Source organism: Hoplias malabaricus, chromosome 3, assembly GCF_029633855.1.
Source record: "Hoplias malabaricus isolate fHopMal1 chromosome 3, fHopMal1.hap1, whole genome shotgun sequence".
Taxonomy (NCBI): domain Eukaryota; kingdom Metazoa; phylum Chordata; class Actinopteri; order Characiformes; family Erythrinidae; genus Hoplias; species Hoplias malabaricus.
Genome location: NC_089802.1, coordinates 60,340,562 through 60,917,277, shown reverse-complemented (window position 1 = coordinate 60,917,277; position 576,716 = coordinate 60,340,562). Strand labels below are relative to the sequence as shown.

General features: G+C 38.6%; 15 protein-coding genes and 2 non-coding genes across 37 annotated transcripts in view; 11 read left to right on the top strand and 6 right to left on the bottom strand.

Annotated features, from left to right (window-relative positions):
* Nucleotides 1-3,361, top strand: part of atg4b (autophagy related 4B, cysteine peptidase) — a 7,184-nt gene extending 3,823 nt beyond the window's left edge. Inside the window, exons 8-13 of one of the 3 annotated variants that reach the window (XR_010801925.1) lie at nucleotides 932-1,125; nucleotides 1,329-1,407; nucleotides 1,799-1,944; nucleotides 2,802-2,839; nucleotides 2,924-3,017; nucleotides 3,225-3,361. Coding sequence is in view for 1 of the 3 variants with exons in the window: in XM_066665377.1 (XP_066521474.1) it covers nucleotides 932-1,125; nucleotides 1,329-1,407; nucleotides 1,799-1,944; nucleotides 2,783-2,839; nucleotides 2,924-3,017; nucleotides 3,225-3,298 (644 nt within the window). In the remaining 2 variants the exon portion in view is untranslated. Of the gene's footprint in view, nucleotides 1-931; nucleotides 1,126-1,328; nucleotides 1,408-1,798; nucleotides 1,945-2,673; nucleotides 2,840-2,923; nucleotides 3,018-3,224 lie in introns of those variants that run through there. The other 2 variants (XM_066665377.1, XR_010801926.1) reach the window with 2 other exon arrangements.
* Nucleotides 3,362-3,856: 495 nt separating this feature from the next.
* On the bottom strand, nucleotides 3,857-6,879 carry dtymk (deoxythymidylate kinase (thymidylate kinase)). The gene is made up of 5 exons (XM_066665378.1): nucleotides 6,580-6,879; nucleotides 6,274-6,382; nucleotides 4,662-4,752; nucleotides 4,376-4,573; nucleotides 3,857-4,258 (listed from the first exon to the last, which is right to left on the bottom strand). The coding sequence occupies exons 1-5, from the start codon at nucleotides 6,707-6,709 to the stop codon at nucleotides 4,148-4,150; spliced, it is 639 nt and encodes a 212-aa protein (XP_066521475.1). The 5' UTR covers nucleotides 6,710-6,879; the 3' UTR covers nucleotides 3,857-4,147.
* A 19,294-nt stretch (nucleotides 6,880-26,173) lies between these two features.
* Nucleotides 26,174-40,874, bottom strand: agxta (alanine--glyoxylate and serine--pyruvate aminotransferase a). 2 transcript variants are annotated; one of them, XM_066663874.1, is made up of 11 exons: nucleotides 40,477-40,874; nucleotides 38,689-38,881; nucleotides 38,526-38,590; nucleotides 37,877-37,977; nucleotides 36,602-36,672; nucleotides 36,155-36,239; nucleotides 35,962-36,060; nucleotides 27,992-28,061; nucleotides 26,939-27,034; nucleotides 26,683-26,811; nucleotides 26,174-26,551 (listed from the first exon to the last, which is right to left on the bottom strand). In XM_066663874.1, the coding sequence occupies exons 1-11, from the start codon at nucleotides 40,633-40,635 to the stop codon at nucleotides 26,444-26,446; spliced, it is 1,176 nt and encodes a 391-aa protein (XP_066519971.1). In that variant the 5' UTR covers nucleotides 40,636-40,874; the 3' UTR covers nucleotides 26,174-26,443. The 2 variants fall into 2 exon arrangements, with proteins under 2 accessions (XP_066519971.1, XP_066519972.1); XM_066663875.1 differs by having other exon boundaries at nucleotides 40,455-40,594.
* A 1,061-nt stretch (nucleotides 40,875-41,935) lies between these two features.
* Nucleotides 41,936-49,565, bottom strand: zgc:103559 (Allantoinase, mitochondrial). The gene is made up of 11 exons (XM_066663873.1): nucleotides 49,419-49,565; nucleotides 48,725-48,876; nucleotides 48,091-48,205; nucleotides 47,217-47,363; nucleotides 46,417-46,462; nucleotides 45,815-45,908; nucleotides 45,425-45,611; nucleotides 43,750-43,888; nucleotides 42,346-42,518; nucleotides 42,170-42,202; nucleotides 41,936-42,085 (listed from the first exon to the last, which is right to left on the bottom strand). The coding sequence occupies exons 1-11, from the start codon at nucleotides 49,563-49,565 to the stop codon at nucleotides 41,936-41,938; spliced, it is 1,383 nt and encodes a 460-aa protein (XP_066519970.1).
* A 6,552-nt stretch (nucleotides 49,566-56,117) lies between these two features.
* kif1aa (kinesin family member 1Aa) lies at nucleotides 56,118-126,635 on the top strand. Of its 11 annotated transcripts, none has more exons than XM_066664477.1 (51): nucleotides 56,118-56,418; nucleotides 57,539-57,644; nucleotides 59,859-60,014; nucleotides 73,769-73,842; nucleotides 74,367-74,546; nucleotides 75,071-75,139; nucleotides 75,491-75,669; nucleotides 80,047-80,158; nucleotides 80,839-80,916; nucleotides 81,791-81,856; nucleotides 81,940-81,957; nucleotides 82,049-82,127; nucleotides 82,510-82,588; nucleotides 83,428-83,570; nucleotides 85,704-85,742; nucleotides 89,317-89,519; nucleotides 90,515-90,594; nucleotides 90,953-91,028; nucleotides 92,013-92,092; nucleotides 92,195-92,301; nucleotides 92,938-93,018; nucleotides 93,455-93,635; nucleotides 93,740-93,812; nucleotides 94,394-94,484; nucleotides 94,611-94,759; nucleotides 94,888-95,066; nucleotides 95,327-95,464; nucleotides 96,247-96,555; nucleotides 99,123-99,241; nucleotides 99,773-99,858; nucleotides 101,360-101,495; nucleotides 101,707-101,869; nucleotides 102,150-102,240; nucleotides 102,335-102,453; nucleotides 102,597-102,652; nucleotides 104,752-104,860; nucleotides 106,431-106,497; nucleotides 106,582-106,666; nucleotides 107,018-107,123; nucleotides 109,125-109,151; nucleotides 113,317-113,431; nucleotides 114,992-115,125; nucleotides 116,815-116,876; nucleotides 117,823-117,968; nucleotides 118,134-118,337; nucleotides 118,586-118,657; nucleotides 119,416-119,540; nucleotides 120,177-120,320; nucleotides 120,599-120,791; nucleotides 122,821-122,939; nucleotides 123,043-126,635. In XM_066664477.1, exons 3-51 carry the CDS (start codon nucleotides 59,909-59,911, stop codon nucleotides 123,083-123,085), a joined length of 5,490 nt encoding a protein of 1,829 aa, XP_066520574.1. In that variant the 5' UTR covers nucleotides 56,118-56,418; nucleotides 57,539-57,644; nucleotides 59,859-59,908; the 3' UTR covers nucleotides 123,086-126,635. The 11 variants fall into 11 exon arrangements, with proteins under 11 accessions (XP_066520574.1, XP_066520573.1, XP_066520577.1 ...); XM_066664476.1 differs by having other exon boundaries at nucleotides 57,539-57,665; XM_066664480.1 differs by lacking the exon at nucleotides 57,539-57,644 and having other exon boundaries at nucleotides 89,386-89,519.
* A 1,470-nt stretch (nucleotides 126,636-128,105) lies between these two features.
* scly (selenocysteine lyase) lies at nucleotides 128,106-141,352 on the top strand. The gene is made up of 13 exons (XM_066665938.1): nucleotides 128,106-128,247; nucleotides 128,831-128,946; nucleotides 131,207-131,316; nucleotides 131,403-131,503; nucleotides 131,632-131,818; nucleotides 134,482-134,609; nucleotides 138,042-138,191; nucleotides 138,294-138,400; nucleotides 139,015-139,051; nucleotides 139,618-139,701; nucleotides 139,840-139,942; nucleotides 140,345-140,420; nucleotides 140,948-141,352. Exons 2-13 carry the CDS (start codon nucleotides 128,831-128,833, stop codon nucleotides 141,099-141,101), a joined length of 1,353 nt encoding a protein of 450 aa, XP_066522035.1. The 5' UTR covers nucleotides 128,106-128,247; the 3' UTR covers nucleotides 141,102-141,352.
* Nucleotides 141,353-142,489: 1,137 nt separating this feature from the next.
* LOC136692768 (espin-like protein) lies at nucleotides 142,490-181,547 on the top strand. Its single transcript, XM_066666439.1, has 10 exons — nucleotides 142,490-142,783; nucleotides 150,974-151,164; nucleotides 155,196-155,382; nucleotides 156,116-156,298; nucleotides 156,899-157,030; nucleotides 175,499-175,642; nucleotides 177,422-177,575; nucleotides 177,803-177,948; nucleotides 179,249-179,413; nucleotides 179,537-181,547. The coding sequence occupies exons 1-10, from the start codon at nucleotides 142,490-142,492 to the stop codon at nucleotides 181,013-181,015; spliced, it is 3,075 nt and encodes a 1,024-aa protein (XP_066522536.1). The 3' UTR covers nucleotides 181,016-181,547.
* A 2,579-nt stretch (nucleotides 181,548-184,126) lies between these two features.
* Nucleotides 184,127-190,793, top strand: klhl30 (kelch-like family member 30). Of its 2 annotated transcripts, none has more exons than XM_066666465.1 (7): nucleotides 184,127-184,888; nucleotides 185,367-185,568; nucleotides 185,660-185,746; nucleotides 187,467-187,622; nucleotides 188,757-188,945; nucleotides 189,938-190,083; nucleotides 190,538-190,793. In XM_066666465.1, exons 1-7 carry the CDS (start codon nucleotides 184,127-184,129, stop codon nucleotides 190,781-190,783), a joined length of 1,788 nt encoding a protein of 595 aa, XP_066522562.1. In that variant the 3' UTR covers nucleotides 190,784-190,793. The 2 variants fall into 2 exon arrangements, with proteins under 2 accessions (XP_066522562.1, XP_066522561.1); XM_066666464.1 differs by having other exon boundaries at nucleotides 184,127-184,900.
* A 1,192-nt stretch (nucleotides 190,794-191,985) lies between these two features.
* On the top strand, nucleotides 191,986-266,101 carry crocc2 (ciliary rootlet coiled-coil, rootletin family member 2). Its single transcript, XM_066666518.1, has 37 exons — nucleotides 191,986-192,042; nucleotides 193,904-194,051; nucleotides 194,144-194,277; nucleotides 221,769-221,942; nucleotides 222,081-222,164; nucleotides 222,379-222,485; nucleotides 224,105-224,249; nucleotides 224,979-225,085; nucleotides 226,443-226,649; nucleotides 228,741-228,837; nucleotides 229,632-229,721; nucleotides 229,932-230,093; nucleotides 230,673-230,872; nucleotides 231,629-231,811; nucleotides 232,475-232,619; nucleotides 235,167-235,313; nucleotides 236,655-236,885; nucleotides 238,340-238,533; nucleotides 241,898-242,025; nucleotides 242,406-242,575; nucleotides 243,219-243,398; nucleotides 243,723-243,857; nucleotides 244,025-244,168; nucleotides 247,776-248,014; nucleotides 249,795-249,954; nucleotides 250,463-250,630; nucleotides 251,522-251,906; nucleotides 252,379-252,524; nucleotides 252,834-252,954; nucleotides 253,942-254,105; nucleotides 255,284-255,535; nucleotides 255,993-256,181; nucleotides 259,355-259,504; nucleotides 260,092-260,292; nucleotides 263,390-263,521; nucleotides 264,437-264,616; nucleotides 265,851-266,101. The coding sequence occupies exons 1-37, from the start codon at nucleotides 191,986-191,988 to the stop codon at nucleotides 265,932-265,934; spliced, it is 5,940 nt and encodes a 1,979-aa protein (XP_066522615.1). The 3' UTR covers nucleotides 265,935-266,101.
* Nucleotides 266,102-270,681: 4,580 nt separating this feature from the next.
* sned1 (sushi, nidogen and EGF-like domains 1) lies at nucleotides 270,682-321,380 on the top strand. The gene is made up of 32 exons (XM_066665429.1): nucleotides 270,682-270,891; nucleotides 286,935-287,222; nucleotides 287,730-287,870; nucleotides 290,076-290,238; nucleotides 290,619-290,744; nucleotides 291,225-291,338; nucleotides 293,597-293,710; nucleotides 295,184-295,297; nucleotides 296,024-296,074; nucleotides 297,218-297,325; nucleotides 299,259-299,351; nucleotides 301,154-301,285; nucleotides 301,600-301,719; nucleotides 301,860-301,976; nucleotides 304,268-304,405; nucleotides 305,617-305,790; nucleotides 307,390-307,503; nucleotides 308,489-308,602; nucleotides 309,002-309,115; nucleotides 309,630-309,746; nucleotides 310,228-310,515; nucleotides 310,703-310,886; nucleotides 311,982-312,094; nucleotides 313,031-313,309; nucleotides 313,791-313,923; nucleotides 314,028-314,110; nucleotides 314,781-314,879; nucleotides 316,315-316,431; nucleotides 318,380-318,467; nucleotides 320,455-320,534; nucleotides 320,761-320,788; nucleotides 320,903-321,380. The coding sequence occupies exons 1-31, from the start codon at nucleotides 270,682-270,684 to the stop codon at nucleotides 320,784-320,786; spliced, it is 4,152 nt and encodes a 1,383-aa protein (XP_066521526.1). The 3' UTR covers nucleotides 320,787-320,788; nucleotides 320,903-321,380.
* Nucleotides 321,381-325,519: 4,139 nt separating this feature from the next.
* On the top strand, nucleotides 325,520-391,934 carry ryk (receptor like tyrosine kinase). 4 transcript variants are annotated; one of them, XM_066665542.1, is made up of 16 exons: nucleotides 325,520-325,793; nucleotides 357,445-357,566; nucleotides 359,764-359,863; nucleotides 361,178-361,309; nucleotides 361,963-362,022; nucleotides 362,736-362,877; nucleotides 364,289-364,389; nucleotides 366,858-366,941; nucleotides 370,086-370,211; nucleotides 372,130-372,216; nucleotides 375,373-375,442; nucleotides 382,008-382,140; nucleotides 384,927-385,036; nucleotides 385,250-385,409; nucleotides 388,588-388,724; nucleotides 389,410-391,934. In XM_066665542.1, the coding sequence occupies exons 3-16, from the start codon at nucleotides 359,806-359,808 to the stop codon at nucleotides 389,519-389,521; spliced, it is 1,512 nt and encodes a 503-aa protein (XP_066521639.1). In that variant the 5' UTR covers nucleotides 325,520-325,793; nucleotides 357,445-357,566; nucleotides 359,764-359,805; the 3' UTR covers nucleotides 389,522-391,934. The 4 variants fall into 4 exon arrangements, with proteins under 4 accessions (XP_066521639.1, XP_066521638.1, XP_066521637.1 ...); XM_066665540.1 differs by lacking the exon at nucleotides 325,520-325,793 and adding an exon at nucleotides 331,768-332,375 and having other exon boundaries at nucleotides 362,739-362,877; XM_066665539.1 differs by lacking the exon at nucleotides 325,520-325,793 and adding an exon at nucleotides 331,768-332,375.
* A 4,836-nt stretch (nucleotides 391,935-396,770) lies between these two features.
* On the top strand, nucleotides 396,771-428,652 carry slco2a1 (solute carrier organic anion transporter family, member 2A1). Its single transcript, XM_066664384.1, has 14 exons — nucleotides 396,771-396,875; nucleotides 408,278-408,415; nucleotides 409,607-409,772; nucleotides 415,046-415,270; nucleotides 415,404-415,502; nucleotides 416,707-416,837; nucleotides 417,260-417,335; nucleotides 418,374-418,538; nucleotides 419,521-419,722; nucleotides 423,024-423,171; nucleotides 424,823-424,977; nucleotides 425,208-425,272; nucleotides 426,670-426,790; nucleotides 427,393-428,652. Exons 1-14 carry the CDS (start codon nucleotides 396,816-396,818, stop codon nucleotides 427,511-427,513), a joined length of 1,872 nt encoding a protein of 623 aa, XP_066520481.1. The 5' UTR covers nucleotides 396,771-396,815; the 3' UTR covers nucleotides 427,514-428,652.
* Nucleotides 428,653-430,018: 1,366 nt separating this feature from the next.
* On the top strand, nucleotides 430,019-544,484 carry rab6ba (RAB6B, member RAS oncogene family a). The gene is made up of 8 exons (XM_066666197.1): nucleotides 430,019-430,257; nucleotides 489,593-489,651; nucleotides 507,428-507,481; nucleotides 508,065-508,170; nucleotides 509,887-509,998; nucleotides 524,609-524,702; nucleotides 531,142-531,208; nucleotides 541,835-544,484. The coding sequence occupies exons 1-8, from the start codon at nucleotides 430,188-430,190 to the stop codon at nucleotides 541,897-541,899; spliced, it is 627 nt and encodes a 208-aa protein (XP_066522294.1). The 5' UTR covers nucleotides 430,019-430,187; the 3' UTR covers nucleotides 541,900-544,484.
* Nucleotides 544,485-553,334: 8,850 nt separating this feature from the next.
* On the bottom strand, nucleotides 553,335-558,126 carry im:7152348 (uncharacterized protein LOC559250 homolog). Its single transcript, XM_066666705.1, has 4 exons — nucleotides 557,992-558,126; nucleotides 555,910-556,388; nucleotides 555,020-555,133; nucleotides 553,335-553,880 (listed from the first exon to the last, which is right to left on the bottom strand). Exons 2-4 carry the CDS (start codon nucleotides 556,245-556,247, stop codon nucleotides 553,835-553,837), a joined length of 498 nt encoding a protein of 165 aa, XP_066522802.1. The 5' UTR covers nucleotides 556,248-556,388; nucleotides 557,992-558,126; the 3' UTR covers nucleotides 553,335-553,834.
* Nucleotides 558,127-561,701: 3,575 nt separating this feature from the next.
* On the bottom strand, nucleotides 561,702-561,773 carry trnap-ugg (transfer RNA proline (anticodon UGG)). The gene has a single exon. It is a non-coding gene; the product is annotated as a tRNA-Pro (tRNA).
* A 316-nt stretch (nucleotides 561,774-562,089) lies between these two features.
* On the bottom strand, nucleotides 562,090-562,161 carry trnap-cgg (transfer RNA proline (anticodon CGG)). The gene has a single exon. It is a non-coding gene; the product is annotated as a tRNA-Pro (tRNA).
* A 180-nt stretch (nucleotides 562,162-562,341) lies between these two features.
* cep63 (centrosomal protein 63) lies at nucleotides 562,342-575,950 on the top strand. 4 transcript variants are annotated; one of them, XM_066664611.1, is made up of 15 exons: nucleotides 562,342-562,558; nucleotides 563,978-564,081; nucleotides 564,196-564,373; nucleotides 566,784-566,879; nucleotides 567,005-567,127; nucleotides 567,805-567,918; nucleotides 568,895-569,092; nucleotides 569,441-569,586; nucleotides 571,328-571,474; nucleotides 571,590-571,692; nucleotides 571,785-571,982; nucleotides 572,435-572,521; nucleotides 572,728-572,924; nucleotides 573,930-574,182; nucleotides 574,495-575,948. In XM_066664611.1, the coding sequence occupies exons 2-15, from the start codon at nucleotides 564,041-564,043 to the stop codon at nucleotides 574,672-574,674; spliced, it is 2,061 nt and encodes a 686-aa protein (XP_066520708.1). In that variant the 5' UTR covers nucleotides 562,342-562,558; nucleotides 563,978-564,040; the 3' UTR covers nucleotides 574,675-575,948. The 4 variants fall into 4 exon arrangements, with proteins under 4 accessions (XP_066520708.1, XP_066520710.1, XP_066520709.1 ...); XM_066664613.1 differs by lacking the exon at nucleotides 562,342-562,558 and adding an exon at nucleotides 563,236-563,375 and having other exon boundaries at nucleotides 568,895-569,056; nucleotides 574,495-575,950; XM_066664612.1 differs by lacking the exon at nucleotides 562,342-562,558 and adding an exon at nucleotides 563,236-563,375 and having other exon boundaries at nucleotides 568,901-569,092.
* Nucleotides 575,951-576,716: the final 766 nt, after the last annotated feature.

Genomic DNA, 576,716 nt, shown 5'->3' with positions numbered 1-576,716 from the left:
AACTTTCTTAACATTTAATGGAAATCAGTTTAAAAAGATGTTATTCCAAGGAATGTTTGAGCATTTCTATTGGTCCATTCATCATTAAATATTCATATGATATGAAGAACAGCTTCTGTGTTCAAAAGGTGTAAACTAAAAATCCACAAAAACAGAGATGCATGTTTTTCATTGGAGTGTCAAAACAAAATCCTTTTGACTCAAGTTAACTGATGAATGTAAGATTGTAGGAACCGTTACGGTTGCTCCTATCTTCTTTCCAAAATACTACTGAGTTTTGACTCTCTAAGATAATTATACTAACGTAAGTACCATTCAAAGACAATATTAGCTGTATTAGTGAAGTTCTTTATTTGAACCATTAAAAGGCTGCTGGGAAAAATAAACATAATTTTCAACTTCAGTGGCAGAACTTGCACAAATTGCCACCTGATACATTTTTCTTTCCAAACTCCAAAATAAGCCAATATTGACCTAATCCATAGTGTTAAATAATATTAAAAACTATAATATTGAATTTACTATATATACAAATGGGTTTTGTGCACTGTTAAAAGAACTTCATTCTGAACTCCACTCTGGTTGCTTGCTGGATAGTCAGCTTTAATGTAAATAACAATACACCAGTTTTATGCAAATTGTTTTAAAGGCAGACAATGTAGTTGTTCACACTTTTTATGCATTTAGCAGTGCAAAATTTGCCTGGCTAACTGATAACAAACTGATGCTAACATAGCTGTACTCATAGGTACAGACTGAATAATCCCCTTCTTAATGTCTTAATCACTAAGTCCCCTTCCTCCTTTTTTTTTTTATTGATTTTTTGCTTTGTGTGGCCACTTGGGCCATTTTGGTTTTAAAATAGGGTATGATAAGCCGTACACGTGGCAGAATGATCAAGTCTTATAGCTTTGTGTTTTGGCTTCCTCAGAGAGGTTATGTATGCCATGGTTGGACTTTGAGAGAGGTGCCTGTGCCGAGCCAGAGGGACCCCAGGAGATGAATGGTTATCTGGAAGGGGCCTGTGCACTGGCTGAGGAGGCTCTATGGAAACCACTCGTTCTGCTAATCCCCCTACGACTAGGCCTCAGCGACATCAATGAGGCCTACATTGAAACTCTAAAGGTAACTAAATAAAAGAATATATGGTAAAGAGTATGTTTTTTTTTTTTTGCTTATATTTTATAAATAAATGTACTGAGACAAATGTCAGTATTTTCTTAATGTATTACATTTCTATTGTTTGCTGTGTGACTATATTTGATGTGACTTAGTATATTTACTTGCAACAATCTTTTTAGATTAATGACTTCATGTCTTGTTCACAGCAATGCTTCATGATGCCTCAGTCTTTAGGAGTAATTGGTGGGAAGCCAAACAGCGCACACTACTTCATTGGCTTTGTTGGTAAGCACTGAGTATCAGCTTCAAACATCCAGGGCCTAGTTTCTTTGAAGTTTGTAGAATTAAGATAATTACTTAAAAAGAGTATGTTTAATGTAATTTTTAATTTATCAATAATTTGAATAGACTCTTTAGAAAAACACCAACCCCCAAAATGTGAAACGATAATCCAGTGAGTTGCCTGAGGGGAGAAAAAAAAAAGGTGGCAAGACCAATTAAAACCCCAGATAACTTAACTTGTAGAAAATGGGCATATGTCCCATTTCATACTATTGAGGCTTTTGGAAAAACAAGCCCAGATCAACAAGGTATTGAGCAAGTAAAGTTGTAGAGATTCAGTCCTCAGAATTTGAAGTGCTTTATACCAATACCTACTTCATGCTGCCCTCTACAGGCGAGGAGCTAATTTACTTGGATCCCCACACTACTCAGCCAGCAGTAGAACCATGTGAAGGTGTTCAGATTCAGGATGATTCCTATCACTGCCAACACCCACCCTGCCGCATGCACATCTGTGAGCTTGACCCCTCCATAGCTGCTGTAAGTAGTATTCAACATCAGTAGTTTAATCTTCCAATATAGGCCATAGTGCATGTGTGCATTTTTGAATAAAGCATAAGCAGAGGATCTGTAACACTAAAACTGCCTTCTGGGACCTCTGTTGAATACATTTGGGATGCAGATATAGGGGTGGTTTCGAAGAGAGATGTTAAACCTACACCTGGACTATATACTCCTTTCAATTGAAGATCACAATTCAAAATGCTGTGTAGTCCAGGACTAGGCTTAATACCTCTCTGAGAAACAATAAGCAAGTATGTGAGGTAACAGTTCAGCAGCTTGAAATATGTGATCAATTCAGACACGTAGCTTGCATGTCATCATTGTCCAAATAAAAATGTGTATCTCCAAATAGTAACTTAACAGAAGGAAATAATCTTACCCCTTAATGGATGTCGGTGTAAAAAGATTTAATTCCAAGTAATTTTGGGGCATTTGTGTCCATTCATCATGAAATTTTCACACAATTCAAATGATGTAGTGAACGAAAAATCTACAAAAATAAAGATACATGTTTTTCTTTGGTTAGCTGTTAGTGTGTAAGGTATAAGTTACATTAGCTACATAGCTTTAGAGCAAAATAAATGTTGCAAATTTCTGACCTGAAATTAATTAATATTGTCAGATTAATTATGTTGGTGGTAAAGAGAAATGAGATTAATTTGTGAGACTTTGATAATTAACTGATGTTATCTATACCAATTATAGAGAGGAAAAACGAACCCCTGCAACTTCTTCCCTGGATTAGAAAAGACAGGCTAAATAACCATTAATCAGATATGTTAAAGCCACATAATCAAATGTTGACCTCCTTCAGGGCTTTTTCTGTCAAACAGAGGATGACTTTGACGACTGGTGTGCGCATATTCGTAAAGTAAGTTGTATTCTATTGGCATAATTTTAAGGGTTTGTGAAAATTATTTCTAACAACCTCTATTATCCACATTATTTTTTCCAGCTGTCAAGTTGTAGAGGAGGTCTTCCCATGTTTGAACTGGTAGACAGTCAGCCATCACATCTAATCAACACTGAAGTCCTTAATCTCACTCCAGGTAATCTCAGATTCACATGATCTGATGCATTTTATTTATTTTCATATTATATATATAAAAATCACTGTCAGTGATATTTGCCTAGAAATTGGCCTACGTTTAGACCTCGTCTGGGACCGGAAAACCAAGCAAAAACATTTTAAACTTTTAATAATGTGAAGATTTTAGGTATGAAATTTTGTCTAACAACCCTTTATCATTCCACAGATTTCTCAGATTCGGACAGACTTGAGCGTTTTTTTGACTCTGAAGATGAAGAATTTGAGATCCTCTCTTTGTGAAGAAAGGGGAAGAGAGTGTTCAACTGACAGTTCAGTGTTAGCCTCCTCACAGCAGGTAGAGTCAGAGAGGAGTGGTAGCACTGACATGTGGCCTGCCGGGCATTTGGTGGCACAGTCACCTGCGTCAAACACAGCTTTCCGCTCTTCAGTTATACTGACTGCTCTGTATCATTCTGAGTAAACCCTGAGGTCCGAAGATATTGTCACAGACTCTCAGGATTACCTCAGTATGTGAGTACTCACGTTGCGTATCCATTTTAAGTCTTAACACTTTTGTTATTTTGAAGTGATATGGTGCCTTTTACCCTCCAACCCTAATGCAGAATTGCCATAACTCACTTTTGGTGGTCGTCAGGAGCATGGCTGGTCAATTTTGATTTAAAGCGCTCTCGACCAATAATGCTAATATTTGATGTCTGTAGCAGCTTATGAACAAAAGCCAAGATGGATGGTTACAGACCAAGTAGGTTAGCTTGTGTAACACAGTATGTTTATTCTTCTTGTTAAAAAGATCTGTATACAAGTTTATTTTAAGATTATTTATTTACTCAACTGTCCATTTTAAGATAAAAATGTAATTAAAAAACAAAAAAATCCCGAGCAAGGATTTTGTTTTTTGGATCCAAGGCTGTACAATGCAATGTATATTAATTGTGTGTGACTCCACCGTTGCAATACTGAAGTCAGACAACACTATATGTAAAGGTTTTGTATATAAAGCTTCATTCCAAACAGCCATTTCAGCAAGCAATCCTTAAGATCAACTTCAAAGTATGCCCCAGGGCACAGAATCTCATGTATGGGTGCACGTCACAGATGTACTGTGAAATAAATGTTGTTCATGCCTTTTCATTTCCAAAGTTCTCCAATAGGGAGATTTTCAACCATGCTGATGGCATTCTCAGTTAGATTTTTAATCTGTGTGTGCACGTCCTCAATGCATCCTGATGCATCAATCACCTACACAAAAAAAAAAAAAAAAAAAAAAAAAAAAAAAGGTAACCTGAATCAATAAATACATTCATCTATTTGTGGATACATGATTTAAATTCAATGGACAAAATGAAACTGATTTACCTTCCAGTTGACTGTCTGATCTTTCATTAGCTGTTTAAAATTCTGTTGTACTATCTTCTGAAAAGCACTGGTCTCATATCGCTCAACTCCAAACTCTCCTCGTTCAGATGCCACAGTGGGGCACACTTGCAAGTATAAAACCAGGTCCGGTTTTGGCAGGCCTACATCAGGTTGCTTGCACCAATCCAAAGAGAAGCCCTGAACAATACACAAACACACCTCTTTATCTGCTCCCTAAGTACAAGAGTAAATAGACCCAAACACATTGTGGTTGTGGGGCACTCACAGGTTTGGCACTTGTAAAAGCCACACCAGAGAAAGCATAACGATCCACCACCAGGTTGACTCCCTGCTCCAACTTCTGCTTCATTAAAGGCCTGAAGGAAGTAGAAGTTAAAAAACAAAACAAAACAGGATTTAAAGTACTAATCATTTAACTTATTTACAACCCCATTTTCAAAATTTAAATGTGGAATGATTTTAGAATGCATTGCTGGCTTCAAATTGAAAAGGGGCAAATATGTTTTTTAATTAATTAATTAAAATTCCCAGTTTCAACATTTAAATTATTAACTTTGTTCTACTTTCAATTAAATATATGTTTTAAATTTGCACATCACTGAATTCTGTTTTAGGACGGCACAGTGGTGCAGCAGGTAGTGTTGCAGTCACACAGCTCCAGGGACCTGGAGGTTTTGGGTTTGAGTCCTTTTTCAGGTGACTGTCTGTGAGGAGTTGGTGTGTTCCCCCTGTGTCCATGTAGGTTTCCTCTGGGTGCTCCGGTTTCCTCCAATAGTCCAAACACACACGTTGGTAAGTGTGAGTTTGTGTCATACTGTAAACATTGGGCACAAGGTGGAAACATACAGGGAGTGTTTCCACCTTGCGCCCAATGATTGTGGGTAGGCTCCGGACCTCCCATGACCCTGAACTGGATAAGTGGTAAAGATAATGAATGAATAAATGAATTGATTGTTTTTAATTTACATTTTGTTCAGTATCCCCACTTTTTCTGTAAATTAGGTTTTATAAATAAAATCCATACTATATTTATACATAAAAAAACAGATCTTAAAGCAGCAAGAGTGGTAAAATAGTATAAACAACAGACCAAAAAGAGAGACCATCTGCCATAAGGGAGTGCCATTCCACATGTCACACACTCAGATGTAGAAGGCACACTTAATCAAGGAAGAACTGATTTGAGACAGCTGTCAATATCCATAGCAAAACAAGTTGGAAAGGCAGACATAAAAGTATAGGATGTTTGACTAAAGGTGCTGTACATTTTCAATCCAGTACACTTATTGTACATTTAGAGAAGGGTTTCTCACAGTTCCCTACCTCTCCAGCGTTTTTGTACACTGGAACAAAGTCTGGTGTTTGCTCTGAAGTGTTTCCACTGTCACGGAGAGAGGGAGGCGAGACTGGTTGAGGGTTGCCCTATTCCTGCTCCATAAGTGGGTAAGATTGACTTATTTTTGATGTTTCACAGATGCAGCTACATTAAGCTACAATACTTGAGCAGGACAGACTCAATTCAAGTGACCATAGCTAACTTTGCATAAAAAGTACACAAAGTGTGTCATCAGATTTAACAGCTTGAGTTACAAATGAGCTTGTGGTAAGCCAAACAATGAAAAGCTCACAGGAATGGTTAACCACCTACAGTCAACTTATTCAAAACTATTGTTTCTTCTTCTCTAGCTATTAGGTAGAGCCATGGCCTTAGGACTGGAATGTCACTCGTTCTGTTCCCATGACTGGCAGGAAATTGGGGGCGGTTGGATCAAAGGAACAGTGTTGTCCTCGTAAATAAAATACACATTCTTCTGTCCCTGAAATGTAATTGTGACTTTGTTTTGTCAGGCAGAGTTAAACAGAGCAGAAGGACTTACACCAGCTCCCATCGGTTTGCAGAGAAGAGTAGATGAACAGTGTGGTCCTCCAAATTGTTCTTTTTCTCCAGGTACGAACTGATGAGCTGCCCGATCATTGTTGTTCTGTCTGGAAACAGCAGAGAAGACCAAACTCAGAATCTCCACACAAAGCGACAATGGTTAGACCTGAGTTCCTGCACCGTTTGGGGTTTTTCTTGATGTGACAATCTCAGTAAAAACTGTGCAAGTATTCAGGCTCTTCTAGTGTGAGTAAACCTGGACTCTGTGCAAACGTCAGTGCTGTTATTTTTGATGTGTTGGTACCTGGGAAGCGGATCATCTCGGCCTGGTGTCCGCTGAGCTGCAGCGCCTGAACAAGTCTCTTACATTGGGTGGTCTTCCCAGCTCTGTCCACCCCCTCCAGGACTATTAGTGCTCCTCTTCTGCAGCTCATAACTCCCTCTCCTGAGAAATTAAAAATGTTTACAGCTGCTATCACTTCCTCCGACTAACCCTCGCAACCCGCCTTTTCAAACTGATCACGTGACTTCGCAAGCGCGCTGCAGCAGGGCCCTGGCCACGCCACTAAACCATTATCTCCTCGAGACCTGAGGAGCTGCGTCCACTTTAGTGTCCGCGACTACAATACCTCCGATAAAACAAAATAGCTCTAAAGATTTGTGCAGATTTGTCTGAGACGTGATGTTAAATCACAGACTGTACAGGCAATATGCTAGGACAACCATCCCAAGAAAGCCAATCAGAGCTCCTCTGTGAAGACGTCATGTGAAACGGCGAGCGGGACCAAACTACACTGTAAACCAGAGCAACTGTGCTGTAAACACTCCAACACGTGGAGCGCTGAGTACCGTTCTCTGACTGCAAGACTGATTTCTCTCTCTGATCGTATTGGGAGGTGTATTTGGTGCAAAACCTCGGAGCACATGTGACAGTGAAATTTGTAGTTGTAGGACATTGTCACACGTGTGTATGGATTTGAAGTCACAGAGAAAATGTCTTCAGGAGTTGCAAACCTATACATTTTTTTTACACCACTCCTGTTTTATAGCACTATGTATTTCACTAAAATGCCAAGACACTTAAGATTTAAGAAATTAATACTGTGATAAAAGAAAGTAGACTTTCATAAAAATGACTCAATGTAAAGTATCAAACAAATGAAAACAAAAAGCACAGATAGAAATAATTGCTCTAGCTTTATATATTTATAGAATTGAATGCATTTCACTTTTGTGCTGATAATTATATAAACTTTGATCTAATGCAGTTATGTTACATATTTATTTATGGTAAAATTATTTCTATTTCAAACACTTTATTTGCATCCAACATCTTTGCCTTACTCCACTCACACCATCCTTTATTTTGGTGCTTCCTACTCTTTTTATTACTCTGCTCACATATACTCCTCTCTCTGTCATTGTTTGTTTAATCCAACAGATCTTTCCTGTAACAAAAAGAAACATTTAAATACACCCACTGTTCATCCCCCTATACTCATTGTTCTCTCATCAGCAAGGCAGGTAAAAATATCCTAAACTAACGCTAACTGACAAATTATTCAGTTCTCAGTTATTTGCACTTATATTTCCCACTACAAGGTCACTATCCTAATCTTAAAAAAGCTGGAGGGGTTCCACCAATATCAGGCAGAAGTGACCTTGCTCGTGATTGGGGCCTCTCCGAGGACTTGGATGAATAAACTGAAAGCAATAAGGTAAGGAAAGGACGCCTGTGATTTTTTTTTGTTGTTTGTAACAAATTAGGTATACAGTGCCATCATGCTGTACTCTCAGCCCTCTTTTTGTTCCTCCCCACCAATCTGTTACTATGTAAAATAAGGCTCATTATTGTGAACTGGAAAATATTAGCTTCTTTATGTTTGAATTAATCACATTGTACACACTATATAGACAAATGTATTGGGATGCCTGCTCAGTCATTGTTTCTTCTTAAATGGCAAATTAAAAAGGCATTAAAAGAGTTTATCCTGCATTTTTCTATAATGTCCAGGGAAGATTGGAGCATTGCTGTGAGGATTTCATTGCATTCATCCTGAAGAACATTAGTGAGGTCAGGATATTGGATGATGACTACCCCACCTTATCGGCAACTCCCCAATTCATCACAAAAGTATTGACAGGGAGCACTGTCATTACAGAGAACACAGTGCCACTGCTCCACAAACATGGACAGAATCTTTTTGCATTGATGGCTCTTGAGCTTATAATATGAGAATTGCAAGGCACATTTTACATTATACCTGTTGATAAAAGAGTAATGTAAATATTTAAATTTGCTAAAAAGTATGTTTGATTACTACTCTTATTGTCCAATCCTTGGCTATTCAAATAAAGTCCTTTAGTTAACATTTCTGTATTGAAGAATATTTATCCTTTTTTTTTTGTAATTGATTTGAAAACTGTGACTCTTATTGCTGCTGTATCTCCATTTTCAATATTTGTAAAAATATTGATGAATGACTGATGAATAGAAAACCACACGTGGAGTCAGCAGTTTTTAGAAATTTTGTGTCTTCCAGGTATGAACGTAAACAGTATACACAGGACTAATTCACATTCATATTCTCAATACATAAAAAGGTGCCCAAACTTTGTTATTGTAATTTTTTTGTCAATCTAGTTTAATATATATATATACTTTTTACATAATTTGAATCACATTAACATTATGATGTTTTGTTTAAATTGTGGTAAGATAATTTGATAGGATATTGATTGTAGTGGAGAAGAAGAAGAAGATAGAGTAGATAAATAGATGATAGATCAATAGATTCATTGTATTTTATTCTTCCATGGTAGTGAAAACAAATAATTATTAACACACATTGGGACAGTAAACACAACTGGAGCAGTGGGCTGACAACCACTTTATCAAGTTATTAGCCATTTACAGTTACACCACAACTGAATGGATTATAAAATGTATTGAAAACTACTGGTGAGAAGAATGCATTTGACAGGCAGCTCCCAGTGTCTGAACAGTGGCTACCCTCGTTGAGTGGCAGCAGACACATACCGACTTGCGGCTGCCTATGGCCGACTAGTGGCTGCCACTGATCGACTGGCAGCTGCCATTGACAGGTACTTTCTGCTGTCAGCTGCCAGTAAGAGATTAAACCTCTCCAAGATGGGTTTACCTTACCCTCAAGTGACCTATATAGATTTTTTTTTTTTTCAAATTAGACATTACATCACAAACAATTTGATGAAATTGAGATATTTTTATTTAAAGAAAACCAACCAATATAGAAACCCATTTCACACATATGTCTGAGCATTCTGCATCAACAAAAAAGCAAATATCCCATATTTATAACAAGCAGATGCCGACAACACCTTATACATTAAAGGTCAATGGGAATTAGAGTTGAATACAATCGTGGACAAAGAAGTTTGGGAAAATGTATGTCTGAAACGTCATAGGTGGGGTGGGAGCCAGTTATGGAAAGAATTTGATTTGGAAGGTTAAAATGAGGTTTTTTGGAACCCCGCTGACAACTTGTGTTTTTAAAACAATTCTGCCAATAAATGTTGGAGAAACTGTGGTATGGTTGGAGATCACACTCACATATTTTGTGACTGTCCAAAAATACAGATGATTTGGAAAAATATTAAAGAGGAAGTGGAGAAAATCCTGGAAATTGACATGCCACTGAATCCATTTTTGTTCATATTGGAAATACTGCCTGAACACATGGTCACCATAGACCAAAGCTATATAATGCATATTCTGTTGATGGTTGCAAGAAAAATGATCACTATCAACTGGATGAAGTCTAATCCTCCTTCAGTTGTTCAGTGGGTACAAAAAAATAAAAAGTGTATATGGTGGAATATATGGCTGTTCAATTACAACTAAAATTACCTGCCTTTACAAGAAGATGGTCATCAGTTATTAATTTTCTTGGTTAGGAAATATGTTTATTTATTTATTTATTTAAAGTAAGTATAAGCAGAGGTAGACAAGGGTAGAATCCTTTCCTTATATGATGTTATTCTTTGTACAAGTATAGGTGTCAACTGAAGCTCAACTTTCAAGGTGAATATGTTATGTAAGATTGATTGCCTGTTAATATGTGCTAATGGCAATAAAGTTAAAAAAGTTCTCAGGTCACAGAAACTGGGACTGATCTCAGGTCAGTATATAATGCAATTTGGGTCTAATCTTAGGTCAGAATACAATTAAAACTGAGCCTAATCTGTGGTCAGTACCTAATACAACCTGTCTATGATCTGAGAGCAATACAAAATAGGTCTGATCTCAGGTCAGTACATAATACAAACTGGGCCTGATCTCAGGTCAGTACAAAATAAAAATAGCATCTGATCTAAGGTCAGTACAGAATAAATACAGGGTGTGATCTCAGGCCAGTGCAGAATAAAACATGTGTTTGATCTCAGGTCAGAAAAGGATAAAAATAGGCTCTGATCTTAGGTCTGTACCTAATACAAATTGGGTCTGATCTTAGGGCAGAACACAATTTAAACTGGGCCTGATCTCAGGTCAATACAGAATACAAACTGGGCCTGATCTCAGGTCAATACAGAATACAAACGGTCTATTATCTGATGTCAGTACAAAATACAAAACAGGCCTGATCTCAGGTCAGCACCGAATACAAACAGTCTATTGTCTGAAGTCAGTACAAAATACAAACCAGGCCTGATCTCAGGTCAGTACATAATACAAATTGGGTATGAACTAAGGTCAGAACACAATTAAAACTGGGCCTAATCTCAGGTCAGTGCAGAACACATGTGTTTGATGTCAGGTCAGTACAGAATAGAAATGTTGTATAATCTGAGGTCAGTACAGAATAAAACCAGGGTGTGATCTCTGGCCAGTGCAGAATAAAACGTGTTTGATCTCAGGTCAGTACAAATAACAAACTAAGCCTGATCTCAAGTCAGTATAAAATACAAATTGGGTATGATCTGAGGTCAGTACAAAATACAAAATGGGCCTGGTCTCAGGTCAGTACAGAATAAAAACTGGGTCTCATCTCAGGTCAGTAAATAATACATATCGGGTCTGATCTTAGGTCAGAATACAATTAAAACCGGGCCTGATCTCAGGTCAGTACAGAATACAAACTGTCTATGATCTAAGGTCAGTACAAAATAAAAAAATGGGCCTGATCTCAGGTCAGTGCAGAGCACAACATGCGTTTGATCTTAGGTCAGTACAGAATATAAACTGGGTCTGATCTCAGGCCAGTACCTAATACAAATTGTGTCTGATCTTAGGGCAGAACACTTTTATGGCAAATTTAACATTAATCTACGTAAAACCAGGAAGGAAGATCGAAAAATCAAAGAATTCTTTGGGGAGAAGAGAGGAATAAGACACGCAGTCAAAGTTTCTCTCTTATCTCTCGAGTTTATTGAACAAAATCAAGTCATATATATAGGACCCCAGTCACGTACACCATCATCATGTCTCATTCCATCAGCCCAAACATACCCTTATTGGTGCCTCATTATCTCCAACTTTATAGTTGCCAGGGAGAAATGGTGAGAATGTCCTTCAGTTGTTGACTGCCTTCCTTCTAATCTGCTCAGTGCCTTCAGGTCACCGTAACCACACAATGCAATAAGTCCCTTCAAGCACTAAGGCCTGCTTAATTTAGTAAGAATTAACCAAGATTAATCAAACCCAATATATTATGTCATTAGTTATTGTTATCATTACTCATTAGTGTTAATCTGCATTTTTCCATCACATTCCTCCCGTTTTATGATTTAAAAACTTTAATCATAATATTGCTAAAAGAAAATGCAAAAGATAAAATCAACCAAAGACGAGCTAAGCTTTCAGCCTAGGCATCATAACTCATGCACTTAAAAAACATATTGAATGATTACATGTCAAATGATTAAATCAAATGATTATTTAAACTTATAAAATCATAAAATCAACTTGAAATCAGCATTAAAAAATGAAAAGTGAATAAATGAAAAAGATTTACTCCTCATCAAATGAGGCATGGAGTGGCTGGGTCATTTCAAGAGGCATCTCATCCAGCGGATTTTTCTCGGCTGCAGGGTCAAGCTCCATGTACTCATCTGCACTCACCATACTGAATTGCATACCAACAGCACGTTCAATAATTTTGATGATCAGGCTTCTGATACAGGGAATAATACAACATCCGATTAGTGCTATTACTAATAGAGAAATGATTACCGCGACAGCCAGTTTCAGCCCCAGTGCTCCCCATTTGCCAAAATAGGAATCAAACCATGCCATCCAGTCATTATTTATACAACTCCTCAGTAAAAGTTGTTAACTCCTTCATTGCCTCAGTGAATGACCCATTTGCTGCTGTGTGATTAGGAATGAAAGTGCAGCAGTGATCACCAAACGTGACATTCACGATGTATAACTGAATGTTTTTGAGCCAGCTGCTAGAGCACAATCTCTAGGACACATATAGCCACCCTTTATTGACTGATCTCTACATCCTTACACATTTTACTTTAATACCCCTGCAGTGAGCATTCTATCTTTAATTGATCTGGATGCATTTCTCTCTTGTATTTGGCACAAGTGGAAGCATTGTAAGGAAACGGCATGATAATGGGAACGCCCCGAGCACCCATATTACACATAACATGATGAATTTGTGGCTGTAGTAACAGTATATTTAGCTTTTCGATGCCAAAGATTTGTACCTGACAGTATGGTGTCGCTGGGATAGCCTGAATCTTGAAATGACCTAGTCAATGCTGGTGCCAACAACATCAACCAAAAGATAAAGATTAACAGTTCAGCAGGACTTGGAAGGGCCCCGACCACCGCTGTTCACCACCCAGTCTCATGCTTCAAGGAGTGTAACTTCCCTTCCAATGGTTTAGGCAAGGCCTGTGAGTGAACAGAACGCATGATTGTTAGTAATTTCTTACAATAGGACAACATGTGGTCTTCCAAGAGTCCCACGTCATCCACGTGGCCCGGTGGATCCAAACAAAATTTCAAAAAGGTGTTAAACCAGTTTTGGTTCTGGCTTGCATAAAAATATACATCAAAACCAGTGGTAACGCTTGCACCCAATTGAGCCCTGTTTCTATACAACATTTCTGAAGCTTGCTTTTGATTGTTGCATTCTATCTCTCGACTAGTTCTGTGTGTGAGAGTGTGAGAGGGTGGGGCTCCGGAACACAGGATTCCTGAAAAAGAGAAAACATTGGATCATTTCTTTTTTTTTTTTGCTGCTTCATCTGTAAAATGTGTGATGTGCAATGTGTTTCCCTGTGGATGTCAGGAAAATTCCTGTGGGACCATATCATTCAAAATCAAACACACAGGAACATGCATATTTGGAGTCAGTCCAAATATTCAGTCTTACCCTCAGCCAGTTTGCATGCTTCTGTGAGAGCCACAGATTCAGCTGCTTGAGCTGAGAATGACCCTGACAACCTGCCAGAACACAAACACTCATGCAGAGACACAACAGCCAACTTGGTTCTTCCCACAAGTGTCATGGGACGCTAACCCATCAACAAACAAATTAAAATCAGTGTTAGGAATTGGAATATCCTTTAAAACAGGTCTCCAGGAGCAGACCTGAGAGATGGCTGTCAGAAATCATGAGGCTCTCCATCATCCTGTGTAAGGAGCAGGCTTTAGAATTTTGTAACACTGAATAGTAACATTTAGCAGTTAAAGCAACAAGGCAACAAGTAACCAGCGTGCAGCTGACAAATGACATGTTTCCTGTTCTGACAAAAATCAACACCTCATGTTGAACCACTAACATCAAAAAAAATTTTAGCACCATGATATCTCTAGAAGCTAGGATCGCCAGTTTTGCTGGAGAAATATGCACCTGTGCATATTAATATTAATTATAAATAACCCCATGAGAACACAACAATGCAACATTATCTTCATGACATGCTTCAGAATCAGACAAACACACCAATAATCTATGTACTGAAGACGCGCACTGCCTCCTCGAAAAATAAATCCTTAAATCAGGCTTAAGGGCTGCATTAAAAATGATCAGTGATTCTGCATAACCCTGAGGCAATTGGGTCCATGTCCAACAAAAAACCCTAACCCTAACCCACCCTTAAATAAAAATGCCAACCAGTACTGGATTTCTGGGTGCACCGGAATGCTGAAGAATGCATTCACTAAATTAATCACAAAAAAAGAGTGCTGTTAACAGTTTTAACAGGTACCTGGGGTAAGACTATGTGCTGATTTGGAACTTCTGGAGAAGGTGGATGAATCTCAGAATTTACTGCCTGCAGGTCTTACACAAATCTCCACTCTCCAGTTTCCCCTAAAATTTATTATTCTTCACCAAATAAATTAGGGTATGAACCGCTGAATTAGGGCAGAGAACAATCACAGCAGCAGCGACGAGCAAATTGAACACTGATGTGATGCCCTCAATAGTGACGTGCTTGAGTGGCTTTTTCGGTTGATACCCATACACAGCTCTGGTTTGTGTGTGTGTTCATGTCAATTGAGAAAAAAGAAACCACAGCTGTGTATTAGACTCGGAAAACTTCTGAATTTTTTCACCTTTTTTTGTTTTTTCTCCACACCTCCTCCATGATCCCACCAATCATTCAAGGAGGTGCACTTGCACTGCTATGGACCCAGGTCTCTCCACCCATCTTCAAGAAGTTTAGACAGTGATATATGAGGCTCAGAATGCAAAAATATACTTCTCTTTTGAACAAACAGTTTAAACAATTGCTTTTATGAGGGTGAGAGGATGATCTGAGCCACGGAGTGACAATTTTCCCCAATAGAGATACACAAGCTTTAGCTTTTCACTTAAAACCCATCAAATTCCTTTATCAAAAAATCTTCATCCGGCCCTTCCTGCATGTGCACAGTGCGATGAAGGTCCTCTACTGACATGACATCGACCAAGTCTGTAAGGAGGTCAGTGGATTGCAGAAATTTAGAATTAACAGTGGACAGTAAATCTGCTGATAAAGCCAAGCTTTCCCAGCTTCCACTCTTATTTATAACAGCAAGCCACGTGCCTGCTTCACCATGACATACACCACTGTATCCTCCACACAGACCTCGATGCCCACATAGACTCAGTATATATTAAATACTCAATTTACAGATTAAATCCCTAAATTCCTGAATCCCTGCTCAGAGATGAATTGGGCGAAACTTAGAAAACAAAAATGCATTTTTTTCTGTCTGCACGGAGCATCCAAAAGACTCTGTTACTACATCTGTAACTTTGGCCAGACACCCTTGCTGAGGTCTAATTGAAAAACTGAAGCTCAAAAGTCGTTGCTCATGAATCTACTAAAAGCTCAATTCTATCCTTGCTACTGTCATCTTTATTCTAAACATGACAACATAAGAATCAGTTTGTGTTAATAACAAAAATTGTTCACTTATCGATTCTGGTGTTCGTCCTGGCACTCCATCCCCGTCCAGCTCCTCCACCCCCAAGGCCTCCTCTCAGTCGGAAGGCTCCATTGCTTGCGGGGCTTGTCTCTGGTCTCCGTGTCTGTTGGGACAGTCTCTTATGAAGTGATCAGGGCTTCCACAGACGAAACACCCTGCGCTTCGGCCAGCGCTGCCATGGCCTCTTCTGCATCCTCGACCTCTGCGCCGTCCCTCACCTCTTTGATCGTGGTCCATTGCCTGCTTCCAGAATGCCAGCTGTGCATCAACCAGTTTGCGCTTCTCCTTTTCTCGTCGTTTTTCTCTCTTGGCGTTCAGGAGTTTTTCTGCATGCGCTGCATACTTTTCCACCTCTTTCAGTCGGCCCACGTCCACATCTAAACAGTTGGTTTCAACACAGGCGCGTAGATCTGAGCGTAACCCGCACACAAAGTGGTATTTCAGCTGGCTTTCCCAGGCTGTTATGTCCGCAGTCTCCCAGTCCTCCATTGGTGGTCCGCCACCTCCATGTTTCCTTGTCACCTCCAGAAGGCGGGAAAGGAAGGACCGTGCTGATTCGTCTGGCTGTTGTTTGCACTCTGCAATTCTTCGTGGGTCATGTTGGATTGGATACCTCCCTTTGATGCGTCCACACAATGCATCAAATTTGGTGAGATACGCCTGACCCAACTCTGTCCTTTTGGGTTGAATGTCTACTCCAGTCATGAGATCCCCTTGCACTCTCATCCAGTCAACTCCCATCCGGACAGCCAGCACTCTTCCCAGCTCGTGCAGGCTGGGACGGAAAGTCTCACAGAACTGTTTTAAGCATTTGCAGAATTCTTCTCCTCCATCAGTGACATCGGGGAGAGAAGCGGCCACCTCTTTGATCTCAGCAAAAGTCCATGGTCTGAACACCTGTCTGATGGTTTCACCCATCGGAACTTCAGGTATCTGCATGCTAAACTGGTTCATGGCCTCGACTAGGCCGGGAATCTCGTCTCCTTCGTCGTTGTCCCTGAAGCAGAGTTTCATGCTTAGTGGCGCAATCTCCTTTTTTCTGGCTTTGGGCTTTACGCTCGGCTTTGTGATTCTCTCAAGGGTGTCTGGAGAGGGAGGGCCTGGGAACAGTGGCTCTGCTTCCTCATCAGTCTCGTCCTCCTTCGCCCTTATCTCTAGTGCTGCCTGGATGGGAGGGTCCCTTGGCGGAATCTGCAGCTGTTGTTGAGCGGTTGGTTGTGTCTCGGTGGTTGGAGGGAGTGCAGGTGAATGCGGAGGAGGAGAAGGTGCTGAGGCGTGCGCTGGGCGATGTGGATTCACGTCCAGGTCCCAGTTGATCATCGGATATAGGCCGTACTCAGGAGGGGGTGGAGGGGCCAGAACAGGCACAGGAGTACATGGAAGAACAGCACTAACATTTGCACAATCGTTAGATATTAGTGAATCAGCACAAACATTTTGTTTAACATCCTCATCAACTTCTCTCTTCCTTGCATTTCTGTTCTTTTTCTGAATTCTTTTATCTGCTTCTCCCCTCCACATTTGTAGCGCCTGCTGGTCCTCTACAAACGGGTCTGGAAGTTTTTTACAACACCCAGACCCACTAAGCTGAATATTCTGTCTGAGTGTTTCAGTCTCCCGTTCTTTATGTGTTAATTCATCTGTCAACCGTTCCAACTGATTTGGACTGAAACTTCCTCCATCAGGAAACCCCAGTTTAACCCATTCTCCCATCTGCCTCACACTGCTTGGGCCATACTCCTTCAGCATGTATCTGTATTGTGATGCAGCCTTATTAATTGTATCTTTTTCCTCAGCCTGGTTCTGTGCTGTTTTGCTGTAAAAACATCCCATAATTGTATTTTAAAATAAATCCCAATTTAATTGAATTAATTAATCAAAATTGAAAGAAAAAACCCTTATATGTATATATTATTTTTTTTATTATACCAACCCCAGGTTTATAATACTCTTTTTTTCTGTTTCACTCATAGAAACTGCTCTTGTTTCTCCCATAGAAACAAACCTGACATCATCTGTATGTTCCTCTCTAGCGGACACTTTATAAAGGCAACTTATTAAATAGAATGTCCTGCCCTAGGAGCTCATCAGCTCTGGAAACATAAAATCATCAACACCTTACCGCGGTTCAATCGGTGTTCCCTCCTGGTGTCTCGTGCCAAGTTCAATATCAGCGGTGCCGGTGGACCCAGAACGGAGCCACCTCCTCACTCTGGAGGCTTCTGGTGGATGGCTGGATTTGCTCTTTCAATCCGCCTTTTTTTCCCCGCTCGGAAGACACCAGACACACGAGATATCTGGACAACAAGCCCCCAAATTGTTATGGCAAATTTAACATTAATCTATGTAAAACCAGGAAGGAAGATCGAAAGATCAAAGAATTCTTTGGGGAGAAGAGAGAAATAAGACACGCAGTAAAAGTTTCTCTCTTATCTCTCAAGTTTATTGAACAAAATCAAGTCATATATATAGGACCCCAGTCACGTACACCACCATCATGTCTCATTCCATCAACCCAAACATTCCCTTATTTGTGCCTCATTATCTCCAACTTTATAGTTGCCAGGGAGAAATGGTGAGAATGTCCTTCAGTTGTTGACTGCCTTCCTTCTAATCTGCTCAGTGCCTTCAGGTCACCGTAACCACACAATGCAATAAGTCCCTTCAAGCACTAAGGCCTGCTTAATTTAGTAAGAATCAACCAAGATTAATCAAACTCAATATATTATGTCATTAGTTAATATTAATCATTACTCATTAGTGTTAATCTGCATTTTTCCATCACAAACACAAGTAAAACTGGGCCTGATATCAGGTCAGTACAGAATATAAACTGGAACTGATCTCAGGTCAGTACAGAGTAAAAACAGGGTGTGATTTCAGGCCTGTACATAATAGAAATTGGGACTGATATCTGGTCAGAGCATAATACAAACCTATTCTTAAATCAGGTCATTGTAGAAAACAAATTGTGTATGATCGGAGAACAGTTCAAAATAAATTTAGGGTCTGATTTTAGGTCAGTGCAAAATGCAAACTGGGCCTGATCTCAGGTCAGTGCAGAATAAAAATAGGCTCAGATCTCAGGCCAGTACAAAATACAAACTGGGCCTGATCTCAGGCCAGTACATAATACAAACTGGGCCTGATCTCAGGTCAGTGCATTTGATCTCAGGTCATGCATTTGATCTCAGGTCAGTACAAAATAAAAATAGCGTCTCATTTCATGTCAGAACAGAATAAAAACAGGGTGTGATCTCAGGCCAGTGCAGAATAAAACATGCGTTTGATCTCAGGTCAGTAAAGAATTAAAAAAAAGTCCCTTCAAGCACTACGGCCAGCTAAATTTAGTAAGAATCAACCAAGATTAATCAAACCCAATATATTATGTCGGGCGGCACGGTGGCGCAGCAGGTAGTGTCGCAGTCACACAGCTCCAGGGGCCTGGAGGTTGTGGGTTCGATTCCAGCTCCGGGTGACTGTCTGTGAGCAGTTGGTGTGTTCTCCCCGTGTCCGCGTGGGTTTCCTCTGGGTGCTCCGGTTTCCACAGTCCAAAAACACACGTTGCAGGTGGATTGGCGACTCCAAAGTGTCTGTAGGTGTGAGTGAATGTGTGTGTGTGTGTGTGTCTGTGTTGCCCTGTGAAGGACTGCCGTCCCCTCCAGGGTATCCAGTGTATTCCCGCCTTGCGCCCGATGATTCCAGGTAGGCTCTGGACCCCCTGCGACCCTAAATTGGATAAGCGGTTACAGATAATGGATGGAATATATTATGTCATTAGTTATTATTAATCATTACTCATTAGTGTTAATCTGCATTTTTCCATCACAAACACAAGTAAAACTGGGCCTGATCTCAGGTCAGTACAGAATATAAACTGGAACTGATCTCAGGTCAGTACAGAATAAAAACAAGGTGTGATCTCAGGCCTGTACATAATAGAAATTGGGACTGATCTCAGGTCAGAACATAATACATACCTGGTCTGATATCACATCAGTGCAGAATAAAAACAGAAATTAAATTAAATTAAATTGTAACCCCATTTCATGTGAGATACAGATAACTCACAGTTTACAGCTCCTCGGCGGTTTAGGGGTTAAGTTGAATGAGCTGAGTCAGATGTGCTAAGAAGCAGCCAATCATATTGGATAATTTAGTTTGTCCCGCCTCAGCTCCTGCTTATTAGTAATACAACAAATAGGGTTTTTTTTATTTCCTCTCTTCATGCCCTGGAGGAAGGAGCTGTAGCTCCCAGTTAGCCTAAAAAAAAAAGTTTAAATAGGGACATAATATAGTAAAACTGTTGGTTTTAACCCAGTTTAGAGCAAAATGCAATTAATAAATGTCAAGTAAATCAATGTTTTTTTTTACTCATAGCTGTTGCTGGTTCTAGATCTATTGAAGAAAAGTGACTAACAGCTGTACATTCATCCCGGAGGTATATTCCATTTAGTTCTTAAAATGGATTTGTGTATAATTAAAGAGAAATGACTGTATTGGTTGGATTTTGAAAGTGTTATTGAATGTAATATACATTGAATGAAGTAGCTTTTTGGTTATATATCTGCAAAGAAAAGAGAAAATAGGTTAACTTTGTTATATGAGAAAAGTACATGCAAAATGTGAAATACTTACCTTGTATGTTATGGTTCTGAAGACCTGTAAATGAAAAGTTGTTTTAGTTAGTAAGAAACTTTGTGTATTGTAATGTTATTATTAGTGTTTGACCGATATATCGGCCGGCCGATTTTTGGCATTTTTTTATATATAATCGGCATCGGCCTATATGAGTGCAAGAGGCCGATATTTACACAGTGCACACGGTGAAGCTGTGGGAAGTTCCGTCATTCTGACTGTTAGAGCGCCCCTTTCGTCCATTTTGTCATCTTACAGGCAGACATCACTGAGCACAAGTACAGGAGTACAAGCCTCCAACCTGTAGCTGCATGCCGTCTCATGAGAGAAAACGCTATGAATTATCTTCTCTTCTTCAACTCTCACTACTTGTTACTGGCTGCTCTTTGTAACATACACTCAGTAATCTGCATCATAAACGACTGAGTTGATAGTTGTAACCTAGAAACCCAGCGTTGTTAAACCTCTTAAGTCGCTCATTGGTTGGCAGCACCTAAAAAAATCACTCGTTGTTATCTTCGTCAGTGTATCTCAAGTACTACAGGTCCAAAGTCGACAGTTAATGTATCAAATTAAAGCTTAAAGTCACTGCTTTTCATTGATTTAATCATTTTATAAATATATCCCCACTCGATAAATAAGTATTTTGGTCGAAATATACCTTGCCAGGAAATTATAAAAAATATTAGTGACAGTACAGATTTTGTAGATTTTTCACGGCGCCATGTTTGAGTCAATGTGTACATATCATACACCAATCAAACGGGCAGACTCTCGGGATCACGAGGATATACACTAAAATGTAGGACCAAGGAATTAAAGCTGAAAGAATAAGATATTCCGCACTTTAGGTTTCTTCCTCACCAATGACAAAACCGCTGCTTCTCGAAACCTGAGGAGCCCACAAGCGGCTCACACACGAAGTTAGCATCGCTTACCTTAGATAGTCCCCTTCAAAACGAGACTAAATTTGAGTCTCTCCGTCTAACCGTTTGTGAGTAATCCTCATGTTAGTGTCAAGAGTACTGGCCGAAAAAAAAATCCAGAAAAAAAATACACACTCCCCGAGAAGCTACGCCATGTCACACCTACTCAGGCCCCCAGCTTTCCAACAACATGTCAGTCAAGACTGTAGACCAATCAGGGGCAGAGTTATAGCGATGTGCACCCAAGGAGGAGTGATAAAGCAGAGCGCATACGTTTTCAGCGCTTAACAGACCCAGACACCGCAAGAGAATCAAACGGTTCTATTTGGCAGCCACAAGCTCCACAAACAATACTCAAGTCATTAAACATGTTTTGAAAGCTTAAAGTACTTTTACTAGTTACATTCCCCCCACTGAGGGCATTTAAATGCAGCAGGGGTGTGGTGGTGGTGGGGGGGAGGTTGCCTTGGTCTACAGCCAATCAGAGTGCAGCTCTCGCCTTTTAACACGTCAGACATTTAAAGGAACACTGTACTCAGTGAAAAACAAGTGTAAACATCAGAAATAAACTCAGTAAATCAGAATAAAACACACCATGCCTAAGGCTTTTTACTGTTAGGTGAGGGGTAAATGGCCACTTGGTGAGGGACAGGAGACGAGTTTCTCATAGATGGCAAAGAAAAACTCTAAGATGGTGATATTAGGTCTAGACAAGATATATACACTGCATCTTTGGAGCAAAAGTAATCATTTTCCTTATGGAGAGCTCGTGGTTTAAAGAGACACTTGGAGAAGCCATCTGTCCACTGTCTGCTCCAGCTTGAATAACTTCAAATGAGTATGAGGTATCAACTCCAAATTGTACCTGATGAAAGTAGATCCCTGGAGACACACGTTTAAAAAGGAAAAACTAATGGGACTCATGAACTCTTCAGTTTATAGTCACTAACATTTTTTCCCTAAAAAATAAGACAAGCGCAATAAGCTTTTGACCACTTCATATATATTTCAGGACCTCTAAATGGTTTCTTTTACAAATTTGAAGGGTTTTCTGTAAAAATAAATCATAATGTCTCTAGTTTATTCATTGCCTGAGGTAATATCGGCTTTACATATGAAATGTTAGAACTAGTGATTGACCGATATGAGTTTTTTGATGGCCGATATGTAAAGCAGATATTACCATTCCTGTGCTTTTCCCATTTAAACTTATACGCAAAAATTATTCTTTATGAAACCCAAATGGTTCTTCTATGGCATTGCTGAAAGGAACTTTTTTTAGCACCTTTTTTTTTTTTTTTTAAATCCAGGGAGTTTGGCACCCATCTGTTCACTGTGGTGTCTTTTCTTTGGACCACTTGTGTAAGTACTAACTACTACACACCTAGAACACCCCAAAGATCTGTTGTTTTTAGATGTTCTGTACCTGCGGCCTGACACAACACACCCCACTGTCTGGAGATAATCAGTGCTGATCACACGTCGGTAGTATTTAAGTAAGATTAAACAGTAATGATGCCATACTCAAGATTTTCCCCTGTCCCATTTTGGCAAGAAAAATAGGACACAGCTAACAGAGATACGTGGATTAGTGAAATGGGGGTAAGGGCTGATTCCCAAAACCAAGTTTAAAGGTGACATTCGCTGTTTGAATTTAAATAAATGCTGTTTATAAAATTCTGAAGATGTTTCCATTATTCTCTCCAGTCGGTTTGCGCTGGAAACCGGTTTAATATATTTACGAAGCTCCAGTATCTAAAAAGGGATAAAAACAAACTGGACTGGTCGGTCAGTCTGACTGCTTTTTATATATATATATATAGACATTGTAGAGAATGCTGCTCTAGAATTCCTGCTCCATAGGTGGGTAATATTGACTTATTTTGCTGCTTCAGATCACTTAAGGTGGAAATGTCTCCAAACTCTGGAGACAGCTAACTTCATTAGCGACAGCGCTACAAAACTAAACAACTCCAGTTATACATGAGTTTCTGTGGGAATTCAAATAGTGAATAAAAACTTACAGATGAGTTTGTCCACATACAAACAACAGTCTTTTTATTTCCTCAAACACACCGTTACATCTTAAAAGACGCTGAGCTTCCGAAAGTAAACAACCAGAGAGGTTTGTGTTCCCCACAGTCCTTTAAGTTGCTTTAAGAGGTATTTCTATCCTGTTATTTTTGTACAACTCAAATGGTATGCTCATCTTCACTTATACTTTAAAATGAATTTATTGTGACAGACTATTCCATTCCATTCACGAACATCATGATTACCCCACAGCGAAAAAATCCAAATATACAAACTTAACGTGTAAATATCTAAGTGTGTTAACACGAAATTTTACGCGATAACTTGGAGAATCAAACACTTTAGAGACCAACGGCGTTCCATACAATTGACGTTCTTTTTTTTGTTTAAATTTATTAGAACATTTAGACAATTTTGTCACTTTATCTGTTCATGTTAATAATAATTATTACTGATTGTTAATAATGATTTATTTTTATTAATCATTCACATTTCCTCACAAAGTGCAAAAATGACAAGAATAATACAACTTTTTAAATTTGTATTTATTAAAGGAACAGAAACATCTCTCACACTCATCTGTCATGTTTCTCTTTTCCTCATGTAACACAAAATGCACATATGAAGTTTGTTAAAAACAGAGTAACTCTGATCATCAAAATAACATTTGAGCATTTAACTTAGTACTTAGTACACTTAGTACACGGGTTTCCGTGCAGGAGCTCAAGCACTCATATAAAAATATTTTACAAATAAACAGAAATAAATGTTAATTTATTGTTTCATCCTGAGTAAACAGACATCGCTGTGCATTTACCTCAGATCAGTATCTACGAGAGACAAACAGTTTTATTTTAGACGGAACAACCTCAATATCTAAATATTTATCGTTGGACTTTGCAGGTATTTTAGCGTTTTAGAACAGTAAAGTACAGAGAGCATTCGTGTTTATTTGAAATATCTCCTGTGTCTCTCCACTGATGAACTGCAACGTGGAGTACGCATGCGCAGTCCAAAATGCCTTGGGTACTGAGTAGTCACTCAAACTCATTAGCCAATGAAAAAAAAAACCCTGAGAAAACCCGGCCACATTTGTGGATCAGGCTGCATTTGTATTTGGACCCGGTGAAATGCGAAAGGAAAGTCTCAAAATCCAAAAACCCGCGAGAGGAAATTAACAAATGCACCTCTCGTAAAATACGTGAGTGACTTGATCCACAAACGCAGATTCAACAATTTACAAATAAATTTTAGATTCGAGGCTTCGACTTTACAATTATATGCAATATAAATTTAAACAAATGTATTTATTTTCGCATAAAAGTCTGATATATCTGTGAAAACCAAAAACATGTATTTATGAGAGTAACTTTATTTGTACAAATTACAGTCTGTGACAGATTGGGATGTATTTATTTGTGAACAGTGCAACATATTTTTTACTTGTGTTTAACTTGTGGATTAACATTTACGCATTTGTAAAATATTTTGAGATTAATCTCTCTCCATATTATGCTAACCTAGGATCCTGAGAGCAATTTTAAACAAAGCAGACTAGTGTGTGAATGCTGTGAAAGAGAAGAATAGATCTGATCCCATATTATTGCGTTATTTATGTCATATTGGCCTTTTGAACTTATGCTGTACTAATGCATGTAAATATTGTAAGTGAAATTAAAAATTGTTTTGGTGGTTATATTGATTTATGGGCTAAATTACATCAATAACCCAGTCTCATTATAACTTATTATAAAATATATTATGCCTGTAGGGTTTACTTGAGGATTCATATTAGCTGATCATTGTTGTGGCATACACTGGGATTTATTTTTTTCACTGAACAACCTATATAAAGAGATTTCGAATTTGATGCCTTTGGATTCTAATCATGTTTGCACTGGCAGAAATTAATTATCTGAAAAGGTAACAAAGCAATTTTGTACACCACTCTAGATATGAGTATTTCCTAACTGCTGTAAATGTAAAAGGTAAATGTTGCACCACACTTCCCCTATGATTTACAGTGGTATCACTATGAAAATATTAATAATTTAGCATCAGTAGCAGAGCAATACTGCTACTGAGAGCCTCTGTAAAACAACCTTGATGCTAGCCTAGGTTTGGATTCCACTGCAATGGGCAAGAGCTGAGAGATGGCTGGAGACAAAACTATACACTGATATGTAGAAAACACACACTGACCTTTTATTCAGCACCTGTGTTCTGCACTGTCACAGTGCTCTACACACTGTGGCCAAAAGAAATCTGTCAGCAGCAGGCAGTGGTAGAGCCTGCTTGCTGTTTAGAGGCCCCAGAAATGAATTTAACTTCTATTTGTTTGAATGCAGTCTGGATATCATTCAAATTGTTCGTTTACCCCGTGTGGGTGAATAATGACATAATCAATTTATTTCCTTGTTGAACGGCTGGACTTTATAATATTCTCACACAATGATCACAGTGATATTTCTTTTCAGGAAAGAAAGAGTGAGGTTCTGAAGAAAATGGTTGAACTGGTAATGGCTAAGAGTACCAGGTCTTCTATGGACATTCTTTTTTGGGAGAAGGCAAATAAATCCTGGGTAAGTATTGTACTGAATTTTAAGGATGGGTTCACTGTTTTATGTCAAGCCCTCTGTTCTCACTAACGTCATGTCACATGACTTAAACCTATGTCTGTTTTGATCTTTTTTTCTGTGACAATGTATTGTGTGTGTACATATGTGTTTATTTTGTGTATTGTATACGCTAGTATGCAGACATATTTCTCATGCACTATGGGAAGAACACACAACCAGTTACCTGTGTTTTTGCTACAATTCTCAGTATTTTTCACTGGTGTTGCTCTTTAAAGAAGAGATACAGAGACATAGCTATTCTGTTCAATAGATCTCTTTATTATGTTCTGCCACACCATGGCAGGGATTGACACTTGTGTGCAGCAAGGTCGTGGTAAGTACATTCTCACACACACATACACACACACACACACATCATGAAGAGTTTGAATATCACACACACCTCTTGACATGCACCAACCACTTAGTCTCTCTCTCTGTCTCACACACACACACACACACACACACACACAATATTTGCATAATACACACTTTTTTCCTGTCTAATTCTGGACTAACACAATTGCTGTGCTGTCATACTCTACTCTTGTGACAGTGTTTCAGAGCATCAGCGAGAGCCTGTAGAATCATGTCCACATGGTCCTTGGTGCTGTTACAGCCCATTAGCCCCACACGCAGGACCTGACAAAGAGAGCTTGGGTTGGTCACACAAACACACATAACACATGAATAAATACGCAAAATGTCAAGTTACACAGGTGAAATCCCTTAGTTCACTTCCAGTGGTAAACTGCAGACAAATAAATCCCTACCATGCCCACAGAGGGCCCAAGTCCCCCAGAGATTTCTATGTTATGATTCTTCATGATGTAGCCTGTGATCTCTCTCCACTCATAACCAGGTGGAGCTACAATAGTAGTAACCGTTGGCAGTCTTGCTTTCTATCAGACAAAAGAACAAGGCTTCAAAATACACCATACTGTAGTTTTACAAGTGGATATTTCAGGGTTTAGTAAGTATAATGTACACAATTTTCAGTCTCTCATTTAATACTCTGAAGTATACTACCTTGTCATCCACAAAGAGCTTCAGACCCATCTTCTCTAAGCCCGTATGGAAGTATTCCGCCACATCTTTGTGTCTTTTCCAAGAGTTTTCAAGGCCCTAAAAAAGCATGCATAAAAATTTGTCAAATTATATTTTCATTCCGATTTTCCAAAAATATGATTTTAACCCTTTAGCAAATGTACAAAATTCAAACTATTGATACAAACTAAATCGCAAGCAGAATCTTTTATTTGCCAAGTACAAGATGCGGGATTTTTCTTAGTGCATAATATAAGTTCCATAAATTTGACAAATATATATTAAACACAAAAACAATTCATTATCTGTAACCCTTATCCAGTTCAGGGTCGCGGTGGGTCCAGAGCCTACCTGGAATCATTGGGCGCAAGGCGGGAATACACCCTGGAGGGGGCGCTAGTCCTTCACAGGGCAACACACACATTCACTCACACCTATGGACACTTTTTGAATTGCCAATCCACCTACCAATGTGTGTTTTTGGATAGTGGGAAGAAACCAGTGCACCCAGAGGAAACTTTACCTTAGCATGCCTTTAAAAGTCATTTAACACACCACGAGCAACAGAGAATTTACTGTTGCAAACCGTGCAGTGAGCAACACTGTCATTATATCCTGCCCCCACCCCACCCCATTAACCAGGGATACACTTTAATGTCTTCTGAGGTGAAATATACATTTCATACATTATATACATTTTAACTCATTTCTATAGCCCTGCACATCTTTAAACTGATTGCCAGTGAAAATGACAATTAGATGGTAAAGACCTGCCCACATCGACAGGCCAAGAGACCTGAGAACTAGACACATAACACAAGTTTAGGGAATGTTAAGAGATCTCATGAGGGCACATACATAGGCATGCACAAAAAAAAAAAAAAACACATACACGCACAGACAAAGCATGTGGCAGGAAAAAGACCAAGACATGTAAAAAACTGTATAAAAGTGTATAAATATGTGAGCACTGTATCTGAGTATACAATTGTTGTATAATGTTTATATATTATAATGTGTGATTATATATCTCACTGTCTCTGCAAGGATGGCAAGACCTTCTCTCAGGCTGTATAATCCAGTGATAGGTCCAGTGTGGTGATAACTACAAAGAGAAGATAATTATAACACCACAGAACTTTACATACATACATACATACATACATCATCTTTTAAGCTTATCCATTTCAGGGTCTCTCTGGTTGGAAAAGAGCCTGAGCTGGTGCGCGAGGTTGAGAGGTACCAGCTAGATACAGTTGGGCTCACCTCGACAGACAGTATGGGCTCTGGAACTAATCTCTTTGAGAAGGGCTGGATGCTCTTTCACTCTGGAGTTGCCCAGGGTGAAAGGCGCAAGGCAGGAGTGGGCTTACTCATAGACCCCCTGCTTAGCACCTGTATGTTGGGGTTTACCGCAGTGGACGAGAGGGTAATTTCCTTGTGCCCTCAGGTTGGGGAAAAGGCTCTGATGGTTGTTTTTGCTTATGCACCGAACAGCAGTTCAGAGTACCTGGCCTTCTTGGAGACGCTAGAGGGGGTGCTGGAGGGTACTCATTCTGGGAACTCCATTATTTTGCTGAGGGACTTCAGCGCTCACGTGGGCAATGACAGGGGCACCTGGAGGGGCGTGATTCAGAGGAACGGCCCTGCTGATCTGAACCAGAGTGGTGTTCAGTTATTGGATTTCTGTGCCCATCACAGTTCATCCATTGCAAACACCATTTTCGAGCATAAGCGTGTCCACAAGTACACCTGGCATCAGGATACCCTAGGCCGCATTTCGATGGTCGACTTTATAGTCATATTACCAGACCTGCGGCCATATGTTTTGGACACACAAGTGAAGAGAGGTGCTGAGCTGTCAACTGATCACCACCTAGTGGTGAGTTGGATCAGATGGCGGAGGAGGTCCCTCGCATCATCCACCAATTCCTTCTGGGGGTCCCCCAGGCATTCCCAGGCCAGCTGGGAGATATAATCCCTCTAGCGCGTCATGCGTCTACCCTAGTGATCGACTGATATGTCAGCCAGCCGATTAATCGATTAATTATATCGGCTGATATATTAGCGCAAGAGGCCGATATTTACACAATGCACACAGGCAATGCTGTGGGCAGCTCCGTCATTCTGGCTGTTAGAGCGCCCCTTGCATCCATTTTGTCATCTTACAGGCAGACATCACTGAGCACAAGTACAGGAGTACAAGCCTCCAACCTGTAGCTGCATGCCGTCTCATCAGAGAAAACAGTATTAATTTTTTTCTTTTCTTCAGCTCAAACTATTTGTTACTGGCTGCTCCTTGTAACATACACTCAATAATCTGCATCATAAACGACTGAGTTGATAGTTGTAACCTAGTAACCCAGCGTTATTTAGCCTCTTATTTAAATAAGTATTTTTCCTATGTTATTGGAAATTGTTATGAAAAAATAGTGACAGTACAGATTTTCTGATTTTTCAGGGCGCCATATTTGAGTCAGTGTGTACATATCATACACCAATCGAACGGGCAGACTCTCAGGATCATAAGGATATACATTAAACTGTAAGACTAAGGAATTAATGCCAAAAAAATAAGACATTCCTAACTTCAGGTATCTTCCTCATCAATGACAAAACCGCTGCTTCTCGAAGCCTGAAGAGCCCACAAGTGGCTCACACACAAAGTTAGCAAAGCAGCGCTTACCTTAGATAGTCCCTTTCAAAACGAGACCAAATCTCTCCGTCAAATCGTTCGTGAGTAATCCTCATGTTTGTGTCGGCCACTACTGCTGTCTAAAAATCGGCATCGGCTATCAAAAAAGCCTTGGACATGCCTGGTATACCTCCAGTGGCAAGGCAAGGCAAGGCAAGGCAAGTTTATTTATAGAGCACCTTTCATACAGAAGCAATTCAAAGTGCTTTACAGAAAAAGAAATTACATTAAAAGCCAGAGTAAAATCATAAATTCCAATAAGACAATTACATAAAAAGAGTAAAATGATTAAAATGATTAAAACAATTTAAAATGACAATAAATGAAAAGAAATAAAAGAAATAAAATGCCGTTACAGAAAAGTGCAGAATATTTTAAACTGAGCTGTAAGCCTGCTCAAACAAGAGAGTTTTAAGTCTTGATTTAAATGTGTCTAACGTTGGGGCACTTCTAATATTCTCAGACAGCTGGTTCCATTTAAAAGTGGCATAGTAGCTAAATGCTGCCTCTCCATGTTTAGTTTTGACCCGAGGCAGGACTAACTGACTAGTTCCTAAAGATCTGAGATCTCTGCTCGGCTCATATCTCTGTAGCAGATCTGATAAATACGCTGGTCCTACCCCATTGAGACATTTATAAACCAGTAATAACACCTTAAAGTCTATTCTATAACAGACTGGTATCCAGTGTAAGGATTTGAGGATGGGGGTGATATGATCTCTTCTTTTGCTCCGAGTGAGAACTCTGGCAGCTGCATTTTGAATCAGCTGAAGCTGTTTAATGGTCTTTTTTGGAAGTCCAGCTAAGAGACCATTACAGTAATCAATCCTGCTAGAAATAAAAGCATGGATAAGTTTCTCTAGGTCTGGTTTAGTCAGAAAATCTCTAATCTTACTGATGTTCTTAAGATGGTAAAATGCTGATCTAGTAACCGCTTTAATATGACTACTAAAACTGAGATCTGAGTCCATTGATACACCAAGGTTGCGAGCCAGTTCTTTAGATTTGAGGGCTCTCGAGTCCAGATACGTAGCCAATCTTTGTCTCTCAGTGCTATTCCCAAATAGTATAATCTCAGTTTTATCTTTATTCAGCTGCAGAAAATTGTGTCCCATCCAGTTTGTGATGTGTTCAAGGCACTTGCTTAATAAGTCAACTGGGCCAGAGTCGTTTGGGGACAGGGCCATGTAAATCTGAGTATCATCTGCATAGCTGTGATAGGACAGCCCATAGTTCTGTAGAATCTGGCCAAGAGGAAGCATATATAAATTAAATAAAAGTGGACCAAGAATAGAGCCCTGGGGGACACCACAGGTTACTGGCATGTTCTCTGAAATATTATTTTCTATTTCTACAAAGTAGTTCCTGCCTTCCAGGTAAGAAATGAACCACTTCAGGACTGTTCCTGAGAGTCCAACCCAGTTTGCGAGTCTATCTATAAGAATCTTATGGTCAATGGTATCAAAGGCAGCACTAAGGTCAAGAAGTAATAGAAGAGATACCTTTCCAGCCTCTGTATTTAAGCGGATGTCATTAATTACCTTGATTAGAGCAGTCTCAGTGCTGTGATTAGACCGGAACCCGGACTGGAATTTGTCTAGGCTACTGTTTATGGACAAGAAACCAGTGATTTGCCTGAAAACTATTTTCTCAATGATTTTGCCCATGAACGGTAGATTAGAAATTGGCCTGTAGTTACTTATCAGAGAAGATTCTAAATTTTTCTTTTTTAGAAGAGGCTTTACAACTGCAGTTTTTAGTGAGCTCGGAAAAACCCCCGACATGAGTGAGGTGTTTACAATGTGGAGTATGTCTGGTGCTATAGTGTGAAACACACTCTTTAAAAAATTGGTTGGTAGTGTGTCAAGACTGCAAGTGGATGATTTGAGATGATTAACTGTGTCAGTTAAAATATTACTATCAACAGTACTGAACTCTGACATTTTAACTAAGGAGTTTTTATGAGGTGATGGAGAGGGTACAGACTCATTGTTGGATATAGATGTACTAATCGCTTGTCTGATATTCTGGATTTTAGTGTTAAAAAAGAATGCAAACTCATTACATCTCTCAGTTGATACTAATTCAGGGGCCATTGGTGTGGGTGAGTTAGTAAGTCTGTCGACCACGGTGAAGAGGATTTTGCTGTTGTTAGTGTTATTGTTGATGATACTAGAGAAATAGGATTGTCGTGTTTTGCATATTGTCGCGTTGTATTGACGTAGCCTATCTTTGTAGATTTCTTTGTGAATATGAAGACTTGTTTTACGCCATCTGCGTTCTGCCTTGCGACACTCCCTCTTTTGGATTTGAACAACAGAAGCATTTCTCCATGGTGCTTTCTGTTTGCAAGACAAGGCCTTCATTTTAACTGGCGCAATCTCATCCATTACACTGACAATTTTTGTATTAAAACTATTCAGCAAATCATCAACAGAGTTGGATCGTTCACATGGTGTAGTGCACAATTTACTCATGAAAAGTGTAGCTGTGCAGTCCTTTATAATCCTTTTCTTGACACAAACTCTTCTATCTCTGATGACTGGTGAGGCCCACATATCAAAGAACACACAGTAGTGATCTGACAGTGCGACGTCCTTCACAGTCACTGATATGTTGAGACTCTTTGAGATAACAATATCCAGCGTGTGACCATGACAATGAGTACTCCCTGTAACATGCTGTGAAAGACCAAAAGAGTCCAATATGGCAAGTAGTTCCTTGGCAAAACAGTCCTTGGGATTGTCGATATGTATGTTAAAGTCACCAGCAATAACAAAATGGTCAAAGTCTGTAGAAATAAAGGACAGCATCTCTGTAAATTCATCAATAAAATTAGCGCTGTACTTCGGAGGCCTGTAGACAGTTACTAGTAATATCTGTGGTGTCCCTTTCAAAACTACACAGAGATTCTCAAATGTTGTGAAGTCTCCAAATGATAACTGCTTGCACTGAAAAGAACCATGGAACAAAGCAGCTAGACCTCCACCTTTTCTGCTGGCACGAGATGCATTTAAAAAATGAAAATCTGGAGGAGCCGACTCCAATAAAACAGTTGCAGCACTACATTCATTTAGCCAAGTCTCAGTTAAAAGTATAAAATCAAGCCCATGTGCTGTAATAAAATCATTAATTAAGTGTGATTTGTTTGTGAGAGATCTGATATTTAGAAGAGCTAACTTAGTAACTTGTGCACTTTGCCACAGAATCTCTGTTTCACATTTTATTTGCTGTAGATTGGCTACATTCACAGAATCTGACCTGAACTCTCTGTTCTTTCTCTCTCTGATAAGTACTGGAATGGGAGAGATTACAGGCATCAAAGGTCCAAGCTTGTTTTGAAAACATGTACTGCTGACATCATCACTGCAGCAGCCAGGACCCGAAAAACATCACTTTTCTTTGCCCTTATCAGCTGACGAAGCTGTGTGAAGCTCCTGCTGGCGATGGGGCCGTGAGCGAAGCTGCCTTTCCGGGGGTTGAGGAGCTTGTCTTTTCCGTTGAGGTGCTCTAGGTGGTGATGGAGTGTGATTATTCTTAGGGGACAGTCTGGGGGACTGCAGTGGAGAAGTGGCAGTAGATGATGGTGGAGTAGAAGCTGGGGTGGTTCTTCTTTGCACCTGAGGGCTGGCTGACAGGGAAAGTGACAGCCTTGTCCCAGCCGAAACCAGCTTCTCCATGGCTGCTGGGAGGTTCAGGTGGGGTGATGTGGGGGGGGAGATAGAGGACAAGGAGGATTCCTCTTGGGGTTTTGGTGTCTCTGGCAGCTGATAGAGTTGGTCATTGCCACTCATGTCCAGTGTCTGCTGCTCCCTCAGGTCGTCCTCAGTGGAGAGAGGATGTTCCGGCTCTGACATGGTGTCATCAGCTTGTACAGGAGAGTTCCTGGATGTTGATGCTGATGCGCCACCCCCAAGAGAAGTAGATAGATTGCACACTGAGAAAATGAGATTGTCTGTCAGAAGTTTAACACCCCTCTTGTTTGTGTGCAGTCCGTCTCTCCTAAAAAGTTCTCTCTTCCCAAAAAACAAGTTAAAATTGTCAATGAAGTTCAGTCCATTTGACCTGCAGCTGTTATGTAGCCATGTGTTTAATCCCAGTAACCTTGAGAACATATTGGTGCCTCCTGCAGGTAGAGGTCCACTGATGAAAAATTGTATGTTGAACCTACTGAGTGTGTTAATGAGGTCATTAAAGTCTCTTTTTAAAACTTCAGACTCCTGCTTGATAGTGTCATTCTTTCCAACGTGTACAATAATCCTCTTCACATTGGTGTACTCAGCCAGTACAGCTGGAAACTTTGCAGTAAGTTCAGGCACGGTGATGTTTGGCTCGCATCTCACTATGAGTTTTGGGTTTGTTACCCCATTAACAGTGTCATCTCCAAAGATCAGGGTGTCTGCAGTAGGTTTGTTAGAGTTTTGAGACTGACTGACACTTCTGGCACTTTCTGTGCTGTGTTCACTGCGTTTGTGATTCTCACGAAGGGCATGCAGTGGTTCAAACCTGTTTTTCAGCTGCAGTGAATAAGACCGGTTTTCTGGTTTGGGTCTGTGCTGTGCTCTCTCAGCAGCAGTGTTAGGTTTAGCAGCTGAAATCCCTGGACCAGCTGTAGTACCAGGAGTAGAGGACGAGACTACAGAGCTATACAAAGCACGGCGCTTGGGTCTAGCTTCAATCTGCACCCATTGCCCGTCTCTAGTTGTACTCACAGCAGTGTTGCCATTTACTCGATCCTCTGGTCTAGATCTGTGTCCCTCCACTGTCCGCTGCTCCGTTAGGTCCTCAGCCCACTGTCTGCTGCCCGTACTCCCACTCACTGTTACTCCTCGCGCAGGTCCGACATGCCAGTCCTTAAACTCTGATAACAGGTTCCGAAAATCCCTTTCCAAAGCTGACATTCTCTGTAGAAGTCCGTAGCAATTCTGACAGCACATGTGTTGAACAAAATGAAGAGGCATTTCACAAGTTTCTTCTACTGTAGCCTGATGAAATATCCTGGTTGTTGGAACAGTCCTGGTTCCTAGAGCAATCACACTACTTTAAAAAGTATCAAAAGCAGAAAATATCCAGTTTTGGCTTCGTAGTGCTGCTGATTTGTGTATATTTAAAAGCTCAGATACTCTATCACAGGAAAAACAAGTCGGTTTTGAAAAAATAAAAGGAAAGAAATAGAAGATAGCAGAGCTAAGCAGCAAAGCGTCTGAACGGCAAGGAAGCAGGAAGCAAGAAAGCATTGACATGAGCATTGAAGTCCCCCAGCAAAACAGTAGAGTCAGTGCATGGAATCCTCTCTAGCACTCCACTCACTACCTCCAAGAAAGCTGAATACTCTGAGCTGCTGTTTGGCTCACATGCACACACAACAGTCAACATTTTCCTCTCTGCAAGCCGGAGCCCCATTAGGCAAACCTCTCGTTTACTGGGACAAACTCCAGCTGTACAGTCGCCAGCCGGGGACTTGTGAGTATCCCCACACCTGCCTGGCGCCTCTCACCCTGTGCAAATCCTGAGTAGGAGAGAGACCAACCTCTATCGAGGAGTTTGGTTCTGGAGCCCACACTGTGTGTAGAGGTGAGTCCAACGATATCTAGCTGGTATCTCTCAACCTCACGTACCAGCTCTGGCTCTTTCCCCCCCTGTGAAATTACGTTCCACGTACCAAGAACCAGTTTCTGCTGATAAGTTCCAAGATGTCAGAGGCCCCTTCGCCCCTGCATTGTGCCCAATGGGCATTGCACTGCACCCCTACTCTGGATTTTGAAGGTGGTGAGCCCACATGGTCCTCCCACACTGCCATTTCAGGCTGAGCCCGGCTGGGTTTCATGGGCCACCCGGTTACCAGGCACTCGCCATCGGACACTACCCCCAGGCCTGGCTCCAGGGATAGGTCCCGGTAACCCTCTCCCAGGCAGGGTACACTGAGTTCTAATGGTTGTACTCATAGGGATGCTTTTTGGATCATGTTTGTCTGGATCTTCACTCCAGACCTATTCGCCACGGGAGGCCCTGATCCAGGAAGGGCAGAACTTTACATTTATAATTAATTTTGTATTACTTTACATGAATTGTTTGCTAATAAAACATGAATCAATCCACACAGACATGGGAAGAACACATCAAACTTAGAGTCAGTGACCTGAGGCAGGGTTTGAACACACAGCCCCAGGGTCCTGTGTTGTGCCACTGTACCGTCCATGAATAATATAATGATATAATAAATACTATTATTATAGCTAGTATTATAATAGATTAAAATATATTTTAATCAATATATGACACCCAGGTTAAGCTCTTCATGGTAACTTACGAGCGAACAGGCTTTCCATCGCAGCCCCAGTAATTGGCCAACCAGCTCAGGTCCAGAAAATAAGAGACAGGCTTGGTCTTCCTGTTAAAGATTTTGTAGCTGTTTTGTTAAAGGGAGATACAGGGAGATATTAGAGAAGTTATTTTCAGCCGAGTTTCATGTGAACATCTCTCGCTCTTTCTCATATCCTTACCATGCTCTCTCACTGAAGGAGATGGGGGCAGTTCCTGGTGGAGCATTCAGGACCTTCTGAGAGCCAGTGTACATGATGTCAATACCTAAAATTCAAAGTGAGTATTTAATTTCTGGTTTAATTTGTTATAATGTGGGTATAGGCTGGTGAAATTTAACATGTTGCTTTCCCATATGGTCACTATCATGGTAAAACATTATAACTCCATTTTCAACCATATGGAAACACAGTTTTGGGCTAGATTGTTTGAATGTTGTTATGTGTAAAGTAGAAAAATGATAAAACATGGCACTTTAATATTCATAAGTACTTAAGGATGATATTCCTCCTCACTTATGTTTTAATTTCTGAGATTTGACATTTGGTAGCAATATAGAAGCACTTGCAAAATCAAAATTAGTGTTTCTAAAAGGTAAATTAGTGTCGTTATATATAGTATAGTAGTACCTTGCTTGTCCATGTAGATGGGAGCACCTCCCAATGCTGCGACTGAGTCAACCAGAAACAAACAGTTGTACCTGACAGCCAAAAGCAAATCAATCAAAATGATTACTTACACAAGACACTGCATGGATTTGTACTGAAGACCTTAGAGGCACACACATATCAGACAAAACATTACAAACCACTTGTTTACTGTGTAAACTGCCTTTGAGGCATGGACTTCATAAGACTTCTGAAGGTGTCCTGTGCTATCTGACACCAAGATGCTTGCAGCAGATACTGAGGTGGGGACTTTATGTATCTGACTTGTTTTACAAGCATATCCCACAGATACTTGAACAAAACTGAGATTGGTTTATTTTGCACATCAATTTCATCATCTTCCTCAAATAATTTCTGATGTGGTAGAGTGTATAAAATTTTTGAAAGAGACCACTGCGATTAGGAAATATCATTGCCATGAAGGGGTGTGCTTAGTCTGCAACCATATTAAGGTAGGTCAAAGATCCACATGAAAGCCCAGGATCAAAGGTTTCAGACCAGAAAATTGCCCAGGACACACAGAATCTTGCACATATCCTTCTTTCTGTTGTGTACCTAGTGCCAACTCTCTCTGGTAAATGATGCGCACACACCCAGCTGTCCATATTGTCCAAAAAAAAATGTAATTCATCATACTTGGCCACCTTCTTTCATTGCTCAAAGGTCCAGTCTAATGCTCAGTGTAGGTGCTTTCAGCAGGGACAGCATGAGTGCAGCTATGCAGACCCATAATCAGCCAGCTGCGATGAACTATCTGTTCTGACACGCTTCTGTCAATGCCAGCATTAAGCTTTTCAGCTGTTTGTGATTTATTAACTCTTCTATGGGATTGGACTACACTTTCTAATTTTTGCACCCCACATAAGCCACATTGGTGCTCAACGCACTGTCACCGGTTCACCAGTTTTCCTTCATTGGGCCTCTTTAGGTAGATACTACCACAGCATGTGTTGTCTACCCATCAAAATTTGGTCAGTTGCCCATTTTTCCTGCTTACAACATCTACTTCAAGAACTGACACTTCATTGACAGCTTTATATTTTCCACTCCTTCACAGTTACCAATGTAACAAGGTAATCAATATTATTCACTTAACCTGTCATTTGTATTACCTTTGTGCCTTACAGTGTGAAAAAATATAAGCTCTGTAGAGATTTTTTTTAAATTTCAGAAACAGGCCTTTAAGAAAAGAATTAATGAAGAACATGCATGGAAAAAATGGGGCCTGGTTCTCACTTGTGACAAATATCCCCAATGCCATCTATAGGGTGCACCACTCCTGTAGAAGATTCGCCATGTGCAAGGAAGAAAAGAACTGGCTTATGTTTGGCTAATGCCTGTCAACATAACAATGTCACCAGGGTTATTATAGAAACAATTATTTAAAAATGTAATAATAATAAATCAAAAAAACATTAAATAAAAACCATACAGTTAATAAGAACTAAAATTAATGTATATCAAATAAAAACTACATATTTACAGCCAACAATAAAATGAAGATATATTTTCCATGTATAAACATTAGCCTATGTGTTGCAGTGCATGCAGTATAAATATGAACCACTTAATTTGGAGAATATATATATATATATATATATATATATATATATATATATATATAAAACAATTTGAGAAAACTCCTTTCAGAAACTAATTTAGAATTCTGTATCACTTAATAATAAGTGGTAACTGGTCAATAATAAGTGTGTGATAATATGATAGCACAATGAAAGTAGTTGCATTTACTTATTTATACAATTTATGTAGTAAAATTGATTACGAATTGGTATAAAAGGTTACAAAAGTGTTTTTGAAATAATTGCATTTTACAGGGAAACAAATGTTTTGAATAAAAGGTCAGTTTAAATCTGTACTGTTTTACCTGCTCAATTTCATCATTTGTGAAATATCTGCCTGCTGTTGTCACAATGGTGTTCACGTTGGCACCTGTTACATATCGGGAATGAATAAACTTGGTATGAGAAGTTAGAAGTCAATTGATATTGTGGTATTCAAAAACACTGAACTGTTTCACCGGTCAGTACCAATTCTCTCTGCCATTTCAGCAGCTCTCTCGCCCCAGATGCCATTGACAGCAATCAGCACGCTCTCCTCAGCCTCCACTGAGTTAAAAATGGCACATTCCATAGCAGCATGCCCTGGTCCACTCACAGCCAGAGTCATTCGATTCTGTGTCTGAAATGCATACTGGATCCCACTTTTCACATGATCCATAATCTAAATATAAAAAAGTTGTATACAAAACACCTCTTCAAATTTCTATGTCAAAGTTATTTCTATTATGTCTATTTACAACGTTTAGTTTAGAATTATTTATGGCTTAGTGTGATTATCATGGAAATAATAAAACATAAAAAAGTGCTATTAGTTTTATATATACACTATATACACCCCCCATTATGGATATCCAAATTTGTGCATGAGGACATTGAAATTAAATTCAAGGGGTAACCGGTAAGTGTAATGGTTATCAGTTCAATTTCCTGATCATTTGAGGAAACTGGGTTTAAAACGTTATCTTTTTCATTTTTTCATTTGGTATATTAAGAAAATAACGGGTTTTCCTTCGTTATTACAATTTTAATTTTTTAAATTTCTGTAGCTCAAAATCTGAATTTCAGAAATATGACGCGTTATTCCATTTCCCCTTTACCGTGTGTTGTAGGACTGTACCATTAGAGCGCGGGAGACCAACCTGCTGTACCTCCCTGCACGTTAACCACAGAGCAGCAGTGTCAGCGTTTAGACAGTACACATGAATAGGGTGCACACATGGTGACAATTGGATGTTTTAATTGCTGGAACACTAATTTTCATTCAGGTTATGAGGTTTTCTCTCATTCCAGGGTTATACCAGTGTGTTTTGATTTTGTAACTAAAACTCAGTAAATAGTGTGTAATTAAACTTTAGAGTGCAGTTTTCTGTGCTTTTCCCCAAGAAACACCGCTATAGAGGCGCAGAGAGAAGTAAAAGCCGAGTAAATGCTGACACGGCTGCTCCGTGCGTCGCTGTATAAAATCGGCCCTTAACAAGCGTGAAGACGTTATCTGATTTTTAGTAAAAAGCCAGTGGAGTGGTTTACGCTCAGAGAGTATGTCTCCCCCCGCTGTAATGGTACAGTCCTATCACTTTCATTTAAAGACGCAGTAAATGGGGAAATGATCAAATGGAATAAAGAGTCCTTTTTATCTTTTTCTGAAATTCTGATTTTGAGGAGCAGAAATGACAAATTGGAAAAACGAAGAAAACCACATTCTTTTCTTAATGTACCAAATGAAAAAAATGGATAGTGTTTTTAAAATCATTTTCCTATATTTTTATTTAGTCTCGAACGATCAGGAAACTGAACTGATAAACTGATAAACGTTACACTTTTAGGTTCTTTTTAAGGGTATGTTAGGTAGGATTTCTAAAACTAAATGTGTTATTATAGGACATGCTCTGCATATCATCATAGCCCACCCTGGTTATAGTTTGAGGTCATGAATGCCCAAGAAATGTGTTTAAACCCTTTTGCAGTTACATGCAAAGAAATTGGATACACCTAATCAAAAAATGTATTTGATAGATTTTTATTACTGATTATATGCAGAATTTATAATATTGAAAAAAAACTCTAAAATGTCATGTTTTATTTGTGCTGTCATATTAAATAAAAATGAATATACTGTAATATAACTGCTAATATTTACTAGTTAAAATAATGTATTACAATTTATTTAAAATACCATAATTTACTCTGTGCCTTGTAGCCGTAGTAGTCTGTGCATACAACTGTTTATGACTCACTAGTTTTGTTGCCGTAGTTTACCTCAATGGTCTCTGCGTGCAGGTGCCCTAGCATCGGTTGTGCCCCAGCTGTGGAGATTCGTTGAGGCACGTTGGAGGGTCCAGGTCCAAACAGATAGCGATGTGGGACTGTAAAATGCTGTAAAAGACATTGTGGTGGTGGAATGGAGAGAGAAGACATGCCAGTGCTAAACGTCTGTCCCTGTTAGTGAAAAAGAGCAAACTGTTGCCTGAGAAAGACTGATTGAGTCTTTCTCAATCAGGTCAGTCCTTATGCCCCTGTGACCTCTTCTTCTGTCAAACAGACAGAATAAGCGCTACCTGCCAGAAAAATCCCCTTCACATTCTGAAAAGAATGGCAAAGATGAGAAATGCAAAAGCACTTCAATATTTAAACATAGAATGTTTTGAAAAGAAAAGCAAAAGGCGAGTTACATTTGACCTGAAAGTTCACTTGTTCCTGCTACACTTGTTTTGCAGGTTTTTGAGGGTTAATCATTGACCTATTCTTTCGAAAACACAAACAAGACTTCAGCACACTGTTAAAGTGACGAACACATAAGAATGAAACTAAAATGGCTTTGTGAGAAAGATAAATGCTACTGCAATATATGAAATCTGTTTTATAATGTCTGCCATACCTTTGTGAGCTGAAGGCATCCAGTCTGTAGGATGGCATGACCTTTGTTATTTATTTCAACTAATGCAGTTGCTCCCAAAATTGGGGTTTTGGGGTGGGCAGAAAGGTAATGAATAAGATGAATGAATGAGTGGGAAATATTCTACAAAAATCATATTTGATTTTTGTTTTGTTTTGTTTTGGAGACCAAAAATCACATACATTATCACAAATATGTCCTGGTTTTTATTGACAGTTTTTATTGTTTTAGATACATGCATTAATGTACTGCAAATTTCTGTGCCTTGAACACTCGCTAGTTACACATTTTTACCACAACTTCAAAGTACACTCATTATGCATACTAAATTTAGCATAAAAATTCACTTTGTAGTGCTACAATTCTAAGTCCAGCTGCTTAATCATAATAATTTGCTTTACCAAAATCAGTGGTCAGGACCTTCACTTGAACAGGTATTATGTAGGCTTGTTCATGGCACTGTTAGTGGCATGTTTGTGTGTGTGTGTGTGTGTGTGTGTGTGTGTGTGTGTGTGTGTGTGTGTGTGTTTTGATCACAGGCAACAGTGTTCTCTGCTGGACTGAGGGTATTTTAACAGCCAAAACACCTGGCCCAAATCGTCCAGTGAGGAGACGCTGGCCACAAATGAAGAAGAAACTGTGCAAATGCAGATGAGCTGTAACAAGGTAAACCAAGTGTATATAGGTGTGTGTTTTAATAAAGTGGATAGTAAGTGGACAAAGTGTTTAAAACAGGAGCACTGCTGTATCTGACATATATGTACTTCAAAAAGGTCCACCCGTCACACTGTTCAAAAAGACCCATAAGGGTGGTTTGTGTATTCACAAAGCTGCCTGAGCCAGGATGTTATTTAAGAGTAAGCATTGCCCTAAAGGCTGAGAACTAAAGGAGCCATTAAAGTACACAAGCTTTCCGCGAACTATGGATCCTCTGACCTCTCCAAGCAGTGTAAAACCAAGATAGGGTGTCAACTGGAAAACAAGCATGAGAAGTTATGAGAGTTAATAAGTCTCTGATCCTTGTGCTGTAAAAGGAAGTAAATAACTCTCACTCACTTTATTCTTGTGATGTATGTTTTCCTCTTTCACCTGTAAAACAACAGAGCAAAATACCTTTCAGGGCTAAAGCTAAGAGAATGTTATGAGATATAAGGCCTAAAGAGATCTTTGATATGGTGCTAATCTCATAAACAAATCATCCTAGCTGTGTGAAATATTAAATCTGTTCTCACTGTAAATTCTTTCTCTGGATCCCAGATGACCAAGTCTGCATCATGACCTGGCGTTAGACTGCCTTTTTTGTTGTCAAGGCGACAGAGTTGAGCAGGTTTTTTACACAGGAGTCTTACTACTTCAGGAATGGAGAAACCTCTTTTACATGCTGAGCTCCAGAACAGAGGGAGGCCTATGTCCAGAAATGACAGAATGTTGAAGTGCAAAGAAAGAAACAACAGGTGAAAATACAACCTCATATTGCACAGTTGATCACCAAAGAACGTCTTTTTAAAAATTGTTTTTTCACTTTGCATATTAAGAAGTTTATTTTAGATACGAAATCGTAGTGCACGTTTCAGTCTCTCACGTATACAACAAAATTGTACTGTACTAACAAATGTATTTTTGAAAATGTATTTTGGCCACAATAGTTATGTAATATTGAGTCCAATTTTAAGTGAATATTAAGTAAAATTTAATTAATGTCATTATTTTAGAATCATCATCTCTGTTCATTCCGCACAACCTGTTAATCTCTAAATCTATGCACTTTTTATTTCATTTGTTTATTAAGTTTTTTATATGAGTTTTTTATAAACATAATTATTTGTATCTATATAAACTACCACAGGAGATTAATCAGCATAATTTATGCATCTGTCATAATTTTAGTTTCATTTAGTTTTAGAAGTTTTAATTTATTCATAGAAACACATTTGACCAGTTATTCCATGTGTAAATGCAAAGGATGCTGAACGCTGAGATGTATGGAAGCAAACTTCTAAAGGCATTGTCCTAACTATATCCATCTATTCAATATTCATTAATTTATTCATTCATTCATTCATTCATTCATTGTCTGTAACTGCTTATCCAGTTAAGGGTCACGGTCGGTCCGGAGACTACCCAGAGGGTGCCCCAGTCCTTCACAGGGGCGCACACACACTCACACACTCAAACCTACGGACACTTTTTGAGTCGCCAATCCACCTACCAACATGTGTTTTTGGATTGTGGTAGGTCTATTCAACATATGAATTCAATAATTAAACAAAATAATTAATAATCAAATCTTCTGTGAGTTTAACTCTATTTAGTGCTGAATGTATTTGTTTGCTGATGGAGATTTTGCAGTGTATTCTTTAACAACCTAAAGCAGTTTACAGGTTTTGTTTGTTTGTTTGTTTGTTTTTGTTTTTATTCCCCTGCAACACAACCACATTCTCTTGGATCTGCGCTTAACTTGATTTTAGAGAAGGACATGGCAAGGACTTTGATCTGATCTTCACACACAAGTGTGTGTGGTGTAAATGATTAATTGGAATGGTACACAGGTCCTGAACTGGAGCAGAACTTTAGTCTATGCTTGACATCATATTCAAGGAGTTATATGTAACCCCCAGGGATATGGCACAACATACCAAACTGCAGAGAGGAGATGCCACCCCAGGCCTGAGTGAAATCCCCTCTATCCAGGTGCTTCAGGTTGGGTGTACAGGGAGAGTGGTCAGACACAACCATATCAATGTCTCCAGCCCTTAGTGCTGACCACAGCTGCTCCTGAGAGCAATGCAGAAAACAAGTGCATTTTTAATTGATGTATTAATTGTTTACATTAGACTCTCTGTACAAAAGCACGGAACCACTGTAGCATTTCACTTAACTGATCAATTTTAAACATTTGAAGAACTTAATCATGCAATTGTGTGCAATGTCAGTTCTGAAATGTGTTTGCAGAGACCATATGAAAGAGACACACAAAGATGATTGTTTTTCTATATACTTTTAAAGCCCATGTGTGTCGTTTTTGAATGTGTTAACATGCCAAATTGTAATGTACCAGTTGTCTCATTTGCTTCACAAGCACCTGTATTGTTTTATTTGCTCTGTTTCAAATGTGTATTTTTTCTGTATATTATAACAAAAAAGGACATACAATACTCCATTAAAAATGGCATTTAAATAAATATTTTAACTATAAATGTGTCTCAGCCAACTCCACTGACTACACAGGAGCACTTTGCTCTGCTTTACACTTTGCCCCTTTTTTCACTGGTCAGGACCCCAGGACCTCTCTGGTGGTCCTGTGGGATCCTGACTGTTGAAGAAGATGGTGAAAGGGGCTAATAAAGTATGCAAGGCAACAGGTGCACTACATCATGCAAGTTTGTGCTGGTTGTCCTCTAGTCCTCCTTCATTAAACACAGGACACTATTGGCTGGATATTTCTGTTTGGTGGACTATTCTCAGTGTTACTTTAGCACTGAGATTGGTAAACCAGCCAAATAATACCTGCTCTGTGGTAGGTTGTGGGGGTCCTGACCATTGAATAACAGGGTGAAAGGGGGCAAACAAAGTGTGCAGAGCAACAAATGTTCTGAAGTTTGTAATTTTGGAACTACAAAGTATAGTCAGTGGAGGTGAGAAAATGAATGGACTTTTAATTTGAAATGTGAAATATTTGCATGTTGCATGTTGCAGTGGGGCACACAGCTCCAGGGACCTGGAGGTTGTAGGTTCAAGTCCCACGCCAGGTGACTGTGAGGAGTTTGGTGTGTTCTCCTTGTGTCTGCATGGGTTTCCTCTGGGTGCTCTGGTTTCCTCCCACAGTCCAAAAACACATGTAGGTAGTTGGATTGGCGACTCAAAAAGTGTCCATATGTGTGAGTGTGTGTCGCCCTGTGAAGGACTGGCACCCCCTCCAGGGTGTGTTCCTGCCTTGCGCTCAATGATTCCTGGTAGACTCTGGACCCACTGCTACCATGAACTGGATAAGCGGTTACAAACAATGAATGAATGAATGAAATCTTGCAGTTGATAAACTATTTATCTGTAAGGATATAAATGGTATTGTAGTTAGCTATACTGCTCATTTTGTTATTTCCTTAGCTATCCTTTGCTTAGATTTACCTAGCTATCCTATATATTAATTGTCATTCATCATTTTGTCTTTTTCTCATGTCTCCCATCAAGCATTATCAAAAGCCATCAATGTGTTGCATTCTGGTGATAAAAGCTGTGAAGAACATAAGCTGACACAGTAATATCTGATTAAGACAGTTGGTCATAGCTCAGAGGTAACATTAAGGGCCTCACCTGGTTGGCTTTGCCTCGTATTGGTGGGCAGCATTTAAACTGAGTGGCTCCAGATGGGACGTCTTCTGCAGACAGAGTGAGGTAGTGGTGGGTGGTCTCCACAGTCAGTGGAGCTCCAGCCTGTCTGGCTGTCTGGATTAATTCCAGAGACTGGGCTGAAGACAAGTGCACAATGTGGCAGCGAACTCTGCAGTAAATTGGGGAACAAATGACTGATTTACTATTGATAAATTTGACACCTTTGGCAGCGGAAGACCTGTGGATGAGTAGGTGTCTACAAACATTTGAAAATGTAGCATGCTATTATTAATGTAATTTTACATTAAGATAAACATATACTATATAAACATGATGTAAATATACAATAAGTTAAGAGTAAGTTGAACTGACTGATACTGCAGGCAGAGCTCAGTGACCATATGAATGGCCTCAATCTCCATGACATCAGGTCTGGACCTTAAAAATGTGGAGTACTCGCATGGATCTGAGGGAAGTGCAAAGTGATAAATGTGAAGCAAAGCTGTACATCATAGATTATATGTCTTAATTACTCCGGCACTTTTATGTGCACCCATTGTTGACAAATGTGTTCACTTTTGCACCCATAATTTGCATAATGTCCATAGGAATGCATTCACAAATAAGGTCATTTCAACCAAAACATTATTTAGAGGGCTATAAAGCATTGGGCTTGTGGAGCAGTGGAACTGTGTTCTATAGAATAATAGAGCACCATCCAGTACTTCTGGGATGAGTGAAGCTGTGCCTCCCTAATACTTTAATGGCTGAACGCAGTAACACCTTTACAGTAATGTTCAACATCTGGTGCAATTTTCCTAAAACAATAGAAGCTGTTTCTGCAGCAAAGAGGAACAAACTACCCGTTAACGCGTTTAATTTCAGAAGATATTTTGGGTAAACTTTTGTCTACAGACTTTTGGACATATTTTAAATTAATAATGCTTTAGGCAATGACATTAATTTTTGCTCACCGTCATTATCTGCCTGTGGCTGTAGGACCTCCTTCTCTGCATGAAACTACATAACATAATACAGTTACAACTCAAATGAAGGTGTGTTTTGTTAATGTTTGATTGTGCTTTAAACAGTGATTAGTAAAACAGTACTATATTTCCTTCATATAAATATTACTGTATATAGATTTATATAGACCTAGATTATGTATATAATAGTGTAGAACAGAACATCCTTGGGACTCATTTGCCTACATTGGTAATAGGATGAAAATTGAAAGTTGCTCTGGATAAGAGTACAAGGGGTGTTGAATAAGTTCTGGAATACACATTAAATGTAATATAATTTTTATTTTATTATTTTTATATATATCCAACCTTTTATATATGTGTAAGGTCTATCAATTCCGTTCTTACTCTGATTACTCAGGGCTAATTCTGGGCTGTAGGGTGGATGACTAATGTCTTGGAACCCAGTCTTCCACAGTGCAATGCTCAATATACTCATTAGTATATTTGTGTTACTCAGCATGTTTTACTTTTTGTAGCAATTGCAACAATACTAATGATTGAAGAGAGCTAATGTTTTCTTTATATCCCCTCAGAAAGTGTCAATTCCTAGAGCCATTAAAATTACCAGCAGTATTAGTTGACTATATCAATATCAAGAACTTATTGAAAAGCCTTGTATGTGCAAAATAGCATAAACGTGTTAAATGCAGGATTGCATATTGCTGTCCAGAACTGTGTTGCTCATTACATCTGCAGTCATTATAATGTCAGAATGACTGGACAAGCATGTGCATGTGGCTGCTCACCAGCAGAACACTTTCTGTGCCCTGGAGCTGCCTCATCACACTGTGCAGGTCAGTGTCTCTCACATGAGGAAACTCGTCCACTCCACTGTGTATCAGGAAGCATTTAAACCCAGCCACTCCAGCCTGCACCATGGGCCTCAGCTCCAGCTAGGAATGTAAAAGATTTTAACTGATAGAATGTATGATAAATGATTTGAATTAATGAGTTTTCTTTCTTTTTTTTTTCAATTAATATATATATGTGCTTCAATTTTACCAAGTGACTTGTCTGAGGAGGGTCTAGACTGGCATGGAATTCCCTACATTTAAAGGGAACATATTCAACAGGTTCCCCACGAGTTATTACAGTTCTCTGGGGTCTTAATGAAATATCTGTGACCTGCTTTGGTCAAAATAAGGATAAAACAACATGGCACCATTCTCCTCCTGTCTAAATAGCCCTATTCAGAACGACCAGTTTCAAGACCTGTTCTTTTAAATGAGAATCAGTCACAGCTCAGTTCAGTGTGAGAACCCAGGAATGAGGTGTGAGGAACAGAAGCTCTGGTCTTTAGCCGTTTTCACTTGGTTCTCTTTCTTCTCTGTTCCTTGTTTTGCCATATTTAATCAGTATAGTTATTTCTTTGCAATTTGTTTAACCTTTTGTTTGAGCTCTCATATAAACATGGGTCCAGTGCTATGATTGGAGAGACACAGATGAAGAGGTTTGGACAAACTTATAATTTTATTATAATTCTGCAATTTATATATTAAAAGTAGTAATGGCATTTAGACTCACATAAATTGATTTAGACAGACATATTATATATAAATAACAAAAAATGCAACACATATCCAATATATGTAAAGCAACAGACAGGGATTATGTCAGTACCTGGTTACCAGGAATGACCCCTCCCCAGAATGATGTATCCACATAGCACTGGCCAGTAGCAGCTTGCAGCTTTTCATGGAAATTCACCAGAGTAGTGGTTGGTGGAATGCTATTGCTGCAAATGAGGAAATAAGGACATCATGTCATTCATTGAGACACTTATATTTATATGCTTCAGACACTATATGGCCAGACATCTGCTTATACATAATTTCTTCTGAAATCAACAGTATCAGGATGTAGTAACAGCTTCTACTTCTTTCAAAAGAAATTACACAAGATGTCTGAGTATCTTTGAGAGGATTTGATTGCATTTAACAGAAAGGGTACTAGTGTGGAGAGGAGTGTGTTAGAGAACATCTTACTCTAGGTAACCTCTAGCTGATATTGAGCCTTGGGCATGGAAATATCAGGTTAATATCTCAGAGCCTTCGATTCTATTGGCAACTCTGTGCATTACAACATAGCTGAATTAACTAACTGTAAAAAAGCATTTATACATTTTGAACAATAAAAGTTAATGTTCACCCTTTCCATTGTTTTTGATGTGTAATAAATGAATATGAGCTGAAAGGAGTCCATTTATGAATGTGTGTTTATATATTTGTGTGTGTATGCATTCACAGGTACTCACAGGGGCATATCCACAATGGTGGTCACTCCTCCAGCTGCTGCAGCTCGTGTTGCGGTCCGGTACCCTTCCCAGGCTGTGCGGCCCGGCTCATTAACATGAACGTGGCAGTCCACTATACCTGGCATCACTACACAGTTCCCCACGTCCAGCACCTACAAACATATACAGAAGATTGGACTTCAGATCATATTCCATGTTTTATTGATTTTCAGTGGGAAAATAAGGAAAAAAAATAACCTAAAGAACACACTAGAGCACGTTTTATTTCACAAATACCCTACATTTAAAAAACCTGAGGCCTACTAAGCTATTGTAGGTTAAATTATATATCTGTAATAAATTGTTAGTTGTTATACGTTATTCATAAGATATCAACAGATGAACATCATATCAGAAAGCACATTGACACTTTATTTGAAAATATTCATCAACTTGACAAGATTTGAGACAAATATGTATGGCCTTTGTGATGTTTTTGTGGTAACCTGTTAGCTTGTTATCATTTTCATAGCCGCAGTTCAAAACTAAAGAAGCAAATTTTGTGCCAAATAATGTTCACAGATTGACTACAAAGGGTGAACTGTGTAAATTTCTTTCTTTTTTTTTTTTAGGTCAAACAATCTCGTATCAGAAACGTGCAATACACCCTGTGTCCAGTAGAGGGGGGATCTGTCACACTTCGACTCCAGCTCACCTCTCCTGCTGTGTGTAGAGTGGCTCCTGGATCAGGTAGAATCTTCTGGATCTTTCCATCTCTAATGGTTATGAGCGCAGGCCTAATCTCATCCTCAACGACAACCCTCTGACTCCTCACAGCACTCACTGTGGATCCTGCCTCCATGTTGAATATTATGAAAACTGTTATACAGTACTGAAATATGTGTCCTGTCTGGAAAAGGGAATGCTTCTGAGCTCTAATGTCACTGAACCTGCCCTAGCATTCCCTTTGCAATGAGTCCACTGTTAGTGATAAGGGTTTGTTGACCTCTGGTACAGTAGTGTAATGAATTGCTGGTTAAATGTGGATAATTCAGACTTTGACAGAGCAAATGGTAACCAATCAGAACCTCGCATTACATGACAGCAGTGCTCAAAGTGGGCCAGTACTCACCCATTCACAGAACACAGGTCCTAATACATTTTTATGGAGCTAATTTACTGCAAAATTGCACAAATAAGCAGAATGTATTCTGTAAATATAATACAAATACAGAAGACAACTATCTACCACACACTGTGCTTTAAAGCATGGTTTTCACATGCACTGATGTGCAATTTTGTGAATCCTTTTGTGAATTTTGCAACATTACCAGACACAAACTTGTGTGGAGGTTCACAACCAAATGCAAACTGTACACTTGTATAAATACATAACCTCACAAAGTAGGTGGCCCTGTGGTTTCAATATACAAGATATGACTGGTGGTGTGCCAAATTCTGACTCCTGACTGTGTAGCATGAACACAACAGTTTACGCTTACAATTCCTGCATCTGTTTATAAACTAGTGTTAAATTTGAAGCTTTAAGCAATAGCTGTATTGTATTTAATAAACTGAAGACTTAACTAACTCCGTATGGCCTTTTTAAAACAGGATAATTCTGGCACAACAACTAAGGGCATCTCTCATCATGGTTAGGATTAGGGTTAGATTCTTAGATTTTCACATCTTTTAAAACGAGCTGGGTTATAAACAAAGCAAGTGTGCTTACAGAGCTGAGGTATAAACATATTTCAAATTGAGAGGCTGGCTAAACAGCTTTTCGTTAGTTGATGTGTGACATATTTGAGAGTGCGTATGCTTTTGCCTTTGAGACATGAATTAAGTTTGAGGCCAGTAGGGTGCAGCAGAGCACCCTCAATTACAGTGGATTTCGGTAACAATTCCTACAGTGGGTTGCTGAATTTGGAATAGGGAAAACAAAACCATATCTTTCATTTTCAGTGAAGCATTTGTGGTGTAAATACACTTAAACCCTGTAAAAGGTTGAATGAGAGCTAGTTTGTCTTCATATTAGAAAATCATGGCCTCAATGAACCCTGTCATATCCTGCCATAAAGCAGGTAAGCAACATTTTATTTGAGATGTACGTTGCGCGTCGCTAAAATTAGCTTTTACTGTTTTGTCATTTGGTTAAAGATTACTCTTTTTGTGATAAGCCCTGATCAAATTTAAAAAGGTTATTTAGACATAATGCCATAGTAAAGTATTGTCGCAAGCGTCCAGTAAGAGTCCGGAAAGGCAGTCATTATTGCTCGAGGGTTCTCATTATTATGCCCTAACAAGGACATAGGGGAAAAGGGCATACAACAGTTTGGACTTGGTGAATGGCGATGGCTGGCAGAGCCTTATCCACATTCACACAAGCTTTGCTGACTCTGGATGCTACCTTGCCCTACTTCCCACAGTATATCAAATTCAAATAGATCAAATCAAATTTATTTGTATAGCGCTTTTTACAACTGATATACAAAAATGTAAAAATCCCCCACGTGAGCAAGCCAGGAAGACAGTGGCAAGGAAAAACTCACACAGAGCTGAGGAAGAAACCTTGGGAAGAACCAAGGCTCACAGGGGGTGGGACCTATTCCCCCCCCGTTCAGTCTACCTTTAAATTATTGACAAAATTAAAAGGACCCTATACATTACATAGGTCTGCTGTTATGCTCATGTGTACTGATATGATTATAGTATTATAATGTAAGCATTTATGATGATGCTATTATTATTGTTAACACACACACACACACATACACAAGGTCACAGCACTACATATACATAAGGCACAGTTATGCATAAGCATGCATTTAGGTACACAAATAACCTTAAAACTGTCTGAACACTATAAGGGTGAGGCTATTAAACTAGAGCTGCTTTCTCATGTCCCAATTTGCCCAGTCCCCCAACAATCCATGGCTGATGCCAGAGTATATTTTCAAACTAGTCACATCACTATGTCATACAGAATACAGCAGTCGCCTTAAATGTTTCTTACTAATAAATGAGTGAGATTTGCAGTTTTTGTATTGCTGGGTTTTTTTTAAGGAAGACTTGTCAGCATTCTTATGTATGTTCTTCTTTAAAAGACCATTTCAAGTGGCAGGTTCACAACAGCAATTCTTTAGCTGTATAAATTATGCAGGACTGATGCTCCACTGAGCAGAGAGGGAGAGAGAGAGAGAGAGAGAAAGAGAGAGCAAATATAGTCCTGAGGGGCTGGTCAAGCCAGACTTAATGTCATTAAATCTAGTCACTCTAACTAGGCTTTAGTCAAATATGGAAGCTTCATCTAAAGTTCTACCTTTAAAACCTTGTTCTATTGATCACCATGTGACACCAGCTGTTTACAAGGTTATTAACATTTTAATGACCTTAACTCTACAATGCACATGTCTGAATCATAGACCAGTGACATCTTTCTGACATCTCATAAATATGTCATGACTTTGTTGATTACTTAGGCTCTACCTAAATACCTTACTAAATATACTGTATTAATATGAGATGTCCAATATTTTTTATATTTAATTTCGTTAGCACTCCCATACAGTGTAGATATGTAATACATGAACAATACATCACATCCCCTGCACACAATAATGGAAAAAACAGAAAAGCATGTTCAGTGGAAGGCTGACACTGCTGCATTGTGTTAAAATATGCCGTCTGAGAGTGCAATTAGACTCTTATATGAGTCTTTACTGCAGGGACACTACTGGTTTAATGCTGAACTGTGCTGAGTTACACTATACAGCTCCCTGTTTACAGTATATTAAAACACACTAATATGCAATGTGTTGCTGTTAATGAACCTGGTACTCTTATTACATACAATTTCTGCACCCTAAATGAACACTACAATTAGTGCAGGTCTTAATAACACAAGCCCATTTGCAGAAAAGTTGTAACATTTCCTGAAATGCAGTAAAAACAGGAAACAGGAACCCGTATATAATAATTCTATTGAATATATTTTAAAAAAGTACAAACTAAAGATATCCAATTATTTGCATTTGGTGAATAAAAGCAAATTTAAATTAGTTGTCTCCTACTCAAAAAATGTTGGGACAGTGGAGAAAATGAGTGAACTTTTTTTTATTATTATTATTATTATTGGGCATTACATATTTTGACTTGAAACATTCAAATATAAGCAGGTAAAAATAAATGAGGGATTGTGGCTCACTACTTTGTGCCAAATGAGAGACCTGTCAAACAGGTTAAAAATAAAATATTTTCAGTGCAAGGCTGGAAAGGAATGGAAGTCTTTCAACATCTAACATGCATAATATTGTGGGAAAGATTCAGAATATTATAATATTTCAGCAAAAGCAAGTTCAGAAAAGTCTGAATGTATGTGACATTTTAACCCTCACAGCCACAAAGGCTTGGCCGTATGTGTCAAAACTGTTGTCACTTAACACTGTCGGCTGTTTCATGAAGAAATGTAAGATGAAACCAATCATGTAAATAAAGCTGTAAATAAAATTCTATACAGAAAATCTGCCCCATGTTTTAATATCTTCAGTTCTCAAATGATTAAAAGTTATAGTTAAAAGGAAAGATGATTTAACACAGTGGTAATCATTGGTCACAACTTTTTAAATGTGTTGCAACAAATTCAAAATGTGTTTTAACTACAACCACAAACTACAAGTTGTTCAGTGAAAATATTGGAAATCCTTTCTCTTTACTTTCTCTTTTGCTCAGTGAACTGAAGTTTGAAGGACATGAACAAATCTTACACACGTTACCTACATGTTACAAGAGCAGCGATACATATATACTGTATCTCTGCTCTTGTACAATGTGTATGCTACAGTGATGTTTCAGGATAAATAAAGTGTTACCTGTTATTTACTTTGTTACTATGCATAGTTTCAGAAATTTGATATTGTATTTTTAAATAGAAGTAAAGAAATTTTCACATTTTCACATTTTTTTCACATTTCACATTTTCTTTGTTATTTTTTTAGATGGTAAAACTTGTTGTCACAGCTGTAGTAATTTACCATTTGCTAGGAAAAATGAGTAAAAAAAAGTAACATTTTTGTTTGTTAAAATGTTTCAATTTTACCAACATATAAGCTTGAAAAAACATTAAATAATTCATTTTGACCTCCACACAGCATTTTTTTAAATTCCTGACACCGTTTGCCATTGCTTGGAGTGTTACTTAGTGATTGGTAGTTTTAGTGAAGAGCACTCTGAGCTGTAATGGACTCACTTTGAATGGCCAATGGTGACATTATCACAGTGTAATTACAGAGCGATATTATCTCAGCTCATGGAAAAGAGGAAGTGGCATTGTAGACATAATGAAAGAAGATAAAGATGGAACGAACTGTACTTGTGGAGCTGAGAAGGCATATGCTCAGAATAAATGCACTAAAACAATCCCCGGAATGATGTCCAATAAGGTGACTCCTTCAGTACCTTTAATTGTGGCACGTTATTGTACTGTATTGTACTGATTATGTTTTTGCAGGGCAGCATGGTGATACTACAGATTCTGTTGCTGCCACACAGGTCCAGCGTCTTGGTGTCCTGGGTTCATTCCTTTCTTTAGGTCACTGTAAGATGTTTGATATGGGTTTTGCCTTTTCCTACATTTAAGGTTTTGGGACCATTGCTGTGTATTTGAAAAGAAATTCTGAATAGGATACAATATGAAAATATTAATACTGATATAACTTAATTTACTGAATAATTTGCTGAAACTGAATTTATAAAACTAAAGATAATGTTGAAAATATTTGGACTGGGTGTTTAAAGGCAACAGTGTTTTGTAGAGGACAGTGGCACTGTGTTTCTGTCTGAGTGAAACATGAGTGGCATCTGCCCATCCGGCTATGGTAGATTCGGGATACAGTGCTTAGTCACTCTGTGTCCACCCTCTTCTATTGTACAGGAAAGAGATCACACAATAACACATCTCGACCTGAACAGAAAAAGAAGCATCATGAATCGACTCACTTGGCTTCTTGTACAGGTTTTACAGCTCTACATAAAATATAACATGATTTTGTGTGGCATGCTTTTCCATTTTCTGATTTTAAGAAGACTGTTTATATTTTTTCCCTGACTAATCGATGCTGCATGCGATCTTGATGACAAATCTGTTTTCTGTTTATAATCTTTATCATACCTCTGTATACCTTCTGCAGTACAATTCTTCCTTATAGCTCCATCCTTCAGTAAACATTGTCCTTGCTTACAGTGGGTTATATTCAAAGGCCTTCTGCCATGTAATATGACCAAACCAACAGCTCATTGTTAATCTCATTAGGATTTAATTCTGCTAAATATATATTTAAAAATCCTTGTTTAAAGTCTAGTTGAAAGTCTGTGGAGAGAGTCTAACGGCTCAATCACAAGCATTTCTTCAGAGGTTTTACATTCGTTTAGGCCTTAATTCACATTCTTTTGAAATTTAAAGCCTGAACTGAGACGCATCAAGAGTAGGAATTAGTGTCAGATGGGACTGCCTTTATTGTGAATGCATTTCATGGGCCGACTTTCCTCAGGATTTGTGAAGGGGGGGGGTAGAGAGGCCGAAAGACTCTAAGAGTTTGTGAATTGAGAGTAATCCTACCCCAAAGCCAATTCTCTTTGACAGATAGCACAGAGCAAAGGGAGAAAATAGGCCAAATTGGATTTACAATGTCACATTTACCATGTTATGAAACAGAAATTGTGATATTCATCCATGTTTATTTCTTCTTCACTAATTAACAAGACATGTAGGCCTGTAACACAGAATTATTTGAAAATTTGATGATGGATATTTTGCATTATATTTCCATAAGGCAACAGCATGCAGCAGTAAAATTGTAAACTGATATGTGTACAATGGGAATAAATCAATGAGCTGCCATAGGAGCCAAACTCATAAGACTTCACAGAGCATATAACAGACTTAAGATTATAGTAAATAAAAAAGGAAAAGTCATTGTTTTAATAGAGATAATGTTTAATCAATATTTGATATAACAAAGCAAACAAATAATTAAAAATTATATGTTTTCACTATAAACAAAATTAGTAATATTTTATTTATACTATACTATATTTACTGTAATAAATATTATATGTTCAGACTTGAATTTCACATTTTAGATAAATGTGTTATAGTCCACATTTTTAAGTGTGTTTTACCAAAGTATAAATGTATTAATATCCTGTGTATGTTAAAGGGCCAACCAGAGCTGTGTTATTGTGTGTGCTGTTTACTCTAGGGATTTTAATCGCTCTCTCTTTCCCAGCTCTTCTTCCCTCCCTCCCCGTTCATTCCCCTCCTCCACAACCTCTCTCTCTCTCTCTCTCTCTCTCTCTCTCTCTCTCTCTCTCTGCTGCATTGATGCTGCTGCCTCCCTCGGCGGTGACGTCACTGGTTCACTCAGGCTCAGCATCACTGCTCTGAGCGGGCGGCAGAGCCATTTTGGCTTCTGTGATATAGGCAGAGTACACACAGTACTCTACACTTCTCTGAGCCCCTCCCGGAAAAAGGAGGCCTCACCGGGACCCCGCAAAACTCCTAAACCCCAATGGACAGTCATCTTTAACGGGGAATTCAGGAGACAGAGGGGGCTTTCTCTGGCTGTCTAAGGCAGGCCTTTTATAGACACAAAAGGCCCGGGGGTTTTGGGTTTCTTTACCAGCTTTGGGAAGTAGGAGCAGCAGCACTGTAAAAGGTAAGAGCTTCCTTCGCTCCCGTTCTTTCTGTTTGACGTGGTGCTCCAGAGGTCAATGCAGTTTTAACGAGGACTGGCTTATTGCATGCTGGTTACTGAGGTAGAATTGCTGTGGGGTGCGGCTTGTAGTCTATTGAAAAGCTGTAAACAAACCAGAACCTGAGACGAGAAATAGCGAAAACTGGACAGTGACACAAACTGACCGTGTTAATTTAAACCCCGTGAGGGATAGGCCTCGCTATTAGTAGTGTATGATAAATGCACAGTCATTCGTGGTGTGTGTGGGCTCTTCAGGACACTACAATAAAACCTGACACTAATTGACGTCACAGGCCTTACGCCTAATGTGAGAGAGGAGGCTGTGTGTCTGTTAAGACATTTACTTCTTTATTCATCTCGGGAGAAACACGCGTAATGGAGGCTGAAATCACGTAATTCTCTCATTTTAAGGCAAGTTCCTTTAAGGCCAATGAAATGTTGTTTGGCGGAAAGCCGAGAGTCGTGAGGTCTGAATACATTAGTCTGCAGAGTCATTTTCGCGTGACACGTGATGAAGGCGATGAACAGTCTGGACGCCCAGGAAATTCACCTGTTCCCTGCTCTACACATATATTTATGAAACATGTTCCTGTTACAGATATTTCCTCACGTTTTCGTAGTTACTGTTTTCATATGTTTTAAGTAGTTTTTTTTTGGAAAAAAAGGAAGTTGTAATATCTTACCTTTACTCGTTGTGGTTAAACAGCGACATTCCTTCACCAAATATTTGATTTATATACAAACACGTATGGAAATAGGGCTTAATGAAATCAAACACATAGAAGTTAAATATTTCTATTTCTGGTCATAGGCAATGATAGACTGGCTGTAATGGTTTAGAGGAGCTTGGTGGTCCTGGAATTGTACATTAAGACATATTAAACTCTTTTCTCGTAATGGAAAGTTAGAGGAAATACCTGAAGATTACAGGTTTTTACGTTATTATTTTTTATTTTTTTGGAAATAGAAAGTGCTGCTGTCCCTTTTAGAATATTCCCTATGGATGTGAACAGTTTGTGACAATATTTAAAGTTGTTTTCCTTGTATTTCTATCTTGAGATTTACATTTTATTTTGTATAGTTGGGATAGAGCGGCACGGTGGCGCAGCAGGCAGTGTCGCAGTCACACAGCTCCTGGGACCTGGAGATTGTGGGTTCAGTTTCCACTCCGGGTGACTGTCTGTGAGGTGTGTTCTCCCAGTTTCCGCGTGAGTTTCCTCCGGGTGCTCCGGTTTCCTCCGGGTGCTCCGGTTTCCTCCCACGGTCGCAAAACACACGTTGCAGGTGGATTGGCGACTCAGAAATTAGTATGAGTGAATGTGTGAGTACATGTTGACTTGTGAAGGACTGGCGCCTCCTTCAGGGTGTGTTCCTGCCTTGTGCCCAGTGATTCTGGGTAGACTCCGGACCCATCGCAATCCTGAACTGAATAAGTGCTTACAGACAATGAATGAATGAATGACTGACTGAATGAATGAATAGTTTAGTTAAATAACATTTAACTAAATATCTATTAAATTCAACTTAATTATCCTGAAGCCTAGCTCAAACCTTCAGCTCATCTTAGTCTACACCAAATATTTTGCCTAGAATTTGAACACCTGTAAAATATATATTTTGTGAGTATCCAAAATAAGTAACCCAGATTGCACATTGCAGCAGTATAAGAATGAAAATATTCAAATATGTTTTAAACATGTTTAAGGAGGACATCAGGGCGGCATGGTGGAGCAGCAGGTAGTGTCGCAGTCACACAGCTCCAGAGACCTGGAGGTTGTGGGTTTGTTTCCCACTTCAGGTGACTGTCTGTGAGGAGTTGGTGTGTTCTCCCTGTGTCCGCGTGGGTTTCCTCCAGGTGCTCCAGTTTCCTCCCACAGTCCAAAAACACACGTTGGTAGGTGGATTGGCGACTCAAAAGTGTTCGTAGGTGTGAGTGTGTGAGTGAATGTGTGAGTGTGTGTGTTGCCCTGTGAAGGACTGGCGCCCCCTCCAGGGTGTATTCCTGCCTTGCGCCCAATGATTCCAGGTAGGCTCTGGACCCACCGTGACCCTGAACTGGATCAGCGGTTACAGATAATGAATGAATGAATGAATGAAGGAGAACATCAAGAATCAGTTCTATATCTAATTTCATGAGCATATAATTGAGTGTCCTTTCAACATGTTAGATTTGAATCCTGTAAAGGAACCATAAAAATCTTCACCTCTAGGTTTATGGTTAATATGTTAAATTTGTAGCCTATAATGTACTGTCAAGTGGGTACAAGCTATGATGTGGTGTTCAGTCTAGATGCCGGTTTTAAAGTTTATTCTAGCATCTTTGCAATAGACAAGTTGGTTTAAGATACATACAATTAATTCAATATTAACTCTTTACAAGGATTTAGTATAAAATATAGTATCTCTAACATTTGATTTGATGTGGTACAGCTAAGAATATAACAAAACACAAATACACGTAGTAATGTATTAATTAGACATTAAATAATGAGTGTCTGTCTTTCCAATCAGCAGAATGTGACACAGCATGATATTGCTTTACAGAGAACATAGCAATCTGCCCTGCAGCCGGCACACACAAGATGGCACGCTGTCTTATTCAAATAAACCCTGTGGGACATAACAAGAATGGCAGTGAACAACTGCATGCTGTTTACCATCCACTGAGCTTGTTCTAATAGAAATCAGTGTCTCTCCAGTTGTACTGTAACAGTGCCTCCATTTTGGTCATCCACCATGGCTGTACTGAAGCCAGGGTGTGTGTTATTAGGCCATTGTAATCCTAGAAAGCGAGCTGACATTTAGCCAGGCTAGCAGTTCTTTTGTTGCTCTCAGACCCAATATCTGCCTGTTGCTATCTGTAGCTGACTCTGCTTGATCTTTTCATTCTCAAATCATGCTAGCTCTGGTTCTCTGCATTCTATAAGCAATGCAAAATTATATGATTGTGTATAATAATTATTATCTCACAAAAATATTTTATTGATGGAAAAAAAAATCCTTCATTGGTGTCAGCTAAAATTCATGTTTATTAATTATATTTTATTCAAATGTACTGCTGATGTAATGCTGTAGTATTGAGGCTGAGAATTATTGCCTCCTGACCTCAGAACAGTATGTAATTGAAATTGCAGTGGTGTAGAAAGGTCATTGCCATTATTCTTTGCCATTCTTTTATATTTTGATTGCAAAATGATTTTTTTGGTATATATTATTTCAATATATAGACATTGTCAGTATTGACCTGAAACAATGTATTTTATGTCTTGATATTGGAAATGATAATTTCAGATATCTTAAATGAAAGGCACATTGGCTTTCTCCATGGGCTTAATGGTAATTATAATAATATATTGCAGTCTAAAATGTCAAATAACTGATGTTTTTTATTTCTCTGGCAGGTGCTAGAGTTGGTCTGGACATTTGGCAGTGGGCTCCATAAAGAGGCACCATGGCAGGGGCCTCAGTGAAGGTGGCGGTACGAGTCCGCCCCTTCAACTCACGGGAGATGAGCAAAGAGAGCAAGTGCATTATCCAGATGTCAGGAAACACAACCAGTGAGTATCCATGTGCAGCTGAGCTTCAGTATGCTCTCAGCAATCATCAGTTGCTGGACACACTTAATATCTAAAAACTTTTAAGTAAATCACTTCATTTACCGTATTGTCACAGTATTTACTTGGTTGCCAGTAGCAGCTCTAGTATCACAATGCTTGATACTAAACAATTCAGATTGTTACAAATTATTTAACATTACTAATTCAATCTCTGGTTCATAAATACCAAATTCCACAATTAAACAAACTTAAAAAACCTAGCTGGAAGAATGCAGCTTCATTTAGCATGTTTTGAAGGGAAGATAAATATTGATTTATTTTACTGTATCCTCACCTGAAAGTTTTATATAGAACTGACAGTATCAAAGTTTGAAATTTTTTGGGAGGGATATTATAAGAAGGTTTGATACGGAATGCCAATACCAAAACCTTCATTGTGATACTGATTTCCAAATAATATATATATATTTTAAACATTCTTTTTATTTCAAACCAAATTGAGTGTAGCTTAAATCTGAAATTACTGTATGATGCTGGAAGTTCAGGTTAGATTTACAAAATAATGGGTTGAAGACCAAGAAGTGCTGAACTTAAAATTATAGATGAAATATAGAAAGCCGGTAAGCAATCTACATTTTGGAATCTGTATGCCTATTATAAGCTTAAAACTGAGCATTTATTTCAATATATTTGAATATATATATTCGTATATATATATATATATATATATATATATATATATATATATATATATATATATGAATTTAGTACTGAATGGCTTGAGTGAAGCTTGATGACTGTTTGTTCTGTGTCAAACAGCAGTAAGTTTTGTTTGCGTTTTCACGTTCACCACAAGTGGGTCTGGTTGTTTTTGATTGGTCTAATTTTTATACACTATCAGAAAAAAAGGTATGACAGAGGCGCAATATTAGTCACTGACAGTGTAAATGTACCATTAAAGGTACATCAATGATTTTAAAGTCCATTTGTGTTCTCTAAAGGTACATTGTATTCTCTTCTCCAGAAGGAGAGGTGAATATTTGTACGTGTTCATTACCATCACCACAGGGGCAATTTTTCTGAAAGTGTACAGGCCATTCACCATCTCCGTGTTGTTAGATTAAATGTCCCTATATAAAACTTATGACAAATAAATAAGAATATGGGATATGAATTAAAGCTCTTAATTAAAACAGTTCGTCTTTCATCCCTGTGTTTAAAAAGCATTAAACTTTCGTATGTTGTGCAGCACTAATGGAAACACAGAGAACGTTTTCAACATTTCAGACGAAAGTGTAGCTGACTTCATCCTGGGATGAATTAATATGTTCAGCCATTTTGAGATTCTCTTATGACAAAGTCATTCACTTATCACTGAAGTAGCAATCTACAGATCAGCTGATCTAAAGTGAAATTTGTCTAATATATCTGCAAAAAATGGGACAGAAAAACATTATGTGAAATGTATTCTATACAGAGGCAGCTATGAAGATGGGGTAAATAAAACATTTAAAGGAACTGGCTCTGAAGCTGCAGGCTTAACATGAGGATGTTCTGTTTCATATCTTAGTCACTATACATCCCTGGAGTTCAAGAGATGTAATCTTAGCATCTCAAAAACTAATGTAATTTGTTGTGCAGTTTGAGTCTGGCATTAAACTGTTTTGGGAATAAACAGAATTCATGTACACAAGTGTTTTTTGAAAATGCGTTATTTATGCTTTTGCTTAATTACTGGGATATTGATGTTCAGTTTTGTTGCTGTAGAAATATCTTGGAATGTGTGTGTGTGTGTGTGTGTGTGTGTGTGTGTGTTAGGGATGCTTCGGAAGGCGAAGAGAACTCAGCTGATAGGAGACTGAGGGAGATTTGATTTCTAGTCAGCAAAGCCATTGGTCAATAATGAATGAGATCTTTTAAAATATTTACGGTTTGGCCTAATTTAAGTTCCTTTCATCATGGGTGGCTCGAGACAAACAGCATGGCCACCATGAGATGTTCAGACTTCTGTTGCAAGTGTTTTGTAGTTTTCATGACTGCAGCATGTCATAACTAATGGGAGGTCAACAAATATATTACTTGGAGTAAACTAGACCTGTGAGGGTTTGCTTCTGTGTTTTCAGTGTGTGGATGTTCTTAAAAAAACAAACAGATGAAAAAACAGATGGAGTGTTAATTATAGTGGATGCAATTCTACACCCCACTGGTGTTACTGAGCTCAGGATAAGGTTGGTGTGAGAGGAGTATAGTGTAGCAGAGCAGGAATCTGCAGGAAAATTGTGTAGTGGGATTATATTCCTTTGTCACTATAATTGCTGATATAACTGATACTGAATGTTTAACCACATTTTACACTTTTTCAGGCCCTCAAACATTTGTGCTCAAATTTTCTATGCTTCTTCTGTCAGAAATCACTTTGATTGTACATGCAATCCAAAAGATCAGATTCAAGAATAACAAAATTTTTGGTAAAATTGGCATAATCATAAAATGGCAACATTTTATGATTTTGCAGTGTTCATGAATGATTATAATATTTAAACTTGCAGTACCTTGATCAATAATGGCAAATATTTACAATGTCATTTTAATTGTTTGCAGAAATGACCAGTATATTTATACACATAAGTAAAGTTTTACATATAACGTTAAAATAGTGAAATCCATCCATCCATCCATCCATCCATTATCTGTAACCGCTTATCACATTTAGGGTCGCAGGGGGTCCAGAGCCTACCTGGAATCATTGGGCGCAAGGCGGGAAAATAGTGAAATAAAAAATAATAATACATTTTCTTTTGGGACTAATTTACCTTAAAATGTTCTGCATTTTAAAATATGTATTAGCTCAAGCCATAGTTTTTCATAAACTATTAAAAAAACAATAAAAATAAATACTTGCCCTGCGATGGACTAGCGCCCCCTCCAGGGTGTGTTCCCACCTTGTGATAGGCTCTGGAGCCTCCACGGCACAGACTGTGCATCCTTGTGACGGTGAGGTGACTGGTATCATGAGGTTTTATGGACATTATGAATTCTTTGTGAGTGAATCAGTGTGAATCAGCCTCTCAGCTACGACAAGTTAAGATGGGAGGTGGGGTTGACATCTGAAAGAGGGAGAGGCTGAAGGGAAGGGCATTGCTGAATTACTTTTAATATTTGGCTCTAAGACTCTATTGCAACATCTGCTAGAAAACTCTTGGAGAATGCACCATTAATACATTGGTTTTATATAATTAAAAACTATGATTTCCAAATTTTGAATGGTAGAGCATCAGTTCAGATCATGTAAAATGTCGCACAGGATATCATTTAAATGATAGTGATGTTCTTTACTTTTAGTCATCATGCATTTCTCAGTATATTCTGCTGTATATTCAAACTGGAATTCCACTCAGAGGTAGTTTGCCAGGTGACCTCTGAGAATTGACAACATACACTGAAAAGGAATTATTAAATATCTTAAAGTATTCTTTTAGAAATTACATAATCTGTTTGAATTTTGAATAATCTGCACTATTATTTTGTTTTTTTAACTCATAGTTCATTGATAAGACTTGTAATGTAATTATGCTTTATAAGCTTTGAGCCATTCACTATTCATTTTTGTTGATGAGATGGTGTTTCAAGTGTTGAAACAGACTGGTGATATTAACTTTGGTTGCTGAAACTGTATTTTGTCAGGGCCTGCATTTGACTTCTATAAGTTCAGTGTCAAAGTCAGAACATGTCCAAACAACAGACTCAGCATTTTTCTTTGGTACAAACTGCTCAAGTTGCTCTCTGTGTCGGCCTCTGTGTTTAGGTTCTCCTACATGTTGCTTTGATGTGGTAGAATGCACGTGACTACATGTGCAGTAGTATGGCTTAAGGGGATGGTACGAGAACACACCTGGGGTCATTAACAGATTTATTTAAGCAAGATTACATTGATTAAAAGTTCTGAATGTGGATTATTAATCATTTCCAATAAATTTCTCAGCCCTACATAGTACAAAGCTAGCCTCTGGATCACAAAAGCATGTAAACCACACACACTTGGTGAAGATGTTTTTTTTTTACTGATTGTGAAAAAGATGACAAGACAAAAACAGGTTTTGTAACATAATGGATGCTGAGCAAGATCTGCGTTTAAAGCTCAATGACATTGTTTGACTCACCTTTTTAACTAAATGGTATTTTATATATGGTGCATGCTTATTTCTGTGATATGTCTTATAGGTGGTACTTATTAGGAGGTTTTAGTTTAATAAAGAGTGGTATTAAAACTTCAAGATATCAATGCTGTAGTGTAGTCAGTTAGCTAAGACAAGTCTTTTGAAGGAGCTAATACTGCGGTGGACATGTCTAAACTGAGCTTTAAAATGTAGTGGAACATTGTCATTTCTCACTGTACCTGTAGTCATGCCATGCTTATCCCTGAAACACTGTTTGAATCCTTCTTTCGAAATCTCATGAGTATTCAGTGTTATTTTCAGCCTTCCAGTAATTACACTAACATTACTGATGCTGTTTTTTTTTCGCTCTTTGTGCAGTCCAGCATTGTGGATGAATTTTCTACAGTGCACAATAGATGAGGACAACAAAATGTAGAGTATTATGAAGATAAGAACTAATGCTTGATAATAACCCTTGGCAACTACATGTTTTCAGAAAAACTCAACAGATGACCTGGTCATGGCCATTAGTTCATGGCCTTTTCCCTGTGCTCTACTTTTAATTCAGTGGAGTGCACAAGGCCAAAGAACTGTACCAGAGTTTGAATAACAAGATTGTCTGCATGGATGACCAGCCTGGTTTGCCAGTGGCAATTTAGAGACCACTCAATATGTTTTCTAATGTCTAATGACTAGGGGGAATAATATAAAAGGAGGAAATCATGCTCTTGTGGAAAAATATCTCTCCTTAAAGCAACACTATGTAAGATTTAGTATTTTTGCTCATGGACTTCCCCTATAGTTGCAGAGTGCAGTTCATTTTTACAGCACTGGTATGAGGGAAGGAGGGGGTGATGATTGTCTACACACCTCCAAAATTTACATAGTGCAGTTTCTGCAGTACTGAGCCCAGAGTAGCCATGACAGAGGCTTTATTCTCCCTATTTCAGTTCAGTGAAGCATCACGATTTTGCTTTTGTATTTTTCAGACTAAAATACTAACAAATGTTGCTTCAAAAGGGTAGACCATGTTGGACATTTCCTTTGGGCATTAGACTGTCCTTTCTCAAGTCTCTTTCAAGCATTTCTTGTGACATACACACTTAAACAGAATGTTTCTCTTGTGGCATTAAGATGCTGGCTCTGTAACCTGGCAGGAGGATGTGTGATGATGTCATCAATGAATTCCAAGCCCACTGTGCTGTTATTTGGGGCAAAGCCAGTCCCAGCATCAGGGTGTAAATAACTGGTTGTTAGCAGGAACCTGGGCCCAAAGAAGCCCTTTTATGACCTGTGCAGGCTGCTTTGTCCTGGCTGTCGACTGGAAATGGGTCAATAGCTGATTTCCCACAATGCTTGAGAATGGCACACTGCTAAGTGATTGACAGTTCTGGCCGCTGTGAGCCTCCCTGCTGTCGTGGCAGGCCTGATTAGGCAGCTCGCACAACCCTTTAAGCTGTTTGAAAGGAGGTTAGCCTTTGGGAAAGACTCTTCCTGCTCTGTTTGAAGAGTTCAGCTCCTCTCCAAGCAAGTCAGAGAGAATACTAATGTAAAATGTATAATGGCTGCTTGATCCACAAGCAGTTCACTTAGGCTTTACAGGACATGCACAAAGTTCTATTGCATGTCATTAAATTTGTTTTAATACATTTTACAATATAATTTCATAAGTGTTTATATGTGTTGTATCTGACATTTCTGTATTATTTTATTTATTTGTTTATTTATTTATTTTAATGGCTTGGATGCTTGTGTCTGGAGCCTTGGGTTTAAGTGGTCGAAGAGAAGGGAGGGGATGGGGTGGTGGTGGGTGCAGTGTTCTTTGATGGAGACAATGGTTCCTAGAGACTAAGTCATGTTGTGTGTGAGGTGGGGAATTAGGCGGGGGCTGTTCTCAAGGGGGCTGTACATGGAATCAACAACAACAACAGGACAGCAGAGGAAGGTTATGCCCAAGATCCATTTTGTTACAGTTGTAGCAAAGCCTTATTCCTTCAAAATGCTAACTGCACCGGAGAAGGGAAAACATTCTATTATTAAGTAATTTTAGATTTTATATATATATATATATATATATATATATTTGTCTTGTCATTATGAAATATACTGTAAATATTTCATGAAAAAAATATTGTCAAAATATATATCAAATAGAAGTGTTTTAAAATGTAAAGGTTTTGATATAACAGTTACAAGATTGTTCAGCATTAAGCCCTTTAGACAATGTCAGGCACTGGCAAAATGGATACAAATTTGCATTACATAGATTTCATTTATTTATTGTTACTGAAATTAAAAAATAGCCGGTGGGTCATGCAAACAGGAAAAGATTACCCATTGTCTGATGAATTTTTACTTGACTGGACAGACCTCTCTGATTTAATTGTGTGCACGCTCTGCAGACTCATCCTTGATTATCACTGTCAGCTCTAAGCTATTATGAGAATTTTCACTTACTGAATACTGGGCTTACTGAGGATTGCAGACACAGTGACCTTTTGCTTTTTACCAGATTGCTGTGGGAAATTGAAAGTGTGTGTGAGTAGAGAATATGGTGACTGTAACCTCCTTTTACTGAACACACACTAATCTAGAGTCAGTACTCCAGCCTGTAGGCATTGGTAGTAATTAAAAAGACTGGTTGTGTAGAAGGTACAGCAAATAATATTGAGAAATGGACATCAGTGAACCAGAAAGAATGAGAACACGAAGTGGGCAGAGTAGAAGAGAAAAACGCAGAGTAGAAAAGAATTTCTTAAATATATCCAGCCGGTCCTTTCTGAGAGAACCTATTCTGTGTGAGAGAAACTGTTGGTTGTTTCAATTGAGAGATGTAAAGTGTCTCTTGTGACTTAACAGCTCTGCTTACACTGCAATAAAAACAAATCAGAGTCAGAGGAGTCCAAGCTGATCCGGAAAGCAAACACCCTCCTGGCTATGAAAAATTTAAGTATCGTCACTCTGCATCATTAGCATGGAGTCTGTGGAAGCCCAACCCATCACAATTTCCATTTCCAGAAGGAAAACTTAGCTCCCTGTGCTTTACAGAAGGATGTGAGTGTAGCTGCACAATAAAATGAGCAACAATCAATTGTTCTTCACACATTTCACAGGCTTTCTTTTATTTACACTCTAAAAGGATTAGTACAAACTAGGAAAGAAATTTACAAAAGAACATGAAGACATATTATGAAAACAGTATGAATAATAGTAGCATAAGTAACAAAGGAACTACATTTATAACCCGTTATAATTGAAGGTTTATATTGCAAAACAAAATGGGAGGATATTTTGCCCATAAAATATATCAGTGCTATATTTAATGCCACAAAGAGGAATAAAATCTGTTTGGCTTTGTACAAAATTTTCCCAAAAGAATTTCAGGACTTTGGAATTGCACTGTGTTTTAAAACCTGAATAAGTGTTAGGGTTGCTGATACTTAATTACATTTGACCTCATTTCTTGTATAGATTGCCACCTGGCAAGTCATGTGGTTCACTCTGCTCACTCTTACCCACTCTAATCTTTATGTTCTTGTCAGGAGTTTTGAGGCATGGCTGAGCTTGCAGAACACTGGTGAAATCTTTGCTCCCCTGGGTTCTTCTCTGTTCTGTTATGACAAATATGCTTATCTGTACAGTCTTAAATAAGAGACTGAATTATTGGATTTCATTAACTTCAATATAGAGACAGGATTCAATTTCCTTGATCCTTTAAGGAAGGATTCATTGCTCAAGTACGGCTGAAAGTTTTAGATTATGATATCTATGTAAAATGTAATGTGGACTTCTCGGTGTCTCACGTGTGTGGCATTCAGATGAATGCTGCATTTTTGCCCCAAGTTCAATTTAGGTCAGTCTTTATTACTAATGATGTATAAAGAAATCTGAAATTTTCAGGGCTTTTTTTTGTCAGGAAATGTTTAGAAATGATTGACCATTACTTCATATTCAAAATTTATATGGAATAAAATGGTTTTATATCTGTGAAGGTTTTTATTTTATAGATGTTCATGTAATGGTCATTTAATAATAATTGTTATTCTATGTCACTGGGTATAAGGTATAATCACAGATATAATGTTGATTATATTTGTTGCGCAAGGTTTTCATCAGCTGAACTAAGCTGATGAGAAGGGTGATGTTTTTCAGTGTCTATATGAACAATGCTATATATTTACAAGGGCTATTTCAATGGTCATAATTCAACTTCAGAAACATGTACAGCTTGTATGGCTATATATATGTTGCATATTTGTTATCAGCTTTCCATGTGAAACACAGAATTAAAACATTCTAACACAGGTTTTGAGCAGCAGTACTTTTGTTAATAAGTGACATAATGGAATATGATAAAAGACAGTGTAGGTAATTGCATGTATATTCACTAACATTGAATATCTTATTGCCTAACACCAACAACAATTATTGCAATTATTATTTAAATATTTATATAGATCATTTTTATTTCATTTTGTATCTGTCATATGTGCAATTATGTACAAAAGGTTCTTTTAGAAATCCCCTTGTGACAGATTTTGAATAATATGCCTTCTGAAGGACTACTGTGGCCACATCTGTGCAGCTGCATTCATTTCTGGCTATAAAAATAGCATCTGGCTTAGAGTATACACTACATGGACAAATGTATTGGTACACATACACGTTACATCTACCGGGACGTAGGATTTACAATGATAGCCCATTCTAAATCCATATGCATGAAGTTTTAACAGCTTCCACTGTTTTGGAAGCTTTGTTGACCATTTTTCCAGAAGAGCATTTGTGAAGCATTTGTATTGGACAAGTAGGCCTGGTTAGCAATCTCCATAGTTTATCTAAAAGTGTTTGATGGTGTTGAGGTTAGGGTCCTCTTTGCGCTACTCAAGTTTATCCACACCAAACTCACCCAAGTAGCCTTCATGGACCTTGCTTTGTGCACTGGGGCACAACCATGCTTTAACAGAAATGTGCCTTCTCTAAGCATTTCCCAAAATGCTGGAAGCATACAATTGTCCAAAATGTCTTTAGACCATTCCATCTGACAATTGGTACTGTGCTTGGTAATGTAAGGCTTTTATGCAGGTGCTTGGCCATGGAAACTAATGCCATGAAGCTCCCTGTACACAGTTTTTGTGCTGATGTTTAAGTCGGAGGAGGTTTGGAACTCTTGGTTTTGTAACTTTAAATGGTCTGCCAGTTTGTGTCTGAGTTGTTGTTATTGTGTTGGATAATTTCACACTAATCGCTTGGTGTGGTGGAGGTGTGGTTATGGTTAGTGTGATGAACTCAAAGTGAGAGGGCAGTAGGTTTGCTCCAGTAGAGCTAGTAATTGGGACATTGTCAAATCTCCATAGGGCAGAGTACACACAATAGGACAGATTGCATGTTGACATAGTTTCTCTTATCTGTAAATTTGTGCCTGTCATTGAAAGAACAGTTATGAGCTTTACCTGCATTCTGTAGACAACTGTTTGTATCAGAACAAATATAATAATGGAATTAATATACAGTAATAATAATCTATTTTAGCATGCGAGATTAAAATTGTAATGCTACGAGTATGTCATTGTATTTAATTGTCCTATCTGTTTGTGTTTTTTCAACCCTTTCCCATTATGTCTAGACTTCTGGGTTTTCACATTTATGAATGAATATATGGGTAATGTTGAGTTATTTTTGCAGTTTCAGATCACTTAAGGTGCAAATATCTCCAAACTCAGGATACAGCTAACTGCATTACTGAAAATGCTACAGAACTAAACAACTCAAATTACAAATGAGTTTCTCTGGTTATTCAAATTGTGAGTAAACACTTGCAGACAAGTTAAACTTCGGTCACGTACAAACTACCATCGTTTTTTTCCCCACATTATAAGACATGGCGCTTAGAACTGCATTCTGACCCCACAATCGTAGACATTCCCTTTAGGTAAAAGGGGGAACAAGCAGTAAGAAAACTCACATTTAAGACAACACATGGTCCAATTAGAATGACGGTGATGGTTTTGTTTTTTATTGACTTTGAAATGTATGAGATTCTCTCTCTCTCTCTCTCTCTCTCTCTCTCTCTCTCTTCTCTCTCTCTCTCTCTCTTTCGCTCTCTCTCTTCTCTCGCTCTCTGTGTGTCTATAACAAACATTTCCACTTCACTGGCTATAATAACAGACCTATAAGTGCTGGCTGTCTGAGATTAATGCCCCCCCATATGGAGGGAGAGCAGTTTTATACTCAAAACAAAACACACACACACACACACACACACACACACACACACACACTGCCCCATCTCCATCAGGAAGAATAAAGACAAATCCTACACTCAGTCATAGCTGTTCAGCCCCAAGCTGAGTTCAGTTCATTTTATCTTTAAGAGAGCTAGAATGTGAAAAATATTGATTTCTAATTTGCTAGATGGTAGTGATAAATCCGTATAGAAATCTGAATGATTTAGCATGTTTTACTATAATTATTTAGCCTGCATCGACTATCTCCTCTGAGAATGATTCTACACTGGAAACAACAATAAATGTATGTGAAAGGTTTCAGTTAATAAATTGTCTAGTAGTAACTATTCAAGGTTACTAGACTCCTATATTCTTGAAAATGTTACATCGCTCCTCAAAGAGGGTTCATCTGTCAAAGGAACTGGAATCAGGATGAATATGGTTGAAAATATCTTGAATATGTTTTGCCACTCATTTTATTCCATCTTTCAAGATAAGGAACACAGGTGATTTCCCATTTACTGATATAATACAGGGCGCTTTAGTGACACAACATGAATTGTTGATGTCATACATGGAGGAGGGACCTGGGGTTGTGGGTTTGAACCCTACTGTGTTTGTGTGTTCTCCACATGTCCACGTGAATTTCCTCCAGTGCAAACCTAAAAAAAGCAAATTTCATAAACCAAATGTATTTGAGATATCTAGCTATGTTTGTTTTGATAAATCTGATTACTGTTTTAACTCAGACTCTTGCAGGTTCTACCTGGAGAGGATTAATGTAGAGTGTATGTAATGATCAATTTTGATGGTGCTGCTCACTTATCTCTGTGATGAAGTTATTGTGTGGCAGTGCCATGTAGGTGGGCTGAGAAATTCATACAGTGACATCATGGCCAGCTAATGATGACTGAGGCAAGGGGGAGAGGTATGAGCAGGTGCTTATGGAACTGATCTTAATGCTATTTGTAGAACTGGTTTCAGTGTAAGTCAGAGTGCAGAGATTGGAATAGACAGTTATTGGCTTAAGGCCTTCCACAACTGAGAAGAATGAGGAAAATCCATTAGTGCCAATTGAAAAATCTGTGATTGGCACTTCCTCAAGGAGAAGATGATGAGTCATGCCACGAGTAAGAGTTCTGGCAGTGCAGAATGTAATTGTGTGATCCCCCCCACCTTCTCTCTCACTCTCACACTGATTCCTGTCTCTGTCTCTCTCACTCTCTCTCCTACTTCACAGACACACACACACACAAAATATACATACAAGTTCTCTGTCCTTTTCCAGTCTATGTTGGTGTCTTTGTTTCTTTTATTCTCGCGCACTCAAACTCTCTCTCTGTCTTTCTGTTGAACAGTACAACGATGACCCATATCCTCTCTTTATGCCAGAATGTTAGTCTACTGACATTGATAAATGTGCTTGGCTGTGCACTTCTTTCAGGGATAACGATCCACTGTCCTTGAATTGTTCTAAACACACACACTCACATACACACACACACAGATAGAAAAACAGTGAAAGAGAGCCAGTCTAAATGAGAAGTTAAAGTAACACTAGATAGTATTTTTACCTTAAAATTACAGCTTCAAAATCATTGTGATGCTTCGCTGACCTGCAATATGGAGAATAGTGCCTCTGTTGTTGCTACTTCAGGCCCAGCACTGTAGAAACTGCACTATGTAATGTTTCTTTAAATTAGGATAGGAATGAAAAGGATGAAGGACAAACCAAGACTACAAACACAGGGTTTAAGTCATAGGAGACAATATGAAGCACTTGCTAGCTTTGTCACATGACCAACAACTCAAAGGCACAGGGGATAATTAGTTTTATTTGAATCTATAACAAAATACATATACAAAATATAATTATTGCATATTCAAAACATAATGCAGTTTTGAATTAGTAGATACTCAAATATCTTATATTTACCAGTATTTGAAAAATTATGAAGGTAGAACTGCACTATAGCAAGGGTCTGTGGTTTCTTTGGTGGCACAGATGAACATGCCGACCCTTTAAACCTACATTCACACAGCTAAAGCTGGGGGTTAACGTTAAAGGGACAGATAAATAAATAATATATGTAAATAAACTACACTTTAAAATACTGTGGTATAATCACATTCAATTTGCATATATATAACACAGAGAGGAGCAAAGATGTTAACACAGATCCTGCTTCTTTATCCAGCATGTGTCACTGATTTGCACATAAAGTTGTGTAAATATAAATGATTTGCCCCGTGAAGGATTGGCGCCCCCTCCAGGGTGTATTCCTGCCTTGCGCCCAATGATTCCAGGTAGGCTCTGGACCCACCACGAACCTGAACTGGATAAGCGGTTACAGATAATGAATGAATGAATGAAAAAATATATAAATGATGATTTGAGAAATGCTCCAAAGCGAATGAGAAAAACTGTAATGAGGCCATGTTACATATTCAAATGCACACGAGTGTGTGGAAAATCCTTTTTTTTCCCTCATTTTAGTGAGGTGTAGTTCTCATTGTCCCAGCATTTACAATACTACATGTACATGTACGACCAAAGTCTTCTACCAGTGGAATTTGGACAGGGACAACATGAGTGAGACTAATTGGGAGTCAGGAAGTTGAATTTTGAAGGCCAGTGTCTGCAGGTGACCAAAGTTTCCTAAATGATGCAGTGTGTTTTTAGAGATTTGTAAACCTGTGATTCAGTGATATTTCAGTGAAAACTAATTGAATTGTGCTTGGTGCTTAGCGGTTTAGAGCCATGTCGTTGATACATGAACTTCAAGTTTTCAGAATTGTGTGCATAGTTCCATTTTTTTGTGTATACAATGGAGAAAAACTGTAATACAGAATAAACAATAGACCAATTAATCGATAATGAAATTCATTGCTAACTACTTATATAATAAATTTGTATAGATTTTGTGGATTAGATGTGGCAGTCTTTTTTATGAATACTAAATAGTGATATCAGTCTAATGTAATGCCTTCCCCTTAACCACAACTGGGTTCAATCATTTCCTTTACTTTATCATGCATTCCATTCACCATATAAGTAAACACTTTAAGGAGACCTTTACCAGGCTTGATGCTAATTCTCTTTTGGACAGAGATCTGTCACTTAGAGCTTACTGCAGAGGCAGTTTATACATCCAACTAGAGAGGTATTATGTGTACAGTGTTGCTCTTTTGAAACAAGCTCAGTATACAGAAGTGGTGGGAAGTAAAATAAAACATACAAAATAAAACATAAAAAATTCCAGCCTGACTGAGGTTGAATCTGTGTAGCAGTAGTGCTGCAAGTAAAAATCAGTACTGTTTTCCAAACAATTACTCAGCATTGTTTCTCACTCTGCCCTGTCTTTTTCAGCTATCCTCAACCCAAAAGTACCAAAAGAGACCAAAAGCTTCAACTTTGATTACTCCTATTGGTCACATACTTCGGTAAGTACCGTGGGAGAAATTAATTGGAAAATGTGTTGATAACAGGACAATCAATATGAACCCATTCTTTATTCTTGAGTATATATATATATATATATATATATATAATTGTGAAGATTAGCCAATACTGTAGACCTATCAGACCTACAATTAAATTAATTTATTTGTATATCTCTGACAGTTAATGGAAGTTTATTTATAATTAATTTAATTTTGTCCATATTTAAAATTAATCTTTGAGGCAGCTCCCTTTAACAATTTTAAGAGCAAATTAAATAGCAGCATGGTTTAAACTAGATAAAAAATGAAAGTCAAATATGTGTCTAAGAGTCAAATGTCTGAGTCAAATATATGTTCTTCAGTCCAGTTGAGTTGTTCACCTTGTCTCAATTTTAAATCGTATGTCTTATGGGGCCATTTTGTGCCACAAAGATTTATCGGTTATTTGGTGATATATTCACTTGTCAGCCATTTTTTACTCAGTGGATGTCCGTGACTGAACTGTCCCATTCATGCCCTTGCAGCCAGAGGACATCAACTATGCCTCTCAGCAGCAGGTTTACAAAGATATCGGAGAGGAAATGTTACTCCATGCATTTGAGGGCTACAATGTCTGCATCTTTGCCTATGGCCAGACCGGTGCAGGCAAATCATATACGATGATGGGCAAACAAGAAAAAGACCAGGAAGGAATCATTCCACTAGTAAGTATAAATAAATTTATTTTTAATATGGTGCTTTTTCAGTGGTGCGTTACAGAGGAATTTTAATGTAAACTAGTGTTTACATGCTTATTTACATTGTGTGTTGAAGAGTGCACTCCTGAATAATATAGTCCTGCCTGTTTACTATGCCATATGAATGGTCTCTGATAAAGCAGTTTCTGAGGCTATACTGACACCTCTGTGTAAATAGCAAATCAGTAAGCCCTGCACGCAGAGATAGCGAGAACAATGTCAGATCAAACAGTGTTAAGGGAAAAGCCAAACAGCAAACTGAAGCAGGTACACAAACATCTATTCAGCTGATGAGGGGGTAGAATAAAGGGGTTTAAAGCTTCTGTCATTAACTATCTCTTCTCTTTCCAATCTGTTTTTTCCCTATCTCTCTCTCTCTCTCTCTCTCTCTCCTCTCTCTCTCCCTCTCCCCCTCTCTCTCTCTCTCTCTTTCTCTGTCTGTCTGTCTGTTTCTCTCTCTCTTTTTGTCTTTATTACATCTCTATCAACAGCTCTGTGAAGACCTTTTCACCAAGATTAATGACAGCAATAATGACAACAGCAAGTCTTATTCTGTAGAGGTAAACATGAACACACTACTCCTCTGTGCTATAAAAATTATTCACTATGTGAAATTAACTTCATTATGATATATTTCTGTTTAAGAAAACAGATTGCAGTCTGCATTTATGTAGTAAATCATCTTAACCTACAATGCAAGGCTGTTAATGTACTTTTAATTTTATAAGTTAAGCCTCATTCATGGCTCTCTATGTTGGTTGGACTCCAAACACCACCAAGGAAGTTAAGGATAATTTTATGGTTTATCACAGTGATATATAAACATTAACAATAGCTGTCAGTTGCTTTGCAATTGCTTTCTATTGATGTAAGTTTGTGTAAGCTCATTGTTGACATTTTTGGTGTTTCAGGTCAGTTATATGGAGATTTACTGTGAGCGTGTGAGGGACCTCTTGAACCCCAAAAACAAAGGCAATCTGCGAGTGAGAGAGCACCCACTGTTGGGGCCATATGTGGAAGATCTGTCCAAACTCGCTGTCACATCTTACAATGACATTCAGGACCTGATGGACTCTGGAAACAAGGCCAGGTATTCTGTTCTGTTCTGTTCTATTTTATTCTATTCTGATCTGCTCTGTTTTCTTCTGTTCTGTTCTATTCTATTCTGCTCTTCTCTGCTCTGTTTTGTTTGGTTCTGTCCTAGTCTATTCTGTTCTGTTCAATAATTTTCTATATTCTTTGTGAGAGCCTACAAAGAGTTTAAGATGCGTAATAAGATGCTTATCAGGATGAGTGGTGTGTCTTAATAGCGCTAACCTTGAAATTTTAGAAACAGATGCACTAAACCTCCCTCCCTACTACACAGTTCCCATGTTGTATAACAAGTCAATGAGAGAGCACACTAAATAGTGGCTAATCAAGCACAATCGGTAATTAGGCTGTCTCTACTTCATGATGCGCTTGGTAAAACATTTGTTAAAAATGAGCTTGAATTTATTTGGATTTTCCTTTCCTACTGCTTTGAATTCTGTCTGACCAAATTACTGTGCAGCCTGGAGTGGTTTGGAATAATGTTTGAGCTATTAGCACTGGGTGAAATATGTGAGAATAGATTAATGAATATAGGATTCAATGTGGTAGAGTCACAGTCTCAATTTTCTGGATCATTAAGTTTTTTTCTGTGTCTGAAAGAGTAGGCATCTAGATGTGTCATTAAAATGAATGGATTATGCTCACTTTTATTTTATGTGATTAAGAAAAACTAACCTGAAGTCACTAACATGGCACTAAATTAATACTTGAATTATTTAAAAAAATAATAATAATTTGTGTTTATTTTAAAGCTGTAGCAGGCTCCAGGACCCCATGGATGCTCAGCTTCTGTTTTGCTAACATGTGGCAAATTAGTTATATTTATGCACATTTTAATAGTACCATTGTTTCTTAAACTTAGACTTTTACCTGGAGCGAGAAACCTATGTAAAATTGATATACGTCCCTTTAATTCAATCTGAACTTTTTAACATAATTAAGTTGTGTTGAATTAAACACAGATCCAATAGATTTCCAAATTCAAAATTATATGAAATTTTAAGCAACGACTGTTCTTGTAACATTTTGTAGCTAACAAAATGATTAGACACACTACTAAATACAATGTGCTAAAAGTCAGTGGTTCCTTAGCCAGTATACTCTTTAATCCTAATGTTCTTCACCAAGAGTGTACACTGTAAAAAAAATGTGACCCATTATTTACTTAAAACAATTATGTCAACAAAGTGACACGTAATATTAATGAGCAGATTCTAATTTTCAAAATTTTAATTAACATTCATTGAATAAATTAACTAAATTTAAGCAAGAAAATTAGTTAAAATGTGTTGGATTTAGTAATAACATGTCTAAATATGAATGAATATAGCTCAAAAATATTTAGTAAATGCAAGTATTTATTTACATTTACTAAATATCTTGATTTGATAAAAAAATGATTAGCATGTACTAAGTATCTGGAGAAAACTTGTTTCTATTTACTAATTATAGTATAGTACTAATTATCTATTCAATAATATCACGTGTCACTTTGTTGCCATAATATATTTATTTTAAATCTACCAAATATCTCCTTTTTGAGTCAACAGATCAATATGCATAAAAATGATACCAGGTAAACATTTATTCAACTCTTGCAACATTTATTCATACAAAAATTGAAGTATACGACTACAACAAGGATCACAGGCAGAATATTTTTGGGGATGTGATGCAAGGTCGCAAGGTTGGTGCACTTAAATCACAACAATGTTTTGAGACTGCATTCATTTTATACCAGATCAATTTAATTAGGATTCAGCATGCACCTGCAAATAGATGAATATTAGTTTTAACTTCATAAGCAAGTGTAATGTTTTAGTGTTGGTTTTAGTTCATTCAGAAATGTTCATTTTGGTTTGGTAATATATGAAGTTAAAACTAATAGCTATTAATCTATTTGCAGGTGCATCCTGAGTCCTAATTAGACTGATTGGGTATAATTGTAAACAAAATATGATATCTTGTATTTCAAATACATTATGTACATAAAATATAAACAAACATAACCTTGCTGTACAGTCAACAGGACTGTATACAGTGAGCAAACACAGGTAATAAAATTTAATAGAAATGATTGGAATTGGATTTTTTCTTGGTTTTAAAAAGTACTAATTATATTGTTTATACTAGTGCCTCAAGTCACGCTCAAATTTGGTTTTACGATTCAGATTCACAGCAAAAACGTAAACTGGGAGCTATATCGGCTACAGTCTGTTTTTGAACACTACTACAAACTGGCCGAAACACAAATAAGTGCAATTAAACAATGAATATAACACCATTTCTGACACAGAAATAAAATCATCAGTAAAAATTAAGAGTGATCTGAATGGTCTACTTCAACAGAAACTATCAGTTATAAGGCGCGAAAAGAGAAAATGCTATTCGGAAATATATATATTTTTTAAACTTAGCAGGAAACCAAAAAGATTAAAAATAAAAACAAATTTAGCTAGGTGTTCCTACTCAATATTATGAAAAAATGCATTCGGATATATTGAGTATGGAATGTTAACATAATTCGTAAAAGGTTAAATATTTAGTAAACAGACGAATCTTTGCCTCTGATTTCGTGGTGTGCACTGTCCTCTAATTTGCTGAACTCTGCATTCAAACGCAAAAGTGAGAGTGAACTAGTGCTGCAATGACAGTTTGAAAGTACTCTGACAGAGACTGAGCGTCCTGTCATGGCTTCATTATACCGTGAACAGACATGAAACGACATGCAAACTGCAGAAAGCACAACATTAGCTTCTTAAAACCTTAATTCAAGATTGTAATCACAAAAACACTTTGTTTTTTAATCAAACGTTGTTCCTCACCATCTGCTTGCTCTTCAGTCTGTGTGCTCGAAACCGGTCTTGTCTTTACAATGTGTGTTTACCAGTGTTTGTAAATAAACCGTCTCAGTCCCTTACCTAGGTCTCTCTTTCCCTGGTCATAGCAGAGGCATCTGGTGTTTTTTAGACAACGAAAAACTCCAAACATTGAAAACCACGAACAGAAATGAGGATTACTCTTATCCTGCCCCATGGTTTTGCTGTTTCAGATCACTTAGGGTGGAAATGCCTCCAAACTCCGGAGATGGCTAACTGCGTTACTGAAAGTGCCAGCAAACTAAACATCTGGAGTTACAAATGAGTTTCTCTAGCAATTCAAACAGCGAATTAAAAACTTACAGACAAGTTAAACTTCATCCACATACACCTGTCGTTTTTCCCCCCTCAAACATACTGATCCACCTTAAAAAATGCGGAGCTTAGAACTGCGTGTCCCCACATTTAAGAGTGCCTCAAACAAAATACACAATTTTAGATAAAAATTGTTCTTTCCCTATTAATAATTTAAAAGTCAGAGGACGTTCAGAGCCCAATAATGCTGGTGTCCATGAGTTTCAAAATGCGTTGGGCAGAAGAGTATGATGATTAAAATTAAAGACCTCCCAATGAGTAAAATCTATTACATTTTCTGGCTTTTTGGTGTTACTGAAAAAATATGAATATTTTTTTCAACGTATCCCAGCAAATTTTATTCAGCCAAAATTGTGTAAATTGCAATTAATACTTTGTTTAAATTTGTTGAATATAGATCAACTTGATTTCAAACTACATAAAGTGATTTTTATTAATTGTAAGTTGCTATTAGTTTTTAACTAAATATTAATTGTCCCCAGTCCGACTCTACAGTGTAGATTTACTCTTGACATTGGTGGGGACCTATGAATTTATGCCCACCACCCACAATTGCCTATTTTTTTATTTTTTTTCCTTTGGTCCATGATACAATGACACTGTAAGACAACTGAGAGGACTGAGACTGCTGTTATTGTGATGGTCTCATTTCATTAGCCAACTTGACTTTAAGTGACTTACACATTTCTTTAAAAAATAGCTCCTTATGTCCACCTCCTTCTTTTTTGCTGCCATCCTCACTCGCTTTAGATACCCATGTATCACTCATATTGCACCTGAGTCTTGCACAGTAAGCCTCGTTTATGACTGGAAAATTTTCCTTCCTGTTTCGGCGCTGCTAACAACGAAATATCACTGGTTATTTGTATTATGGGGAGGTAGGACTTGAGCAGAGAACATGATATAACCCTTTCTGCAGCTTTTGGTTAGTAAGACATTGACAGATCTATTTTTTTTTTTTTTTTTTTGGAGGGGATCAAATTATTGGAGGGGACAATTCAATAATCGCTGGATATTGGTGGGGACATGTCGCAACTCTTTCCATGCTTATTCTAATTAGCTTGCTAATTCTTCACAATGACCTATGACATATTTGACACTCTAACTTAGACTACTGTGAAGCTTTTAAAAGTAATGATTTCTTAAAAATATTTGTTTCATCATCTTCGTATCTCTTTCAGAACGGTGGCTGCCACAAACATGAATGAAACTAGCAGTCGCTCCCACGCAGTCTTCAACATCATCTTCACCCAGAAGCGCCATGATGCAGAGACAGACAACACCTCTGAGAAGGTACACTGCAGTGGTTTGTTTCATGAGCCTGTCGGCCACCAGTGACTACTCAGTGAAAGATAAGCTGTAACAATCAGTAAACTGCCACGTGGACTCTCCAGCTGTATTGAATGATGTTTGACATTGTATCTATGTTTTTGGGTCCAGCTGATTATGTGTGAGAGTGACACGAGAATGCTTCTGTTCAGTGCTCATTGTTGACTTTTTTGTCACTTTTTATATTAATCTATATATTGTCATTCTCCAATGTAAAACATACTACATTTTTTGAAAACAGAAGTGGTTCTTCACACTGTATGAAAATTTCATGATACATGGACCAATCAAAATACTCCAAAATTACTTGGAGGACAGTTTTTTACATTGACTTCCTTTGAGGTTTCCTTCTTCTGTAAAATTGCTATTTTAGAGATACAGGTTTTTCATTGGACAGAGATTATATAATTTTTAAACAGCTTTAACAATCTGTTAAAAAGCCATATAATTTTTTATTATTATTTTGGACCTTTGAGCCTATATTTGACACCTGGTCATAATTCATTTGTAATGCCTTCTTTTTAATCTCTGTTGTTACACTTGAGTTAGCAAATATATGTGAACGTCTTGGATTTTTGACATCACAAACACGATGTATTCAACACATGATGTGATATTTGCATCACTCTGTATCTCTTTGACAGGTGAGCAAAATCAGTCTAGTGGATTTAGCTGGGAGTGAAAGAGCTGATTCCACAGGAGCCAAAGGCACTCGGCTCAAGGTGACAATCATCAAACTTTTCTCTGCCTCGTTATACTCTATTTCTTCTAACCCTTGGTTCTGAGGACATGTTCTTTGCTTTTCTTATCTCTGCTTACTTACCTTTTGGCTCTTAATGTTCTACCTCTGAGCTTCCCAGTTCAGTATTTGGAGAGCCTCCAGAAGTTTTCTTCTGTTCATTTTCTTACACAGGTGTTTGGAGTTATAAGAGAATAAAAATGTTTTTTTTGTGATTGGTAGCTGCAATCCAAGGACAGGTCATACTAAGGCATTTCTGTTGTGTTTTCATATAGCCTGTCTTTTGGTCTCTTCTTGCATTTCTTCTATTTGTTCATCTTCATTAGCTTTGTGCTGTAAGGTCTGAGAGATTCTAGGTCAGGATAGAACAGGGAATGGCTGTATGCTGGGGATGGCAGTGGGGGATTTGTACTACTCTGAAGGACTGAGCTCCGTCGGAGCTCATTTAACTTCTTACCTATTACTTGCCCCTGCTATTGTTTCATCCAGAAATTTCTATAACCTTTTACTGATGGGCAAAAAGTGGGTAATTATATGATAATATGTTATTAAGTGACATTCACAAATAAATTAAATGTCATCTTCGTAGTTGTAACTCAGTAATTATTCATAAATTGTACCTGTAGCAATTTAACATTTAAATATTTTTACATTTAATTAAACATTTACATGATTGTTACACAACTTATTACTGTATTATTTTGTAACCAACATACAAGTGATATGTAAATTGCAACCAGAATTACTTTGTGAGTAGAAATGCACAGTACATTATTCATATATCCTATGCGTGGATTTATTTTGGCCATGTGAGCCTATTTTTGCTTTCTTATGAATCAGCCCTGTATCTGTTGTAGGAAGGAGCAAACATCAACAAATCCCTCACCACACTAGGAAAAGTCATTTCAGCTCTGGCTGAGGTGGTATGTATAGCTTCTGGTGTATTTCTTCCATTTCGTTTGAATGTAATAAGTATACTAACCTTATCCAATTTCTTGTTTCTTAGGATTCTGGATCAAACAAGGTAAGATTTATTTTCTTTTAAACACAAGCAAGGCTTTTACTCCTATGAAATTAAATGATGATTAACAAGTTTACCTTTCTGAAATCCACAGAACAAGAAGAAAAAGAAAGTGGAAAGTTTCATCCCTTACAGAGATTCTGTGCTAACCTGGTTGCTGAGAGAAAATCTGGGTAAGAATCATTCTTGCAACTCTAGAATCATTGACAGTGAAAAGTTTGACACAACAGAAAACATCTGGCTTTGCAAAATAATTTAAATAAATGAATACAATTTATTTAAAGAAAATGGTTTCATGTGCTAAATTGTTTGATATATTATTATTATTAATAGAGCTAATTTGAGAATAAATCCGTTTGTTGAGATGTCATCTTTCACCAGCACTCACTAAACCACTCATTCACTCACTCAGTCCTGTTTAATGAAGGTAAAGATTCTCGAAATATGGTGCTTCTCCTTGCTTATCTTTTTGTCCTATTTATATTATATTTGTCTGTGTTTCAAACCACATTTTAGCTTCCTGCTTCACTTATCTTAATCTTTCTCTTGTTCCAGGTGGAAATTCCCGCACTGCGATGGTGGCTGCCCTCAGTCCTGCAGACATCAACTATGATGAGACTCTGAGTACCCTCAGGTTTCACACTTAAGTCTTTCTGTTTACTCTAGGTCTGCACAGTAAATCAGTTGTTATCGCAACATAATACCTTTGTAATACGGATATCACAGAAAGGTACAATATGCAATAAGCCTACTAGCAAATCACAGAATCATTTAGTCCAGTCAGTTTTCATCATCTTGTTGAAATAGTGTTTTGACATTCACATATTCCATCAAGTATCTGTAAAACTTGGCCAAAATAATTCAGGCTTTAAACATGAAACATATTTTGAAAAAACACTTTTGTGTTTCTTTTTCCTACACACACATAGTCTCATTCTCTCTGTCTCTAACTCTTTCACTCTCTGTTTCAATATGTGCTGTTCCCCCTTCGCTCTCTCCCCCATGCTCTGTCTCTGAGCTTGTTAATGTGGTGGAGGTGTTGAAGGCTAATGGCACCATGAGCAGAATATTATGTAATGACAGATTAGGATCCTACTGCTGTCTGCGGTGGCTTCATTCTTCAAACACCCTTCAAAAGTTGCTGCTGTGCAGCATACTGCAGAATTGAGTAACTGGGTACCGACAAAGTGCAGGTGTTTTTTAAGGGCTGTATGTAAATACTTGTAAAGCAATGAAGTATTCATTTCCCCACAGTGGGCTGCTTATTTAATACACAGTAAGACATCATTATTTATTTATTATTTACTTATTTTTTCATTGCAGAAAATTACTAGCATCTGCTGTTTATATTAAGTATATGAGTATATCAGGCATTATTGTGACAGGCCATTAACTGGAGCTCTTTCAGGCATTGCAATATTTTCTGTGACATTCACCACTGTCTTGCTTCATATGGTTTTGTCTCTGAAACAGGTACGCAGACAGAGCCAAGCAGATCCGCTGCAATGCCGTCATTAATGAGGACCCCAACAACCGATTGGTGAGGGAGCTGAAGGATGAGGTGTCCCGTCTGAAAGAGCTCTTGTATGCCCAGGGCTTGGGTGACATTATTGAGAGTAAGACCTATTGCTGTCCCTGCTGGACGTGGCTTGTCTTTTTCATTATGTAAAAGAGATTGCATTTTTATATTTATAAACACTAGGGGTGGGTGATATGGTGATTTGATTTTATCACTATGAATTACATAATTGTAAAGGTTTTAACCTTTCTGTGGGTGTAGTGTGAGCCTGAATACAGTGTTTCCTGAGTACATCCACAATGCAGACCAGCTGTCTGCTGTTTAGAAAAGGCCACCATGTTGTGTGGTTGTCAAGAGGTTTTTTTTTGATTTATGATGAAGACATTAGTTAAAGAATAATAATGATCCCAGTGACACAGGAAAATTGGGCATGCTGGTTTAAGCAGCATATATGACATAAACACTGTGTCTACACAGTGCTATTCTGTATGCATTGTTTGGATAATTTATATCAAGCTGAACAAGTCATTGCAACCTATAATGAGGGTGAGACATGACAGATTTAAACACACAACCATTACAGCAGATGCTGTTGCTCATCCTTCTCCCTCTGCTCTCTTTCACTGTATGCAAATGAGCTGACCTACGAGAGGGAGTTAATTATAAAGTAATGTAATGTATTCAGGTAGCTGATTTTATTTGTTGTTTTTTATTTTTTTTAAATTTGAAAAAAAAAACAGCACAGAACTACTCTAGCAACTGTGTATTTTTTGACTCAAAACGGCAATTAGTTGGTGAGGAAAACAATGCATTTGGTTAAAAAATAAATAACACAATAATTACTCAGTGCTTTGAACATACATAAGCCAAACAGTAAAATATGAAATTTCTACAAAAGCATGTACATTTTATGGTTCATTCAGATTTTATTCTTTTTAATTACTATATTTGACAAGAACATTTTAAATATAAGAAGCAGCTAAAGATACACAGTTTTGATATGACAAGAATAATACGTATTATTTAATAAAGTAATTTTAATGTATTGGTTAATGTTTTAAGCAGGTTCAATCTGGCCCAAATTCCCATGTTTCTGGTAGGACCTCTTTAGTAAGATGTGTTGCTCATGAATTAACTATAGAGATTAAATTATGTGGAATGTTCAATGAAACATAATTGTACTGTTAGTACTTAATTGTACTAACCTTTTACTAGCCTTTTTATTGATACTATAATGTGCCAGCTCCAACTTGCCAAATTACAGAAAAATTAAGCATTGTGACATTTATTCACATCTCATATTTTTACCATTTTGCCCACTCCTACTATAAACCATTGTTTCCTAACTTCAATACTGGAGGCTCATCTGCTTTGCACAGTTTTGTGGTTTCTTTAACTAACATGACTTATTCAGCTCAGGAGTGAATTGATAATTAGCTAATGATACATGTCAGGCAAAATACAGAACTGTGCAGTGCTGGTGAACTTACTGTTGCAATATAGATATTAATGTTTTATATTACTCTAATGACAGTATATGTAATATGCCTTAGACTGTAATCATCTGTGTTCTTTGTTTGTGTTCACTTACACACACACACACACACACACACACACATGCACATGCACATATAATGAAAAAAGTATTGTATTGAATTTGTCTGATTCAAATGTGAACATTTCCACAAAAATAATGTATGCATATTACATACAGTAAAACCACAATATTGTTAAGAAAGTAAACTGAAACACAAAATTGTTATAAAGGATGTAATACATTATTAATATGGAAATGATGTAGTCATTGGAATCAAGTAAATCGACTTTATACTTTTTTCATTATTGATAAACAGTACTCTACCTGTTTTTCTGTATTTCATTCATCTTCCCTTTCCTCTACACTCATTGCACTCAATCTTTCTCTATACTCCAACTTCAGTCTTTTCTTCCGATCCTTTTCTTCTTTATGGCCTTATGGTTTATTGGACATATGTCTTTAGACAAGAGTGTTCTTAATTCAGCCTTTAGGGTTCAGCTCACAACAGTGTGTAGTAACCTTCAGAAGCTGTCTAAACTTGAAGTTGCCTGACGTTCTGTGTCTTTCAGTACATTTTCTTTCTCTCTTTCTCTCTCTCTCTCTCTCTCTCTCTCTCTCTCATTGTTTTATTGACTTTTCTCTCCTTACTTATTCACCTCACTCTGCTGTCTTTTGTGATTCTTTCTCTCTTAGCATATCGAGGCCCAATTGATGACAACGCTGGTTTGAAATGTGTGTTTCCTTGGCACTCTCTCTTTTTCTCTGTTTCTCTTTCCTATGCTTTTGCAGCTTTCCTGGATGTGGCAGATCCCTGCAGCACCAGCTGCCTTTTGGGGGTTTTAAATGACAAAAAGAACCAGTCACATATTCACATTCATGACACATCAACTGAATGTTGGCTTGGTTAGGTTCAGTTAGCTTCTAGAGGTGCATGTATAAACTGGCAACCAGGCTATAATCTCCATTCTTTCTTTACACTGTTAATTGGACATGCCATATGATGCTGGCAATCTGATTTCTTTTTTATGTCATTATAATAAAAACAAACAAACAAAAGAAATGGATATTTTGTTAAAATACTGATTATTATTATTATTATTACTGATAATTTATATCAATATAACATTATAAAACAAAACAAAGATCTAATGTCTAAATTATAAATATAACTTAAAAAATTTTGCATCATGCAACTACAGCACAACCTCTTTAAAATCATAAAAAATAGTTATTTGCAGAAATATGAGACATTTTTTACATCTTACAACATGAGATACTTCTTACATCTTATATTATTGGTTTGAAATGTACACCCCTAGTAATAATCAAATCACCGTCAGGTCTAGATGTACTCCATTTTGTTGTGGAGGGATTCTGTTTTTAAGATATCAGGTGCTATTTCACTAAAGCCTGTTTGCTGGTTTGGAGTTTCAGCTTAAAGCTCAATTTGTGTTTACTGGTGCTGCAGGGCTGTGGTCTCTCTTATTCTGTCTCTCTCTCTCTGTTTTTCTGTTGCTGGCTTTTTTGGCTTGCCGTGCTGAGTAGGAGGAATGTAGCAGTGCATACTTAAACCGATATCACTCATCCGTACATCTCTCATTTGATTAACATTTATATCCTGCTTTAAGCAGTGCAAAGTAAACAAATGTTGAGTTTTTAGCTTCATTTGTAAATTAAATGGCATGAGCTGTTGGTAGAGCTTATCAGATTTGACATAAGTGTGAGTCTTTAAAGGTTTTTCTGACACACTGATGTGTGTTTGAGTGACAGCATATATTTAGAAAGGATTTTTGTTTCAGTTGGCTGCCTGATGCAAGCTGCAGCTTTATTTATGGCTGTATTACAACGTGTCCATAAGCCATATTAGACCTACTAACGTGCAATAAAAAAATGAAATACGAAAGATAGAAAATAAGCATACAGCTTCTTTCTTTCCTTCTTTCTATCTGTTCAGGCTTGCTGAGTCATGCTTAGAAATGAGTAACCTGTTGTCACCAGTAATTTAGAGCAGAGATTATTGTTACTCTTGGGCAGAGGGGTGCCACCTGCTTGTCTGATTGAAGCATGGCCTTTAAAGGGCCAATATTATTGACTGCCTCCTACTCGGCTTAAGGTTGTAGCATGTACTACTTTTTGGATGAGGTACAATAATTAAATTTTAAAGGCACAGTAACAAATATTTTTTAAAGGACATATAAAGTTTGGAAACAGACATAATTTTTGATAGTACATAAAAAAAAAAAAAAAAAAAACATTCTGAGGGTGAAAAATACAATGTAAAAATAAAGGAAGGATGTGGCCCTGTGGCCGTTTAGTTATAGTTATATAGTTATAAATATTTATATATATTTTACCAGTACTTCCTCTTTTGTTATTCTTTGTTTATGTTTTTCTTTTTTGTTATTATTATATTCTAAGTAATAATCAGGGGTGGTAAAATAGTAATGTAAATATTTATTATTTATTTTTTAGTAACTCAACATAAATATAAGTAGAGCCCAGGGAAGCGCAATTTAAAAATGAAGGCAATGGGCCTTTAATGTAGTAAAAAAAATTCCGTATTTTGTATTATTGGGAAATTAGCAACCATTAGTTTAAGCTGATTTCCAGTCACTGGTTTGTGAATCATAACATCTTGAGGTGTGCACATTAGTGGTCACATGCAATGGCCATTCCTGTAGTTACATTAGACTAGAGAGAGAGGGAGAGAGAAAGAGAGAGTTTTTTAAATGGAATTTCATGGAGACAGATATGTTGGCTCACATCAGAAAATAAATGTGCCTTTTCTTCAGTATAACATTTTCCAAACTGCTACACTAATATACAGATAGAGAAAATTCACAGCCTTTCACTGTAAAAGATTGCAGAAGCTTGGTCATTTTTCTTTTAGTAAGAATATCTTTAGGCTCTGCTATGTGCCTGCTTTCTTTGATTAGTGACAGAACGGAAGCTCTCTGTTTCCATAGCAGCGCTGCTGGTGCCAGGGGACATTATTCTACTGAAGATCACTGATACACCATTCTCTGTTTATTAGTCATTTATGTAGCCTATCATATTTGCCATTATACAGATGGCGACGTTAGACAGCAAGCTGTAATTATTCAATATGCTAATGCAGGCTCACTGGTGATGAAATAACCCTTGATAACACATTGGGGCTGATCAGGTGAGGCTAAGAGGATGCTTCCGGAGGGGAGCTCATGTGAGCTGCATGAAAGCTCAATAGCAGCTCTAATGCAAACACTTTCCCTTATGTGCTAGATATGGCTTTTGTTCAGACCTTAATGGAGCTGGTAATGGAGGTTTTATTGTGGTCTGTGGAGTACTTAATAAGACTCACTAGCTCTTACCCGCAATATGAGCTCTATAGCAGAGTATAGTGCAGGCAATGGGTCTCCTTTATGTATAACAATTATAGGGATAAGGAGCAGTTTTGAAGAATTTCACCCTAACACTACATTACTGCAAGGTACCAGGAAGTACTGGTCTGGCTGCATGAGGGGAACTAACATTAGCATTACTATGCTGGATGAACACTAACAGAAGGAGAAGATTTGCATGTATGCTATAACATAAGATACAGGGCTGTCAACTATATAATCACTTATGTTTGTAGCTGAGTAATTTTAAGAATTAGCTTAAATATCCGTCAAACCTAACAGCAAAAAACCTTTACAAAGATATAAAAGATGATTCTTTTAAATGACTTTTTTGCCTAACTATTTTTGCATTGTGTCAAAAATGCAAGTTCAGTTTCTTACATTAAGAAAAACTAATAGGAACATTTAAAATATTCATTATTATCATAAAGATTATACATTTTATGTATTGATATTGATATTGATATTATGACATTGATATTTAAAATGGAGTACTTAAGTTTTAGCAATTGTGACAGTCCTTGCACAAACCTGAGGGAGTATGGATTGGTGTCTTACCTGCAGTGCTTTGGCTGAAGCTTAATAGTCACACCACACTTAGCAGTGCTAGTGGACCTGCGCTGCTTTGCGCTTGTGCTACCTCTGGCTTTTACTTTTATCCCTGTTTGTGGACTACAGAACAATGTTTTTCCTTATCTTTCAGTGTCTCTCTTGTGTCTCGACACATATGTACTGGCCTTCTCAAATCTGGTCACATTCTTTTTAAGCTACATATCTTTCTCTCTGTCTTCTTTTTCTACTTTCCTTCTCTCTGCTCTCCCTTTTCTGTCTGCTTCTCTCTCCGAATCTCTCGGACTCCCCCATCCCTTGCTCCCACCTTCCCTCCTTCCTCCCTCCACACCCCGCCCGGCACCCCTCCCCAACAGACTTATCCGATTACAAGAACAATAACAATACTGGCCAAGCAGTCAATCAAAGGGGTGATCTCTCCACAGTGACCAATGCCATGACGGGGATGAGTCCCTCCCCATCCCTCTCTGCTCTGTCCAGCCGGGCTGGATCCATCAGCAGTCTACATGACCGTATCATGTTCAGTCCTGGAAGTGAGGAGGCCATTGAGCGGCTCAAGGTGACTCAGTTAATGTATAAAATACATGAATCACCTAGAATTATAATTACATTCAGCCATGACTTAATTGCAATTCCAGGCAGTGTATTAAAGCAATGTTTTAGCCACATTTTTCCTCTTACTTTTTAGTTTTATACTGGAGCTTCAATGTATCTCAAAAGAAACAGAAGCTAATAGATGCACATCTGAAAATCTAGCTCTTAGCCCACATCTTATGTACCAAAGATGACTTAATTTCTCTTTCCTCAGGCAATGCATTGTTTACCACAAGTAACATATATGGCATATGATCTTTCACCCATATTTGCAAAAATGTTACATTGCTTACATAAACCTGGATCTCTGAAACTTGTGCAAGGTATTATACAATGGGAATCTCTCTCTGCATGACCGACCAAGGAAACCCCTTTGTCGACATATTTGGCAGGTGACAGACAGACTAATCAGAGCAGCGATGTGAGGGTGTCTGTGCCCTTCATAACACTGGCTCAGCACCAGAATGCTCATGAATGTTTTTTCTCCATGAAATTCAAAAAGTTATGAGATGATTCAGATAACTAACGTTACAGTAATCTGAAATCCACTATATAGCTAAAAACTGTAGTCACCTGAAGTCTTAGTTTAGTTTGTACTGCTAAATACAGCTGTATGAGAAAAATCCACATAAGGGAGTAAATATAAATTGTGATTATACTTAAGAACTTGACATAAGGCAAGTGTGTGATAATTCATGCAGACAGCACATTTCTAATTGGTGGCCTAAACTATGTGTTTGTTACATTTGCCTCATGTCTCTAGTGTGGAATGAAATAACTAAAGGAGCAAACAGATATAAAACAGGTCTTTACTGATGGGCTACATCTATAGATTTGATGTACAACTCCTGTACAATTAACTGCTTAGCTCTAATGTGTTAATTGCCATATTTTTGCTTATGAAGATCCAGCCTTCCTGAACATGTTTTGACTTTTGAATTTTTCATTGCCAATAACTAGGAGACAGAGAAAATTATTGCAGAGCTCAATGAAACTTGGGAGGAGAAGCTTCGTCGTACAGAGGCCATCAGAATGGAAAGGTCAGTCCAACAGTATTATCCATTATTGAATATTGATTATCTACACAAATTATTTAATTAGGTAGTTACCAAACCTACCCTGCGAAGGACTGGCGCCCCCTCCAGGGTGTGTTCCCACCTTGCGCTCAGTGATTCCGGGTAGGCTCCAGACCCACTGTGACCCTGAACGGGATAAGCGGTTTCAGACAATTAATGAATGAATGAATGAATTAATTAATGAGTTACCAAACTTTTGATCATTTGAAGTGTGAAGTGTATGTGAACACTAAATAGGAATCTTGCTATAACACAGGGCTCCTGAAGTTTTTAGAAGGGTTTTCATGTTTGTGAGAAATAGCGTCATGTATTGTTTTTACAGAGAAGCTCTGCTTGCTGAGATGGGCGTGGCCATGAGGGAAGATGGAGGCACTCTTGGTGTCTTTTCACCCAAGAAGGTAGAAGAACTCACGAGGACAAACATATAAAAATATATATTAAAAAACTGAATAATGCATACATAAAAATATCATTCTATAAAAGCAGCAAGAGCAAAGCCATTCATTTTGACAGCAGAATCATCTGTGAATGCATTTTTATTCTTGCTTTTTGAAGCCGGCACAAAGAAAACCACAGCCCATCTTTATAGACACTGTCGGGTTATTCTCTCCAAATGAGGTTGGTTTCCTTGGAGAGTGTGATTTATTTTTGGGATTTCTTCACTGAAACTCTCCTAATGTGAACTATCGGTACTGCTGCATCTCATCCAGAGATGTTCACAAGATTTTATTGTTTATTTAACGAGTTCCTCTGTATTTCATATTTAATGCTGATAATGGCATTAGAATAATTCTTGGATATTAATTTATTGTGGTTGTGTGGCTGTCACAGTTTACATTCTTCTGCCACTGTATTTTAAATCTATTTTTAAAATCTTTGATCTGTCTCTATCCTGCATGCACTTTGAGTGTTTGAGTGGTGAACTGGTAGCTTAGTGACTTAATGTTTCCACTTTGCCAGTCTGCATGCAGTTTTTAATGCGATAAGTTGAACATGTAGATAAGATTTATTTTGAAGAATGGCATAGTCAAGTTTGAGACTAGCAAGAAAACCTCCATAAACTTATAGGTGTACAGGTGTGTTGATAGCATATAATGTGCCATCACAATTTATGTTAATAATGTAACAATGAATTTGATGGTTGATTAATCTGAATTTAAAAGTAAAACAATATTAATAGACATACTCTAAACATATTGGGCCCTGTTTCCAGTCATAAAAGGGACTACAAAAAGAATTCAAAATGTACATAATCACTGACTGTCCATGTTTGCCGATTAATTCAAAAGGGATTTTTTTTAGTAGACAACCCTAATAGGATTCAGACTTGATGAGTGCTATCACATCTTTGCTTGTGTAAACATAACCTTTCTGTTTTTTAGACTCCGCATCTGGTGAATTTGAATGAAGATCCTTTAATGTCTGAGTGCCTCCTCTACTATATCAAAGATGGAATCACCAGGTTAGTGCAGTTATCCTAGTGACTATTTTGCCTATTTTGTAGATATCACTCATTTGTGCAATTCAAGCTATCTGGTTCTTGTCTGTCCTCCCTGTTTTTCAGAGTTGGAAGAGAAGATGCAATGATAAGGCAAGACATTGTCCTCAGTGGCCACTTCATAAAAGAAGAACATTGTATTTTCACAAGCACAACTGAACCTATGGAAGAAGGTAAACACTACCTATGAAGAGCAACACATTTTGTATAAATTCATGCGAATATAAAATTGTTAAAAGTGATTCCAAACTTTTGAATGCTAGTGTTTAATTTCAGGCAAAAATACTCTGCTTAACGATTACCAAGATTAGTGTTTATGTTTTGTCCTCGTAACTTTCAAACCTTTCTGCTGTAAAATTCACTGCAGGGTTGCTGTGAAATTAAAGGCACCAGAATAATGTTATTATTGAGATTAAAGCTGTGGTTTGGACATGCTTTCACAGAACTGGTTTGGATCTATTTTTGTTTCCTATAACATCATCCTAATTTTTATGCAGAAATGTTATGGTTATACAATTTTCTAGAGTGATCTAATTGTTTTTATATTCACCAGTGCTTTAAGAACACGTACTGGTATAAAGTGTAGATAAATTACATTAAAGAGTAATGTAACAAAACTTTATTCCTCTAAAACAACAAGAAAATACGGAAATTTTAAGTATCTTATTCAGCAGGATACATACAATTCTTTTTCATTTAAGGACCAGTAAACTGTTCTCCTATCACAGTGAGTACACTCTGAATGCAAAATACACATAAACTCATAATAGATTCATTTTAATGTTACTCCTTTGCATTTTATTTTATAGCAGTGATTCTAGAGCCATGTGAAGGAGCTGAGACCTATGTCAATGGGAAGAAAGTGACAGAACCTATTGTCCTGAGATCAGGTCAGTCTCATTACCCTCAATCAGTTTCCCAGCTTACTTAGCAGTTTCTAAAATGACAACGCACAAGTAAGCAGCCCCAGTGTGATTTTTATTTGTTCTCTAATGGTTTGTGTAAACAGCTGCATTAAGTTGTTTGAATAGCTTCAGCAATGACATATGCCTATGCATCTCACACTAATTAGCACACGATGAAAGTTCAGTAAACTGCCTGAAGTTATAAAGCTAATGTAGCTCACAAGTAACAGACAGGACAAGACAATTTTATTTATATAACACTTTTAGAAGACAGCAAGTGTCTGCCAAGTCTTAAGTTTTGTCTGTGGAATTTCTGACAGTACTGTTGAACTGTGATCTTAATATAATTTTTTCTTCTTGAATAAAGTTTACAGCTGTTTTGTGTTTTGTCATATCTTATGGTTTGGCCTGGTTCTTTTAGGGAACCGCATCATTATGGGCAAGAGTCATGTGTTCCGCTTTAACCACCCGGAACAGGCGAGGCAGGAGCGGGAGCGGACGCCTTGCGCAGAGACACCTATTGAGCCTGTGGACTGGGCTTTCGCCCAGAGAGAGCTGCTAGAGAAACAGGGAATTGATATGAAACAAGAGATGGACCAGAGGTGGGATAATGAGAAGTGGGGGTGGAGGGGTGAAGACTGAAGCTGTGGGTGAGATTGTTAATTTTTAATTTTGCATCTGTGCCTTTCATTCTGTGTGTGGTTAGGCTTCAAGAGCTGGAAGATCAGTACCGCAAAGAAAGAGAGGAGGCCAATAATCTTCTGGAGCAACAGAGACTGGTAAGTAATTATTATATGTACTTCACTTATGTACAGGCAAATCAAAGTCAGACCCAACTCAGACTGTCTTTAATAAGAATATTAGCACAGTTAAATTATTAATCACTAGTAAGATACAGAATAATGTAAAAAAAAAACATAGATGTGGCTAAATTAATGTTTAAATTAATTTTGGATTATTAAACACACCACAGTTTTTACAGCACAGAAGACATAAAATTATGTGGGGCTTATGTGGGGGCAGCACAGTGCACAACTGGTAGTGTCACACAGCACCAGAGTTGTGGGTTCAATTCCCACCTCTGGTGACTGTCTGTGAAGCTACTTTCTTCAACAGTCTGCATGGGTTTAATCCCGTTGCTTTGGTTTCCTCCCGCAATGCAAAAACACATGTTCGGTTAGGTGTGAATGAGTGTGTGATGAATGCTGGTAAACCCATTACAGAAAATGAATGAATGATGTACATGTTTTTAACAAGATTCTAGTACCCCAAAGTCAGTGCAGTTCAAATGCCATCTTTCCACACTTACTACTGTCAGACAGTCACACAGGGACACACACAGTAATATGACCTTTTCTAGGATTATGAGAGTCGGTTGGAGGCATTACAGAAGCAGGTTGATCGCTATTATCCTGAAGCAGCTGAGGAAGAGGAAGAGCCTGAGGAGGAAGGTGAGCGAAATTAAATATCAGTCTAGTGTCACATATACGTACTGTATATACAATAGTTGTTTTTTGCTGAGTGAAAAGGACAGGCATCACTAAATTTTAAATATTTTTGAACTTCAATTGCCACAGTGCAATGGACTGAGAGGGAGACAGAGCTGGCTCTGTGGGCATTCAGGAAATGGAGGTGTTACCAGTTCACATCCCTCAGAGACCTCCTTTGGGGCAATGCTATCTTCCTCAAAGAGGCCAATGCCATTAGTGTGGAGCTCAAAAAGAAGGTTAGAGCCTTTGTCTTGGTGACTTAAGATTTAGCTGCAACGGAGATTCATTTTCAAACACTTCTTTAAATGATACATATAAGACGGTGTATCATAATGGATTATTTTAATGTGATTTGGATTCCCAGGTACAGTTCCAGTTTGTGTTGCTAACAGACACTCTATACTCTCCACTACCCACTGACCTGCTGCCAGCTGAGGTAGCTAAAGATCGTGAGAAAAGCCCTTTCCCTCGCACCATTGTGGCTGTGGAGGTACAGGACCAGAAGAATGGAGCCACACATTACTGGACTCTGGAAAAACTCCGGTAGAGATCCACATATTTATGTTATATTCTTTGAAGTTCAAAATGTCTGCCACTTTGAATTCATACTTACACAAGTTGTATAGATAGGCAATGTAGGATACTACAAAAAATAAATAAAATGAGGAAGACATTTGTGTATATTATATGACAAAAAACATCAAATATTAACATTGGACATTGGTCATGCTGCAGGATAATCCTACAATGTGGAAGTATTACCTGTGATGCAAATATAAAGCAACAAATGTTGCCCCCTGCAGGCAGCGCTTGGACCTGATGAGAGAGATGTATGACCGTGCTGCAGAAGTACCTAGCACTGCAATAGAAGACTGTGACAGTGTGCTGACAGGAGGTGACCCCTTCTATGACCGCTTCCCCTGGTTTCGCCTAGTTGGAAGGTGCGTGACACTGCACTTGTTCTGTCCTAGCAGTGATTTAATAAAAGATTAAATATTTTAGCTCTTTTAAATAGATTTTGGACCACTAACTTCTGTTGGTTGTTCTTATGACAGTCTTAATATGCAAAGCGTATCTCAGTCCCAGTCCTTTTTTTTCTCATTATGTATTTCTAAGGAATGTATCATCAAGGCCAGTGTAGGCAACTTGCAATTCTGTGAATGCTGAGTACTGCAGGATGTAATTCACTAACAAAGCATATTCTACCGAAGAGCCTCTTCAGGCACATTTTGTTCTTGTATAAATGCCTTAGTCATTCTATTTACTGCATATTTAGTAACTTAGAAAATGAACTGGAATTTTACCACATACATTTTAATATATTTTGGATATGAGGAAATATATGTACATATCTTCTCTGTCTGAACATAAACAAAATAATAAGTGGGGAAAAATGAAAAAGGATTTTTAGCTTGTAATGAACATTAATGTAACAGCATTTAAATAAATCATTTTTAGTTGTGAACAAACATTAAACATTAGTGTAAGCAAATTTAATAAAAGACTGAATTGGAGATTCTTCATGGCAATACATCCAGATGTATGGCACATACATAAACTTGAATATTAGCAAATATATTTTACTCCCATATGGGTTGCCGGTTAGAAACATTTGGATTCTCAGAAAACTGAGCAACTCAGTGAGGTGACCCAGCCCTTACGTAAAACAGCAACTAACTGGGTTACCATACTAACTGGGTTCCCATGTCTTTGGCTACACCAGCAACCCCCTATTCACCTCATGCCTTAGTGAGCAAGCGAGTGACCGCATGGCTTCCCCTGACCTCTCCGAGCCCACCACTACCTCCGAAGTCACCGAGCTTGTCCAGTCACGGCTGCGCGGAGGGGTGGGGGCAGAGTTAGAGGACTGCAGTGATGAGCTCTTGTCCGATGACCTGTGCTCCGAGCTCGAGAACGAAGATGATGAGGATGAGGAAGATTATGAGGATGATGAGAGGGGTCTTTGCCGAAGCTCTGGCGAGGCGGAGGACCCCTTTTACGAGCGCTCTCCTTTATTCAGTGTAGTGGGAAGGTTGGTGAGGTTTCAGGAGCATGCTGGGAAAGGAAACTAGCTCTTTCACACTGAGAACCAGGACACCTGTATTTTGTCACATACATTCATATTTAGCTAAAAATACTACATATTAATTTGTAGGTTTATTACAATCACCTACTTCCTAGCTACACTCATTAGCTATATTCTGCATAGCAGATTTTCATGCATGTATCAGGTGCGACATTGTTGTCTGAGGTGTTTTTAAAAGCTTTGAACAGTTACTGGCAAGATCTATCTTTTTTTATAGCTCTTTTTTCCATGCACATTGTGTGTCATTGTTTTGAGCAGTGAAGCTGTGTCACCCTGCTGGTGACACTGAAGTGTTTTAATGTCTCAAGAAAGCTACCCTTCCTGATACACTGATAACATGCCTGACTTCAGAGAGTTAACGCTGTGCCAGGATTAAAATTCTTCATTATTTTAAGTACTTATTAGTATTTAGTAAAAATGTACTTTATTTTGTAAGATTAAGGTAAATTAAACAGGTGTATCCTATGGGGCAATGCTAAAAATGTGAGGTTTTCTTTGAAAAATTAGGTGTTTTGGCTAAATTAATTTGAGGGAAAAAAGGAAAAAAACTTTACAAATGTACAAATTCAAGCACATATACAACCACACATCAATATGATGAACACATACAATGGAAATGACACATTCATATACAGTAAGTGCAGAATAAGATTATTATAGGTAAATCTTTTCTGATATGTACACACATTTCTTCATAATCAAAGCAGGTCTACTCTGCCTGTGCTGTTGTCTTATTTACAGTGAAATGTTGTGGATGGCCAATGCTTTTGCTTCTGTATATGCATAGGCTTGGAGGAGGATTGGTATGCTCTACCTGATTATGGCAAGGATGACCTTACTGTTTTGTAGACCATGAATTTGGTAGACATTTTTGGGCTTTAAACCTGTCTTCTCTCATTTCCACACATTTGACCTTCATCTGAACTATATGAACACACACCTTGGAAATCTAGCATGTTCCAATTTAAAATAAATGACTTCTTCAGGATTATTATTAATTAAGCATGTTTTGTTTTGAAAGCATTAACACAGTTATAAATGACCAACATGAAACTGCTTAGTCTGACCTTAAGCCTGTCTTAAAGTGCTTCATGCCAAGGTGTGTGTCACAGCTTTACCTGCGCTGCATTACTTAGCGCTTCTTCAAAGGACGCTAAAAAGCTTTGAAGTCTTACGTAGTCTCACACATAGCAGATGTTTGTTTTGTCCAACACAGAAACAAACAAGCTTAGATTTTTCTTTACATGGCATGGATTTCCGATGAATAAGATCCAATGATTCATCTGGTGACTCAATAATTGGTTCCTGTAATATGGCAAAGCAGCAATTCAGGATGTCTCCCATATCTCAAGATGAAAGAGCTGGTTTCTAATACAGATGTCTCTACTGGGCATGCCACATTGTTTGTATACGTTCACATTTTTTGTGTAAGGTTTGACGCAGAGACCTTTGGATTGGCTCACGCTCACTTTTGTTTTTGCCGATTGTAAAGCATTTGTCACAAGATGGCTTCTTATTTCTCATTTTTGGGTGTCGTATGGCTTTCAAGGCTGACATTGTTTGTTCAAGCTTATATAGTGGTGCCTGATATATTTAATTTGCATTTTATAATCTCTTGAGTAAGTAAAAATATTTTAGTTCTTTTTTTATTTATTTATTTTTGTCCTGAGCATGCCTTTGCCCTTGCACCTCACCAATCTTATATTTAGCTGTTTCTTTTGCTGACCACCCCTTTTCCCTTAAATGTCTACCCTCCATGGGATCATGGGAAATGTAGTTTTGACTATGTATATGTTACAATACTAGATTTGTGGAAGAAACAGGATTTGTAGAAAATAATTGCTTTATGTATGATAAAGCTCATGTTTCTGCAAGGTTCATGTTCACTTTCTTGTAATACAGTGTAACATTACCATATATATTAGCTTTATATGCTGAGTTTATAACCTGTCTTTGATTCTGGATTTTATTTCATAATTCATCTTTTTAAGGGGGGGGGGGGGGATGGGCTGCTCAAAGATGTTTTTTGTGATCAGAGTTGTCAACAATTGTAGAATCTGTATTTCTAGTCTGAAATGCTTTGTGATATGAGCTCTTGGAAAATATATCACACATACATACACCACATATTTATATACTGATGCATATTTATTTATATATTCTCTGTCTTCTTGCAAACACACTGTGCATCTCAAGTAGATTTTGTACATATTTATATTTTATAAGAGTTTAGTTTTACTCCTAGCATATGCTCCTTAAACCCACTAAAGTCTAACAAAATAAAATATTAATATGTTCCTTGTAGGCGAGTTAATGAGATCTAACTTAGCTGTTGATTTATCATTTTCAGTGAGGCAGGGTTAGGGTAAGTCATCTCGAGGGCCACTACAGTCCTGCTTGTTTGGTTGCTTTGCAGCTGTGTGTTGTGTTTGTCCTTTGTAACTGAGACATCAGATCCTTAGCTCTAAATATCATTTCTATTATATTGACTCTTTACAACATTTCTCCCACAGGGCCTTTGTGTATCTCAGTAATCTGCTGTATCCTGTGCCGCTGGTACATCGCGTAGCCATCGTCAGTGAGAAGGGAGAGGTGAAAGGTTTTCTGCGCGTGGCTGTGCAAGCAATCTCAGGTAAGATTGGGACCTTAAACTCCCCCCAAGATATGAAAAAAATGCTTGTAACACCCAGTGAGAAAGGTAATATCAACACTTCTCATTAGTTACAAATAGGCTGTTTCACTTCAGTTTAATGAAATATTGCCTCGATTGTTGTGGATTGTTAATATTTTAAACCATTTAGTTAAAGCATTTTTTGGCTTTATAATATTTCAAACTTTGCAAGGCATGTTTTCGTTTTAGCATCTAATGTCTGTTAGCAAGTGCATAGATTTGGATACAATGGTACATGTACATGTTGGGTTGAGAGGTATTTCATAAAGTAATATTTTTCAATTAGGTATATAAGTTAAGTCAAAACTCAACCCTCCTTGTAGGTGAAAAACTAGACATTCTTTGCTTTTGGCTTAAATAATCCAGCTTCAAGTCTCTTATAGACCTCAATAATGTTGCTATATTACATAAATCTCATGAGCGTATCTGAAGGACACAGTGCGTGTGACTTCGTGAGGGAGTGAAGTGAAGGCTCTCTGGTTTTTCCTCCAGCTGATGAGGAGGCACCTGATTATGGTTCTGGTGTGCGTCAGTCAGGAACCGCCAAGATATCCTTCGAAGACCAGCAGTTTGAGAAGGTAAAGAACACTCGATGCATAAAAAGAAAAAACATCTCAGGGAAGTTCATGAGTTAGCCTACATTCCTTGTAGGAATTTAATTCTTAGAAGTAAAAATATTACTTTTTTTCTTGCTTTTTTTACTTTTACCTACTTTTATTTTCTACAGTTTCTACTGGTCTAGGCGTGGCCTTAATATACTAATTAACATGTTTGGTACTCACAGCCTTGAGACAGAAGCTGTTTTTTTTTTTTTTTTCACTTTGAATTATGGTTGTGATCGAGCGCTGGGTTTACTCAGTGTGAGGCTTGGTATGACTGGGCTCAACTGCTGGATTATTTAGACTTGAAGAGAGGGTGGAGCCATGTTAGTCTTGTGATTGGTCATTTTTGGAAACTGCAATACTGGTGAAATTCAGTAGATATTTATTAGAAATTAGCAAGATATTCCAAAGTCATAATTTATACATTTACATAGGGGACCATGAGGACCCAGATTAAACTCAATTAAAATAAGACTTAAATTTCTTAGAGGCTTTAAATGTAAAGAAAAAAACACACTAGCAACTTGGCAGTATTTTCTGTTAGCTAAAGTTGCCAAACAATTTAAGTTGCTTCTTAAATTGCCATTTTATTTATGAATCAAATGAAGTGGTCATGGGCGGCACGGTGGCGCAGCAGGTAGTGTCGCAGTCACACAGCTCCAGGGGCCTGGAGGTTGTGGGTTCAATTCCCACTCCAGGTGACTGTCTGTGAGGAGTTGGTGTGTTCTCCTTGTGTCCGCGTGGGTTTCCTCCGGGTGCTCTGGTTTCCTCCCACAGTCCAAAAACACACTTTGGTAGGTGGATTGGTGACTCAAGTGTCTGTAGGTGTGAGTGAATGTCTGTGTTGCCCTGTGAAGGACTGGTGCCCCCTCCAGGGTGTATTCCCAATTGTGCCCAATGATTCCAGGTAGGCTCTCAACCCACTGCGACCGTGAACTGGATAAGCGGTTACAGATAATGAATGAATTGAAAACAAGAAGCTGGCTATTTAACACAAGAACCATTTAAATTCGATACATAAGCAGTTACTGAAGTCAAAATTTTGTGATTTGCTAAAAAAAATGTTAAATGTTCCAATTGTCAGTCATTTATTTGGAGCTATAAATTCTATTTTGTAGAAGTAGTTACAGTTTCTGCAATTTAGTGCCGATGTTATGCAAAGGCAAAAACATGAATGATGATGTTTCTTTCCTCAATTCAAGATTCATTGCAGCTTTTTACAATGAGTTGTGCATTACAAATTTAACATTGAATTACACAATACCTTTAATGTAACCAGCAATAACTGCACTCTTTAAGCATTAAACTAGATATTCCAAGTTCAGTTTTGAAACCCCAAATGTTGTCCAAACTGCTCTAAGCAATGCTTATGATGCTGATTACCTGACTCAAACGTGTTATCGCAGCCGCCAGAAAGATTAAGAGACTTTGGACTTAAAACTATACTTTTATACTATACTTATATACTTTCTCTCAGTTCCAGGCAGAGTCCTGCCCAGCCAGTCTTTCCCGCTCTGGACTTTCTCAGGAGGAGCTAAGAATCGTGGAGGGTGAGGGACAGACTGCAGAGATGGTGCCATCTGCAGATGAAGTCAACAACAACACCTGTGCAGGTAACAAATGAGTTCACCAGCTTCTACAGCTATTGGATGCAATTAAAAAGTATTCTTTGACGGGACTGAGAAAAGATAGAAGGAGGAGAAAAAGAAAGATGGTGGATTATTAGAAAGGGAAGAATAAGGAAAAGAAAAGAAATTACAAACTTCAGTAAAGGCTCAAATATGAGGACTTAAGGGGTTTTAGCGTATTTTGATATTTCTGCAGCCAACCCAGAAGATCTGGACAGTCCAGTCAAGTCAGGCTTGGATGGAGTTCTGGAGGGAGCTTTGGAACATCTGAGGATTGGAGATGTTTTCACATTCAGGGTCACTGTGCTCCAAGCATCCAGCATTTCTGCCGAGTATGCAGATATTTTCTGCCAATTCAAGTAAGTGCAGTCCTTATATTTAGCTCCTATTTGTTCATAGATATAATAGAACATGCTACAGAAAAAGCAGTGTCCAACATAAAAAGGTGAACCTGATGAAATTATTCTTATCATGGTTCACTATTTAATTACAAATAATATCTACAGGCTGACTTTATTTTGTTAAGTATTCCAAAAGTATCACAGTGAGCCAGAAGATATTATTCTTCTTATAGATCTCTAAGGTTTCATTAAACACCAATGGAGATGATAAATTTTTATTTCATCTTTTATTTTTCAGTTTTATTCACCGGCATGACGAGGCGTTTTCCACAGAGCCACTGAAGAACACAGGACGAGGTCCACCTCTGGGCTTCTATCATGTGCAGAATGTAAGAATCCTTAACCCAAGGGCCAATAATAATGTACCATTCTAGTTTTTGATTGGATTAAATTATATGACTTTTTTTTTCTGTGGTTGCTCAGATTGCTGTGGAGGTTACCAAGTCATTTGTGGAGTACATAAAGACCCAACCAATTGTGTTTGAAGTGTTCGGCCACTATCAGAAGCAGCCTTTCCCTGCTCTGTGCAAGGACCTTATCAGGTTGTTGCCTCAAATTTGTTATTATGCCCTCTTGTGTAATTTATGTTCATTTCTCTCATAATCTCTTTGCATTTTAGTTCTAATTAAATAATACACTCTCTCTCTCTCTCTCTCTCTCTCTCTCTCTCTCTCTCTCATATTAGCCCACTGCGCCCATGCAGGAGACCGTTCCCAAGGGTCATGCCTTTGTCCAAGCCAGGTAAATACAACTGTTAGTTCATAGCTTATGAATCAAGTTTTAAGAATAATCTCTACTCTCTGTAGATTGTTGTACATGGTTCAGCCATGACATTAAAACCTCCAAACCATCGTTGATCTTTCTCAGCACTCCAGTTACACTAGTCTGCCATTTGCTTCTTCGCTTAAAACTCACTGTCCACTTTATAATCTGCCTTGTTGGTCCACCCTGTTGATGTAAAGTCAGAGACACTAGCTTATCTTTTGTTGCAGTTTGTACTAGTCAATATCCAGTCCATTGGTTCAAAATTTGGGCTCCGCAGAAATATTTTGGTATCAACTGCTTTAGTCCTTCATTATAAGTCAAGGAAAATGCCCACAAGGTGCTGTTGGCTGAATGTTGGTGGGCTGTTCTCAGTCTGGCAGTGATGCTGATGTGTTTAAAATTTCCAGCAGCAATTCTGTGTCTGATCCACCCCTACCAACACAACACACAGTAACACACCACCAATACGTCAGTCTCACTGCAATGATCCCCCATTCAAATCATACCAACTCTCTGGTGGTCCTGTGTAATCCTTACTGTTGAAGAAGATGATGAAAGGGGGCTAACAAAGTATACAAGGCAACTACAGCATGTAAGTGTAACTAAAGCTGAAAAATGGACAATGAGTACAGAAATAAGGAGGTGGTTTTAATGTTATGGCTGATCAAAGCAGGTTTTACTTTCCCATAAATTGGAAATCTGGGGTGGGGGGGTGTAAAATATATTTAGAAATTTAAAATATGTATTTCTGACATACAAAAGATACATGCCAATAAACTGAAAAGGATATTTTACTGTGTTTTTCATGGTCAAGGTTAATCATTTTACAGCCCTAGTAAACACCGAAACCTTATTGCTCTGCCTTGGCTTTGCCAGTATACTGCTTTGTGTGTCATTTGTTGGGGTCCATGTCACTTCAGTTTTGTGTTGTTGGGGTTGGGAATATAGCTGCAGATAACGACACCCCACCTGATCGGGAGAAGTCACTGGAACTGATTCGCTACCTGGTACCAGAGGTCTTCAACGGGGCGTTGGTGGACTCTCTGTCGGGACACGCACTTAATGCGGCGGGTGTGGCTGTTTCCTTCCTCCTTGAGAGGGAGGAGCAAGCCAAACTGACAGCCCCTCCCCTCTCTATCTGTTCAGTAATTAAAGCACAGAAACCGGGTCTGTAATGATCATGTTTGTACAATGCTTAGGAAAGCCCCTGAAACAAAGGGTCACATCTATTATTATAAAATTCACTAATTATTGCTAAGGTCCATGGTTGTCATGATAGTTTAGTTCAAAATGACATAAAAAGTAATACATTTTCATCATTTGTCACTGTATTACCCAAATAATGCGGATAGTAATGTAACTGCATTTACTGAAGGATATTTTGTTCCAGGGGTTCTTCTTAGGCTTGTTGGTTATGTGTGCAATTTTCCAGTTCTTTCTCTCTCCCTGAGTTCCTTCTCATTAACAGGATATATCTATCTACACTGTTTATTTGTGGTTTATAATTGTGTTAATCATTGATAGGGATGCATTCTCTACTGATTTTGTGCTATGTGCATTTATCTTGTATTTCATTTGGACTATACTTTATTTTCTTGATTACAGTAGTCCCTTAACATTTGCAGGCTGTCCTCGGACCTAGTTATTGTATATTTTTTTAATAGGCTAACCATATTTACTGTAAGTATAATACAGTTAGGGCAAAATAACTATGTCCATCCACTGATTCAAAGGTTCAGATGTTTGACTGAAAATGCATTTTCAAAAACTGCAGATACAGAGGGATCACTGTTATTCAGATAACTCTTCATTCATTCAAAAACAGAATTTGCCTTCCCTCTGTGCCTCTGGATCCCTGGCTTTCCTCTGTTCCCCTTTTCTAACTGTATTTTTCCTCTTTACCTCTTTTCAACAACTTACTTTGATGCATTTCTCTTTTTTTCCTTCTTATTTTAAACTCAAATTCCTGTCTTCCAGCTTGTGGTGAGTGAATAGACTCACTTACAGCCCCTGGTCAACTCCTGATATCGCTCTCTCTCTCTCTCTCTTTCTCTTTCTCTTTCTCTCTCAATCAGTGCCTGCAACAAAGCTAACGACCCTCACACGACCCACTGCAGGACCCTGCCACTGTAAATATGATCTGATGGTGTTCTTTGAGATCTGTGAGCTGGAGGCCAATGGAGAGTAAGTTTACAGACTGTTTCACTTTACTTTTTTTTATCTTTCATGCAAAAATTTCATAATATGCAGATTCAGTGAAACCAATGAGACATTTTGGTGATCCATCCAAATATTCAGTACACTTAGCACATCAGTACATTAGTGATGAATTTGTGCACAATAACCTTCGCTAAAGTAAACTTTGGCATTGCAGTGCTATACAAGTTACTACAGAATAGCACAGCCCCAGGGACCTGGAGGTTGTGGGTTCAAGTCCCTCTCCGGGTGACTGTCTGTGAGGAGTGTGGTGTGTTCTCCCTGTGTCTGTGTGGGTTTCATCCAGGTGCTCCGGATTCCTCCTACAGTCCAAAAACACACATTGGTAGGTGAATTGGTGACTCAAAATTATCAATAGGTGTGTGTGTGTGTGTGTGTGTGTGTGTGTGTGTGTGTGTGTGTGTGTGTGTGTGTGTGTGTGTGTGTGTGTGTGTGTGTGTGTGTGTGTGTGTGTGGCACGGTGGCGCAGCAGGTAGTGTTGCAGTCACACAGCCCCAGGGACCTGGAGGTTGTGGGTTCGATTCCCGCTCCGGGTGACTGTTTGTGAGGAGTTGGTGTGTTCTCCCTGTGTCCGCGTGGGTTTCCTCCGGGTGCTCCGGTTTCATCCCACAGTCCAAAAACACACTTTGGTAGGTGGATTGGCGAGTGAATGTGTGTATGTCTGTGTTGCCCTGTGAAGGACTGGCGCCCCCTCCAGGGTGTATTCCCGCCTTGCGCCCAATGATTCCAGGTAGGCTCTGGACCCACCGTGACCCTGAATTGGATAAGCGGTTACAGATAATGAATGAATGAACATGTGTGAGTGTGGGTGTCCCTGTAAAGGACTGGCGCCCACTCCTGGGTGTATTCCTGCCTTGTGCCCAATGATTGTGGGTAGGCTCCGCACCCACCTCGACTCTGAACTGGATATGCGATTACAGACAATGAATGAATGAATCTCTCTCTCTCTCTCTCTCTCTCTCTCTCTCTCTCTATATATATATATATATATATATATATATATATATATATATATATATATATATATATATATATATATGTGTGTGTGTGTGTGTGTGTGTGTACCGTGTGTGTACCGTGACCCCTGAAATAGAAAAGCGGAAAAGAAGATGAGATGAGATGTGTGTGTGTGTGTGTGTAAGACAATATGATGACTTAAAATGAGATGTACAAACTCCATTTCCTGAAAAGTTGGGGCACACTTAAAATGCAATACAGGCTGAAATATGTAATTTGTTACAAAGTTGTAATTTGAAACTAATTTGAAACCAACAAAACAATTCTGTTTGTAAAATAAGGACAAATTTAGGAATTGATGTTTGCAACACAGACAGTGCCATGTTTTTCATTGTGTCACATAAACCTATTCTGTTTTTCCCAAAACAAGCTGAAGCATGGACTCCTCTGACCACAGAACACTGATTTACAATCCTCTCACAAATTTTCAAAGGAAGTGAGGAACAGAGACCTATTTTTTGCTTGCAAAGAGCTATGCCTTCAGTGATTTTTTTTTTTTTTTTGTATTTCTATCTCACAGTTATGTCCCTGCAGCAGTTGATCACAGAGGTGGAATGCCCTGTCATGGCACTTTCCTATTACACCAGGTCAGCCCTTCTATTCTACACAGCCCAACAGAAGGCAGTAGATAGTTGATTTCTCAACATAGCTTGACATTATCTTTCTCACAGGGAATTCAAAGGAGAGTGACAGTGACTATTGTACATGAGACAGGAAGTGACATTGAGTGGAATGAGGTTCGTGAGCTGGTTGTCGGTGAGTGCTGTTCCTGTGATCTGTGGTCTTAAAGCAAAGTGGCAGTTTGCACTATTGAGATAATGAAATTTTCATGAGAATAAAAAGTCTGTATTAGGAGTTAAGTTACTGTGAGAACACTTTTTAATTATGTATCATAATTATTTTGTTTGTTTTTCTTTTTATCTATATGTCATGTGATTTCTTTCAATGTGAACAGCAGCTGTAGTTTTCATGTAAGAAAATACAATAAAAAGGGAAAAAACTGAGTTATGATGTTTTGGTCTAACAGAAACCATATGTTTTCTTTTATATACCAAAATATAATTAAAACATTTGCATGGAGCATCAAAGCTTCTTTTTGTAATTCAGGTCGCATCCGGAATACGCCTGAAGCAGATGAGACTATCATCGACCCCAACATCCTCTCTCTCAACATCTTATCTGCTGGATACATTCGGCCCTCCCCAGATGACAGGCATGTTTTTGAATTCTCACAAGCTCTGAGAAATAAATTAAGATAAGCAATGACCTTAACATTTAGGTAAATGGCTTAATAATTCAAGTTTGAAAGTTATTTTCCAGTTATTTCAGTGTTTTTAGGCAGAGAACAAGATCTTCATGTACTTTGGGGAAAATACTCCCATTGCTTTATTGTTGAAGTCTTCAGGAATATACCACACAGTAGTCTTCTTCGCTTTGTCTCTTTTTTTAACACCCGCCCCCCTGTATAAAATGCTAGGGCTCTGTTTCACATAGAAATCTGCATTACACAGCTCTGCCTACGTCTTCCTTGAAATCAGATCTCAAAGCAAGATCTAAAGCCCTGACAAATAGTGCACTACAACAACTTAAATGGGAAGATATTAAAACAGTTGGGATTTTTTTTGCCAGTGCAAGGTAGTGTTCTAAGGATTCGTAATGTCCTGACTCGGTGGGGTGCTTCAAAATCACACAGCACACAGAGTGTCCGTGTTTGATGGAGATTACATTTATATAGACTATACTGTGCTCTCCTGCAAAAACCTTTCCACAGTCCACTGCAGAGTAGTGGTGTTAGGCATAGGACCTGCTACATTATTCAAGATGTAATGCTTCATCAACATCCTAAAGCTGTAAACATTTCCAGATAGATGCTCATCCTGTGTTACACACTTCTCTCTCAAAGTGCTCATAATGCCAGATTATGCCAGAGTTGCAGAAATGCTGCTGCTGCTGTTGCACTGGAACCTTTTTAGAGCCTGGTGCATGACGGGACCCATAATCAGGAAGCTATGGGTCAGGGCGCTTTGGATGTTTTGCTTTCTTTCCACTGACACACTGACTTCCCATTGTTTTTTTTCCATAAAATATTAACAATTAGAGCTTCATTTGCAATATACAATGTGGTTCAATCAGTCCAGATGAAGGAGGTCACCTTTATTGGAAAAAGAAAAGCAAGCAAAAAAAGAAAAGCAAAAAAAAGACCACATCTCCCTCCACAGCGGATTGTAAAGAAGATAATTTAGTGAATGTTCTCTAGTTCACCTCCTTGCTGGCTGTGTGACTTTGTGTTCATTCTTCATCTGTTCATCAATCATTAATTCTATCCATCCTACTCCATAAACCCTCCATTGCTCAGACTACTAACTGCTTGTTGAGAACTCAGGGGATAGAGTGCAAGGCACCTCTACTAATAATAATTGCATGGTTGTGATCTGCATGCAATATTTTAAACATTTTTGAAGACAAATGTTTGCATCTCATGCAGTGTTAACATTACAATATAGCTAACCAACTTCAGTTCTTACACCTTGAAACCACTAATCCATAAATCTTTACAATACATCACAGAGCACCTCACAGCATGACAAAAAAATCCAGCTTTTGTTTTCACTATTCATGTGAGAGTGCAATGCACATTACTTCATTGACCTTCACTGTACCATCAGAGTAACATCATCTTAGCTTTTTACATTGACATTGCATAGCATCACAAGCCTAGATTTAAATGCCTTGGCCTTTGCGTTTTTGACTTTTCTTCAAAGTTATTCATGCTTCTTTGCATTTAATCTTTTTCAAGTAAGCCAAAACCACAAATGCAATCACTCTCTTCTCTTTTTTGACAATCAATGATAATTACTTTTGAGTCTCTAGTACATTTTACCATGACCTCCTCTCTTATGGTGTAACCACAGTGCTTTAGCGGTCCCTTACATCAAACATAATCTCATAACTCACATTCAGATTCATTAAATAGAACAAAAAAGGTGATTATTCGTTTATGCAGAGGGACAGCCATTTGGGCACGCTGTGTTGTTTTTGTTCTGGAAAAACAAAATGGCTGCCCTACTTTGAATCAAGATGGCTGCTGTAACAGCACCCTCAGAGCTGGCTAAGCCTCTGCTATGAGTCCATGTCAATAACATCAAGGAGAGCAAATGCTCTGACACATCTGCCCTCAAGCCCACTAACTGAATGTTGTTTTGTGTCTTTGCAGACAGTTTCTTGATTCGGACATGCCTAGGTATATTGTTTTTCGACTCCCTATCCTTTCATTTTCTCAGACACATAAAATATATTTATCCTGCATATTTTCTTTAAACTCTCTGTTCATTCATCCAGTCAATTCCCATTGTATTGTTTTCTGTATGTTCTGGATTCCTAATCCTGCTGCTGGCTCTCCCTCATTTTTATATGTTTGTCTCTCCTCCCTCCTTCTTTTCCCATACTGTTCCTAAACTATAAAGGAGCTTGGCTTTGACTCCTATGGAAATGTTACTCATGAGTGTGGCCTCTATACGTTTGTGTGTGAGATGTTTTGCAGGCATTTCATGTGGCTGTGGAATGCATGGCTTGGCTTCTATATGGGCTGCATTTTGGGCAAATTCATTGCAGGAGGTGTGGTAGAGATCACAATGATCGTTATACAAACTAATCTTCACTCAGAACAGGAAGTGTTGTCCACGCTGAGAAGAAAAATTAAATAGAGGTCTCTTCCATTAAATTTTACCTTAGAACACTCCTCTGCCCACAATGACTTTGAAAAAGCAGTTTTAAAGGCTTTTTAGCTTTCTGAGTCATTTAGTGAGTCACCGCTTCTTCACACACCCACATATACTCACTCCCTCTGTGAAAAATTTACTGTTCTGGCTCATAGCACATTTAGATCACATCTCTAGAACAGGAATTTATGATTTAATTAAAACTGTCTTACAGCAAGATGAATTTTCACCACAAATGTCAAAGCAGTGCTGTAAAACACACTCGCTGCTGTGTGGGGCAGTGGTTGAGAATCTGGCCCCACACATTGCAAGCCTTGTCATAAATCACAGATTTATGAATGGAAGAGCTCCATCTCTCTCTCTCTCTCTCTCTCTCTCTCTCTCTCTCTCTCTCTCTTTCTCTGTCTTTTAACCACACAGGTTGTAATCCTCAACTTGCATTCACCATGATTTGAGTTATTATGCTGTTTAAGATTTAAGATTGCTTCATGACCAAGGTCAACACTCTTGTTGGTACAGTACATCCTAGTTGACAGTTTTATCATCCGTGCTGAAATAGTTGTTTCACCATTAGTGGGCAGTGCTGCTCAATTTTCTTTTAAAGAGCTATAGGACCCAGTCTCTTTTTATTTCTAATTCAGTGTTGGAAAACATATGAAACATATTTATGTATAAGAGTATTCCACTATATGTAACAATATGCTAATATGTTGCAATCTGTTGCAAACAATTGGTTATAATAATGTCCATATTCTTGAGAAAAACCCAGGGATTTAAATGCATCTGTTCTTTGGTTTTGGTTTAAATGTGTTTCTGATCAACAGGTTTTGTTTTCTAAGAACACAGAAAAAGAAAGAAGGAATGTAAATAGTAATTACAATACCCTTACTATAAAAGAGTAGGGCACCAGATGTTCATAAGTATTAATCACATTTTTAAAATGTAATCTTATTTTCTAAAGATGTTTGATATTAAATGTGCCATTTCAGAGAAACTTACAAGGTAAGAATATTTCAAAGTGACTGTGGGCACTAAAACCTTCAAGCCATTTAGAGTGCCAAAAAAAAACAGACATGAAGGAAAGCATCATGTGTAATTTCCTTCCAGTTTAAGGCCAATAGAGTGTGAATGAGTGCGCTGGGCTTGGGTGGAGTATACTGCAAAATGCTCCTACTGGGCCTATATGAAGTACCATTGCGTACTGATCACACATGTGTAACTCTCTGGCAACAGCTTAGAAGGCACTGTGCGCACCCTAACACCAAGACACACCCGGTAACACACATTCCCCACCGGCACAACCGCTGTGAGGGTCACTCATATCCCTGCTTCCTCAAGAACACTTAATTTACAGCAGCATTGCCTGGCAAAGGCTTCAGATCTAAACACTAAAAGCTAATCCACAGAACTATTACCTCAGCGTTAGACTTCTCTTACTAACTCACTCCTGTGTGCTCTACAATTCTCAAATCTCATTTAGGCCTATGATGGAATCAAATCCAATGTGTGTAAAATATATTTTTCTTGAATGTGCTGCCAGGAGCATGACTTAGAGGCTGAATATTCTGATAGGAGAAGATATAGCAAGAAGAACGAAACAAATTATCTACTTTTTTTTGTGAATAATCAGAAGTTATTCTCTCATTCCCGTAGACTCAGAGTCAGTGATAGTGTATGAGGATGAATGTTCATATGTGTGAAATTGGTGTGTGTGTGTATGATGGTTTATGCTTGTGTATGTGTGTGTATGTGATATCCCAGAAATTTGAACAACTATAAAAACAAACGTTAAATATAATAAAAGACCTAGGTGGGTTTTTTTCCCAGACGATTTTCTCTTAATTGTATAAAAGTGTTTGACTAAATGTGTTTGGAAATTTTGTATTTTTTTTAAATCCGGTGATTCACCTACAGTGTTGCTGCTCTCATCTTAACCCCCTGATTCCCCCTTTCAGATGGTTCTGAAGGGTTGATGAACTCTGCCATGTGTGTTACATTAGTAAAACTGAGCAAAACCTCTGTTAGCAGCAAAATGTGTGAAAACAGTTTCAACAGCAAATCGATGCAATTTTTGGTCTCAAACAGATCCTCAGGAATCCCTGTACAATCCAGACATTTGCACCAAAGTAACTTCCAACACGTAGAGGACTAATGTGAACTATCTTAGGCTCACCTGGTTTGATTACCATTGCTCAGGTTCACAGAAATTCCTGGTGGTATTTTTTCTGCAGGAACAATATATATATATATACACAATATTTTTAATGATGATAATCAAATACTATATTTTCCCCTGTATCTTTGTTATGAGATTTAGAAATGTTGAGAATCTTGCTTTGAGCTAGAGGGAAATTATATCGTCAATTATTCCGCACATTTACACAAAATTTTATTATTCACCGGACAGAAATGTAAAACAGACAGAAATGGTATTTTATGACTACCACAAAGTTATATATCATTACGTTGCTTCAATATATTTACATTTAAAACTTTATTTATATAAATATGACTATTATATTTACATGTTTTATGACCCCTTGAAGAGAACTTTCCTGGTGAATGTTCCATTATGTTCCTGTGTTTTGTTATGCATAATTATATTATTTTTTTTAATTCTGAAGAAACAAAAATGTCTATAAACATTTTTTGCTCTCTCTAAAGCAGAGAGAGCCATCAGATCATGCTTTATTACTGGTCACAGAGCTGCTCATCTTGGATCAGATTGCTAACAGAGACATGAGCAGATTTAGGCACACTTGGCATCTGACCAGAAGTAGAAGTGAACTCAACACATGATTATCTGAGTGAGTTGTAGAAAAAGTACAGATAAGGGTGGAGGAGTAGAAAAGAAGAAAACAGCTTTGTTTAAGCAGCAGCCAATACAGTGAACATGTAGAACTTTCACATGAAAAGTGGTTAACTCAGGACAGATCTAATACTCAGGAAACAGTACATTTTTTGTATACTGTATGGTTGAAATGTGATTTTGTTTTATGGCCTGTTTTTTGGTAATTATGGAATTTAACAGTAACTGGGAAGAGCTATGAGCCAGTTTATAGTGATTTATTGTGGTGACTTGTGTAAGAAAGAGAGTAGGAAATGTTAATTTCCATGATTTGTCAGTATGGTATAATCATAAAAACGTCAGCTGGAAGGCTTTTCTTTCTCCTCTCTTACCTATGATCATATCGTTGATTCTCTCCCTGCCACACAAAGCATTTCCTTGGGAATTGATTCTAGGTACAATTTCCCACCTGTTGACCCACCCCTCTTCTATCTGTCAAATCTTTCTTCATTCCTTTCCTTCTTGATTTTGTCATTCCCATTGCTAAAAGTGGTGGTGGTGTTCAAAAAAGCCTTATATGCTTAGCATTTTCTTTATTAATTTATTTTAGCATGCTTTTGTTGTGTCATTAACTCCCTGTGTTAGTGGCTTTTTGAAAAAATAAATAACAAGCTTTTAAAATGCCATTATGTTTTAAGATCATATGCAGTATTATTATTTTTTTAATAAACCTAAATGTTCTAAATGTAATGTTACAAGAGCCGTGTTAAAATTTTACCTAATTTAATTTAAGTAATTAAAATGTAACATAGTGATTAATGTAACTTAATGTGATGTGTTTTACATAAAATGGAAATGTGTATTATAGCACCACTGACTTCTCTTTATGCCATGTTTAGGACGTTCTACCGTTTTGATGCTGCCTGGGATTCATCCATGCACAATTCTATCCTGTTGAATCGAGTGACTCCATATGGAGAGAAAATCTACATGACTCTCTCTGCTTACCTGGAGGTAATGCAATTTACAGTTCACATAAATCAGAAGGTAAATACAGTTGTTAACTTGTAGAGACACATGGTTGTCTCTAAACTGTAAAAATGTGTTAATCCCCTGATAGTATGTTCTAATATCATAGTATTTTGCCCAGTTCTGACTTTCTTCACTGTGATATATTTTTCTGTGTTTAAAACTAGTTACTTAATATAGAATAAGATATTGTTACATATACAGTTATCTTTGGTTCACTTCACCTTGTGGGTTACACAGAAGGAAGGCTATTCATCAATTTAAGGATGCTTGTCCTTCTAGTGAGTGTGTATTGTCTTGTTTCTCACGAGGCCTTTCCTGTTTTATTTGTGTAATGCTTATTATCTATGACAAAATTCCACATAAATAAAATAAAAGTGAAAACCACAGCAGAATTATTGATTTTAAGCTGCCACATAATTATGACCAGATTGTACATATTTCAGCTTATATCACTATAAACGACCTAAAACTATGGAGATATATTTGATTTAATAGATGCAAATTCTATTGTTTGATATTTATGGGTGCTGGTAAATATCAGAGCAAATGTGATTTACAAATATAAAATGCTTTGTCAGATAGATAAAATAAAACTAAATATCTAAAAACAGTAGCATTAGATATGTAAAAGAATACTTGTCCACTTTTAAAGATATTTTCAAAATGTATATATGAATATAAACATATAAGGGAATATATGTCAAAATTTTAAAAATAGCCAAGGCAAGTGTAATTGAAATAAACAACCTGACAGTGTTTGAGATGAGCCTATTATGAATTAGGTATGTTATTTGCATATCATTAACATTAATTATTGGATTAATTACTGCATTAGCCTAATATCAAGTGCAGAAATAAGAATTCATTTTAGACAAACTTCAATTACAATGACTTCAGCCCAGTGGTGCAAGAAGTAGTGTCGCTCTCACACAGCTCCAGGGTCCTGGGGTGGGGGATCGAGTCCCGGTCCGGGTGACTGTCTGTGAGGAGTTTGGTATGTTCTTAGTGTATCCGCCTGGGTTTTCTTCAGGTGCTCTGGTTTCCTCCCACAGTCCAAAAACACATCAGAAGTGTCCATAGTTGTGAATGTGTGAGTGTGTGCCGCACTGACTTTTATGTTTGCACTAGCTTTGCACTAGTTGCACTTTAATGTTGTGTATTGTCTTATGTAGCACCTTGGTCCTGGAGGAAAGCTATTTCGTTTCACTGTGTACTGTAAACACTGTATACTGCTGAAATGACAATAAACTTCTTGAACTTGAACTTGAACACTGCGAAGGACTGGTGCCCCCTCCAGGATGTGTTCCCGCCTTGCACTCAGTAATTCCTGGTAGGCTCTGGACCCACCGCGACCCTGAACTACATAAGCGGTGACAGACAATGAATGAATGAACTTAAATTATTCCTTTTGAAAAGGAGTCTGGAATCTTATATGAAGTGCTTAATAACAGAAAACAGGTAGCATACTACATGAGGTTGCACTTATTTTCAAGCTGTTCAGAGCTGTTCATGAGCCTAAACGTAATTTTTACACCTCATCAGATGGAGAACTGTACACAACCTGCCGTTATAACCAAAGACTTCTGCATGGTGTTCTACACACGGGACGCCAAGCTCTCAGCATCACGCTCCATTAGAAACCTCTTCAGTAGTGGAAGCCTGAGGCCGTCTGAAGGGTAGGCACATCAAGTTATGTTTTAATGTTCCTCAAAACAACAAATTTCAACCCCCATAACGTGTGCATAAATAATACTGCATTTTGCGTACAAACCGGATTCCAAAAAAGTTGGGACACTAAACAAATTGTGAATAAAAACTGAATGCAATGATGTGGAGATGGCAAATATCAATATTTTATTCGTAATAGAACATAGATGACAGATCAAAAGTTTAATCTGAGTAAATGTAACATTTTAAAGGAAAATTATGTTGATTCAAAATCTCACAGTGTCAACAAATCCCAAAAAAGTTGGGACAAGTAGCAATAAGTGTCTGGAAAAAGGAAATTAAGCATATAACGAACAGCTGGAAGACCAATTAACACTAATTAGGTCAATTGACAACATGATTGGGTATAAAAAGAGCTTCTCAGAGTGTCAGTGTCTCTCTGAAGCCAAGATGTAAGAGGATCACCAATTCCACCATTGTCGCGCAGAAAGATAGTGCAGCAATACCAGAATGGTGTTACCCATCGTAAATTGGAAAAGACTTTTAAGTTATCATCATCAACCGTGCATGACATCATTAAAAGATTCAGAGAATCTGGAACAATTGCTGTGTGTAAGGGTCAAAGCCGTAAAACTCTACTGGATGCTTGTGATCTCTGGGCTCTTAAACGTCACTGCACCTCAAACAGGAATGCCACTTTCAAGGAAATAACAGTATGGGCTCAGGAATACTTCCAGAAAACATTCAGTGAACACAATCCACCGTGCCATCCGCCATTGCCAGCTGAAACTCTACAGTGCAAGGAGGAAGCCGTTTCTAAGCAAGCTCCACAAGCTCAGACGTTTGCACTGGGCCAGAGGTCTTTTAAAATGGAGTGTGGCAAAATGGAAGACTGTTCTGTGGTCAGATGAGTCATGATTTGAAGTTCTTTATGGAACACTGGGATGCCATATCATCCGGACCAGAGAGGACAAAGATAACCCAAGTTGTTATCAATGCTCTGTTCAGAAGCCTGCATCACTGATGGTATGGGGTTGCATCAGTGCACCATTAATTCAGAGAACTATGTTCAGGTTCTAGAACAACATATGCTCCTATCTAGACGTCATCTCTTTCAGGGAAGACCCTGCATTTTTCAACAAGATAATGCCAGACCACATTCTGCAGCGATCACAACATCATGGCTACGTAGGAGAAGGATCCGGGTACTGAAATGGCCAGCCTGCAGTCCAGATCTTTCACCTATAGAGAACATTTGGCGCATCATAAAGAGGAAGGTGCGACAAAGAAGGCCCAAGACGATTGAACAGTTAGAGGCCTGTATTAGACATGAATGGGAGAGCATTCCTATTTCTAAACTTGAGAAACTGATCTCCTCTGTGCCCAGACGTCTGTTGAGTGTTGTAAGAAGGGGGGATGCCACACACTGGTAAAAAATGGCCTTGTCCCAACTTTTTGGGATTTGTTGACGCCACGAAATTTTGAAACAACCTATTTTTCCCTTAAAATTATACATTCTCTCAGTTTAAACTTTTGATCTGTGATTTGTTCTATTTTGAATAAAATATTAGATGTTGGTACCTCCACATCATTGCATTCAGTTTGTATTCACAATTTGTTTAGTGTTCCAACTATTTTGGAATCCGGTTTGTAAAAAGAATAATTTCTATCACTTTTTGTGCCATTTTCTTTTGTAGAAACCGAGTTACTGGAGTGTATGAGCTCAGTATGTGCCACCTGGCAGATGCAGGAAGCCCAGGTGAACCTTTTATCTCTCAACAATAAGTGCAGAAATAGGTGCAAAATGTGCCTCATTTACATATACTTCAGTTTATTAAGAAAATCGGTTTTGAAGTTCTATTCCACCAAAATATTGTAAAAGCATTCTGCTTGTTAAGCCATGACGTATCAACCTTGTCAAACGTCTTGTCTGAGCAGTCTACTGCTACTCAGTATTGCCCATTTATTGATTTTGCTGCTAGATTAAGTCATTTTTTAGACACTTCTAGTCAGTTATTCAAAAATAAACATCAGCTCCTAATCTAGTGGGTTTCTGTACAACTCTTAGCTACTTCTCATAGAGAAAAGTAACACAGCTCATCAAAACACTGGAACAGTCTGTGAGTGGGAGGCACAGCTCTCTCCACAGCTCCTCTACTCCTACAGACGGAGCGTCAAAGTCTGTCTGCAAGACAGATCACACAGATCATGATGAAATGCGTATGAGCAAGCAGTGCTGCCAAAGACACACAATTGCTTATTGTTATGTTTAATGTAGTCCGTTTTTGTATTATTTTTGTCTTATGGATGTATGACATGGGACTGAAGACGGTGGAAATGGTCAAAAATCACATGTGGCGTCAAACTTAACAAATGGATAGAGTTTGTGGAATTTGTGACATACACTGTCTAGTTTGAAATAATATTTTTCTTTTGGGATATATAATCATTTGTTTAAGGCTCATGTCTCAATTTCATTGCTGTCAGTTCTATTGTAGAATGTCTCTCTCAGCATATGCCTTTGAGACAAGGTTACATTTATATCTGGTTATGAAAGAAAAGAAATTTAAAATGCAACCAGAATGCATTTGATTTGTACTTGAAATTGGCATGAAAACTATGTACATCAGGCCCTCTGTTCTTATTATTTATTATAAACGTGTGCTTTAAAAGCCCCAGATAGATAGTTATTGTGTGATTTGTAGGGATGCAGAGGAGGCGCAGGCGGGTGCTGGATACATCAGTGGCATATGTGCGAGGGGAGGAGAACCTGGCAGGCTGGCGGCCTCGCAGTGACAGCCTCATCCTGGACCACCAGTGGGAGCTGGAGAAGCTCAGCCTCCTGCAGGAGGTATGAGAAAACCCATATAATCTCCTAAACAGATGAATCTGTTCCTGCTATTTCTTAGTAATCTGTCTGGAAGTGAACCACTTATTTGTGTCTTTGGAGTATTTTGTGTGGTTAATTTGTACAAATGTTGGCCAAAGCTCAAAGTTGACTTTCACACGGCTGCAGGTGGAGAAAACCAGGCATTACCTCCTCCTGAGGGAGAAACTGGAGTCCACCCTGCTATTGGGCCAGGAGCCGCTGCTGTCCTGCGGGAGTGAAGATCCTGCCGAGTCCTCTTCCCCCTTGACCCAACCGGGCTTTAGCCACAACCCTGAGACCACACCCAGGCCAGAAACCCCCAATGAGAGGCAGCGGGAACTCGCAGCCAAAGTGAGTCATTGTCCTTACCAGAAACACACTCAAGAAGAAGCATTCCACACAGACAATGGACACTTCTTGTAAACTGTTAAAGAGAAATTGCTGGGCCTCTTGTGTTTTTTATTAATAATTGTTTTATTGCTTTGACTCAGCCTTTTAGCCAAATGCACTTTGATTCAGTTAGCAAGCTATAATTTTGACTGTGAAATGTGTTTTTCACATGCACTGTTAACTCATTTCACATCTTATTATTATTTCAGTGTTTGCGTCTGCTTACCCACACCTTTAACAGAGACTACAGCCATGTGTGTGTGAGTGCAAGTGAGAGCAAGGTGAGACACTAATGGTATTGCACAGTGTGCAAACACAAAAGAAGACCTGTTTAAAGATATTGATTGCACTGTCCTGTTTCCTGATACATCATTATATTTTATATTTAATTTAATATACTCACCGATATACACCAGCATTTTAAAAGTGATTGAAAGAATTGTAGCAAAAAAAATCTAAAGTAAATTTGCTATTTACTGTGCTTTGGATATACTCCTACTTCATGTGAAATATAAACTATGTTCCATAATTTTGAGCACATAAATATATTTATGTACATGTCAAAACAGATTCAGAAAGTCTTTTGCCGGTTTTCAGTAAAGAAACAACGATTCATTTTGTGTTTGGTCTGTTTAGATGTCTTTAGTATGTATTGCATTCATGCTTCAAACTAATTGTGCCAGAAATCTGGTTTGGACCAGACAAGATGCTGGTGAGCTCTTGAGGAGATCAGTCTCAATACACTCATTTGGTTTGAATGACGTATCCTTTATGATCCAATAAATGGCACTAACAGAGAAATCACAGAAGGGTTTGTTTGGCTTAAACAAAAGGTGCTAAGTGTGAACATGCTTTTAAAACAATAAGGAATCTTTCAGTGGTTTTTGCATATGTCATGTGAAGGATCATTTAAAACCATGCACTCAAGCCAAGAATTATTTAGCAGCTTTACTTGTTTTAGAGAGGCAAATTGACACCTGGATGTTTTTTAATCAGTGAGTGTTCATGTGCTGCTCTCTCTGTGCTCGCTGTGTTTCAGCTGAGTGAAATGTCTGTTACTTTGATGAGAGACTCTACCTCAGTCACTGCTCTCAATACCATCACACCCTCCTCCACCTGTCCATCATTGGTGGAAAGTCGCTATGGGAACAACACTGAACTCAGGTCAGTTTAATTACACTGAGGGTAAATATGGGAATATAATAAGAAATTTTACTGACTCAGGTCTCACTGAATTGGTGCTTTTTGACTTTAGGTTAAAGAGCATTGTGATTTTGAAGAGTAACTAACCTGAAAAGTTTTAACTGTGCAATGAATTTCTGTAGTCCATTGTAATTTACAGGAATGATCTCAGTTTTTGTCATTTGAAAATGCCTGTTGCCATTAATGTCAGCAGAATATGCTAGAAAGCTTAAAAATAACTTGGAATTATTTTTTCATGCAATTATAGAAAATGAAGCTTTTATTTGTCATATTTGCTTGTCCTGTAGTTTGGAGATGCAAAGCTTTGTTTTAAAACTATAAACATTATAAAGCAGTAGTTCTAAGGACTCCACTCAGTCCTCATTATTGCACCCTACACACCTGATCTAAGTGTGAGGAATGCTGAATATAGGAATGCTGGGACTGGAGGTAGAATAAAAACATGCCATTTTGGGACGTGAGGACTGATATGATGATTATTAGGTAAAAATATTTAGGAGCTAACTTACTTTGTATAAAGTCATTAAACACTGAACACTGTGATAAGATGTGAACAATTTCTCTTTTCCAAAGTCTAATAAAAACTCTTGTGTACAGACCCCCAACACCTCGCTCACGTGCTATTAGCCCCAGTCCAGATTCTGCATCTGAGGGAGAAGGCAAAAAATCGCAGAGTGGAGCCCCGGAGTCCAAACCAAGGGTCCACACATTTGTCCCTGACATTCAGGAGATCCGTGTCAGGTGAAAATCTACATCTCTGCTCTACAGCTGTGGATTCCTCAATAGATTTATTGTGACAAACATGCAGATATAAAGAAAATAAATTTAGATTATAGATACACAATGTAGGATATTAAGTCACATTCTTACAGAAGGCTATTCATTAGAATTTTACAGGACTCTCCTTAAAACTGTAAATAAGTCAACAAAATTATCAGCCTGTTTAGGCTTGACTGGTATAATTCATGAGTCAAGGAGGCAGTTGGCTCTAACTGGAAATTTGTTTTTTGTTCTCATAGCCCCATTGTTTCGAAGAAGGGCTTTCTACACTTCCTAGAACCCCACACTAATGGGTGGGTGAAGCGTTATGTGGTGGTGCGCAGGCCATATGTCTACATCTACAATTCAGAGAAAGACACAGTGGAGAGAGCCATCCTCAACTTGTCCTCTGCACAAGTGGAATACAGCGAGGATCAGCAGGCAATGCTGAAGGTGACTTAAATCTGACCTTAAATCAAATCATATGAACGTTAAAGAGCAATATTTTTCACACATGTTCTCTGGGCTTACCAGTCAGCTTGAATTTTGGCTCAGCTCAATGCCAAGCATTAAGAACCTAGAACTCATATGTTGACACCTGGGCTACAGTGAAAATGTGGACCATTTGGGGACCTTTAAGAAACCTAGCCTCTCACCAAAACATTTTAATTTTAACCAGTTTAATTTAATTTTCAAATAATTTGTTAATCAAAAGTAAATTATATAAACACATGGACGACAGTCTGTAATTGTTCAACCACAAAGTGCTGCTATATGGTCAGTGGAGCTTATAAAAGGACAGTGAGTGTCGATACAAGTATTTTTTTTCCAGTGATCGTTCAGTGTATACAAAATTCAGAAATCAGAAGCTCAGTATTAAATATTGTTTCAAATATTCATTACTGTGTCCACTTTTAATTTATTTCAGCATCTTTTTGTTTTCTGTGTGTGTTTCAAAGACATCTGCAATGTTTTAGACTTATACTTAGGCTACGATCACGCAGCAGGTAAAAGTGGCCCAAATCTGATTTCTTTTGTTCTGCTGTTCACACTGTCTATATAATGTCACCTATATCTGGCATCAGTCTGAAGAGATCACGCTCCTAAACTGACCCGCATGCGCAAAGGATGATGCTTCAGGCACTGACCAGAAGGAAATAGCCATCAGTTTCATACAAAGCACTTTTGTTTTTGAAATGAAGGAATGGGACCGGACTGTGCAGCACTGTATCACAAGACCTCCCTTTTCTTTATTCCACAAGAGCTTTAGAGTATTAAACAAAAACTGTGGGGAATTTTAAAATGTGAACAGTTTCTTTCACTCCAAGCACAGATTTCCCAGGTCTCTCACAAACATGAGGTCTCCAAAGAGAAGCAGATGAGTGCTGACATAATGAGTTTAATATCTCCATGATCCACATTTATACACAAAATAATATAAAAATTATATAGAACTAACAAAAAAAATTAAGCTCTTATCCTGTATGTTATTTTCTCATAAATGAGAGACAGGAACTTGGATTAAGGAGTTTGTCAGGATCGGGAGGACTGACAAAGGCGGATGCACACACTATAACACAATAACTTTATAACAAAAGATAAAACAGACTTATATAATTAGACAGGATACTTAGACAAAGAAAGAAATAGACAGAGAGACTTGGACAGATGGAGAGGGAACTGGACAGACAGAGCTAAAGAGACTAACCTGGACAAAGAGAGCTAAACAGAGACCTAGACATGGAGAGACAGATATAGAGAAACCTAAACTGAGTAAGACTTAAAACTCACAGACTTAAGAGAGAGACAAAGACTGACTTGAAAGGCATGAGGAACAGACAAGAGGAACAAATGAGACAAACAGACCAGAAACAGATGCGCGAATGAGAAATGTCCAACCAAGGAAGTCTGAGACAAAGGAACTTAAATACACACAAGGACACCAGAGACAGATAATGAGAGTGCAGGATTACAAATGAGACACAGATGAGGAGGTGGAACTAAGGCGGGACTAGGGCGGAGACAGGAACCAAAATAAACAGAACCATGTACTAAGTAAGCACATGGTGGGAACAACAGACACATGACAGGACCAAGGCGTGAGTTTCACAAGTTTTAATTTCCCAGTATTTTTTATAAAACAAAATTTGTTTACTTGGCCATTTCCACGTCCTAAACACCTCAAATTAAAATGAAAAATGATTCGGGCCATTGTCCGGACATCGTTCTCAGTGGCCGGAGTGATGTAAAATTCACATGAATTCCGATCTCCGTTCAGACAGAGTCATGTTGCCACAGATCGAACATGAATTGGATCTCAGTACCACATATGAAAGAGGGAAGGTTGGGCCACTTTTACCTGTTGTGTAAACGCAGCCTTACACAGATGTGTATTGTATAATAAACTTGAAGTGTACATCTGTTCTTTTCAGAAAAGTCTTTTCCTCAGCAATATACATTACACTGCCTGTGTTGTTTGCAGACTCCCTACACATTTGCAGTGTGCACAGAGCATCGTGGGATACTTCTCCAAGCCAGTAATGACAAAGAAATGCATGACTGGCTGTATGCTTTTAACCCACTTCTTGCTGGATCTATCAGGTACACTGGGATATATAAACAGAATGAAAAATGATCTGTTTTTTACATGTTAGCGTGCTGGCAAATGCAACATCATGGTTGATTTTTTTTTTTCTCTGCACAGGTCTAAACTTTCCAGAAGAAGAGCGGGTCAGATGAGGCTTTGAGAGGAACACACACACATACCTGTGATACTGCAGGCTATGAAGATGACAAAACCCTCAAAAGCAAAAGACTATCCTTGTAAATAGAGCTCCTGAATCTCCAGGTCCTGTGCTCAGTCCAGTCTCTGACCCTCAACACCCTCTGACCTGTCTGTGTGTACCTGCACTTGCCCTGTCTAGCACTAAGCACCTGTGTAGTAAAGGCTCCAACTGTGTGTCTGCAGTGGCCTATAAACTCAATTCATAACCCTCCTAAAAAGCTAAGACCATTTACCTTTTCTGGTATTCAACTTATCAATGGAGAATAGAAGCATTTGCTTAGCCTCATCATAAATGCATATATAGTCTAAGCAGCTGCTCCAGAGTGAAAGAAACAGGAGAGATGTTGGGTAACACTTCCAAAGCTGTCTGTTCACGAGTAACAAATTTTGACTGTATATCTTGCAGTGGGAAAAGTAATACACATACCCAGCAGGCTGTGCCTCATCTGGAATTTGGAGAAAAAATTGCTTCAGATATTGCTGTCACATTGCCTTATTGTGTTGATCTTTACTTGTCAGAGTCTACAGGATTAAAATGTTCAAACTGGTCAGTATTTAAGTCCATAAACCATGTGTTTTGCTATTTAACTGGTAGAAATGCTGAAAAAACAGCGACTATTGTCAAAGAACAGACTCATCCAAGCTAAGGCAGTAAAGAGTTTGGTCAGCAAAGAAGAAACATATATATATATTCACACATGATATTTCCCCATAAAGAAAAGGCTTTCAGAATATGAAAATGTGATTTCCTCATGGTCACGTAAACAAAACGTTAGCAGTTGTTTGAACAGAGCTGGGCATTTGTTTGAATCATGCTGGTGTCTTATTTGAAATGTAACATAATCCATTCTAATATTTTCTAGAAGGAACAACATATCCCTTAACGATCTTTATCTATGGTTGAATTAATTTATATTAAAATCGTATCGAGTTAGGTATTTATTTAACATGCATTTATTTATTTCATTGTGTATTTATTGACAACACATTTTAAGTATAGTGCAATCTCTGCATATGGCACTTTTTATCATGAGTTTTGCTAACTTCTTACTTATGTATCATGCTACTCTCCTCGCTCAAGCCGCAGAAAGATGTTTGAAAAAACAGGACAGGAGTTGATGCTGTGACAGCTGCTATTAGATGTTATTAAATTACTTGAATTTTTCATTTATTTCAAAATGGTTGGAATCAAGGAACAGACCTTTTGTGAGATCAGTTTTCTAAAAGGGAGAGAATCATTACCCAGAACACTTAAACAAAAAGTCTGTATGATCCCCAATGTTGTCAGGAATTTGAAAGCAGGTTTTATGGTATAAAGTTGTGGTATTTTGTACAAGTTCCCCAGGTTTAGAAATGGGATATGATTTAGTGCCTCTTCTTTAAGCATCTTCTTTAATCTACTGTACACCTGTTGTTTTTGATATTACTCAACTCCATTCTCATTTACTGCTTTTACAGTGTGCTTCTCCCTATTTCAGGCAGATCATATCAATCCATGTTCTCCTCTTCACACTCACAGGCATATCCACAAAGTTCTTGATTTGTAAATTACATTTACATGTTACACACTTAGTGCTACTAAGTCACATTAGCATTTTCTAAGCATATGTAGTCGTATTTCTACTCCTTGTCCACACAAATTTACTGATTTACAATGCATTGTAGCTCCCACTTGGAGATGGACCTAATGTACAATGTGTTTTGTGATGCACCGTGTACTCCTGAGAAAAATCTCAGGATCTTGACACACTAAGGAAAGGTGTTCATTCCTAAATTCCCTGTTTAAGACATCAGATTACCTCATTATTCCCTCGGATTAAATACTCTTGTGGTGGCACTTACAGACTGTGAGTTTAGAGGCTGCACTAAGCATTTTAATGGCACACATAGGTTTAATAATTAAGGTCTCATTTTTGGTATGTGTATGATGTAACCGTTGGCTTAATGTTTTACAAGGTGTGCAAACTCAACGGCTTTGTGTCTGTGTTGTTACTGAAATGCCACTGTTTGTGTAAGAGTACAATTTTTTGTCCACATGGCCTCACTGCAGGTTTTGGTTAACAGTAGCTTTGTTGTGGCAAAGTTCAATTTCCAGGAATGTTTTGCACCATGCGTTTGCTCTGTTGTGGCTGGATATACTCGCATTTTCATACAGTGAAGCTTTTTAGCTATTAGTTGATTTGATACAGGGTGATTGGCCTGACTTATGGGCAGTCACTGGAGCAAACGGCTACCTATGCCTGTTTGTCATAGCCAAGCCTGATAGACTGTGATGTGGTGTGAGATGATTGGAGGAATTCCTGGGACATGTGCCTGACTGAGGCCAGCCAACCTCCAGATCATGCTCATTAAGACCCAGGAATTTAGAGACAGTGAATGGTAGTAGGATTCATGTAATGAAGTAAAAATACATTAATTTGTGTTCTTACATAGATTCATGTCTAGTAGGGTTGCATGATATAGACAAAAACATATTGAGATATTATTTAGTATGTGTTGTGACTATGGTCTGAGGAACTCACAGTGTGAAATTATTAAAGATTGGCTTCGATGGCCAAACTGTCTGCAGTACACAATGTAAAATTTGGATTGGTTAGAGGGGTCATTTGAATATGGCAGGCTTCTTTGAGGCTGATATACTGCGAAAATTAGGAAGCAATTTATCGTGCAGCCCTACTTTCTTGTAGTCTCATTATCTAAATACCTTTGCTTATGTATTGCCTGACCAATCATTTGAGCCACTTGAAAAGAGTGGACATATTAGGGCTATCTATGACATGCTATTGATATCAACAGAATTCACTAAGGAAATACACTTTTGCAGTGAACATTATATAATTATGTGCAGTCCTCTTTAACAGTTTCAAATGGAAAGACTTTCAAGCTATCTACATATTGTTCTATATCTGAGCATGAAATTGATTGCCAAGTTTGCTGATCCATTCACTTATATCTAAAAACAAAACAATAGAGCCTTGTTGCAACATGAAGGCATCAACGAATTTCTTTCCATTTTCCAGCGTGTATGTGTATGCAAGAGTTGTCTTTGGTCCGTTCGCCTCTTTGAGAATGTTGGTTGAGTGTGTGTTGGATGTGATTTTTGCATATTCTAGCCCATGTGGTCTTAACAAGGACCAGATATTAATTCCATCATCATCATTCTCGGCCTAGGAATAAAACCGTTGATCATCTCACCGCTTACATATGCAGGAGCCTCCACAAGAAAAAAAGAGCAAGAAATCAGTTCTCTTTATCATATATCGCCTTCCTGTGCTTACATTTTCATCATATGCACAAACTCCGTTCAATGGCATTTTTCTATCTTATGTTCTCGGTTTACTTTGCATTGTATATAAACAAGGTTGCTGTGAATGGTGTAATATGCAGCTGTTACCATCTTAAATGGGCAGTAGTTCAATGTCTCTTTTGAGTGTTGGAGTTATGAGTCAAAAATATTTGTGTAGCCTACACCTTAACACAATGTCTGATATAAAATAAATGTGGAATTTATGCAACACTATTAAAGGCCTCAGTTTGCTTTGTTGCTGTCATTTTTATCAGAGATCAAATATGGTCAAATGTAGTTATGAAAAAAGAGGATGTCTGTGATGTGTGTATTATTATTTTTATTATTATTATTATTATTATTATTATTATTATTCATTCATTAATTGTCTGTGACTGCTGATGCAATATATATCAGGTTCATGGGGGAGGTCAGGAGCCTTCCCAGAATCACTGTGCACACCTGTGGACACTTTTGAACAGCCAAACCACATTTCACAGACACATGAGGGACCATTCTGCTGTGTGAGAGCAACACTTCCTGTTGTGCCACCATGCTGCACATTATCATCATTTTCATTGTTTGTTTTTTTACAACATATTACAACTGTAGTACCGGGTCATGGACACGTATTTTATTGTGTTGAATTTGATGAAATTAACAGAAAGTTAGTTAAGAAATGAACAGGGTAGAAGCTACCCTGTTCTCTTGGATTTAACTGACAGATTGGTCATTTAAAAATCAATTCCAGTGTTCATACACACTGTGGTGACACAACCCTGTGTTTATCTTTCTGAGGAAAAGGTAAGGCAAAAGTGAAAACTCTGATTATGAAAGCAGATACTTTCCATGACCTCAGAGGAACACCCATGTGGTGAGCAGAGCCATAAGGTGGAAGTGGATGTCTTATTAGGTTTATTTGTGTTTACATTGAATGTTCAGACATTATGCAGGTCCAGAGAGGCCATGACTTAATTATGTAATGATATGTTTATGGAATAGTATACTGAGATCATAACCTTTTCTTGCGATATCAGAATAATATGTATCTAAAAAAACATTTTTATTCTTTAAATCTCAAGAAAATACTTTGAGAAAACTAATTTTAATTTCTTATGTTTATTTGATATTTCAAGAGAAATATTAATTAATTTTACATAGCATATCCATAGACCTAAAGGACAGAATTCAATGTTGGCCTCTTTTAAAGGTGAACATACAAATTATTGCACATTTCAAGAGTGCTCCACCAGGGGCGCTGTTCAGTATCAGTTATTATCAGTAGTTTAATGTTTAGATGTGGGTCTATATTTTTCTAAATTCACTAACCATTTTTGATAGTTTACATTTTTTTCTGAATATTTCCTAGAGCGTAGCCCTCAACGCGTAGTGACTCACAGAGATGACAGCAGAAGTGGTCGTGCTGTAACCAGTAGTGCTCTGACCAGCTGCTGAGTGTTGGTTAAATGGGATTCGCTGCTGGACACTCAGCCTGGTCATGAGTGGGTGAACAGGGGGTGTATATTTGTGAATTAGACCATGGTTCAGTTTTGCGTGAGTGTGGAGTGTATGTTATTGGTGTATTGGGACACTCCCCTGTTGGGTGGGGGTGGGGGGGGTGGGGGAGGTGGAGTTGAACTTGCTGCTCGAGGCTGCTCAGCCCGGTGTAGTCCTCACGCTCTCCGCTGGGCGGCGCTGTGTGAGCTTTGTGGACGGTCTAGCAGTTAGATGAGCCTGAGTGTGTGTGTGAATGTGTTCTAACGCTTCCTGCATGTCGAGGCTTTGTGTGAGAGCTGAAGTGGAGAAGTGAATGATTGACCAGAGACAGTGCTGTAAATGTGAGTGACCCCAGGAGCTCTCCCCGTCTCTATATCTGTGTTTTAATCGAACTGAAATATTGTGTTTTCAATGTGATGCTCTCTGTTTTTATTATGGCGCCCGCCACGAGGGAGGATCAGAAACTAAATCCGGCAAAGCTGCCCACTCATGGGATTCCCGGTCCAGGTTTAGACAAGATAAAACATAAAAAGAAGGATCTTTTACCATTACGGTGGCAATAAGAGGCACGAGAATCAATAAATGATAGTTTAGTTCGTGTAGGTGCAGGGAAATAAGGAAACGTGGTTAAAAGAAGTGCTTGTAGTGATATATACCCCGTTGCGATGCTCGACCAACATGCTAGTGAATCAAAACTGAACATCAAATGGCTCAAGACATGCTCCTATGTTTGTTATGAAATTATTACTTCTATTCAAAGGGTACATACTCTTGCACACGTGGACAAATCCAAACTAGCTCCATTGGGTGGAGTCATTATTTTGAGATGTAGAGTATTGTACTACTATAAGTAGAAAGTAGGGAGCCATGTCAGATACAGCCCATGACTGGGTGAAAATGTGTTTATGTGTTGTCTAACTTTAGATGTCAGAGAAGGCTGCTTCTTCAGTAGGTCTGGATCAAACTTCATGGGACAATGTCTCACAGCCTGTGGGAGACTTGGAGAATGTGGCTGGGCCTGCTGTAGATGCTGTAGAGAGGTGAGTGTCTAATTCCTCAATATTTTTTCATACATTTACTAGATCAGGAACCTGCCTTCTTACTTCCTGTTTTAAAGCTTGAAACATCTACTGTCTGTTGTCATGCCGTGCTGAATAAAGAGCACAATAGCTACAGTGTGTTACTATATACAGTGATCCAGGAACCTTGCTTTTAACTCTTCTTATGTTTGTTGGAGCAGAATATTTTTAAGACGTGGGGAAATTCCCTTATATACAGACAGGCCATTTAGGAACACACTTCTTTTTGTTTCAACACAAATTGCCACTTTTAATGACTACTGCATTCTCAGAATTATTCATCCCCTTCATGACATGCATCTTTAGCACTTAGTCGAGACCCCTTTCCCTATGTCCATCTGCAAACGTGATGCAGAGCAGGACATCAGCTTCTGGCACCTTTGCTGAGGAATCTTAGCTCTTTCCTCATGGGCAGTGACCGCCAGTTTAAAATTTGAGTATCGTGCTGAGGCCACATTCTTCATTCATTCATTCATTCATTATCTGTAACCGCTTATCCAGTTCAGGGTCACGGTGGGTCCAGAGCCTACCTGGAATCATTGGGCACAAGGTGGGAATACACCCTGGAGGGTGCACCAGTCCTTCACAGGGCACCACACACACCTTCACTCACACCTATGGACACTTTTGAGTCTCCAATCCACCTACTGATGTGTGTTTTTGGACTGTGGGAGGAAATCGGAGCACCCAGAGGAAACCCACACGGACACGGGGAGAACACACCAAACTCCTCACAGACAGTCACCCGGAGCGGGAATCGAACCCACAACCTCCAGGTCTCTGGAGCTATGTGACTGCGACACTACCTGCTGCACCACCGTGCCGCCCACCGCCATCTTCAAATCAAATTAAAGACGGTCTTTCTTTCAGGACCAATTCTGAATCCAAACCTTGGTGGACTTTGAGGTATGCTTGGGATCATTGACCTGTTGCAAGCTCTAATGGTGCTAAACCTTAAGCGTCCTCATAAAAACCATGATGTTTTCTTTTGGGATATCCTGATATTTGATTGAATACATCTTGCCTTCCACAAACTGCTGGTCTCCAGTGCCAGAGGAAGCAAAGCAGCACCAGAATATCACAAAGCCACCGCCATACTTCAGTGTAGGCAGGATGTTCATTTCAGCGTATGCTGAAAATGTAGATGTATTCAGCATATGGATGATCATGCACACATGCACGCACTCTTCACTTCATACCAAGGCATACAGGCTGTGCAAATTCTTCAGTGTTTACTGTTGTCTTGCAGTATTGTTCCTTGTCTTACGTTGTTGCACATGTCTTTTGTTATTACTTGCCTTGTGTTGTTGCACATGTTTGCTGTTGTGCACTTAAGTCTTGTGTGAGATGTTCTGTGTCACACCTTGGTCCTGGAGAAATATTGTTTCGTTTCACTGTGTACATTGTATGTAGTGGAACTACAGTTAAATCGCTGATCCATAGGCCTGAAAATTCCACTTATGTTTCATCACTCCACAGAACAGAATCCGATAACCGAGACATAAGAAGTTCTGATATGGTTTTAATATTATTGGAGCCTAATATTCTTGTGCTCCGTGTCCTGTGTCCCGTGTCCAGACATGGAGACCTTTAACCTTTAGTATACGCCTTATTATGCAAACTGAAACCTCAGTACCTGCTCCCACCAAATCTTGCTGCACGTCTTTTGCAGCCACTTGAAGGTTTTTGACCACCCGTGTCCTCAAGAATCTGGTGGCAGCTGGTGATAGCTTCCACTTTCTGCTACGTCCAGGTAGTGTACCCAGTGTTCCTTCATCTCAGAACTTGATGAATTGTGCTTCAAAATGTATTTTTAGGATCATTCGGTGCCTTTATTTTATTATGAGGTAATTTGTTTGGGGTGTGGAATAATTCTGAGACTGCTGTAGCCATTAAAAGTGGCATTTTGTGTTGGATTTTGAAGAAACCATATTAGCTTTGTTAGGCTTCACTTAGACTAATGCTAGTTAGTTAATGCTAGCCATTCTTTCAGAAATGCATTGATAGTTGTTTATAGGCAGCTGTTTTATAGCTTGTTGATCTATATGTTTAACTCTATTATTATTAACTTGTGTTTTAGTGTCTTAAAAGCTAGACTGTTTCAGGATGAATAATGATAGGATGTTTATACTGGCAAGATGGACTTGCAAATTAGAAGCTTCTAATAAAGTGGTAGATGTGTCAGATGTATCTGAACATTACCGTTTTGGTTTTCAACCAGAATCTACATGGACTACAATGCCACCACACCAATGGAACCTGAGGTGATCAGAGCGATTACAGATGCTTTAAGTGATGCTTGGGGTAATCCTAGCAGCACGTATCTGCCAGGTATTTCAGACTGATTTCCTGGATACACTGGACTTATTGTTCCCCTTGAAGAACAGATTCACCTATATACTACAGTCTTTCTCCAGGTCTGAAAGCCAAAGACATCATTAACCAGGCCAGAGATAGCATAGCGAAAATGGTTGGTGGAAGGGCAACAGATATCATATTTACCTCTGGTGGCACTGAGGTAAGACCTGCTGCAGTATTTATTTAAGCTTCAGTTAGGTTCTTTTATTTATTTTATTTTTTATTCATTAAAGATGAGTTAAAGTCATTTCACTCTCTAACACCTGTTGTCCTCACAATGTTCTTCAGGCTAATAATATGGTGTTCCATTCAGCGCTGGAACATTTTTGGAAGAGCAGAGTTGTAGCTGAGGGAGGCAGGGAGGAGAACCGCCAACTGAACGGCAACAAAGTCCTCCCTCACATCATCACCTCCAATGTAGAGCATGACTCCATCAAACTCACAGCTGAACACCTGTCAAAAACCGGCAGAGCAGGTATTGAATTATTTTGGATTCAAATGATCACTCCCATTAGATCTGAAATTCTTAAGCAAATGCATTTTAGTTCTCCTAATTATAGTAGAGTATTTTTAGAACTCTCACTGGGGTATATGTACCCTGTTGTGGAAAATGTATTTGCCCCATTTTATGTTTTCTTTTTTTTTTATTTTGCATGTTTGTCATGCTTTATTGGATCAGATAGTAACATAATAAGTAGAGAAATGAACACAAAATCCTGAATTTAACTGATCAGTCTTTTATTGAGTGTGGCACTGTGGTGAATCAGGTAGTGTCGCAGTCACATAGATCCGGGGACCTGGAGGTTCTGGGTTCAAGTCCCACTCCGGGTGACCAAGGCAAAGTGTAATTGAAATTAAGAACCTGACAATGTTTGAGATGAGCGTATTATGAATTATATATGTTATTTGCATATCATTACCTTAATTATTGGATTTTAACATTCCTTTGAATGTTCCTTTGAATGAAACTTCAATTACAATAACTTCAGCCTGGTGGTGCAGCAGGTAGTGTCGCAGTCACACAGCTCCAGGGTCCTGGGTTTGTGGGTTCGAGTCCCGCTCCAGGTGACTGTCTGTGAGGAGTTTGGTTTGTTCTCCTTGTCTGCATGTGTTTCCTCCGTGTGCTCCGGTTTCCACCCACAGTCCAAAAACACACGTTGGTAGGTGGATTGGCAACTCAAAATTGTTCATAGGTGTGAGCATGTGATTGAATGTGTGTGTGTCACACTGTGAAAGACTGGCGCCCACTTTAGGGTGTATTTCCGACTTGCGCCCAATGATTCCAGGTAGGCTCCGGACCCACCGCGACCCTGAACTGGAAAAGCGGTTACAGACAATGAATGAATTAAGTTTTTTATTAAATGTAAAGATTTAGGTAACAATTTACAGTAAGGGTACATTTAATTTAAGTAATAAAACAGTAATAAGCACTGCTAATCAGTTAAGTAAATCACAAAACATTAAGAGACAGAAAGGTACAAACATTATTTTAGGATTTTATAAAATCCCAAAAGAACGCTAGTTAATACTAGCTCTTTATTATAATTACTTAATGGTTGTGACATTACCTAACCATTTAGTAAGGCTTATTACTGTCATGATTTATTAAGATGTTAAGTTTTTTTCAAAACATTTCACCCATGTGAAAAAAGTATTACCCCTCTAAACCTAATAAATGGTTGTACTCCCCTAGGCAGTAACAACTGAAATGATGCAGTGTTGAAAACTTTACATCACTGTAGAGGAAGTTTTTCTCACTCATATTTGCAGAATTATTTTAATTCGGCAACATCAGAGGGTCTTCAAACATGAACTGCTCATTCATTGTTTTGCTAAAGCATCCAGTCAGGACTTTTGACTTTCTAGTGTGCTTCAGATATTTATCCTGCGTTGTCCTGGTTATGTTGGTCTAATATTACAATTGATTTGATAATCCGAAATATTCGAGTGTGATATATACACACACACACACACATATACTTGAATATCCCCCCCCACCCCCCGCCCTATATACTATATATATATAGTGTATAGTATACGCATACACTTCTTTACAACACAGAATATGCTGCATGTTTGTGTATGCATGTAAATGTAATTTAGTATTTCTACCTTAAAATTACAGCTTCTAAATGATTGTTTTGTTCCACTGAGCTGTAATAGAGAGTATAGAGCCTCTGTGGCTACTACGCTGGGTTCATTGCTGGTTTACTGCACTAAGCAACTTCTGAAAGAGACTGTACAAGAGTTAACACCGCACTGAATTTACACAGTACAGTGAGCTGAAACAGATATGAGTAGTACGTTACTTGCATTAGAACTTACTTCATGTGTTGTTGTGTTAGTTAGTGATAAGATTTGTTGACGAAAATGTTATAATCAAGCTTTTGAAGGTTACTGTGCAGTGAGTTTGTCGGATTAGCTCACTTTTTCACATTAGACATTGATTTTGGTAATAAGTGCTTTTCTCTGGTTGCTGTGCGGATGAAATGGCTAGTTATACTTTGTGTCGATGGAACCCAAGCTTTGTTGAGGACTGTGTTATAATAAGGATTTTGAGAGTTACTGACTAGGGCGAATGCTTGCGCCTGCAACTTTTTAACTGGATTAGCTCACTTTTAGCGTTGGATATTGATTCTGGTTAGAAGAGCTTTTCTGTCGGTTGATGTGGTTATAACAGCTAGAGCACCACCAAAGTTACACTTTATGGATGTAACAACACAATCCAGTGAATATTTTGAACGATATATGGGGTTAATCATGTTTTATCATAATTTTTTTTGATAATGCATTTCCCCGACTCAACATCAGCTGAGGCCCAGAGAGCCGTTAGCTATCAATGTAAATATCAGTCGTTGTGAGGGAGAGAAAAGGAGAGAGGTGTGTGTGTCAGAGAAAAAGACTGTGTGTTAGTGGAAGCCCTGAGAGCCGGTCGTGTTTGTGAGTGAGAAATTGTTTGTATTGGTTTAATTCCACACTATGCTTATGATGTAGTTGTTCATACCTCTAATGCGACTATGAATTATTCAGTAATTACAATGAAACTAATAAGTATATTTTTGGCTGTGATACAGAATTTAACTGATTAAGGAATTTCACAATTGCTCTGATTCTGCTTTAATGGGTTTTTTGTTGTAGATGTCACTTTTTTGCCCGTTTCCAAGCTGACAGGCCGGGTGGAAGTGGAGGATGTGATGGCAGCAATGCGTCCCAACACCTGCCTGGTATCAGTCATGCTGGCAAACAATGAGACAGGTGTCATTATGGTAAGAAAACTACGATAGCAATCTTTAATGCTGACTATTTCTAATGTGTAATAAGTCCTTTCATATTTTGGTTTTAGTGTTTTAGTACTATATGACAGTTCCAACAAGTGATTTGATTGGAAAACAGGTATTGTGAGTGCTGACATAGACTGTAAAAGCACTGGGATGTCTAACTCTACATAAATTACAAATTGACATTGGTATTCTGCAGTGAATATCAGTACACTTGAGTCAAAATCTCTAGTTATATCATGAGTGGATTATTGCGATTATACCACAGTTTGTTATTGCCATTTATTATTATGACTAAAAATAGTTTATCAACCTTCCACATGGTAAAATTGTTCCATTCCATCTCACATTCCTTTTTACACTTCTCAACAAACTCTAGATCTTGAATTGGTTCCTTTCAGGATTTTTTAATCCAGTGGGCCGGTTTGTGTTTACAACAGTTTTAATGGAACCAAGGTCAACTTATTCCAAGTTGCTCTCTGTCTAAATAAGTACAGCACCAGAGCCAGAGTTATACATATAGAGTCAATAAAAACGTCATGGTTTAACCATTGTTTACAGCCAGGTTCAGTTCATAGTGATAATTTATACACTAAATGATACCTAGTGTTCTCTGTTTAAGTTAAAACTGAGCATTTTGGAGTATGGCTCCAGAGCCGTTCTGCTGAGCTGGTGAATGAGGGCAGTGGAGAAAATAAATGTGTCTCGACTCGAGTTGAACACAGAAACCAAACTGATGTGACTTACTTGGATTTACAAAACAGAAAGAGGATAACGTGTCCACTGCACCATAACTCTTTACACTGTTCAAAACAAGGTGCGTGGACTCAAACTTAACCGGTTCTCTGTTTGTTAAAAAGGTCAGCGCACCCCACCACAAGGAACTCTTGGAAGTGCTGGCGTCATTGCTAGTTTACATGTATTTTGTGGAGTAATATCTGAGGAGCTTCGATCAGAGTGGCATTATCTGCTTGTTAAATGTGACGCCACTCAGGGTCCGGTCGCGCTTTGGTCCCTTGTCAAACATTCATAAGATGTGTTTATTGTTTGAATAAAGCTGAATGTCTCAGTCAATTATGTGATCTCGGTTCAGGAGTCCAGAAAAAGGAACTTAAACGTAAAAAGAAGCAAACGTGTCTTTGGCAGCACAATATGTACATATGCAGCTCATTCTGATGTGTGTCAGCTGCCGTGCGGACTGACTGTGCTGCTCCATTTCTGGGGGCAGAGAGAACTGTTTCCTGCAATTCTGCCTCTGGGAGCTGAGAAGCCACGCAAGGAGAGCTGTCTCCCACTACTCCATCTCTGGGAACTGAGGGGCTGCAGAGGGAGTCGTGTCTTACGCTAACAGTCAGTCCCATTGTTTTAAAGAGTTGTGCTACTGGCGATAATCTACCATAAGAAGTAGCTAAGATTTGTACAGAAAATAGCTAAATATGGAGCTAGTCATCATAAAATTTTCCGCTTAATCATTTTCAGGGTCGCAGTGGCAACAGGGTGAGCAAAGAATCCCAGACATCACTGACCCCTGCAACTTCCACCAGCTCCTCCTGGGGGATCCTCAGGCGTTCCCAGGCCAGCCAGGAGATATAATCCCTCCAGCATGTCCTAGGTCTACCCCGGGGGCCTCCTTCTAGTATGTCGTGCCTGGTATACCTCCAGTGGGAGGCGTTCAGGAGGCACCCATGTCAGATGCTCAGCCAACCAAGCTCGAAAAGCCAACTTCCGCTTGACAGCTTCCTTCAACCCTGGTGTCCACCAACGTGTTCTTGGGTTGTCACCATAACAGGCACTGACAAGCTTTTGAACTTGCCCCAGCAAGACAATAGAGTCAGTGCATGGAATCCTCTCTAGCACTCCACTCGCTACCTCCAAGAAGGTGAGCTGCTGTTCGATGTATATGCACACACAATAGTCAAAGTTTTCCTCTCTGCAACCCGAAGCTGCATTGAGGCGACCCTCTTGTTTACCGGGACAAACTCCAACAGCACAGCCGCCAGGTGGGGACTTGTGAGCATCCCTGCACCCTCTCTGCGCCTCTCACCCACTACTACTCCTGAGTAGGAGATAGACCAACCCCTATCAAGGAGTTTGGTTCCGGAGCCCACACTGTGTGTAGAGGTGAGCCCAACTATATCTAGCTGGTATCTCCCAACCTCACACACCAGCTCTGGCTCCTTCCCCGAATGAGGTTACGTTCCATGTGCCAAGAACCAGTTCCTGATGCCAGGCTCCATGGCACCAGGGGCTCCTTCGCCCCTGCTCTGTGCCCAAAGCACCCCTATTCTGGATCTTGCAGGTTGTGGGCCCACATGATCTTCCCATGTTGTCTTTTTAGGCTGAGCCCAGCCGAGTCACGTGGGCTGCCCGGCCACCAGGCGTTCACCATCAGACACTACCCCCAGGCCTGGCTCCAGGGGTAGGTCCCGGTAAACTTCTCCCAGCCAAGGCACACTTTGTTCTAATTGTTGTGTTCATAGGGTTACTTCTTGGATTGTGTTTGCCTGGATCTTCACTCCAGACCTGTTCGCCATGGGAGACCCTACTGGGAGCTAACAGCTCCGACGACATAGCCCTGGAAGTCATTAGACCACAAAAGCCCTTCTGCCATGACAAGGCCTCAATCCAGGAAGGGTGGTGCTAGTCTTTATTTTTTTATTAAGTCACCGGAAGGTCTGAAAAGTCACATAATGTATCAACAAAATCACTAAGCTGACCATACTGAGTAACGATTTAGACTCAGTCATGGCTTTTCACAAGGTCAATGCGTAACGACTTAACAAGCGGATTGTGGCTCTTCTGCAATGTAACGTCTCTCAGCCAATCATACTGCAGTATCAGAACTGCAAGTGAGCTTCAGCCATATTGATATTCAGTATAACAGCACTCTGAAGTGGGTAATATTGCTTAATTAGGAAGCTTCATTTTAATGCTAGAGGGAAGACTTGTCTGCAGTTTTGACTGTTTAATGAGCATATTGTCACTGTCTAAGAATACTTATCTCTTTTTTGTTGAGTTTTAGTTCACTACATCATTTGAACAAAGCTCTCCTTCACTGTGTGACAATTTAATGATGAATGGACTAATAGAAATGCTTCAAAATTTCTTCCATTGAAAGTTAAAAAAAATGTATTCCTTCTCCTGTAAAGTTACTATTTTAGGAGTTGCCTGCTTTTAATTAGACAGTAATGATATATTCTCCCATGTGTTGGGTGTTTGTGTGTGTGTAAAGTATGAAACTGAAGAATGAATGAACTAAGAAAAGTTAATTAAAATGTTAAATATTTTTATTTTTTTTAGAATGGAGTAGCAGTTTATAGGCTATGAATATTTGTTAGTGTTTTTGAACAGTTATTTGAAGCTTGTAAAATGCTATTCAGGCCAGACGTTAACATGCCTGTGTTTTCTCTTTGTATTCAGCCCATCAGGGAAATTTGTCAGAAGGTGAGGGCAGCAAACCGGTCATCATCCAGAATTCTGCTGCACACTGATGCAGCTCAGGCCATTGGGAAGATCAAGGTTGATGCACAAGACCTGGGAGTGGATTACCTTACAATAGTTGGGCACAAGGTAAACAGTGGGAGGTGGAAAGACCTCACTGCCCCATACTGACTTATTAATGTCTTCTTTTTATTCACATGGATAATTTTACCTGTTTTTTGTGCATTCCAGTTTTATGCTCCTCGAATTGGTGCCTTGTACGCAAATGGTCCTGAAACAACAACTCCTGTTTACCCTATGCTATTTGGTGGAGGACAAGAGCGTAACTTCAGACCAGGGTATTACATGGCTATATTACCTGGCACTGTTGTGTATGGTACTAAAACTGACCGTGGCAAATAAACAAATTTCAAATATGAAACACAAATATTATAATAGCTGAACATCTAGGCTTCATGGAACACATTTCAAACTAATTCTCTGAATTAATAGCAGTTATGTAAGTATGGAATCTGGAATAATTCAGTGTTGAGGAAGAAATTATGGAGTTATATGGCTGCTTCCCTTTAACCCACTGTAAATTTGTTACAACGCACGCCTCACTTTTGGAACCTCTGTGTTGTACAAATGGAAATTACGATGTTACCTCTACTTTATATGGAGAAAAATATGCCATTAATACAGAGCATTTAGTTCACTTTATTTGATGTATGTTTTAATAAGCCAGGATGTTCAGGCTTTGACCAAAAAGTGTGTTCTGTCATATTTCTTATTTATTTATTTGCCACAAGGTAAAAAAAATTCTAGGTGAACTAGTAAGTGCAGTTTTATTTGTAATGTCTGCCAGGGTTGGTATGTATATTTATAATAAATTACTGAACAAAACAAAAAATGCATTTGAGCACTGATGATAAAACTGTAATTGTTTTCACCTTTTTTTTTTCTTCCTTAGGACAGAAAACACGGCAATGATTGCTGGTCTGGGGAAGGTAAGCAATGCATTTAACATTTACCTGTTTTGATGCCAACTGATTTTAATAAATACTGTGAGTGGCAGAGTAAGGGTTAGTGAACAGTGCTTCTGATAAAATTGAGATGATGGCTAAGTTCACACAGAAGGTAAAAATAAAAATAGGATCTGTTTTTCATATGTGACACCTATGAAACCTGGATTAAGAAGTTTCACAATATATTTTACAAAACGAAAATGCTTTGACCAGGAAATTTCCCTGTCCTACACACACCAAATTAAAACAAAAGTGCTTTGGACCATAGTATGGAGCTCTCTCTCCGCTGTGTGAGTGACGTTAAAGTCACGTAAATTCCAATCTGGCCGTTCAGACAAAGTCCCATTGCCACAGATCAGATATTGATCTGATCTCAATACCATATATGAAAGTGACCCAAATCTGATTTTTAAAAGTCAGATTCTATGTGGCTTTTGCTGTTCGTACAGCCATGCAAACGACACATCTATGTCATGAAGAAATGGATTGAATTTGGGCCACTTTTATCTGCTTACATCTGTGTTTTATATCTCTTTTCTTTGGCAAAGGCTGCAGAGTTGGTGACTGCAAACCTGGCAGAGTATGAAGCTTGTCTCCTGAAAATCAAACTCTATCTGGAGCAAAAGCTACTTGTTAGTCCTAAGTATAAATTGTCATTTGAAACTGTATACCCCCCAACCTTCTATGTTGTATTCATTTCCAGTAAAATTGGGATTTATGTGGTTTATTATTATTATTATTTATTTTTTCAATATCTGTTCTGTTGCTAGGCTGTGTTTGGAAAAGACAAAATTCGTTTTAACAGTCACTTCCCTGGCACAGACACACTTCCCAACACATGTAATGTCTCTATTGTGGGTCAAGGACTAAAAGGTGAGTATATTCAGCCTTCATCATAATAATAATTCATTTAGAAAAAAATATATATTTATATTTTTATAAATATATTTTATATATACATATATATACCTTGTGTATGTACATATACCTTGACCCTTGACTTACGACTTTTTTTTTTTTAATTGTTGTGACCAAGCCCGTAACTCAATTTGATCGTATATCAAATTTAATTTCCTATTAATCCGGTTTTTATATATATATATATATATATATATATATATATATATATATATATATATATATAAACAAACAAATATATTTAGTAAATGAGATTTTTCTCATGTGCTGAAAAAAGTGGGGCAGTTTTTTGAACTCTACCATTTGTTAAACACAATAGCTGCATTGAATAATTGATCTGACCTCCCTTTGCCATAGGTCATAGAGTGCTGTCCACCTGCAAGAGGTTACTTGCCAGTGTGGGTGCTGCCTGCCACTCAGATCGAGGAGATCAGTAAGTTGTCAGGAATTGCATTCAAACGTTTCGTGAAATTGTGACTTAGCCTTTTGGGTTGTGGTATTTATTTCTTTTTTAATGCAATCTGGTACCAAGCTAGCTAAACAGAAACTTGGGGGCTTGTTTTCCTAACTGAATATTTGACAAGATCAAGATAAGATTTTACAGTTACAGAAGCACTCCTATATTCATTTACCAACAGTATTGTCTTAAAATTACTTTTCTAAAGTTAGAAAATCCTACTTAATCGAGGTTGACAATCTACCCAAACAACTGATCTTGTACACCCAGGTGAAACATAAAATATTTCATACAAATTTCATACCTGTGTAGCAAAGCACAATAGCTGCCACGCCCCACACACAAAATTCCAAAATGTTAAATAATCACTGTGATTTTCATGTTAACATATGATTTGTTCGTCTACAATGTAATAAGCTGGACTTAAGAAGTAAGTTTATGTAATGTTTTGAGTGTTGTTTATGTCACGTCTGTATGTGCCTTTTGATGTGTCCTTCATGTAGGCCTTCACCTATACTTCTGAACTGTGGGATCCCTTACCATGTGGCAGTGAACGCTCTGCGAATTAGTGTGGGCAGAACTACAACTCAGCAAGATGTGGACATTGTAGTGGAGGACCTGAGAGACACCATGGAGGAACTGGAGCAGATGAACTAGTGCCACTTCTGTAGCACACCTTTGTGGTTTGGATGCTTTTGCACGACTAAGTGTAGTCTTTTTGCATTTACTCTTGTTGCTTTCAGCTATGTTTTGAAGGACAGTAAATATATACAAGGTGAAGCAATATAACTTTGTACTGTAAGTACGGTATAAGTACCGTAGTCAAATGTTACTCTGTGGCCAAATGTCAAGTAGATTATTTTAAATGGGTTAGTTATTTAAAATTTTAAAACTGTTTTTTTTTTTTTTTGGGGGGGGGGGGGGGGGGGGGGGGGCTTTTGTTGTATTTAATTCATGGGCTGCAATTATTTTACCTAATGCACTATTTAATTTTTTTATTTTATTATTTAGGGTGCTGTTACATTACAGAGGTGTATGGTTTGAAATTTGTTGAATTATTTATGTTTATTAAGTAATATATATTCTTAATGTGTACATAATAGGCTTTAAAGTCTTATGGGAGCTAAGATGGGAAGGTATTGTATCAAAACCATAATAGCTGTTGTGAATTGCGCTGAAGTATGCATTAACAATGCTGTAAACCAAAAGTGTGGTGTTGCCAAGGGATTTGAGAAGTTTTAATATCACTATGTTGAGCTGTTCACTCATCATTAAATACCACAAGCTTCAACTGAGCTGCATGTCTAATCTCTTGTTCTCTTTGTAGATGACACAACTTTGGCTATTCTGAGGAGCATGAATATTTAAAATGAGTTGTAAATCGCAGAGTTAAGCTTCTCTGTTCCTTCATATGCCAGTCCTCACGCGTCTTCTGACTCGGGCTATACTGTTACTCAAGTTTCCGCCAGGTGTGTTGCTCAGTTCAGCCGTGTATGGTGGCATGTGCCTGTCTGAGGACAAAGGCTGTGTCGGGCCGTGAGCGTCTGTGCTATTGTGCCCTTGTTGGGCTTCTTTCATTACCTTTACAGCTCACTGAGCCTGACCTGCTCCTGTCCACACTCTCAGATTAATGTGGAAAAATGTGGTCATCTTGGACAAATTAGGTGATTTGTTGATTATATGGCCTTTGCAAATGTTTTAGCATGAGTTTCTTTCATATTTTTAGCCTATTAATTGACTTTGCGCACAGTGTGTGAAATAAGGTGTCCACTATAGATGATGTTTTTAACATAAATTTTTAACATAAATTTCCAAATTCCAAACAAATAATGATATTGGTTTTCAAAACCTGCAAATGATTGATCAAAAACCAACACACACACACACACGCACACACAAACACACAGCTTCGGCTGTCTGCCAGATGGCAGCGTCTATGGTGTCAGATTTCACTGGTCATGCTAGTGTGTGTGTGTGTGGTAAAGGTAGCTCCTCTTTAGACAGGACACAGCCAGCCAGTGTTGGTGAAGACAGGCAGGAGCAGGATGGTACTCCATAAGGCCATAGCTGCTGCCAGTGTAGGGGACATTGCCAGTCTGAAGGAATTGGCCACAGCTGGGCATCTAACAGAGGCCATTACGGATGCTCAAGGGGCGGGGCCTGTCCACCATGCGGCTCGCTGTGGTCAGCTGGACTGTCTTTGTTTCCTGGTGACAGAGGCTGGGTTGGCAGCTAATAGCAAGGCCCAGAATGGAGCCACACCTATCCATGATGCAGCTGCTACTGGACACATGCTGGAATTGCAGTGGCTGGTGCAGAATGCAGGATGCAGTGTACAGGTGAGAGATGTTCAGAGGCTCCCTGGGGTCTGTAGGTGAATGAACTGATATTAAAGTTGAACCACCATTAAGTTTAGTTATTTGGAAATGACACTTCACCCGATTTTTTCCCCTAATTTTTAAAATGGACAGATACTTTTTTTTAATGCTTGCTTGATTGAATTGTTTCCAAAACATTCTCTCCCCTTTGAGTACATAACTGCATTTTATCACTATACCAGAAATACTTCATATGGTAATGGGTGTTAGAACTGTAACTGTCTCTTCCAATTGCTGAATTCAGCTACATTAATATGTGGCAATTGTGAACATGCATACTTTATACCATATATAATCTTCATATCCAAGCATAAAATGCACAAGGATGTGCTGGAGCAGTTGTGCATGAGCCTAAGGATGGTTAGAGCGGTATAAAGCCTCTGAGCAACTGTTCTCTGGAATGCTGAAGCTCCATCCTTTTAGATAAGTTGGAATGGCTTTTGTGATCCAGAACTAATCATCTAACATCTTTGCTTCAATGTTCTTGGCTGAATGCCATCAAATCACAGATTCTCAAGAGTATATGAAAAAAAACATAGTTTTAATAATGAATTATTATTTAATATATATTAATAATTGGTAGCAATTGCAGTAGTAGTACACTGTCAAAAGAAATGGTACTTTAAATGTACAACAGTGGTTTAAATCCAGTTGTGTTCCCTGAAGGTAATTTGGTTAATATTTGTAAGCTTTAATTATAGAACTATAAAATGAAAGTCTTTGAGATGAAATTAAACAATACGTTATAAAGTGAACTTAAAAATCTATATTTAGAGTCATGTTCCCGGTCAAAACATTTATCCAAGACAGATTCAACTTTTTTGTTGCTCGGTACAAGTGAGGCAACAAAATGCTGTTAACTGTGGGAGAAATTTTCCATGTAGTGCATATTGCCACAAGCCCCCTATGGCTGTTAAAGATTAAAGATCTTTAGGGAGTTCCTGCGCCGCAAAAATGGCATTGTCATCTTTAACTGGTTCAGTTACAAAAGTCGAGTAAAAGTGCTTAATTATTTAAATGGCTACACAATGTTCTTGTACTAAATGTTTTACAAGAATAACTGAAAATACTGACCTAAGTTAAAAGGAAAATTACTAAAGCCAAATACAGCTCACTACCGAATATGTTCCAACAACTGAGTCTATGTGCCTCACGCTCCCCTCGTGCTCCAGCTCCGTGTCCACAGGTGTGAACTCTCACATGCAGATTTAGCTATGGCTGACTGTGTTCTGTGTATGCTATCCTTGGTGAACCCCCTAGTGCCCAATGCAGTCCTACAGGTGGGCGGTCGTTCCTGGTTGAGTGTACTCTGTTCGTGTTTGGCTGCCACTCATTGCCAGTGTGTGTGTTGAGTGTTTAATGGAACTGTGTTCTTTGCAGTGTTGATTGTAAACCAACCTCTAGGTTCTAAAAAGGCGCTATATAAATGTAACTATAAAAAATGTGCGTATATACACATAAAATGGGTCTTTCTTCTTTTTAAAATTAGGCAAGTTTTAAATAATTGGAGTGTGTGCCCCCAAGCAGGATGATACTTGATGCAAATGAGCAAAGCAGCAATGTGTGCCCAGCATGAACATTTTGCTTTTAGGAACTTTCTGGAACAAAAATTACACAATCCGTCTGGCTCTCAAGGGTCAGGATGTTAAACAGGTGTCATCTTTGACAACAAACTGGACTGGAAGGCCAGCACATAGGCTGTGTACAGGAAGTGGGTTTGCAGACTTAAAGGAAGCGTGGATCCTTTAATGTGTGCAGCAAAATGCTGATGATGTCCAGTTTGTTGTTGCAAGCGCTGTCTTCTTTGCAGCTGTTTGTTGCGAAGGAATCATCAGAGGTGGAGACACAATCAGTTTGTTGGTCTTGTTTAGGAAGGCTGGCTCAGTCCTGGGGTGCTCTCTGAACAGTTCTGGGGTGATGGTGGAAAGAAGAACAATTAACACACTTATGGTTATCCTTCACACCCACTGCATAATCTACTAGTCAGACAGCAGAGCACGTTTAGCAAGAGACTCGTTCAGATCTGCTGTAGTAAGTAACAGTACAGGAGATCGTTTGTACCAACTGCAATCACACTGTACAACTCTTCTTCTCTGTGTCTGGACATTATTGGGTGGTATTGAGTACTAGATAATTGTACATTGTCCATTAATATCCTCTCTACTATCATTGTCAACTGCACTCACCATTTGTACATATAAAGCATGTATACATATTTCTCACTGAATGTTTACATTGCACTGACACTACCTGTTTATGCTGTATACTGTGAACAAACACTACCATTCTTGCACTTTGTACAAGAGATTCAAATTATATTTTTCTGTAGTTCTGGCAGTTTTTTTTAACATTTATATATATATTGTGAGTTTTTATCTGCTGTGTTGCAACTACTGCAATATGTCAAGTTCCCACAGGGATTAATAAAGTGATCTATCTGTCTATAACAGAATTCAAACATAAATCTTGCTGATGTTCTTTCAGTGTGAATGTAGGTTTACCTTGAACTTGTGTAACTTGAGCATGCAATATTTGCACATATGAAAAACAATATTAAATTATAAAATGGTGATGTAATATGTTTCTAATTAAAATGCAGGGCATTATTAGTGAGCTCATGATAAAGAAAAATTTAAAGGTCTTTTCCACCTGTTTTTAGTGTATGTCTCTACATAAGCTGAGGGGTGGTTAAGGGCAGCTGAGAAAGACAGTATAAAAGGTGTGGTTACATGACTTTCTCCCTCTCTTTCCATGCTCTTTGTCCAGTAGTGTTGCATGACCACTCTAATCAGGAGCAGATGGGTGGAGGGTTCTCACTCTACCCTCTAACTCTAGAGCTGTTTACTGGAGCAGCCCCCTGGGACCCCACCACAGCCCTCTCTCACACTAATGCAAACCAGCCCTCTTAACCTCAGCAACCCCTTGATCAAATTTATGGCCAGCTGGGTTGCATTAAAGCACATGTTTAACTGCCTTGTTATCATTCACTAAAGTGATAACATTATTCTAAGTTGGTGGTCTTGCTGGCATTTATCACAGGGATGAGGGTGAGGTTTTACTCCCCCCCCCCTTTCCTCCCTATCGTGCATGCCAACTTGAGGTCAAAATTGCATGTGGCTTGAATAATTGATGACCATATGAACATTTCCTCTACATGATCAAATAAATAAGGTTGCCCTAATTTGATTACATTGGTGGAGTAGTGCAGAGATGGCCAGTTTAGTGATTTGGTTTGCAGAAATGTGTCAGTGAATGCACACTACAAGCAGTTGCTATGGTGGTGATGGTGTTTTGTGGTGACCTCAGCAAATGATCTCTTTGTATCTGAATGTATTTTCAAGTTTGTCTTTTTCTCGCGGATCACATGAAAGCATAAATATTGGAATACAAAACAGAATGACCGCCCCCTCACTCATCTTCTGTAACTGTTTCATCCTGGTCAGGGTCATGGTGGGGCAGAAACCAACATGGATTCATTGGGCACAAGGTAGAAATAGGACAGTCACAGTGCATCCCAAACTCACCCCAATCACTCATGCACTCACACCTCTAGGCAAGTTAATACAGCCATTTCATGTACCAACATGTGATTTTGGACTGTGGGAAAAAGCTGGAGCATCAAGAGGTGACCCACACAGACACTGGGAGAGCACACCAAACACCTCACAGAGGTGTGGAATGAACCCAGGATCTCAAGACATTGGATAAAACGAAAGGGAAAATCACATGAAACTCCCAAAAAGACCACCAATTTCACACAGCATTTTTGCATCCCTCATAGCCAAATTCCGTGAAACCGGGACTGTTGATGACAAGCCGTGTAGTGGTCATTCGAAGACCACTACAGACGACGAAACCTCAACAAAGGTTTTGGCAGCCTTTGCGAGAAGTCCATGACGCAACATGTGATGCAGAATGTGGTGTCAGCCAGTCATCCCTTGTACAGATTCTTCATTCCTATAAGTGGCACCATTTCAAGAGTGTCGAATTCTGCACCTGGGCGTTAGACCAACAACATCAGGATCCCTCTTTTGCACTGGGCGTTCTGTGATGAGGTCCACCGCCAAAACGTGAGGTACTTGAGGGAAGAAAAACCCTCACTGGATGGCAGACACCAAAGGCATATGTGATGTGAAGAATATGATGTGGTGTGGAATATTGGGCACTCATGTAATTGGGCCCATTTTCATGGACCAGACCCTAAATTCTCAGCTCTGACAATGCTCAAACAGTGTTCCCATCCATTGAGACTGAAGATGGCATTTCTCCCTGTTGCCTATTTCCAACAGGATGGGGATCCACCACACTATGGAGTAGGTGTTCATTAGCAGCTGAATATTCAATTCCTTGGCCATTGGATTGGCTGTTGTGGTCCTGTGGAATGGATGCCCAGATCACCTGACCTCTCACCACTCGACTTTTATCTCTGGGTTCATCTAAAACAAATAGGGTATGCTGAGAATATCTGCAACAAACAGCACCTTCAGCACCGCATTGTTGAGGCTTTTGACAACATCTCTTCAGAGATACTCATGCAAGTTCATAATGATTGGATCCAGTGCTTACAGCTCTGTGTTCAGCACCAGGAACAACACATTTAACATGTCAAATAACTGTACATCACTGAGAATGTTCCTGGTTTGTGTTGCAAATTTCTGTGTTAATAACTTTTGAACCAAAATAGATACTGTAATTCTGATTGCTGCAATCGAATTCTGAGACAAATCTTTTTTGGATATACTACATGGCCACATTCCCATTGGAAAAACTTACCCTTGATCCAATAAGGCAGCTTTCAAGATGGCGGCCATGTTCCGGACTTAGCCTAAAAGATAGGCCCCCTCCCCCATTGCTTGCTGGGGTATTCAGATATGTCATTTTCCCTTTTGCATCTGAAACAAAAGATGCCCTGAGCAGTGGCGGTTCTAGACCATTTCAACTGGGGAGGCAGTCTAGGGCCAGTGGTTATGTTAGAGGGGCAGATTGCTTATGGTCCTTTGCAAGCCTTAAGAAGCAAAATATGCAATCAGTGTTATTCAACATTTTATTTATACAGTTTTCAGTTACAATTTCACAATTTACAGTTTTGCATAATCTGAATTCTATATTTCTCATGTTTCATAGAAATACGAACAAATTATCAGCTTTAAATGTCTTTGTGGTGGTTTAAAATGTAAACGCCTAACACCATATATAAAATATTTAATATGCTCAAAATTAATTATCCTAATTATAACTACCAAAGCACAATTATATAAACAGTTTCAACAAAACATTTTACTTTACAAAACATTTATTTTACTATGTTTAATTCTTCTTTGTTTCTCTTTTTAAATACATTTAGCTGGTGAAATTAAATAAATCCATTGAAAAAGATTTGGGCTGCTGCCCAATTTGGACTTTAAATGCGCAGAACATCATGCTTGTGTACACTCTGATGATAGCTCTGATATTTTTTATTAATTTCTTCTTTGAGGACAATTGTAAATAGTCACAGCCATTTTTGCTTTCACGGCATGTGTGTCCCACATCATTATTTATCTTTTTTTTTTAAACAGAACACTACCTTAAAAAATCTACACTGATATATTCAGCTGTAAATAAACACACTTTTGCCGGTGTTGTTTAAAACTGTAAAGGACTGTGAGGAATGACTAACTTATATTTATGTGTGTTTAAAGTTACCCCACTCTTCAAGAAAAAGCTCCCTCTGCTTTGGAAAATGGTCTCTGCTGCTATAAGCTATATAGGTCTACACATGCGCAGTCCAAATCAGGCAGATCAGTCTCTGCTAGGGTTGCCAACTTGCTGAAATCAAAATAAGTAATGCAAGGGCCGGGGGACCAGTATGAACTTGTAAATCCTATTCGACTGTAGTAAATCAGATTATAGCATTTTTGTTGTCAAACATTTATTAAGCCAACTGTCACCAACACTCTCAGTGCCTGTCTGTAGCCGTTTTGAACAATGGCAATGCAGAACCTGTCCATGTATTTTGCAAATACTGTATTATTTTAATTTGTTCATTACAATTAGATTTGAAGTGAAAGAATCTTATTGGTCTAAGGGTCTAAAAGGGGTCTCGTCCTCATTACATTGTCATATGTCTAGTCAAAATGTCATTGAATTCATTGCTTACTGAGGACTCATTTGTCTTACACTGTAATAATAGTTTGTTAATGTTATTGTTAATCTGTATGAAATTATCTAATGTGACTTTTATGTATAAAGAATTACTTTGACTCAAAAATTAATCTGTGACATGTGAAATGTAGGGGATTGAAATGTAGTTCCTCTAGGACACGGTGCTAATATAAATTCAATCTAACAGCAGAGCTGAAGTTCCTAGTTTTTTCAGCTCTGACCTGCTGCTCTCAGCGCCGCCGCAAAACAACCCCCTGAAGGAGGGACTGTGACTCCATTGGCTGCAGCACTAAATGATGGACAGATAACTCCGGCTGCTGATTGGCTAAACACAGTGATGACCAATGAAAAGTGCGTTCTCTGTTTAGGAGCCGTGGAAAATCTGCCCCTCTCTGGCTGAGAGAGAGCTGTGTATTTCTGCCGTAAACCATCGCCACAAAGGCCTCTGCATACTTCTTGCGGAGACGACGTTCATCTGGCTTCAGCGAAAAATATAATGTAATTTAGTAGAAAATGACCAATCACATACGTCGTGCCGAGGCTTCGCTCACCATGCTGTGCACACTGAAGCTGCACAAACTCATGGCATAAACGCCACAAGACAAAGCTTTTCATTGGTCAGTACAAAAGAGGTGTGTCATAACACAAACATGGACGAATCTGGGGAGCAATTCTCAGAGCATCTGCAGTAGAGGAGGGTGCGCGACAGGCAAAATGAAACCGCAGAAAGTATGCGACCTTGCAAAGATTGCGAAGGTGCTCTCTGTTCGCCCAGCCCTCACGAGTTTCGTTTCGAATGAGGCCTGAATAGTGTGACCACTGTATCGGTTCAAATTGAAAAGCATCTTTTAGTGTCCAAATACGGGACGGATAGTAACGCTACACTCTGCGGCTTTAAGTCACACATGTTAAGGTCTGCACATGCGTAGTCCGAATCGTGCCGCACCAGAGAAACTTTTTCCTCAAAGCGTCTGACTATAAAATTAGTGTTTACATTACGTGCCGATTTGTCGTCATGTGTGAGGAGATTCTCGCCCAATTTAGGGGGGCCATAAAGGCCCTATAATCGCCAGTGGTCCTGACACTTTTCACTCACCCTGTATTTAATTTCTAGTCAGAATGGGAGTTGGTCTGAGTGTGTGTTCTAGAACACCCGTAGCTTCTTTGTTTGTGTTTTGGGAAATTCTGTCTTTTTAATTTTTAAACTTTTCACAGTTCTCATTAATGTCTTTAGGGCATGACACCTGCTGCTACACAATTTTCTTCTGACTTTTTTCTGAGGATTTTCCCCCCAGATAACCTGTTTCATATATGTGAACTTTAACAGTGTTAAGCTGTAAGATATTTATTTGACAGATTTGGTGCTCCTAGGTCATGAATGTTAAAAATCCTCATTCATTCATTAACTGTAACTGCTTATCCAGTTCAGGGTCACGGTGGGTCCAGAGCCTACCTGGAATCATTGGGTGCAAGGCAGGAATACACCCTGGAGGGGGCGCCAGTCCTTCACAGGGCAACACACACACATTCACTCACACACTCACACCTACGGACACTTTTGAGTCAAACATCCACCAACCAACGTGTGTTTTTGGACTGTGGGAGTAAACCCATGCGGACACAGGGAGAACACATCAAACTCCTCACAGACAGACACCTGGAGCAGGAATCAAACCCACAACCTCCAGGACCCGTGGGACTGCGACACTACCTGCTGTACCACCGTGCCACCCGTTAAAAATCCCGCTCAATCATTATCCTTTGATATGTAACTTCTTTCAGGTGATTCTTTTCTCAGAAATATCTACTGAATATGAATAGATATTACTGCAGGTTTGCTTTGACTGGAAATTAATGCTGGGTATATTCTCTGACTCATGCACCTTATTAGGCTATATGTTTCTAATAAATGTTGGATTTACAATACAATAATGTCATAAGGCACAGTGACATCAAACTTTTATCTGTATCTAAATGTAAACAAATTTCTTTATGTATTATTTTCAGGAGCAAGATTTGGCAGGGACCACTGCACTCCATCTTGCTGCCCGTTTCGGAAGAGAGGAAGTGGTAAGGTGGCTGCTGGCCTTTGAGGCCAGTGCTGAGCAGGAGACTGACTGTGGGGCTCTTCCTGCCCACTATGCTGCTGCCAGGGGTGACCTTACCTGCCTGAAAGTTCTGATTGACCATGCCCCAGGGTAGGAGACTACACACACAAGACCCCAGCACACACTTATCTAAGACAAAGACACTTTGCAGGCATTCAGTCCACCTACCAATATGTGTTTTTGGATTGTGGGAAGAAACCGGAACAAACCCAGGCGGACATGGGGAGAACACACCAAACACCTCACAGACGTTCAGGAGCAGGACTCGAACCCACAAACTCAGATCCCTGTAGCTGTGCGACAGCGACACTACCTGCTGGGCGCAAAGCGGGAACACACACTGGAGGGGGCGCCAGTCCTTCACAGGGCAACACACACACTCACACATTCACTCACACACTCACACCTACGGACACTTTGAGTTGCCAATCCACCTACCAACGTGTGTTTTTGGAGCATGGGAGGAAACCGGAGCACCCGCAGGAAACCCACGCAAACACAGGGAGAACACACCAACAAATATATATCTGTAACAAAAACTGGCTTATAATTATGCTTTACACTATATGTCCAAAATTTTGTGGACACCTCTTGTAGTTAGTGAATTATTTTTCAATTGTGCATACACAGTTTGTGTATTTTCACAGGTGCATGTGAACTTAGTCATCAAGCCCAGTTAGAGGGCTATAAATCCCTCCCATTACTGGGCTGTAGAGCAGTGTAACTGCATTCTCTTGAGCGATATAACACCTTCAAGATGATTTGGTGTGCATTTTGTGCCCCAGTTGAAATTATCCAACAACTTTTAGCTTTATAATGTTTATCTACTGTGAAAGCAAAATCCTCACAGAAACCTTATGCTTTATTGCACATGCTCAGCAGTGTAGGCTTGTCATGATCCACCTAATTGCTACTATCGTACATGTATAGCTTAGTGATCTTTTTAATATGAAGAGATTTCAATTAAACAAGACTAATACCTTAATCAAACAGCAGTGTTTATCATGCTGTTATAATTTATCTTGGTGTTCTGGGCCTCTGTAACATTTAATGAAACCTCAGGGCCATTTAGAAAAGAGAGGTAGGTCATTTAACCTCTGTTTCTTGTGGCCATCATGATCTCATTACTCATAGGGGAACTCAGGTGTCCAGCAGAAAGTGTGATCCCCAAGTGTTGTAACAGGAAATAAGGCGTTGGCACAGTGTGTCATGCCCTGATCTGCAAATCTAGAAGAAGGGAACACATTGTGCATTCTCTGCTTCATGATTAAACGTGTGCAGCTCTGTTTACCTCTGCATATTAAATTGGCTGTTCTGTATTTTGTTTCTTGGGAGAAAAGGATAATAAATATAACGTAATATAATACCATGAAAAGACTGGTGCCACCTCCAGGGTGTTCCTGCCTTTTAGGTATTTTAGGTAACAGATTAGTGACTTGTTAAAACAATGACTTCAGAGCTCCAAAAACTACCAAAAAATGGAATAGTTCAGACATCAAGTATACCTTTGCTGCTAATTACCTTGATTAACATTTATTCCATTCACAAAAATGACAACTCTGTTTAAAGAAAGGTTGTGACATCTTGTAAAATGCAATAAAAACAAGAAGTTTTTTTCTTAACCCTTTATATAACAGAGAGTAGTGCCAAAAAATTATGTCAATATGCAGACGAGCTCTCAGGGTCCAAGCCCATTTCAGATGCTCTAGTCGAAACAATAGAAATGTTTGCTGTGGTCAGATGAGTCCACATTTCAGCAATATTTTAGGGAAAAAATGACATTGGTTTCTCCTTGCCAAAGATGAAAAAAGTATTGAATATTATCGGTGAAAGGTGCAAAAACCAACATTTCTAATGTTTTGGGGTGCATCATTGCCCATGGCATGGGTAATTTGCAAATTTGTAAAGATGCCACTGATGTGGAGGAATATATAAGATTTTTATAGGAAGACACGCTGTCACCAAGGCACCAGCTTTGCCAAGAAGTCCATGGTTATTTCAGGAAGACAAGGCCTTATTCTGTGTGTGATACAATAGTGTGGCCGCTGAAGTCTTGTATCCAGTAAAAATGTGTAAAAACTCCTCTTGCAGATCTGCAACAATTAATATCATCAGGTCCCAAACTATAGTTAAAAGGAAATGTGGTGTGTGACAGTGGTAAACTTGCCTCTGTGTCCACTTTTCTGGGGTGTGTTGCAAGCAAAATTTGTTTCGATTTACAAAATACAATTAAAGTGGTCAGTGAAAACAATGGATTCTTTTTCTTTGTGCTTTAATCAGGAAAATATAGGTTCAAAAGTATAAACAAATCACAGATATTTCAAAATATACCAACATATCTGAATTTCATTATGTTCTGAGCTTCACAAAGTGCTCAAAGGATAGACCCAGACTAATGGTTTGGTGAGCTAGTAAAATGGTGTAGGTCAGATATTTAAAGTCATCTTAACAAGGCATCATCACATTCTTGTGAGTGTAAACTTATCAACATTTTAACTCGTCAGTTCCTGCTACAGTGGATGTACAGATTATTTATGCTTAAGTGGCATAACCATATCAGCTGAGATGGTAATGAATGAATGTGCATCTTTACTTTTGTCAACAAAGTTTTAAATGTGGCACTCTTTGTGTGAGTAAAAATAATTACTCTGTGTATAATAAATGAAGGCTGCAGCCAGTCACACGGGATTGCTCACACAAACACACACACATGGAGCAGTCTAACTGCTTGCTACCGATACTTTACCTCAAGATCCAAACTTGAGGTACAGCATATACAAAGACCTGCAGTATGATCCATTTTCTGTATTATGCCTTTGAACATGGTGATGACTGTTGAGTGAGATCCACTGAGAAATAAACCACAGACTTCTAATGTCTTTGAACAGTTGTGTTTCTAATTAGTATATTGTTAACACTAATTATGTGATTCTCTGTAGGCAGTATAATAACCAGAAGATAAGTAGTAATAGAGATTTGCTTGTGAGTGGTGTGTTAAAACTTGCAGGCCTCAGGTTGTGGCTAAATATGACAAGGCCTCCAAACAACCAGGAGATCCCTTGAACTTTAAATAAACCCAAGATGATTAATAAAGAAGACACTGATTAGTTTAGCAGAGTTTAATTCTCAGTGCTTAGCTATAGTCCCATTGAAGCAGCTGCGATACTCTTGGAAAAGCACTTTCTGGGGGCTGTATTTAAGCCTCAGTAAGAATCATGATCTCATGTTTAGGTTCACAAAGTATGTGTATCATGATTGTTTGTGTATCATAATCTGATGATTTCTTTCACATATGGCAGAATTATGATTGGATCAAAAGTTGTTCTCATATTGCTAGCCACATGGTTTGCCTGGTTAAACACACGTGTGATGTGGCAGTGCAGAGAAAGGAAAAAAGTTAGAGCAGTTGGGTGAAGGGGCCAAGTGAAGGGTGAATGAAGTGAGCACATTTAAAAGAATGAGCAAATAATAATAATGGCCTGGGAGTAGAGGAATTTATTTTGGATTTCTGCAAGTGGTGCTGGCCAAAATAATCACATACTACTGTGGACGTATTTGTTATTTTCGTATTACAATAATATATATAATGTATGTCATATTATCATTATTATTTTTAATTTTATGCATTAATGTATTACTAATGCACACACACACACAGGACAAATGGTGCTTGAACAATATATTCACATACCACTGTGGATGTATTTGTTATTTTCATATTACAATTATGCATGGCGGCACGGTGTTGTAGCAGGTAGTGTCGCAGTCACAGCTCCAGGGACCTGAGGTTGTGGGTTCACGTCCTGCTCAGGGTGACTGTGAGGAGTTTGGTGGGTTCTCCCCGTGTCTGTGTGCGTACCTTCAACTCAAAAATGTGTGTGTGTTGCCCTGTGAAGGACTGGCACCTCCTCCAGGGTGTGTTCCTGCCTTGCGCCCAATGATTCTGGGTAGGCTCTGGACCCACTGCTACCCTGAACTGGATAAGCGCTTACAGACAATGAATGAATTTAACATTTTGCATTAATGTATTACTAATGCACACACACACATAGGACTTTGTGCCTTAAAGACATCGTTCAGAACCTTGTGTTTGTGTTGACAAATCCGATTTATTTTTGCAGATGTGTGAACCAGCAGACTCTCATTGGGGCTACTCCACTGTATCTTGCCTGTCAAGAGAATCACCTGCATGTGGTAGAGTACTTGGTGACGGATTGTGGAGCTGATGTTCATCTTGCAGCTCAGGATGGCATGACACCTCTTCATGCAGCTGCTCATATGGGTCATCAGTCTCTAGTCATCTGGCTGGTGAGACAGCATGCAAAGTATTTCCAATAAGCTGAACTCGAATGAATCGTTCTCATGTACAATAAAGAAGAAAAAATGGTCACAATTTTTTATTGATAAAAGTGACGGCATGTTTAAAGCTGGACAAAAGGCCATATGATGGTATTCATTTTAGATATAATTGGTGGCAAAGCATATGGATGTTCTGGACTGTTTAAGCAACAGAAAATAACAATGACCCTAACATCACACAAGCATTATATTTTGCATTATTTATTATTCAGATAATAAAGTGATTCCAGGTAGGCTCCAGACCAACCGTGACCCTGAATTGAATTCACCCTGGATTCATGAATAAATGAATTAATATATTATTACAATAATGAATTAATATATATATATATATATTGTTAGAAAAGCATATCATAAACTGTGTATATATATATATATATATGCACACACACACCGCTTATCCAGTTCAGGGTTGAGGTGGGTCCAGAGACTGCCCGGAATCAATGGGTGCAAGGCAGGAACACACCCTGGAGTTGGCGCCAGTCCTTCACAGGGCGACACACACTCATATTCACTCACATACTCATACCTATGGACACTTTTGAGTTACCAATCCACCTACCAACGTGTGTTTTTGGAGCGTGGGAAGATATATATATATACACACACACACACTGATACATGCAAATTATTTTTGTTTTTTAAATGAAATTTTCTGAATTGTTGTGCTTTTCTTTCCAAGGTCTCCTTCACAGACATCAGCTTGTCCAGTCAGGATAAGGAGGGGGCCACTGCGTTGCACTTTGCTGCCAGCGGGGGGCATCATCGCATACTGGACATTCTGCTTCAAATGGGGTCAAAGGTTATTAAAGACTACTGGGGTGGCACTCCTTTACATGATGCAGCTGAGAATGGAGAGATTGAAGTAAGGACACTCAAGCTGCATGGTTAGAAATCTGACAGCCTTTGAAATTTTAAAACAGAAATCTGCTTATTTAAGCACCCTGTACTGAAAAAGAGTCTAAATGCTACAATGTAGCATTTGAGGCTAACAATGTATCTATCAGTCTCAAATACATATGGCCTATACATGGAAATATATCACTTATCATTTCATTTTCAAAATAGTTCAATAAATGTGTTGCCCTGCGATGGACTGGAGCCCTGTCCACAGTGTTTTCCTGCCTTGTACTCAAAGGTTCCTGGTAGACTGTGGATGCACTCTGACCCAGATTAAGCATTTATAGAATTTGAATGAACTGATGTGTTGTCACAAGTATGAATATATCTTCCTAATGTTTGACCATATGTTCCACATTTTACACCACAATAGCTTTTTTTAAACAATGCATTGTGTGTGTTGTACAAGCAGTTAGAGAAAGAGAATTGGAAAATGGTTATGTTACAAAAATAAATAAATAAATAAGTCATTGCAGTTGTTGTAACTACAATTAAGGGAAAACAATTGATCTGCATCATTATTTTAACTGAAATTTCACATGTTAAAATAAATAATTTTTCTCAGTGTTGCAGGGTCCTACTCAGTCATGATATCAGCCCCTCAGAGAGGGATGTGGATGGCTTCACTGCGGCTGACCTAGCAGAGTATAATGGTCACTATGAATGTGCCACATATCTGCACATGGTGGAAAAAGAGGTAAGGTCTGTTTGTTATTCTTCTGGTAGTTCAGAGCAGCTTTTATGAATTTACCTTGGTTTGCTTGTTTGGTGTTGTCAGGTTCCTAGTGCAAAAAAATGAGGGGAAACTTCACTTGAGTACCATTATTTGTGCAGCCAGAAAACTAGGTTTATTACCATTCTTGCCAGTGAGTAATGCTCTGGCCCATTCTGTGGCACTGGCCCATTCTGAAGTCACGCTGAGTATTTAAATCTCTTCTTTGTAAACCCTGTTACTCAGTTAGGTGACAAAAGTTTGCTTTGATTGGTCAAATTCCATTCATCAGTGTTTTTTGTCAAGAATATTCTTCTCTCTTTTTGCTGTGCTGCTTTAAATCATGGCTTTTTTTTCTGTTCTATTATGCATCCAGTTCTTACAGTCTCTGCGATACCTGTTACAGCCACAGGAAACCAGGATTTGTGTTTTATTTTTGAGAAGGTTAATCTTGTAAACACATGTGTGTACAGTAAAATTATATCCTGTGAATTTTCCAGTGCTTGGAGAAGAGACCATGTATGTTGCCAAATTGTGATGTTCTTCAAACTGGCCGTCTAAACTTAACAGCACCCTCACCAAACAATAGATGATATGGATTGTCCCACCCACATAATCTTAACAAAGCTGTGTTTGTTCTGTCTGTCAACGCTTATATGAATCTTTAAAACATTTAAATGAATGCCGTTTTTTTTACCTAAAACAAATATTGCACCAGTCAAATATAAATTAATCTGTAGTGCTTACAGTCCTGATGAATTATGTTAATTGAAAGAAAACATGGCCCTAACATCAGTTTGTCAATTGAAACAATTCTAAAACCCTGTAGGCTGTGTCAAAACATTTATTACAAGCATAAACAAAATAGGAATGTTATTAAAGGATATACAGGTAGAATAAGTAAGGTGTCAAACCATCAGATTAAAGTGGCTAAGGAGATGCAGTCATGGAGTCCGGATGACTGGATGTAATATTTAGTGATGATTCACAGATCTGCAAGAAACATATAAAGATTTCTGCCTGAAGAAAATTATCAAATTTCCCCAATTATTTACATCACACATTCACATGTCAGGTCAAGTTCCAGAGGAGATGGCAGCCATCACCTCAACAGTCAGTACACAGGTGTGCACTAAAATTTTGGTTTTCAGATTTGGTCCGTGGCAAGAAACAAAGTAGTCATTGTGATATATTTTTGCTGTTGACCATGCCATAATTTTTCCACAATAGAGACTGATTCCATAAAATATTTACTCTACTTGATCTGATTAAAAAATTGTTAATAAGTTAAATTATTTATTTACATTTTCACAAAACAAGAGTATTTAACGAAAAAGTGCCATATCTGTGATTTATTTATTCATTTAATACAAAGTAAAAAATCTCTGTTAACATCATTAAAAGTACGGCGATTCCATAGTTTATACCAGGGTATGCACTCATTATCTGAATCAATTATGAGATATTATATTACTTGTTTGCATTTGTTGTGGCATGTCTTTAGTGCACATTTGTAAGTTATTATAGGCTCATAGATATGATATGATATTCTTAACTAGCTTTAAATTTGATGGCAGCTTTACTTTGCAGAGGAATTACCAGTTAATTTAATCAGCCCTTAGCTGTATATTAGTACATAATCAGATCACAACAAGTGTTCTTTGCTTAAAACAGCACTCTGACTGTACAGGTCATGATCTCACACATTTCAACAAAAAGTCAAACAGCATTTAATGGCAGCAGAAAGAGGCAGTGCTCACCCCAGGTTATATTCCTCCCATGTGGATCGGGTTCTCTTCACATACAGCCTGCACGGAAATCATAAGCTGAATATCCAGTTACTCTGACATTGCGACCCAAGGCTGCCCACTCACTCACTCTGCCTGTTTTGACTGACACCTCGGCTCCCGCAGAGAGCTTGTCTGAAAGTGGAGGCAGATTGCAGGATGTGCGCATGCTGTCCGGTGCCTCTTTTCTAATGCAGATCCAAATGATCTCAGTGGCCTCAAAGCCTCTGAGGGTACTTCAGAAGAAGGCCTTTTGTTTTCTGTGGTAAGCAAGATGTTCCTCAATTTGAGTCATGAATTTTTAAGATGTGATTGGGGTAATGGAGTTGGGCACGGCACACCCACTGAACCAAGTAGGAATAAGACATGGAGGCCACATATGGAGTAGTGAGCTGAAGGATAAGTCCACAGGGTATTCTGCAGGTGTAGACTCATATGCTTTCATTTATTGTATCTAAATCTGCACTTTCCATTTTTTTTAGCTGCCCTTTCTGTGTGTCAAAATAAGTCCATATGCAGCACATTTAGAAGAATTATCTCAGGACAGAGAGTATTCCTAATTGTTTCTACTGTCCAATATTATAAAACTTTGAAGTATTTTTTTAATTAGATAATAGATTAGATGTGCCCCAGCGAAACCTTAAGGTGCCGAAGGAACTCATTACTATGTAATTCAGAATTAGTGTTTTATACAAATTTTATGGCCACTGAATATTATACACTGTCAACAAGACATAAATTGATTTTATGATATAAAACGGTGTATTCATGTCAGGTCCGGGTTGACTGAGGGAGGCAGACGCAAATGCTATAACACAGCAGTTTTATTCAGAATACAGACAAAGAACAGAGACAACAGATTCTTTAACAGAGATTCTACAATAAAGACCTAGACATGGATATTTACATGGAGAGATCTAGACTGAGAGACAGGTACAGAGAGTTCTTATACTAGAGAGACAGATACAAAGAAACCTGGACTAGAGAGACAAATGCAAAGAAAATGCAAAGGGATAGGGAAACTTAAATACAGATAGATACTTATGCAGGGTAGCTGAGACAGAGATACTTATATTGAAGAGAGAGGGAATTACTAACTGATTAAGAAGATAGGGAAATACTAACCTTAGAGAAAGAAAGAGGGAAGTAATAACAGACTAGGAAGAGAAGCAAATTAAGGAACAGAGGAGACAGACAGAGAGCATGAAACGAATGTCCAACAAACAGGCACAGAGACAAGGGAACTTAAATGCACACCAAAGACAAGGAACATCTGGGACAGATAACGAAAGGTAGGATTACAAAGGAGGCACAACGAGAGGTTGGAGCTTAGGCGGGATAAGGGCGGAGAGAGGAACAATAACAAACAGAGCCATGTGCTAGAGCACATGGTTGGGAAAACAGACATGACAGGACCAGGGTGTGACAGATGACAAGGGGGCAGGGCTACAAAGGAGGCACCATGAGGATGGAGCTAAAGCAGAGACGAGGGAGACAGGAACAAAAACAAAACAAAGAGCCATGTGCTTCTATGCACATGACAAGCAAAGGAAACATTGACAGCAATTAATGACAATTCGTTTATCAACTGTAAAACTATGAGTATTTATTTACACATCTTAACATGTATGTTGAATGCAAGCCATTTCCAAATAATGGAGTGTGGAGTTGGAAGGTGGAAAAGCCAGTCAAAATCAGTTAGAGTACGATCAGTCTAGAGTACGATCAGCTGTAATGTTGTTATTGCAAGCCCTGGCTTTGATTTTTACAGAAGTGAAACAGAATTAAAAATAAACTTTATTCCTTTATTATTATGCTTTTGTTGTAAACCCACTGTGGCTCCATGCATATTCATCATTGTATTTAATCTGTGTAATATGAAATCAATTTATACATTTTGACCACACTCATTTCTTACTTTATAGATTGACAACACAGATATCTAATTGTGTATATATACACACAATAATCCTGGAATTATTGGCCAGTTTCTGACCACAGAATCTGTTTTGATATTATTTGGATGGTACATTATTGTCAAAGCAGTGAAAATGATATGGTAGTGGGATGGTACTGTTTGTTTGCAGACTATTAATGAAGCACTAGAGCATGACATACACTAATTGTAAATTACCAGATTGACTACTGCACTAGAGCTAAGCAATATTTGAAAAGCGTTAAACACATTTTTTTATTAAAACATTGTGATCATCGTTAATATTGACCCCACTGCAGTTTTTGTTTCCCACGTCTGTTCATATTCACATTTTTCCCAACTGAATATATACATCTTACAGCTCCCATTCAGTGGTCTCACTGAAGAATTCATGGTGGCACGCACAAGAGAGGTCCTTCAGTACAGGGACTCTTGGACCAGAACGTGTGAGAACAGGGAGGAAGTTGAGAGTGGAGAGAGCAGTGGGGGTGGCAGAGTTGGTGGGGGCGTTTGCCACAGGAAGAGCTGCCCTGGGCTTTAACCCAAAGACCTAAGTGGGCAAGGCCCAAGGGGAAAAAGAGACACCAGCTAATCCAGGAAGATGTCCGAGCAGGCGTGGAGGAAAAGTGAGTGAACAGAACAATGGGGCTCAGGGAGCAGAGGGCATGGTCAAATTGGGAGAGGATCCTATAGTGCAAAGTCACCTGGACAAACATCATGCAGGCAGACTTCCATCGTGTCCGTATCCTCGTCCAGGCTGTATATGATGCCTTACCAAGCCCAGCCAGACCTCCATGTATAGGACTAGAGGGAGACACCAGCATGCCAGCTATGCTCTGGAAGGGGATACCTACAATACCTGCTGAGTAGCTGTTCAAAGGCCCGTGCAGACGGTCACTACCAATGGCGCCATGACCAGGTGCTGAAGGCAGTGGCTGAAAACATGCAATGCCATCAACCCTGGCAAACACCATCTTGCCCCAAAGACAAGAATCGCCTTTGCCAAAGCTGGAGAGGAATGCTGTCGACAGCTAAGATTAAGGTCAGATCTCCTCCACACTGCCTCTGACTTGCAGTTGCCAGCTGACTTGGGGAAGCAGCTGAAGTTTCCCCAGCATATTGCTATAATATCACTCCAGCCAGACATAATCATCATCTCTGAGGTAACAAAACAGATGATTTTGCTCAAACTCACAGTGCACTGAGAAAAGAGAATGGAAGAGGCAAATGAAAGAAAACGCGCAAAGTAGCAGGAGCTGTCAGAGAAGTGCCAGGAAGGGGGCTGGAAGACTCACTATGAGCCAATAGAGGTGGGATGTAGAGGTTTTGTAGGCCAATCACTTTGCAAAGTCCTCAACCAACTGGGCCTAACAGGAGAGGCTAAGAAGAGGGCCATTCAATCTGGGAAACAAGCTGGGGTCTGATGCATTCAGAAGATGCATCTTGCACACATTTGCATTTGTTTTATCACCAAAATCTGGATTTATTTTCCGACATGCTAGGTCTTCTTGGACAGGGAAAAAATGTGTAAGAATAATTTTCACTCTTCACAAATCATGTCTTATGAATAAACAATCAATCAAAAGAGGCAAAATAAATCAGTCAAAATAAATCCAATTTCTATTTATTCTTTCATTCATTCATTGTCTGTAACCCCTTATTCAGTTCAGGGTCTTGGAGGGTCCAGAGGTTACCTTGAATCACTGGACACAAGGCAGGAACACACACTGGATATGGCACCAGTCCATCACAGGGCACCACACTGGTGGTCAAAAGTTTTGAGATACCACCATATACATTTGTTGGTGACTTTACGCACTATGCACTTCGACACTTGTGGTGCTTTTCCAACTCATGGGTCTGGCTCTACACGACTCGACACGGCTCGGCTTGCTTAAAGCTTGTCGCTTTTCCACTGGCAGGGCTCCCCTCGCGATACAGAGCCGGTGACGTCGCAACACCCCATCTCTAACAGGAATCGCTGGCTTTGAAAACTGCAACAATAGTGACGGTACAGTTAGGCACTGTTTACTCATCGTGTATTTGCGTGTTGTTTTAGTTTTTTGGACTGAACACGGCTCCACTCCCCAGTTCTCATAGATCAGTGGGATGGGGTGGGGTGGATAATTTGTGCTGGATTTGAATGAGCTCTGTATTTCGTGGTGATTGACATGTCTCTCTGGCTAATCAGCACTTTGCAGGGTTTACACGTCATACCTACTTGGCACGGTTGGAACCTGGAGTGATCTGGGACTGAAAACTTATCTAGTTCCAGGGGCCAGGCACCATATATGGCCAGTGGAAAAGCAAAAGAGTCGAGTAAAGTCATGTAGGTTCTATGCAGTGGAAAAGCACCATAGGTGACCCCTCTCAGTAACTTTACGTGGTCTACCACCTTGTAGCTGAGTTGCTGTAGTTCCTAAATGCTTTCGTCTTTCTATAATACCACTCAGTTGATCGAGGAATATTTAGGAATGAAGATGATTCATTAAATGACTTGTGGTGGTGGCTCTTTTAGAGTAACCAGTTCTTTCCTAAATGTAAAGGCAGCCTGCATTGGCAGGAACTTCAATTTATTGACATGTGGAAATGGGACTCAATAAAATACAGAATTAAATGATTAAAGGCCTTGTCGTGATACTTTTGTTGGGGGCATAGGACATGATAAAAAATGTCCTTTGCATACCCACAACCCCACACAGTCCTTTATAGACCAAGGAGATGATTACAGTACTGTGTCGAGTTGCTAAAGTTGCGTAACGTCCAGTTGCAACTTCTGCTTGCTGCATATTATTTGTTTCAGTGGAGAGCTTCACGGGATTATGTACTGCTTGACTGCAGTGAAATCTCGCTGTACATGTGGCAAAAATATTTCAAATAAATTCTGTGTGAATGGGCATGACTAATTCAATGCATGCTGGATAGACAGATATATACACTGATTAGCAAAAACATTAAAACTCCAGTTTCTACACTCATTTTCCATTTTATCTTTACTTGCTATGGAAGAGCATTTGTAGATGAACATTTACAATATGAAATTTAAATTATTGGGAGCGGCACGGTGGTGCAGCAGGTACGCAGCTCCAGGTACTTGGAGGTTGTGGGTTCTAACGGCGTGTCAGGAGTTTGGTGTGTTCTATTTCATGCCTCCTGTCCAAAAACACTCGTTGGTAGGTGGACTGGCGACTCAAAAGTGTCTTTCTAAGTAAGTATCGGTGTCAGCAAGTACAAATATATACATACTTGTACTCGTACTCAGTTGGAAAACATGGTATTTATGCATCCCTACTATCCACTCATTGTCCAGTCTATTAGGACACACCTGCCTCACTGATCCACCTTGTACAAAGTCAACTTTGTACACAACTGTGTTGCTGCACAGTTTGTGTTATGGCGCTTTTTCACTGCATGGAACATACACAACTCTGCTTGACTCGGCTCGGCTCTTGCTTTTCCACTGGCCAAATCTGATACCTGGGGTCTTATTTGTAAAGGGTGCATACGCACAAAAATGGGTCTGAAACATGCGTACGTAATATCTCATGCAGAAACTGTGATTTATAAAGAAATACTTTTCGTACTAATGAATGTATATTTAAGCAAGATTTGACCCATGTGTAGCAATAAGACTTTGTGCACAGGGGAGATGTTCTAGTGGAAAAGTCACTAAAAGTGGATCTAAAAGCGATTTGAGCCAAGCCTAGCCAATTGCATGCAGTAGAAAAACACAATTAGTTATCCTCTAGTGCATATGGGACTATTCTCAAGTGCTTTAAAAACACAGAGAGCATGGCTTACTGCAGCACTGAGAATGATCCACCACCCAAATCATATCTGGTCTCTGGGGGTCCTTTAGGGACCATTAATTAATAAGAAACACTGGGGCTGAAAAAAGGTGTATTGAGCAACACATTGCCTGCTGTCTGTAGAAAACGTCCACACACACACACATATACATATATATATATATATATATATATATATATATATATATATATATAGTCAGTGGACTTGATAAAATGGCTGATTGGTTTATGCTAACGTTATTGTTTGCCATTAATGTATAGTTTCCATTCAGAAACTTTTACAGTTTCATGTTAAAATTTAGTGTGTTTATTATGGTTTTCCAATGCTATTATTTTTAGTTTTTTGCTTATTATCTAATAAGCAACATATCTTTCAAATATTCATTCATCATTTGTATGACCACACCATATTTATTGCTCATTATGTAAAGCCTTGATCCTCCATAATAACTAGTGCACTCTGTTCATTAGAATGACAACTGAATAAGTGAAGAGTCTGGCACACAACCTGATGATGTGAGGGGCTGAGGTGCCAGAAATAAACTGACCTGTCTTAACAATAGGGAACTAATTAATGTTGCTAGAATTGAGAGGCATCTGATGCTGCTGTTTGCACTCTTTACACTCTGAGGGTGTTTGGTTACCTTCTCTCTGCTGGCCTGGTTCAGGTAGAGCTGGTTATGGGATCCACAGGGCTCGGTTTCAGGGTTTTCACCGTTCTAATGCTTGGAAGTGGAAATGTGATCCATCCAGGAGAAGGGTTAGAGAGAAGGATGTTTGTTGACCTCAAACGTGCATCTGATTTTTCTCGTGAGGATTTTTGGTCCCACTTTCTTTGTCTTTTCTTGACACTGTACTCAATGATTATTGTAATTATAATATGTGTATTATGTAATTTAATCATTTTCTCTTGAGATCGTTTATCTGTTCATTATTTATTTTCTCTCAGAGTGAAAGTGCTTCAAGCTGTTCTTGGGCTTTTTTTTTTACTTTCCCTGCACATTCTTTTACTTTCCACTGTTGTAGCAGGTTAGATTTTTTCTATACTGTGCAAAAACAATAAATATAACTCATCTTTCTGGCAGTATAGGGTAGGGATGGGTGGTATCCACATTTTTCATACCATCACACTATCTCTAAATTTTAGCACAGTATAGAGTATTACTAGGGGGAGGGTCTTACTTTTACACCAATTCTTCAACGAATGTTAAACTCTCTAACAACCCTGTGCAGCTGCTATTGGTCATTACTTTTGCTAATTTACTTTTACCAGTAAAAAAAAAATCATATTGTGTGAAATATTTTAAATCCTTTGTTATTATCTTCTTCATCCTTATGCTTGTAAAGCGCTAATATATAAAATAATACCATACAAATTACTTTAGTACTTTTCCAAACTTTGAGTTATTTCATTAAGATGGCATGATATTGTTTTTTTTTTTAAATATATATTTAGGTTGAATGGTGGCTCTGGTCGTATACACTATAACATAAGTTCATTGTCATCACCTCAGCATTAATTTGTATTCCAAAGTTTTTGCTTTAATGCAGATGGCCAATGAAAATGCAGATTTTCACTCCAAATAAGGAGACCACACCTGATTCCACTCATTTGATTAGTCAGTCTCCAACTTTAAACAACAGATCTCTTGCTGAAACGAAAACCTGCAGCCACACCAGCAAAGTTTGGACACCCCTACTTTAACGAGAGGAATCTTTAACGAAAGAATGACTCTTGATTACAGCCAGCTTACCTTGTCTGTCACAGTCCTTCAGGTGAAATGTAAACAAATCCTGCATCCAGCCACAGAATTCAGGGGATTTATATATTCGAGAGTAAACACACTTAACCCTTACACAAAATGGGTGGTAATATCCAAGTACGAGGTTGGAGGCAGCAATGCGGTTTCAGGACTCCAAATTTATGGTCTGGTTATACGGAGCAATATTATTATAAAAATAAATAAAGTCAGAAATGTATCCAAGTAGCAGTCCCCGGTATCCTTGCTGGGTTTATCTTTGTGTGGAGTCCTCTCACTTTGCTCATACTTCTCCAGTTTTAGTGCTCTTACTGCTGCCTTAGTATAAATATAATGTATGTTCTTCACTGTTTTCATTGTGACTATACTGCCATAATGGTGTGCTGGTGACATCACGGGCAAAAGTGATGTTACTGACAAAGACCAATTCTGACTGAAAGTTGAGCTGACACATACTGATGATAAAAACTTGTCCTGGACTAACAGAAAGTAATAAATGACAGGCTCCGCCATGTTTGGAAGCATAGGTGGCCTAACTAGGCTTAGATATGTGAGCTGACATTCTAAACATCACAGCACAGGGCGTGTTCCATCTAACAGAAGCTGAAATGATAAAGCTTCTTATATGTGAACACAAAGTAATGTGAAAGGGCTTCTGTTTGTTTTGTCTGTTTTCAGGCTTGTTTCGTCTTCCTTTTACCTTTAACTCAGAGCTAAATTCGCAACTATGATGGGCTGCTGTGCTTGTGTTTTTTTTTTTCTTTACCTGTTTTCAGAGCACAACAACACAAGCAGGTGAGCTCCCACAGCTCCCACTCCCTCAGGCTCTCTTAAATGAACATGAATGACCTAATTTGGCATGGGGCGGTTCATTAAGGACATTTTATTTTAATCTCTGTAGAGCCTGGACAAGGGTGGAGTGGATCATTGTGTTTATCCATAGCCACGTTTATCCAAAAAAGAATCTGAATATCAAAAAAACGTATATCTATTCAACAAACAAATATCTGACTAGCCAAATAGTCGGGGCCAGCCCTCATATAAACTGTATATATGTATATAACTTATTTTTATACAGTGTTGTTACTGTATATATTGGTTTGAGCCGTAGACCAGGATTAAGCACCATTAAAGACCTGAGTACTGGATGATTTTTTTGTTTCAAGGCAAAGCTCAACTAGGACTAGTTTTAATCCTTGTCCTGGAAGCAGACCTATGGGCAGTTGTTTTTGTATGTGGTTTAAGCCTGGTTTTGAACACATTTGCAGTGCCAGAGGTATAATACTAGCCAAAACCTAATCAGCCACACATTGCACAAAACTGTTATTGGTTTACCTACTTTTTGCTTGTCTGAAAAAAAAGAAAAACGAGATTTAATTATGTACATCCCTCTCGTGTCACAGATTTGTAAGTTGCCATGCAGCTCCTAGGGCTTTTGTTCCACCTTAATGTGGTTGGGTCAGGCCTTCTCATTTCCTCATGGTGCCTGTAATGGATTGTTTGGGCCGTTGGCCAGAGAGTTGCGTGCTAGGCATTTCCTCATGTTTTGGTTTCATCCCAAAGAGGTCACCCTCCCTCAGTGCAGTTCGCTGCTCCAAGCGCAAGAGCCTTTTTCCCTGAGACAGCTGCAATCAAACAAGCAGAGCATAGGTTTATTTTACAGTATGAATCTGTGCCTCCCCCCTAGTCCCACTCAGGGGCTGAAGAGGACAGCTGCCTTAAATGTGTCTTTTGGGTACCCATATTAAATCTTTATATTATCCAAAGGTCCTGTGGCAGCACCTATCATTGTCATGAAAGCTGAATTATGCTGGGAAATGGAACTGATGTTTTCGTATTGTGCTTCTGTTATAGTCCATTGTGAGAACTCAACCACTAGAGGGCAATAAGGACACTTTTATGAGTTTAAACATACTCCTAATTATTGAAGAAGAGTCTTCAAGCATGTTTCTCATCAGGCCTGCAGTCATATTACAAGAATGTTCAGATTGTTTCAACCTTAGTGCTGTGAACTTGGCACTAAATGGTGTTTACCACACAGTTAAGTGTGTCAAAAATTCTTCCAGGAACATGCGTGTTCTAGTGCAAGGCCCATGAATTTCAGGAAATGTGACTTGAAAAGCACTCTTGGGATTAAGTGCTGCACTAGAGAATGTGTCACAGCAGATCCTGTGACTGGTTCTGTAGTTTATTTGGAATAGTGAGGTGGGCTACAAGAGATAAACAGAAGCATGTTTTAATTTCTCAAATATACCAGATGCAACAGCTCAATTAAGTGAATATGTGAGAGAAAAACTTAGAATTCCTTAGAATTCCAGTGTCCACAACATCAGTGAGTGATGGCCTGTGATGGACTGATGCTTGGTCCAGACTTTATTCCTGCCCTGAGGCCAATGACTCCAAGTAGGCTCCTGATGCAGTGTGCCCCTGATTAGAATGAAGCAGTTATAATGCACACTTCAGACACTAAACCTGTCTTGACTCATTGGGTCAAGTGGAAAGTGAAGTAAATCTGATATTTGCCAAGACCAAGTTGATCCGTAGCCTGTACTAGATTCAGAATGCAGTTCTAAAATATATAAAATAAATATATTTACACATTTTTCAATGATATATTGAGAGAGATTCTCTTATTTGTTCGAACAGGAGAAAAATCACCGTTTATCACAGTTTTGAATTTCCTTAACCCAGCGGAATTACTTTTATTACTTTGACACAGTTGACTTTAGGGAAATGCTTGTTTTCCATGTATTGCCCTTTGGCATCTGGCATCTGTGTCTGATCCTAAATTGTCAAGTCATACACAGAGTAAGTTCAGTGTTGAGTTTGGATGCAACACCATATAAAATTGGCAGCGTTGGATGAGTTGATTGGCCCAAGAATTTTGTCATCTGTTTTTTCAGGCAGTAATGGCTAATAGTGAGGTTGTCTCAAAAATTCGAACATACTGAGTCCTTCCAGCCTAAACTCTCAGGATCCTTGCACCATTGATTACTGATTATTTCCATTAATAAAGATTTGCAGAAGCCCCTGACACGTTAGCTGTGTGGTTGGAATTGTGCCAAGGAGTGGAGAAAAGCAGCTGAGAGAGGAGATACAGTGTCGCTTCTCTTCAGCTGATTTTTTTTCCCCCTTCCGCTGCTACCTTTCCATAGTGCTACCGTTTGTTTGCATGTGACTATTGGCTTAATCCTCCATTAGTGTCATGGCTGGCCATCCAATCCATGTGTAAATTATTGAGGGCATTGCCCAATCAGAGTTTATTGTTTATTGGTTGCGCTGCCAGCACACCAGTGGTTGTGATGCTGCTGAGAGTGTCAAACGCTCGCTGGGCTTGTTCTGCAGATTGTGTGTCGGTGAGTCGTCAGCCATACACTGTGTGGATAACCCTCAAGTGGACAAGTGAACAAGTTTTGTAAGTAGCAGAGTTTCCTATCACATAATGCTTTAATTCAACTAATCAAATATTTGTTTGTACACATCCATACAGACCCAGCATGGTTTAAATGTTGGAAACATTTGTTTTATTAGTGACAGCTGCACAGTGTTGATTGAAATATTATGAACTGCATGTTATTAATTAATAAATATATAATAATAATAATGTACTGAACTATTTCTATCCATAATTTGCTATGAATTGTCATAGGATTTATAAGGATTGAATATAACTTGACAATTATGGATGGTAGTTTCTAAGTTAGCTTTCACAACTTCATCAGGAAGAGATTTCATAGCTTCACAAGAACCTAGGAATATTAGCATCATACTGATTTTTTTTAGGAAGATAGATAGATAGACAGATACCATTTTATTTTCCATGACATTTACATAAAATGGAAGTTTGTCTTTGGAAGTGTGGCACTCAAACACATACAGCTGCAAAAATATACAACAAGTACATAAAAACACTTAGATCAGTAGTGAATATAGACTATGTAGAGGAATTATTTATTATGGTCACAGCAGAGGGTACTAATGGTTTTTTATACACATTTTTACTGTCTAGTGGAACCTTAAGTCTCCTGCCTGATGGCAGAAAATGGAATAATAAAGCAAGTGGGTGGGACTGATCATTGTAGACCTAACCTGCCTTTTTAGTTGTGGATTGGGTGCACTCCTAAAAAATAAAGGGGCTACAAAAAGTTCTCTGAGCAATGCCGTAGAAGAACCACTTTTGGTCCCATAAAGAACGTTTAAATGACTAAAGAACCTTTGGCTTGAGTGATGATTTTTTAAAAAACCTTTAAAAGTTTCATCACACACACACACATCTATTAAACAAACAAGCTTGTTTATGGAGCCCATTCTAGAAGTTATTTTTAAGGGTGTATATACATTTTGTAATGATAATTGTCTGTCTCCAGTAATCTTACTGGCCTGATTAACCACCAGGGCCAACTGAGACGCTCCTATACCAAGACACCATGTTGAAGCTGAGAACACTCTAAATAAATGTAACCCATGATTTTTATTTATATTTAATATTAATATTTGTTTGCAGTTTCTAATTTATAATATTTTATTGTAATTCTCATTTTACTTCACATTTATAATATTGTTAAGACAAACCAGCTAAAATATAAAATAAAATTCTTCTTAAATTCTAGGTTCTTCTTTTTTTAGCTTGTGAAATAGTGGTAGGTTCTAGAAGTTAAATAAACAGAAAGCATGTTAGTCATAGCTGTGATTAAAGAGCGTACTAGTGTTACTGTAACTGAAGCTCATGTCAATGCAACCTTCTGGCTTTTCTTATTCGGAAACTCTGCATATGAACATTTTGATTGTGTGTGTGTGTGTGTGTCTGTGTGTCTTTTAAAGAGAAAAAAGCCAGAAAGAATAAAGATACATGCCAGTCCACAAACTGTTATAATACAGACTGTGTAAAAGAAATGCAGGAATGTTTTAAGTGATGATATGGAAAGAATGTGTATATGCTGTCTACACACCTCATCGAGTAGGTCTGTTTTTAGCATGGGTTTTATGAGATCAGTGTGGAGCATGTGTTTATAGAATGAGGATTTAGATTAGCCACTCCACAGCATTTCCACTCATCCCTCTTAAATTTAAACACTTTGAGATGCACCAGTTCCTTGTGACCTGAGGTGGAAAGGAAATTTAAGCTGCTATATATTGGTTAAATGTTAACAAAAGTGGGTGGTCTTAAGACTTTTTTTTTTTTATGTTGGTTTTATATACATTATGTGTGAAGACAGGCAAACAATTCATAGATATAGTTTGGATTATAAGCTTCATGATTATGTACTTATTTATATATAATTAAATAGCAAGATTTACATTTTACATTTATACTGTGTATGGCGCAAAAAAAAATTCTAACGCAATCTTTCTATATAAACAAGGTTAAACACAAGAATAAACTATCAGATTAAAATCTCAATGACATACGTCCCTTGTACTTCCAAAAACATGTGGCATCCAATGAAATCCTTCTCCACTTTTGATGCTGATGGGCTATGAGTAAACACCTGCAGACATTTCTGAAATTCATTTTGTACAATAAAAATAAGTTATAACACTGAGTTAAGTGACCTGATTTGGGTTGGTTTCTGTGGAGGTTCTGACCTCTCCAATGTAACAGAATGCTGTCTTTAATGATCCCACTGTAAGCATCTATCCATTGAGGCCACATGTGGAATACATGGTGGTTTTACTCAAGGGTTTCACTGCATCCTTTAGTTTAATCTCCTCTTATCAAGGCCTGTGTGGCCTGCGAGGTGCAGAGAGAATGGGACGGCTGTAGGGTTCTAGCATCCACTGCTCTAACTGCAGAGAAGCGAGGTTTGCCTAATAAGAACCAAATGCTCTGCGCTGTCCACTGGCTTTGATTAAAGCCTCTCACAGGAGCAGATGATGGTGAGCGGGGAGGTTGAACTGTTGTGAAAAGGTTACGGAAGGAAGGGATGAGATTCTTATTTCTGTTTCTCTAAAACCTGCCGTACCCATGTTTCCCTCCTCCCGTTTATCTATTTATGAATTGCACAACTTCTGGGAAGTTTCTCCTTGGCTGTGTCAGAGTGTATTTCGTGCTGTTTGGACATCAAAGTGCTGTGTGAGAGGAAACGAGAGGGACCACCACGCCGAGATGAGGAACAACAGCATACTACTGCGTATCAGCAGTGCCTTTGATGTTGCAAGTGTGTGTATGTGTGTTGTTGCGTTGTGTAGCGAGTGCTTGGAGAAGCACATTTGATATGCATTCTGCATGGACTCCATTAGGATATTGCGGGTTCATTAAGGCTGATTTAAGTGGTTCCATGCTGTGCACTCTGCCATTTGCCTTCAGTGCAGTGATTTTAACCCCTCAACTCAGGTCCTTTGTACTGTAATCATCAGCTTGTCTCATACTGTTTACATAATGTGCAAAGGACAGTGTGTTGACCACTATTACTCAAGCCCTTGATCTCAAAACGGGTATATCACAGTACTCATTAGTGCACAATATGGGCAGAAATACAATGTTTGATTAAGTTGCTGGATATATGAGATGCAACTAAATCTCCCTTCACAAGTTCTGGCTTTGATTTTTTTGCTTAGTAGTTCAATAGAAAACCAACTCCCATTCTTCCATTTCCAGCACTTTGCTAATTTGCTAATGGAATAACAATGGTTCACTGTTAGTTCAAATTTATATATATTATTTACTTTAACTTACATTAAAAATTAAGCTTTTAATTTTTTCTTCATATTCAGATTATATTACAACACTTGGTTTTCTTAAGGTAATGTAACATACTTAGTATATAACATGCAATGTGGTGATGTGCTTGAGAAGCACATGGCTGTTTTGTTTTGACCTGGTCTCTCCCTTAGTTCCGCCCTAGCCCCACTTTGTATCAGTGTCTCCACCTGTGTCTCCTTTGTTGCCCTGCTTTCTCTTTTTCCTTCCCAGGTGTTTCTTTTATGTGCTCTTGTATTTAAGCCCCCTTGTTTCAGTGTTTCTTCGGTGGACAATACCTCGCTGTGCTGGTCTGGTCTCCACGTACCTCTCTGGTCTGCTTGTACCTCTTTTTATCTCTGGTCTGCTTGCACCTCTCTGGTCTGTTTGTGCCTCTTTGTACCTCTCTGGTCTGCTTGCACCTCTCTGGTCTGCTTGCACCTCTCTGGTCTGCTTGTAGCTCTCTGTTCTTGGGTATGTCTGTTCATGTCTGTGGTCTTGTTCTTCTGTTTAGTCCGTGTTTCCTAGTTCTTAGTAGTCTCAGTGTATTCTGCTCTAATTGTTTCTGTCCCAGTCCCAAGGTATTTGTATATATTCTGATTGTTTAGCCCTTGTGACCTGGTTCAGTGTTTAGCTCCCTTGGTCTGTGTTTAGTTTCTTAGTCCTGTGTTTATCCCCATTCTCTGTATTACCTCTAGTTTTGTTTGTCTTAGTATTAATCTAGTCTTGACTGTTGATTTTTGTCATGCGTTTCAGTTAGTCTTCCTTGGTTCTTTGGTTTTCTTTTGTTTCAGTAAACTCTGTTATTGCATTTGCGTCTGCCTCCGTCAGTCCACCCACCGTTACAAATGTATCATTTAAGTTAATATACACAACTACAGGTTTATTCAATTATGAACCTTTTGATGGGGAAAGATTGTGAGGGCTTTATATGTGGGATGCATATTTGTCTCATAGGATTTAGGAAGTTAAATGCTACTTTATTTATCTATTTTTTTTTACTATTATTGTTTCCATATAAGCAAAAGAAAAGAAAAAAAAGCATTAAGGCTTACTTCAGTCAAAGTATTTATATTTCCAGTCATTACAGCGCTATGGTTCTCATCCAGAGACTGCTACATATGAAAAGTTTTGTTTGTTGGCGGACATGTATGTATTTGTAAGTGTTTGAGATACAGGAATATAAAAACAATATAGTCTTTCATTTCTCTATATTGCGTATATAGTGCACTCATGATAGCAGAGAGTATGTAGGAAGGTCTGTGGAGTGATTTGTTTTTGATTCTGAAAATGTGAAAATATTTTTAAGTCTATAGTACTAGTGGTGTAGATAACTAATCAACCTGAATTTGTATTGTATGTTACATTGTTAATAAATGTGCTGCAAATTCCTTGTCCCCCATCCCAAACTTTGTCCCTTGCTATGACTGAGTGAAAATGATCAGATATGCATAATGGCATGAAAGGAAAATACTTTCCATTAAGCATTGTGTTTAAGGCAGGTTAAACCGCTATTCGGACGGGATTACATCGGGAGTAATGTGATTTTCCCACAAGACGTTTATGGTGGATTTGCATAAGAAATCGCGGTGAAAATAACAGATGGGAGGGGCTACTCGATCCACACACTGCTGCCACACAATGTGGATCATACACAGCAGAGCAACTGGAGTTTTTACTGTCAGAACTGTTCTAAGATCAGCCCCCCACCAAAAGAATGAGGCCTTAATGACTAACGGGCGAGAAGGTGGCAAACAACTTTACTAATCCCTCACACAGTTATTATAACCAATATTATAGACCGTTTAATGGTAAAGACACACGTTCATAACACGTATGGAGGCTACTAGTGTGGACAAAACATACCCGAATATTGTTTTGTGGATTTGAGCGAGGTGCGTCGTTCAGTCGCTGATGTATATTTCATCACTAAACGCCTTCAGCTCCTCCGCTCTCGAGGAAACCCGCGATAACTTATTTTCTCCGGGATATGACGCGGTAATACCCCACATTTAAATTCGGACGAGATTAATGTAATCTGGGGTCATTATTCACTGCTCGTTTATCTCCACAGTAGATAAAAGGTTCAGGAATCTTTCCTGAAACGGGAGAGCACACTCCGGAAAAATGACTGAAATGGTCTATTCGGACATGATTACTACTGAGATACTCAGGTAATTATTAATTTACCCCCACGTCCACAGGTCAAACTAATCCCGTTCGAATAGGATTTAAGGTGATAAACCTGCTTTAACCCTGGCTGTGTCTTTGGGGTTGTCATGCAGTTTAGATGGTCATTTTCTCAAAATCGTTCCGGTGGTTACATAAACTGCACATTTACAGAAATTATACTAAAATATACACAAACGAATTAAGTACACAAAAGAATATTTTTTCCCTGTGTTTGTAATTATATTAGTTGTTTATGTCACTTTGGATTTTGTTAAAAATGTTATTAAAAGATGTATTGTCTTATCTGTAGCCACATATTGCTGGTCAGCGTCTGAAGGAAAGCTGCCCTTTAGAAGAGGAGCTAAGAGAGAGGCCAGTGCTGTCGTGGCAGCCCAGCCCAGGGGATTACTACAGACACATCAGTGAAACACATCGAGACATGGACAGCCTTAAGGTTAACCCCATTAACACTTCATAACTCTGTCATTAGGACAAGTACACGTGGCAGTATGGGTCTTGGAGCTTTGAGTGGGAAGAATACACTAATGCGCAGAAGCAGTGACTAGAGTGTACATAGTCAGAAGTTGTGTTACTGTTCACAGATACTTCATATCCAGTTCAAACTATGGCATACAAACCTGCATTCTATGAAACAGTAATAGTGAAGGACAAATTTAATCCTTGTATTCCCAGAACCAGCACTGGCCAATGAATCATTAAATTGAAGAAGTATAATCACTATGATTATGATTCTGGGAAAGGGGGCAAATTGGCCACCCACCAGTTAGAGAATAAGTCAAACCTGACTGTCATTAAAATGTAGTGGTACCACTTATAAATTTGGAAAGCCAGTAAAATCTCAGTCTCAAATGATTTCAATTCTTCCTCTTTTATAAAAAGCTTCTCTTATGCTGGTCCAATAATAATTATGCTTTTGAGACATGTATATTATTTCTAATTAGTTTTTTTTTAACATGCAGCCTCCTCACAAATTCTGAACAATCCAAAAATAAATTTCAGGCTGTGTGTGTGTGTTGTAACTTCACTAGTCCAAAGAGGTTGGCACATTTTGCAAAAGACCAATGAATAGAGAATGTAATAACGTGCAAGCCCTATATTTAATTTAAAAGTGTACAAATACAATATTTCTAATGTTAAAACAGATACATTTTATTGATTTATTTATCTATCTTTAAAAAAAAATATTCATATATGACTCTTTTAAATTAACACCAGCAGCATATTCTGAAAAAATGGGACGTGGGGCATGTTTACCACTACTCTGTAAGCATCTGGTTAGGAGAATGATTGCTGTAGTTTTGAAAATGAAATTCAATATTGCTTGATGTCAGATTTTTGCTGCTCAGTATTTTGGGGTCTCCTTTGGACTCTTTTTCATCACAGGTCTGCACCTTCAGACAGAAATCTCTTACAGAGCCGTTGTGTTATAATTTGGGTAAAAGATAATCTGGCATATGGCCTGACCTGAAAAATCTGGATGAGATAATGTGTTGCTCTGTAACTTCTATATATCTTTTAGCATTAATGGTGCCTTTTAAGATGAGCACAGCAAATATGTAATGTGAAACATTGCATCCCCTTACCATCACAAATGAGGGCTTTCAAACTGTGCACTGATAACAAGCCTGATAGTCCTCCTTATACATGGGAACATAGTGTCACTAATGGAATCGTCAAAAAATCTGCACCATTTTTCTCTCATTTTATTGCTCTTTATATAGCACCAGATCTATGAAGCAAATATCATGCTAATAAACACTAGGCATTGATACAACAAAATCTTTATTGTGGTCTTGTAGAATTAGCAGCCTGTTTTAGATCACATGAACTGAGGTAGAATATAAGCAAATATGAGCAAAATTCCAATGCTACAGGCACACATTTTTCCAATTCCCCTATAACACACATACACATGGATGCCGTAGTTTACGTTTCAGATTTCTGTTTCTTCTGTTATTTATGCTTGTCAATCTTAAACTTTTCAAACTAAAGATAGGTTTATAAGTAGAAACAGTATATGAGCATAGTCTAGCATCACAATGCCTACATCATGAGTGTGAAGGGAAGATTGAGTTTACAGAGATAATTGAATAAAATACACTACTTGTCCATTTTTTTTTAAATTTAGTTTGTCATTATTGCTAATTTTCTATTTGTTTTATACCAACCTAATGTTGTTTTTGCATTACTTCTCTTTTTTGTTTCTATCTAGCACCCAGAGACTGAAGATACACCCCAAGCTCATTACCCCACTCCACCCCCTGCTCCCCCACTTCCCTCTTCATTTACCTCACCTTCTTCATCTTCTGTTTCTCATGAGAAAACTATGGCCAGCAGTGTCCAGCATGTCCACATGGCCACCACGGGTGAGAGAGACTCAGGTGGGCTGTTTTTGCCCCATGCACTGTACAGCAGACTCTTTGTTTCTGACGGTCTCTTATGGGAACTGACGTCATTACTGACTCATCTTCCCTTAATTTCACTTAATGACTTAATTCCACCGTAGTGAGTAATGCTAATCAGCCTGTGTAAATATGATCAGAACATGAATGGAAACATATGAGGGGAATAAATAATGTTCATGTCATTGCAGTGGTGAAGAGCCTGAGCTCCAGCAATCCTGTGAGCAAACCTGTGCCAGAGAAAGGAAAAAAGCTGCTGGGAGAAATGAAACTGGGAGACATGAAATCAATAACTTCTCTCAAGAACTCTAAATTGACAGAAAACTTTGCTCCCTCTGTACGTAAATTCAAGTTTTATGCATACATATCTGTGTTTATACATTCACTGTCCATTCTCTAAGCCCCACTGACCATATAGAAGCACTTTGTAGTTCTGCAATTACAGACTGTAGGCACAGCTGTGTTGTGATTGATCTACTCATACAAAGGCAACATACACTAAAACACCACCAACATGTCAGTTTCACTGCAGTGCTTTGAATGATCTACAACTCAAATCCAACCTGCTCTGTTGTTGTCCTGTGGGGATCCTAAACATTGAAAAACAAGGGTGAAAATGGGCAATATATGCAGAGCAACAGATGGACAGCAGTCTGTATTTGTAGAACTATAAAGTGCTCCTGTAAGGTCAGTGGAGTTGAGTGAATGGGCAGTGATTGTAGAAACAAGGATGTGGTCATAAATTATGACCAGGATGTGGTTGATCAGTGTATACACACACACACACAGAAATTTGTTTGGTACCCTTCTATGAAAAAAAGTTATCCCAGAAATAACTTGAAACTGAAAGTCATCAATGATCAATTACTAAAATAAATGGCATTTGTCATTGTTTATTACATAGTTATAAAACCACTGAAAACAGCATGGACAAAAATTATGGGACTTTTCACCCTATTTTTTTGCAAAACCTGAAGCTCAGAATTAGACTTCTGCACCTGTCGTAAAGTAATTTATTCCACACTTCCTCAGCAAACAGTTGTAGTTGTCTCAGGTTTGAGGGGTGTCTTCTCCAGACGCATATTTCAGTTTACTACAAATATGCTTACTATAGCTGTTTGATAAGGGCCATTTTTGAAAAGTGTATTGTTTTGTTCTTAGCTATTCTTGAGTGCTTTTAGCTATGTGTTTTGGTCATTATCTAGTTGGAGGATCAATAACCTGTGACTGAGACAGGGATTTGTGAAACTTGGCAATATGTTTTGGTCCAGAATGCCTTGATAGTCATGAGATTACAATGTGCCCTGCACAGATTAAAGGCACCCTATGCCAGACATAGCAAAAACCAAACATAACCAAGCCTTCTCCAAGTTTTCTTTCCTTTGAAAGCTTAATTTTTCCATATGGAACATAATGTTCATGTGACTTGCTAAAAAGCCCTAGTTTTGTCTCATCTGTCCAAAGAACATACCCCCTGAAGCATCGTGGCTTGTCAGTATACACTTTAGCATATTCCTGTGTAATTTCTTTTTTGTTTTTCCTTCCTATAACATTTCCATTTCTTGGTTATTTAGTTTCTGTTTATTTACATTATTAAAATTTCTATATACTGTATTTATTTTAGAATCTCTTTGTAGAATAAGATGGTGGTGTTGCCCACAGAGGAGGCAAACCTCTCTGATATTGACTACCTGGTGCCTACTCATGACGAGAAGGGCAGGCCTATTGCTGAATGGAAAAGACAAGTGATGGTGCGGCAGCTGCAGACTAGGCTGCTGGATGAGGAGGCTCAGAGAAGGAAGGTAAACATGTTTATGAGTTTGTGTGTGTCTGTCAACTGTAAACATTGTCCATATCCTAAATGTTTGATAACAGACATCTTGTATCATTGAGATTTGCTATTGCATTTGATTTGGTTCCATTAGGCGAATGGGAATAGATATGCAAAGATGGACAGCTGGAGGTACTCCCAAGCCCACAATGCCATTCTGGGTCCATTTGGAGAACTACTGACTGAAGACGACCTCATCTACCTAGAGAAGCAGATCAAAAGTGTCTCCATGCAGAAAAACTGTGAGGGCTATGAGATGGAGCTGGCTCGTCTGGCTGAGGAACTCCGGAATATACTTCCCGCTCCAATAGTCAACATCACGGTCAATACTCAGTACAGGAACCCTGAAACTCAAATTCCCTTACCTGTGTGGTGTAATCGAATATCAGGGATTGTGAAGAGTATGTCGCTACTTATGAGTAACCTGACAGACCACCCCTACAGCAAAATGCCCAACACTGAGCTTGTGAGTGTTTTCTCTCAAAGCTTTGAGAGGCAGAACTCCAGTGGCCGGAGAGAGAAAATCGAAAGTGAGATACATGAGTTTGGCGTATCCGTGCGCAATCTGAAGTCCAACTTTGAGAATCAAGATGTTCCTGCCACTGAGGATTCAGAGAGTACAGAGCTGTCGGTGCAAGAGGAACAGCCAGCTGAGAAAGACACAAGAGAAACCCCAGAGATTCATGATCCAGTAATAGATGTGCTTAAGGAAGATTATGTTGTTGGCTATGATGAAGCCAATGATGTTATAGAGACCACAAGCCTGCGCAAGGAACGTATTGTGGTCCTGTTTCTTGGTCACTGGAAAAAGTCTGCATATGCGGTTACTGTCAAAAATGCCCAGCGAAAGCACAGCATGGATAGCAATGAGATGGTTGAGAGAAGCAAGTTTCAGCGCAAAGCCAGCTTGGATATCTCTCCGAAAAAGATGATGGAGAATGGTTCCTTGGGACAATTCTTCAAGCAGAGGAGCACCATCAACAAGATGATTGGCAACTGGAGGAGCATGATATCCATTGTTCCGTCACGGCAGATTCGGCGACTCAATCGGCAGCAGGCCCTCTACTCTCCGGAGCAGTTCTTGCCCCGCGTGGATGGGGCACCTGTTGACTATGATACCCTGACCTTGGACCTTTTCATGCTGGGTTACTTTCACATCCTTGAGCTGGACCTTTCGGCAGATGAAAGGAAGATGAGGCACCTGCTTTGCTTTGAGGTGTTTGACCATGTGGGTCGTTTTAGCTGGGAGACGGTGCGGGATTTTCACAAGGCTGTCATACAAGACATCGAGGCTGGGAACAGGGAATGGAAGGATGGCTTTGAGGATATCAAGATTAAGTTCTTTGGTGAGGCATCCAGCCAGCCAGAGGTGGGAGATCTGGAAAGAAGCCCACCAGTAGAAATGAGGCCAGTGCCCAAAGTCATTATTCAGACTCCAACTCCAGATGAGGGTGATATCCTCACAAGAAGTCCAGACATTACCAGTCTGAGCAATGATGAGATCTGCAAATACATTGACAGGAGTTTTGCCTTCTGGAAAGAAAAAGAGGCAGAGATTTTTGACTTTGAGTGATGCGGGCAGCTAGGCTTATAAACTTATTTTTGATATATTTGTGTACAATATTTAATGAACGAAATTTGTTTGTCTGAAGACTAATGTACATGTATGCCTTGTATACCATATGTCAGATTCTTTGTTTGATTAGGTTTAGAGTCCTTTTTTAGCAACAATATGGAATTACATTAACTTTATTTATGGTGTTTTCTCGCTGGGAAGTATGGTAAAGCACACTATGGATACACATACTTTTCCCATTACACAACAACGCTGTGAAGGTACGGAGAGAGTTTGCTTTAGCTGTGATCATATGATTTCTCACAAATATTCTTGCAAAGTTTTTATAGTAAAGACAGCCATGACAAATGGAGGTGCTTTAAGATCTGATTTACCTTTTATTTTCAATGCCCCTTGTAAGCAATACTGCTGTATTGCATTCAGTGATCTGCTTAACAAGCCTTTTTAATCAGTTCTCCATAGGGTTTATCTAAGTATCAGTGTCCACATCATTACAGGAAACTGAAGCGCTGTAACTGTTCCAATGAGCTCTTGAGTTGGCAGTGGCTCCTGATTCTAATGATTAAATTAATTAATCATCTGTTTTGTGTGTGTGTGAATGAATGAGTGTGTGTGTGTGTGTGTGTGTATGTGTGTGTGTGTGTGTGTGTGTGTGTCTGAGAGAGAGAGAGAGAGAGAGAGAGAGCAAGAGAATGTATGTGTGTGTGTATGAGAGAGAGAGAGAGCAAGAGAATGTGTGTGAGAGATAGAGAGAGAGAGAGAATGTGTGTGAGAGAGAGAGAATGTGTGTTTCTTTAAGAGCAGGTGGGAGCTGAGCCACTGAGACTGTAGTGTTTGCAGCCTGAATATAGGCCCTCACTGCTGAGTGAGCTAAAAATAGTAATGTGAAAGACAAGCTTGCTGTCCCTATGACTTGGCAAAAGCATTTTGTGTCCCGGTTTCAACAAGCAACAACAAGAGTCTTGAGTTTTAAGTTATACTGAATGATGCCTGATTTCAACTTTTATTTGTACAACAGGTAAGGTACCATTTTATTTAAATAAGAGACTATACAATATAAAATTTGGTCAAAATGTGAATGTATATTAAAATGTGTGCTTTGTATCTCTTTGTTGTAGTCACTAGCTGCTATCGAGTAAACAAAAATACTGCTATAAACAACCATATGTTGATGTAACTGTCACATAATAACTGATATTGTTACGTTTTATACATTTCATATATACATTATATTTATACATTACATACATATATATAAGGAAACTGGTTGGCTTGTCTAAATCTAAATAACCCCCATCAACTCATTGTGTTTTGTACGAATCAGTGATAAAATTCAAAACGTCAAAAAATAAGATTCACTTTATCAGTCAGGAAATGTTTGAATTTTAATTTATTTATATACAGTACTGTGCAGAGATCGTAGGCACCTAAGATAATTATATATATTTAAACTAATGCCCTCTCAGTAAGCGTGGTGACTGTATAAATTTATATATAATCACAGTGAATACAAAAAAATTAATAATTTAAAACAATTTGAAATAAAAGATCATTTTCTTTTCTATAAAGTAGTAGGTGTGAGTGAGTTTGAAGAACAATGTTTTGTTCATATTCTCCTTGATTGCATGAATTATTTAAAATAATTATTTATTAACCGCTAAAACTAGGTGATGGATCTCAATATGGACTGCCACGAGGAGAGATTTGGAAAAAGTTAAAGCAACACATTCACACAGAATATCACACTCACTGGAATAATGTTATTTGGGTTTATTCTAATGCTGGGTGTTATTTGTTGTTTGTTCATTTGTTTTTAGCAAATAAACACTGCTCAGATAAATAGCTTTTTAAATCTCATAACCTTTGGTGCCTAAAACTTTTGCACAGTACTGTATTTTCATTGTAAATAGTCTTGAATTAGTTTTAAACTTCCTGTACAATGCTCAAACAAATGGTCAAACAAATGCTTCTGCATTGATCTTTGTTCTTTGTACTTCTCTTCTTAGTAATATTTTCTTAAAATACGTCTAACAGATAAACTACCATTGGCAAGCGCACATATATGTCCTAATGTTTGACTGCTATCTGCTGTCATGACCTCATTCCTCCATCTGGTCTACTTCAAAATAGATTAGTCATTATATCGCATTGGGATAACATTACATTTTGAGTTACAAAAGGTGATTTTGAAGTAAAGGCATAGAAATCTAGGCTATTAATATATGTCTTTGAGTCATATGTCCAAAACTGTGTACTTTGTGCTGACTACAGCTTGTGTAATCTTCAAGATCACTGCCAGTAGGAATGAGAAGCTCTTCAACAATTATCTAAGGTTACCTTTCTCATGCCAAGCATCAGCTAGAGGTGTATGAATTCCCCTCATCATTGTGGAGCAGTAGAACTGCGTTCTCTGGAGTGATGGAGCAACAACCCAATACATTTTTGAGATGAATTGGAGTGGTGTCTGGGATCCAGAACCAATTATCAGACATCAGTACCTGACAGCAGTTCTAATGTAAAGCAGTCCCAGAATAATAGGCTCTGTTGTAGCCTGGGCATGGTACAGAGGGTTGCAGTGCTGTTGTCTACATTAAAGGGGCACAGTATCTGTGTCTGAAACTGTGCCCTATTAACTGTATGGTGCTCTGTTTTGGGGTTATGCCAATTTATAGTAGTCTCCAAAAATATAGTGGATGAGTTTCACTGCACTCAAACAATCCCACAATACACCAGATAAAGTAGTGTAAAACCCATAAGCCACTGTGTTGTTTGGTAAAATCCCACATGAAGTAGTGTCCAAAATACCCTCCTGAATTTAGTTCCCTATAACAGTACACTGTGCAGTGAGTAATATGGGGAATAGTGAATACACAGGGTATATTTCCCTGTGAATGCTGTTTATTATTCTGTATTCTAATATGAAGTTTCTGTAGTTACGGACATGAGGAGTTAAGATGTTGACATACATACAGGCCCTTGAATTGTGTTCTAATTTCAAATCACACTGTCACTGTTTTCATCTCTATGTGCAGATAAATATCTGACATAAGCATTTGTAATCTCGAAGCCCACCAAGATTTCTGCGCATCAATCTTAAAGAGCATCACCATGGTACGTAACGTGGACGACCTGGACTTCTGCCTGTCCTCTCACTCTCAGAGCATCCTTGAGGGCCTGCGGTCTCTCTGCTCCCACCCCAAACTGGTGGACATCACCTTGAGCGCTGGTGGACGAGACTTCCCTTGTCACCGTGGAATCCTAGCTCTCTGCAGCCTTTACTTCCGCTCCATGTTCTCAGGGGACTTTGTGGAAAGCATAGCTGCCCGTGTAGAGCTTCAGAATGTGGATCCTGATGTGCTGGCCACTCTTCTGGACTTTGCTTACACTGGAAAGCTCACAATTAACCAGGGGAATGTGGAAGGGCTCATATGCACTTCCAGCCAGCTTCAGTTCCAAACAGTCCGTGCTGTCTGCAGTCGATACCTCCAGCACCAGATAGATGCCACTAATTGCCTTGGCATCCAGGACTTTGGAGAGATACATGGCTGCCCTGAGGTGGTGGCCAAAGCCAAGGCCTTTCTGCTGGAGAACTTTGAGGCTGTGCAGCAGCATGAGGAGTTTCTGCTGCTTGAGAAAGACAAACTAGTGGCCTGCCTGAAAGACGAAGGTCTGCAGATGCGAGATGACAGTTCTCGGGCTAAGGCTGCTCTTGCGTGGGTCAGGCATTGCAGGGACAGCCGAATCTGTCACCTGCCAGAATTACTGAGGCTGGCGAGACTTCCTCTTCTATCTGATTCCTACCTAAAGGATAATCTGCTGAAAGATCCTTTGGTCCAAGACACAATAGAGTGCAGAGAATTGCTGGAGGGTGTTTGCAGAGAGGTTAGTTGTTTTCTCTTTCTTCTATAACAGCATGCACAACTTACTTGGCCCTATTGCGTTGGCCGTATCCTCCAGAGAGCATAATGGGCCTCGCTTCTTCTTGGTGGGTAGGATAGCCCTCTCTCTTCCTCTTCACTCAGAGCAGTGCTAGCCAACACAAACATCTGTTAGCAGTTAGGGTTCTCCTCTAAGCTGTTAGTGTTGGCATATAGAATTTTCTTTCAAACTTGTTGAGCTGTCTGTTGCATCAGTGGCATTTCAAAAACATACAGTGCCCTCATGTGTCTCTTTACTTGGTAGCACTGTATGATAGGGTGAGACTTAGCTAGTGAGTGAAACTGAGACTGACTAAAAAAATGAGTGATTGCAAGTATTTGTAGAGAAATATTTATTTTATGCTTGAACTGGTGCATTTTTAACTTGACTAGACGTGAAATTATTAACTGTTTCATATTTTTTGGGTTAGAAAATTAATATGCACATGGGCGAGTCAGAGCAGAGTCTTTTCCAGAACACCCCACATAACTTGCAGGAAGTGCTGTTTGTGATGGGAGGACGTTCACTGGATGACTCTGATGATGATGACGATGACGATAATGAAGAGGAAGATGGTGAAAGGCATAGCAGGATTCACCCCAGGAACTGTGCCTTCTACAATCCAAAGCTTCGTAAGCTCAATGTCCCAGCATTAGACATAATTACACAAACATTCCACAAAAATATACTTATTAATAAGCATTTCAACATGTCTGTTGACAGAGCAGTGGCATCAACTTCCTGATTTTCCCAACTACAATAAGTGGGGCTATTCTGTTGTCTCTTTAAACAATGATGTGTATGTCACAGGTAAGCAGCAGTTTAATCCGTTTAACTTTTTAAATGAGTTCAAATGATCTTGTGACATTCAATATAGTTCCCAAATAAAGATTGATACTGTAATTATATTCTTGTTGTTTGAGGACTTAGCACCAAGGAACAAATGTTTATTATAATTTCATCTTAGTTGCTGAAGAACTGGATGTAAGAATCATGTTTTCACGTCTATAATCTATTATATCTCTGGGCATGGACAGCAGTCCATGCAGCCTTATTCTGAGACATTTGTCGAGAGTCATCAGAGTAGAGAGCCACAGTTTTACACCAGCATTTTCAGGCTAGTGGTGTGAACATATGCAAAATAGGTTAACGCATTGTGCCATGTGAACAGCAAATGTTTGTGCAGGATTTTTTCGTTGTCATTTATACCATGTTAAAATGCACATTTTGTCCAATATTTACCCTGGGAATGTCTTTATAATTTTAAAAGCAAAGGTTTGTTTTAGCCTTAAGCTTTAGAGGAAAACTACGTAATATTTTTACTTTAAAATTACAGCTTCAATCATTGTGATGCTCCACTAACCTCTAGTAGGGAGAATAAAGACTACGTCGTTCATATTCTGTGCTCGGCACTTTAGAAGCTGTACTATGTAAATTTTGGAGGAGGGTAAAAATGATCAGCAGAGGTTAAAATCAGTGATAATTAAGTGATATTTTGTGTCCCTGATCATTTTAGCTTATTAAGGTATTAGGTTCCTCGGCTTAATCACCTGTATTTTTTTTTGTTTGTTTGTTTGTTTTTTGTTTTTTACATAAATCATCATTATTTATCATCTTATCTCAGGGATTCTGCTGGTCATGGGGCTTGTACCAGTGACCTTTCAATCCCAAGGCCACATCTCTAGACCCAGGCTGCCCCCTCCTTCCTCTTGCAGTTAGAGAGCTTTTTCTTTCAATGTCTGCTTCAACAATGCTTATTATGAGGCTGCACCTGTATTTCTGGAAGCTGCTTTTGGGACAATGTTTGTTGTAAAATGTGTTCTCATTTAAATTATTGCAATTCTATTGTATAATATTAATTTTCTAAATAGCAAGTCTTAAGCTTAATCACTAATTAATTATACACATTGAAAGTAAAGCTTTAAGTGAAGTACCATGTGTTTTCATAAAAAAGAGAAAAGAAGACTAGAAAGAGAAGAGCATAGATTCTATTTTTACCATGAAAACAAATGAACCCAGCAACGAGACAGGGTTTTTCAGGGTATTTATGGTAACTGGGGCTTTTGGAGAGAGGATCAGGCAGATTTATGGTTTCGCTGCTCATATTTGAAAGTTATATTACATGAATGGAACATCATCTCCACAAGGATTTGGAGAGGATGAAGAAGAAAACCCTGCTGCCACACTGAAAATCTCCCTGAGATTCCTATAAGAGCTGGAACCACTTTAAGAAGAGTGAGCGCTACTACACACACTTGCTAATGGAACACTAGCTTTTCAAAGACTTGGTGAGAAGTGCTGAATTCTCTTCCAACTGCACAAAGGCCTGTCCCAATCTTATGTTTCCCTGTTTTCATGGTAGACCCTGTGTTGCTGCTCTTTTGGGGTTTTATTAAAGAGCCATTCTTAGCCATTAATATTTGTCTAATACTTAGCCAGCATGACTTTCTAAGAGATATCCAGTGCACATGGAAAATAATCATAATCTTTTCAAGGCCTGAATAGTTTTTTTTTCTTTGTTTTTTTTCAGGAGGTTCGCGAGGTTCCCAGTCCAACACCTGGTCAACCACAGAAACCTGGAAGTATATCACTCGTGAAGGGAGATGGGTTACGGTAGCTCCGATGCTGCGGCCCAGGACTAACCACTCCTCAGCTGCTTTAAATGGAGAGATTTACGTCATCGGAGGTAAGAAAATAAACAAAAGCAATGGGCAAATGTGGCCACAGAATATAAAGGGAGATTGGCTGATTTTCTTGGAGTAGGGGCACAAAATTAACCCCTTAATTATAACCGAATGTTCCTCAAAATGATAAAAGTGGCCCGTCTGCAAAATTATTAATCAAAAGAGTTCTAGGGGCAGTATGAATTGGTTATGAGCCAACAGGTGGGGTTGAATGTGATTGGTTAGCACACACTGGGTGGAATTTTTCAAATACCATGTAAAACTTTTCCTAGTCCGATGTGTTTGCCTGCTCTAACTGACTGAATTGTCTTTGGAAGAAATGCGTGCAATTTATTTTTCAACATTTTGTTTTAGTTGAATAGAGCATGACTTGTACTGAACATAAATGAGTAGTGATTTTGCACACGAGCATAAAAGTGATGCACTGACATACCAAATTCATCATTATACATAATCTCCACATAAATTGTTAACATCAAAAATAGTTACTTTTGTTAGCGCAGTTTTATAACTATATACGTTTTTTTATCAAATGAAATCTGATGCAGTATACAATGAACGATCACTGGATTAGGAACATCAACCTTGTTTCTGCATTCACTGTGCATTTTATTAGCTCCACTGACCATACAGGAACACTTTGTAGTTCTAAAGTTACAGGCTGTAGTCCACCTGTTTCTTTGCATACCTTCTTATCCCTATTTCACCCTGCTCCTCAATGGTCAGGACCCCCACAGGAACATCAGGAACCATCACAGAACAGGTATAATTTTGATGGTGAATCATTCTCAGGGCTGCAGTGACACAAGTGACATTGTTTTGGTGTGTTAGTGTGTGTTGTGTTGTTCTGAGTGGATCAGACACAGCTGGACTGCTAGAGTTCTTAAAGGCAATAGATGTTTTTACAGATTGCACTGTAACGTGTAAAGTGTTTTGAGGTTTTAGACAAACAAAAAAGTACATTTGGTGTATTATTATTATTACTAGTAGACTATTACCAGCCTAGACTATTACTAAAAATTAGACGTAGAATTTAGGCTTCTTAATGTTAACATTTTTCAAGATAGGGTATAGAATGTACTTGCCATGATCTTGCATGATCTTCTGCTTGATCTTCTGGTTCTTTTTTCTTGCAGGCACTACAATGGACGTTGTGGAAGTAGAGCATTATGACCCATACAGCGATAGCTGGGCTCTTATGGCTCCTGCTCTGAAATATGTGACCAACTTCACGGCCACTGCATGCCTGGGGAAGCTATATGTCATTGGCTCCTGCGCTGTCAAATATAATGCCCTGACCCTGCAGTGCTACAACCCTGTCATAGGTGGGAGTCACTAAGGATCATGAACTGTCTGTTTTATTCCTATACTTATTACAACCAGATGCCCAACAGCACAAGGATCAGCAACAGCACCTGTCAGATTAGATGCACTTATCACACAAGGAACATCTGTAACACTGCTTAAAAAAGTAATGAATGAGGCATAGAACCACATACAGCTTGTGGCAACTGGTGTAAGTTATGGTTATGCATTCAGCACACTCATATCCCCTGAGCCTCATAAGACAAAACCTCCAAGCAGAGAGTGGGGGGGGGGGATGCATTGAATATTCTGAACAATTCTGCACACATAAAATACATACCTTCAGCACTATCAAGTCTTTTAATTTATTTACTTTTGCAAATAAATGTCTTCTAGTAATATTTATTTTATTCGTATTAAATTTATTAACACATTTGAATGAAAATCACATTATTAAGTGGGTTCCAAGACATGGAATATGTCTTAGACTAATTAGCAGGTGTGTAAATTCAATCCTTATTTTGATTACACTCAATACACAATACTTATTCAGTCCAAATCTCCACATAGGGCACAGGCTTTTACAGCGGAAGACTAAATACTGCATGCTGCACATTTTGGGAAATTTCAGTTTTCTTGTCAAATACGTTAAAGCTTTCCATAATAATCTGTAATTTACAAAGCATATAGGGAAAGTATTTATTTGTACACTCTGGGGAAGGATGTCTCAGAAAATTTTTAACACAGTGTGGGGGTAATTCCCAGCATTCCTTGTTGTTATGAATAATCTCCGTTAATTACCTAATTACCTGTTAATTAAACTACAGTAGGCAAGTATTTACATATTATGTAAATATGTAAAAATGAATTACAGTAGTGTTCCTGTTTAAATATATATATATATATATATATATATATATATATATATATAAATTGTAATATGTATGTGTATGACTCCCAGTTTATGTTGGCAGTTTTAATTTATTTTTTAAAATGTATTTTTGTGTTACAGATGGCTGGAGTATCATTTGTTCCCCATTCATCCCAAAGTACCTGTCCTCTCCTCGATCTGTGTCCATGGATGGAGTTATTTATCTGATAGCAGACAACACCAAGAAAGTCTACCTGTATGACCCTGATGCTAATATATGGCAAAAAGTGAGTTTTTAAATATGTTACAACATTGAACACCAGAATATTACATGTCAAAAATTATTATTGACATTTTTAGAATTCTGTCTATAAGAAACTTGTGATGTGGTAATATTTTCAGATAAATTCAGTGGTATTACTTTTCCTAGGAGACCCAGATGGTTCATTTGTATTTCTGAGATTGTAATTTGAGAATTTGAAAATATGAAAATATATATATATTTTTTAATCTGAATGTTTCACCACAAGTCAAACAGAAAATAGCATTGTTAAAATTAATATTAAAGTATACAAAATTCAGATAAATGTCATTCAAATATACAAAATTCATATTTAGACACTTGTAGCAGCTTTTAAGCTCCACAAACGACTAGCTGTGAATACTGACATTTTTTCTAGTTCTGAATGGTTCATCAGAATGGTTAATGATGTCCATGTCCAATGTCTTGTTGTTGGTCAGATCCAGTTCCTGCATAAGCTCCATGAGAACGGAGGGTTAATAGTCCTCGGGGAGCAGCTATATGTGACTGGAGGGCACTGGAAAGGAATGGAGGGTGACTACAGTGTAGAGGTGGAGGTGTATAATCGAGCAGCTAATTTGTGGAAGGTAGAGTGCTTCCTCCCGAGACTGTGGTACTACAGTGGCTCCTGCTCCATCTTCCTTGACATGGCTGATTGGCCTGAACTATTCCCTGAGGAGACATGATGGAATCCAGCGAGAAGAGACACTTTCTTAGAAATCATACGAAAGTATGATAAAAAAATATAAAAATATATTAGAAATATATTGTTTGAAAGCTACAGGTAAAAACTAACTTTAATATGTAAAAATAAATAATACGCAAATATTTTATATTTATAGGTTTCTCTGTGAATATCCAAGAATCCGAGTGCACCACCATGACATTTTTCACAATTTATTTTAACCCCTGCACTGTATGCATTAATATACAAGTTGTGTTTCTTCATATAATCAATATTTTTTTTCCAAATAACAAGTCTGTAACATTTATTTAGATATATTTACTGAAACAAAATATAGTTATATGACTAGTTCTATTTGCCTCCTTAATTTTACATGAATATCACATCCTAAAAAACTGAACTGTGTAAGGACATGGAAGACATTTCAATATTGTATTAATTTTTAATCAGTTATAAGAACGTATTATTCTATGTTATAAAAGCCTGGAGGATTAGAGTTCCTGGCATTTAAAGGGGTAAAGTTTGGCCAAATGTGTTAGGCTTTCACTTTTGGGTTTTTGCATTACATTTTATACCAGAAGCAGTAGACCAGATAATCTTAAGTTCATTCTGGGATACTGGATGTAACAGTAAGAAGATACAGTTTGTTTGTTTGTTTTATTAAATAAATTATTAAATATTTTTTTGTTTGTTTCCACTGTGGTTGTTCCGCGTGCCTTCTGACGCCTCTTCTGGAGTCCTCCAGTCCTCATTTATGTGTATTAACAACGCTTTTGTATGCGTTTCGGTTCATGTACACATCTGATCATTAACTTGGCTCCAAACCTTGAACTTTCGCGTCCTTGTATCCAGGGCAGCGGGAAAGCTAGCGTTCTATTCCCTTGGCAACCGCCCGGGTAGCGTTCCGTTTCCATAAGAACCCGCGCGCCCCGCCTCGCCCTGCGCTCTGTTGTAGTTGCGGTGTGTCCTGAAGTTTTGCTCAGGCACCAGGCCGATGCAGCCCTGCTCAGTTTAACTAGAAAAACATTAACATTCCGCAGCAGAGGGCTTCCATTTGTAGCTTGGCTGCACTGCTGCAGTAGTATTACCAACAACACTCAATATACCGAGTAAAGACAGATTTTTATTGCATTTCGTTGGCTAGAATAGCGCAGAACTAGTCCGGTGTCCCGGCTGCTGTTTTGTTCGAACTCAATATTCCCAATGAATTCTCGAGGGGATGAAGGTGAGCACGCGCCCGGACTGGAGGCTGTGATTCAGGTGAGTGCCTTCAGGTGATCCAACCACTATCCAGTGTGACGGATTACACAGGTTATTCCTCCATTGTCTGCTCAAAAGAGCATGCTATATTTATTTTATTTTGGCATCTGTGATTTAACCATTTAAAGTTCTCTTGGGTTACAAATGCAGTGCAATAATGGGTCCTGAAAATAATATTCTGAAAGCAGCAACCACATGTCCAAGTTCCTTTATGTATAAAATAGCCCATAACTTTCACAATTTAATAATCTCATTCTCAAATCATTCTAAAATGTGACCACACCTTATCAAGCCATTGGCCTTGCTAAATTTTGGCCAGAACATCATAGTTTCCTTCCCATGCTTTACTTAGTCGTGGCCATGATTTACCTATTTAATTCCAACACTTTGCTAAGTCAAGGCCACATGATCACATCATGTTAACACACCTGGTCATACATTGCCTTCATTAAGATGGAATTTCACCAGCTGGGCTCTATAATGAACTACACAGTAAAATACACTGACAAGAAAGTGGACATGTGCTTATGTATATAATATACACATACTGTGACTAGTAAAACAAAAACAGAATGAAACTGATACTGACGAAAAAAGTAGCAGAAATAAGTTCCTTGTTCAAGTCAAAATAGGACCTACTTCTTAAACAATATCCTGATTTAATCTGTTTTTCGTTGATATTCCAAATTAAAAACAAGACATTTAAATTCCTGTTATCTAATTATATAGCAGGATATAAAGCAAGATGTATGTGTGACTGAAAGAGGAGAAAGCTTGATTTAAAATTAACAAGCCTTGGAATGTTTCTACAAATTAAGGTCGATTAGAAGGTCAGTTTCAATTTCATCCGGAAACCTGAAGACCAGTGATGTGCTCTGCTTTTGAGGACTAGTCGAATTTCAGTGAACTCAGTTTTAGACAGTGTGTAACAAAGGGTGGGCCTCAATAACTAGTTAACCAGTCTTGCTCTATACTGTCTGCCCAGACAATGGTGTAGTTTTGCAGTATTACGGATCATATAAAACTGGCAGACAGGGTTTAAATCTGCAATCATTTCCACCTCCAGCTAACATTGCACAAGCAATAACCATCAAGCTTAGCACAAGTAAAATGTTAGCTAGTTAGCTAATTAGTTTAAACTATAGCATAGCATGCTAAGCTACACATCGCTAACATTCCTAAAATGATACTTTGGCCAAACAAAACTGATTAAATATAATACTATTCAAGATTGCCACATGGTGTGTATGTGGTCAATACACTACATAATGAGCGCTTATAGTCACATGCAGAGCTAATCTCAGCCCATTGGCTTTTAAATACACCATGTATCTGGATGTTTTCTGTATGCTTTATACATTTAAAAAAGATGTTTAACCATGTTTGAGATTTTTTGGGATCTCCCGCCTGATCCCGAGGTATTTGAGCACACATGGTGATCGGGTCTTGGTGTGTCAAAAAAAACTGTGGTCAGATTTGTGTGTGTGTGCGCGTATAAACACAATACAGCCTGCCACATTCTCAATCTGACATCATGTAGCTTCCATGCACATCTTCCAGGTGTTCCCACTCTCTCATTGTTACTGAGAAATGGAGGTTTATTGGTTGTGGAACACAAATATTAATTTGAATATTTGGGAAAATGATCATTATCAGAATCTACATCTGATGAGATATTAATGTTAAGTGTAAACAGGGCCTGAACAGCAACAGCACTGACACTCAGTTACATTTATATATTAGGTGTCATCAAAACAAAAAAGCTGAAGGAAACCAACAACAGAGAAATTTAGTTTTTCAGTGTGGTTGATATGGTCACACAATTGTGGTTATTTCTGTTTGTACCTTAATGTTGTTACAGAAGCTGGAGGAATCTCTGCTGAACCCAGACAGCAGCACTGAAGAGAAGACCCTCACAGTTAGAGGGGAAGATGTGGATTCTGCTGCCACGCCAGTTCCTGTTCGTATTCGTCAGATCATTACCAGGAACCTGGCCCAGGGTCCTGCAGGTACATGCATTCTCCTTTTATATGTCATGAAGCAGCAAGTAGTTACTAGTAAATTTGTGTAAATCCTGACCTTTCCTCAAATCCTCTCCCAGTGTCCAGTACGGCTGTAGCCACTGGAGATGAACAGAGCATCCAGGAAGAGAATCTGCACCTCAAGGATCTGCTTTCACAGACTCGTCTGGACAGAGACCAACTGCTCAGCAAACAGGCCGCACTGACCAGTAGAGTAAGAACACACACACGCATGCACATACATCACACATACAGCTTCCATCTGTGTTTTCACAAGAGCAAGTCAAATTGATAGTCCTACATAAAACACTGAAATTCCTTTCTACATTTTATAAAATGCTGCTATATAAAAGTGGACAAATGAATAGAGGATATTGGGTAAAAAAACTTAAGTGACTAGAAATCAAATGGCACTTTTTGGACATGTTGGTCTTTGTTCCTAGCCATATAATTTAGACACGACACATTTCTTATCTTTGAGCAATGTGTAAGGATTTTTAGTATGCTCCAAAACAACCTCTTTTTACTGAGTGAGACTTTGTAACAGAAACTCAAGAAGTTTCTCTCTATATCTATTGCCATCAAGGGGCTCCAACTTCTTGCTACAATTTTGTACATTTTACAGATAACACTGCAATATTACTTTACCATTTGCTACTGCTATTTACTTGAAGCTTCCACAGTTTATTAGATAAATTAAGCTCATAGTAAAATGTAAGAATCTTACTTCAAACTTAATAGCAACGTAGACTGTTCTCACAGCAAAACAAACTCCCCCCTCCTGTTTATGTTCATTCATTATTAAGGTGAAAAGGTATGTTTGTGTAAGAAGTTGACTATAGCTTAATTGTGGTTGAAGGTTAACATGCCTATAAGTTTTGATTCACTGTCTGAATTGCCACAAAGTCTCGTGTTAACCCAAGTCTTTAGTTTTGTAGCAGTTTTGGCTAACCCTGGGGTTTTAGAGTTGAATGGTATGTTTGAGGGGGGAAAAGACTGTTGTTTGTACGTGGCTGAAGCTTAACTTGTCTGTAAGTTTGTATTCACTGCTTGAATTACCAAAGAAACTTGAGTTGTTTAGTTTTGTAGTACTTTAGGTCCATGATTACTTTCATGCAGTTTGCGCTCTCCTAAATTTAGAGTCAGTTCTATCTACAACAAAAATAAATCAATATTATCCACCTATGGAGCAGGAATATAGAAATATCCTCATCTCAGTTCATAATTTTCAATGTTTGGCGCTCTCTTCATTGTCTAAAATTCTCCAAAATGCTGCTTTTCTGCCGTGAGCCAAGAGAGAAAGCCTAGCTCATAGGACCGAGACACTTTATTTATTTTTTTTTTTACCTATTTACAGACACTGGGGCTTCTTAAACACATCAGTTTCAAGCATAAACAGATGGGAGAGCTAGCAAATGGTGAGGAAACATCCTCAGAATGTTATTTATTTATTTATTTATTTATTTATTTATTTATTTATTTTAATATAAAATCATAAATGTCACCTTTTAAGTAATGCATCTGAAACAGCAAAAATAAGTCATTACCCATCTCTGTGTATTAATATGAAGATTTACATCAAAGTCAAACATTCTGACTGTGAGATTTTACTCGTGCTAATTCAGGGACTTGACAGAGCTAATATTGGAAACAGAACGGTGGGAAGTCATGGTGTGCATGCAAAAGTTTGTGAATGGCTTAAAAATTCTTTATTATAGGATGACGACATTTTTATGGTTGCGCCTTGCAAATTATTAATATAAATAAGACTGAAGGGTCTTATTGCAGCCTGTCACCAATAAACGTCTTGCAATTAAGGCACTATCGGGTGTAGACAAGTTTTGGGACTCCGGCCTGTTCCTGGGGATGCTCTGCTTGTGTGTGGGATTATTTTTTCGGTTCTGATTTAATTTAAGAAAATTTACTTTTGGAATAGCTCATGCATTAAAAACAGATTCAGAGTTGACAGAAAATGATTTCCCATTTTCGATCTAGACATGTGTTTCCAGTATTCAAATGCATGAATTCCGTGCATAAAAGCCAAGTTGTGCAGGAGATATTTCAGTTTATTATTAAACACGTATTAGAAGAAATGTTTCTTGGGTCATGTTCTCCGGGGCAGTAACTCTGGCACCATTTGAAATAAACAAACTTGAACATGGCATCAGTACATCTCCATCTGGTGTGAATATGGGATTGCTGCAATGCTTTAGAGAGCTGCGTTCTTAAAAACTGGGCTGGCAGTACTGGCATTACATCACATATGCACTTTGTGTGATACAATACAAGTTGTGTTTTGGTAAATCAGTGCTGGATTACACAGTGGCAGACATACTGCTGACATCATGCCCTTATTGCCCTGTGGTTTGGATGAAAAGGTTGGCTTTTTTCATCTTTTAAAAATCTTTTTATTTTACGGTTGCCTGCTGCCTCTTCTCTATGTTACCAGCATAAAGCATTAAATTCTGCATTTTATTTGGTGCACTCTTGGTAACATTCTCTGGGATAGGAATTTGAACTGCTCATCCATTTCCAAGTTGGAGGGCCACACAACTTCTGTACTGGCTCTCTGAACCACCAATTAACCATGTGCCAACAGTATGCAAAAATCATCAATCGACCTCTAACGAACTTGTTGTGGTGTCTTCATTTCTGTCATTTTTTGACATTCAACAATATTTCAATCAAAGTTCAAAATTCAGTACTTAAGCATGCCATTTGCACCGTGCTAATGGATAATCATAACTTACCATTTCTTTGCCTTGTAGCTAATGTGTGAAGAACAGAAATCAACAGATATCTTGACTAACTAAATTAGGGTCAAGGGTAACATTGCATACATCACAAGGACACTCTAGACAAACTTTGCTACACTAAACTAATTTACAAACATCCATTAAAAAAAAAAGTATAGGGAGAAGAGGGAGTGAAAAAAGAGGGGATGAGAGGGGGGTCCTCAGTCCTCAGTGTTGATGAAGAGTCAATGTGATGCTCTATGCCAATGTTCTGTCCTAAACCAGGGGATCGTGTAGAAATCTGAAAAACACACTCCCACAGACACATGCAAAACGTTAACATAGTACAGTTCCTAAAAATCACTACAATTTTGAAATAAATAAATAAATAAAATAAAGTGTCCTGTAGATGATTGAAAGCCTTGGGGTGGTCCTCTTGGTTTGGAAGTAAACACAGATGCAGGTGTCTGGGAGTCACTGGCCTCAAATCAATGGGCACACCCCTGAATGACATGGACACTCAGTTTGCTGCAAAATACACACAGCCAAATGATGAAATTGTTTGAACTTCCCGTAAACAAACATTTATAAAAAGATTACTAGTCACTGGTTTGCATCAGGCACTAGCACTAAGAAACACAAACCAATAAAAGATCCTGCACATTTCAGTGTGCAAGGAAATTTGGCCTCACTGTGTGATGTTCCAGATAGCTCAGTGAAGAGAGGATATGGTGAGTAAAAAAATGAACGTAGGCCATAGCTCTGACTCTTCTTCCAGAATACTGGGAAGAGATCTGTTAATGCAGTGAACATCAAAAGTTATTATGTAGGACATCTGCTCACACTGAATTGCAGATCTGCTCCAATGATTTATTCTTACCACTAGAGAAAACATATTATAAAAGTCATTGTTGAGCACAAACCAACTGCCCAAATCTCCAGTCCTTTGTAAGCATCACCTCAACCATCTGATGTTGGGTGCAGCAGGTAGTGTCGCTGTCACACAGCTCCAGGGTCCTGGGGTTGTGGGTTTGAGCTCCACTCCGTGTGACTGTCTGAGAGGAGATTGCTGTGTTCTCCCCGCGTCTACTCCGGTTTCCTTCCCCAGTCCAAAAACACACATTGGTAGGTGGATTGTCTACTCAAAAGTGTGTTCCTGCATTGTGCCCAGTGATTCCAATGCGACCCTGAACTCTGTAAGCAGTTACTGACAGTGAATGAATGAGTAATGAAGTTTGTTTATGATGAAAAGTATGTTATTCTAAATTAGATTCTAACCTAAGAGGAACGTACATCACTTCTCAGTATGACTCACGCTTTGCCACTTTTCTTGTGAAAAAAAAACATTTCTCAAGACATGATCGCAAAGAATTTAGGTCTTTCACCAGGTGCCATAAATGATATTGTAAAAAGATTAGCAGAAAAAAATGTAACAGAAAATACTGTTAAATATGACTTTTAAGCCCTCATACATCATGTCAAGAGGAACTGTCATGCCACTTTGGTAAATATAAATGTGCTCAGGAGTATTTTTGTAGAACCATAGTCACTTAAAAACGCTGCACCAGGAAATGTAACCTAAAACATTATTACACAAAACAATTGTGTGCTCTGGTCAGATGAGGCTATGGTTCTGCTAGTTTTCAGTTCAAACAAATATCAAGTTCAAAAGGGACCATCAAATTGTTGTCAACAATAGGTGAAAAAGCCAAGATCTATTATAGTTTTGGGTGCTTCAGTATGTGTGAAGGTATGTGATGTGGATGTGTAGAGTGGGATTTTAAAGAGACATGTTGCTATCAAGGCAACAAAGTCTGCCTTGTAGTCCATATTTACATTTGCAAGAACATTTCAGGCCTTGTTGTGCGCATGCTACAACAGTGTGGCTTTGTTGACACAGAATGTGTTCAGTAGAATCATCTCCTGATGCAAGTTTTGTCTCAAGCAAAATGCAGCAATTAGTATCCTCAGTTCTCAAATGATTAAGAATTTATATAAATTGAAAGCTGATGTAGCACAGTCGTAAAAAAACCTATGTCCCAACATTTTTTGTAGCTGGTGTTGCAGGCTTCAAATTCCATATTTGTTTATTGTCACAAAATACAATTAAAGTGGTCAGTGAACATGTAAAGATCCATGTACCTTTCGTTAATTGGTTTTCCATTTGTAATCCTGCAATAGAAAAACAGAGAACGACCCATTTCTCTATTTTGAACGATATAAATATCATTGATTTAAGGAAAACAAACCGTGTTCTACAGCATGATGAAACTAAATACAACAAAATATGAACAAATATAAATTAAAATAACAAGTTTTTTTTTTCATTCCTGCTTGTGGCTGTTTATGGATTGGGCTGCAGATTTTAGCCAGAACTGGAAGTTTTTGATGCTATAGCGCCATATATTTTGAAATGGAGGAACTTATATTTCTGGTAGATTAAAGATGAACATACTTGACACATTTCACGATTTAATTAGAAATATGGTCAAGGACGGGGCAAAATATGCTAAGATTTCTACGCACATTGGGGACATGGGTGTCCAGAGCGGGTGCTCTAAGTCTAATATAAGTTTATAGTGAACTAAAATCAAAATATATCAGATTCCCTGTATTTCTAAAATTCCCTGTATTTGTGTTTTGATGCAGTGGGAGAAAAGAAAAACTAATAAAATCTACATTCTCTGGTACTATTGATTACATACAAAATAAGCAAATGGGTCATTCTCAGTTTTGCAGGATTAGAAACAGAAAACTTATTAACAAAAGGTACATGGACTTGTAAACTTGTGTGTCAGTTGAATTAAGATTCCATTAATCTAGATTGTTGTTGTTTTTTTATTTGGCAAAGAATATAAAATTGTTTTTACATATCTCTAAAATACATTGGCTGATTGGCTGTGCAGAGTTCAAAATAAACATCTTTGATGGCCTCACAAAAATGTTAAATGTTTCTATGTCAAAGGGTCCATGTCCTTATGACATTTGTGTTTTTTTTATTCACTACATTCAGTCTCTTATATTTAAACATATTCTTTATTAGCTGTCTTCATTCATTTCTTCAATACTGATTATATATAAATTGGCACTATTTTAATTGGCTGCCTTTTCTTGTGCCTTATTTAAAAAGCTGAGATACATTATGTCACATATAAATGGAGCTAAGCTGCTGTAGGCTGAATGAAAATATATGTAAACATGTTTTCTGTGACATTTGGAGCTTAGCCGCTGTTTAAGCATTTTATTCACATTAATTGAGTATTTTGAAATTTTAACAGATATAACATACTATAGCAAAAGCCTTCTTTTATAAAATGATGAGAAATATTCAGTTTTTCATGATATGAGACCTTTAATGCACTAGGTCAATGAAATGCATTGTGCTGTGAATGGGCTGTAATTGTGAGGACTTTACAGTGTCTGGACTTCGGTAGTGGGAAACTATGATGGTTCTAAAATCCTGCTTTCAAGTTGTTTGAGCGTACATGAAAATGTCATCTTTACTAGTAGAGATTTTTCCTATAAGCCCCAGCTTCCAGAGCTGGATATGTGTCATAAAAAAGCAATGGTAGCCACAGATAGTTCTATTGTAAACTACTGTGTTTTACTACCAACACACATGTTTAAAGTATTTTGCAGTATATATACAAGTATTCACTCACCCATCCAACTCATTGAATTCAGGTGTTCCAATGGCCACAGGTGTTGAAACCCTGCACCTAGGTATGCAGACTGCTTCTAGAAACATTTGTGAAAAAATGGGCCACTCTCAGGAGCTCAGTCAATTCCAGCATGATACCATGATAGGATGCCACCTGTGAAACAAGTCTAGTCGGGAAATTTCCTTGCTATTAAACATTCAACCATCAGCTATCAGTGGAAGTATAACAAAGTGTAAGTGATTGGGAAATACAACAACTCAGCCACAAAGTGGTAGGCCAAATCAAATGACAGAGCGGGGTCAGTGGATGCTGAGGCACATAGAGGTCACCAACTTTCTGTAGTGTCAGTCACTACAGACCTGCAAGTAGAGTAAACTTTGTGGAATGGGTTTCCATGTCTGAGCAGCTGCATCCAAGACTTACATCACCAAGTGCAATGCAAAGTGTCGTATGCAGTGGTGTAAAGCATACCAGACCAGAGGAGACGTGTTCTCTGGAGTGACGAATCTGATGGATGAGTCTGAATTTGGCAGTTACCAGGAGAACAGTATTTATCTGACCGCATTTTGCCAGGTGTAAAATTTGGTGGAGGTGAGGTTGTTATTCAAGTGTTAGGCTTGGCCCCTTAGTTCCAGTGCAAGGAACTCTTAGTGCTTCAGAATACCAAGAGATTTGGGGGAATTTCATGCACCCAACTTTGTGGGAACAATTTGGGGATGGCCCCTTCCTGTTCCAACATGACTTTGCACCAGTGCAAAAAGCAAGGTCCATAAAAACATGGATGAGTGAGTTTGGTGTGGAGGAACATAACTGGCCTGCACAGAGTCCTGACCTTAACCCGACAGAAAACCTTTGGGGTGAATTAGAATGGAGACTGTGAGTCAGACCTACTCGTCCAACATGTTTGACCTCACTAATGTGTTTCTGGAAAATGGTCAAACATTCCCATAAACACGCTCCTAAACCTTGTGAAAAGCCTTAACAGAACAGTTAAAGCTGTTATAGCTGCAAAGGGTGGGCCAACATCATATTAAATCCTATGGATTAAAAATGAGGTGTCACTCAAGTTCATATGGGTGTGAAAGCCGAAGAGCAAATACTTTAAGCAATATAGTGTCTGCATTAGTACCTGAAATTTAAAAGTAACTTAAAAATAAATAAATACATTTTCAGTGCAATTGCACATTACTGTGTATACCTGGAGTGCATAACAACTGAAATAAAATAACACAGTCTTTTAGAGAAGTGATTTATGTGTCCCTACCAGTGTTGAGATCAAATCTATGCTTTTGCTGCTAATTATGGAACCATCCAGAACAGTGTTACTTGTATGAAATTATTCTGGCTCTATAACAACTTGATTTCAGTGTGTTGCAGGCATCATGCAATATTATTGTTTTTTAAAATATTTTTAGAATACATAGGTTTGTCAGTGAAGACACTGAAAATGATTTCTTTCTAACATAAAATAAAAATTCAAGCAATTTAACACTACAATTTTAGTTTTTATTGTATTTTAAAAAGTTTTCCAAACATTACTTTTCATGGAATTTGTAGTTTCTAACATACTGTTGGGATCTAATCAACTCACATTTTGCTTTTTAGCTTCCTACTCCTAATCAATCGACTATTTGCCTCCCAGGTAGACTGTATGCTTCAGGCTAACTCTGTTATGTGAAAAGTGGGTGAAAACCCCTCATTACTAAAATGAAGAAACTTTTGAAGAAAGAAAAGAAGAAATGAAATGACGAAATAAAACTCTGTTTATTGTCTTTTCTTATTTTCTGTGTGAGATGGTACGTAGTCCAATGTGTGTAGAAGAGAGATCAAGGGGGTCAGTCACAGAGGTTCTTTGACTAAGAGAGAAAAAGAGGGAGTGCAAGGGAGTCACACTGCTTTGAAATGGAATATATGCACAGTAAACATCAGTGGCACACTGCTCTTTCCAAGGGGGGAAGCCCATTTGGAGTTTTCAATAAACAAACTCAGTGGTAAAAGACCATGTGTCACATGGAACGAAACATATTTATTTCTGTTTGAACCAACTTTGGCTTCAGAAAGCCCTCTGGTTTTAACCACGGGTGAAGGTAAACTCACCAGGAGCCATAATATGTTGGATAGAAGTCACTACTTCTTAATGTTCATGTTGAGGACTTAGATTTGTGGCAGCTCATCATAGATACCCAGTGCTTTTTATTTTTTTGTTCTGTTTGTGTATTTGCAGTGGTTGTAATATGAAGACTCTCTGTAATACCCTGTACCTCCATCCCTATTTTTTGCTTCAACCCGCTCTGAAGGGTCTTGCCTCACCCTATCCAATTCTGTCCTCCCCCCACGATTGGGATGCAGTTTTTTGGAGAGGGAAAGAGGGAAGGTCACTGACCCCCCTCCTCCTTTGGGGCTTTGGAAGAAACAGCTCATTTTTCACTGGCCACAAAGCTGCCGTTTGTGATAACAGTGGCTGCATTTTGCTGCCTAAGCTTAATGAACGCCAACTGTGCACGTTGCCACTGGAGCTTATTTTAGGATTTGTGCTATAAATAAAAGTGAGTTAGTCTGGCTGGTATAAATAGACTGTTTATTTGTTGATTTATTTATTTATTTATATGTTGGAACCTTGAAACAAAAGTCAGACTGTGTCATTGAATTAGAGCATGAAGACTTTTTTTTTATCTTTTCCTGAACTTTATGGGGACCAAATTTTGTCGTCTTTCCTTATGCTGGAAAATTTAGCTTTATGGCTTGTGTATGCTGTAGCTTTACGCATAGTTAAAGACAAAGACATCTTTATGAATCAGTTGCTTGAAAGTAAGGCTTCTGTCCTGACCTGAAGCTACTTTGTGCCTCACCTGCTCTTTTCCTCTCTTCTACCTTGTCGAAGAACATTTAGTATGATAACCTGACAGATGTTAACACACCTCAGTAAGTAATGCCCTGAGAAAGTGGGCTGTTGTGAATATCTCTCATGGCAGCTAATGCTAAATTATATCTCTATTACATGTTTACCTCAATCAAGACTGGGCGTTCATTACTATGGGGGACATTCTGTCTAAGTAGAAGCTAATTAATTTGTTATAAAATGTTATTAAGCCTCCTAATCGCTATATTCTCAATCTAATCTCCCTTATATATTACTCTCTTTTAGGATCAGCCATTCTAATGTTGTCCTGGAACAAAATTAAATTTTTTAAAGCTATATACTTTATCCATTATATATATATATATATATATATATATATATATATATATATATATATATATATATATATATATATATATATATATATATACAGGCTTTTAAATATTTTGACAAGTCATTGTCAGTAAACACTTTTGACTCCTCTACATCCACAAATCTATTATGAATAGTGGAAAATATGTCAACATATTGCCAGAAATGCCACGTAACTCTATGATTCTATGCACTTGAGCTCATTTTAAGTGAACCAATGCACAGTGGAAACTTTGAATACACTGTGGTTGGAGTAGTCCACCTTTCCTTTTGTTTATGGAAATAATTAATTCTGTCTTCACATTAGGATAAATTTTAAGGTGTCTGTTATGGTAAATAATTAAATGTGAAAAGGCGACATTAGCCCAAGTCAACATCAACTATATATATACAGATGCCCCCCATAATTATTGGCACCCCTGGTGTTAGTACTATGTACAACCTCTTTTTGCCAACAAGACAGCACTTAATCTTCTCCTATAACTCTTCCGAGATGGGATCTTCGATCATTCCTCTTTGCACAGCGTCTCTAAATCGTCCAGAGTCCTCGGTCTTCTTCTATGCACTCTCCTAGTAGATTTGGCCACAGGTTTAGGGTCATTATCTTGCTTAAAGACCCAGTGACGACCTATCTTCAGCTTTCGGGCAGAGGCCACCAGATTCTGATTTAAAATGTCCTGATATTTCAAAGAGTTCATGATCCCATGTATCCTTACAAGTTTCCCAGGTCCTTTGGAGGAGAAACAGGCCCACAGCATCAATGATCCTCCCTCATACTTAACAGTGGGCATGAGGTGTTTTTCTATGTACTCATCCTTGGTGTTATGCCAGACCCACTTAGAGTGTTTGTTGCCAAAAAGCTCTATCTTGGTCTCATCTGACCAAAGCACACGGTCCCTGTTAAAATCCCAGTACAGCTTGGCAGACTCCACCCGTTTGCACTTATGAGTATAACTCAGAAAAGGGTTTCTCTGTGCATGCCTCCCAAATAAATTGTTGGCCTTGTAACCCCAAGATGCTACCATTTGATTCAATTCTCTTACAGTGAGCTTTGGAGAACTTCTTACTTTTCTTACCATCCTTCTCACTGTGCGTGGTGACAAGATACACTTGCATCCTCTTCCAGGCTTGTTTGTCACAGTTGCAGATGTTTTGAACTTTTTAATGATTGCACTGACTGTAGATAAGGGCATCTGCAGGTGACTGACTATTTTCTTGTAGCCATTGCCTGATTTATGAAGGTTGACACACATCTGCCTTACTTGAATAGTGTGTTCTCTTGTCTTTCCCATGTTTATGGTCAGTAAGCAAAATAGGCCTCTGTGTAACGCCATATTTATATCCCAGGGAAACAGGAAGTGATGAATTACTAATTAAATGTTCCTAGATACTTTGATCCAGTTTATACACTACAGTAGAAATGACATAAATGGTTCAAATACATTTATTCCCAAGAAATTGTTAAGGGTGCCAATAATTATGGAACAGGTAATTTTATGGGAAATAATTATTTCTTAGTTAGGATTTTTTCTTTATTTTTTATTTTTTTCACTTGAGTTGAAGGTTGCTAAAAATGTTCAAATTTGTTTCAGAGTGAGATTATGCTTCTGCAAAATTAATTTAGTTTATTTTTATTTTACACTTTTTAATTAGGGGTGCCAATAATTATGGAGGGCTGCACCCATCTCCCATTGAAAAGTGGAAAAGTGGTGTATTATTATTCAGAGCATACACCCATACCACAGTGCATTTGACAGCTTATTTAATAGGAGAATGTGATGAGATGAATAGGCATTTTCACCACAAATGTAGCTGTCGCGTAGGGGGATGTAAAACTGCAGTAAACATTAATCTGGCCTGTTTTCTGTGTCATTTCCTGGATCAGGGCCTTGTCGTGGCAGAAGGGCTTGTGTGGTCTCATGACCTCCAGGGCTATGATCCAGAGTAGGGGTGCGGTTCAGTGCCCATCGTGCACAGAGTGGGGGCGAAGGGGCCCCTGGCATTGATACTGTGGGTTTGTCTTGGATGACACGCCTATACAATATTGCATGGACCTCGGGAACGGTGCCTTTGGATTGGCAAACAGGGGTGGTGGTTCCTATTTTTAAAAAAGGGAACCGAAGAAAGTGCAAAATTATCTTTTCAACACACTTCTCAGCCTCCCTTGGACAGTCTATGCCAAGGTGCTAGAGAATCTGTCCGATAGTTGAATCTAGGATTTTGGAGGAACAATGCAGATTTCGTTCTGGCCATGGAACTATGGATCAACTCTTAACTTTTTCACAGATGATTGAGGGGGTGTGGGAATTTGCTACTCCACTCTACACATGCTTTATGGATTTGGAGAAGGCATATGACTGTGTTCCCTGAGAGATTCTGTGGGAGGTGCTCTGGGAGTATGGGGTGCCAGGGTTGCTCCGGCGAGCCGTGCGGTCCTTGTACACTCAGAGTTTGAGTTGTGTTCGCATCCTTGGCAGTAAGTCAAGCTTGTTCATTGGACTCCATCAGGGCTGTGCCTTATCTCCACTCCTGTTCCTGATATTCATGGACAAGGTGGCGAGACGTAGCCTGGGACAGGACGGCTTTCGTTGAGGGGCTTGGGAGGTGGCATCTCTGCTTTTTGCAGATGATGTTGTTCTTCTGGCTTCTTTGCATGGAGGCCTCCAGCATTCACTTGAGCAGTTTGTAGCCAAGTGTGAAGTGGTCAGTATGTGGGTCAGCACCTCCAAGTCTGAGACCATGGTTATCTCCCGGAAACAGATGGCCTGCGCCCTTTAGGTAGGGGGTGAAAACCTACCCCAAGTAAATGAGTTCAAGTATCTCAGGTTCTTGTTCACGAGTGATGGGAAGAGGGCTAGTGAGATTGACCGTAGGTTAGGTGCAGTGTCTGCAGTAATGCGGTCACTGTACTGGACCGTTGTGGTAAAGAGTGAGCTGAGCCATAAAGCAAAGCTCTCAATTTACTGGTTAGTCTACATCCCCACTCTCACCTATGGTCATGAGGGCTGGGTAATGACCGAAAGAACGAGATTGCGGATACAAGCAGCTGAAATGAGCTTTCTCCAACGGGTTGCTGGGCGTACTCTCCGTGATTGTGGTTCGGGCATCTGATAAGGATGCCTCTTGGACGCCTCCCACTGGAGGTATACCAGGCATGCTGGAGGGATTATATCTCCCGGCCTGGGAACACCTGGGGATCCCTCTGAAGGTGCTGGTGGAAGTTGCAGGGGACAGAGACATCTAGGCTTCTTTTCTTGCCCTGTTGCCACTGCAACCCTGAAATGGACAAACGGAAAAGATGATGGTAATGATGATGATGGTAAGAAATGTATATTATATAATATATGGAATAAGAATGTGTGTTTTGCCTCATTAAAGTGACTTGAAAAGAAAAATAATCATAATGGTTTAATTATAGTCAATTTTAGTATCACGTGCATTTAGTGATATAATAATAGAGACATCTGTGCTCAAACGTGGGTTTCTGGTTCTCTATCTGTTCTGACGAGGATGTTTTCCGTAATAAAAATTGGAACGTCATGCCTGCATTCAAATTTAAAGCGCGAATGGCTTGACTGTCAATTTCTAGGACACAGATTGCTTGACCAGAGTGATGCACCTTGGGGGAAATTTCTGTAGGAGATAGTCCCCTTCTTGCGATGTAATTGTAGTTCTAAAGCCTTCCTGCTAAATAACAGCTCTGAAAATAATAAACTTTCAAGAGCAAAAATATCGCATATGTCTGGGCTTCTTTGCTCGCCTTGTTGCCATCGCGACACTGAAATGGACAACCGGAAAAGATGAAGATGTTTTATATATATATATATATATATATATATATATATATATATATATATATATAATGCAATGCAACAATTTCTTAAGGGGAACATCAAATATTGTGTTTTTGTATTTATTAAAAAATTATTTACAACTCCCTGCTTTCTAATTTTGTAGTATTAGAATATTTTAGAGCTGAGGTTTATTGTAGTTCATGGAGAAAATCATTTGAGAATACCATTCTTCATTCTGGTGGGTGGCTTATCTTATTTTTCTAAAGTCCATGAATTTCATACTGCTTGTGGGAATTAACTTCAGGGATCTTCCCTCATAGACCTCTGCAGTCTGTCATTAAGCATTCTTAGTATCTGTGGCTGATAAGTTTTCACATGAAAGATAAAAACACAGGGCATGGAAAACTGCTACCTGCTAATCTGCTGTTTCATTTATTTTGAGAGGAATGAGTTTAGGACATTCTTAGAATCAAACATGGAAAGTTCTTAATCAGCTAACTGGAAATAGTTAACCATTTCATCTAAAAGAGCATGAAAAATGGGCCACACCTTAATTCCACATACCCATAGCTATGTTCCTGATGAAGGTTGCAGCTGAAACTGATCAATAAAATAAAAATTCTAAAAACCAAATCTGATTACATAGTAAACCTGTAGTTCCTGAAACCTCTGTTTGTGGTTTTCTGTTAAAAAAGACTTGCAATGATCTTTCTGTCTTTAAACTGTTAAACTGTTTAAACTGTCACAATCTAAATAAAATCATTTATAATAGTTGGATGTGAAATATATTTTCCTAGAGAAAGGCAAGTTCATATAGGTGGTCAAAGGGATTAGAGTTTTAAGGTGTTTAATGCCTCTTAAAGCGGCCTTAGAATGTGTTTTTATTAGAAAGGAAACACCTCATGGAACTGGCTTGTAACTCACTTACACTTTCATATACATTCTCAAATTTAAGAACTGCCAGTGTGCACTATTTGGTGTGGTGAATCCAAGACATTGTTTGTCCTTGTTATAAATATGTTTTCTTGATAATTATTATGAGATAAAATTTGTTTTAAACACATTCATGTATAAGAAATATACCCAGAGCTTTGCAAGACAAATAGTATGGTAAAAAAAATATGCATTTACCATTGTTTTACCAATAGCAACATTAGTCCAACATCTAATAAAAATAAAATACCTATATTGGTGTTGTAGACCCTGTTGTAGACCTATTGCTGTAAATAAGTTTGAGCTGGTAGATTTTTCTACAGTGTACCATTTTACATCAAAGCACTTTGAATTACTTAATTAGTGAAATTCCTCTTTAATACTTACAGACAGTGGCACTTTACTGGAACACAGATTAGGGTCTTATTAAGGTCTTGATCAATAATACACAACTTAGACATTTATAAATTATTTATTAAATATGCATTACGCGTTATTGGGGTGGCACGGTGGCACAGCAGGTAGTGTCGCAGTCAAGCAGCTCCAGGTACTTGGATGTTGTGGGTTTGATTCCCACTCCGGGTGACTGACTGTGAGGAGTTTGGTGTGTTCTCCCTGTGTCCGTGTGGGTTTCCTCCGGGTGCTCTAGTTTCCTCCTACGGTCCGAAAACACACGTTGGTAGGTGGATTGGCGACTCAAAAGTGTCCATAGGTGTGAGTGTGTGAGTGAGTGAGTGAGTGTGTTGCCCTGGGAAGGACTGTCGCCCCCTCCAGGGTGTGTTCCTGCCTTGCGCCCAATGATTCCAGGTAGGCTCTGGACTCACCGCGACCCTGAACTGGATAAGGGTTACAGATAACGAATGAATGAATGAATAAGCTATATTGACAGTGACTTTTATTATTACTTAACTATGGGTCTGTTATGGGGAAATCACTAATAATTGCACAATTAGCTGCAATGATGTACAATAAGCGCTTTGTTAAGACCATGTTATGCTCATTATTAAGCATGAATTATTATCTTAAAGTTTAATAATTCACTAATAAACCAAGATAAGTTCTATATTCTAAAATGAGGTTCTACTCATCACTAATTAGAGACTAAAAAACACTGAATAAGTATTTAGTGGGTCAATCGGCTTCACTAATTCAGTATCTCTTCATTATATTTGGTTGAATAAAAGTTGCTATGACGTATGCTATGCTACGTCACTGTGTTTTCCATAAACTTCCAGGATTTTAACAACTTATCATCATATAACATATAGCTGCATGTTGTAAGAATTCCAGCTGTTATAACGTAGAACCAATAATATAAAAGGATAAAATATGCTAAAATGGATATTATTTTACTGAAGTAGTAATTAATGATAAACATGGTACTGTTTAGAATCCACATGAAACAAAGTCCTGTTAAATACACACTAATAACATTCAGGTAATAATTCATGCTGAGTAATTTTTATATCAGGCTCTTAACAAAGTGCTAATGTTTCATTATTACAAGTAAAGAATGCAGTTATTAGTGATTTCCACATAAAATATACTCAATTAAATATTAATAAACGTTACAGTGAATAAAGCGTAAACAATGGTGAATAAATAATTGTCATTATTAAGCAATGAACAAGACCTTAATAAGCTGCTTCCTTAAATTAAAGTGTTACTCCTGATCTTTATGAGACTATAGTGTTGTACTTGGTAGAGTTTTTTTATTTTTTTTTTTTGCCTCCATTGTTGTCTCTCTTGGGTGGAGCTTTAGCTCTGTAAAGATGAATCAGACCCTCTGTGGCACATGGTAAAACATTTCACTAATTGAAAAACAGACATGATCCACTCCACATGGCTTTTGGGAAATTTTAGAATACCCCCCAACCCCCATCTTCTATAAACAAAGGGGGAAGAGAAGCATTTAAGCATGAGGTTATGCTCTTGAAAGTCAATCTTTGTCTTCTGGAATAGCCACAGTGATTTCTTGCGACTCCTAGAAATTGCCCTTGAACCAGGATAAACTCTGACCCAGTTTGAACTAGGATGAAGCATGACCCAATTTGAAAAGCTGCATCATCTCCCAAAACTGGAGAACAAGTTAAGGTGACCTTTGACCCTCCTGTGTTGATACTGGAGTGTTGCCAGATTGCAGTTTCTCAGGCACCCAGGCCCTATGTGTGTGTGTGCAAGCTTGTGTGTGCTTTTGTGGGAGTTTGTCAGTTTGTGCATATGGGTGTGTGTCAGGGGATTACATGGGTATATTTTAGAGCTCTGAGGCAGCTTTTGGACTGAGCTTGTGTGTAACAGCCTTTTTTTTTTAAAAATTGGGGAGTGACCTCAACGCAAAGTCAGATATATGATAAAGTAGAAATGCTAACCAAATGGAGCACTGTACAAAAACAACAATCACAAAACAGAATCACACTTTTAAATGTAAACATGAATCATTAAGCAGAAGTTTGATAAATGACTCTTTTTTGTTTTGTTTTAGCAAACTGTGTTGAGGCTTTTTCACTCTTTAATGCAGAAGCTAAAAAGTATGTCCTTTTTAAATCTACTTTTGTTAAGTTGATTTATTCAAGTGATTTAACATCGCAATCTAAATGAAGACAAAAGAATCCCAGAGCAACCTCAAGGAAAATGTTCTTGAGCAAGCAAACAGGAATATGCTTCAGAATTCTGTCAACTTTTGCTTTAACCTGATGATTTTATCTCAGTTAAAAGCCCTTAACAATGTACATTCCATTGTGAATGTGTTTCTGTGATTGTCATAAAAAAATACAGTAATATAAACATTCAGTACTCCTGGAAATCTGGTGATGAATTAAAGAGGAGAAAAAAAAGATTCTGAATGTATTTTCTCAGAGATGGGGGTAAGAAAGTATTATTTTCTCTTGAGTTCCAGACCTGCTGAAGACCTTTGATGAAGAACATCTCAGGGCAGATTTTGATCCCCTCTGCTTTACTCTAGTGCTCCCTTGTGAAACTCTGCTAACACTGATAAGGCCTGTTTTGTTAGAACGAGTGTGGGAGGGAATGTTGCAGTCTCTCCTGCCCTCTTTGGTTTGTTTTTCTTGCCTGTGTAAATCTGCTGATCTGTGGGCTGCTGCATACAGCTCTGGGCCAGTCAAGCTGCTCTGTGCACTGGTCCTGAGTTATAAAAATGATGGGCACTCTCCAGAAACAGACTGAACTGGGTACATCCCAGAACAGTCACTGTCTAATGAAATTTCCCCTTCATCTCTAGGTTTCTCTCTCTCTCCTCTCTGTGTTATTTTCTTCTCTCTCTCTGTTATATTCTTTATTACTATAAATTTGAGGAATATATTTACAAGTCCATAGACATATTCTACATGTAACATTAATATATGGCTTGGGCATAGCTCCTAGCATCTTCTTATGCTTTTTTTTAAATGGTCTAACAAAATTCTTGCTTTGTGCTTTTGATTTTAGTAAGAAAAAAACAGCAATGGATTTATCACATTTAGATTTTAATATATTTAGCTTCACTGTCCTGTTTAAAAGAGTATGTTTTGCCTTTTTCCCCATTCTATTATTAAAAGCATTTTCTAAAACTTTTCTGAGGGCGTCACAGTGGTGCAGCAGGTAGTGTCGCAGTCACACAGCTCCAGGGACTTGGAGGTTGTGGTCTCAAGTCACACTCCTGGTGACTGTCTGTGAGGAGTTTGGTGTGTTCTCCCTGTGTCTCTGTGGGTTTCATCCGGGTGCCCCTGATTCCTCCCACAGTCCCAAAACACATATTGGTAGGTGAATTGGCAACTCAAAAGTGTCCATAGGTGTGAGTGTGTGAGTTTCTGTCACCCTGTGAAGGACTCCAGGGTGTGTTCCTGCCTTGCGCCCAATGATTCTGGGTAAGCTCCGGACCCACTGCGACCCTGAACTAGATAAGTGGTTTCTGACAATGAGTGAATGAATAGAAGAATGATGAACAGTTAATGGGTGAATGTGATTCGTGAGACAGGCCCTTACTGGTTTAAAATATTCAAACCGGATTCCAAAAAAGTTGGGACACTAAACAAATTGTGAATACAAACTGAATGCAATGATGTGGAGGTGCCAACATCTAATATTTTATTCAGAACAGAACACAAATCACAGATCAGAAGTTTAAACTGAGAGAATGTATCATTTTAAGGGGAAAATACGTTGTTTCAAAATTTTATGGCGTCAACAAATCCCAAAAAAGTTGGGACAAGGCCATTTTTTACCACTGTGTGGCATCCCCCCTTCGTCTTACAACACTCAACAGACGTCTGGGGACAGAGGAGACCAGTTTCTCAAGTTTAGAAATAGGAATGCTCTCCCATTCATGTCTAATACAGGCCTCTAACTGTTCAAACGTCTTGGGCCTTCTTTGTCACACCTTCCTCTTTATGATGCGCCAAATGTTCTCTATAGGTGAAAGATCTGGACTGCAGGCTGGCCATTTCAGTACCCAGATCCTTCTCCTACGTAGCCATGATGTTGTGATTGCTGCAGAATGTGGTCTGGCATTATCTTGTTGAAAAATACAGGGTCTTCCCTGAAAGAGATGACGTCTAGATGGGAGCATATGTTGTTCTAGAACCTGAACATAGTTCTCTGCATTAATGGTGCCTTTCCAGATACGCAAGCTGCCCATGCCAGAAGCACTCATGCAACCCCATACCATTAGTGATGCAGGCTTCTGAACAGAGTGTTGATAACAACTTGGGTTATCCTTGTCCTCTCTGGTCCGGATGACATGGCATCCCAGTGTTCCATAAAGAACTTCAAATCGTGACTCATCTGACCACAGAACAGTCTTCCATTTTGCCACACTCCATTTTAAAAGACCCCTGGCCCAGTGCAAATGTCTGAGCTTGTGGAGCTTGCTTAGAAACGGCTTCCTCCTTGCACTGTAGAGTTTCAGCTGGCAACGGCGGATGGCACGGTGGATTGTGTTCACTGACAATGCTTTCTGGAAGTATTCCTGAGCCCATTCTGTTATTTCCTTGACAGTGGCATTCCTGTTTGAGGTGCAGTGACGTTTAAGGGCCCGGAGATCACGAGCATCCAGTAGAGTTTTACGGCCTTGACCCTTACGCACAGCAATTGTTCCAGATTCTCTGAATCTTTTGATGATGTCATGCACGGTTGATGATGATAACTTAAAAGTCTTTGCTATTTTACGCTGGGTAACACCATTCTGGTATTGCTGCACTATCTTTCTGCGCAACAATGGTGGAATTGGTGATCCTCTTACCATCTTGGCTTCAGAGAGACACTGACACTCTGAGCAGCTCTTTTTATACCCAATCATGTTGTCAATTGACCTAATTAGTGTTAATTGGTCTTCCAGCTGTTCGTTATATGCTCAATTTCCTTTTTCCAGCCACTTTTTGCTACTTGTCCCAACGTTTTGGGATTTGTTGACACTGTCAAATTTTGAATCAACATAATTTTCCTTTAAAATGTTACATTTACTCAGATTAAACTTTTGATCTGTCATCTATGTTCTATTACGAATAAAATATTGACATTTGCCATCTCCACATCATTGCATTCAGTTTTTATTCACAATTTGTTTAGTGTCCCAACTTTTTTGGAATCCGGTTTGTATTAAATTATTGCAAACCAACAGCAAAAACATTTTAAGTGAAATTTAAGTGACTCACTATTTCTGACCATTAAGTTATATATGTTTTATATGGGGCAGCACGGTGGAGCAGCAGGTAGTGTCGCAGTCACACAGCTCCAGGGGTTGTGGGTTCGATTCCCGCTCCAGGTGACTGTCTGTGAGGAGTTGGTGTGTTCTCCCCGTGTCCGCGTGGGTTTCCTCCGGGTGCTCCGGTTTCCTCCCACAGTCCAAAAACACACGTTGGTAGGTGGATTGGCGACTCAAAAGTGTCCGTAGGTGTGAATGTGTGTGTGTGTGTCTGTGTTGCCTTGTGAAGGACTGGCGCCCCCTCCAGGGTGTATTCCTGCCTTGTGCCCAATGATTCCAGGTAGGCTCTGGACCCACCGCGACCCTGAATGGATAAGCAGTTACAGATAATGAATGAATGAATGAATGTTTTTTATGTGCAAATGTGCTGTTGTCATATGGTTAATTACTCCAAATAACTCACAGCCCACTTATGCACACATCTGTATGTGTGTCTGTGTGCATGTGTGAGTGTGTTGCAGTGATACATGAGTGATCCTGCAGCTTATTCCTCCTTCACATCCTCTTTTTCACATCCTCCTGTTATTTTTATCTATTGTGTGTGTGTAAATATATGTGGACCACAAGACTCTGGGACATCACGATAAAAAAAAAAAAGATCTGACATGTATGCCCTTTATTGTTTGCTGTGTCCTAGGGTCAGCTAGGAATGTCTTTGACTATGTGCTGATAATGTTTGACTTGTACCCATGTGAGGGCCCTAAGTAAGGGCCTCTGCCAGCTGTCTGTTTGTTGGCCTGCTTTGTGTAATAACTCTCAGAGATTCTGCAAAAACAGTTTTCAATATGACACCAAGCTCTCTCACTGGAGCGCCACCCACAGCAGGACTCTGAAAGGAGCATGCTGTTAACAAGACGGCATGGCACAAGAAAAGTGAGTGGTGTGTGTGTGTGTGTGTGTGTGTGTGTGTGTGTGTGTGTGATGGCATGTCAAAGAGCTAAAGTTTGTGTGTGTGTGTGTGTGTGTGTGTGTGTGTGTATCTGTGTGTGGATTGTATGTCTGCTCCAGCTGTGTTTGGGAATCTGACAGATAGTTCACTACATTAATTTCCTTTATTAAGCCTCTGGGCCCAGGCCAATGCACTGAGAAACACTCGCAGCTGTAACCCTTCCGATACCGAACTTCAAATACTGCAGATACTGCAGAAAGAGAAGAGTTTCATTATACTACTCCAGATTTTATTAATCCTTCAGAGTGTCAGAAAGTGTGTGGACACTTGTTGATCGAAATCAAAGTTACTCAATGGCATGTTTTGCTTCTCTTCTTTCTTAGCAATATCTACTCTTCTGGGAAAACGTTTCACTTGGTGTTAGAACTATACCGTGGAGATGGGGTTACATTCAGTTATAAGAGCATTAGTGATGTCTGGGACTTGCATTGGATGAATAGTTCAGAGCGGTGCTCTATCAGTTCGCTATAAGATGGTACCTGATGCTTGGCATTGAGTATGTTGACTCTGTTGTGACTACCCCAGATTGTAGTGGGTATTTATTTCGAAATACCTGATTGTGTTTTGGGGCAACACAGCACAATATGCAACTGGGGTTGTGAGGTCAAGCCCCATTCTGGGTGACTGTCTGTGAGGAGTGTGGTGTGTTCTCCCTGTGTCTGTGTGGGTTTCCTCTGGATGCTCCGGTTTCCTCCCACAGTCCAAAAACACACATTGGTAGATGGATTGTCTACTCAAAAGTGTCCATAGGTGTGAATATATGAGTGTGTCACCCTGAAAGGACTGGTGCACCCTCCAGGGTGTGTTCCGGCCTTGCGTCCAGTGATTTTGGGTAGGCTCCGGACACACCTCGATCATGAACTGGTTAAGCGCTCACAGACAATGAATGAATAATGTTTTGGAGCCACTTGGAGACAATTCAGAGTCACAGCAGAGGTAATCATCAAATGTGGACTGCATCAGTGTTATAGTCTATTTATTTTCTAAAAAGAATTATGACAGACTGCCAAAACAACTAGCAAAACAACAACCAAGCCCACCTTATAACAACCTGACCAGATCCCTTGTCCCTTCTTGTCCTGTTTTCTGCTCACTGTGCACCTGGTCAATCCTTGTCCACAGATTATGGTCAGTAGTTATTCAGTGCAGCTGAAGTTTTTCTAGTAGTAAAGAGGGGCCTCATACAGGCCAATCACACCCTTGCAGATGGAGCGCAACGCTGGAACTGAAGTAGATATCCAATTAGACATGGAAAATGGACATGATGCTAAACATATTTGCTCTCATGTTAGTAGGTCATTCCAGAGCACTGCTCCTACAAAACTCTTCTGAACACATGGAGAATGAAACAGAATCTTGTGGCAGTGAGTTTTGGCCCTCTTGCTGAGAGCTTTCAGTGGCCTTGAGAACTGTTCTCTTGTTGGTTATTGGCAGCTGGATCAAAGCCCTGTTGCCCCTTGATGTATTTTGAAATATTTATCAAATGAGACAATACAAGGAGTGGCACAAATCATAAATATTAAGTAATATAAAAAACACTAACGCGAAACACATTTGAGAGTACAGCGCAGGGCTTCTCCCTTCTTGAAAGAGAGGCAAGATCCAAGGAATAGATATGAGGGGGGGGGGGGGGGGGAAGGCTGTTAAAACCATATGGCAATATAAAACACACGCCCAGGAAGTCTTTTGCAATATGAATTGCATGTTGACCCTTATTGTAAAACTAGCAGTGGATGACCTCAAATGACAGGCCCTCATTTGGATTGGGTTCTACAACCCCAGCATTTTCATTAAAAGGATTTTTTTCCCCAGAGGGTGTGCATTTATGTCCTGTCACGGTGTGTTCTTGTTTTCTGCCGGAATATGTATATCGTCATTGTTGGATCAAAACCTTGTATCTCCAAAGTGGTAACTTTGATGGTTTTTTCCTGTTTGTCAGTTCATCATGAAATTTTTATACAATGTGAAAGGCAACTAATATATTAGCGCTGTCCCATGAAAATGTATCTCTAAACATGTCTCTAAAGATAGTAACTTTACAGGAGAAGGAAAAAACCTTAACCCTCCATGGAATTCAGTGTAAAAACATTTTATTCTAAGATATTTTGGAACATTTATTTTGATCCATTCATCATGAATTTTTCACACAATGTCAAGGTCAACTGCTGCGTTTAAATGATGTAGTAAACTGAAAATACACATAATAGACAAAATGTAGATATGTGTTTTTCAATGATATTCAAATTATTCCAAGAAACAATATATATTTTTATATAAGGTACTTCTGTGGTAAATGAATTGCTTAAATGCAGGTAAGAACAAAAAATATAATTGGTAAGCAATAGTTTGAGCAGTAGATGGCAGTGAATTGTCCCTTTGCCTCTAGATCTACAGTGAGGGATATTAAATTGATGGTTTAAACTATGTTGGTATATCACCTTGACAGTTGACCTGATAACAGGAGATTTAAGGTAGCTTTGTGTTTGCCATCATCTTTAGAACAAAGAGAGATGTCCTGACTGGTAACCGCTGTTGTTGTATCATATGCCATGGATGTAATTCAGCAGTATATTTTCTTCAGTGTTCAAAAGCCAGATAGTGGTCTGTCAATGTAGATAAAATCTGAAGAATTTAGTGCTTTTAATCTTGACCAAAAAAATAAAAAACAAAAAAATCTAGTGTTGTTGATGATGAACTTGACCCTAAGACGTGATGGTGAAACTGGGTTGTGAAATGCTCTGTGGACAGATGCCAAATTTGGGAAGGACACAAAGCATATTGGCCAGAACACAAAAGGGTTGGTTTGCCAACCTAGCAGCAGCAATTAATCATGACATGAATCATAATCTAGTTGATGCAGAGGCTAGATCTTGTATATAATTGATAATCTAAAGATGAATCTGCATTCTTGTTTGAGGGTTCAGGTGTTTCAGTGTCAGAATTTGAATTACTTTATTTCTCCTGAAGTTTATGCAAACACTTCCTAATGCTCAAATGTAGCTAGATGTTCACGCTTGTGCATGCACAGCTTGTATAATCTCCATTGCATAAGGTCACAATTTCCAATAAAAAATGCTGGCTAGAGGAGTATAATGCCCCCCAACATTGGGCTTTGGAGCAGTTGAACTGCATTCTGTGAAAGATAGAGTTCATGCAATATTGTTTTGTATAAGCTTAAGAAACATTTGTAATCGAAAACTAATCATCCAACATCAGTACCTCACCTGAGCCAATTCTTTTGTGGCTGAATACAGTCAAATATTCAAAGCAGTGTTCCAACTATGTAAAGGCTTTCCAGAACATCATGTTTCCTAGAAGCCTCTGAAATAAAACAAGCAACATGTTTGCAGCTCTTTTAGTTGCCTGCTCACTTGAGGTCACAGCCAGGAGAGAAATGCGTTCATCATCTTTGAAATTCAAACAGTATGTCACTTTTAAGCAAGAAAAGGGAGAGAGTAACATTGTACAATGGTAGCAGTTTTCCAACTACTAACTAAGTTCTAGCATCCAAAGACTCCTCTTCCAAAGAAGCATCATAAAGTAAGTTTTATTCTTTGGCTAAAGTCATATGAAGGTTATGTTTCACTGACTGCAGCTTTAAGTGTTTCAGCTCTTTTGGGAAGGCTTTTCACAAGGTTTAGGAGCGTGTTTATGGGAAATTTTGACCATTCTTCCAGAAGCACATTTTTGAGGTCAGACACTGATGTTGGATGAGAAGGTCTGGCTCACAATCTCCATTCTAATTCACCTCAAAGGTTTGCGGTCAGGACTCTGTGCAGGACAGTCAAGTTCAACACCAAACTCACTTATTCATGTCCTTATGGACTTTGCTATGTGCACTGGTGCACAGTCTTGTTGGAAAAATTGTTCCCACAAAGTTGTGAGCATGAAATTGGCCAAAATCTCTTGGTATTCTGAAACATTAAGAGTTCCTTTCACTGGACCTAAGTGGCCGAGCCTAACTCTTGAGGTAATCTGAAGGCCACATGAAGTTTGGAGATCTGTAGCGACTGACTCTGCAGAAAGTTGGCAACCTCTGTGCACTATGCGCCTCAGCATTTGCTGACCCCCTCTCAGTCATGTTATGTGGTGTACCATTTTGTTGCTGTTGGCTAAATACTTTTTTATCTGGTGGACTATTCTAAGTACAATAGGGCCACATAGGTGTTAAATAACTAGCAGCATTGCTGTGTCTGATACACTCATAGCAGTGCAACACACATGCTGACCACCATCTTAATAATACCTGCCTTGTGGTGGTCCTCTGGGTGTACTAACTTTTGAACAACATGGTGAAGAGGGGCAAAAAAAGTTGGCAGAAAAAATGGACACAATTTTGCAACTGTAGAAATCCAAAGTGCATACATCAGGGGGCCGAGAAAATTGATAATGAGTGTAGAAACAAAGTGGTCTTTTCAGTTTACAACTGTTGGTTGGAACATGCAGCTACTATACTGTATTCACTATACTCACCAGTGTAAACTGCATTTACACCATTTCTGTTAACCCCACCTTTACATTCACAAATCTTGATACGCAGGGGTTGAGTAGGTTGACTATGCTCTACTCAAGTAAATAGCTTACATGTTGAGCTGTTTAGAGGCAGATAGAGGCTTCGTATGCATCTTTAAAGTAGCTCCATGATTCTACTTTTCCAGAAAGATTCCAGATACACACAGCCAATCAAAAGGTACACTTTAGTTGAATAGTACTTTTACAATTACCCAGAGAATGGCTGCAGTCCCAGTGCTGAGCTCCAAAGTTTGACTGTATTACATTAATGGTTTTGCATGCCCCTAAAAACGTGCTAATACAAGCCCATTTTATGCTTTGCTGATGCTTAAAGCCAGGCTTGGATCAGTGTGTGCAGCAGCAGTGACCCCATGCAGCTTTAAAATGCTGTAATAAAAGCTCTGAGCGCCTGTGTGTGATAGTGCCATTAATTTTATGTTTTTGAATCAAACAAACCCAGTTGCCTTTCTGTGTGCTGCAGAAACAAATTGCCAATAATTGCGCCAAAATAGTTGAAAAGACACATAATCGATAGGGTTGCACACAGCTGTTTTCAGAGGAGCTTTTAAACACAGCTGTTCCCTCCCCCCCCCCCCTCCCTCTCTCTCTCCCTCTGTTGCTCTCCGCCCATGTTTTTTGCTCCCTGCTTGCTCCCAAAAAACTGTCACCTTAACAACGGACTGTAAAACAGGCCTCTGTTCCCTTGTGAGCCCTGAACCCCAAAACCGCCCAAAGCCGGGTGCAAGTTCACCCCTCTTTGTAGTATATGGAATAAAAGCCCTCAGAACGCCTGTTTAAAAAAATGTTTTATTAAGGTTCGGGAAGCCCTTGGCTCCAAGCACGAACAGGGGGACTATTGTCCCAGCCCCTTATTGAGACTTCAGCACAGTTTAACAGCACAAGATGAGGCTCTGTAAGAGAGTGTGTTTGTTTGTGTGTGTGTGTGTGTGTGTGTGGTGATGTTGCTATCAGTGATGGTAGATTTTGGGTGATGTTAGATTTGCATATATAATCACTATCCTATGAAAAACATCTCCATCTTTGTCATTTTTAGTTTACTACATCATTTTAACACAGCAGCTGACCTTCACACTGTGTGAAAATGTCATGATGAATTAATCAATAGAAATGCTCCAAAATTACTTGGAATAAAAACTTGTTTAAACTGAAATCCATTGAAAGTTAAGAAGTTTTTTTCCTTTTCCTGTAAAATTGCTATTTTTGAGAGCAACCATATATTTAATGTAAACATAGCAAGGTAACTAATCTCTCTCTCTCTCTCTCTCACACACACACACACTTTGTTTTAGCCAGCTGGGCCAGCTTGTTGATGTGTTTGGTGAAACATGTGGCTTGTGTTAGTGGGGACTGGGTGTCTGGCACCAGGCTGGGGATTGGGATGAAAAAGTGGGGAGGGTGAAGAGTGTAGGGGCTGTGGGGTTAAAGGACTTTGAGATTGAAGACCCAATGCACTCAGCAGTGGGCCAGCTTTGATTTCTTCTCTCCACACTCTTTACTCCAGTCAAATTCTGCAATTAAAAATACAACAGAATTGTTTATTATTTCGTTGTAGGGCTTTTTTGTTTGGTTTGTTTTATTATTGTAAAAGAGTGCTTTTAATCCCCACTACAAAGCTCTGCACCTAGTCTACACTTAATCTGACCACTGTGAAGTTTTAAGTTATTAAGAGGCATACGTTCATGCTGTGTTAACATAATTGACACTGCATACCTTGTTGACATTTGGTGCTCCATGATGCTGCCTAAGAATAATTTCTGCATCATTTGTGGTGTTTACTATGTGTATGTATGTACAGCTTGTTTTTCCTGTGCTGTTAATTATACTACATTCTTGTGGAAATTGGGGGTGGGGGCGAGGGGGGTTTTAGAGAAGGTGTGCTCTTGTTAATACCAAAAAAATTGTGGTTGTCCACAGTTTATATATAGCTAGCCATCCTGCTGACTCAATCAAGCAAATCAAACTCACAATCTTCACATAAAAGGCCATGCTTAGACAGTTACCTGGTTTGGGAGCCCTCCTGCAGTGTATTCATGTTACAAAATTTTGCCTCACCAGGTTATCCACACCCTTGCACAAACGTATCTATGCTTACCCATAGAAGTATGAGAGTTCATAATGCACCTGTGTGCAAACATTTATGTATATTATTGTGTGTGTATGTCCTTGCAGCTGGAACAGATGCTGGCTGTACAGTCTGGAGACTCTGATCTGGATCAGGAGAGTGTGTATGGCTGTGAGAAGCAGAGGCTGAAGGATGAGAGCCTGGCGTACAGGCTTAAGCTACAGGTTTACCAGGAGAGTCAGCACAGACAGGCCCAGCTGGTCCAGAAACTACAGGCCAAGGTCCAGCAGCCCGTCAGTTGTGCTGCTCTATGGCTGCCTACACTTTCCAGAAGTGAAGGGAAAGCAGAGTAAAAGAAACAAAGTTATTTTTTTTTCCATTATCAGTGATTCTTTTCTGATGTGGTTCTTATGTGGCAGGTTCTTCAATATAAGAAGAGATGTGGAGAGTTGGAGCAGCATGTGCTGGAGAAAACCTCAGAGTTGGAGAAACTACGTCTTTCAGTATGTTCACCAGAAGAATGTCCCAGTTTCCTAAGCAAAGAAAGAACACTTGCAAGTCTTACAAACAGAGCTACTTATATATTAATTCTGTTTTCACAGAATCTCCACCTGAATAACCCACCACTAACCTTTGTATTACACTATTGCATTGTTGCTTTCCTGTTATTTGGGCAGCTACTAAAAAATCATGTGTATGTATGCATATGTGGTGTAGCTGCAGTCACACTTGGACTCCTCAGCACAACAACTCCAGCTTTCAGAGCAGGAGCACAACCTTGACGCCCAGAGCAAACTTGCCCTTCTGGAAGAGGAGAGGAAGAGGTGAGCATATTTCATACTGATTGACTGTGTTATACATAGATAAAGAACAAGTTTCTGATAGAAAAAGGAGGAAGAAGCAGTTAGAGAGATGTTCAGAATGAAATAGACAGAGGTGAAGCCAGGGAAAAAGTTACAAGAAAGAGAGAGCAACTATCTCACTGAAATGTTTAAAACAACTGTCCAGAAAGTGAGTGGGGAGCAGCCGCATGGTCATAAATTCAAGAAAATGAGAAGGAGAAACCTTGCCGAGAAAGTGCCCTGTTTTTCATCCTTGTTACCTGTCATTGAAAGACAAAGCATGAGCACAGGATTGGAGTGACGTTAGGAGAACCAGCACAGTTGTTTATTCCTCTCTGAACCATGCAAAAAAACTTAACGGGACAGAAATCATTGGGCATTCAATATGTCAGGCTCAGCTCGTGGGACCTGGTCCTCCCCCTATGTCATTGCACGGAAAAGCCAGGATGAGCTCCCTATGCCAACCTTTTAAAGAGAAAAGTGATTTACTGAGCTGCTTGCCTTTAATTGAAACAATTACAGAAAATATTGGCCAGTTTGCCTGCCAGCCTCTAGCTCCTTTTACTGCCCAGCTCACAGGACCATTGTCAGTACGTGCTGCAAAGACCCAGGCTTAGCAAAGACAACCTTAATCCTAATGCAATGTGCCAAACCTTAGCAAAGCTACATAGCGCAGAGTCTCTAAGATGTGCTGTATATCCAGTACTTATGCTCAGCATCAATTCTTAACAAAGCCAATGCTACTGAATGCCTCTTGCACAGTAACAGAGATGGTTAGGTTTACGGTCACAGCAGAGCTTGTCTTATAGCACAGCTCTGAGGCTTGGCAAAATCAGGCTTACTACACAGCTCTATGGCTTTGAAAAGCCTGCCCTAGTCTACAGCACAACCTTGGGACTTTGCAGCAGAGCTTAGCAAAGCTAGTTTTGTAGCACAGCTCCTATGCTTCATTAGCAAAGTCAGACCTATTTTACAGCACTAAGGCATGGTAAAATCCATTCCTTACTGCTCCAAGCTGTATGCCAAGCCAGCATTTCTGCCCACACAAACAACATAATACCGCATCAGTTCATTTTTATTTTTCTGAAAGTACACCATAATGTTATCCTGGCAGTAATTTTTTTAGATGTGCAAGAGGGTTATTTATTTTCTGTAAAAGGATTAGTAATTAAAGTTAGTGAGAGCTCTATTGCTGCATTTTGATGCCACCCTGCACCCCCCCCCCCAAATTCTCGTCTTTTCTTACATGCTACTTCACTGGCGCCGACCTCTGTTCGGAACTGGGCGTTGACTGCCACAGATGATGTAAACATTGCTGTAAATGACTTGACGAGCAAATCTGCTGGCAATTATGCCAGAGTTGACATGGACTTTGTAAAACTGTCACGCTCGTTCCCCTCCATAAGCTTGGCTGGCAACACAAGATGTGAGGCAGGCCTTTACAAGCTTATAAATGTGGGAATGATATAAAGGGGTGGGGGTGAGCAAGAGGGGGCTCTCTGAAACACTCCCACAGAAATGTTTGGGTACGGCTCTAGCAGGTGAACGTGCCAGCCTGCCTTAAGTTCCCTCATTCTGAAATGACTCCATGTGTTCCACAGGTGCTCCAGCTTGAGTAAGGTCAATGCTCTTCTCCGAGAACAACTGGAGCAGGCCAACGAAGCCAACCAGGCCCTTACAGAGAGCCTCCACCATGCCCGGGAGGAAGCAGAGCAGAGAGACACGCGACTGCGGAGGGAACAGGAGGTGAGAGAGACAGGAAGGAGAGATCTGCTCTGTATGTTTTTATCCACATCCACAGTTCAAGGAAAATCTCTCCTCAATCCAACCCAATGAAACTCAACTCTGGAACTTGTGGAATTTTACCCTGGTCCCTGTTTTGTCAGTCTGGACACTGTCTTTGTTTTAAATCATTGTTGTGATTTTCTCAGCTGTTGTTTCCTGTGAAAACATTCCAGTCCTTTGGAAAAAAAAGAGGGAGAGAGCGAGAATTCATTGCAGTGAGCAAACATCTGGCGGGATTAAGTAGTCCATGTTGCATTCAGCCACGTACAGTCAGGAAAAGTGTATTTTACTGTACACGTGTGTGTGCTTTTGAGTGAATGAGTGTGTGTGTGTGTATATATATGTGTGTGTGTGTGTGTGTGTGTGTGTGTGAATGTGCATATGTGCGAGGGTCTCAGAGAGTATGAAGGAGGAAGAGAGAGAGTGTATGCATGTCTCAGCACTAACATGGGAGCATATGTTAGTGTATGCAAGCATGTGCTTTCGCATTAATTAATTTATATGGGTCCACATGTATGACACTTTGCAGAATATTAGTGTGGGGGATGGTGCAGCCCAACCTATTACTGGCCCCCTCATGACTTCCAATCCTAAATCTGCTGGCCATATGATGATCTCCCAACAAACCCATCCACCTTTTCATTCCAGCAAGCCTCATCCCCCCATGATTCCCTTTTTTGTAATTCCCAGATGAGTGCCTCCAGGCTGGGACGAGAACAGGTCCGTATCAGAGCCCTGTGGCGCCAGGCTGCTTCCCTGCGCAGCACCTTTACACAGCTCAGGGCCTTTGCTGACCGGTGAGTGTATCAGTGTGCCAGTACTGGCCTGTCACTATGGTTCAGACCCCATCCCTTCTTCCTAAATTCCCCCCACCCCCAACCCAGTCTGTGATCAAAGCTGTGCAGGTCGTCGGGGTCCATTCGCTCGGCCCTCTTGGGAGCAGTGATGGTTTGTGTACCCCTCGGGCCAGTGCTCGGCCATCCATCAGAGCAGAGCTGGATGAGGACTTGGCCTGCGTTGTGTGTAATCGCTGTGATCATTTTTGAGTAATTTGCCATAATGCGGATTACTCAACACATGGCCGAAAATGTTCAAGGCATTTATTCAGACACGACAATGTTCAAAGGGTTTGGTCCCTGGTCATGATATGGAGTTTAATAGCTTCAACCATCTGGCTCCCCTCAGTGAAAAACACGATTTCCTGAGAATGCACGGAACCAATGGGCTGCTTTAGTTACTTAAAGGCAAATGGGCAGGTCAACCATCGAAATACATTGTCTGAAATACCTTAACATTAGCTAGGCTACTATAAATGTAGATCTCCAATCAAGAATACATGTCTGGGGACTTGTTAAACTTTTGGTTTCTGATTTTTTCCTTTGATAATATATATTTTTACTTCTCATGATCTGTTCTTTACACAAGGCAGGATAATGGAGTTTGGAGTTTTCTGGGAGGATTTCTACTGTATTTATTAATTTATACTGTATATTTTAGTAGAATTATGAAAAGCTAGTTTACTGCACAAGGTTTGCAAGCATATTATATACCACTATTTTGGACTGTCTTTACAAATCTTTGGATTGGTTTAAATATTCCTTCCACTCAAATAAAGCTTTGTTCTCACTCACAGAACCAAATAAAATGTCAAGGTTGTCCCCCGACATTCCAAATTTAGAACTGTAGCAAATTTGCTTTCAAAGAAACTCTGCTTTTGTGCTGGACTCATGTCACATTAGTATTAATGAGGGCAAAGTAAAAAATTAAGTAGATTTGGTTATGTACCCGTTTTGTTCTCCTAGCTAGATATTGTAGCTAGCAATTCTAGCAACCCCTATCAGCTTATAATTTCCTTTTTCATATTATTGCTAATGTATCAGCTAGATGAACATAACTGGCACATAACCAAGACTACTTGATGCTTGTAAATTTAAACTTTGCCCCTGGTTCATGCTGATGCTATGTGGCTTGTGACGTGAATTCAACACAAAACATGTGTTACTTTTGGAAGTAAATCAGTTCAAAGTCTACATCTATATTTGAACAAAAGAAGATGAGAGACAGTTCCAGATTATGATTTGTCTTACCTTCTTTAATTTCACTAACAGCTCTGTCAGATGCTTCTCATGTAACTGTGTATAATTATGGCTGCAGGAGTCTGTCAGACATGCGTGGGGAATGTGCGGCTGCTAGCCAGAGACTGCATGTGGCCTGCATGACTCTGGAGGCTAACAGGAGTGAGCGAAGTGTCCCCACTGGTCTGGAGGTCTCAGCGCTGGAGCAACAGTTGAGAGATAAGCTAAAAGAAGCCATGCAGCTCCAGGGCCGCTTTGATGCAGAAAAAGTGGAACTCAACTCTAGGTCACTTTTATTTATTTTATTCCAAATTTTTACCCATGTTTCTCCTCAATTTCTGTCATTGCCAGTTCTACCAACTAGCTCTCCATCAATCACACAGTGATACCAAACCAGGAGGGTGAATGCCACACGTATTAAGCCAGTCATCACATCTTTTCAGACTGCCACTAACACTAAGATGGCTCAGCATACTTGGAGGAGAACATTAAGTGCCCAGTCCTGTCACCTAACATGTCTGCAGCTGCTAGCATTGCACTGATTGATGGAAAAGAGAGTAAATAAAGCTAACTGTGCTTTCTTTCACTATGATTAACGATTAACTGAGGTAAAAGCAGGGACTGAAGTCTCCCAGTGATAGGGTCAACAGTCCCCCCAACCCAGTCTTGGGACTGTCTAAGTGTAACACTTAGTCACTTGGGAGCCCATCTATTTATTAAACACTGCAGTCATCCATTTTCTTTAAGATGATATATGCTTAATGACATAGTGATACAGTAGATACATAATGCGGTTTAAGCATGAATTATTGTGTTTGAGTTGTCACAAGCATGTCCCAAAGTTACCCAGACTCCCTGAATTATTATTATGTTTTGAATTATTATTATTCACTAATATATCCTAGATGACTCGTTAAGCATTGTTCTGAGTGCTCACGCACGAAGACTGCCGCAGGTGCTCTCCAGTGCTGTGACAAGCCAGAGAGAGAGAGAGAGAGAGAGAGAGAGAGAGAGAGAGTGTTTGTGTGTGTGTGTGTGTGTGTGTGTGAGTATTAGCAAATCTGTATTCATTTTCATGAGCAGTGGAGCAGGATCCAGTTCATCCTGAAATTATTCTGTCATGTTATGTGTCAGTGACATTGTTTGATGTTTTCTGTTAGGATCAGTTCCACAGACTTGACTGAGCAGGGTTTGGATCCTTTGATGAATTTAATCATTGCACCTCAACTCTCTTAGATCTTTCCCTCAGTGACAGTTCTACAATGAGCAGAGAGCAGAGATCACACTCCACCATGACATATGACCCCAGCACTGATTGTAATTGCAGAGGGGGAAAAGGCTGAAGATGAATAGGGATCAGATGAGAGCTCTATGGGGAGACATAAATGCTCTGTACTTTCACCTCCACTTAATACGCTCCGACAGAGAAACCATCTGCGTGGCTTTGAATTATACGACTGCATGAATTGTCATGGCACGGACATCTTGCCAGTAAAACGTCACATTGTCATTATGAGGGATTAAGCTTACTTTATGTGTCTAAATGTCAGATATCAGAATACCTACTGGTATTAGTTCACAACTTCAAAGTCTATGTAATCAGTAGCTACTTTGCTTTGTTATCGCTGTCTTTTATTGAAACTCTGAGCAACACGTGGTGTTCTACACTGAGTAAAATAGGATGTGTCAGGAATACTGTTATTTTTCAGGGTACAAAATGTTGTCTACTTCTTTGCACTAAGCAAATGCACATATTGTCATCCATGACCATGAAAAGATGGAAAATACTTTTACTTTTCACCATTTACTGTGTCCAAGTATTACATTTTTTACAGTTTCCACTCTTTTTGAGAAACTTGCTTTAAGATTGCCAATGAAATCTGCAGGAATATTTTTCCACTCTTGATGTTGCTTACTTCTTAAGTTATTCCAAACTGATTTACACTCTGTGTGGCCAGTCCATTGTGTGATTTACAGAAATTCTTCTTTTCTGAATTTTCTTTTCTAAGTAAGGGCCTCTTTGACAGCTACTCATCTTGTCTGACACATAGAATTGAAATGTCCTGTTATAGTATATATAAGGTGGAAAGGTGAAAAGTGAGAATGGGGCTTGCTTTTCTCTAGTCTCTTAAAGATGAAAATGTACATGCTATTTATGTGATGGAGAGTTTTTTTTTTTTTTTTTTTTTTGCTTTTTTTATATTTATGCAATAGTTTCTTTCTTATGTGCATGGATTATCCCATATCAAATGTCTTTACAAATATCTCCTAAAAATTAACTTGCACTTAATGGCCATTTTTATTACAAAATAAATAATTACACGTTTACTTTTCAATTGAGTAACATTTTTGACACATTACCCATTTCACTTTCTAGGATCCTGGAGCTGGCCGACATGGTGAAACATCTAAGAGCTCAGAATAGTGAGAAAGAGAGCGATCTGGCAGCCTTGCAGAGCAGTTTGGACAAAATGGTGAGTGGGACTTTGAGGCAGGTGTTTGGGTCTAATTCCCAAGACAGGAATTATAGTCTGAAATACAGGCTGTTGAAAAAATCTGTTTGTTCTGTTCAGTTGCATATCTGGGATGCTTTAAAAATGCTGCCATTTGACCTAAATGCTCCCTTTTTGTAATTAATTTTTCATTTTCGGTTACAAATACTTTTTAATTTATTGTGTAGCTTTATGAAATACACTATACAGCCAAGGCTTGTGGACATCTGCTTATTCACTATTTCAAAAATCAAGTATTTAACAAAATCTACTCATTTGGGAAGTCTTTACGCATTACTTTGAGAAGTTGATTTCATTTAGTCACAAGAGAATCAGTGAGGTCAGATACAGATGTTGGATAATTAGTTTTGAAACATATTTGCAACTCTAATAAATCTAAAAAATATTAGATGGAACTCCATCACACCAGATTATACAGTTCCACTGATTCATAGACAAATGCCTGGGAACACTTTAGCTTGGCATTCGACATGGTAGACTTAGGCTCATATGCAGCATCCCATTTAATTTTATGCTCTCCTCTAGCGACCGCTGCCCTGCTGCTGCACAGCCCACAGGTTCAAGCCCCTCCAGTTTGCACTTGGCATTTGACATGTTGCATTTGGGTTCATGTGCAGATCGTCTAGAGTGCCCCATTAAATTTGTTAATATTATTTAATGTATAGTGTATGCTATGACTTCTGTATGAATAATATTTTGTTTTCTTTTATTTGTTCTATCCATTTTCATTCTTTTTTATTTACTGTTCTGTGTAGGAAGTGAGCCGAGCTGAAGACAGAGCTGAGAAGGATACCTTACGCAGTGAGATTAGAAGTCTACAGCAGATTCTTTACAGCATCCGCCAGGTTATTAATCACATTGTTGAGCAATGGTGTTGAACTGTGCTGTTGAACCGTCCCTCCAGATTAAGACATACTTTACCTGCATTAGCAGGTTGGGTGGACAGACTGTTCATTTGAATGTTCCTCTTTGATGATAATTATCTCTGAAAATGATCATAACTCTATATATGAATCTCTCTCTCTCTCTTTCTCTCAATTTGATATACTCCACAGGCTGCTGGTGAGAACGGGTGCAGTAACAGCTTAGAGAGTCCACGGAAAGGACTGACCTCTCCGGCTCACTCTGAATCCACTTTTAATCTGTCCCCTCCCCAGTGTGATAGCACTCTGATAACTGTACGGAGAGCTCTATCCCAGCGACAGACACAAACTGAGGTCAGCAAGATCTGTCACATCTTCAGTTTCAGAACTTCCTTTGGCTATCAGTGATTGCTTTCAAATATATTTGGAAAAATGGCGTTCATATATGAGGGGCATGGGCATGTTTATTTTTTATTTTTTATTTTAGTTTTTTCCTCTTTATGTTGTACATTAAGTTGTACATCTCAATTAATATCAAGGACTTCCATTAAGAAAGATTCATTTTGGACTCACATGAAAATTGATATCATAACACTGAAATTTCTGTAATACATAACAAATGCTTTGCAGCTGATGGTGGTCTTCCAAAGCTTGGTTTGTCTGGTCTTGTTTTTGGCAGTCTTTAAGAGCAGGCATTTTAAGAATTTATTTCCAACTTTTTAAAACATCTACATAATTTATATTCACACTTTAATTGGGTCCTGCACATTGTGGGATAAAATAACTAACTGATATAGAGAATAATGAGTGTTTAAACCTAGAACAACTACCATTTTTTTTTTTAAAAGTATAGCAACAACATCCATTTCCAATTATGCACAACAGATTATGGCTTAAAGTTTGCATGTATTGATTGCAGTTTCTCCCTTCCAGGGTTTAAAGGCTCAACTTGAGGCCACTCTGGAACAAGCTAACACCCTGCGGTGTCAGCTGCTGGATGCAGAAAACAAACACAAACTGCTGGAACAGAGGATACTGCAACTAGAGCAGAAGATCCATTCTGCTAAGAGAGCTGGAGAAGAGAACAGCAGAGATGTTCAGAGATACCACACCTCGCTGGGTCTCATCACCAGGTAGACTCTCATAAGTACATTGACATGTCTATACATCTGCTGACTTCCTTCAATAACATTACAAATGGTCACAGTAATGAATGAGAGGGAAAAAGGAAAGCCTTTTATGAATCAGTTGTAACAACTGATTTGACGTGTTATAAACCATACAGTGGATTTACTTGCTTTAGAAGGTTTTCTGCAGGGGAGCAGAAAACACTCTGTACCTCTCCTGAGAGCATTTGACGATAGGCTCAACTCTACTGGTCATGTATCCACAAAAGCCTTCCACATAGCAACTCACTCAGTCATCCACTCCAGGGTGTAATCTTTGTGGAGGAGGGGTTGAGGAAAGTCTGCGTCCTCCCATTCCCTTCACAGAGTAAAAGGCTTGAATATAAAACAGTCAAAGTTCAAAAACTTAAAATCAGGGTCATGTACACTTTTCCTCAAAATTATTCATCTTTGACCCCATTTAATAGTACTATGTGACTGACAGACAATGCCTAGTAATATGCAATCGTATATGTATTACAAATAAAAGGTAATGAATCTGCTCTAAGAGCATTTATTCTGTGAAAATGACTGACATGGTGCATTCAGACAGGACTAAAATCACTGAACAAACACATTCATAATTAAAGTGCTCTTTAAACTGATACTATCTGCCATGTGCAACTTCCTCAAGACAGACATGGAAATGTTTGTGAATGGGCAATGGTTGCCAATTATCCATTCATGTTTTTGCAACACCTTTGGTCTCTTTTTTTTGTCTAGTGAGAAAAGTGAGTTGGAAAATCAGCTCTCTGCCCTAAAACAGCAGCTGGAGCAGGAACATACTGAGCTGGAGTGTATGCGGAGATCCTCTCTGGATGTCCAAAGGGAGAGGGACCTCCTCCGGCAGCAAAGGGGGGACTTGGAGAGGCAGCTGGCTCGGGAACGCTCCGAGGCTGAGAGGGGGTGAGTTGTTGTGCAACCCACACTAACCCCAACCTCAACCTCCCCTCTGGCCCCTGTTTGTTTTTCCATCTTTTTTTTGTTTTTGTTTTATTTACAGTCAGTATCACTAACACATGTTGTCCTCAAAGAAGCCTCACGCTGAGCCAAGATAACACTGTTTACAGAAGCCACTGAACATGAAGATAACTTTATTTTACTTGTCCTGGGGCAATGACCTTAACGTGATATTTTGTGACTTTTTTGAGATTTCCTGTGTCTGTGACACAGTTCAGCTGGATCTTTGGGGTAAATGTTCTGCAGAAAGCTGTCAAAATGTTTATGAAGGAGATATGAACTTTAACCTCGGCAATGCTCCCTTTCTGCCTAAAAGAAGCAATAGACACTCATGCTGTGTTTACAGGAACCCTTTTCTCTTGTGTACCTCTTGGTGAGGAAATGAATGTGAGTGTGTGTTTGTGTGTGTTTTTGTCAATGCTTGTGTTTGATTGCCTACATTTACATGTGGGTTGGCTCTGGTTCTCTTCCACATCTTTGGCTGTATTGTATTACAGAGTATGCAGTCATGTGCTGATGGATGTGTGTGTGTGTGTGTGTGTGTGTGTGTGTGTGTGTGTGTGTGTGTGTGTGTGTGTGTGTGTGTGTGCGTGTGTGTGCTCTCTGTAGACGAAGGTCTATTGAACAGCTGGAGGCCAAACACTCAGATGTGCGTAAAGAGCTGGTTACAGTAAAGGAGGGCCTGAGTCAGCTCACACTACAGAAAGAGGTTTTGGAAGATGAAAAAAGCTGCCTTGAACTGGCTCTTTCTAAGGTACTGCACATCTACATATATTCACCGCATGTTTTTAGACACTTGATATAATTAGTGAATTTAGCTACACTAACATGAAATGGTTTTGGACGCAGACATTCAGCTGTAAATACACAGCTCATAATCTTCATAGGAAAGCATAAAATAAAATGGGACACTTCACTACACACTTCAAATTTAGATAGCCCAAATCCAAGCATGGCTAGAGGCAAGAGTATTAAAAACACAGATATTTGGCTGTTAATAAGCTGTTTGTTCCTGTTTGTTCAGAAACATTATTCTCTGGCATGATGAAGATCAGTTCCAATATCTTTGAAATGAGCTTGAGTAGCTTTTTAGATGCAGATCTAATGATCTTCAAACTGTGCCTGACCTCAACAAGGCCCCTGTGACTTAATACAATTAATTTCTCATAGCAACATTCCTGTATCTAGTGTAAGGTCTTCCCAGAATAATAGCAGCTGTTACATCAGCAAAGGGGAATAAATCTAATGTCAGAAGAAGTAGAAAGTGTTTTCAAATTTTTAGTCATGAAGTGTATACACTGAACGATCACTGGATTAGGAACACCTACCTTGTATCTACACTCACTGTCCATTTTATCAGCTCCACTGACCATACAGGAGCACTTTGTAGTTCTACAATTACAGACTGTAGTCCACCTGTTTCTCTACATACTTTCTTATCCCCATCTCCCCCCATGATTTGGGTGGTGGATCTTTCTCAGCGCTGCAGTGACACTAAAATTGTGGTGGTGTGTTAGTGTGTGTTGAACTGGTATGAATGGATCAAACACAGCAGTGCTGCTGGAGTTTTAAAACACTGTGTCCACTTACTGTCCATGCTAGTAGACACACCTACCTTGTTGGTCCACATTGTAGATCTGTTGCTGCACAGTGTATGTTGTCATTTTCCATCAGTGGAGACAGGATGATGTTGGCTGGATATTTTTTGTTAGAGGACTATTCTCAGTCCAGTAGTGACACTGAGGGCTTTAAAAACTCCATCAGCACTGCTGTGTCTGATCCACACGTACCAGCACAACACACACTAACACTCCACTACCACATAAGGGTCACTGCAGCTCAGAGAATTATCCACCACCCAAATAATACCTGCTCTGTGGTGGTCCTCTGGGGTCCTGAACAATGAAGTCAAGATTATTTAAAGATTCTGACAAGCTGGAGAAATCTCTGTAATAAATGGACAGGTCCAAAATCTGCAATGGCTGATGGTGATCTTTCCAGCCCTCAAGAGGCACTGCATTAAAAACAGACATGATTCCTGAGAGGAAGTCACTGCATGGACTCAGAAACACTTCAGAAAACCACTGTATATGAACACAGATTGTTGCTGCACCCACAAATTCAAGTCAACTCACAAATGCAATGAGGAAACAATATATATACAAGAGGCAGAAATGCTGTCACCTTCTCTGGACCCAAGGTCATTTAAGATAGACAGAAGCAAAGAGGAAAAGAGTCCAGTAATCTAACAAATCAAAATTTGAAAATTGTTGCATCCTCTGGACTAAATAGCAAAGGGACAATCAGACTTATTATAAGCGCACAAGTTAAAAGCCAACATTTGTGCTGGTATAGGGTACATGAGTGCAAATGGCATGGATGACTTGCACATCTGTGAAGGCACTGTTAATGCTGAGCGATATAGATAGGTTTGAAGTAGGATGTTTCCAGTGAGTCAATGTGTTTCATTTAGGTAAATCCATACTTATTTTAACAAGAAAATGCAAATCTACATTCTGCATACGGTAACAACAGCAGTGTCCCATAGTCCCATAGAAAATTTCTCTGTTTCAAACTGAATAGTGGTGACTGTACTATATTCAAATAAATATAGAGTTTAAATGATTTGTACATAATTGCATTCTGTTTTTATTTTAATTTTGTAGTGTCCAAATGTTGCCAAAAGATGCATCTCTAACATTCTCATTGCCAGGGATTTCCCATGGTAGCCCATATTATTCAGCCTCAGGGCCACATGGGTTTAAAAGCTTTGTGAAATGTTATCATAAAATTCTGTCAGCTTTGAAAATCCTGAACAGTAAGAGTCATTTTATGGTGATTCAAATACAGTACAGCCAAGAGAGTAGGGCAATTAAAATGTTTGGCTGGCAGTGTATTAGTGGTATTGGATTCTTTCATAAATAAATTGACAGCCGTCCAAAGCAGCTTAAAGCAATATAGAGATAAATGCACAACAAAACCTTCCCAAAACTCACACACTTACATCTACGGACACTTTTGAGTCACAAATCCACATACCAACGTGTGTTTTTGGACCGTGGGAGGAAACGGGAGAACCCGGAGGAAACCCACGCGGACACAGGGAGAACACACCAAACTCCTCACAGAAGCCACAACCTCCAGGTCCCTGGAGCTGTGTGACTGCGACACTACCTGCTGCATCACTGTGCCGCACATGTCTAATTTATGCAGGACCTAAAGCAAATTAAATAAAAAATGTGATAGATATGATATCAAACATTGTATCAACACTATATTAACACTCTTGCTTCCCCTGTAGGCAGAGGCCCAGAATGCAGAGCAGGAGTTGGCTCTCACTAAACTGCAAAATGAGGAGGCTGCACTCAGAGACTCATTTGCCAAAATGGCTGCCCTAAGTGAAGGACTGGCTAAAGATAAAGTGGAGTTGAATCGTGTTCTGCTACAGGTCTAAAACACTTTTTATTCATAATGTTAAAATTTACTCACAGATACAGGAGATACAGTGGACTTGCATTGCTTAGCACTCTAAATTGATTTCTCACTTACACCAACTACCTTGAATCTTTGTTATTTAGGGTGACCCAATATTGGTTTTCAAAAAAGAGGACACAAGGGTTAGGTTGGCAGCATGTGGGTGGAGTGTAAAACGTTGACAAACGCATCCATTATCATGTAACTATGTTGCAAACCTTTAATATAGAAACAGATCGTTTTTAATGTGAGTTAATGCAAGCACCAAAATTTATCAATGAGAAGTTGATAAATGGTCAGAGCATCGCTGGTACCCATACATATTTTGAGAAATACATAGATTCCATATATAGGTCTGGCTGATAAAGACTTGCTGTAAGTAATGCAATTCACAGCTTTGTCCCTGTTTTGGCTTTAATAATCCATAGATTTTGCCTGTTTTCATATAAAGTTAAACAAATAGCTGTGCAGATGTAATTTACTCATCAGAAAGTCAGATGTGTCAGTGTATTCATGTCATTATGGGGACATATAAGATGACTTTCAGTTTTGTAAAATCAGAAAGTTAATGGCTCTTGGGTCCAAACATGAAGAAGAGACTATGATTAATTATGTAATTTCTGTTCAAGGCTCCAGTAAAACACTGTTATATTGAGCTGAAACCACAAGGACTCTAGAACACTTTTGTGGAAAACAGCAATTATTCAATAAAGCCCATGACAATAAAGGAACTCTGGGTAGTATTTTTACATTAAAAATACTGCTCCAAAATCACTGTGATGCTTCACAGAAATGAAAATGGGAGAATAGAGTTTCTGTTATTGCTTCTTTGGGCTCAGCACTGCATAAACTGCACTATGTAACTTTTGGAGGAGGGTAGGACCCACTACCCTCCTAAGCCCAATATCCTCTCATCCCCTTTGATTTCAGGACAGTGATGTAAAATTACATGCTGCAACTGTAGGGGGAGCCCAGGAGCAAAAATGCCAAGTCTAATCTAATGTTCCTTTCAGCGGAAACAGTAACAATGCTCTACCTATGTAATGTTAGCTAAAAGCTAAACACGGCCTCCTGAGATTCTTCAGACCTCTGCTCTTTGAAAGATAGAATTAAGGTCATTTTATTTAACTGAAATTATATTGAAGATATTTGATAATTCATTCTGAAACACCAACAAAAAGTTGGGAGTCAGTTTTGGAGCCATTCTTACTGCAAACCTTTCCATTAAATGTGTGATTTAGTCTGATCAGCATCAAACTCAGCAGATTAACCTCTACAGCCACAACAATACCTGACCTCTGACATTTGCTTTAAGGTGGACACAGAGAAGGCAGAGCTTAGCGAGAGGAAGAGGCAAGCAGAGCTTGAGCGGGCAGTTACCAAGGAGGAGCTTGGGTGCATGCAACAGGAGCTGATAGACATCAGCGCTGAAAAGCGGGCTCTGGAGGCCTCACACGTGCTGCTCCAGGAGGCCCGCGCGAGCCTGGACACAGAGCTGACCACACTGCAGAGGGACAAGAGCTCAGCCTTGGAGCAGCTGGCTCAGGTCAGCCCCTATCTACTTCCCCCAGCACCTGGGTGATTCACAGCTCTCAGCTGCAATACGCTGCAGTCTCAGTCACATTAAAAAGCAGAGGGAAGATATTGGATGCATCTGCCACGCTACTCAACACCTTGCTCTGAGGGCTATGAGTATGAGTTTTGGCCCAAGTGTGTGTTTTATTAGCCTTTCAGGAATTAGAAAGGAGGGGGAGTGGAGGGGCTCTTAAGTGTGAAAGAAGATGAGGAAGACAGCACAGATAGATATTACAGACGGGTAATAATGCAGTGAGAAGAGACAAGTGAGGAGAGCCATAAATTAGCAGCTTGATCTTTCGTATATAGGACAGACACTAAGTCGTGTGGGTGAGACAGGAAGGGATAATGAATGTTCTTCACTCTTGTTTACAGACAGATTTAACTGAACTACAGTTTTGACATTTAAACTAGATTAGGTAAAATCTTTCATCTTCATCGTCTGTAACCGTTTATCCAGTTCAGGGTCTCTGTGGGTCTGGAGCCAACTCGGAATCACTGGGCGCAAGGCAGAGACACAGCCTCTAGTCCTTTGCAGGGCGACACACACTCACACTTTCACTCACACCTAGGGACACTTTTGAGTAGCCAATCCACCTACCAATGTGTGTTTTTGCTCAAACCCACAACCACCAGGTCCCTGGAGCTGTGTGACAGCGACACTATCTGCTGCACCACCCTGTCACCCATTATGTAAAGTCTTTCTAAAAAATGTGTTTTTTGTTGTATATGGAAATACAGTATATGAGTTGTAAGAAATTTAACAATATCTTTTGCTTTAATTTTTTCTAAATACTGTAAATGTCAAGTGGATAGCTCAGCAGTTCATTTACACTTTCCTCCAGCATTACAGCAAATGGTTCACAACGTACTCAGTAGGGAAATATCTCATGTTTCAGGAAAATATTTGGACAACCTGCTGTTTGGCTGCATGCTGTAAACAGTTTGGTCAGGCTCCTATGCGGTCATTCAGAACTGATGTCAGGTGACTGACACTGATTGGCACATGAACAAATTCCAAGGTTTCAAGTGGTGATTTGACTGATGATAACATCTCAGTGCATATTTTGTTTTCTTGTGAAACAAGTCTGACTTAATGTAATATGATTGGAAATGAATCATAACCAAATTTATGTTTTTATATCAGAATTGCAAATATCATCATTCCCCCCCCAACCCCTCAAAAAATCTCCAAATAGATATAATTTCAAGAGATGTGAGCCAAAAATCATACATTTATATTGAACGTTGATGTAAAACGGTTTATTCCACGTAATTCTAGACTATTTCTTTTGCTCTATTCATCATGAAACAAAATGTATAAAGAACAGCTGGAGTTTTCAGATTATGTCAAAAAATGTAAACTGGAGGTACAAGGTTTTGTTTCTGACAGTGGCAATATATAAATTGTGTGTATATGTGTAGGTGAGTAAGCAGAAGCAGGCCATGCAGGAGCAGTTGAGTATTTGTCAGAGAGAAGCCGAGCTCCACACTGCCTCGCTGCAACGGGCAGACAGAGAGAGAGGAGAGCTGGCCAAGGACAAGGCCAGTCTCACTGTCCAGCTCACTACTGAACAGAGAAAAACCAAGGCGCTGGCCCAGGAGCTGGCCACTCTTCGGTGAGTGAGTGTGATTGTGTATTAGTCTATGAGGGTTTTAGTAAGTGAAAGTGGATTAACTGTTTGTATTTATTTTGGATTCTGCGGCTGGCAGGCAATGTGAAGCACCTATGTTCTTGAGCAGGGCTTTTTCACTCTAATCAATAGATCCTTTTCAATCATTAAACTCTTCTTAATGATCATAAACCTCATCAGTCAAACACTGAGGTCAGGTCAGAAATGCTTTCTGCTGTTGGATTACCACCACTATATACCTCATGTCTTTGAGTGATACCTGTCCCACAAACTACCAGGCAGTGACAGATTTCAGTTGTTCACCAAAAATAGTTTTCATAAAAAAGGTTTTTATTCCAACTTATTTCTCTCATTCTCATCTGTGAACAAAAGTGTTTTTAACCAAGGATTCTGCCAAAAATGTAATTTGCTAAATATTTTCTTTATCCCAAATGTAATCGATCAGCCAGCACTTTTAAAGTTTGAAGTCTGCTTATTCTGAAGCTGTCAAACTAGATGCTGTGCAAAACTCTTAGTGGGTCCTTAATTAATTAAAAAAATTACAGTCAAAATGGCCATTTAATACAAGTGAAAAACCCAGAAAATAAAGAAACGTAATATAATTATTTCAGCGTTTACTATATCCATGCATACATTCATTCATTCATTCATTGTCTGTAACCACTTAACCAGTTCAAGGTCACGGTGGGTTGGGAGCCGGCCCGGAATTGCTGGGCGCAAGGCGAGAACACACCCTGGAGAGGGCGCCAGTCCTTCACAGGCTGAAACACACTCACATTCACTCACATCTATGGAGACTTTTGAGTCACCAATCCACCTACCAGTGTGAGTATATGGACCTTGGGAGGAAACTGGAGCATCCGGAGGAAACCTACAGGGACACGGGGAGAACACACCAAACTCCTCACAGACCCAGAGCGGGACTTGAATCCCTGGAGGTCCCTGGAGCTGTGTGACTGCGACACTACCTGCTGTGCCACCGTGCCGCCCCTTATGATATCCAGAAAATGCTCTTGTTACAGTTTCCCTTTTTTTCAGGAAACTAAGCTTACATTCACATTACCAAGCTGAATTGACTCTAATCTGATTTTTTGCCTTAATGTGACACAGATATGAATTTTTAGGGTTGTGTGGACATATCAAATTCAGTGTTTTTAATATGATTTGACTCACTTCTATGTGTGATCCTAGATCAAATATGTATTAGAAAATGAGCCATGTAGCTAATACCTTAATATAAATGGATTTGTGTAAAAGCTGTTAGTTAAGGACCTACATCATCTTTTATACAGGGATCCATTTGGGACAGAGCTGTGTAAATGTAGCAATGAGCACATTCTTGCTGTTTCAGGCACAGATTTGTTCACATTACAGACAGATTAATGAGGCTTGTAATGTACATGCACCTTTACATTTGGTTTCTCAACAAACATTCAGGGTATTTTTCAAACTTTAGGTGTTGATTGTATTTGGTCTTTGTCATGACAAAAGTACTCACAAGCACCTTTTGTAGATTTTGTAGTCTGCGCTCTGGGATGGCCATTCCATTGTTTTCAGTTCAATAACAGTGTCTATGATTGCCAAAATTCTTCATTGTGGAAGGTTAGACAGAAACACCAGTTGTGAGTTTCCAGAAACACTCTATGGAAAAAAAAAATTGAGATAGCTACTTATTACAAGGGCTTTTATGATACCCCATTCTAAATCTATAGACAGTAACATGGAGTTGGTTGCCCCTTTGTAACTGTAACAGCTTCCACACTTCTGGGAAGGCTTTCTACAGAAAAAGATTTTGTTGTGTGGCTGCATAAAGTTTTTCCCTTTCATCCAAAAGAACATTTGTAAGGTCAGACAATTTGGACAAGAGGCCCTGGCTCAAATTCTTCCATGCTTTTATGGACCTTGCTTTGTGCACTTGGGCACAGTTGTGCTGGAACAGAAAAGAGCCTTCCTCAAACAGTTCCCACACATTTGGAAGAATACAATTTTTCAAAATGTCTTGGTATGCTGAAGCGTTAAAATTTAATTTAACTGGAACTAAGAGGCCTGAGAAATAACCCCACAGCATTATACCTCATCCACCAAAATTTAAATTTGGCACATTGCAGTCAGGCAAATAACATTCTCCTGGCATTTGCCAAACCCAGATTTGTCCATCAGACTGCCAGATAGAGAAATGTGATCCGTCACTGCACAAAACATGATTCCTCTGTTTCAGAGTCCAGTGAATTGGGCTTTAGACCACTCCATCTTTCACTTGGCATTGTGCTTGGTGATGTAAAGCTTGCATGCTGCTGCTTGGCCATGGAAATCCTTGCCATGAAGCTCCTGGCACACAGTTTTTGTGTTGTTGTTTAAGCCAGAGGAAGTTTGGAACTCCTTATTGAATCAGCAGTGTGTTGGTGAATTTTACGATCTGTGTGCCTCATCACTCTGCGATTCCACTTGGTAACTTCACAAAGTCTGCCACTTTGTGACTGAGTTGCTGTGGTTCCTAAATGTTTTCTTTCAACTCACAGTTGATTATGGAATATCTCGGTGGGAAGAAATTTCACATTGGACCTGTTGCAACAATGGCATGATATTACACTACCATGCTTGAATTTATTTTTATTTGACTTTCCCATTTATTATGCAGGCGAATGGCAATGCAGACTTACATCTAATCTCTTCAGAAATATATCTGGGTTGCTTTCACTGTATTTCTGTAGCTGTAACAACTAATCATACCAATATACATTGAAGTGTGAAGTACATGCTTAAATATCACACTTGCTTTAGGGTAGACCTGGTAGTGAACAAGTTTTGGCAAATTGACTACTTCTGAGGTGAGAGGGCTAAAGCTATGTATATCTAAATACTGACTAAAACATCACTTTGAGTTGGATTTTGAATGTAAAATCCTAGTAATAAAGAGTTCTTGAAGCACACTGCTTCAGTCTCAAACAGTTCCCTAATTCCTCTCTCTCTCTCTCTCTCTTTCTCTCTAACCCTCTCTCGCTCTCTCTCTCTTTCTCTCTAACCCCCTCTCTCTCTCTCTCTCTCTCTCTCTCTCTCTAACCCGCTCTCTCTAACCCCCCGCTCTCTCTCTCTCTCTCTAACCCTCTCTCTCTCTAACTCTCTCTCTCTAACCCTCTCTCTCTCTAACTCTCTCTCTCTAACCCTCTCTCTCTCTAACTCTCTCTCTCTCTTTCTCTCTCTCTCTAACCCTCTCTCCCTCTAACTCTCTCTCTCTCTTTCTCTCTCTCTCTCTCTCTAACCTTCTCTCTCTCTCTAACCCCTCTCTCTCTCTCTCTCTCTCTCTCTCTCTCTCTCTCTCTCTGCACCCCCTCCTCTCTCCCTCTGTCAGTGTGGAGTGGGAGTCTCTGGAGTCTGCAGTGTTTGATGGTCAGGAGAATATTTCTTCGCTGGAGGCCGATCGTGCTCGGTTGGAAGGAGAGAGAGACAGCCTTCTGCAAGCTAATGAGGCTCTGACACGTGAGTGTGTCCCAGGGGGGCCTCCTCCCCTCTAGCTGAGGTTGGACTGGTCTGTCCAACCCTGGCCGCTCCAACAGCCCACACGGGGCCCATATTTCAGCACATAGCATGGGAACAGCTGGCCTGAGGGGTCAGCTGCTCTCTCCTCTGGAGCTCAGACCAGAGAGCATCCACATTATATAGTATTTATGTGTCAGTTCTGTCACTATGTATTGTGTAATGATAATTCAAGTGAGCATTATGATTTCATGTGTTCCCAGCATTTGGAACTGAGAACCATGTGATTCAGTGCATTTTTTGTCATGTAACTTCCCAATATGTGTTGTGTGTGTGTGTGGGTGTGTGTGTGTTTGTGTGTATATATATATACATGTGTTCAGGTGAGTTGTCTCGTGTCCAGAGTGAACTGGAACAGCAGGTGTCCCAGGCTCTTCAGGAGAGACAGGCTCTGGAGCTGAAGCTTGTCCAGGCTGAAAAAAATGCCCAGCGATCACTTGCTGCTGCTCAGCAGAACTATCAAGAACAAATGGAGGCTGAGCGCAAGGATAAGGTACCTCTGTGAGCCTCAGATATGTATGAAACTTCAAGACACATAATAGGTTAGATTATAGAACAGATTCTAACACCTACTTTGACAGCCATAAGCTACCATATATCATTAAATATATTACTGCTGTAACTAAACTAGCCTACAATTTACAAAGCCAGAAATAGGCTGTAAAGTCTGTAAGCCATAATATAAAGACACAATTCAGTACAAACCACATCTTCTTTCAATATCAAATATTTTAGAATTAGAATTAGAATTAGAATTAGAATCACTTTATTGGCCACTCTGCTTGCACACAGAGGAATTTGTTCTGCGCATTTAACCCAATCCGTTAAGTGAAACACACATTCACACACACACTAATGAACACTAGTGGGGAGTATAACTAATATATAACTGCGTATGAAACTGGCTCGGGTCTAATACTAAAAAATCAGACTTAATCTCTTAGGTTTGTTTTCTGTCAAACAAAGAAAATCCTGTTTGTAACTGTTAAACTTTGTAATGTGGATGTAGCGTAAACACACTCTCTCCAGCAACTTCAACATTGTATTACTGTAATCCTGCGCTAACTATAAGGAAATGCCTGTAGTAACAAATGGAGGGTATATAGTTTAAGGTGTGTGCACCTGCTCTGCTTCAGGAGTGTATGCGGCTGATGTTGACTGCACAGCGAGAGCAGACTGAGGAGCAGCTGCGTGCAGAGCTTGAGGAGTTGCGTCTGCGCAACCGCACTGAGCTTCAGCAGCTGCAGGACGAGCTGGGCAAAGTGCAGCAGCAATGCTCAGAAAGCCTGCTGCAGGCCGAGGGCCACAAACAGCAGGTGTGTCCATGGGTCAGAGTCTGTATGTATATACATCTGTGTGTGTATTTACCAGAGTATCAGTGAACTTTTGACTGTTTTGTTCTATTGTATCTCTGTGAATGAATGCACTTGAAGAAATAAAAGCCAATTCAGTCATTTACTTTTACCCATGTAGTCTTTTAGGTCAGTTCCTAACTCTAGTCCTGGATGCCCAATGAACTGGACGATTTTGTTTTCCTTGCTCAATACTAGGAACTGTGCTCAAAGGCAAAAGACATTCATTTTTATGGAGCCTATCATTTATTTAATCATGCTGCTGTTTTTTTTTTTTTACTTGGCCAGGCACTTTTAGAAAAGGAGGCTGAAAAGACGCCTCTGAATGAGCGCATTCTCACTCTGCAGAGGGAGACGGATATGAAGGGCATGGAGATAGAGCGCATGCGCAGAGATTTCCTAACGAAACAGGAACAGGACAAGGTACATCACTCCAAATACTTGGAGTTATAATTTGTTATAGTTTATGTTTAAGGACGTTTCTAGTCCTAATAGCTGAAGGAATGTTATCCAATATTTCATTAGTATGGCTTTATAATACAATCCATGTTTTTGAAATCATCTTTACGTATCTTTACCTTTTTTTGCAGGATACAGTGGCTGGTTTACAAACTGAGCTGCAGCAGCTTCGCTTGCACTTTGAGGAGTCTCTGAGCTCTCGGGAGATTCAGGAGAAGAGACTAAATGAGCAGATCAGAGAGCTGTTACTGCAGAGGCACGAAACTCAACAGGAGGTGAGATCACCTGGAGCTTCTAAGTCACAAATCAATCAGCCAATGACCACATTAATTCAATTGTATTGTACTTAGCATGGAAAAAGAACTCCCTTGTTGGCCAGGGCCGCAAATATTTTGCATCTTGTGAGGCGGGTCTATTTGCATTGGCAGAGGGACTGGGCCCAGAAGGCAGCATGAGGCCTGTGGGAGCCCAGTTTTGACCAATTAGAAGCAGCGCTGGGGAGAAGCATTTACCACCGCTCTCTGTTGATGTTGGCATTGCGCAGCTGCTATTAAATATGCCCAGAATGCCACCGGTTGGAGTGGTCAACACCAAGCGTGTTTGTGTGTCTGTGAGTCAGCCCAGTGATACGTCTTATTAGTCTAAACTTTCCCCCTTTCTGACCACAGAATAAGAGGAGGCTCATCTCAGTGGCTGCGGTCAGCTCTGCACACTGTCCATGCTGTCTGCTCACAGCCAGAGACCAGAGTGGCTTCTTTTCTCTCCATGCTCTAATCCTTCATTTAATGTGGGTGCTTTTTTGTGTGTGTGTATTTGTGTTGCCTCGTGCCTCCCACTCTTTGCATTAGGTTACATTTTTTGTTTGACCTCTGCTCTGCTTTTGATTGACCTCTGTTTTTTGAAAGTGAAGGGAAGGTGTGAAGAGGGATAAGTAAATATAAGAGAGGGAAATGAAAAAGAAAATAGGGACCAAATAGAGATCAGGGGATTAATATAAGAAGAGAGGGTGTGAAAGAGCAAAGTAAATCGACGGAAAGAAAAGGGGGTACTGTTTCACCTTAAAATTACAGCTTAAAAATCACTCTGATGCTTGGTTGACTTGTGATAGAGGAAAAACAGTGCCTCTGGTGTTGTTAATTTGAGCACAGCACTGCAGAAACTGCACTATGTAATTTTTGGTGGAGGAGGATGGGAAACCACCCTCACACTTACTACCCCAGCGATTTATTTCAGGACAGCATTGTATAATTAATTACACACATACTCTCTTAAAGCAGCAAAAATAGTGTTCTTTTACTTTATCTTCGAATGCCAAAGGTGTTTTTTCTCTCTCTCCTTTTTAAAATCATGTTTATAAATATTCCCCTCTCTCTCCTTCCATAGTAATGCAAAATTACAGCAGTTCTCAAAATACATCGTGATTCTTGGCGCTATCATCCAGAGATTGTGGACTTAATCCCTGGTGATCCTTGCCTTAGCCGTCAATAGCCAGGAGTCCAAGAGAGCACAATGCGAATGTCAACACTTGAAAGTGTAAATTTAATGTGAGGTTTCTGACAGCATCTTCTGTTTTCATTACACCAGCCAAAGTCCTTTTTGTTGCCATGGAGAAAGCCAAATGCTTTTAAGATAACCATTCAGTCCTCCTCCTTTCACTTCCCCTATCAATGAACTAAACTCCAGCAGACTGGGCCAGCATGGTACAGCATTATTTGGATTTCTCCAAAGAAAACTACTTGTGTGGCCCTGTTAACGAAAACTCCTCAAAAAAAAAACTCTCCCTCACTCACCCCCCACACACACCCACACCCACACTAACCCACACAAACACACACACACACACACATAGGGCTGATGTTTCCCATCATGCTGGTGTATTTGGCAATGGCGGGAGCCTGTTTTCTTTGATTATTCATCTCCCTTCTCATCTCTCTTTCTCACTCTTTCTCTCTCTCTATCATTTCTTTCTTTGCTGGCTGCACTTTGGCTCCTGCAGCACAAAAATCTGCCCAGTAAAGTGACCATTACCAGAATGTAGGTCATTCTCCCGTGTATTCTCGTGGACGAGAGGCCGCAAGCGAAGCAGATCTAATGACAGTGTGACAGAGCCCACCCAAACGTTCTATACATTAAACATGCATTTGAAAACATCATTTTCAAAGGTATATTGCACCTCGCTCCTTCTGAAAGCACTGATGAAAGGTAGACAGAGAGAAAATCTGCCTGGAGGTGCGTAAAGCTCACTCGCTCTGAGCACTGAATGGAACGGAGCAATGGAATTTTACTAATAGGCTGTGTTTCCATTTCATTCAAACCCATGGAAAGTGGAACAGAACTGTCCTCAGCAAACCCGTGCCACGTATGGAATACAGCTGTTAGAAATCTTCACATCTACTACCAGCACTAATACAGTCTGACTTAAATACCCCTCATTTGACTACAATATAAATGGTTATGAGAACATAGTGGTTAACCAATTGAAATGATTTTCAGAGTAAAGTTAGCAGCTGTACAATACTCACAAGGCTGTGCAGAAGAATTTAAGCACATGAGAATTAGATTTAAAGTTATTTTTCTGGGCAGTAATTTTTTTTTTAAATAACATTACTGTTATGATAAATACAAATAGATATTACAGTATATTAGGAGTTATGTGTAATGAATCAATAACATTATTTGCACTCTTTATTTGAAAGTTTTGATAGTAGCTTTATGTGTAATGCTTCATTCTAGAGAAACTTTTGTACACTCAGGAGAAAAAAGTGTCCAGGTATATTTGTAACCGCAAACATCGCAAATATTGAAATGTCCCCTTAAAGTTATTGTCTACTTGTGTTTACATAAAATTTTTACATTGCTATTTGCTGCCTGCTTTAAAACGTGATGCAGGTTAAATCATAGAATTATTGACAGTGATATTGCCATAACAATGTAAACAACACTGTTTTTACTGCGGAGCAGTAGTCCTAGAGTGCTCCTTAGTGGAAAAAACCCTTAGGTTACCCTGAGTTTGGACGCCCCTGCAGCTGACAAGAACTAAGATGCAGCTGGTGACAAAACTGTAGTCTATTACATGGACAGTACATACAGGCACACACACGTTGTATGGTCTAGAGTTTTAAACCTTTAGAGACTGAATGCACTGGAAGGTGGTGTCTTTATTGAGGTGAGTGAAGTAAACATATTGCTAACTCTGATTGGTTTTGTGGCACACATGACATCATATACGCCAAATTTAGTCCCACTCTAATCCAACAGAAATACATTATTTGAAAAATCTCTCTTAAGACGAGTGTTCATTATTCAGTGTGCCACATCAGAGCCCAGTTGTTAAAAAATCAAATAAAAAAAAATTTCAAAATGACTGGACAGTGGCTTTACAGGTTCAACATAGTGCTTAAAATACAAATCAGTTAAATCAGTCGTTCTCTGTGAAATGGCACATTTAATGCACTTTCTAAGTAAGTTGTATTTACTGTTGCCTTTAAGATTATATTACTATTAAAATAGAATAAAACATTTTTGAGTACGGTGTCAAAATGTAATAAATATTTGCAAAGTCACTTCTTTGACTCTGAAATCGGGAAACACAGTGACACACTGTCATCAAACAAAACTGGGAACAGTGTGGAATCTTCCCAAATATGACTGGCCTACAAAAGTTCTTCTAGGAAGTCATGGTTCCTATTACATCTGGTGTAAAGCTAACAGGATATTGCACAATAAGAATATCACATCATCCATGAAATACTGTGGTGTAGTGTAATGATGTTAGGATACGTTCTTGCCATAACTGGCAGATTTTTCTCTCTACCAAATAAACCTGCAGGAGATAATATAAAGCACATGGGCAAGTTTACCTCTAATTTTTTCTCTTCTCAGGTGGAGCGTTTGCAGAGAGCTATAGTGGAGTTAGAGGAGAATAGGGATGCTGCGAGGAGGGAAGTGATTGAGGCTCATCGTGACATGAGAGAGTGTGTTCAGGAGAAGGAGGCTCAGCGGAGAGAGACTCTGGAGCTGAAAAGAGCTCTGGGGGATGAGAGCAGAGAGAGAGAGGCCATCCACACCTCTAACCAGGAGCTCAGAGCTGCTGTGAAAAGAGCTGAGAGTGACAATAACAGGTTCAAAAACACACACACACACACACTGTCATAACTGTCATAATAATCAGAATTCTTCTCGAACAATGTGGGTAATTCAGCTTGTCATTTAATTTTCTACCAAGCCTTTGAGGCTGAATATCAATTTCTTTATTAGTTTTGTTTTTAGCTATGCAACATACATTTATATATCATTCAGTGTCAGACACTACATGTCAGGTCTATAGTATAGGGTTTCATTTCTTATTAATTATTAATTACACATTCTTGTACCTCCAGTAAAAAACAAATAATCTAAATATGTTCTGGGCTTTTAAAGTTTCACAATAAGAGGAAAAACTGATTCATAACTATTCCAGAGCGGTAGTAAAATGTAATGTTATTGAGGCTGTGGTGTGAACAATGTTCACGTCTGCTTTTGGAAGCATCCCCGTTCTTTGCTTACACAGTCCCAAGCATTTCAAAATTATCCACACGTTCCTAAGGTCGGTGGTCTCTCAGACCATTAAGAAGATAATAACTGTCAAACATCACCATTATTCCAGAGCACCCACTAATAACATGGTTTTTGCATGGACTCCCAACTGAACCAGATCCTGACCCAAATGTGGTCTGTGACTCATAGGAACTTGATCGGTGCGGTTGTTCCTGGTAGACATTAATGGAGAGGTCAGCTGATATCACTGCTGATGACATTATTACTGCTACTTCCCTATTTTTCTAGTAAATGCTTCTTAAAAAACAACCAAAAGAGCTCAAGAGTTCAAAACATCAAAGTGAGGTACAAATTCTCGAGCTAATTTTTAAAATATTTTGAATGATTATTTTGGATTAATTTGGGCCAACAGTACTTCTGGATGTTGGTGCGATAGATTCTTATGTGTGTGTATATTTTGTGTTTAACCCTTTAATGCTGGTGTGTAGAGCAGAGTCGAGTAGAATAGGTAACATGCAGTGGAAAAACACCAACAGAGGTGTGGTCATAGCAATGAAGTCAGAGCACCCATGCCTGGATTGGACTGAAAAACTGCACTTACTCCTGTGCTTTGCAAATAAAACTGAGCACCCCACAGTTAGGTTACAGGACATGAGTAAGTCTCACTTCTTTCAGAGCAGCCTTCATTCATTCATTGTCTGTAAGCGCTTATTCAGTTCAGTGCCACGGTGGGTCCAGAGCCTGCCTGGAATCTCTGGGCACAAGGCAGGAACACACCTTGGAGTGGGTGCCAGTCCTTCACAGGGTGACACACACATTCACTCACAGCTACAGAAACTTTTGAGTCGCCAATCCACCTACCAACGTGTGTTTTTGGACTGTTCGAGGAAACCCACACGGATATTGAGAGAACACACCAAACTCCTCAAAGACGGTCACCCGGAGTGGGACTTGAACCCACAACCTCCAGGTCCCTGCGACACTACATGCTGCCCCAGAAAACACATGACTAGGAAAAATTGTCAGAAAATGTCCATGTTTCATATTTGCTCTGATATATATCAGAGAGCAGTTCTCTGACTGAGCTCACACACTCAATCCAAAATAAAGACACTGCAGCACACAGAAATCATTGATTTACATTGAGTATTATGATACTCTGATTACAAGAGGTGCAAAAGTAGTTCATAAAGTCCTAACAGTTTTTTTTTTGTGAGCTTGAAATAAAAAATTAATACACTTCTACAATATCTTTTATATATATTTTTTTATTTTCAGTTTTATATTACAGCAGGAATATGCTTATTTATTTTTTAATTCATTTATTTTTAATCTAAGATCTGTGGGTATCTCTCTCTCTCTCAGTCTGAAGCGTTCTCTGGAGGAAAGGGAGCAGAGGATTCAGGTTTTAGAGGATTGTAAATCCTCCCTCCAGCAGGAGGCACTGAAACTGAGAAACAGCATGCGGGAGCTTGAGAAAACACACCTACAGGCACGCAGGGAACTGCAGGAACTGCGAAGAAAGGTCGGTACAACCAATACACTATGCCCAAATTTGGTTGACAGCTGTTTTAATTAATGAATACAGCTAGTTTAATGTACACCCATTATTGACACAGTTTGTGCAGTTAGAAAAACATTGACCAATAATATGCGGGCTCCCTGAAGCAGCTGTACATGAGCCTAAGGCAGTTGATCTGCATTCATCTGATTGATGGAGCATCATCCAATATCTTTGGGATGAACTATAGGGGGAATTCGTGATCCAGAACTAATCATCAAACATGAGTACTGTTTATGAGACTGTTACTGCATCAATGGAGAAACAAACCTCAAATGAATAGCCTTTATTTCTGAAGAACCATTGGACGATGCAGTATGTCTAACCTGAGATGAGAGCCAAATGTGAATAAAGGACATCAGCTTTTGAGATCCTCAGCTCTGCAAATATAATTCAAACTTATATAACACCCCCGATTCACCTACTAATCTAAAGTAATAGCAATGTTGGAATTGTGTGTGTGTGTGTGTAGCTGAAGACACTGGAAGGTCAGTGTGTCCAGCATCAGCAGGAGTTGAGTGAGCTTCAGACTCATCTGGCTCAGGAAGAGCAGAGAGTGGAGGAGGGGAGGAAAGAAACCTTTACTCTCAAACAGAGAGTACTGGAGAGTGACGCTGGCAGAGAGGCTGCTCTGAAAGAGGTGAGACATACTCATGTCCTGTAACCTAACTGTGGGGTGCTCAGTTTTATTTGCAAAGCACAGGAGTAACTGCAGTTTTTCAATCCAATCCAGGCATCTGTGCTCTGACTTCATCGCTATGACCACACCTCTGTTGGTGCTTTTCCTTCATGTTACCTACTCTACTCGACTTGGCTCTACACAGCTTTTCTGGCCAGAGAGACCTGCCAGAGAAATGCAGATATCAAAGTGCTAAAGAGGAGATTAAATTTGTTTTTATCCGACTTACAATAGCAGCTTGTAAAATTACACCTTGGTCTTTTGAAGAGGTTCAAATGTTCCTTGTATTGGTGGCCGACAACTGGAAGACGACAGCAAGAGCTGGACAGTAGTACAAGGAATAAATGATCTATACTGACATATCTAAACTGGTGTCCAGCTAAGCTGAGTTCAGTCCTGAAAAACATAAACAAAATCCAAATTAACAGTGAGTAAACAACACTTAACTTTACCATCGACGTTGTGGTTTCCAAAACCTGCGTCACGGCTACATTTCAGGGGAGAGCCTTTGGAGTGGAAAACCTGCCAGGCACCAAAAAGCACGCAGATGCGAGTACATTCAAGTAGTGTAGGTATCATGCAGTGGAAAAGCATCACTTATGAATAAGATTATGCTCCCCTGGTTTAACCCCTAAATTTCTGTTTACAATTACTAATCTTAAAGCTTATTTCAAGCTATGTGTAACTTCAGAATACATTTGCTGAATGAAACATACCTTGTCTGCACCAGCAAAATGGCTTTGAGGATTTTTAATTTTCCAGCGTCCTAAATCTGAATGACTAAGTGAGTAAGTGAGGATGTTGCCATTTCCATGAAGCATATTTCTTCCAAAAAGTATATGTGTATATCAGATGGCAGGTCTGCAGAGGCGTGTGGCAGATCTAGAGGAAGCCCAGCTTTTAGTGAAAGAGTCCCAGAGGCAGCGGCAGGCCAGTTTGCAGGAGAATCAAAGACAGCAGCGTGAGGAGACATCCCGACTCGAGGCCGCTTTGCAGGAGGTACAGGCGGAACTGAGGGAGCAGAGTGTGGCACTGAATCTGGCTGAGGGCAGGGGGAGGAGCCTGGAGGAGCAACTGACCCAGGCTGATACCTCTCGCACGGACCTGGAACATAAACTGACTGCCCTGACCTCTGCCCTCAGACGAACACTTGGGATTGGGTGTAGAACAAGGTCACCCACACCCAGAGCCAGAGCAAGAAGACCGTCGCCATGGAGACATCGCTCTCCTGAGAAAGGTGACCTGAGTATTTATTGGTATAGAGAGTTATAGATAGTGAATGTTTCTGCTGTACTGTTTAGTTTGTTTAGTATTAATATTTTGGCGTGTTATTGCCATTGTGCATTAATCTGAAGATATATATCTCACAAAAGTGGGTTTTATAGAATCTTTTTATTATTTGAATTCCACTGTTATCTGTATGTGTCATATCCATACTGGATTATGGTTATATAGTCAAATAATTTTTTTTAATAATATTCCCCTCTGAGATGGAAAACATGTGAAAGGAAATTTAGCTGCTCCCTGTGAGAAAAAGAAAAGCTTTTTCTCCCAAATCTGCATCTTTCAGCATGTGCTTAATAATTGTTTGGATTGAGTTGTTTAGCACAGCATCATTTATATACAAACATACAGAAAAACATGGAAGCGCCCAACTAGAACAAAGAGAAAACTGTAACCTCATGTTTGCATATGTTTATGTGTTGGAGGTGAGGGAATTTCTGAGGAATCGATTGGAGGGGTCCAGACCTGCTCTCTGAACCCGATTCATGGAGAAGGACAGCTAGATGTGGACGCGGTGCAGACAGCACTTCGCAGCTTCCAGCAGGAGCTCAAAGATGCACAGAGAGATCGAGTATGGCATTTATACCCCTCATATCTCTTTAACAGATGTTAACTTGGATACATAATGTCATTAATACAAAGCCTGGAATTGCATTACTTGTGTAATTTGACCTATTTCTTGAAAATTAGCAAAACATCAATATAAAACCACTCAGGATACACTTCAAGAAATCACATAAGCAAATATTTACTTTGAGAAAATGACAAAAATTTAATGTAACATCCAAAAAATGGCCTACACACTTCATACCGACATTTTCATCACTGTACTTTTCCCACACTGTGTGCTGAAAATATGAACCGCCTCTGTGTCCTGCAGGATGAGGCTCAAGCTCTGGTATTGAGTCTGAAAAGGCAGCTCACAGAGGTACAGGCTGGTCAGGAAAAGAGCAATGCAAGGACACAGCAACTGAAACACACCCTCAGAGAGCTGGAGCAGGGTAAGACTTGTGGGTGTGTGAAATTGAGTTTGTGTATGAGATTTCCTTGGGTCCTTAAATGGCAGGCCTATTATTTATTCATTAATATTAAGGCTTAGTACTCTGTTACTTCGGTTCATTAATAGGTTATTAAATCTCCTTCTTCCCTGGTTCGTAATCTGTGTGTCATCCTTGACTCGACTCTTTCAATTAGCACTAACTATATAAAGTTCTATAATCCAAATGTCATATTTTCATTCTCTGTCCACAGATTTCAGATGATTCAAAACTCTGCTGCCCACTTTTCACTTGCACTTGCTCTCACCAACACATCACACCTGTTCTCAAACATCTTCACTGGCTTCCCAAAGAGTACTGGATTCAATTCAAAAACATCTTCTCACTTATAGAGCTCCAAATAACCTTGCTCCTTTATATCTGTCTGCTCTTCTCCAACTTACCAAACCCACTCACACTCTCAGGTCTTCCTCAGCCAGGCTGCTTACTGTCCTTCCTTCCAGCCTCCACAGTTAACTTTTTCTAGGTCTGCTTCGAGACTCTGGAACTGTCTTCCCCTTCTGGTCCAACATCTATATTCAAATCAAATCTCAAAATATATCTTTTCTCCCTTGCTTATAATATTGCATAAACTTAATGTATTCATGCTCGTTCTGTTCTGTTTGTTAATGTTTTGTATACGGTATCTGTATGTAAATGTCTAAATTTGTCTTTTTAAATTTTTATATGTAACGACTGTTGTAAATTCATATTTCATATATGTTGTAAATTCAAATTCAATTCAACTTTCTTTCAGTTCTTGAAAAGGGCTATATAAATATAATGTATTATTTTTATTATTATTAAATTATTATGGAAATAATATGTCATGAGTGTGAGAAATTGAAGTGTAATAGTAATACTTATACAAAGCATGGTTCTGTAGGCAGTCCTCATAAAGACTATAGTAAAGAGTAATAAGTGTGTGTGTGTATGTGTATTTATGTGTAGGAAAGCATGAATTGGCAGAGCGATTAGAGGGTGCTCAGTCATCCCTCTCTCAGCAGGAGGAAACTGTACGACGAGGAGACAGAGAGAGGAGGATGATGGAAGAGGAACTGTCCAGACTGAAAAACAGCATTCAGGCCACTGAGGCTAATGCCAGAACACTACAGGTTGCACAACCATTAATACAGCCACTGTCTTCTCTCATGAACCTTTAAATATTGGGTGCATTTGATATACTTTTTCTATAGATCCCAAAAGTGTCTAGCATTTCACTGATTAGTGGGATAATGGGGGAGAGTTAGGGTTTGTGGGGGCTATGAGTCAATTATTACTATGAATTCATTATTAATCATAATAGAAATTCTAAGTAACAGGATATTAGTCCAACAGGACAACATGAGACATACTTGAATGTTAATGACAAAATTATATAAGTTAAACACAGAAATAATAAGAAGATTAATACAACGTCTGTGAAAAGAGAGACACTTTGGTAAAACTTTAACAAATATTCATTTTAAGAAAAGCTAGTAAAATAAAAGCCATGTGAAGTTAATATGGAGTAATAATCATGAAGAGATTACTTGAGAAGAAATAGTCAGTCTTTAGTCCATGTTTTAGCATGTTTAGTCCATTTTATAGCATTTCAGTTTAGTGTTTAGCCTCTTGCTCAGTGTTTAGCCCCGTGTCAGTGTTTAGCCCCATGCTCAGTGCTTAGCCCTGTGCTTAGTTACTTATGTTAGTATTTAGCCTTTGTGTTTAGTGTTTAGCCACCTAGTCCTCTGTGTAGCCATCTTGTCCTTTTTGTATAGCTCTGTTATGGTTCCCATGATTATCTCTGTTCGTTTCCTTATTTCACTTTGTCAATAAGTCTACAGCACTTACCTCCTTCCCTGCTACTCGTTCTTCATCCCATGACCCAACCCCTGGCCTCTAGCCACTTTCACCATACTATGTCTCCAACTGATGTACAAATATACATTGAAGCCCATTTGTTATGCAGTTTATGAGCAACTCTCTAATAACTGTGCAGACCACTCTTGACTATATGTTGAGTGGTGGACCAATCTAAGCACATGGTGTTGTGTACAGTGCTGGTATAGTAGTGTTGCTGAGCCATTTCTAGTTTGTGAGTGGTTAACCATGCAAAAATATCCAGCCTAACAGGCCTGTTTGCCAAAAAACTAACCATGAAGATCATGATCAACTGATTATAGTACATCATCAAGGAAGTGACAAAAGTGATAGTTATACTAAAGAGGCTAATGAGTACATACAGATTTCTTCTAAGTACCCATTGTATCATTAGATGTGTATGTGCATGTGTGTGCGTGCATGAGTGCAGGAGAAGCTGGAGCGTGTGGAGGAGTCGGAGGCTGGTCTGAGTGTGGAGTGCAAGAGGCTGAAGGAGTGCTGGGAATCAGCGGAAGCTCGTGTATCCAGGCTGGAGCAGAGTAAGTGCACTTTGGAGGGGGAGCTGCAGCGCTCCCAAATCCGAACAGCTGAGCTGGAAGGGGAGCTGACCTCCTGGCAGGAGAGAGTGACCATTCTGCGGAGGGAGCTGGGAGAGAGTGAGGAGCGCACTGCACTTCTGAAGGTATTTGTATTGTATGATGATCATCAGAAATTTTAGCACTTGATATGCATGCATGTATGTGTTTGTGTTAACCCCTTAATGTCCTTCTGGTTTTTTTCCTGTGTAGTCTCTGTTTTTATTGACTTTGTTTTGGAATGCAAAAAAAATGTGAACTAAGATGTTCAGGCCTGCTGTGCATGGCTTAAACTAAACAATTGCTTTTTTGGCACATATGACCTGTACTCTGAATTACCTCATTTACTTGGGTTGGGAAAAATATTTGTGCATCCAACAAGGCTGAATGTCTTGTCTATCTTAGAGCTAGTTCATTTTATCAGAAGCAAATAGTGTACAGGTATAAACATAACAAAAAGCACGTTACCTTGGGGATTAGAAAGGCGCTATATAAATCTAACCTATTAGAATTGCAGATTCACCACTGGTCAGAAAGTCTTAAACTCTCCTGACTGTGTTACAGGTTGAGAGTGAGCGATCAGCCACAGCTCTGGCCCGTGTAAAGCTGCAAGAGTCTCAGCAACGAGAGAAACTGCAGAACATGACTCTAGTGCTGAGGGAGAGCAGCAGCAGTGCAGAAGGAGCACAGGAACAGGCAGCCCATCTTCAGAGGACTCTTGCAGCAAAGGAGCAAGAGTGCAGGACACTGCAGGTGTGGGAAGTTATGGGGGAGAAGTGGGGTTGTGAGTGATTTGGACACAACATTCCAGCAATCTTAGAAAAGCTTATAAAATGCAGTATATTGGGGGGGGGGGGGACTTAAGGCCCACTGTATATTTCCTCTTGATTGCTGAAGTTTAATTTTGTGTAAAGTTTGAGTATAAATCTATTTAAAACTCCCATGAGGGTGATAGTATTGTGTGTCTTTAAAACAAAATGTTTCAACTAGTTTTAGCATTTTTTATGCTCTTAATTGCACATAGGTGCTCCAAAATATCCAAAATAAAGAAGACACAGAGAGCCCACCCAGTGAGTGGATAAACGTAGTTTTCTTGCTTAGTAATTTGAGTGTGGGTCTTTGTCTACTCTTTGTTTTTTTTATATACATCATGGATCACCTACACAACATCACACACATAAAAACTAGAATGTAAATGTAAAAGTTTGTTTTTCTCCAAAAGTGTTGCTTACATTTAATAAAAAGATTTGAATACTGAGGTTTAGAGCAAGGCTTAGGTGTAGGCATTTTAGTATTGAATAAATTGATCAATTAAAGACTCAAATTATGGTGGTTATACATATATGGAGTGTGGGTGTTTACTGAGTACAGGAATTTACAGGTAAATGTGCTGACAGTGCCTATCTTAAAGCCACTTAGCCTTAAGAGTAATCTAGGTATAAGAGTACCATAGCAAAGTTGACGTGATAATTCATGATTACAGAACACAGCCTTGGGCTATTTAAACCTGACGAGAACACTTTTTGTCTCATTCGTAAGCCAAAGCACTCAAAAGAATTCATAAACAACTCTGAGCTTCTAATATTATCTTATCCTTAACTAACAAACAACCCAATTAAACGCTATTGTGCCTCAACCACACAAACAATCATAAAGCCTCTGATTATGGTCTCATTTTACCTCTTGGCCACAAAATCTTTAATTGAAACCCTCAGTTTAAATCAGGCCTTTGACTGTCTTTGCTCCAGGTGATGTATGCTGTGGGAGCTATGGCTTTATTTTTTTTGGCTTTTTGTTGTGCATCTTTGGTGTGGTAGCATTGCTATAAACTGCCAGAGCAAAATAGTTAGCTCTCTCAGCCCCTCCATAGGACTTTTAAGCCTTTGTTCGAGGCAGAGTTTTTTTTAACATCCTGAGCAAACTAATTCATGGTGTACTTGGAATAAAAGTCCTTTTATTTACCAGAGGTTTGCTCTGGGCTTGTCACATCATGCCAATGAAAAGAAGAAAAAGCTGCCATGGTTCTTAATATACTGTACCAAGAGAGAAGAAAGGACCTTGGTTTTGGAAATCAGTAAAAGAAAAAGAGTCATAGAGTGCTTTACAAAAGAAAGAAGGAAAAATAAGGCACTATATAACAATAAAACATGTGAAGGAAAAAGGAATTGCTTATACATTAACGCTACATAAACATTGCAAACTAAGGCTGTGATGGAATCTAAGCCCCATTCACAATGTGGTACATTAGTTTGGCAGTTGATGAATTTTTTTTATTTTTCTCCCTAAATTAGCTGTTACCAGTTTTACCCATTAGCTTACATTCTTCCAATCACACAGCGCTGCCAAGCTGGGAGGCTGAAGACTAGTACAAGCCTCTTTCAAGCCATGTGATATCAGCCATTGCTTTTTCACAAACTGCAGCTAACACAAGGCATTTGACAGCTTAGCACGCTTGGAGGAGAGTGCTACTGCCCAACTCTGTTATATAAGCTAAAAGACCTTTGTCTTTGATAGCATTGTGTTGTTTGATGGAGGGCTGTCTTGGGAGAATCCCATTTCTTAATTTTACTCCTACTGTTTGTTTTCCACATCTTGCCCTGTAGAACTGAATTCCAAGTTGTAGTGTGTAATTTGAAGATGTTTTGTGAAAACTAAAGCTGCAGGTGCTAAAATCAAGTTGCATCACCTGGAAATTCTGAGAAATTGTCATACTTCTATTATTAATACAGTGGTTATCATGGTTTTAAATATTGAGGTTTGTGGCTTTCCTTGCTTGCTTGTGCATCATCTTGCCAGAGATCAGCCTGTCGTTTGAAGTGTGCCCCTGAAAAATAGGTTTCACCCTAATACTCCTGGTCTCAGAAGGTTATGGTATCACTGGCAATTTAAATTGTAATTGATTGATGATTAGGCCAATGCTTAGTCTGAGTAATTTTTTTTTTGTGTGTGTGTGTGTGTGTGTGTGTGTGTGTGTGTCTGAAACCATACAGGATAATATCCAGTTCCTTAATGCTCCACAATATGTAATGTGTAATATGTAGCTGAAACCTCTACAAAAAATATAATGTATATAATATGTATATATTTATATGACCAAACCTAGAATTTTGGTAAATTCAGGCATATACAAAGATGCCCTACTGAAAATTCTCAATATGTCCACATCTTTTATTTCCTCACATTGCTATGTGTCACACTTTGACTTTAATGGACATTGAAGGAAACAGCTGTCCTTCTCATTGCTATCTGATAATTTCATTGTGGCTGCAAACATGTTCTTAGTAGATATCGACCAACTGCCAGCTTCACAGGTCGGCTTGAAAAATAATTATGCATAGTCAGCTTAAAATTGGTATGCATTGGAAACTAAGTAAAATTAAAGGAAATCTATGTAATAATTTTATAATTACAGCTTCAAAATCATTGTCAGGTCTCACTGTGCGGGAGAACAGTGCCTCTGTCATTGTTACTCCGAGCTCAGCACTGCAGAAACAGAACAATATAACATTTGGAGGAGGGTAGGACCCCACTCCCCTCCCTATTGATTTCCATACAGTGTTAAACATGAACTACACTAGGAGGAGCACCAGGAGCAAAAAAAAGAAAAAGATTACATTAAATAGATCAAAATTAGAATAACTATATAGATATAAACATCTATAAAATTTATTCCAACAAACATTTGTGATAGTGGATGTAGGTCTTATATATGTAAGGATTAGATTTAAGGCTAACGTTAATGTCATTTAAACTTTAGACTATGAACTACAATGCAGAGTTACTATATACTGCAATAGATAGTTCAGTTTAAGCATTTATTTGTTGATTCATCAATTACATCCTTATTGTAATGAATCAATGGAAGGCAAAATTTCATTTTCAGAAGAAGAAAACCAATATTTACCAGTTTTTCTCTTTCTGTACAGGAGCATCTAGACAAGGTGAAGGAGGCTCTCTCTGAGAGTAAGAAGCAGAACCACACTCTGACAAACAGGCTGCAGAACCTGCAAAGGACTCAGGAAGAGTTAGAGCTTAGAGTGTCTGAACTGGACAAACACACTCACAGCCTGCAGGAGGTGAAACAAGAACACACACACACAGAGTATATTTTAAAACAAATATTCAGCAAATCATTAATCATGAGTTACTGTAGCTAACAAGAAATGAGTGCTTATGCCTACTTATTTCTTCCCATACATTTTACATCTGGAATTTTGATCCCTGGTGATGCCTCTGGTTTTTATCGCCATGACTCAAAGTGATCACATTTAACCTCACTCTGTCTTGATTACTCTTCCCTGTTACTCTAGGCTAAATTACAGTTGATGAGAACATTGCTATTATTAATGTTTTAAGTACATTTATTCAATGACATTCCAGTGGTAGGCGCTTGTATCATTATAATTCTTACACAATAACTCTTAGTGTGGTGTTGTCTTGTTCTTGCTGGGGTCAATAACTGAACCCCAGTCTACTTCATGGCGAGCAGTGTTGTTACCCACTATAATTTACCAACATACTGAGTATGTTCTGGATTACATAACTGTTATGTAATATAAAAGGTCCTAAATAAGCAGTACCTCCCTTAAAAGCATTACATATGTCCTGTAGAAGATGGAGGCTGTAAGCAGCAGTGCCCACTTCGATTCCTTCTGATTCACAGCTTCTGAGGCAGAGTGAACAGACTGCTGAGGAAGCTCAGGAAAGCTGCACGCTCGTGGAGAAAGACAGAGTGGAACTTCAGGAGCGTGTGACTGTCCTGCAGAACTCACTAACCAGCCTGCAGGATGACAGGACACAGTTGGAGAAGATCCTGTCTCGACTTGGAAAAGACAAGGCTGCACTCAAGCGCACACTGCAGAAGGTACAGATGAGGATTTGGAAGTGTGTGAGCATAATACAAATATGAAACAGAAAATTCAGATATGTATCAGACATGGTATGTTCAGTCAAAGCCAAAAGTTTACACACGTATCATAACACCACACGTTTTGTGTGTTTCTTAAATTAGTGTATGAAGTTAGTTAAATTAAGGATGGCTATGGTATATCAACAAGATGACATTTCAGAATATTAATCCTCCTGATTTATGAGATCATTTTCTTTCATGAGCCCTTGTCATCAAAATATCCCCACAAAATAGATGGTGCAACCCCCATGCTTCATAGCTGGGATTGTGTGCTTTGGATTAAAGCCTCACTCATTTCCCTCCATACAAAAAGCTGTTTAATAATAAAAGCCTCAGCTATATAACATATATGTGCATTTTGTACATTATATGTTTTTGTGGACGTAAAAAAACAAAATAGATACCAATTCACAATAAGGATACACTAACAGTGCTTAAGGGAATATTAAGTAATAATACAGTAGTAAGCATTACTACACAATTAGTAAAGTAAAAATCAATCATCAAGTAATGATAGAAACAAGAACTAACTTTATTTTAGGATTTTATAATAAAAAGTATGCTAGTTAATGCTAGTTCTTGTTTCCAAAAACCATATGTAACAATCCAGCAGAACATAAAATGTAACCTATATAATATAATGTAAAGTTATTTTCTATCCCTGTAGTGATAAATAAAATATGATTACTTCTGTAACATTATGTAATAAATATAGTCATCTGTGCCCCGGTCAAATGACATATTTTGTTTAAAACACATCCACTATATCCTCTTTATATTTTATATTTACAATTACCATAAGCTTTTGAAATTTAAAATGCAGTTCATAAAAATATGATACGTTTTGTGGTAAACATACGGCCCATTTACTGCTCAGGCACAAGCTACGTGATGTTGTGAAGTTCAGACAGTGTGATGTGTTGAATTTGCTCATAAGACCCTCTGCTTAATGTATTGATTTTTTTATTCACAGCAGATGGGACTGATCAGCGTTTCTCCAGGTGCTCAGCTACTGTTTTCGTGCTGTATCTGTATCTGGTTGGTGTGTATTGTGGAGTGTTGGCTGAAACATTTACATGTCTGGTGATACTGATTCTGTTGCAAGCGTTAAGAGTTTAGCATATGACTGGCCTGCTTTGCTCAAAGCATGAGAGTGTGGTACTTGTATTTCTGTTTGTGTATGTGTCTATTTTCTATTTAAATGACAATTTCTTTTCTGTTTTCATCCAGAATTCTTTTTTTTATTATTATTGAGTGTTTTATTCAATCATCTGTGGGCGCAGTAATCTTCAAAGTTTATGGCTTTTGTTTCTATTTCATTAACAGCCAAACTGACTGATTCATTTATTAATTTTGCTTTTGCATTATACAAACCTTATATAGCTAATAAAATGTATCAATGTAAAATATTAGATGTCAGTCAGTTCTGATAAACTGTAATCACATTTTCAGGACAAAATGCTGAATTTAAACACTTTATTCTAAATTTAACCACTTTATTTTGAATTTAAGCACCATATGTATCAAGACAAATGGGAAATAACTTCAAAACAACAATGAAAAATCTACATAAATAGTTAGTAGTTATTAATTACAAATACAATAAAGGTAAAAAATGATCTCACTTTGATATATATTAAATAAATAAAGCTAGTAAAACCAGCTAGTGGTAAGAGAAATTAAATAAAACAACATTAAAGAAAGTGATTTGGACTTAAAATGTAAATAACTGCGTACAGTGTAAGTGTCAAACTATCCTTTGAGGCAGATCTAGGTATCATTTGTTAGATGCAACAAACATGTTGCATCTAACATCTAAATGTATACTTTAATGTGAACTTTGAGGAAGAGTGACCTAAAATCAAGATATAATAACTATATTCAAATACAATACTTTCTTCTTTACTCTACAAGGTGGAAACAACAAAGTTTCTGAATGTTTGTTGTATTCCTGCTCTTGGTCAGGATGGTTATCCTGCTCAGTTTATACACAACAGTGTTCTGGTCTGATATTTTAAAATATATCTACCATATTAGCAAACTTACCTGCCTTTTTTATTCACAATTTGCTCAGCGTCTGCCCTCATCATCTCACTCACACCATTTCTGTTGCCAGTCCCAAGAGTGATAAATCCGGTATATGATTGGCTGTTGGTGTATCATAGCACATTACCCCATTATTAAGGTTTAAAATTGGTTATTTAAGAGAGCCTGTGTTTGGGGTTTGTTCATAAAACGTTGCTTGTTTGTTATGTGATTTCGTATTTTGCACAATTAAGTAAAAATATCAAATGTTCATGTCAAACATTTTCTTAGCACTGCTGATGACATAAATATTGTGATAATATTGCTATTCTTTTATCATCAAAGACCTATGTAATGCTCACTATATGTGGGTTGAAAGAACATATTAAATACACAGCACATTTCTAGCGCTTTTTGCCTACCAAACATGCTATACAGAGCACATTATTTTGCTATTTACCACACACAAGCATTCAAAGCCAATGGGAATGCATTTGCCTGGTTCACATTATTGACATTTTACAATTCTTACACAGAACAACTAAAATAGCAAAAATAAAACCAGCTGGTTCCCAATAAAATTATATTATAATGTATTTGGGTGGGATTTATCACATTAAAACCTTAACTCTAATTTCAATGCTTGGGGAAAGAACCCATTGTGCTTATAAAGTTTCTACAGTCAGCATGTGGAGATTTAATAACTGTGTGTGCGCCTGTGTGTGTGTGTATGTGTGTGCGCATGAGTGTGTTTGAATTTTGAGGCTATGTTTTATTAAATAATGCAGTAGTTGATGTAAAAGATGGCATTATTGTTAATATTTACATTTTTATACAATTTATTTATGCTTTTTCCATCCCACAGAAGCAAATTTCGGACATGTCATGTCTGGATAGACTGACTATTTTTATGATTAATTAAATGAAATTAGACTCTTAGCATAACCATACCTTTAAATCTAGGTTTCTCTTTTATCTTAGGCTTAGAGAATTCTCATTCAATTTAGATAGTTACATGTATGTGCAGGTGGAGCAGGAGCGTCGGAGGCAGGATGAAGAGGTTGTGTGTGTTGGTCGTCAAAAGGAGCAGCTGGAGCAGAGAGTGTGCTGTCTGGAGCAGGAACTGAGCGAGACACACACAGAAACACAGACTCTAAAGGTTAGGCTGGTTTTTTATGGTGAAACTCTCACACAAAATTCTTGAAACTTACATTGAAGCTTGAGATGCATAATATGAATCATGCTACAATTAATTTGAAACTTGGCAACAGACATAAGCATCTCAAATTTGGGAACCAAACCAATAGCTACACTGAGGCATCTACATATCAAACAAAATCATTTCAAATTGATTTTGCCACATTGGTGGAGAGGAATATAAAACAGCAGATGGTTTTTGTGACGAAGAAAATATCCTGAACAACTTAATGCAAGTGAGGTACTGTTTTTTTTTTAGTTACCTGAGCCATGACAACAAACAAGTTTTTCATATCTTTCATTTCTGTAATGCTGACTGAATTAGACAGCGATTCATTCCATACTATATTTCTATTCATACATATATATATATATATATATATGTATGAATACATATATATATATATACATATATACATATATATATATATATATATATATATATATATATATATATATATATATATATATATATATTGTTTTATGCAACTTTCATTGTTTTTATCTTTTTTTAATCTTATTTTTTGAATAACTGATATTTGAATAACTGTCATTTAACTCAAAACATGCCAAAAGTAACATGAGACCTTCACCATGCAAATCCAGCCTTTGAGGGACAGTGTTAGAAGCATACAGAGCATTCAAGGGAGACAGAGTGACTTAGGGAGAGAGACAGAGTTTAATTCAAATACTTTAAGCCCATACATCAGTATCCAGTCACCTGAAGCTCCTTTCCAGTGAAATCTGAGATGTGAGGAATATACTTCATTAAAATTCCATTTCCCCTCTTAGCTTCCTTTACATATTGGATGTGAATTGGCTACTAAACTGCAGCTCTTTAGAGAAGTGACAGTGTGATATGTATTTTTGTGTGCAGGCCCAACTCTCCCACCTGGAGCAGGCTCATTCGCAGCGCCTTCTGGAGGTGAGTGCCCGCCACAGGCAGGAGCTGGAGCTGGAGACAGAACGGCTGCGGGGGTCCCAGCAGCAGGCCGAGAGAGCTCTGGAAGCTCGGGAGAAAGCCCACCGCCAAAGGGTTCGTTGTTTGGAGGAACAGGTTAGATTGAGACAGCATGGTTCTTCAGCTTGTTTTAATTTTTTTTGTTGTGTGTCGCAGTCACACAGCTCCAGGAACCTGGAGGTTGTGGGCTTAAGTCCCGCTCTGGGTGACTGTGAGGAGTTTGCTGTGTTCCCCTCGTGTCCGCGTGGGTTTCCTCCGGGTTATCTGGTTTCCACCTACGGTCCAAAAACGAATCAGCTGTTTTAAAGTTGGAGACCTTACCTAGGTCTCTGCCCAAAGAAAAATATGTATCTCCATTTCTGTCAATATTTAGTTTACTACATCATTTGAACACAGCAGCTGTCCTTTGAATTGTGTGAATTTGAATTTCATGATGAATGGACTGATGGAATAGAAAAAAAATCTTTTACATTGACTTCCATGCAAACTTAAGAAGATTTTTTTTCCTTTTCCTATGAAGTTACTATTTTGGAAATAAATGTTTTTCTTTGGACACTGACAATATATTAACTGTTAATGAGCTTTCCTTTTCATTTTAAGCCAATGTCTTCCCCTCCGTTAGGATATCTTTGGTTTGGTAAATGAAAAAGACTCTCCGAATGAGACAGGGGTGAGGATATGACATAAGGGCAGGGCCAGGGAGGAACAGGTAAATCAAAACAAGAGCACAGTCAAAGACTGGGGGTAGAACAGGTCAGGACATTACAAAGACTTCAGTGTCGAACACACTTAAACTACCTTTGTGTTCTCAATCTGTGGTCAGTTTCTGACAATAGACCTCCCCTTGGCTAGATATATTTTGGTGGAAGACCACATATGACTTACTGTATCTATAATTCTATACCTATACACTATCTGTAATGTAGTGGTACTCAAAGATAGTGTTGCTAATACAGTAGATGGTAAATCTAGGAAATTATATACAGTACTATAGGTAAGTTTATATTAAGATAGTATACGGCATGTCAAACTCAGGCCCATAGAACCATGAAGGTTTTTGTTTGTCCAGCACTTGTGCTTACACACATATCAACTCACAACATGGTTCATAATTAGCTGATGAGTTAATCCCTTAAACCATAGGCTTATTTCTTAATAGTTAATCTAATAGCTGATTATCCAGGAACTACTATGGAACTACTTAATGTACGCAGTTAGGAAAGTAGATGATGAAAGCCTTTTACCTTTCTGGAGGGGGTTAAAACTGGGAGAAAATAAATCCTGCTGTGGTACTCAAAGAACTGTGTTGGGGTGTGTTTGTTTGTTTCAGGTATGTACACTGAAGGAACAGCTGGAGCAGGAGATGCGACGAAGGCACACATACATGAGCCAGATGTTGAAACCTGGACCCTGAATTTTCCCTTGGCCTAAAATCTGGCCTGCTGTGACAGACCCCCAAACCATGGGTCAGAGGGAACAAGGCAAAGCCCCTCTGTGTCAGCACACACTCCCACTATTGTCCTTCATTCTGTTGACTCCTGGAGCCATGCCAACACAACTCAATGACTGCTCACATGAACTTCCACACAATAAGCAGTGTTGAAGCACACATGCATATACAGTTTTGTATTTATACCTCATCAGGACATGATATCCGGGGTACCAACACTTTCGGCCATGACTGTATATATAGTCATGGCTAAAAGTGTTGGTACCCTGGATATTTTTCCAGAAAATGAAGTATTTCTCCCAGAAAAGTATTATAATTTGGGCTGGAAAAAAATTATTGGCACCTTTTCAAAATCGTGGGTAAATAACTTTATTTCAAGCATGTGATGGTCGTTTAAACTCACTTGTGGCACATAACAGGTGTGGAAAATATAAAAATCACACCTGAAACCAGATAAAAAGGAGAGAAGTTGACTCAATCTTTGCATTGTGTGTTTGTGTGTGCCACAATAAGCATGAAGAACAGAAAGAGGAGAACCGTCTGAGGACTTGAGAACCAAAATTGTGGAAAAATATAAACAAACTCAAGGTTACTCAATTCCCTCTCCAAGGATCTTGATATTCCTTTGTTCACGGTGCGCAACATAATCAATAAGTTTACAACCCATGGCACTGTATTTAATCTCCCTGGACGTGAACGGAAGAGACACATTGATGAAAGGTTGCATTACAGGATAGTCTGTATGGGGGATAAGCAGCCCCAATCAAGTTCCAAAGAAATTAAGCTGCCCTGCAAGCTCAGGGTGCATCAGTGTCAGCACGTACTATCTGGTGACATTTGAATGAAATGAAACACTATGGCAGGAGTCCTAGTTCATGGGTCTTCCAGCAGCATACTTCAAAAAGAAATGAATGGAAACAAAGTGCTGGACAGTTCTGAAGTGGCCTGCAATGAATCGGGATCTAAATCCCATTGAACACCTGTGGAGAGATCTTAAAATTACTGTTGGGAGAAGGCACCCTTAAAGTATGAGAGACCTGGATCAGTTTTCAAAAGAAGAGTGGTCCAAATTCCAGTTGAGAAGTGTAAGAAGCTTGTTAATGGTTATAGGAAGTGATTGATTTCAGTTATTTTTTCCAAAGAGTGTGCAACCAAATATTAAGTTGAGGGTGCCAATAATCTTGTCTGGCCCATTTTTGGAGTTTTGCGTGAAATTGTATCAATTTTGACTTTTTTCCCCTCTGTTTTTTTTTTCCAAGGACACAAAGGAAAGTAAACGTGTGTATAACAAAAAATGTGTAATAATATTTTGGGAGAAATACTTAATTTTCTGGAGAAATCTCAGGAGTGCCAACACTTTCCATGATTGTATGAGTGTGTGTACATATATATTTATATCAATAAGAAAAAAGGTTAGAATAAGAAGAATATGCAGGTATATATATATATATATATATATATATATATATATATATATATAAAACCCTAAATCTACAAAACAAAAAGAAATGATTTTGAGCTCTCAGTTGATAAAATGAACAGTTCTGCGCAAAAGTCAGAGGCCACCCTTCATCTGTTCAAATTCTGGTAAAACAAACAGCCATTAAGTGCTAGATTTTTAAGAAAACATTTCTGGTGAGATTAGGCTTGAGATAATTCACATTCTTAGAGGAAGGATTGGGAAATCACAGGAAAGAAATCAAGTACAAGTAAAATTGAAGCATATAGAGAAAATGAAGCCCCTACCTACTGTGCAAAACCTCAAACCACAAACATTTGACAAAAACTTACAATATTTAAAGAATATACTAAACTGTGAGTGGACATGTTAAATACTAGATAAATACAATTTTATAATTGTTGAGGTTTCTGTGTTTTTCTGTTGTGTTTAGTTTTACTTTCTACTTGCTTGATTATAACATATTCCTAAAGAGGGACTGTGCAATTTTATTTCATTTTCAAACTAGAACAAATTAACAGTAAACTTTGAAGAACATGATTAAACAATATTTAATTCATCAATGGCATTAGGACAAGCGCACTCTGTAACTGACAAAACCTGTTTAGGACTGTTCCAGGACAGAAGGTCTTTGTTATTGTGATTCATCTGTTTGGCCACTATAGGTCATCTTGATTAATGCACTGGTACATTGGTCAGGATTTGAGATGTGAGACATCTAGCGTCCAGGCAGATGAACGTCTGTAACACAGACAGGTGCACGTATTCAGCTATTTTCTCTAACGATGATTCTTAACATTATGAACCTAATTGCAGCTAGGTCAGAATGTGTTAGAGATACCGTACTAAAATTGTTTTAAACATATCTGCCCCAATGCTCTGTAGTGCATTAAGAAACTACAAAACCAATTGATTATTCATCTCAGTTCCACTTTATATAATAATAGTTGCACATTAAAGAGCAAAACAAACACAAAAAAAAACCGCATTCTCTCTGACTTTTGTGCAGCACTCTAGGTTTTATAAAAAGCATTTTAAAAGCACAGTTTGTTGTTCCTGAAATAGGTTATTCATGTGTTTTCCTTGCAGGACAGTTTTGTCCTGAAAATGAAAGAAAAAACAAACACATCACATACCTTGACTCAAAGAAAATCACTTGCAGAACAGTTGGGCTACATGAGCACAAATCCCTTCAGTAATCCTGATCCACTTTTTATATAAAAAAACCCAGCAACAACAAACAAAGAGATCACTGTTTTCCCAAAATGCTCAGTGAGCAACAAATTGTTTTAAGGATTTGCTCAGCAAGCAGCTGAAGCGTGTGAATTCTGTCTGTCCCTGTTGGCCTAACGATAATCAGCACAATGTGAGGATGGTAGCCCCCAGCTTACCTCTCCCACACACTCGCTCATATATATTTAAACACACACATACCCATGTTCCACAGCTTTATACATTGTGTTTTTTTTTAAATCACTTTACTGCATGTAACTACATCAAGCCTAATGATAATGAGAGTCAGTTGTTTTCATGTGTAAAAAGTTGCCATCATTTCTGGAGTCCAAATGGAAGACCCACAATCACAAGGAGCCTCCACAGCATGTTTACTGTATAAAGCATACTGTGATTTTGATTATCAGTTTAATTATTAATAACCATAATGCCATTGCTACGTTATTGCTAAATCCGCAAACATGCATCCTAATCTTTTATGAACGATTAAGAAAACTTGTTTTTCTTTTTTTGTTCTCAGTTCCACTCTGCGAAATGATTTTTTTTATGAGCCAATAAAACCACAATAAGCGATGAAACAACAAGCAGATTGATGTTTGGATTTTGAGGAGTCGCTCTGTTTGTGTTGGCCTTGCCTGGAGGATAATTACTCTAACTTGTTTTGATGTGTGCAAACAACTTAAAAACTTCTTCAAAAGTTCCCTTGTGACAGTTTGGCTCCAGTCTTTGATTCGTGTTACTAATAACCCTCTTTGTCAAGGCTTTCTTTCTTTTTTTTTTTTTTATTCTTTTTTGCCTGTGCAAGGAACTATGATTCTTCTGAGTCTGTTGCCAGAAGAGTCTTTAGTATAAGAGGCTTCATATAGGGATTATTGCCTGATACTGTCTGTGGTCCCTGCAGCCAAATCTCATTTTGCTTTTTGTTTAAAGAGGGCTATTTCATCCTCCTTTGAAATCAGACATCTCATGCACAGTATGATGAATTCACTTGGGAAATTGAAAACCGAAAAAAAAAGAAAAGCTTACAGTAATCTAAACCAGAGGGACTTTGTATATGTTGCTCTCTTTGAACTGGTGTCTTGTGCAAGTTCCACGCAGGAGGCAGTGGGTTCACGTCACATGCTTGACGTTGCTCTTGTGCTTTGCGCGTGTGCCTATATATCATTCTGAGTGTGTGTGTGTGTGTGTGTGTGTGTGTGTAAAAGCAGTGGAGCTGGGACGCCTTGCTCCAGCACAAGCAAGAGAGACTGTCTCCTCATAGTCTCTTTAATGCAGCCCTTTGATTACCATAGCCCCTCCCCCTGCTTATCCAGTTACCGGCCCCCTCACCACAATTGGCTGCAAGCATCTAATTATGCAAGTAGTGAATCCCTGGAGGTGTGTGTGTGGAGGAAGGTGGGAGGAAGGAGGGGAGTAGCATGGGGGCCGGTCCTGAAAGAACTCCTTTGGCAGGCAGAATAGAGGTTTTATTGAGGATATTTCTAAGCTAACCATCAGGGACCAAATTGCTGGATTGTAAAAAAAAAAAAAAAAAAAAAAAAAAAAACTTGAATCACTTCACTGCTGCTGCTGCTGCTTCTCTCTCACTCGCTCTCGCTCTCTCTCTTTCTCCACCTTCTCTCTCTCTCTCTCTCTCTCTCTCTCTCTCTTTCTCCACCTTCTCTCTCTCCCTCTCTCCTCTCTTTTCACTCCTTCACTCACTCGCTTCATTTCAGTGAGCAGAGCGACTGCTCTCCTGCACCCAGTGGAGCGCAGAATGCAAGGAATCTACCTCTCAGTCCCAGAGTAACAGCTCAGGGAAAGGCAGAGTGGGCAGAAAGGGAAAGGGACAGCAGTGGACAGAAAGGGACAAGAGTGCACAGTCAGTGTCATTTCACCAGTTGAGAGGAAAAACAAGGCAGAATTTGACTGGTGAACTAGACAGTTTTGGTTGGAGTTTTGGTCCTGTCTTACTGCCATCTGTAGACTGTCCATCCATTGCCCGGTACTTTTGCCCACCATCCCGGTGCAGAGGAGGTCATGGGGAGGCTGCTGCTGTCCTGCTTTTCCACCCTGTTGTGCCTGAGGCTGCCAGACAGCGTGGACCTGGCTGTTCCATTGCATGACTTCTATCCCTTCGGTCAGGAGCAGGGAGACACTCTGACCGTCCGGCAGGACGATGGAGGCTCAGGATTGGTTGACATCTCCGTGGCTTTCCCTTTCTTCGGAGACCGGCACACAGGGCTCTATGTGAGTTCTGGAATGTGAGAGTGAGTGTGTGCACTGGAGAAAGGAATGAATTGGATTTGCTTGGTTCAGATATGTACATCACCACCACAGAAATAATAAGCAACATTCTGCTGCTGTTTGAACAAAACTTTCAATATTGTGAAAAAACATACTTAACTTTCAATGTAAGTTAATATACAATGATTTTATATTAAGCAGTTTAAGACCATTTCTATTGATCACTTTAGAACAATATTTGGGTTTCATGTAAAAGAAGGTTTTTGCAAATTCAGTTTCATTCATTTCAGTTCGTATTGCACTTTTTTACAACTGTTTTCAAAATATGTAAGAGTCAGGTTTTGTTCCGACATGTGGCAATGACATGTGGCTACTTTTAGGAAAATTCTGTTCATGTTTTTCAGTGTGTGTGGCAGGCTGTCATGCTACAGAATCGTATTAGTTCAGTGCAGTACTTTTTCCAGTGTGTGACAGAGTTGTCCTGGAGAATCATCTCTTTTATTCAGCATTATTGGCATGAGTTATTGTGGGTTTTTTCTTTTTTTACTGAGCTTGTGGCTGCAAAATTGGAGCAAGTGCATTAGGTTTACATGTGACAAGAGTACACAGTAGCTGCTACTGTAGAGAGTTTTAGTGCATAGATGACTGTGTGCTCCTGCTGCTGCGGTGCAGTGGCATGAACTGTTGTGTGTGTGTGTGTGTGTGTGAGCAAAAAGAGAAAAGAGAAAGATGAGAGAGAAAGAAAGATGAGAGAAGGAGAATGAGAACATATGTGAAGAAGGAGAGTGCTATGACAGCTCTCAGTTCTTTGATCAGACTCCCTCATGCGCTGCTATCAGTCGGGGTGCTTTTGATCAGACTCACACACTTATAAACAGGGTTTTACAATGTCAGGACATTCACATCATGTGTTACACTATATATATGTATGGACCTTTATGTAACTGTGTGTGCTATATGCATTATGTACAGTAATGTGAAAAAGTCAGACCACCCGTGATTTATTTACATCCAGTCAAAATGAGCAAATGTGTTCATTAGATGACAAAGATGCACAGGTATTTCAGTTATTGCAGTGGGTCTGAAAGAATGCGTAGCTATAAAGAAGTCATTATCTAGAAAAGGAAATAGAACAAAAAGAAGAACATGAGTAAATTAAAGCCAAGCAGCAGTTGATGTTTTCAGAACAGTGGAAAGACCACTTAGATGTTAACTTTCCAGAATTCTAAGACTGAACTTTGGGACATGGAGAAGTTCTTTGAAAAATTGAAATCGAAACTGTAAATATTTTGTGAATATCATTTTGTTATCCTAACCCTAAACCTAACATGAACTTCAGGAAATCATAAACCTTTCATTGGTATAAAAACAGCCAGGACATTGATGCTCTGAAAATACCCCCCCCTCCCCCAGCCCGCCCAAACACACACACACACACGCACTCATAACTACACACAAATTGTTTGGAACTCACGCGCTCTGGGTGCCTGAACCCCACCTGTTGCAGTTCAGCATCCCCAAAATTCTGCCTCCCAAAAATACCTCCCTCCACCCAGCTTCCACTCTCTGCCTCGGTCTCTCAGTGCCCTGCCCAGGTGCCACGGCAACAATGGGCAGGAGTAAAAGTCCCGTTTCCACAGCAGATCATGTAAAAGCAGAGAGGTGAGGTCACTGTTCCAAAGCAGCGCTGCTGGGTCACAGCAGACATGCCACTGCACTGCCCACCACCCAGCGACATGCCTTTCAAACAACTGACCTCTTACAGCCTCCACAGCATATATAGTGTTTCTCTTCTGATCTATCTTCACACAATGAAGTCAGGCTGATCTGTGTCTTGGCAGAAATGCAGCTGTATGGTGTTTCTTGTGTGTGTGTGTGTGTGTGTGTGTGTGTGCGTGTGTGTGTAAAAGAGTGTGGGGGTGGCAAGACACAGAGCCAGAGGCATGCCAGCTTTTGGGTGTGTTTGTGTGTTGGAGTCTGTCACCCTAAGTGGCATCTCATATATCAGAGAGTGATGTAAATATTCATGTGAGCCGAAGACAGGATAAGACAAGCAGCGGATAGAGACACAGATGTAAGATAAGATTAGCTGTGGGCGATGGAGCATATTCTATTAAGCAGAATGCCTCTGTTAACCTAATAACTTAAGCCAGTGTGAGCAGAGGTAAAGAATATTTCTACTGAACAGTCCTCACTTTGGCTTAACTCTGCTGAACTAAGGAACGCTGCTTTGAGAAACAGGCCACAGGGGGTCTCTGTTCTATTACACATTTTCATTTTCAGCATTCAGGAGACACTTTATACAGATGGGTTCACAGAAGTGCTTTTTTTGTACATGAAAGAATTCATTAGACATAATATTTAATATTTGTCTTTAGCGCATAGTTAATTAGCATGGACATTGACATTTTTGTTGGTGGTTCCATCTGTAAACAAGGCTTCTCCAGTCACACACAATGTCACAGTGCATGCTTCCTCTGCGACATATGAATTTGAATTGGTAGTTGTTGGTAGTTGACTAATCGGTTTATTGTGCTTTTTTTTTATATAAATTAGTCAATGATTTAAGATTAAAAATATTTATGGTGAAACAGAGAGGTGACCTACTGCTACTTTTAAGTTGGAATGTGGTAGCGAGTTGGTATTTTGCCATTCTAACCATAGTGACAGACTATTTTACCAATTGTAGGGCACTTTGTTTATAAGTTGTTTAATTCTGTTTATTATTATTTTGTTTCATTTTTACTGACAAACAAAACAAATTAATTATTTTGTTTATTTAAACGAAACAGACTTTTGCCATTTGATCCCAAAATGCCCCAAATGTTAAAATAATGTCACAAACATAAAACTTTTAACCCTAATCTGCCACCAAATAGCTGATCCCACCTTGCCCTGCCTAAATTTGCTTCATGTTAGGGGTAATTTGATCCAAGTCATTGGGTAAGTTGTGGGTAAAAAGACCATATAATGGAAAACAAACCCATGTGAGTTTTTAAAGATATGACTATTTGTTTAAGAGAAATGATTAAATGAATAAAATAGTTTATAAGCTCCCCAGACAAAAAAAAACATTTAGTGTTTAAAGTGCATGAGGATGATCTGGTACTAAAGGGTGGTGCGAACGGATTCACAGATTTAGAAGAGGTGGTACAGTGCAGTGAATGTCTTGTTTGGTGTGTTGAAAATGGTTCACAATGCAAATGTTAATAATTGGTAAAAAGTATTGATTGAATTTGTGCATGCCAGATGTCACAGTGTGGGGTACCGGAGATTGTTGTCCGCTGCTCTGGGTGTGTGTTCACAGCCCCTATTGCCTTAGTGTGTGTGTGTGTTCACTGCTGAAGATGGGTTAAATGTGGAAGACACATTTCATTGTATGTTGTACAATTTTGTTCATTTTTGATTTATAGTTACAATTACATAGCGCTTTTCTAGATACCCAAGGGTGCTTTTACAATCAACACTGCTCAGAACACCATTCCATTCAACATTCAGTCCGCACACACACAATGATGAATATAAGCACATTATCATTATCATTATTATCTCCTTCATAACCAATTTCTGAAAGAACACTCTGCAGGGAACTGCACACCACGAATATATGGAGCAGAGTGGCACACAAGGGCAACAAGAAACAAAAATAGGGCTATTCATAACTAGAAACTGGTTATCTGGTCAGATGAATATGTTTTTGCCTGTATGTGAATGATGATAGACATCGGGTTCATCACAGACTTCAGGAAGCCTTCAGTAAGCATTGCATGCAAGGTGTGGTTCAAGTTAAAGGAGGCTCTGTGATATTCTCCGGGTCCTTTGGTTGAGGTGACAGTAAACCTGAGCCACAATGCCCACATTGAGCTGCTGGAAAACCAGGTACTGCCTTTTCCTCATCATATCACATAGGAACATAACATTCCTATCCCTGTATTCCAAGTTGACAATTCTCGCATTCACAGAGCTGCAAATTAGTATGGTTAACATTCAGGAGCATTCACACATCTGAAGTGGCCTATAGAATCTCCAAATTTGAATCCTCTATAAAATCTGTGGGGCTACCTGCAACAACGAATAATTGATTTAATTTATGTGGCCTACATATAGAAACTTGTCCAGTCCATGCCAAATCAAATTGCACATGTTATTAATGCTCATGGATTATTAGTAACTATTAACTATTATAACTACTATTATTTAGCTTGTGTATGATGTTTCAGTCAAAGCTGACTAAAGGCGTTTTCACACCTGCACATTTTAGTTGGTTAAATTGCACTCTGTTTCATTTTCAGCCTTGGTGTGGTTTATTTGGGCAGGTGTGAAAACAGTAATCATACAACCGTACTGAGACCACCTCCCCTTGAGGGTCCCAAACAAAATCTGGAGCAGTCTGTTTCTGACAAGTGTGATCCAACCTTGATCTGACCCATCTATCTGGTATATGCAGTAGGTCATAGCCAGGAGTGGTTTAGGTAATGGACGCAGCAGAGCAGGTAAATGGAGAAGTGTTTTGTTGAATATTTAAAATAAAAAAACGAAGCAAGCAAACATTTTGTCAAAAGACAAAAGTCAAAAAACATATCAAATGTTGCTGCCCAAATTAACATGGGCATTGCTTATGTCAAATGCAAAACCACTCTTTGTTCACTTCTGGGAACTTGCGAACAAACCAACAGCTGGAAGAAATGTGCAAATGACAGTTCAACATTCAGTTCATCCAAGTTGCAGTAAGAAACGAATTGTTGATTACTTACAGTTCCTCCAACCTTTTGATGTTAAGGTAGTTTCTTCAGCACATCACTCTTCTGGCTTACTTTCCTCAAAGCATTTGGCTCACTTTGCCCCATAACCACCATTTTAGGGGGGAAAAAACTTGCTAACTTTCAGGCTGAAATTTAGCTAAATGATTTGCATGGTTTTATATGGTAAACATCAATCATATATATATTTTTAGAGCTGGATATATTTTCTTTGATGTAGCAGCCATTATATCTGATGGGCTAAAAATGTACTTTTACAAGCCAAAATTTTTTTTTTTTAATAAATTGGTTCTTTCCTACTTTGCCATGTGCTTCTACTTTTCACCATGTGGGTGGTTTCAAAATGTACGTTCAAATGACAGTAATAGTGCATGAAGATTAACTTACTCACAGAATCCCAATATCTAATATCCCCTACCCCGTGCTAACTGCTTGCTCAGTTGTTAGTTACATTAAAATAGCCATGTTCAAAATGAGCTATAATGCCTTTCAAAATATTCATAATATAATAAGAAACGACATATCCTTGTGATATGCCTTGTCTTAATATATAATTTAGCAACAAAAAATGTAGGTTAAACAAGAGAACTCTGTAAATGACCAAAACAGTAGTTAAATAAAGGAGGGCAGAAGAGGCTGTTGTTATACTTGAGCAGCTTTACTTTGTCTGGAGGTCAGATGCTAGTTGACTTATTAATGGTGTGTTTGGCTATAAACCAAAACACAACTTTCTCTCTTCAGCAGAAGAGAACACCTTTAAAGAAACAGTGCAACTTTTGTCACCTTTTTATACCATTTTTCAACATTTATCATTAGAGCAATATTTGATACATTACTAAGTAATATAGTTCATCGTTCACATACCACATGCCACCAGACAACTCTGCACTGTTTTCCTGTATCAGAGATGTAGACTTGAGTTAACAACTCAAGAAATAAGGGCAGTTTGGTTTTGTGGACAGATCGAAGCACTGTAAATTCAGTAAATGACACATTACTGTACATTAAATCTTTGTAAAACATTTTGCTATTAGGTTAGTATAGATGCTATATAACCATTCTTTCAACCCTTCATTTACTTTAGTGGTTTGGTTTTGCCTTTCATTAGGCTTTTCTATAATGAAGGCTTGTTATTTAAAACAGTTTGTGGTAACCCATTCAATGATATAGATGCAATATATATGTATTGTTACTGTTTTTCTTAGCTTACACAGAAAACTGCAGAATCAAAAGTTATGCTTAAACTAAAGCCTGAAGCAGGAGTCCTCTGATACATACATGCAGAGTTTCACAACACACAGATTACATGAGGGTTTTTTTCTATTTTTTTTCCACAGTGCGCTGAGTGCAAACACAGGGGGTAACTGCAGGTCAATGGCAATCAGCCTTTAGAAGTCTCCAGTGCACTGATGTGTGTGACAGGCACTTAAAATTGCACTCCCAACACTCTTTAACGTGCCAAACTGAGTCAATTATGCCTCGGCTGCGCTGCACTTCAGCCAGCCACATGTTCATCTCTCCTGTGAGAAAAATCCCTTAGAGCAGGTGAGATTTCAGGGGGCCCACAGGGGCAAATACTCATGGGTAATTTCTTCCAGGATGTCTTTCCAAACTTATAGGGCATGACAACGGAAAAGCTTGAAGCTGTCTTATGGTATTACTGTAAGAGCTACCATAAAGCAATCCCAAAAATCTAGAATTGCCTATTTTGACAAAGCAACTAACATTTTTTCATCCTCTCTCTCTCTCTCTCTCTCTCTCTCTCTCTCTCTCTCTCATGAAGCAGAGGTCTCTAAGCATTGGCCCTTTTATCATTCCTGGTGATGCCTCAGACATCTGAGTCTGGGAGGTGAAGTAAACAATTGACATTGCTCTTTGGGTTCTTTTCCTAACACAATGTGCACCAGCTGATGTGGCAGATCTGGCCAGTCGGCCTTCTCCTACACCCTTTTGAGCTGTCCAGTGGTGTTACATTGGTTTGAAAAGATGCAGGGATTAGAAGAAACCCCACCCCCAAACCCAGGTTGACCTTCCCAGGTTAGTGGCTTTGTGTGTGATTAGGGGAATCTTAGATAACAGTGATTAGAGATTAAAGGTCTCCGTCGCTAAAGTCGATTTCCTTTGCAGTCAGCCGTTACCCAGTCAGGTGTCTCATGCTGTTGATGGCTGATGAGGTGCTGTTCGGTTTTTGTGTGTTTAATATTTTAATCGCATGTCTGAATAAAAGAGGATTAGACTGAGTAACATTTGGGACACCTGCTGGCAGAAAAGGCAATCATAGTTTTGAAATGCAGGACAAGTTCCTAACCTTCACATGAATGATTTCAAGAGTTTAAGGATCCAAAGCTATATAAAAAAGGACAATTCTAGGAAAAGTCATGAAAGGATGATAATCTGTGAAGATAGTTTATGTTGCTGCAGTCAAAGGACCAGCGCACTGTGCTTTTAGTTAGACTTCATAGCTCCTTGTTCCATTGCTCTAGCCTCTTCCTTCTCATCCTCCATTTCTGGAGTCATGGCCACTACACCTGTAAAAGCAACGCTGAAATGGGTATGAGGTGTAGCAAAGCTTCAGACTCATGGTTTTACTGCCAAAAGCAAAAAGTGAATAAAACTTTTGAACTTATAGCAAGAATAAAATGAAGATATTATTTAATGGTGCTGTTAGCAGTGTTTTGAGGCATTGTTACTTGTCTTATTTTATAATTAAGTGAAATAAAAACAAAGTCACTGATAATGTATGTACACAGTTGATTTTAAGTCAAGCCACTTTTATTTTACAGATTAAAACAGCATGAAAAAATAATATATAGGCAAACTATAGAAAAGCTTTTAAAACACATGTATCTCCCAAAATAGTAAAAACCATTTTATGCAACTAATGGAGCATTTTTATTGGTTCATTTATCATGAAATCTTCATACAGTGCTGTGTTTAAATGAAGTAGTAAACTATAAATCTACAAACATGGAGATACATGTATTTAATTGGACAGCAATGACATTCATTCATTCATTCATTCAATCATTCAATATCTGTAACAGCTTTTCCAGTTCAGGGTCGCGGTGGGTCCAGAGCCTACCCGGAATCACTGGGCGCAAGGCAGGAACACACCCTGGAGGGGGCACCATTCCTTCACAGCAATGATATACTTCCCTTAAAACACTATTCTTGAGTATTTTCATAAAGTGTAGATTAAAGCTTTTTACAGTTTGATGGCTTATTTGGAGAACTCATGTCACTTGTTTGACAGGCTTTGGGGGCTCTTTTTTTTGCATTAATATATGTCATGAAACATATATCATATAGAAAGCACCTTATGTTGCTCTACAGTTTGAATATATATTTACCTTTGCCTTCAAAGACGTACAGGTTACCTATGCCGTGAGCACTAACACATCCTAACATGATGATGTTGAAGCGTTGGCTTTTGAATTTTATGCAGTACCAATTTAGATATTCATACAGCAGCTTTTATTTCTGTATTCAATCTGAAAAGTTGATTAGTTTTTCTACAGTGCAAGTTTCAACGGTCCTATTTCAGATTAACTTATGCTCAGGGAGGTTTCTTTGGGTGTTGTTTTTTAGCTCCTGTTTTATAGCACAGTCTTAACTTGTATTTGTGGATGGAACTGTCAAAACGGGTTTACTAAAAAAAATTTTACAGTATTTTAGTTGCCTGGTTTTATTCATCACAAATATGTAATACACCACATGATCCCAAAACTCCAGCCCCCGAAATGACCCCTTTAACCTCCATCTCATCCACACTGCCGCTCTTTTGTTTTGCTTTGGTTTGGGCCTGGGAGTTTTCACATGTTGCTGAGACCTTTGCTCACTCCCCCAAACCTTCTCCCCTCCTTTTCCTCCTCCTCCTCCTTTTCGGCTTCAGATAACGAGTGCAGGGGTCTTCCCTCTGGACTCATCCAGCAGCTGGCTTGCACGGAGCTGAGATCCCTTTAACAGAACACAGATGCATCTGTGAAGTGTCTTGGAGATGCCAAGCAATGCAATCCCTTGAATAACTGCTCTTACAAATGGTCAGAGAAGCACAGAGAATGGGTTCCAATGGCAATGCAGAGCTTCAAAGCACTTGTGTTAGATATGAGAGTTACCAATTTAAAAAATGTAGAACACTAGGTGGATAAGGTCTGATTCATTGCATCAGTGAATTTGAGCAGTATGTGTGACCTTTGTTCTGGAGTACACCTGCTCTAGTGTATATAAAGGTTCTACGCTAATCTGATTAAAGATTTTCCCTAAACCCATAAGTCTAATCCAGGAATCATCTAGGAACCTTTATTTCTTAAGAATGTAGAGTTGGGAACCAGTGCGTAGGAAGACTATAGGATGCTCACGTGTTAAGATCCAAACAGAAACGACAAAAAGAATTAAGTCATAACAGTCACTGACATTGTTCTCATATTGAACTGTGAGGTGTATATACAGTTTAAGTGCAGATATCCTTTATTTCACAGTTGAGTCAAATCAGAGGAGGGGAATCTGACAGCTAGAAAAACTGAGACTGCACTACACACAACACACACATCTGCTAAAGCTCATCCTTACCACTTCAACACATTGTGCTTGCGCAACTTTAGAGAGGGAATCTTCAACCTTGGGGGATATTTTTCTCTTGATATGCTTATTTTATTTAGGTTTATTTTTTGGCTTGAGTGGCTCAAATATTACTGTAAGAGCATGAAGATATGTGCTCTATGGCTGAATGATTTGCACTGAATTGCCTTGCAATACATAAATGAACCCACAGTGTGGTTAATATCAGCCTGAGATCAGAATTGACCTTTTTCACATTGTTAGGTTATGACCCTGTCCATATTACAGGGGAATTCCAGCAGTTTTTAAAACGATAGGCACCAGTGATTGGCGTTTGAGAGTTTAATATCTCTAAAGGCAGATTTATGCTTCTGCATTGACTCTCAACTCTCAGGACTCTACACCGTAACCTGCCCAAGTGCCCTACGCCATTGCAAGCATTTATACTTGTGCGTTGATGCCTGTGTCGCTCTTCAATTACACCACCAAACTCCTAGGTCCGAATCCCAAATATCTTCCTCAAGCCTATGTATACGTAGGACCGTGGACCATCAACGACAGATAAACATGTACATTGAACCAAGGAAGTAAAAATAATTAGCTTCATGCTATAGTGAATGCGACAGCAGCAAATTCATCAGACATTGGTTTGAACATCACAGAAAAAACAGGTGACACAAGGGTAAAATACAGGCACTCTGGGGTGTGGTGCGGCGCTTGCTACAAGGAGCAGGAAAATATGGGAATAGGTGCCAGCTTTGAATTTGTTGCTTTCCTGACACCGAATGTAAACTATGGTGCTTATGGTGTGTGTTCAAAGCAGAAGCATGAATTTAAACATCTTTCAGTCTTAAAATAATTTTTTTGTTGATTTTCAAAGTTGTTTATAATAAAGCTGTTCATAACTACAAGTTGTTGTAATGTAAATCATAACCCAAAGCAAAAGTATGATAATTGCAAATAAAAAAAGACATGTAGGCTCTGGGGTTGTTATAATATGGATAACTGTTTATCACAGTATTAAGAAAAAAAAGTGTAATTCATCGATAGGCATTTCACTAACACCCTGTAATAAAAAAAATCATGAGAAGGAAGGAGAATGCCTTAAATGATTTCTGAATCTCATTGACTTTAAAAAAAGTAGTATTCTGCAATGTTAGTATTGCAATATCTATAACAATAATGGTGTATAAATGATATATTGTGCAGCTATAATGTGCGCAGTACTGTTTACGAGGCTAGGGATATCATGTTGCTGTGCTATATATCCATAAAGTGTTATGTTATGCCAGACTCTTTGACTCTGTGCTGTTTTGGAGGGACAAGCTCCAAAATTAATTTCCCTCCACCGAGCACCAGGTTATTTATCTAAGATTTGTGCACCTCTCTGTATATTATTGAGAGATGTGACAGATATGAAGAGGTGTGGAGGGTCATGCACTGGTGTGGTGGGACAAGCTGGTGATGGTTAAGCTCATTACTTGTGGAGGGAATCACACATACACACATAAACACATTCAAAGATTTTCTCACATCATAAGGAAGTATTAAGAGAAAATAAAAAAAAACACGTGAAAACTCCCCTCTGACATTGAACCTCCAATGTTTTCCTGAGCTGATCTTCAGGCACCTTTTTTATTTGGAGGGAGGATTTGTTTTGGCATGCCTTTTCCCCAGATGAAAGTTTATTTTAGTCTATAAATTACTCTCTTCCAAAAAAAACTAGCTGAGGAGAACCCAGGATATTTTCGGCAAAAGAATTCCCTAAAAACAGCACTGGCGTAGATGAGTGGGGTGGCACTATGTAAGACCATGTGCTTGAGAGAGGGGGAGATGGAGGGAGAATGCATGGGAGAGAAAGAGAGGAAAAGTGCCAAAAAGAAGGGGAAATACATATGATGGTGTGAGATAAATAGAGAGATGGAGAGTGGGAGATGAATGGATTAGCTCTGGAGGATAAAGTGAAGGGAAAAGAAAAGAGAACAAAGCTATCGAGAAGGTAAGAACTGAGAAGGGCAGAGAGAGAGAGAGAAAATCTGTCAGAATAATATGTATAATTTCCACAAAAAATAAAAAATAAAAATAAAAAAATAAATAATTTTTTTTTATAGCTGTACAGTATAAATACTCAGTGGGGCTGCTAAATCAATGACATCCCATTTCTACATCACTATGTTTTGTGTTTTGCAACAGGCTTTTTTTTGTACTAGTCCTTCTGAGCCAAGCCGTGTTTGCTTTCATTCACTCTCGGCCTGTGGTTATGTCCAATTACTCCATCCTATATTTAATAAGAGACTTTGACACAGAGGAAAAAGTCTCATTCAACCTTTTCCAGATGCTGCGAGAGATCCGACTGAACGCCAGTGTGCATTACAGCACGCCTCAATAATCTCCAATTTAGAGCTCAGTGAGATTTGCTGTGCTAATTTAACCGTGCTGTAGGCCTGTTCATTATTGCCCCCCAGAACTGCAACCACTATCAGCTACTTGATGTGCAGCGCCTGTTTCCATGGACAGTATATCAGACAAGCTTATCGGGTTTAACTTCATTATCATGCAGAACAGTTTCCACACTGCTTCTTTAAAATGTTCTTATCTATCATGAGCAAGCTTCAGTTGCTCTCTCTCTCTCTCTCTCTCTCTCTCTCTCTCTCTCTCTCTCTCTCTCTCTCTCTCTCTCTCTCTCTGGTTGACCCTGTGACACTGCAGGATTCTCAGGATTTCTCTGAGTCTCAGGCTCATGCTTCAGTGCAGTGATGCAGAAAGGGGAAGACTGCGGTCGGCCAATTAACCAGCACCAAGTCGCGCCAAACAAAACTTCCTTTGCTGTTTTTACAGCTAAAGCCTCCAAATTATGGTTTCCATACGAGCGGGACGGGAGAGGAAGAACTAAGTTTTGGCCGTCGCTTTTGTCACTATTTCAAGTTGCTGCCAACAGCAGCCAGAGGAACAACAAAGTTCAGAGGGTCAACGAGAGGGCAGGTCAGTTAGCAAGAATGGGAGAGGGGAGTGGAACTGTGTTTTCATTAGGCCTCTGTCCACTAGAATCTCCTTCTAAATGTGATCCTTTGGTTTTGCATAGTTGCTGTGCGGCTAACAGTTTACTTCAAAAATTAACATTATGCAAACTGAATGACTACATTTTTTTTTCAGGATGCACTACATACTTCACCATGTTGTCGTCAGAGTTTCCTCAGTGTACTTCTCTCCTTAATCGCAATAGAGATTAAGATGTTGTTCTGTCGTTTTGTAGTCATACAACATCATATAAGCTCAATATAAATGTGAATTACGCTCGTAACCAAAATACCCTACACATCTCAGTGGGTTTTGTCAAGTGTGGTCCTCAGCAACAGTTAAAATTAAGTAGTGTGTCATCATTTTAACAATTTGACTACTAAAAATACATTTGACTACTTACAATTCAAAGGATTCCATGAGAGTCTGTGGAAAAATGAGTGAAACATATATCAGCATGTTTTTGAAAATTCCTAGGAGGTCTAATGATCCTGCCCTTTTGCTGCCTTTTGCTTATGACCTGCATAGTAACTGAGTTTTATATGGGCTTCCCTATATGTCTGGCTCTGTTTTAGTTAGGTTCAACTCAGTTTTGTTTCCACAAGCTTTATTCCACATGTTCTTCCCTTTTTGCAGCTATAACTGACCACCTGGGGTTTCACTTTGGTCAGCTGCAACCTGCCACAGATGGACACATCATGGCAGCACTGGAAATCCAGCCAATAAAGCACTAATAAGGAGCTGATAATAAAGCACTGATACGCACTCTGTAAGAATGCATCATGTTGATATGTGATGAGTTGATGCATGTTGATAAGTGCACTGAATAACAACTAAATAGAGTGAGTTCCCACAGAGCTAGAGTGATGATTGGCATTAGATCAATTTAGTCTCTTCCATTATGACAGGGCTGAATTATTATTATTTTTATTTTTATTTTTTGGAAGGTCTTCATCCCAAACACAAACTCAATGGTCAGTTTAAGCAGGGTAACCATCTCACCTCAACTCTGGCCCTGAGGACCAGAATTGAACATCCATTAAGGAGAATATGGTCCTTAGCTATGGTATCACATTAAACAGAGACAGTGTAATCACTTCAGACATTTGACAGTATGACTCTTGTCAATGAGTGCCCAGTCCAGTTTCCTCTGACCTCTATATGTCTTGATCCTGTGGCATTCTGCAGGTGTGAGTGCTTCCTTTCCCCTCGGCCAAGAACGGCTATTGCTGTGGACGTTTGGTCAACAGAGCCATGGGTCAGTGAGGGCCAAAGAACGGTGAGCTGTAGAACTGTATAGACCCTTAAAAGGGCCTCGTCTCAGCCCTTAAAACCACTTCCTGCTCTGGCTGTGGACAGCAGCCAGGCCAGGTGTCAGGGTGTGTTTGTGTATGTGTGTGTATGAGAGAGAGAGAGAGAGAGAGAGAGAGAGAGAGAGAGAGAGATAGGAGTGCTCTAGTTTTTTCAGCTGTACACATGGACGTCTGGTGGAACAAGGGAACTGTCTGTTCCCTGGTGGGAAGCGGATACTTCGGCCACAAGAGACACCACCTGGCTTTGATCCTGCAACACTGTCACTGGCTGCAGTGTGTCAACACACTGCTGGACACCTCACCCTACATCCCCTTAGTCAGCATGTTCCATACGTCTGGCCCTTAGAGACTCACAGCAATCAAAGCCTTCAGAAATGTTTGTGTCAAACTGTACCCACAGGTAATGACTAAGTATGCCTTTGAAGCCCTAGTGCGGTGATTATTCAAATTGATGCAATTTTTCCACTTATCCCACACACTGTCAGAAAAAAAGGTACTGTACAGGTACATTATTGTTTACTAAGGTTACAGACAGTGTTAATGTACTGCCAAAAGGTACACCAGTGTGTATTGAGTCTAGTTTCCTAAAGGTACATTACATTCTGTTCTCCAGAAGCAAAGGTGAGTATATGTAATATTTATAAAATTCTTTCAACAGAAATACAAAATTAAATGATCCTGGAACTGAGAGGTATGAAGTTAATGGAACTTAAAAATCTACAATTAATATAGAATATAGTATATTTATATTTCCTAAGTAAAAGTACTGTACCACCTCATAGTGCATTTCCACATTCCTGATTCTTGGAAACTCTGTGCCCTCCAATGAACTGGCCGCATTTCCATTAGTTTATATGTGAACCAAAGATACGTCATCAGTGGGGGGCATTATGGAGTTCTGTTCCAGTGTCGCTGTGAATGAATTCAACTCCAGCACCAGATTCATAGATATAGTTCTGAACCGTCCTGCTGAGACTGTGAACAGTAAAGAAAAGTAGCCAACACACCTCATGTCGCACTAAACACAGCCCAGGAAACACACAAAAAAAGAGCACTTCCATGTTTTATTTCCTATTAATGATATATTTAACACTGTGTAAACGAGCGATAACACTTTGAGGCTCTGAGCTCTTTCTGGAGGTTCTTCAACTTGACATGTCCATGGACATCTTTATGGTTCATGATGAACCCTTTCTCCCTTGGTTCCAGCTAAGTAGAACCAATTTATTTGAGTGGAAACATGCCGAATGGTTCCAAAATAGGTTTGCAACTGTTCTGGGTTCTCATTGCTGAAAAAGTGCTAGCAGTGACAGTAAAAGCTACTACAATAGTGACAGTTATTCTGAGACTGTGTTTAGCCTGTATGCAGAGCTCCAGCACAAATTCGTCGCTTGTAAAATCTCACTGAAGGTATGGCAGCTTTTAATTTATTTTTATCCAACTCACAATGGCAGCTCAAAACATTATCTCAAGGTGTTTTGAAGAGGTTTAAATGCTCCCTGGGCTGTTGGCTGACAAAAATCTCCAGGAAAGCCAAACATGCAACAAGGAAAACTGATCTGTGAGAACTGGGGCACGGAGCCATGTTCAGTCCAAAAAACAAAAACAAGTAAATACACAAGGAGTAAATGGTGCCTAACTTTGTTGAGGATTTCAAAGCCTGTGGTTACAATTAGAGATGGGGTTTTGTGACATCACCAGCTCCATTTCGCAGGGGGAGCTGCGTTAGTGGAAAAGCAACAAGCTAAAAGCAAACCGAGCAGAGTCGAGTTAATCCCACGCAGTGGAAAAACACCAATAGGTAACTCCCCATCTTGAACAACCATTACATTTAGCAAAGAGAAGATGTTTTGAATCATGCACCCTGCATAAAATACATGTATAAAACCAGACGGGAGTTTAAATGCCATGCCAGCAAAACACACCACAACTATACCAGTTACAGATGATGTATACTCTGAATATGTTTATTTCAAATACAGTAAATGTAAATGCCTAAATCATCACACTTATTTCAGACTACATTGTTCTTGCTAACAGACTTGGTAATGTGGTTTCAAACCCTACCACACACACAGACACAGAGAGAACACACCAAACTCCTCACAGACAGTCACCCAGAGCAGGACTTGAACCCACACCCTCCGGGTCCCAGGAGCTGTGACTGCGACACTACCTGCTGCGCCACCATGCCACCCCCAACTCATTCAAATATATCAAATTCTGTATTTCTGCAACCTCAGAAATATGTGTCCGAACATGTCAAAGCATAAAAATTGCACTTGGTGTTGGAGTTGGTGAAGAGATGGAAACCCATAACCAGAACAAAAAGCTGTTTAAAGCTGTGTGTACAGACTTTCCTGACCATGTTATTCTTTTTTGTACTTGGTTTATTCAGGTCAACAACAATGGCCTTGTGTCCTTTCTGAGGGAAGTGTCTCAGTTCACCCCAGTGGCCTTCCCCATCGCTGGTGACCGAAGGGTGGTTGCTCCCTTCTGGGCTGATGTAGACAACCGACAGGCGGGAAAGGTGTTTTACAGAGAGAGCAAAGACCCCGCCATGCTGAAGAGAGCTACAGAAGACATCAATCACTATTTTCCAGAATTCCCAACTTTCCTGGCCACGTGGGTCCTCATTGCCACTTGGGATTGTGTCACATTTTTTGGTGGCAGCTCAATCACTCCAGTAAGTAACTACAATATAGTAAAGTGCTCCAAATGTTGGAAAAGTACCATGTTATAAGACCTTGGTCTGGAATAATCCTGCACTCAGCATTTTTTTTTTGCCCAGCCTCTTTAAAACCTCTTCAAAGGCATGGTAATGAGCTGATGAGTTGACTCAGGTGTGTTGGAAATAAAAAACACTAAATATTGCATGGATTTTACAGGGCTAACACCAGAAAATCATCTGTAGCTAGGAATAACATGGTTCGGAAGTTAACTACCCAACAAACTGCCAATTTCTTTGTCAGTCATTAGTTTAACATTAATTTAACATTATATAAATATGGAATTAAATTGTAACATTTTACTTTGAATCATTTAAAAGCACATGGAATAGCATATGGAGTAAAAAAAGAAAAAAAAGAAAAAGAAAATGGCAATTGTGGAGGGGGGAGATTCATAGGTCCCCATCAATGTCAAGAGCAAATCTACGCCTTTGCTCTAATATGTTGCATTTCTTCCTTTTAAGGTGAACACATTCCAAGTAGTCCTGATCACCAACAGTGAGCTTTCTTTCACCATCTTCCAATACCACAATATCACCTGGACCACAGGAATGCACGCCAGCAGTGGAGGAGATATTGCTGGCCTGGGGGGAATAGCTGCACAGGTAGTGTCCCAATTCAACCCACACACCATTACTGACAACTTCTTTATTCTATCTTTATTTATTTGGGTAGTTTTTCATTAAATTCATGACTGCTTTGGCAAATGATTGAATATTTAATGTATTTAATCTAAATAATAACTTGAGGGTATCCAAGATCCAAAGTTCCAAATCCTTAACTTCATTTGTCCATAGTTTGTGATCCTGAAGTTCATTATTCCATAATTCCAAATTCATAAGTAAATTGGTCCATAATTCACTGTTTTTAGTTCCCATAGTTTCCAAGTATTATCTCTTCCATTGATATTCCAAAGATATTGCAGCATTTTGCAGCTTCGAAATGACATTCACATGTGCATATACATCCAGCTGACATTGACATCAAACATAATGCTCCACAATAGTCTGTAATTCATGGAGTTATATGTAATTAAGAGCTCCGTTGTGCCTGATGACTAACTACAACAACATTTTAAACAAATCCCTTCCAGGAAGCGGATGCCCTCTTAGGATTAACATTTCATAAGGAATTACATTTCTCAGACAAACAGCCATTAAGAGCTTATTCCAGATTCCCAACATTTTCGTAAGCCACTTGATGCAAGAAATGAAAACTTTATTAGTGATCTTATGCCTGGCACACACTGCAGGATTTATTAAATCCTATCTGATGTTCAAAACATGGGAGACCACACACACAAGCATAAAAATCGCCTCATTTATATTGTCCTTAATCAGCTTTCAGTCATCCCAGCTACAAGATCCACTAAAAATACATCACCACACACTTTCAGATTATGTTGATTTACCCCACAGTACAGGATGTTGAATATATAAAATTGAACTTCTTTAAAATGTATGACTGGAAATCAAAGAAACCATTGCTGAACTGTGAGTTAATTTTCAGGAAATATAAAGTAACCCAGATACATTGCATTACAGGTAACAAAATCAGCAGAAATTATAGTCTGGCTTTAGTATATGGTCAAAAAAATAAAATACTTTACCTGTTCAGCAAGAAAAAAGTCAACTCAGCCACACATTTGAATCCTTTCTGCTCTCGCCAACTTTCAAAGCCAAGTCAAAGTTAATCTTGTTTTTAGCAATTAATCACACATTTTATTTCTATAGCACTTCTTAAAAAATGGTCAGAAAGCAGCTTTACACAAATCCATGTCCAAGCATCCTTTGAGCAAGCCAAGTGCGACAGTAGCAAGGAAAAGCTCCCTCAGTGCATGGGGAAGAAACATGGAGAGGAACCAAGACTCATAAAGGGGAACCCATCCTTCTCTGGTCGACACAAGAGAGCACATCAGTCTTTTGGCTTGAAAACCTTTCTTCAGTCCTCATTCTGTGTTTGTTTGGTTTGACAATGGGAAAATGAGCAGATGGAAACTGAGTTTGCCATTCTGAAATCTCCGTTCACACTAACGTTTGTAATCATGTTAGTAATGACTCGCTTGCTCTCATAACAGCAAAAAGATGTTGGACCTTTTTTGGCTGTACATATGACGTAGATAAGTAAAGGGTGGCCAGAAAAACTCCAGCAAAAACCTATATGATCCTCACATTTCCGAATTAATATAGTGTATCAGATTTGCAGGGTTGGTCGCACCAGCATCTTTTATTATTATATTTAATCCGCTCATCACTCAGGAATACGACTGATATGAAAAATATGAAAAAATGAAAACCCAACTCTTACGGACTGCATCTTTAAATAAAAGTTCAAATTAATTAATAGTGTAAACATTTTAGGTTTTATTGCATATTGTTTCCCATACTTTTCCTTTACTGGAAATGGTGTTTATACATGAGATGGTGAAAATTATACACCCCTCATGCTGTGACAGAATAATCTGGGAAGATAAGGAGCCTTAAAATTTAACCCACTATTTTATAGATAGACATTAGTGGATAGTAAACAGTAAAATGTATTTGGAAGTTTAAGATGGAATAACAATAACAAAACAAACAAAATATTCATTCATTCATTCATTCATTCATTCATTCATTCATTATCTGTAACCGCTTATCCAGTTCAGGGTCGCGGTGGGTCCAGAGCCTACCAGGAATAATTGGGCGCAAGGCGGGAACACACCCTGGAGGGGGTGCCAGTCCTTCACAGGGCCAAAATAAAACAAACAAACACAATTTATAAGGTCTCAATTCTAAGAGAACTGTCCCACCTCTACCCTCTCTTCCTAGGCAGGTTTTAATGCTGGAGACGGGAGGCGCTATTTCAACATCCCAGGGTCTCGCACTGATGATATAGTGGAGGTGGAGGCTACAACAAATGTAGGCTTTCCAGGCCGCTGGGTCTTCCGCATTGATGATGCTCAGGTTCAGGTGGGCAGCTGCAATGATACAGGTAAGTAAGAATTTGGGGTGGGGTTAATTATAGTTTATTTTATCGTTTAGAAACAGAAGGTGTCAATAAGTTGGTAGAATACACTGAATGTACAGTGTAGCTTTGAATGCTTTAAAGTGGGAGTGTTTGCTGCATGTCTTGGAATTTAACACAATTATGTCCCCTAACTAAAGACACAGATTATCTCCGTGACAGTTTAATACCTTAATTAAGGGTGTGTACTGAATGTAAAATTGTGATATCTGAAACGTTAAGCTAGTGAACCACCAAAGAAAATGTGTTTCTTAGATTTATAGGATTAGCTAGGAGTCCCCAAATATTTGACAGGCAGAGCAAGAAATAATCCTCTACAAAACTCCTCATTCTGCTTTTCCTCTCAGCCTCCGTCTGCCCAAACCTGAGGCCCTGTCTGAATGGTGGACGCTGCATTGATGACTGCATCACTGGAAACCCTTCCTTCACTTGCTCTTGCTTGGCTGGCTTCACTGGCCGCAGGTGCCAGATAGGTATGAGAGTGAGGACACCCCTCACACAGTCTCTCTCTCTCTCTCTCTCACACACACACACACACACACACACACACACACACACTAATAGAGTTTGAATTCATCCTCCATTGTCCACGCCAGGAAAGAGGAAGTCAGCTTGTAAAAGCAAGATTCCACCCGACCAGCCAGGGGGACAGCCAGAGAGAGAGGAAAAGAGAGAGGAAAAGAGAGAGAGAGAGAGAGAGAGAGAGAGAGAGAGAGAACGGACATCTCTCTGGTCACATCTGCTTGTAATACACATACCAAAGGACCCATCCAACATTTTGCTGCGGTCAAATCATTACCTTTCCGCCGTCCCCTCCACTTGAGGATTCCCTTATGTTTTCATTCCTGTGTGCACGTATAATAGGAGTCACATGTCACACGTGAAGGCCTGATCTCTCTCTCTCTCTCTCTCTCTCTCTCTCTCTCTCTCTCTCTCTCTCTCTCTTTCTGTAGATGTTGATGAATGCTCCTCATATCCCTGTCAGAACAGAGGTACATGTGTGGACAAGATCAACAGCTTCATCTGCCTGTGTCCACTGGGCTTTACTGGAGCCCTCTGTGAAACAGGTAAGGTGTCCTATCCCTGCTCCGCACACAATCTGTTATTTGTAACAACAATTGCCAGGTTGGACAAGCTTCATAGGACACCTGTTAAAAAAAAAAGACAGTATTTTATATATTTTGAGTTTGCAAAGTAGCATTTTATACGTAGCCCCTTTAGTGGTCATTCCACTGATAGATAGGCTGTCAATGCAATATATAAATACTTAAAGTAATATTTTTTGCTGTATTATCAGATGTACTGTTATTACTGATACACTGCTGGCTCTCTGTGTGTGAAATCTGTTATTGAGCAATGAGGGATGATAAGGGAGGGATAAGAGCTTCCTGGTATGACAACAATTAAAACAGAGGAATTCAGTTTAGATTCAGTGAAGTCTAGTTGCTGAAATTTTCTCCCAGCAAAGGTCCAAACCTCAAGATTTTGCTTTGTATCATAGTTGTGCCTCACATTGCTGTTTTGATTAATCCCACATTTTTTGAACATGCAACACAAACTGCTTTAAGCCTGGCTGGAGGAAGAATGGACATTAACTGCTCTGTCAATTTATCAATAAGAGTTTCCATTTTCTGTATCAGCTTTCCTTATTTTGGAGCAGGCCACACGGTCCTCACTTGGTCGCTTGGTCCAAATCATAATGAAGGTCTTTCATTTGATGATACTTAGCATAGAGGGACCTCCAAAACAGTCAACATGAATTTGAGTTTGAATCACAGATCAGTGTTTCTATGTACATTGTTTCATTTTGTATAATCAACCAGCTGGTATTGGAAGTGGTGCAGCAGGTAGCGCCAGGGACCTGGAGGGTGTGGGTTCAAGTCTCGCTCTGGGTGACTGTCTGTGAGGAGTTGCATGGGCATGGGTTTCCTCTGGGTGCTCCGGTTTCCTCCCACGGTCCAAAAACACAGGTGGATTGGCGATGCAAAAGTGTCCATTGGTGAGAGTGTGTGCCGCCCTGTGAAGGACCGGTGCCCCCTCCAGGGTGTGTTCCTGCCTTGCACCCAGTGATTCTGGGTAGGCTTCAGATCAACCGCGACAGACAATCAATGAATGAATGAATGGGTTGGATTGGACTTTAAGATCCAGATCTAATCATCCATCAATCATCAAACCTGACCTCATTAATGCACTCCTGGCTGAATGCAATCAAACATTAGGCCTTTCCAAAAGAGTAGATGCTGTTGCTACCGCAAAGGTTGAACAACCTCCCCATTAATATCCTTCATTTCAGAGAAGAAAATAGGGTTTTTTGTGGTAAGCTAATCTAGTCCTCCTTTCCAACTCAACCCAGGACACTATGAGTACTCCTGATGATTTTTTTCTTTCATTCAGCTCTTTTGAACAAAAATTCTGAACTTTTAAGGTTTTTGAATTTTAGTTATTCAAGTTTTTCTCTTTAAAATCTTGTAAAGTTAAGATGTGGTTTGAAGTTGCATGCTCATGTGCCAACAGTAGACAAAGTGACAAAAGAGAAGGCAGCAAATGTATAACCAAATATTTTTAGGGAAATGTTTCAGTGAACAACCTCTTCTGCCACTGCTACACTCTTTAAAACATGCCCTTTAACTCACTCGTTTACTAACATACTCATTTACTTGTTCATGATTTTAGGCCAAACATTCTCCCCAAAAAATAGCTTTTGAGTGACACTGTCTTTGTTTAACTGAAACCACTAGCATTCCGTATGTTTTTAGCAACATGCACCACATTCCCCTTTCACATTTATAACTATGTTACTTGAATAAATGTGTTTTAATATGTTCTTTTGTAACTAGTGATAACTAATTTCTACAGTGTAACTTGTACTTTAGTAATTAAATGATCATTCTAAATATTAATAAAATATATAAATACTTTATTAAGTATTATATAAAGTAATAAAAAAAATGAAAGGCTATAATGATATCAGATGCTATAATGAGATCAGATAAATTGGATTCTTTTTTCAGCCCATCAAATAAATACAGAGATGTTCAGAAGTGAAAGGAGGTTGTGAGGTTTCAGCTTCATAAGCTATTTACCATGCTGTGACCTGCACAGTTCACAAGACTCTCTCTCTCTCTGTCCCCCTCCCCTGGCGCTGTGCTGGCTGCACTCTCTCTCTTGTTCCCACAGTCCAGCCTGCAGAGATGTATCAAACCTCTAATACCTTTCACAGCCAGAAGCACATACTTTCAGAGTGAGGGGAACGGCGTGGCGGATATATTAATCAGCTGAGTAAATATCCCGTGTGTGTGTATGTGTGTGCATGTGTTGCCTGCAGACATTGACGAGTGCCAAGAGAATCCATGCCTCAACGGAGCACGGTGCATTGAAGGAGTTGGCAGCTTCACCTGTGAATGCCAAACAGGATACACTGGGCCTGTGTGTGAGACAGGTGAGTGTGTGAGAGACAGGAGACAGCGTGTAGGAGAAAGGTGAGTGTGGGCGAGACAGGTCGGCATGTGTGAGTGACGCAAATATGTGTGAGACTGGTGACAGCATATGAGAGACAAGTGACAGCATGAGAGAGATGAGTGCTCCTGAGATGGCTGACAGTCCAGTTATATGCATGTGATGTGGGCATTTTGGTCAAGCTCACAAAATGATGGCCTTCATGAGGAGATCACCGGTTAGATTCAGGTATTTGCAGCCTGGAGCACAAAAGAGCACAACTGGCCTTGCTCGCTAGGTTTGTAGAGTGGTCCTCCTCCTTCCTGTCGGTCAACACGATGCAAGTCAGTGCACGCATCAGATAGTTGATAAGGGTCCATATCACAAAATGTAGATCTTTGCAGAAAAAAAAAGTTGATATTCATTCATTATCTATTATAACCCATTATCCAGTTCAGGGTCCAGAGCCTATCTGGAATCACTGGGCGCAAGGTAGGAACACACCCTAGAGGGGGTGCCAGTCCTTCACAGGGTGACACACAGACACTCACACCTATGCTTTTGAGTCACCAATCCACCTACCAACGTGTGTTTTTGAACTGTGGGAGGAAACCCACACAGACACAGGGAGAACATCTCACAGTCACCTGGAGCAGGACTTGAACCCACAACCTCCAGGTGCCTGGAGCTGTGTGACTGCGACACTACCTGCTGCGCCACCGTGCCTGTGCCTCATATACTGTATTCAGCTTGTAGTAAAGTGTTGGTAAATGACAAAGAAATGAAAATAAATGCAGCACCTGTTCCATGTGATTTTGTGCACTTTTACTCACGTGGAAGCCTGATATATTTTCTTTTAAATCACATTTCAATTATAATATCTCTGTTATTACTTTGTCTGTCCTCATAAAATAAAAAACCCCTGAAGATTAAGCACTGGAATTGGCGGCAGTACTCAGCACGACTTCTTTTTGGCGCTTCTCACCTTGAACCACTCACAAGGTTTGATCAAGGCAACATGATCAACAAGGGTTAAAGGTGCCAGTAGAGGCTGTTTATTCAATTCCATGGTCAAACCTCGCAAACTATAACTCCACATAATGCAAAAGCTGCTGGAACTTCCTCTAAGTTGCTATAGATCCTTTATTTGATGTGAAGTCTGTAAATATATCATTTTTCTCATGATGTGAACATGACGGCCCTGCTGAACAAATTGGACCAGTGGGGCCAGTGGGGAAATATTTTGGGAACTAAATGATTGGCCCTGCACATATCATGAACCCTTGTTTTTACATGAGACTGGATTACGCTTAATACTAAACACCTGGTGGATGTAACTGAACACCTGCTTGAACTCTAATACATCCTCCAGTCTTAAGACATCAGTGTAGTCACTACAGAGCTGTTCCAATGATAAACTCCCTGAAAGTCCCTGGGTTTATGAATGATCCTTGTGTTTCTGTGTTTGTGGATGTAGACATTAATGAGTGTGAGTCCATGCCGTGTCTGAATGGAGGAGTGTGTGAGGATCGGGTGAATAACTACACCTGCACCTGCACTGCTAACTTCACTGGAAACCACTGCGAGACAGGTGAGCTTCCTTTAAAACATCCTGTCAGGAGCTCACTTCTAAGATTGCTCTTTTCCTGCTTTCGGAACGTCAGTCACTAAGCATTATCCACCCACTCTTTTTTATTTCCCTTTGCAGTAGGAAAAATCTTTCATGATGAAAGGTGTTTATACAGTCAACCAAGCTACTTTCTTAGATTTTTTTTTAAGCAGACGTCCTGTATTATAACATTTTCCAAGTAGGACAGACACACACACAGACACACACACACACACACACACACACACACACACACACACAATGAAATTCGGAATAAGGAATAAAAGCAAAAATGGGATGACTGTGGCTTCAGGTTGCATGTCTGACTGACTGACCTCTGGATTTTCTAAAAAGCTACTGGAGTAGCTTCTGGTTCTCAGGCGTTTGGTTTTTGGTGCGGTCAGCCTTTCGGTTTGACTGAGGTCAAAGTGGCCTAACCAGCCTTTTCAGGAGGAGTTTCCAAAAGCAAGGGAGACAGTTCCCCAAGTGAAACTGAGAGCTGCGGTTAAAGCTTCATAAATTTACCCTGCGCCTTCTTTGATTGTGTTATTACTAAGAAGCATTTTAGGTTTGAAGCAGATTTATGGCTGCATTAGCTCATGGTGCCGTAGAATGAGGAAAAATTTACATCACATGATATTTGTGGAAAAAAATGAAAAACGTGCAAATTTGGGTTACAGTCAGAACTCTCTTCTTCTTTTCAAACAGAGTTTGTGATTGTGAACAATGCTTCTACTACTGATGGAGCAAATGGAACAGGTAAATCTTGCACTTTCATAAAACCTGTTTAAGATTCACAGAGTATTTTCTAAGAACTAATAAACTCACTGTGTGATTCTCATCATTAGGTCTCTATCACAGTTTAATTTAATTTATTTATTGTCTATAACCGCGTATCCGGTTCAGGGTCGAGGTGGGTCCGGAGCCTACTAGGAATCATTGGGCGTAGGGGGCACCCTGGAGGGGGCGCCAGTCCTTCACAGGGCAACACACACTCTCTCATTCACTCACATGGACACTTTTGAGTCACCAATCCACCTACCGAAATGGGAAGAAACCAGAGGGAACACACCAAACTCCTCACAGACAGTCACCCAGAGTGTGACTTGAACCCACAACCTCCTGGTCCTTGGAGCTGTGTGACTGTGACATGCCTTGCTGTGCCACTGTGCCAGCCACTATTAATCATGATATTGGAATTGGCTTTCCATTGATTTTGGTAGCATCATGCCATGGTGGAAGTCTTGCAGGTGGAAAAGAATATTACTAATATTACGTAGTTAAAAGGGCTAACAATAAATGAAAGCAAATAACAACCATAAAGCACTGTGGAAATGATATTATGTTAACTGGTGTCTGGGGTTTCTAACTTAACCCTTGAAAATTCTTAAACACTCAACAAGGCATGATTTTTTGCTAAATGTATTGGCTAGATAGCTACACTCATTCATTATGCCGTCTGTATTAGATAGATGTCAGTTTCAGGCTGTACACTTTATCTAATCTTGTCAGCTTCAGTTGCTGCCTAGTGTCTAAATATGTCTCCAATTATATATCTTTCTGAAACACTTGACGGTAAGCAGAACTAAGCACACCTATTCTCCCATTCTGTGTATAAAAAAATATTTCAAGAAAGCTATTAACTATCTTAAGAGATACAAACATAAGAAATGCTTCAATTCTCTGACAATTTGTATCAATTGTAGTCTTGTGAAATTATATTTCCTGAACTGGCTACAAAATCCTTGAATCATTATGGAAATTGTCATGTATGGATGACATAGAAGAGAAATAAATATGAAACTGTTAGAAATGGAATTGTGATTCTGTGATTAACTGTTCTATCAGGACAGCTTTACTCCTTATAATTGATTCTTAGCTTTGTCTTCTCAACCTGTCCAGTGTCCTGTGAGGGAGAAGGCTGTGAGAGCCGGCAGAACTGCAGGAACATTGGCCCTGGAAGCTATGAGTGCACCTGTGACCCGGGCTATTACGGCGAGAAATGTGAAGGTACAGCTGGCAGTAAGAGCTTCTTCCACACTGTGTTCTCCTCAGGCGGCAGGTATGCAATGGAGAGAAGGAGAGTGTGGCAGACGGTGATATGCCACAGGAATTTGGAGCCCTGCCTGGGAAGACCATGCAGCCATGATAGATGAGCGTAATTATCCAAACCGACATGGCCTCGCCCAGTTTACTACACATCCCTCGCAGCCATGGACGCTTGATGTTGCAAAATAATTGCTTTATGGCACCTTTTACTAGTTTACCAACAAGAGGTAGGGCTTCTGTCTAGACTTGAAAGGGCCTGTCTTTTTTACGAGATGGCACCAATGTTGGGAATTCACTTCCCAGAGACTAAGCTGTGAAGACACAGGCACAGATGCTGGGAGATTGGACACTTTAGTGGTATTTAGGCGTATTCAAGTAGTTTGTGTTTAAAATTATTTTCTCATTGAAGGGGAGCATAAGGTCAGTCTTTGACATGGGTAGGTTTTAGAGTTAATGGGGCAGTGGAGTACCCAAAAGTTAAATGGTAAGTGGGTAAATTAATATTTTAAAGTATTTGTGGTGTTGGAAGCATTTCTGTACATTTAAATATAAAGCACAGTGTAAAAATCAGTCAGGACCCTTTATGTTGCTATTGATTTCTAGTTTTTGTTGAAAGTGTTAGCTTCATAACTCCTGTGCTAAACCCACCCCGAAGCATTACATAGTGCAGTTTCAGCAGTGCAAAGCCCAGAGTAGCAATGACAGAGGGCTCTCTTCTCCCTGTTAGAGAACAGCGAAGCATCAAAATGATTCTGAAGCTGTAAATTAGTGTTCCTTTAACTGACTCACACACTTATTCATGTTTAGCAGGTTGGCAGAACTGCATAAGGAGGTGCCATTAGCAGATCATTAGCCTTGATTCTTTAGTGGAACTGTGTCTTGAGAAGAGATTAGCAATCCATCAGGAAAGACAGCAGAGCGCCATATGATACAGACAGTATGCTTTTACATTTTTTTGGAATCATTTTGATAAACACAGTCTTTGCTGCACTTTGGATTTCTGTTGTTTTGTATTATGCATGCTTTTAGTCAATACTACCTCTGTCTATCTAAGAGCACTTTAATAGTATGTGAGCCATTGCAAATTCACGCTACTCCTCACCCTTGAGCTGAAATAACTATCAGCATTTATATAGAGTCTCTTAAATCTCCCAAATACCTTCCTGCCCGGCAAACTTGGAAGGCACAGTGGAAAAAGGCGCGCAGTCCTGCGAGGGAGAGGAGGTAGCGAGTGGCCTGCAGGCAGAACACAGGAGTCTAATCGTCCACCAAGATCAAAGCCAAAGGCCTCACGAAGGCCCATGAAAACGGCTTCACTGAATTAAAAATCTATTAATTGCCTCCAGGGCCATACATTCTGATCAAAAAACATGGTCCATATTATCAGAAAAATAATACCCTCACGCAAGCCTCCCGGACTCCAAAAGGAAGCAATTTAGCAGTGATACAGCCACTTCTTTGATCCAGTTCTGCAATTACCAAGAGGGAGAGGAAAAATAAAAACAGAACCCTGCACAGTTTTGTACGGAAGAGACATGAAGAAAACTGCCTTACAATCATCCAGCAATGCATGAACTGTGTGGGAAAAGACCTGGAAAAGAGTGACCCAGGAGAGACGTTTGGAATGTAAAAAAAAAAATCCTCCCCACTGCATTTAGCTACAATACACACACACAGAGAGACAAACTTTCATTCCCACACATGTGCTTCCTCTGTATTTACACTTGGTGCCACTTTGACTAATGCGGAAAGAGCACAACATGTTTTAGGATAGTTAGAATGTTTACTTCTCCTGCACCGTAAAAACTGCGCTGACCTCCTTCAGGCCAGCTACAAGAGCCTACACAGCTCACAAGTCTCTCTCTCTCTCTCTCTCTCTCAATCTCACACACAGAGGAGTGTCCGTGCCAGAATGGAGGTGCTTGCGTTGATGTGAATGGCACCTGTGAGTGTCCAACAGGCTTCACTGGACTCTACTGTCAGTTTGGTATGCTTTCACTGTAACCAAAAGCAAATTCCTGTTTTTCAGTGCAGCTTGACCAATTGTTTTTAAGTCAGGAATCTTATTTTCTGAATTTAGATTGATAGACTATGAGATTTTTTTTTAGGCGGACAGTCAATACAAATCCTATCTTCAGTCAGCAAATTTGGGCAAGACAACTTAGGTACCACATGGTTTTGCAGTGTTAAAAATTTTAGGAAAAACAAATGGCTTTGAGTTTGAGTTCAGTCTGGTAATAACATCTCATACTTTTCTATGAAAATTTTACAAGCTGTACTTGCACAATTGAACACTCTGATGGAGATTTAAGTTACCATTCTCAAAGCCAAGTGTCAGATAGAAGTGTATAAAACATTGGGCTGTGGGGCAGTTGAGCTCTATTCTTTGGTGTGAAGACAGACCATTAAAAATACTATATGGACAAAAGTATTGGGACAAATAATCATCACACAGGAGCTTTTATGGCACATATTCTAAATCCATATGCATTATTATGGAGTTGGTCCCCCCTTTTCAGTTTTAACAGCTTCCAATGTTCTGGGAAGACTTTTATACAAGATTTTGGAGTTTGTCCGTGGGAATATTCACCCATTCACATAGAAGAGTATTTATGACTTTGGAAAGTGCCTGGCTCACAATCTCCCTTCAAGTTAATCCCTAAGGAGTTTGGTGGGGTAAAGGTAGGGGTCCTGTGTGAGCCCATCCACACACAACTCACCCAGCCGTGCCTATATGGACCTTACTTTGTGCACTGGGGTACAGCCATGTTGGAACTGAAAAGGGCCCTCCGTAAAATGTTCCCATAAAGATGGAAGCATACAATTGTCTGAGGCAACAAGATGGCAGGTAATATTCTTTGCCAAACCCAGCCTTGTCCATCTTGTTGTTTAGTAAGCTACACAGTGTTTAGTAGTGTTCTTCCTGTGTAGCGTGACTGCCAAATAAATCTTCCAATTTCCATTCCTTTACGTAATGACAAATTATTGTCATGTATGACTCTTGTTGAGTCTGTGAAGGCATTTAAGTTTCAATTTTGTGGTATTAACTCTCTTTTTATAGTCTTTCTACAGTCTTTGTGATGATCTTTAATGCTCTGGCTCAACATCATTCAGCAGTTCCTTATAGAAACCTCTATAAAATTGAGGTGTATCATATACTATATTGACAAAAGTATTAGAAATAAAAAAGTATTAATTTTTTTACCATTTTTCCAGAAGCGCATGTGTGAGGTCAGAAACAGCAAAAGGTATTACCCTAGATTTTTTTTTTGTTGTTGTTGCAATGGTGACATTTATTACAGTATGTCACTCCAATTAAGTAAGCTCTTTAGAACAACCTATTCTCACAAATGTTTGTAAAGTCAGACTGCAAGGCTAGGAGCTTGATTTTATACACCTGCAGTAATGGGACAGAATTAAACACTTGAATTCAAAGATTTGGATGTGTACTTTTGTCGATAGAGTGTATATTTGGAATTGGCTGAAGTGAAATATGTGATGTAAAATGCATAATCCACCACCAATATGTAACATTACTAATGCTCTTGTAGTTAAATTCCACTAAAACTTGACTGCAAATACTGCAGCAGAAGGTTTGGAGAAGTATCTATTAGTATTTTTGATTTCATGAGAAAAGTTGAATCAGCAGGTGCCCACAAGCTTGTGTAGAAGGGTAGCTCCACCACTACTTCACAATTCAAATTCATCCAGTATTTATGCTTTAACTTACATTTGTGCTTCTTACATACCATTGCTATTTTTAACCCTCTCTCCGCCCTATTTTTCTAGAAGTAACCCAGACGCCATGCAGTAACAGCAGGCCGTGTCCAGACGGGGGGCCTTGCCTAGAATATGGGGGCACATACCTTTGCACATGCCAAACAGGTGTTGACTTCGACCACAAGGACGCGTACCCTTATGGTAAGAGCTTCACTGAGAGGCCTGCATACATGGCACATATCGAACACCATTTCAACAACAAAAATACACGTCACACAGCAGTCTATCAAGGTGACAGAGAACACTCCAGACCATTGCTCCAGGTAGTGAAATTTAAACTATGATTTTTTTTGTCTAGGGAATTGACACGCAGGTCGTGCTTCAGACTTACAATTGGGGGTCAAATGGTCTATGTTCTCATGCCCATTCAAATGATTGAATCACAAATGCAGATAAAAGTTCCCAGCATCATTGGAGTGATTGAACGTGGTCAAGTTGGTGCATGTGTTTTCCAGTACAGCCCCGATCAGCCTGCGATTCCTCACCCTGTCAGAATGGAGGCTATTGCTATGAATGGGATGGAGCCTACACCTGCGAGTGCAAACATGGCTACACAGGGACGCACTGTGAAATAGGTAATAGCAGCCAGGAGTGTGTGTGTATTTGCCTCCTTGTTGTTTCTTTTACTTATGCAAGGCACTGGCATTTGGCCCCTTTTGACATGCTTACTGATACATGCAGCCTTGATTTTGTCTCTCCATTTTTTTGTCCCCAGTCAGATTAAGTATATGTGCCTCTAGCCCCTGCCGAAATGGTGGCTCCTGCAAAGAAGAAGCTGGCAGTTACCGCTGTGTGTGTCCTTACAGGTTTACAGGGAAACATTGTGAAGTTGGTAAGTGTTGAGGGGTGACTGACCCATATAACTATTTTTATGAAAAATTAAAGGAGTACATCACAGAGGATCCTGCAGTGTCAACCAGTCATCACACACTTGCCTCCAACTGCTGTGAGATTTTATGACTTATCTCAAGTGTAATTATTACAATATGTCATATGGTGTCACTAAGTCACATATAAGCTTCCATTACATATCCGGTACAGTAGCACTGTAGCTCCTAAATGACTTCATATGGGGTAGTGGCAAATTGTGCAAATTATCCTTTTACTGGACTACTGCTTTTGACACTCAGTATTATAGAAATTTGAGTTTAAAATATTGCGATTAAAGGCTCACACACAAAAGGCTGTGTGTTTGCGGCACTTTTTTCAAATGTTCATACACTCCCATACCCAGTCCTCTCAGCAGAGCAGCTCTAGACGTACAGTGGTCAACTGGAAGAAGTGTGTAATCTGCTTTTGTTCGTGTTTGGAGAACTGCACTTCCACACTCACAATGTGATAAATCTTCAGAGAAAAGCAGCTTCTGAAAGCCAAGCGTCTTTTCTTTTCTGGAATCTCATTATCGCAACATTGTCCTATATTAGAGTTGTGCAACTGCTTGGCGTCGTGGTCCAGTGTGCTGGTGATTGTTCAAAGCTTGGATTCTTCTCATATAAAATAAATGAATAAGCCTGGCACATAAGCCTGTAAAAAGGGGTGTGTGCTTCTTTCTTCGAGCTACTGTAATGATTAATGGCTTCTCACACATGTTCAACTCCAGATTCACACAAAGTACACACACACACACACACACACACACACACACACACACACACACACGCACACACAAGCACAAATAATTACTGAGAGCACTCACACAAACCCATAAACATACACAAATAATAATGCACTCTGTTCCCCACATCTCCAGTGGCCCATAACTCTTCAGAAGAATAGAACTGTAACAGTATAAAAACCTGGAGTATATTGTAACCTGCAGCAACACTTGTCTCAGCCTTTCAATCAAATGGTTTTGAAAGATTTTGCAATACAAAGGTAACACTTCCAAACATGAACTTCAGTTTCCTATAGATGAGAGGGATATTTAAGCATTTTTCAAACAAATTTTTATTTGACCCATGGCAATATATGATAAAAATATTTTGAGCTCCTTCTCTTTTGGCATTCCATCTGAATATTAAGTAGGTTTCTTTGTCCATCTTTGCTGCAGTAACAACCTCCAAATATCTGGGAAGGCTTTAGACCCCTATAATTAGTAACTGTATGTTTTTGTATATATTTGTATATTATGTAATCTCTTTAACTAGCAGTAACTGATATGGGATGCTCTGGAGGGGTTCATGGTCACCATGCTAAGATCCAGTAATACACTAGAGTGTAGACCTGCAACACTGGACAATAACACAGTGGAATCTGGAGTGGAGGATCTACATTCAGTATCCTTCACAATGAGCTGTCAGTGGTGTTTGTGATCCAGAACTAATAATTCAGCATCATTTCCTGATCACATAATCACGGTGTTATTGGGAATTATAAAAATGTGCCTAAAAACCTCAATGGAAATGTCCAAAAAATATAGCAAAAAGTGTTTTACGAATAAACAATGACAATAGCTGGATTCTACCTACTGCACATGCGGCAGGTTGCTCTCCGGACCCCCAGACTGTGCAACCGCAGGCTTTTAATAGATTCCCCCCCAACTCTCCTTGCATAACCTGCAAGGGAAAAAAAAATCTCTTTCTCAATGCCAACCATGATCATGAGAGCCTATGACATTCACAAGTGCAGTGAGTGGAAATGACTCATTTCACATTTATTTCTGACAATATTTCTTTATTGCATAACATTTGCAAACATTTTGGATTTAAACCTATCTACAGAATGGTTCTAAGATTCATTCTAAAAGCTTTACTGGAGAGCAGAGGTTGTTGCAGCAAAGTGAAAACAAAATTCCTCAATAATTCCTTTCATCTTTGAAGAAACATTGTCCTTGTACTTTTGGCCATGTAGTGTATAGACTCCTTTATTTATTCATGTAATTAACCAACTACCCAATGACTTTTATTATAAATGAGTTTTGAGTAAGAGGGTTGTCTTAATATTTCTAATTGTCCTAATATTTGTCTGTAGTACAATACAGATGCTGCAGTTAGTTATGCTGGGAAATGCTAGGGGTGTTATGCTAATTAAAAAATAAATGTTTGCTGAGTAACCTATTTATTTACATGTGTCAACATGTTCTCATTGATTTGAATTTGTGTGTGTGTGTGTGTGTGTGTGTAGGGAAGCCAGACCCCTGTGCCTCAAGCCCATGCATTAATGGAGGAACGTGCTTTCACTACCTTGGCAAATACAAGTGTGAGTGCTCTGCATCCTTCACGGGAAGACATTGTGAGATGAACAGAGGAGACAACCCAGATGGTAAACTAATCTCTCGCCTTATGTTAGAAACAGCCTAAAAAGTGAATAATAATCAGTGTAATGTAATCAGTATAATATGTCCCATTTCACATCCAACAGTTGTAAACAATTGCTGTAACTTTACAGCAATTTAAAATGTTTAATATCATCTACTCTTTCCATATTTTAAAGAGTTATATGATTGAGCAAACATTTATTCTTGACCTTTTACCATATCATTTATGCTCCTGTAAAAATGAACAGCCCCATAATGCACTGGAAGATGTACAGACGTAATGCAGGAAGAAGTAGGATCATTTTTTAAAATCCCACAAAACCTGCAACAACTGAATTTAAGTAGAAAATGACAGAAACAAAATAAAACAATATGGTTAGTACAGTATTAGTATGTGTCTGATTGTGTTTATGTAAGTGATGGAGTCTGTTTCAGGAGGTTATTGTGGGTGGAGTTATATCTAAAGTATCTTTAGAGAGAAGCTTAAGTTGAGTCAGTGTTTCTGAGTTGAACTGGGATTTTTTTTCATACAGTGCAGCTAAAGTCCTTCCATTAGAGCGCAGTCAATAGGGATGTTAAGCAAGAGAATGTGAAACATTCCTCTTCATTCAGGTGATGCCAGGAAGAAGTAATGAATGCCAGTTCCTCTTCGAGAGCTTGGCTGTGGCTCTCCTCCCCAGAGAGAGAGTCAGATGAAGTGTTCTGTGAATCTGATACTTGTTCTGAATGATGGTTGTATGTCTTGACACTGTGAGGGTTCCACACTGTTGCTGGTTCTCTAGCTTTTTACTAGATGAGGTTGAATTGCTGCTGGTTCCTATCCTGCTGAATGAAATGTCAGCACTATTTCACCTGAATATAAAGCATTTCACGATGTGGATGCTTTTACAGCTTTTTTCTATTTATGGACTTGAGCAGACCCGTGAACACTCACTGGCTGTGTGGACGGTGTAAGATGAGATCTGCTGATTCTTTACATTTCAGAGAAAAGCCATAACTTTCAGGTCATGTTCTGCTGCTGATAAATATATAAAAACACAAAATAGCTGCTCAGTTTTTTGGAATTAGTTGGTGTATATTTGTAGTACATATCTGTAGTATGAATTTTGGTCATGATTTCCAGTGGTCATGCACTCGGTTAGAAGCTAGGCTTAATTTCTATCCAAGAAACTGACCCTGAATATGTCTTTATGGCTGTAATGGCTCTTTTCTATAGGAAAAGACTGTGGTCCTCCAGCTAAGGTGAAACATGCAGAGGTGCAGTTCTCCTCAAGTGGCCCAGGCTCCATAGCTTTGTATGCATGTCACCCAGGATACAGCCCTCTTCCCCGGGCAACCCAGAGCATCTGCAGCAGCCAGGGCTCCTGGAGTCAGCCCCCTGTCTGTGAAGGTGTGTGGAACCTTATTTTCAATCTTGGAGTTTGTAGGGTTTGCCCTACCAAAGCAAGCCTTTCCAAATGACTCTTGAATTGAGAATTTGGCCACTGGCGGTGGGATACTGTGAAGAACAATTTAAGAAACAAGGCTAATGAATGCAGGAAATAGATAAAACATTATTTTTTGATGTTATTTGAACATATGAGATATTTTTGTACTGTATGAGACCAAAAAGAGACCAATAGGAATGCTCCAGCATTACTTGAAATAAAGTTTCTTTATATTAAACTACATCAGAAGCAACAAAAAAAGCCTTCTCCTTTAAGGGCTGTCAAATTTTAAAATAAGTGTTTTGTTTTATTCAGTGGTGATTTGAAATCAAATTCCAAAACAAAATGTAAACACCAGATTCTTAGCTGTGATGCTATATTGCTGCTCAAACATGAAGTCCATATTGGGGCCTTGGGGGGCATGATGTACAGTTTAGTGCTCCCAAACACACACCACCAGTCTGCGGTTTCTCCACAGGTCATAAACCATGGAGCCGCTCTGGCAACATCACCTCAGGAACGAATGTGGATAGTACATCATCCCCACCACAGCAAAAATAAAAAGCATTGTATTTTATGCTACATGCTGGGAGCCAGTGTGAGGACGCTGCAGCCAAATGGACACTTTGATTTGCTGAGATACAGTTTTCTTGTTGCCACGAGAATAGGTCAGAACTTGTCACCTAATGCCTGATTTACTGTAATCTGTGTTTTCATGAAAAATTCCTTCAGTATCAATTTTCTGTTCGCCTTGAGATGTGTGTTTATAATGGACCTGGTTTTCCTGGAATGGGTTTCTTAAAAAAGACACCTACGAACATTATCAGCATCAGCCAAGCAGACCTCTGTTGTACCTATTGACTCATGTTCACACTTTCCTGGATCATTTTCTCATTGTGGTGGTAAACTGGGTACTGATGTTTATATTTAAGGTGTAAAACCTCTAACAACACTAGTGAAGCTGTAATACACTATAAAAAGTCTTAGACCGCTGATTAAATGTCTAAAACGTAGAAATCTGAAAAAAAATTAACTCATTCATAATCTGTAACCGCTTATCCAGTTCAGGTGGGTCCAGAGCCTACCTGGAATCATTGGGCGCAGGGCAGGAATACACCCTAGAGGGGGCCGCCAGTCCTTCACAGGGCAGCACAGACACCTACAGACACTTTTGAGTTGCCAATCCCCCTACCAACATGTATTTTTGGACCGTGGGAGGAAACCCACGCAGACACAGGGAGAACACACCAACTCCTCACAGACAGTCACCCAGCGCGGGACTCGAACCCACAAAATCCAGGTCCCTGAAGCTGTGTGACTGTGACACTCCCTGCTGCGCCACCATGCCGCCTGAAAAAAATTGCTATTTGTGAACACTGCTATAAATCACTAAAAATATGTCTGTGTGTGATCACACAGACATATTATTTCTTGGAAGTTTAAGTTATTTTGGGCCCAGTTTCAGATCTGTAAAATGTTATCGTCCCATTGTGAAGACCCTCCTGCTGAGACCTAGATCATTGACATGTTTTAAACACTTTTTAATATTTCTCCCTTCACAGAAATAAACGAATGCTTGTCTCATCCGTGTATGAATGGAGGCACGTGTCGAGACAGAGTGGCATCCTTTCTGTGTGAGTGTGCCTCTGGATTTACTGGCCAGCACTGCCAGACAGGTAACTACATTCAGTCAGTTTTTGCCATCTGTCACAAACTGTTCCATTATCATTCATATGCTCATTTATCCATGTAATTAGAACACCTCACCTTGTACTTTAGCTGTCTGATTACTTTGTCAGGTTCATCCACAGGTCCTTTATGCATATGTATAATTACAGAACAGTTGTCATTGACAATTTAGAAATTTCATTACAATTTTCATTAAAAATTGTCATTATAAACATATATCGGACTGTAATGGAATTGATTTTCTGATTACTTTCTGGAAAAAAAATAATCATAATTTATTACTATACTCCTGCACTGCTCTCCTAAATCCCACACCAATCAGCACCAAATAAAATGGACTATACAAGACAAAATACAGCTGTCATTTTAAGAACTTTATTTTGAATGAAATAGCCAATTACACTTAATATTAAAAGGTATGTCACGGTTTTGATGTTACTCTGAACAAAACACAAGTTAATTCAGTTAGCTAATTTTTGAAAACTGCATCATGAAAAGTTATTTACTTTTGTGAATAGTACCTATAATGTATTACACTTCATTTTATAGAAAAAGCTACCCCATGCCAAAACATGTTACCACAACACCAGGTATGATGACTATGAGAGCCAGAAGTTTTGAGGGGACAGTTTTACAACTAGGCTGAGGGTGGTCCACCACTGATAAATATTCAGCCAAGATTATCTCTTTGTTCAAAAACCGACCACTGAAAAAGGCCTGGGAGCGTGGCTAATATGGGCTAAACTCACTAACTGTACACAAGTAAGGCAAAAAGAAGGATTTGTAATATAGTGGCCAGTAAGTGTGTAATCATAGTTTTCCCTAATTTGGGTGAGCAGAGTGGACACTCAGCAGTGCTGCGACCTTCCGCTTGGTTTGGACATCCGTGTTTTACAGTCCCATCCTGGATTTGTGAAGATACCTGAGTTGTGTGTACTAAACACATGCTTTCCCACTTGTGTGTTTTGTCAGATCTTGATGAATGTCTCTCTGAACCATGTAAACACGGAGGCACGTGTGAAGACCAGCCAGGCTCTTACTTCTGCCACTGTCAGCAAGGCTACACTGGACAGGACTGTGAAATAGGTAACACACTTTTGTTAGGTCAGAAATAAGTCTTACAAACATAATAAAATCTGCAAAACACAAGCAAGGGCCACATGGGGATTTTAAATGATAACAGTGCCCTTTATACAATGTATGACCCTCGGTTTGTAGATCTCACTTCTCTTATGAAAGCTATTAATAGGTAACATATGCTCTTCTGTACATGAGAACCTTTCAGCCACTAGTGCAGTTAAGGTACAAAAGTGGGATATATATATATATATATATATATATATATATATATATATATAAACTCTGAGCCAGTTTTCAGTGCTTAAATGCTTTAAAGATATTTGAATGTATGAACGTAAATAGTAAAAAGTCTCAAATGCAATGTACTGCTGTTAACCTGCTGACATCACTGTACTGTGTCTGCAGAACAGGATGGATGTGAGTCAAACCCCTGTCTGAATGGAGGTGTCTGTCGTGGATACAGATTGGGCCATCTGTGTGTGTGTAAAGAGGGATACACTGGGGACCGCTGCCAGACCTGTAGGTTGATCTACACTTTCAAATACTAGTATATATATGTCCATAAAATGTTCAATGCCCTGCGAAGGACTGGCGCAACCTCCAGGGTGTGTTCCCGCCTTGCGCCCTGTGATTCCGGGTGGACTCCGGACCCAATGCGACCCTGAACGTGTCCTCTTTTTCACCATCTCAGATCTGGTCACCCTAATTTTACATAAGGAATTATTTATTAAAATCTGTAACTAGGCTTTGGAAGATAATCTCAGATAATAATGAAACAGAATATCACTACTAAATATAATAGTAATTGCTTTTATTCTAATATTAGCATGTAGCATATCAAAGAAATAAAAGGTTGTCCTGCAACTCGACTCATCCTGTGTGTGTGTGTATAGCAGGAAATTGCAGGGTGGATTTAATGTTTTCACCTGATAAGTGTGAAATTATGGATAAGACATATGTCTGGTAGATTTGCAGAATGAGGCAGACTGAGAGAAACATTGTAAGACTTGTAAAACGTTTTCTCGCCCTCTAGTGGAGAACCCATGTGTGTTACAGCCGTGTGGGACCAGGGGCTTCTGTCGCAGTGACCGGAGAGGAAATTACAGCTGTGCCTGTAGAGTGGGACACACAGGCCGAGACTGTGAGAGAGGTACAACTTCATAATAAATTTACACTCCTCTGGGTGCAGGGCCATTTCATTAAATCTGAAAGGATTTCCTGCACTTAACGGGCTGTGCAACAGATCTAGTGCTAAATACACAGCACTGTTCACACTGTTCACAGCCTTATATATATATATATATATATATATATATATATATATATATATATATATATATATATATACTACTGGGCTGCGATGGCGTGGAGTGACACCTTTGCAATGAGTTGGTGTTGTGATCCACTCAACTAATTAATCAGAGCTTCATTCTGTATATCACTAATGTTCTTGAGGATGAATGCAATCAAATCCGCACAGAAATGATCCAACATCTACTGTAACATCTACTTAATAAAGTGTGTTGTCAGTAAAATTGTGTGATGAACAGATGCCTTTTGGCTGTGTAATGTTGTTCTGATGCTCAGAGTTTTGAAGTCAGGGTGCGTAATAATATCCTCCATTTCTCCAGACCTGCTGCCTCCATCCGGTCTACATGTGTTGCGGGTGGAGGAGAGTGAGGTGGAGCTGCGCTGGGATCAGTCAGATATGACTCAGAACCTGATCAGTGGATTTGCAGTGGCTTACGCTCCCATCGGACGAGGCCCACGGAAAACAGATTTTCTGGAGAGACAGCATTCCACTTATGTGCTGCAGGGTCTCAGTCCGGGACAGCTGTACAACATCTCCACCTTCTCTGTCAAACGCAACACCAACAGCAATGACATCAGTCAACCAGCTTTCGCCCTCATCCGCACCAGTGAGAGCCCCCACCTTCACCTTCACACCTGCAGCTTCTGTACGAAAGTACTAAAATCATGTCAAAGGACAACCAATGAACCACTGATTGTGCCCAAGTTCTAGAGTAAACTAGGGGACTCGTGTTTACTTATATTTTTAAAAAGGCTACTCTTCCTACACTATTAAACGTGTGTGTTGTGTTTCAGGGCCGAGAAAAGTGGAGCAGCTGCAAGTGCTGAATGTGTCCTCTTCACAAGTGTGGTTGCGCTGGCTGCTGCAGGCTGGACGACGAGCTGCGGTCAGTTTGCTGCGACTGTCCCTTGTTCCTTCGGATGGGAGCAGCCCACGTACAGCCGTCCTCAACAGCAGCGTTTCAGAATACAGCTTCAGGTCAGGAATCTGCAACAGATCCAACACTTTAACACATGATACACTGACAAGTGAAATCAGCTTAATGCACTGGAGAATAAAATATACAGTGGAGTAAAATAATTGTCCTTGATGAATAAAAATGATTAGAAATAGGTTGATTTACATTCTTAAAATTCAAAATTAGAACATTTTAAATGTTACCTACATTTAAGATACGTTTAAGATGATTTTCTGGGGTGCAGCCTGTGAGCTAAATTCAGAGGAACAGCTTTACCCACTAAAAAGTAGGGTGCTATAAATTAATTTAAATTTAAATATATAAAATATACTTGGGGTGGCACGGTGGCGCAGCAGGTAGTGTCGCAGTCACACAGCTCCAGGGACCTGGAGATTGTGGGTTCGATTCCCGCTCCGGGTGACTGTCTGTGAGGAGTTGGTGTGTTCTCCCCGTGTCCGCGTGGGTTTCCTCTGGGTAGTCCGGTTTCCTCCCACCGTCCAAAAACACACGTTGCAGGTGGATTGGTGACTCAAAAGTGTGTGTGTGTGTTGCCCTGTGAAGGACTGGCGCCCCCTCCAGGGTGTATTCCCGCCTTGCGCCCAATGATCCCAGGTAGGCTCTGGACCCACCGCGACCCTGAATTGGATAAGCGGTTACAGATAATGAATGAATGAAAATATACTTGGAATTCATAATATATTTTATGACTTGGATGGGTTTTCAGTATTTGAATACATATAATAAGTAAAGACTAATAGTTGTAGCACCGTGCATCTACTTTAGATTTAGATTAGATAGGGTTTTTTAAATATTGTTTCAGTACATGCATCATGTGAAAATAAATGGCCTGAGCTTGGTTCTGTGGGATTTTATCTGAAATGTCAGTGCGAAGTTGAGGTGCCTGCAACTCTAGTAATGTCCACTAGATGTCTCTCTAGACACGTTCACACTCTGAAGTGTATTCCTGTGTTCATAACAGTGACAGACTCGGAGTGAATATATAAATACGCTTTTGTGTCAGATTTTCGCTTGTAAAGGCCTGAAATACTGAAATATTAATAAATAATTAATATTGAAAGCACGTTTTGCTGACCTTTACTGTATGTGTGCCCCAGTTCTTTGCTCCCGGGTCAGATGTACACTGTTGATGTGCTGACACAGAGTGGAATTCGCCCAGAGGAGCTGCCCTCCACCAGCCACTCCGCCGGGCCCCTGCAGTTCTGGACTAGTAAGATTCTCTCTACCTTTCTCTCTCTCTCTCTCTCTCTCTCTCTCTCTCTCTCTCTCTCTCTCTCTGTGTTTACTTGGTCAGTGCCCCAAACAGTTGGTGTGTTTATGTTCACTGCCATGAACTGGTTAAATGTGGAGACCTAATTTTCTTGAATACTGTGCAATGACAGTTTCCCTTTTTTCAAAATAAAAAAAATGCCCTCTGCAGAAAACACCCTTCTACTCATTTTATTTAATGTTTTAATAATGTGCAATTATTTGACATTGTACAACAAAATGTGTCTTCCACATTTAACACATTTGTGACAGTGAACAAAAACCCAGAGCAGCGGGCAGCCATTCCCGGCGCCCAGGGGGCAGTTGTACCTCAACTGTGGATTGAGGGAGGAGAACAGTGCTGTTCCTTCACTCAACCTTCACTCACCCAATCTTCCTGCCAGTTGTGGGAATCAAGCCAATGACCTTTCAGTCCTAAGCACTATTCTCTAGCCCCCTTTTTCTTTTATTTGACAAGATAATAATATATGCCACTGTGCACCACATTCTACTACAACTACCATGTCAGTGACAGTAAAGATCTGAACATAATCAGTACCATTGGACTTAATTTATTGCAACCAAATTCTGATCTGAAGGTGGTGTGTGTAAAATGTCCCTTTGGATTTCTAAAAACAACACAAAAAGCAAGTCTTCAAAAAAGAAGAAACGCTTTATAAAGGAAAAATTTTGAAACAATATTTACTGGAAAATGTGATATTATGTTCATGTAGTTGATGAAGGTTTTTTTTAAATACATTTCTCCATATTTAAAAATTGCAGTTGTGTAAAATCTAAAAGATGTTTCTTCCAAATTGTTTAGGCTTAGTGCATAGTGAAAAGATCATAGTTTGAGTTACAGTAACAGCGTCTGTATCATAACTGCATTATGTGTCAGGACCCCTGCCACCACAGAACCTGACTCTGGCCTATGTGAGTTCCACCTCAGCTCGGGTTTCTTGGGATCGTCCTCCTCGGAGCGTACCTGATGGCTTTGTTGTGAATGTCACACGGGGTCTGAGCACACGGAGTCGCTATCTGCCAGATGGAACCCTAGGTACCTACACAATACGAGACCTGAGCCCTGGACAACATTACCGTCTTGCCCTGACCGCTGTCCGAAACACTGGACAACAGCAGATCCACAGCGTGCCCCAGCACTTAGCCTTCACCACACGTGAGCATTACTTAAAGGCATTACTTCGTTTTTAAAACGTGTCCACTCACTGTCTGCTCTATTATACACACTTATCTTGTTGGTGCACTTTGTAGATGTAAAGTCAGAGTTTGTGTTAGTCACTCTCTAGTCCTTCATCAATGGACACAGGACACTGTTGGCTGGATGTTTTTTAGATGGTGGACTGTTCTCAATCCTGCAGTGACAATGAGGGGTTTAAAACTCCAGCAGCACTGAGAATGAACCACCACCTAAATCATACCTGCTCTGGGGTGGTCCTGTAAGGGTCCTGACCATTGAAGTACAGACGGGGGCAAACAATGAATGCAGAGACACGAATGGCCTAGATATATAGTCTTATGAACAGTAACGTGATATGCCAAGGAGAGGAAATGATAATGCGGCCATTTTAATCACAAATTATACATAGTCCATTAATTATCATACATGTTTAATTTACTGTGTACTGTGTTTTGTTCAGTAGCTTTGGATGACGGGAAAGTACAGAGAAGTCAGGGAGCTCGGGAAACAGCCAGTGGACGTGCCATGCTTCGGCCCAAACTCCAGGATCTGAGTCCTGATACAGACCGAGAGCTCTCAGAGGAACTGCCTAGGTGAATATATGCTGCGAAGATTAGATAAATATTATCTAATTTCTTTTGTTTTTCATTTAATTAGAACAATTTTATTTTTTTGTTTTTGTTGTGGTGTCTTACAGATACACAGAGCTGATTGATGGCAGGGGGAGGATAACAGCCAAATTCAGCAACTTACCTCGCAAAACCATTCGCCACCGCACAAGTCAGTGCTGATTTTGTGTAAAACGCCAGATTACTGTTTACATTTTGCTTCACTTCGTTTTTTGAAAACTCAAATCAATTCCGATTTTTTCAATGTTTCAAATCACTTTGTACAAATTAAACCAGTCTGCACAAGCTCATATTAGATACTCCTTATAATTAGTAAATTCCAGTACTTTAATTTGCACTCATTGTCGACAAATGTGTTCTGCACACAGCTTGTATAATTTTCATATAAAACATGAAATGAAAAGGGGTGCTCTGCCAAAGCTGCTAAAGGGATATAAAGCCCCATGCACTAATCATCCATCATCACGACTTGGCCACACTAATGTTTGTGTGGCTGAATTCCATCATACACTCACAGAAATGTGGATATCCAGTATGAAGTCTTCTCAGAAGAGTAGAAATGAATTACTACAGCAAAGGCAAAATAACTCTTTACTACCCTTTATTTTACTAGAAATGTTGGATGAGCAGTGGGCCATGAATTTTGACCATAGTGTAAATTATTTCTCTGTTGGAATATTTCAGTAGTGACTTTGCTGTTAGATTCTAATACGATTTAAGGAGCTGAGCACATGTTTTTTATAATGATCTGCTATTCTGTTGGTACAGTAAGTTAATAAAATCCACAAGGCATCTGATTCCTGCTCTGCTCTCTCCTACAGAACCTGAAGCTCCAGTCAAATTAGAGAGAATGGAGGAAACGACCAATAAAATCAGCTTGGCTCTGGAGAGTCCTGAAGAAGTGACAAGGAGGAAAAGTGGTAGGTATTTTTTTCAGTGTCATGAACCCTAAATATTATCATAAGAAACTGCAGGGCTCTCTCCAGTGAAGAGTGAGGCCAGAGCACATTCAGCTCTGACACTGTAGGTGGTATTTTCTCTCTAATTGCTCCCAGCTGAGAGGCAAGCTCATGCTTTTCCCTCATAGTGTCAAGAGTACAGCTGCAGGACAGTCGCCATAGCAGTACTGGGACATATTATGTGACTTTTGTTTTAGAGAATTTAAAACACTGTTTCTCAGTATGTGTTCTTATGTGTGCTTTAAACCTCCTGTGCTTGTTTGATGTTATCTTACAAGTTAAACTCTAAAACAAAAACGTTGTGACTTGCCAATGAGAGCAACCTTAAAATCCAGTTGTTAATTCTAGCATCATAGTTTGCTTTTGCAAAGTTTATTTCTCCAGGACATTCTTCCATAGAATACAAGTCCATTTTTCTATATTATTATTTTTTTTTAATAAATGTTTTTCAAAATTCTGCAAAGACATGTTTAGTGCAAGGTTGCTTCTTTGGAACTAAAGGAATAATAACATAGCATCAAACAAACTGCCTTACAATTTCTCAGGAAATTAATGGTCTGATGATGTGTTGTTTTTCATTGTTAGAGACATTAAAGGAAAAATACAATAATATTTAAAAAGTGCCTTTATAATACAGAATACATTTTTAAGATGTAAAAATGCCAAAATATAGCAAATATACATCTGTTCAGAATGTTTTGATATGAAATGCTCAGACTAAAGTGAGAGTGATAATGTCTAAAAAAAGTTAATCCCTGTAAAATGTAGCTTAAAGAATGTGACATAAAGGGTTACAAAGACATTTTCTGATACAATGTTTCTTGATAAATTTTCCAATTAGATTTTCCTCCTGAAATTTTAGTATACCAACCATAAAATTGACTAGAGAGAGATTTGCTAATGTTAAACATACTGTAATGCAGTGTTTCCCAAAGTGGAGGGTATGGAGCTATTGCAGTGGGAGGCAAAGGAATTTGTCACATAACTTGTCAAATATAATAATTGCACTGTTAAGATGTTTTGTCACTTTTTGTTTTGTTCAGTCAGAAGTTACAGTTTTGTATGAATTGCAGTGTTTAAAATAAACAAAACCTTTCCTGTATGCATATTTTGGATTGGGGTGGCTAGAAAATATAGGCACCTTCAAAGGGGGTGGAAAAGCAGAATCCATATGTGAACACCTACTGTAATGATTTTGTAAGAGAAAAAACATTTCCGTGTTCGATTTTTCAACTAATTTAGAACAGTTATTTATACATAGCATGTTTAATTTGTCTACATTTCAGCATAAACTGTATTATTTTTCTGTTATGGATGTTTTAAAAAGGTGTTGAAAGTCTGCTTATCAGGGCTAGTGTACTGTATTAGCAGTGTGTTCGTGTCAACTGTGTTGCAGACACCCCACGTGACTGCAGAACTCAGTCGTGTCAGAATGGAGGAACCTGTGTCCAGAGCAGTGACTCCTACAGTTGTGACTGTCCAGCAAACTTCAAGGGCAGACACTGTGAGCTACGTGAGTACAGTAATCCATGATGTACACGAGTGTCTTCTCAGGCACTTGTGGGAATTCCATGTTTTCAGTGTTTAGAACACAATTTGTCATTGATGCAAAGCAAAATGGCAATTCCTAAACCTGAGTACATATAGCTGTGTTACTCGGCTGCTGCGTCACAGAAGGCTGTTCCAATGTGAAGGATCCTGTGTATACAGCTGAGGAATGCAGCCTGCATTCAAAGCAATTTGAAGGAAGCAACAGGCTTATCCTTCATTCCAATTCTCTGTGCACATACCGTGCATTAGAGAAAATAAACAAGACACAGAGAAAGATGGACCTTCAGATTTAATTTACCTTGTAAAATGTAAAATAATGAATTAAGTAAATTATTGGTTTCTATATCGTATTTAATCCAAAAGCTTATCGGCATATTACAGACAGCATATATTTATTTTAAGTTCTAATAAGTCCTATATAAAAGTTTAAAGTTTCCGTGTTCAAGGTTAAAGTACACATGTTAATAAATTACTATTTTAAAAAATATTGCCTTGCAGGATAATATTAATAAGCAAATACAATTTATTTTAACTTACAGTCATGTTAGTGCTTCAAGGCAGATAAGACCTTTCCGTTGACGTCACGACGCAGCCTCCTTAGGCTCTTCCATTTATGTGATTGTGTTACTAAGAAGGAGTTTTCATAGGACAGTCTTAACGAGGACATGTCCTACCTCGGCTGTAGCCTAGGCTTTGGAATGCAGCTTATGTATATAAAGTAGAGTGAATGAGTAAATGAGTTACAAGCCGGTACCATGAGGTACTTCTCATCTATGAAAATATTATATTTCCAATTTTTTCTCCACTTCATTTGAACACAGCAGTATATCAATTGTTTGAGAATTTAATTTAATTAAAATGTAACCAAAAGAAATGTGCCAAAAATTATAGTAACATCACAGTAACACTTTATTAGAGGGTAGTCTCTTATATGAGCCCTTTCAGACAACAGTCATAGAACTTCATAAATATTTATAAAGGCTTATTGCAATAACAGTACTGTATACTTATCATGACATCAGTGACGTCAGTTTCATTTCTAAAATTGTTTTGTGTCATCAAGCTGTTGGTAAATTAAAAAGGCATGTTATAAATAATGAATTTGATATAATAGTGGCTTAATTCTGATGAAGGGTGGCATGGTGTTACTACACTTAATTTTGTTGCCACACAACTCCACGGACTGGGTTTGTGTGTTCAATCCCCAACTTGGGTCACCCCTGTAGTCAGGGACACGTGCTTTTAAGTGTCCAAATGTGTGAAGGTGTGAAGTATGCAATGCCCTGCATTGCCAAACAGATCCAGGGTCCTGAGGTTGTGGGTTCATGCCCCGCTCTGGGTGATTGTCTGCGAGGAGTTTGGTGCTTCGGTTTCTTATCACGGTTCAAAAAACACATCTTGGTTGGTGAATTGGCTACTCAAAAGTGTCCATAGGTGTGAATTTGTGAGTGTGTGTCACACTGTGAAGGACTGACACCCCTTTCACAGTGTATTACCACCTTTAGCCCAGTGATTCCGGGTTGGCCCTGGATCCACCTCAACCCTGGACTGGTTAAGCGCTCACAGACAATGAATGAATAAGTCACATAACCTTGATGTCTCTCTATTTTGATGTGTCATGAATGAAGCTTCTAAAGGCTCTTGAATGGTGTGAGGATACGTTAACCAAAACCTTGCTACTATCTATAAATCTGAATTGCAAAATATTTATGGACACTTGCTTATTTATCATTTCTTCTAAAGCTAAGGGTATAAATAGGTGGCTTTGCTGCTGGCCACTGTATATTTACCTTAATGTAGTCGACTGCACTAATGATGAAGGGAGCATAAAAGTTGTTTCACATGCTGCTTGATTTATCTGTTTTCTGTTCCTATTTCACAAACAAATGCTTGTTGTATGTTGTGTATAGATTGTCAACGAATACCACACCCATGCACCCGGCTCTATTCTGAAACCAAGAGTGTACCTGTCTGGGAAGACGGAGTCTGCCATTATCTGTAAGTATTTTGTTATTGCAAATCTGGTTATCTGGTTTCTCATGTGCTCTGCATTTCTGGTAAAATAAACTAATGCGCACCCAGAGACATTTTCTGTGTATCAATGTGTAGGCTGGAGTCGAGGTAAGAATTTAATTTCTTGGCTGTATACAAAAGAAACGGCATGCAATAACGACTGGCTTTGTGGGCCAGCTAAAGTCAAGTGTAAAGATTTTTCAGCAGGGGGAGCTGTTATCATGCCTGACCTATTGCCATCTGTAGATACACCGATTAGCCATATTACTACATCCTCTTTGTTTCTATGTCCACTTTACATAGTTGTACTGACCATACAGGAGCACTTTTTAGTTCTACAATGAGACTGTAGTCCAACTGTTGCTCTGTGTACATTTTAACCCCATTTCATCCCCCTTTTAAATGCTCAAGACCCCCACAAGAAAACCACAGTGTAGGAATGACTGGGTAGTTGATCACCCTCAGTGTTGAGGTGACAATGGCGTGGTGGTGTGCTAGTGTGTGTTGTGCTAGTACTGGTGGATCAGACACATTTTTAAAAACCCTCAGGGACACTACTGGACAAAGAATACTCAAAAATATGCACAACTCAAACAAGTCATGCTCCTGGGGGGGGCTGATAATTGAAAAAGAGGGAAGCAATACAACAGATAAAGAATATCAAATCAAATCTAATTTATTGTATAGCCCTTTTTTACAACTGGTGTTGTCACAAAGCAGGTTCACAGTATTCCAGTAAGACAAAGTTTTGACATGAAATGTAAAAATGTAAAGAATGTAAAAAACCCCAGGTGAGCAAGCCAGGGACGACAGTGGCAAGGAAAAATACCCTCAGCTGAGGAAGTAACCTTGGGAGGAACCAAGGCTCACAAGGGGGGGACCTATCCTCCTCTGGTCAGTCTACTGGTAATAATCGTTAGGTGTCCATGAAAACTTAATTGTGGGGGCATCTCCAAGGTAATTGCTAGTGGCTGGAGCGTGGGCAGCTGGTCTGAAGTGTAGAGCAGGAGCTTGACAGTCATCCATCAGTGTTCAACCAGACAGGTGGGCAGTCGTTTACTCTGAAAAAGGCAAAGGGCTGGAATTAGTTTTTATGTAAAGCACAAAATGTGAACATTTCCAGAGTGGGGCTAATGACTCCAGCAGATCTGACTATGGCAGCTTTAACTAAAAGGAGAGAAACTGAAGGACATACATATGCGGGAGCATCCTGAAACACAGGCATCCCTCTGCTCCAATTGTCTGTAATTGTAGAACTACAAAGTGCATGTATACAGTGAGTAAACAGTGAGTGTAGAAATACAGAGGTGGTGGTAATATTGTTGGTGTATCTATGATTTAATGAAGATATGTTACATAAACATAAAAGTTTTGAACCAATAGTAAATGAAGTTATGTAATAAAATAATTTTGGGAGTAGGACTACGCCCGAACTCCTCCTCTCAGCCTTATATATACCCCGCAAATTCACATCATTTCCGCGTCAGACAAACTCGCTTCATTTAGTTCAGGAGACAGATCTCGATTCGACTGCTTCACTACGTCAGCTCGCTCCTCCGCACTGGGTCATTCCTGCTGATCCCCGTATTCAGAGCCGTGTTCGGCAATTATCAAACCCACCGAGCCTCCTTTTTTAAAACTTGCACTCACCTCCACCCCGTCTCCACCATTGTCTTATATTCATTTATCCAACGGGGGTCTGGCTTCATACGCATTCATAAGTCACCCTGAACTCCTCCCCAAAGACTTCTGAGTTCACCTCCCCGTTTCAGCCTCTACGTGCGTGGTCCATACTAGCAAAATTGTGTTAAGTTGCTCAGTACTTTGTGATTGGATTGTAAATGTATGCCATATAAATAAAAAAATGGAGATTTCAGAACTGATTTATTATCATATGCCAGGACCCAGAACAGTGTCCAGAAATGATTAATTATTTTCTTTATTTTAAGCTTTCTTTGTTTTTGATTCACAGGTATAAGAGAACATATAAAGTACAGCAAGATGTTTGTTTTAGAGAGATCTGTGAGCCTCTGCTCCCAAAGAAACCTCCCAGTAAGTCAAGTCTTTACAAAACACCTTACACTCTTAAAAATATGTAATGTAAAAACAGGAAGAAAAGTATTTAGACACCACAAATTATAGTTTTTGTCTCATTCCTCTTAGTAAACTATGCCAAAAGTCTTCTGATCGAGATTTTATAACTGATGTAACTATAATTTAAGAGTAAAAATGACTGAGTCTCTTTAAAGCATTAATATATTATTTCTTTTTTTATCAGGCCGAAGAACTGAAAGACAACAATAAAGGTGAGCTATTTTGTTTGATTTTATTTGATCAGTTTCTAATCTTATTTATATATATTATATCATTGATAATTATCTTATTGGTTCTGTCATTTATTCATTCCATTCTTCTTTCAGGAGCCTAGATGCACAGTATCTCCCTGGAACACAGGCCTCTAACTTGCACAGAAAGATAAACATGGAATCATTACACAATCTGACTCGTTTCCAGACTAGCTCACTGACCAGGCAGTTTTAGGAACAGTTTCTGACATCTCCCACTCTGTAGATCATTCTGTACCCACATTCTTGCAGTTACCCTGCACCAAATCGCATACCTCAAGTGGAAATGTTTTATAATATTGACTATATGTGGCTGTGTAATCCCTCAGGGAATTTTTTTGAATGGTCGCCCATTGCATCTCCTTTCAACATCTCCATCTCAATGACTTTCTCATTCAGCTTTAGAATTGATAGAGCTGAGTATAAACCAATCTCTCTTTCTCATGCACTCAACAAGAGCACAAACAAATACTGGAAGACACATACATATTGGAGTTGTATAAAACAGACATCTCTGCTAGCTGTCCTGTAAATAGTGTTTATAGGTTGTTTTTGTAGGTGACTATTTTAATAATAAAAAAATTAAAATGGCCTATTTTGTGTACTTACATTTCAACTGTTCTCTCATTTTAAAACAGGGGAATTTAAAAAGTTTATCAGCAGATGTTTCACAGTAATGAATAAAAACCTGTGAGATATAATGGGAGCATACTATTAATGCACTGTAGAAGTTACTGCAGAAAGAATCCTGCAAACCACATAAAGATATTACATATATAAAACAAAATTGAACAATATTAACTACTTTATCATTGTTTCACTCTAATTGTATCCTATTTTTAATTTGCTGTACATTTTGTTGACTTTTTATAAAAATTAAAAACAGGCACATGATATCTGCAGGGAATATAGCTGCACATTTTAATGTATAACTACTGTTTATTTGCTGAATCTAACAAGTGGTCCACCAACAAATATATACAGCCAACAGCATCCAGTGGTCTGTATCCTATGTCGACTGAAAAATGACTAGAGGATGGCCAATACAAACTGTGCACAACGTGGACCAACAAGGTAGGTGGTTCTAACAGAGTGGAGAGTGAGTGGACATCTTGAGAAGCACTGCTGTGTCTGTTCCACTCATACCAGTACAACACACAAATCATGCCTCTGTGGGGGTCCTGACCAATAAACGCCTAGGTGAAATGGAGATAAATATGCAGAGACAAATGGACTACAGTCTGTATTTATAGAACTACAAAGTGCTCCTCTATGGTCAGTAGAGCTAATAAAATGGACAACGAGTGTAGATACAAGATAGGTGTTCTTAATCTAGTAAGGTCATGAAGAATATGTATGTCAGGAAGAAGAGTTTAAAGGGCAATTCCAATTTATGTTTCTGATGAAACTTTCTGATGTGTTTATGTTACAAGGTACTCAGCATGACACAACAAGAGCTCATTTCAAGTGATCTCACGGTTAAAGACAGATTTACACAGTTTCACACTGACTTTGCATTTTGTTAGAACCCAGAAGTCTGTTTTGCCTTTTGGCCCATATCTCTTTAATGATGGTACCTAGGCTTTAAATTCTAGCTGCATTTTGACCAGTCAAGTTTTGTGCATTCTTGGCTCATTCTCTGCTTTATTTGGCAAAACCACAAAAACATAATTTTTCTACTAGTCCTAGATTTTTTTTCAACAATATAGGTATCAAAATGTTCAGGGGACTCTCCTGATTAATAATCTTCAAAATAAATTAGAAATTTGTCAACAATATGGCAGCCACATGCTAATTAGTCCCCCCTGTAGAGCTTGTTTCATATAAATTGCTGTAGATCAGGATTGCTGGCACATATGCTAACGAAATTTAGCATTCTTTTTAGGCACATGATTCTGTGGAACCAATCCAAATGCTATGTCAATTAACCCATAGGGGGTGCTGTAAAATCCAAAAAGCTGTTTCTCAGCCCCTGATAGTCCTATTGAAATGAAATCTTGCATGGTGCATCCATGAATTACTTGTAGACCTGTCCTTTAAGGGCAACACCTTCAACTGAAAAAATATGGATGCCATTACATTAGCCAATTAGCTCATTACAGCCATTTGGGAGACTTAACGTAGCCCATTTGTCATGGAATTTGATAGGTATATATATATATATATATATATGTAATGTACTCATGTTTTAATAGCCTATAAAATGTTCATATATATATATATATATATATATATATATATATATATATATATATATATATATATATATATATATATACCTATAAATATGTCCTCATGTTTTAATAGCCTATAAAATGTCTATCAACCTCAACGTGTACTATGCAGAAAAACCAAGAATAACAACTTCTGTCTTTACCTTGTGCACAAATGTTTTTTATCTTTTTATACAGTGCACCAAGCCTGACAATTTTGTATATACATATCCATTATAAAAGTGGACAGTTTTTGTTCAGTTCATGAAAGTTTGAAAAATGCCCATTTTGAACTAGTCACAGGGATTTCACCACAAAGTTTCACCACAAAGTCTCAAAGTAAATAATTACCAAACAAATGGTAAGGTTTTTGCATCTTTTGGCTGGAGTACAACAATAAATCTGTGTGGTGCTGTGTGTGTTTTTAACTGCTTCTAAAACTTTATTTTGGATGTTCAAATTGTGAAGAAATTTAAAACCCATTTCCCCAATGTCAACCTGAAACAGAATGTTAAATATATTTTCATAAGCATTTTGTTATAATGATAATAATTCAAAGTATTTGAAATGCTTGCAAAAATGGTGCTTGATTCCATATTACTCCAACATTTAAAGAGGCTCAAGATGTGGTGGGTGTTCACAGGTCCTTGGTGGCGTAACATCCAAGCAAATGTTTCCTTGACCCATAGGTTTGGGGTTTGAATCCCAAGCTGGATTGCTGGGACAGGAAAAATGCTTTTATGAATGCTGTGAGAACTATCTATGCTACGCTATGCTTCTGATAGGGTGTTTTATTCTTGCCAATAACACCACAAAACTGAAATGCTGAATAAATTCCTATTTTCTCCCCCTGCATAAAAAACTTTGCCCAGACCAAACAATAAAATTGAGCTTGTTTCAATATTACTCCACCCTTTCAAGAGGCTCAAAATGGGGCTCTGCAGAAGTCACTTGTGGCATGAGAACAACTGCCTCCTGACCCATAGGTTCAGGGTTCGCATCCTGAGCTGGGCTGCAGTGATTGAAAAATGGGGTTACAATTGCTGTGTTATGTGTAGAGAATGTTACAGGAAGGTGTTAGAATGAAAAGACATCTAACGTTCATAGGACTTGCAAAATCTTAAACAATGACTCAATTTGTGATTGATTCCTTACTGATATTCAGTTTCAGACAGTGTAATGAATGATTGAGGCAGGCTGTGGTGAAGCTTTTAGTGCTTTACTTTGAATGCAGATAGTCAGGGGTTTGAATCCTGTGGCTATTTAGTTTGGTGTGTTTCATGCTGCTCCTTATTCATCCCAACATTAAAAGAGTGCGATGAAAAAGTGTTTAAGTGGAGCAACCTGTTAGTGATTGACTTTGGAACTATACCGCATAGGTTGGAATCCCACAGACGCTTAAGTGGCTAAACTGGAATGTCAAAAATGTTCTAATTTAAGGTTATTTTACAAATTGAACATAGGATGTTCAATGTCAAAGTATATTTTGACTGACTTACTATAAAAATTGCTACTCTGAAATGATGAATATATTCATGCATGACTATATATTGACCCAAATTTTGAATAGTTTAATGAATGCAATGAAACGCCAAAATTGAGAATAGAGCTCCGTGAGAAGGGAAAAAAACCTCATATTTAAGAACATTCTACCATGACAAAGAAAATTAGTCCCAATGACTAGTCCCACAACAGAGAACACAGACACCACTTTTCAACCATTTCCCAAAAGGTGAGCTCATCTGTCTGACTCTAATCTTCCTCCAGAGTACTGCTGTGGTGTTTCATATTTGTAAGAAAGCTTAATTTTCCTTCTAGTCTTTCTCCTAGGGAACAGTACACTGGCCCTGACACCATACAGAACCAGTGATGCACTCTGGCCCAGAGTGGGCAGAAAACAAGGCAAGGAAGTTGGCTGACATGCAAATTTAATAAGATACAATTTCCTATCGAATGACGGTTCTCAATCATGGTGAAGAAAAAAAATCTACCATGATAAAGAAAACTAGTTCTACTGGCTAAATATCATCAAAGAACCCAGACTCATCTTTTCAGTGATTTTCCAAAGGATGAGCTTATCAATTTTCTTCCAGAAGGCTGGAGTAGTATTTTCCCTTTTGGTCTCTGAAGTGGATGGTAGATATTTGGGTGTGTCTGAGTGGGTCATGTTATACTGCTGAGATTTTTTTAAAATTATTATTTACTTACCATGAATGAGGAGACTAGAGCTCTGAGCTTCTGTATAAGAAATTGAATCTGGACATTTTGTTTGTTCCAAATGTTTTCACTAATAACAATTTATTTCCACCAGGTCGGGGAACTTCCAGAGTGCGTTCTCCAGCCTGGAGTGGATGGTAGATTTTGGGTGTGTCTGAATGAGTCATGTGATACTACTGAGTTGTTTAAATTTTTTTACTCACCATGAATGAGGAGACTAGAGCTCTGAGCTGCTATATAAGGAATCGAATCAGCACATTGTGCTTGTTCCAAATTCTTCACAAATAGCAAATTATTTCCACCAGGTCAGGGGACCCTCATTGGCCACCAGAGGACGACCTGTGGCCTAAAGCGGATGGTAGATTTGAAAGGGCTTTTAGGTGTTAACCCAGGTCCATTCAGTAAGAGGTAATAACTGAAACCTTCTGAAGTTAAAAAAGAGACGTTCCGCTCAATACACTTACATTTGAAAGGGCTTGGTTCCAGTCTGTAGGGCCAGTGTGTCCCTCTTCAAGTGTTTGAACCAGGTCTATGAGGTAAGTCAGAATCTTTTTTTGCTCTTTTGTGTTTGTCACCTCTCATTTGTAGAGCCATGGTCCTGGTCTATGGAGGCCACCTGTTTGTTTGTGGAAGGTTTAGGAGCTGGAAGGTGGCTTTTAAAATCTTGGTTCAGGTCTGTGGAGCTAATGGGATCTTCCTAAATGGTTGGATTCCATTCCATGAGACCCTGTTCCTCTGGTATAAAAAAAAAGGCTCTGTCCCCCTCCCCTGCCCTCCCCCTGAAGGGCTATATTCTGGTCTATGGCAACACTGGGATCTTTCTCAAAGATTGATTCCAACCTGTAGAACCAGCTGGACCCATCTTTGGAGTCTAAACGCCCTCTAGAGCCTCTTAGAGGCAGTTTATCTGCAGCAGGTTCACAGAGGCTCCAAAGTGCACTTTCCCTGATTTTACTTTATGCTTGATGGAGAAACCTGGACAAACGTGTGATGATTTATATCTGCACCAGCCATAACATTATAAAATCCTTGTTTAAAAAACTGTGTCTATTTTATCAGCGCCACGGACCACACAGGAACACTTAGTAGTTGAAAAATCACAGGATGCATTAGATCTATAGCTCTGAATACTATGTTACGTTATCTTATTCTCCAATGGTCAGGCCCACCACAGAGCAGGTATGATTTGGGTGGCGGTAGAAACAAATGAGGTCTTGGAGTAGTAGGTGTACTTCTACAGTAGGTGTATTTCAGTTAAATACAGATTAGACATTATTAGATGTTTTAAAGTGTTTTCTTTGTGTGTGTAGCATATAATCGTAATTCAAACATTCTCCTGATCCTTTGTCATTTTTTTTCAACAAAAATTGAGTAGTTTGAAAATAGCAAGCAAGGAAAATGTATCACTGAATTCAGGAGTGTTTTATTTTTGAATTAGAAAGATGCACAACAAAGATGTACAAATTTTACAAAATGTTAAACAAAGATGTACAAATAAGTTTGAAAGAATTCGATACTTTCCTTAGCTCTTAAAAATGCTTGTATGTCTTGTTTTCCAAAGAAAAACTATAAAACTTTATTAAAATTTAAAAAAATTGAGTGAGAGCTATTTCCTGTTTCACTCAGATGTTCACAACTAAACCATATTCTGTTCTTTGTCTTATAACCAAATGGTAAAGAATGATCCTGGTTGTCTGTGTGCTCAGTCCGGAGAGTTTGGCTGTTGTGATTTCAGCAAACCACCAGATGTCACTGTTTTAAGCCTTTAAATCTTCTGCCCAATCCGGATGAAGCTTCAAAACATCATCCACCTGTCTGAGACTTGAATGATTACTAATTGGAGTCAGCAGTGTTGTCTTGGTTCAGTTCAGCAGCTTTGCCAGCAGTCTTGTTGCTTTCTGAAAATAGGACCTTATTTTGTTGTTGTTTTGGCTGTTGTCTTTAGATAAGGCTGAATTTGAGTTCTCTTGGGTAAATGCATTTTAGAGATTTCTGTTTTATCCGTTGTTTATTTGATTTACCAGCTTGACACAATGAATATTGTAAACAAGGGTTGTCTGTATAGGGTGACCAGACGTCCTCTTATTTTAGACTTAAAAAAAATGCGGTTACAGATAATGGATGGATGGATGGAAAAATGTCCGGCCAGAATTTCACAAACGTCCGGGATTTTGTTTTTCTAGAGATTACATAGAACTTCGAGAAGCGTTTCGTTCACAAACTAGTCCCGCCCTCCCCACTCCGATTGGTTCCCTTGAGTGAGAAGGGGGCGTGGTGAAGTAGCCTAGAATCTTCTGATTGGACGATCTGACTGTAGAGCAACTGTTATTGGTCGATAACCTTCTCTGTAAACATTTAATTGGTCAGTCTGCACGTCAGTATTCCTTGTTTACGTCAGGCAAAGCTCATGTACCTACCCTCATCTCGAGCAGCTATGCTGAAACGTAAATGTAAGTTCTCGGATGAATTAAAAAAAGAAATTCCCATGTTTTCAGAACGGCAGCGAGGGGCGAGAGCTCATCACCCAACAAACCCCCCCCCCCCCCCCCTCCCGAGACGTGTCCTCTTTTTCACCATCTCAGCATTTTTTTTTTTTTTGCTTCATTGGATATATGTGGTTTTCTGTTATGACGAAATGTGTTGTTTTTGTTTGGTTTTATTCTGTGAAATATATTCTGGGTTATGTTTGGAGACGTCCAGGTCTTTGTTGTTTGAAAGGGCTTTTAGGTGTTAGTCCATGGCCATTCAGTAAGGGGTAATAACTGAAACCTTCTGAAGTGAGAGACTTTCCATTCAATCCACTAACATTTGAAAGGGCTTGGTTCCAGTCTGTAGGGCCAGTGTGATCCTCTTCAAGTGTTTGAGCCAGGTCTATGAGGTAAGTCAGAATCTTTTTTTGCTCTTTTGTGTTTGTCACCTCTCATTTGTAGAGCCATGGTCCTGGTCTATGGAGGCCACCTGTTTGTTTGTGGAAGGTTTCGGAGCTGGAATGTGGTGCTTAAGCCTATTTTGTTTCAGGTCTGTGGAGCTAATGGAATCTTCCTAAACAGTTGGATTCCATTCCATGAGACCCTGTTCCTCTGGTGTGTGTGTGTTTTTTTTTTTTTAATAAATAAAGGGTCCATCCCCCTCCCCTCCCTCCCCCTGAAGGGCTATATTCTGGTCTATGGCAACACTGGGATCTTTCTCAAAGATTGTTTCTAACCTGTGAAACCAGCTGGACCCATCTTTGGAGTCCAGATGCCCTCTGGTGTAAAATAAGGGCCACTTCTCTCCCTATCCCTGTCCCGATTCCCACACGCGCGCACACACAAATCCAATGTTACTGAATTCTGAAGGGCTATGTACTGGTCTATAGCAACACTTGGAATAAAAATGGCTCCGTTCGTTATTGCTTGGCTTGTGCTGCAAAAATTATCGTTTGTGATGGTTCTGTTTTTGAAAAATTAGACATCTTATTACCTGTTGCGTAATGCAAGCCCCTCATTAGTTGCCAAATCAGGCCAAACTCACTAAAGTGGTCTCATTTGTTAAAGTTGTTGAGTTATATGCTAAGCAAAATTAATTGAGCCAGAAACCACACAGCACTTCTAGATCACACCGAGTGGCCTCATAGCTCCGTTTGTGCTGATAAAAATAATTTTTGTGTTATTTTCATAAGTGATTAAGCAATTCTCATGATCAAGCTAAGGCTAAGAAATATTTTTTTGAGCCAGTGACATCAAGCAGCCTTTCATTAATGTCCAAATTTCACCAGACTGGTCTCATTTGTAAGTGCTGCATTTGTGCAGAATAACAGGAAGCATCTACAATTTTTGGGATTCAGCCAGTGGCGATTGTCCTAAGACTGCAAGGGAAGCTCAGCTTCCCCTAAAATGTCAAAAAATAAGTGATCAAATATATACTGTTGTGTGTACATGTCATTGAATAAATGTGCACTACAACGCGCTCAACTTTTGTTCAGAATCAGCTTCTCATCACTGATAAAGACGCGGCTTTCCTCTCAATCCGCAGCCTCAGTGATTTAAACAGTGAGGACACTGAGCGTCCACAGAGTTCAATGGAGAAGCAGCGAAGTGCAGCGAAACGAGACGAGTGATTGGATAAATGCTGGGCTTTGTCCCACCCATCGGACGCTCAGCGTCTCTGGGGGTCTATGGAGCAGTGGGCTGGCCTCGGCTGGCCCGGACGCTCAGCTTCTGCATGATGATTGGATGATCTGTCTGAGGCTGAATCCCTTTTTGATTGACAGCGAAATGAGCGAATCAGCGATCCTTTGGTGTAAAGATCCGTGGGAGCATTACATTTTCATTCTGTTCTGAGTTGAACCGGAGATTTTCTTAAACCTCTTAGCGGCATTTTGTTTGTTAAAAACGACTAGTGACAAATCGAGCTTCTATTTCTGGTGGGGTTTTTGTAGCTGCTTGTGTCTGGAGACTGACTTCTATCACTCTTTCTGACTTCTATCGCAGTTTCTAGCGGGTGCTGCTGAGCTCCTCCACCGTCCCTAGGCCGTTGAAGCAGCCTAGCTCTGCTGGCCATTGAGAGGACACTAGTCAAGTCCCTGGAAAAGACGCCTTGTTGGTACGACAGGGTCACAGATCATTTTCTTAAAAAGGAACGGAGGGTAGAAATTACGTATAAATAAACCGACACATTTTATGACGTAGGCCGAAATTGAGCTTCCCCTCCTTGAAAGACCAGCATCCGCCACTGTAACGAAACACTCAAAAAACACATTCTAATGTTAAAAGTTGTTTTACAAAAAACTAAATTCTTTGTTTATTCCATACAGTTAAAATATCATCAAGCTGTAATCAGGTGATTGCATAATCACTTTATAACTCAAGAATTAAAAGATTACATTTCTTTTGACCAGCACAAATGCAACACTAATGAATAAGACCTATTTGGTGCGATTTGGCCACTAATGAAGGGCTGATGTCACATTTCAATAATAATCGCTTAATACCTGAATGATTAAAATAACACAAGTGATGTCACAGGCTCATATAAATGTTTTAGCAAATATTTTTTTTACCAGCACAAACACAGCACTAACAAATGAGACAATACCTCATTCTCGCTCAGTCTGTGGACACCTTCTGGTCCATACAGGAGTAGTGATGCACTCTGGCCCAGAGTGGGCAAAGAACAAGGCAAGGAAGAGACAGGTTGGCTGACATGCATATTTACCAAGATACAGTTACCTATCAAATGATGATGGTTCTCAGTCATGGTGAAGAAAATAAAAAAATCTACCATGATCTAGAAAAATAGTTCCACTGACTGTCAGCAGAGAACCCAGACTCACCTTTTCAATGATTTTCCTAAAGATGAGCTTAACAAATTTCTTCCAGAAGGCTGGAGTAGTGGTGCCCTTTTTGCCATGGAGTGGATGGTAGAGTTTTGGGTGTGTCTGAAGGGTTTTTTTAAAAAAATAAAGATTAGAGTTATGTGCAAAGTTACCATTTAAGAAACAGAACCTCGATTTTCTTTTTTTTTTTTTTTTTCTCCCCCATTCCAAATTAAAAAAAAATGTATTTCCACCAGGTCGCTTCAGCTCCACCCCGAGAGTTATTGCATTACAAACAAGTTAACCAGTGAAACATCACAAGAGTCACAAACAGATTACTGTTAGAAGACTAAAACATTCATTGAGTTGTTAGGTCAGAGTTTTTTTTAATAATCATGTCAGATTTTATTGTATAACACCGGCTCAAAAAAAGAGCTGCCCTCACAGCTCACATGCTGACTAGTATATCACTGAAGATTAGTGACTGGAAGGAGAGCGATACCAATGACTATGGAGCAAAATTAAGTGAACAAGGCATGTGGAGCATGTGAGGGACAGATTGAGGAAAAAGGAGGCTTGTCTGGAAAGTGTCCCAAAACTACTTTGTGAAATTTAACCTAATCTGCTTTAGACAAATGAAAACAATACAAAATTAACTAAATAAATTATAGAGGCATTATCTTCCCCATGAATAATCTGATAAGGTGATTGGAAATGGTTGTAATATTAACTACTGATCAATCACAGAAAGGAAAGTGAGCCTCCCATCAATCATAGCTCAGAGCAGGATTATAAATGTCAGGAAGAACAGTTTAAAGGGCAATTCCAATTAGGTTTCTGGTGAAAACTTCTAATGTATTCATGCTATGAGATGGTTCTAACTTAATTAATAATTAAACTACTCTGCACCACACAACAAAAGACTTTTCACAGACAAATTAACAATATCAGACAAAAAATCATGAGTTGAAACCCAGGTCTTTTTCTCTTCACAATAAATTGATAAAATTTGTGTTCTGCAAATAGCGACCCTAGAAAACCCCCAATCTTTGCAAAGTCGGAGTCTGTGACTAAAAACCCATTGTCTTTGTGTGAGAGCGTGTTAGATTTTAGAAGTCTTTTCAGAGCCTCTTAAGACGGTCTGTGGTCTGAAAGCCTCCGGACCAGCGACAGTTACTGTGTGCGCCTGCGCAGTGCAGCGCTGTGACCCCGCCCCCTTCTTGGTGAAAACCGAGATTGTGGTGTGGAGCGGAGTGGAGGGGGAGGAAACACCATGAAAGGAAAGTCTGGAAACGGACTCCTCTCGGGCAGCTTTTCTCTGTAGAACTTAACTTTCATTTCGTTTGTTTTGTGTTTACTTTGAGATTGGAGGATGGAAGAATTAAGTTCGCTAATTACTAAGTGAGCTTGACGGTAAAGTTTCCTCTCGCCGCGCGGTTTGAACAGTTGTCGTTACTGTGTGCGGAGTTTGAGTTGTGGGCTGTGGAGTGTTAGCCTTGGTGTTAGCTCGGTGAAAAGGAGCCGGGGCTGTTTAGTCTCCGTGCAGCGGTGTTTTTAGCATGTTGCCCTCGGGAGGCAGCTGGAGCTGCGGATGAGCTGGTGCTGGAGCTGCGCGGCTGAAGCGGAGATCGAGCGCGGGGCGAGTGAAGCGCAATGCCACGGAGACCGAGGAGCGGAGCGGGCTGCTCTCTCCTCCTCCTCCCGCTGCTCCTGCTTCAGCAGGCCCTGAGCCTCAAACTCGCCACAGACACCCTCCAAAACAACTACCACCGGCCCAGCGTCAACGTCTACATGAGCGAGGAGGAGGTGAAGAAACTGCTTGGTACGTGTCTCACACATCCTTCTCTCTCGTTTTATTGTGTTTAAACCATGGTCTATGGTTTTAAATGCTGTTTTCAGCTGGAGCGTGAGCAAAAACCAACCAAACTTTCAGCTTCTCAGAGACACAGATTTATTTTCAGCCAAAGCAGTAACAGGACGGAGATGAGATTAAATCTTAAATGACTCCCTGCTCATGGAGTTTCTTTCCTGTCCGAAACAGTCTGTTGAGAATGAGATTTTATAAAACGTGGATCCATTGCAGGTTAACTGCTCAGATTTGTAAATCTTAGTGTAACCTGATATTAAGTGTTCACTGTATCGCCACAGGTCTTACATTACACCTTTACAGTGCCAAGTCGAATTCACGAATCAAGCAGCTGTTTGATCTGAACAAAGTAAAAGCAGGTTGCGTTTTGTTAAGTGTAGCTTTTGTTTAAGGATTGCTGCTGCACCCATGGTGTACTCTAAATATTAGGCATATTAAAATATTAATATTGGTTTCTATTAGATTTATAATGTCCTTTTTGTGTACAAGCTACTCAATGACCTACACGAGGTATGGGGGGGGGGGCATCAGTAACGTTAAATCACTGAACTTAACTCTGCTCCAGACTTTAGCAGCTGTTGGCTAACTGTGTGTTACAGCCCCATACACTCCAAAGCTGAAGGCCCACACATTTTTTATCAGCCCAGCTCCTGGAGTCCCTTCCAAACATAGCAAAGAGCATAAAATATATTCAAGTAATACATTAGCAGTGTAATAACAAAATGGTAAGCAAGAGTAGATTGTACTCTCCATTCATATATTTAAATAGTTTCCGTGGAAATTCTACATAGGTTTTTTTTCCTCATTTTTAAACTAACAATACATCCAGAATTTAAGTTTGTTTGAAGCTGTTCTCTTTGGTTTTATTGTTTTGTGGTAAAACAGAAGTTTAAAAGTGTGATGTGTGAGCAGCAGCCAAGCATTCCTGGTTGCATCACATAGAGAGCACAATTGGTCTAGTGAATTTGCATTGAGTGCAGTGCATTATGTGAAATAAGTGTAGTATTTGTAGTTTTCAGTTAGTCTATTCTTAAACAGGACACTACTGGCACTTCATCTGTTTCAACTTTTCAAACCTTGAGAAAATTACACATCATTATGCATATTATGGATTGTTTAAAGATCTTTGCAACTATTGCAGTGCGTATATTGTTGCTATATAGTCCACCCTGTCATGAACAGTGAAAATGTTTGGTTTCGGAACGCCAATTGCTGTTGTTTTAACTTGTTTCAAAAGTGGGCATGGATTTTGCTTTCATGAATGTTGTTGTTAAAACTCATGTAAAAACTAGATTGCATTCTATATAACTTGAAAATCCCTTGTAGGTTAGCCTATTGTCTAAGGCTTAACAATTCATAATTTTGTTTGGCATATGCAATTTGAAAGTTTGCTGTTCTTATTATAGAGTTAATTGCAACAAATTTGTTTTAGTTTAACTAGTAGTTACAAATTTGATTAGAAAAATTACATTTTTTTTTCTCCAAATATCTGAACCTTTTGCGGAATGTATGAAGAAACACTTTGATGGATCATTCTAAAGACATGTATCCTGATTTACTCACTTCCTCATTGGGGGGGGAAACTTGCAGGAGAAGTGAAGTCATGGAAACCTAACACAGGTTGTCAGTTTCCCAGCTCAAAAAAAGGTTTTTTGTTATTGGATTGCACTTTATAGTTGGATGTCATGCAATTTGTAGAAATTTGTAACAGCCTTATAAGGCTGATTAGTGTGACTTAGGCAATTTAGCTTTTTTTTATCTTTGGCAGCTTTGTATTAAATATTCAGTAGATATTCAAGAGGATGTTTTACATTATTTCTAAGAAGTCTCACATGCACTAACATGTCTAAAAATGTGTGTGTATCTTCAATAAAGGAAAGGATTTACTCCTTTTAATTAACTTTGGCCAAGTGATGCAATAATCTGAAAACCTAGGCTGCTTTTAACCATGGCTGGGTAATATTTATTGAGCCTGGTGCTTTGAAAATCACAGTCAAATATTTTGAATTTGGGCGTTGAACCAGGAGAGACCTGGGTAAAAGAAATGGCAGATGGGCAAATTATGCTGAGCCCGAAAATTGACTTTTTTTTTTGTGTCTTTTACAATTTTTTGGGCAAAGCCTTGTAAATGATAATGTTATGCTAATTTGACTGGCAGCGCAAATTGTTTTAATGTTCTGTATCATATGATGTAGGGTGTGGTCTTTTTTATTGCTTAATGAGTAGCATATGAAAGAGGGACACGAATTGTATTGTGCTGGCATGGGGTGAGGCTTGTTCTGATTCATGGCTTTTTACATCCTGCATGTTAATTACACCGTAACCTGGTGAGTCAATCTAAAATGTAATTGTTAAATATTGTTTTAGACATTAGCAGTGATTAAAATAATATTTTACAATTACATTTTTCTTGTCTCCCCAGTCTTGTGTATTCAATAGACAGTCATTTATTTCCATAGCTTGTCACAAGTCCTGTTGTAGAGTTTAGCCTTTGGAAAAACACATGCTCTATTCATCTAATGTGAATTGTTTAATGATTGTTTGTTGCTGCATTGTGGTGGTTTTGAAACCAGACATTATCACACGTGTCACTATGTGTGGCTAAATGAAAGGCTTGGAGCCCAGCAGTGACAACTTCCTCTAAGAAAAAGGAAACCGTACGTAACAGCAGCAATTTAGTTTGAAATTGTTCCAGAGATTCTGTGGGCCTGTGTATACAGCAAGTCCCTGAAGTGTACTGTGTCCAAACTTGTTTATATTCAATATAAATATTAGATTAATTCTGATGGTGTAACTGTGTAGTTCCCACACAACATTCTCATGCAAAATTAAATTGAATATGTTTAACACCAAATTTCTAATTCATGAAGAATGGAACTAATGCTGCCTTCAAAGTCTGGAAAAGGTTTGGCCATTATTTTATTTATTCATTGCACGTCTTTGTCACCATTATAAATGTGCTAATGATATCACAGTGGCCACAGTGCTCCCCCCCATTGTGGAAATGGTGATTTAGCATAAGTGGTGCGATAAATGCTCAGTCCAATCCCAAACACAATTTTTACTGTGTACATGTAAAGAAGAATGTATAAGAAATTATATAGATTATATAGACAATAGATTGAACTCTGTTGTAATTTTAGCCTTTGCACTGTACATAAGTATAATCTTCAATGAACATGTGATATGTAACTTTTTTTTTTTAAAACATACAAATCTTAACTAGCTGAGAACTTCAGCTCATTTAGCTACTGCACGTAGTGCTTATTTGAAGCCACACTGAAGATAAGATGCAAAAAGAGCATTTCAACAATGCCACTAGATAACTAGCAGAAAAATCTGTGAAGTCAGAAAAAAATGTTTCATTTGTTTAATGCTGTGAGGTTGACAGCCTTAATTTTTTTTTTTAGCTGGAATTTTATTAAGTCAACTTTAAGTTTTGTCTGTCATTTGTATTCATGTTTGAGTAATTTACTGATTATTTTGGTGATGAATCATCTGAGTTCATGAAAGTGCCACAGTGGAGAGTAAGACAACTGTTTAAAAAAAAAAAAAAAAAAAAAACAGCTTAGTTTTTCAAAGTTTCCTAGATTTAAGAAAAGATAATGTTGAAATATATAAACAGTATGTGGCTTACTCACTTTTATACTTGAAGAGACCTGTAAGAGAAATGAAAACACACCTGTTCAAATTGTCAGCTAAATAAATTTAAGACAGTCTGTTTTCGCCAGTGTGCTTGACCCTTGTCTTATCATTGAAGACTGGTGAAGTCTGTAGTGGAGTTTTTACAGTCTCTGTTGCTCACACTCAGATCATGATTTTTTTGTTTGAATGCACTGAAACATATATTGAAAATGAACTTATCAGAATGCTGGGATGTTATTTATCAGAATAACAAATTGGAGCAGTTAGTCCCAAAGCACTTCATTAGTCTGTGGAAACATCATCTCTGCCTCCGATTCTGGTCTCCTTACAATTTCTTCTCTCTTTTCTTTCTGTTAGTAATTTCAGTTCACATCCATATGTATCTTGCCAACATGGGATTTCTGTGCCAGGAGGTTTTACGTCCGAAAATACACTTTGACAGTTTTTGGAAAAATATGTGATGACTTGTGTTTTCATATGTTAGGTTGGTTTGTGGTGTGATTAAGACTGAGGGATGTTTTGGGCTTGATAGCTGTGATTCATAAAGAAACCAGCAGGCTTGAAGCTCACAAACAACTTGCTCAGTGTTGACGGATGATAAATATTGTCAATAAGGGCTAGTGAATATTCTTTCATCGAGGGATGCCTGACTTGTCAATATTGGGTAACATTAAGCAGATTCCCCAGCTTTGTTCAGATTTACACTGTCTCTTAAGAGTTTCTGTTGAGGAAAAAGAGGCTTTTTAAACTTGCTCCTTGCACAAATCTTGTTTCTTGTTAGCTTTAAATCTGTCTGCGTGGGTTTTTTTATTTTTATTTTTTCCCCTTTGGCATATATGCAGCATCAAAAATTGCAACCCAAGTGCAAAAATCTCCTATATTCAACATTTGTGTCTGGTTAAACACAGATGTATAAAAAAAATATACAGGCAAATTGGTCAATGTCTGTATGGTGCTGGTGTTGCTAATTTTATTATTATTATTATTTTGGTATTTAAATATGAAGTTTTTGTAAGTATGTGCTCAAATATTCCTTTTTTTTTCAATTTATAAGAATGAATGCTTTGCAGTTTTCTGTATCTTACATTACATTTGTGAAATAAGTTATGGCCACTGCCAGTCTCAATGCAATAGAAATGTGCCTTATGCTAGAGGAAGACTGAGGGCCATTGTTTGATGAAGCCGACACTTACCTTATTGTATCTGCTTATCTCAAAGACATCGACAGCCTTCAATTATGGGCTAAGATAGCCTGAGAGGATCAGGTGTATGCTGCTGTGTGGTGCAGGAGTCTGATTGTCACTGATGTGGTTTCAGGAGCTTGTAGTCTGATTCGTGAAGATCATGTGCGTCCTTCTGGAACATTCTTAGACTCTTTTGCTACCCACCACTCCCCCCCTCTCCTTTTTCCTCAGTCATGTAGCCACTGTTTTTGACATCTCTTTATTAGTTTGATCAAGTTGAAGCTGATTCAATGTCATATGTTCACTGTGCTTGTTGTGTTTGTAATTCTGTAGACGATTGAGCTGGAACTGCATTTAGCCAAAGCTATTTAAGCAATGGTTGCCAAAGTGTATAAACTTGAATTTTCTCTCTCTCTCACACACTCCCTGTTACTTCCTTTTTGCCCTTCTTCAGGGTTTCTGAAGTTCTGTAATTCTTTTCACAGATCCTAATCTTCAGCCAGTTTTTTTTGCAAACTCTGCTACAGAGCAAACAGCTTCATCCCTTTATAACATACAACTGGAGGGCTTTTCTTTGAGGAAGGGTATGATGTATGTAAAGGGGACCCTGATTACTCATTTGTCTTGTAAACACTGACTGCCAGGCAGTGATTTGAGTTTGATGCGTTTATTCATTCTATTTATTTACATTTGCATTGCAGTGAGCCTGCTCTGATCTGAGGAGTTCTACCAGGTCTGATGCAAAGTAAACATATAGAAAATGTCATTTTTCACAGGGAAAATTTTGGTGGTAACCCCATTTGGCCTTATTTGGGGATGCTTACAAATGGCCTTGGACCATGTTGAAAAAATGCTACATATAATATCTGTGTTACCTGTAAACTTAACTGGCTGTTGTTCAAATTGTTCTGGAGTTACATTGAACTAAATGTCCCTATCTGTCTCAGTTAGAGAGACAATCTTATTCTGGATAAAATAAATGGTTAAAGCCACAAATGTTTTCCTATTTCTAACAATTAAACATTATTTTCTTTTTCATAAATTTGCTCTGAAGTGGCACAGAATGAATGATGCAGGCTTTTTTTGGTATGGGATGTTGCCTTAAGTTGGACTTTGCTTGGGTGGGTCTGATTTGTTTTAATTCGCATCGGCTGTGCCAAAGGACCAATCGGAGTTGACAGTATGTTTACGTCCCTGCTACTGACGTTACTGGGTGGATCTGAAATGCCCTCAAAGAGCTTTTTAAGCTACTACTGAATAATGTTAATATATAAGTATGCATTGAATTAAACATTTGTAAATGCATATTCTGTCACACGCTTAAGATTAAAATGCATTCAATTTAGAATCAGAGATTATATTAAATCCTTATTCAGAATATTTTGCTACATACTACTACTGCATAGCCAGTAACCTAACAGAGTTATTTGGAGATCATTGAGTATTTTAAATGTGACTGTGTAACATTTTAGAATAGTTAATTTGCCTCTTAATAATATTTTTTTTTTAATGTGGGTTTTTTTATTATTATTATTATTATTTTTTTTTTTTTTTTTTTTTTTTTTTTTTAGCTTACAAGATAATTCATGTATGCAACCATGCGGAAGACGTGCTCTGTATTGCTATGACCTTTTAACACCTCCATTTCTGCTACATTTGATTGTGGTATAACAGAGCATGCTTTTCCATGTATGGTTTCATTGCTTCCTCAATGACATCACTGTTTATTTTTCTGCATTGTTCATTCTGACAGCAGTAGATCCAAGGGGGAGAGCATAGACCTGGCTTTGCCTCCACCAGTAGTTTACTTTTGTCCTCAGTCCAAATCTTTTATATGGCTTGAGAGTAATATGTGAACTATGCAGGCCTACTCTGGCTGCAGACACGGTCTACCCGTGTGTGTGTTATTCTGGGGCATAGTAGATATGCTCAGTGGATGGGAAAAACCTTAGTGATTCATGACACAGGCTTGTCGTTTATTTCCTTGAATAAAAATGTCAGATACCTTTTGAGTTACATCAGAGCTCTTGATGATTTGTTCTACATTTACTGGATCTGTAATAATGTAAAAGGAAGTTTTCCATAGAGGCAGACACTTGATATTGGTCAAAAGTGCAAGTATGAAGATTGCGACGGGAGTTCTACAGGGTTTAAATTCATTCTCCCCTAGTTTGGTAAGTGTCGTCGGACTGTTGTGTGTTCTGTAGTATAAATGTGTAGAGAATGCTAGGGAGGCTTTAGTAGAGAATGCTAGGGAGGCTTTTAAACTTTGTTTTTCTGCATTTCCGAGTTGCTTTGTGTTTCAGTTTAGTGGGATTAAATCTGCCAGGTGTGCCAAAGAACACACACACAGAAAGAAAAACATGATTCAATTCTTATTCTGTACTGTATCTAGATTAACATACATTTTTATATACTTAAATAAATGTATAGTTTTGTTTTAGATAAACAGTTATAGACCATTTGAAATAATGCAATTATTTCTTTACAGCTAGGAGAGATTAAGTAACTCGAGGAAGTGATGAAGCATTTCAGGTGTAAATGTAATTTCTTCTTGCAAACAAGCCTTGATGTATGTAATAGTATGGGGTCTTCATTTTCTTTATTGGACATTATTCAGGACTAAGGTCATGCCAGTCCAGCATCCGCACTGACTGTTTAACAGCCATACCTGAATTATATATGGGCATTCCTGAAAAAGATGGTATTTTTAAGGCATCTTATGCTATTGTATGTATGTTTTATCATCAATGGTGCTGTGACAAAGTGAAAGTCCCCTTTGTCCAAATCACATGCCCATGACAAACCCTGAAATGTGAACTTCTTGCTGGTAATGGTCTTGATGGTCCAGTTCTTGTAAGATCAGAAATATTGATTTGTGTTACTACGGTACATACAAGCCATATGGGGGTATCTGTGGCCTAAAGGTTAAAGGTGGTACAGTTTTGTTGTATGTTGTACTATGATAATAGAAGAACATTTGTCATGTTTCTTTAACATAACGTTTTCACTACGGTTCATCCCAGATGCCTCCAAACCCAGAGAGAACAGTTTGTTGAAACATTCAGTCATTTATTTTTCATGTATTTGTTAGCAAAGTGATGATCCAAAGTCAAACCCCTCCTGGATGCTGCTTTTGTACCAGATTAATTACAGTCACATTTTTGTCAAAGTTAAATCACAATATATTTTAATTATTTTACCTCATTATTCTCACTAACTTCACCCTGTCCCAGCTGTTTTGAAATTGTTTTAGGCCCGAATGAAATTAATGGATGTATATTTACAAATAAATGAAACTGACCAAAGAAAACATTAACTATATTGACTCCTTAATGTCTGCAATAAAATACAATTCAAAGTTAAATGAGAAATTCAGTGCATTTATTGCATTTTTTTTGTTTTGTCTTATCTGTTAATTTGTGATAAGTAGTCACATATGCCAAGCTTTAGTACATTCTGTGCTGAGTTGCCGCACACTTTAATGTATTAATAGTCCTACATATTTCATACCTTACCTCCCTGAATAATTTTGCATGAAAATGAGCTTTTGATGATACTTCAGATCTTTTATAGCTGTGTTGTCCTCTCAGTGACTGGTTCTCTTTTTTTGGTTTGGTCCAGAATGTTATGGGGATTTCCTGTGTATCCCTCAGGCTCCTTTTGCTCCCCCTAACCCCCCCCAAACTGGTGTAAACAGTCTGCTGTGATATGATGAAGGCATGTCTACGTAAAAGCCTATTTAATGGTGGCACTAGAAGGGTTTATTGGCTGATTAATGCAAGACCAACTATAATACCTTCCTGGTTTTCTTTTACATTCAATTAATCTTGCTGGAAAAGATTCCATATAGCTTTTAATATTTTTGTGTTGGATATGGATTACGCTTGAACACTTTTACGCAAACACATTTATTTTCATTGTAGCGGAAATTTCTGAGCCTTGTTGGAGAATCCCTGTCATCATTTGGTTAAAGAGAAACTCACGTTGTTACAGCATGCCACTTTTTTTTTTTTGTTTTTTTTTCCTCCCTCCCCCCCCCCTCCAGATGGTTGACACATCTCTACAATGTCTCAGGTCTGCACCCACGGCTCCCTCTCTGGGTTGACCTTGGCCCTTGGCCTCAATACATCATGTGTTCTCTAGCCAGTTTCTCTTAAGCTTCTTGTTAGAAGTAACAGTTAAAGGGAGTTTAAACATAAATCAAGCCCATTCCTTATCAGTAGGACATGGCACCAAAAGAAAGAAATATGTTAGTTGCTTACATAAATTACTTTTTGTAATGTTGGAAATGTTCATAAGGATGATCCTGATCCTTCGCTCATGACAACAGGGGGAAGGGAGAGTTAAGAAGCACTTGCGGCCTGTACGATTATATAGTGAGCAGTAATTTCACACTATACAATTGCCTTAAAAGTCTGAAACCATGTCACATAACAGCACAACTTGAAAACAGCTTAGAAGTGGAATTTTTGAGAATCCATTTAATTAATATTTTAAATGTTTACAATTTGCTCAATTTAAGGGAAAACTTTTAATTGATTTACGAACTTTCCATTACATGCAGGTTCACATTGGCAGAGATCATTTAAGAAACCTTTCTGTTGCGTTGCTCATATGAACCTTTTTAGGGTAAAGATTCATTTAGGTGATGTTGCATGAGATTAAATTAGCATTACAATGTATTTGTTCTTAACGCAACTTTATAAGAAACAGTACAGCCTCCTCACAGCTCAGCTAACAACAAACATTTGCCAAAACATACAAGCTTGCTCGTATAGGTTGAATTTAAGTTCCATAATTCGTTGCCAAAAAAAGTCAATCTTATCAGCAAGATCATTATTGCCACACAACAATGTGTCATGGATGTACATTTTAAATTCCCTGTAAACACTGTTGTTAAAGTGGCTATGTGCACTGTCATAAAACTATTATTTAAGCCTTGTCTGTTTGATTGCGGCTATGTAGGCATTTCATACCACAAAGTGATTGAGAGTTGTTGACATGAATGTTGTTGACTGTGTGTGTGAGAATTAATTTATTTAATCTTTTGTTTTCTGAAAGTGTCTGTGTAAAATCACAATGTGTCTCACCCATGAATGACAATGTGAACCATGGCATTAAATGTTAGTGGCTAAAATTGGGAGCTTAGCCTACATATCAGGCATAAATTATTCAAACATTGTTTGTCTAGAATTATTTCATAAGGTTGCCTGGAACCCTCTTGTCTAAGAAGAAACCCACTAAAATATAAATAAAAGCTATCCCTACAGCTTAGTTTTAACTATGTGAAGCTGTTAAGTCGTTATGTTGTGCACTGATATTTCTTGCACTGTATGTACATTTTATTGTTTAGACATTTATTAAGGGTTACTTTGCACAGTAATGTGTGTTTTCAGGAAAAGTACTTAAATTAAGGAAGCTCACTACTGGCAACTAACTAGATGTTGGTTTATTTAGGGAGGGGCCGACTCCTTGTTCCAGCATGGTGCCACGTCACGTGGCTATGATCTGAGAAATTATTTAATATTCTTGCATTTTATTTGACCTGCTATAGTACTTACATGCAGGACTCCATAGCTAGAAGCATTAAATAGGTAAAAACTATGAACAGCATATTTAAATATTATTAGATTTGCCTATTTTGTAAGTTTAATGTCCCTATTCTGTGTTGATTCTGTGATTTTCATGAATGGACTGGCAGCTGTAGGAATAGTTCATGCGGTTGTAATTAATAAAGGGAGGTTACTTCTTGTGAAGAACAGGCTGGATTCATTAACACACCGCCACAACTCGACCACGATTTATCGGGAGCCTTCCTCCTCAAAACAACGAGCTTTCCACAGAGACTTACCCAAAGGAGCCTTCAGACACTTGCCCCAGAAACACAGGTCTGCAGGAAGCTAATGTTCATTAATGAGCTGACAACCCGGTACATAGTGCTCTTGAAAAAACAGACTGCCACTACTTTTAGGCTGATCAAAACCCCAGCACTGAACACTGGCCAGGAAAAGACGTGAACGGACTTGAGATGAAATTTGGAATGCCTGATTGGCCTGCTGTAAGAGTTCTAAAGAAATGTAGATCCTCCTTGCCTTTGTTTCACATGGTAAGATTGATCACTTCAAAAGGATGTTTGTAGTGGCAAGCTCTGCATTTGAAATGTTCTTTCATTTTAAAAGCACACTACCAATAGTCTATGGTACTTATTGTTTGCTTACGGTTTATAATTTTAAATGTTTGTGTATTGGCACAAAATGACCACAAATGAGTTTCTGCACCAGGACTAGATATGGTCATGACTCATTAAATTCAGGCAGGTGGTTTTAGCTGATCTTAGTTCAATTATTTTTCATGCTCTTAGTTTGGAAAGCATTCTTAGACCCTCAGGTAATCTGGCTGCACTAGATGGGTTTAAAAGCCTCAGCACTGAGTGTAATGCATCTTGTACATTCCATTACTTTAGAGATGTGGCTTGAGAGATGCCCTGAGAAAGTAAATTTTATTTTTCTTCACTTTTCAAAAGGTTTGTGTTGTGATTGCCTTTTGAAAGCATTTGATATTCAGTTTACTGAATATCAGATATTCAGAATAGAATACAACTCTAATATTGGAATGTGAACATACTTAAAGACTTCTTGCACTAAAAAGCAGTTTTAAGAATAAAAAAATCTTCTTGAAAGGGCTTATGATTATGTGCAGCATGCCCCAAATCTTAAGGAGGCAGAAAAAATATTAATAAACGCCCATATAAAAAAAAATTGAATCCATTTTTAGACACGATATGAGGGAAGAGCAAAATCTGTTAGGCCATGGTTTCCCCTTTACCCCACTTTTATATGGGTGCTTTCTTTCTTTCTCTGTAATTTTTGGACACCCTGGCAATGCAAATTGTCTTTACATCAAATCTATGCTGAAGGGAACACACAGGTCCGGCATCAATGCTCACCCTAGGTCATAGCCTACACCACAGCCTGACGCGCACATTTGCAGAAATGTAACGACGGGTCGCATCGACGCAGATGGCAACAACCGATTGGACCACGGTTGGACGGACATGGTTAAAGTTGAACCAAGGAACTCCTAAAGCATGAACTCCATCCTGTTCTATGTATATCCTGTTTCTTTTTTTTTTTAATGTTCAGTAGGTTTATTAATAATTTTTATTTTTTTCCCCTGATACTAGGAGCAGGACCATCTTATTGATTTAGCTTTTTTCCATCTCATCACTTCATTCTGTTTTGTAAATACCCCATTTACCAAAGTGAAAACAGTGTGCAGAGTAGTGTGAAATAGACAAGAGAGTTTACAATTAGCATAATCATATATATATATAACCTAGTCTATATATAGCCATTCATTCGGACATTCTTACTAGGTGAGAGAACTTCAAAACAACAGCACCTTCTAAAATCTATAGTTAGAGAATTCACCAAACAGTGAAAACGTTAGGGGAATCTTTGAAATATCGGTTTAAGTGGAAAATGTTTTCGGCAAATACTTCCTGCATCATTACTGCAGCTCTGTCTGTTTAAATTTGTCTGATGGAGGGAATGTGTTATGCTAAGGCTCTTCGCAGAATGTTCCCAGAATCCCTCCAGCCATTTGGCCTAGAATAGGGACCAGTTAAACACCTGTGTGGCCTCATGGCAGTGACTTGCACCACCAGACTTGTCTGCCAACTAAATCTTTGTGGTTACAGGAAATGGCCAAAGCTCATTTTTGTCCTGCATGAAATAGTAGGCTGTCAAGAATGAATATGAGACTGTTCTTGGAGAAGTGACAAATAGCTGATGACTTGGGCTTTATTGTAGCACATTAGCTGTTAGTAGCTGAGTCACACACACACACACACACACACACACACACACATATATATATATATATATATATATATATATATATATATATATATATATATATATATATATATATATATATATATATATATAATATTTATTTACAATCCAGCTGTTAAGAATTCCTTTACTGGCTTTAAGATCCTATGAAAAACACTTCTCTTAAGGGAAACGGTGCTCTCCGTGCCTTTTAGTTCTGAGTGTGTGGCTGTCACAGTATTATGGGAATGTTTTAAAGTGTTTTACATATGTGACAAAGCCTGAAAATCTACTCCCTCAACCCCCCACAGCAAAATATGCAAAGATACTTGTCGCCACTTCCTTTGCCTTCTAAAAGGGGAAACATTATGACGAAATAAAACAAATTCATGCATAGTGCATTACACCTCCTGTTTTCCCACCTCCTCCTGAGTCTCTCCAATGACAGCTTTGGAGCCATATTTACATGACAGCACAAAGAGAAATGAAAAAATGATATATTTATTTATTTTTGCACTGAATAATGAATATTGATTAAATGTGGTGAAAACAAGAAGAAAGACTTGTGGGGAAACAAGACAAGTGCAAATGGCTAAAAAAAGTGTTAATGCTCCTCTCACTTCACAGCATGATGCCTCCTGTTTGGACTAGAGACTCATTCTTATTTAGAAGACCAGGTGCATGGTGTATGGTAATTTTGTTACAGGGTTGTTTAAACAGTGTGAGTAGATTGCTGTGCTGTTGGATCCTTGTGGTATTTTGAAAAAGCATGTCTCATAAATTTCATGTGGACCCCAGACAATTATGTAAACTTATGAAAAAGGGAATGTAATATGTCCCTTTTGAAGGCTTCTGGTTTACCTCTGCTTTTCTTTCCTCATTCGGGTGGGCCTGTAACAACGACTGGTTTCCAGCTGGTGAACTTTGTGCCAGATTTCCAAAAGAACCATTTACATTTTTGTGGCAGGTTGCTTAGGTCAAGGTAAAGCAACCTAGGCTTGTACAGCATGGAATAGACAATCAAAAACATAGTTTTCTCCTTACGGGAAATCCCCACTGTCCTTATACCACAAGTTTCCATCCTGATGCCCTTCAGCAGGGCTTGATCTCAATCAGACCAAAGGAGTTACTTGGTCTTTCTGGTTAGGCCCCTCTGAAAAGAATTCTAAAGTCTTTCATTTACATGGCTCCTCCATGGTGTGTAGTTTGCTGTTCCACGGAAGATCCATTACTACCTGCTGAGTGCATGGGGCTATGAAACCCTGACTGTTCACCCCTGAGAGGAGAGTGGATGATTCACCTAGCGGGAGGGTTTTTTTTTTTTTTTTTTTTTTGTCCTCCCCCCCCCTTTTTCTTTGTGTTGCCTATAACAACATATCAAATCTCGGGCTCATGATGGAAGGCCTGATAGGGATCCCTTGGAATGTCATCTAACCCATGACTGCCAAACACCAAGTATCAGGTGAAATCATCTTGCTATTAAACCCTCTTTTAAAACTGTTCTTCGAATAACAAGCCAGGGCTCAGCAGTATTGACAAATGCCTCTGCAGTGACCATATAGTCAGCTCAACTTGAACATGTGCCCAGAGCCAGAAAAAAAATGCAAAGGAGGGGGGAAAGCTTTCAAGAGGAGTGAGCTGAAAGATGAGTAGGGAGCTCTTACAAAGAGTGTTCGTGAATAGGAGAGGAATGATTGTCAGTACTATTCACGTTTCTATGCATGTCCCTTTTTAGAACTGCCAGAGTGAAAGGGAAAGGGCCTCCTCTTTTCCTTCTCTCAGGTCTTTTGTGCACAGCACAGTACTCCAGCTAGCAAGAATGGGTTTCAGCACCTGCTTTTCTCCATAATTTTTTGGTTTTTGTGGTGCTAGTTGGGATGCCTTGCTCTGTGCTTGGTCAAGTTTGTGGCTGTGTCTTAAAGAAGCAGTAGTGACAACTGTCTAATTTCAGTTCTGCCAACTGTCAGTTCCACTCTCCCTCTTGCCTTGAAGTGGGCAGAACTTCTTTTAGACTGAGGAAATTGTTACCATGTCTTAGTAAACACTCATGTCCTTTGCATGTTTCTTATCTTTTCTAACTGCACATTTTCCTTGTTTAAGGTTGGTAACATATAAAGATGTTTACGCTCAACATTGCCATGTCTGGGTGATCCCATTTGCAGAGCAGTCAATGTTAAAAACTCAATGCAGCTGTGGGGGATAGAAAACTACAGTGTTGAATTAAGCCTGCATTCTCCTCAAAGCACGACTCACTTTGTAATCAGCATCAGATAAGTTTTCACCTTTCAGTTTGGGATGTTTTTTTCTTCCTTCTGAGATTTATCCCTTTATAAATTCTTTAATTTTTTCTTTTAGTTTCCAAATGCTTGCTTTGACTTTTTATAACATACATAAAACCTTTAGATTAATCTGTAGGTGGTAGTTTGTAGTCATTTGTCCCAACCTGGCGTTTGTGCAGCAGGTTTGCATGATTGTTTGCAACCATGGATAGAAGAATAGAGTTGTTAACTTTTTCATAATGTTGCTCTGTGTTTGTGACTGAAACAGGGTAGACAAACTATTCTTATCCAATGCTTTTCTTCTAGGTGAATTTTGTAATCCCCGGTCATTCTATGCATTTGACTGGTGTCATTCTACTAATAACAAACACATTTCCCTGAGAGAGAGTGCGTGTGTGTGTCCGAACCCCTGCTGAACTCTAGGCCTTTAGAGGTCAAGTCACCACAGTGAGTTGGTCTCGGCCCACGTTTCACTGTTGTCAGGGTCATTTTCATAAGCTTTGCACATACACCTCATGCCTCAGTATTTATGCTGAATAATGAATATTAGTTAAATACAGCACAATTATTTACAGCAAATTAATTTTGAGTATTTTCCAAAATATCATCTTAAGCTTAGTGACAGAACGTGTCTCTTGAGTTACAGTAAATAGGCTAATATAAAATAAATTAAAAAGTGGTGATGTTTTCAACACAGAATTAGCATATTTTAATGCTTTGTATACTCATAGTAAGTGTTCAGTAAAAAAAAAAAAAAAAAATTATTGAACATACTTAACCAGATTTTCACCTCCAAGAAAAAATCATTTTGGGAAATTAATGAAATTCCCAGAACTGATATAGCTTGCTACCACTTTTTTGTTTTAGATGCAACAAAGCATGAGAATTTTATCTTTTTGTAATTAAAGCAAATTCACTTTGGATTAAAGCAAAACATTCTTGTTGTCATAGGAAAAACCTACCTGGAATCACCACGACCCTGAACTGGATAAGCGGTTACAGATAATGAATGAATAGGACAAGCCTATTCAGTATTTGAACATTTTTGTACTTTATAATTTTATCCTTTAGGGTTATTAAGTTTAGTTCATTTATACTTTTATCAAATATTTACTGCTGGTTTCGCATGAATGGTTTGTAGAGGGGTGCTAATTAGTGCAGCACCTAGTTTGTTTTAGAGAGCAAGGGAGAAAGTGGCATAAAGCAGCTCAGAGGGAGAGTGTGTGTTTGAGCAAGTGTTTGTAATCGTTTGTCATTGTATTTCAGTAATAAATTCAGACACTGAATGACTCTATTTTCATGTGTTTTAACTAAGAAGGGTTCCTGCAATGTGGTGTTTGAGAGTATCTTTATCTCATTTAACATGCTATGTTTGTGTATGTGTGTATTCATATTTTAATTTACGTGACAGACAATTTACAGGCGTCAGTGCATATGCGCAAGCACAGAAAAGACACCATGTTATCGGTTGTAATGTTGTATAAAATTCCAATATCAGACCGATAACAAATATCACCCACTGATATTTCATGCATCACTAGTGTTATTAGTTATGGGGACTTTATTTATTCACAGCCAGTGTTCTCACCATGTTGGATGGTTTATCTGTTGCAGTACAGGCTTGTTGCTTCTTTTATTCTATGTGCTATATTCTCTATGCTTGCTCATTTGGGGGGAAAAACAACGTTGGATTTTCAGCTAATAGACATTTTTGTATATTCAGCTAATAGATTGAATGGAGTTTTGAATTCATGTAACTATTGTCATCTCTTTTCCCAAAGTGTTTATATGCACTCACTTCATACTCTTTTAGCCCTTTTTCTGGCTCTTAAACGGGTTCTGTCCAGTATGTTTTGAACCTTGGTGCCGTCCAGGGAAGCAGCCCATGTTTGCATCTGTATTGCTTGGAATCAAGAATGTCATCAGCATGGTGCGTTGCAGGGTTTTATTGGTTCCATCGTTGCTGTGGCTGAATTCAGTTTGTGTAGCTTTTGATCATTTGTTTTTAGCAGTGGACAGTGAGAAATGTGTCAGATTTATTTTCAATTCAAAATCAAATTTTACATTTTTCTCCTGCTCTTTTTAGAGCTGCTGTTTTAACCAGTACACCGCCAGAGCTATAGATAAAGTGAAAGGGCCAAAATTGTTTAATTCATTGTATAAAGTGAATTCAGATTATAGTGATGTATGATACCAAGTTCTGTCTAAGTTTGATAATTTCAGAGAATAGTTTGAGTCGTCCTGCTAAGCTTGTGAACAATGAAAACGACTCAGAAATGTAGCCTAAAATTAGCACGACTAGACGCACAGACCAGAAAACACAGACAAAAGAATTTTCCTAATTGTATTCAAATTAGAAATTGTATAACATGTCTTTTTCCTTTTTCCCACTTTGAAACAATAAAGGTACACAGACCTATCTGGTTTGCTGGTCTTTTACTCAGCACACCGTTTGAGGATAATATAAGATGATGCAAATGACCCCATCAACCTCCACCTAGGCCTGTCATGATAGCCATGTTTTATGACTGATATATTCTCCCTGAAGTAATTGCAATAAATGATATTGTCATGTTAAGACCATTTTTTGCTGCTTATATAATCATAATTTAATAGCAAAGTAAGGCAATTACACCACTTCAAAGAGTAAAAACCTACTTATTAATAATATTCAGACATTAGAATTGGAATATAAAAAATCACCACTTTGTGCAGCTACCCAAACATTCCTTGGGTGTCTTCCATTTGAAGTATTGGCTAGGCTCAAACCTGCTTAACTTGACTTGTTCTGGTGTTACGATTCTATGTCTGTTAGCACTTTACCATATGCATTTATGTGCTGTGATATAGATGGTCATTACTTCTTACCCTGTGCTACTTTGTCAACTAGAGCAATGCAGGTTATTTCATGTCTGCTCCATGATAGAGTAACCTGGAAATGGTATCGTCACATCTGAAAGTGGTTTTTGGTGCACTGGAACCTGAGGCCTTAGTTTGTCTGCCTGCTTGCTTCTAGGTTACTTTTAGACCACACCTGTTTGGCATTACACTGATTGCCCTCCTGACCATCTGTGCTGATAGGACAACTCTAGCAGTGAGGAATTCCCCAACAGCAGCAATTCTACTGTTTTCTATGATAATGAGGCCTAAACCCCACATCGAAACAAGAGTGGGGTTTGTCCTTCCAGTCTTTCCCCAAAAGCTGATTTAATTTCACCCCTCCCCCTACATTGTGCTTCACCAGTCAAGTGTGAATGCAGTGGTCCTTGGACCTTGAGTTAGGAACTGTGTGAACTTGAAGCAAAATTCCATGTAGCAGGGATGTATGGCTGATGTTATTAAACGAAGAAATATTTTTCCCGTAAATTAAGAAAACCAAGTGTAGTATAAATTTCCTGTTTAAGGCACTGCATATGATTCTATATGAACAATTGAATGAACAAACTCCGTCAAAATCTCCACCACTAAAGCCATGCACGTGCACTGCCAGGCCTTAAGTAATGTAACTTGCAGCAACTTTAATGTGTAAGAGTAGGGATGAATAAAAAGCCAACTGTAGTATGATCTATCTTTCTTGAAGTTGAGCTTGCCTGTAAGCCTTTCACCATTTGAATTACCAAAGAAACTCATTTGTAACTTGAAATATTTGGTTTAATTGCACACATGGTTTGCACTATTATGTAAAGTTAGCTATGGTCCGCCACGGGTCTACCTTGAATCATGTAGCTTGATGCATCTATGAAACAATAAATATACATCATGGTACCTACGTGTACCTATGGCGCGCAGTAAGGCAACATCCTTGTCCATGTTTCATGCCTTGATACTGTTGCTCATTTGCTGGCATAGTGTTTTACTGTTTGATCTGAGCCACTTTGTTTGTTTCCCGTTTACAGAGCCAGGGCTGTGTATAAACCTTTTTTTTTTCCAGTGCACACAAAACTAGTGAGTTAGCTAACCATGAGGAAACATTTTCATTAATTTAATTGTTTTATTCTCATTGTCTGTAGATTAGCCATTATTGTACCTTAGCAACAGTGTAGCACTCTGTCAAGTAACATAAGATAGGACAATGATCTTGCAGCACAACGATAGAAACATGACAAACAGTGAAGCAAGTATGGGAGACATGGGCACAGTGAGCCACGTGACTTAGATGGTGTATCTGAGGTGTCCTTTCACAAATCTGGTTTTGTTTGGCTGGGTATTGTTCAAATTGTTGATGTGGGTTCCTGAATTATATTTAGTTATATAATCATATTTATTATTTCTATGCTCACCTCTCATTACAAAAGGCTTCTACGTTTTTTGGAATCATTGTAAATAAATGTACTATTTCCAGTTTATCTCTTGTTATGAAAATACATATAATACAGTAAAATGTTGAGCTATAGTGGAAGTGGATCTATAGTTAGAAATCTAAAATAGGAGGCATTTCTCTGGAAATGCAAAAGTTTTAGGTTGTGTAACATTTCAATATTTTTTTTGGGGGGGGGGGGGGTGTGTAGTAGATGTTTAATGTATTAGTATATTATTAATTTATGCTGTGTTTTTGGAGAACCATTTTAGCATTATTTGGGAATTTGATCTTAGCTTTATTAGCCATGTTTTTTTAGGGATCCCAAAGTGTTTTTTTTTTTTTTCTGTCGTAGTTTTCTAAAACCCCTTGTGACACCTTTTTGGTAAATGTGTCATGTGGCATTGACTCACTAACACTGCACTAATGTTGCACCAAATATTAACACTAGAGCTGGGGCAGGGTGTGTCCTGCAATAAAATGTTGTTGGTTACAAGCATACCTTTTCTTAATTTGAGTAATTTAATATGTACCATAAAAGCATTTAATTTCTTTTTATACACAGTACCATTTGTGATCTATAGTAATACTTTGTTTATTGACATTTCATTCATGCAGGATTTTTCTACTGCCCATACATGTTTCATTAGCTGATCTCATTATTCCACTGATGTCTATCCAATGTCCAGTCCTTTTGTTTTTAATGAAAAACATGAACGTGTTAGTCATTGGTATTCGAGCAGCCCAGATGTCTAAAGGTAGCAAACCTGCTCATTTCCTTTTCCTTTGAGTATCAGGGAAACAAATCTTTCAAGCCACCACTGAATTTTAGTAATACACCCAGAGAGCACTTGAAAGAGGGGAATGCATTTTGGGAGAAATGAACAAATGTCACTAGGCCCACTCACAAGCAATCATATACACAGATAAGCTGTAACATTATAACTGCCTCTTTATTTCTACACTTTGTTTATTCTCTCAACTCTACTGATCATACAAGAGCAACTTGGATTTCTGCAATAACAGAGTGTAATCCACTTGTTGTTCTGTATACATTGTTTGCCCCCCTTCATCCTGTTCTTCAGTGTTCAGGACCTTCCCAGGACTACATGACAGGTGTGATTTGTTATTATCAATGCTGCAATGACACTGATGTGTGGTAATAGTATGTTTTTCATTGGTATCATTTCTGCTAGAGTTTTTAAAACCCTCGGTGTCACAGCTGGACTGAATAGTCCACCAACCAAAAATAAACCAACTGTGTCCACCAACAAAGAACTACAGGATGACTAACATAATCTGTCTGAGCTACTGACTCTAACTTGATATCTATAAGGTGGACCTATGAGGAAGTTGTTTCTAACAGAGTAGTCTTGCACCACTGCCAGACTCCAGGGAGATTCTGGTACCTTTTATCACTTAACGTGTTCAAGAACTGCCTACAACTGCAGGAAAAGACATTTAACTGATGCAAAAGAACCAATAACAAGTCTGCTTTTGGCACAAAAGTTAGGAGGTTAAAGTAGTAGATCTTCAGCAGGAACCTTGACATTGTTTGTGGGTGTAACAAGCTTCAGAATCTTTAGAAATGCCGGGGAGCCTCAAATAAGGCATTATAACTCACTCTGTGTGTTTCTTGGACTGTGTTCAGTGCAACACGAGGCACGTTGTCTAGATTTCTCAGCTGTTTACAAGCTCAGAAGAACGGCTCATTGCTTGGCGACGTTTTACACACTTTTATCTATAGCTCCATTGCTGAATTCAACCACAGCGATGCCGGAACAAAGCGAGTGGACAGTGAGTGTGGAAACAAGGAGGTGGTTATAATCTTAAGGTTGATTGGTGTAAACACTCACAATGTCTTAGTCTCTCAAATAAATGTGACTTAGAACAGGCATGTGTGCTATGCTACCTAGGTCTCTTGTAAAGTTCTCACCTTTTAGATTGTAAAATAGCCCTCTGTTTCTCTGGCTTTGTCTCTGGGCCATCTCCAGTGAGATTGTTTGTGTGCTGTTCTCTCAGGAATGGAGGATGAACCAGGCTCTGAGTACAGGAAAGCCTTTGTATTACCTTTGCAGGCACCTTTACCTGGCCCATATTTTTGTTCTGGCTTTCCAACTACATCTATATGATCTCAAGCTTAGCAGGAATTTATTTGTTCCCCCTCTTTTGTTATTTCAACTTGTATTGCCTGCAGGTGGCTAAAAAGTATGAATAGAAAGAAATTAGGAAGACCTAATTATTGCACTTTTTATTAAAAATATTGAATGCTCTTCATAATTATAACTATGCAGAAAGACCATTATTCACCAATATTGTGATTTCATAGTAAACATGTTAGCTTTCTTGCACTATTTTGCATATTTGACATGCACAGGCCACATTGATACCCAGGTCAATAGTAAAGTAAAACCTCAGCTCAAGAACTATCTACACTCTGCATCTTTGTAGTATTAGCACAGACAAAGATTTCTATAGTTTGTTTAGCTTCTTTCCTGAACTCAAACTTGGGCTTAGCATCACCCTGTACTGCTCCGGCATGGCTTTTATAAAGCCATCTCTTCTGTCCCACCCAGCTAGGCTTTCGCCCAGTCAAGTTGAAGATAAGCTAGAGAGATATGTGACTCGGGGAACTGCAGGGCTTTTCTGAGCAAGAACCACCAAGATAAAAGCCTTGTGGAATTTTTTTCTTTGGCTGGGCTTGTTTTCTCTTTGGCCTGTCTGCTTTTTCAGAACAGTGGAAGTGATTCAAGCATGAAAGGGATTTTTAAGCCATATAAAAAGACAGGGCACCCCCTCATGGCAGTGCTTAGTTAAGGGCTGGTGTCAGAGCAAGCGGAAACCACAAGCAAATGATTTTTTTTTTTTAAGATTGTGGTTCACCGCAGCTTCTTTGAAAGTGACTTGTTGTTACTCGTAGTATGAAGCAAAAAAAAAGTTTCCCCACAGATAACCATTGGAGTATAAAGCGCCTGCAAAGGTGTTATAATAAACTCTTGTTAAGCCACTACCAGTTTTTTTTTTCTTCTTTAGTTAATTTGTAACGTGTTTCTGCGTATGTTTTAATGTTTTGACCAGTAGGTTTCTGTGATCCATAAAAATACAGGGTCAAGCCCTGTTGACCCCACTCCTTTAGTAGGTATGTTGTATTTAGATAAAGGCAAGTAGTTTTTATTTATTTATTTTTTGGTCTCCAATCTTGATCAGTGTTTTAATGCTGAATTTTTTCCAATTTGGAGTCATGATCCAGTACGTGTTTTCCTAGATAACGGTGCACATTTCAGGTAGATTACAGCTTTTAAAGTCAATCCAGTATATATGCTTGACATATGATTGACTGAATACCTCTGCAGTGCATTAAGAAAATGCTTAGTGCATAATTGCAGCAATAAAATTAGAACACTTAATGAATAGTAGGCTATAATCACAATATATCTTTGAATTGCTGTTGGACAGGTTTTGTTCTCCATATTAAAATATTTCCTCACAGTTAAAGAAAATGCCACGACAGGCTATGATTCTATTCTTTAAGTCTGGATCAGGATATCCCTACACCTTAGTCCATCCCTCATAGACAATTGGACTAATGTCAGCTTGCAGTTCACACCTTTTTTTTTTTTTTTTGGGTTTGGAGCTGTTTAAAGTCTACAAAGCCATGAGATTCAGAGTAAGAAGGGGTTGATTAAACTCCTGAACGCAACTTCCACCCACAGACCCAATCGTCCCCTCTCCCTCCCTTTCTCTCACGCTTCCCGGCATTCTGGTTTTAAGTGGTACCGAGGCAGGTTGGACAAAAGCAAGGCCAGAGAAGTCACACGGATCAGAGCCTGAGCAAGGTAATTACACTAGGCTCAAATCTGCGGCTGTGTGCCTGGTATTCCTCACGCCTCATTGCTCCCCTACAGCTGAGCAAATTTTTTTTTCCCTGCTGTGTTTATAGTCAGACTGAAGCTGGCCAGGTCGACTGTCTAGACTTATCGTCCATGATGTGGAGGGCTCCTGTGCTGTGGCAGGGTTTGTCCTGCAGCGTTCATACAGCTGATTAGATCTGGAATCAAGGAACGTCCTTTCACATCAGATCTGCTTCATCAGTTTGGTCTAACCAGCACTGTCCAGGCTCAGCAGGCTACCTCTGTGTGACTGCCGGCCCATTCTTAGTGGTTCTATTTGGCCAGAAAAGCTCACACAGCCTAAGGGAGAGTGATAGGGACTCTGAGAACTCTTACTTTGTTGGGACTGTGACAGGTTTAAAAGAAGATCTTTAAGCTTGGTTATGAAGTTTTAATGGATAGATTTCTAACTTATGGTCATGGGAGTGAGTTATTATGATATATGCAACACAAATGTAGATGTTCAGAGCAAATTCTATTTGAAACTAGTGGACCTTAATAGGGTTATGTTACTGAGAAATCGTGGTAAATCTTAAAATGTGGGTACCGGTTTATGATGTGTGGCCTTTTAAGTAGGATAAAAACATTTGTACAACAATCTTATTTATACCTATCTAATGTAATAACTTTCTGTAAGGTATCATTTAAACATACCCCACCAGTGATATTGTGAACAATTCTTTATTAGGTTTCAATATGTTGAATATTATTATAAATCTTTTCAGAATGCCTTACATAGTAATAATTTAACTATGATGTAGAAATTCAGGGAGAATTGGAAGAACAACCTTTAAACTTGAGTCTTTTAAATCTGTCCAAACAGATTTTTGTCCAAAGACAGTGTGAAAAACATTAGGAACTACTGAAGCTGTTTCTTTGATGTACTTGTTGATATCTTATGCTAGCTACCCCTCCCCCTCTGCTTTAAAGCAGGCTCCTAGGAGGCTGATGGGCTGGCTTCGCTAGACTGAGCCAGAGTCTCCCAGGCTTGATAGTGTTGAACCCAGGGCATGGCTGGAGATTTCAGCTGTCAATCAACTTTGCATGTTCCTGTGCCTCAGTTTTGTGGGAATCAGACTGCTGCTTGAAACCTCAGCCACACATCCATCAGCACTCCCACTCTGGCTGCTAATGGGTATAAATACAGGCCTCAGGACACAGGTGTGTGATGCAGGCTGGGCGAGTGGCTTTTTGAGTTGAATCTGCCCAAGGAATGTGCCTGATTGTGACCCTGTTTAGATTAGTGTTCTTAGCCTGAGTTATTAGAAAATGGAGCCCAGTCTAGCAGACGAGAATGGCTGTTCCGGTTTGGTGATAGGAAAGGGTGAAAACCTTAAACATAAACATCCTAGAGCTGAGCTTTCTCTTCGCACCCTAGGATCACTAGGAAAATGTTTAGAGATGAATACTTTTAAAGCATAAGCCATCACACTGGGTTCTGGAATGTGCAGCAGAAAAGAGAAAGGCACTTGGAAACATTCATTCCCTTCATTTTATAATTTAATCAGTTCTCATCAAGTTTTTGAGAACAATGCATTCATGAAAGCTCTCTGAATTTTGTTGTAGACACATGCATTTTTTATTTATTTTGTTTTGCACTGCTATAATATGTTGCCATGGTTTTGTCCCCCAGTGTACTCCCATGATCTGCAGAATCCATTAGTCAGTAATGAGTGCATAGGATGTTTTTGTGGTTTAATGCAGAGTTCACATGGGCAGAGAGCTGACGGCTGCCAGAAGTCATATTTTACGTGCTACTGAAAGGATTGCCAGAAGGAAATGGAGAATGAAGAGCTATATTGATGCACTTCCTGCACTTTCTCATTCTCTCGTCTCCCTCACTTTTTTTTGTCAGTATCTGTAATCTCTTTGGTGTGTTTCTCCTCTGCAGGACTGGATGCTGAGCTGTACTATGTGAGGGATGGTGTGGTGAATCATTATGCTCTTTCCTTTATTCTGCCAGTACCCAGTGAGACCAACAGTCTGCACTTCACCTGGCACTCCAAAAGCAAGGTTTGTATTGCCGACTTGCCCCTTTTTTTTGAGGGGGTTGTTTTTACTTGCTTTAAGTATGTACTTGGGCCTACAGATTTAAGATTTAATTAAGATTAAATCCTATTTTAACTGTATCCAGCATTTCTCAGATTTAATAGTTGAGGTTAATACCAATATTAAAATTAAACAAGAAGAGTGAAATGAACCCTAACTTGAAAATGTTTATATAAAGACAAGGGGGGGGGCACATCTTTGATAACTAGTATTAGTTAAGACAATGAATGAATTGGTTGAAATGTTCCCTTTTAAGATACACTTCTCAACTTGTCAAGGACATAAAAGAACTGATGTCATTAAGAAGTTCAAAGCGACATGCTCAAAGCAGCAGACTTCATCTGAATGAAACTGCTGTCCTGCATGAGAATGAGCTGGTTGACTAAAGCAGATGTGAACTTGCAGTAAAACAGACTCATAAGATATTTCTATTTCAGGTGTTAACCCTTCACTCGAGAGATGTTTAATTCATTTAGTTTCAGCACTTTTAAAATCTTTTATGGCCACGGATAAAATTAAAGGCTAAAACATCTTATAAAAGACCCACTACTAAAAGAATGAAGCTACTTTCTAGTTTGCAATATGAGATGGTTTCGGATTAAATCAGATGTGTACTCTCTGGCAGTGATAGTAAAAATGAATTGAGCTGCTAAAAAAAGCAAAATGGTATCCAAGCTTTCACATGCTCCCTAAAGTACAAACACAGAGACTAATTGTGTGTAAATATTGATGAACACAAGTGTGAAGACACCAGTGCAGCTTGAGTCTCATCAAATCTCACAAACAGTATATTATAGCATTGTATTTAAAAAAAAAAATAAAAAAAATCCCAATAAACTGAAACTTTTTTTTTTTATATGACCACAAGTGCATTGAAGTGACAAATAAAGTATATATCACTGAAAAGAAACCCTAGATTCATTCACACTCGTGCATCTGATCCTGCATGTCTATACAAGTGTTTTTTGGTGTCCCCGCCCTTCCCCTCTCTACTCCTCCCCCTAGACTAAAGGATGACAAGTCGTCTACATGGACTGGTTGGTGACAGTAGTTTTATATCAGCCATTTTTTTTTATGTGACAGCAGATGGTGGGCTGTTTTTTTTTTAATCCAAGCAGTGCTGAATCTTCCTTCTTATTTACCAGACATGCAAGTACACATGGGGGAAAATGACTGAAATTGGGTTATGGTGGTGTGAAATTCCATAGGGACTTGATGATGCATATGTCATGTCCCTGGAGTGTGAGAGCCTCCAGAGTACACAATTAATGACATTTGATAGTCAGTATAGTATATTATTGAATCGGCCTTTATCTCTGCTCATGGCAGAGGTATCAGGAGTATTTTTAGACAATGAAGAAAACGAATCGAAATGAGAAACTGAAATTAGCATATTGCTCACGACTGCTTTTTGCTGTTTAAGATCACTTAAGATAGAAATGTCTCCAAACCTGGGAGATGGCTAACTGCATTACCAAAAGTGCTACAAAATTAAACAACTCAAGTTACAAATGAGTTTTTGATAATTCAAACAGTGAATAAAAACTTCGGCAAGTTAAAATGTATCTACGTACAAACAACGTTGTTTTTACAGTGTTGTTTTCATTCCACCTTAAAAGATGTTTAGCTGAATGTAAACAACCAGAGAGGACTGTGTTTACCATTCCCATTAATTCAATTTTTGTCTCACCTCTCTGCTGCCATCTGGTGACGGTGAATCTTGTTGGACTCAATGCAACAGTTAAAAAAAAAACTTTAACTCAGGGGCAAGTCTCAGTCATATCTGGCCTTTATATGGTCTGTTTTTATAACTTTAGATTGCTGCATCTGCCCTTCTTGATCTGATTATTCTGCTGTTTTGGCCTTTCATTTCTACACTTAGATTTCTTTTTTTGGCTACTCTGCCTTGGGTTATCCCCACAGGTCACTGTTATCTCCCCAGGTTTGTTATTATTCCCCCCTCAGGTCAGAGGAGACTGTTATTTGTTGTCCCCTTAAAGCTGGGAAGACCACTATTTTATAACTGTTTACTATTAAGTGATTGTGATGATTGACAGTTTACTATAAGACTGATATTAGTTGCTGTTATTTTCTCCAAAAGGTGCTCTATAAATAAATTTGCCTTGCCTTGAAGATTTCCTCTCCCTACTCCAACATACAGGTAGACTACAAGTTGGGGTTCCAGGTGGAGAACCCTGCAGCTATGAACCAGCCTCAGAGTAACATCTCAGCCCAGGGAGAGGTCCCTCGCACACGCTCTGGTAAAACACACACATTTATAGGATCTGCTTTAATGCTGTAATTTGAATTTTTTTTAATTAATTATTTAATTAATAATAATAAAATAAATTAACATAATGTGTTGGTGATTTCTGACTTTTAAAAACAACCTGATAGTGTTGTACCGTATCTGTATCGGCATAGACACTGGCACTTAAACACAGTATTGAACTGGCTACAGAGAGCACAGATACCATAGGTATGTTGGAAATGGCCCATTATTCACTATTCCCTGCATTTAGTACACAGTGCACTTTTTGGGGCACGCCCCATGAAGCAGATAGTGACGCGCATGCATGCTGCTAGATGCAGCTCGAATTAAAGTTGGGGCAGGTTATAAACTGGGAAAATGTCACACTACATGAGCGCAAAAAACATTTAATTGGAGAAATAGACGTACAACTTGCTGCGGTTGTTTGTGCTGCTATGTGTGTAGATCCACAAAGGAAAAAAAAAATGTCTTTGGATCATGGGAAAACAGTCAGTGCGGTCTCTACACAAAAGTGGGAGCTGGAGATAGTAGAATAGCACAGAGTTGCGGCTACGTTCCACCTTAAATACTGTCGAAGAGACTCGTTCAGCCTAGAGTTGGTGGAGAGTTTATACTACGTGACTACGTCCAAAGATGGGTCGATAAAATCAAACGTTTGATATGCTGCAACAGGTCTCAAATGCAATTTCAAGGGGGGAAAAAAAATATTATTTTTTTTTTTATTAAAAAATAACTTATAAAAAATTATTATTATTATTTTTTAATTATTCATTCAAAATTTCAGAAATTTTTAATGTGCAGTTAATAAAGAAATAATGTTGTTCATTCAAGCTTATTATATCTTATTAGCAATACAGAGCACTGCTTTAACAAAATAAAATCTGTAAGTATAGAAATATAAATATCTGGATTTATAGGCACCTATCTAGTAGTTAACATAGAATTGGTATCGGTTCTCGATATCAGCAGATACTTGAACATGAAATAACGGTATCAGAAGGAGAAAAAGTGGTATCGGTGCAGCCCTACTGATAGTCATTTGTACAAGGACACATTGGTCTTCAAAGCTGCTCTGCATGTTTAAAAATCCTCTAGTTAAACTGCAACTCTTTTGACTAAAGTGTCATAACAGTACATCATAGCGTTCATGGTAACATTGTTTTGTGTATCAAATATTGTGGTCTAACTTATATATAGAACTTACACATTGTTGTAGTATTTACGCATATTTGGAGTTCAGTCAAACATTGTGTGTGTGTTTGCTGAGCTGCTAATATATGCTTATAATCATTTATATACACAGTTTTCAGAGTGGATCTCTTCTGTTCTGGTAAAGTGGATGGAGAGGCTATTCTCACAGTGCAGCTGAATCTGACTGTCCATGCAAACAACTTCACAGTACTCAACTTCAAGCGCAGGAAAATGTGCTATAGAAGTAAGATATTTTGATATCATTAATGCACTTTTGTGTATGTGTGTGCATGTTGGGGGCGTGGGCGTGTAATTGTGCTTGAATTCCAAGCCAATGTGAGCTTTATTATCTCCATTAACTGAACCCATCTCCACAATCTCAATCTCCCTCTGTAATGAGAGATGTGAATATTGCGCAGTTGGCATAGCTCACTCCCTGAGGCAGTGTGAAACTGACACACTGAAGATAATTACACAGTCTCCTTGTCATATGCTTCCCTAGAGGAAATGCACAATAAATTTATGCTTGGCTTATTTAAAGCACATGAGCCAAATTAGCTGTCTAAGTAGAAAATATTTGTATATGGCCTTGTTTCCTCTCTTGTGGGTTGAAAAATATTTGCTTTTTTTTTTTGTTTGTTTGTTTTTGTTTGTTTTTTTTTTTAATGGGAAACCTAGTTAAAAAATGGTATCTTTTGACAGTGTGATAGTGTATGATTTCTGTGTATGAATGCTTGGTTGGTGTGTGGCTATTATTTTATTTAATTAATTAATTCATTTTTTTACATCTTTTTTTTTGCATCTGCATTGTTGTCATTGTAAAAAAAAAAAAAAGTATTTATTTATTTAATTATTTATTTATTTATCAATCTGTTAATAACACCATATTTTATCCAGGAATTGAGCAGCCAGACCCTCCCAAGATCCAACCATTCCCAAACAGGACCAGACCAGATTGTGAGTTTTTTCAAATTTGCTTTTTTTTTTTTATAAAAGTCCCTTGCATACATGCGCGGTAACCCAGAAATATTCAGGAGTTTACCCCAAGGAGCTGTGTGTGTGAACACCTCCAGCATTTGTCCCGGACTTTACATGGACTTTGTTCTCTTAATGCCCTAGTAAAAGCTCCAGTTAAAGTCTGATGCAGCTTGTGTGTGGATAGAGCCTCTAATGTCCCACAAAATGTGCATTGTATCTCCTGCACATGCTATACAGATGCAGAGCCACACCTAAAGTATTTGGAGCATTTTCCTACTGCGAGAACATGTCTGACACAGTCTCCCACTGTACGCTTCATGTCTGAAAGGACTACTCAGGGACATCTCCAAATCTGATACTACTGTGTTTCTCAGGAGTTCATATGTAGCAGGGTCTTAAGTTTAAACCAATACAACAAGCCCAACCTGTTTATTAACATGTTGTAAACAGGCTAGAGACTAACCAAGAAGCTTGAGCTAGATTTGGGAAAAATGTTTTTAAAAAAATCAATATTATTCTTTGGTCGAATAACTCTGGGTGAGTTAGACAGCAGATTAAATGTAATGCCAAATTTTGTAATTATACAATGTGTTACAAAATGACACATCTGTCAAAATATTTTTAATCCTTACTTTAAATGTCTGATTTTCTTAATATTTTCTGTTTTACGCTGTTCTTTGTCTTGCCCTCAGTAGACAGTGTGAATGCCCCTACAACATCCACACGAGTGTTCTACATCAGCGTAGGAGTGTGTTGTGCTGTCATTTTCCTTGTAGCGATAATCCTTGCTGTGTTGCACCTTCATAGCATGAAGAGAATGGAAGCAGATGACAGGTATTTACAATGGAATTTATTTAATTCATTTTTAGTTTATTCAAGTTAAAAATAAATTCTGGTAATTTATATAATGGAGAACAGGCCTTTTGCATGTGAACATTGCTTCTGCATTTTTTACCTGAAAACCTATAGAAATCTGCCCCTATAGGAATCAGCTTCTTCTTCAAACCAATAAACTGTAGGTGTTCAGGTCAATGCTTAGTATGCTGCACAACCTCTAAGACCATAGATCCTGTTTTTGCAAATAGACTTGTTGTGCTGAACGTCATCTAATGCAATAGTGGAGCACAATTGATGTGATTCCATGATGTGGAATTGTATATTAGATCAGGCTTATCTTGTTTCTGTGGGTGTTATATTAGATCTGCATGGTTCTTATTCATAGGCCACAGGACAAAGAAAGTTTTGATCCCTAAGTGCTTTTAATGATCGTTCTTAGAACCAGGACATGTTTGCACTTCTCACTTAGTAGCGACTTTATTTTGTTAAGCTCCATCCATGAATGTAGGGCACAGAAAACAGCCCCTTTAATGCTTCAGATATGAAATAAATGACATTACTGAGAGATTTGGTTTTATTGGCTTTAAAAAAAACAAAAAAAAAAAAAACAAAAAAAAAAAAGGTTGAGGCTTTCCTCATTCCTTAGGGGCCTCCATATTTAACCTCTGGAACTCAAGGCTAACGGATGTAATTGGGACAATTATACACCACTTTAGCTTTCTGAAGGGCTGTGGGTCAGATCTGGTTAAAGTAACTTCCCAGGATCCGAAGGTTTCAGAAAAGTGAAATGTTAAAAGACATTATAGAAATGTCAGTAGTCACAAAATGTTCTCTTAATGTGAAGTGTACAGTCAGTTATTGACAAATTGAGAAATTTTGGGCAAAATGTTCATGGGAACAAAAGTAATAATGAAATTTCTAAATCAGTGTAGTTCTAACATTGTTTTTTCAGTAACGTTTGTAACATTAGACAAAGTTAACATTACCAAAATGTTCCTTCTAGCCCTTAGATGCTAGTAAAACATATGAGCACAAGTCTTGTTCGCTAAAACATTCCACAGGACTTTTGCTGTTGTGTGGGGAGTTTGCTTTACGTTTCTGGCCAATGTGTGAGTCATTCAGTCAGAGTTTTTCTTAGTCTTACAGATTTTTCCTTGACTTTAAAAATTCCCTTTAACTACCACTTATTAATACCATATTCAAAAGTGGAAATTAAGATTTACTTTTACCAACTTGTCGAAATTGTGCTGAAATGTTGCAGAAGCTATATTGTTATACGTCGTAAATGTAAGTGGTGTATATAAAACAGTCAGAATATACAGTTTGACAGGGGTGTATGACTGTAGCTCTGTTTATGGGAGAAATAAACAGGCATTAATTACAGCTTTCCTACTACTTGTCTTTTCAGTCTGAGTGATAGCGGGAGTTCTCAGGGTCTGTCCCAGCCCTCAACCCAGACCACACAGTACCTGAGAGCGGACACCCCTAACAACGCCACACCTGTGACCAGTAAGATCAGCACACACGTTCCACTGCTCTCACAATATTCATGAGATATCACCCTCCTCAACATCATGAAGATGTGAAAATCTGATCATATGCTCAGGCATCTTTTACCTTCTTTTAGGTGTTGCAGCTATTGCTTGTTTGAACAAATCCATGGTTATATTTCATTTCGAGCAAGTACTCTACTTATGAACCTTCAATTTACAAACTTTGAAGTGCTAATAAACTCCAGTGTCAGTTTCTTTAAAATTACTTTAAAGTGCAGTTGATGGTAGCACATAAGATTAGTTAAGGTTATGTCTCTGCTGCTTGGTGGTGTGTGGGTCCCACATTTGAGTAAATATTTACTACAGAGTGGTAGAGAGACAGTGGTTATCTTAGTACCTCCTCATGCGGTCAATAATGAATTTTGCCTCACAAAGCAAAGCCATTACATGTACGCCACCTTTTTCAAAATAAGATATTAAAGTTTATTATAAACTTTATTTAGGGCGGCACGGTGGCGCAGCAGGTAGTGTCGCAGTCACACAGCTCCAGGGGCCTGGAGGTTGTGGGTTCGATTCCCGCTCCGGGTGACTGTCTGTGAGGAGTTAGTGTGTTCTCCCTGTGTTCGCGTGGGTTTCCTCCGGGTGCTCCGGTTTCCTCCCACAGTCCAAAAACACGTTGCAGGTGGATTGGCGACTCGAAAGTGTCCGTAGGTGTGAATGTGTGTGTGTCTGTGTTGCCCTGTGAAGGACTGGCGTCCCCTCCAGGGTGTATTCCCGCCTTGCGCCCAATGATTCCAGGTAGGCTCTGGACCCCCCAAGACCCTAAATTGGATAAGCGGTTACAGATAATGGATGGATGGATAAACTTTATTTAATGTACAAAGACCAGTATTACTTATTAGAAGTCTTATTACATATTTATTACAGCGCTTGGTCATAATTAGAAGACTTGCTGTTAATTTGGTATTCACAACTCATAGAAATACATATTCTCAGCTGTGGGTTTGTGTCAAAGTAGGTGTTTTGTCATGGATTTATTTATTTATGTGCTTATTCATTTATTTATTTTTACATTTTTATGGAAATGTAAGCCACAATTTAGTCAGGAAAATCTGCATGTACAAAATATAAGCTAAAAATGTAATTACTATTGCAAATTGTAATAACCATTAAAACCATAACAAAACAAAAAAATAGTTTTAATTTGTTATAAGAATAGCTCCCAGTGAAGATTAAGAGCAGTCATGAGTGCCTGGCTTCCATGTAGTTTCCTCCCCTTGACCCTCTCTCACTTCCTCTGAGTCGTCTCAGGCCATGTGGTGTTTTTAATGGACCAGAGTCACACGTCTGTCTGCTAGCTTTCCCGCCCATGCCTCACCAAACGTGCATTCCTCCACCTAACAATATAATTGGTAGCGAATGATCAAATGAGCTAAACTGGAATCAGAAGGTTGCAATAAAAGAAAAACGTTCATGCTTGGTGGCCTCTTCTGCATTTGTGTCCTTAGGGCATCATGTCGATTTCAACGGGTGTGTTTATATATTTATTGTGTGCATGTGTGTGTTTTGAAGGAGGGCTGTGGCTAGAGATGATACCAATCTGATGCAAGAAATTAATATCAACAAGTAACAGATTTTAGAGGAAGGAAAGAATTAATTATTCAAATGTGGATCAGATCCTGCCTGAAATAGCAAATGCAAACAAAATTCACATTGTTAGAGTTTTCTTCATGGGGGTAATAGATTTTGGAGTAGTTTGGGCAGTATGCAAATCTTCAGTGCAGTTCAGTTTAACACTAAACACTGTTCAAGGTGTAAGTGTTATCGTATTTCTAATGAGAGGCATCATAGTTTGCCACTCTTGTAGAGAAGAGAGTCAAGAAAGCTTCATTTAGCTTGGTGACCTCCACCCTGTTTTCCTGGTTAGAAGTTGCCATAAACGGACAGAACCAACAATAAATGTTATTTTAGCTCTGTGTGCAGAGCCACTGTTTTCTTAGTGGTTAGTTTCCCCATTCCCTCAAATTGACTTGATTGGGCTAAAATTAGACTTTATTTTTGTAAGTAGCAAAGCAGAAAAAAAAGGTGATACATTCAGCTGTGTCATTAGTGTGTGAAAGAACTACTTTTTAGTCAGCACAGGAATAATTAGAATGGAATTTGTAAATATTTAAGTGCTATCTCTCTTCTGTAGGAAGCATGAATGCCCATGGAGTTAATGTAGATGTGGCTCTAAGCCTGACCAATGTGTTTTTATCATATTATCACCCCCTAGTGGCGTAAATAATAAATGCAGGAACTTTATTTTATATTGTTTGTCTCCTGTTCTTTTCCTGCCCCAGTGGCTTTTGCTGTTGTGTTTTTAATTTAGACACCATCCACCTGTCATTATTACCCATCCTGTATCTGCCTTTCTCTCTCTCCCTGCTCTCTGCCTTTCCCTGACCCTTTCCTCCCCATTCCTTGCCTCCATCCCTCCATCAGACGTTCATACTGGCTCTGCTCCCATGCTGCCGCTCTCAGCCGCCTCCTTTCCCCACCCCGGCGCCCCCTCCCAAGAAAGCAAAAGTAAGTCCTGCTTTTCTCCCAAGAGAGAGCAAAGATAAATGCAAAGTACTTAGAGAAACTGATTAGACAAAAATATTTCTCATACTGGAGAAATATTGCGCGTCATGCTTGCAAACACCAATCAAAATGTAGACGTTTAATATTGATTTTAATTTGTTAATGAGTACAGTGTTTATTTTTTATGTTTTAGTTTTTTATTTTTTGCCAGGGACTTGCTGTATATAGTAAACTTCTGTGTGGTTTGGCCAACTGTTTAAAATCTTTTTAAACTGTTTAAAAAAGTTTTACCACTTGGGGGAACCCTCAAGCTTCAGGGTTTGTTAGGAGGACGTATTGTGTGGTGTAGAGATGGATATCTGGATTGATAAAATGGTAGACAGAATGCTATGGAAAAAAATTAAATAAATAAACTGAAAACAAAGTCATTGAGCCTAGATGTTCTGACATGTGAAGTATTGATGTTTTGTCAGATCACTAACCCCTGCTGTACAGTTGAATGTAAACATTGACTCTGAAATTGGTTAATGATGAAAGCGTGCAATTTGTGTGCCTTATCTTGTAAGTTAATCCCGCTTCTTTTTTGAGCACTTTTACCACATTGTTCACAATGTTTCCTAATACTTCAAACAGTTAAAATAATAAATAAAGTAATAAAAGTTGTCCTTTGCTATTCTTTACTTTTTTTATACATCCCCTTTCACTCCAGGCTTTTAATTAGTCTCCTCTTGAAATGATTTATGAAACTGAAAGGCAGTGTCTGAAGTGTTGAGGGTGCAGTTTAGTGCCTCTTTTGAACACTTTAATATTTTTACTTTAATATGAATTATGGAATTATTGTTGTTACCATTTACCCCCTGTTTTTTTGTAAATTGTTCAGCTGCATATTTTAAAACTACCTTGGACTGCTGCCTATTCATGGCATTGTTATCTTCCCTTGATGGGATTTTAAAAACTTATGGATATAATAATAATTAACAATAATTTGCTGATGTATTTTCTAATACTGTTATTAAGAAAACAATGCATATTCCTGTATTCACATTTAAACTTGTTCATTAACATTTATAATATGCTGTGGAAAAACAATGTCTAACAAAACAAGAGTCGAACTGTAGCACAGCTCAACAGAGCAAAGCAATGTTGGACCGTTTTTATCTCTTGTTCTTTATGCAGCTTCCTCTTCTTTTGCCAGCTCTGTGAGGTTCCTCACCAACTGTCTGCATGGATTTATGACGCCTCATTTATATCTTCATTGCACTGGTGATCTGCTAAGTGCAGATTGTGGTCACAGCAAATTTAGCCATTACAGCTGCATTTTTTTTTTCTTTTGCAGCCACAGTATTACTTCCATTGTTCAGTGTAATGCAGCACTTCCTCATTTTAATATTCACTTTTTCAGAAAAGTCCTCACTGTTCAGAAGTAAATATTGTTTACCAAAAGTCTATAGTATAGTTTTAACCACTGGCTTTCCAGTACAAAATGGCCACCATTCTTCAACCAGATATCCCTCCTCTGACGATTGTCACATTGTAGGCTTCAGAGACTTACTGTCACTGTTGTTAAGTCGTTCTCTCTGTCTCTCTCTCTCTCTCTCTCTCTCTCTGTGTGTAGCCAACTGAAAAATATCTCTAAATGTAACGCATGTTCAAACGTAAAGTTAATAATAATCTGAAACACACAAATGCAGTGATGAACTCAACACAAGTGCAGTAATGCTGCTAACTCTACAGCCCTACATTACTGTATTAAAATCCTATCCCTTTTGATGTAAATGACATTGCAGTGATCTAAGCCAGTAACATAATATACAATGTCAACCATAACATTAAAATTACCTGCTTGTCCGTTTAATCAAAAAACTTGCTAATATTTTACCTTCATCGAACTTTTTATCAACTCCACTTACCATATAGGTAGACTATGTAGTTCTTCAGTTACAGACTGTAGTCCATTTAATGCTGTGTAAACACTGCTGTCCTGCTTTGACCCTGGTCAAGATTGGAAAGGACCACCAGAAGGCAGGTATTATTTAGGTAGTGGATAATTCTCAACTTCAATGACACTGAGATTGAAGTTCTTATGTCATCCTGCAGTCCTTAAACAGTAGTCACGGGACACTGTATATATTTTTAGTTGTTTGTCTGTTTTCAGTCCAGCAGTCTTTCAGTCTTATTCACAGGTCAGGACACCTATAAGGTGACAGGGGGCAAATGAAATATGCAGAGCAATAGGTGAACTGAATTCTGTAATTGTTGAACTGCAAAGTGCAACTAATATGGAAAATGGAGCTTATCAAATAGGCAATAAATGTAGAAACAAGGAGGGCATTTTAATGATGTGTTTGATGTCTGTTAATAAGCAAAAAAAATGCTGGTCACAAGAGGTCCGCCAAGAGGCTTGGAGTTTTCAAATGAAAATGTAATCTTTGAGAGAGATGTGTGTGTTTGTATAAATAAATTTATTTTCACCATGGAACTTGCGTGTTGGCATAAACAATATTTATAAATGCAAAATAAATTGTAATTAAAAGATTATTATACAAACCACAGATCAATCAAGGATCAGTGTTTTTTTTCCCTCCACAAATACCACAATGTTATCTATTAGGTATCATAATTATAATTTGGTTGTATATCATCTTGGAATAAATATACAAAAGCAAAAACCTATTTTTATGTTTAAGTTTGTTGGCTTTATAGCAGGAATCTGATGAGATTAATTTGTACACTACGGTTAAACATTTGGAAAGAAAGATTGCTCCAGCTCTCACAGATATACATATTTTGCCTTTTAGTGCTTTTTATTTTTTTCCCCCCCTTTGTTGTCGTTGGTAGAGATTTGAGCATGCAAAATTGTATTGCAGCAAAACACAATGTGCACTCGAGACCTCTCTAAACACTTAATACAATTAGCATGAAATGAACTGAGTGATAAAATCAGTTATGCTCAAAAACACATTGTGCTAGGGCCATAGTTTAAGGCTTGGTTTTGGCAAAGCTGGCAGTTTACTTAGTTACTCATAAGTAATTTGAAGTTGTTTAAGTTTCGTTGTTTATGGTTGGCATTCATATCTTCCTTAATATTTTTTGTTTGGGTTAATTGCTGACTTTGTTTATAAGGGTTTTGTGTTCTGTGTGTTTCAGGCTACCCCTCACTACGGATAGAGAAGAATGATTTACGAAGTGTAACCCTGCTAGAGGCCAAGGCAAAAGTCAAAGATATCGCCATCTCTAGAGAACGAGTCACACTCAGAGATGTTTTGCATGAAGGTGAATTTTCTCACTTTTTGCTTTTATAACATTTATCAAAATCCCTGAATGCCAAAATGCCTTTTTTTTTTTTAGAAACTAGAAAAAAAAAACACAATTTTTTTTATAAATGTTTCCATGCAGTTTAGTAGTTTTAAAACTGTATATGTTACTAGAGAAATTTGGAGATTTACCAAAAGTGTATATGTATATATTTATTTCAATCATAAGACATTTTTACATTTCCTTTTTATAGCAGAATTACTTGTGGCATACCCATTTGTCAGCAGTGTTACCTGTCTTCTTAGAACAGAGATTAGTCGCCGAAAGGAAGAAATTACACTCCTTTTATCATAACAGTTGTTGCAAAAATGTCTTGGCACATTCAGTCCTGACAGCATTGCATCACACCATTCATGTACGTCAGTGGACCCGATCTGAGAATCAGGGAAAAGGTTTGCTTTGAACTGCACTGTAGGAGGAATCCCTTTTCCAGCATGTAGATAAACTCCAGGTTGAAAACACTTTTGGGTCTCCAGGTCAATTCACACACATGTTATCAGTCATACTAGGCGTAAAAACCTGTACGCTTGCACAAACAACATTTCTTAAGTCAGTCTGGCCTCCTCCTACAGTCTCAACACGAAGAGCGTAAGTCATGCATTTACGTCAGTCTCTTTTAACAGCAAATACTGCTCCTTAAACTGTAATTTTTTCATAGATCTGTATAATAATACCTTTCAATGCCCCGGCATTGGTGATACAATGCAAACCTTTGACTTGATGATATTCTTCTTTCAAATAATTAATTTTTGGCTGACTGAATGAAATTAGGTGGGGGGGGGGGATAAACAACATTCTATTAGTGCATGGTTATAATCTGTTAATTTATTACTTTGCAAGTTTTTTTTTTTCTTCCCCCCCTTCATCCTGTGTATAAAAGAAGCATTATTTTTTATAATAGTTTTTTTGCTAGTGGAGGCTAGTGACGGTGTTCACTATTTTTCCTATTCACTATTTTGCCGAGCTTTTCATGTATTTACAGATAGATATTTTAAAAAGTGAAAAGTTCAGTGTAACCAATGTAGGAGCTGATGTGGGTTTTTGCGTCAGCATACTGATATGATAGCCTGCATGTCCCAATCAGTGAGGGAGAGCAGCAGTAATTTAAAATAACATTAGGTAGTATTATTTATTTTATTTATGTTTTGTAATTTTTTTATATTATTTTTTTTCTCTTCACAAACATGTAAAAGCCATCTCGTATTGTTTCTTCTCTGGGCCCAGCACTGCAGAAACTTTACTATTTAACTTTGGGAGAAGAATATAATAAATTTGAATTACACTCTGAAACTGTACAGGGAGCCCAGCAGCCCAAAAATAACATCTTACCTAGTGTTTATATGTTTATGTTTAAGACAATGTTTCAGTGAAAAGAAAAAAAAATTAAGACCACACACATGCTGCAATTTAACTTGATAAACTTTTTCTGATGACTAAATCAGACCTTTTATTGCTTGATTATCCAGTCAGTCAATTTTCAGTAGTGCTCAAAATTGCAAGGTGATAATTTATATATTAAATAATCCTACTGTTCTTTCTTACAGAAAAAAATCTGATTATACGCTAATTAGCAATGCACTTGGAGAAGAACAATGGGGAAGAGTCGAGGCATATTGCTTTCACAACAGTGTTAAAAACAGTGCCCTGCTTCATTTAGTACACAGGTCAAACACAACACATTTGTTTGGACATGCCGCTGTTTGCATTTTCACCCAGCCCTGGATAGATTACCTTTTAAAGTTATGATAAGCATGAATGCGTATTACTCCTGAGCACTGAACCATGTCTTTGAGGGGGCGTGTGTTATTGTGAATGGTAGCATTCCTCTCTCTTTCTATACTTGCCATCTAAGCTGAATGACTGTGTGTGTTCACAGGAACATTTGGACGTATATTCCACGGAGTTCTGCTTGATGAGAAAGACCCCAGTAAAGAGAAACAAGTATTTGTGAAAACTGTCAAAGGTACATTTGTCATTTTTCTCTTATCTATCAACTAGTGTTGGAACTACTGATGTACCAAGCACATACAAATCAGTATCAGCACTGATGCCTACCTTATTAAACATACTAATGATCATATCTCAGACTAGGCTTGACGATGTTGTCAAAATGTGTTACAATATCAATATAAACAATATAGTAGCCACAGAAAAACTGCCCAGAACTAACCAGACATATGACATCACCGTCAAACATAAACCTCTTGTTGTTTTGTCAATATTAATATTTTTAAATTAACTTTAAAATCGAGGGCGGTGAACTGGGCAGTGCTCTGTAATGAACGGCAGTCAGTGACAGATGCTGTTAATGTATATTGAACTATTAAAATGTGTTTAAAATTCATGTCATTGCTATTGTAACATTTGTTTATATATAATCAATTATTGCCCAGCCTTATGTCAGACTATTAATAAAACAGACTGTTCTTATATAACCATTTCCAAAAAGTTATACAGTTTGTAACATGAATTAAAAACAAAAAACAGAGTAACGTTGTTGTTGTTGTTTTTTTAAATGTAAACGTTACTTTGTTTATCTTAATTTTTTTTTGTAACTGGGGGTACTAATTGTTCGTTTTGCAAGTGTTTTAGATTGATACAAAACTTCCACTGCTCAACTGTCTCTTGTCACCATCATCTGATTCTCCTCTTCATGATGCACAGGAAGAGATATATCTGAACTGCATGGAGTACAATCACAGTCATTGTCTGGGTTTTTTTTTAAAGACACCTGGCATTGTCTTGTTGGAATAACTACAGATTTTCCAGGAAAAATATGTTGCTTTGAAAAAAGCTTGTCTCTTTGAGGTCCTTATATATGCCTGCAGTGCTGTCGGCAGTGATTGCACCCCTTATTATCAAAGGTGTTGCACTTACAGTTGATATCGGTGTAGCTGGCCACTTCAGTCTTTGGCATGGGATACTTGGGTGTATCCGGTAAGGACACACGTTTCCACTGATATTTGGACCTTCTGAAATGAGCCTTAGTTGAGAGAACTAGCTGCAGTTTCTTTGCGTAGTAGTGCTTCACATTGCATTCCTTGATGCTGTGGTTGTTTTAACAGACAGTAGTTTTCCAAATTACTGGCAATATATATCAGAGTAGCATGATGGTGAAAGCAGAAAGCAGATGCACTGCTTTCTGCAGGCTCAGAGTTTACTCTCATACCACTGGTGCTGGCCCATGCTGTAACACTGGCTGAAATTTTTTTCAGATTTGAAAAACTCACTTATAATGCAGGGATATAAGTTCTCAGTCACTAAGACAAACTTCCATCACAGCCTGCCGTTACCCAGTCACTTGCACAAACAGGGGGAGACGGCTAGTGACACCTCAGTGGAAGCTAACTATGGGCTAGCTGCAGCTGAGGCTCTTGTAAACACATGCTGTTTAGTGTGGGTGTATGTTATGTAAGAAATGGTGTCATTTTATTTCGTTATTAACAACAAACAAGGCGCCTTATGCAAAGTAGAGTACATTCTAACCAGAATTACGCACCATCCAGTTCCACATGTTGCAGCAGGTTACATTTCTGCACTCCACTCGCCAGTTCTGTGTTTCAGTTTAAATGGTTGTGTTCAAAACCATTTTCCTTTCTGCTCTAGGAGAATATGTCTAACAAGCTTCTTAAAAAGGGACCTCAAATTGGTCTGTGTAGCAAAAGCATTTTCACATAACACCTGATACAGCACTATCTTAATATTACAAAAGGACTTTTAGTAAAAGTAAACAAACTTAAAGTTTAAGAAGGTAAACTGGCAACATAATTAGTGAGTTTATGGTCAATGCATGCTTTAGAATTAGTGGCGGAATAATTAATAATTAAATCTAAAAGCATGCATTGACCATAAGCTCTATTTCCCACAATTCATGCCGATTGTTACCCGTGAAGCGACGGCATTAAGCCACTAGATTGCAGTCAGTCAGATCTTTTTAAGTTCATGGGCCACATCAAATGACATGGTGGGCCACATTTGGCCCGCGGCCCTTGAGTTTGACACGTGTTCTAAATATACCAATTAAGGTTGAAGAGAATTAACAAATCTCAGATTTTTGCTTTTATTGCATTTTACAGAGTGTCCCAGCTTTTTGGGAAATGAGGTTGTACACAATTCTCAATAATCACATTTCACCCATCATTTTTTATGGATGTTTTACTTGCACACATGAAATTCTGCATGTGTTTCTCTACAAAGCACAGCAGCATATCGTAATTAAAGCCATAATTTTGGTTATTCTGGTTTGTTTATTTTACCAAATAACTATTTTACATTAAAACATTTTATCTATTTTAAGTTTTAATTAAAAAAAAATAAGTACAGTGTTATGGTAGTCATTTTAATGAATTTATTTATTTTTTAAATAGACACCATATTTTTTCATCTGAAGTTGTACCACATGTTTATTTCCTTTATTGATGTATGTCACCTGTATTGTCCTCATCTGTGCATCAGAACTGATAGAGGCAATTAAAGTTCAGTGAATAAATCATTTCAGTTCAGGTTTGCAAGTGTAAACAAAAATACTGATCTACTAGTCAATTACAGTCAGGAGATCTTCAGTTGTTGTGTTTTAAGAAATATCACATTATTTTCAGTATATTTTCACATCAGTTCCTTGCCAAAGGAAAAACAGTGCGCACACTCATGAATTGATGTTGCCCTTCTGCCCTGTTTTACCCTGTGTTTGGTGCCAATTGCTGAACAATGTGCCCGTGCCATTCTCAGACATGTCAAACCTACTAACTTCCCCCATCCATACCCATGGGACAGGAAACAATGCAGAAATCCCCATAAGCATGATTAGCCGCCAAAAGCTGCATTTTGAGATAAACTCAGACCTTTGTGAACTCAACTGTAGCACGTTCTCCTTACCATCTGAGAAGCTAGATGAAATGAGTTGAAGGATGCAGTGAGACCAAAATATCATTTAGTGTGTGTATAAAACAATTATTTCTTGGTATTTTTCATCACACTGTTACTGTGGAACATGTTGTAATGTTAGGTTTCCCAGATAGTGTTCTGACAAGGCATGTTGCTGTGAACATATTATTATGACTAAAGATTTAGATAACTAATGACTCTAATGCCATGTTGGTTCTTGCTTTTTTTTTGGCAGATCATGCCTCGGAGGTTCAGGTGACTATGATGCTGACAGAGAGCTGTAAGCTGCGAGGCCTTCATCACAGGTGAATCATAGGCACAGTCTTTTGTTCATTCATTTGTTTTATTGGAATCTTTAACCCATAAAAAGGTTTCTTCAACATATGGCCATCTGGTCCCTGATCTTTTGAGATTTAATTGTAAAAACTGCTTAAATGCATGAAATGAAGTGGTGAACATGATGTATATGATGACGATATTGTTTAGCTAAGAAATGCATATTAGATAAGCACTACAACGTCAAAATACAGGCACTTTTACAACCACTTTTGGTTCCATAAAGGACTGTTTTTTGCTAATACATAGAACCCCGGAAGTCGACATAATCGGAAGTCGATGCCAAATGTCGAGAACTTCGACTCAGAGGTCAACCTTAAAACTTGAAACTCAGCCAGACCCATGTGACTTTTGTAAACAAACACTGCTTGTGTTGAGCTTAACTGACGCTACTTGGTGGCATGGTGGCTTAGTTATTAGCACGTTCGCCTCTCAGCGCTGGGATCTTGGGTTCAAGTCCCATCTGGGTGGAGTTTCCATGTTCTCCCTGTGTCTGCGTGGGTTTCCTCCAGGGTCTCTGGTTTCCTCCCACAGTCCAAAAACATGGAGGGTAGGTGAATTGGCTTCTCTAAGAAATGTCCTGGTGTGTGAGTGAATGAATGTCTGTATGTGTGTGTGCCCAGATGTGGATTGGCACTCTGTTCTGGGTGAAAATCCTAGTGCCCGATGCAGTCCTCCAGGTGGACAGTCATTCCTGGTCGGGCTGCCGCTTCTCACCATTGTGTGTGTGTGGATTGAGTGTTCTGAGCATTCTGAGCAGTGTGGATTGTAAAGCATCCTTGGGTCTCTAGAAAGGCGCTATATAAGTGTAACAATGGTTAGACCCACGCGACTTTTGTGAACAAACGGCGCTCATGTTGAGCTTAACTGACGCTACTTGATGTCAGTTTACGGCGTCGTTCTGCGTCGTTCGATTTTTTTTTTTTTTTTTTTTTTTTTCTCTTTATGGTAAAAAATTGATAGCTGAGAACCAATTAATCGGTTTTCAGTTATTTCTTATGGGGAAATTCGATTCGGAACTCGACAGCATCAGTTGTAGACGCGAGTTCCGGAACGGATTACCGTCGACTTCCGGGGTTCTACTGAACGTTTAATAGGGTAAATGAGATAATGATGGATTTTTAAATATTTAAAAGGTTCTTCACACTCGCATCTTTTAAACAAACAAGGTTCTTTATGGAGCCAAAAGTGGCTGCTGTTTCACATCGTTCAATCTGTTTGTACATTTATTAGTCTATATTAGTGGCTAGTAGGGGCGAAAGCATACACAAAGGTCACTGTTCTGTGCAGACCACCGTATGGACCTCATGGTTCAGTACGATTTTGGTACATCAGGGGAAATGCAATACAATATATATATATATATATATATATATATATATATATATGCACTATGAAAACACTTTTTGAACAAATTTGGGCATGTGAGCTTCATCTGAACATTATTGAGAGGCTGAAACTCATAACTAAACAAATAAAACTGAATAATTTAAGAAATAATAAATATATATTTATTATTTATTATTAAAAATATATATATTTTTAATGCATCGTGTTAAAAAACACTCACCATTTACTGTGAAGCTGTAAAGAAACAGCTAGTCAGAGTGTTTTTAATACGGTCAGACAGAGGGGATTGTTTCTGACAGTCTTGCAGTGAAATTTACACAGACCTCACACTTCAAAACATGGTTGTGTGCTCAAGATTTCCTGTGTCAGCAACCACTCATCGTTCACTTAATGCCTACATGACTCTGAGCGTGATTGGGACTGCCAGTACAGTGACATGTGGCTAGTGGTTAGTCTTAGTAAGGATTAGTTGAAGCCATAGCAATTCCAAAAGGTTGTATATTGCATTTGTACAGTGCATGAGTGTTGCAGTGGCGTAGCATTGACATAGGAAACATTGTGAATGTTGTGCCAGTATTATAGAATATAGCTTAGCCTAAAGAATAAATTTACTCTACATTTACAATCCTCATTTAAGGTTTTACCAGATTCGCCTTTTATTCATCCTTTCATTTATTCATGTTAATTGATTATATGCTGCCAGACCTATTCTACATGTTATTCTTTTATTTCCTTCATGCCTTCTGGATACTGAAGCCACATATTCAATTAGTAATATTAGCTGATTTTGTTTTCCATACTAAAACACACCACAGATTGTTGAACCTTTTTGGATGGCGTTATAATGAGTTTGCTATTCCAGGAAGGTATGCCAATATGGAGTCCAAATGAGTACTAGGGGAGGGCGATAAGGCTCTAAAATAATATCACAATATTTATACATATACATATAAAAAGAAAAAGTTAAGTTATTTAAAATGTACAATTAAAGCTTCAAAGTAGATATTCATATCTAGATACCTAGGATTTGTAAAACTTATTGCAGAGATATAGACTTAGTGGAGGACTTGCCTTACCCAATTTTCTAACTTATTATTGGGCTGCTCACATCCATATACTTTGCTACTGGTTAAAATCTTCTGGATCCTGTCATTCTGTAAGGATCTTCTATACCTGCTCTATTTTATTCCTCTTTACCTAAAAACCCTCTCTTATACTGATAATCGGGTATCTTTTAACACACTCAAGGTGTGGTATTATTTCAGACAGCACTTTAAATTTGTAGCTGCATTTTCCCCGGGTCCTTTAAATAACAACCATTTATTTCCTCCGTCACTTTCGGACTCAACATTTTCAGTGTGTTATTACACAATTCATAGTTTATATGTAAATGGTGTCTTTGATAGTTTTGCCAATTTGTCAGCTCACTATGACCTCCCTGTTACTCAACTGTTTCGCTATTATCTAACTCTCAATTTTGTGTCTAAATGTTTCCCTAATTTCCCCCTCTTTACCTCCAGAACAACGGTGGGAAACTATGATTTCATTTTTTCCTCATCACAGTGGCATTTTTTCAAAGCTGTATGACATTATCTTGGGTTTTAGCAACCACTCTAATGCTAAAGTTAAGTGTACATGGGAAAGGGAATTGGAAATTGAAATACATGAAGAGTCCTGGGAACAGGACATAGAGAGGATATGATCTATCACCTTGTGCTTGTCTTGGACTTATTCCATTTAAGGTCTTACATAGGGTGCATTTCTCTTTCATTGATCCAGAAATGGAAGACAAATGTGATAAATGCCTTGGCTCACCTTGTCACTTTAGCCTCCAAGGGGTGTCAGTGGGGAGTTGTTTATTACAGGGTACTCTGTAATTTAATTATGCTCTTTTTTATTCATACTAGAAAAGGGAATAGGTAAATTGTATATTTGTGATTTGGTGTATTGTGTATACCTCAAAATAAATAACTAATCATTTATAAAAAATAAAAATGCTATGCTGAGTTAGTGTAGTCTGTCTACTTGGGTTAGAGGTCACACTGACTATTGAGCTGTCCTTGTGGCATTTTGACTTTCCTCATACTCAGCTGGGTGCTTCTGCTTGAGGTGATGAAACATTACTTGTTTCCCCTTTTTGTTGATTACAGGCTTTTGCATATGTTACATACTACCCTGGTTTGTGGTACATCTCATTTTGTAACCAAACCACATCCATGCTACTGAATTTGCTCCCCTTTTTGGAACAAACTTCTCCACACAAGAGCCACTTTCCTCCTTACTTGTTACTGTGCCTAAGTAATTCACATAATGAACCTATGGTTGACATCGGTACGTAAACAATCCAAATAGGGGTCACTAATAGGCAGCCCATGCTCCGAGTCCGGACCTGGACCTGTTACTGATAAACTATTAAGAACTGTCGAATAGAGTGTTTGGTTGAAGTTGTGTGACGACTCTTGTGATTCTAGTCTAATCTCTCCAGGAAATTACCAGACTAATCTCATGCGTTTCTGCATGACACAAGTGAGGCCACTCAGCCAATCAGATCTGTGCGTTATGATGAGCTGTGATTCCAATGAATGACACACACAGGGCAGGGCTCCAGACACCACTGTCCTGGGGCCAGTATAAATAGTCCATGGGACGTGATAAAAGCTCTTTTGGGACATTTTCAGGACGACAGTGCTGTGTGAGGTAAAACCAGAAACTTTTAAAATTTGGGAACGGTTAAGAGTTGAAATTCTCATAACGCTAAACATGGATTCCCGTCCTCCAGCATAAAGAGCTAATTAGCTTGCTGTTAACAGATAAAGTACTGCCCTCCTGCAATAAGAACCAATCAGATTGCTGGTTATGTAAAGCAGTAAGTCAACAGCAACAAGAAGTCATTAGGGACTTAATTTACATATGCACACTTTTTTTTTTTTTTTTTTTTTTTTTTTTTTTTTTTTCTTTCTTCTTTTCCCCCTAAATACATTATCAATCAGTTTTATTGTAATTTTTTAATCAAAATGAGAAAAGAACATTTTATTTAGAGTATTTGTTATTTATAATATTTATAAATCTTGTTGAATTATATTTAAATGAAAATGAAATGGTAAATTGATTGAAATTCCATTGTTAACTACATTAAAATTTTGCTATAACTGCAAGGCTGCTTCACTATGCAGGATATGGCACTGATCCTAATGCAGGTTGCGCATTATGTTGCGCACCTTGGCTTGTGAAAATTTTCTATAAGTGGATCTTAATGAATTTAAATTAATTACCTTGCGTTAGGTCGACATGAATCACAAAACCTTACTTGATTCTGCTCCTACACCTACTAGTCATGAGATTGTCCGTGACATCTGAACTTGATAGCATTGCTCTGAATATGACAGTTCATTACAAGCAACATAAAGGGAGATGAAGGTCCCAGTTTAAATCCCATTTCAGTAGGTGTATTAATCTAATATAATGTATATTAACTGCATGGCAGATGTATGTAATGTGAATAAAACTTAGTAATCATAGTATAGGCAGCAGTTGATAATATAAAACTAACAAAAGGGAAGGAAAAAATTGACTAAGATAAAGTATAAAACTGATGCAAGAGTAAATGAGGGTCCGCTTTCATTAAAAGTGAAATTTATGCCCAACAAATATGAGCATACACAGTTTCTAGGCGAACTACTTAATTGAAAATCTAGGCTGTCCCCTATATGATCTCTATGTCCAGTAATGATAAATGATACTGATATCTGCATATTCCACGTTCATGTTGGAAATTTTTGTCTGGTTTATTTGTATAATGACTGAATATCGTGAGGATGATTGACCTACAGCAGTGACCATGCCATCATTGGAGACCTTTCCATTTCCCTTGTTGAAATATTTAATCTCCTCCCATACTCTTGCACATTCATTTTGTTTCCTTTTTTTCCCCCCCTTTTGTTTCCATCTGACTCAGAATCTGTTTCCTAGAAGTGTGATGTGCCCTTTGTCAATGAACTCTTGTAACTAAGAATTTCAGAAACTAAATTCTATTAATATTTTAAGACATACTATTAGGTATACATTTCAAAAATTTCAAACTTAAATATTTTTTTTAAGTTGGTTTTATATTTTATAAACATTTTCTGAGATAAGGACATTTGGGTTTTCATTGGCTGTAAGCCATAATAATCAATATTAATACAAATAAATATTTATAATGAATACATATGAATTTAACTTTTTGAATTGAATTACTGAAATAAATTAACTTTTTGATGATGTTCTAATTTATTCAGCTACACCTGTATTAAGCTAGAGGATAACTAGAAATTGTGAAAATATGGATACCATTGTTATGAGAGAGAAAAAAAAAATAAAAAAAATAAAATCAGTATATGACCAAAGTAAAAAACCCTGAAGTTATTAACTGTCCCATTTTGTTTTGCACGAATTCCTTCTGTATATAGCACAGACATGAGTGAGTGTTCCTTTTAATAGGAAGTTTTAGCCTATCGCTATTCATTGGAACTGTTTTTGTTTGCTCTACCTTTTTGGTTGCTAAGGAAACGGACCAGGTCTACGTTCTGTCCAGTGAAGCCAGGCTCTGCCTGCTGTCAAGTGTCAGAAACTCTGTTGCACTTTTAGGTCAATCTAAAGATCAGACCGTAACAATCAAACTGGAAAGAGTCTTGTTTGGAAGACAGTGTGTTCTCCAGGAAACTTTCTTCATTTTCTGCCAGCATTTTCAGGAAGCAAGATCATTTTACTGCAGTGTACAAGTAGCTACTCCTACTGCTTCCAGTGCTGATGGTCAGTTCTTTAATTTCCCATTTTCTTAAGTTCAGTGAGGTCTTTGGAGATATCCGTACTCTCCATTATGGAAAATTAATTGTCCACATTTTGGCCAGAGTTGCTATCTTCTTTTGGAGGTCAGAGAAACATTACCAAATATTGACTAAATCCCAGGTCACATTTCTAAGGTGATGTGAAAGATCTCGCTTGTAAGGTAAAACTATTACCTTGTTTCTGTGTAAACTTATTCTGCTTTACACCCACTTGCATCCCTGGCAAGTATGACGCAAATATATAGGCATTTGCACATTAACGAGCAACATTTAAAACAACTTGAAGTTTACAGACTTTCTTTAGAACAAGAAACACAGTTCTGCATGTTCACATGGTTTAACCTCACCTCTCTTTCAGGAATTTGTTGCCCATCAGTCATGTGTGTACCGAGGATGGGGAGAAGCCCATGGTCCTTTTGCCCTACATGAACTGGGGCAACCTTAAGCTGTTCCTGCGGCAGTGCAAGCTGGCTGAGGCCAACAACCCTCAGGTGAGTACATAAACAGCCAACTTCACAAGTATTATACACCTTTTGTTACACTGTATACAGGCCATATGCTGATGAAAAGCTAGGTTCTTGCCGCCTGTTGAGAACAGTCCAAGGGCAACACAGCCCCGTTCACCACCTTCGCACACATAAACAGCTGTTTAAGAGGGCTGTTTGAAGGTGGTTTTGTGGTAACTTTAAAAGTTGCCGACCACATTAAACTGCTCTTGACCCTCCAGCAGAACACCTGAAGAGTTCAAATTCTTTTTATTTAATTGCATTCTTTAGAACAATGAATTTACTGTGTGGAGCCCTGCTTGATATCAAGTAGCGGAAAAAAGGAAGAGGTGCTTTCTTGGAGTAGGGTGCGCACAATCGGTCTTTTGTGCTGGTTAACCCCAGGGGGTCTCTGAGCTAGTTGGCATCAAACCCTCTGCGGGAACAGGATTTTGTTGATTCAATCAGTCAGCTTGTTAATGGCACACATGTACAAGTGTTATGTTAAGCTAACAATTTTTCCAAAGCAAGCCTGCTCTTGCTAGCATTAAAAAAATAAAGAAGAAAAAGCTTTCTTTTCACTTTAATACAGATTCTTATTTGTGGTTCCTTTATATGAATTTGTATGAGCAAGCATAAAATGTAAACCATAAGCATTTCCAAATCAATAGGTAATCAACCAATTTTATATTAAATTAAAAAAAAGCAAATGTTTTGTTGCTCTACGTCTTGACAAGTTGAACATCTGGTTTGGAATGCATCTACACCCATATTTGAAGTAGAGCTTATTTGCTTTTTTAACTTTGTTAAATGCTAATTGGCTCCCCCTTTATTTTAGTTCCATCTGTGCTATTGTGACATCATATTTGCAGGATATAAACAAGCCTAAGCCTTTTCTTGCTGATTAGGTAGCTTGTGGCAGTAAAGGCCATCACATATGGCTCAGCCATAAGGATATAATGTTTTTGCATTGCCTCTAGCCATATATTCAGAAAAGATCAAGGCACAGTCAGAATTTTAAATAGTTTTCTCTGTCTTGAGTCAATGCAGTATGTGTGTGGGTATGTTTTTCCTATGTGTAATCTATGGCAGCTTTCATAAACAGGAGGTAGGATTATGTAAGTTTGAGTTGTCCCTCAATAGATCAGTATGTGGTAGTGCTGCTTTGTACTTATCTTGAGTTGATGTACAGAGCTGGGTAGTAGGTTTTTATTGGCAGGGCTCAGACATCAGGATCAGTTCCACCAGAATGAATAGAAGAAGTCAAGATTTGTTCCCTGATGTTATTTTGCCCATTAAGTGTTTTTTTTTTTTTTTTTTCTCTTCCATTTTCATTTTGCTTATTTACATTAAAAAAAATCTTTGTGCGCATTATACATTTGTGCGCATTGCTTCTGTGATGAACAGACAACTCAGAATGTCAGCGATCTGGAATTATTTCACAATCAGTGATGGCAACACAAACAAAGTGGACTACAGGGAGAACCCAAGAACACGGAGTATGCCGCACTGTTTTGACTGTCCTCAAACAAGGATTTTTCTTCTCTCAAAGTGTATTTTCCTCCCGGGAAATGTTTTCCTGTTTGTGAGAGCACTGTTCGTTGCCTAACATGGTTTTCCTCAAACGCTTCGTGCACGGATATTGAATTGGATCCAACTCCATAGATCAGGCTCCTGCTTTTTAATAAACACTGCCAATACATAAACACTCCCAAGTGCAGAACTTCCCAGCCCTTATCATATAACAGAAACTATCTTGCCAAAGCGCAAATACAAATCAAAAGCTTGTTGCGTCTTATGTTACTAATTTATATATAGATACTTTATTGAGCTTAGAGGGGAAAGTCAAATTATTGGTGGTGTAATGTGGAAAAATATTAAATAAAAAATGGACAGTTCCAGAAATGAACAATAAAATTTTAATTAAACAAAATTTTTCCAATTAATAACAACACTATTACATAATGCTCCTGATTGCTTAGTTCTATGTGAAGCCCTATGTGAAGCTCTAATGCATTGGCATAGGAGTTTTTACATCTTAACCCATGTATTATTATATTTTTGTGTGTGTGTGTGTGTGTGTATGTATGTGTGTGTGTATGTGTGTGTGTATGTATGTGTGTATGTATGTATGCATGTATGCATGTATGCATGTATGCATGTATGCATGTATGCATGCATGCATGTATGCATGCATTCAATGGGAAGAGGGGGTCATGTGACACCTCAAACTTATTGGGAATTTCACAAGAAAAACAATGGTGTTTGGTTGTAACGTAACTCTATTCTTTCATGAGTTATTTACAAGTTTATGGCTACTTATAAAATGTGTTGTGCTGCCCATTGTGTTGGATTGTCAAGGCAACCCTCTTCTCCTACTCTTCACACACTGATAGCAACACCGCAGAAGAAATGCTAGCACAGGCTCCCAACATTCGTAGTTTCACACATATCCCTCTTCCCATTGAAAAAAAACAAAAACAAAAGTTGGATCCAAAATGGCCGACTTCAAAATGGCCACCATGGTCATCACCCATTTTGAAAAGTTTACCCCCTTCCATATACTAATGTGCCACAAACAGGAAATTAATATCATCAACCATTCCCATTTTATTAAGGTGTATCCATATAAATGGCCCACCCTCTGTGTGTGTGTGTGTGTGTGTGGTCAGTGTAGTCCTTGTTATACTGTGAATATAGATTTAACCCAAATGTTTCTGGTCTTTTTTTTTTTATTTTATTTTTTTTTTATTTATTTTTTTCTTCCCTCTCCTCCATTCTTGTGGTTATAGGCTATCTCGCAGCAGGATCTTGTTCATATGGCTATACAGATTGCATGTGGTATGAGCTACCTGGCACGGAGAGAAGTCATCCACAAAGATCTGGCTGCCAGAAACTGTGTGTAAGTATGACATATTTAGCTGAATCTAAATTGCAAATGAAATTATGGACCCACTCCCAGGATTACTTCTAATTTCTTCTTATCTTATTATATCTAATGATTTCTCCCTGAGCCATAAATGTGAAGTTCAATGGGCTTAGCCAGTCCTTTGATTTAGATCATACTCACTGACAGGTAGAATAATTTAACTGTCTATCTGTGTGCCCTCTACAGCATTGATGACAGCATGCAGGTGAAGATCACAGATAATGCACTGGCTCGAGACCTTTTCCCCATGGACTACCATTGCCTGGGGGATAATGAGAACAGGCCAGTGCGCTGGATGGCCCTGGAGAGCCTGCTCAACAATGATTTCTCGAGTGCCAGTGATGTGGTGAGAGTTTCTGTCAGTCTCTAGGGTTTTGTTTTGGGTCTGTCAGGGCTGCACAGTAAAGACACCATTTATATTGAGATTTTTTCCACCTTAAGTATCATGATTGTCAATTATAAATATTCATAATGCTCTATTCTCCCTACATTTTGAAAAATGTTTTAATGAAAAATATAATCTATTGTCGTTTTGCACAGCACACTACTGACACTCAAGCAGGGAGTTGAGCAGAGTGCTGAAATTAGATCAGTAGTTTAAACATGACAACATTAGTAGAATGTCCATTCATCATGTTGTACATTTTATTGTGAAGTTCTTTCATGAACCCGTAATAATCCCATGCAACACATTATGAATAATTTTGGGATTTATTGTAGTTCTTTAATGCATACTGCAGCTCTTTTTGGTGTTTCCCCACACGATTACCATGGCGACAATTACACTGTTTCTATTAGCTTAACTTATGAGCAATGCTTTCAGAGCTGTTTAGAAATGGGGGTTCACCCCTGTTTACACTGCTGTAGATATAAACAACAGTGATTTTAACGCCATAATCGCTGCTATCCTGCGCAGTGCCACAAAGCCCCACTGTGAGCAAATGTAATCAGGAGACAAATGCTTGTGGACAGGTTGAGACAAGGTCCAGCTCAACAGATTTACTGCACATGCACTGCTTCTGAACTCCCTTAATCCTTTATTTAGTTGAACGCAGATAAATTAATAGGTCATTATAATTCATGTTTATAGACTCTCTCTCTGTGTGTTTTCTAAATGTTTACAGTAGCTGTGATGGCATTGTTCTAAATCATAGCCTTGACACATTCTTGTTCTGCTCAGACAGGGGAGTCAGAGGACAGTAGTGTTCAGTAGTGAAGGAACACCGAGGGGTTTTTGGGGTGGTGTGTTGTTTTTTTGTGTGTTTAACTGCCACTAGCAAAAACTCCTCTATGATAAGCCTTTAAGTTGGGTTTAGAGAACTCATCTCCGCACCTCCAAAATTAATTCTGAAACGTTGATTGTATTTTCTGCTTGTTTAAATCTAGCACATCGAGAAATATTTAGTTCTGGGGCAATCATTTTGGTTATTTTTCTCATTTCACTAGCTGCTGCTTTTTCAGTTATGACTTTTTTTCTTCTAATGTTGAGTGTTATATTTATTCAGTGGTAAAAAGAACAGAAATACTGGGAAGCCGGATATGTTCTTCATCAGTCCTCCATTGGTACTTAAAGATGTTTGCGAAATATATTTTTCTATTATTCAAGTCTACTAACCTGGGCCCTGGCAAAGCTTTGCGCATTGTCAGCTTAGCCCATCAGCTTACTTCCTTAAATAAAGTCTCCTTTCAGACTCCATATAATGTACTTCACTGCAACTGCTTTCTGAAGCAGTGTTAAACTGGGTTGTTGCACATCTACAGCAACAAAGTCCCTGTTTCGCTCAGTGGAATCTTTTTTCAAGGACTTGAATAATGATAAGCAAATAAAGTAATTTCCAATAATAGGAACAGTTTTTAATAGCGTTTATAGGCTCTTTTCCAAGTCATGTCATAGTCACTGCTTGTATTGTATGTTAGTGGTTTCTGAAATTCATAATTAAGAGAGCCCAAAGTAAAGTTGGTTCTCCATGTTTTATACTTTGTGTTATGCGTGATTTATAGTAAAAGCTAGACAACCAATTTGCTTTGTTTTCATTTGACTTGCCACTTTCATTTGGTTGTATGTCCTGAAAACTGTTTGCCTGCAGTGATGTCTGTTATGGCTGTAACACATACTCTGTACATTTTGGTCTCAGTAAATATCATGCCAAGGGAAACTTCCCTAGACGGTCAGGAAGACTCAGTCACCGCCCGGCACTCTGGTCAACCACATGCACATGGCCAGAAGCTGTCAGCCTCATGACCTCTACAGTCTCAGAGGTGTGAGAGAACAATAGCAACTGACGTTGGCCACTGACCAGAGACAGTAAGGAGATCCTCTGCTCATTAAGATACAATAGAGCCTGGTGATGGAGTCAGCAGCCTGCGAGGAAAGCTTTCTTCTGCCATAATACAAATAGAAACCGGTAATGTTGTGTGGCTAATCCCGGTGTACTGGACTTCCAGTCTGTTCTCATCATCATCATAGCATCTTTGTTTTACTGTAAGGCCTGGTAATGAAAGAACCACCCATTTTACACATTGTGTAGCGGAAGGTCTATTGGCACGCACTCAGATGATGATTATCATAATAAGTTAGATTTGTAAGATTAAGCCAGGGAACCCCAGTCCTCCCTTTTTGCCCAAATTCTTCCCAGTAAAGATCACAAAGTATATAGAAAATCATAGATGGTCATTCATCTCCCTTTCACCAAACCCCACACACACACTAAGGATCATACTGTTATAGCCACCTTTCCTATCGTTTCCTCAAAATGAATTGCAGTTCTGATATTTGCATAATTGACCAAACTGTTTAACCTGAGCACTCTCAGAGATGTAAAGCATATCTTTATGCACTCGAATGAAGCGCAGTTCTGTTGAGACCAGAGATGTCATTCATCAGGCATGTAGAATGAAGAATGTGCTTGTGCACTTTGAACCCTCTCCGCACCCCTGTGGACAGGACTTAAATAGAATATGAAATCAGTTGATTTTGTGTCCCTGTGCTTTGTTGAATAAATCCAGATTTCCTTGTATTGTATGTGTAGAATGCTTTGTTCTGAGAAGGCGAACTGCTGTTGATGGCATATGGAGGCCTGGATAGACCCTCACTGCTTGTCTAGGCTTGATTTTAAAAATAAGCCCATTTTACAAATGGAAAACCAGAGAATATTTCAACCATTAAATATGTTTAAAACGTACCTGTTACCTTCATGATCCTTATCAGTAGGAGTCTATAATATGCTGGTTGTGGGATTTTTTTTTTCTTTAATGGTGTTTGATTGCATCTTATCTCAGCTGTTTGTGTGTCTGAGGATTTGCAAAAGGAAGCAGGGAGCATAATGCATCTTAAAAATTGTCATGATGATAACATTGTTTCTTCACCAGTCTATAAAAATATTGTCTAGTGGTTTGCCGAAATACCTGACTCTGTGTTCCTCCTCACTTGTAATAGAGGATTCCTGTTGTCTTGTTTTATTCACTTGACGTCTCCCAGTGCAGACATCTTATCTTCCTTGTCTTAATGTGTCCTGTCTTTACAGTGGGCGTTCGGCGTGACTCTTTGGGAGCTGATGACACTGGGACAGACCCCTTATGTCGATATTGACCCCTTTGAGATGGCAGCATACCTGAAGGATGGATACAGAATAGCACAACCCATCAACTGTCCTGATGAACTGTGAGTGTCTGCCTTAGCCATTGTTTAAATCAATTATTTATATAATTTTATCATTTTACACAAAATGCATGCCACTCAGCTTGAATTATTATGAAACGTGTGAGAATTATCTGAAGGACTCTGTTAGAAAAGGGGAAAAAAAAATATCAGAGTAGCACTAGAATGTCTGATAAAGATCTTGGAAAAACTAATCGAGCACTATCTCCCATCATGCCACCACTAAATACACTTCCGAATACAGAAACGTCCCAACAAAAGACCACCCGCTTTTAACACAGTCACCGACGCCCTCTTATCGGCATCCTGCAACTGCCCAAGAACCGGAGCCGCAGTGTCGGAGCAAGCCAGGAATCACAAAACAGAGAATGCTGTTGGCCCTGTCAGTGGCCCAAACATGGCATGATTTAGTGTGTGATGTGCTGCCGCTGGAAAATGGCCAACTGGACGGGAGGAAAACTAATCAATGTCAGATCTCTGTTTAGCACTTTCCTTTCAGAAAGAATAGGTGATGACTATTTTTTTTTTTCCAAACGTCTGTTAATATACAAGGGAAGGTGTTGATTGCACATGAAAGAAAAGCATTTTAGCAGGTGTGAAGGTGATTATATATATATATATAAATTATTTTTTTTCTGCCCTACTGAATCTTAATTTTTTTTTTTTTCATTTCTATCTTTTACTTCAGGTTTGCTGTGATGGCGTGTTGCTGGGCCTTGGATCCAGAGGAGAGGCCAAAATTCCAGCAGCTTGTACAGTGTCTTACAGAGTTCCATGCGGCTTTGGGCGCCTACGTCTAACGCCTGGTAATCGATGACCAGCACCACGACAGAAAAAGGAAATTGAAAATTGTGCCTTACTAGGATTTTTATTTTTTGTTTTTGGTGGTCAAAAGACTGTTGTCACTACAACTTCAAGACTCCACCTCACTGCTTTTTGATACTTGGACAATGGGAGAATTTATTGCTTTGTTCAGAATTTTCTCTTTTCGTTCCTTCATGGAGTAAGAGATCCTCGGGTTCTTCCTGTTGAGCATCTCAGATGTCCTCACCTCAACAATGCTGGCGTTACCTTCACAGGAAGCTACTGTTCTCTTTTAGAGAAACTTTTTCAGCTGAAAACACTTTTGATGAATGCTCTCCTTAAGCTCATACAACAGTTGATGTATGTCTGATTTTTCAGACATTGCTTGCTTCGAAAATAGTTTGTATGTTGTTTTAGATCCTGCAGTGAGAGGAGGTAACTCCACTGTATTAAATATAAATAGCAATTTGGATAAAAAAGTTTTAGCGAGTGAATTTGTCCAGAACCTCAGACCTTGTATAGCAGTCCTCCATTGGTACTCATAAAAGGACATTTTCCAAAATGCTTCTCTTTCATCCAGGTCTGCTAACCTGGATTCTGGTAGAGCTCTGCTCTTATCCGCATTGCCCACCAGCTTACTTCCTCAGATAATGCCCTTTCTTTGAGGGAGTGGATATGCTGAACTTTACTACTACTTTCGGAACCAGTGTTTAACTGGCTTGTGGTACATCTACAGCAGCAAGGTATCTATTTTATTCAGTGGATTTTTTTTTTAAAGAATTTGAATTGTAATAAGCAAATAAATTAAATTCCATTAATAGGAAAAATTCCATACAGGGTTGTTACTTATTCATAAATGTTTTGATGTTTGTTCTGTGTCAGAACAAAATCATCCTTGTATTTTTGAAAATATTTGTATAAATGCTTAAAGAAACACCAGTCACTGTGAATAATTGAAGTGTACGGCGTGCATAGACACCATTTATTTTCTTTAAAGCCGTGTTTTGCTTTCTAGCATTTATAGGGTCTTCTCCATTTGTTCTCATGTTCACTGCATGTTAATTTGAAAAGGTATTGTGTAAAATGTTTCCTGAATACATACCAATTTAGAGAGCCCACAGTAAAGTGGGTGCTCGGTGTTTAATTTCTGATGCTTTTATGTTATTATAGATGTATTGTACAGTATTGTAAGGATCAGACGGCAACCTTCATTTATTTCATTTCCAGTCCAAACATGTTGCAAGTTACTTGTTTTTCAGAAGCTATATCTGAATAATTTAGATTTCAGATAACCAACTTCCATGGAAGGAAATTAATATACTGGGGTGTTTAATAAGTTCTCATTTGAGGTATTGACTAAAACAAATGGAATTTATCATAGTCTTAACCTTAATTTGTGTTCAATTACCTTTTCAATTTCCGGGAAAAAAACAATGGTAATAAAAAATATATATATGACTTTACAATAAAAAGTGATAGTTTATTGCTAGAATCAGAAAATCGCTTTCCACAGAGATGTTTCTGTAAATTTGGGAACAGGTAAAAACTTACAGGCTAACAGTACATGTCCACTCACCCCCCCCCCCCCCCCCTTTGCCATGTTTCTTTTTTCATTATCTCTCTGCTTGCTGCATGTTGGCATGTCTGTGAGGCTTCTGTGTAGGGTGATTGCATGAGGTACCAACATACTTTTGCCTGATTAGCTAGATGTAGCGCAGTGGCTGCACTTATTTGCATAAAGTTAAAGCTCTCTGTTAAATACAGTGAGTCCAACACAGCAAAGAAGTGGACACAACTTCATGCTCAATTTTGTCAACATACTTGTGATACTGAGGTTAGTTTTCCTCGTGATTGCAACATTACTAATCATCAAATTTAGATAAGACATAAGCTAGTTGTTTTATATATCCTCAAGGTGTCACTTCCTAGAACCATTATAAAATTCCCTCAGGATTAGTAGATTATTTCCATACAGAGACTTGATTAAACGCCCCTCGTTCTTTGGAGGATTTGGGTTCAAAATTGGACCTATGAGAACATACCAAGAAGTTTTGTCTGTCATTCAAAATCAATGTGTTTGTCTGTCCCTCCACTTTGCAAAGAAAACACAATGGTCTGAACACACAGGTAGCGGTCAGGAAGCTGTTACTAAGAAAAGAATATTGACAAAAAAAGAAGAAAGCAGGGTTTTTAGGTTGTTGTTGTTTTTTTTTCCCTCCCCCCACCCCCTTCTTCTTTCTCCCTCCTCTGAACAATGGACTGACTGCTCTGGAGCCCAGACCTGAACATGAAATGTATTTGAAATCACACGGATTGTAAGAGGCACAAAATGGCAATCAGTTTCTAAGACAGAACTATGTAGCCTTTTGTGTAATTTTGGTCAAGTATCTCCCCTTTTTTCCTGAAATAAAAAATGTCATTTCTAAATTGTGCACAGAACTACTTTATTTTGGGGATCCGTTATTCATTCATTGTTTGTAACCGCTTATCTAGTTCTGGGTCACGGTGGGTCCGGAGCCAACCCAGAATCACTGAGCACCAGGGTGGTAACACACCCTGTAGTCCTTCCCAGGGTGACACACATTCACTCATAGCTATGGACACCTTTTGAGTCGCCAATCCACCTACCAACATGTGCTTTTGGACCGTGGCACCCAGGGGAAACCCACGCAGGCACAGGGAGAGCACACCAAACTTCTCAAAGACAGTCACCTGGAGCAGGGCTTTTGGCAGTTTGTCTTCCTGACTTCCAAAGTTTGCTTTCATTGCATTGTAACTACCAGCAGTAGGAGGCAGTAGTCACACTGAGACTGTCTCATGAGGTGTGTTGAGTCTTTCTTGACTGTTAGTCTTATTCTTATGATTTGCGGGTTATTGTTTATTTAATTACAAAGTACATTCGTGCACTATTATTGTTAATTAGAGGGTTTGTTTATTGTTTTGGGGTTGTTCACGTAAGATTGTAATTACTCCAGTGGGTCTGTCCTTAGTCTGCCAGATCAGACCCAGCTGAAACAGGTATGATTAGATATAGCTGAAGTAAAACCAGTGCTCTCCACTGCTCTCTCGCAAACTGAATCACTGTTGTGTGTACTCTTGCAGTTTGGAGAGTTTGTGATATTTTTTTTTTTTTTTTTTTTTTTTTTTTTTTTTTTTTTTTTCGTTCGAGGTGCTTAATGTTAGCTGAATTTGGTGATTAACTCTACATATGATTCAACTGGTCATTGGTGTTAGGATATTGTAAGTGCTTTGAATACTGCTATTATATACCAATAATGTGGACACAATGTGGTTGATCCTTCAACCCAACGATCTGCTGTGTAAATCAGCTGAGTGTGCTGTGACAGTAAGAAAACACTTAAGTCTGGAATCTGTTTTCTTGAAGCAGTTGAGCATTAAGATCATCGTAACCGTACTGTAACTCGTCTGGTGTGGTGATGTTTCTTTTGCACTCTCCTGTACTGAATGGTGCTTTACTTCAGAGGGATTTGGGACATTTGTATGATGCATAAAAAAGGTAACTATCGAAACAATTTTCTACTTCTTTAATGCATTTGTTTTCATTCCTTTTCCCAATTCATGACCCCCTCGCATAGTTAACCATTTCTTATGTCTAGCAGATGCTTTCACTCTCGAAGAATATCCTCTATCTAGATTAGTAAAGTGATTACATAGCTGCTGCACATTCTTTTTTTTTCCATAAACAGGCATTGTCTTTGTGTCATGCAGGGGGAAGAAAAAAAAACTACTTTGTTTTTGTTGAGCCCATGAAGGGAATGAAGTTGCTGAAAAATTGCACTCTTCCTTGGTGTTGTAATGGAAAGTTATTTAAAATCTGTAATTTATTGAAAAACCCTGAATGAACTTTGGAGTTTAAAGTGAGAGCCAGATTTTAAAGCTTTTCGCTGAGGGACACTGCTGCATTGTTGTACTATTTAGAATCCTCACTGATTACATCACTGCATCCTGCTCCTATAGTGTCCTTCAGTTGACATTTCTGTTCTGCTTTACAGTGTGAAAGGTGTTGTGTATGTTTAGGAGTGTTCCATAGCAAGCAACACTTGTTATTGGAAGAAAGACTGATGCAGGAATATCATCTGTTTATGACTGGTTATACAAGCTGTGGAACTTCTCTGCCCATGGGGGGTGCACCTTAAAATAGAGGCTTCAATTAATTTATTGAAAAGGGTGTATGAAATAATCACTGGATTAGGAACACCCACCTTGTGTCTACCCTCAATGTCCGTTTTATCAGCTCCACTGACCACTTTGTATTTCTACACTTACAGACTGTAGTCCACCTATTTCATACTTTCATATCCCCGTTTCACACTGCTCTTCAATGGTCAGGACCCCGACAGAAAAGGTATGATCTGAGGCTGGATCATTCTCAGCGCTGCATTGACACTGATGTGGTGGTGTCGTGGCAGCGTGTGATGTGCTGGTACCTGTAAAGCAGACACAGCGGTGCTCCTCAGGTTTGTAAAGCCCTCACTGTCACTGCTGGACTGAGAGTAGTCCACCTGCCAAAAATATCCGGTCAACAGCATCCTGCGTCCACTGATGTAGACTAGGGGGAGAACAACATAAACTGCGCAGCAGCAGGTAAGCTCATGTATCTGAATTTACATGTACAAGTTGGACCGATGAGTTAGAGGTGTATATGTGGGCCATTGCGTGACCACTGGGTTTGAGAACTCCAGCAGCACGGCTGTGTCTGATCCACTCTTACAAACAACAGACGGCACCACCACCACGGCAGTGACTCTGCAACGCTGAGAATGATCCACCACCCAATTCACACCTGCTCTGTGGGGATGGTGACCGTTGAAGATCTGTGAAAGCAGGCTAACGCTGTGTGCAGAGCAACAGATGGATTACAATCTGGTAAAATGGACCATGAGTGTGAAAAATGTATGTGACGTTTCCCAGTTTTTGAAAGGCAATGTATCTGGCAAGTACATTACAGGCCTATGCTGTGAAGCTTTAACCTGAGTTTGTAAAGAGATTTCTGCCAAAATGCACAAACTCACGTTTTTTAGCTTTCAAAAGTGATACCACAGAGCAGACATTCTGATCTATTTGCTGATGTTTGTTCCTCATGGTGACTGATTAAATGTGTGTTTTCTGGTATGAGCTCTGTGTTGGACTTTGGGTGCTTGCCTTGTAGCACTGCTGCAGCCATTGTGTTTGGCTTGGCAGGCTTCCAGTAGTTATCAAAGTCACTCAGCATTCTTGCTAAATGTGGTTTTACATGTCGGTTGTTACTCTTTCGGGACATTTTTACATTTTAACCTCCGAATGTATTAATGTAACTACCCTGTAATGTACTGAGGCAGAAATCTCACTGTGGAGATGACATTCCTGTTGTTTTTAGGGGGAATGTGCCAAAGAAGAACAAAGTTTTTGGATTGTCTTTAAGTGTAGTGTAATATTTATAGCCTGATTAGATACTTTGTCTCTGCTAAATGCCTTGTATTTCCAGATTTGTACTTTCCTTGACTACAACAATGGACAAAAAACAGACGACACCATGGAACAAATCCATTCCTATGGGCACTGAGGGGAATGCTATCTTAGACCTGGCATATTATGCAACAATTCAGATGCTTGTTCTCTTTTGAAGCTTGCCAGGCCGTTAAAGACTGATTGGCAGACGGAATAACATTAAAATACATGGAAATGGGAAAACCACATGGGAGCATTTTTATTGGTCCATAAATATTGCATTATGTACACTGCTGTTTAAATGGTCTCTGTGCTTGTATTGTTTAATAACGCTGGCAAGTTGAAGCTTGTTTAAAGCGAACTGAATTCAATGTTGCCTTCCTCAGTGAGCAACAACAATGTGATCAAGAACAACCCAAATCAGATGTTCTTATAATGCAGTTTATACTTCACCTTTTAAAATAACGTTTTTAAATGGCCGTCGGAAATTTAGCAATCAGGGGTGTCTTGGCTCTGCCTTAGGAAGTAATGGCTCGAATGCCAGTTGCTATTAATGGGAGTCTACCCTGGGAACTGGTCAGTGTGTGTTGCTTTGGCAAAAGTTGTTAAGATATGGTTTGTGTGTTGGGACCCCCCCCCCCCCCCAACACACACACCTCCCCCCCATTGAGCGAATGTTTGTCATACAGGAACTAAAGAAACATTGTGTACCTAATCACTAAGCAATATATAAAACTTTAATCAGTCTTAGGTGTGACTTGCCTACATCCATGTGATATGATATTGTGTAAGGAGGCTGTGCTACCAGTAAATGCCTTCAGTTAGTAACCTGTTGTCATATTCGGATGACTAGGTCTCATGTGCACAGTAGTCTATTCTCTGAAGAAAGCATTGTGGTAGCCTTTTCAGACCAAAGAATTAAGAATGATTGAATGCCTCATATCATCTCCGAGTTCCCAATTTAATAAATAAACCCATGGACGAGATTTGTACCTTCTTAATGGCGTTCTAATTACAACTCAATATATGAGACAAAAGGGTAATCATACCATTCTAAAATATCCCAGAATGCATGGGAAATCAACCCAAACAATGCAATAATGTAATTAAATAAATGGACAGCCATTTCTTATTTAAAATAAATTTCACTATAACCTGAGCTGTCTGAATACTCTCTCTTTGAAAACCTTGGATGTATAAACATGATTCATTGTATAATATGCTGTGTGTTCTCTTGCTGTGTGTGTGAGAGACTAACTTCAAAGTTAGAAATTACTAGAATTTACTCCCACAGGTATTTGGAGAATGTCTGTTCACATTCATTTGTAATTTTACACAATTATATAGTGTTGTAATATGATGGAGACTTTAGCAAGAAAACAGAAAAGCCCATAAAATGAAATCTTAATATGCTTTGTTCAAAATTAGAAAACAGAAATCACCATCTTTAAATTGTAAATTTTATACATAACATAAAGGATGGACTGAAACCTTTACAAGTCAAGGCATGGACAGAATAGTTTCTGGTCAGTCAAGGTGTTGGTGGAGACTGTGTGAATGGACAGATGACTAGTTAGACAGTTGAGTGGTTTCCACTGGTCACGAAATGTGTGAAAGTTTGGATAGATGGGAGGAACTGCAGCTCTCAGAAGTCGAGAAGCGGAAGTGGCCCTATGCAGAGGAAAACTGAGCCGCGTCATTTCCACTGAGCGCGGGCTTTAAACCCGCGGCTCGCGGACACGGCTGCGTTACGTCATCAGCAGCGCGAGCCATAAAAAGCTCGCAGAGAGGCGCGAGGAGAAACAGCGAGAGTCCCGCAGCACGCAGCCGCACAGCGCAAACATGGACCTGTTCACCAAAGGGCTCACACACAGCAAGAACTCCGTCTTCTGCAACATAAAGGTAATCAGCACCTTTGCTCTCAGCACACCACCACTTACCCCATTATCACCAGCTCCTACACTTAGTGTGAGATGCAACAGTAGCCTAGAAATAGTATTAACTTACAGTAGTAGTGTTGTTGTTACTTTATATTATTATATGTAGTTGCTGTAGGCTGCTATTATTAGAGTGTAGTAGTAATTATATTGTTTGCCACTGAGTTTTTCTTTTAACAATGTCTTGATGATTTTATTTGCATTATTGCTATAAGGCAATGCTCCTATTAAAAAATTATTACCTACTAATATATTTCTTAGTAGTAGTTTTTTAAATTTATTGTAGTAATATAGTAGTAACTATAATCATAGTAGGTGTTATAATTTATTTTAATATTATTGTTATAATTTTTATTATTAGTATTATGAAAATGTTTAGACTATGTTTATAGACTATTATAATAATAATAATTGTTGTTGTTGTTGTTTAAATAGTTATTCTTAGTGCAGATATTAATGGATTTTTCATTTTAATTTTAATGTTGCTAATGTTTGTTTTTTTGAACTAATACTATAATTGTTAATTTAATTGACATGATTACATTCTTCCAGTGTTGTTATTAATGCATGGGTTGTCAAACATAAGTTTTTTTCCACTCTGAATGCTGATTTGTCTGCTGTTAATTGGTTTGTAATTGGTTTCTAAATCTGATCTTGGCTCGGCGCTCTTTATCTTACATGAACCCCGAGGGGTGCTGATCAGAGACAGTCTCATAAAGACACATTTTTGGCCCGGGTTAATGAATTCCACGATGTCCATAACATCATCACTTCTTTATTGCAAAAGTATGTTCGATTTGAAAGTTTTAAGCAGAACACGGAGAGCTGGCAGGGGATTGAATACAAGCAAGGCTCTATTTATTTCACAGAATTTGACAGATGGAATTAGATTAAATAATGCTCTAAAACTGGCTTTTGTTTTCTATGTATTTCTGCTACCGCCTGCCAATGGTGCCTGTGATCCCTTATTTCTTTTTGGTCCTTCATTTCCCTAAATCAGTGGCCATTGCAAACAATTCATATACTAGCCTCATATTTTGAATATTTTGGACTTTGTGTTAGCCCCAAACCAGATATCTTAGGAATGTTCTGTTTAGACAGAAATGTTTCGCTCATGCAGCCTGTGTCTCACCATTTTGAGATGTTTTGTGAGATGGCTGATGTATGCGTCTAATTTCTGACCACTCATGTCTTTTGGACATTTTAATGAATTTTTAAAACGTATGATATATTTCAGTTTGCAATTCCCACATTATTTCACATTATTTTGACTCCAGTAACACATCTCTTCCTGCTTCTGGATAGGACTGCGGTTGCATTATTTGCTTTCTTCACCTTTCTTGAGGAATGTACAGTTTGTACCTAGCGATTTCATCTGTTTTCCTGGTCTGCTTGCCCTTCTGTTTTGCAATGATTGATTGCCACTAAACTTCGAACCCTAGCCAAGCCTTTTCTCTGGCACCGAGATAAAGTTCACTTGCATTCAGCCTGAATAAAAGGGTGAACTTGAAAATGTACACCATGGCCAAAACATCATGTTCACTTACTCATTCAGTGTTTCTTTTGAAATGAAGGGTGCTAATAGAGAGTTTATTTGACTTGGCCCGAGCCTCAGCTCTTTTCAGAAGGATTTACAGTAGATGTTGGAGCATTGCTGTAAGGTGATTGATGGTGTTGAGCCACAAGAGCATTAGTGGGTTCATGTTTGGTTGTTGGATGATAAATTCTGGATCATCAGCAAAACCCATCTCAATGCTTTGGTGCCTTCTACCACGCTTGAATCTGGGAATGTTGATCTTAGACTAGAGCATCGCATTCTAGAATTAAAGAACCAAGGCACCTAATCCCCCACTGCTCCCCAGTCACTGAGGATGGCTGCCCACCACTCTGGCTGTGTGATCACTTCCTCAGGTGTCTGTGTGTGTGTTCACTGCCATAGATGGGTTAAACATGGAAGACACATTTCGTTGTGTGTTGTACAATAACAAATAAATGCAAGTTTTCGTATTTGTACTGATTTTTCAGGTAATTGAACCCCTTTGTCCAAAATCCCTTACTAGAAGTGCCCACCAGCTTTTGGACAAATACTGTATGTTAGGTTGCATTAGATCATTTTGTTGTACATGAACTATGCAGTTAAGAGGAATTTTATTATCAATATTTTAAGCTTAGTTTTACTGTCATCTGTTAAAGTGAAGCATTCACATCTTTCCCTAAAAAAAAAAAAAAAAAAAAAAAAAAAGCATGTTAGTGTTCTGTGAATTTGAGCGTGTACTGGCATGTCTGCCTGTTTTAGCCAAGTATGTGTGATATTTTTTCTAGGGATCAGTTGATTTTCTGCCTTGTTTCAGTTGCATGGTGTTCTGCAATCTGTATTAGATCACAACCTGGACAAAGTGTCTCACCTCCTCTCCAAAACTAACACAGGATGCAGCCTTTTATCCAGATCCCTACTTAAGCTCAAGTGTTTTTTTTTTTTTTTTATTTATTTTTTTTTTTTTAACTGCTAGGCTATCTGCAGAGCTGTGGTGGGTCTGTTTAGATCCGGATCACTGCTAAAATAGGTTGTGCTCCCTTCTGAGTGTCTTAAGCACACCCCCCTACCCCAACAGCTTTTACATTAAAAACACTTCCAGAAGTTACAAGTGGAGAGGTGTTTGTACAACTGTGAATGTGCGTACTACGGTGTTTATACTCTGTACTGGAGTCACTCTGTACTGGAGTCATTCCGTCTCTGTGTGTGGAAAGCACAGGTAGTTGGTATAGATGTGTTGAATGAGGATGAGTCAGTGAGCAGTGACGTGTGGCAGAAGCTGAGACAGAACATACTGTTAGGTGTGCAAACTCTGATGCACATTGTTGAAAACTTCTCCGATTTCAACTGTCCTGATAATGTTACAGAGGCTGCAATAATGCTTGGCAGTGAAGAATGTTACAGCACAAAGTTGCAAGAACGTATTTACCAACTTAAAGAAGCACTTGGTAAGATTTCATTTTTTTGCTCCTGGGCTCAGTTTACAGAGTATAAATATTTTTTACAGCATTGTCCTGAAATCAGTGAGTGGGGTGGTTTCCTACACTCCTCCAAAAGGTACACAGTGCAGTTTCTGCAGTGCTGAACAGGGAGTAGTAAAGTCAGAGGCGCTCTCCCCCCTATTACAGGTCAGTGGAGCATCGCAATGATTTTGAAGATGTAATTTAAATGTACAAATATTATCTAGATTCCCTAGTGACACCTACTTATCCAACAATTTATTTCTGATTAACTCCATTAAAACATATCTCAGTTGTGTTGAATGAAGTGCAATCACTTTTGAAAATTTAGTCTGGGAACTCATGTTTGACACTGGACATGGGGACCTTAAACTCATGAGCAGCTGCTTCCTAGCATCCCGTTTTATAGAAGAGAGATTATAGAAGCTGTGTGTGCAAAGTTGTACATCTGTGTCCATAATGGGTCCACTTTAAAATGTCTGAATTGGGTATTTGACTATAAATATTGGTCAAATCTTGCTAATGCTGGTAAAATCTTCTGCTTGCAATGCCCAGTTTGGGCTCAGCACTGCAGAAACTGCACTATGTAACTGTAGGAAACCACACCCTTTCCTCTCCTGTCCCTGTTAATTTAAGGACAGTGCTGCAAAAGCGAACTGCACTCTGAAATATGGGCAGCCCAGATGAAAAAATTTCAAATCTTACCCGGTGGTCCTTAAATATAACGTCACTGGAGCATTTCTATTGGTTCTTCTTTTAATTTTATGTTCACACAATGTGAGGGACAGCTACAGTGTTCAAATGATGTAGTAAACTAAAATTCCACAAAAATGGAGATACGTGTTTTTCATTGGAGAGCAAGGATAAGCAGATTCATGTTTGTCTTAGTGGCTCACAAAGATTATTTCAATTTGTTCTCTAACCATTCATCATTTTATAATTTAAAATGATGAATGGACACCATTTGACATCCAAGTCTTGCTAAATTTACTAAAAGAAGTTGAGTATTGTGGGAGTTGGGTCAAGACATCATTTCTCTTGATTAAAAGCACAGCGTCCAAGAAGTACAGATAAGCTTTTTACCCGAGCTGTGTTGAACTTGCGGCGAGATTTCGACATCACATTGTCTGGATTCGTGAAACTACTCCCATTAGGTACAGAATGGGTGTGTCATGCATTTGGGTTACAGGTCAGCACCTACCAGCAAGGAACTGGTCTTTCTTCCTGCGGACACCTGACCCTTGCTATGGAAACGCAACCTGCCTTTTATCTCCTCTGGCTCCAGCAAAGCTTAATCGCTTGCCAAGTTTTTTTTTGATTGCTTGTATTGGAAACGTGTTCTATATTTTTGTTGTGGTCACTAGCAGTTCCATGATATGAATCATCAAATATAATAGCACCACTTTTGTTGCTAGGTCAAGGTGTTTAGCCTCTTTGGTCAGGGCTTGCTTGTGAGAAATGTACAGTGCTACATGTGATTCTACTTTCAACCTTAGTACTCAGGAATGGCTCTGGAACCTTCTGCAGTCTGTGATGGAAGAAGCCAATACACAGAAGAAGAGTAAACGTTAAATGTGGTTGAGTAATAAATAGAGAATTTCATTTATGAATTGCAGCTCTGCTCATACATCTTCAGGAAATCAGAAAGGTGTTCTGCCTTCTACAGCATACGTTATCAACAAAGACAAGCATCCGGAAATGTTGTTGTCGGCCTCTTCCCCTGATTCTTTATTCTCAGTGAGCCTGTGGATGAACCACAATGGCTGTCAGGAGGGGGCAGAAGATGTGACACATTTACAAAATGTTGAGTGGTTTTTCCCTTCATGTCCAAACTGTCATCAAAACCAGTTTGTCCTAAGCGACATCCACTGAGGTAGCAACTTGTTTGAAAGAATTTCGTATTAAAGGAATTTAAGAAGTTTCTAATATGAAACGAGTGTCTCTGAATGTATTGCTTCCAAAATTGTTTTCATTTTGTACTAAAACACCCATCCATCTGCTGAAAGATGTAAGACAGCAAGGAATTTCTGAAAAAAAAAGAAAAGGAATCCACACACACACTCTGAGGCATCTTTTAAGAATAAGAAAAGCATTAAGGCCAGATTAAAACTGTCATTGCTGTTTCTTAGACTTCCTGGTAAGCTCTGTGCAGTCCTGCCAGGGCACAAATGCTTGAAAAGAAGATGGAAGAAGTTTGGATCTCTGAAAATGATTTGTGGGGAAGTATACTGTTCTGATTCTCCTCCAGGAATCTGCAAGCCATTTGCACAATCACTTCATTACAATAGAACATAATCCATGTGGTTTGGGTTGAGCAGCTGGGAGTTTGTCATTAACGAGAAAATGAGTGATAAATCTGGGTGTCATAGCCAAGAAGATCCGCTGCCTTCCACTGAGATAATCACATGCTGATGAGCCGGCTGGCTACGCCTTGCCGTAGATCATTTCAACTGATGCGTTCTGACATCTTCTGTTCTGGAACTTCTGCTCTAGATTTTTCGAACGTTATGAAGACTGTTTATGACGCACCTTTCTCTGACATCTCGAGACCACATTGATTTACAGTCGCTCTTGGAAGATGGGCTCCCTGTAATGTTGGTGTTAGCCTGTCAGTGAGCGTCAGGGTGAATCATAAACATGAGCTGTTTCTGCTGGAGCTTCACTCTGCAATGCTATACTTGAAAGGATCCAGACTGGCTCCTGCAGAGCCAGCCTAAATAAAGAACATGTCCCTGCTCAGTGTGTACACAGTGATTTCAATGGAAAAGCGGATCAAATTGAGACCCCAGCTAAAGCACAGAGACATAACTGCTAACAAAGGCACTCACCGAAGCAGGCCAAGCACAGCCTGCCTATCTAAACAGCTCTTAAAGACCCCTCACTGCAAAACAAGGACCAAATTTTAGCAACTGTGTAAAAGCAGCTATTGTGCGCGCTAACAGACCACAAAGCCGAACTTTAATAGGCGCCTTAGCTGTTCCAGGAGCCGACGGTATGCTCAGTACCCGCCCGGCCTCAGCTGGCGGCCGAGCAAAAGATGGATTTGTGTCTTGTGTTTGGGTGGAAAATCCAGCCAGAATCTCTTCATGTCCCATCTGATAGCCTGAAGTTCTTGTGTTCCTCTACAAGCTCCTTTCAGCCTCTTGTAACAGTGACTTGGGAATGAGTGAGCTGCATAGAGAAGCTACAGCATTTCTCTCTTTTTTTTTCTCTCATTCTCTTTCTCGCTGAGGATTCTGGGAACTGATCCAAATTATGAGCCTTGATCTCAGCCGTGTTTCTAGTGGAGGGCCCCCAGAGAGCCAAGCAGAGAAGTGAACAAACGTCTGTAACCCTCAAAGCAAACAACATGATCATAGAGCACTGCCTGCGCAGTTTAATACTCCGCTAAGCGCAGGTTTAGTGGTGGATGTTAACTCTTTGTGTGCTAGATCAAGTGCAGCTTCTGGATGAAGTTCTTCCAGCTTGTCATATTCCTCTTATCAGCTCTTCCCCACCCTTCCTTCCTGCAGTGACATGTTATTGAAATTGAAGATGTACTTATTCTTCAGTCAGAGACAGTTATGTAGTAAAGCTGTTTCTGAAAGAGAATAATAATAATAAAAAAAAGACTTTGCTCTGACATTCCATTTTCTACCAAAGAATTTTGAGCTTTTAGACATCTGTTGGCGTGAAGAAGATGTTCTAGGAAATTTATTTGTGTTTAGTGGAATGAGTATAGTATGTGCGAAAATGAGAAAGAGAGGAAGTGAATGAGTAACACTTGTTCTCTATCTGTTCTGTCATTGTGGTTGTGGTTTGAGATGCATGCCTCCATTTACTAGAGATTTCACAGTTGTGGCTAACTGCCCAAGCTTTTCCAGACCAGTTTTGGTGTTGGTACAGACGTTCTTGACGTTTCTGATACATGTGAGGACATACTCAATTTCCTTGCCCTTCACCTACAGGGTTTTTTCTTTAGTGTTAGCACAAAACAACTTTATTGTTATAAGTCTGATGAAAACTGAAAATGTAATTATGTCCAGTTTTATTTTTGGTGTCTTAACTAGAATGTCATAGGATCAGGCTTTGTTCACACGGCAGTCCAAAGGGTCCAAAATCTGATGCTTTTTGGAACATTGTTCATACTATTTTAACCTCTATCTGATATTAATCTGAACAAGTTACACTCCTACACTGATCCACATGCACACACCCACAGAAAAAACAATGCTGCATATGTGGTAGGCTCCATGTACATTCTCTCCAATGCATTTACATCAGGAAGTTTTAATGTGAACTTTCACAGTTTGACTATGAAATATTTAATTAATTATAGACAGTGAAATTAAACTTGGACAGTTTTACTGTGATGTTTGACTATCAGTATTAACTGTGATGTTCATCAGTTTATAGTTAAGTTATGAACTTGATATTTATCGTTTCACAGTAAAAGTTTTCCTGCCTGCTTGGCCCTTTAAGTGTTCATATGCTAGTTCTATGTACCCTAAAACAAACCCTCAATGACCTGTAAAATAAATGAACATTAAACTTAACATAAACTAAGCACACATTAATGATCACAAACAGCAATCAAATTCATTCATTCATTCACTCATTATCTGTAACCACTTATCCAGTTCAGGGTCAAGGTGTGTCCGGAGCCTCCCTGGAATCTCTGGGTACAGGGCAGGAACAAACACTGGAGGGGGCGCCAGTCCTTCGCAGGGTGTCGCACACACTCATTCACTCACACCTATGGACACTTCTGAGTCCCCAATTCACCTACCAACATGTGTTTTTGGACCATCGAAGGAAACCGGAGCACCGGGAGGAAATTTGACTACGCAGACACGGATAGAACACACCAAACTCCTCACAGTCAGTCACCCGGAGCAGGACTCGAACCCAAAACCTCCAGGTCCCTGGAGCTGTATGACTGCGACACTACCTGCTGCACCACTGTGCTGCCCAAAATCAATTTCACTGCCTTGTATATCAATTTAGCAATGCTGTACAGATCTCATACTTCAGGTCTGTGTCTTTAGCCTTTTGTCATTTATTGAAAAATGGTAAGATTTCAAATGATTCCAAATATTCCATACATTACACCTGCTTTCTCTCCAGCTTGTCCACGTTGTTCACTCCAGAAGAGGTGACTATGAACTGTTTAAACATAAAGTGTAAACTTAATATTTAAGAGGACTAAAACTGAATGTCAATATAATTAAACACTTGAAGTGGTGACCAGGAACCTCTTAGTAACTTAAGGTTTCCCAGTTGTGTTCATGGTTGAACTACAAAGGTGAAAATAGAACTATGAACTTTTATGGTTCAACAGTTTTACTGTAACATTTTGCAGTATTTTTTCTTGGGAAGGATTGGCAAACAGGTTTTTACTTTGCAGCAAGGTATATTGCAAAAAAAAGCTATTTTATTTCTTTGAAATAATTTTATATGTAAACGTAATAGAATGAATAGAAAATGATCTCATACTGAAAAGTCAGTGAATGCCCATAGGCTGGATGAAACTGAATGGGTTCTGAAAAGAGAAGGACATGAGAGCCTACAAAATATTTAATATCTCAGGTGATCCCATTCAATATCCTTCTTACGGATATTAATACATTTCAAAGGGATAAAAGAGGCTTTTTATGTTCAAATGCTTAATTCTAATTCTGTGTATGTATAATATGTAACACAGGCATCAGTTTTTTTGGTTCATAAATACTAGATGATCTACCACCAAAGAACAAAGACGACTAAGAAAATGTTGTTGATTTTAAGAATTACAATTATTAATTTATTTAATGTATCAGGTTAGAGCAAAACAAGTGAAGTTTAATGTGACAGTGCGCAGCTTTATGCAGTTTTGTAAATACATTAATCTCCCCACCACAATTAGCCTCCCCACCACTTCCCTTACAATATTTCAGGCAAAGACACACACTCGAGTAAAAAAAAAATGCAAATTCAGCAGTCCTCCTCTCTCTGTGAGATATAATATGTGTGTAAATGTTGGCAAGTTCCGAGCCATCCTGCTGATGTTACTTGTGAACAGCAGAGCAACATAACTAGCACAGAGCTAAACACAGCCCCAGAAACACACACAAACAGAGTGTGTTCCTGTTTTATTTCTTATTATTTATTTATATGAAACCTTGTAAATGAACCTGTCCAGCTCCACTGTGTGTGAGGCTCTGAACTCTTTCTTGAGTTACTGAACCTCGACACACCCACAGACAAAGCCATGGTTCGCGCTGGACTTACTGCTGTTAGGTTCCAGCTGGGAACTAATTTTTTCTGATTCTCAAACCAGTTTATATTGGTGAAAATGTGCTGAATGGTTCCACATTTATGAATTGGTTCACGAATTGGAACCGTTTCTTCATTGGTGGATATGTGCAATAAATGGAAGTATGAAAAAAAAAACAATAAAAAGGATGGTGCCCCTTTACCCTGCTATTTGTACATAGCCAAAGCCATGACCTACAACTTCATTGTTTCTGTTCTGTGAATGAATTTAGCCATTACACTGGCCCACATAGTAGGAATATGTCAGTATGTTACAAAATCTGTGAACGTTTTAAATTGCAAGAAGCTCAAAATAATTTACTTACACCATAAATGTTGTAAAACGAAAAGATTTTTTTTTCAAACCATGTGACAGGATTTAGCACTATTCTTTGTCTTGCCTTTGGCACTATTCTTTGGTTTTCTGCTTTCTCTTGTACATATGTTCCTTTAGTATCTGTCTTCCATGTGCTGCTTTGTTTTTGATTACTCTCCCTACGTGCTCATCTTGTCCACGCCCTGTCCTCATGATTACTCACAGGTATTTTTTGTTTCATTAAGCATTATATTCCAGGTCCATTGTCTGAATATAGCTCGGTTATTGCTCATGTTTTCTTTTTTCCTGGTTTGGTTGTGCTTGGTCTTCTGTGTTCATAGATTGTCTTTCATGTTTGTGGTTTGTTCCTTAGGTTTCTCAATCAGTCTCTTTCTACTTCTCATCCTGTTCTCCTCTGATCTCTGTCTTTGTTAGTAATCCTTAAACAAAGAACCTTTGTTTCTTTGGTGTTTCGTTGTTAATCTTTTCTCCCCATCCCTCTCTTTAATATCCTGGTGGTTCTACATTTTATGTTGTTCTCAATTATTGGTCTTTATGATTATAGTTATTTCCTAGATTCTCCTGGTTTACCTTACTGTCTTCGTCACGAGTTTAATGAGTTTAATTCGTCAGCCCCTCATCTTGTTCCTATTTGTTGTTATTTCAGTTGTCTTGTTTTGTTTCCTCTGTTAGTCTTTCATTACAAAGAAACCTGTTCTGTTTATTTTTATTTAGGATATGTTTAGCTGAGTTCTATTCCCTTTTCACTTTTAGTTCCCTTTCATTTTTTTATTAATTTATTTTGTGATTCCTTGTTTTAATATAGTCCCACATCTCTGCATTTACACCCGTGCCTCTTTCCTTGCTTCATTTTGACACGTTAGTGACATGTTAGTTAATAAAGATTTAATAAAATTATTTGGATCTGGGATTAGTAATTTTCTAGAATTGAGTGCACTTTTTCCTTAAAAAAAAAATCCTGAAAATTTGGGACACTGCAAAATGAAAATGACAGAATAAAAGGATGGGCAAATAATTTAAAACCTATACTTATTTAATGGAAAAAATATAAAAGACAACATTTCAAATAATGAAAATAGGGAATGTCATCAGGGCGGCACGGTGGCGCAGCAGGTGGTGTCGCAGTCACACAGCTCCAGGGACCTGGAGGTTGTGGGTTCAAGTCCTGCTCCAGGTGACTGTGAGATGTTCTCCCTGTGTCTGTGTGGGTTTCCTCCCACAGTTCAAAAACACACGTTGGTAGGTGGATTGGTGACTCAAAAGTGTCCCTAGGTGTGAGTGAATGTGTGCGTGTGTGTTGCCCTGTGAAGGACTGGCACCCCCTCCAGGGTTTGTTCCCACCCAGTAATTCCAGGTAGGTCCGGACCCACCGCAACCCTGAATCGGGTACGTGATTACAGGCAATGAATGAGTGAATATATTCAGTGAAAATATTAAACTAAATATTACATATTTTTACAGGCATTTTTTGCTTCAGAAATTCAGAAATCATTAGGCCCTGAAGGATCTCCAGTATATAATAAATTGGAAACATGTAAAATATTTGTAGTGATGTAGCAGTTATGCTTCGTTTCCCAAGCAGCTGTTATTATATTGTAGGATTTATTTATTTATATATTTTATATATATATATATATATATATATATATATATATATAGTTTGAGGCCTAAGCTTGCTGATTGATACATAATTTTTATGTTGACATATTTTGGTGATTTATGTTGTATTCTTTGGCTCTGACCTGTTCTCTCTTATCTTGCAGCTTTTCGTTCTCTGCCAAGGTCTTCTGCAGCTTGCCCAGTTGCTCTACAGCTCCTACTTCAAAAGCACAATCACCACCATCGAAAGACGCTATGGCCTTGACAGCCTGTCCTCGGGAACCATCTCTTCCCTCCATGAGGTACAGAAAACTCAACCAACCTCAACACACAACACAACACATAACACCTCAGAAACCAAAGCTAAATCAAATGCAAGCTTGAGTTCTATTTAAGGTGAAAACACACACACACACACACACACACACACACACACTGCTTATTAGGGGCACTGAACATACACATCAACAGTGGGCAACTACCCTCTGTGCCCAGGAGAATTTGGGTGTCTTGCTCAAGGGCATCTTAGGCATGGGCTGGGGGAGATGATGGCTGTGGTCCTTCACGCATACATGTATTTGAACAAACGCTGTGAAAATTTGCCAATGAAGAAGCTGTAGTAGTATACGAAAATTACCAAAAAGCAAAGGCCTATTTTAACCTGTTTAACAAAATTAGATGTTAATTCTGAAATCTAGAGATGACAAGCTCCCTCCTTTTCCAAGTTTGGTTTATAGACAGTGTTTTCAGTTTCACTTTCCCCATAAAATGTAATGTTCATTAGCAATGCTATGAAGGTGATGATAGTCTTTTCGTCCTGGATTTGACAACACAGATGTAGTTGCGAAACCTCCTACGACATCTTGGTCATAGGTTGTAAGAGGAAATGAGGTAGATGTCATAATAAGCGGTACGTGAAGGAGCAGTAACTGAGAACTTGTGTCAAAACGATGAGTCACGGTCCAATAAAGTTTCCACCTGAGTGTGAAATGGAATGGGATTTTCATCAGTGGTGCAAAAGTGGGATTCTGCTTTATTCTTTTTGTTTAATGTGATGGGTGTTAGCTATAATTATTTAACTCTGTTTAAAGCCCAGCCCATTCAGTGATTTCTGAGCTCTTACTCAATTCTTCAAAGCAGAGGAGATTCGGCCACAACAAATCTTTATACAATGTTTCAGAAAAATACATTTTGTACCAGCAGCCTCTTCAAAGCTCTGCTCTGAATAACAACAAACTAGGTTTAGAGTACATACAATGTGTGAACAATTAATTTAAAAGTGGTTTGTGTGCAAATTTTACAAGTTAACCCCCCACAGAGGGACTACAAAATATTCAGTTAATTAAATTCTATTCTGTGTTGTTCAGTGTTGGACCTATATTCAAAGTTCAAGAGTTTAAGTGATTCAGCAAGATATCAGACGTTAACTCTGCAGCCTGTCCCATCTCAGCAGACAGAGTGATAAGTGGTGTGTGTGTTTGTGTTATGTGCAGGTGGGGAATGCAGTGCTGATAGTGTTTGTCAGTTACCTAGGCAGCCGTGTCCATCGTCCTCGCGTCATTGGACTGGGTGGCTTGCTGATGGCAATCAGTGCTATAATGCTGGCCCTACCTCACTTCCTGCACTCACCTTACAGCTTTGACACTGTCCTAGGAAATGGTAAATATTCCACATCCCCCTGCACCCATTGTGTGTGTGTGTGTGTGTGGGGGTGGGTGTGCATGTGTGTGTGTGTTTATATGAATATAGATATATATGTTTGGAAGAATAATGTTTTGTTTTAATAACTAACTAATAACTAAACTGAAGCAGAATATGGAGGACCAAACCTGCCTAAATCAATAAATAAATGAATACAATTGGAATTAAGAAAGAAAACAATAGTTGAGGAATATAAAAACTAACTAACTAACTAACTAAATAACTAAATAAATAAATAAATAAATGACTTAATATGGGACATAAAACCAAAGACACACAAATTAATTTGGAGGTGGGGGATAATATAATTTATAATTTATAAATTATAAATTGATGCACATTTTTTGTGCATTTATTTATTACTCAATAATTTTTTGTATTAATTCCTTTATTATTTTTATTTATTATATATTTTTTCTGTATATATATTTTCAACTTTAGTTTGATTTACTTACTCATTATTTTTTTTTCTTAAATTAATAAATGAATGCAATAAATAAAAATGGGAAATAAATTAATAAATAATACAATTTGTAAAAAAAAAAATCTAAACATAAAATAATAAAAATGAATATCAAAAATAAATTAGTTAGGAGAGAAAGTAAATTAAATACACGTGCAGGTAAACAGGCATTTTAATTTATGTAAGGTGGTATTTATTATTTTCTCTGGGTTTTATAAATGTATTTTTATATCTATTAGTATTATTATAGAGGAAATTCATTTTATTGCGTTATTTATTAATTAAATAGTTAATTTTTAATTTTGGCAGATTTGGTCCTCCATAGCAGAAGAAAATTTGGGGCAATAAATATATATATTTTTTCCACACAAAGTTGGGATGCTGCATAAAATTTATATAAATGTAAATAAAAACAGAATGCATTTGGATTTATAATTTTACAGCAGCAATGCATCTCAAAAAAGTTGAGACGGGCAACAAAAGGCTCGCAAAGTAAGTAGTGCTAATCAAAAACAACCCAACTGAAGATCCTACCATCTATATTATATATCATCAAAAGATTCCAAGAATCTGGAGAAATCCTTAATGCTATATGCAAGGACAAGGCTGATGGTCATTATTGGTTGCTTGTGATATTTGGGCCTGATTCTGTACTGGAAATCATTGTCTGTCATCAGCACACAGTTCAAGAGCCTGCATCTCTGATGCTATGGGGGCTGCATTAGTGCTTATGACATGGGCAACTTACACATCTGGAAAGACACTATCAATGTTGAACAGTACACAGACTTTAAAATAACACATCCAGATAATGTCTCTTATCGGGAAGGCCTTGCATATTTCAGCAAGACAACACTGAACCACCTACTGCATCCATCACAGCAGTATGGCTTCTCAGATTAAGAGTCTGGGCACTGAACTGCCCACTTGCAGTCAAGACCTTTCACCAGTAGAAAACATTTTGCTCATAATGAAAAAAAAAAAAAACAAGGCCAGCTGCAGAACAAGAAATACATAGGGAGGAGTTGGATGTGATCCAGCTCCTCCCTCATTGTGTTTTCATTGGATTAGACTAAAACTGGCTCCTCCCAGTACAACCTATCCCTTAACAGGCAACACATCTCTCCCAAAACCAACCCCAATTGCGATATGTTCCCTCACTTCCCAGAAGTTTACAAACTGTTAAAAGAAGAGGGGCTGCTACACAGTGGTAGACATGGTCCTTTCCCAATTTTTTGATTTTTTGATTGCTGCTATCAAGTTAGAAATGAGTTTCTATGAGATTCACAAATCATTGTATTTATATATACATATCATTTATTTATTTTGCATCAGGTTTTTTTTTTACTCTTCCAAACATTGATTTAGCAAAACATAAACGTATACTGTATGATTTTTACTTATGTTACTTAAGAAAGTAACATAATAAGTAACATACTTCCCAGATAAAAATCTTAGGATCTTTGTGCGCATATCGCTTAGTGCATCTTTAAACAAATTTAACAACCATGCACTAAAGATTGAACTAATTGAACTAAACAGTTTCACTGAAACAGAAACAGCTGTGCAGAGGAAACAATGCTGGGTGTGGGACAACCATAATAAAAATGCATGACTGTAGTAGACTGTAGCAGTTTAACCTTTAGATCTTACATCATGGCAAGAGTGAGTACAGCCACAAGATATAAGGTGGTCATCTGGTCTTTCAGAAATTTGTGGCTGACACATATTTCTAGTGCTGTCCAAGCTTTTTTTCAGAAGCACAAACAAAGTTGAGGACAAGAAATGCAGTGGTCAGCCACAAAAACTGAGAAAATAGCCTCAGTTATAGAATAGAAAAAAAAAGATTTTGAAATTGTAAGATATCTAGCAATGTTCTCATCTCAGAACTAACAAATCCACAAAGGACCATGGGGTACACCCAGTTACAGTCTGCATAAGACTTGCTAGGAAAGGTCTTTATGGAAAGGTTGTGACTAAAAAAGTGGTAGCAAGTGCTCTGGATGGAAGAAACAATATTAGACATTTTTGGCTCCCAACAGAAGGCAGTGTGTCTGCCAAAGGGCTGGAGAAAGCTACATTGATCAACGTCTTCATTCAACCTTGAAGTATGTTGGAGGTTCCCTTTAGGAGTTTGTGATTTGGTCAAAATGAATGCCTCTTCACTGCTGAGAAAGACAGGCAGCTTCTTATCCATCAAGGAGTTCTATCAGGGAGGTGTCAGCTTGGTCTGACATTTATTCTGCAGCATGACAGTGACCCCAAATACAAGGCCAAAGTCATAAAGAGTTATCTCCAGTAAAAACAAGAACACGGAGTCCTACAACAGATGATATTGCCCCCACAGAGTCCTGATCTCAGCATCATTGAGTCAGTGTGGGATTACATGCAGAGACAGAAGAAATTGAGACAGCCAACTCTTAAGAACAGCTGTGGCAATTTCACCAACATGCTCAGAACAACACACCACCAGAGTGTCTTAAAAACCTGCACACCAGTGTACCTCAGAGAATCGATGCTCTTTTAAAAGCAAAGGTTGTTCACACCAAATATTTATTTGTTTAAGTTTTCCTCTGTTCATGGCACTTTCCAGAAGTGTCTAAAACTTAAAAGGTTTGCTCTCGAGTGTGTGTATACATGTGAATCGTTCTCAGCACTGCAGTGACAGTGATGTGATGGTGTTGTTAGTGTGTGTGGTGCTGGTATGAGTGGATCAGACACAGCAGGGCTGCTAGAGTTTTCAAAGCCCTCAGTGTAAAGGCTAGACTGATTGCCATTAGATTAATAGCATGGAGTATTCCTCTTTGAGGGATCACAAATAATAAAGTTCTTTGTCCTTTTAGATAGATTTAAATAATCAACTTTGTCCATCCTTTGACTGTGAGAAGGCAGCTTATTGCTATGGGTCTGAAATAATGTCTATCTGTCGTCAGAAGTAACATTAAAACTTCTGTGAATCTAGAAATCAGAGAAGTGAAACTGTGAAGCAGAAACTTTTCAGTAATAATTTATTATTACATTATGAACTTTATATAACTTACATGGGATGTATATATGAGCTCATTCTGAAAAGTATGAAAACAAACTTGTATGTGTGTGTTTAATATTGTTTTGTACACAGTGTGTAGAGAACAGGCCCAAGGGCTATGAACTTATGAAAACATCAATTTGGATAAAAAGGCCTCAAAGTGTTCTGTTTAAAGAAAATTAGACATAACAAGGTGGGAGTTTAGAATAACATTAACCGGTGATAAAAATCATTGTAAACAGGACAAGGTCTTATGATTTGTACTGTACAATAACAGCAGGAAGTTGCTTCAGGGCCTTTGCACCATGGTCAGATTAATCTCCGCTCTCAGGTCAGTCTGGAGACATGAGAAATGCCCTCACCAGGCAAGGGGAGATTTAGAAGGGTTTAGAATTTAACCGAAGAGCAAATGAGATTGAAAGTGAAAGCAGACCAAAAAAAAAAACCCTGTCTGGCTTCAGTGGAGGCAGTATGACATGAGAATTGTGGGGAGGGTTAGTGTGTGTAGAAATGAAGAGGTGGTGAGAGATTATGAAATAAAATGGTGGGTTTGAGACCCGTATGGGTACTCTGTTCAAACTGGCGTCAACTGTGATAATTTAATTTGTGCACTTAAAGAATGCGTGCCAGATGTTAATTATCTTTCCAGCATATTGTTTAGCATCTTCTACCCAACTCTTCCTCGTTCTCCCCTCACACTATCATTACATACAGAGACCTGGCTCCACTCAGGGAATATCAACATCAGTCATGTGTCAGAAAAACACGTCAAACCCATTACGCTAGTCATTAACCCTCAGTTTAGTTCAAAATTGCACAAGAGCTCAACCCCTGGAACTGCAGACTCATTTAGTTTTCTGCAGACTTAGTTTATTTAGTTTATTCATTTTATTATTAAAGGAAGATGTCAACATTTTCCACGCACACTCTATCTGCAGCATCTGTACATTACAGTCCATTTCCACAGAAAATAACCTTGCGTCACTAATGGTGTTGAGCTCTCCAATGGTGTTATAGAAGTGGCTGCTCACAAAGGAAGACTTTAACCTCCTACTTGACCTGTGTTTATACCAAATGAGCATAAAAGAAAGTAGATTTAGATTTAATTTTTACCTTTCGGTGTCCTGAACATGTTTTGAAATTGATTCCTGTGACCTTTTCCAAATAAGTTGGCATTTTAAAACTAGGAATGTGTTGAGATATACAGAATGTTTTAATAGAAGCAGTCAAGTTGGGGTACAAAAGGAAAGCCTAATCTTTTATGAGCAAGGGCAAAGCTGACAAATTGATAACATGCAAAATGGATCAATTAATTACCTCAGGGTTAAAGAAAATGTTCCTCTATGAGCAAATGAACAACAGCAAATGTATGAGCATGACCTTTCATCTCTGCATTAAACCCTGGCATCCATCTGTAATAGATATCACCAGGGTTGAGGCTGTGCATCTAAGAACTTTGTTCACTGTAGCATTTTGCAAACTTTTAGACTTAAAGGTACAGTAGGTAGAACTTTAACTTAATATTACACCTTCAAAATCATTGTGATTATTCACTACACTGTAATAGGGAGAAAAGAGCTTCTGTCGTTGTTACTCCGGGTTCAGCACTGCAGAAACTGCATTATGTAACTTTTGGTGGAGGGTAGGATATATATATGTACGTATGTACATTGATTAGCCATAACATTATGACTAGAAAGCAGCATTTTAAGTGTGTTTGTGTGTGTGTTTTCCCTACAGGTAGCAGGAAAGACATGTGTACTGTTCTCACTCTACGTGCAAATGAGTCGAATACTGAGGCTTGTAAAAAGCAGGACAGCAAAGAGGTTGCGGATAAAACTAAACTGTGGGTGCTTATGGCCATGGCTCAGCTGATGTTCGGAATTGGCTCCGTCCCTATCCAACCCTTTGGAATCTCGTACGTGGATGACTTTGCTGGGCCTGGAAATTCCCCTCTCTACATTGGTAACTAGCAACTGATAGAAAAGCATTTAAGGATTAGCAGCTCTAAACTAGGGTGTCATTGGTCTGATAAGATTGTTTTTCCCAGCATGCTTTAGTAGCATGCTTCTCACACTGCTATGTTTTACTCTTCCAGCCATTCTCTTTGCCGTGGCTGTTTTTGGACCTGCCTTCGGCTACCTCATGGGCTCTGTAGTGCTGCGCATCTATGTGGATGTGGATAAAGCCGGTGCAGGTATAGAGTGTTTAGAATTATTCTAATTTCTCTTGATTTTTCTGAATTTTGATTTACTTCAGCTTGTGTTTTTCTGACATCTCAAGAAAGACATTGATAATTGACCATCAATTTAATAGATTAGATCAAGCTGAAGTAGATGATTTTGTAGAAACCAGTGTGTAAGCCAGTTATATAATAAAAAACAAAAAAAACACCAGGAAGTGCCCCACAACATACATTCAGACCCCGTTGCAAAGCCACTTCTCTAAAACACAAAGGTTCATGTGGCTTGATAACCCACATATACATTTTTTTTTTAAATATTAAACAATTATTTTCCTACATAATAACAAGACTACCTGAATTAAATTCCAAACACGTTAATTGCTATGAAATCCCAAAATCAAGCTCCAAAACAGCCTGTTTATCGCTGTATTTTTGTGATGTAATGTACACTGTCTATAATCTATTTAGCCTATGGAAGTTAGGCTCTGCTTATATCTGTTGAAGTTATAAAGAGTGTTTCAGCTGGTTTAGAATGACAGACGCTATAGGACAGACCAACAGAACCGGTTTCACTCACAGTATGACAGCAGTTGAAAATGGATTTAAATAGTTATACAAAAGTGAACTGTTTTTAGTACCCACTTAAAACCCAAGTGGACCTCAAGAATGGAGGTAAAATGGAAATATAATATGCACCCAATTTAAAGGGCAGCTTGACAGTTTGAAAGCAAATCTAAAGCTATCTAGTTTCTAATGACAGTGACTGTACTTTCACTTCTATTGAGCCTGACTGGCACATCCCTGCAGGCCTGCTTTAGTACTGAGCTCTGCTGCTGTCACATTAGTTATTCCCTGCAGCCCCTGATAATAAAACTGACCATCCTCCTGTTTGATGGAGAGTGTCCTCCTGTCCACTGTCGCCAGAATAATGTAACACCCTTTAGGGCACTCATCTTGGTCACATTAACAGCCTCAGGTTAGCGGGTTTCTTTGGGCCTGCTGGATGTCTGGGATATACTGCCTGGCTGTGTAGATGAAGAGGGATTGTGAAAGCTGATGATGGACAAGAGAGAACGTTGCTTGAATTTTGGGAAGTGAATTTATGATATTTATGAGAAGCAGACTGAACAAAACGCAGTACACAATGGATCACATGGATTTAATCTTAATTTCCCATCAACTCTCCTTTGTATTTCTTTCTCTCTTTATTTTCAAGGTATGGAATTGACCCCTAATGACCCTCGCTGGGTTGGCGCGTGGTGGATGGGTTTGCTGATATCTGCAGGGGGACTGGCTCTTACGTCTTTTCCCTACTTCTTCTTTCCCAAAGCCATGTCTGTTGAAAATGTGAGTGCTGTTGTTGCTGATGTGTTTTAGTAAATGTAATTAAAAAAAAAATATATATATATATATACAGTTTAAAGTCCTTCTCACAATGCACTCTCAAAAAAAAAAAGGAACTTGAACTATCACTTTTTAGGTAACTTCACTTTTTTAAACAGTTTGCAATGAAAGAAAATCCAAGCTTTTTAAAAATGCAGGCTCTTCTTTACGTCTAATATTGAAATATATATATGATCTGAACTGGAGGAAACCTTGACTGTCATCATTCCTTTAAAATAGGTCGTGGTCATTCTCGTGAATTTCTTCCAGTTCTTCTTGTTTGAAACATGCAGAAAAAGAGAAAAAGAGAAAAAAGTGCCTATAACCACCTGGGAATTTTGAGTGTTCAGCAGGTTGTTTTGCTACAATGCTTTTTCATTTTGCAGGTGGCTGGAAGTAAAGGTGAGGTTTTGAAGGACGACCACAAGGACTCTGACATCTCTATGCTGGATTTCCTCAAAAGTAAGCCCACACCTCTTCCGTACAGGGGAATTGTGTTGTAGCCACATAACACACTTGGACACTTTTCTAAACAAAGCGGACATGAACAATGCAAACAAAGAGGCTGATGATTTCCAGTGCACTTCCACAGTGATTTGACTCCGGGGTCTATGTTTCAGCAGTGTAGTGCTGAATTATTTGTTCAAGTAGATTCAGGTAGTGGCCCCGCCAGTCTGCCTGTCTCTTTTATCTTGACGCATGAAGTCTGTTCAGCGTTCCACTGTAACAGGATCTGACGAACACTTTATGACTTTACCAGCCCTCAGGGCACCATTTGTTGCCGACTTGTTTCTGTGTGCATGTGCGTCTCGCCATACTTTGTGTGTGTGTGTGTGTGTGTGTGTAGCTGCATGTACGTACATCTGAGCACTTGTTTTTAAACACGCTGCCCGTCAAAAGTCTCGTGACTCATTGGCCGCTTTTGAACCCTGATCACCTTTGTTGCTTTAAACTGGGATATGGAAAAAGCTGTTTGTTTTTTTTCTTGTTCATACAACAGTCTCATGTTCATTAAGGTATTGTCCTTTTTGCTGTGAGCATTCTGACCAGTCCCAGAGGGGAAAAAATCTTGAATTATGTGATGTTATAAATTCACTAATTTATTTTTAATATTTATTGCATTGCTCTTTCCTTCTTATTTTGGAGGGTTACACCCTATAGATCCAATATTTTGTTGACACCTGCTGATTCAGATTTTCTTCTGAAATTAACGGTATCATTATGGATTTGCAGCAATACCCTGTGATTTCATTCAGCCACAAGAGCATTACTGAGGATACTGAGTTACTGAATTTTGATGATTAGTTTTGGATGATTAACTCTGGATAAAAAACAAAACAAAACACTCCAAATCGTCTCAGTGGTTTTGGATTATGCCCAGAGGAGGGGGAGTTTTACAACCCACCTAACCAACTATTCAATTGGCTTGAGTTTGTGGCTACTCTAGAATGTCCCATTCAACATGTTTGTGCTTACTTGAATGCCTGTGTGTGTTTTCAGTGTTCCCACGGCTGTTTGTCCAGTTGTTGCTGAGCCCCCTGTTCTTGCTGCTGGTTCTGACTCAGTGCTGTTTCTCTTCTGTGATGGCTGGACTCGCCACTTTCCTCAACAAGTTCCTGGAGCGGCAGTACAGCACCTCAGCCGCATATAGCAGTCTGCTGATTGGTTCGTAACTGCACCACTGCATCAGCTCACTGTATCAGCTTCATTTAATTATGCAACATATTTAGAATTAAGGTGGCCAGTCTAATACCCTGCTTGGTTCATAGTTTGGTGAATATGCCAAGTGTAAGCATGACCTACTTTACGGATGGGATGACTCACCTTTTGAAAAATATAAGGTGGTATTAAAGCAGATGATAATTACATAGGTTTACATTTGAGGGATTTTTTTTTTGTCTGTGTTTTATGAAAAAGTGCAATTATTTTTTAGGGATTTATTTTAGTGAAACCCTAATAGTTTAGTTGACAGGGATAAAATATATTGCTCAAGTTCACAGTAATATTCACCAGTTGCATAGACAATTTAACTCTTAAGTGAAGCTGAAGTTCTTGTTCCTCTTGCTTATAGCTGTACACCTTATTGTAACATATTGAAAATTGCCGGATATTAGGAAAAATACAAAATTAAAATGGCTGCACTTAGTCAGTGACCAGTAGTTAGCATTCAGTGACTTTGTATTTGGCCTTTGATTTTAACTGTACACAGTTTCTGTTTCTTTTTGAGAGTTTCAAATCTTCTGGGTTATTTTATTTTGTAGAGGCCACCTTTAACATTAACACAAGCTGCTCTTTGGTGCTTTAACAAGGGACTGTCAGAGTGCCCTGATATACATTCAGCTGATGTGGTAGACTTCAGTAGATATTACAAGTGCATTGTAGTACCCTTAAAATCACTCTACAATTAATTTCATGCTTTGATTAGAAAAATGGCTGACATATCTAACAGTGTACAAAAATGAAGATGGGGTTCATTAAGCTAATCCTAATGTGTATTAATTATGGTACCACAATCAGTGATCACATGATGCTTTGATTTTGTACCGTTGTATCCCTGCTGATATAGAATAAACCTGATGCTGTTTGTGCTCTTTGTAATCAGACTGAAAAGCTACATTTTCATGGATGGTTGTTTATCTTCCGGCAGGTGCTGTTAATCTGCCCTCTGTAGCCTTTGGGATGTTGCTGGGAGGCGTGATTATGAAGCGCACAGGCCTGTCACTCAAAGTCATCCCTCGATTCTCCATAGTCTTCCTCACATTCTCTGTGCTCCTGTGTATCCCACTTTTTTTCATGGGCTGTCCTACTCAGACTGTGGCTGGGGTCTACCCTAACAAAGAATCCCAAGGGTGAGCAGCAGCCGTTTACTTCCAAAAACACTGTATATGTCAGTTGTCCCCAACTGTCTTGGAGTAATCACATCTGGCATAGGGTCATATGCAAATGTTTGAGCACCCATTAGATTAAATTGTAGACAGAGATTGAATAATTATCCTATGAAATGTATATAGACCAATGTAAACCTATTGTGATGCTTTTTAAAATGTGCAAGTTGTAGGCATAATAAGTCATTAGCAACCAGTAACTGATTAGAAATGCAAAGTAACTGATTAGAAATATGTGTTTGCAGGCATGAGAAAGTGTATTAGAGGGGTGCTCAACACTGACCCTTGAAGTCAGTGTCCTTCAAAGTTTGGTGATTCAGCCACTAAAACACACACACTGAACCTGGCTTGGTTGAGTTATTTGAGAAACCACTAAACATTCTGGAGAGCATTTTGACTGTGTACCCAGCTGCAAACTTCATTCATAAGACTCGAGTGGAGAGGATAATGTTATTTACAAGCCTAAGGATTTACAAACCCTGGAGTTTACACAGGAAACAGCACTTAGCACATACATTAAAAACCCAGGCTCCACAGAACACACAATTAGGCAGACCATTTACAGATCATTTTTCATTTATCCATTCTAGTATTTCCAAGTTTGTTTTCTGGTTTTAACTGAAATACTCATTGATATATAGCAGAGCACATTTGTATGAATAACAATCTCAGATGTTAACAGTATACTTTTTCAAATCTGCATGTATTTGGATATCCTCTGTTTTGATACATAGTGATTCAGGCTTGAAAGATTCTCAGTAATGTCTCAGCTGACAGTCAGACCTGAGATGGGAGTGCTAACATTTTGAGCTGTCACAATAAATGCTAATATATATATATATATATATATATATATATATATATATATATATATATATATATAATGTATCAAAGAGGAGATGTCCTGAGATAAATAATGCTAGTGGACAGATGTTGTTGGTAATGCAGCTGCCATTATGTGAAGTGAGAAGACTATAATACAGGTGCGGTGCTAAGCTAAATTCAGCGGTGTGCCACGGGACTACATCAAATGAAAATAGACTTCTGGAGTTGTTTATTAGTCGGTGACATGGGGTTACTGACTGGATTGACTGACTCCAAAATTCGCACCATTTGAACAATGTAAAAAAATATATAAGTAAAATTATTACAGTATAAAATTCAACCTTAAATACTATTTTCTGCAAAGTGCAGGCTTGTATTTGTGTGTAGCCCCTTGCAGCCATATGTTATTAACATTCTGTAGCAGCTGCAGAGGAATTTAATCATGCTGAAAGTTGGTCAGTATTGAATTGCTAGCTTGGTAGGTACTTGTTTTGACTCCAGCACCAGTGACACAGTCGGAGGTGTAAAATCATTATAGTGTCAATCTATGCCAAAAGCTCTTACGAAGTCCAAACACAAAGCAGCAGTCATTCAGCACACTATGAGTGATGTCCTGCTGAGGCTTTTCTGAGCCCACTGTCAGCTTCTCAACTGTGATTATGTTCCAGAGAAAGCTCGAAGCAGCATTTAAATCAATCCAAGCCCTTTCTGAAACTGTGAACAGTGTAGGCCTAGACATACAGCACAAAGAAGTTGTGCAGTTTATCCCTTGCCCGCACTAAATTGAAATAGATCAGGTACAGCTCTGCAAAAAGATGAAAGACCACTGCAAAATTATCAAATTGTTTCTTTAGTTTTACAATTTATAGGTGTGAGTTTATCTAAGATGGGCAGTTTTTTTTATTCCATGAACAACTGGCAACATTTCTACAAAATTTTAGGAAACAAAAATATTATTTTATAGCATTTATAGGTAGAAAATATCAGCTGGTAAAATAATAAAAAGGTTATTACAAAGTAATGTATACATATATAAACATTAACACCAGGTTTCACTCACAGCTTTCATGCCTCTTGGCATGTTCTCCAAAATATTTTCACATGGCTGTTGATGATTTTATGGCTTGTGACAATCCAACTTCCTCTTGATCACATTCCAGAGTTTTTTAGTGGGGTTCTGGTCTGGACATTGCATGGCCTGATTCATGCATCCTGCACAAAGACAAATGTGCTCAAATGTGCTGAAACACCCCTAGATCCTCACTGATTCTGCACCAGATTTCACATTTTGTGAGAGACACTTGCATATAGGCCTTGCCAGGTCTCTGTTTACTCCGTTTAACAATAGTTCACCAGCTATTGGGCAAAGCTGAAAATTGGAAACATCAGAGATGATGATCTTACTCCAGTCCTCTATGGTCCAATCCTTATGGTTTTTGCAAACCTCATCCTGGCTCTTCTTTGCTCGTCATTGACTTCATTCCTGCCCTTTGAAGAGTGTTCCAAACTATTTTCACTTTGCACTTCACCACAGCTGTCATTTGACTTACTTTTTGTAGATCACATCCAACAGTTGTTGTTGGTGGAGTCATACAAGGTGGCGGATATCCTGATAAGTAGAGAGTCATTTTCGCCCTGTGCCCATTTGTAGCTTTCATGTCCCTAGTCTTTGCTTCTTGACCTTGTTCTTATGAAACACTTCTTTGAAATTTCAAGGATGCAAGCACCTTAATCCTTTGAACCATTCCTTACTTCACTCAAAACTTTTCTTTTCCACTCTTTTGGCATGACCTGCAGTTTTTTGGGATTTTTTTTTATATTATTACAATTGCTTTTCAGGTACTATAGCAATTTTTTGTTTGTTTTTACCCCATCCAGCTGGTTCAATTACAAAAGGACAGTTTTAACCACAGCAATGTTTTTTTATATATACTTTTCTTTGCTAAATAAGATCACCTAATCAGTAACTCATAAAGTAGAATGAGATGTACCTGCGATGGAATTCAATAAACACTGGAATGGAACTGCTGCAATAAATATAGAGCTGCTGATTTAAGAAAAAATTTGAGTGCTCTCTTGATTTTTTTTCCAGAGCTGTATATCACGTTTCATGTGGCACATTTTGCAGTTCAGTAACCAAAAAGGAATTGTTTTGTCATGAAAAGTGGAGCTTTTAAAAAAGCCTTCTACAAAGTATTTTTCTATATAGATTTATGGCCTTTGTATGTTCTTTTTTTTAGTATAAACAAATATGCATATATATATATATATATATATATATATATATATATATATATATATATATATATATATATAAACATATTATGCCCATTATTTTACATTCTTGTAAACTGTGTATGTAGTTACTGTCTGAAATGTTTCCCCATGTCCACTATTGTTAGTCTCTCATCGTGCCTTTCTTTTTGCTAATGTCTGACAGGATGAACCATATGTGCAACAGTAGCTGTTCCTGCCCCAGTCATGTGTTTAACCCTGTATGTGGTGATGACAACATCGAGTACATTTCACCCTGCCACGCAGGCTGCACTAACTTCACCTTGGACCCCAAAAACCCACACCGAGTCCAGGTGAGAGACTTAAACACCATCACACTTAATATAGCCTTCTGAGTCAGAAACCCTTGGGCTTTATTATTCAGGCCACATTTATGTCTTAACTTGGATGCTGGCCTTAGATATAAGTTAAGACTATAGATTTCATTCTGCTGGAGCTCATTTAGTTTGTCAGTGGAGTCGACTGGTAGCTTGTTAAGGTCAGCAACACTAAAGAATGCAGAGTGTGTGACAGAGCATGCTTCATTGGCTAATCGATTTCCAAGTCCATATGATCCTAATTAGACATGTACACAGGAGGAAACCCTTAAGTAGAGCAACAAACAGTGTAAAACAGTTAGTGTTACATCTTGTAAATAAATGAGTTAAGGAACAACCGGAAAGGCTATTGGTTGAAAAGACATATTCAATAAACTCTGTGATACCCAGAGCTTACAGACTTGCGTAATAGGTAGAACAAATGAGACTTGTATGTGGATGGCTTTTCTCTCATTTATCAAAACAAGCAAATTACAACAAATGGCTGTTGATAGTACAAAGCTACAACTAGGCAGTGTTACAGTCTACTTAGAGCAGCGGTTCCAATGAGTTGCATAATGCACATCACTTGTAATAATTCCGCTTTAAAGGTGATTTATGAATTTATTTTGTTTTGTTCAGTAAGCACTTGCAGTTTTGTATGTTTAAAATAAATTTCAGTGGAGTCTAGAAGCAAAAAAACAAAACAAAAAACATGCATGTATGAATGTATAAGTGTAGGAACTGGGGGTGAGGAATGGTGGCTCAAAAATTCTCATCTCCACAAGGGAAAACAAATAGGGAACCACTGACTTATTATATATTATCCTATTGTTTTGATCTCGTCTTATTCCCAAAAGCAAGATGTTTTATTCATCCCAATAGTCACACCACATGTACTTAAGTTACATGTAACTTAACTTATCATTAAGTTAATGATATTTTTTTTCTCAGTATTATTTCATCCAGTATATTACTTCATAAACCGTGGACTCTGTATGCCTAAATGTTTGTTGACATTTGCTTATCCAACTTTACTTCTGACATCAAGAACGCTAAAGGGTATTGTGCCCCATTCCTGCAGAAACAACTCCTGCTGTTGTAAAAAAAGCTTTAAGCTAGACGTTATAAAACGTTTGTGAGCATTTGATGGCATTTAGCCATGAGAACATACTAATTACTAAAGAACTAAATGTGTCAGGAGTCTACAAACATTTGACATAATTCTGTATTATTGAATTACTGATTTTAGAATATACCCATTATTAATCAGCGAATGTTAGAGCAGAGGTTTTCAACCACCCAAACACCAAACATCCAGCGAATATGCAAATCTGTCTGTCTCTCTCTCACAGACACTCTGACAGTGACACACACACACTTTCTCTCTCTCTCTGAATTAGTTTGTGGAAACATATTAAAGAAGTGCAAAAAAAAGTGTTGTAACATAGTTGTACATATTTGCATTTTTCTTAATTATTTCTCCTCTCACCTGCACAGGCTAATGTTGTTTAATGGGTGAAAACTATATTAACGTTAGTAGTTCAGGTTCCCTAGAAATTTCCTTAAAGGTTTCCTAGAGCACAATACATTGTTTATCTTCAACTGTTTGGCCAAGTGTAACAGCGCCCCCTTTCTGTGTACACAGTTGTACTCAAACTGCAAGTGTGTGACTGGAAACGCCAGACCAGGCCCATGTGCCAACAGCTGCCCACACCTGCTTTTGCCTGTCATCTTCCTCATCTCTATAGCAGCCCTCTCAGCCAGCTTCACACACAACCCTATCTACATGATGGTCCTTAGGTATGGGAAACCTCTCTCTCTCTCTCTCTCTTTCTCTCTCTCTCTCCACTACATCATTTAAACCCAGCAGCTGTTCTTCAAACTGTGTGGGGGAAAATGATAATGTACAAATAATGTAGAAAACATGTTGTTTTTTTCATATTCTTTAGTAACATTATACACTTAATCAATACAATTAAGTCAATCGTATTTTGCACTGAAAAGGTGTGTCTATATTTAATTTGAAACAGAACAGTTCCTCAGGAGGAGAAGTCTTTTGCCATAGGAGTTCAGTTCCTGCTAATGAGAATTCTTGGTGAGTCGAAATCTTACTCTACACTTGAGTCTCGCTCCCTCCAGCTAAAAATTCTACTACGTTTGAGGGCATGTGTAGTTTCATAGAGGTACCTTATGTAATAGGGATGACATTAGCCTTGTTCAGTAGATGCTGTGTGAGTCATTTTGAGAAAAGTATCCCCCCACCTTTCTCCATGAAGATTAATGCATCGGCTTTCATAAGCTCAGTCCTGAAACAAGGTCATCTATCACAGTTACACAGAGCGAGTACAGCTCACACTGCAGAATACACAGTGTGGATAGTTTTGAGCAGAATAAAAAGTAGTTTACCTGTCCTAAATTTACTGTAGGTTAGCACCCCCTACTGGTCAGAGAGTATTAATGGTTACAGGAAAAGAATGCCTATGAATGCCCCTGCTTTTAATGGTAGTGGGGCCTACACAGCAAGTCACCTCATATGGGTGACAGATTATTTTAATTATTTTAATTATTCTTAAAACTTGGTACCAAAAAGCAGTTAATCAAAACCTTCCACATGTACATATCTCAGTGCATACAATAATGTGTGTATATTAAAAATAGTCAAAAATATCACAGCGGTTTTAGTTTGCCCAAAGCCCTTCACCGAAAGTTATTACATAAAACGATTGGGTACACAGCCTGATGACTGATATTGTTTTACTATAGTTTCGTGATAAGGGTTGGACCTTAAACAAATATCATATTCAAAACATATATCATAATTAATAAACATATATTAAATGAAAATATGTTAAAGGTGAAGAAGTAAATAGAGTGTTGCAAAATTGTTCAGATGTACTACAGATTTTTTTTTATAATAATAATTAGTTATTGATTCATATAGTGATTTTTCATATCCAAGATCATTTTACAATAGGAAGCAAAATACACACCGAAACTAGATATAGGTTCACTGATCATGGCATATTAAGAAGTAAATAAAATGGCAGATTTTGTGTTGTGGGCATCAGCCTTTTCTGTCACCAGCACTGAAAAATCAACTGTTTTACATCAAGCTACTTTGAGTGAGCGTGATCTCAAATACAGAATTATTGAGACTGGCAATGTTTTGGAAATATACATTAGCATAAATATACACAGACATACACTTGTTTATGACAACCTGATTCATGGTTGATAGTTCTTATAGTTCAAGATCTGACTGTCAAGCACCCACTCCTTGCCACTTTTCCACATATCACTTGAATGACTCATTTTAAGTATACACATCTATAGCGGCATGGAAACCCTGTTTACTTCACTCCAGCATTGACAAATGTTGCTAAAAGAGCTGTAGCATTTCTGAAAAAATCCACACAAACAAGCACACACCCACACAAGCAATGTGTTGTCCAAGAGTAAATGTAACATACTTTCTTTTCTCATTGTGTCCAGCATGGCTGCCTGCTCCAGCCCTGTTTGGGGCAACCATTGACTCCACCTGCATTTGGTGGAGAAGCAAGTGTGGTAAAAAGCTGGCCTGTGGTTACTATGACAACAACCTCCTTAGAAACAGGTATGGGAATGTTCTCACTTGACCTAAATGCATATGAGGGCTTCTTAGAGTTGAACATTTTAAAGTGATGGGTATTATAGCTTTGTGCCTCTACGACAAAAATGATAGTAGACTATTGAATGATGGAAAGGTTAGCTCATCATTCTAGACTTGAACTTTGTATTGTTAAAAAAAGGCATAATAAGAGGTAACAAAAAGGATTTCCCTCTGTGTAAAACAGGCTTTTACAGCTTTAGATCAAGGGTAATCACAAATATAGACGTGTGTTCTATCTTTGGACCTATATATATATTCCTAATGTGGTCTGATTGTTTTTTTCTGTTCTGTGACAGAGAGAGCATTGATCTAATACAAGGTTTTTGTACTGGATCAATATCAGTAGAAAATGCTTGATTGGGTGGGAAGAGGAATAAGTTAAATCCTGTAATGAATCCAGCCTGAAATATAGCACACAATAGAACAGAGTGCTCTGTTCTTCAAATACAAATAGCTCCTTTTTGTCTCTAATTAGTGGCATTTCTTACAGTGATGTTAATAATAGATGTTGATCATGATTATGATTGCAGCCAGGAAGATGATTTTGTTTGTTTGTTTGCTTGCAGGTATCTTGGAGTGCAGGTGGGTTTTAAGTTAATGGGCATTGCCATGTTGGGTTTGATAGGCTGGAAGGTAGGTAGAACCAGAGAGTACAGTCTGGAGAAGAAGCCCGAGGGTCCACTGTGAAGGTCCGGTCCTCTGTCGGCAGACACATCTCTGAGGGCCTACCGCAAGCCAAGAACCCAAGACAACACTTATCAGAAACCATCTCCCTTAAGACGCAGCTGAAGGGCATCCCCTCATCATGGATGGATGGTTGAATAGACGGATGCTATTATACCTTCCAATTTGCACTGACTAGCAGACATAGCCTGTACAGATCCTCCCTGTGGATGAGCCATTCTGAACATGGGACTTGGTGCCAGTTCTCCCCCATTCACTGACCTGGGAAAAGATCAGTGATGTTCACATATCTTCATTTAAAAATCTTAAATTTGATTTTTAATATATAAAGCAACACAAGTATTATATTTTTGGTTGGAATGCCTTGGCTGCCCACTCAGTAGCCAAAATAAAAACAACAGACAGAAGGAAAAATATCCTGTGAATCAGCTGATGTAGAACAAGATGCATCTTGGCAGGTTCCAGAGTCAAGGGATTTTTTTTTTAAACTTGTATTCTCCAGTACCTGGAGTGTGAAGAAAGCAGAATGCAGTACAATGCAAATGATAGAAAGCCCATTCTTTCTTTAATTTCCGGTTTAAAAAAATCTGTATAATGATTTAAATATATGTAAATGCCATTTGACTCATCATAAATATATGAAGGGTGGTCTCTTGCAAGGTGCTGGTGTCCATTGGTGTGTGTGGTGCCCTGTGATGGACTGGCGCCCCCTGCAGGGTTCGTTCCTGCCTTCTGCCCAGTGATTCCAGGTAGACTCTGAAATGGATCAGTGGTTACAGGCAATGAATGAGTGAATGGATAGCTTCTGACATTTGCACAGTGCTGCAAGTAACAATGTGCATTGAAAGGCACAATTATGTGTTCAGTCTATTACATGTGTTTATATATTATCAGAATTACTGATATTGTTGTGTGGAAACAAAGCAAATATAGCAATGTTATTGTAAGTGAATGGATGTGTTCAGATATGTAAATATATATTTTTGTAACTTATATAAATATTTTATGATGTAATCTTTATTTTCGACACAAACTGTATGAAACCCTTATGTCATCACATGTAAACTGTGCCTTTACTGGGTGTAGCAAGCCTCACTACTCCACAGTTATTATACCACAGTGTACAGTTTATTTTTTTCAAGAGCACCTAAGTTATTTTTGAATATATTAAAATTCATTTATATATATGGAGTTGTTGGGTGTTTGTATTGTTGTTATTTGTTATGTTGTTATGTGTTTTAGTTGTAGAACCAAAGCTTATTGCAATTTATAGGCTTCAAACTCTGCACAGAAACAAGGTAAACTAGTTCTTTCACTTCCAACACGCAGCATAAATAGAGTTTGTCACACTTTCTCCATTAAAACCCAGCCCTGAGGGGGTCCTACTGTTTCTGCTGCTCCGTTTAGCATGACGTCATGTGTGGTACAGGGAGGGAGCTCCGAAGTGTTATGGTTTGTTTTCCACCTCTAATCGCGCAGGCCCGCCTTCTGCCCTGGGATTGGACAGTCTGATGCAGAATGCAAAAGCCCAGCCTTCGTGGCCTGGGATTGGCTAGTCCAGCGTTCTAGAACCCTTTTTCCACGAAGCATGCCATAGAACTTGGACTCTCGAAAACGGGTTCATTCACTGTGCGGTTTTGGATAACAAGCACGAGAGAACTGTAAGAACTGAGCTGCTTTTATAAATATTCAGTTCTTCCAGATGCATTTACGATTTTTTCACTCCCTAATCCACACCATCAATATATAGAAATCAACCTGAAAAATCAGCCCGTTCTGAAATTATTGACTGTAGTTTCATTAATTTTCCAGATGATGACTGCTGCTCATTCCTGTTGATTTTATGAGAACTGTTTCTGTCACGATGGTTTTAAAAAGAAACAAAAAAAAAAAAAAAAAAAAAAAACAGGACAACCTGGCAACCAGAAAAAAGGTTATTTACCCATAGTAGCAAAAGTAATTCCGGTTTAATTTTAAGTGACTTGGATAATTGAAATCTGCATATGTAAAACATGTAAGAATTGTTTTTAGTACGAAAACTACAACAAGTGAAACTCAATATGAATATACAAATATATAATTCAGCGTGTCCAGAACTTTGCTCCAACGGTCTTGATTACGGTCTTGATTACAAAGTCCATTACACACACACTGAACCTAAGTCAAGAGACAGACCAGGTCAATTCAAGTCGAACTCAAGACATGAACCTGGACATACATAGTCCAGTCAAGGACGAGACCTGAGGTTTCTTTCTCCAGACATGTTCTCGACCGGTCTTGAGGCTGAGAATGTGCTTGAGTACTACCACACTGTCTGTACGCTGTTTTGGACGCAACAGCTTTTAGTTGCAAGTAATAGAAGAAATGTATAAAACATAAGAGTGCACAGCATATGTAGGCAACTGAAAGCCAATCCCAGCGCAGTAGGCGTGGCTTTACTGAAAACGGGTGTTAAAAATAATAACGGACGGACAGACGGAGAGGAGAGGCCGGGTGGCGCACCGCGCATGCGCAGCAAAACTCTGACTCTGACAGGCAGCAGCGAGAGAGCAGCAGCAGCGGCGGCGGCAGGGCTGCGTTCAACCACCGAACCACTCCAGACACACGCAGCTTTATACACGCTCAACACAACGCACACACACCTTAACATAGCCCTGAGACTCTACAGCTCCCAAACATGTCCGTGGCGAATGACTTTGGGAACCCTTTAAGGAAATTCAAGCTTGTCTTTCTTGGAGAGCAAAGCGGTAAGTCTCTCTCTCTCTCTCTCTCTCTCTCTCTCTCTCTCTCTCTCTCTCTCTCTCTCTCTCTCTAAGCCTCTCTTATTCTAAGTTGTTTTACACGAGTAACGGTTCTCTGTAGTCTGCATCTTCTGTAATATATGTGACCGTTGAAGAGTCCGGCTGTCAGTGTCATTCCAGGTGTTATTTAACTTAAAAACGTTGTTGCTTGAATGTTGTGTTTTATTTTTTTTTCTAGGCTGTAGTGATATAAGTTTTAATTCCGGGGACAAATGCTTAACATTCCAACCGTTTCAGTTGTACTCGACGAATCTACGTGCAGTGGGGATTGGTAAACGTTACTTATACAGATACCTCACTAAGAACTCAATAAGTTATTTTTTTAAAGACTTGGACCGCCTAAAGCTGTTGTTTTGTTGTGCTTTTATACATTTTTAGCTTCCTTAATGTTCAGCTTTTCCTATCTCTGAAGTCCTCGTACTGTATTGTTTACTGATATGTCAGACCATCAACGCGTATTGGCGTAAACGTTGTGTCATTACCTTACAAAATAAAAGCAAAACCTTTTTGTATTAGTCGTTCAGAAATGATGTCTGGTTTGCTTCTGTTACAGTGGACTATATAGCTGCTACACTTGGTGGAGAATAGATGTGGAAATAAATAAATAATAGAGGTTGAGACACACCCAAAGTAAGGACTGTTGGTGGGAGAACTTGTGTAGCTGCAGCCTCAGTGGGAGATGGTTTCTGGTTGAAGATGACCACGTCGGCTGCTTTTTTTGGACAGAGGAAGTTATTAGAGATGACCAGCTTAAAAGTTTGAAAAATGTGTGTTGATGGTTAAGCATTAAAATCAGGGCAGCTCAGTTGTGACTGGCCTTAGCGCAGTGTATCCAGAACCTGGGCTTTGAATGAATCAGCTCTGTTCACATCAGTAGAGCTGAAGGGCTGCTCCTCTACGGACAGTGATTTACATGCAGTGGAATAATTTTGCCATGGATGAGGACACACAGCTTCACTCGAGGCAGTGGGAACTCTCCTTTATTTCATGTTCTCTCTCCTGAGCATTTGGGACGTGACGTTAAAGCTCTCGTCAGCATCGGTTTCTCCTTTGTGTCACAAGGATTTATACAGTCAAAGAGGATACGTACTGTCCAATAATAAATCAGCTGTAGTCATTTAGTAACCTAAGCCCTCGGACACTCTTGTGCTTCTCTGAAATGTCTGCTGGTGATGAATTCCTCGCCCTTTTCTGTTGCTCCACTGTTGATAAAGAGGTTGTGGAATGGCATGAAAGGAATCTGTTTTTCATGGAGCTAAGGGTCAGAATAGTGTATGGAAATGGACATACTTTGAGTGTTTGCACCACTTCCATTTTAAAGGGCACCCAGTGCTGAAACATGCGCACGCAGTTTACGTAATCTTCATAGGAAAGAATTCCCAATGGGTAGCCCTTAACCTGGTGCTCCCATGTCCAGTACCAAGTGTGAGAGAGACAGCCCTCAGCACTTGGCTGTGGAGCAGTGGAACTATGTTCTCTCAAGTGAAGGAGCTCCAGCCAGTACATCTGTGATGAGATGCACTAAATTTTATGATTAAATACGAATCAGCCTGCAATCAAATGTGAATACAAGTCCTCACAGTTATGTTCCAACATCTCCCAGAAGAGTAAGTTCTACTTTAGCACACACCCTATTATTAATGCACTTTTGGAAGCAAAACTGAATGAGCAAATCTCTCCAAACTTACAATTTAGGGGTAGTTTCCCTGACATGTAATAAGCTAAAAGCCCTATTCAGACTGGAAAATTTTACCTGAGGAACTGGGGTAAACAAATTACATTAATAACAGGACAAAACCTCTGGTAGATATAGGGAGTTTTTGAGCACAATAGCAGCCTTTATTTGTGTTGCGAATATGTATCTGGATATGTATTAACTCTTTAAGTTACTACCATTTAGGGCTGGGCAATAATTCAATATCAATTTATGGCACAATATAAAACGTTTCAATAACAATATCATTTTTAAACACAAAGCCAAGAGGCTTATGTTTGATGGTGATGTCATGTTCCTTTATTGTTCTGGGCAGTTTTTCAGTGGCTTTTATGTTGTTTATATCAATATCGGAATTATATTATATCGACTGAATTTTAGAAATATATTGTAATATACAGTGCCAGTCATAAGTTCGGAGACATCTTCTCATTAGTCATTGGTGAAATAAAGCTGTTCACTGTATAAAATTGTGTACCAGCCCCTACCTTTGTACAACCAGAGTTATGGTCTCAAACACATTAAGAAAGTGAGTGGTTCTACAAATGAAAACCTGATGAGGCCACTACTGTTCACTGAAAAACATTCCATGTGACGACCTCATGAAGCTGACAGAGAGAACGCCAAGGGTGTGCAAAGCCGTCATCAAAGCAAAAGGTGGCTACTTTGAAGAATCTAAAGTATAAAACATATTCTGGTTTGTTTAACACTTTTATGTTTAATACATAATTCCATATGGGTTCCTTCATAGTTTTAATGTTTTCCATATTCATTTACAATGTAGAAAACAATATAAAACCATTGAATGAGAAGATGTGTCCAAACTTTTGACTGGTAGTGTATATTCACAAAATGTGGAAAATGGCCCAAACCACAGGAAACCCTCCCTGAGTGGCTGTGTCCAAACATTTGACCGGTGCTGAAAACTGAATTAATTTTACTACCATTAAATGGTTGATAACCACAGTAATAATAATTCTGTAAAAGATTAATTCAGTGTGTGGTTTTTTTTTATTTGCCATCACCTCACCCTTCACTGCACTGTTGTCACTGTAGTGTTGAAAATCGTGTGATGACACTGTGTCAATCGAGTAGTCACTCCTATCTCTGTTATTTAGTGTGAATCCACCATAAACATTACTGACATCCTGTTGTGAAATGGAAACTACTAATTCTTCCTGAATAGGGCTAAATTCTTGAACTGAAAACCAAAAAACCTCCCAAAAAGTGGTGATTTACAGCTGACATCCTAATCCTGCAATTTAGCCTGACATTAGGCTTAGGGTCTCTCTGGGAAACTGACCCCTGGAGTATCTTTGTAGGCATAGATCCAGCGCATTTATTCATGCTTTGGCAGTTACTGTATTGCAGATGGTAAAATGTGGGTTAAATTTGATAGAGAATGTGTCCATCTGTGTGTCATAGAAAGTTCTAGAAGCAGCGAGTTGGAAATGGTTACTCCAGAAGTCAGTGCAGATTGCTGATTTTTGTCTGGCTATGGTGATGTTTATTAACCAGTTAAACAGAGACTGCTTAGAAATGGTCACATACAAAGGGGCTGTAACAAAATGGTTGTCGTTGGACTAGAGGATGAGATTAGATCGAAAGGACATGGAGGTTGCAGTGAATAGCATGACGTTGAAAAACAGTGGTATATAATAAACGAACCTTGTTAGCCTACTGTTTTATTGTGAAGGAGATATAAGGTTATACTGTGACGGCACGGCACAACAAAGAGCATGTTACCCTTCAATGGAGCGATAAACGAAGCTGTTTGAGATTCTATACAGGATGGCCTCCTGTTTCAACCTGTTACTTCAAATGATTTCCTGCCATTAGGCTTGATGCTTAGTCAATAGACTCTGCAATAGCTCTGTTTGTAATGTTGGCGGAAGCAGCCATGTCACATGTTGCTCAGTGTTTCTCTTCTTTCCTCTTGAGGGACCATTTGGAGAGCACGGTTTGAGACATTCTGTTGGTTTTATGCTGCAGAAAATTTTTTCCTTTGTGCTATTTCACATGCATATGAAAGCGCACCTCTTAAGGAAGATAGAAAAACCTTCATGAGTATGGTTTAGTGAATAATAAAATAATGCAGATTCAGTCCACACAATAATGGCCTTCATTTCCTCTGCATGGAGTACACAAACACAACTTGAGTGATGCTCATTGTTGAGGTGAGTGTTAGGATATGGCAAACACAGGCTGTGCCATATTTTTGCTGATTTATTAAATGCTCTCACACAGCTTGGTTATATATCAGAAAACACAGGAGCACATTGGAATTTTACATTTACAAACTGCAGTCCAACTGTCACTTGCACCCTTTCAACCTGTCCTTCAATGGTCAGGACCTCCACTGGACCACCACTGAGCAGGGAGACTCGGGCGGTAGATCATTCTCAGCACTGCTGTGACACTGATGTGATGGTGGTGTGTTTGTTTGTGCTGTGTTAGTAGGAGTTGCCAGACACAGCAGCGCTGCTGGAGTTTTTAAAGCCCTCTGTCTCACAGTCCACTGAAGATCTACAACGTGGACCAACAAGATAATATAGGTGTGGACAGTGTTTAAAAACTCCAGCAGCACTGCTGCGTCTGATCCCATGTAGAGTATGCAGAGCAACAGATGGCCTTCTACAAACTACCAAGTGCTCCTGTCTGGTCAGTGGAGCTGAGAGAATGGAGAGTGAGTGTAGAAACAAGGAGGTGGTCGTAACATTCTGATATGACTGTGAATATTACCATATATATTTTCATCATGCACCTTCTATGTGCTTGCTGATGCATCCTGTAGCCTCAGTCCCTCTGGCTTGTTCCCAACACAGCACAAGCACATGTTCAACCTTTTACCTGTCTGCTGAATATGAACAAATGTGAATGTGCGAGTTCTTCCCCATATAAAGCATTGACACAGGCAGGCTCTGGAGTGCTAATGTCAGCAGTGTTGATAATTACTCCACACATTGCTAATGCATAACTATTAGCAGCATTTACGGTCTGATATATCAGCAAGTCCAGCAGTACTCTGTATAGGGCAATCTGTGGATGTTTAGTTAAAACAGATGGCATATTTATGGGACTCAAAGATTTAAAAATGTATGATAGAATGAATATGAAAGGGAGGGATATTTCTCATTGAGATATCTCTGTAGTAGATTGATTTAAATTTTTTTTGTGATATTGATAAGTACTAAAAACATGGCTAATGGCAATTTGACATTTGTTTCAAATTGTTATGAAAGAATAATATCAGTATGTCTCCACTGTCCAAAGAAAAATATGTTTCTCCAAAAAAGTAAGTTTATAAGAGAAGAGAAAAATTATGGAAATTAACTTTCAACTTTCAACTTGCAATGTCAAATTATCGTGAGAATTTCACACAATGTGAAGGACTGCTGCTGTGTTCAGATGATGTAGTAAACAACCAAATCCACAAAAAAAGAGATGCTCGTTTTACTTTGGGTAACGATGGTATGGAAATGGATATGTAAAAATGTTTTAAAACTTTCAATACAGTGTGAGGCAGAAGCAGAGCACAACAAAACAGTTCTAAAACCAAGAAGATATGTTTGTAAGAAATCATTTTAGCATGGAATATCGGTGCTCAGGGAACTTGGATCCATTAATGTTATAAGCAGGTGCAGAATAAGAGAATGAAAACAGGACAGAGACTTGAAGGGAACAGAAAGACTCCACAAGCCAGTGAAGGAAGGGTCTCTTGGTAATGGGGTGGTTTCAGATGAGGCTATGGCATGGGGTTGCTGTCCAAGGTGCTGAACCCCTCCCTAGGCATCTCCATTTTGGAGAAAAGGAGGCTGGCGTGAATGAAGCATTTCCACAGAGAGGTAAGGAGAAGGCCTTAGTTAGTCTGGAAGAGATAAGATGACTGTGAGCTGTTATCTCACTAAGGCACACCTCACCGCTTCAGGGACCTTTCCGTTCCTACTCCGACTTTCAGAAGAGCTGGAACTCAGCAGGAAAGCTGGTAACGAACTTTGATTGGCTCCATTTTTATGAGTTTGGGTCATCAGCAGCACGTCGGGCGTAATGGAGGCTGGCCAGGCAGCCGTGAATCCCACCTGATCAAATGCCATCATTTATTAGTGCCTGTGACAAGGCTGACAGAAGCAGGAGAGCTGAGAGAGTGAGCTAGAGAGAGAGAGAGAGAGAGAGCTCAGGGAAAACTCAGTAAACACACAAACACGTTCCAGTCCACAGACTTCTGACATGTCTGGGTCACTTGGTGGATTGCGGAAGAGTGTTTATTTTATCTGGAATTTTTGTATTGAGCTTGTGTTGTCAGGAGTCTCAGTGGAAGATCATCATGCAGTACTCTCCAGAAATTTTACAGCTACAGTCTGGTAGCATTCAGATACTCAGATATTGTTTATCCTGTTTAATGAGACTGCTTCTTGCTAGGCAGAAAATGTCCTGGAATACCAGTATAATTCCAAGCAATAATATTGAATTTTTAGTTTCCTTTGGGGCGGCAGGGGTTCGATTCCTGCTCCGAGTAACTGTCTGTGAGGAATTGATGTGTTCTCCCCGTGTCTGCGTGGGTTTCCTCCAGGTGCTCCGGTTTCCTCCCACAGTCCAAAAACACACGTTGGTAGGTGGATTGGCGACTCAAAAGTGTCCGTAGGTGTGAGTGAATGTGTGAGTGTGTGTGTTGCCCTGTGAAGGACTGGTGCCCACTCCAGGGTGTATTCCTGCCTTGCGCCCAATTATTCCAGGTAGGCTCTGGACCCACCACGACCCTAAAATAGATAAGCGGTTACAAAAATGGATGGATGGATATTTTCCTTTGAACAATGCTGATAGATATTGAAAACCTTACAAACCATTGATACAGAAAATGTGGAAGCCAACACTCGGTATCTCTCTGAGTCTTTGATTCTTTCTGGGTAGCATAGTTAGTTCCCTGGGGCAGAACACAGTGCTGTTTAGAATCACCATGGTTTGAGTGCCTGATAGTTAAGATAATGAGTCTCTTCCCTCCAACTCCAAGTGAGTGAGCAGAAGTTTTCCTTTTTAGTTGTTTTCGCTAAGTTCTCCTGTCTACACTTATTTTTGCTGCTTTTACTCAGCAGTCTTCTTTCTCTGTGCTCATTGTAATATTTAGCTGTTCCTTTATGATTCATCTTTGTGCACTCACATAAACATGGGATCCAGGGCTGTGATTGTAGACATTCAGATGAGAGGATGGGACAATTCTAAAAAATCTCTGCACTTGATGTGAGACGTGGAGCCAAAAATACATCCCATGTTTTTAGGCAGTACACACAAAAAACCTCACTGGGTTTTTTGTTTCCCAGTTTTTGTGTTGGTCGGCACTTTGGATGGTTGGCATGCCCTAATTAATCTGCAACTGCACTGGAAAGTGATTTGTTTATAATATGTACACTTTAAGTAATCTCAGCATATCATACAGCACAGTCTTTAAATACTAAACTTCACTGAACTGTTGGAATGTTTGTTTCCTGTGATTAAAAAAAAAATGCACGTCCCTAATAGAAAGAATACTTACTCAGGAAATACAAGTTCTTTAAATTTATTAATACACCTTTAAGAAAGCATGAAACACACAGACATGTGTAGAGATACTGCAGTATTATACTTCATTAAAGTGCGCAGCATTAGTGCGAACTGAAAAGGAAAAATGCAGCATGTTGTGTGCACGTACCAGTTGTGTTTTAGAACATGTGTGGAATGAGACATTGCAGTGTGCCCCTGAGCTAAATGATAAACCGAGGAGGAAGAGCTTGTAGCATGCCGAATGAGTTGTCTAGACCTCTGTCCTCTACATGCTAATTCTTTGGCTGTCCTCTACATTGTGGCATGGATGTTGAGGGAATTAGCTTCTTTGGCTAAATCCATGGGTTTTAAAGGCGGTCTGCAAGTCAGATGGGGATTTTTTTTCTTTTTTCTTTTTCTTTTTCAGCAGTCTGCGAAGCCTACTCTCTTTGAGGAAACAGCCTCTTGCCAGCTTCCTGGCTCAGAGTAATGAACAAGGCTATTGTGCGAGTGGTTCACACTGATTACTCACTTTACTTGCGCACACTCAGCCAGCAGGCGGCCTGCTCTCCAATACAAGCCGACCTAGAGTGATCCATTGGCGTCATAACCTAATTGCTTTGTCTCATCAGTCTGAAGTGCGCATACAGTAATTCATTGGCCTGAGTTGCTGCACTATCACAGTGTGAATAATGACGGTGTGCTCCCTGCTAAATTCCGCTGACTCACTGGGTTGACCACAGTGATCCGTTCACAGGCCTCTGTGAAGAAAGGCAGAAACATCAATATGCATCTCTCCAGGCTACAGCCGTTCTGCAAATCAAAGAGAACCACCATTGTACTCGCGCTCTTGCCCAGCATCATTCCGCCTATCGATTCTCTGGAATGTTTACTCAGGATCTTTATGATAATGGCCAGGAGATAACCGCTTCCCTCATTTTAAATGTTATCTGTGTTTGATTTGTGAAGAGCCCTCAGAGAGTGAGGAGATAAAACAGCAGTGATCTGCTGCCTTCAGGTGGCTCTGTGTATATTGGGTGGGGGTTGTTGTCATTATAGACTGAACTACAAATGCAGTCCTGTGTTAAAGGCAACATTCACTATTTTAATCAAAAAACTCCTTTAACAAAATCCTGAGGAGGTTTCCTTATCATTTGCTAGCTCTCCAGTCTGTTTGGCCACAGGAAATGGGTCTAATGTGTTTATGAAGCCCTAGTGTCAGTAAATGGTAATAAAACTGTCTTATACTGGTATGCTATTTTCTCTCTCTCTGCTCATGGAAGAGAAATGGCAGCGAATAGACCTCCATACATTGAAAAGCACGAACTGAGATGAGGATATTGCTCTCTTCCTGTTCCATATGTGGGGTATATTAACATACCTTTGCTGTTTCTGATTACTAAAGGTGAGACTGATTAGAAATTCTGGAGATGGCCAACTCCCTAAAAAGTAAACATAGGATCCAAGTGCTACAAATCTAAACAATTCTAAACATGACTAGTTGCATTTACATATTGTTAATGTTAATAATGTTAATCAAATAGCAAAAAACAATTATAAGTCTCGACTCTGTTATGAGGATATTTGTCCTCATATGCATTTACATATGCAAATGCATTTTCTAAGGACTGCTGCTGACCTGTGTTAGCGTGCTTCTATGTGGTTGCTTGAATAAAGTCAGTGTTCTTTGGCATGCCTTAAGCTGGGGTTACACTACATGGCAGCATATCAAAAGTTAGATTTTTTTTACCTGAATTAAGATGTAATCTCGTAGTGTAAACTCTCCACCAACTCTAGGCTGAACGAGTCCCTTCAACAGCCAATGAGAACAGAAAGTAAACACAGGCGCGTGCAGTGGAGCTCTACAGTGGAGGACGGATTAAAATGTAAAATTATGAAAAACTACAATATATTACATAGTGCTGGATGCACGTCCCCAAATGACGAGTATTACCTGTAGGAGAACATGGGGTGCCACACAACACACTGTTACAGTCTTTATTCCAACTGAATTTCAATTTTCCACCTTAAGTGAATCAACATTGACGCTTGCTACGGCGCGGTTTCTGAACCAAGGTGGAACGTAGCCGCAACTATGTGCTATTCTCCTAATCTCCAGCTTCCGCTTCAGGGTGTAGAGATCGCACTAACTATGTTTTCCCATCAAAGACCCAAAAACATTTATACATTTTTTTCTTTGTGGAACTACTACTTTTCTAAGGAAAAGCGAGTTTCATGTTTGGTTGGGGAGTTTGGGTCATGTTGTGTGTGTGTGATATATTTCCAGTCTATGTAAAAATCGACAAAAACAGTTGAGTAGTGTTTTTCCCAGTCTGTTTATAATCTGCCCCAACTTTACATTGAGCTGCATCTAGCAGCATGCATGTGCGTCACTATCTGCTTCATGGATTGAGTCCTGTAAAGTGCCCTGTGTACTACATGTAGGGAATAGTGAGTAGTGGGACTTTGCCAACACACCCCTGGCATCTGTGCTCTCTGTAGCCGGTTCAATACTGTGTTTAGGTGCCAGTATCAGTGCTGATACTGATACGGTATCGTATCATTGCAACACTATTTAAAACCCATTCATTTCACAGTCATTCACTTTATGCAACCGTCACCTACCTGGAGTCACTGGCCACAAGGCACCAGTCCATCACAGGGCATTACACACTCATGTAATCACTCTCACACTCACATCTATGGACATTTTTGAGCAGCCAAAAATCTTTGGACTGAGGGAGGAAACAGAAACACCTGCAGAAACCCATGCAGACACAGAGAGAACATACCAAATTCCTCACAGACAGTGACCCCAAAACCCTGGAGCTGTGTGACAGTGACACCTACATGTTGCACCACTTTGCTGCCCCTGTTCATTACAATTTGCTTATTCTAATCAGCTATTGAATTACATTCAGATTTCCCCCCAAACCCAATAGTGCACACATACCACAGACCTGATCCAGACTTTAATAATAGAAGTAAAACACCTTGTAAAGCATTCTCCACACACTTTTCAGCGCCATTCACTCCCTGTAAACAATCACACAAAAATCCAGAGGCTTACTGTCACATTGTTCAGCCTTTAATACGCTGAGGCAGTTAATCTTTCTTTATGTATTTGTTCATTTAAAACCTCAGTCTAGTGGGATTGTTTATTTCCTGGGACTTTACCTTTGCATTTCCTGGTGGTCATTTTTGCCTGTTTCTTTCTCTTGTCTGCATGTATAAAACAGGAGTTGTCAAATTAATCTACAAAGGAATAAACCCAGAGTACTGTTTTATTGCGCTAGTTAAAGAGTGGAGAGATTGACACATGAGAAACATTAAGGAAAGCAGCTGACCTAAGCTGACCATTACACTCAAAGGCAGAAACAAGTACCCAGAGATCAGCTAAATATTTATAATATGTATGTAATGCAGTGGATTAGCCAGGGGCTCTCAATTATCAGCCTGTGAGTTTTATTTTTTTTATTGATTTTAGGACTTTGATTAAATAACCAAAACTGCAGTGTGGGATTAAAATACAAAAATAAAAAGAGAGAGAAAAAGTGAGACTGGCCATGACTTAAAGAGCTCCCCCTTGTTAAAAGCATTCTGGGAGCTGAGTCGGGACTTAAACTTTGCTTTAGTTTTCCTCTGACAAAAGTCATTGTAATGTTTACTCCTCAAAAAACATCAACTTGAAATAAAATATACACGAAAGTCATTAAAGCTGTCCCGAATACCATTTTTAGGGCTTCGGAGCTTCAACGAATATTTGAATACTTGGAGAGTGGGGTGGTGTATATTGTTGTCATTAAAACAAATCCGCTTCTGAACCCTGCTTTAATGCCCCTCTCTCCAGGTTGTGCCATGGCTCAAAGTGCGGCTTCGCTCGCTATGCTCCCTAACCTGCTAACTAAGGACAACTATTTAACTTGTATGAGTGGAGGCGCTTTAATTTCAGGCACAAAACTGATCAAATTAACTGTGGCGTTGCCTCGCTTCGTTGCAAGTGTGTTGTTTTATGACTGGGTTTTAGGCTTCATTTGCACAAAGAGATACAGGTGGAGTGGGGAGAGCACTGTTTTTACTGCTGGAGAATCTCAAAATTAGAAACTGAATACATACCCAATGAAGAAATATCTGAATGCCTGAATATTTGAGGCCAGTTCTATTGTTCAGAATATCAGCCCGCTGTAAAATGTAAGCCACACTTTGGCTTCGTTCTCTGAGTCGTTCGCTAACTCGTGCATACACGGTGCCACTAAGGGCACAGAGTGTACACAAATAAACCAGAGCTTCTTTGAGGTGTAAAGCTGACAAAATGAACTATAGCTTTGCCATGCTTCATTGTAAGTACGTTGCTGTAGAATGTTAGGCTTCCTTCAAGGCTTTTATGTTGAAAAGGCTGAATAAATGTGGAGTGGAGTGTTGCCTTTATCACCACATTTTTCCAAAAAAACGAATATCCGAATTTTAAAATTAACTGAATAACTACCCAACGAACAAATATCCAAATATTCGGGGCCAGCCTTAAAAGTCATATCAGTTTTAAAATTGAATGCAACATTCTGCATAGCTTTTCAGAGTTAATAACTCAAACAGTAAAAAGTTATACTAACTCTCATCTCTATTAGATAAGCAGTTCAGCTGAAGTAAACTTCATCTCCTGATGATAATGATAGTATTGTCCCCTCTCAGATTTTTGCATACCCTGGATGATGTCATCCTAAAAGCCAGAGTTTCATATGAATGGAACATGGATGAAAGTCGTTAAATATTTATGGAAACATTAAGAATTATAATATTACACTATATGCTATAAATTGATCACAATACTTTTTTTATTATGACAGTGGTTCCCAAAGTGGGGTGCGCTGGTTTGGTTTGTCCAATCAGAATTTGTGGTTTTGTATGAAAATATTCTCATCGACAAAAGGGGTGCACTGCAGAAAAAGTTTAGGAACCACTGGTTTATGACATTATGATGATTGAAGTTATGTAATATAATAATATAATAATATATAATACACTGCAAACTCATGTTGGACAAACTTGCTCCCACCTCAACCCCGTCTCCGCTCCTTTTTCTTGTATTCATCTATCCCACTGAGGGGTTTACTTCATACATTATACTAAGCACTGAACTCCTTAAAACATCTGAGTTCACCTTCCTGTTTCAGCCTTTATGGGCATGGTCGATACTAGCAAATAGGGGTGTGCGATATGACAATATTAAATCATGAACGATAAGAATTTGTCCACGAAGCACCATCACAGGGAGATTGTTGGATCGTGCTAATGCACATACAGTCCACTCCAGTTCTTATAGGTGGTTTACGTACTGTGTACATATTACACATCAGTCGAGTGGGCAGACTCTCGTCACACCGATAATTTAAATCACTACTCTACGACTACTGAATTGAAACCAAAAGAATTTGTTCCTCGCAAAACAAAACAAAAAACAACTGTGGTGCCACGAAGCCTGAAGAGCCCACAAACACACACAAATGATACTAGTTCTTATGTAGGTTGTCCCCTTCATAACAAGACCACATTTTATTCTTTCCTTCAATCCACTCATTAGAAATTGTAATGTTTGTGTAAAGAGGACTTGCAAAAATAAAAGAAAAAACAACAGTTCAAAATATAAAGTACAACAAATAAAAAAAAGATGTTGGTCTCTGCTCGTGTAGCTTGGGCTCTCAGCTTTAACGACACGTCCATCAAGTCTATAGACCAATCTGGGGCGATTCTCAACCAAGGAGGCGTGGACACGCGAGAGACGACAATTTTATATGGCAACAGCAATCAAAATAAACAACAATCAAAACAAAAAATAAGTGTTCAAAGCTTAGATCCCTTTCACCGTCTAACCTTTCCTTACTGAGACCATTTAAACACAGGAGGGGAGTGAGGGAGGAGGCCTCAGTCTACAGCGAATCAGGAAAAGCTCCCTCCTTCCAATGCGTCTGTCCTTAAAGGGGAAGTGTACTGGGTTAGAAACAAGACTAAATATCAGAGTTAATTGAGGTGAGTCAGAACTTTTTTCCCGTAAACAACCATTTGGAGAGGTGCATGAGATTAGTCAAGGAAGGTAAAATGTTAAATGTTGCCATTAAGCTTTGATAATGCAATTTTTTTTTCTGCAGTAAAATTAATAATTTTCCTTATGAAGAGGTCAGGGTCTTTGAAGATTCCAAAGGAAGATTTCAAAGAAGATTCCAAATTAAATTTAGAAAAGGACCTGAAATGTTTTGTAAACGATTAATTTCAAAATCTATAAACTTTCTGAAGGCTTTCCAGTAACATTACTTCATAAAATTGCCTCTAGTTTATTCACTGCCTCCACATTTGAGTATGTAATTTCAGGCAGAAAATGGAAAAAATGTTCAGAGGTTAAAAACCAGCATGAAAAAGACTTGTGATAAAATTGAGATTGTGATAATGTAAATTCGCCATATCGCTCAACTCACCCTACACTGTTTTAAAACTATGTGTAGAAAACAATTCATTTATCTCCACGACATGTTCTGGATGTCACTAATAGTACATCTTTGAAAAGGATACTTGAACAAATAGATTGCTCACTAAACCTTGCTGTCACTGCATTTGGTTTTCAGAATCAAGTCTTAATTCAATAAACACATAGTGAGTAATTACATTTATTTGGAAGCAGCTACTTGGACACAAAAGAACAATCACTTCATGGTTCTCCTGACAGGTCTCTTCAGGTGACATGTCTCTTGAGAGAGTTACTGTCCATTGTACCTGGTCTCTCATTAACTGGGAACATGTTTCCGTAAGATCTCATGTGAACCTGTTATTTTAGTATTTTAACCTGCTGTTCCAAATTCCTAGTTGTGAGGTTTTGTGATTATGCTGCTCAGTCAAACTGTTCCAATGTTCCATATCAACTGAAATAGACACCTTACACTGCAACATACACCAGGAATGCAGGAATGTCAGAATTGTTCAGACAATGAGCTAAAATTCAAAGGAACTCAGGGCTGCAATTTTTACCTGACAGTTATTTAGGGAAGGGCATTAATAACTTCTTTTAAGATAACAAATGATGCATGCAATTTTTTATTTTATTTTATTTTATTTTTTTCAGGTTTTCAGAATTATGGCACCCATAGAGAGAATTTAAAATGACACAATAGTATTGTTGGCAGAAATGTACTTTATGATTTAAAGTATGATTCATTATTCACCCCTAGTGCATTTATTATGTATCCTGAGGAACAGTGAGCTGCTTTAAAATGGGTAAGTGATGCTAAAACCATCATGGCAAACAGACTGTGAGGATATTTAGGAATGGTGTAATTAAGGTTGCTGTAGTCTCTTTAGAATCGTCACTCCTTCACTGACAAGTATAGTACACCTTTTTCTCTTTCTTCTACAGACAGTTTTCTGCAGTTTTGGAAAGTTCTCTTTAATTATAGATCACTCTGATGTGATGGGTTACTCTCGCAATGTCTGCCCCAGCTCCCTTGGTGGTTTTACCGTCAAACACAGGAGTCTGTGTGTCTGTGTGTGCTGCACGAACATACAAAAATACACACTCTTTTGCGCTCACAGTGCTTGCTTTTCTTTTTATAGTTCAGTGGTTTCCCTCTTGCATTTTAATGAAATTGACTGGCAAGTTTTCTTGTCTCATCTATTTTCCCATCTCTCTCTCTCTTTTTCTCTTTCTCTGTGTCTATATGTCTCTCTGTCTTTCTCTTGTCTTTAAAAATGTAGGTAGGCCTCCTTCCCTACTCTCAAACTTACATTATGCGTAGTCAAATAATCAGTTAGATATCCTTTAGGTTTAGTGAAATAGTCTATACTGCTCTTAAACTTGCATGTTCTTCTACTTTACAAAATGCAGCTCTGTTGAGGTTTATATTTAATTGTATTGTGGTGGCAAAGTGGGTGGAGTTGCTGCCCCATGGCTCCAGGGCCTCGGAGGCCTAGGTTCAAGCCTCGCCACAGGTCACTGTTTGGTGTGTCCAACAAAGCACATGACGTGAGATGACAATCTAAAGGTAGGCAGGCTATCAAGCTCAGACTACTCAAACACTGTTATTACCACACAGGAAGAAATAAGTACACAGCTAACAACAAGACCTAATGCAGTATGAGTGTGCACTTTTTTCAGGCTTGATTTGTTACAAGATTGGGTCCCATTCTTTTTCCTCTCTGATGCACTTGATTTAGCCATTTTTGCTGTTATAGGACCAGTATATTAATATCTGTCAATCTCTTTCTAAAATAAATAATAAATAAACACTAATGATACAAAATTATATTTTTAATTCAGTATAATTCATTAAAAAACTTATTTTATTAACTGAATATACTGATTTTACAGAATGTTTATACCCAGGAACACTTGTGGCCAGAAAAAATTAAAAAATCAGCTGGAGGGTGAAAAGTAAAGCCAAAGAAGCACAGGGAAGCACTACTCCTTAGCAGCATTTAGTAAACAAATACAACAGGTAAAGTATATTCACTTATCTTAATGTTCTTAAAATATGAACTTTAACGAGAATGTTTTGACCCCCAACTTGTCATTGTATATCTCTTTTAGATAGACATGTTGACAAAGTGAATGCATATTTTAGGGACGGCCTAAAATATGGCTCTTTAGCAATAAACACTATGAATTTATCACTGCCAGCTTTATTTATAGTGGAACCTGACAAATGACATCATTCAGGGCTTACCAACACTCCTCTGGGGCTGTTTCTCAGTGCAGGATTGGTGGAGACTGAAGAGAGAAGGTCTCATGCTTCCAGAAGCCATTATTGAAGCTGTCTCAATATTTCTGCTCACAGCCCCACTGAAATCTTTATATGTGCAGCAGTCAGTCAACGTTAGAGTTTAGCATGACATACACTACCCCCCACCTACACTCTCGGAACAAAATGTACGGTAGAGGTACATTATTGTCACTAAAGGTACAAACAGTGTAGCAAAGGTGTTAAAGCACAGCTGTGTTCCCTAAAAGTAAATTACATTCTCTTGTCCAGTAATCGCTCATTACTTTGTAAAATAAAAAAATAAATAATTATAATAATAAAATAATAATTGTTTTATTTAAAAATGAATAAAATAATAGTCCTGGAGATGAACTGGGGTGTATGAAATCAACACCATATTAAAATTTACAAACACATTAAAATAAGATACAACTCCCTTACTAAAGGTACAGAATATGTGCCCTTGAGTTTACCACCACAGTGACAGTTTTTCGGACAGAGTGCTGTGGTGGAGGTGAGCAAGTAAACAGTGGATGGATGACATAGGATGAGCATCACCTTGTGCTCTCGGAAGATGTTTTCCTGAAGCAGCAGATAGATATATATCACGCTTTGAAGAATTTAACTGCAGCAGAGCTACACTGGCAATGTGTTGAGTGTAAATGAATTATTTATCATCTCTGGTAGGCCTGGCACATCGATAATTTTTAGCTGTACTATATGTGCAAAAGTATCCAGGCACAACATTAAATCAATGATTTCTGTGAAATTAAAATGTGCCCAGAAAAATATTGCCAGAAGAATTGGACACTTTAGCCCCATGTATCAACAAGAGGGCTATTACCACCTATGACATGCCGTTGTGCCTGTGGAGCACCAGCCAATAATCTTAGGAAAAGAGAAGGTAAGATAATACTTTATTGTAATAATCCCCTCATGGAAATTTGTGTGTTACAGCAGCTTACATATAGATAAGCACTAAGAACAAAATAGTATGTAAGCACCATAATATACACTGTAAACAGTCCAGATGTGCAGTGTGTACAGATACATAGATGGGGATGAGTTGGAGTTGATGTTCTGTTCCAGAACTAACCACCCATCATCAAAATCTCGCAAATGTTTTGTAGCTGGCTGCAATCAAATCTTCAAAGCACTGTTCCAAAATCCAAAAGCTTTCCCAAAAGAGTAGAAGCTGAAGCTCACTGGAGGAAAACACCAATATTTGTGACATAAACATATAATTTTAAAATCTAACAAACAGAAAATGATTCTGGGCACCTTACATAATTGTGGTTAGCTCAAATAATTGCTATGAGTGGATGTAATAATGTGACAGTCCTGCTCTGCAGTAGCTCTCTTCATTGTAACTGCTCAAGTTGCAACAGAGCTATTTTGGCTTAAATGCAGCTCAAACATAACCCCCAAGTGGTTTTATTAAAATGTTTTAGTAAATATGAATAAGACACTGTATTTTATATTTAATTAATATGAAATTTGTGAATAAGTGAGGATGCATGAGCAAAAACTGTTATTTTTTATTTGCCATATTTGAAAAACTACTTTCTTTTTCAAATTCAGCCTTTACAAATGTGCCTCTTTAGTATGAAACAGGAGTGAAATAGGGTAATACATTGATTGGTTATTCATAATGTCCTGCCATTAACATAATGTTATTTTGCACACACCAAAGGACTTGCTCTGATTCACACTGTAGACGGCAAAAATTGTTCAGTTAAGCATTATTTCAGTAGGATGAACAGTGAGTAATAAGCTGTGTGTGTATTGTATGTTCTACAGTCGTGTTCAGGTAAGGTCTTTAATGCAATAATGATTTGACCTTTGCTGACCAAGCCTAGTATTGATTGAGGTTGAGGTCAATGGCATCATAAACAAACGGTGACCGTCTTCTGTAGTTGTAAATCTGAGGTAGATGCTGTAGTGGGGGTGTTGGTGGATGCTGGTTACCCAGAGGAATCGTTTGCTCATTCTATGAAAACTGTGATGAAAAAAATTACTTTCACTACAGGTATTTTAGAGCATTCTTCACTTTTTGTCATTTTTGTCTTTGGTCATCAAAACTGCACTTATTTCCTGTTGCCAATTTTAAAGTGTGGGTGTGCTTAGTCAGTGCTCCTCCTCTATATTTTAACCAAACCACAAAACTTATTTCACACATTCATTACAAACCCAACAGCAGCGCTCATGGCAAAGAGACTCGTCTTCTAGTCCTTGTTCATTCCTTCTTTATTCCTTGTAATCTTTGCATCCATGTCTTGATGTTTTCTGTTCTTATAGGCAGAACCTAAGTGGGCTTTAACACTAGGAGGGCGTGCTTCACGTAGCTGGACTGAACCATCTCATACACACCACAGGGTTTGTCTGCTAAAAGATTCCACAGAAAACGCAGTAGCACAATAAGAGCAAAATAGTACAAAGCTGATAAAAGAAACCTGTGGCATGTCTATCTGTGCACTGCCTGTGTATCATTGTACTTGTTTGGTGTGAGAGAGAAGAGCGAGACCGAGATTAGTGTCCATCTCTAGTTCATCATAGAAATCCTCATTCATTCATTCATTATCTGTAAGCGCTTATCCAATTCAGGGTCGCGGTGGTCCAGAGCCTACCTGGAATCATTGGGCGCAAGGCAGGAATACACCCTGGAGGGGGCGCCAGTCCTTCACAGGGAAACACAGACACACACACACACCAACGGACACTTTTGAGTCGCCAATCCACCTACTAACGTGTGTTTTTGGACTGTGGGAGGAACCCGGAGCACCCGGAGGAAACCCACGCGGACACTGGGAGAACACACCAACTCCTCACAGACAGTCACCCGGAGCGGGAATTGAACCCACAACCTCCAGGCCCCTGGAGCTATGTGACTACGACACTACCTGCTGCGCCACCATGCTGCCCCTCATCATAGAAATGCTAATCATAAATCAAAATCTATATTTCTAAAGTGAACAGCTACAAAATTTTGATGTTTTAACTATATATTTTTGATACTTATGGTACACTATGGTTTCTACCCAAAGATGACATCCTAATAACACCTCTGTGCTATAATATTGATAAAATATTTGGATCATTGACTTAGAATTCCCATAAAGTGCTTCCCAGGATAAAATACCATTCAGCCATTTTATGGGTCATTTGGAAGTGTGCTGCATTATAATTTTGGTTAAATCAATACAAATGAATGTTCTTTTTCTACTGAAGTTTTTCTTCTTTCTTCAATTTACTAGCCTTTGCCTCTAGACATCTCAAACATAACTTCAGTGTGGTTTTAAAAAACACAGCCCTTAGGCAATTAAAATATGGATTATATGTCGGCACTTAATAAGACAATGACCATAAACGTGAATGATGATTAGACACGTTCTAGGTTGTAATTTCCTCTGGGTGATGCACTGCTAGTTTCTGTAGGGAGCTTGAGTGTATGTGGATATTTTTTTAAACAATGTTGCTGACACTAACATGCAGAAATTACTGTGCTGTCACCACCTCTTCCTATTCATCAGTGATATGTGGTAGCCTGGGGTGTAATGTACAAATGCAGACACAGAGAATGCCTGTGGACCAGCCGAATTGTTCATTCTCTCTTTCTTGGAGCGTGTATCCTTTAAGGGTGGACATTATACCCAAATGTGTACTTCAGTGCAAATACCAAGTGTAGTATCACAGGGCTTGACAACAGAAAAACAATATTATGATTTAAAAATGATCTAATATTTATAGGGTAATATTCCCAGCCACATTAAATCCTATGTCTTCTTAATAAGTAACTACATGGACTGCAGAGTAAATTGACAGATTTATAAGTACAGGGTGATGAGTCCATGTTGGCACTGGAAGGGTGTTCTTTTTTAACAAGAGCAGAACACATAATAGCAGGGTTTCTAACATAGCAACGATTGATTTAAGCATGAAGTTTATGCATTCTAATGGTTCTATGGGTTTTCACAGTTCTAGAACAACTACCATTATTACAGAACCCATGAACCATGTTAGGGAGTAGACTATAAGGCTAATCTCTGCAATCTGAAATCAGGTTGTTTTCATTTAAAGGCAGCAAACAGCAACATGCGTAAATGTTCCTAGTCAATAAGGAATTGAAAGACTCTAAATGTTATTGAGCTCAAAAGCCTTTTTCAAACCCTGCAACAGACCCATATCTCTCTCTAAACGATCAGACAGCAATAATAGAGGCCCAAGAAGCAGATGCACATTCTGCTGGCCCTGTGTAAGTACTGCTTCTGCCCTCCAGAGCATACCATCACTGCCAGAGATAGACATATAAATCTTAAGCCGAGGAACTGGAGAAACTGCTCAGGTTCATCCTGTCTTTGTTGTGGTGCCAGATTGGTGTGGTTCTGATGGCCCCTGGCCATGAGGAAGCGGTCTCTGCCTGCAATAATTCATGAACCTGCCCTGCGCAATTAAGAACAGGGCAGGGATATGACAGGCTTAGAGATGAGTTGGCAGGAAAGTGTCGGACAGGAGCCTGCCCAGGATTCAGCCTGGTGGAGCTGTGCTCTGTCCAGATGGATTTGTGATCTCTCTGGCTCACCATTTGCTACTGTTACAAAAAAAAAATCTCACCCAATTTTCTTTCCGTTCATAAGATAAGAGGGGAAAGACAGACTCTTTTGTTCCTTGAGTTCAAATACAGTGGCTGTTTTATGAAGAGTCCTGCTCATTGCTTTTTGGTGAATAGAGCTGTGACATTTTGCTTCCGTACAGAAATGGAATCTGTGGAGGAGGCCAAGGAGCTGCTGAGTAAATAGAGCTATCCCATCTGCTGCAGCAGGGGGAAAATTTTTATTTATTTATTTTTTTGATCCAACATGACTATTGTGGACATGTTGTCGATATGGAGTCCTGCAGTTCTATGCTTCTGTGTGTGTGTGTGTGTGTGCTTGTAAGATGTTTTGGTTTTATTACATTTTATTTATTTTCAAGAATAAAAATAAAACAGACAATGTGAATATATAACCAGTGCTTATAACTGAATGCACAGAAAGAAATCCTTGAAGGGAAAATGGTAATTTTGAGTGACAAAATTACTAACAATTTTTAAAAACTTTTTGTATTGACCAATCCATAATAAAATCTCCAAAGAAAATTCAAATAAAAGATTAACCCTTTCCAAGGCCATCACTGCAATGTGTTTTATTCAAATCACAAAAGTAAACAAGCTGAAATAAAAAATGAATATAATATTTACAAATAGTCACACAGCTCCAGGGGCCTGGAGGTTGTGGGTTCGATTCCCGCTCCGGGTGACTGTCTGTGAGGAGTTGGTGTGTTCTCCCCGTGTCCGCATGGGTTTCCTCCCTGTGTCCGCGTGGGTTTCCTCCGGGTGCTCCGGTTTCCTCCCACAGTCCAAAAAACACACGTTGGTAGGTTGATCAGCAACTCAAAAGTGACCATAGGTGTGAGTGAGTGTGTGTGTGTGTGTGTGTTTGTGTGTCTCTGTGTTGCCTGGCGCCCCCTCCAGGGTGTATCCCTGCCTTGCGCCCAATGAGTCCAGGCAGGCTCTGGACCCACGGTGACCCTGAACTGGATAAGCGGTTACAGATAATGGATGGATATTTACAAATAGCTGTCAAACTGTGAATGTGATTCATCAAATATATATTATTATTAAAAGAAAATTAAAGATATTGAAGGGAAAAACTCAAAACACAACAAGTACATTGTGTTATCCTCATAGTTATGACCTTAGATATGAAACATGCTCACTTACAAATTTGCTAACCCACATTGGTGTGGTTTGGGCGTATGCATAAACCTTGGTGTACATTTTCTTTTGTTTGTTTTGTTTTTTGGGTCATCATTGAAGGAGCCCAAGCCACTGTTGGTCCAGGTCAGAATATTCCTCTGCTCCTGTAGACTCAGGATATTTATAATTTCATATCTTGCCACTGCTTCCTGCAGTGGAGTCCTGCTCTATCAGATGGATCAGGAGAGTCGCCACTATCGATCGGTCCTGCTGCCCAGTAATGGGGGGTAATTGATCATAAGCCATAAACTCTCCACTACACTCTTTCCTCACACATTGCCTTCAGACTGGTACTGTTCAAAGACACACATGCCCCTAGGACTAAAGCCTTTTAGAGTTTATTACATTTCTCTCTACACCTCAACAAGGACAGACTTTTTCATTTGGACCCATGCGTGTAGATCCACCTCACTCCTGACATGATGTTTGCATTTTTTGTTTTCAGAAATTAAATAAGGCAACATGGAGAATTTTATACTTATGTTTGCTCAACTGTTGTAGTAATTGGATTCTAAAGTTTGAATTCATATGAACATGTTGGACTGTAAGTAGATGAAGAAATATATTAATGTGATTTGAATGGAATAGGAAGAAACTATTTTTTGTACAGTCCTGTTTCTGAAAAGAATAAAGTAATTTCTTTACATTTCCACCATGAAAGAACCAGAAAAAAAGAAATGCAGACGTGCAGACTCAAACCAGTCCATACAGAATGTAAATGAAATTTAAATGTAAACCCTTACATAACTAAGTAAAATCAACAGTGGTGTGGCCTAATTGCATTTAAATAGTGCAGTGAATTGAGATTAATAACTCTTGACCTGTGAGGGTTAAAAGCCTCAGAGAAGAGCCTTCATTATTGTCTGTGCAAGCCTTGCTGTTTCCGCTTATTCCTGTAAATCTCATACTGCATTACTCCCTTGCAGAAATATGAGATATGGGAGGAGGCAAACAGATTTATTGAGCGATGAAAATGAGCCAGAATATGCCTGTGTATTCTTAATAATCATTACTGTGAAATCTCCCGCATTTATAGTAGTTTGTCTAAGCTCTCTTTTTAATGGAGTGAGTTTATGTGCATTTCCCCTTAGAGCTTGTGGGCTGGCCGTGCTCTTGGAGGAAGCTGGCTTCATGCTGCTGAATAGCAAGCAGTGAGGTCTCAGCACAGTACATATGCTGCACGCTTCAGTGAGCCTTGATCCTGGGCTCCAGCCGGGCCTTGCCAGCCTTTTCCATCCTTAATCCCACCCAAAAAGATAAAGAGAATAAAGGAACATTCTGTAAGAGTAGAGTCTGAAACAGGCAACTGTCACGCCTTTAAATTAAACATTTTTTTTAGTCAACGAGTATTTGAATGACTTTATGAATGAATCCTTAATCTAGAGAAAAGAAATGGTGCAGTGTAGTGTGGTATAGTGTAGTTCCAAAAGGAAGCCATTTATTGAATGCCATCTTTCTTCTTCAGAAAGTGCTTTTGTGGTATTTACATGTTTTTTGGGAAGGAGTGATTTATATTGTGATTGTTTTCTGTTAATAATGCACCAGGCCTACTCACAGAGCATAATAACATACTTAATTTACAAAGCATAATTATGTGTAGCCAGGTTTCCATGCAATTACCAAATTAAATACAAGCATATAACTAATAAATATGTCAGAATATATAGAAATTTTTATTAGCTCTGTATAAGGTAATAGGAAAATGCATCACATTTGTATTAGGTGTACAAATAAGGTTTAAAGCATTGGTTAACAGAACTGAGGGTAACATACCCTTATTAAAAACAAATAAATCTAATATGCTACAGCCCTATGAAGGACTGGTGCCCAATGATTCTGGGTAGGCTCTAGACCCACCACAACCCTGAACTGGATAAGCGGTTACAGATAATGAATGAATGAATAATATGCAACATTCAAAATCGCTAACATCAAAATCACCATCTTTAAATTAAATCTTTTAATCTAATATTCGATAAAATATTATGCCCAAGAACAGAATCCATGCACATGCTTTTGCAGCACTTTTTCTTGACGGAGTTCATAATGAATGCAGTGACAAATAAATTCTTCGCTCACAGAAAAAAGGTACGATAGAGGTTCATTATTGGTCACTAAAGGTACAAACAATGTAAATGTACCTTTAAAATCCAGTTGTGTTCCCTAAAGGAATATTACATAGAGGAGAGGTGAATATTTGTAAGCATTCGTTATAGAACTGTGTAAAATAAAATAACAAAATATAAGTCCTGGAGATGATATGAGGTGTATGAAATCAACACAATTTTAAAATCCACTAATATTATGGAAAAGATGTTACCTAACTAAAGTTACTGAATATGTACCTATGAGGCTACCACCACAGCGACAATGTTTCTGACAGTGTTCTTATTCGCCATTTTCAAACTGCTTGATTTGTAGGTTATTTTATTGAATAAAATTATTATTATTATTTTTTTTAATATTACACAATCACTTCCAGTATGAGGAATAAGACATGCGCTGTAGTCGCTCCGTGACTTTATTTAATTTACCAGGTTCTTCGACACATACATATATTTTTCATTTCACTTTTGTTCTTTTGAATTCTGAGACACTATTATTGTTGTTGAAATGCCAAAACATAAATGTAATCCGGTGGATGTTCCTGATAATGAGGAGAGTAAATTTCAGAGTGAGGCCTGAAGTCCTGTTATCAGGGCTAGCTTTGAGTTAGCTCCAGCTTTACTTATTGAATTTCTGGCACCAATTCGGAAACAAATCTCGGCTCTCAAAGTGTTTATAGCAGAACTACAAGCCTCCCACAAAACTCTAGACTACTAGCATTAACTCTGGCCTTGAAGACTCAGAAAATTGAAACTGCAGTGATGGACATCGAGTCAACTCAAAACGACATGCAAATCACTAGACTCTGAGAAAATCGCTCTCGGAGGAATAATCTTCACATTATTGGCTTACCTGAGGGAACCAAAGGTTCTCGTCCATCTGAGTTCATAGCAGCTTGGTTATTTGAACATTTTGGGGTGCAAAAGCTTCCCAATTCCCCTGAGATAGAATGAGCGGATTGAACACCAATTTCAAAACTTCAGATGGGCGACCGACCAAGACCATTTATTGTGAAATTCCTCAGATTCCCATTTAAGGAGAAGATTTTGAGACTTTCCTACGATCGAGGGCAGCTATAAGAATTACCAAGGTGTATATTTTTCCTGATTTCTCTGTGGCACTACGGAGACGCCGAAGTGAGTTCAGATCAGTTAAGGCCAGATTACATGAGGCAGGTTTGAAATACCACATGCAATACTACACAGTATTTACCATAAAATGACAAAGTATGGAAATATATTTACACTCTTATGCTAAAAAAAAGTTACACAAAAATGTTTTAATTATATTTGTACAATTAAAAAAAACATTTCTGAAACACTAAATATTTTAATGTTTGCCAGCTTCTCTGTGATTTCTTTTTTATTTATAGGAATGCAAAGATAAAATGGACTTTGAATGGACTTATGAAATTAAACGGCTCATGATTTGATATTATATTGATCTTGATATTCATATTAGTTTTATTTGTCTGAATGCAAATTCTTAAGCATATGTTGGCAATTTTATTCCAAATGAGCTGAAATTCAAGTCATTTTTATCTAATATTTCCCCCAAAAAACAAGAAAAATCTGTGGGAGGGTTGTGGCACTGAAATAAGAAAGGCCTTTTAGCTTCCTGAATAATTCCATGTAAAATGTTCAATAGTGGTGTGGTTAAAAAAGATCCTTTTTAGAGGTTCTTCACAGAATGTTTGAAAAGAGCAGAGCCAAGAAGAGAAGAGGAAAGAAGAGTTCACTATAGGGACACAGTGGAGAAATGATTTCCGGTAGTGCCTGTGTAAGATGTGCTCTACACTAAAGGGCCTTTCATTTAGCTGTAATATTATTAGATTTATTCCGTCTAAGGTAACACAATGGCCAAAATGAAGGTTTGCTCTTTGATGTTTTGCCTACGTTAGCCTAATGCATTTAGGCCATTAAATGGAACTCGGCTCTGTTTTATTTCTTTGGAATCTGAGCTCAAATTCTAAGGATGTTCTTGTGTCGCTGAGTAGTTGTTGTTTCTCGGCAATAGGCTGTGTCCTGCTCCAGTGCGTTCCGCTGGCTGTGAGTATTTACTGCGTCTTTCTATGCTCACCTCCCCAGATGAGCCTCTCTGTCAGAGAGCCAGTGAGGCCTTCAATCCTCCTGCTCTCCTGCTGCTGTTCACATACTTCACTCCCTCACACACCATAATATAATGAACTTTCAAAACACTCGAGGCCTGGGCTCCTAGCAGGCCTGATCCATTAATAGTATTTATTTTAAAACCGCATTCTACCAAAGCTGCAATTTTAATCAAAAAATCCATATGTTTACTTAGGCTAATAATGCACAGTTTTTGTTCAAGTCTCAAGCACTAAAAAAATGAACAACCCACTCTCCAAAATATTGCTTACCAAATCCATTCAACCCTAACATCGAACCATGCACTCTTGCCAGTTAAAGAATGATTTAGGCCTTCTATTGAGCCTCCTATGTAGAAGTCTGTTAATCAGGGCTGTGGCTGTTTTTTTGTCAAAGTCGGTCACAGTGATGATGAAATAATGTAGATTTTTATTGTCAGTATGCCAACAAAGACATGTTTGCTAATGCTTCACATGCTGAACAGTTATTCAGACAAATTGCATTACACTTCATGAATTGAAGGGGGGGGGGGCATACAGCTTCTAGGCTTGTTCTACAGACAGAACATAAATCTTCAGTTTGAAAAAAGATTAAGAAGGCAACACTCAGCATCTGGACTAGCAGTCCAATGCGGTTTGATAATTTCCCTTCTCAAATAAACCTGCCAATTAATTCAGGAATTGAATCAGGACGATATGAAAAAGAAAAGTGCTTTATATATGTAAAGCACATACAGCATTTTGCTGCAGTCAAAAAAAATTGCAGTCATTTAACACTGACATTTACCTCTACACACTAACACACATAGCTTTCCTAAGACACCAGCTTTCCTTTATGTACAAACCATGTTTCCAGAAAAAGGACGGGTGATGTAACACAGTGGTACATCCTCTGACACTATTTTTTTTTTTTCTTTGAGGGTGATGCAGTCATAAGATTCAAAATGTTGATACTTGATGGTGCTTTGTAAACAACAAGCATAAGCACATTTTGAGTTTGATACCTGCAACACACTCCACAAAATTTGGTACAATTTTGGTACAAAAAAGAGCATTCACCAAAGCCTCAGTCCTTGCAAGGAAAAATATTTGATTTGCTCATCACTGTATTCCACACATTCGTTATCTGTAACCGCTTTTGCAGTTCAACCTTTAACCTACCCAGAATCATTGGGACTGGAGGGAGCGCCAGTTCTTCACAGGGTGATGCACATTCAGAACTGTGGACAATTTTGAGTCGCCAATACACCTACCAACTTGCGTTTTTGGACTGTGGGAGGAAACTGGAGCACCAAATTCCTCACAGACAGTCACCCTGAGTGGGACTTGAACCCACAACCTCCAGGTCCCTGGAGCTGTGTGACTGCGACACTCTGTGCTGCACCACCGTGCCACCCTATTCCACACATCATGACAGAATTTTCAAATAATTCAAAGGTTACATGTCTTTCATTTCTGTACGTAATATATATAAATAAATTATTATTTATTATTATTATTATTATTTTAATGATATTCCTTGATCTAGCCCATGTTTGGGCAGCATGTGTTTCTGCATGTGTTTTTCTGCCTGCTGTTCTACTCTCCCAAGTGTGTAGGTCTAGCCCTGACCTCCATGACCACTCTCAGATGGTGAATTTATGCAAAGGAAAACTTGCCATTCATTACACCATTTAGTATGTACATGGTCTCAGTGTGGCTCAGAGGGGGGCAGGAAAACACTCACTATCAGACGAGCCGCAGGGAGCAATGTTTGTGTTTGTGAAAGAGAGAGCGAGGATGAAAGATGGGCACATGTATTTAGCCGCATAAGATTAACTCTCCCGTCATTTACCTCCTAGTCCAACTGCTGGTGTTAAGAGTAAGACAGAGATCGACTTAAGCTGAAAAGGAAGAGAAATGTGTAGCATTGCCTTCATGAGGTCACAAACTGAAATAAATAAAACATTGCCAGACTCTCTTTACCCCAAACCTGCATATTTTCCCATTTCATGTGTCACAGGGTTCAGATGGAGGACTCTCTTCCTTTGCTGAAGAGTTAAAGCAGTGTTCCCCTCTTTATTCTCTCAATAGTATAATGCATGCTCCCCTCTGTATGACTCCAGAGATAAATGGCAGCAATAATAAAGGGGATATTTCATGTAAAGCACTTTACTCTGTGCCTGCACAAAATGCTTCACCATTTATTCCTCCAAAGGTGCAGTCACCAAAAGGATGTATAGGCCTAATTCAGTTGTAATTTCAGCATATTTTGCAAGGAGACAGAATCCTGTGTTTTGAAGTGGCAGACTCTATTTAGGATCCTCTTCTCTCATTGTTTTTGAATTCTGGGTTAAAGAAATAGTAACACACACACACACACACACCCTGATATTCATTTTGACAAGATGTCTTTGTTCAGCAATATTAATGTTTGCCTCCCAGGCACATCTCCATTTTCATTATTTGGTTTAAAGCTAAATTTGGCACACGTCTGTTTTGGTTGCAGAAGGTTTAATGTTTGATTTGAGTGTTTTTGTTTTTTTTGCTGTCTCTCAGCTGTTGAGTCTAGATGGACCTCTTAAAAAATTTTCTTGCAGTGTTCATTTTGTCTGTTCCCTTAAGCAAAACATTATAGTGACAGTAGTTGTAAGAGTGTTTGTTTCAGATACACAGATATAAAGGCTACAGATATGAAGGCTACATTTTGTATTTCTTTGCAATATTTGATTTTGTTCATGATAGATTGTTGAACTATATATATTTTTTTGGTCAGAATTTGATCGGTCTGAGTTTAATATATATTTTTGTAGGCAAAGTAGATGCCATTTCTATTCAGAAGCAACCTTCTGTCAAAATTGAAACCTATTTTCACCAGATTGATTTGTGTCTGACAGCATCCAAACAGTTTCTTATACAACCCTGTTTTCAAAAATGTTGGGACATTTTGTGAAGTTAAAAGAAAAAAATAATTACTTTTATTTATTTATTTATTTAATTTAACTGACAAAAATACAATTCCACTTTTTTACTAACCAATGTGATTTGTAAATTTTGAATTTGATACCTAAAACTAGTTGAGTTCTTAAAGCAACAGAATATAGTAAAAATATATTTACTTTTAATTTACAGCTTCAAAATCACTGTGATGCTCTACTGAGCTGTTATAGGGACAATTACAGCCTGTCTTTGCTAGTTCTGGCTTGGCATGGTGTTAACCACAAAATGTAGGGCCTAAGTTCCGAAGACAGATAGGGCACTGCTTTTGAGAACAGTGTAATGCTTTATGGCACTGGTCACACACCAAGAACTACTGGTGTTCAGCTAGCTAGGGTTGTGGGTGACTTGATTTTCACAACAATGCTATAAAATTTTATTTGATTCTGTGACTGTAGGGGGAGCCCTGGAGCAAAAATACCAGCTCAGACAGTGATAGTCAGTCATATTTGATTTCTGCATTATTTGGTTTGAACAGATTGGGAATAGAATGAACAAATTCATAAGTTCACATATATGTCTTAAATATTCTTTAAGTCAGTAATGATTCCACATGCTGTATATTAGTATATTTTATACTAATATACAATTATAGCCACTTTATTGAGAAAGTGATGTGTCCAGTTTTCACCCAGTTCTTCCATAACTTCTCCTAGCTTTAATTCAGCCACCTAAAATGGCAAATAAATTGTCATCCTGGTATTGGGATGAGCTAGTATAAATTCCTCCCACTGAAGGATCTCTGCAGGTTTGTTAGAATGTGTTGTGTGCAACTGTCATTAGACTCACATAAATGACTAATTCCAGCTGTGGCTTGCCTGCCCCTGCTGGCTGCTGATATTGACAGGCCACTGACTCCAATTACAGCTGGATAGTTAGTTTACAAAATTGGCGTTAGGTATTTTTGCTGCACATATTTCACATATACAGGTAGTTTGGAAAATAGCTTACAATCCACCATGAAATACTTGGGATAGAGATATAAATTTTATCTTTCTGATCTTAAGTAAGTTATGACACTGAAATGTGTTCACATAGATGTTTATAGGATATTCTTTTGTTTTTTGTTTTTTTATCTGAAATGAACTTTGCTGCTGATTTAAATATATGTGTGTATATAAAAATGTAGTTTTTGTTATACATTTTCATTTAAAATATTTATCATGCACCTGGCGCTCATTGACGCTGGCTGACTCGTATTTTACTAAAGCAATTAGACGGAACATTGTCATCTGGCTCCCTCAAAGGACAGACTGACGAGCTCAGACCATTAAGTTGGACCCTATTCCTGTCCTTCACCTGTGAGCTGATGCACAGCAGTGTGGACTGGTCTGAGAGCAGTTGGGCCACAGATGGAACCAGTTTGCCACATGGGCACATGATCCAGGAGGTGAAGAGGCCGTCGTTACACAAGGAGATGATTTCTTCGGTTTGGCGGCAGGGCTGAATCTAACAGAAGGAGCTTAACTCTACAGCAATGGATCACTTTATAAACTAGACACAGGCACAGAGATACGAGGAGAAAGATAGATTAGGATATTAGAGCAGCTACAGGGATTAATTAGAAGAAAAGTAATGAGAATGCAGGAGGTGCATAGTGGGTATGTACACTATGGCTATGTTCACATTACCAGCCTGAAACAAATCTGGTTGTTTTAGAGTTATGTGAACATGTCAGATACAATGTTTTTTCAAATCAGAAAAAGCTGAGTCACTTTCATATGTACTCTATATGTACAAAAGAATGTTGGTTTGAAACACAGAATCACGTTTTTTAAATCTAGAGCTAGCAAATGTTGAGGGAACATCTGCATTTTATAAAAAGTGTTCTTTGATTGCAATTGTGAATGTTGCCATTAATGTCCAAATGGGTACATTGAAAGAAGAAAAGTGAAACTAAATTAATTTTGTAGAAACAAAAATGAAGAACCTGGTTTTGAAACATGATGAAATGGGTTATATGAAACCAATTAATCAAATTATTAAACAGTTGTAATGGAATATGATACCATTCTTTGAGAGTATTATCACAGTGGCAGATTTGAGAGTACAGGAAAATGGAAATTGGAAGAATTGATACCAACAAAAAGTGACTAGAGCAGTTGCAGTTCAAGCAGAATGTTGTAGGCCAGTGTTGGTCACAGATTCCTTATTGTATACTCTGGCATGCAATTCACGTGACCTTGAATGTTGTCTTTGGTCAAGATTGTACTGACATCGTCTTCTAAAATTTGACACAAACTTAGGAAACTGTTATTGCTTCACGGATTGCAGTGGACTCTAATTTGAGAACAAAGTTTACTTACACCATATACATGCATCCAGACATTTTGTATTGCATTCAGCTTCTTTAAGACATGCCCACTGCTCAGGGGTTCTGTTGTGCACACAGTTTGTGTGATCTCCCTAAAAAAAAAAGCATTGTCAATAGACTTGGAAGGTCTGGCACATTTTGCTCAGTGGCAAGTGTCTAATAAGGAGATATAAGCCCTAGTATTGTGATGTAGAGTTGCCAAATATGAATTTAAAATTAGGTTGGTACTTTCAAACAGTTTTCAGTTTCTGTACGTGTTTTTCCGATTGCAAAATGACTGTTTACTGCCATGAAATAAAATCCACGTAAAGTGATTTGTTACTTCATATCAATAAGATACTTGACATTAGGAGTGCCCAAGTCCAGGCTTGGTGTGCTACTGCCCTGGAGAGTTCCAACCCAAATCTATCCCTGACTAGATCTCGAAGGGCACTGGTCTATTATAGCCATTATTTTACTGAACTATTATGTTATTATACTGATATTTATTTATTTAATTTTATGTGCTGTTCAAGGGAGAATGAACACTAAGAGTGCCAGTATATATGTTCTCCAGAGACACGGGAGATGGTGGGCGACTCTGCAGAACTCTCCGGTAGTGCCTCTGTATAATTACCACCCTGTCCAGAATGTGTCCTGTAATTTGACTCATGTCAGGACCTTGTCAGGCATTTGCGTTGCCATCAGTTTGAATAGAATGAACAAAGGCATAGCAATCTAATCTCTAGGAGGAAAGAACGGAAAAAAGAGAGATGGAAAGAGTCAGCTTGTCATCTCTCTGGAGATGTGCCTTGCCCTTGGATTGTGTCCTTTTATTCATGCGACCGTTCAAACCGACCGGTGCAGTTATTGTTTTTTTGGCCATGCTCCATTTACAGGCCATTTGTTTGTGTGCATTAATAATGTGCCAGGCAGTTCACCTCCACTGGCATTTTACAGTGACAGACAGATCAATAATTATGTCTGTGTCTAATCTGGTCACTCTCCACCAAGCCCTCTCATGGTGTGGCTCAATATCTTTCTGCTCATGGTCAGTCAACCAGAGGAAAAGTAAACATTTGAAAAGGATTGTTTAATGAGACTCAAAAGAGAGCGAAAGAGTGAGTGGCTGCCCATTCATACTGTTTAAACAGTGAAGGCTTCAGATTAGTATTTTGCTGTTAATTGCACGGTTAATGTGAGTTTGATGCCGTTTCAAAATCAAGGGTCAATTACTTGACTGGCTCATTATTAACTATTAAAATACTCTTTACATTTATATACTTATCATAATATTATTTAACCATGAATATAATTTCTACTGGCACCAAGATAAAAAAAGCAAAATAACAAAACAATTTAAAGGGTAAAGGAGAAAAGTAGAGTAACAATTAAAAATAAAATACTATATTTTATTTACAATCCTTTAACTCATATTATTGCAAAAATGAAAAATTTGGTAGTGTAAAAACACAATATAGAAGCCTTTTATAACTAACACTCTTTTAAGAATGAGTGGGCACTGCACATCATAAATAAGACCCCAAGGGAATCTCTGTGTACACTGGCAAGGTCAGGAGCTCTTTCAGATATACTGAAAATAATATACGTATGGAATATTTAATCATTGTTAAACAAATAAGCTTGAGTTCACTGACATATATTGTAGAGACATAAAGGTAAAAAGACTAGTCTGTGGATGTTGTCAGTATTTCTAATCATGATTAATGTTGTTTATTTAATACATGATCTTGATGCATTTATAAAGTTACAGAAGCTTTTGTATATTCATTTTTGTCCAGCTGTGTAATTCACTCTACATCCCTTTTTTATACAGGATTAGTAACCCCTACTTATCTACACTCATTGTCCATTTTATCAGCTGCACTGACAGTACAGGAGCACTTGTACACTGTCAGATGTATTATTGGTCACTAAAGGTACAAACAATGTAAATGTACCTTTAAATGTACAAGCATGGTTTTAAAGTCCAGTTTTGTTCCCTAAAGGTACATGACAATTCTATACATTTCTAGAGGTGAGTATTTGTAAGATTTAATTATAAAACAATGTAAAATAATACAGTTAATACAACATAGTACAGTTCCTGGAGATGACATTTTAAAATCTACAATTAGAATAAGGTACAATTATGTTTCCTAATTAAAAGTAATCAATGTGTATCCTTGAGTGACAGTACAATTTAACATTCATATAGCTAAGTTTTTCAGACAGAAAATATCAATATATATTATCTGTAACCGCTTATCCAGTTCAGGGTCGCGGTGGGTCCAGAGCCTACCTGGAATCATTGGGCACAAGGCAGGAATACATACTGGAGGGGGTGTCAGTCCTTCACAGGGCAACACACATTTACTCACACACTCAGCCCTACGGACACTTTTGAGTCGCCAATCCACCTACCAACGTGTGTTTTTGGACTGTGGGAGGAAACCGGAGCACCCGGAGGAAACCTACGCAGACACGGGGAGAACACACCAACTCCTCACAGATAGTCACCTGGAGCGGGAATCGAACCCACAACCTCTAGGTCCCTGGAGCTGTGTGACTCCGACACTAACTGCTGTGCCACCGTGCCGCCCTATATATATAAACCTTGAGACACATGTAAAGTTAGGTGTGTAGGTTCATCAGTGCTGGCTGCTGTTTCTTCTCCTTGTACCTCAGTGTGGCTACTCTGTTTTATCAGCCCACTGCCAGTCTCCACAGGAACACTCATGCACATCTGATCTTATTGGACACACTCTGAGGGAGACGCTTTCTTCATCCCCGAAGTGCCGTCAGATGGCGGGCGAGTATGGAGGGAATCTAATTTGAACATTGGAATGTCAAGCCAGCCTTGATTCAGCCTGCATGCCGACGAAAAACACTGCACACATACTACTGCCATCACCTTCAAGGCAATAACTACCACCACTAGAGCTATATTTTTAAAACTGCTGTCACCCCTTTGCTCTGTGTGTGGAGGTAAAACGCTTCATTAGACTTCACTATAGAAGATGATGGTAGTATTGAGGGCTGTTTTATTTTTACAGGTGACGGAAAATATGCCATATGTGTCCTCAAGAGAACACAAGCCCACATAACGCAGGATGAGTCCATTGACAATGCAAATATAATATCATTTGATTCTCAAAATATGAATTTCAGATGGATTCCAGGGTTTTAAAGACCGGAGAAGGACTGTTGTCATTAATTATTGAGAAGAGAAAAGGTAACCATTTACTGAAGGCCAACGTTCATATAGCTAAACCACACTTGCCTAAGCGTCACAATGACTCAAAAATGAGTTGAAATGGTATCAAAACAGAAAAAACACCCGTTATCCTAAATATGTCCTTTATGGATGTTGTTGTAATGTTATCAATGTTTGTTTTAATATTATCATGCTGTATCTCTTACACACCTAACTTGAGTCTGTAGATCAGCTCTAACATGTTGCATTTAGTGGTGAGGACTACAACAAAAAATATACTAAATATACTGTTATGCCAACATTGTTATTTTGCCATCCCCAAGGAATAGAGCATTTAATGGTTTTATTTTTCATGTAGTTCATTTTTTTTTTAGCATCAAGATTTCTCCAACCCACTGAATGTAAACTTCATGCTGTCTCCTGTGGGCTGGATTCCCATGTGTTCCCTGTAGAAGTGGGGGCATCTCATATACAATCTGCTTTAATTGATTTTTTCTAAACCTATTTGTTTCCCTTGATGTGTTTGCTAAGCAATTAGCTTTCTTAATTTTCTTACAAAACTAGTATTTTCTTCCTAGGTGCTCTCATCATTCAAAGGTTCACTGCTGTCACAATTAGACTTGTCACATTGCTGTTTGTTTATTGTTTATTATGTTACTAATTTGCATAAAGCCAGTTTGGCCAAATTATCTAATTTTACTTTATAGTTATCCATACCTCTTTGCCAGCAGATAGCAGAGGCAGCTTCAGCTCAAATGAACAAAAACTCCTTACTGCTTTGTTCTCAATAAATGTTTTTAAGGCACATAGTGTTTTAATTTAATTTCTAACATGTTTGAAAATGCACCCAATTCGATGTAAGTAGGTCTATGTAATTTTGAATGGCAACAACTGTGGAATATATTTGCATTCTGCTTGACTAATTGTGATTAGGTCACTGTGTAGTTGATTGTGAGAGGCCTATTTATATTGATTACATTAGTAATCAGGTACTGATTCTTTTGAGATGTTAAAAGGGGCCATACACAATACAATTATTTAACTGAACAATAACAAACTATGAATGGTCTTAAAATATTCCAAAATGCTAACATTAAAAGACCAGTAGGTAAAGTTGAAAATATGTATTATCATTATTCCAATTCTAATAATTCAGTTCCTGAAGAATGTAAGAAATAAATTAGTAATGGACACAAGTTTAATCAAGTGACACTCTTGCTGCAGATTAGCATGAAATTTTTGGTTAGAAATAGAAAGAGCAAAGGGAGTAATTAGGGCTTATGGCTGATGATAAGAGAGTGGAATAGCCAGTGTCTTTTATAGAGCTTTTATAGAAAAGGTGAAGATAATTATGCGCTACATGAATATCACACTGCTAATTTTAATTTGCTATGTGAAAGGCACATGAAAATTGCTTCTGGATGAGGGACGATGCTAAATACAATGAAGCAGATCATGTTAAAACTTCCCCAGCCCATCATTTATAATCAGCTTCGTAATTAACTGACCAAGTATTACCACCTCTACCACACACTCCTATTTTCTTTTACTGTTTACACAGAAGGTGGAGGGTATTGTGAATAACACACTGTGCTGACCTCATGGAACTTACTCACTCCCTATTTCTCTTGCATGTTTAAGGAATGCTTGAAAAAAAGGGCACTTTGTCCTTGTTTGGTAACTGTTCCCAGTATATACAATTTTGTGTTAGAGAGAAAAAATATTAAAAAAAAGATTTGTTAAGCATGGTGCCTCTGCACTTCTCGGAGTCACCCTGGAAAGCCTAAAATATTAACTGGAATGTCAGAGCAGTCAAGTCATATTTGGCAATCATTTGTACGTTTTTGAATCTCATTGTACACCTTTGTGTCTAACGCCACAGGCAAAGAAGGTCCGTCACAATAGTGTTGCACAACATCTGCTCTTGAATGCTCTCAAATGCAAATACAGGTTGTTGCTGATGAAGAAGCATAATAAGAAATTATTACCAAAGAAAATGTTCTTATGCACAGTGTGCAGTATTCCTTCCTGAAAGCCCAAGAGCAGCTTCAAACTTCAGACAAATAAAACGTTTCCTAAATGGAGCTTAATGCTTCCACAGAATTTAAGTCAGTGCCTTTAAATGCAACACGATTCTAGAGGACTATTGTTCTCACAGCAAAGCAAACTCATCATTGTGTTTGTTTTCATTCAGAAGCTCCACATCTTTTAAGGCAGAACAGTGTGTTTGGTTAAGAAGCTGATTGTGCCTTGTTTGTGACTAAAGTCTGTAAGTTTTTCTTCACTCTTTAAATTTCCACAGAAACTCATTTGTATCTCAGTTTGTTTTGTTTTGTAGCACTTTTGGTATGTGTTTACTTTCCTGGAAAGTTAGCGGTCATTTCAGTCCATTCCAGTAATATCTGAAACACCAAAAATAAGTAGAGATTACTCAAATATGTATCGGGGATAGAGCAACATTCTCATCTTTTTTCATGCTTCTAGATGCTCAGAGGTCAACACACACACACAGAGTGAGAGAGAGGGGGCGTGAGAACTCCTGAGCCATTTCAGAATGAGATATTAGTTTCTTTCCCATTTACAGAGCAAGGGCTTTGTATAAATTCCGGACCTTTATTTTTTTACCAGTTTGCAAACAGACCAGAGAGCTAGCAAATGATGAGGAAACATTCTCTGCATTTTAAAAAACAAAGTAAATTGGATTGGAACAACAAATATGACGCCAGTCACCATAACTTCTCGAACAGTTGCTAACACAACACCATTGGAAGGCCGCAAAAACACTTGGAAGAGAACATTAACCACCCAACTCTGTTATGTGAGCTAACAGATGCCAGCACTGACTAGCATGTGCTGAGTGATAAGAGAGAACAAGGGACTGTCCTGTTCCCTAAGAGAGACCTTTTGTCCTCTCTTGAACTCCCAGGTTCAGATTGCTGAGGCATTGCAGTGGATGGAACATTTGATCTTCTGAAATCAGGACTAATTAGACAGCTGCTCCACTCAGGAGACCTCAAATATGTTTGTTGACATGCCTTGATTCAGTCAAACCCTCTGGAGTGTCTTAGATTATTCAGAATATTCATACAGAAACAAGAGTGTGTAGTTATAGGGCTTTTGCATGTTGCAGTCTTCTGCAATATCACTGTTGCAGAGGCCTCAACAGATGATACATTGTGCCACCCTGCCTTGTGTTGTAACTGGGCTTTGTGTTGTCTTTACTCTAGCTGTATTTCTCTGTGTAGTGGATTGAATCGTCTGGGGTTTCCTGACAGAGCAGTATGAGTGAATTAAGCCAATCTCCACTCCAACACAGAATCTGAATGGCTTGTACTCAGCTCATTAAAGTGAAATGATGGTAGTCTCCAAACTGTGCATCATGAATTCTGTTTGAGGGGAAGCCATTTGGGATGTGCTGGGTATTTTAAGTAGTGCAATATTGAGAATATATTTCAATTTGCTCTGAGCGCTGTGTTGGTTGTTACGCTGTACAGACAGTTGTGTTATGTGTTAAGTCGGAGGATTTATTGCTCAGTCTGTTAGAGGTTTTTTGGGGGTTTCCTTGCAGTTTTCTACTGTTTTTAGTGCTGGAATCGAAAGGTTTAAAGGGAATCCAAGGGTAATTTATTCACTTTCCTGTTTAGCTTTTCCAGTTTTGATCTTTCTTGAAATGCACACATCAGTGACACAACAGAAATCTCTCTCTCTCTCTCTCTCTCTCTCGTCCCATTCTTTCTTGCTCTCTATTTATCTGTCTCAGCTTCTCTTCTTTTTATCTCCTATTTCTGTCTGTCTATTTCTCTATCAGTCTCTTCCATTTCACTCTGTCTCTCATACTTTGTCTCTCAGTCTCCCCTTTCATCTTTCTCTCAATTTCTCAAACCTCTTTCTATTTTTCTGTATGTTTGTTTTTCTCGCTTCTCTCTTTATCTCTCTAGCATCCCTCTGTCTCTCACGTTATTGTCTTTTAATTTCTTTTTGTATTCTCTTGTACTTAATCTCATATTGGTCTTTCCTCCTGTGGTGGGCTTGTGTCCTCATGCCGTGAGAAGGAGGCAGGGCCAAGACGCCCGGCCTGTGGTCTTTTATTTTTATCTCTCTCTTTGCGGCGGTGAAGTGGTGCCATGGAGTGATGTGGAGGGATCTGATTGGCTGCTCGTCTCAGGGGACTTCTGCATGACGAAGCCCACAGGAATGGGCAGGAGCCACTCTGCTCCACAGGGGAGAGGAGGAGAGAGGTGTTATCTTTGTTTGTTGGGTTTAAGGGTGAGACAAAAACAACATAAAATTGGCATCTGTTAATACAGTCATGCCACTGTGGTTCTGGACACCATGAGACACCATTGTATGACCTCATCACTACTGTCAGTTTATGGAGGAAAACTTAAATAAACAGTAGACCTTTACTTAAGTAAGTAGACTTGAGGTTAAAGAATGTGATGAGAGAACAGAGGCTGTGTCACCAGCATTTCATGTGTGGCATTACATATTTACATATTTTTATCTATACTTTATTCATTTTCTGTTTCCCATTGTGTGTGTATGTGTGTGTGTATATATATATATATATATATATATACACCACTATCTTTAATATTGCGAAGCTTACTCCTTTATAGCTTCTCACAGGGCTATATAGGACTCTCCTAGGACTCACAGCTCAGAGAAAAATTGGAAACTGTCCTGATTCAGTTTATTAAAAAGAACACAGAAGAACACATGGACTTGATAGTGTTATAGAGAGCTTTAGAATAAATTATGCATTAAAACTATATTTGGGCAATTATTGGAATAATAAATTGCTGCAGCCTCTACATAAAGTGCATCTGCAGTTAAGCTTTTTGAAGTACATATTTAACTAGGCCTGTCACAATAGTTTTTTTGTGATTGATGTATTGTCCCAGAAATAACTGCAATAAAATATATTGTCATTTTAAGACAATTTTATGCCACTGATATAATGATAATAAAATAACAATGCAATTACATCCCTTTAAAGCAACCCCAGGTAGAATATTTACCTTAAAATTACAGCTTCAAAATCATTGCTCCACTGGCCTGTAATAGGGAGAATTGAGCCTCTGTCATTGCTACTTCAGGCTGAACACTGCAGAAACTGCACTATGTAATGTTTGGAGTAGGGTAGTTATAACTCTACCAATGTGTTTTCAGTACTGCCACAGAAAGATCCTGGCAGATCCTGACCATCTTAATGGCCTGACAGGGACGGGTGTATTACAGCACTGTGGAGAAATGGCCTATAAACATGGACGATAGTGACAGCAGAAGCCTGCTGTTGGGTCATATGGCTGAAGAGTGGCAGGTCTATCCAGTGTCCATCTCTGAGAGAATCACTGCGCTGGCCTGTCAGAGTGCGGAAACGTTGCGCGTCAGCTTTACTGCACTAAAAGCATCTTTCGCCCTAAATCACTGGTTGCTGGGTGAATAAGCCTGGGCTCCAGTGGGGAAATGTGTCTGTCTGCGGAGAGGGAAAAAGAGAGAGAGAGAGAGAGCAAGAGGGCGCTCAGGGACATACAGCGTCTCACAGCAACCTGAATCAATATTCCTGACAAAGGCAGTTCATATCTTTAAGTAAAAGCAGAGATCCACAGCAATATGACAACAGTATAATACAAGAATAACAACAGTATAATAAAACACTTTCTTATTTCCATTGGAACAGTATAATATTGTATAATTTATAACTATAATATAATAACTATAATATTGCTTCTTTCCATAGGGCTGTCCTTGGCATTTATCTTGTCAAAATGATGTCAAAATGGTTCCTCTACAGGGCCTGACTAATATGACACATTTGTCACTGTCCCCAATACCCGTTTGAAGAAGATAAACATTATGATAACTAATAATATTGACCAGTATAGTTAAAAATGTATGAGTCTTGTCTCTCCAATCAGAGCACTGGATCTGCATTTATTTGAGAGAGCAAAAGCCAAGGTTAAATGGAGCAAAAGAAACACAACATGCACTAAGAAATGCCTTCACGTTTGCTTTAAACATAGGCTCAATCTCATCAGGGGCTCAAACCGGTCATTCTGAAGAGGGCTATTTTGACAGGGTAAGAAAAGTTACCCTTTTTGTATGTATTATAACTGGATATTAACGACTTTGAATGCATTATCATGATTTATTAACCACTAATTTGGTGGTACTTCGAACAATGCATGACACAGACCCCAGGGAACTGTCTTAACTTGTGGAAATGTCATGCAGGGAGTGAGTAATGAGACAGTTTTAAGCACAAGTTGTTTATTCAGAATTAAATCAAAAAAACAATGATCAGGAAAGAGATCCAAAGGAATCAACAATATCCCAGACTAATAACTAAGACAAAAATAGATTGTAGCTCATAACTAGATAAGCAAAAGAAATAAAGAAATGAATACATAGACAAAAACACTTTGACCCATACAACAAGGGAATAATAAACAACCAAAACCAACAGATACTAAGGATCAATAACCATACTGCAAAAGGACATCAAAATATGGGGAATATCCTAGAGAGAGAGCAAATAAGAACCATAACTTAAGAAGAGAGTACTCATAAACTGAGAACAACAAGACAAAAAAAAACCTGAATGATGGACAAATGACAGGGTCAAGGAACTGGGAATATAAAGCCTTGAATAACGCACAACACCTGTTACTAATAAGCGTGTGACATTGGAGTGGCTACCAGAGGACCCAGTGTAAACAAGGAGACGTGGGGAGGAAAACTCAGCAAGAAAACCAAGAAGACAACTGAGCAAAGAAGCACAACCTAAACAAAAAGAATAGGACAGATATATAACATTTCTAAAATATGTCCCCTTTTAATATGAACAATGTTTACTTATGTTTATAAACTATTGAACTCAAGCATTAACAGCTGCTGCCTTCTTGGGTTGTGTGCTTTTCATATGTGCAGGCAGGACCCCATGTTCATGAAGTGCGTTAATAGCACCTCTTAGCACCCAGCAGTGTGCCACTCTACATTAGCATCCTTTCCCTGAATGTGTTTTTCTTATAAAATATATGAAGTGAGCAGTGTTAAGAAGGGATTACAGTGATATTGGTATTGGTAATCAGCACATAATGGCTTATTCAACATTTAGGCATCGCTGGGCTATTGTTCAGGGTCACGGTGGGTCCGGAGCCTACTCGGAATCATTGGGCACAGGCGGGAACACACCCTGGAGGGGGCGCCAGTCCTTTCCTGAACTGGATAAGGGTTACAGAGAATGAATGAATGGGCTATTGTGATTTAGTCACAGTAGTACATAACATTGGCAACCTTACAAAATCTAGACATATGTGGCCTGAATTGTTTTACATTTTATAAATTGTTTATATATCAGTACTCTTACATGAAAAAGAGTAAATTGTTGTCAATTGTTACCCTTTTTCACCCTTTTTGCTTGGAGTCCCAGTGATGCCATAAATCCATGGGACTGTATGTATATAAAAGAATTAATAAATAAATACTGAGCCTTAGGGACCAATAAAATTAAGAGACTAACATTTAAGTCTTTTTTGGTGAGCTGTATGCTTCCTCTCTGTTTAGAATGTGTTATTATTATATTGCCTTAGTTTATGTGGGCTATTTTATACTTTGTCCCTGTATATATGGAAATTGGTTTTTCATTGCTTTAATAAAAAACGTTTTTTCAGGCTCAGGTAAAGGAAACAAAGAAGAGAATATTTGTAGAGTAAGTTCTCCATAAACTAATAAATGAAACCCTACACTATAAGAACTTTGCTTCTTGACATAATATTCTTCCCCATAATCCTTTTAGTGGCTCATAAATAGTCACAAACAGGTGGTTCATAGCATAGAGGCTTCGCTGGTACATCTTTTTCCAGCTTCGCTGCTGCTTGCAGGGAACGTCTTATGCAAAAATGTGTGTGGGAGTGTGATATTCAGTAGTTATTAACAGTTGGAGGAAAGTTGGGTGAAAAAATAGCCTAGACAAATAACCTTTTTCCCACTGCCTTTCAGCAAACCGTCTTTAATTAGAGCAAGTCTGCGAATGCTGTTTCCTCATAAACAGGCTATACGTTTGAATATCATTAGAGCCAGTGCAGCTTCACACCTCAACAACATAATAAAGATGTATATTTTCAGTATTAACGGGCTGCCATATTTTTTCCAAGCCTGGATCTGCATGGCCGGCAGCAGTGAGTGGGACATTCTTTTGCATTTTCTCTCTCTCTTTTACCCAAGTCTCAGGCAGGGGGGCGTTAGATCAGGTGTTTTCCAGGTTGGAGCCTGGTGAAGCTCTGCAGGTTAAGGTGCACATGAGCAGCTTTTCAGGGGCAGCAGATGTTCCTATTCCTGCTTTAATTGGCCCTCATGACGATAACTCCCACTGTAGTTCCTTTGAAAAGCCACATAGGGGGCGGCCTTAATTAAAGGAGAAACCTATTAATTGGTGGATTGCCAGAGCTGAAGCCCATCGCTCTCGCTTATTAAGCTGTCTGTGATATCACTGCATAATTGAATGTTTGTCTGTGACCTCCCCTGGGCCGAATGGTTCATACGGAATCCTACACCGCATCCAAATGTATTTTATTTGTATTTATTTATTTATTTATTTTCCATAATATTTATCTGTTGTCATTTTATGTTAAGTTTTTGTTTCTTTATGTTGAGTTTGAGTTTCCTCAATGTCTATAATGGAGCCCAAAGTCTTAGAGCCGTCATGCAGAGATGTTGGACAACACTCAACTTCCCCCTAGGTACTCAGTTATTCTGACAATAAGAAAATAAGCTACTCCCCATAGGCTGTAGATAAAGGTATTTAGCTCACACTGGAGTGTTGCTGAAGCTGACCGGTAACATAAGGAAATTAGCAGTCGATTCTCCAGTCTTTATAGCCCCAGTGGTGCAGCAGAGGATTACCAGAGCACAATTAAAGCACATTGTGAGTGCCAACAAATCACAGAAGAACAGCATGCTGACTCACTGAGGCAATGGCGAGTCCTAATTAAGGCAGCACAATGGGAGATTTATTTGCATATGCAAATGAAAATGCCATACAAGGTAGCACGGCATATAAATAATCAGTTCTTGTCACATATGTAAATGAACTCAGTGGACTGGTCAGTAGTTATAAAGGGATATTCCAATTAACTTAAATTAGGCTCATTCTGAGAGGTTTGCTGTACAGTTACCTGGTTGGCAGAAGGTATCACAGCATCTGGGTCATCTCTGCCAGATTCTGCACCAGCTTCTCCCTCAAGCCATCAGACTCCTAAATGAACTGAACTCACCCATTGCCCCACTCCCATACTCACAGAAAGCTCAACTTTCACGTCCACTTCCTACCTTTTCTTGCACACTCAGAAAATATTTACTGCTAAGTACTGTTTAAAAATAATACTGCACTCTGATTCTTTACCTCAGTCACTGCTGAGTTCATGTAAGTTATAAGCTATGGAATAATTTGCGTGCCAAAATATTTCGAACAAAAACCCTAAAACGTTAGATCTTTTTAAACCTTGAAAGTAGCCTCAAAAAAGCCCCTTCCCTTCAAAACTCACAAGTGCAGAACTCTCAGGTTCCTTTCAAATCTTTAAAACTCCCTGAATCTCTCATCTCTCAGTTTGATGTGTCAGTTTCTTTAGCCCATTCTGGATTTAGGCAAACAGAACTTTGTTTTATATATTTTTATCACATATCACTATGATTCATACCATGTATAAAAATATGCACACTTTCCAAATTTTCGAATTGAGCATATGTGAAACATAAGAGAGATGTTTGGATTTGAGGGTCAAACAGTTCGCAAGCATGTATGAGTTTTGAATGTGCATAGTGATATTGAGTAATGTTTAGAGTTTTGAAAGGAACCCGAGTGTTGTGCACATGAGCTTGTGCAATATTGATTTTGCCGTAATTGCGTTTAAATTAAATCATGTTTAAAGATATACTTGCCCAGAACAGATAAAAAGGACAAGCACACAGGAAAAATAAAATATAAATTCAAACATCAGTGGTGGCCCCCTGCTGTGTATTTGAGGTTTTTTCCCCTTACTCCTTCCTAGACCTTCTTTTACTTTATTATTTATTTATATATTTATTTTTAGAGAGGAATGAAAACTGCATTCAAAATGCGCATGGACAAGGCCTGGTAGAGGTATATGTGGCCTGGTATTTCATACTGGTTATTCAGTGCTGTAACCAGCTCCTGGGCTTGTTGACTGTGCTTGCATTTCATAATTTAATATATTGTATGATTCTTGCCAGTTAAAGAGGCTCTATTTTCATAATAGCTGTTGTCGATGTTGTTTTAACTGTTGTTGAATCCAGCCACACCATACATTTGGGAAGTTTCATTCATTGTTTTCTCACTTTGAACTCAGCTCAAGTCTCCCCACTCGCTCTTTCTCTACCCATTGTATTTGCACTATAGGTAGTCCTGTGTGGCTTTGTGTTGCTTTAGATTGCACACTGGTCCTGGAGGAATGATGACTCACATCAATGTGTACTTGAATAGATTTGAAACAACAGAATATCTCTTGAATTGACTAGAAGTGTTCAGAGTATTGCTGAGGCAAACTTGATGTCTCTCTCAAAAATAAATAAATAAATAGATAAATAAATAACAAATAAATTAGACTGGAGTACCTGCTGGTTCCAGTCACAAAACATCATAAAGAAATCTGAGTTAAGTAAGTTGCATTATGTGGAAATGTTGAAAAATTGTTGACGTTTCCATTTTGGAATTAATTACGCGTAGTGGTGTCTGCTGTACAAGCATGTCAGGATTAGATGTAGTAATGCTGCCTCTGTAGTGACTGGTCCAGTTGGTACTAATAGCTCTTAGTGTTGTACTCCCTGGATTTATCCTCAGATCTATGGGGCCTCCAAAAAGCTGCTTGTAGGGGCAGTTACCCAGGCAGAGCTGTTCAAAAGGTGTATTTATTCCCAGTGGCTAAGGGAGACCTGCACCCCTCTCCACATTAATTAGAGTTTAATGGCGATCGATAGGTGCCAGGCCCTGAAGAAAAAGATATTGATCTGCCCAAATGTCAAGATGAAACAGACGGTCCTGCCCTGATTCTGGTGAGTGTGTGGGAGGAACTGGAGAATTATCAGGGGAGGGAAGGAAGAATGGTTTTCACAACACTCTGATTACAGTAATCAAACTGACCTTATTTACCACTTACGACAAAGACACACACACCTACGCACATAAGACACTAGCTACGAAACTGGTTTACTCTATTAAGAGTTTAATAAAGTATAAAAAATTAATAAACCAGAGCAAAACAAAATGCCTGAAATATGATTGCAAGCTTTGTAGCCTTTGAGCACCTAGTTCTAGTTTTCTAACTTTATCAACTTAGAATTGTCCAATCAGAGGAAAGTGGGCAGGAACTGTTTGCAGTTTTGTAATCTGGCTGGTAACTCTAAATATATAAATAGCCATAAATTTACAATAACATTTTTATCATATTTATTACAAAACACATGTTAGATATTGCCCTCATAGCAAAATGTAAAGTTGAATCTGTGTGCAGTTACATCTTTGCTGAGTGATGTGCAGGGCAGTCAATAAATACTAACATAATGAAAGATTTTTTTTTTTTATGGCTCTGTGCTCAGCACATTCAATTTGAAATAAAACACAGATTGTTAACTATTATAATCATTGCAGTTTGTGTATTACAGCCCAGTTTCAGAACATTAAAAGTAATATGTCAGATGAACATTGTCTTGCTTGAAATTATTACGCCATGAATAAAGATGTGAAGAATGTTCAATGACAGTCCGACTTTGGATACAATTCTTCACACTTTTCTTTAGTAAATTATGAGCTGAATTTTGGGTCTGCAGACTTGTCAGTAGTTGTACTTAATGGTGAATTGTTTGTGGCCCTTGTGCTAATGGATTCTTCTCTTTATGACTGTCTCCTTGACACATTAAGTAGTTATGATAGGTTAATCAGTTTTTAGTTGTGACTGAGAGTTATGTTCCAGGTTTTTTGACACATGTTTGAGTCTGATGGGAGAAAATCACTCTAGGGACTACTTTTTTGGCTATATACAAACATGCAGAAACATTTCTAGGCCTGTTGTTGTCATCTATACAACAAATAAATTTGTTATCACATTATTAAGTCAATTTCTATTCTAACCCCTGTGTTATATTAAATACAGTCCAGGCCATGGGTCTTTGTTGTTTTTCTCTCTACCCTAGTACATTGAATTCTAAGTAAAACGCTGACTGTAGATCCTTCAACACAAGGCTACACTGTTGATGAATTATATGTATGCACATATGAGCATATGTTATAATAATCCATGGCTGCCCAGAGGATTGTGTCTGAGAGACCCAGTTCTCCAGACTTTCATTATGAGCACAGAATTACCAGAGTGAGGAAAGAACTTTAATTATGCTTCATGGTAATTCCCATTTCTTTTTCATCGAGGCCAGGTATTAAAGTTAATAGGGGTCATGTTCTTCGAAACCTTGATTAATAAAACAATAATGATTATTAATGGGACATTATATTCTCAGTTTTTTCATTTACAGGTTGTTTAAGGTCTGGAGAACAAATTTGTAATATTGTTTAATATATATAATGTATCGATTATCGGACTTAAACAAGCTCTGCATTATTAGTTTTAAATTTGTCCACCTAAAGACAATGTTCACTGTTTTAATCCAACATTCTGAAGATTTTTCTTCACCCTGTGCTAGCTTTACTGTCTGTTTGCATGCTGGAAAAACGGTCATTTGTTTGTAAGCTTCCCTGGCTCATGAAAACATGGAAAGAGATAAATGTGTTGCTCTATTCCTGCCATAGATGCAGATGAAATTGAATTATTTTGGTGTTTCAGATGCAACTGACTCAGGAGTTATATTTACCTGAAAATAAACTAGTACTAGAAAGTGCAACAAAACTTAACTTACAGACAAGATCAACTTCAAACACAAACAAGCTACAGTCCGCTTCTTAGTCAATCATACCATTCCACCTTAAAAGATGAGGAGCTTCTGGACAAACACATATGGGAGGGAGATTTTTTTGCCATGAGAATAGTAGTCTTCTATATCCAGAATCTTCTATGTTGCCTTTAAAATATTTGAAGACATCATAAGGTAATGTTTCAACTGAAAAGCATAAAAAAAGAAATAATTTTAAGCCCTATCCAAGGGTTGAGAAAGTTTTAGATTAGCTTAAATGTGTTATATTCATCTCTGTGGCTTCATGCTGCCCCTTTCTAACCTCTGTACGTCTAGCACCATTAATGTCTGCAGGTTCTCAGAGAACATTTCATCACTTCATCAAATGCCCAGTCAGACCCTGAATGAGAACTGAGCTCCAGCTTTTGAAAGTCTAGCAAGTAGCTCAATTAATAAATAACAGCTACACACAATTAGGCATTCACTAAATATGATTAGCAGTTGATGCCGATGAATGTTTAATGACCTAGATCTGTGCCCACCAGTCACTATTCATGGTGGTGGTTTGTGAATTTGTTGTTTTTATCTAATGTGCAAAGGCTTAGCGTGATTAGTACCTCACTGGCTCCAACAGTAGTTTATTTGTGAAGCACGTTTTAAGGATGCTTCATGAATGCCTTTTAGCTGCTCTTTTGTAGCATTGTAGCGTCAGTGCCTCGCCTTGTAAATGCCACTAGGCGCCTTCATTGTGATTTTGGGCTTTTAGCTTGAGTTGTTAACAGTGTGGCGCAGCAGTAAATTAAATTAGCTTTTGGGCGTAATTGAGTGCCAGAGAGTATTAGAAATCTCACTGAATCCTCATGTCGTGAAACGAGTTTACTCTACTTTAATCAAGTGACTGTCTACTTCATCATCATTTTCATCATCATCATATTTCTATCTCTCTCTCGCTTTCAGTTCTGTTTTCCAACTTTGCATTTTTCCTATTAAAGCCTCTCCATACATATACTTATTCTTTCTCTCACTTTTTCTTTGTTATATCTCTCTCAGTTCTTAGTTTTTCATTCTGTAATCTCCCTCTCTTTCTCTTCATGCTCCCTGCTTTTTGTTTCTTGCATTCACTCTCTTTCTGCTTTTTCTTTCTCTTCACTCTACCTTGGTGTCTCTCCCAGCAATTTCTTCACATTCATAAATATCCAGTCCTTGTGCACTCTCTCTCTCTCTCTCTCTCTCTCTCTCTCTCTCTCTCTCTCTCTCTCTCTCTCTCTCTTTCAGTTGAGTCATTGTGTGTGTGTGTGGGAGTGATTGGAGAGTTTTATTTCATGTCACTGGCGGTCTCTATTTAATGTAATGTTAGTTTAGCTGAGAGACTGCTTTACGGCCCGTACCCCTGCGCAGGTGTTGCTATGGCAGTAGGGATGCGATCCATCTCCGACTCAGAGACATTGATTTTCCGCAGTTCCCTGCTCCCTGGGGGAAATTGCTTTCTCCTATCTAGGTCACTCTTCTAGATACCATCACACTTTCCTTTCTATTTTTCTAGGCTTACAAATGACAGAGCTGCTCATTTACCCAAACTCTAATTGGATTCAGAGCTTTCAGACTTCACTGTACAAATGAGACACACACTCACACGAGCTAGATGTATGTGTGCATTACCGTGTGCAACCCCTCCAGCCTGTAATTTACACAGCCTCTGCAGCAGTACAGAGCACAGCCACTGGACAATTCTTGTAAATGTTTTGAAATAAAAAAATAAAATTGCTGAGGCTGGAATGTAGGCTACTGCTCCAGAGCCTCCGAGGGGGTCAGAAGAAAAAAAAACAGTTAGGGATCAGTAGTGAGTGGTTTGACAGAATGGAAGTGGTAGGTGTGTTACTGTACTGTGTTCACAGTTCAATATACTTGAGGTTTTGAGCAAAATGTAAAGAAAAACAATAACTGTAACTATATCGATGCACAATATTCTAATCCGCGTAAGGGTGGGGTAAAATATCGATACGGCAATATATCGTATCCTTTTTTTTTCAATACACATTCGATACAGGGCAGCAGGTAGTGTCGCAGTCACACAGCTCTAGGGACCTGGAGGTTGTGGGTTCGAGTCCTGCTCCGGGTGACTGTCTGTGGGGATTTTGGTGTGTTCTCCTCCATGTGCTCCGATTCCCTCCCACGGTCCAAAAACAGCTGGATTGGTGACTCAAAAGTATCCATAAGTGTGTGTGTGATGCCCTGGGAAGGACTGGCACCCCCTCTAGGGAGTGTTCCTACCTTGCACCCGATGATTCCATTTAGTCTCTTGACCCATCGCGACCCTGAACTGGATAAGTGGTTACAGATAGTGAATGAATGAATATTCAATACATTGCCACCAAAAGTTCAAATGTTTAATTAATTTATTCATTGTCTATAACTATTTATCCAGTTTAGGGTCGCTGTGGGTCCGGAGCCTACCTGGAATCACTGGGCACAAGCCAATCTTTCAGAGGGCGACACGCTCTCTTTTTCTGTCACACCTAGGGACACTTTTGAGGCGCCAATCCACCTACCAACGTGTGTTTTTTGGACTGTGGGACGAAACCGGAGCACCCGGAGGAAACCCACATAGACATGGGGAGAACACACCAAACTCCACACAGACAGTCACTTAGAGCTGGATTGGAACCCACAACCCCATGATCCTTGGAGCTGTGTGACTGCGACACTACCTGTTCGGCCATCTTGCTGCCTTTCCATATTTTTATTTAAAAATGTAAAGGCTCTAAACAGACTCTCCTCCAATTTGACTTACCAGAGTCACTGCTTCATGAGCCTAAGTGGTGGCCCTAATCAAATGAAAAGGGTAAGAATAAAAAACTCATGCAGTCATCATCCTTCTTCAAGTCAAAACTCTCGGTACACTATGGCATTTACAACAATCAAATGACAAACAAAATGGACAAAGAATGTGCGATTAGCAAAAACTGTCTTCATCATTCTCATTAATCATATCCTTTTGCTCATATTTACATTATTATAACTACTCATAACTACTTTAGTTAATGCTATATAATTTAAATTTTTTAAACATATTTTCACTATTAATGTTTAATGTGTATGTGATTGAATTAGTTCAATTCTTGTTCAACATTCAGGGATAGAGAAATTGTAAATAAACTATAAAATAAACTGCACTGTAGTCAGTTGCCTTTTATATGTAATGTTAGTCCAGTTTAAAAGAAACAGCCAGTTGCCTTAAATCCAGCATGAGATAACAACACAAATGCATTGGGGCCTGATTTTTGCAAAAGTCAACGCTCTGGTGTCATAGTGATTGACTTAATAAATGTAAGATTTAGCTTGCTGTGTCAAATTGGTTTTTTGGTGTAAACACAAGTGTGTTGGATGCAGAAATGAGACCAATGTCCTCAGCCCTGATTTTTCTGAGCCCAGAGAAACTGCGGCAGGCATACGCCATATGCCACCTGAAACTAAATTAAACTGTTATGTTTGACGCAGAGGCTGTCCATCAAGAGGTTGTCTTGAATATTGCCAACTATGCAATGGGTTTCACCAACACACAGTGAAAGGAAAATATCTGACAGAAAAAGGACAGCACAATAATTTTAATGTCAGATTCTCAAGGGTTTCCACAAATTTAAAAAGCATTTGCTTTGGATATTTAATGAATGACAATCACTAAATGATTACAGTACTGAACGTGCTGTTGTGGGATTAATTAAATAAACTCTGTTCGCACAGGATTCATTTTACCTGTGGACAAGGGTTAAAGAAATTATTACCAGAGTAATACTTGCCACCTACTGTAAAATGAGCGGTAAGAGTAACCCCAAGGCATTCTAATAATTTGCAACTTGATGTGGATGAATATTCTGTAATATCCTGTGGAGTTATTTTGCAGGCTTTCTTGTGAATTGAGGCACTGGTGGAAATGTTGAGTAATGAAATATACTGTTCAAGGCTGAGCTCAGCTGCTCAACACTGCACTACACTCAAATCCACAAAACGATTTAAAGGATCAGTCAGAGGAGCTATAGGTAGATTTTGTGCACAATATCAGCCTACAGACGTGTTATGAACGTTTGTCATTAATCTACCGTTTAAACAGTTTATAATGTCAGTTGTAATTATTGTGTGAAGTCATAGAAAAGTGTTTTTTTTTTTTTTATCTTCTCGCCCATTGTCTGTCATGAAGAACGTAAGATGAGGTTGATGATGGCTGGATATCTTTAGTGGGAGGGCTGTTCTCAGAACTGTACGGACAGTCTATAAACTCCAGATGCCGTGTATGATCCACACTCCTCCAACTCTGGTCTCATTACTGTCTCCTCAACTAAACATTCTGCTTTGGGTGGCAGACCTTTCAGTGCTGCTGCCCCTAAACTTTGGAACACTCTTCCTTCACTTCTTCGCAACTGCTCAATTTTATCTTCTTTCAAATCACTGCTAAAAACATGTTTTCCCCACATTTTACTCCCTGTAACATAATCCTCAGAGGGTTTTTGTTTTGTTTTTTTTCTCCTTGTCCCTCTTTATGTAAAGCGTTCTTGAGTTTGGAAAAAGGCGCTACATACGTTGAACCTATTATTATTATTATTATTATTAATTGTGATGCATTGTCTTGTATTGTTCGACACCCAGTGAGCTGGCCTGTAGTGCTCAGTGAGAGGCAGCTCAATGACAGACTGATGTCAGATGAAGGTGTGAAGGTTCTCCATTACGTCCACTCCTCCATCCTCCTCATTGTCCATATCCCCTCCTCCTCCGTGGTGTTAAGCTGACTGAAGAGCCTCTTTGGCAAATGGTCCTCTAATTGTGCTTCATGCCTTTTCATGGCCCTTCAGTCCGGCCTGAATGTGATTCATAATCCACCAGTCTGCACTGGTGGGGTGAAAAGAAAACAACCCTGACAGTGAGGGATGAGTAGAAGAAGCTGTATCTGTCTCCCTGAAGATGTCTTAGACTTCCTCGTCATTCACTGTTATCTTTGTTGAATATTCTATGCCCTGTCGTCATACTCTGGTTTAGTATTACTCAGTTGCCACAGGTAGTTCAGCAGTGTTTTCATTATCTGCGAATCTCCAGCGCTGATGAGAATAAACTTTGACAGTGTGCTCTCACTTATATAGTCGCTGGAAGCTTAGGCGTGACCCGGTGTTTCCAAACATACAAAGATATTGATAAATGTGGGCATGCTAATTAGCATAATCACTAATTACCACTCTTAACAAGATCCTTCCCAGCAGATACAGGAACAAAAAGAGGGCCCAAATGACGATAATTAGTCAGCCTGATAAGTGCTCTTTGCATAATCTTTCATAATTAATATTGCCGTGGGTACATTTGAGGGACTGTACACAGCTGAGACGCTTCCATACTCAAATAACTGTACTCCGGGATGCACTGATACATGTTTTGCTATCTGAACAGAAGGTGTAAGGTAAAAGGTTTAATATCAGTCTATTATTCAGGCATTTCACTAGCAAAATACTATGCAAAGTGCCTTTTTTACTTATCCAAATGATTCATTCTTGAAATGAATCAGATATCCTTTACAAACTTTAGCTGTCTTGTTTTTTAAATTATTTTCTTGTGTTCAGGAAATGGTAAACCTAACAACAATGTAAGATATGTTAAGTCGTCAAAAGTCAGTATAGGTAAACAATGCTTACAGCTTTTCCATTCAGTTTAAATTGAAAATGAATAACTAAAATGTTTTGCATTCTCTCTCCTCATTCCTGGGCTCTTGCGCTGTGTGTGAACTGTGGCTCATTCTCATTCTGAACAGAGCTGTTTAGACAGGGAGAATGGTGCTGTGTTGTTTGATACTTTGTGTAACAGATGAATGTAACAGATTTCATTAAGACCCCAGTGAACTGGGTTAACTTGCAAAAACTCTGTGTGTGTGTGTGTGTCTATAATGTGTATATATACAGTTTAATTGTTGATGTTTTACATTATAATCAGAGAGAAGGGTACTAAACGTGCACAGTCACCATTTTTATAATGAGCATCACACTAAGAAACTTTAGCAATTGTGGACAGGTCTGGTCTGGCTGATATTTGTTTCATTAAATTCAGTATTGATACAGATATAAATCCAGTATATCAGTATGATGTGTCATTACTATGAATGCTGTTACTGACTAATACCATCCCGTGAATCACAGTGTTTTGAACAGAAAAATAGTGCAATTGCAGAAAAAAAAACATTAACTGTGCCCAGCAAATTGGTGGGATATGATAAATATTCTACTCCATGTACCAGTCTGGATTGTACTACTGCAGTGAATATATGCATTGTGTATCAGGTTATACATTATTTATTACAGTGCTTCTGCCTTTAAATCAGTGAGATATGAAGATGATAAGTGCGTATATTACTCTTCCAGGAAATTATTAGCTTGGAGCCAGTGCCAGGGTGGGTCAGCCCAGACAGATGGCTTTTGTCTGCATGCTTTAGCATAGCGCCCAGTGCAGGCTCTCTGCTGCTTTACACGTGTATAATTTTGTATACTGTTTGTTTTTGCATCGCTATTGCTTGGCATAATATATTGTGTTAACTCTGGGGGGAACCTGATTACTTAATTTAAAGAAATAAGTTTGAAATAAATTTTAATAATTTAAATATTTATTTCATTATTATTATTATTTATTTATTTTTTTGTAGCTTGCATATCACAATAAGAGTACTCCCTTTGGATTCTCTTCCCAGGAAATATGTGGAAATTGTTGAAAGGCAAGCTTTTATTGTTCAGTCAGTAAAAATATTACAGCTTAATAATCTTCTTTAATCAGTAATAAGTATGTTACTTGATTACAATTATAATATACAGGCCTAGTTCAGTGTCTCTGGACTAAATTGTACTGAGTTTGTATACATTTATCTTACATTTACCCATATTTAAGCCTCTTAACTGTCCTCTAAGTCATACTTACATTGTTCAAACTGGTTTTCTCACTGAGCTAATTTTATTTCATAGAAAGTCATAATTCAGCTCAGTCGTGTAAGCAATGCGCTTGCTTGGGGCTTTAAGCTAAGTGTAGGTATTTTTGACAAGAAAGAGCGCTCCCATGGTGAAAGGTGTTTGATTCAGCAGGAGCATCCCAGGAGAGCCTCCCAGAAGCAGTATCTCTGTCTGAGTGAGCCACTATAAAACCAGAGATTTGAGATTTTCTGCATATTGCCATGTCACAGGGAACGTCTGAACATGAACATGAACTTCCCTCAGACTCACGTCAAGGAATAACGGACTGCAGTCGACACTTACAGAGGCTCCTTGTGGTCTTAGGTGGAACTGCATGCCAACACTAGTCTTCTCAAAGCTGGTAAAGAAATATTTTGTTAAATTGTGTGTTGATTGAAAAAGAATGAAACATTTAGCTTTTGAATATTATCAATTTCTTTTCCTTGATTTCATGAAGGAGTTAATTTTCAGGCTGCCACTGAAGAAAGATCACATTTTGTATCTCCTATAATTTACATATTGAACTTTACAAAAAATGTATAAAACATATTTTTCATCTTCAGTACACAAACTTTATCCATGGTACAGGGAACTCGATAAATGAAGCAACAGTTCTGCTCTGACATTTTAGCAGAACCTTTGTGCACAGTGAGGTGGGAGTGTGGAGGGTGTTGGGTTTGCATTGTGAGTGGACACAGCCGATGCAGCCAAAAGCTGCATTCCAAAGCCTAGGCTGCAGCCGAGGTAGGACTATCCTAAGAAGACTCCTTTTTTGTAACCTAGGTCACACACTTGGAACGTTCTAAGGAGACTGCTTTGTGATGTCTCTGGAAAGGTCTTATCTACCTCAAAGCACTAACATGACTAAGTTAAAATAGATATAAGTATTTTCTTATTAATATTAACCTGCAAAATAACATGATATTTAAAATTATATTAAAACTGACCCATTCCCTATGTGTCAGTTTTCGTCTGCTTAAACACTCAAACTGAACAATTAAACATTTACACTTCAAATGGATTTAAAAATATTACCAAATAAAAGAATATACAAATAAGCTTATATCTTAATTAATTGATTAATTTACACTTTACAAGGTAAACAAACTCCTGAAAAGCTCCACTTTCCTCCATGTCTTGTTTATATTTATGTGCATGGAGAATTTTGGGTAACCGAGGGCCATAAAGGATACATCTTCTGCTTTCTCTGAATCGTTCCAAACATAGGATGCTTTTCTATGCTGTACACGATTGGTCCTTCACATTATGACAGCCTTCTATGAAGTGGCCGCAGCTGAGGCTTTGAAACACAGCTATAATCTCATTCTCAAGCATATTCAATAAAAAATCCAATTGATCTGCTTTTGTCAGAGTTTAATTTTGAAGAATGTTTAAAATAATGAACAGAACTGTTAAAATATATGCATAGTGCATACAGGATTATGGGAGCCCATGGAACTGCCCTCCCCCACCCTCCAATGCAGAGACTGTGGCACTGGGCATAAAATGGATTACTGGATATCCGAACTTAAAAGAGAAATAAAATGAATTAGACATTATTTCTACATTATTTCCAACCAGCCCCAAAGTGAAGGAGCCCATTGGGAATTCACCCGATTTGTCCGAGTACCACTCCAACATCGCTGTCCAAAGGAAAAAAATGCATCTCCCAAACAGTAACTTTACAGGAGAAGGAAAGAACCTTCTTAATTTTCAAAAATATTTTATTCCATGTGATTTTGGAGCATTTCTATTGGTCCATTAATCATGACATTTTCACACAGTGTGAAGGACAGCTGCAAATGAAGGACGGTGTTCAAATGATGTAGTAAATTAAAAATCCACAAAAATGGAGACACATGTTATTGTTTGGACAGCGATGATATGTAACCCTGTTATTAAGGTTAGGTAAACAATTCCTGTGTTTTAGCATTATATCATATGTATTTTTGGTAATATTCCAAAAACAAATCAAATAAAAAAACTTTAGAAAAGCACAAATTCACTGTGCGGATGTGTTGAATAAAACAATGTACCAGTTCTTGAGTTTACTTTGATAATTGTAAAAGTATTTAGACATCTGTAAAAACAGTAGATGGATTTAGCTGAACAACAGCAGACTACACAGTGCCTTGAAATACTGTGTTTCAAAACCATGGCTGATTCATTGAGTAAGTGAATGTGACAGCAGTACTTCACTGTCTGTTTTCCAAGAATCACTTAGACTCCCTCCTCCCTCATCCCCTCACTGGCGTGTGTCGCCATTATCAAATGTTGCCGCACTAATGGCTAGGAGGGAAGCTGGAAACCAGGCGGGTGAACATGCAATCTATCAGAGGAAATGTTAACCACTAAACCCTGTATCCAGCCATTCCTCTTCCATCTGGCACAGGTGATTAACTGAAAAATGTCATGTGCCCCCTGCTCCACTAAATGACACGATATTAAATATTTAACAGGACTAAAATTAGACGCCTACTTCTCCACCGTCCTTCAGAAAGCCGGAAAGAGTGTGTTCTGCCTAGAGTCCATGAAGACAGCCCTAAGGGATGAGGCTGGGGTCAAGGCATTATCCTTATGAAGCATGATTCAGATGGGTTTTAGTCTAAACTGAGTTTTATTACTCCAATAAACTGAAGTCCTGTAACCACTGTAGGCTGTAAAGCCCTCCAGCTTCATCTCTGATTTATACCCTGTCTCACTTGCTTCGATTTCAGCTGTTTATTTTTTTTCCCACTCTCTCTGTGTAAGCGGACAGGGGTGAAAAATCAAACCAGGCTAAAGAGTCAATATAGCCTGCAGATTTACAGGAGACAACAGGTTTTTTTCCGTATTTGATGTATTTGACATGTTTGGTCTTCAAGGCCTCTATCATCACTGCCTTTCCTCTTCCTCTCAGCATCCTCTGCATGACTGCACTCCTGGTAAGCCATTATCTCTCCACTGTGAGTGCCACACCCAAAGAGCACATGCGCACACACAGATACCCCCAACATCTCGATGTCTGGCTTCTCCCTCAGTTCATTCATAGGATCAATAGTCATGCTTTGTGTCAAGCACCGTGGTAAAATCATAATTCTATATTTACTCAAAAGCTTTAGACAAGGCCTTATGGGGCCCATTCATTTCAATCCTCCTCGCTGTAAAATACAGACTGATCTGTGTCTTAGGGCAAATTAGCATTTAAATGACTTGTGACCTGCGCCGGCCTGGCACTGCTAACACACTGTGAAGTCCTATTAGAGCCTAGATAACCCACACTCAGTTCTTCATCTGAAACACTGAATACATTCTCCGTGTCTCGCTCTGTGTGTGTGTACATTTATCTCTATATTCTTGGTATTTGGGTGTGTGCGTGTGTGCGTGTGTGTGTGTGTGCGTGTGTGTGTGTGTGTGTGTGTGTGTGAGTGTGTGTGTGTCTTTGGTCTGTTTTATGACTACTGCATTTCTCAGCCTTGTTATTCTTTTAAAAAAGTGAATGAAATGACAAAAATATACTATTGCTTTATTATAAGGTATTTTCCTAATATATATCTCAAGGCTTAGCTTTATTAACAACAGTAACTTTAGCAGTACCACAAAAATAAATAAATACTCACTGTGACCACATGGACAGTTTGTTTAAAGATATGATAATTATTTAAAAGCATACTCTGACTAATTCTGATTTTTATCTTGCCTTACTGCATTCCTCGTGTGATTTCTCAGTGCTGTTGTTTTGTTTACTTTCATAAGTAAGTTTGTTGTTTTATGTGTTTTATAGATACTCTAAATAAACAGAATAATTAACATAAGCACTTACTGATCCAAACTGCACTCTGAATGAGATCATATTCTCACTCAGACATCAAACAATAAAGGCAGCTTCATGCTTTATATATATATATATATATACACTCTAAACACTCTAGACACTCTAAAACACAGAGGTTGGACAGTCTGAAAATGTGGATGCCTTAACTGCTGTGGTACCAGATTTATCCTTAGGTTTTAAGTTCAAGGGGCTGTCGCCAAATTCTCTGGACAGAGCTCTGGTAAAGTGCTTGATTCAATAGAGTTAAGAAGGAACAAGAAAGAACAAGAGGGAAAAAATAAACAGTGGAAGAAAATAACATTAGGACACACTGGGCTGATATCTTGCAATGGTTTGCAGTTGTTTGTAAAAATCTATAGCTTTGAATAAAGTGAAAATGCTATTGATAAGTAATGTTCTGCTATTTAGATGAGTAAAGAGTATTTATTGTGGGCCCACATATTAGAAGTAAGCCTAGGAAATAATTGAAGCTGTTTTTGAATCCCCCTTTTTTCAGCTGCTTGGTATACAGTTATTTATTTTTTCTATATATATTACCTGCTGTAAGCCATCAAACTCTTCATCAAAACATCAAATTCTATGAGATATTGCATCATGAATATCGTGTGGGTCCATGTCAGTCCCGATTTTTAATTCAATAAAAATGCCACAGAGCATCTAAAGCTTTACCCTAATTTCCTGAGAAAATATAATATTGCAATTGTAGATATTTGAAGCATCTGAAGAGATTACGTTTATATTTATGACATATGGATGTGCTTTGAGGTGCATATTTATTTTTGTGTATTATGTGTGACATATGGTTATTCAATGCATTATCTACCAAGTGGAAAATGATATTTAGGCACTATGTTTTTGCAGACAATAAATGGTCTTGCACAACTCAGTAAACTAGAACTGCCTTATCATTTCCATTACATCACCAGCAGCCCTCAGGTCAGCCTCGTATTCATTAATTAGGTCCCTTGGCAGATTCTCTAATTTAGTGGAGTTTGTTCTTGGCGGACACTAAATCAGTCCAGTCGGCAGGTGCAGGCTTCCAAATCTTTCTCAGCCTCTGTCTGCTATTGAATGGATGCCATTTTAATGCTTCTCTCCTCTTTTGTTCTCTTGCAGTTGGGAAGACTTCTCTGATCACGCGGTTCATGTATGACAGCTTTGACAACACATATCAGGTAGGCAGCTGCCAGCACACTTTATGTTGTCGTCATTCTGTCACTCACCAAGGCCTCAGTTCTACTCCTTCAGTGCAAACCGTTGTACAGCATGAAACATTTGTCCCTTTTTTAATATGCAACACGCAAAAGTCATTTATATGGGAAGAATGGAAACAATCATTTACTGACCCAGAGAATAGACTTAAAACATTGGTTTGGTGAAGAATCTTGTCAGTAGTCAATATAGTCTCTTTGCCAAGACATGTGTGGTGTCTTAATTTTTTAAGCAGGCTCTTGAGTGATCATGGTCAATGAGAGACACTGAGTTCGATCCCTGGTGATGCCTCAGACATCTGTGGCCAGGAGTTTAAGAAATTAAAGTTGACCTTGCTCAATATCTGTGCATGAAAAGGCATTCCCTCTTCCCCCTATTATTCAACAGCAGGGCTAATAAATTAAATAGATAATGCATATTACTTCTACTCTAAAGGTGATTTGTCACTTTATTTTGTATTGTTCAATAAGAAATTGCAATTGTATATCAATTACAATGTTTAAAATAAATTAAAAATAGAGTTTTTAAAGCATAAGACATCTGCAGAAGGGAAGTTTGGTAACCATGGTGAGTAATGCAAGGGTGCAGTGTCAGGCAAGTTGTTTTTAATGCTAATTCATTATGTGTCCAGGTGTGAAAACATCAATTCCTGATGATCTCATATTTTTGAACAAGGAAAACTACTTAATAAACTTGAAGCTAAATCAGAGAAATATTTTAAGCAGACAGTCACAATAAAACATTATCCTCCCAAGAAACTATTGTGTACGACATGGTTTTAGGGCAATGGCATTGAAAAAAGACTAGTGTCTGCCTCATATTTGCAATGAAATATTCTGACTTTATTATCTGAAATATTCTGACTTACTTCTCTCATCTTAAAAGGTCAGTTTGTCACAGGGTTGGTATACATGGAGACATAATCAGGTGCTAAGGGTTTTAGCATGTTTGTTGGACAGCAAAAGGCTAGAGGTTAATGCATTGACGAGTGACTGTAGTAATAAATATCTTTGTGCGTGAGGGGGAATGTTTTCGAGAACGTTCTACAAATGATAGATGGCGTGAAGCATGAGCTTGGAAATTGCTGGTGGACGGAGGAAAAAAGCTGCAGGTCCCAGAGTGCATTGTGTTAACTACACATGGCCAGACATGGTGCTCTACTCTGAAAGTAAGTGGATAGTTTATTTCATAGAGCTTAAAGTTCCATTTGAAGATGCAGCAGATGAAGCATTCGAAAGGAAGAAGCTGAAGTATGAAGACTTGGCGGCTGAGGTGAAGGAACACGGGTTGCAGGCACATGTTAAAGAGATAGTTGTTAGGGGATTTATAGCCAAGTCCGCCACATCCCTGCTTGTGCAGTTCGGCATCAGGGGCTGGAAACTGAAGCTGTGATGGATTTATGAGAAACAGCTGAAAGGTCTAGTCAGTGGTTGTGGATAAGGAGAATTTGTTTGTTAGATAAATGAGCCTTCTAGCTCCTGCATAAAACTAAAGTGCATGACCCAGGGTTTCCTGCAGTGCTTGACAACGTCATCCCTCCCCCCTCGACCAACTATTCATTTTGTGCAATTTGTTCATTCTTATCAAGACTTCCAAAGTGTTTGCACGTAGCTTTCTGCTATGTCCAATGATTCATGATTATTCAATCCATTGTAGAAAACACTCAACAATAAGATATCCTTCAAAGTTCCAAAATAAATTCTGTGATTTGTTTAATGTGTTATTCCCCAATTTTCAGTCACAAACATGCGTTCTGAAGTATAATCCAGTGTTTAAGGTGAGCTGTGTGTACACGAGGTCAGAGCATGTGCAGCCCATGCTCGTAAATAATATTTTGAATAATTGATTTAAATTTGCACTCGATTTGTGAACCGATTCACTCAATGAGTCCACTGTACACTCAACCCATCGTGTAAGTAACACCACACAGCACAACATTCACGAAATATCAGTGGATTTGTATAACACAGAACGATGATTCGGTTCGATTCTAGAGCTTTGATTCCCAACGGGAGCACGTGGGAGCGATTACAAGGTAGTTGCCCTGTTGTCCACCACCCCGGTCACAAACAATGACCAGTGAATCAGAACCAGCACAACACCCCTCCCCCATCCTGGTCATCAAATGTACCACCTTAACCAACTGATTTTCTGCGGGAAACCCTGTGACCCCATAATATTTTCACCAAACATATTTTGACTGATCAGCTACACTATATTCCCCACAAGTTGGCAGCCCCATTCTCCTCTACCTGAGCCATGGCAGTGGCCGTGGCGACCTTAGACTCATGTCAGCTGCTCCAGAGCATCCCATTATAGTAGCAATGCCTTTCTGTTGAGATTATAAAAAGATATGTGCATCTTGAAGTTGATAAATTGAGTGATTAGAAGTATTGAAAGCTACTGGATCCGCTTATATATGAGTAGCATTGAGTGAACAGTATTGTATATTGTATGATGCAGTTTTTTGCCTCTTCTAAAAGGTCTTTATGAATGAGCTGTGGTGTGTATAGTTTGGGGGCAGAAAGGTATGGACTTATCTGTCATGTTGATTTGACACACACAGTTCCTTGACCTTGCTTATGCTTCCACAGTTTCAATCTCAAACTAGAATTTGAAACCTACTCTCTGCTCCTCTCTGTAACTCCAGGCAGACTGATTGACTGTTGATCCCTCGCATGTTGTTGGCTGTACCCATTACAGATGCCTCCAGGTGGCCCAGAGGCAAAAACAAACAACAATTCTGACAGTGTTTTACAATCTGATGCAATCACAAGATGTGTATATATAAATAACCCCGGTTGTAGAAAATAATACATTTTTAAGGGCCAGTTTTAGTCTGATGGAAATACAGATACTGTGAGGGTGGCACACACTGTTGGGTTGACACATGCCTCTTCTAGAATAAAGTTGAGGTTCTTTTTTTTTTCCTGTGCCGAAAGTTGGCTTTTATACTGAAAATATTACTGTGTTTAAAGTTAAATTTGGGAGTAGGGGTGGGCGATATGGCCCTAAAATAATATCATGATATTTCAGGGTATTTTGGCGATAATGATATAAATGATATAATGATAAAAATATTTGGCGATATGAAAAAAACACTGAAAAATACTTTCAAAAACAGACTATTGCAACAAAATCTATGTTATACTGATATGAATTATATTAAATTAAGCATATTTAATATATATTAATAATATTAGAGGCTTGTTTCAATTCTATCATAATACCATGGTACATCTGATATTTTATCACCTCCACAAGCCACTCCACTTTTTTGGGGCAAATTCTTCCACCTCAGAGCCCCTTTCCACCATACTTCACTGTGGCTAAGTGACCCATGTAAAGCATGTATGCTGTATTATGGGTAACTGCATGACGTCATTACATAAACAAATCGGAATATCACCAATATCACAATATTTATTTTTCTTTTTTTTTAATCGTTTAAAAAATGATGATGATATTATCGATATTATATTGAGAATGACACGATGTGACACAGCCCTATTTGGGGGCATTTTTTTGGAGAACATATTTGACCATGTTTCCCCTTTGCCGCTGGCTTTTCTGATGGTAAGGATATATCCTTTTTAAATGTCTTGTGGTCTTTGTGGTTTTCAACTCTAGCTGTGCCTCAGTTCTGCACTGTATTTTCTTTACTGTACAGCACAAGGAAGGAAACTGAGGCAGTGTTAGGTCTCTCAAGGGAGGAGCAGTCTGTATGAAGTTCATATTTTCTAATTTAATTCATGCAAAGGTATTTGCAGGAGGAAGAGGAAGGCACTTATATTTGATACTGCTTGCAATCTTGTATGAGATAGATGTGTGGCTTGTGTGTAAGTGAGATAGAAAGAGAGAAAGAGTCACAAAGTATGGATCTTTTTTACACTTTGCTTTAATTAATAACATAAGAAATTTTTTTAGAGTGTATAGACCAAAAGAGAGGAAAGTGTGTAAACCTGAACACGTTCATTTACTCATTTTCTTTCTTTCTGTTTTTTATTTTTCTTTTCTTTTTCTCTTTCTTTCTTTCTTTCTTTCTTTCTTTCTCTCCTACCATAATTCCTGCTTTCTTATAATTAATCCCTTCCATACCCTTGTTTTCTTTTGCTGTTTTCCTTTCGCACCCTCTCTCTATTATCATCCTTTCTTCCTTTCTCTCTCTCTCTCTCTCTCTCTCTCTCTCTGAATGTGGATAACAGAATAATGCATGAACACTAGTTTTGGGAGAAAGTGCTGATCGGGAGCTGTATCAAAGGGAATGTAGTGTAAAAGAAGCTTGAAATTATTAATGCGCTCTCTTTGTTACCGTGGTGCTGTGTACAATACTCTAAACTGAAACCCACACACTTCCACTGTCAGTACTCACAATTACATCCCGTTATATGCAGGTTCTCCAGCCTGGTCTCTCTCCAGGCAGTGTGTGCGTGTATGTGTATCATGAAAGTGTGTGTGGAAGAGGACCAGTCAGTGTGCCATGACCTAAGCTGCTCCTGTCAGACACATGTGGCAGTAATAAAGTGTCATGGCATAATGAGATTACATGAGTTGCTTTGTGAAGCAATCAGTGCTGTAGTCCTGGGTGTGGACTGATGGGACATGCTCCTACAGGGTCAGACTGCATCACTCCTTAAATACAGAGCCCATCGTTCAACTGAGTGTTCGTCCTGCAGGCATATAAACCTCTTATTTATTACTTTCTTTGTGTTAATGCTTATTAATGTGTTAATGCTTATTAAGCATGGCTTAACACTATAGCAGCAATACTCGTATTATGATTATATTTCTATAAACAGCAAATTCACCAGCGTTAAATCAGCACTGTTAGTAAATCAACACTAATATTGTTGATTTAATGCTGGTGAATTTGCTGTGTACACGATGTTTGTGATACCATTATAATATATTATAATGCATGGCTGAATCAATAATTATGGCCTATATTACAGTGGCCAAAAAATAAGTTGCTTGGGTTAGAATGCATATTTAGATTAACTATTCACAAATACAGGTGACTGCATAGAGCATGTCTGTGAGGAGTTGGTGTGTTCTCCCCGTGTCCGCGTGGGTTTCCTCCAGGTGCTCCGGTTTCCTCGCACAGTCCAAAAACACACGTTGGTAGGTGGATTGGCGACTCAAAAGTGTCCAGGTGTGAGTGTGTGAGTGAATGTGTGTGTGTGTGTGTGTGTCTGTGTTGCCCTGTGAAGGACTGGCGCCCCCTCCAGGGTGTATTCCCGCCTTGCGCCCAATGATTCCAGGTAGGCTGTGGACCCACCGCGACCCTGAATTGGATAAGCGGTTACAGATAATGAATGAATGAAAAGGAATGAATAGAGCATGTGTTTGAAATGGCAGAGTTCAGTGTAGCAATGGACAAAACTGTAATATGGATAACGTCTAGTAAACACTGAACATGGAAGTGAAGGTGGTGCTGTGTGTGTGGCACTAGTATGATTAGATCAGACACAGCAGAGTTGCTGGAGTTTTTAAACACTGTGCTGACTCACTGTCTATTCTGTTAGACACATTTACCAGATTGGTTCACTTGGAGATGTAAAATCAGAGACTGTAGCTCATCTGTTGCTGCGCAGTTTGTGTTGGTTAACCTCTAATTCTTCATCAGTGGCCACAGGACCCTGATGGTTGGATGTTTTTGGTACTTATGTGTCTGATCCACTTATACCAGTACAAAATAACACAGCACCACATTTTGTTCCATGACACCACGTCAAGACACCACATTAGTGTCACTGCGGCACTGTGAATGATCCAACACCCAAATCATAACTGCTGTGCGAGGGTCCTGACCATTGTATATCGGGGTGAGTTTGAGATCTGAAAGTATTCAGAGAAACTGGTGGACTACAGTCTGTAACTGTAGAACTACAAAGTGCTCCTGTATGGTCAGCTGAGCTGATAAAATGGACAGTGAGTGTAGATACAAGGTAGTGTTCTTAATCTCAACATTCAGTGTATAGTGAATCTCTGAAATTGTGTGGAATTAAATGACCATAGAATGTCGTAACTGACATAGAATGCGCAAGTTGTGCATTAATGGTTCCAAATAACGCTCACTTTCCTTCGACAGAGAGCTTATCTTCACACAAAGTTGAACCAAAATCTTGAACCAAAATCTCTCACACTGAAATGAAAATAATTAGATTCTGTAGTTTAATGTCAGTTTGAAAACAGTTGGCCTTGGCTTTAAAAAAAAAAAAAAAGATAAATATATTTCCTGTTATAGTTGGATCACTGGGAGCCAATGACCCATCAGAATCTACAAATTATTTCTGCTTTAGGAGACTTACTGAGATATTTGGTGTCACTGTGGTGTTTCTACACATTTTCACATATTATTTGGAAGACAGAAAGATCACAGAAATTTGTGAGTATTTTCCCATAGTAACCTATTACAGAGAAAATTACAATAATGTGTCCTAAAAAATGGCTCAATATTGACTTACACATGGGTCAATAACATTCACATCAAATCCACACTGATGGATTGCAATGTTTAAAAAAAAACATAGTGTACAAAAGCAAATTTCATGAAGTATAAATTCTAAAATTACCATTTAATTCCAAGCATCAGCAGAAGTCCATATAAGGAAATTAATCTAAGCTCATACTGTATCCACAGTTGTGATGCCATTAAAAACCAACATATATATTTAGAGTATATGAGCCTTTTCAGCCTGCAAATGTACTTCTTATCCATTTACTCCAGAATTAGTGAGTTTCCAGCTCAGCTGCTTTCTGAATGAAACATAAAACAAGGCAGCCAATCCTAACACAGTTCATTTTAATGGGTCTTAGGCACTAGGATCTGTTTATTTTTAAAACTGAGATTTTACGGTAATTACTGCATCTGAAAGCATTTCTGAATATATCTGTTTTCTTTCATCCACAGGAGAACAGTGACAATGGCTTTTTTTAATCTCCACGTTGGAGAGCATTTTTGAAAACCTCTGTTTTCAGTGACCTAAAACACTGTGTGGATGGGAGGCCCAAACACAAACAAAAACCTCTGTTTTTAAAAATAAACATACCTGTGTGGACGGGGCCTTAAAGAAACATTCATAAAAACAGCATGTTTAATGCTAAGGGATAGAGAGAGGTTGAAAAATTATTATTTAAACACAGGTAGTGTTGCAATCACACATCTCCAGGGACCAGGAGGTTGTGGGTTCAAGTCCAGCTCCGGGTGACTGTCTGTCAGGGGTTTGGTGTGTTCTCCCTGTGTCCGCGTGGGTTTCCTCTGGGTGCTCCGGTTTCCTCCTACAATCCAAAAACATACATTGGTAGGTGGTTTGGCAACTTAAATGTGTCCATATGTATGAGTGAATGTGTGAATGTGGGAAGGACACTGTGAAGGACTGGCGCTCCCTCCAGGGTGTGTTCCCACCTTACGCCCAATGATTCCAGGTAGGCTGCAGACCCACTGCGACCCTGAACTGGATAAGCGGTTACAGGCAATGAATGAATGACTGAGTGTATCGAAAATATAACTGGGCAGGTCGACAGAGCCTCTGAGTGAGACACAGAGAAATTGTTGTTTGTTTGTATTAGTGTTATGCTCCTCCAGTGTAACTGAGACAAAAGCGCCATCCAGTGAAGGGGCTTAATTCTTTGTCTGTCTCTTTCTGTCTCTCTCTCTCTCTCTCTCTGTCCGTCTGTGGGGTAGACTCTGCTGTAACCTGGACAGCACTGGCCTTTCATTTCCATATTTTTGAATAAGCTCAGATCAGCGAACAGAGATGGACTTTAAGATGTCTGGGTGAGGGTTTTTTTGATGGCAGAAGGGCAGAGAAAATCAGCCAGACTCCCATCCGCTGTCTGTCAGTCTGCCTCTCCATGCACAATGGAGAGCACATCTGCATATTTATGACTGAGAGAAAAATATGAGTGGGAAATGGACATTTAGAACAAAGACTCTCATGTCGCTCCACTTAACCTCAGCAGAGAGCCGCAGGGCTTGGATTCTGTCAGCGTAAATATGGGCCGAACAGTATGGACAGATTTTGTGATTATATTGCTATAAAATTCCGTATATATTCTGTGTGCTGTGGTTAATACGGAAACCCCTCATTTTCATGAGGCAGATTAAAGGCCTAATTCCACACAGTCTGATTTTTATGACAGATGAAAAATAATGCATGTCAAGGTGTCTTTCAGACAGTGAAACTGAGGAACTGAGAAACTGAGGATTTTTCACTTAGAACCTATTCTATATTCTGTGTTGTTATTTCGTAGCAGAACACAAAAGATGAAAGAACAACCAACACGCTGACTGTAAAATTGGGAAGATTAATAAAGATATAATTTTTTTAATGAGAGGGGCAGCCAGCATAAGCAGTTTTCAAGTCCCCCACTGACCTACAGAACAGCTCAAAGTCCCCCACTGACTTATGGAACATCTCAAAGTCCTCCAATCCACATATTGTCCTCCAATCCACACATTTAGTTGCATTGCTTAAAATAAATTTACAAATTCATCATCACTCCAACTCAACTAATCAAATTCTTCCACCCTCTTGCAGTGTCTCCCTGCAATTTCTCAGTATTTAGACAAAAGAAAAAAAAACATCAGACTTAATATGTAATTAATTTCATTGAACAACAAGATGGTATTTTCTGTGGTATGTTTGTGTCAAACTAAAATAATGTTGAAGATTGATTTTTTAGACTGGGAAGCTTCTTATATATATTATTTGAAGATTTATTTTATTACTTGTTTTTGCTTTAAAATGAATTATGCTGTAGACATTTCATTTCAAAGACTAGCTCTATATTACTGGATTTGTTCTAAACTGGTGGTTATATAGTTTGACCTCTTGCCATACAGGTAATGTTTATTATACTTTCTGATCACTTACTTCATATAGCTGCATTTTGTGACTGCAAGCACACCTGTATTAATGAGATGCATTAATTTGATTTTTACTTCTTCAGGTCATTTAAATCATCTTAACACACTGACTGGTGGTTGCTAAAGTTTACCCCTCCACTAAGAACTTTTGAGTGAGCTTCAGCATTAGTCAGTTGTACAAATACTGCCAGTCAATTAATGTGTGTGTTATGGAAGCTGTCCTTCACACTTTGTGAACATTTTTTGATGAATGGACCAATAGAAATACTCCAGAATTACTTGGAATAAAATCTTTTTACATTGACTTCCACTGAATGTTAAGAAAGTTTTTTCCTTCTCCTGTAAATTACTATTTTGGAGATACAGGTTTTTCATTGGACAGGGACGATATGCTCTCTGTGGCCATATCTGAGTGGAATCAAGTTGACTCTCTATTTCCAAATGCCTATAATTTTGTTACATATATTTTTTTTTATGTTGTTTCCCAGCCATTATAAACATGATCAAAATGTGACAATGTAGTGGCAACATGTGAAGCTGTTGTGTGTGTTATAGAATCTCTAATACGTCTGTATATTTCCTGGCCAAAATTAAATGACTATTAAATTATTACATGAATATCACAGTTTTATGAATTACAGAATACTGTAGAGACTCATTTGCAGTTAAAGCAATGAAAACTCTATCACAATGACTGTTAAAAACAATATACTATGCATCCCTAATGAAATCCTTTTCTCATTAAAAATGAAGGCTTTTTTTATTTGTTGTTCTCTGTCTGTTATCTGTGCTGTTCTAAATGGTTAGGGAAAAAAATAATAAATTAAATGAACGATTGCCCTGTGAATATGTGGGAGCGGGGGTGGTCTACGGAGCCTCTCTGAGGCCTGGAGACTTACTGTGGCTCTCCCCTGCTGCTGTATTTGCTGAGGCGTGGTGCTCTTTTTTTTATTTTTTTTTTTATTTTATTTTATTTTTTTTTTATTTTATTTTTTTTTTGCTTCTTACTGAGCTCCTCTCTGTCTGCCCACACTCCAGAGACGTGTGGTTATTAATTAGAGAGTGGTGCACATAGGTGGCCATATTAACCACACTCCACGGTGTGGTTGTGACAGACGCCTGGAACATCTCATTTATTTAGAAACTGTGGGTGGGGGATGCAGGTTAAAAAACACTGAGGATGAGGAGAAAAATGATGAATAGGTAGAAGAAAAGAAGGAAAAGTCAAGCTCAGCATCAGACAGATTTGATAAAGAGGAGGTGTTGAGAGGAGAGAAGAATAAACTATAGCAATAATGTGTTCCAACAACTTCTAAAGACTAGAAGACTAGAGATGCATGAACACCGATACTGGTATTCATTTCCTCGTACTCATAATCTCGCAAATGAAGCTCCGATACCAACATCCGATACCTGGTGCCTAGTGCGCATTGCTTCGGTAATGAACAGACAACTCAGAATGTCAGCGATCTAGAATTATTTCACAATCAGTGATGGCAACCCAAACAAAGTGGACTGCAGGGAGAACCCAAGAACACAGAGTATGTCGCACTGTTTTTACTGTCCTCAAACAAGGATTTTTCTTCTCTCAAAGTGTATTTTCCTCCTGGGAAATGTTTTCCTGGTTGTGAGAGCACTGTTTGTTGCCTAACATGGTTTTCCTCAAACGAAATTTTCTACGCACATGAATATTGAATTGGATCCAACTCCATAGATCAGGCTCCTGCTTTTTAATAAACACTGCCAATACATAAACACTCCCAAGTGCAGAACTTCCCAACCCTTATCGTATAACAGAAACTGTCTTCCCAAAGTGCAAATACATATCAAGAGCATGTTGCAGCTCATGGTACTAATTTATAGATAGATATATACTTATATAGTATCTATATAGTAGATAGATATTGATCCCAGAGGGAAATTCAAATTATTAGTGGTGTAATTTTGGAAAATGCTAAATAAAAGATGGACAGTTCCAGAAATTAACAATAAAGTTTTTAATCAAACAAATGTTTTTAATTTATAGCTACCCTATTACACAATGCTCCTGATTGCTTAATTATAAGTAAGTATCAGTATTGGCAAGTACAGAAATACACATACTTGTACTCATACTCGGCTGAAAAAAGTGGTACTTATGCGGGCTTGAATCATAATTCAAATCCTGGCCGATTCCACCTGTATACCTTAAAGGGTATGGAAAATTTAATGTGTCCACCTTTTTCAAATAAAAGAGCTTAATGAACTACCATTTACTGTACATATATGAAAAGTAAGCTGCAAAGTCTTTGTCGTGTTTGTGATATCAATATGTAAAGCAGAGTTTCCAAAAGTGAGGGGCACACCAATATTGCCGGGGGCTACAGCAAGACAAATGAATGACATTTGCATGTTACTTGTAATAATTCCACTGTAAATGTGACTTGTCACTTTATTTTGTTCAAATATAATTTTGTGCGTTAAGAAGTTGCAGGTTTTTGGAATGTTTACAATAAACCCCAATGGAGTTCGGAAGCAAAGATTTGTATGAGCTTGTCAGAGTTGTGGGCTCATCTGCAAAAGGGAGCCACTGATGTAACATGTGGTGGATTTTAATGTTAAAGCTGTAAAGCTGTTCCTCTGGTTTGTATGAAGAAAAAAAATGAGCAAATGAACAGCAGGTTTTTAACAGGACAGTAAATGTGTTTTTATGATCATCGGGCACAGGCCTATTGGGACATCTTTATTGATGAAACATAATGACCAGGTCATTACATTAAGCAAAAAGGACACTGGTCAGGGGTAGTATTATCATTCGCATTGACCGTGGATATTGCCTTTTCACACCAGTGTGAGTGGGGGTGTGGTTCACATTTAGCAGCACAAGGCGTATGGATGTTTCTGGTCTAATTTGGGCTTCAATTTCATTTTAATACCCGTGCAGACATTTCATAGCACTTTAGCTCTATACAATCAGCTGATATAAACTGATGCTGTTACAGATCCGTCTGATTATTAACCTGAGTGATGAGGAGTAAGAGGAAATACTGATGGATTTCAGTAAAGTCAGTTTTTTTTTTTTTCCAAAGCAGTAGGGAGAATATCTGTAATTGTTCTGTAGAACCTGTTTGGAATGGAGCTGCTTCAGCCTTTTCTGCTTCTGCCACCAGCTGCGCCTGAATGTGCTAGACTGACCTGATTGAGTGTGTAGAACCACATGTAAAACACATGAAAATACAGCAGGGCTTCTGAGACATTAATCAGTCCCTCACTTAGCCACCCCATCCCCAAGTGCTGGACATACTTTAAATTAGTCTTTTGTATGATGTCATCCCGCTGGAGGTGCAGCAATGAGATGCTACGATCAATAGGACTTAATGAAATGCATTTTGGTCTTACATCGCCATTTGTCTTCAGACATTCTGAGCTTGGGATGCCAAACCGGCAGCCCGCCAAAGACACTAGTAAATTCAACTATGGATCTATAAGGTGTTGCAGATGTTGCAGTCAGAGTTTTTTTTCCACAAACTATAAAAATACCAGCTGAACCATAGTTATCTAAAAAACATCATTCATGTCCTGTTGAGTTTTCATTTGTTTCCAAGTGTGAAGCTACGGCATTGGATTGCATACACTAATCTCTGAGCTTGTAGAAAAGTTTGTGATGAGCCTGCCTGCCTGCCAGAGGCAGCTTGTGCTCTTCAACTTTCTAATTTAATTAAATGCAAATGGAAAGATAAACAGATAAACATTATTTGCCCGCTAACGTGTTAAGATCCACTCAGGGTAGTGGCTTGTGGAAAAGATCTGTTCTTTTCATGTGACTAATTTCTCTTGTCATGGAGCTTAGCTGTGTGGCATTTGATTCATCTCCTCTCTCTCTCTCTCTCAATATACTAAAAATAAAAAGAACACAGTTTTTCTTGATCTTGACGAAACAGATTATTATTAGAGCATTATTAGGGTTTAAGATTAAAGGGGACATATTACTAATTTTTCCACAATTTCACATTGTTCTGGGGCCTCAGCCTGTGACCTGCTTTGGTCAAAATACCACAAACAGCACAGCACTTTTCTTACAATGTCTGAAATGTAAGAAGCCTGTTCAGAACAATCAGTTTCAACCTCTGTTAAGAAAAAAAAGGCGCCCAGCAGAAGATCATGGTTTTATTTATTTATTTATTTATTTATATTTAACAATTTTTAATCATTCATTCATTCATTGTCTGTAACCGCTTATCCAGTTCAGGGTCGGCAGTGGGAACACCCCCTGGAGGGGTCTCCAGTCCTTCGCAGGGCAACACACACTCACATTCACACTCAGTCGCCAATCCACCTACCAACGTGTGTTTTTGGACTGTGGGAGGAAACCGGAGCACCCGGAGGAAACCCACACGTACAAGAGGGAGAACACACCAAACTCCTCACAGACAGTCACCCGGAGCGGGACTTGCACCCACAACCTCCAGGTCCCTGGAGCTGTGTGACTGCGACACTACCCATTCGACACTCTGCCCCCCATTTGTAATGCACTCAAAAAATTATTTTCTTGCTAATAATTTGTCCCCTTTAATGTTCAATAAGTTGAAAGGCAAAAAAAAATTACACATGCCACATTTAAAGAAAATCAATAACTTAAAAGAAGTGCTCCACAGGTAACACTGTTAATGTTTTTCATTCAAGGGTACCATTAGCTGTTCACTAATTAAGTGTGGTTGTTTATGGAGGGGTTTGACTGGCTGTTTAACACGGAGACAGATAACACATGTATAGCGCCTGATGAAAGTGCAACCACAACCTTCTGAAATGATTAGAATGATCACGTATTTATTTGCTTTAAATGTGCTTTGGTGTTTTAAATTAATTTTTTAATATAAATAATGTTAATCTGGATATAATCCTGATAGTCAGGACACATCTGGGTGGAAAAAGGGTTATAGTGAGAAGATGAAATTGACAAAGCCTGCTTTTAGTTTCTGAACTCTACAGTTAGGCATATTACTGTTCTAATAATATTACAGGGTTCTGATGTGCTTTCAGGGCCTAAATCTCTGATTGGATTACGCATACATGGATTACACAAATTCGTTAAGCTGAAGTGCTGAAAACCACTGTTCAAGCCTGTAGTTAATTTGGATTTAGATGTACAGTACAAGACATCACAGTCACTGCTGCTGCAGGTAGTCTTTCAGAAATGATCAGAGTCTGAGTGTGTTTGTTTGCTGCAAGAGCTCTGTTTTTTCCTCATGTTATCTGAGGAGTTCTTTCCTCATTGTGTGAGGCTATGGAGGAGTGGGGCAGGAAATGGCCCTGTGTGGGCTTCACATTTGCTGTGTGTGCTGCTTAATAATTGAAACATGTATGAATAATTTGGTCTAGATATGTTCATGCGAGCACCTCTCTCACTGTGCAGGATTCTATATTTAACACCAGAGCTAGGGAGGTAGAACATCTCTCTCTCTCACACTCTCTCTCTCTCTCATTCTCAAATGAGACAAGCACACTTAGTTTGGCAGTTTTTAACATCAAGTGGGCAGCAGTGTTTATTACTTGAGAAATAAAACGTTTATTAAAATACATTTCTTTGTGTTGTTCAACAGCATGTAAAAAAAAAAGAAAACATATTTTAATGTAGTCTTTGCACTTGTTTTTTTATTTATACTTTTCTATCAGAATGAAAATGAGGGACATGGGGAGGAGCAGATCGAGAAACACGGGGTGGTTTGGAGTAAGAATGCATGAACAGGAATAAAAGAGCAGTGGGAACCAGTCTCCTGCTCCCGTTGTCCATGTGGCACAATGGTTGGCATCGCTACGGAAACGGATGCGTGATCATGCTGCTGATGACCAGCTGTGTATGAATGGGAAAAGGGATACCCTGCTGGGCATATGCACGCACACACACACACACACACTCATTCTCACTATCTCTCTCTCTCTCTCTCTCTCTCTCTCTTTATGAACACACTGACAATTTGTAGCTCAAGGCCTGGGTAGAAGAACACTCTATGGATGGACCAGATCTCAAGACGTTTGAGATGCATTAAAACAATCTCAGATTTCTAAAATTATTGACAGAATCAGTTGAGGAAAAGATTTTAAATTATATGTAGTCATTGTTTGAGATTAATAACGTGAATCCCATTTAACTGGTGTTTTGCGATTGTAAAAAACTCCTTCTCATTATGTCGTATGTCCTCCTCCCCGTGTGCTGTGAGTGACCGCTTTTGTTACAGGTGCTGCGCACTTCCAAGTGCCCAGTGGAAGTATGCGAAAGCAAGTGGTAATTGGAATTGAATCGCAGATAAGGTGTTCAGCCAAACAGGTCACTCGATTGTCTCGCAAAGCTTTCTTAAAATTAAAGACATCTCAACAGGTTCTAAGGAGTGATGCCATAGGAAAGCTCCTTTTCAGTGGATGGTTCTGTGAAGAATGACATAACAGCAGAACTGGCAAGCAGAATGTATGCTTCCAGATTGTCAAATAGAGAGAGTGTGCAAGCAGAAATACAGCAGAGAAAAATCCATGAGAAAAGAGACAAAGAAAAGCAAAACTAGAATAAGAACAAGAAATTCACAGACAATAAAAACAACAGATACTTACAAGCAATGTAAGACAAAGCAATGGGTGAAAAAAAAATCCAGGCAAAAATGGAAGACAGCAGAAAGTAATGGAATGGAGCATGGTTACTCACAAAATATAGATGGACATAACTGAGGAGAGCTAGGGAAATATGACTGCAGCAGAGAGATGAAGATGCATATCCTACGAAGAGGAAATCATTAGGAAAAGGTTCTACACCAGTTAAATGTTGTGCCTAAAACCTTATGTCCAAGGGTCCATCAATGTGTATTTAGGTCATTTAAGGTCATTACAAGTGGCAAATGTAACACTATGAAGGCAATATGGTTTTGTGTCCATTCCATGAAGATCTATTTGACAAACTGATGTTTTTTTCTTTAATAAAATAAATGGACTAGTGCCCCCTCCAGGGTGTGTTCCTGCCTTGTGCTAAGTGATTCCAGGTAGTCTCTGGACCCACTGCGACCCTGAACTGGATAAGAGGTTACAGATAACAAATGAACAAAACATACCTATTGCTTGAAATACAACCATGGAACTAAAGTGCAAGTATATTACAGATGATTCTGGGCAGAATGGTTTTTGCACCAGATAGTGTTTTGTTTTCCATATCATCTAGACCTATAGTTGGCGAAAATAGCTCTACAGGGCTGTTGGAAGTGGCTGAGTTTCACAGACACACTCAGACTAGACAATTGCAGTGGACAGCTATTTAACTCTGTCCAGCTTGTGGCTCTGGGGGTATTCTTTATATTGGTTTGAGAAGCATTTATCTTACCTCAGCTTTACTACATCAGATCCTAAAGAGCAGTGCTTTGACCCTCGGCTCCACAGGTGAGGACAAGCTCTGTGCTTATCTGCTGTCAGGGCCTGGAGGACCATCATCAGCTCTAATTTTGTTCATTAAACCATCTACAGGTCCTTGGCATTGCTCTTCCACATACCTCCAACACATACATCTGATGGAAAGGTTATTGTTGTATTTTTGTATTTTTATCACTGAGTACACTCTTACATTTGAAGGTGAACGTAATTCATTATTTACTATATATATTATATATATATATATATATAATGATATAATGTTTTTTTTTTCTTTTTGAATAGGGATTGCATATGATATATATATTGAAGGTAAAAGATGTAATAATAATTGAATGAATGAATAATATTTACACTAGCCAAAGCATCCCTCTGGATGATGTGACAGCACTCAGTTTGTGCCAGTATGGCCAAAATAGTTCTTTGAGTAGCTTTAAGTAGTTTTTATTGACTCCACCTCTGCATCTCTGCTGGAAAGGCAGTGCCACTGCAGAAACACTGATTTACATATATTTTCACATTATTATACTACAAATGTATCATTAGGCAGGAATAATTATAAATAACTAATAAATTTATAAGTATTTATATTTACTGGTATATAAAAAAAGAACATATTAATTTACTACTGGAAAAAACATTTACTTGAATGTGTCATTTAAAGATGTATATCATCAAGTAATCTCCTGTAGTTAAATAGTAGTTAAAAGTTCAGTTATATATTTAATGTGAATGAAACAAAGAGGAATGAACTACATAATTCAAGCCAGTAGATTAGATTTTTCTTGTTATTGCATGTATATGTATATGAAATACAGTTACATTTATAAAAATATATATTGATTCCTGTTTATATATCGTCACTTTCCAGTTAAAAAAGATATATCTACCGAATAAGGAAGGAATCATTCTTAACTTTCAGTGGAATTGAAAGTAAAAGGTTTTTATTCCAAATAATTTTAGAGCATTTGTATTGGTTCATTCATCATGCAATTTTTACAAGATATGAAGGACTGCTGCTGTGTTCAAATGATATACTAGACTAAAAATTGACAAAAATTGAGATACGTGTTTTTAACTGGACAGTGACCATTTATTATGTGAGTTTAATGACTATGTTTGTTACAAAGTGTTTCTGGAAACTCTCTTAATTTTAAGAATTTTTTAAGAAAACAAGTTTATGAAGTACTTAGAGTTACAGTTTTATTGGGAAACCCACTTCTAATTAGTATAGTTATAGTTAAGGTTTAAGGCTTAGCTAAGTGCCATTAGAGGAGGGTGCAGTGAGAAGCTGGAAACAAAAGTGAATATTCCCCTCATCATAAATACTACGGAGGTTTATAGCTGTCACTTCCACTTGTAACAGCTCTTACAGACTCAATCTTTATCAATTGGTTTCATAAATCCCCACATTATTTTTAATCAGCTTGATTGATATGATCAGTCTTGTTTATGACTAAAGTTATTTTCTTCTCTCCTTTCAGGCGACAATTGGAATAGACTTCCTGTCAAAAACCATGTATCTGGAAGACAGGACGGTAAGGCCCTGCCAGAGCTCCATGTTCCTATGATGTAGTGCTTTAAGAGTTTATCACTGCTGCAGTGCTACAGTCTGTCGTCATCAGTTTACTTTCATGTCCCATAAAAGAGAAACACGTTTGGAATTGCATGGTTTGTTACACTGCTGCCTTCAGCAGACTAAGGTTCAATTTGTATATTAGGCAGTAACAATAAACAAAACAAAACTCCTACAGCTACATTGTCTCCTTCTGTAACCTGATTAAAATTCTGTATCTCTTTGGGTAACTGTCAGCCAAAAGCCTTATACATAAATGTGAACTAAAAGTTTTGGATTCAGCAATTTTCTTCTTTATTGATGTTGAATGGGCTGCAGTGGGTTTAGAATGGTTATGATTTTGGCTGGAGTTGCAAATGCTCGAAATGTATAACTGCAACTATATGTAAAACAATAACAAAAACAGAGGCAGAACCAAAATAATGTTTATACTGTCTAGAAAAATACAACCCAGGGCTGGACCTATCAAGCCAGAGCTGTGTGTGTGCATGTGTGTGAAGCTGGCTGATCTCTGACTGTGTTTTCCTGTGGTGTGTCAACTCCAGGTTCGGTTGCAGTTGTGGGACACAGCAGGACAGGAGCGCTTCAGGAGCCTCATCCCAAGCTACATACGAGACTCCACTGTTGCTGTGGTTGTGTATGATATCACAAGTGAGTGTTTTTTACACACACACACACACATGCACAAAAAAACACTAAAAAAACATGAAAGGTTCTGCGTGGTTTAGGCATGGCATGGATTCTCTGTGAATTCTCTAGAAAATTTCCTGCTCTACTGATGCATGAGCTCACATGGACTTTACGCAGGCTTTATTCTATCGGACAGGCAGGGTGAAATCTGGGTAATGTCTGGTACATGATCATTCATACATTTGCGTACACATATACAGCTCAGAAAAAGTTCTGGGTTACATTGCATGTGTGAAAGGGGCTACAAGCCAGTTCCATTGGGTGCTTAATATTTAAAAACAACATAAATGCGTTTTTCACAGAAACACCATTGAATGGGAGTATTTGATTTCAGAACCTGATTTAATTCAGGTCTTTTATCATAGGGTCATATTATGGCAGTGCCTCTTGATATCCCTGTAAACTCACTGGTCTGTAGAGGCAAGTGGGATAAACTTACTGCACATGCTCAGTTTGTGATGATAAATCATCAGACATGGTTAATAAATCGATGGTCACTTGCTTATTTGATGTAGATGTAGCTTTATTTTGGCCAGATGTACTAGAGATATTTTCCACCATATGGATGCACTTACCCCCAGGTCATTGAGTTCTGGTGCTGGGCGTGAGTTATAACTTGATGAAGTAATGCTAAGCGAAACCATGTAATGATGCACAATAGGTTACATTTGTTTCTGGCAATGGCAGATAATCACCTTTAAAAAATATTGCAATCAGACAGATGTTTATTTGACAAAGACTTCATACTGAAATTTGATACATTGTGATACAACACTGGGCATATCTGTAACACAGTTCTTTCTTTAACATACCTAAATGACTACATATGATCAGCCCATAAGGTGCCATAAGCTGCTTTCTTTTATTTACCCACAAAAAAGTTAATTAAAAACATAAGAAATAAACCAATTCTTTATTGTCTTTAAATCCCACAATGACCGTCAGAGGTTGAGCATGTTTTCATTGCACCGTTGACAGTACTAGGGTTGATATGGCTGCCTTGGGGAGATGAATAGTAAAGCATAATTTTATAGGCAAAACACCCCCAAACAGTGTCAGTTTGACCTTGCAGCAGAACCAAGGCCATCAGTGTCTGTTTCTGATGAGATCCAGCCTTTGATCTCACAAAGTACAAAGTCACACTGATATGTCTCCACCGGCAGTATCTACTGCATCAAAAAGGTTTTAGATTTAATGGTGTAAACGTGATGTAGTTGGTGATTCAATTGCTTCAAATGTTGGAGTTCATTATGAAACATTCAGTAAAGTGTGAGCTCATTATTATTTGAGCAAACAAAATGGAAAAACTCTGTTTTTTCTTATCTGAACATTTAAACTTGCATGCTGTAGTTTTTTTCCCCATGTGAATAGCTCCTCTAGTTTCATATATTGAGCAATTTTGAACAGTTGAGAAGCGCAGCAAAATAATCAAAGAGACACAGCGCAGCCGTGAAGCATAAAAACCTAATGTCTCTAAATTGTAATGAAGGCAGAGATTTGCTCCTGTATTTAAAGTACACTTTATTTCACAATTTGGACAGAAACAGGTATAGTGTATTAGCTCTTTGCCACATATTTTTTTTTTTCAATTTGCCTTATTTGTACCCTGCTGCATATTTCAAGCTTTTATGAGAAGACCAACCAGACTCTCTCTCTCTCTCTCTCTCTCTCGCTCAGATGTGAATTCCTTCCAGCAAACCTCCAAATGGATAGATGATGTCAGAACGGAGCGAGGGAGTGATGTCATCATCATGCTTGTGGGCAATAAAACAGATTTGGCTGATAAAAGGTTGGTCCCTCCCACTTTTCCACACACTGCAGGATGCTGGGTTGTTCATTGTCAGCAAGCAGATTAAGGGAGCACTTGGATGTAGCTCCATGGTGCTCTGTATCTAGGGCAGCCTTCATTTGGAAAAACACACAGTAAGAGAAAAAGACTGCAGCAGAAGAGATATATTAACAAAAATAAATATCACAAAATCACACGTTATCTAACTGCATTTTGTGGACTAGAGTTTAAGCTGCATATACTATTGGGTAACACTTTATTTTAGTGTGCTGTTCTTAAGGCTACATGACACCTACATTAAGCCTTTATGACAACTAACATAAGTGTACATAAACATTTATAAACCCTTATTCCAAAAGTCAGCAATTATCATAAAGGCTGCTCTTGTCAACTCCAATCAAGTGACATAGATTTTTAGAATTAGGGGGTGTCATAACATTTTCTGATTTGACAATGACATAGTACTTTATGACAACTGACATTGTAGTTTTTTTGGGGTTTTTTCACTGTTGCTGTTATGTCAGATGACATTGCTTGCCAAATGACATTGGCTTTTGATATATTTAGGATTTAGTCTCAATTTTTTGTTTGCACTTGTTTTGCTTTACACTTTATGACATTTGTGAATCCTTAAGCAAATACAATGACAACATTATGACACATTTATGTATGTTTTCCATACCCCTTAAATAAAGTGAACTCTGTTGTACACTATATACAATATGTTTGACTTTATTCAGTGTATTTATTACACAGGTGTTTTCATGTCATTGTTACAATCAGTGTACTTGCTGATGGTGCAGAGCATCATCTTGAAGCTCTTACATGTTCAGTATTTTCTCATTTGGCAAGTAAAGTCGTATCATCACCACTATGTCATGTGACATAACAAAAAAGAAAAAGAGCCACAGCATCAGTTGACATAACATACTACGTCATGTCACCCCAGTAAATGTTATGACACTCCCTAATGTCAATATATATATATATATATATATATATATATATATATATATATATATATAGCTGTTAAATAAACTTGACATCAAATTGACGAAAGCAGCCTTTATGACAGTCGTCACCTTTTGGAATAAGCGTTTATAGATATTTAGGTATGCACATCACCCTAAAAGAAAGTATTACATTACAGATGATTCTAAAGTGGTAGAGTCAGCATCACACTCTCTCTTTCCGTGTTAAGGTGATCTAAGAGGTTTTTGGGAAACTGGGCACAGATCACTACAGTAAATCTCACAAAGCAACTTAAGCAGAAACAGAGCTGGTTCTTATTGTTTTGCTCTTGCCTCATTTTTGGAATGCTAGTAATTAATTCAGGCCCAGAGCTCATTAAGCAGTGAGCAAGAGAAAGAGCTGAGCGCTAGAGGCATCTGCACATGGTTTGGAGTGGGGTACAGTTGCTTCTCAGCAGAGATGATGCACATTGATTATAACTGATAACCATCAGGGTAACTCCCTAAGGACCTGGACTTTTTACCTATCTTTGTAAAGCGCTTTTAGAGCTTTCCCAGTTCACTCGACTGCACTTCATTCACACATACTGATAAATATGAATGTATTTGCCTAAAGTGCCCATTCTATGAAAAATGTAGTTTTTTTTTATTTTGAGATTTAATTTCAAATCAATAGTACATACATTCCACAAATTTTAAATAAGCTAATTCATTTCCAACATGCTGCTTCTGAGATTTTAAGAAATAAATTAATTTATATACAGTACTGTGCAAAGGTTTTATGCACCAGAGATTAGATGATTTCAAAAGCTAATTTTCTGAACAGTAAGTGGTTATTTGCTAAAAACAAACAAATAATGCCAACATTAGAATAAAAACCAATAACATTATTCTAGTAAATGTGATATTCTGTGTGAATGTGTTGGTTTAACTTTTTCCAAATCTCGTGGCAGTCCATTCTGCACAGTACTGTACATATTCCTAATCAGCCTACATCAGCCATTGTTTAGCGCCACCTATTAACTTAGAGATTAAATGTAGTTCTTCAGCCCAGACCACACCTTTATAGTTATCAGAGATATAAAATATATGTAGCCAGTTACAAACTTAAAGGGGCAGTTAAAAAAAACAGCTTAAATTTTACGAAACACAGAAGTAAAATTGTAAAGAGCTGTACAACTGTAAAAAGCTGCTTTTTTATTAACAAAATAAAACAAGAAATATACCAAAACCAACCATGTTTACATGATCGTTTCCTATATTATGTAGCTTTCTGTATCCCTTATCAATGTAGGACATGCCCAACAGCAAAGGACAGGCAATTTAGTGCAATTATCCTTGTCATGACCCTTTGGGCCATCTGTTTGTTTTTGTATGTGAGCATTCACAAACAATCTTGAAAGTGGAGCTTGGAAAACACTGGTCATGGATAATGGGAAACCATAGCACACAGTTATTTTGACATGGGTGACAGGAGATTTTCTCTCTCTCTCTCTCAAATGAAATGGGATCTATTTCTTATTCAGTTATGTCTTTCATTTGTGGCCCATTGGTTGTTAATTGTTGGCTCACTTGCTGCCTATTGTGTCATTTATATCTATTGTGTGCAAACTGTATGATATGTAATAAATTAATGTAAATATTTGTTAGGTAAGTGCTTGTTACTACCCTCAGTTTCTGTTTAGAAATGGCCAGAATTTGGATTGCAGTAGTCATATGTATATAGCTATTGGTTTAGTAATCTACAAGCTTTGTCAGTAGAGCTAAGCCAGAATCTCATTACTTAATATGGAGTCCATCTTTTTCAATATTATTTTTATACATAAAAAATATAAAATGATTTACACTGAATTTACATGTTGAATCACCTGAGATCTAATGATCAGAAGCAGCTAAACAGTTTGACAGAACTACAGAAGCATAGCCAAGTTTTAAAAATACGTCAAACAGTGTAGTTTGTTACCAAATCCTCTTTGTTCTAACCCATCATACTTTATGGAGTCGTAATACTAAAACATCTGTGCTAATGTAAACAGCTAAAATTCAAGATCAATCAAATTTGATCCCCATATTTTAGAAACAAGTCTGTTTTTATAGTCATGCAGTAAAATATATTTAAAATAATTGATAAGTGTATAACTTTGTTGATTAAACTCTTATAGATATAATTAATGTATTTTTGTTAAAATTGTGAATTACTTTTTTTTTAAAGCACTTTATAATGTTTGCACGGGCTTTACATGGCTTGATTGTTGATACAAGTGAATTATGACAGCTCTAAAAGTAGAATTTCCCAGTGGATTCTCTGGTATCTGCAGTACTTTTTGCCCAGCTCCTGACTGCTGAGAGCTGAAAGCTATGAGTTTAACAGAGTGGGTTTTGTCCCTCAGAGAACTGCATGGAAGAGCTACTATCTGCTGTCCTGCCATTCTCATCCTCTTTTCCATGCAGTGACTCTAACTCTGGGAGCTCATTCAGCCCAACATGTCTCAGTTATGCTTGGTTTGGAGAGGCAGGCAGTTTGCTTTATTGGATCGGTCAGCCTTGATTTTTGGCTTTGAGCTCAGCAGTGATCTCAGCAGTTGTAGTCTGTTTGCTGCAGTGCACTTTGTTTCAGGTGATGAGAGCACAGCTGTCTCCTAATATTCCATCAACCTAGAAAAAATAACTCCATCCCATGTTACAATACCAGCAGCAGAACATCACCAGTTTGTCTGCTCCCAGATTGTTGTATGCATGGCTTCAGGATATAGGTTGTTTAAGTTCAGATTTTATTTAGTTTTTATAGACTAACATACACACTCAGAGTTTTCAGTGATATAAGAACCAGAATCAGAATTCAGTGCACCAAGAAGTATTAAGAGTTTGTGTTGATGTTTGCCACAGTCAGCACAACACATGCATACAGGTGTATAACTAATGACAATTATGATTTGAATAATAGGTTTAGGATTTTATCTTTACATATTCTGAAGGATCATAAAGATGGCATGACATTACAATGTTAAGTATCAGCAGATATGTTATTTATATATTTAAATGCCATTAAGCTTTAACATAAACTCAACTTTGTAACTTCACTTTATGTTTTTAAACAGAGTTCTGTCCATCCATTTTAGACAGTAGAGGAGCTTGATCCGCATCCCAAACAGTGCACATGAATGAGACAAATGAATATGTAACTTGTGTCTGTAGTCTCTTACATACTAAAACATTGTGTGACATAACACAATTACAGAAGCTTTTATATGATCTGAGTATTAGTAAATAACTCAGATTCTGTCAAAAGGAAGAATAATACATTGTAGTACAGTTTTCCATTTCCCCCTGATGCAAATAGGCAGTGGGCTTCTGTGCTTCTGAGTGTTGTGAGATTCTCTCCAGCTCAGGGAGAGGAGCTATGGATGAGATAAATATATACATTTTTCCCATCTGTTTACATTAGTACTGCACTCTGAAACCAGACAATCAGTCCCCAATATGGCACAATTTTTTTAATTATCGTATGTTTATTTAGAAGATTTTTGGTTTCTCCTTGTAATAAATTATATTTTTGTCGTAACTTGTCTGCCCCTGTGGTTCTTAATAGTTGGCCTCCAATCCAATCAACATTTGTATCTCTTCAAATGTTAAAGATTTTACAGGCTGATGTTTTGAGTAGGATAAAAACAAATGTGTTATCTACTGCTGTACTTGATGTCTGTATTTCATGTCGCCAATCAGCCGTCTTCAAGGTTTTCAGGTTATTTTAGTCCCTGCTCAGCTCACTTGGAACCAGGAGCAAGCAGGTACTAAAAAAGCACCTGGTTCCAGTTACCAGTTACTAAATTTGCCTAATGGAAAACAAAAGAAGCAGAGTACAGCTGAGTCAAGTTGGGTAGGTTCCATGCAGTGCAAACACATCAATAGAGCTGTGGCTGGCTGCTCCAGAGCATCCACGTTGTAATGATGAAGTGCTTTTTCATGTGGATTATACCACTGACAGTACATGTATCACAAGTGACCTCAACTTTAAGTAGCTGAATTCACAGGAGACCTGACTTGATAATTTTACACAGTGTTCTCATATTATACTGATAAAAACCATGATAATGTTGTTGGCAAGTCAGCATATGTACCCTGAGCCAGAATATTGTCTCGCCAGTTTGATTAATTACAGAACCTGCCATCTAGGGGCATACTTACTAGGCAGTCTTACTTCTATTGAACTTTATTATGCCTTTTTTATTCAGGCAAAAAGCTGAGAGCCATGTCCTTGCTAAGAGCAAGTGTCAACCACTGAAACTTCAGACAAACTGACATGAATTAGGCTGAATTAATGTAACTCTGTGACATTACAGCTGACAATAAACTCAACATTGACTTTAGCCTATCAGAGCATGGTTGTTTTATAATTAATCCCTTCATCAGGACAGAGTGGCGAGGACTCAGTGTGCTTGAATATGAATGCAGAGCCGGGTTGGTTTCCACGACAACTGTGATGGAATGTGACAGGTGTAGGTGGATGCTGTAGCAGAGTAATAGGATGATAATGAAAGAGGTTAGTGCACTGCTAACGTAGCATAGCACCGCCACACAGAGAACAAGGAGCCTCAGCATTGGCTCTCATTTGTCTGAGCCTTCATGCATCCTAAGATTGAATATAGGACGTTAAGTTAATTTGTGTGTATATATGTATGTGTGTTTATATATGGACAGGAGTAGATTAATGTATGTGTAAGATACCAGTGTGGTGCAGGAGTGATTTGTTACCCTCCTTGTATCCAGAACAGTGAGTAAAATGTCAGTCTGACATTTTTTCTCCTAGCCTTTCTGACAGGTGCTTGCTCTTTTGCTCTTTTTTTTTCCTGTGTGCCTAAACCAATCGCCATCACCATCACCCTACCTACCCACACCCATCCCCAACTATTCAGTGAGTCACTGTCTAACTGCCACCTGAACTGTTCCACTAACAGTTAAGTGGGCTTTTAATAGAACACATATGCACTTCTTCTGTGTCTGCCACAGTAGAAAGCGCAAAACATTGAACTGACTTGACTTGATGTAATGTGATTCAACAGGAAAATTAATTAATTATGGGCAAGGAATGGGATGATTTTTCAAACACACACATTTAAAGTAATTAAATATGATACATTCCTTTTTAAAGAAAATCAGACTGAGTCCTTTTTATAGTAATTTGTGTGAAGTGCTTTAAGCTTTGTTTCTTGTTAATATGTATTATTATTATTATTATTATTATTATTATTATTATTATTATTATACCGATTTTCCTCTCTCTCCTCCTTGTTTGTAATTCTCTTCATTCCCAGCACATTTTAATTGATCCTGTGAACAGACAAGGAAATGCTGGTATCAGCACTTTCCTGAGAGGGATCACTCAATAAATGCCACGCTGTGGTGACCTTAGCCAGACTCAGGCTGTTTGATAAGCCTCAGTATTTAAGTCTGTAGATAAGACTGATTGTAAGTTAGCTGGCTGTCTGTGTAAAGGTGTTACACATAGACTGTTGCCATGGCGCTGGTATCTTGTCAGGGGTGAGCAAGTTGTCAGAGCTTTCAGCTTTCACTGCTGAGTCTACTGCTATGCGACATGAAAAATGTTATTGTGAAGGGGCAGGTGTCTGCATATATCTGTGGTAAACAAACCTAACTGCATGGCTATGCATGCTGCAGGACAAATATTTGCACCAGGTTTAGCGTAGAATCCCATTGTTTTGTCATGATACTAACTTCACAAAGAAATAATACTATTTTATGAATTAATACTTACTAGCCTGCAGTGTAATTTGTGCTTCTTAAAAAAATTTGGAAGGGGTTTGTTTTACCTGGGAATGTGGGGTAATGCAGTTTTACCATCTGTATTACTATCTGATATATGTATTATCAGATCACACATAATAAGAAGTCTCAGTTAAATGAGCACTAAGTAGTATTTTTACCTTAAAATTGCAGCATCAAAATCATTGTAATGCTTCACTGACCTGTAAGATGGAGAATAGAGCATTTGTGGTTGCTTCCCTCATCTCAGCACAGCAGAAACTGTAGTACTTGATTTCTTGATTATTACATTACTTGATTTCAGGACAGTGCTGTAAAAGTGAGTTACACTCTGCAACTGTAGAGGGAGCCAAAAGAAAAATAACACTCATACCTAGTGTCCCTTTAAATGACAGTGATAGAAGTGGCTACTGTGCATCTGCACTGCCCCACTGCCATCACAACTAAAATCATGTGCATTAAATAGCCAACAACAATCTGCAGTCATAAGGAATGACAAACAAGGGTCTTCTATCATATATGAGAGTGAGAAGGTTTATACAAAGTAACATTTAAAGTTAAAGTTAAACAATATGAAAAAAGCACAGCATAAGAAGCAGGTGAATATAAAATAGCGTCCACCTTAAGATTAACTTTGTTCTTCATCACCAGTTTGTGAAAAATTCAAGGTAGAATGTCAAGCAGTTAAAAAAAAAATTCTTGGTCAGTGTAGAGAAAGGGCAGGCACCACTGTCATATGAGTGACTTCAGAGCCCTCAGACGGCATTGCATGAGAAATATCATGTTAATCTTATGGTCTGAGTCTTTCACAAGGAGAAAAGCATGCAATGATTGGTTGCAGAAATGCAGTCAAATTATCTAGGCACTAACTCATTTAAGATTATCTGAAAAATGGTGGAAACCGTGCTGTGATTAGATGGTCCAGGCTTCAGATTTACTGACATGAGAGCGTGCATTACCTAAAAATGAAGTATATGGCACATTCAGTAAGGACTAAAAACACTGAGATATTCAGCATTATGTAATAAACTTTACCCTGCATCTTCTATGAAAGCATTTTAGTACCAAAATTAAAATGAAAATGTGATAAGCAAAATGGCAAAGTATCCTAAATTTTTTCTATTTATATTTAATTTACACTGAGATCTGAATGCTTTATGGATATCTTTATTTAAATGAAAAAATGCTTCCCAATTTCAGTTAACATGTTTCATTGGATTGTGCAAAAACTGTATCAGAATGATCATTAAAATGTTATTTATCTAATATGCATTTGTATTCAGTGAATGTGTTTAAAATATAAAAAAAAATATTGAAGGTGAAACAGTGCCTCTGCGCTTTACAATAACACTGTAACACAATAACTACTGCACACAGTCTGGGTCAAAATGCTTGTGAAACTGCAAACTGCAATTTCTCTTTCATTTACTTACACCTCCCCATCTATGGATCATCCCATCAGGGTGGTTCCAGCATTTTGAGTGGAACATTTAAAGAACAATGCATTATATATTATTATATATTATGTATAATTGTGGTACTGTCATGTTCATCCCTCTTTTTTATTTTTTGTCATTAAAGCTTCTGAAATATCAGGAATACCATGAGCAAAAATATTTAATAATTCCAGCTAACAATAAAATGAGAAATAAGAGTGTGAGGGGAAACTACAGAAGACCAGGAAAAAACTGCTGATGGTACAAAATGTCTGCTTATACCCCCTGTCTGCTTGAGTGAAGAAAAGTGTCCACATGCCATGTAGCGATCATCAATATTTCATGCCGCGCCATCTCGAACTGCAGCTCTGAGAAACAGCATGCGCCATTTTAGACCACAGGGCCATCAAGTTCATATTTGCCCTGACTGACTTTGTTTGCCTGGCTGTACTCCATCATGCAGAATTTTGAAATCAAAACCTTTCAGATGATTTGCAAAATCTGTGATATTGTAATAATCAAACACTTCAACAGTATATGTGGAAAAAATGCTGCTGAAATATAATAGCATTTGATTTTTTTAGACAAACTGTTTGGTATTAAATTTCTGCTGGATATCTCTGTCTCTTTCACTGCTGCTGGCTCAAGGCCCTTAAGAGAAGGTAATCTCAGCTGACATCAAGCAGGGAATCTGGAACAGAACAGCACCATCTGTTCCTGAGAGAGAACTTCCTCCACACAAAAACACAGTATTTATAACCAATACCTGCACGAAGGAGAAATAGATACATTAATAAACAATGAAAAAGCTGCACAATTTATCAAAAGGTTTTCAATACACAGTGTGGTAAACTATCCAATACTCTTCATTATTTAAATTGCTTATCACTATGTTCATGCTGTATTGTTTCTGGGTTAATTAATATGCCAATTAAACTGGGCAGCTAAATCATATAGATCAAAACACTGTGTGATCAATGTTAGCACATATTATCATAGGTGTTGATCCCCTACAAAATAGGGTTTTTTATTTTTATTTTTTTCATTCACTTTGGACATTAATCATCAGCAATTTACTTGTGTTCACTGTTTTTTTTGTTCTTTCTTTTTTGTTATCTTGTACTCATTACTTATTTGTTGTTCTCAGACTATAAGAGGTGGGGTGCAGATTTGGGGGAAAATTTGTTATTGACAAAGACCAGAACACATGATGAAGTTGTCAAGTCATGAGAACAATGCAGTTATACATTTGACTGTTATTATCTGCTAATTATAGACCTAGATGTCTCTCTCTCATTTTCCCTAGTAGAAAGGATTGAAAGTTTTATGAACAAGGCCATAAGGAAGTGGTTAGGAGTGCTGCAGTGTTTAAGTAGTGTGGCATGGTATAAGAGAGGGGTACTGGAGTTAACACTCACAATTTTAGTTGAGGAATATAAATGTGCAAAGGTGAGTCATGAGACAGAGGAGACAAGGTACGTGGCTAGGTAACAAGGCCAGTGGCTTTGGTGGGAGACTCTAGAGAAGCAGAAGATTTCTTAGTAAGAGTTGTGGCCGATGGAAGCATGTCAAATTAAGTTTTTGCTGGGAGCAACTTATGACGTCCTTCCAACACCACAAAATTTTGGACTTGGAAATTGCTGGTGGATGGAGGAAAAAAGCTGCAGGTCCCAGAGTGCATTGTGTTAACTACACTTAGGCCAGACATGGTGCTCTACCCTGAAAGTAAATGGATAGTTTATTTCATGGAGTTAACAGTTCCATCTGAGGATGCAGTAGATGAAGCATTCAAAAGGAAGAAGCTGAAGTATGCAGACTTGGCGACTGAGGTGAGGAAACATGGGTGGCAGGCACATGTAAGACCGGTGGAGATAGGTGTAAGGGGACTTGTAGCCTAGTTGGCCACGTCCCTGCTTGTACAGTTTGGCATCAGGGTCTGGAAACTAAGTGCAGCTGTGATGGAGTTATGAGAAACAGCTGAAAGGTCTAGTCAGTGGTTGTGGATAGGGAAAATGCAGATTACTTGGGGAAATGCACTGTAGAGATGCTATTGTCATTGTAGGTGTTGTAGCACATAAAGTTCACATGGAACTGGTGGCACTGAGCCTACATTAACGGTGCCATGTAACGGTGCCTGGGGACAGGTACAGCCTTAGTCACCAAGGAGGCCAGTTACGGTCACAGTTGTTGATTGTAAAGGGTAAGGTAAGACTGTAAAGCTGGCTTGGAGGGGGTGGGTCTGAAACGATAAAAACGATAAAAAAAACTGAATAAATTGTTGCCTGTGATATTAATACCAATGTTCTACATTGGTATGAGTGAATTTAAATATTGCAGATATAAATATAATTGACTATAGGGGCTGACAGCTGTGGGCTTGGGCCTGAACTTTGAAGACTCAGGAACAGATGTGCACAAGTGAGGATTCTTTAAAAGCCACAGGCTTTAAGTGTAATGAAATACAGCATACCTTTAGTTTCATCTCTTATTTTGTATTCCTCCTGGTGCTGTCACCTTTTGCTTCCCCCAGGGGTTTATGCGTTATTGAATGAAAGGCATACTGCTGGTTCCCGTGCTGAATAAGAGAGACTGTTTAGTCGCTAAGGAGAAAGTGCAGGGATGTAAATGTGTTACTCCACCCCTTTGCTGACATACTTTCATCTTGAAACAAAAGCACATTAAAGTAAATCCCATACAATCAGATTTGTCATTGAGGTCACTTTGGGAAATTTACTGTTGCAAGGGGTGGTCGATATTAGGGATGTGTTATCATTAATATTAGGTGTACAAATAAGTTTTAAAGTGTTTTCTGTAATAAATAATTGTAACTAAAAGTCAAACATTCTCCTGTTCTTTTGTAAACTTTTGTAGTCCTAACGATCATAACTGGCTCTGTCTAATGGTTTAAACAAGTTAAATCAGGCAAAGGAGAAACGATGTATAAACAGGATCCAGAAATGCTGCCACAGTTTTTGGGCTCAAGCTCCATTAAAATGGACAGAGGTGGAAGTGTGGGCTAACAAATCAGTATTTGATATTTCTTTTGGAAATCTTGGATGCTGTGTACTCAGGGATAAGGAGGAGAGACTTCATCCGGCTTGCTATAAGTGCACAGTTCAGAAGCCAGAATTTCTGATGGTATGAAGGGGCATAAGTGCACATGGGTGTCTTGCAACAAATATGCACATCCAGATAACATCTTTATCAGGATAGGCCTTGCTTATTTTAGCAAGACAATACCAAATCACATTCTTCACGTATTACAGCAGCATTGCTCTGTTGTAAGAGTCCAAGCACTGTCTACAGTCCCGGATTCAGGTTCTGTTGCACAGTGTAGGTGGCTCTGCTGGAGGATGTTACAGTGTCTGATGATGAGTTTTTACCATGGCCTGCATAAATTCTCTAGCAAATAGATTGGAACTTGTTGCCACGGTAATAGCAGAGCTTTTAGCAGAGTGTGAGGAAGCAGTTCAGACTGATTGAGTTGTTATGCCCTGGCCAAAGTACAGAGATTTTATTATGTTCCTGTATGCATTTACAGCCACACAAAAAGACGATGTTTATCAAGGGAACGGACAGATGTGCAGTGTCCACCGCATTTAATGCAAAAGACGTTTTTCTGCTTACATTGACATAAAGGAAACATCTGTTGTTAATGGAGCAGTGCACAAGTGACTTGCTTTAAATGTGAGCTATCTGAGCTTTATACAACAGCTATGCATTCTTTTTGTGATTACAGCAACAAAGTTTTACTGCTGAAAATTTTTATTCCTGTGATGTCAGTTATTACAGTTTTTCTCTTTACAACAACATCTATTGGTAATGAAGAAATTATTGAGATTGTCCATGGTTGTTACTAGACTCTAATAATAGTAATAGTTTAACGTAATAAGCATTCCTTAGGGAAACATGGATGACAAGTCAGTGCATGATAGTACAGGTTAGATGTATTATACATTGCTAACTAGGGTTAAAGGGAACATAGAACAATTATGGAGAAATACCGTTCTCTCGTTTGTTTACATTCAGAAGCTTCACATCTTTTAAGGTGGAACAGTATGTTTAAAGGGGAAAAACCGACTGAACTGGAATGTAGCTGAATTTTAACTTGTCTGTTCACTGTTTTTTGTTTTATTCACTGTTTGGATTACCAGAGCAACCTACTATTAGAAACTCAATTTGTTTATTTTTTAGCACTTAAGGTCTGTGTTTACTTTTTACCCAGTTAGCGCTTTCTAGATTTTAGAGTCAGTTCCATTGACAGCAACTATAAATAATTATTATCCACCTATGGAGCAGGAACAGAGCAATATCTTCATCTCGGTTCATTCTTTTTTGACATTTGTTGTTTAAAAAACTTCCAGATGCTGCTTCTTTGCCAAAAATCTCTTGTTAATACCATTCCACATTTCCACAAACATGTTGTGAAGAGATACCTGCTCTTTAAACAAAACAGTGCCCTCATGCACACTTGATCATCCTGAGCCACTGATCCTGGAGGTTCACATGCTTTTGCCACTTAGTTTTGGATCAATAAATTGAATTACCTAGTAACATTTTTTTGTATCATTTGTTTTATTGGATTCCCTTAATCTATATTTAGGACTCGTGAACATCTGATGATGCTTTAGTTCGTATTAATGTACATATATGAACAGTACTGTCTTTTTGTTATGTGTTACACTGGTGTGTTGTGTATGCTCAGGACATACCATGCCATTAAGGTAAAAAGGTACTGAAAGATTCACTATAAAATAGCATATATTCAAAGGAAGTTTTATGTTGTTTGCAGAGCTGGCCTAAGCAGAATCAGACGCAGTATAAGAAGTGAACACCACCACTAGCTTGGCACTAACACAGCATTCCAATTCCTCTAGAAATGCTAGTGAAAATCTGCATAATTGTGCTTATGTATTTAAATGTTCGTTATACGTAAACCGTTGACACAATCTCATACTATTATAGCCATGTAATATATGAGCAGCCATAAAAGAACACAGTTGGCCTGCATGATATTTTGCAGTCACAGCACTTTGAGCTTTGAGTTTATGAACAATAGAAGCTGGAAAAAGAGGTTTCATTTTCATATGAAGCAGAGACCTGCAGGTATTATCAACCATTTACTCTTGTATTAAAATCCAATCATTGTAACGTAAACCTAGTTTAATAAATATTTCTCAAATACCAAAATGTTAATTTATCCTCTTCTCTCTTTGATGTCTTATATTGGAATGATTAATGAGAGAGAGAGAGAGAGAGAGAGAGAGAGAGAGAGAGAGAGAGAGAATGACATGAGAGTGAGAAAGCTAGAGATAGCTAGGAAAAGAGAGACAGAGCACAAGGGAGACAATGAGATCATGGGAGAGAAGGATAGAAAGACAGATGAGGATAGTACTTGGAGAGACAGACAGAGTGATGTGTGTGTGCGTGTGGAGGATTTTCAGAGCTGAATAAACTCATTTAAGTGTTTCTGCTCTCAGTTTTTCCCCAGTGTGGACGAGAACAAAGAAACTGCCTGGTTGCGTCATGTCTGTCCCAGCAGACCACACACACACACACACATACACACACACACACACACACACACACACACACACACACACACACATACACACACACACAGAGTATCTTTTCCTACCTGTTTGCCTCTATTTCTTTCTCTCTGTTTGTCTTTCTCTCTCTCTCTCTCTCTCTCTCTCTCTCTCTCTCTCTCTCGCTCTCTCTGTCCCCTCACCTCTCAGATATGCTCTGTGCCCTCAGACATGCCTTAATGCACAAGTGTGTCATACAAATGTGCTGTAATTAATGGGACAGGCTTTTGTGCAATTAATCAGTTTCAGCATCAGTTAATTACCGTTGGTTGGCTGAAGTGAAGCTGCAGACAGTGAGCGATGAGTCTGTCTCAGAGTCACTCCTCACTGGCCACGCTTCACCTGCAACATGCAAGCTGTCATCTTTAGAGTGAGGAATATTTCCATCATCTTTATTATCTTTCATTATTATGACATTGAGTAGCTGTGTTCATTGGTTACTGAGCTGATAGTTGCATAAGTGATTGCCTATAGTTACATATAGTATATCTGTTGATCTCAGTCCCAAAGGCCTATGGGATGGATAAACACATTTTTACACCTTGCTTTAGAAAAAACACCTTTTGACCTACAGCAGGTGAACATGCACACATTAACAATTAAGAGGTAAAAGGTGTGAGGAAATATTAAGTGATGTGCTGTTCATGGGCATTGAAAAGCAAATGAACCTTTATAGACTTTCAAAGGATCCAAATATTCATAAGGTGTACGTTTACATGTGTGTTTGTGTGTGTGTGTGTGTGTGTGTGTGTGTGTGTGTGTAAAGGTTTTATCACATTTGATTTCAGATGTATTATGTTATGAATTAAGTGATGTGTTCTTTGTTCACAGGCAGATCACGATTGAGGAGGGAGAGCAGAGGGCTAAGGAGTTGAGTGTGATGTTCATTGAGACCAGTGCCAAAACAGGCTACAACGTCAAGCAGGTGAGCTTGTGCTTGTAGAGCTTCTTGAGCACAAACATTTGTATATAACAAGGCATACATTCTTTGCCTTTTTTGAAATATGTTATAATGCATATATAGCCACCAAAAAGTCCATGTGTACTAGTGCATGGTTTCTCTACTACTGGGCTACTAACTACTGGGCTACTAACTACTGGGCTGTGAGGCACTGCTGAATGTACAGCTATAAGAGTCTGTACTGGCCTCTCAGGAGACAGAGCCTCTGAAACCTGGGTCCATAATTTTGTAAGTATTTAGAAGCTATAAATGTTTATCAGGTATAGATTTTACAGTTAAGAAATGCTTTAATCACAGAAACTAATAAACTGTTAGAAAATGCCTGTGGTCTTAATCTTTTGTGAATGTTAACTGCAAAATATTGGCATCACTTAATTTGTATACAGATTTTCAGAACTATTAACAATCTGGTGAAATGGAGTACAGCTAGGTCAGGTTTAACCTAAGGCCCATTGGCTCCCTTCTGTCAACAGGAGGAGTTGTACGCATTTATGTGTATACATGTGGGTGAAGAATGGAGTTGTTTCCTGGGTTTTGTCGTCTGAGGTGTAGTCAAATCAGTGTGAGTCAGGATGACTAAGCGCAGAGGCGGAAGAGACGCAGCACTGACGTGGAGAAAGATCCCTCTCTCTCTCTAGTGAAGAAAAAGTGAGGGTCCTCTGTACTGAGTGGGCTGTAAAGTGCATGTTAGCCACAGATTTAGCTGCATCACACATTGTCTTTATCAGACATTTCCTTTCAAAATGCTGATGCACTGAGCGTCTCTTTGTATTGATTTTGTAAACTCATTGTCATGCAGTTTCTATAATATTCTGTCCTTAAACACCCTCAATTATTTCATCATAGTCCTCAGAGTGTAAAGTGTTCATTTTTTGTCTGGGGTTTTGGAGTAATGAGGCTGCTGGTTTAGACAGTAAACACCAGATTGTTTCATTTCTTGCCTGTTTAAACAAGTCAACACAGAACTGCGTCTTCTGAGGCAAAAACTTTTTCAAGTGGAAATTGGGATCTTTTTTTTGCCTTATAAAAATACATACATTCCAGACACATTTGTCCAATTAACTCAACTGTGAGTGTCTTGTACAAGCATTCTAAACACGTCAAGCCTGAAACTTGAGCTAATTTAAATCCTATATTATATATGAATATAGAACCAAACTAAAATGTAATTGATTGTTTCATCAAATTTGAAATTCTTTTTGGAAATCATGGATGCAGTGTCCTCTAGGCTAAATAATAGAAGGATCTATTAACAGCATCCATGAGGGGGCATTGGTTCACATGGTATGGGTGATGGCACTGTTAATGCTGAATAATATATACAGATTTTGGAGCAACATGCTGCCATCAAGACATTTTTTTAGGGCAGGCGTTGTTTATTTTATTAAGATAAGTCAATCCATATTCTGCCTGAATTACAACAGGATGGCTCCTTAGTAAAAGAGTACAGGAGCTAAGCTAATCCAGATCTGTTACGCATAAACCTGCCCCTGTCTGAAATTTTGGAACGTGTTGCTGGCATCAAACTCAAAATGGAAAATTAATTTTCTTACAACAAACTTTCTTAATTTCAACATTTAAAATGATGCCACAATTTTTAATTTAGTCTTTAATTTGGATTTTCACATTGTCCCACATTTTTAGGAATGGGGTTTGTAACTACACCTGTCTTGTCACCATAGCAACCGCTGTGGCTATGTCCTGACCACACAAATTGGATTTGGTCACCTGCATTTTGGAAACTGTTATACATATAAGATTAAAAAAACAAATCCAGGTGTTCTGCAGCATGAACAACACTAGTTTGTCACAAATGTCTAATCTACACAAACAATCATATAGGGTTTGAGGCTTGCTTTAGCTCTGGTAGAAATACTTCTCTCATTCTTCTTGCACGTCATTGCTTTATTGTTTCTAAAGAGTTTAGCACCAGTAGACACTTGCAGAGCTGTGCAGTGTGCAGAATCTGGAACACACACTGCCTGACACCAGCTAATGTTCGCTGCTGACTGAACTGTATTGACACCAGCTATTATGAGGATTATGTATGCAAGCTTTATCACTCAGACTGTGGCCCTTTATTTAGATTTTCATGGGGTCCTTCTCTGCAGGGCCAGAACTACAACAGCAGCATTTTGTGGTGGGGGACTTTAATATATTTTCATTTTATGAGCGTTTAGTCAGTGGGAGTCAGTGCAATCTGTTTCCTGGCTAGGATGGGATTACAATCAATAGTGAAATTTTCTTATTTATCAGTGCTCCTTAGGCAAACATAATATAAACATTTTGTGTGAAAATGCTCTGCTGGTGTACAAAATAATAGAAAAAATTTATGAAACACTCATTAGTCATTTCATCATGACTCCTCCCTCCACATCATTCATCAGTGAAAAAGCATCACCAAAGGATCACTTCTGATCAGTAATCACCATGCATCAATTTCTCAGTACAGACACTGAGTGCATTTACACGCACTTAATAATCTGATTTCTGCAGTTATCTGATTATTCAAGTGGTCGTGCAATAGCATATTTCTATTTCTGAGATTGGAGTAAGATCTTTAGAAATCCTTTTAAGAGAGCTGGATTTTAGCTCATTAATCCAATTTCTCAGTGCAAGTATAGTCATATCTCAATTTCTTTCAGATTTCTCAGTCAAATGTAATGGACAGAGTGGAGAGCTGTCTTCAAAACATATTCTGTTGCGTACAAGAACAGACGCTCCTTTAAAAAAAAAAAAAAAAGCTTGTCTCTGCTTCAGCGGCAGCAGTAGAGAAATCTACAAGAGAAGAGCGGCACTGCATAATATTAGAAATCATAATAAAATATCCATATTTGCATAAAGTAGGTCCATGTTTACAAAATGTTTGTCATGTGTTTCTGTGATATTATTGGCTGTTGTGAAGCAGAAATCAGATTATTGCCAGCCTCTTTTCTCATTTTCTCCTTTTTTAGTGCATGTGAACAAAGTAGATGTAAATACACTTGCTGACATATTATTTATTTATTGTTATACTTATATAGTGCCTTTCTAGGTACCTAAGGACGCTTTACAATCAACACAGCTCCGAATGTCATTCCATTCAACACACAATCCACACACACACACACTGGCGAGATGTGGCAGCCAAATGCACACAGCATACTCTCAACCAGGAACAACCGTTCACCTGAAGGACTTCACTAGGGTTTAACCCAGGATAGAGCGCCAATCCATATCTGGGCACACACATTCACTCACAAATACAGACATTCATTGACTTACACACTCACACCAGGACAGTTTACAGAAGCCAATTCACCTAAGCTCCATGTTTCTGGACATGGTACTGATCAAGGTAAAAATTAATGATTTACATTCATTGATTCATTGATATTCATTGATTCATTGATATTTTTGGCATAGATTAAGTAACCAACACAAAGCTATGTTTTCTGAGTGAACAGCAATCATTTGTCATCTCTAATTTGACCTGTATAATGTGAAACAAGAAGGCAAGTACTGTTTGGGTGAACAGTAAGTGTGCACAGTATTTTAAAACTGTAGCAACACTGCTGTATCTGATACAGTCATACCATTACAACACTCAATATCATGCCATGACATTTAAGCACATAGTATGGTGTACCAGTGAAATAATATCTGGTCTGCGGAGGTCATGTGGTGGCCCTCTCCTCTGATAGATGAGATAGAGAGGCCTGACAAATTGTAGCAACAGATGGGCTACAGTCAGTAATTGAATTCCTACAAAGTACTGCAATATGGTACATGAACATGACAAATAAGGCCAAGGAAAAAAGTCCATTATTTTGCACACCCCCTATAGGTATATCCTGTAAAACATTATTTCATTCAGTATGTTACATATTTTAAATGTAAACATTTGAGCATGGGAAGATTCATAGAACAACAAAATATATCATAAGAAAGGAGTGAGAGGTGAGTGCAGGGCATGGGGGTGGTGTTCAGGGTAAATGGAATGAAGGTGCATTTCAGAAATGTACATAGATATGGGATTGATGCTCAAGTCACTCCTTTTGCCGTGTGTGTGTGTGTGTGTGTGTGTGTGTGTGTGTTTGTGTGTGTGTTGCTGTTGCCTAATTGGGATGTATCATGACCTTATGCCTTGTGCTCCAGCCACATTAAAACATACTTTATGGTTCTCTTTGTCTTTCCCTGTCAGAAGCAATCGCCTGTAGGTAGTTAACAAATAGGCAGTTTTTTTGGCCCCTCTTGGCCTAATGGTCCACTGTCCTGTGCACTCTTAGATAGTCCAGTGTGATTAATGGTATGAAATGAGGAGAGTGGAGTGGATGCATATACTAACTGGCCCTTTTTTCAGTGGGATTTGGACAGAGCAAGATTGATTATTCTATATGCCTCTGCAGTTTCTCAGGATGCTTGAGTGGAGAGGCTCTATTAGTGGAGGTTCAGGTGCAGGAGCACGGTTTCAGAGTGTGTGTGTCCTGTCAGGAGATTTCTCACACAGCTCTTCACATCTCAAACAGCCACAAGTTAAAAGCTCCTATAAGTGCCTTTTTCTGTCTGTTTCTCATCTGATACATGGAAAGCTGAAAGCAGGTTTAAAACAGAATCAGATCTGCATTGGGATTGGTTTCTATTTATATCATTAAGAGAGCACACCTGCATCGGAGCTGAGCTATTCTTCCCTCTCACTTCCACTTCATTGGAGGGGCTTATGTAATGCTTAGAGACCACATTTATTTTGAAGTCACATTATTGTAGTCACACAGTAAAATATGAATTACATTATTGTACATGAATTACATGTAATTTTTTTATTGTTTGGTATCCCAAGGTTAAAATTGCATGTCAGATAAGAAACATGACAAACAGTACAGTTTGCTTCAATTCAGTCATCATAAAAGATTTTACCTTTTATGTTGGTAATTGAAAGCTTAATATGTGCGAAATGTGAATATTCATGGTCTATTTCATATGTGTTTCAGAAATATCAAAAGTATGTGAGAATGAAACTCCACTTTCAAGGAGAAAGCTCTCTTTATTGCATAAGACTTCTTCCAGTTCTGTGTGAAGTAAACTTTAAGGTGTTATTTCCTCAGCTGGATCCAAACTGCCTCTCCCAGTTATGAACTAGTGAAGGTCACCTGAACTGAACAGAAGAGAACAAAACTTTTTTGAAAAAGTAGGAGCTGTACTTGAAAAATTCTTGGTTCACTACATTTGTCTACATGGGAAAATCAGTAGCACTTAAAAAGAAAAAAATCTTGAAATAAATGATTTTGTACACTTCCATTACAAAGGTGTTCTCATCATTCTTAGACAGTAATCACATTCCAGAACATAACACCCAATACAAAGTTTTTAAAGTCCACCACAATATAATATAAAATATAAATATAAACAATTCAAAGAATAGTGAACAGGGAATAGTCACATCTTGTGATTCATAATTAAAGTTAGTACCAATTTCATTATGATATCAAAGAAATATATTACTACTTGTCCAAGTACATGTCCTTTACTGAGTACTTACTTTTTAGATTCACAGTTTGTTTCCTTCTGGTGTCTTCCGGGTTCTCCATTTTCCTGCTTTGGTGGTATAGAATCATCCACATGTAAGTGTGTGAGTAATTAGGTGAGTGTGTAATTAGGGCTGTCGAAATAACCAGTAATATGATAATACCACACTAATGATCAGCCAACCACAAGAAATGGCAAAATAAAACATCACCCCCCCCCCCATGTATACAAGTCTTTTTACATTTTAGTGTGTGTGTAATGAATGTATTTTTTTTTTATCTTAAAATAATAGGTTAAGGGGGTAATTTTTTGCAACTGTTGGCAAATGCTGTGGCTTCATGTCTGTCTTCTTTTTACAAACTGGACATAATGGCAGCAAACATAGTCATAAAACCAAATGCAGCTTAGCCAGTTTGGGAGCATTTCAGCTTTCAACCAAATGAAAAGGGAGAGCCAGGCAATATGCAAAATCTGTGCCAGAAAGGTCACTGTGAAATGGGGAAATGCGAATTTGAGATGTCATCTAGCTACCTATCATCCAGCTATCAAAGCCCAACTGCATCCATCAATATAGAGCCAGTTCAGGTGGGTTCCAGGTGACAGTTAGGAGTGTAGCAGTAGAATCCAGATACATTAAGTAATTTGGGGCGGTAATATTGCAGTGATGAGCCCCGTTAAAACACAGCATGTGAAATTCTTTCACCATGACAGCCCTATGTGCAATGCCATGACATTGAGTGATGCCCTGTCCAGGACAGTTACAGAAACACTTACAGAATATGACTGAATGAATACATTATATTAAAAAAAATTATTCCTGTATCTCTCTCTTTCTCTCTCTCTCTCTCTGTCTCTCTCTCTCTCTCTCTCTCTCTCTATCTCTCTCTCTCTCTCTCAGCTCTTTCGACGTGTGGCTGCAGCACTTCCTGGGATGGAGAGCATGCAGGAGACGAGCAAAGAAGGCAGTATCCTTTTAGTCACTGCAGTGTTCCACCTACAATACACACCACTGTAACATCATCTAACTGGAATATTGTGGTGTTTTCAGCCTGACCGCCATCTTCCAACGTTGTAGCCTATAGTCCATCATCAAGGACAGTTATTTTAAAACAATACAAGTATATTTGTTGTATAAAGGTAATCTTATAGTTACACATTACTGACAGATAGTAAAGATAAAATGTTAAAATAGCCCTGAACTAGGATTTTTTTTAAATCAATAGTAATAAAAAGCAACTTTGAGTCGCACAACCTGTGATCCAGATGGGGTTATTTCCCCCAAATGTTTGAGACAAATGTATAGTTTTGTTCAGTTACATAATTAATGATACCTGTAATTTGACATACATTTGCTGTCCTATGTGTGTAGGATTCATGCATTTTAAAAGAACAGATTCAGAACAGAACAGGTTCAGAACACCCCTGCTGCTTTTATGTGCAGAGCTGTGGACTTGTGTGTTCCCTTTTTCAAATCTGTCAGAAATGAGATCATACAGTAGTGGAATATTACATGGGAACACTCCTACACTTTCTCTACTGCTTATCCTTTAAATTCCCAGTCTAGTGTATTTATACTTTGTAGTCCTGTGTCCTGAAGGCATGCAGTGATTCATTGTCTAGATATTGCAGCGGTAGATGAATGTGCTATAGCAGAGAGCTTATACAGCCATAGTACTGATGTAGGATCATATGTTGTGAAAGAATGCAAGGCAATGCTGCATATTAGGTGAGTCACTGAGTCAGTCTTTGTTGAAATATGTTTTGAATACTTGTTTCGTGTGTGTGTGTGTGTATGTGTGTGTGTGTATACTTTTATAAGTTTGCACAAAATGTTCAAAAGCTGTGTAAGCTTAAAAGGCAAAGCCTTTCTTTTTGCTTTCTAAGATAGGGATTCATGTTTAAATTTATTTCCAAATCAAAGTCAGAACCTGTCTCATATTCATCGGAACAATTTAATTCACCAGAAATAATAACTAGGTATTTTGTAAACTTAACATAAAACAATTATGGACCAGTTTTATTCTGGTTAGTTTTTAGTATTTTAATTTTTTTTTAAATTTTTTTATTTTATTTTAGTGTTTAATTTTTTGAGTTATTTCTTCATCATCTTCTTGGATGACAGACTTGAATAAAAAGTGTTTTAAATCTAATATTCATCCATCCATTCATTCATTGTCCACCGTTTATTTGGGTCCGGGTCGCGGGGGAAGCAGTCTGAGTAAAGAAGCCCAGACCTCTGCTTCCAGCTCTTCCAGGGGTATAACGAGGCATTCCCAAGACAGTCAAGGCATATAATCTCTCCAGCATGTTCTGGGTCTTCCCCAGGGCCTCCTCCCCATGGGACATGCCTGAAACACCTCACCAGGAAGGCATACAGGAGGCATCCGGACCAAATGCCCAAACCACCTCAACTTGTTCCTCTCGACGTGGAGGAGCAGCAGCTCCCCTCCAAGTCTCTCCCAGAGGCCCAGACTCCTCACCCTGTCTCTAAGAGAGAGTCCAGACACCCTGTGGAGAAAACTCATCTCAGCTGCTTGTACCCGCGATCTCATTCTTTCGGTCATGAGAGCTTTGCTTTTTGGCTCAGCGCTCTCTTCACCACCACACACCAGTAAAGAGTCCTCATTTCTGCAGAAGCTGCACCGATCCGCCTGTCAACCTCCCACTCCATTTTTGTCTCACTTGTGAACAAGACCCCAAGATACTTGAACTCCTCCACTTGAGGCGGGATCTCACTTCCAACCTAGAGAGAGCACTCTACCTTTTTCCGACTGAGTATTATAGACTCAGATTTGAAGGTGCTGATTCTCATCCCTGCCACCTCACAGTGGTATCGAAGTATTCCTTCCATCGCCTAACGATGTCCCCACCCCCACCAAGTAGAGTGTTGGTGGAAAACGTCTTACCCCCAATAAGTCGCCTGACGGAATCTTCTCAGAGCAGAAAGTCGTTTTCCATGTCCTCACCAAACTCCTCCCACACCCAAGTTTTTGCCTCTGCGACAGCCAAAGCTGCAACCCACTTGGCCCTTCAGTACCCAACAGCTGCCTCCGGAGTCCCTTGAGCCAGGGGGTGTCCACCACTGAGTGCGGGGATTGTCACAAAGATAGGCACCAACAACCTGACAAGCTGTAACCAGCCTCCCCCAGCATGCCGTCGAAACTCTGCCAGATGTGGGAGATAAAGATCTTTCTGACAGGCTTCTCTGCCAAACGTTCCCAGCAAATCCTCAGCAAATGTTTGGGCCTGCCAGCAGGTCTGTCCGGCATCCTCCCACGTCATCTGATCCAACTCACCACTAGGTGGTGATCAGCTGACAGCTCAGCACCGCTCTTCACCCGAGTGTCCAGAACATATGGCTGCAGGTCTGATGATACCATTGTAAGGTCAATCATTGAAATGCAGCCTAGGGTATCCTGATGCCAGGTGTACTTATGGACACCCTTATGCTCGAACATGATGTTCATTATGGATAAACTGTGATGGACACAGAAATCCAATAACTGAACACCAATCAGGTTCAGATCAGTGGGGCCGCTCCTCCCAATCATGCCCCTCTAGGTCTTACTGTCATTTCTCAGGTGAGCATTGAAGTCCCACAGTAGAACAATGGAGTCCCCAGAATGAGTACTTTCCAGCACCCCATCTAGAATCCCCAAGAAGGCCAGGCACTCTTGGCTGCTTTTCGGTGGAGAAGCAAACGCAACAGTCAGCGCCCCTTCACCACCCCGAAGGCACCTCTCGTTTACCCTCTCGTCCACCCTCTTGTCCACTGGGCTAAACCCCAACATATAAGCGCTGAGAGTGGACCCATGTTGCTCCTTTGGACTAAGCCCGGCTGGACCCCATGAGTAAAAGTCCAACCACCAGGCGCTCTCCATAGGAATCCCTCCCCAGACCTGCCTCCAGGGTGAGGCCTCGGTAACCCTACTCCAGGCAAGGGAAACTGTGTCCTTGTTATTCTTTTCATATGGGTCTTATGGATCACTTTTTGTTTGCCCCATCATCTAGGACCAATTTGCTGTGGGAGACCCTACCAGGGGCTATTGCCCCAGACAACATAGCTCCTAGGTTCACGTAGGAAGGCAAACCCCTCCATCACATTAAGGTGTTGATCCAGGGAGGATCTAATATATGTTAATGAAATAAGATTTTATTCCTAGTAATTTGGGAGCAGTTTTATCTGTTCATCCTTTAATAAAATTGCTCTAGCAGCAGTGATACACAACATGTATATAAATGTGCATGTAAGTGCTATGCCATATGTTGTGTGTTAATCCTAACTTCATTGTTGGCTTTTGCAGCCTGTAATATACGTATAATTTAAAGCTCAGCTTACAGTTCCTTTCAGTCACCATTAGCTGAACTGCTGTTTTCCTGAAGGTTTTTTGTAACCAGAAACAAAGGGATATTATCTGCTGTACAGTTTGATGTTCTCTCTTCAAACTGATTTGTGATCTATGTAAAGAGAATCTGGCTTTCTGAACATTATGTTCATTTCCACCGGCAGTAAATCATCCACCAGGGCATTAACTTGGGCATTGTGCTCCGAATAGACACATCCTTAAAAAAAAAAAAAAAAAAGGACCCAGATCTCCAAGCTCATTTGTCCCTGTTTATTTTTAACCTGACAATTGTTTCCAAGTGATGGCAATGGCTGTGTTGTGTAATGAATAATGCATTTCACAGGGTTACTGCTGAACAGCCGCTTCACCCGCAAGGAAAATTGTCATTGTGTTGGCAGGGAGGTGAGGTAACCTTAAGAAATCACTGCGTGGCATTTGTGGAGCCCTTTCAAACCCTGAAGAAATGAACTGCTGAGTTTCAGACAGGTTTCAGCTGTGAAAGGTCACTCACTGTCTGATGCCTGGAAAAGCAGTAGATTCAAGACTTTTTGCTGATGTAGGAATATCCTCCTCCTTAATTAAGTTCCTATTATTAATCCACAGACACACATTGTCCATCACGATAAGTTTAGATACATATTTCTATTGTTAATTTTAAGAAAGAAAAAACTGCAAATTAGCATAGATTTATTTGTCTGTCTGTTATTTGTTTATTTGTTATTTCTCAGCACTCAGATACATTAACTTCATAGTGCTGTCCTTCTTGTGAAGTTTTTGGCTGTTTTTGTGTAGGCTTTAGTTTATTTTCTGTTAAACTATAGTTGTTATAATTGTAACATAGTAAACATAATTGGAAACCTATCTGATTATGTCTTAGGTTCTGCAAAAGAACAATAAAGAAACTACATATAGTTAGATCTGAATGTCTTTCAGCTGAATATATATTACATTATTGGCAATTTATGACAGGCAGTGGAACAAGAAGTAATCTGAAAGATACAATATTGGAAAAGGTATTAGAGATCAATTTTTCTTAATTTTACAGCTTTAGTAGTTCATACATACATACATACATATATTTTCTTTTCCGCTTTTCCATTTCAGGGTCGCGGTGCTTTAGTAGTTCAGTATATTTTTTTAGTATATTTTTTTTTTCTCCCTTATTTCTTTAAATGTATATAAGGAGAAGTTCATCGGCTCAGTGACAGAGAAACATCAGAACAGCTGACAAACACTTACTGACCTGACTCATGCCCATCACATCATTCTACACTAATAAGAAAACCAATCTACACATAATTTTCACGTAAGTGCAGTATATGGTTTTGGCATAGTTACAGCTAAAGAGAAGTAAACTGAAAAATAAAAATATGTGTTATTTATGTATAAATGATACATACACTGTCAGAAAAACAAAGGTTACTGTAAAGGTACATTTTGATTTCCTAAAGGTTCATACAACCTAAATGGATCTTTAAAAATAAACCTGTAGCTGTAGAGTCCCATGTTTTTTAAATGTTAAATGTTTTTCAGTTTAAACATTGTATTTAGGGTTTTTAGACCCCCAGAAAATTAATAGCAGCCCCATTGTGGATACAGATATTTAATTGAGCCTGTGTGGGCTGTGGGTCTTTCATTTACTATATTTAGTTTACTCAACACAGGACTTAGCTTATGCAATGCGGTATATACTGCTCTTACTGACCCTGACTGAATTCTGATAGCGGGCCAGTCATTAGTTCTGTTTACATTCCCGCAGTCTCTGATCCATGTTGAAAGAATACAATGTTCTTAACTGACCGGTCCTGCAGATATAATATTTGGCTTTTGTATATTATTGATTGGTCTATAAAAAGAACAATAAAAATAAAAAGTTCTATATTTTCTAGAAGCAGGATGGTGTGTGTGTGTGTGTACGTATGTTCGCGCATGTGTGCCTATAAGTGTTAGTGTTTTAAAGGCATGTTGGGTGTCTGTATAGCTGTGTTTATGTTTTTTACTTTATGCTTCAGTGTAGTGTGCGTGTGGGTGTGTATGTGAGTGTTTGTTTTATGGTGGTCTGTCAGGGTGATGTAGTGGTCCAGCTGACAGTTCGCCTCATCTTGACTGTCTGTGTGTGCTCTGTGTGCAGGCTTAATGGCACTGAAGCCTCCTGCTGTTATTGCACTCCACTGAGTATCGATCTAGAGAGCGTCAGAGGAGAAGGGGGAGAGTTAAAGAGAGAAAGAGGGAACAGTGGAAAATGAAAGAAAGAATGAGAAGAAGATATTAGAGAGGGATGGAATTGTTGTGGTACAGTGGTAACACCATTGGCTCCCATGTGAGAGACCTGTGTTCGATTCCAAATCTAGACAACCAGTCTGTGGTACACCCATAAGAGTCCTTGGGCAAGACTCCTAACACTGCATTGGCCTACCTGTAATACCAGTAACCTTGTAAGTTGCCCTGTGTAAGAGTGTCTGCCAATATGAAAAAATGAAAGAGTGCAAAAATAGAGTGCTGAGAGTGGGTGAAAGACAAAGACACAAAGAGAGAGAGTGGAAGGAATGAGAGAAAAATACAGGAGACAGCAAATAGGTAAACAAGGAGTGAGAGATGGAAAGAGATAAAAGACAAGATTAGACTTCTACCTGGACTTGGCCTAGAAAACAGATACGCACTCTTCTTTTTCCTATGGGCTTTTGTAAGGATATGTCATAACAGTTTAAAGCCAGAGGTGGTGATGTTGTAGAAACCAGTGTGTAAATCCCACCCCCTACAACTAGTTCTTGTTCCAAAGCCACTCCCTTAAAACATAAATTTGCATATAGCTTGATACAGATAGCAGAGAACAATACCTCACCTTCAAACTTCATCCTCCTACCTCATGTCTCATTCACATGTAAGAACACCCAAAATCTACACTGTTCACTCTGGTTTGCATTCTGGCTTATTCCAGCCTGTTTTTGTTTGAAAGCCTTCTTGCTCTGTCCATTTTTATTGTTTAGCCATAGCGTCTGCACACCTCTTTTCCCCCAAACTGACCACCCACACATGCATGCAGCATGCGTGCTCTGTGGTCTATATAGAAAAAGATTATTTTATTTATGTCATAAGAATGTTTAATTTACTGATTGTTATTGGGATGAAAAGTATATTGCAGGAATTCTACCAAAAACTCACATATAATACAAATTCAGCTTTAATTTATTATAGAAGTAAATGCATTCTGAAAAAGGCTTCTTCTCTCTCTCTCTCTCTCTCTCTCTCTCTCTCACTCACTCACACACACACACACATATAGAATAGAATGTCAAGAGGATCACATTCAGTTTGGAAGCCAGACAAACATAAATATTTAAAAGACATTTGTTGTGAGCTGGGAGTGCAACAAAAATTCTGGTATGGCTAAACAATTAGCTTAGCACATGTCTGTATATTGATTATGTTGCTAATGAGTTTTTCTCTTTGCCACTATAGTCAGTATATTTTAGTCCTGTCAGCAGTTTGTTTTGTGTGCTAAAATGTAAATGAGCTGTGGATGAGTGTGTGTGTGTGTTTGTAAATGGAAATGAGCGAGTGTCTTGTATCCTCTGGCTGATGGATAACATAACTTTTTTAATGTTCTGTGGGGATCCTAGGTTGGTCCCCTCATGACTCTTTGCTAAATTTTGCTGAAGCAAAATTAAAGGTTCAGGTCAACGTTGGGGGTGATTTTAAGGGTTGAATTTGATGGTATAAAGGACAGAGCGCTATAGCATAAATACAAAGAAATAATTTTACTCTAGGCCTGTTTCCCCAGCTATACACTTTTGGCTCATTATTTCCTGTCATGAGAACAACTAAATGAGATAAATCTATGTAGAATATTTTATTATGCCCAGTAATAGTGAATATTGCCCCAAGACTGGCTGTATGTGTGAGTGCTCCGGGGCATGTTCTTCCCTTAAGGCTGCTTAAGTCTGTCTGAAGTGCTTTCTGAACTAATTGCTTTCTGAACACTTGCAACTGTTTATTGCCAGGAGCAAGAAGCAGAGGGAGGGAGATTTGCGGTCACTCAGGTTTGTGACAATTTCACTACATTTTGGAGTTTAATGGAGTTAAGAGGCAGCTGTGGTAAGATGTCAAGTACATCAACTGGTAAAGGCAGGTAAACCATATGAAACATAACTGTAAACTGTAGAAAAATTAAAATAAACATTAAAATATGTTAATAAATACATTGAGGTGAATAAAAAATTTGTTGTCAAGCAAATGTAATCTTGATGTTGGTGAGGTGGGGGGGGGGTCTCCCCTCTCCCTTTTTTCCACCACATATATATACCAACCAGGAAAACAGACCTTGCTTAGAATGTACATGCTTGTATCTGTTTATAGGGCTTGGCAAATGTCTGAAAGTGTCGATGTAGTAATTATAAATATATATTTCATTAGATATTGTCAGAAGATGTGACTGAGGTTACATGGATTATAAGAAATTTGAAGGGGTGTAAAATATCCATACAGGTCTCCTTTAAAAACTGAACAAAGTCACCCAAAATGTTCAGAAAAAAGACTGAATGTGTGACTGAGAGAACCCTATGCAGGAATGTTTTTACCTGCTGAAGGACAGAAAACATCTTTCTTCTAGGGTAAATGCTTCCTGTATAGGTGTCATGTCTAGTGCTGGTCTTTGTGTGTTTGTTTGTGTGTGTGTGTGTGTGTGTGTGTGTGTGTGTGTGTGTGTGTGTGTGTGTGCATGTGTCATGTACTGTGTTGGTGGTGTTTCTTTTAAAAGCTTGTCTACATGGCAGGTGCACCTGCAATTCCAATAGACCAGTTACATTAACCTCCTCCCACACATGCACACATAAACATTTATTCATGAATGCAAATAAAAACACGTCACACTTCATTCAGTGCAGTAAATCATTGCCAGTCATACTGACTGATAAAATTCTGTGTCCTTGAGACTGGAGACTTCAACCGCCTGCTGGAGTCCCCTGAGGACAGCGGCATTTACCATTACAGCTGCTACTAGACACAAAGACCACTACAGGAGAGCATAATGGCAGCCGTGCTACACCTTTATCTCTCTTTATTGACTGACACAGGTTGCTGTTTTGTGCAGGGTTCAGACTTCAGATAATTATCAACACAGAGACACATGAAATACTGGATGTGTCTCTATAGCTACTATTTTGGTTCACTCCCTGCAGCCTACAGGGTTTGCTGTGTAGGTTAAGCATCATTTTAACCAAACTCAAACATTCTAAAACAGCTTATTGATTATCCTATAGATATACAGGGTTTTAATCAGCAATCATTTTCACTTCTTCCTAACAATAATAATTATATAATAATAATGTTAAAAACAGAATTATTTCAAATAAGCTGTAGGAAAATTTTTAGCCAGCTTGTTGGCATCGTTAGCATTGTTGTCAGCAATGGTCTCAGCCATCAGAGCTATCTAGCGTAGTGTTGTCTTGCAGATTCTTTGTATGAATTTGGCTGTTGCTATCACTTTGAATCACCTGGTAATATATTGCTGTAAAGGGGAATTTAAAAAAAAGTTATGTTCGTGTGAATTAAATATGGTGGTTTGTTATAAATATGAAGCATTGTTGAGCAACTAACATACATTAAATTCTCGTTCTTTCTTTTTTATGTCACAACATAGTCATTGTATTAATAATGTAAATTAACCCGTAAATATGCACCTTTTGTGACATTATGAGGATGATAGAGGTGCATGTCAATTAGAATATCATCAAAAAGTTTATTTATTAACTGTAAGCCATAATCATCATCATGCTCGCTTGAAGTAGATCACTCTGTAATTTATCTGTAATTTAATGAGTCTCACTTTTTTAATTGCATTACTGAAATTAACTTTTTTATGAAATTCAAATTTTTGAGATGCACCTGTATAATGTGGAAAACTGTAAAACGGGTCAATCTAAAAACGTTAAATAAATAAAAAACGAGGCACCAAGTTATGTGTTTTGTAACTATGGTTTTAGTAATTTTGAGTAAATTTCTGGGTTAAGCCCCTGACTCATCTCACCACTAGGATCGGTTCACCAATTCGGATCGGTTCTAAAATGGATCATTTCTTATCAAACTATTGCCTACAAATTAGTTAACATCTTAACAATTTAATAATAGAGTTTTAACCGATTATATATGCAACCCCGTGAGATACAGCTGAGTGTTACAAATAGGATGAAAGATAGGATTTGTTACTTTTCCTCAGGGCTTCCTATTTTTACATTGTAAACATTGTATAAATACTTAAATAAATTAATGAAGAGTGAAAATGAATAGAAAATAAAATCAATTTTTATTAACTCCACAAACTCCACACATCAGACACAAAATCTCAAACTTCTAAACTTGACACAGTAAGTTGTTTTTGGGCGTACACATTTCTCCTGTGGTCTCTTTTCTGTAATAGAGTGTGGATATTCATTAATGATTAAATATTTAAAAAAGAAACTGGCACTGGGTATTTTTCAGTACAGAGTGTAGATGTACAGTGTAGACTGGCAGGCAGTAGTTGAGTGTTAAGCGTGTAGTGCCGCCTTGTGTTAAAATGAAGATATTGTTGTAGATTAACATGCACAGAGCTTCTCTGCCTCCAGGGGTCAACAGTGATCAATTTATTATATGCCGTGTTTTTGACAGTGTTTCTTATTGGGTCAGTGAAGAGCCACCTAGTATAACAGAATACACCTTATCGTTTTTATTATTTGTTATATGTTAGTAAACAGAAATCTGTTTAAAATAAATGAAAAATTACAAACAAACAAACAAACAAAATAATAGAAACAGGCTCATACTGGGGCAATTTCTACAGGGAAGAGTAGTGGTTATAACCTTCTCAATAATAATAAGTCAGCCGTAACAGCTCACTGATTGATTATATCATTTGAATAATTGGCTTTTGTACCTAGGTTTGACATTATGTTTTTGCATATTTTCCAAAGATTCCAGCAAGGGCGTAAAGCCATTTACAACGGTCCTGTTCAACAACGTTAATTTTTAATCCCAGTTTACTCCACTGCTCCTAAAGAGTACTGGCAATCAACCATGAGTCAGGTATTGTTGTTTATACATCACTGTCAAAAGATCTCAGTAAAGACTTGTTTGTACTGGCTTGGTTCTGTACATAAAGAATGGTTCTGCACTGTTTGAACTGCTCGACTTAAAGGTGTGAAAAAGTGACTTTAGTATTATGCTAATTAATGTCAGATGATTTATCTCTTCCTTAACACTCTTCCACAGTGATTGACATCAAGCTGGACAAGCCTCAGGAGCCCCCAGCCACTGAAGGGGGCTGTTCCTGTTAGTAGCCTACCACCAATCAGTCAACTTCATTTACTCCACCTGCTTGTTGTGTTGCTTCCTATTGGTTAGCTTCCAGTTGAGTTTTTAAAATTGGATATTTGGCACTTGCATTTGACCATGAGTCCCTGGTTGGAAACAGTGTTACATCCATTTCAGTTGTAAAATAGTGTACTTTATTAACAAAATTGCCAAAAAAAATCTTACAGTTTTGAAAAGAAACAGTGAAAAAATCAACAAAACCAACAAAGTCAAACCAGAATCATAGGTGTTTTTTTTTTTTGTTTGTTTTTTTTTTTGCTTTTGTTTTGTATTTTTGTATATTCAAGGAAAAGCTCTAAAAGAAAAAAGACAAGTTGTTAAAAAACTTTTTGCAAGAATGAGAAAGACTGTGATGGATGGGAAACCAGACAATTAACACTGGATAAAAAATACAAAGTTAGCATGCATGCAAGACTTATCATTTTATTGTTGTTTTAATATTTTTATTCCATTAGATCTGTCATGGTGTATGTGTACACAATTTTAAAGATGTCCATTTGAATCCTTACATACACCTGTGACTTAATGCACTGCGTCAAGATTTACAGTTTTTGTTTTGTTTATGTTCTGTGAGTGTTTTCGTGTTCTTGAGGTATCTAGATCCATCTTAGAGGCCCTAGACTCCAACATGCCATTTTAGAGCCTCTGTCACATCTTTGGTGAAAAGTCCTGGTCTGTACATTGCAAAACAGGAAGTTTCTCTCACATGTTGTGTCATATCTTTTATTTTATTTTTTTTTGAAAAAGTGATTACTGATTTGGGATTTGGAAGAAGTGGCGGACGTATAGAATCCATACACTGTCTGCTGTTATGAAAGGGGCACATTTTGAGTATGATTTCTTTCACATTTGTAAGATCTGTCATTATTGTAGTCTACTTCAATTTGTCAGGCCTGAAGAGTTGATTTCTCAAAAACACGTCACTGAATGATCACTGAACTCTGACATTCCTGTTCCTAAATACAAAACAGCAGACCAGATTGCACATGTAGGCCTTTCCCATGCTGATGTGGTGTAGTCCAGTTTCATTGTAATTATAGTGTGTCATTTGCTTCTGGATGCTCAAAATAACAGTAGTTGACTAAGAGTCATCGTTTAGTTGTAGGTGTTTTCTAGGCTTGCCTTGTTCAGGGGCACACTGTGGTCAGCTCCTGCTTTTACTTGATTTTTTATGTATTTATTTGTTTTCAGGCCAGTAAACTGTAGTCTACTGGCCATGAGGTCAGACACATGAGCGGTAGCATACACTACTTAAACTTTGTGTGAACCTTAAATGCACTTTTTGAAGAAAAGTTGTACATGGTATAAAGGTTGATGTTGGATCTAATAGCCAGTCCTACATTTCACTGTAGTGTAGTGGTCCCTGAGAATGTCCTTTCAACTGACCCATCTGTAGAGCTGTGTGAACACAAGATAGGACTAAATGCTGAGAGCAAATGCTCCCTTTCAGTCTTTTTGTTTTTTAAATGAGCCAAACCTTTGTATGATCCAAGAGCATTTCTCATAGTTTAACTTCATATATGGAAGTAGACAGGGCGTTCAGCATATCCTTAAAGTAGATTGTTGAGGTTTGGATGTTCTATCATTATTGTTCAAGAGGAGCAAGCTATAACGTGATTTCGTTGAGATTAACAGGCATTGTCTGTAAGTGGCTCATTCCTCACTGTATGACCAGCTCACATCTGCCCTGTTCTGTAATATAGCGCCTTTTAGTCAAAATGAATGCTTTCTAATTGGATTGTCTGTACTCTGCTTCTCTAAATGCTTTTACTGACATGCCTGGCTGCCTTGTAGGAACCCCACGCCTCTCACACTACCAAATGGAAGGGAATATGGACTGAACAGAAGCTTTAGCTACATTTTACAGCTAAACATTCACACAAAGGCACCGACTGTGAAATATCATATCTGCACCCATCCACTTGTGATGTCACCTACAGAAGAGCACAGATAACATCTGTTCTGTGTTGTCATTAATATGAAATCTGGGTTTTATGCTGTATTTTTTTGTTGTGGTTTCTGGTGCCTTCAGATATTATTGAAAGGCCTAGAAACGTACACCTTAGTGGTATGCTAATAGTTGCTAATAGATAGTAGAACTGGGATGTGAGAGTATTTATTGGTTGATTGATTAACATTTGATTTCGCACCTTGTGACAATTTGTTTACATTTTTTAACCTACTATTTCCCTTCTTATTTTATATTCCACCATCAGTTGAAGGCTATTATCCATGTAGAGAAACCCTGCTATATGATTTTAGCATGAACAGGATGTATATAGTCTTAACCCCTTATGAGGTGTGTACCAAAACAGCAGTGAATATGTGATTTGTTCATTCTTCTGTTGGCACAGTAGTACACACCATCCTTGGCGATATGTCTGTGTGTAAGTTGGGTCCTGCTTTAAAGGGTAAGGCCATTCCTAGTGTAAATGTTTTGACTCAGAGGAGCGAGACTGATTGATTCAGGGCAAGCTCTCCATTCACATTGTACATAGATCTAGCATGTCTGTCCAAATCGATAAAAATCAATAAAAAATGTCTTATTACCTAAAGGGCATGACTGTGTGTTTTGTTATTGTTCTCACAAATTCTCAACTCACCCACTTAACACTACAATGAAAATGAAAGAAATTCTATATTATTAGGAAAATGTGTATGAAATAAAGCCTTAATACATTAGACATAATAAAAAAACTGACAATCTAATCGCTTGGTCTACAATTAAGTTTTCTTTTTTTTAATATATTTGCATGGGTATGTTTTTATTATTTCATAATATAACAGATTATTTTTTCAGTTTCAGTTTAGTTGTTTTTTTGTTTATAGCCCTATGCTAATTTTGACTTTTTATTTTTTTTTTTTTTACTTTTTACTTTTTACTTTTGACGTTGCATTTCCCTGGATTGTGATAAACTGATTATCCATTCATTTCTTCCTGGGGAATAGAGAATATAATTTTATATCTTATTGATCTTATTTTCTGTGTAAATTTCCTTCCCTACTTTCAGTCAGTCTTACTTTTCAGTCGCAGTGCAAACAGATCTGCTGCACACTTCATAAGTAAGTGAACTACATCAGGAAGTTATGTAAAACATTATTGTCTTTAAACGTGTTGCAGCATGATGCAGAGAACACAATAAGCAGACAAGCCAACAGGTTGAGCAGGGCCACAACTGAAACTCTGTCGCAATATGCTTTTTCCCAGCTCTACCTCTGAGCGCTGTTTGAAACTTGGCTGGTAAAGGATTTTCAAAACCAACAAGCATGTAACTTCTGGGAATAGTGTGACAACTGAATGGTTTGTTCAAAAGAACTTCCTAATGGAAATTCGTTCATTCAGTCATTGTCTGTAAATGCTTATCCATTTCAGGTTCACCCACCTGGATTTACTGGGCACAAGGCGATCACACACTCACACCTGTGGACATATTTGAGTAGCCAATCCGCCTACCAATGTATGTTTTTTTTAAGGAAATAAAATAGTTTAAATAAATTAAGTTCAAACTGTTTCTGGAGAAAGATCTTACTTATTTATTTATTTTGTAAAATATATAAAAAGAGATTCTGTGAATTGTTCATTCTTTTGAACCTTTATTTTACTGACAAAAATACAATGAATGATTTCATTTGCATTTTATTTTGTTTAAAAAAAAAAAAAAAGAAAAATAAAAAGGGATTGGCTGCCTACCCCACACTCAGATACAGACCAGATATCGAGAAAATTCTCAGTCTTTAACGGCAAAGATGGGTAGTGAGAGAACCGTCAAACAGATCATAAATATGTTAATGAATTTCATTTTTTAATTTTCAACGCAAGACTGCAAAATATTTCATTCTTTGACCATTTAATTCATGAGAAATCTCAGTCAGTTTAGGGCAAGAATGGAAACCACTGTTGAATGTGAATACCCTTTGAGACCCTAGATAGCAACGCATGAAAACCATTACACTGTTGTGCTAAATATTGCCACATGGTCTCAGGAGAACTTCAGAAAGCTATTGTCATTTAACACAGTACACTTCTGCATCAAGAACTGCAACCTGAAAATCTTTTACTCAAGGAGAAAGCAATACATCAACTCTTTGCAGAGACACTGCAGAGTTGTTTGGGCTCAAGGTAATATCAGATTGTCTGACAGATGGTTTAAAAATGTGCTGTGATTTGTGAATCCAAGATCCAGCTTGTTTTTGGAAGAAATGTATGATAAGATCTCTGTGCCTAAGTAAACCATTAAAATTGTTGTCAGTGAAAAGTGCAAAAGCCAACATCTGTCATGGTATTGGGAGTACATCAGTGCATACAGCATGGGTGACTTACATTGAGATACAGTTGATGTGGAGGTTTACAGTGCCCTCATTTTGACATAATTTCTCAGGAATTCCATCTATTTTTCAGCAAGATAAATCCAGGCCTCATTCTGCATTTGAAACAATATAACAGCTTCATAGATATATAGTGTGTGTATACTTCATTAGTCTGTCTGCAGTCCCGATCTGCCTCCTATGGCACATCATGAAGAGGAGATTAGGCAATCAACCAACCCAGAGCTGAGCAGCTGAAGCCTTGTGAATGGGCAAAAATTGCACATGCAAAGTTTTAAATTTTACTATCCATAGCCCCTTAAATGGAAAGTTTACGATTGCGGGGAAATACAGTTTTCTCTCATTTGTTTATGTTCAGAAGCTCAGTATTTTTTTGGTGGCACAGTATGTTTGAGGGGAAAAAATGAATTGTTTGTATGTGACTGAAGTTTAACTTGTCTGTAAGCTTTTATTTACCGTACTTTGAATAAACACAGAAACTCATTTGTAATTTGAGTTGTTTAGTGTTGTAGTAATCTTTGGTCTGTTTACTTTTAGGCAGTTAACTGTCTCCCAAATTTAAAGTTATTTACACCTTAAGTAATATGTAACAGCAAAAATAAACCAGTATTAACCACTTAGGAACAGCAATAGAGCAATATCCCCATCTAAAAAAAATCAATAAATTAAAATCGTGAATGTCACCTTTAAGTTTTCATCAGTTGCTTGTTGTTATTGTTGTTGTTAATGGAGTGTATGAAATGGCAGCAATGCCAAGATTTTAGAGCCACACTGTGTGGCTAATGCTGTTTTCACTTGGTGTGCACTGCCTTTCCATACACATTCAGATAACTTTCCAAGGCATTTTTAAGGAATTGTTTGATATCTCTTTCACTTCCGTTATCTATTCTTTATTTTTGGAACATCAGACTAGCTTTTATTTTTCTTTTTTGGCCTTATAAGCGTTTACAAGGAAGCAGAGGAAAGTTTTTACAGCAGTCTCCAAAGAATTTTTGCAACATCTGGAAAAACACTTGAACAATGTATCACACCACACTTCTGTCTTGTGTAGTTAGTGTTTGAAAAGTGTCTAAAATCCTTTGGATTGGATTAAGAGCATCTGGTACAGTATGGACAGGTCAAAAAAGCGGCTTAGCTCACATTGAACTTCATACCCCTCTGTGTAAAATAGAGGACAGATGCTTAATGAAAACAGCTCATAATCCATTTATACAGATGAACGGCTGGTGTTTTGTTAGCACACTAACATTAACATAATAGTGCAAAATCTCTTTTATTTTCAGCCAGTGTGTGAGTCCCCAGTGAAAAGTCCCTTTTGACAAAAATTGCTCAGTATAGATTTTGTTTGTTTGTTAGTTTGTAAGTTTCAATTGATCTATTTTTTTTATTTAGAGCCAGGTTTTAAATCTGTAGTACCAAGCATGTCCTGAAGAAACAAAGAAGCCCCAACAACCCCCAAACCATAATCCTCCTATAATATATTTGTATATATATTTCAGAGATCCTTTGTTTAATTTCTTGTGGCACACTTGATGCCTTGCACTATTTCCAGTAACTCCACCTTCAAACGGATTTTTTCCAAATGTTTGAGCTGTAACCAGTCAGTCAGGTTGATATGGGCATTCACTGTGTTTTAATGTGAAATGTTTTGTCCTAGAGAAGCCTATAGAGTCAGAAGGGTTCACAACAATGTTAACATTGTTGAATCCAGACAGCTGAATATTTTAGTGCCTTTAGATAAATGATAAAAGATAAAACCTAAATGACAGAATCATTTGCAGATATGTTGCCTAATTTGTGAGATGTAGTTTTTAGATAAGGTCTGTTGTTTTTTATCCCTGCATGGCTGGTAACAAAAATATATTTAAAAAAATATTTCAGAAATACAGTTATTTTGGCATTATTATTATAACACACTAAACATATATGTAGATTTATGTAGCTTCACTGGGAATTTTGTATAACAAATTAAATGTTAGTATCAGGAAGTATAAGGCTGGAGTACGGGAAATCTAGTCTGAAATATTATTTCCTGTAAAACTAGTCCAATAGTTTTACTCTATTGAGATTTGCTTTTCACCAACTACAAACAGATTTACAAGACTATTGTACAACACACTCTGAGTGACTTAAATTAATTTGTCACGTGCACAGTGTTGAATCATCAGATCATTTAAGGGATTACAGCGAATATGTTACAGTGTCTGGAGTTGAACTTACTCTAAATGCATTAGTAAAAACACATTTGTTTAGCTGTTTAACAAATGCATTTCTATCTCTCTTTGAAATAGTTGGTTACATTGGTAGATGTTACCACAGTAAAGCAAATCAAAACTATTGAAGTTGCTGTTGTTGTTAATGCATTTAATACAGGCAATAATTTATAGGGTTGTCAGAATCTATATACAGTTTGTCTCCTTTCTCCTTTGACACTTTCATATCAATTCACCCTGAATGATTGTTTACCTATTATTTGAAATGTGCTAGTAGTATCAAAGAATTAAAAGTCTTAATTGTGTTAATCACAATGGTGTTCTGTGATTATTCATGATAATCACAAGTTAAAATGCTATAGTTTTCTTGTTTTTTTTTTTGGAAGGTAGATATAACTAATAAATATGTAGAGTGGAAAACATGACAAACTGGTTAGAGTAAACCATCCTTTTTTTGATATTTGAATTAGAATGTCTGAATCTGAACTTTTTCAGAAATAGAATTAGCATCAAATAAGGAAACTCAAAAACACAAGCTTTAAATGCGAATTGCAGCTCGCAGCTCACAGCTCAGACAATGAGACATCATATGAGAGAATGACAGTGAGTGAGAGTTTTTATGAGATTAAATCAATATATCTGCAAAAAATTGTGTAACCTACCTGCTGAACTCAGCAGTCGCAATGCCCAATTAATCCGCAATACATCCCTTGGATGTGTAAAACAAGTAAAGTTTGAAAGGAAGATGTGGCCAAATTTGGTTAAAAGATTAATTAGCTAAGTAGTAAGCCCAGTCAGACAAATTTCATTTTAGGGCCTATACTGTATTTTATACCAACCCACACTGTTCCCAGAATTCAAATTCATTACAAGTTATTCTGTTGAAAATTAACTATCTATTATGTAACAAATGCAATGCCTTGAATTGTGGCCCACATTTAATTTCACATATCTGTTATAAGGAAGAGCAATTCCACTGAATTGTATTTAAGATAAATTACAAGTGAAGTCTATCTAGAGCAGGTTGGTGGTTATATATGTTATTTTTAATCTTTATTGCTTGTTCTCTGAGACTTTTTATTAACTTGTTATTATCAACACTTATGAACAACATTTGTTTTAAGTAAGTGCAAAAACCTCTGGATTATATTCAAATCCAGTTACAAGCTGTAACAGCAAACACTAACCCTGCCCTTAACTGTTTCAGTTCATGCTCCACAGAATGGGAAAAGTATGTTTTATAATGTGTTTGGTACACATTACTACTTCCAGGCTACAAGGTGTGAGAATAATGACAATTTCATAACTTGAAGAAGAATCATAGAAGACAATGACTTAGTTTTAAATGTACGTTGTAAGTTACTGTTAATTGAATGCAGTTAGCCCCATGGACCCTATCTATATAGCTATTTTGCTATTTTGTTTTTATTTCAGTGCCTCTTTCAGTTGCATTTAAATAGTAATTATGTGACATAGCCATATTCAATATGTTGTTTTATTTTCTAAAAACCCTTGGCTACTCAATTGTGTAATCACTTGAGGTTTTCATGCTGCCGATAATTCAATTTTTCTTGAAATTGGTCATGTTTTGACCAAAATTTTACCAAGCACCTGTTTTTTTTTTTGTTTTTTTTTTTCATATTTATCAATGTACCGCCTTGAAATCATATTCCCACACACAATAAAGAATTATTTAAGCTTTTTAGTTTATATTTGGTGATCTAATGCAATGTTATTTGATGTGAAACCTACAAAAACTTAAATCAGTAACAGGAATATGATTTTGCTGATGACTCAAATTTTTCTGCCCGGATGCCTTTTGTAAACCCCCAGAGACAATGTGGGTTGATGTCATGTAAGTCAAAACGAAACTGAACGTAAACACTGTTATTGTCCTGAGGATGATTATATTACAATTCATTATTCACAGTAATCACAGTAATATGAATCATTGCATTCAGTTTTTATTCACAATTAGTTTAGTGTCCCAACTTTTTTGGAATCCGGTTTGTAGATTATTCTCAGTTATGATTATTTTACAATTATTTATGATAAACATAACACATAGATTTTGAAGGAGCACCTTGTTTTTTTAGGTGGTTTTTCAATGAGTTAATGTCCATATTAAGCAATAATATCATGTGACTTTTTTTTTTTAACAAAGGCTTCATTTTTTCTGTTTAATGAATAACTGTATAATAACATTTATACTTGTCTTCTTCTTACTTCTTCTTATTATTGACTTCTTCATATCCTAAACTGTTATGCACACCCTGCTCAGAAAAAGGTAGGATTTTAAGGGGATTTAATTATACTTTTTTAGTTCGGGAATTGAAGATGCTAATAATTAATGGATGCTAATAATAAGTGGAGATTATAAAATTTAATAAGATTTTTGCCCATTCTTAACTATTTTTGCTTGCTTTTGTTTGCACAAATGTCTGTGATCACCTTTCTCTGATTCTTCTCTTGATGATGTGCAATAGGAGACAGATCTGCACTGCAGGCAAGCCAGTCAAGCATACACTCTGTCTGCGAAGCCATGCTGTTTTAACACATGCAGAATGAGGTCTGGTATTGTCCTACTGAAATAACCATGTATGTTTTGGGAAAAGATGTCACCTTGATGAGAGCATGTCTTTGTAAACACAAATATATACGTATCTCCATATCAGTGGTACACATTCACACATGTGCCAGGGGCATTGATGCACCCCCCCCCACCTTTTCCAGTGTTGGATTTTGCACTTTTTATTAATTCATTCATTCTCTAATCCAGTTCATGCTTATGGTAGGTCAGGAGCCCACACAGAATCACAAGGTGCACGGCAGGGTAACAAACCTTGAATGGGGCGCCAATCGATCACAGGGTGGTGAGAAGAACACACCAAACTCCTCACAGCAGATTTTGCATCTATTTTTAACAATAACAAACTGCATGGTTCCTTTCATCTTAATCACAGAATACTCAATTGTCCATTTCAACCCAACATTAAGCTGTAAAGTGGACTCATCTTACTACAGGACACATTTCCACTATCTTTTGGACTATCAGGAATGAGATTTTTTACAGTTTTTCTGCCTAGATTTGACATATGGCTTTTTCCGTGTGTAAAATCTACAGGTTCCATTCCAAACACTTTTCCACCAATGTAAAACCTGTTCCATTTCTGTTCATGCACAGTTTTTAACTGTTCTGCTAATTTTCACCAACGTAAACAGATCCCAGAGCCCAAAACATCTATAAGGTTGTCAGGCTTAAGCTCAAGAAAGAGCACAGAGACTAAAGAGTTACAGCAGGGGTGACCTGTTATCTGCTGTCTGATATAAAACCAGAAATAAAAACAGGAAAATGGTTTGTTTTCTGGGGCTGTGGTTTGCACAACTCCGGTGCATTCACTATGAACTGAACCCACTGTAAACAGTGAATATAAACCATGACTGTTTCCTGCTTGCATCCATTTATGGCAATATATTTATATATGACTCTATGAAGCTTGGTAAAGCCTTGATTCCCATGGAGATAATTTGATCAAAAAGAGCTATCCTTTGTGCAGCAGCAAACTGTTATGGGACAATTGTTTTTGCCAATATGTATCATAGTAGCATGGCAACTTCTGATGCAGTGCTGTCTGAGGGCATGAAGATCACCCACATTCAGCTGTCATTTCAAGCCATGCCCTACACAGACTGAGATTTCTCTAGATATTCTGAAACTTTTCATGTTATTATATTCCGAATTCTTTGAGATCTTGCATTGAGAAATTGGCTTGTTGGGCAGTTTCTCACTAAGTTTGGCAAAAAGTGATGAGCCACAAACCATCTTGACTATAACAACTGAGCATTTGCATTTTACATATATTCCCAACTATTCTGAAAATGAATATAGAGTGTCTTTATATATAGATTGAATGGATGAATGGAAATATAAGTCTCTCTCTGCCATTGTAGTTTCATGGTCAGTTTAGGGATTTTGGCATTTAATAGAATCTATATGATTAAAAAAGCTCAAATTAATATTTTTTAGCTATGTATATATTTGGTTTTATACCAGCTTCACAGGTCTCAAATGATTAGCTGTATTTTTTTAGTTACATGTGTCCAGAATGATTAAATTAATATCCAAATTTCAAAATTTTTCACAAGTGGGAATCAAATGTTAAGGTGGATAAATTGTAAATTAAAGTGTGTTTTAAAACATTTAATGACTTTACACTTAATGAATGTTAAGTGTCATAAGAATTCTTCAAAATGAAGAATAAGTTATAAAAAATCCTATATGGTATAGTTTGGATACATTATATTGTTTGAATTGTTTTTTAATACTTTAAATACACATTGTTAATTAAGTTGTATATAAAAAAAATTATTCTTGTAAGTGATTACAAACTTTTGAATTTTTAAATGAGGGTTTGCCCATTCTTATGGTTGACCCTGAGGTGTAGGTTTTCATATATTTTGTGTGCTGCTGCAACAAAATTTGTTTCATTCCAAACAAGGAAAGCAACGTAAATTATATTCACACTGAATATAGCACCATTGGGAGAGAATTTCGCTCCAGACTTCACATTTGAGCTGCCTTACCCAGTGTCTGGCTGTCAGGCCTTGATCGTGGCCTGACTCTCTCTCTCTCTCTCAAGAGAAACCTCACAGATGGCAGTGTTCACTAGACACCCTTAGCATAAACGCTTCAAAGGCGTTATCATTAATTCAACAAAAAAACACAGAGGGGGAGAAGGGCAAATGGCAAGTTGTTGAGCCCAGAACACCTGATTGAGCTGAAGTGAAAAAATAGACCAAAACAGAAGGACTGTTTCACTGTTTTAATCTACAATAATTTATAAATAACATACCAACGTAAATAACTGAAAAATAAGTTAAAGAGGTTTATCTGGAAACACTGGGGTGCAATTAGAGTGAGGGGAGGTGGGGGGGGGGTGAAGAGTTCTTCCTCAGGAGGCCATCTGTTCACACTGCTCCATGTTGCATCTGGGACGCTCTCTCTCGCTCTCTCTCTCGCTCTCTCTCTCGCTCTCACTGTGTTAAAACAGCTGAAGCAGATCCCGCAGCAGCAGCTGTGAGGGATTATGGGTAGAATGGCTAATGAGGAGATCCCCGCAGATAGAATGGCAGAACCCCGGCTTGTTGCTATTCAGGCAGAAAATGTGCCCTGAGAAGCGCACAGCCAGGAAGAAGTCTTTGGGGTCAGGGTCTTTTTAGACCCCCCAGCCCACTGTCCACTGTGTCTCTCCAACGCTCCCTAATCCAAACCTGATTGGCACATGGCAGGCCATTTTTAAATGACAATGGCTAAACAAACAGAGAGAGTTTTATTGTGAGGAGTGGTGAGGTCACGCTTTCAAAACCCTTCCTCCCCCGAAAGCCTTCGCCAGGATTTCATCTGCCTACAAACAAAAAACAAAAAAAACATTAGCATATAATCAGAAGTGTAGCAGATTTGATAACAGACACAACATCAGATGCTATACTTTCTAAGGTATTCATCTTAAAACTTAAATGTCAATACAATTTCCCTCTCACTGCAAATATAGTCAATCGGTCCAGATGTTTAGTTTATGTTGTGTGTCTAAGATTACTCCTTTAGATTTATGCTGGAGGTTTCGGGCTAATAGTTCAGTAATAAGTATAAAGATATAATCTTAACAATTAGTATTGTGCAAACTGTGTGACTAAGTCCTTACACAAGAACTCATGTACTTTAATATTATCAAATAGACTGGTTTATGTGGTTTCTAACACTGTTTGATCAAGTTATATCTGTTCATATATCAGTACATTGCTAAGCACAGCTATACAGAGCTAAGCAGAGTAGTGGCACCTGTCCTTCAGATTAAAATTGGCTCATATATATATATATAATATATTCGAATGTTGAGTTACAATTATACGTTACACAAAAAACACTTTTAAACTTATTTATACTCCTAATAAAAAATGTGTATGCATTGGTCTGAGCCTTTATTTATTGGACCTCACTCATATTTCTAAAGTTAAGGGGTGGGCCAAACTGATGTTGAGGTGATTTGATTAATGAGCCATTTGTCAGTGGTCTCTTTGTTCTGTTTATTTACTCAGCTTTTCCCTTTCTTCACACATCTGCCCATAATTTTAACTGGACCCCAGCTCAAAAGTGTATTACCAGGACAGTGCTGTCCCAGCTGTAAGGCTACTTTGTGAAAACAGATGCTGTTCAAAACAATACATTAACAAAACTGAACCTGAATGCCATTCACTATATAATCATATAGTATGTAGTCAAGTAAACAAAAAGGTGGAGATGCTGTTTGCATAATGTCTCTAAAGTCTCTAATGCTCTGAATGGTCAAAGAGGAATTCATGATTGAGTAAATGCTAGACTGCGAAAGATATTTTCCAGGCTACTGGGATAAACATGAACTTTAGTGAGATGTTGAAATGCACTGATTGCTATACACACTATTTTATGCTGTATCATTAGCTGGAGCAATCAGACAGATGGTATGCAGTTAAGTGCAATGTTAAAGAGATTAAGAAGAATACTCACACATTGCATCCAGGAACAATCCTCTCCTGGGGCTGCCTAGAGAAGTTCAGTCTCTTCAGGAAGGATGGCAGCCGTAGTTTGGGTCGATTTTGCTTGGAGTTTGGCCTCAGCCCACTGCCAGAATAACAGAAAGCAAAGAGAATAGGGTTTGAGAATGCAAACAGTCTTTGGTTTCCTGCCTATGATGTTCAATGCAAAGTTGTTAAAAGATTTTCAAAGTAAACAAGAACGTTGGACATGTTTTGACAATAGCTATACAAAAAACAAATGTGTACAATGTATCCCTTACCCCAAAAGAATCAGTCAAAAGAATGAGAAATATATAGCAAATTTTTAGCTACGTAAAATGCACTACAGAGTTGGTTTTCCCAGACAAAGATTAAGCTTAGTCCTGGACTATATCTTCCTCTCGATGAAAAAATCCAGTTCAAAATGCTATGTAGCCTAAGATTATGTTTAAAACTTAATGCACATATATTTTCTTTAGAAAAAAATAAACAAAAATAGATGTTCTGGGGCATCAAGGTGATGATGATGCCCACTGCCAAATATGAGCTAGAACGGTAAAAACCCTCCCGATATCTTTGGGATTGTTTACAAGTAGCACCATTTGCTAAAAAGGTAATGAGCAGTTGTGCAAAAACTTTTGGCCACTTAGTTCAAGGTGTCAGACACCACGTGGGCAAGTCTATTTGATGTTACTAGATGACATGAAGTGTGTGATGATACTGGTATGCTGTCTGCACACTGCCCTTTCAAGTACCTTCATAGCCCTGTACTTTAGCTTCAGTGTAAATATCTTCAGACTGTAAACATATTGTAAACATAGACTGAAGGCTTTTGAGCTAGTGAGTTTTTATGTAAATGTTTCTCTCATTTATCCTGCTCACCATTCATTCTGTGCTGAAGTTATTGCCTGTTCTGTGCTGCTAATTTCCTCTTGCTCCAGGCATTCCACTTGCTGCTCTTGCTCTTGTTCCTCAGGTATGTAGTCCCATAGACTACTGTTGACCCACAACGCTTCCTGCAGACTGAGGCCTCGCCGCACACAGGACACCTGACGGCACAGAGGACAGCGGACACTCAGCATAGTGCTGCGCTCCACCGCCATGGTGTCCAGACAGGCCGAGCAGAAGGTGTGGTTGCAGAAGAGCATTCTGGGAACCCGATCACTTCGGGAGTAGCTGTGGTAGCACACTCCACACTCCAGATCTTCACACAGAACCATGGTGAAACACTTCCAGGGATGTTGGTGGAGGTAGGTCAGCAGAAGCTCCAAGACAGATGTTTAAAGTGCCTTAATTTGGAAAGGATGAGTAAGAACAGAGCTGTTGATATCTTGAGAAGGGATGCAGCTTTTATCTTTTACCTAGAACCAGAAAAATTGCAGAGACTTTCATCAGATTGATAGTGATATACAGTAAAATATATTATCAAGCACTGAGCAAGTCTTAAGCAATTGTATACAGCCAGTTAGAAGGAGAAAATAATATTTATTTATTTAACATGTAAACACAGCATCTGTCCTTCAAACTGTGTGAAAATTACATTATGAACGGCTCAACTGAAATGCCCCCAATTTTTTTTTAAAAAAAAATCTTCGTACATCGACTTCCATTTAAAGGTCTTTTCCTTCTCCTAAAAAGTTACAATTTTAGTGATTTTATTGGACAGTGATTATATACTTAGCAAAATCATAAACAACAACATCCACATTTAGGTATAATTCCATGTTCATAATCGTATTATTTTTGGCGATTTACTGTAGTGATAATATTTCTTCATCTCCCAGGTTTAGTCTTAGAAGTGAGTTGCAGTTCTCCTATTTCAAGTAATCACAAACACATTCAGTGATAGAAAAACCTGTGAAGTTTTAAGTGGCTTCAGAAAGAGTGTGATTGTTTGTCTTAAGGTGAAACCTTTCTGTGTTCATCAGATATTTATTTGCAATATATTTTCCATTGTACTGAAATATCCCTTGAAAATGAATAGTTTGTTAATGACTGTTTTGAATTAAATATAAGACTTAAGCACAGTGCTGTTGTTGGTTTATTATGTATTTATTAAAATTTTCTAGATATACCTCTTCCCTGAGGGTCACTCTAGATGAACCTAAACCTTCTGTCTTATTCAGATTGACACCCCTCGCATACGTCCAGTTGTGTGCTCTGTATTAAATGTCGGTGAAATCATAATTAAATTCAGGAGCAGATGGCAAGTCTGTTATCTGCACTGCCCCTGTAGAGCGTTTACCATTATAATGCTATAGCTGCCACCTGTTAGTTCAGAATTATTCATTTGATTTTGACCTCTTGGAGGAAACCTTTGACCTGTTCTGGACATTCACAAACACACACACACACACACACAAAAAAGGAACGAAGTGCTGTACTACAGGACAAACAATGTAAATGCTTAATTATAAAAATTGTTTACTAAATCTAAACTGCGAGGCTTATGAAAGTACTTTTTTTTATTCAAGTGAATAATAATAATAATAATAATAATTGTATTCTTATATAGCGCTTTTCTAAAACCCAAAGACTCTTACAATCAATGGTATAGAAACTTTCAACACAAAAACAATACAGGTTCAACAATTACAATTATCATTTAAATGATACCTACACCAAAGCAGACTCACTCTTGGACATTGTTTTAATGAGAAGTCATGCAGAAAAATAATATAGACTTCATGGGCCAAACAGCTTACATCTAACTCGAACCCAAATGTGAAACACCATTAACACTTCACTTCAGCCAAGAACAGGTGAATAAAACCGGCCCATTGTACCGAATTCCTCATTTTTCTGGGCTCACCAAGCCATTTAGTTAATTCAAAGAAGCTTCCACTTTTCTGATGTCCTCTAAAACGATGCACAACTTTTAACTCTAGCAGACAAAAAGATACTATTAAGATGTCCAAGTAAAAGAGGGATCAAAAAGGTAATGGAAGATAATGGACTACTTACAGCAGGGTGCTGCTAGACCAGCCGTCTGTCAGATGATTTTCTTCTTGCGCGCTTCCAGCAGTGGTTTGCTCAAGCGAGAGCTGTGTGTATGTGTGTGTGTTTGTGTGTGTGAAGCTGCTCTGGTGTCAGTGTGACAAACTGTTACGTGTTTTAAAGTCTCTCAGCTGTGGGGGCAGTGCGATAGCCTCCGTCACGACAGATTGACAAAGCAAACAAAAAGGCATGAGGACAGGCTGGTTTATAGGTAAATTGGAAGGGGTGGGTTTTTTCTTCAGAAGCCCATAGACATCCTTTGTTGAGGTTTTGAGACAGAAGCAGGTGGAAGTGTGTGTGTGTGTGTGTGTGTGTGTGTGTGTGTGTGTGTGTGTGTGTAAGTGTGTGTGTGTGTGTGTGTGTGTGTTGGGGGTTGGGGGTTGGGAACACCCACTGGTCCAACGGCCAACTGATCCACATAACACAAACACAGCATTTAGAGACTTCTTAAAGTGCTATAAAAATGTTTTTTAGGTCTGAACCCTAAAAAAAAATACATTTACATTTTTTCCAGTACAAATCACGTAAGATGTGGGTTGAAGTGATATGGAATTTCTCGGGTAGTCTTAACATGCTTTCACAGAAACAAGTTGGATGAGAAATCCAAGTGCGGGTAAAGAATTGTCCCCCTGGGCAGATACTGGTTAGTTTTGTATTGAGGTATGGCTTATGCCTTGCAAAAGAAAAAGATTAAATAAAATGAAAAAAGTTGCTGTATAAACATAGAATATTCCATGGAAAGGGATCTTAACACAGGTAAGGCCCGCAACATTGTCTAAACACAGTAATGCATGTTTTTGTAGATTAACACTTACATTTGTGTGTTGATCAGTCAAAACATTATAGCATTATAACATTATATTGCAAAATGTAAAATTATATATTATATATTGCCTGTATATATATAAATATATACAGGCAATATATAATATATAATTTTACATTTTGCAATATAATGTTATAATGCTATAATGTTTTTACTGAAAAGTATTAAATAATTTAAGCCTCAGTTATAGGAAATTGCTCAAGGCTTTATATTGTTTGCTTATTCAAATGTTGTACTCCACATATATCCATAAGCAAATCTTAATTCTGGGATTTCAGCTGCTTTAAGGTGTGCCCATTGCTAACAAAAAAGCATTCAGTTGCACAGCGAGTTTGTATAATCTCCACTGAAAGGCTCTGCCAATAGGAAATTCTGGAGTAGCTGCACATGAATTTAAGGTCACCATGCTAAACCCAGTTGTGGACCACAGCATAGCGCTGTCATACAGGGGATCTGCATTTCTGTGGAGTAATGGAGCACAATCCAACATCTGTGGGATGACATTTATGATCAAAAACTCATCACCCAACAATAATACCTGAACTTGCTTATGTTTACTGGCTGAATGCAATTAAATCTTCAAATCTTGAATTATAATGTTAAACATTCCCAAATGAAAAGCTGTTTATTGCAGCAAATGGTGGAGGCTCCCTGTTGATACACTTGATCTATGATTGTTAAAAGAACAGGTGTCAACAAACATATGAACATATAGTATAACTGAACTTGTTTGACGGTACGTCTTATTTAGTGCGCACTGGCTGCTTGTGGCAGGTATGAAATGAATTCATTGTTCCTTTCAATTATTTTGCTAGTCTCAAGTTCCAAAGCAAGCACCCGCAGAGTGAACTGTGTTGCCCTCTGTTGACGAGACTCATTTACACACATTTCATCATTTGGCTGAAAGGAAATTTGGGAATGAAAGAAAATGATATGTAATTTAATGAAGACTATAAACACAACTGAAGACTTATGGAGAGAGATTAGTCTCAAAATACTTTATAAATGCGTAAATGTTAATCCAAAAATTAAACACAAGTCACAAATATGTTTCACTGTTCACAAATGAATACATACTACTCTGTGTTTCATGGTCTGCAATTTGTACAAATGCAGTTAAATTCATAAATGTATGTTTTTGAGTTCCATAGATATATAATAATTTTATGCGAAAATAAATAATTTATTTCAATTTACATTGCATATATTTGTAAAGTCACTGTCTATGGAGCTAAATCGATGGCATAAGTATTTGAATCTGAATTTTGAATATTTGAATATATTATATCTGAATTATTTTTGTATGGCATTTGATAAACTTGAAATTTTGAGGTGGCGAAATATTCAGATTTGAAAACTTGGAGTTGATGGTAGATTTTTGGGTGTGAGAGAATGGGTCATGTGATACTGCTGAGTTTTTTTTATTTAATCACCATAAATGAGGAGACAAGAACTCCAAGCTACAGCTGGATGTTGTGTTCATTCCAAATTTTTCAAAAATAATTTACTTCCACCAGTGGTTGCCCTCTATCCTGTAGTGAATGGTAGATTTTTGTGTGTGTCTGAATGGGTCATGTGATACTGCTGAGGGTTTTTTTTTTTGTAATTGAATCTGGATGTTGTGTTCATTCCAACTTTTTCAAAAATAACAAATTATTTCAACAAGGTCAGGGTGAACCCCCAGTGGTTGCCTCAGCTCCACTCCGCTTTGCCTGTCAAATGACCAGGATTCTCAATGATGGTAAAGAAAAAATAAGTCTGATTTTCTTAAATATCTGACTTTTTGTTTTTTCGTCACCATCACTGAGAATCCTGGTCATTTGATAGGAACCTCTGTCTTATTAAATTCAAATGAATTTTTACTTTGCGTGAGCCTTTTTCCTGCATGCCTTAAACTCTACGCAGTGTGAGCAGGGCCAGTGGGGTTACCCACTGCAGGTACGCACCATCCACTGTAGCCAGAGTGGCTAATTGGCCAGCCCAAATTTGTCTCATTCTCTACCCACTCTGGGCCAGAGTGCATCACTGGTTCTGTATGGACCAGAAATCTGAGCACGAATGAGGTTTTTCAAAAGATAAGAAGGAGAATGACACTTTTCCCACAGTCAGGAACACCACAGTAGACCCTATGAGTACACTGATGAGCTCAGCTTTTGGGAAATGGATGAAAAGGGGAGCGTTCTCTGCTTATACTTAGTCTGTGGAATTCGTTTTCTTTATCACTGTAGAATTTTCTTAAATATTGTTTTTTTCTTCACCATCATTGAGACCCGTTTCTAATATTTACAAGAAAAAAGTGGTAGAAGTCATTTTTATTTTTACCTGAATCTCAAATTTCTCAGCTCGTTTACTGTGATAAAATTTTACATGCTCCTATACCCAATACATTTGCATTTTTCATATGGTCTTGGGGTCAGTTTGACCTTTGAACACAGAGCCCACACACATACACATGTAAACATGCCCACACACATACACTACCATGCACGCTATATAATATCAGTATATTTCTGGATGTTGTGGCAATAACAATATTGTTGATGATATAAACAAAACACTGAAAATTACTTTTATTAATTTCAAGAACACACTAATGCAACAAAATAAATGTTACATTAATATTGATCATATTAAATATTTTTTTATATATTAAAATAAAACTACAAATGTAACAGTTTCAATTATTCTTGAACTATATTAACAATTCTATATGAAAAAATGACAAAAGAAGTTAGTAAACATTTGCTTATTTTGTGAACAAAATAAGTGAAGACAATACAAGGGTAAATTAAACTGAACTAAACTTCGTGCACAACAACGAAGGGGTCAGGGGGAAAAATAAAAAAAGACAGGGCTCGTCCGGGATTTGAACCCGGGACCTCTCGCACCCAAAGCGAGAATCATACCCCTAGACCAACGAGCCATACACTACACCGCCTTCAGATCTTATAAAGGCCTGATATAAAACACAGGAAACAGCCGATGTTACACTGTACATATTATATAAAACGTATTACCGTTAAATGAATGTTAGAAATACTAACTTATACTGTAATAAAATGCTACTATATATCTGTAGGCTTTACATAGCCACCCGATATTATTTCTTCAAAGGTGCCAGTCCATACTTACGTTACACCAGCAAGAAGGAACAATACTATATATAAATACACACACACAGATTATAAGAATCATTACACACGTTACTGAATTACATTATTAGACGATACAAAAATAATGGGCTCGTCCGGGATTTGAACCCGGGACCTCTCGCACCCGAAGCGAGAATCATACCCCTAGACCAACGAGCCACGTGGAATACCCTGTAATTATAGTCTATATGGACCAATAAACATTGACTGATGCAGATACGTTTGTGCAATTCCAATGTTAAACTTCCAATTTTTTAATTAACTAGTTAACTCGTCTGTTTCATTTTTTTCCTGGAGTATCTAGTACACGGTGGACATCACATTTGACGTCACCTCCTCCGGCCGAGAGGGGAGTTCCGACTGAGCTACAACCGCCCATAACTTTTTAAACGTCCTTACACGATGAAGTTGATCGATATCACCAAAAACACCACCCAGGGATAGGACATTTTAGTCAAAGTGCTCTAATTAAATTAAAACACACTAATGTTATTAACAGTAAACAACTGATAACAATGGAGGCTTTCCTGGGAACTCTCCAGGACCACGACATCAGGTAAATCCAGCAGCCCTAATATCGTCTAAATATGCACATGACCATGGATTATTTCAAGGGCCACTCGTTCTGGCTGATAGTAATTTGTGATATAATTCCTCTCGTATCCCACAGTTCTGTCCTGACATCTTGTGTCAAAGTGCTCTAATTAAATTAAAACACACTAATGTTATTAACAGCACAAACCATCCTGTAGCTCAAATATTGCGAGGTTTAAATTCGGACTGGTGTTGATGACATCTTTTATCGTCCAAATTTCTCCGACTGCTTCTCTGCAAATTTTTCGTTTTGGCGGTTATCGCTGAACAGAGCGAGGTACAACACAAGGCCGTGTTCCAATAGACAGACTCTCAGGGCGAGTGCCCAGGTCAAACCGCCTCTGTCTCAAAAACAACTGTGAGCCGCCTTCAGTTCTACCCTGAACGTGGGTAACATGTAGAGCTCTCCTGAGAACTTACGCCAAATATTTGAAAAAAGAAACATTAAATTGTTTTTAAAATAGCACTGCAGTGAAATTTAAATATGAAAGACTTGCGGATGATAAACATTAAATATACATATTTATGTATCGTGTAGGTTTGGCTTGAGTCTCCTCTTAAAATCATTATGGAGTAATGTAAAATCATCTGATTCCCTTGGCTCCTCTCTGTAAAGGAGTTCACTTGCTCAGTGCACTACTGAGGACTCGGTGAGGTGATTTGGAGCGCAGCCCTGGCGGCACTCCCGCGCTTGTGTGTGTGTGTGTTTGTGCGCCCACTGCTCACTCGGTGCTCAACTGTAGCCCTCAGCTGTTGTTGAATCAGACATAGTGCTCTGAGTAAGTTTCCAGAACCAAAGGTTGTACTGAGTTTAGACGTGGCGTTGGTCATAAGTGTTTCTCTTTCGTGTGGTTAATAATCCCTCTGTATTCCTGTTATAGTTTGTGACCTATGGATCTAAGGCTCTTAAAATGGGCAGCTGGCTAAGTTAACGTTAGCTTGCTAGTCGAGTAGATTAATCTCTAGATAACGTTAATGTTAGCAGTTTTCTTAAGCAGGCGGTTAATAGGCAGCGCAATCATATTTATTTGTAAAATTAGCCTATAAGACGAGTGTTGCATTATAAATTTAGAACCAAACCTCTGTTTAATCTGTTCTCTGATGGCTACCAAAATAAAAATCTAATATAATAATGGCAGTTCAGTAACTCATCTCTGTACAGCTAGATTGAGAACACAGTTAGCTAGTTTAGACGGGGAACACTTTAAATTTGGATTGTTTACTGGTCACTACCTTAAACCTCTCTGCTCTTCACAGAATCTTTCTCATGGCAATGTTGAACTAAGGCAAAAGTTACTTCTCTAGATCTTGTGAAGGAAAGAGTCAATCCCTCGATCTGTTTCTTTAGTGACAGTATCATCACTCTTGTTCACGTCCTTAGCCCCATTTCCCCTGGTCCTGCTGTCATGAAGGAGCCAGTGACAACAGTAAACAACTGATAACAATGGAGGCTTTCCTGGGAACTCTCCAGGACCACGACATCAGGTAAATCCAGCAGCCCTAATATCGTCTAAATATGCACATGACCATGGATTATTTCAAGGGCCACTCGTTCTGGCTGATAGTAATTTGTGATATAATTCCTCTCGTATCCCACAGTTCTGTCCTGACATCTTGTGACCCTGAGCTTCAGGAGCTGATGAGGCAGATTGATCTCATGGTGAATCATAAACGAAGTGAGTGGGAAGCAGAGGTCAGAGCCTTGGGGCTGCGTCTCCGAAATGGTCAGGAAGAGCTCCAGTCAGCCAAAGAATTATTGGACAAGAGAAATTCCGAGGTACCCAAACATTTCCAGTGACCTAGTGTTGCGATAGAGCTGGTAGTACTACATTTGGATTTGTCAAGCTTTTTCTCTGCTTGCTTCTGTGGCAGGAATATATTTTTAATATAATTTAAATATATGAGTTATAACTAATTTCCGTTTAATAAAATTATGTATTTAGAAGTTATTGCCAAGAAGAAATCCCCACATGTCTTAGATGTAACTACACTTTTGCCTTATTCTGTGCATGATAATCAATGAATAGTCTCAATCCCTATTTCCTCTTAGCCTTCCGCTGCTGGCATGTAAGTCATGGCATCAGTTCCTTAAGTTTATGATCAAGAAACCACAAATGTTCAGCTGTTATGTCCTCTAGCATATAAAAACATCACAGGAACAGGGTACGACACTTGATTTTCACTGGAGTAGATCTTTACTCTTTTTTTTATACTGTTTTGAATGTTTGCCTTCAGTATATTTCCCTGAATACTGTGCATAATGTGTTACTCCCAGCTCGGTGTTTTCTGTAATTAGATTGCAGCTTTTGCAATTTTAAAAACTTTACTTTTTGATGTAAAATTATAACCCTAATAAAAGTGTGACATTGTTTATTAGACTACAAAATGATTTGCTTATATTCACACCATATGAGTCTAATATATAAAAATTAATTCATTGTCTGTAACCGCTTATCCAGTTCAGGGTCACAGTGGGTCCAGAGCCTACACGGAATCACTGGGTGCAAGGCAGGAACACACCCTGGAGGGGGTGCCAGTCCTTCACAGGGCGATACACACTCACACATTCACGCACACACTCACATCTATGGATACATTTGAGTGGGTTGAAGTCCTGATCCAGGTGACTGTTGGTGAGGAAGTGGTGTATTCTCCCTGTGTCCGCATGGGTTTCCTCCCATAGTCTAAAACACATGTAGGTGGATTGGCGACTCAGAATTGTCCGTAGGTGTGAGTGTGAGTAAATAAACATTCATTTTTATATAATAGTCAGTATTTTATTGTTACTGAAGTGTGTGTGTGTGTGTATTCTGTGTGTATAAGAAAGGGTGGACACACCACACAACTTTCTTGTGTTTGGCAAGTATTGCGTATTAATTTGAGATGATGAGTGATTAAAAATAACATGACATCTCCCTTTAACTGTCCAAATTTATGACAGCTGGACAGTGATAAACTATATACATAAATTAAAAATTCCCTTTCATAATTTCTGTTGTGTTATATCCCACAAATAGAAGAAAAAGATCACAAATTTGAATAGAGTGGTGACAACATTTAGGAACAGTGCTTCTAAGAAATGGAAAGATAAAAATGAACAGAGATAAAATATGGATACAAATCATATTAGCATCTCACCAAAAATGCTTAAGGGTAATGTAAAGATTTACATCCAAATGAGAGAGTCATTAGAGATGTATAAAACATAAGATTGTATTTTTCATTCTATGACAAATAAATTGTTAATGTTACTGTTGTGTTTCACTGTTGAAACCAGGTAAATTTTCCTGCAACCCAATTGAGCATTGCTTTGGATGTTACTTTGTCGGTTTAGAATCACAGTGCTCTTAAAAATAGCACTTGCAGTTAGTTGCTTTTAACTAACTACTTGGTTCAGTAATGCAAGGTTTCCCACAGCCTGCTTTTTAGCCTCATGCTCTGCCTTCACCTTGGCAGATGTTTATGCTGAAAGAGGCTGTTGTCTCATTGCTGGAGCTCCAAGACTCTGGCTTCCGAATGCAGAGTCTGGTAGTGGAGAACGGATTATTGCAGGTGAATCTGCATGGTGACTGGCTGTCAAGCACAGTGCTTCCCAGCATGCATAGCCAGCTTTCAGCTACTATCACAAAAAGTTTATTTTCTGATGCCTCCATTTTGAGTTTCTGATAACAGCATGATGGAAATGGCAGGTCATATTTACACAGACAATTGCTACAATTAAGTAATGAAGACCAGAGTTCCTGAGCCGTAATGACTGAATTTTCAGTAAAAACTGAATGCTTAACCATTAGGACTTAAGCAAATGTTCAAACAATGCACAACTACTAATAATTACAGTAAATCAAAGAGAGGATGCTGGTTTTGTTATTGTTTATTTTTGTCCATTTATGTTAAGATAGTAGACTTAGTAATCTTGCCTTTTCACAGATGACAATCAACCAATTATAAAACATGCCTGCTGGTGTGCAAGCTCTACTCATGCATTTAATGCTGGCTTTAGCCATTAGAAGTATAGTGTACAATTAACAGCATTTTGTTGGTAAGTGGTGTGAATCATTCATTTCATTAAGAAGCGTAACATATACCATACTGTACCATACAGTAAAAGCTTACGTTTGAACTACTTTATGGCACTTCCTGACTGTACCTAATTTTACATTTATACTCTACTACACTTCTACTGCCAGGTCAGAGTGCTTGCAAAACAGCTTGAAGAGATGCAGACAGGGAAACAGGACCTAGTCATGAAGTATGAAGGGCAGTTGCAACACCTGAAAGAGGAGGTAAGCCTTTCAAAAATCTTTCCTCTCACAATTTTCTTTCTTAACTTACACAAACCTCCTAACCCTTACTAAGATTTTACAATGACTTTGAAAACACCTGTTTAACTTGGAATTGTCTTTTTTAGTTGTCGAAGTTAAAGCGCAGCTATGAGAAACTTCAACGCAAGCAGCTGAAAGAGGCACGTGAAGGAGCACAAAGCAGGGAAGAGGACAAGAGTGAAGTTTCACGGCTGAATAGCAAACTTGAGGTGCTTCTTAATCTTCCTCTGGACAGACATATCAGCCTTCCTCATTTTAAAGCCCAATTTACATTTCTGCATCCACCGTACACCATAGGTCAATGCCGGCTACACTGTACACCGTAGGCTACAGCGTAGCCTGATGCACACCTCTCCAGAAATGTAACTAAGCATCAACTACACCATGAGCGTTATTGTTTAAAAGTCAGACGGACATTATTTATACTGAACTGAAGGAGTACAGGAACATGAACTCCTCTCCTTCACACACAGCAAATTCAGACACCGATGCAGAAGTATAAATGCTCACAACGGCATAGTCAATGGCTACTGCTGAATCAGAAGTAGAGATAGCCCTTAAGCCATTTTAATACTGTGATTATTGTTTATCTGGTTATCGTAATAGATGTTAGCTTAACAAAGGATACAAGAGCAAAAGAGATTAAACTGATGTGGAAAAGTTTTTCCAAATGTTTTTGAACATCATGGATATACTGAGCAGTCAGGCAAGATTTCTAACACAGATTTTTCATGATTTTATCAGGTATATTAATCAAGAATTGGAGTAGACAGTGCTTTTTTATGCAGATAGCTTGTGTTTAAAATAACACCTGTATTGTATAATGTCTGGAAATATATATTATTTTCCACTGCAGATTTTTAACGTCCCTGCTTTGTTTTTACAGGAATTTCGTCAACGCTCAGCTGAATGGGAGCAGCAGAGATTACAGTATCAGAGACAGGTGGTTTCTTTAGAAGCCCAGAGGAAAAACCTGGCAGAGCAGTTTGCTTTAATACAGGTGATCAAGATTTATTATATATTGAAAATAAATATTTCACCTTACAGAGTTGAAGTGACATGGATTAACCTTTTGCCTAGAAGAGATTCATCTATATCTCAGCTGTCCATGGTTTGCAGCTGGTGTCACAGTGTAGAGTAGCTGCCATATTGGGGACCTACTCATTACTCAAACACACATGTCAAATAAAATCTGTCATATTTAAATTGTTTCATTGTTTCAGTCAAAGGTTTTAGTCCTCATTTAGACATTAATATTAAAGAAATATAAGTATGTGTCCCTGACTTTTAATTTTCTTGTCACGTTTTAAAACAGAGCTCTCAGTCAGAGTCAGTAAAGGTGTGATAAAACAGTATCCCCAAAAAATCAGTTTAAAAAGAGGGGGGAAATACCTGACTTGTGTCTGTAGTCTCTTACACGCTAAAACAAAATGAATGAAAAAAGACGATTACAGATGCATGTATATGATCTGTGTATAAATAACTCACTCAGATTCAGACAGAAGAGCAGAGAAACGCTTTAGCGTCTGACAAAAAATTCTAATGTGGCTAACAGGTTTTAACTTTCTCTTTCTCATTATTATACACTCTGGCAGGGATTTTATGTCCCTGACGCAAAGAGGCAGTGAGCACCTGCTTCTGAGTGTTATATACTCTTAAGCGCAGGGAGAGTAGCTGTGTACAAGATAATTTTACCCATCTTTCCTTTTTGTTTACATTAGTATAGCATTCTGAAAGCAGACAATCTGTCCCCAATATGGTGTATACTCCTAATAAATCACGTGGGTACAAAGGTGTACATGGAGGTACACATTTTTAAAGCCAGCTGATTAACTTTAAATGTAGATATGGATTATCATCACTCCAAAAAGATCTAAGCAGCAATGTCAGGAGAAAGCAAAAAGGCTTGTAAAATATGTTTATAAACCCAAATCTTTGTTTAGTAACTGAAGTACTGGTGTGTGTCTGTGTTCTGCTCTCAGTCTCAGGGTGCAGGTCGACTCCAGGAGCATGGGGAAGTGCAGCGTTTACATGCTCAGTTGCAGCGGGCACAGGATACACTTCATGCACAGGAGCTTGAGTTGGAGAGGCTACGATTACTGCAAGAAGAGCTGGGAGATTTACGCAGGGAACAGCAGGTCAGCTGCAGCTTCGCAGCTAACGCTCCAGCACAGGTAGAGCCAGAACTGGACGAGACAGGGGTTGTAACTAGAATGTATGCAGGATAAAACAAGTTCTGACCCATTAGATTAGCCAATGCGCGTTAGCCAGTGAAATTAAAGCAGTTGTTAAAATCAGTCATTTTAAATACTGACTCAATATTGATCATAGGTTGGACTCTCAAATGAAAATGCCGCAGTTCATTATATATACACAGTGCAATGTAAATAGACATTAGTTAGCTGATAGCATGTTCTTGCTTCCTTGCTTGCTTTTTAAAGTGTATACAATGATTGTAAATTGGTTGAACAGTTTACAGCAATCAGATTGTTGGTTGTGATGTAATGTTTGCTTCTGAGTAGGTTCTGACTGATGAGAGGGAAGAGCTGAGAGCTACGCTGGATTCTCAGGATCAATTTATGAGGAGTTCAGGGCTTCAGCAGCAGCAGCTGCGAAATGAGGTGACCCACCTTAGACAAGCCCTGCAGGCTAAAGAGCAGGTCATCAGGTACACCGCATTTTTGTGCTGTCATTTTCCAGGTTGTTTTTTTTTTTAAGCTTTTTTTAAGACCCTACAGTATGCACTCTGTTTTGATTCTTTCATCCAGTGGAGAACACACAATTATATACAAATAATTGGGGTCACCAGGATTTGATTAACAACCTCTGTTCTAACAGATCAATATAAATGCTACTCCTCAGGTGTTTTTGACAGTTCCCTCTGTTGTAAATGCACAGGAGCAATACAGTAAAAATATGTCTGTGCATCCTCTGGTCATGAGGAATTTGACTAATTGATTTGTTCAAAAACAAAGCAAAATTAGTCTATAATTAACAGCTAATTAGAATAACAGATAAAATATATAATACTTTAATTATTGATTATCAGTGACCCAAATATTAATGTTTCTTATAGAAACCATGTAAATGAGTACTGGTAGATGGGGCTTAATATATGCATATTAAGATTATTGCCCAAAGCTTTACTAAACAGTTGCTATGTAAGTTCCCATTGTACAAATGCATGTGTGGTCTCCTCACAACTTTGTATTACACTTTCTTTCTGGTGTTTTAAACTATTATTGTTGAAGTAGTCTTATCTGGAATGCAGTAATGAACAAAATACTCTAAACAGTACACTACTTTTTTAGTATATCTATATGTGGGAAACTAATGGTGCTTTTCCACTGCATGGGTCTGGCTGGACACGACTCGGAATGCTTGTTGCTTTTCCACTGGCACAGCTCCCCTATGAAATGGAGCTGGTGAGATCGCAAAATCCCATCTGTAACAGGAAATGCTGGCTTTGAAAACCACAACAACGCCGACAGTAAAGTTAGGCGCTGTTTTCTCATCGTGTATTCATGTGTTTATTTTTGGACTGAACACTTCTCCGCGCTCCAGGTCTGCACATTCGGCTTTCGCTGGAAGTTTCTGCCATTGGCCCAAGGAACATATAAACCTCTTCAAAACACCTTGAGTTAAAGTTACGAGCTGCCTTTGTGAGGCCGATAAAAAATAAATGTGAAAGCTGCTGTATCTTATGAGATTTTACAAGCGGCGTGTTTGTGCTGGATTTGAATGAGCTCTGCATATCGTGGTGATTGACATGTCTCTGGCTAATCAGCGCTCTGCAAGGTTTACGTGTCACCATATCTGCTCGGCATGGTTGGAACCCAGAATGATCTGGGACTGAAAACTCACCTGGTTAAAGGACCAGTTACCAGATTTGGCCAGTGGAAAAGCGAAAGGGCCGTGCAGAGTTGAGTAGAGCCCTGTAGGTTCCATGCAGTGGAAAAAAAAACCTTCCGTGTCCTTGTAACTGCTTCATCCTGATCAGGGTTACGTTGTGTCCTGAGCCTACCCATTATAAATGTAGGAACACACCCTGGAGAGGGCACAAGTTCATTGGAGAGTGTCACACATTAATGCGCTCACACCTTTGAACATATTTTCACAACCAATCCACCTACAAACATGTATTTTTGGACTGTGCGAGGAAACCAGAGGAAAACCGCACAGGAGAGAACATACACGCACAGGAGAACCCGTCACAGAACTCCTCACCGATAGTGACTAAATATGAAAATTTAATCATGGTCTCTGTAAAGCTGCTTTGTGGTGACTTTCTTCTGTGAAAAGCACAATTAAAATTGTGTGGCAGAGACATTACTCAAAATAAGAACATTTCAATGTAATCAAATTAAAATCATTTAATCATTTACATCACTAATATTTTTCAATCATAGGTCCTTGGAAGATTGCCTGGCATCCCAGAACTCATCACCCGGCCTCTTGTCTCTCAGGCAGGAGCTGGAGAAAATTACAACTAAAGTCCATAGTTCTCAGACCTGCGAGAAACATCTCAAAGCTGAAGTCACTCGTCTCCGAGAGAAGTACACTTTTTTTAAAATAAAATGCTGTTGTCTTGAAATATGTCTCTAGATGAAAGTGATATAATAAAAGCCACTTGTTTGGGGCTTGATAGCTTTTTTTGCATTTGATTGCCAGGCTTGAAAGCATGCGGAGACAGAAAGTAGAAACCAGTAAGAGAGAGCAGGAATGGAGACAACTGGAGGAGGATCACACTCGCTCTATGGCTGAAGTGAAGCGTGTAAGCAAACACAGCAGAAATACATCAACATATTTTTTTTGTAATGGTTATATGTGGTTTATTTTCATATTTGAATGTTTTTGTGTGTGTAGCTGCGCACAGAGCTCCAGCGGGCTGAACAGACTCGCTGTGGTGAGGTAGAAGGGATGAGGAAGGAGGTGTCTCAGCTAACGAACGAACTACATCAGCGTGACATTACCATCGCCACACTGAATGGCTCTGCCTCCAGTGTGGAAAGGCAGTTACGGGCTGAAGTGGAGCGAGCTGAGCGCAAAGCAGCTGAGCTTAAGGTATTGCAGCCTCAAATAGAAAACTCATCAGGCCTTATGCATATGCTGATATTGCTTAGTACTGTTGGTATTAACAGTAATTAAATATTCTAATTGTGGCTTATGTGGTTTCACTTGCTAACAGCTAACCTGCAGATTGATAACTTAGTTGAAATTAGTTCAATTCACTCTATAGATTTGTAAACTGTAGTCAGTTTTACTCATTGTCAATATTGCAAAGATAGTTTGAAGCTCAGATATGATATACTTCCTTCCAATTTTCATAAGTCAATAAATGCTAAGATAAATTCAGGCATGCATATATTTGAATCTTGGTTATGAAGTGTTTAGGAGAGGTCTCCCTTATTGCAGTTATGTGTCTGCTTTTGGAACCTTTGTAGAGATTCACCAATTTCTTATGTGCTGTGCTGTCACATGAGCAGATTTTTTTAAAAATCTCATGCCTTTTGCAGGTAACACAGGTTCAGCTAGAAACACTGAAGATTGAAAATCAGCACTTAAATGAACTTCTGGAGAGAGTTGAATCACGATCACCAAAGGTGCTTACTTCTATTTAATGTAGTTCAACTACTTTTATTAATATATAATAATATAATTGTATTATAATTATTTATTAATTTAATTGGCATTGAAATTAAACTGATAAGTCTCTCTCCTCTCTCTTTCTCACTCTCACACACACACACACACACACACACACACACACACACACACAACATGCATTCATAATCACTAACTCGCTCAGAGAACTGATGGGGAACTAGCTAGTTTGCGGGACAGCTATGTGTCATCTCTGAGCAGCTTAGAACAAGAAAACCAGCAGTTGAGGCAGGACTTGGCAGAGCTACGAGCCCACATGGATGCCAGCAACCAGACCTGGCAGGACAAGTATGAGAGAGCCCTGCTTCAGAACCAGGGCAAAAGCAGCCACACACATGACAGGTACGAAGTACACACTTAGACACACATCTTTTCAAATACGGAAAATATGTTACACTCATGATATTAATTCTTAGACTTTTTAATGTACTGATGTGTTTTTGTAAGGATTAGTAAGTTTATTATTTCCAAAAAATGAATACGTCTCTGCTCTTTGTTGAATCACTTGTATTTCTGTTTCAAACCACAAGAGGGCACAACCCCATCAGGATATTCTTCGGACTACAGAACTGTAACATCAGGGAACATTTATGCAGCGCAGGACAAAAACAAAAAACATAGTTTATTCCAATTTGAAAATAACATGAGGGTAATATATCTGTGAAATAGCCTATATATTTAGTGCAAACTTTTTGAATATTCTTACTATAATAGACATTTACATCCCAGAATCAATGCAGTTTAAGCACTACGTTTTGACTAATGCAGCACGTTTTAACTGAACACAGTGATGCTGTATTTCATGGTTACATTGTACTCAACTACAGTACACTATGCAGTGGATAGAGCTCGGCTTAAGGCAATACTTTTCGTGTTAGATATTAAAAATTCCCGGAACAGAAATGTATTTATAAATGTACATTTTTTACACTTTTTCTACACCTTGGTAGGTGGATTGGTGACTCATAAGTGTCCGTAGGTGTGAGTGAATGTGTGTGTGTGTGTGTCCCTGTGAAGGACTGGCACCCCCTTCAGGATGTGTTCCTACCTTGCACCCAATGATTCCGGGTAGGCTCCGGACCCACTGTAACCCTGAACTGGATAAGCGGTTATAGATAATGAATGAATGAATATTCTAACATGACCCTCTACATTCAGTAATTTAATGACAAGTCCTAAAACATGTGCTAGTTGTCCTAGAAACCAAATTAATTTGAGTTACTTAGTTTAAATTATGTCATCTAAATCAAAATTGAAATAATAGATGGATGGACAGGAAAAATCACAATTTTCAACCAATCATGCAGTCCTACAGGCAACAGTGTTACTACCTGTATTATGTTCCAGATGTGAGGCAGAGCTGCAAGCAATGGAGGCTCGCATGAAGGAGAGCAGTTCACGCTATGAGCACCAGATCCAGACACTCGTCAAACAGCTGGAAGTCCTGTCCACCTCCTCATCTCACCATCCTGATGGCCAATCACAGGACAGCAGACCAACAGTCTCCCCCACACCCTCGTCTTCCTCTTCCAGCTCCTCTTCATCAGCTAATAAAGCTCGCAGGATAGCAGCACTGCTCAGTGCAGCAGGAGATGAGAACGTAGGGGCCTTGACTTATTTAATTACACATCCAGCATGCATGATATAATTATAATAATATAAAAATAAGTTTTTGATTTGATTAAGCAAGTATTTAGTTCAGTGTTAGTGGGGGTAATCCATTATTATTATTATTATTATTTTAATATAATTAATTTAATTATATTAATTTTATTATATTCTTTTTTTATGTTATTTAATTATATTTTATATTATTATTTTTTATATATAATTATAATTGTTTATTAAAATGTATTTATTTATTTTTTTAGACTAATTTATTCTCACTCACTCTGTTCTTTCTCTTTTGCAGGACCACCGTGCTGGATCTCCCGGTGAGTCTGTGGCCACTCGATTTCTGGAGGAGGAAACACTGCGTTCACAGGAACTGCTACAGAGGCTGGATGCTCACATCCAAAGCATGAGACAAGACAACTCTAAGACTGTCCGCAAGTACCTGGGCAAAAACAGCTCTCCCCCAAATACACACTGACCCTCTATGTGCTCATACATCGGGCACCTATAGGTGCATTTTTCAAATGGTGCTAAGATTTTATTTATATTGCATGGTATAGAAGTATGAGTTAGTGTTGATGGTAAATTAGATTATTACCAAAAAAAAGACAAGCCAAACCAGATGGGACCTGATTTTGACTGCAGGAAGTCTGGTAACTGAAAGGTAACCACACATAGCAAAGTCTCATCCATGCTGAACATCTCTGCAGTTATTGCACTAGTGAAGGATAGACCATGACCCTTCACACAGACACACATTCTGGCCTTGGACCTGCTTTATGACTTATAATTTTAATCTTTGTCGTTGTTTTGCCAGGTCTTTTTGTGTTTATTGTCTTTCATTCTTTTCTTGAGCACTTTATAAATAGAATTGGTCTCCAAATGTCTGATTTTTGCAGTGCCTTTTTCTCCTTGCTGGTCTTTTATTCTGTCTTAATGTGTGTGCCAATGATATATGTGAAAATCTTGTTTTAATTATCTGACATTGAGAGTCAGTGATGGGTAAATTAAATGTGCTTGTTTTGATAGTCCGTGGTGTCCTGACTATGGGAGGGGATTTGTTTATGAAGATTCTTCATTCTCTTCGTCACTGTGTTCACTGGGGGAAAGGCTGTCTGCACATGAATAACTAGACCTATTCTCAGAAGGCGGCAAAATTTTGGGAAGGGCTCTACAGAAATGTATGGCTGACGTCAGGCACCCCAGCACTCACACACAACCTCATCTCTGTTTAATGTCTTCTTGTAGATCTTCCAAGTAATTTTACAAGAGTTTAACCACAAGAATGTTTCGGGCCATGCCAGTACTCTCATGTTGCCCCCAACACTGCTGTACATCATAAGAGCAGCTATGGTATGTTAATATCATCCATGTGGAATCCTTCTACTGGAAATGCTGCCAGAGTGCCAATGCTGATGTACCACAAAGGGGAAGGAGTCAGAAACAGAGTGGTAGAAAACCCTCCTTCACTCATAATGAGGTACAACATGGGATAAAGAATATTCCCGATCTAATTTGTTTTGGAATGTGCTTTTCTCCCCTTCTCTTTTTTCTCCTCTTCCTTACTCAGATTACTAAGTGCTGGAAGTATGTTTAGCTAGGCTTGGGTCCAGCGGTTTTGCGATTGGTACTTGGTATCCCTGGCTACCAGAGTCATGAGGCCCAACAAACAATGCATGCTGAGGAATTTGGCAGCATGGACGTATTCTCTCTTGCAAGCAGAATGTGGAACATTTTTGATTTGCAGGATTTTTTTGGGGTTTTTTTTGGGTCCCATCAGGCTACACTTCAGACCTTCTGCTGTTTAACTTTAAGTCATTTTTTGGGAATAAATGTTTAAAAAAACCCTTATTTTTTTGTTTTCAATTTCAGGCACGTTTATTTTTACATAAAGTTATCCAAAATTAAAATAGGTTGAAATTACATTGCCTGTTCGTATGGGTCTTTAGCTACCAGGAATTGTCCGTTATCAGGTTGCAGAAGGGAAACCCCTGCTAACCCTGCTTTTGGAGACTTAAATGGTTTAATATTTTCTTACGCATCCAATAGAGGGCGCCAAAGTAATTCCCATGGCCTTTCAATGGTAACTTACATACCGCTCTAATAGCTCAGTCTGAAACATTAATCACAAACACCCCTGGAATGTGGCATAATTTGTGCAGAACACATAAAGACCTCTTTGAATGGTCTTTAAGTCCTTCTCTGAGTTTAGTGACGCAGTGTGGTAGGCATGCACACTGCTGTGTTTAATAGAAACAAGCTCAAAGACTTCTGGTGTTGCATTCAAGTGAATTTTCTGCAAAATAAAGAAATTTACATAAGAGTCGCCTTACCCCAAATGTAGACAATTGGTCTGTGTTGTATTCTCTTATTTGCACTGTTCGATTTTAAGAATTTATTAGTATTTTATAAGTAATTTATGCTTATATTGCCACCGACTGCAAAATTATCACACTCTTACCTCAGGGCAATATCAAATATGCATGTTTATGTGGTCTCTGACACTGTATGGGATACATT

Excerpts from the sequence above, each read along its gene's own strand:
- slco2a1 (XM_066664384.1), top strand. The coding sequence starts at position 396,816 with ATGGACCTGTTCACCAAAGGGCTCACACACAGCAAGAACTCCGTCTTC. Across the intron at positions 417,336-418,373 it reads TATGCTGGATTTCCTCAAAA|TGTTCCCACGGCTGTTTGTC; the intron begins GTAAGCCCACAC and ends GTGTGTTTTCAG. Across the intron at positions 423,172-424,822 it reads AAAACCCACACCGAGTCCAG|TTGTACTCAAACTGCAAGTG; the intron begins GTGAGAGACTTA and ends CTGTGTACACAG.
- zgc:103559 (XM_066663873.1), bottom strand. The coding sequence starts at position 49,565 with ATGGAGGCAGGATCCACAGTGAGTGCTGTGAGGAGTCAGAGGGTTGTC. Across the intron at positions 48,877-49,418 it reads CTCTACACACAGCAGGAGAG|GTGCTGGACGTGGGGAACTG; the intron begins GTGAGCTGGAGT and ends ATATGTTTGTAG. Across the intron at positions 47,364-48,090 it reads GGGTCATTCCTGGTAACCAG|CTGGAGCTGAGGCCCATGGT; the intron begins GTACTGACATAA and ends TTACATTCCTAG.
- kif1aa (XM_066664475.1), top strand. The coding sequence starts at position 59,909 with ATGGCAGGGGCCTCAGTGAAGGTGGCGGTACGAGTCCGCCCCTTCAAC. Across the intron at positions 75,670-80,046 it reads GACTCTGGAAACAAGGCCAG|AACGGTGGCTGCCACAAACA; the intron begins GTATTCTGTTCT and ends TATCTCTTTCAG. Across the intron at positions 92,302-92,937 it reads AACTGAACCTATGGAAGAAG|CAGTGATTCTAGAGCCATGT; the intron begins GTAAACACTACC and ends TTTATTTTATAG.
- agxta (XM_066663874.1), bottom strand. The coding sequence starts at position 40,635 with ATGTCTTCTCTCTCCATTCCACCACCACAATGTCTTTTACAGCATTTT. Across the intron at positions 38,882-40,476 it reads TGCACGCAGAGACCATTGAG|ATTATGGATCATGTGAAAAG; the intron begins GTAAACTACGGC and ends TTTTATATTTAG. Across the intron at positions 36,061-36,154 it reads TCCTTCAGTGAGAGAGCATG|CTACAAAATCTTTAACAGGA; the intron begins GTAAGGATATGA and ends TTAACAAAACAG.
- im:7152348 (XM_066666705.1), bottom strand. The coding sequence starts at position 556,247 with ATGGTTCTGTGTGAAGATCTGGAGTGTGGAGTGTGCTACCACAGCTAC. Across the intron at positions 555,134-555,909 it reads ACTTCAGCACAGAATGAATG|TGGGCTGAGGCCAAACTCCA; the intron begins GTGAGCAGGATA and ends TTATTCTGGCAG. Across the intron at positions 553,881-555,019 it reads ATTGTTCCTGGATGCAATGT|GCAGATGAAATCCTGGCGAA; the intron begins GTGAGTATTCTT and ends TTTTGTTTGTAG.
- sned1 (XM_066665429.1), top strand. The coding sequence starts at position 270,682 with ATGGGGAGGCTGCTGCTGTCCTGCTTTTCCACCCTGTTGTGCCTGAGG. Across the intron at positions 287,223-287,729 it reads GTGGCAGCTCAATCACTCCA|GTGAACACATTCCAAGTAGT; the intron begins GTAAGTAACTAC and ends CTTCCTTTTAAG. Across the intron at positions 314,111-314,780 it reads AACCATTCGCCACCGCACAA|AACCTGAAGCTCCAGTCAAA; the intron begins GTCAGTGCTGAT and ends TCTCTCCTACAG.
- scly (XM_066665938.1), top strand. The coding sequence starts at position 128,831 with ATGTCAGAGAAGGCTGCTTCTTCAGTAGGTCTGGATCAAACTTCATGG. Across the intron at positions 139,702-139,839 it reads ATCTGGAGCAAAAGCTACTT|GCTGTGTTTGGAAAAGACAA; the intron begins GTTAGTCCTAAG and ends TTCTGTTGCTAG. Across the intron at positions 140,421-140,947 it reads CACTCAGATCGAGGAGATCA|GCCTTCACCTATACTTCTGA; the intron begins GTAAGTTGTCAG and ends TCCTTCATGTAG.
- LOC136692768 (XM_066666439.1), top strand. The coding sequence starts at position 142,490 with ATGGTACTCCATAAGGCCATAGCTGCTGCCAGTGTAGGGGACATTGCC. Across the intron at positions 155,383-156,115 it reads AGTCTCTAGTCATCTGGCTG|GTCTCCTTCACAGACATCAG; the intron begins GTGAGACAGCAT and ends TTTCTTTCCAAG. Across the intron at positions 156,299-156,898 it reads CTGAGAATGGAGAGATTGAA|TGTTGCAGGGTCCTACTCAG; the intron begins GTAAGGACACTC and ends AATTTTTCTCAG.
- dtymk (XM_066665378.1), bottom strand. The coding sequence starts at position 6,709 with ATGAGCTGCAGAAGAGGAGCACTAATAGTCCTGGAGGGGGTGGACAGA. Across the intron at positions 4,753-6,273 it reads GCAAACCGATGGGAGCTGGT|GCCTTTAATGAAGCAGAAGT; the intron begins GTAAGTCCTTCT and ends TACTTCCTTCAG. Across the intron at positions 4,574-4,661 it reads CTTTTACAAGTGCCAAACCT|GGCTTCTCTTTGGATTGGTG; the intron begins GTGAGTGCCCCA and ends TGTATTGTTCAG.
- rab6ba (XM_066666197.1), top strand. The coding sequence starts at position 430,188 with ATGTCCGTGGCGAATGACTTTGGGAACCCTTTAAGGAAATTCAAGCTT. Across the intron at positions 509,999-524,608 it reads ACAGATTTGGCTGATAAAAG|GCAGATCACGATTGAGGAGG; the intron begins GTTGGTCCCTCC and ends CTTTGTTCACAG. Across the intron at positions 524,703-531,141 it reads CAGGCTACAACGTCAAGCAG|CTCTTTCGACGTGTGGCTGC; the intron begins GTGAGCTTGTGC and ends TCTCTCTCTCAG.
- klhl30 (XM_066666464.1), top strand. The coding sequence starts at position 184,127 with ATGGTACGTAACGTGGACGACCTGGACTTCTGCCTGTCCTCTCACTCT. Across the intron at positions 187,623-188,756 it reads AGAGATTTACGTCATCGGAG|GCACTACAATGGACGTTGTG; the intron begins GTAAGAAAATAA and ends TTTTTCTTGCAG. Across the intron at positions 190,084-190,537 it reads ATGCTAATATATGGCAAAAA|ATCCAGTTCCTGCATAAGCT; the intron begins GTGAGTTTTTAA and ends GTTGTTGGTCAG.
- cep63 (XM_066664611.1), top strand. The coding sequence starts at position 564,041 with ATGGAGGCTTTCCTGGGAACTCTCCAGGACCACGACATCAG. Across the intron at positions 569,587-571,327 it reads GCTAAAGAGCAGGTCATCAG|GTCCTTGGAAGATTGCCTGG; the intron begins GTACACCGCATT and ends TTTCAATCATAG. Across the intron at positions 571,983-572,434 it reads GCAAAGCAGCTGAGCTTAAG|GTAACACAGGTTCAGCTAGA; the intron begins GTATTGCAGCCT and ends TGCCTTTTGCAG.
- ryk (XM_066665539.1), top strand. The coding sequence starts at position 332,207 with ATGCCACGGAGACCGAGGAGCGGAGCGGGCTGCTCTCTCCTCCTCCTC. Across the intron at positions 382,141-384,926 it reads CTGAGGCCAACAACCCTCAG|GCTATCTCGCAGCAGGATCT; the intron begins GTGAGTACATAA and ends TTGTGGTTATAG. Across the intron at positions 385,037-385,249 it reads CTGGCTGCCAGAAACTGTGT|CATTGATGACAGCATGCAGG; the intron begins GTAAGTATGACA and ends TGCCCTCTACAG.
- crocc2 (XM_066666518.1), top strand. The coding sequence starts at position 191,986 with ATGAATTCTCGAGGGGATGAAGGTGAGCACGCGCCCGGACTGGAGGCT. Across the intron at positions 194,278-221,768 it reads AGGCCGCACTGACCAGTAGA|CTGGAACAGATGCTGGCTGT; the intron begins GTAAGAACACAC and ends ATGTCCTTGCAG. Across the intron at positions 264,617-265,850 it reads TTCGTTGTTTGGAGGAACAG|GTATGTACACTGAAGGAACA; the intron begins GTTAGATTGAGA and ends TGTTTGTTTCAG.